The sequence below is a fragment of the Manis javanica genome, chromosome 2 (genome assembly GCF_040802235.1).
Source record: "Manis javanica isolate MJ-LG chromosome 2, MJ_LKY, whole genome shotgun sequence".
In the NCBI taxonomy this organism is placed as follows: Eukaryota; Metazoa; Chordata; class Mammalia; order Pholidota; family Manidae; genus Manis; species Manis javanica.
Genome location: NC_133157.1, coordinates 155,960,672 through 156,479,451, shown reverse-complemented (window position 1 = coordinate 156,479,451; position 518,780 = coordinate 155,960,672). Strand labels below are relative to the sequence as shown.

The following is a 518,780-nucleotide window of genomic DNA, read 5'->3' as shown; positions in this document are numbered from 1 at the left end:
ATACCTGTATTATTTTGGCATCTGATAAGACAAAAAACAAAAATAATTTTAAAAAATCTTTAAAATACTTCAGTAAATTTTATATAGTAGTTAAAAGATTAACATGATCTGCCTTTATTAGAAAATATCTGTGGAATCATAGCTGAGGAGTGGAGTTATGAGCTGGAAATTATGGTTCAAAGTATCGGATCCAATTTCTTTCTATCGAGTTCAAGTTACTGCAACTATATTTGCTATATATTGACATTCAGCTCCATCCTAAAGTGCTTGAAGCTGGCAGAAATAAATACCATCTTCAACTCACAAGAGGGATCCATTTGACAACCTCTTGCACTGAATAAATTTCAGAAGAATAATTTAGAAATAAAATAAGTTCCATGCCTGAGTTCACAATTTTAAATTTTGTAAGAGATTCAGATGAAACCACAGATTTTGAATCTGGGAAAATGTTTCTTCTACAAATGCCAACATACATTTGTTTGAGAGATTCAAGAAGGTGGCATGAGAGGTGAGACGGAGAACGCCTCCCAAAACCACAAATAGTACAAAAATATACTTAATTAATACAACTAACCCTAAAACAACAACAAGAAAGAAGGCTGAACCAGACTGCACACACAGACCTCATGCACAGAGCAGACCTCACAAAGCAGGGTAACATACGAAAGCCTTAATCAGGCGGGACCCAAGCCCTTCCCCCACCCCACTTCACCGGTGGAAAGAAGAGAAACAGAGCGGGGAGAGGGTGGAAGCCTGGGACTGATGAACATATAGCCCTGGAGGTCTGCTTTGTGAGCAGAAACCTACATTGTGTGGTGCTCTGGACACTGGGGAGCTGGGACAGGTGGGGTGCTTTAGAGACTGAGATTCTAGGCCATGTGTGGAGGCTGGGATCCACATCCAGCTGCTGTGTCAGAGGAAAGGCAGGCAGTCTGACAGGCTCCCTAGCAGCAAGAGGGTTGCTGAAGGGGCAGTGTTTGCACGGAACTTGCTGCGCAGGAAAAGGGAGAGCTGGACAAGGTTGTCTGGGTGTGCTCTGCCCAGCTGGTTGGGAACTTTGGGGAGCTTTAGATGCTCCATCAACTGGCTGGCTGCTCAGCTCTGAGGCACCCCACTGTGATATCCAGCCTGTCAAGTATTCTTCCTGGCCTGACAGCACCAGTTCACAAACCCGCAGTCACTGGGCTGGTGTCAGGCCAGCCAAAGGGAGACCCCACCTACAACAGCTAGAGATGCCAAGGAGTGCTCGGCCCACTGGCTCTGACACTGGAGACAGGTACAGCAGATGGGAATCAGGAAACAGATCTATCCTCCACCCAGGCACCAGCTCCACTCCCCTATGACCTCCAACCTCACTCTAGGAGCTGAACAGCTCTAGAGATTAGAGCTCTGGGCACTAGTGGGCACCACACAAAATAATGAAACATCAAAAGAACATGGTTCAGACCAAAATCTCACAAACCCCAGAAAAAGGGCCAAATGAAACTGAAATCACCAATCTTCCTGAAAGAGAGTTCAAAATAAAAATTATGAACATGCTTATGGAGGTAAAGAAAAATATTCAAGAAATAAGGAACAAATTTAAGTCAGATATTCAATCATTAAGAAATTCCATATCTGAAATGAAACATACAATGGACAGATTTAAAAGCTGATTAGATATAGTAGAAGAGAAAGTAAATGGAATAGAAATAAGAGAAGAGGAATACAAAGAAGCTGAGGCCCAGAGAGAAAAAAGAATCTCTAAGAATGATAGAATATTGAGAGAACTATGTGACCAATCCAAACGGAACAATATTTGCATTATAGGGGTACCAGAAGAGGAAGAGAGAGAAAAAGAGACAGAAAGTGTAATTGAGGAGGTAATTGCTGAAAAATTTCCCAATCTGGGGAAGGAGATAGTCTCTCAAGTCATGGAAGTGCACAGATCTCCCAACACAAGGAACCCAAGGAAGACAACATCAAGACATAGTATAATTAAAATGGCAAAGATCAAGGATAAAGACAGCTTCTTAAAAGCAGCCAGAGAGAGAAAATAGATCACATACAAAGGAAAATCCATCAGGCTATCATCAGAGTTCTCAACAGAAACATTAAATGCCAGAAGGGAGTGGCATGATATATTTAATGCAATGAAGCAGAAGGGCCTTGAACCAAGATTACTCTACCCGGCAAGGTTATCATTTAAATTTGAAGGAGGGATAAAACAATTTTCAGAGAGGCAAAAGCTAAGAGAATTTACCTCCCACAAACAACCTCTAGAGTGCATTTAGGAGGGACTCCTACAGATGGAAGTATTCCTAAGGCTAAATAGATGTCATCACACAAGGGATAGACAAAGAGTACAAAATACAATTCATAACATACAAAGAATGGAGGAGGAAGAAAAAGGAGGAAAAAATAAAAAAGAACATTTAGGTTGTGTTTGTAATAGCATACTAAGTGAGTTAAATTAGACTGTTAGTAAGGGAATTACCCTTGAACCTTTGGTAACCAAGAATCTAAAGCCTGCAATGGCAATAAGTACATACCTATCAATAATCACCCTAAGTGTAAATGGTCTGAAAGCACCAATCAAAAGAAATAGAGTCACTGAATGGATAAAAAAAACAAGACCCATCTATATGCTGCCTACAAGAGACTCACTTCAAACCCAAAAACATACACAGACAGAAAGTAAAGGGATGGAAAAAGATAATTCATGCAACTAACAGAGAAAAAAAAGCAGGAGTTGCACTACTTGAATCAGTCCAAATAGACTTCAAACCAAAAAAAGTAACAAGAGACAAAGAAGGACATTACATAATGATAAGGGGTCAGTCCAACAAGAAGATATAACTATTATAAATATCTGTGCACCCAACACAGGATCACCAACATATGTGAAATAAATACTAACAGAATTAAAGGAGGAAACGGAATGCAATGTATTTATTTTAGGAGACTTCAACACACCATCACTCCAAAGGACAGATCAACCACACAGAAAGTTAAGTAAAAAGACAAAAGTACTGAACAACATATTAACAGATGGACCTAACAGACATCTACAGAACACTCTGTCAAAAAGCAACAGGATACACATTCTTCTCAAGTTCTCATGAAATATTTTCAAGAATACATCGTACACCAGGCCACAAAAAGAACCTCAGTAAGTTCAAAAAAATTGAAATTGTACCAAACAGCTTCTCAGATCACAAAGGTATGAAACTAGAAATAAATTACACAAAGAAAACAAAGAAGCCCACAAATACATGGAGGCTGAAAAACATGCTCTTAAATAATCAATGGATCAATGACCAAATAAAAACAGAGATCAAGCAATATATGGAGACAAGTGACAACAATAATTCAACAACAGAAAATCTGTGGAATGCAGCGAAGGCCATGTTAGGGAAATATATTGCAATACAGGCCTACCGCAGGAAAGAAGAACAATCCAAAATGAACAGTCTAAACTCACAATTAATGAAACTAGAAAAGGAAGAACAAATAAGGCCCAAAGTCAGTAAAGAAGGGAAATAATAAAGATTAAAACAGAAATAAATAAAATTGAGAAGAATAAAACAATAGAAAGAATCAATGAAAGCAAGAGCTGGTTCTTCAAGAAAATAAACAAACTAGATAAACCCCTAGCCAGACTTATCAAGAAAAAAAAGAGAGCCTACACACATAAACAGAATCAGAAATAAGAAAGGAAAAATCACTACGGACACCACAGAAATACAAAGAATTATTAGAGAATAGTATGAAAAATTATATGATAAAAAACTGGATAACCTAGAAGAAATGGACAACTTTCTAGAAAAATATAACCTTCAAAGACTGACCCAGAAAGAAACAGAAAATCTGAATAGACCAATTACCAGAAACGACATTGAATTGGTAATCAAAAAATGACCTAAGAACAAAACTTCTGGACCAGATGTTTTCACTGCTGAATTTTATCAAACATTTAATGAAGACCAAATACCCATCCTCCTTAGAGTTTTTCAAAAAGTAGAGAAGGAATAAATACTCCCAAACTCATTCTATGAGGCCAACATCACTCTAATACCAAAACCAGGCAAGGACAATTAAAAAAAAGAAAATTACAGACCAATATCCCTGATGGGCATACATGCAAAAATACTCAACAAAATGTTAGCAAACAGAATTCAAAAATATATCAAAAAGATCATCCATCATGATTAATTGGTATTAATCCCTGGGAAGCGAGGATGGTACAACATTCGAAAACCCATCAACATTATCCACTACATCAACAAAAAGAAGGACAAAAACTACATGATCATCTCCATAGATACTGAAAAAGCACTGGACAAAATTCAACATCCATTCATGATAAAAACTCTCAACAAAATGGATATAGAGGGCAAATACCTCAATATAATAAAGGCCATATATGACAAAATCACAGCCAACATTATACTTAACAGTGAGAAATTGAAAGCTTTTCCTTTAAGATTGGGAAAAAGACAAGAATGCCCACTCTTCCGACTGTTATTCAGTATAGTTCTAGAGGTCCTAGCCATGGCAATCAGACAACACAAAGAAATAAAAGGCATCCAGATTGGCAAGGTAGAAGTCAAACTGTCCCTGTTTGCAGATGACATGATATTGTACAAAAACCCTAAAGAATCTACCCAAAAACTACTAGATCTAATATCTGAATTCAGCAAAGTTGCAGGAAACAAAATTAATACACAGAAATCTGTGGCATTCCTATACACTAACAATGAACTAGCAGAAAGAGAAATCAGGAAAACAATTCCATTCACAATTGCATCAAAAAGAATAAAATACCTAGGAATAAACCTAACCAAGGAAGTGAAAGACCTATACCCAGAAAACTCCAAGACAGTCCTAAGAAAAATTAAAGAGGACACTAATAAATGGAAATTCATCCCATGCTCTTGGCTAGGAAGAATTAATATTGTAAATATGGCCATCCAGCCTAAATGAATCTATGGATTCAATTCAATGCATATTAAAACACCTACAGCATTCTTCAATGAACTAGAGCAAATAGTTCTAAAATTCATATGGAACCACAAAAGACCCTGAATAGCCAAAGCAATCCTGAGAAGGAAGAATAAAGCAGGGGGAATTATGCTCCCTGACTTCAAGCTCTACTACAAAACCACAGTAATCAAAACAATTTGGTACTGGCACAAGAACAGACCCATAGACCAGTGGAACAGAATAGAGAGCCTGGATATAAACCCAAACATATATGATCAATTAATATATGATAAAGGAGCTATGGATATACAGTGGGGAAATGACAGCCTCTTCAACAGCTGATGTTGGCAAAACTGGACAGCCACATGTAAGAGAATAAAACTGGATCATTGTCTAATCCCATACACAAAAGTAAACTCAAAATGGATCAAAGACCTGAATGTAAGTCATCAAACCATAAAACTCTTTGAAAAAAAAACATAGGCAAAAGTCTCTTGGACATAAACATGAGCAACTTCTTCATGAACATATCTCTGCAGGCAACGGAAACAAAAGCAAAAATGAACAAGTGGGACTATATCAAACTAAAAAGCTCTGTACAGCAAAGGACACCATCAGTAGAACAAAAAGACATCCTACAGTATGGGAGAATATATTCATAAATGAAATATCTGATAAAGGGTTGACATCCAAATTATATAAAGAGCTCATGCATGTCAACAAACAAAAAGCAAATAATCCAATTAAAAAATGGGCAGAGGAGCTGAACTTCTCCAAAGAAGAAATTCAGATGGCCAACAGGCACATGAAAAGATGCTCCACATCACTAATTATCAGAGAAATGCAAATTAAAACCACAATGAGATATCACCCTACACCAGTTAGGATGGCCAACATCCAAAAGACAAACAACAACAAATGTTGGCGAGGATGTGGAGAAAGTGGAACCCTCCTACACTGCTGGTGGGAATGTAAACTAGTTCAACCATTGTGGAAAGCAGTGTGGAGGTTCCTCAAAAAACTCAAAATAGAAATACCATTTGACCAAGTAATTCCACTCCTAGGAATTTACCCTAAGAATGCAGGAGCCTAGTTTGAAAAAGACATATGCACCCCTATGTTTATCACAGCACTATTTACAATAGCCAGGAAATGGAAGCAACTAAGTGTCCATCAGTAGATAAATGGATAAAGAAGAGGTGGTACATATACACAATGGAATATTATTCAGCCATAAGAAGGAAACAAATCCTACCATTTGCAACAACATGGATGGAGCTAGAAGGCATTATGCTCAGTGAAATAAGCCAGGTGGAGAAAGACAAGTATCAAATGATTTTGCTCATCTGTGGAGTATGAGAACAAAGAAAAACTGATTGAACAAAACAGCAGCATATTCACAGAACCCAAGAATGGACAAACAGTTACCAAAGGGAAAGGGACTGGGGAGGATGGGTGAGAAGGGGGAAAAAGGGGCATTATGATTAGCACACATAACGTAGGGGTGGGGGACAGGGGAAAGGCAGTATATACAGAGAAGACAAGTAATGATTCTATAGGATCTTACTATGCTGATGGACAGTGACTGTAATGGGGTATGTGGTGGGGACTTGATAATGGGGGAAGTCTAGTGACCATATTGTTGTTCAAGTGATTGTATATTAACCATACCAAAAAATAAATAATACATTTATTCATCTCGGTCCTTCTCGGTCACTTACTCCTTCTTCAGGTGACTGCTTCCTGCAGAGAAGCTCGAGGTCCCACCCAGTCGCCATGAACATGGCTTTCAGATCCATGCCCTTGTCCACAGTACAAAACTGAACTGGAAGGCAGCACTAGGAAGGCAGCACCCTAATAACACGAGTATAGTGTTTGTCTTCCATTGCCGTGAGGAAGAAAAGGAAATGTTCCATTAACAGTGAGAAAGAGAAGGAAACTGTCCACTGACATTTCCTAGCTCTTTATTTAACTTACATATTCGTTTCAGAAGCCGATGATAGCTATGGGTACTTTTCCCAGGGAAGGCAAATAAATCCAACCAAACAAAATTTTTAATGATTTCAAGGCATTCGTGGAACCCCCACAATTCCTTCACCCAGTCTTATGGGGTCATCTGCTGTGCTCTGCAGCCTTGGCCTTGTGTCCTTTTACTTTTGGAGCCATTAACACTCACCCACCTCTCCTGACACATTTAATGTTGCCCTAAACTTTGTCTTCAAACTTTTCCTTAGTTCTAACTGCTCAACATTAGGCCACCTGTAGTAAAAACAAGATGCATTTTTTTGCAAAGTTTATTAAATGTCAAGCACCATATTAAGTTATTGTCAGAACTCAAGTCTCTAATAATAAACCTGGAGAGATAATACTGCTGTAAAGAATAAGCTAAGGATGCAAAATTAGATTAAGACAATATGAAAATATTTTTGCTAAAAATCCAGGAGTGGAAACTAAGGTCTCTAACTAATCTGCATGCAACTTTCCCAAATACTATGTTATTCAACCATTTTACAATTGAAAAGAGGAATATTTTTTATCATATCTTCACACACTGAAACTTAACTGCTCTTAATAAAACCACCTCGCAGGGAAACACAAACAATAAGCAGTTTATTCTATCTAGTTTTATAACAGTCACATCATTAAACACATAAAAGGATTTGGTAGTTGCTTAATAATAAGGGATTTATGTTTTCACAGAGATAAAAACATTATCAGAGCTTAAGTTTAGTTTCCCATCATTTGTTTTATAAAACAATAAAAGATAATTGAAGCATATTTCAGAAAATATTTCAGTCCCAACTACATTTTAAAACCTTTCAGTTAAAGACATTAAAAATTTCATAGCTTGTACATACAACTTCCTAGAGTTTATCCACATTTCATATATTAATTAAATTATCACAGTCACATGGATTTTTTGTGTTGGTTGAAGGCAATAACATTATGCTTTTTAAAAGCATTCCATTCCTCAAATTGGAGAACTAGATCATTTCTCTTCCAGAAGCTTCTATGTTTCATATGAAGTATTAACCAAGAGAACATATTGCAAAATGTCAGATATTTTCTGTATGTCACTAACTGTATACCCTGAACCACCATTAGTTAAACTTGGGCTTAATACCAAAATTTGACCTTATCCTAGGCTTTTGGCCATAAAATGTAAACCATTCCTTTATTCCAAAGCATTTAAGAGTATTGCTTCTTCTCATGTTTAAAAATAGCTATTGACAGCAAAGTCAAAAAAATTGTGGTAAGCACAATTTGCACATTCAGATCACCTTCTGATTTATAGCCCTTTGAACCTGCTGAGCATCTTTTTTATTTTTGGCTATCTATGGAGCTATTACTATCCATACTGTGTCCATTTTAGTGCTGAACTAAGTACTTATTTCAGACTCTAAGTATAGTTTAAGATTATCCCTTTGAAAGGAAAGCCACAGGCCCAAGGGCAAGTGCTGGGCCAGGTCACCAAACTGGGCCTTAATGCCTAGCCTAACTGTAGTTTCATTCTCCCCCAGCAATGCAGTCTTTGTCAATTAGGAATTTCTGGCCAGCACCGATGAGGTAATATGTCACATGAGCCCAGTTTCTCACCCACCAACATATCCAGCCCCCACCAAAAAAGATGAGGTAATCTGCAAAATAAGACCTCCTACTCTTCCTCCTAAGTAGAGGGATGCGGGGTGACCTTGATGGAAATAATCCTTCTTTTCTTTTGATAATAACTTTTTGCTCCACCCTCCTGTCTATAAAAACTTCCATTTTGTATGGCTTCTTGTAGCTTTCTCTACTTACTAGATGAGATGCTGCCCAATTCATGAAATGTTTAATAAAGCCAACGAGATCTACAAATTTACTTGGTTGAGTTTTGTCTCTTAACATATCCGTTAAGTTGTTTTCCAAAACCTCACACCTTGATATGAAGTTTTCTTTTAGGCAAAAGTTGGACTCATACTCATGGCAAGTTACTGACAAAGTAATTTCAAAAAAGAGGGTATTCCCCATTCCCCCATCCCAAAGAGATAATGAGCAAGGAAGACTGAAAAAGGCTGCTGATGGAGGGATCAGGATGGTCAGGGCCATCTTGGAAAAGGGGGGACCAGTTTGCCATGGTGGCTTGGGACACTTTGTTAGGGTCTTGGGAAGGTCTTTATTTTGCTTCAGTACTGGTCCCATGTCCCAGTCTTTCTGCAAGGTCACAGTAATTTGATTCCAAGCTCAGAGCAACACTCAACATTTTACAAATTGAATAAGAGCAATCTGTCATTGCTGTCATCTCCTTCTGAGGACAAAAAGACAGCACATAGCCACAAACTGACCAGGCTGAACGACACCAGTATCAGGCCGAACCAACAAAATGAAACCCTCCACACCAATGCCAGGAATAAAACAAAACAAAACATAATGTCAAACTAATCAAGATCACTTGGATTATATCTTTATCTGAAAATCAAATAGCATTTGTTTTGGTCAGAACTTAGGGTAAGAAGATATTGTGTAAGTTTTAACAATGATACTTAAAATAAATTCAAATTAATATGTGCATACATGTACAATAATCAGATCCATTTTTCAGCCAAGAATGCCTAAAGAAAGATTAATTATGATACCTTTTGACATTAAATTTGGTAAATGTATTTCCAAGCAATTCACACATGCATTCACTGTTTGAAATATATATCTAATACAATCTCTACAGTTTTCTCAGAGAAACCTATTTGTGAACCAATCAATCCATATTTATAATATTTTCAAAGAGTAAGTCACCTTTAAAAAATTTCAAAAGCAAACAAGCCTTCTATGTTCTACATATTTAATTACATCTGAGGAGAACTATAGGTAGAATACATAAACTACTGAATTATAGTAATACCAAATACTTTTAAAAAAACCTGACATTCCCCAGTAGAGGGAGGGACATAATAAAGATTAGAGCAGAAATAAATCGAGAATAAAATAATAGAAAGAATCAGTGAAAGCAGGAGCTGGTTCTTTGAAAAAATAAACAAAATAGATGAACCCATAGCCAGACTTATCAAGAAAAAAAGACAGTCTACACACATAAACAGAATCAGAAATAAGAAAGGAAAATCACTATACACACCACAGAAATACAAAGAATTATTAGAGAATACTATGCAAAATTACATGCTAACAAGCTGGATAACCTGGCAGAAATGGACAACTTTCTGGAAAAATACAACCTACCAAGACTGATCCAGGATGAAAGAGAAAATCTGAACAGACCAATTACCAGCAATGAAATGGAATTGTTAAACAAAAAACTACCTAAGAACAAAACTCCTGGTCCACATGGTTTCACTGCTGCATTTTATCAAACATTTAGTGAAGACATAATACCCATCCTCCTTAAAGTTTTCCAAAAAGTAAAAGAGGAGAGAATACTTCCAAACTCATTCTATGAGGCCAGATCACTCTAATAGCAAAACCAGGCTATGGCACCACAAAAAAAGAAAATTACAGACCAATATCCCTGATGAACATACATGCAAAAATACTCAACAAAATATTAGCAAACCAAATTCAAAAATACATCAAGAGGATCATACACCATGATCAACTGGGATTCATCCCAGGGACGCAAGAATGGTACAATATTCAAAACTCCAACAACATCATCCACCATCTTAATAAAAAGAAGGACAAAAACCACATGATCATCTCCATAGATGCTGAAAAAGCATTCGATGAAATTCAACATCCATTCATGATAAAAACTCTCAACAAAATGGGTATAGAGGGCAAGTACCTCAACATAATAAAGGCCATATATGAAAAACCCACAGCCAACATTATACTTAACAGTGAGAAGCTGAAAGCTTTTCCTTTAAGATTGGGAACAAGACAAGAATGCCCACTCTCCCCACTTTTATTTAACATAGTTCTGGAGGTCCTAGCCAAGGCAATCGGAAAACACAAAGAGATAAAAGGTAAAGAAGAAGTTAAACTGTCTCTGTTTGCAGATGACATGATATTGTAGATAAAAAACCCTAAAGAATCTACTCCAAAACTATAAGACTTAATATCTGAATTCAGCAAAGTTGCAGGATACAAAATTAATACACAGAAATCTGTTGCATTCCTATGCAATAACAATGAACTAGCAGAAAGAGAAATCAGGAAAACAATTCTATTCACAATTGTATCAAAAAGAATAAAATACCTAGGAATAAACCTAATGAAGGAAATGAAAGACATATACTCTGAAAACTACAAGACACTCATGAGAGAAATTTTAAAAGATACCAGTAAATGGAAATACATCCTGTGCTCATGGATAGGAAGAATTAATATCGTCAAAATGGCCATCATGCCTAAAGCAATCTATATATTCAATGTAATCCCTATCAAAATACCAACAGCATTCTTCAGCAAACTAGAGAAAATAGTTCTAAAATTCATATGGAACCACAAAAGACCCTGAATAGCCAAAGCAATCCTGAGAAGGAAGAATAAAGCTGGGGGCGATTACGCTCCCTGACTTCAAGCTCTACTACAAAGCCACAGTAATCAAGACAATTTGGTACTGGCACAAGAACAGACCCACAGACCAATGGAATAGACCAGAGAGCCCAGATATAAACCCAAGCATATATGGTCAATTAATATATGATGAAGGAACCATGGACATACAATGGGGAAATGATAGCTTCTTCAACAACTGGTGTTGGCAAAACTGGACAGCTACATGCAAGAGAATGAAACTGGATTATTGTCCAACCCCATACACAAAAGTAAACTTGAAATGGATCAAAGACCTGAATGTAAGCCATAAAAGCATAAAACTCTTAGAAGAAAATATAGGCAAAATCCTTTTGAATATAAAGATGAGCAACTTCTTCATGAATGTATCTCCCTGGGCAAGGGAAACAAAAACAAAATGAGCAAATGGAACTACATCAAACTAAAAAGCTTCTATACAGCAAAGGATACCATTAGCAGAACAAAAAGGCATCCTACAGTATGGGAGAATATATTTGTAAATGACATATCTGACAAGGGGTTAACATCCAAAATATATAAAGAACTCACACACCTCAACATCCAAAAAGCAAACAACCTGATTAAAAAATGGGTGGAGGACATTAACAGACAATTCTCCAAAGAAGAAATTCAGATGGCCAACAGGCACATGTAAAGATGCTCCACATCACTAATTATCAGGGAAATGCAAATTAAAATCACAATGAGACATCACCTCACACTAGTTAGGATGGCCAGCATTGAAAACACTAGGAACCACAAATGCTGACAAGGATGTGGAGAAAGGGGAACCCTCCTACACTGCTGGTGGGCATGTAAATTAGTTCAACCATTATGGAAAGCAATATTCATGTTCCTCAAAAAACTAAAAATAGAATTACCACTGGACTGAGGAATTCCACTCTTAGGAATTTACCCAAAGAAAAAAAGTTCTCAGATTCAAAAAGACAGATGCACACCTATGTTTATTGCAGCACGATTTACAATAGCCAGGATATGGAAGCAACCTAAGTGTCCATCAGTAGATGAATGGATAAAGAAGAAGTGGTAAATATACACAATGGAATACTATTCAGCCATAAGGAAGAAACAAATCCTACCATTTGGAACAACATGGATGGAGCTCAAGGGTATTATGCTAAGTGAAATAAGTCAGTCAGGAAAGACAAATACCAAATGATTTCCCTCATATGTGGAGTATAACACCAAAGGAAAACTGAGGCAGCAAAACTGCGTGGGACTCACAGACTCCACGAAGGGACTAGCGGTTACCAAAGGAGAGGGGTGGGAGAGGGTGGGTAGGGAGAGACGGAGAAGGGGATTGAGGGGTATTATGATTAGTACACATGGTGTAGATGAGATCATGGGGAAGACAGTGTAGCACAGAGAAGACAAGTAGTGATTCTGTGGCATCTTACTACACTGAAGTACAGTGACTGCAGTGGGGTATGGAAGGGGTGCTCGATAATATAGTGAATATAGTAACCACATTGTTTTTCATGTGAAACCTTCGTAAGAGTGTATATAAATATACCTTAATAAATAAATAAATGAGTAAGTAAATAAATAAACAGATGAATGAATGAATGAATGAATGAAAAGACAGTTGATATTCCCTTCCTAAATATTTCTGAATCCTTTATCATTCTGAGTAAATAAAAAAATTTTTTTTTGGAGATGTGGTCACCTGAAAGATCAACTTTCATTTGCATATCACAGAAGATATAAGAAGTAGATAATTTTTGCAAAGCATGATGCTAAAGACCCATGGCTACTCAACTGTTCCAACAACAAATGATTACACAATAGTTTTTTTTAAGCACTTTATATAAACTCTCATTTGATCCCTATATTAATCCTTTCTGTCAGTTCCTATTGCTGGTTCCTTCTAAAGGTGAGAAAATGAAGACTCAAAAATTTATCTGTGTTTACAAAGCTACAAAATAGAAGAATTGAGATTTGGAGTCAGGTCTTCCAGCTTACTTTAGCAATCTTCAGGTAATACTACTGTTATTTATGATTGAGATTCTCTGACACATCTCAATTCTATATTATAGGGCAGGCATCAATTCCAAATTGGGTGCGTCACCTCACAAAATGGTCAGAAATGCCCTTGAAATTATATATTTCTTGACAATGAATTATATAATATGTCTTTATAGTCAAATTTGAATGGACAGATCCCCATTATTACACTGGAACCATGAAGGAAAATGTCTTCTGCTGTCTCTCTTTTGTATACTATAATTAAGGATGGAGAATTCTCTCATTTATAAATTCCATGCCACACAAGGCAGTAGTTTTTTCTGTATAAAAAGATAACTGGGAAATGACGTGATAAATGCTACAGGTGACTTTGTATAAAGCAATGAAAGAATACAGGCACAGAAACAGAACATTCTATATGAAAATAAGAGGGAAGAAAATTTAGGGAAACTCATGGAATAGCCTGGTGCATCCTCCCCACAATAAACACAGGAAAACTGTCCAAGCTGCAGACAATTGGACAGAATCTACAGTTACTGGTTCTCTCTTCACTCTGCTCCAAAGCCTCTGAAGGCAAATTAAACAATACCTAGTTATGTTGCTCCCAACATTTTTTCAAAGACTCCTGAGAAACAGAAATTTGAAGTAAATTAATATCTACAAAGTATTTAAAATGAAAAAACCTGGGCCCTGTCACCCAACCCTTCCGTCTTCAAACCACTTCCCTTGGGAAGGACAAAAGAAACAAACTCTCTTTTGCAAGTATACCTGCTTAGGCTTCCCTAGCCAGTTTTTGCTTAAGAAGAATTTGGTGTCACTTGTTTAAGACAGGCAGGTGGCTACTGCTTGTGGCCAAGAGAAATTAGTCAATCCAAACTGATTACTACTAATGAAGTCTTTATTTACATATACTTATTTATATGTTCTCATTTTTAGTTCGGAAACAAAAAATATTCCACTGTTCAAAAGTTCTAATGAAAAAAGAATTAGGTGATGTCTTCTGAAATAATAAATCAATTTGATAGAAAGAGATAGATAGGTGATAGGTGATAGAGCAGTCTCTTGAACCCTGTAGTTCTACTTCAAAGGAGCAGAAATCCAGAATGGCCAAAGGTACACTCTTAAACCAATCTCAGGGGATCTGCAGCATTGTTCTGAGACAAAAGATATTTCCTGTCAATTCAGAAATAAGGGGAATGAAAAGCTGCCTCTGGCTTAGTGCCACATATTTAACACCACAGTGAACACACATCTATCACGGCACCGTCTGCCAACACATAACCACCCAGAAGTGCCAGGATGACTGCAGGTGGCTGCCCCTGCCCTCTCGCTTCTTTGCCTCTCCTGCGGGACAGCCAGCTCCCTAGACTACTTCTCCCAAGAACCTGGAATTTAGATTCCACTTCCATGAAGCAGGAAATGTTTTCCATTGATTTTAATCAGCACTCCAAGTCCAAAACTCAATGATGTTTGATGTGCAACCACAAGTCTGATGACATGCCCAAGTGGGCAAGTTGAGATGGGAAAATGCTTGAAAGATACAGAGACACCATATGAGACCTGAGAGTCTATTGGGACTTACATACAGGGAGCCCAGGAGTGGCTGGCTGGATGAGGCTGTGCTCCACTATAGCGGACAGGAAGGGATCTGCTTGTGTGGAGAAGAGGCAAAGACTATGTGTGTGCCAGGGGAGAGGGGACAGAAACTATGTGCGTAGCTAGAAGGGATCATTTTTGTGCAACCAGCACCCCAAGGAACAAAACCTTGGTCAGAAGGGTCTACCTCCCAATAAGATGTTTCTATCCATAAGGTGAGGCTGGATTAGGCCAGCCCTAGGCCATCAACATACCATCTGTGCATAGGTATGCATGGTGCCGAAGAAGGGGACTATGTGGACACATGCTTATGCTTGGACAAAAGGTTACAAGCAGGCAGTGCTTGTCCCCACAGATAAACTATTATAAATGAAGAGGGAAAATGGTTACACCTAAGTATTGTAAGATTACATAGGTTAGAAAGAAGCAGTAATGGAGCTTATGGGCAGAGAAATCTTTAAGGGTTTAAATGTTGACAAAATCTAGAGAAAGGGAATGAATTGACTTTATCCTTCAAAGACAAAGGCACGGACAGAGGTGGATGGAAGATGGCAATGATGAGGAAATAAAACTAAGATCCCTTTTTGCTCATAACAAGAGAAACCAGCCAAGGCTTCCTGTGCTGTCTGAAGGTATTGGAGGGCTCCTGCTGAAATCAGTTAGAAACTATATAGCTGTGGGTCTGAACTGTGGGATCAGAGCTCATTATAACATTATAGATGGAAACAGAAATGCTTTTAAAAAAGGAAACAGAAAGCTGACCCTCACCTTCAGGCACCCCAAATGATGTTACCATGAATCCAAAACCAAAAATGTGTCAAAGGACAGGGGAAGCAAATGCAATACTATGTCTACTTTGCCCAGTTAATATTAAATTGTGTATCTTATTGATTATTCTTTCTAGATTTCTACACTCCTGGCATTTGATACTCACATGTGGACCACACTTACCACCTGGTCATAGTTCAGTATCCTAACATTTAGAATCTTGGCTTTTGGCTCAAAACAGGAAGGAGAGTATTTGGCAAAACACGTAAAAGACAAAATGTTTCTTATAGCATATTCCACGTTATTGAATGTGCCTTTACAAATTAAGAAAACAGTAGAGTAATAGTAAATCCCTCATAACTAAGTCACAGTTTGACTAAATAGAAATTACTTCTTTCAACTTACCAACCTTGGCTTTAAATTGAGCCTATATGTTATTGACAGATGAGTATTTCAAATTTTCATATGATCTTCTGCTCAAAACTTATTTTGTGTATGTAATATAATTGTCACAGAATAAAAGTCCAATTCTTTAGTGTGTACCTTTAAAGCAGACCAGCATGCCTACACAATACCAATGTGACCAATACAATTATCAAAAAAAAGAAAGAAAAAGCAAGGTGCTTTTCTGTCTCCCACTGTTAAAGAAATTGCAAGATTGAACTTTTTAGATTTAAACTGACCTTGCTGATTGCCACATTTCCTGGTGCTCACACTCTAACCCTCATTCATAGGTGGTTGCAGGAGGCACATATTATCATAGGAATAATGAACTTTAAGGTATATGCATTAATTCCAATTGTTCTACAAAACTTCATTAATGTATTGGATATGCATCTATTTGCAACTTTGTCACATATAATTACTACTTTATTTTAATACTCTGTGTCCAGAAAACCTTAAATGTTATAAAATTTTTATTATGTACATATATTGTAAAACATGTATTATGACTGGAAGTACAATGATATCAGGTAAGAAACCACTTGGAAATTAAATACTAATATATTTGCTGTAAGCTAAAAAATTTTACGTATATAAATCTATAAAATATAGATTTTATTAATATATTAATATGTATATTGTATAAATTATGTGATACATAATTATAATCTTATATATATAATAAAATGATTAATTTAATAAATATAATTTTTGAACTTTATTAATTCAGAGAGTAAACTTTCCTATTTTCATTGCGAAAGTTTTTTCTGCATGGGGTATTTTTATAAATGAAAAGAAAAAAAAGGAAAGGTTGCAACTACAAATTCATCTAACTTAACTGATACAAAGAGTCACCCCGTGTTGAATGCCTGCAGTTTGGGGTGTTTTACATATATTATGGCATTTATTCGTCACAAGCACCATTTGATGTTCAATATTCCTCCATTTCTCAGATAGGGGAACTTACTAAGAGTTAATTTTCCCAAGTTTAGGCAGCTGAGTAAATGAAAAAGCAGAGATTCAAACCTTCTGAATGCAAAACCCATGCTTTTACCTGATGCCAAATTGTGGGTAATTTTAAAATACGGATGATTATTTTTAAGGCCAAACATGTAAAGATGTTTTGTAATAGCTAAGCTCATCCTTTCATAAATAAGCTTAAATGAGGATGGTACTTTATTGGGTCTAAATGACCTCTTTTTGTAGTAATAAACTGTTGTAAAGCTCCTGTTATACCACAGAAGGATTTTTATTGGGAAAAGTGTTTCATGATTACAGCTTCATGAAGAAAATAATTCTTGGATAAAAACCAGACTTTAAAAAATAACTGTCTTCAAAAAGCACATAAACCCTACTGCACATCTTAGCTGTGGGGCTTGAAAAACACATATCTGAGATTCCCAAAATTTCAAAATAAATAGTGCTGTAAATGGCAGTAGGAAAAGAAAAATGTATTACATGAATTTTACATCCAGTATCAAAATGGTTGATAAGAATCAGCTACATTTGAACTTGTGTAGTCGAAACACTAGCTTCAATAGATCTTAACACATCAGCTTTGCTGAGAGTTAATAGAAATTAGAATTGATTTTTGTTATTAAGTTCCTAAGTTAACTGATGTTCTAAAAAGGGAGACTGAGTAATGCATTAAAGATAAACTGAGATTTACACAGTAATATCCATGTTTGCTAAGTCTGCATCTGAGTTTTCATTCACATTATAAAAAAACTGATAACTAAAAGATACGCAGCCTAGGAAGGAACCATTGGCCAGTTTTCTTTTTCACTAACTAGTAAAATAGAGGAAATGGGCTTTAATTGAGTCTGGAAGGATTGGGTTAAAATGATTAAGAATAAAAGGAAGGATGTAAATTAAATATAGGAAGAACTTCTATATGAGATAAAGTATATTTAACTATGCACACACACATGCACATATATATATATAATATGTACAAAATATTTAAAGCATTTCTGTGGCAATGTTTTAAAACGAGTCGGAATTTGGACTACCCTAATTTTTTTTTTTATAAAATTGAAACTTTTGAAGGCAGATATCCATCCTATTTGGTGGCTGTGGACCCTTCCTGAGTCAAATTGTCATTTCATTTCACTAAGATCTGGTTTGTAATTGTGAGAATCCATCTTAAAGGCGGCAAGGTTTTGGGTAGGGGAGATGCATCTGCCAACTTAGAAGGAGGGGCAAAAAAAAAGGCGGGGCACAGGGACATGGTGACATCTCCTTTGAGTGGTTTCTTTGATCCTTTCCTCTTTCATGTTCCACTTAAAAAAAAGAGAACATAAAGTACTCTGCATACTTTTATTCTTGTTTGAAAAAATAAGCTTCATAAGGCAATTGTATGAATCGAAATGAAAAAGCTATAGATTTGCCCAAAAAAGGGAAAGTTAACTTTATTATGATATCAAATATAAGAGCTTTACAATCACATTCTATTCATCTTTGTTTGGATTAAAGTACTGGTTGAAAAATACTGGAACCTTAATAGATTGCCTTACAAGACTAACTTAGAAAGAAAAGCTACCATTGAGAAACAGAATTATCAACTCTTCTCGCATTATGAAAGTCATGAAAAAAATTACTTATAAAGAAAACGTAACCTATGTTCCCAGTGTGATATGTGTATTACTAATGTCATGATGTTATATCCTTTAGAGGGTGACATACTATTTGCATTATTATTATTAGCCTTTACATAGCACGTTTGTCTTTTATTAGGTCTAAAAGGTTAGTTTTTATTCAGATTTTTCCACATTTCCCCCTATTCTATTTTCTTGAATTCAGTCAGATGTTTGTTTGGTTTCCTGCGCTCTGAAGGATACCATGCTCATGGAAAACCCTTCGTAAAGATGCTTCAAGGAGACATGGCTTGATGACCCTGCTGATTTATGTTGATAACATAACATGCATGTGTTTTCATCTGATTCAGGACATGGCTCACATTGTTAGGTGATCACCCCCAGGCCCCTTCAGACTGCTCTTCAAAGTGGAGAGGGAGGGCAGGTAAAAAGTATACACCTGAAGCTTCACTTTCCAGAGGAGGGGATGAATTTGCTTCTCTTAGCTGGCACAATAACCTGTCCCTGACATTAATATGCTGTCAGAGAAGTAATTGTTAAAGGACTTTTTTGCCCAAGTGGCTTCAGTCCCTGTGTTCAGAGCCGTGATTGTGTGGGTCCATGCCTCTCTTGTCCTGCTGCCTTAATAACACCCGGTCATGCAAAAAGGCCAAGCTAGACTTGAAAATGTTTAACCAATGTGACAGGGGTCTGGTTCCTGTATGTATGGCTTTCTGTGGCTACATGGAGTGGCCAATCCTAAATTAATTCCAGCCTAGATAACCTGTTAACTCCAACCCACCCAGTTAGTGCCAACACTGACCCTGTCTAGTAGTCTTTAAATACTGTATCTCTCCTTTTCCAGAAACCTGTTTGTGTCCTCACAGAATTCTGAGTTCCCCTTGGCTCCTGTCTGGACTATGCCTACCTTTCCTCACAGGCAGCTCAATTGTTAAGACAGGCAATCAGGCACAAGTCAGACAGACCCCAATTCTTTGAAGATTTTGACACAGGGCTTAAAGTTTTGACCCTTCTCCATTTCCCATTATCACCCTGGATGGCTTAAATTCCCATGTCAGCATTCAATCAAAATCATGACCTCACAATCACTTGCTATTTCCCATTTCTATCAGCCCCAACTCCCATGGTCACACGCTAAATGATGCCATCCCCCAGAATTACCCCTTTTCTGACATTTTACATTTCAATATCCTACTCCTTTGCCACCAGCACTGGCTAAGCCTATTTTTCATTCTCCTCTCACTCCCAATATATTCTTCAGCCTTATTGAACTTGTCAGCTCCCTTCCTCCCACTTCATGAGCAATTCTCTGGCTTCATGTTTTTTTTCTGTTCAGCCTAGACCTCTTCTCACAATTGTCATCAATTCTATGCAGCCTTGGATGAATCCAAGCATTAGACAGAATCTCCTATTACATTCTCCAACTGGTAGACCTGGCTAAAGAAACTACAAATTCAAAAGTGAGAGACTCCTATCTCTAGGTGCTCATCACACGTTGAACACATAATCAGAAGCTATTTTACCACATATGTTTCACATATTAGTCTTTTAAATTACTTAATTTTATTACAATTTGGCTAAGCTTGAATGAACAATTTGTTGTTGAGGTTCTATTTGTTGACTTTCACAAATACTGTTTGTGAGACCTTTTAAACAGAAAGCATCCTTTCTGTATCTCTTGGACCAGGGATGCTAAATCAATTCTTTTTCATGACAATTTCAATTGCTTACAGGCTAGCTCATTTTTATTGGGACTGGTCACATGGTACATAATTTGATAACAGGATTTATATATAAAGGGTTAGGAAAGGCAGATACTTCATTCTTGTAACAGTCTTCCAAAGAGTTGCTGGCTGACACTGATTCAAACTTTAGGTTTCAGCTCAAATGTAACATCTTCAAAGACTATCAGCTCCAGACTTGATTAGATGTTCTTGTCATATGCTTTCCTACCACAGCTGCAGACAGCTCTTCCCCAAGAGACTATAGAAATTCACCTAAAGAAACCCTACCTATGATGCTCACCATGTATCTTACGTCTAGGATAGTGTCTGGCACAAAGTAAGTGCTTAATAAATACCTGTTGAATAAACAAACTGAGTGGTCCCAATCTGCCTGTTCTTTAGGCATTTTTCCTGTTCTAGCCCAACCAGACCCTTATTATTTCCCTAAAGGCTCCATATTTCCCAATTTTGACACCTACAGGTTTTATAGAGGACAGGGCTCCTCTCAGAGAATGCAAACCCCATATGCCTGATTTCCATTATGTATCCTTCCATGTCCACTTTCAATTCTACCTTCTCTGAGAAGCATTTCTTCATCTTCTCTTCCTCTTTGGGACTCTTGAACATTTGATCACTTCCTTTTATATATTTTTAGAATAAGGGACCTTAAATTTGATTTGATCCAACTCTCTTGACATGTGTAGAAACAGGGCCCTGAGGCACACAGGGCCTTCCCATGGGTGACTCTACTCAGTGCAGGACACAGCCTGGAAGTCAAGTCTCCTGTGCTCTTCCCCCTGGACAAGGCCACCTTCTAAGGTAGATAGCCAACTTCACCATTATCAGCTGAGTTCTAACTCATCTGATGGATGTATGGATATGCTAGTAAATATAAATGATCACAGTAGAGATTCTTACAATTTGAAAAATATTGTTGAACTTCCTGGAGAGGATTACCTTTGCTTAACAGGCATTTTTCTTGTAAGTTAAGATATATCAGAAATATTTACAGTGAAATACACCTGTATTTATGATTATAATATTTGAAAAGCATTTTGCACTTTCATACAACTTGAATATATTCACCCTGATTCTATAAATATTTTTAAAAACCCTTTAAAACTGATTACATCATGACGATATTAATCTCCAAAGAGAAGTTTTTATGAGCCTTTAAACTAGAATCTAGCACTGAAATCATTTTCTCAACCAAACTACAGCTTTTATGGTAGAAGCTTTTAGCAGAGGTGGAAGAGGCATTTCTGCAGCAAAGTACTTACTTTGTGACCCCCACCCTGCTTTATTGCTCCCATTACCACCCTGCTGCCTCTCTCTTCGGTTTAACCTGTAAACATGTTTTGTTTATGTGCCATTACCAGCAAAGATTGATTCAGGGCCTCTTCCAAAAGAGGACCTAATGACAACAGTCAATGTGTCATTGTTCTAACAGAGCCTTGCTTCTTCTATTTTCTAAACATCTTAGCATAAACCCTGTCTGCTCTTCCCTTATTAACTCCATCTAGCAAAATCATACTCATATTTCAAGGCGCAGCCAAGCTCATGACCGACCCCAAAGAATTCCTCCTCAAATCAGTCGGCAGTGGTTGCTCCACCTGCTGAATCCTAGGGGATGGATGGACCTTGCACGGGGTACAGCATGAACCAGGCATAAATATTTTGGGATCTGCTGAGCCTGCTTTTGCTGCTGTCTATTTTGCTGAAATACTTTGGTGAAAACAGAAGAAATACTGCTAATGCTGTGTAACTAGAGTCCTAAGATGGGGTGGTTGACAGTCTAGACATTTCTGATAAACAGGAAGTTAGCAACTGGCTGACCGTGGATGAAAGTTTGGGCTAAGAGGACTTAAAATTTGAATTTCTTAAAAACACTCTGGATACACGAATAAGTAGGAATAAAGGGTGCTTTTTCAAAAGTTGACAGGGAAATGAAATTATCGTGGTAAAAAGGAAAGGGATGTAGTGGAAGAAAGCTTGTATTAAATGCTGCAATGTGTCAGGAATTATGTTAAGCAGTTTATGTCATTTTACTTAATTCACACTACCATGCTATGAAAGGGGTTGACTTGGTTAATGTATCTGCTTAGTTGGTTAAACAGACTGCTGGGCAATAATTTTTGGTACATTTGTGATTATCCTTTCCACTACTTAAACACTGCCTACATGAAGATGCAAAATAGACTATTTTCCTAAAGAACCAACAAATATGAGCAATAAGGGAAGCGCTCTGGTGATGGCAAGGCTTTCACTACGTGCCTGGCCAGACCAAGAAGAGCAGTGCCTCAATTCCCTAGGACTACTGCATCAAAATACCAGAGATTCGGTGGCTTACCAATGAGAGGAATTCATTTCTCAAGTTCTGGAGGCTGAAAAGGCCAAGATCAAGGAGCCAACAGATTTAGTGTCTGGTGAGAAACCTGCTTTTTGGTTCATAGCTGGCCGACTTCATGCCATGTCCTTGCATGGCAGAGTGGCGAGAGAGCTCTCTGGGGTCTCTTTTGCCCCAATCTCATTCATGAAGGCTCCACTCTCATGACCTAATCACCAAGCCCCCACCTTCAAATACCATCACATTGTGGATTAGGGTTTAACATATGAACTCTGGAGGGACACCAACATTCAGTCTACATAGCAAATGGCCACAGTATAAGCCTGTCAGCTGGCTAGAGAAGAAAAGTTGGGAGAATTTCACAAGTTGAAAGCTTAGTTTGATAATAATAGTAGCAGGCTTTTGCTATTGCTTTAGAATCCCAACACTATCATTAAACTAGTGTAGGCATAAAGGAAATTAAAATTTAATTCTAATACTAAATACAAAGTTCAGGAATGAAATGTTATTACATGAAATACAAAGTAAGACTATTCACAAGATGCACAGCTTCATTTGATGTGATTGTAACTCCAAAAGCCATAAATTTTTTTTTGTTGTTTTTTTTATTTTGAGAGGGCATCTCTCATATTTATTGATCAAATGGTTGTTAACAACAATAAAATTCAGTATAGGGGGGTCAATGCTCAATGTACAATCATTAATCCATCTCAAGCCTAATTCTCGTCAGTCTCCAATCTTCTGAAGCATAACGAACAAGTTCTTACATGGTGAACGAATTCTTACATAGTGAATAAATTCTTACATGGTGAACAGTACAAGGGCATTCATCACAGAAACTTTCGGTTTTGATCACGCATTATGACCCATAAACAATCAGGTCAAATATGAATATTCATTTGATTTTTGTACTTGATTTATATGTTGATCCCACATTTCTCCCTCTATTATTATTATTATTATTATTATTATTTTTTAATAAAATGCTGAAGTGGTAGGTAGATGCAAGATAAAGGTAGAAAACATAGTTTAGTGCTGTAAGAGGGCAAATGTAGATGATCAGATGATCAGGTGTGTGCCTATGGACTAAGTATTAATTCAGGCTAGACAAGGGCAGCAAGACATCCACGGATGCAGAAGATTTCTCTCAAAGCAGGGGGGGTGAGGTTCTGAGCCTCACCTCTGTTGGTCCCCAAATTCTCACCTGATGGCCCCCATGCGACTGTGCCTGTCTTAGGTTGTTCCTGCCTTGAGGAATCTTACCCGTCTCTAGCTAACCAGCCATCTTCCGGGGCCATACAGGGAAATGTAAAGTTGGTAAGTGAGAGAGAAGCCATATTGTTTGAAAAGGTTAGCTTCTTACTTCTTTGCAGATTTATGCCCTGTGGCTTCTCTGCCCAGCACTTGTCTCGAGGTATCTTTACCACCTGGAGGAATTATGATACTCGGTAAATTCGATATGACAAAAGCCATAAATTTTTTATATGAAATGTTGTTTAAGGAAATATGGGTACTGAGCAAAATTTAGATGTGTAAGGCTATAAGGGAATGTAGAAGGCTATTAAATTCATCTTTCTTCTGTTAAATAAAGGACTTTACTTAAATGCATCCCAATAAACTTTCTCTCTGAGCTCTTCAAAATCTCTAGAAAAACAAAGAAAATGCTACATCTTCCTTCAGCAAAGTGTTGGGTATATTTGGTAAGACTTAGAAATGGACAATTTTTAATCACTTGGACAAGAATTGATTTGGGGGGTATATCCAACACCCACAATCTTTTCCTACTTACTGTGCATCTTTAACATCCTTAATTCTTTGCCATTTGGTTAAATCATATAAAACCATATAGATGGTAGAACCCAAGAGATGAGAGAGCTTGCTTAGTTCACTGCACGGTGCAGTCAGCCCTTGCTGCCTCTACATACCCTCCTCACCCAGCAGCACGAAGTGAAGATGTTGCCCAGTCCAGTGCTAGAGCCAACCTGGATGCGTCTGTGGATTCAGGGGACTGCAAGGACACCTGGTGCCCTAAGAGGTATGTCTTCACTGTGACTAAACCAGGTCCTACATCTAGCTAAATACCAAACTCTAGCCCTCTCCTGAACTCTTCCGGCTTGCTAAGTTTAGGATTGTATTTGTTTTCTAGGGCTGCTGTAAGAATTACCATAAACTTGGTGGCATAAAGCAATAAAAATATATTCTCTCACAGATCTGGAGGATAGAAGCCTGAAATCAAAGCATTGGCAGGGGTGGACTTCCTCCAAAGGCTCTAGGGGTGAAACCTCCCCTGATGCTTCCTGCTTCTGGTGGCCCACCAGAGTTCCTGGGCTGTGTCTGCCTGACTCGTCTCTGCCTGTCCTCATACGGCCTTCTCCTGTGTCTCAAATCTCCCTCTGGTTTTATCTTATAAGGACCTGTGTCATTGGAGTTAGGGCCCACTCCCATAACTCAGGATGCTCTCATCTCAACTTAATTACATCTTTAAAGATCATTTTTCATGAAAAGGTCACATTTACAGGTTCCAGAGGTTAGTACACAGACATATATTTTTGGGGCCACCATTCAACTACTATAAGGATTTTGTTTCAGCTATGATTTCTTATATGTGGATCTGGTTTCTTCTACCTTCAGAATCTAGATAATACTTCTGGAGCCTCATCACTGATACCACTCATCAACACCACAAGTTTTCCTCCACCTAGAAACTCCATTCCCACATCCCGCCCATCCAGTTAAACCCATAAGCATCCCTGGGATTGGGCAAGGCAGCATCCAAGCAAGGGTTTTGGAAGCAGAAGGTCTGAATTCAAATATGGATTTCATCACTTCCTTCCTTTTTTTCCATCATCATTCCATCATTCATTCATTCATAAGTATTTACACCTACTCGTTGCCAGATACTCTCCTAGGCATTGAGGCTAGAGCATTATAGGAACATGTAAAGTCTATCATCTTGGAGGTAATATTGGAAGATTGGGGAAGGCAGGCAACAAACAGATAAATACCGTACATAACATAATGCCAAGCACTGACAACCTCCCTGAAGAATGGTAAGGCAAGATAAGGGCACAGAGAGCTGTAGCCTGGGAGGTGCAGTTTTAGATGTGTAGGCTTCTCCTATGAGGTAATGTGAGAACAGAGATTTGAGCAAAGTGTCAGACTGAATCATGAGAGATCTGAGGACAGGCCTTCCTGGAAGAGTGCCTGGCGATAATATCTGGGGGCAGGGAAGGCCTTGGTGAGTTTGGTGTGTTTGAAAAGGCAAGAAGACCAGTTTTACATCTATGGTGATAGCAGCCAATTTTAATAGCCAAAAAGTTGAAGCAACTGGAGTGTTCATCAACAAAAAAGTGAATAAGCAAAATGTGGCATATGCATACAACGGAGTATTATTCAGCCTTAAAAAGGCAGGAAATACTGTCCCATGCTACACCTCAGGACATTGTGCTGAGTGAAATAAGCCAGTCACAAATGATTCTACTTACATTAGATACATGGAGTAGTCAAATTCATACAAATAGACAGTAGAATGATGGATGCCAGGGGCAGGCGGTAGAGGGTGGGGTGGGGTGGTAACAGGGAGTTAGTGTTTAATGGGTATAGAATTTCAGTTTTCCAGTACTTCTGAAGATTGGTTGCTTAACAGTGTGACTGCACTAAATGCTTCTGAACTGTACACATAGAAAAGGTTAAGGCAGTAAATTTAATGTGATGCATATTTCACCACAACTAAAAATAAAATTTTAAAAGAACCTCAGCTGCTTTACCTGAGCATAAAGATAATAGTAGACTTGTCATAAGTTTGCTATGAGAAGGAAGCAGGATCATCTGTGCAAAGTGCCTCGACACTCCCAGACTTGTAAAATCTGCTCCTCACATGCTCACTGTCCTCATTATATAGCTGCCTTGCTCTTGGTATTGTCTTGCCCAGTGACTCTTTAGGATGCTGTCTCCACACCATGCTTTAGAGTGCTCATCCCTCTGTGGAATCATTTTATTTATTGGGGAGTTTCTTTTTCCATTTGTCATCTGTGTACTGGGCCTTGCTACTCAAAATGTGGTTTTGAGTGGCTCCAGAGACCTTGCTGGAAATGCAATCTCAGGCCCCACTCAACCCCACTGAATCAGAATCTGTGTTTGAACAGGAGTCCCAGGGGAGATTCATGTGCACATTAAAGTTTAAGGAACACTGGTTTAAGCTATACTCTCTCAGAATTTTCAAACCTGGCAGATCACTTAGAATTACTTAGTAAAATTGCATGAGGCCTGAGAAAAGGTATATTTATGTCTTCTGATTCTGTGAGTGATTCCAACAGGGAGGCCAGATTTAGGGAACACCAGTTGACTCCTATTTCCCAGGTACAGACAAGCCTATACTACATGATTTAAAGACAGAATGAGGCCTTGCCCTTTGGAAAAAAAAGTCATCCAGTTCTATGTTCAAAGCTATGAGCATACTATCGACAAACTAACCAATCAACTAAAAGTAACTACCTAAGCAGCACAACCAGTTATAGACTCTGAGGTACAGCTGATGATACTGGTGAGCTTTGGCCCCTAAGGAGGTGCTTTCAAGTAGTTGAAAAGGAGTCCTTGCCTAGGACTCTCAAGACCTGGTTTTGGGGGCAGTCTGACCAGGACCCCTCTCATTCCCATCCCTGTGGGAAATAGATTTTATTATTATGCAGGTATGGTGGGGCCCACAGAGCATGAGACAACTGTCATTGAAAAGCTATTTTGTTATTCACAGTTCTAAAAGGAGGGGCAAGTCATGACAAGAGGGGCCATATGGGGAAGCACCACAGTCAGTCAGGATGCAGAGGAAGAAGAGGAAAAATGGGGACAAGAGGCTTTACTGCATTTTCTGTGGAAGGAATAATCAAGGAAGGGAAAGGAGGCTTAAGGTTGTCTACGTGGAATAATCCCAGCAGGCTCTGGGATGTGACGACTGCCTCATTGTCTGACACCTGCCCTGGAGTGATCAGGGTAGGGGGTTGTGGCCTTAGTGTGAGAGCCTGATAAAAGTGGTAGGTGGGGATGTGGGTCCTGGACTGGTGGGTTTATATTTGAAAAGCACACCAGCTGGTGAGTGTTTACTATCTCAAGGAATTGGCTAAACCTGGGAGAGCAGTTCCTCCAGGGTCGGGAAGGTCACAGATATCAGAACACCAGAATGCAGAAAAAAAATTCATGGTTAATATTAATACAACCTCCTAGGCCCCACCACACTCAGTCAGCCTTAATCAGAAGCACTCCTTCTGACAATCATAGAATTAGTACTGCCTTATATGTACACAATCCCTGTATATTGTTCCCTTCTCTCTGGCATGCCATTTTCCACCATCTCTATACTAAATGTAATCATCATGATTTTGGAAACAGAGGTGTGATTCAACTTCAGCATTTCAAATGACATTATTCCTGTGAGCACTTGCAGGAACTGCAACCAAAGTTTCACTTTCTAAGTTTTCTTAAACAACTGATTTTTTTCAACCATTCCCTTAAGTAATATCAAAAGGTTAAGATATTTCAGATGACTTTCACTCTGCCTCTTCTCTGAAAGGTGAATTTGGCATCATCTATAGTCTGTTTCCCTGGGCTCAGGCATTTGATAACTTCCTTAGTTCATGTTATAGACATTGATAAAATGGTCCTGGGAAAAATGAAACTTAATCATAGCCCTTTCCTACTCTGACTGAAGAATAAAGTGACAACAGTGGGTTAAAGTCACTCCAAAAGATGCTTGAAATGTATCCTAGATGCTCAAGAAAAGCTACAGGCCATGCTTTTCACGATTTATGATGTCTGATGTCAAAACACTGTGTAATAGCTTTTCATCATCTTTTTAACTCAGAATGGCACAAGACATATTTCTCTCCAGATTTCAGTTCTAAAGTTGAAGTTCAAGACCCTTGATAATTATTTATTAAGTCGTGCAGTGATTCTACTCTGGTAATGATCATCTAGTTCTATCTTTGATTTTTTATTTTATCCTAAAAGCAATGTTCAGGAGTAAGTTCAGACTTACACACTCCATCCATTGTTTAGATCTGGATTTAAAATAGTGTGCCAAAGACCTTCATTCTGTTTACTTTTAAAGAATACTTTCATTCTATGGACAATAATGTGTTCAACTTAAACATAAAAATCTGCATTGTTTAGAAAGCCATACTGAGATTTTCAACTCTGGAGGATGTCTTATATAAAATATGAAGTTCATGTTCACATCATCAATCTGCCAAATTCACACTGGGACTCCTAAACCCCTTTTCCCACAAAATACAGTCTCTAATGCAGCTAATATCACACTGGAAATTTACAGTTAAGTAATATATCTCCAAGGGTCAAAACCAAATACAAGAAGTCCAGGATATGTATATGAATATACACCATTATGAAAAGCATTTTACCTTACAGCTACATGGAAAAAAGCTATTTTTTATTCTTCATAGAAAACTAAATCCTTATTGATCCCTTGCCTGCAAGCTTAAAAACAAAAACACCTCAGCTTACACTGCCTACTACTTAAATTGCATCTTCAGCTCTCTCCCTTTTTTTTCCATCAACTTTATAGAAAAGTCATCTATAGCTGCTTTGTTTTCCTCTTCCCCTGCTCAATATATATAACATGGCTTCTGGATCAAGCATCCATTTTAAAGAAAACTACTTTCCTGTTCCAGTTGTAAAAGATCAGGAAATTCACAGAAGAGGAAATACACTGATAAACATGTCAGTACAAGATAAAGCATGTAATTAAGATTGGCAATTGAATACTCTCATGCTATTCTGGTGGCCATCTGTTGTTTATGCCTGCCCAGAATCCATTCCTACCTCTGTTAATATAACCCTGATTTTCTTTTGTGAATTCTGACAGCCCCAACTCGTCAAGAGACAGATAACGTAATCCTGGTCTTGTCAGGGAGAGTACAGTATTTATGTAGCTCTAGTGATTGATTGGTTTCAGGGAAATCATATGACTCAGACTAAGCCAATCAGTAGCAATGCAGGAATTTTGCTACAAGTTTTGGGAAGTTAGTAAATTGTGTGAAATAAAAGCTTAGTAATGCCGGTGGCCAATTTGCAATCATTAAGGGAGAGTTGGTCTGAGGAAGGGGCCAAAACAAGGGAAAGCAAACTCAAGCAATGAAGAAAAAATTTCTGATGACATCAATTTTAACCCTGGGGGCTATTCCTGCTCAGAAAATCCACCTTAAACATTTAATTTGCTTCATCCTTTTATGCTTTGTTTTGCTCATGAAAACCAGTCAGACTTTGGTTTCTATCACTTACTCTAAAAAAATTGGACGAATATAGGTGTCACCTAGTGTTGGTAACGGTGCTGGGCAAAAGGGACTCTGATGGGGTTGTTAACTGCTATAATTTTCTTGAAAAAAAATGTTGATTTTACAAAAACCATGAAAAGCTCATGCAACTAAATGTAAATGCTAAAAATAAAAAATGAATTCAAGGGCCAAATATCCTTTTTGCCTCTCATTCTACTTACAATCACTAAATCATTTGATAATTTCTTCTTTGAACTTGTATTTTCTTGATTTCCATGAGCACCCAATTTCTTAAACCTCCTCCCAGCCACTTCAAATATTTCTTCTGAATTTTATTCACAGCCTCTTCCCTTTCACTTAAACTTTTAGTGTCTCCGAATTGTATCTTCAGCTCTCTAGTCTTCTAATTTGATGTGTTCTTTGAAGGTGGCCTTATGATTCACATACATTTCCTAGATTTCCAGTCGCCATTTTTTACTTAAAATCTAGATGGATTTTTGCATTGCACTATTGGCTGCCTCCATTTGGAAGTCCTCAAAATCAACATGTCTGCAAATTCAAAAGTGCACACACTTTCTTTTCTCCTTAATCTGCATGTCACCATGCTTTCTCTTATTATGGAGGCCAATTATTTAAGCTAAAAACTTTGGTGACATCCTTGATTCTTTAATTTACTCCCCGTATCTTGAGGACTAACAAACCTTGTTAATTTACCTCCTAAATATTTCTCAAAACTTCCCTTTTTCTCTATTCTCTCTGATATTGTTTTGTTAAGAATTCTATCACTTCTCCTTCAGGTCAGGATTCTCAAACCCAAGTGTGCACAAAGAACCTTATTTAAAATGAAATCCCTAAAATTAATCTTTCAAGAGATTTTGATGAATTTGGCCTAAGAACCCCACCTTGAGAAACACTATTTCACTTATTGCCAACAGTCTCCTAAACACCCTGCTGTATATGTAACTATTTAGATCATTTCATTGGTTTATCTGCTTGAAAACTTCCGAAGGTTCACCACTACCCAGGTAAACTACAAACTCCTTACCATGGCATATGGTGCTTTCAATCTGCAGCTAACCCCTCCAACTCATCTATTTCCCAAATAAGCTATCTGTCTGCAGAAAATGTCTCTGGCCGAGTAGGTCTTTCCTCCTACTTTGATCTTAGTTCAACCTCATCATTACACTTAATATTCTATTACTTAGTGAGCATTATAGAATGTTTCCAGGTGCAAGACTCAGTGTTAAAATTCTTACCTAAATTATCTCATTTAATTCAAGCTACAGCCCTGGGAAGTAAGTGGTATTTTTATTACAATTTTCCTTATCAATAAAACTACTTTTAAAACCACCATTTTGAGAGGAATTTAAAACTCATTCTAAATATTCTTAATATAAATTTTTGAGATAATTGTAGATTTACATGAGGTTGTGAGAAACAATTCAGAGAAATCTCATGTACCTTTATTCAGTTTCCCTGAAAAGTAACATCTTGAAAAGCAACAGTACAGTTTCACTGTACTGGATATCATTACAGTGGAAAGCTGGAGAACTTTCCACTGCCACAAATACCACTTTTGGTGTTCTTGCACAGCCACACCCATTTCCTTCTTGTCCACTTCTCTCCAATCTGTTCTTCCCTTTCTATAATTTTGGCATTTGAAGACTGTTACGTAAATGGAACCATTTAGTGTGAGACCTTTTGCAACTAGCATTTATCAGAGTTCATTTCATGATTTATGACAGTAGTAATTTGTCAGATACGTAGTTTGCAACTATTTTCTCCCCATCCATAACTTGTCTTTTCACTGTCTTCATGTAGGTTTTAAAATAGAAAAAGTTATAAATTTTGATAAGGTCTCACGCATTAACTTTTCCTTTTTAGGATCATTCTTTCTGCTGAAACTAATAGCTTTATCTTGCCCTAGATCTGAAGACTTTCTTTTGTATTTTTTTCTAAAAGTTTTGCAATTAATGTTTTACATTTAAGTTCTTGATCAGTTTTGAGTTCATTTTTGTATGAGGTGTAATGTTGAGCTCAAAGATCACTGAGCTGCTTTTGCAACTTTGTAAAGTATATATAATGAAATTATCTCAACAGTTTAATGAAAAAAAATCTGTTTGGAGGTGATGAAAATGTTTTGGAACTTGACAGAGGTGATGGTTACATAACATTATGAATGCAAATGTCAATTAACTTTACATGAATTTCACTTTGTTGATAAAAGAGCTTATCCTAGCTAACATTCCGACCAATATTTTACACATTTCAAATATGTTTTTCAAAGGCTGTGTAAAAGTCTCTTTTCACATAATTATTCCGCCTATTTCTGTCTTTGGTTCTAGTTTCCAGGTCCCTCATTGCTCAAGTTAGGCAACATTCTAATGTCTAACCTCCGAGGCAAGCATTTTTAACAGTGAGTCAATATGTGGGCTGTTAGAATGGCATTAGTTTTTAGTGGACTTAGTATTTCCTGGCAGTCAATCCCTGCACGTCCTTAGTCATTCTTTGACCATCATTTGTATCATCACTTGTCTTCATCCTTTTGAACTAAACAAAAGGTGCCCTGTGCCCTGAACAGAACCCTTTGTTATATCATGTGGTGATCACTGCCTTTTTCTCTGAGTATATAACCCTGGAATAATGTATCTTATCACTCTTCTGACAAGGAGTTCACAGGTCTCTCCTAAATAAAAGCAGTGTAGTGAGTCAAGGGCAGAGAGTCTAAGAACTCTATGATTTGCTGAGTTCCTACAGTCTTGTACTGAAACCTCCTCCCACATACCCATTTAATTAATAGTGAAGGGGTCAACATTTAGATGTGGAAAATTCCTGATCCCATGGAAACCTGGTGGTTTGAAATTATCAGGACGTAGCTTCAAAAAATTAGTGAGATGTTTGTATTACTGCATTAAATCATGTTCAAATGGCCAAAGTTAGTCTAAGCAGCTTCACACTTATATTATGCTTTTAAATACTTTTTTCTGAAGAAAGACTTCATCTTTTACTTTCAAGTCATATAATTCAAGACACTCTGGACATGGCCATTGAGAATTAAAAGTTAGTTCAGAAACATGGTACACTAGAGTTGAGTTCTGACATAATAAATTTGTTTTTTTCTATTCTAACTGCCCATATTACAGGGCTAAATGATTATGATGCCAGGGTTCTTGTTTGCAGAGTTGAAGAATGAACTTCACAAACACTCAAGGCAGGACAGCAAGGCAGAGGCTTTTATTTAGAGATAAAGCGAGAGAACAGAGCTCCTAGCCTTGGGACAAGAGAGCCCTTGTCCCAGGGGTGGTGCATTGTCTAGGGGTTTTATAGGCAGTTGAGAGACAAAGGGCTAGGGATGTACACCTGCTAAGTGGTCCCAAAATGTTTATCTTTGAAGAAGGAGACATTAAGATGCTTCTTAGTCTTCCTGGTTATTTATAAGGAATTTACTGCTCTTATTTCCTCTCAGGATAGCAGCTTCCTGGTCTGGAAGCATATCATTCAAGATTGTCTGCTTTGTTCCCAAGGTAGACTGAGTTATTGTCTATTTGTTAAAGAGTATGTTAAATTACTTTTTAACAAATTGAGTTTTAAAATGCAATCTTATTTTCAAGACGGAATCCTTCCTGTTTTTACTAGTTGTTTTGGGCTTGCTTGCTACATTGCCCAGGTTGCAAATCATTTGTTTAGGACTGGAGAAAGAAAAGCAGCACCTGAATAAAGTCAGAAAAACAAGCTGAGCCCCCAAGCAGGCCAAAGCAAATCCCACAATGGATTATCTTGCTTTGTTTTTTCCAGAGGCCCTCCCCCTACTCTAAGCCCATGGTCCCTGTCTCAATTAGAGAGGAGACATTTGCATTTCTCTATGGAATAAGCTCTTTCCCACCCCTAATATCCTGAACATAGATGAATGGTGAGAGAATAAAAGTTACAGTATCTTTTTATTTTAATCCAATTACTTTTTATTATTTATGCTGATATTTGTAACTTTTTCCTTTGAGCCTTCAAGTCTGTGCCATCCCCTATTTATGTATTTACTTTTTCCCCCCTTCATGTTATCATGAGATTTCTAGAATACAGTTGAATATTTGTATTCCAAGGAAATATTAACAAATCTTAAGTGAAACATGCCCTCTCTTCTAGTAAATTTGGGAGACATGTTATACCACCTCTCCTCCAAAGCCATGATTTTATAAGTACGTTAGAAGGTTGGAGAAATCCTATGATAAAGAACCCTGATATGATAAATAATTTTGTTTTTTAAATTTATTTTGACCACAAGAACTTTGTGTCACCTAATAGCATCTCTGGAACACCAGTGTCTGGAAAATGGTTCTAAAACAAATAGCCTATGCTTGCTGATTTCATTTTCTTTTTATTACTGTATTAAATTTGTAATCTTGGAGTACACCAGCAATCTCCAAAAAAGTGAAATTTACTTATTTATTTTGTTTTCTCCAATGATTATTTCTTTGGACTTTTCTGAGGTAGCCTACACAATCAACAACATACATATTTTCAAATTTTCAAATTCCTCACTTGGATTTCTTTATCATTTGATCCAGTAGATATCTCAACATAGGAGTACAAAGCCTAAACTTCTTAGCCTGGCATTCTGAGACCTACACTACCCAGATATGACCTTCTTTTCTATTCATCTCTCTTTCTAATCACATCTACAAATCTCAATCTTCTATCTAGACTGATCCTCTCACAATCCCACCAATATATCTGGTACATTTGTGCAAGTTTTCATGATGTTCTTGATGACAAGGCTGCCATACCCTTTTTCTGTTGCTTAATTTTACAAATCCTGAAAGCTGACCCAGCCTTCTTGCAGCATTTTTGTATTTTTTTGTCAATGTTTTCCTCCTCTAGACTCTAAGTTCCACATGGGCAGTGGCTATATATGTGTTTCTAATTACTAAATATCCAACCTAGCTTAGTACCTAGTAAGTAATAAATGCCCAATAAAGAGATGTTGGATTAAATCTAAATTCTATCATACACATTTCTCACTACCTATGTCTCACTTTGCATTAGTGTGTATTGCTTAGGTTGGTAGTTATCATTTTGGTTCATGTACTGCACTAATCATCTACATATACCAAAGTTCTTTAACAGCAGAATTTTGGAATTACATGCAGTTATAACACCCTTAGCAACTAGGACAGGGGCTTATATATAATAGATTCTGAACAGATCTTGGTATATTGTTAATTAATTAATTCAAGGGAACAGCAAGTCCCAAATTTCCCACAAAGCTCTGCTATGGCCCATAGTAAGCCCCTCTTCCTGACACCTTCTTAGCAGTTAGTATCTCTGTAACTCACCTTGGTTCATATTTGTAGATTTGTTTCATATGTGTATCAAGCTTATTTTATCAAGCTTGTGAACTCTTAAGAGGTGAAAAAAATCTGTGTTCCATGGATTTTTGTCTCTGAAACAGGTGAGAACATAATAGGAATTGGTTACATTTAAATGGAAGTTCACTGAAATGTTTATCCTAAGTTTTACTTGATTATTATTGACATCTATGATACAATGTTACTATTCATTTGGTAGGCAGTCAAAAATAAATGATATCAAAAACATAATATACTTTGATTATTTTAACCATACACAAAATACTGAATAATTGAAACTATGTTACATGGATATTTTACAAAGGGGAAAAAATACTATAACACATTCAGATGAAATTTGCCATTATATTTTGAATGCAATACTATATTAAATATGGGTATATTCAAAAGAATTACTGTTATCAGAATGAATTTAATATTTTATTATTTGAAATATTTTTACTATTTAACATAGCAAAATATTTTGCTATTTAAAATAATGAAATGTCAATGAATAGTTATAAAATATTTTTAAAGCAAAAGCTATGTTCTACTCACTTGGCAGTTATAAAAATATATATTCATCTGAAACTAATAAATTTGCTCAATGCACTAGATATTCAAATTTAAATGAATGTTTTGTAAAGCATTTTACCAACTTAGTATTCTTAACCATACAATATATCTATGTATCTACATGGTATTAGAATAGGGTTGCATTACAGATAATTTCAAGTAAAAGACATAGGTGACAATTAACATATAAGAGATAATGTGAAGTTTTTCTGAACAAACACATCCAACATATAAAAAAGGTCCAATGGCTGTGCCTTGTATAAGTGAATTCTCAAACACATTTGTTGAATGAATACATGAATGATTGATATTTGTTCCATTATTTGCATCAGAAATAAACTACCTAAGGCCTTCTATTTTTAGTAGAAATGTCACTTAAAGATTATCAATTTTACTCTTAACTACTTCTGGATGACAATCAGGTAAACTGACTCAAGACTGCACAGGAAACTAGTGTCAGTGATCAAAAGATGTCAAGCAGTAAGTATGCTTACTGTCTATGTAGACAGCTCTCATGTCTACAGAACACTTAATATGTTGAACAACTCCGTATTTCATATCTTCACACAAAAGAAGACTTAGGAAACTAAGCGGTTTCTATAAGGTATTATCATAAAAATAAAAAGTAGTAAATATGTATGTATATAGAAATGTATATATAGATAGGTATCTATATGTCTGTATCTGTATCTCTAGCTATCTTAGTAGACAGAATAGACTGCAGATGTCTATTCCCAGTGAGAGAAGCAAGCTATCCTGAGTGAAGGAGACCATGTGTGTCTGTAGCTACAGCTGAGGATGCACAGGTCATACTTTAACAGTTGGCCATGCATGCACAACTTGACAATATGAATGCTGAGATCACTGTTAAAGGCAAAGCTTTGAAGTAGTAAAACTTCCCTAAAACCAAAGACTAAGTGTAGTATCAATTCTTGAATTGTAGCACCTGGGAAGACTGTGGCCACTCTATGTAAAAGGAATTAGAATTAGCTTGAGCCTATCTGTGGCCCAGACTAGTGTTGGAACTTCTCTCCATCTCTTCAGTTTCACTTAGGGTGACACATTTGTGAGGCTCATCCCTAAAGCTTCAAAAACTTGATAGAGAACAGAATATTTTTCTTAATCAAAGCTCAGTTCATCCTACACCATTCCAAAAGCTTTTTCCTTTATACTTAAACATTCATTCAGCAAATTGGTTAATATATACACGTTAATGAAATAACTACTGGCTTTGGGAAAGTAAATAAACTGTAATTAAGTACAGTAATTCACTTAAAATAAGTCTTTAAAAATTAAACATACTTCCCAAAAACTCAGAAGCAATTCAGTCACATACTATTGGTTTCAGTAACAGTAAATATTTAGTGAATAAAATCTAAAAATGACCTTTAAAATTAAATACAAATGTGTCATTTGTTATTTTTCAAATACATAGTATAACTTTCAACTGACTGCTTCCAAGTCAATAAATATTTTTTTTTCTGTAAAATGTATGTGCCCAAAGGGTTTTAAATAGTTTGTTTTCTTAGTTACTATGCCCCTCAGGCTTTTTTTATCCATTCATTATCTTGGCCTTTACAGTTAGTGCCAAGGTCAGTTTCATTTCATTCTGAATTTAACTATCACAAAATTTAATTATTAGAGACAGAACCAATGTTATTATAATATTATATATATTATACTCTCCATAAGAAATCAATCTAATTTTAAATAGAATATTGTTCCTGCAAGAAACAGTTGCCACTGAGCACACAGAATCTAAGCCACTGGGAAGAATGTGATTTAATGAGATAGAAAATAGAATGAGACCCCTAAGGTGGGTTTATTGGCTCATAAAATAAAGCTTACACTCTAATTCAACATTACATATTCAACGTAAGTATAACTAGTATAGAAATTCTTCTTGCTTGCTTGCTAAATAGTAATGGAAATAGAGGCAAAATTCTAGTCTCTACAAATTGCTCATATTTTTAATATATTATATTTTATAATATTTAATATTAGAAAACTTTATAAGCTATGGAATATTTCAGATGTATTGACTCTTAATTACTAGTTAACAATTATATTTGAGTCAGATCCCATGTTAAGAACCAAAATGTCTATGTATGATCTTCCCTTTTAAGTGGAGAGATGCAAATGTCCAAACTCAAAACTTGGAAGAACCATTATTAGGCCTTATAACAGTTATAGGAGTTGTAGGGAATATATGAGCATTTAGGTAAACACATTCTAAAAACTCAAAGCCAGATATATGTCTAATACCATACATAGGTACATTATAGTATTGAAAATTTGTCTTTATTCATTCATTTGACATTTTTTACTGTTACCAATGTTTTGGAATTATGTTTAAATTTCATTTGATGTACTTTCCCAAAATTTCAAAACATATCTAAAACTGTTATCTTTGAGGAATGCATTTTTTGGATTGCAGCAGCATTGGGCCACCTCAAAATGTGTGTCCAGAATAGTAGAATATCCAGGAAATATTATAATTTTTACATTTCAAAAGCATTTTATGTATTTCCATTCACTTTTTTCTCAATATAAGATGTCTAATTTAATGGCAACACATACCATGTAATTCGTTTCACTAACAAATAGATGGCAATATGACAACTCTTCTTGTATTAATGCGGAGAGTCAGTAAAGTATATTAAGGCAGCATACTTCCTGGGTTTAGATCCCCGTCAGTCATAGGCAAGTCACTGGCCATCTCTGCGTCAGTTTCTCAACTATACAATGGGTGTGATGCAAAAGAGTACCACCTCAGGTCATTGTTCAAAGGTTTAGTGAACCAATGACAGCACATTATGAGGAAAGCACTTGGAAGTATTGCTGACATACAGTATTGCTGGGCATAAAGTTTTCACTACAGATTTTTACTACAATAAAAATTATAGTAGCTGATGAGAATATAAATCATTACTAACTTTTGAGCATTTAATAAGTGCCAAGCACTCTGATAGATGGTACACTTACACTATGTTTAACCCTTAAAATAATATTAAGCATATCTAATTATACAGGGATCAGATTCTTAAAAATATGCTAATTACACATATTACAATAGCAGATAACTTCCCCAATGGAGCATAGCAAAGCACGACTGAAATGTTTCAGTGAACCCTTCACCCTTCTGATGAGGATTACCGCTTCCAGGATGGCAATTAGGAAACAGTAATAACAATATGCAGAGAACTTGCTGGTTAATCAGTTTTGCTCACTCATTAGCCCTGCATTGAATGTAATCAAATTTTCAGTACAGGAAAATCATAATTTACTATTGTCACAGACCTTCAGGATCACTTGCTGATAGTATTAAGAATGTTAAATCCCTGAAAGTTAAGGATATGCCTAATACTGATATTTATGTTAAGGTCATGTCTCCCTTAAAAATTTAAAGCGTTCAACTTATTCTTTGAAAACTCTGATGTTGATTTCTTTATTTTTCACCTTAAATATGGACTTATCACAAAGTCTTAAGTGCTTTTGCGCCAAATAACAATTATTATTTTGCCCAGTATATAAACACCTTATACATATGCAACACAGTATTTTTATTATTCAATACACTACTTCTAGTGATGAAGGTTTTTAATGATAGTTTGAAAACAATTATGAAATTTCATAAGTTAAAATTTAGTATGATTGTAATATATACTGTAGTTGTGAAAAGCATTGCTCATATGAAATTAGCCTAAATCTATGTAATTATCAAAATCACAGTGAGGGCATTTTAATTGTTTTGAAAACTATGGATTTAAAATCAATAGTACTATATTCATTATGCTAAAAATGTTATTTTATCAGTGTAGAAATGATGAACATTACACATACTTTAGAATGAAAATAGAATACACTTTGTGCTTCCATAAATTATCAAGGTCTCCAACAGTCACTTTAAAATTCAAGAATAAATCTCTATTTCCATATCTTACACATATAACTTGATAGAAAAATACTCAGCATGGTGTAATCTCTTAAGAGTCTGACATCTTATATGCAAGCCTCAGTAAAATTAAACGTTTCAGATAGCTTTAGAAGTTAAATGTTGAGTTTTTAAATTGGCTTATATCTTCCTCCTTCACCCTAGTCTCCCCTCCCGCACCACCCTGACCCCCCTCACCTCCACCTGGGGCCACAAATTGCACAGACTGGTGCACATGGGCCAAGAAGACATCCATGCGCATTTCAGAGACCAAGGACCACACCAGCTCGCTGGAACCAGTCACAAGAAAAAGATACTTAAACACAGCTGGGCGGAGGTCTTGTTAGAAGCCTCAATCAGCTCTCTGCGGTACTGAGAAATGACCCTTTGGGAAAAAGAGTAACACTTGCTCTTCTCCTTTCACATATAAACTACTTTCTCTGATGCAAAGTGAGGACTTCATCGCTAGAACACTCGGTCTACGTTGTGACATTTCTGTATGATGATTGGGACCTGTGGCCATGCTTTTTCAGTGACAGATTTCATCAAGTGAAATGAGTACATGTTCATATTTGGAGAAGATCAAAACAAACACAATCAACTCATTTTAGTAAATGAGAAAGGAGGCACAATGGTTAATTTTTTATCTCTGACTTTTTTTCTATAAATTCCAGGGATGAATTTTACCCTAAAAATGAATATTAATACCAATTCATAGAGGGATTAGTTAATGAAGCTGAATTGTCTGCATGAATTCCTGTTCTTTTACAGCACAAATACCCAAGTACAAGCTTAATGTAAGTTATTTACACCATAGGGAAAGATTTAGAGAAAAAAACATCGTTTCTTTTTCTTGAATGGAGAATGTTTGGCCAGCATGTCTCTTGTCTTGTGTTCAGAAGCTTCTTTTGCCTGGCTCCTTGGGGATCTTCTTCATTCTTCTCCAACTGGGGGAGGCGGCTCGCACAGCTTGTACAGCCTAGAAAATGCATGGAAAACTGAGACAGTGGCCTGGTGTATTACCATTACTTGAGAGGTTTTCACTGCTATAAAAAATACACTGGCATAATTTCTTGGTTCAGGAGTCATGATCACATTCCCTAGTTCACTAAAAATCACTTATGAATTAGCAGACTCCCGAAGTTTTGTTCTAATATTAAGAAAACATCAGTGTCTCTTTGAGGCCTTGATGACTACTGATTAAGCAAGCTGCCTTTTTTTACATCAGCTGCTTCTGTCCAGTGCTGCCAACCCCAGATGTTCACCTTGCTGGTAGCAAAATTGATTATCTAAATTCTAGATGATGATGTTATTATGATATTTTCCATCTTGTCTATCATGATTATCTTGTAGCAGGATAGCACCTATGTGGATAAAGTGAAGGTTCCTATGGCCAGGATTCTCACCTGGCTCTGGTTGGCTAGCTCACTACACACCTGTGGGCAATACATTGTTACTGACTCTATGTAAAGAGCTCTGCACAGGGCTCTGGCTGCCCCACGGCTGCAGGAGAGCAGACTAGAGGGTGGCAGCACCAAGGACAGAGACTGAGATGGCTGCGGAGGCGGAGCAGCCCAGAGGCAGAGACTGGCTTGCTGCAAGCAGACTTGTTCAGAGTGGATGGGAGTCTAGTGATTGACTTGCCACAGTGGGAATAAAGTTGGGTGTAAACCCTTTCACCCCAAGAACGTTCCATTGTCATTTTTTGGTCTCAATGAATCCATAAGGAACTTGCCCAGGGCTGTAATCCATTGGCAAGACAACTTATCTCACAGGGGTCCACTGATTTCCTGACCAGTTTCAGAAATCTGTTTCATTTTGTACCATCCCTGTAGTTCAGGCAGTTGGTTATGGAGAGGCTGAAGTGCCAGAGTTCTGAGGCCTGAATTTCAAAGGCACAATTAGCTGGTGTTTCCTAAAGAATATCTGCTCAGCTTTGCCCACGCCTTCACTCGCTTATCAGCAGAATTAGGTGGAATTCAAGTGGGTTGAGGAATCTACTTGAACTAGTGGAGATGCCTGGAAATGTTCCATCTTTGCATTCCACGTCTAGCTGTTTAAGACTATATAGCATTAAGGCCAAGCTCAGGGGACTGAACAAGAATTATGTAAGTTCTAGGGCTCCATGTTCTCATTTAGGGTTAAATCCTAAGTCCAGAGCCAAAGTAAAGGGGACAGAACAGCCGCAAGATAGCCATAGTGACAGGACAGGGGATACCCGTTACTGAAGGTACAGCCTGAGCGAAGCTGCTGGCTGTGGAGCTATCCTAATAATCTTCAGTAGTGCCCTTGGCCACGCTGGCCCGACTTCAGAGCGTTGTCTGATGATCTACAATATGAAGTGTGGATTTCAACCTCACTCCTTTCTAAAAGCACTCCAACCCTAGAGGGGTAGCTGCAGTGATTCACTCCCTTTCACAGATTAAATTGAACACAGCTTAAATGAGTTGTTGACAAATTTGGTAGATTGTAATTTCCTCTCCCTTCAACATTTCACCCCATGATGATTCTGAATCAAGGGAGGAAGAATGAGCAAGATTTACTATTGAGTTAGAAACCTAGTTTAAAAAAATGAACTTTGGTCTGGAAACATAAAAGAAGGCATTGCCTTTGGAGATTTGTAAAATGTGTTTTGAGTCTAGAAGGTTAACACTCTACAAGCCATATTCCTGGAAGAAAATGAATACTGAAATAGGGACACCGCACAGAAAAGCTTATTTCCTCCTTCCTGGGGAAAAGAATACATTAAATTAAGCTGACAGACTTCAAAGCTGTCTTTGCAGATGAAAAATATGGTGTTGCTTCAAACTGCATTCCCAGCGCTAAAATAATACAGTGACTGGAAACCTCTTTAATTTCTAGCCTCTTATTTCCCCAACAGTGCAGCCTAATGTGTGAAAAGGCACAGAGCCCTTGGTCAAGTAGAAGAGAAGCAGTAGGCTGCATGGTAGACACCTCGCCCCGTGAGACAGGTTGAGCCCTCTGGGCCATTACCTTGCCCCACATGTTCCCACAGAAGGCGACAAACATCCCTGGGCGGTTGAGGAGTCTTTGCAATGTCTGTCTTGCAAACTGGTGAAAAGGCTGCTCCCTGTGGTCACCTAATGAAATAATAGCTCTAGGTACTGTGGAGCTGGGCAGATTAAGCTTCTGTGAGGCTTCTTGGAAGCGACTCAGGGTTATTTGAGTTCAGACATATTTGTAATGTAAATTGTGGGGCTCTGGGAATTGAGAACAGGCAGATGACATTTGGAAGTAAAATATAACAGGGAAGAGCTGGACTTTCACTCTGCACCGAGGCATCTGCTTTTTGGCAGCTAAACTGTCAGGTAACGGGAGGCCTTTGTTTGCCCAACGTTTTGGGGCCCTTGCTGTATTCTCATTCCATGCATACAGACTGGTGACCACGCATGAAAAAGGCTTGCTCCTGGCTCCACTTTCTTCTTTGCCTGTTTGGGCTCAGGCAGCCATCTTGGAGCTGGCATCTCCAACCCAAATCTAAATCTTCAGTGAGTAGAATTTTCAAACTTCACTCTATAGGTCATGCCCTTGATCTTTCTACGTGGCAAAAATAAAAGCTGTGTTAAAGGGGACCACAAAGCAAATGACTGTTCTCAAGGCTAAAGTATCTACAATACCCTGTCCCAAGGCAATTTTCCCCATTTTGCAGATGGGAAAACTGTCTCAGAGAAGATGAATAACCTGACTGAATAAGGTCACATTGTAGGAGCTGGGACTCAAAAACCATGTTTTCACTTTTAACCACTATACAGTGCTGCCTCCCAATTAAATAAATAAAGGAAATCAAGCTATCACAGTATAACAGTTTCCAGATTCTGTGACGTAATAGGAAATTAGGCCAGTATGCCATTACATCTGGAATGTAGTATTTGGTTCTTGATGAAGGTGCATTTACTGCTCTGAAGAGCCAATACATGAAAGTTAGAAGATGGGAGAAACTTGCTTTACTACCCATGAAGGCATCTCCACGTGGATGTCCCACTGATACTTAGGGTCCATGTTACGAAGATGAGTTCTTCATCTTTTCCCTACATGTGCTCTTTCTCCTGCATCAGTGATTAGAACCATTCATCCCTTGTCACCCAAGCCAAAGATTTGTGGTCAACCTAGAATCTTCCTTTTCCCTCACCTCCTTCTTCCAATTAATGTCCAAAGACTATTAATTCTGTCTTCTAAATATCTCTGTACTCCATCCTTTCATCTTCATCCTCAATACTACAATAATTTCCTTTTAAGCTTCTGCTTTCGGTTTGAGTTGACCTCAAATGGATCCTCCTAATGTAGCCAGAGATAAATTCTAAAATTTAAATTGTCCAGATAGGGAGATTTTTCATTAATGCCTCCATAATGTCATCAAGTTAAAACCAACACTCATCAAATACCTGATACAAGTTCTTCCTGACCCAGCCCTGCCTATGTCTCCAGCCTCAGCTTGTATCATTCTTAAATCACATTCAACCATCAGTCAGAGACTGAGGCGTAGTTCTGAGGAGGGGATGCATCCTCTAGGTATTGGCGGCCGTGCATCCGCCGTAGAGGATGGTGACCACCATGCGGAGAGCACCAGGAATGGGCGCGCTCTTCCCTCCCCCTCCTCGGGCTGAGCTCTGTGCCTGCCTCTGTGCTCTCACGGCCACCTGTGCCTATGTCTGTCACCGTTCTTAGGCACTACATACTATTTTCATTTTATTCAAGGGTCACTCTACTGCACCTCACTGACTGGTGGAAGGGATTTCATCTTTATCTCTCTCCAGTTTTTAACAAAGTGCCTGACACCTACAAACACATAGCAGACATTCAATAGATGTTTGCTGAGGGCATTTTTAAAAATGAAAAGATTGAATGGTGAAAGGATAACTTAGAAGAGGCTGGCTGGGATTTGAACCAAATGTTATCTTAGGCAGAGACAGCTGTTTTCAGAGACATTCGCCCAGACTTGCCGATGGATGCTTGCCCTGGAGAGCCAACTATACTCTTTGGGGCAGGAATCCTGGTGCCCAGCGGGGAGGGCGCCCAGGCCCTCCGAGGTCCTCAGCATGGGTGCTTCCCGCCTTCTGCCTTTTCTTGGGGTCCTGTTTCACGCTTCTCATCTCTTTAATTGAAAGCTCCTTGAGGGCTGGAACTACTTCTGCCTCCAGTTTACATTCTCCATCAGACAACAGCAGAGGGCTTTGCATTTCTTAGGTCCTCAGCAAATATTTGTAGAATGAATGAAATAAACTATAGATTTCAAAAATTACTCTAGATTTCTCACTTAGGGCTATTATTTCTTTGTTAAAAAATGTCAGCACATTTTACTGTTTCATTTCTAGTGTTTTAAAAAGTAACCCAATAAAGAAAAATGTGAGTTCATCACTGTCTTTTCTCGCATTCAGCTTGTGTATTGGCTTATTGATCTGGATGCTGAAGTCTTATCCTAACCCCACTATTAGTTTTTATAAGCTCCAGCTAAGAAGACCTTGCTGAGCCATTATCTTGCTTTCTTATTGGAATTCTAACACTTCACTGGGTCTGATATCCAAATACACCCTGCCTGCTTCAAAGTGCTAGAGAGAATGCCTCTGTGAAATGATTCTTTAGCAACAGAACATCTTAGACTCTAGTCTCATCAACTGTGAAAGATGACATTAACAAGGCTTAAGGATCAAATAGAGTTGGAAGTCAGCACTAAAAATAAATGCATTTAGAACATGAGTGTTCCATCCATTTTTCTGGGGAAAACATGTTTTCTCTTTTGAAAGTACTTTCCCGCCCACATAGTTTTTCAGAATGAAATATAACTTTGTTAAGTGCTGCCATCATCATTCTCACTCTGGTAACTGTTTTGTAAATAGAAAGAGTGTCTTATCTGTGACAGTGTGTGGATGAGCCTGTTTTGTTAAAATGAAAATATATAAAAATAATCAAATGTAAAAGAAATTATTTAACTTGGACCTACTTCAAAATGGCTGCCTACCCTAATGTCACCAGGGAAATCAAATTCACATTTCTTTGACAGATGTTTCCATGTTCATCTCACCGTAAAGGTAGATTAGAGTACTTTCTTATGATGATATGTGAACTGTGAAAATTTGATATGGTAATAAAAACTAAGCTCATTTATTCATTTATCCATTTACACACTCTAAAAATCAGTTCAGATATTCAATGTCTACTATGCAAGCATATGATACTATAATGAGCAATGATTTAAAAAAAAAACATATTCCTTGCTTCCAAAGAATTCATATTCAGGTTGGGGAAAGAGACATGTAACAATATATGGCAACACAATATGATAAAGGCTATAACACACCAATATACTTGATGCTAAGGAAGCTCAAAGAAGGGAACTCAATCAAAATTTCAAAATAATATCTAAAGTGGGTTTGTGGTTAAGCAGGAGTTTTTCAAACAGATACAGATGGGAAAGGCAATTACGCCAGAGGAAGAGCATGTGTAGTGACAGAAGTACATATGAAAATGGCATTCTGGTCGTTTGGTACAGCTGCAACACAAATGTTATTAGTACCTGTGTGGACTTTTGATTTTAAATTCATGATGGAACTTGCAAAACAGAATAATGTCAAGACTTATATCTGCTACCTACCTCTAAGTTTACTTCACCAAAAATTCCATTTAATTCTGAGAGCATTTATGCCTACTCCCATTTAACCACAGTGTTTGCAAGGCCAGTTTCCATGGTTTCTGTCAGTACTTCACTAGGCATGCCCTGAAGCAGTCACATTAGCTGTGAGTGGCACTCCTGGGAAATGGTGGCCAGCCCTTTGGGGAAGTGCAGCCCTGGTGAGTCCCTTACCTTGGAGCAGACTGTGGGGTCCGGTCTCTGACTCCCAAATTCTTTGCCGTGTTCTGAACTCGTGCTCCCTAAAAGAAATAAGGAAAATCACTTTCAGCTCTATATTGTATTAATAATTATTTAGCATACCATTAACATTTGGGGGTAGAATATTTATTTCAACAATAGATTTAATATCGAGAGACTAGATGAAGAGGAAGAGAGAAATCATCTGAGCATTTTCACAATTAATGCTTTTATAATCAAAATACACTGATATATTGTTTCAGAGGATTAACTTTTATTTCAACAGCCATCTAAATCATTCAAAGTGAGTTTAAATAACAGCTTCCTGTTCACTATGTCATTTAAATCTTTATTCCGAGAAGCAAGCAATACTTAAGATGTTGAAAATAGGAAATGAGCCAGCTAGAAATATTCTGTGTCCCCACTTCCATGGAACAGAAATCACAGCTCTATCACATTCATGTGCCTGTTTTGTTCTTAGCCGAATTGTTATTTTAAACTTCATAGTATTTATCAAGAAAGTATCTTCTTAAATAATTCTAAAGCAATTTTCTGGACCAGGCATGTACATGTGGATATCTTAAATATAAGAATTCTGCCCCAAACTTTATAGTACAAAGACAATCTACTTAAGGAATGAAAAATCTGTCTACTCTGCTAAGTTCGTGAACGAAGCTATAATCATTGTTCAGTTCCGAATGGGAAGTAGTTACTACACAGAACCAAATACCGGGTTTGGGACTGAGAACAGATGAAAGAGAGTGATTTAAAACTCTGAAACTCTCTTTACTACTACCCAATTCTTACCTATGGAAAAGGAGGAAAGGAAGAAAGAAAAAAAAAGAATGTATTCTCTCAAAATGGACCAAATAAAGGAAAGCAAATTGGGAGAAGAGGTGGGGTATGGGAGGGCGGTAAAAAGATAGGAAGGAAGTTAAGAAATGCAGTTAAGCAGTTAAAAAACACCGCTGTATTCTGAATTTCAGACATAGAGAAAAGTTGTAAAAACAGAAAAGAAAGTTCACATAATTTTCCTAGTATGTAAACTCCCTCTAAAGTTAACCTTTCACTTGATCATAGTATGATGATCAAAACCAGGAAATCAACATTGGTATAATGCTGTTAATGAAGCTACAATTATTCAAATTGCACCATTGTTCCCACTAATGTCCCTTTTCTGTGCCAAGATCTGATCCAGTACCCCATACTGCCTTTGGTTTCCTGCCTCCTTAGTCTCCTCCAACTTGTGACAGCTCCTTAAGGTTCCTTTTGTCTATCCTGACCTTACCACTTTTGATGAGTACTGTTCATTATTCTGCAGAATGCCTTTCAATTTGAGTGGCACCTGTCTCCTTCTGATTAGATAGACGATATGCAACGTATCATATCACACAACGTCAGTAGGTCTTATCACTGGTGATACTTTCATCACTTGGCGAAGGTGGTGTCTACCAGATTTTTCCATTGTAAAGTTGTCTTTTTTTTTGTAGGTGACAAATATGTTGGGAGAGATACCGTGAGACTATGCACACATCCTGTTTCTCTTCAAACTTTTGCTCACTGATTTTAGCATCTATTGGTGCATCTTCTCTGCAACAGTAATACTATATCTGCATCAGTAATACTGTAGTGTTATGAATTGGAATGCTTCTGCAAAGAAGAGTTATCCCTTCTCCCCAGATTATCTATTGACTCAGTATTTATTTAAATCAGTGTGGATTCATGGATATTTATTTTATGAGTTATAATCCAATATTTTTATTGGATTTTTAAATACTTTTTTGTACAGATTTTTCAGGTTTGGCCACTGGGAACTCTTCCAGGTTGATTCTTCCGTCCTGCTGATATAACCACCACCATTTTGGGGTATTTGTTTATTTTTTCACACCTAAAATATTCCTGGCTCATCTTCCCAGTCTCAGCTGGGAATTAACCACTTCTCCAAGCCAAATCACTGGCTCTTTTTCATGGAGAATATTCAGAATCCCAGATCTGAGTGCTGGGTATGCTCATTACTATGACTGGCATCTAACTATTTCTAGGTCTTCCCAGTGCACATAGTTAATTTATGCAAACATACTCAAACATCTGTATTTATTTCTACATCTATCTGTATCTGTGCATGTGTGTGTGTGTGTGTGTTCATTGGTTCAACCTGACACCTCTGATTCCAGTCCAATACCACAAGGTTCATTCTAAATTCCAAATAACAACCTCAATTCCAGATAATAACGTCTTCTTTTCTTTATTTGTAACTCCTTTCCCAGACAGTTATGAAACTTGACTCTCATTATTTACAGTACATTTAGTTAATTTGTTCCCTCTTAGTATGCATATAAACTAGCTTCAGCATTTTTAAAGCATATCCCTGTGAGAAATAGATTTACTCACTAGAATATAGTAACTGTGTATAATTCATTTTGTCTGTATTCTCATAACATTCCATTAAATAATTTATAAAGACTTTTGCTTCCTTAAAAGGTTTCAGATAAAATTGGTGCTCATCATGCTGACCACAACTACTGGCATATTCCACTTTGAATTTAACTATAGCTCTTCATATACTCAGCTACTTGCATACACTCTTGTGCATGTCACTCCCTCTACCTAAAAGCCTTCTGTGTCCCCTTCCCTTCTTGCCTGTATCATTTTATCCTATAAGGCCCAAGTAAATTATCATCTTAGCTAATAGCTGACTGATCATTCATTGTATCAGGTATTGTTTTAAAGTGCATTAATTTAAAGTGCATTAAATAAAGTATTTATTTAATCCTCACAGTAACACTGTGAAGCAAGTACTATTGCTATGTTTGTTTTAATAATGAGTAAACTAAGTAACAGAGCGGCTAACAATCTTGCCCTAAATCATACAGACAGGAAACACTGTAGCTGGGACTCAAACGGAGATTGTTTGGTTCCAGAATCCAGAATGTTCTTAAGCCACTTCCACTTATGACTGTTTCCATGGAAATTTTTTTTTCATGGTGTGGTTGACATTCTGTAGTGTAATCAGGGGAGCAAGCCCCGGGGATTTGTATGTTTGCCTAACAGCCATAAACCAAATCTTCAGTAAATAAATCAGTGATTGCTATAAAAGCGTATCTTAAAAATTAAGTACTCACTATCACTGGGCAGTTTGAACTAAGTCAGCAAGTACAGAGATTCATTAAATCAATTTTCTGTGGGAGCCCTGAGAAAATGTGGTGAAATAAAATATAAGATCAATGTTTTCCAACTTCTTTTGTCTTTTAAGGAAGTTGTGTCTTTTCTACTAGATCGAGCACATTTTTCTAATGATTAGTAAATTGAAGGTTAGTGTATTTCTTATTAACTTTTTAAGAATTTTAAGGATTAAAAATTAAATTACCACATTTAACCATTGGGATATTGTAAGTTCATTCTCTTTGTTAGAAAATACATTTTCACCTATGCATACTTCAGTGACCTGTACTCAAAGACAGTCCAAAGAGTGCTTTTCATCCTATAAAGGAATATTTGAGTTACATGCTTTATCTTCAGAATGATACACAAACATAGCATTGAGAAGTTCTGAGACCTCCAAAAGTAAGCAGGACCCTCAATTCTTTCCTCTTCTTTCTTGCCCCACCCCGCCCTTCCCCAATCTATTCCCAAGCCTTACATAATCATCTCCAATTCCCAGAAAATGCATCCCTTTATCATGTCCTTTAACATAAGCCCTGAATCCATTCCTGCCCATTTTGCCTGGCCGACTCGCTTTCCTTCTTTAGGTTACCTCTTTTACCTCTTAGATATTCTGATTTCCAGGTTGGCTATTTCTTGGAGAACCCTCAAATAGATGTCTGTGCTATTTTTTTTCCTGGGAGATTTTCCTGGTTCACACTTACCTTTAGAGACAGGAAAAGTGCCCATCACATCAAGGCACCTGTCAGAACCTGATGAATGAACAAAGGAACCTTCAAACAAAGGTCCTGTAAAATAACTCCCTAAAATGTGTGTGAGACTTACCTGCTTCCGCATCACATCGGTAGCCTGCATAATGTAGCGAGGAGGCAGTCCATGGCTTCTGGCTAGAATGATGGCCTGCTCCAGCGTCACGCTCAGAGTGCACCTGTGTGTGCAGAAAAGCCAAGGGCAAGTCAAATACCACCTGCTCCCGTTAAGCACTTTGAGACAGTTTGGGTTACTAAAGAAGGGTAGCAGAATATACCACCCCAAAATCTGCCTCCTTGGAGAGTACTCATTTTTCTTTGGGTATCTCCACATATACATTACATACACCGTTCATCAACTTCTATTTATTTTTCTCACATTAATCCGTCTTTTATTGGAGGCACCCCAGCTGAGAACTCAGAAGGACACAGAGAAAATTATTTTTCTTCCCCTACACTAATTTCAAAATCAAAAAGTGCCAGCCAAAATCAAAGTAACTAGACAATGAAAAATTTTGCTACATAGAACGCTTGTTTAAAAACAGGTTATGAGTATTCTGCAATGTATAATTGTTGAACCACTATTGGTACACCTGAAACTAATGTAATATTGTTTATCAACTGTACTTCAATTAAAAAAAAAGAAAAATGTACACAATACAAAAAATAGATTATAGAGCTATACTTACGGTCCTAAATTAGCTATTTAAATTTAAAATAAACCCATAATGAACTATGTTAATAAGAGAGTTTACACACAGAAAATTAAATAAGCAGAATCATAATATAATTTTAATATCAGATATTCTTGACTGACATTTCATGTAACTTAAATGACTTCCTAATATTTTTCATTTATGTCTACATATCAATAATTAATCAACTTATAATACTGATTTGTGCCCAGTATCTTGGAAAAATAAGCAGTGAAATTAACATTCACTGAGATCAGAATTGATTTTTTTTTTAAAGTGTGTTTATTGGACCCAAACTAAAAGACTAAAATTTCAAAAGGAACTTTTAATTAGTTATATAGGAATATGGGGCTCAGAGAGCCCCAAGAAAATTCAAATTCAGCCCCAAAATTCAGTTATTGGTGAGCCTTGTCCTCCTCCTTAAGGCCTCCTCTACTCCAATTTTAAGTTGTTATCGATCTTAACATTTTCATCAATAATGCTCATTACACTAGCTGAGAAAATATTACCTTTTTCTAATCACAATGAAATGTTTGTGCTTCCTGATAAGCATCACTTGTTCTCCTCTACTTACAACACACATTACGAAGGTTTTTTAATGAGCAGCCTATAATTTTTATCTGCCTTAATCTTTTTAAATGGATTTCTCCCTACTTCAAGTTGCAGTAAACAGCAGTAGAGCAGCAAATTACCTGCCAAAGACTTTAAAATATTTTACTCTAAGCCCCTGACCAATCGACATGTCCAGGAATATGCTCTTGGTACTGTACCTCGAAGTGTCACTTTTTTAGAACCAATTGTACATACACCATCTAACAGAAAATCTACCTTAAAATGGATACATGTTTTCTTTTACCACATATCAGAAAAAGATGGCTTCGTCTATATGTACTCTTGTCACACTAACCACTGTGTGTATTCCAAGTAGGTCCCAAGAGTAACCTGAAAAGTTTTAAAGTGAAAACTTTAAAAAGAGACAGCAGTCATGTGGGAAACTGCCTGTATTTGATTCACAGCTGACAGCTTTTCCAGGACAGCCTCACGGATTTCATTCTCCTACACTGTGAGTGTGAAAGAAAGCCTAGCACCAAGCCTTCAACTTTGCTGTCAAAATACCATTAATCTGCCTTGTAGTTTGTTTGTTTGTTTTTTCCTCTCTCAATTATCTCAATCTGAATGTCAAGTGGAAAAATTCATCCTTTCCAAGAATCATTTTGATTCTGGCATTCTCTGAAAGATTCCAGATCTAGAAAATAGCACATGGTTTTTCAATGGTGCCTGAACGTGTACTCAGAGTGGGGTGTTACAAGAGATCATTTAATTTTATAAGTACTTCTCTTCTTACCAGTGAGACTGAGGTGCTAATCTTGGGCAAGAGAATGAAGCATACCAAAGGCTGGGAATCCTAAACAAATCCCATTCAGTACAAGATTTCTTTTCTGACCTGCCAATGTTCTGTTTCACTATCTCTGTTTCACATTAGGCAGTTAAATTAAAATTTATATAAATCTATATTTTCACCCTGTCCTGGTAAAGATGAGCCTTCAATGCTTCAGGCCCTTCTAGTTGTAATATCACGTAAAACATTTAGACAACTTTTTCCCTGGGAATCACAAAAATAAAAAAATAAAGATCACAGAGTAGAATTTGTCCTTCATAAAAAGGCAAATTTAACATACACACTGAAGAAAGTTGCTCCATAATTTTAATAATGAGACATTCCAAGTAACAGCTCTGCTTTGGGCATACTCCTGAGAAAGTGCACTTGACAGAGCTGCAAAATTATGCACAAATTGTGAATCTATCCATAGAAAGAAAAAGGAAAGGGTCAATACATCTGTGCTTAAAATGAACAAATCTTGACACATTTCGTATTAAGAAAAGATCCCATATCATTCAGAAATTTAGCATAGTTTTAATATGATAAATGTAGCCTGTAGTTAATGGGTCCACTTTCATTTGAAGGGCACTTTGATGTAACAATGCTACGGAAGAGTCATAGGAAGTACATTCATTAATTCATTCATCTGTTCATTCAACAAATATTTTTTGACTGTTTACTTTGTACCTACAAGCACCATTCAGTGCTGGTATTAAGTGGATTTACCCTCAAGCTAAAAAAGGTTTGAATTTCAGGGTCTCTTACTTGTAAGGATCCCTAGTAACCCATGTACATAGTCACATGTTTTTACAAATTTGCAGAAGCAAAATGCCTTAATTTCAAATGATTACAACTGCTGTCTTTGTCTTTTTATATTCCCTCTGTCATGTTCTGGAGTGTTCAAATGGCTGTGCTTATTTCTGGAACTGAGCTAAAGGAAGTAGAATTAGGAATGTATTTAGGTTAGGTTTACTGGGACCTATGTATATGATGCACAGTTGCTTCTATTTATATTAGGGTTATTATAGTATCCTAGAGTAGAAATGGATTCCAGAACATTCCTACTGCCCATTTTACAAACTCACCCCATCTTGAAAAGGAGGTACAGGCTCCAGGATTATATCCTGTATAATCCAGTATGTTCATATCTTGGTGCACCCAGGACTATGTGCAGTGGGGAAGAAAAAAGGTTGGAAAAGCACAGAGCCAGAAGCTACCCTGTGGAATATTCTTCCAAACATTATGGTTCACATGCTAAAGAACTTTATAGATGTTTTCACATTTGACAATTTAAAACTTGAGATTAGCAATAATGTTAGTGTTGAATGGCTTTTCTAAACTATCAATAATTTACAAATTTGATCAGCCATACTAGAGAAAGGACAGAATTGTTTTTCTATTCTCTCTATAGAAGATTATATTAGAAAATTTTTATAATTTGAAGAGTCAGTCAAAGAGTATATCACCAAAAAATGTGGGTGGCAAGTATAGAGTTGGGCCAGCCAATAAAGTAATATAAACATTCTTTTATTTTCAGATTTTATGTTTGTGGCATTTCTCAGCGTTTGAAACTTTGCAATTTGTTCTTCCCACATTCTAAATAAATATTAACTATCATCCCAATTTTGTTTTGTAATTTTCTATTCTTTTTCCTAAAAAAGGCCCTTGACTTCAGACCTCAAAATCTTCATTCACTCTGGGGAAGCAAGAACAATCAAAACCTAGTCTCCACCTTTTTGGTGGCCAGTTTTAATGAGAAAAAAGAAAATAAAGAAACAAGTAGAAAATACCAGGTGGTGACGAGTTATCCAGAAAAAATACAATTTTTAGAGGAATAGAAGTGAACGGGGTGGAATGGCAGAGGGGGAGGGAGAGGTGCTGTTATTGGGAAGACCATTTCAGGGAGACCAAGCGCAAAGGCCCTGAGGTTAGTGCTTGTTCTGTCTGCTTAACAACAAATCTGGAACACACTATGCTGGGGCACACAGAGAGAAAGAGATGAAGTTAGAGAAGTAGTCTGGGCCCCAACATGCATGACCTTCAGGGTCGGAGTTTAGGAGTAAGTGGGTCGCTGTTTTATCTCTTTGATTGTTATGAAAAGTTTCAACGTTTTTATTATGCGGTATAAACAAATAATGTGTTAAGCAAATCATCAAAGTAATTTACTAAGTACCCAACCTTAACATGCTATCAATATTATGTTCAAAACATCTTCAGGTGCTTTCCAAGCAACAACTGCAAGAGCAAAAGCTTCACCCTGATGCTTAAGGTTTTCTACCAACTGCTCTCCCACATGCCACCTACCTCCCGGGCATCTCGCCTATTCACCCTACCCAGAACTCTTTTCTGCTTTCAGTCACCATTTTGGTGCAACTGCACGAACCTCTCAACACACCAGGAATGTCTGTCCATTTCCGGGAGTCTCTTTTGCTACTTTCAAAATGTCACAAAACCTCTTTCTGAGTGTAGAATAGCAGTGGACAAGAGGGGTGCCACAACCAGAGGTATGGAGCTTTGAGGACGGCCTTGTTGGACCTGGCCAGGTTACTTCTCTCTCTCAGCCTCAATTTTCTCATTTGTGAAATGACAAAAGCTGGTGTACTGGCCTCAGAAAGTGCCAGAGAATCACCTGAAGCAGTGTGTGTGTTCGCTGAGCTACGCCGGTTCAAATGCCATTTCCATTTCTCCTCGCTACTGAGCTCATACTGTGAATCTGTCTAAAAGAGCTCACTATGGGCAGCACATTATTTGCAAAATTTGAGGAATATGAGCTTTTGTAAATCCCAATTCCTCAAGTCCCATTGTATTTGAACTATTTACAGAGGCTCTTTTTAACTTTTTGAAGAGATGTTCATTAAAAAAACCCTGTGGTAAATTCCTTTATAAAATTATGATGTTAAAAAATTATGATGATTACATAAAGTTAATGACAAAACTGTCACCAGTATCTCTTCTATAAATTGGGGACTAGCTGAGTAGAGTTCACTGACAATAATTTTTGGCACTTGCTAATATGATGCTTTGTGATTTTTATCTCATATGTATGTCTCACCTGATCTTAGGCATCAGGTTTCAACTTTATTTTATGCCAAACTGTAAAGTTCAGGGTCAGGAAATACATGTGAAACAGCTGCCTGTTTACCAGTGCTATTTCTAGATGCAAGGTTTACACCATAACCAACATCCAAACCTCCCCCTCAGCTAAGAATCATTGGAGAGACAAAGCTTAGTTTCCAAAATTGGTCTGCATGCAACACGTTGCATTTCAACCATTTTTTAAACAGATCTATTACCCTATATTTAGCTCACTTTACATAAGACTTAGAATCTTAACCTGAAGCAAGTTACATGTTAATCCTTTTTTAAAACATGTGAATTCTTCTCTTTGAGATGATTCATGACATTTCTATAATAAATTACATGAAAGATTCTCAAAACCCAAGGACATTCTATGTATTTGGCCATGTACCATGATTATAGACAAAAACATCAGTTTTACTCTAATTACATTTTTTTTACTCTAATTACATTTTAAAGCAGAGCTCTCATGCCTCATTTAATGTTGATTCAGATTGCACAAGGAAGCCAACCTCCCAAGGGTTCAAGTGCATTAAATTGAATGCTTGGGGAGATGCATCACCCCTTTTGGGCCACAAGTGTGATGCAGTAACTCACAGTACAACTGACATGGGAAAGCAGAACGACATGAAGTTTATGGCTTTGAGCTCGGTTTTCTGACTGTAGGTTTATTTGCTGATTCTCAGCATGCTCAGTCAAGAACTCTGATGTTTTTCGTGGCAGCTGATCAGTACATTGCTATCTCTTGGGGGTGATCCCAAACTTTCTCACGACTAGTGGAGGAGGGCCATTCAGATTCTAGTTATAAACTGACAAGTGAAATAAAAACACATGAAAAACTAGTGTAATGAAGACCTCTGGATTTGCAGCCACAATAACTTGCCATAAATTAACATTATGTAGATGCTGAAGTAAAAAACTTTAAGAAGTAATAAAAAAGCAAATGCAGCCTTTAGCAAGAGATCCTCTCTTTTTTTATTTCCCTATATTTTTAAAATTGAGCATGAGATAGAATATTATTTTGTAAATTTCTGTTGTACGCTTCAATAATGTTACATACTCAATTCCAAATGAAAACTATCTGCAAAACAAAACCCACTGGTTCACAGAATTTAGGGATATATGTTGCAACTTCAAAGTCAGTCAGGCAGTGATCTAAAACTATTTTGTGCAGTAAGAGAACTGAGGTACTTGGATAAGTATGTTCATTTTTCTTTGTGCTAGTGCAGTGTAGTTAGCAGAATTATTTCCTGTTAGAAAAACATAACATAGAGAAAGCACACACCCACAGTCTAAAGGCAGGTGTCAGGGTTTTCAGAGAACATTTTTGACCAACTCTGAAAAGGGCAGCATTAGACGTGACTCCTTCACAGTCAATATAAACTGGCTAAATATGGAAACTCACTTTGAATCATTTGCATTAATATGAAAGTTCATTTGACTTTGTATTAAATAAATACAAAGAGAAATAAATATTTAACAATTCTGAAATCGGTGAGTTTTGCCTTGATGTAGAATTCTAGTCAGTGATTAGAGTCTGATTTTGTTTTTTTAGCTCAGGACCGCCACGTGTATTGTCTCATAGTCACCATCCTTTATAACTATGATGCTGCCTTAGTCATGGAAACAAGAGAGAGAAAATCCCTTTAGGGCAAATGTATTGTTTGGAGTCTATATGTAAGGACATCATGAGGAACCTATTACTTTGATTGTACTCTTCACATGAATTATATGTCTTTGTACAGTTATAGGTGTTTGTATTTAGAATCTTACAGGTTTACATCGTAAAAGATGAAATCATTTTCCCTTTTTCTGTGAGTCTTATTTTTCGCTCCTTTAATCAAAAGCAAGGTCTGTTATCCTTGTTCACATGACCATCACAGACAAATTATTAGGAATCTAATTAGCTGTGATTCTTCATGACCCTTTACTAAGCCGAAATTACCTGGGCAGCATTTAAATTTTGGAGAGGAATAATAACCATCTATTTCATTCCCAGGAAAATGAAGTAGGTGAAATAAGCTAGAACATAGCAGCTTATATTGCTATTTGCACACCACTTATTTATACACCAGAGCTTTTGATGACAGATAGGAGGTACTGCTGATGGCCTCATTTTATGAATTCTGCAGCATCATCTGAACTTCTGTCCTGGGCAGCCTAAGGCAGATTAGTTTCAACAATCTTTGAACTAGATACATTTCTCCCCATTGGAAAAAATTTACATGATTCTGCTCAGTTTCTGAGTGTTTTTACATCTTCTCTGTACTTTTCTCACGATCCTATTTTATTCAACTGTACAAAAACAAGCAGCTATAGGAAATAGATGAGTTAGAGATTCTCCATTAACACTGACCCTGATAAGAAAGTAGTTAGAATAAATAAGATGTAGAAATTATCTAATGGCTTATTGTGCAATGCTAATCTCGGTGTCTGAAATCTTCCCATTTTTTCCTTGAGTAGGTGTGGTCAAGATTTAAATGATTGCTTTCCTAAAATCTTTGTCTTGTTATTTATGATTACCAACTGCATCACCTCCAGATGGGGAAATGTTATAAGCCCACAAGCCATCAAACTAAACTCACCGATTACAAGTGATTAATGTATGTGTGCCAATCCATGTGTTAATATACCTACTAGAGTACCTTTCATGCTTACTAATTTCATGTTTCTTACTATCTCTCAAATCTCTCCTTTCTGGCTGCATTGCTAATTCATCTCTTGCCTAGACTGGTGCAACCTCACTCTGACTCTTGTAGTCTTGTCTCCTCCCACTGTTCTTCCCCAACAGCAAAGGTGATCTTTACAAAATGCAGATGAAAATGCAAACATCTGAATAGCTTCCATTTCTTAACATGAAATATGAAATCTTCACAACATGGTTGGTCCCCGGTTTCCATACTTCTAACTCCATGCTTCAACCAATACTGTTAACAGTTCTCTGAAACCGCCACCTCTCATAGTCCTCACATGCTGCTCTCCCACTTACATGATCACACATGCCCTAGTTTGGATTACATATACCTCTTATCATGCTCTAACATACTTTTCTGAATGGTGTAAGAATGAAGAACACTGGAGGTACCAAGATCTACAATTAACTGTGTGAACTTGGGCAGGTTACTTAAGCTCCCAAAACTGTTTCCTTACCTTAAACACAGTTTAATGACAGAAGGCACCCCAGAGTGTTGTTTTAAGGATTACATGAAATAATTCATGTTTAGTACTTGGCACAGGGCATAGCACGTGATATATTCTTAACAAATATCAGTGATTTTCCTTATTACTACCACCACCACCACCAATAGACTGCACTGGTATCTGTATTGACTGCAGCCTTCCTAGACACTTCCATACTTCCCAGGAGTCAGTAATCATTCAATACATACTTACTGAAAAAAGTTACATGAATTTCTCATGTGTGCCAGTGTGGTACTATATGTACCCTGCTAAACGAGAGGATTCATTTCTTTATAGTCTGCATTTGCCATCTATTTGTTCAAGAAGTATTCAAACATTAAAAATAAGCTTGGTGAAGTATAAATACATTATAGGGACAATAAATACTAATAAAAAAACAAGCACAGATTCCCTTTTGGGTTATAAATGGTATATGGCTTTTCTTTCCTGAACAATGGCTTGCGTTTCCCTTTCTCTGGATTTAACCACTGCTCTTACCATGTCTTCTGATTAACAACTCTGGATAGGTTTTGGTAATACTCATGTATTATATGTTATAATATATTGATTAATTATTCTTACATTAATTCTAATATCAATTATTCTCCCAATCAAAACTGTCCAATTATCCCTTTTTCCAGATTCAAAAGACTACCTCTGAAACTCTAATAGAATCAGTTCTTTCACAATGTCAAAATGACATCTTATATATTCTTCCTCTCTATTGTAGTTTGGAAAGAACATATCCATTCCTTTGAGTTACTTCACTTAAATGCAATCCTTGGACTATCTATATCCTATTAAGGAGAACTGGTGCTGCATATTATGGCAGTCTGGCTTTCCAATGTGGCTTCCATGTCAAGACCTAAGAGCTTAAGTTCAGTAAGAGCGAGGACCCTCTTTCCTCCTGGCTTTGGTGTACCCTGAGCATGTCATATAGTGGTGCTGCATAGTTTCCTTTTCCTCCAATTAATTAATAAATGAACAAATGCTAGCACCTGAATCTTTTCAAGTCTTAATTATTTGTCTTTATTCTAAAATATACACTTGGTTTTTGACATTAGGACAGAAAACTTCCCACCCTTGAATTCAAGGGGATCCTGTTCTTCTCTTGAATGATTTTCTATAAGCTATCAAAGGAAGATATTCTAAAAATAAGCTATAGTAGAATTCAGTGATTTGTGCATTCTATTTCTTGCACATCAGAGGAATTAGTGCTCATATTTTTCATACTCTCTTTTCATATCCTATCTTGACTCATTACTGTGGTTTTTCCCAGCTTTACTGAGATATAATTGACTTTGGTGTACCCTGAGCATGTCATATAGTGGTGCTGCATAGTTTCCTTTTCCTCCATTTAATTAATAAATGAACAAATGCTAGCACCTGAATCTTTTCAAGTCTTAACTATTTGTCTTTATTCTAAAATATACACTTGGTTTTTGACATTAGGACAGAAAATTTCCCACCCTTGAATTCAAGGGGATCCTGTTCTTCTCTTGAATGACTTTCTATAAGCTATCAAAGGAAGATATTCTAAAAATAAGCTATAGTAGAATCCAGTGATTTGTGCATTCTATTTCTTGCACATCAGAGGAATTAGTGCTCATATTTTTCATACTCTCTTTTCATATCCTATCTTGACTCATTACTGTGGTTTTTCCCAGCTTTACTGAGATATAATTGACATATAATGCTGTGTAAGTTTAAGGTGTATAATTTGTTAATCTGAAAACAATTCCGAAGGATCAAAGATGGCAGTGTGAGAGTTGAGACAAGAGACATGCTCCGAAAAACACACACAATATGAAAATACAGTTGATACAACTAATCCTAAAAGAGCAACAGAAAGAAGGCTGTGCCAGAGTGCATACACCTGGAGAAAAGAGCAGACCTCACAAAACAGGGTAACATACCAAAGCCATGCTCCAGTGGGACCAAAGCCCATCCCCACACAAGCACACTGGCAAGAGGAAGAGAAACAGAGCAGGGAGGGGTGGAAGCCTAGAACTGCTGAACACCCAGCCCTGGAGATCTGCTCTGGGAGCATGAACCTACATTGCATAGTGCTCTGGAGATTAGTGGGGTTGGAAAGCTAAGAAAGGTGGAATACATGGAGAGACTGAGATTCCAGCTGCCTTTGGGAAACAGGAATCCACAACTGGCTGCTCTGGGACAAAAGAAAGGCAGGCAGGCTGAGAGACTTCCTAACAGTGAGAGGGCTGCTAAAGAGACAAGCATTGCACAGAGCTTGGTGCTCAGGAGAAAGCACAGATGGATAAAATTGTCCGGGCAGATGGATAAAATTGTCCGGGCACACTCTACAAAGGAGGTTGGAAACTTTGAGGAACTTCAGGTGCTCCATCCCCCTAGCTGGCTACACAGCTCTGAGGTCTGCCACCATGATATGCAGCCCACTGCACCTTCCTCCCAGTGGGACAGCACAAGTTTACAAACTGGCAGCCACTGCCCTGGCATCAGGTATGCCAGAGGAAGGCCCAGTCTATGGCAGCTACAAACGCTAACCATAGAGGCTTACACCTATGTGCTGGTCCCACTGGTTCTGACAATGGACACAGGCACAGCAGCTGGGAGGCAGGAAACAGCTCTTTCCTCACCCCAGGCACCAGAGCCGCTCCCCTGCATACACAACTTTGCTCCAGAGGCTGAGCAGCTCCAAAGACTAGAGCTTCTGGGCACTACAGGGCACCACATACAAATATGAAATACCAAAGGAACCTGGTTCAAACCAAAGTCCCACAAACACCAGAAAAAGTGCCATGTGAAACTGAACTCATCAATCTTCCTGAAAGAGATTTCAAAATAAAAATCATAAACACGCTCATGGAGGTACAGAAAAACATTCAAAAACTCTGAAATGAATTTAGGATGGAGATTCAATCATTAAGAAATTCAGGATCTGAAATGAAACATACAACGGAGGGATTTAAAAGCAGAATAGACATAGTAGAGGAGATGATTAATAGAATAGAAATTAGAGAAGAGGAATACAAAGAAGATGAGGCACAGAGAGAAAAAGGAATCTCTATGAATGAATGAATATTGAGAGAACTGTGGGACCAATACAAATGAAACAATATTTGCATTATACGGATACCAGTAGAAGAAGAGAGAAAAAGGGATATAAAGTGTCTCTGAGGAGATAATTGCTGAAAATTTCCTGAATCTGGGAAAGGAGATAGTTTCCCAAGCCATGGAGGTGCACAGATTTCCCAACAAAGGGACCCAAGGAAAACAACATCAAGACATGTAATAATTAAAATGGCAAAGGTACAGGATAAGGCCACACTATTAAAAGAAGCCAGAGAGAGAAAAAAGATTACATACAAAGGAAACCCCATCAGGCTATCATCAGACTTCTCAACAGAAACATTAAAGGCCAGAAGGGAGTGGCATGATATATTTAATGCAATGAGAAAGAAGGGCCTCAAACCAAGAATACTCTATCCGGAAAGATTACCATTTAAATTTGAAGGGGGGATTAAACAATTTCCAGAAAAGCAAAGGCTGAGAGAATTTACCTCCCACAAACAATCTCTACAGTATATTTTGGAGGGACTGCTATAGATGGAAGTGTTCCTAACACCAAATAACTGTCACCAGAGGAAACAAAACCACAGTAAAGAAAATAGAACAATTAATTACTAAGCAGATGCAAAATCAAATAAACTACTCCCAAAGTGAGTCAAGGGATAGAAAAAGAGTACAGAATATGATACCTAATATATAAAGAATAGAAAAGGAAGAAAAAGGAGCAAAAAGAAAAAAAAAAAAGAACCTTTTGATTGTGTTTATAACAGCATACTAAGTGAGTTAAATTAGACTGTTAGATAGTAAGGAAGTTACTCTAGAACCTCTGGTAACCATGAATCTACAGCCTGCAATGGCAATAAGTACACACCTATTGAAAAATCACCCTAAATGGTCTGAACGCACTAATCAAAAGTCATAGAGTCACTGAACGGATAAAAAAATAAGACCCATCTATATGCTGCCTACAAGAGACTCACTTCAAACACCAAAACATACATGGACAAAAACTAGAGGGATGGAAAAAGATATTCAATGCACCTAATAGGGAGAAAAAAGCAGGAGTTGCAGTACTTGTATCAGAACAAATAGACTTCAAAACAAAGAAAGTAACAAGAGACAAAGACATTACATAATGATAAAGGGGTCAGTCCAACAAGAGGATATAACGATTATAAATACCTATACAACCAACACAGGAGCACCTACATATGTGCAACAAATACTAACAAAATTAGAGGGGGAAGAAGAATGCAAGAAGGGGAAGACGTCAACACACCACTCACTCCAAAGGACAGATCAACAAAACAAAATAAGTAAGGAGATACAGGCACTGAGGAACTGAACAACACATTAGAACAGTTGGACCTAACAGACATCTACAGAACACTCCAAACAAAAACAGCAGGATAAATATTCTTCTCAAGTGCACATGGAAAATTTTCAAGAATAGATCATATACTAGGCCACAAAAAGACACTCAGTAAATTAAAAAAGATTGAAATTGTAGCAACCAGCTTCTCAGACCACAAGGATATGAAACTAGAAATGAATTACACAAAGAAAATGAAAAAGCCTACAAACACATGGAGGCTTAACAACATGCTCCTAAATAATCAATGGATCAGTGACCAAATAAAAACAGAGGTCAAGGAATATATGGAGACAAGGGACAACAATAATTCAACAATGCAAAATCTGTGGGATGCAGCGAAGGCGGAGCTAAGAGGGAAGCATATTGCACTACAGGCCTACCTCAGGAAAGAAGAACAATCCCATATAAATGGTCTAAACTCACAATTAACTGAAACCAGAAAAAGAAGAACAAATGAGGCCCAAAGTAAGTAGAAGGAGGGACATAATAAAGATTATAGAGCAGAAACAAATAAAATCAAAAAGAATAAAACAATAGAAAGAATCAGTGAAAGCAAGAGCTGGTTCTTCAAGAAAATAAACAAAATAGATAAACCCCTAGCCAGACTTATCAAGACAAAAAGAGAGTCTACACACATAAAAAGAATCAGAAATAAGAAAGGAAAAATCACCATGGACATCACAGATATACAGTGAATTATTAGAGAATACTATGAAAAATTATATGATAACAAACTAGATACCTAGAAGAAATGGACAAGTTTCTAGAAAAATTCAACTTTCCAAGACTGACCCAAGAAGAAACAGAAAATCTGAACAGACCAATTACCAGGAAATAAATGGGGTTGGTAATCAAAAAACTACCTAAGAAAAAAAACTCCTGGACCAGATGACTTCACCGCTGAATTTTATCAAACATTTAGTGAAGACCTAATACCCATCCTCCTTTAAGTTTTCCAAAAAGTAGAAAAGGAAGGAATACTCCCAAACTCATTCTATGAGGCCAGCATCACCATAATACCAAAACCAGGCAAAGACACCACAAAAAAAGAAAATTATAGACCAATACCTGATGAACATAGATGCAAAAATACTCAACAAAATATTAGCAAACCAAATCCAAAAATACATCACAAAATCATCCATCATGATCAAGAGGGATTCATCCCAGGGATGCAAGGACAGTACAACATTAGAAAATCCATCAACGTCATCCACTACATCAACAAAAGGACAAAAGCCACATGATCATCTCCATAGATGCTGAAAAAGCATTCAACAAAATGCAACATCCATTCATGATAAAAACTATCAAAAAATGGATATAGAGGACACATACCTCAACATAATAAAGGTCATATATGACAAACCAATAGCCAACATTATACTTAACAGCGAGAAGCTGAAAGCTTTTCTTTTAAGATCGGGAACAAGACAAGGATGCCCACTCTCCCCACTTTTACTCAACATAGTACTGGACATCCTCACCACGGCAATCAGACAACACAAAGAAATAAAAGGCATCCAGATTGGCCAGGAAGAAGTCAAACTGTCCATGCTTGCAGATGACATGATATTGTACATAAAAAAACCCTAAAGAATCCACTCCAAAACTATAGAATATCTGAATTCAGCAAAGTTGCAGGATAAAAAATTAATACACAGAAACCTGTTGCATTTCTATACACTAATGATGAACTAGCAGAAAGAGAAATCAGAAAAACAATTCCATTCACAATTGCATCAAAAAGAATAAAATACCTACAAATAAACCTAAATAAGGAAGTGAAAGACCTGTACTCTGAAAACTATAAGACATTTATGAGAGAAATTAAAGAAGATACCAATAAATGGAAACATATCCAGTGCTCTTGGATAGGAAGAATTAATATTATCAAAACAGCCATCCTGCTTAAAGCAATATACAGATTCAATGCAATCACTATCAAAATACCAACAGCATTCTTTGACGAACTAGAGCAAATAGTTCTAAAATTCATATGGAACCACAAAAGACCCCGAATAGCCAAAGAAATTCTGAGAAGGAAGAATAAAGCAGGGGTGATTACCCTCCCCAACTTCAGCTCTACTACAAAGCCACAGTCATCAAGAGAATTTGGTACTGGCACAAGAACAGACCCACAGACCAATGGAACAGACTAGAGAGCCCTGATATAAACCCAACCATATATGGTCAACTAATATATGATAAAGGAGCCATGGATATACAATGGGGAAATGACAGCTTCTTCAACAGATGGTGTTGGCAAAACTAGACAGCAATATGTAAGAGAATGAAACTGGATTACTGTCTATCTCCATATACAAAAGTAAACTCAAAATGCATCAAAGACCTGAATGTAAGTCATGAAACCATAAAACTCTTAGAAAAAACATAGGCAAAAATCTCTTGGACATAAACATGAGCAACTTCTTTATGAACATATCTTCCCGGGCAAGGGAAACAAAAGCAAAAATGATCAAGTGGGACTTTATCAAACTAAAAATCTTCTGTATAGCAAATGACACCATCAGTAGAACAAAAAGGCATCCTATAGTATGGGAGAATATATTCATAAATGACATATCTGATAAGGGGTTGACATTCAAATTATATAAAGAACTCACACACCTCAACAAACAAAAAGCAAATGATCCAATCAAAAAATGGGCAGGTGAATTGAACAGACACCTCTCCAAAGAAGAAATTCAGATGGCCAACAGGGGCATGAAAAGATGCTCCACATCGCTAATCATCAGAGAAATGCAAATTAAAACAACAATGAGATATCACCTAACACCAGTTAGAATGGCCAACATCCAAAAGACAAACAACAACAAATGTTGGCGAGGATGTGAAGAATTATATGCAGTGTAGGAACCTCCTACACTGTGATGGGAATGTAAACTAGTTTAACCATTGTGGAAAGCAGTGTGGAGGTTCCTCAAAAAACTCAAAATAGAAATACCATTTGATCCAGGAATTCCACTCCTAGAAATTTAGCCTATGAATGCAGGAACCCAGCTTGAAAAAGACATATGCACCCCTATGTTTATTGCACTATTGACAATAACCAAGACACGGAAGCCACCTAAGTGTCTATCAGCAGATGAATGGATAAAGATGTGTTACATATACACAGTGGAATACTATTCAGCCATAAGAAAGAAACAAATTCTACCATTTGCAACAACATGGATGGAGCTGGAGGATATTATGCTCAGGGAAATAAGTCAGGTGGAGATAGACAAATACCAAATGATTTCCCTCATTTGTGGAGCATAACAACAAAGCAAATAGCAGCAGACTCACAGACTCCAAGAAGGGACTAGCAGTTACCAAATGGGACGGTGGGGGAGAGCAGGTGAGGAGGGAGAGAAGGGGATTGAGGGGTATTATGATAGTGCACATGGTGTGTGTGGGGTCACAAGGAAGACAGTTTGGCACACAGAAGACAAGTAGGGACTCTGTGGCATCTTACTACACTGATGGACAGTGACTGCAATGTGGTATGGGGGGGACTTGATAATAAGGGTGTATGTATTAACCACATTGTTTTTCTTGTGAAACCTTCGTAAGAGTGTATTTCAATGATATCTTATTTAAAAAAAAAGAAAACAATTCCCACCTTAGATTAGCTAACAGTCGCATGACATCATATAATTACCATTTCTGTTTTGCGGTGAAACCATTTAGGATCTACTCTTAAGGATTACTGCGATTTTAAAAATATTTCTTACAAGGCTTCCCCTATTTGAGTAGGTATTATCTAGTGATTTTAAACAGATGCCATTTCGTATTTCTAACTCTGCAAAGAGAAGATGGATTCACTATCAGAAACACAGATTAAGATTGAATAAACTAAGTGTTTACTATTTGTTGCCAGATACTGTAGTAGGTCCTTTCACATATACTGCTCATATAGTTTCCATGTCAAATTTTTCAGAAAGAAATCATTACTCTCATTTTACCAATAAGTCTCTGAGACACCGTAATCTCAGTCACCCAGCAAATAAGCAACAGGATTCAAAATCCCAGGCTCTTTACATTGTACCAAAATCATATCACATCACATAGATTACTACATTTAGAGAAGTGTAGCTCCCCACACAGTAAATCAACAATCATAATCTTGGTCTCAGCATTTATACTTTAAATAAATTGTTTTGATAGAGATTGATTCAACCATCCCAAACCACTTCGCTATGAATGTAGACCTCATCATACTAAAACGTGTTTATGATTCAAAAGGAATTAGATTTGAAGCATGCTAAGTGTATTGATTGTAAAGCAATCAAGTAGTAAAAATAAATTGAAAGGAGATTGTTCCTTCTGTACTACAGATTTGCATTTTTCTATATAAAATGCACTGTTCTGTGTAAAGCATGATCATCCCTGCAGTGATCTCATTTATTTTGGCATCTAATTACTTTTAACTACTGAGCACAGAGCACTACTGTGAAAAATCTATTGACAAGTAGAAGAAAGCATCTGAATGGTTGTTTAATGTTTTGTGTTCCCTGCTCCCTGTTACTACCTCACACTGAGGAAGAATTATACACCTAAGGGCTAGTGCAATATGTAAAATGCCCATCAATATTAAAGTAGCTACTGTGGTCCTATACAGGCAGTCTGCAAGGTTAGTAGGGAAAGGCCTACTGCTGACCTATTGATCTTTCCCATCTTGGTGACACTTAGCAATGCATTTATGACAAATGAAAAGCTTGAATAAATTGCCACAAGTCAGCAGTGGTTTCCAAGACCCAACACCTATGTCCTTGTTCCCCTGTAATAGAAAAGACACTTTTCTTAATGAAACACAGAAGTATTTCTAAGTGGAAAAAGGGGCAACAGATACTTGTTTTCAACAATAAAAATATACTTATCTTACACACACATACACACACACATATGATAAAATATTAATTATTTGCATTCTCCCTTCTGGAAAATTTGAATGACAGTCTAACAATAGCTATAATCCAAAAGCCATTGATCAAGTTGCCAGTATATTTTACAGCAATAATCCCCGGATGTCTAGTGATGTTTTTTGACATTATTATTTGACTCTTGTTAAATAGTATGGACGAAATCTTCCCATGTCTGTACTGGGTTCCCCTGTTTCTTGGTCTGAGAGCTGAAAGACAGGGGTTAATAAGTATTTGAAAAGAAAGCAGAGATGGCAGGCAGAGAGAGGTACTGCAAAACAACCAAACAGAATGCAGAGCGATGGCAGCAGCTGCAGTAAGATCCTGGTGGCAGATGCAGAGCCAAGTTGAATCCTCCGCCAATTCCATATATCTTAAGGCAAAAAAGCAATCAAGTTGAAGGCGCACATTTTCAGCACTGCACAGGGAATTAGCCATGAAATTCACATTAAAGATAATGCAACTTTCAATATAGTCTCTCAAAGTTCTCAGCATTTATCTTTAAACTTAGGCTTAAACACCAACTGCCAGGCAAAAATATTCCACATCCTTCATTCCTTTCTATTCAAGCACACTAAGGTAGTTTTTCTTTGGCATGGTTTCACTGCTGAGGTTAGCATGGAGGCAGTTACAGACCTTCTGAGGATAGGAAGTGAGCCCTTAGGCACTAGAGGAGGTATTTGTTATGCTGAAAACATGCATGAAAATGAAACACCTGTGTGTAAATTAGGACCTTAAACCATAACCACCAGGTTTGAATCTGCTTCTCCACAACCTCAGATTTTTCAGCCTGAACTCTCTCACCAATTTATTTCACTCCTGTTTTGTTTTTGGGACTTCACTGAATGGGCTGGTACCTATTCCACCTCCCTGGATCTCTGAACACTACCTTCTTGATTCCCATCTTCTCTGCTTTGCCATCTGACTGGTCCTTACTCCTGGGTGGTTCCTTGATGACCCCAACACTGAAGGGCGTCCAGCATGTGATTTTCATGTCTCCCCAGTTCCCTGACACTGTCCCGTAACTGTTTTTCCTTGACCTGCCTATCCAAGCCACACAGTAGAGCTGTGTTGGGATATTTTCCACACCTTTCTAGGAGATTCTTCAGTGTTTTTTATCCAGGGGCTCTTCCTCTGTTGCTCCCCTTATCAGGGAGCACAGAGGGCAGGAAGGTAGAGGAAACGGGGAACCATTCTCTACATGTGCTCCCCGGGGATCAGTGGTACGTCCTCAACTTCCACGGTTGGCAGATGGTGATTTTCTGACACGTCAATGCCTTTTTCTGGAATACCTCTTCCTTGCTCCTACCACCTCAAGTATATTCCCAGAAAATCCTCGGTAATGTGGTAAACCCAGGCCTTCTGAAGCCTTCTTCAACACGGTAGCCTCCTTTTTTCTCCCTATATTCATTAATCACCCACACCTCATTTTCCCACAGTCATTTTATACGTGTCCTACTATATTTATATATACAATTACTACATGTATACGTTATCACTTATTAATATACTTTACTCCTTGCTATGTTCCATTCCCTTAGAGGTATACCACAGGCACTTAAAACTCAACGTGTATTGTGGATAAAGTGAAGGTTCCTGTGGCCAGGATTCTCACCTGGCCCTTGTCGGCTAGCTCACTACATAAATGTGGGCAATACGCTGCTGTTGACTCTATATACAGAGCTCTGTCCAGTACTATGGGCAACACAGCAGAAGGGGAGCAGAGGCTGGAGTGGTGGCAGCACCGAGGACAGAGACTGAGACGGCTGCGGGGGTGGAGAGGCCCAGAGGCAGAGACCGGCTTGCTGCATGCAGACTCGCTCTGAGTGGACAGGGTTCTAGTGACTGACCTGCCACCATGGGACTAAAGTTGGGTATAAACCCTTTCACCCCAAGAATGTGCCATTGTCATTCCTCAGTCACAATGAATCCATACTGACTTGCCCAGGGCTGAAACCCATTGGCAAGACAAGTGGCAAAGTCAGCAGGATTCACTGTTGTCCAAGGAAAGAACAGGCTGCCCTCGTGCAAGGAGTGTTTCAGCAGGCTGCGCCTATGGGTGGGTAGACATTGGAGTGTTCCCCCGTGGACATGTGGTCCAACATGGCTTGCCTCCTGGAGACTGAGCACCACCCTGAGACTGGGAAGGGGTAGAGGCAACACCTGAAGCAGTTAAGTTGATCATCAGCAAAATAAAGAATTTCTTGGAGAAACAGAGCACCCATGAGGAGACAGGAACGGTGGGGAATTTTTTTTCTCACAGTAATGAGAGGGGCCATAAGGGAAAAAGATGTCTGCCCACCGACCAAAGAAATGACAGTAGAATGTTCTTGGAGTGAAAGGGTTTATACCCAACTTTATTTCCATGGTGGCCGGTCAGTCACTGGAATCCCATTCACTCAGAGCGAATGTGCATGCAGCAAGCCAGTCCCTGCCTTGCCTCTGGGCCTCTACCCACGCAGACGTCTCAGTCTCTGTCCTTGGCGCTGCCACCACTCCAGCCACTGCTCTGCTCTCCTGCAGCCTTGCAGCTGTGCCACTGTGTCACCCACAGCACTCCCCAAGGCTCTTTATATACAGTCAATAATGACGTATTGCCCACATATGTGTAGTGAGCCAGCCAACCAGGGCCAGGTGAGAATCCTGGCCACAGGAACCTTCACTTTATCCACACTCCACCCCTACAGGATTCTCTCCTCTCAATCTATGTGCCCTCGATCCTCTGCAATGGTCCCTGTGTGAGAAAGCTGGAGCATTGAAACCAAATTCCATAATAACATAATATACAAATAACAAAAATTATGACAAATTATAGTAACCCTCAAGCCTGAGCAGATCCATTGCCACCAAGTGGTCATCCTGGCTATATTCAAACCAGTTCTACTCAAATGAGTTAACCAAAAGGACCATGGGTGGGCCTTACAACACCCACCTTCTCCAGCCTCTCCAGCAGAAAGTCTTGCAGACAAACAGGCCTTTCTTGTTGCTTTATCTCTGCCTTCTGCTTCGTCCTCAGCAGCAGGAACCACTGCTCCAGTCTCAGTTGTTGCCACAGCTCCAGTCCAATTTCTTTCTGTCTGCTCCTACCTTTTCAAACCAACCCACATCTGGGTCCTTGTGACCTTCACAGGGCCCCTTAAATTCTTCCCTCGAGAAGCAGACCGTATTTCCCTTTGTGCTTGAGCCTGAGGACAGAGGCAGAGCATGGAGGGCTCCACAACCTGAGGAGGGGGCTGTGCCTCTCCTGGAGGAACCGGCGGTTGCCGAGTCCTTCTGGCTTTCCACCAGCTTTCAACAAGGTGGGGTCTCAACCGAGGAGGGGCTGATGCCTCCAGCAGCAGCAGGGCCTCCACCCCCACCTGTTCGTCAAACCTCCATTTCTCCATTTCTGGGGCTGACGGCTCCACTACATCTTTCACCTGCCCCACGGCACGTGGCAGCCTGCACGGTGCGACTCCTTCTCGTGCTGCTTCCTCTTGGACTACCACAACATCCTTTACTATTTCCACAGCACCTCATAATGACGCCATTGCAGTTAGCAAGAAACGTCCTTTCGCTTGGGGTGGACCCCAGTCCTCCACCCCTTTACAGTACATGTCCACAGGGGACATTCGAGTGTCTCCCCACCCATAGATGCAGCCTGCTGAAACACTCCTTCCATGAGGGCAGCCTGTTCTTTTCCTTGGTCACCAACGAACCCTGCTGTCATCAATTGTCTTGCCAATGGGTTTCAGCCCCAGGCAAGTTCACTATGGATGCAATGCGACCAAAGAAATGACAGCAGAACGTTCTTGGGGTGAAAGGGTTATGTTATACCCAACTCTATTCCCATGGTGGCAGGTCAATCACTAGAAGCCCGCCCACTCAGAGTGAGTCTGCATGCAGGAAGCTGGTCTCTGCTTCTGGGCCTCTCTGCCTGCACAGCTGTCTTCACTCTCTGTTCTCGGCACTGCTACCACTTCAGCCTCTGCTCTGCTCTCCTGTAGCCTTGAGGCCATGACACCATGTCTCCCAGAGCACTGGGCAGGGCTTTTTATAGAGAGTCAATAATGACACATTGCTCACACATGTGTAGTGAGCTAGCCAACCAGCACCAGGTGAGAATCCTGGCCACAGGAACCTTCACTTTATCCATACGTCATCCTGCAGGAAGCACGAGAAGAAGCAGCACAAGAACATGAGCTGCGAGGTGCCATTGAAGAGGTAAAAAATTTATTGGTGACTGAAATGGCATCACTCTGATATGCTGTGGAAATGGTAAAGGATGTTGTGGTGGCCCAAGAGGAAGCAGCATGAGAAGGAACAGTGACCCAAGAGGAAGCAGCCTGAGAATGCAGGCTGCCTGGTGCCATGGGGCAGGTGAAGGATGTAGTGGAGCTGTTGGTCCCAGAAATGGAGGAGCGCAGATTTGATGAACAGTGGGGGTGGAGGCCCTGCCGGTGCCAGAGGCTTCAGCCCCTCCTCGGTTGAAAGCCCACCCAGTTGAAAGTTGGTGGAAAGCACAGAAGAAAATAAAGATTTGGTGACTGCAGATTCCTCCAGGAGAGGTGCAACCCTGTCCCCACATTGGGAGCACTCTATCTATAGTCTGCTCCTATACTCATGTTCAAGGAATGAAAGCACAAAAGGAAATACAGTCTGCTACTTGATGGAAGAATTTAAAGGGACCGTGAAGGTCATGAGGACTCAGATGTGGGTTGATTTGATAAAGGCAGGAGCAGAAAGAAGGAAATTAGATGGAAGGTCAAATAGAATCTTACTGGAGCTATGGCAACAATCGAAACCAGAGCAGCAGTTCCAGCCACAGAGGACAAAGAAGCAAAAGCCAGAGACAAAGCAACAAGATCGGCCTTGTTTGTCTGCAAGACTTTCTGCTGGAGAGGCAGGAGGAGGCGGGTATTGTAAGGCCCACCCATGGTCCTTTTGGTTAACTCATTTGAGAAGAACTGGTTTGAATTGTGGATAAAATGAGAGTTCCTGTGGCCAGGATTCTCACCTGGCCCTGGTTGACTAGCTCACTGAACACCTATGGGCAATACATGGCTGTTGACTCTATATTAAGAGCTCCACCCAGTGCTCTGGGCATGACACGGCAGGGCTGCAAGACTGCAGGAGAGCAGAGCAGAGGAGTGGTGGCAGCGCCGAGGACAGAGGCCAAGAAGACGGCTGTGTGGGACAACTGTGCAGAGAGGCCCAGAGGATGGCTGTGCAGGCAGAGAGGCCCAGAGGATGGCTGTGCGGACAGAGAGGCCCGGAGGATGGCTGTGCAGGCAGAGAGGCCCAGAGGATGGCTGTGCAGGCAGAGAGGCACAGAGGACAGCTGTGTGGGACAACTGTGCAGAGAGGCCCAGAGGATAGATGTGCGGACAGAGAGGCCTGGAGGACGGCTGTGCAGGCAGAGAAGCCCAGAGGATGGCTGTGCAGACAGAGGGGCCCAGAGGACAGCTGGGCAGGCAGAAAGGCCCAGAGGACGGTTGTGTGGGCAGAGGGGCCCAGAGGACAGCTGGGCGGGCAGAAAGGCCCAGAGGACAGCTATGCGGGCAGAGGGGCCCAGAGGACAGCTGGGCGGGCAGAAAGGCCCAGAGGACAGCTATGCAGGCAGAGGGGCCCAGAGGCAGAGTGGGTTTCTAGTGACTGACCTGCCACCTGGAAATAAAGTTGGGTATAGTCCTTTCACTCCAAGAACATTTTGCTGTCAACGTCTTTGGTCACATTGAATCCATAGTGAATTTGCCTGGGGCTAAAACCCATTGGCAAGACAGAATACAGCCAGGATGACCACTTGGTGGCAATAGGTCTCCTGAGGCTTGAGGATTTTTATAATTTGTCACAATTTTTGTTATTCGTATATTGTCATAGCCTCTGTTGTTATGGAATTTGGTTACAATGTTCCAGCTTCCTCACATAGGGACCCCTGAAAAAGACTGAAGGCACATAGATTGAGAGGTGAGAATCCTGGAGGGGTGGAGTGTGGATAAAGTGAAGGTTCCTGTGGCCAGGTTCACCTGGCCCCGGTCGGCTACTTCACTATACATGTGTGGGCAATACGTTGCTACTGACTCTATATAAAGAGCTCTGCCCAGTGCTGTGGGAGACACAGTGGCACAGCTGCATGGCTGCAGGAGAGCAGAGACTGGAGTGGTGCAGCGCTGAGGACAGAGACTGAGACGGCTGTGTGGGCAGAGAAGCCCAGAGGCAGAGACTGGCTTGCTGCATGCAGACTTGCTCTGACTGGATGGGATTCTAGTGAGTGACCTGCCACAGTGGGAATAAAGTTGCGTATAAACCCTTTCACCCCAAGAATGTGCCATTGTCATTTCTTTGGTCACAATGAATCCATAGTGAACTTGCCTGGGGCTGAAACCCACTGGCAAGGTAGTTAGGATTTCACTTACTTGTGGCATATAAAAACAAAGCAAAACAGAAGGAACAAAACAGAAGTACCTCATAGAAACTGAGAGGTGACTAGTGGTTACCAAGGAAGAGGGGCACAATAATTCATAATCACAAAATAAGTTGATCACAGGGAGTATCGAACCACTGTGATGTGTATTTGAAACCAACATAAGATTGTATATTAATGATACTTGAATAAAAAAGACTCAATGTTTAACAGATTAATTCAACATCTCTCTCCAAATCCCCTCAAGGAAAAATACACCTTTCTGTCCTGTGGCAGTCCCCCCATCTTTCAAGCTGGACAGTTAGAATCTACCCATCTATCCTCTCCCTTCTAACCTCTGAGCCAATCCTTAGTTTTGAATCTCATCAATTCTTACTGCACTGTTGTAATATCCTAGCTGTCTCCCACCCTCCATCCTATTCCATCATAGACCATGAGAGTAATCTTTATTTAAAAGTATTAAAAAAATATCTAATCATGTTATTCATTTACTGAAAATCCTTCATGGGTTTCCTAAGGCCTAGTGGAGGGAGTCCCAAATCCTTCACCTAGTGGCAGGACCTTCCATTCTCCAGCCCCTGTCTGTCTGCCCCACTAGCCTCATCTCAGCACTGCTTCCCTCTCACTTCACTGCCCAGAAACAGCTGACACTTGGCTGGGCCCTTACCCAGTTGTTTGCTACTTCACACCTCAGTGTTGAATTTTCATACTATTCCGTTACACTGAACCATCCTTCTCCATTTCCATCACCGGGTAAACACTATTCATGCTTTAAAACTTCTAACAGGTGTTACACCCTTCCTGCTTAACAGACTTAAATCTCATTCACTTGTATTGCTCCTCCTATGTTAGACGACCTACTGACAATTTAAGATTAACACCATAAAGGCAGAAAATGCAGATTCCTTCCTTCAACTTCCTCCAAGCCACCTGCTCTCCTGCTCTGGGTCCACAGGTAAAAGGTGGCAAAGTGCAGACAAAAGAGAAACCCATATTTCTTCCTTCCTCTGCAGGATAGAAAATTTGGCTTATGACATTCATTAGAGTAGTTATAAAATCACTAACCATGAAGCCCTCAGGAACATATCCCAGAAAATGACTGGAGTTTCATTTTGCTTTTAATATAATTTTGCAGGCTTCAGAAAAACAGTAACTTCAGTTTGCTTAAAACAAATTTGGAAGAATCATGTCCTGCTTAAACTTTTAAAGCAGATTCTGTATTTATTATTTTTAAATATCTAAATACAAATGAAATTGAGTAATGTAAATTCTTAAATTTTACTAATATGTTCAAGTAGGAAAACAAAGTTTGGAGAATACAGATGAAATGTAAATAACAATTATGCATTTGGTTATTTTATCAAGATACACTTAATGTATTATTAGACTTTTCCATTTTAATGATGAAAGGTAATCATACAAAAGCTCTTGCTTTTACATGCTGATTATCAAGGCTGATCTGGCCAACATCATGTGGTTATTGGAGGTCAGAACTAGAAACCACTACCATAAGGAGCCACTGTCATAATTACTGTTACCCTTCTTTCACAGAAATCTAATTTTATGAAAACAATGAACATTTAAAATAACAAAATAATTTGATGTACTAATTTATCGAGTCATATCAATTGCAAAGAAAAATCTAGATAACAAAACAAGTATATATGCAAATTTGACCACCCTTTAAGGTAAAGAAATATTTGAGAAGATAATGGAAACAGGTGAAAGAATGAAACTTCTATCATATTTGAAATACTTGATTTCTTCCTATAATTTTAGAAGTATACTTATGTTGTTTATATGGTTGTTTAAATTAGCATAAATTATGGAGTTTTATCTGCCTATTTTACAATTCAGTGTAACTGGAAATTCTGACTTTTAGCTTTCCCCCATCTTTACTGAGATTTAACTGACAATTAAAAATTGTACATATTTAAGGTATAAACTTGATGATTTGATAATGTATACATACACTGTGGAACACTCATCACAATCAAGCTATTTAATGTATCACCTCATGAAGTCACCATTTTTTCTTCTTCTTTTTTTTTTTAGTGAAAACACTTAAGATTTACCCTCCTAGCAAATGGCAAATACATACAGGTGCACCTCATTTTATTGCACTCTGCCTTACTGCACCTCACAGATATTAGGTTTCTTACAAACTGAAAGTTTGTGGCAACCCTGCATTAGAATATCTACTGGTGCCATTTTTCTAACAGCATTTGCTCACTTTGTGTCTCTGTGTCACATTTTGGTATTTCTTACAATATTTCAAACTTTTTCATTATTATCATATTTGTCATGGTGATCTGTGATAGGTGATTTTGATGTTCCTATTGTAATTGTTTTAGGGTGCTATGAATTGCACCCATGTAAGATGGCTAACTTAATTAATAAATGCTGTATGTGTTCTAACTGTTCCATTCACAAGTCAAATCCCCATCCTTCTCCCTCTCCTTGGGCCCCCCTATTTCGAGACATGACAATATTGTAATTAGGCCAATTAGTAACCCACAGTAGCCTCTAAGTGTTCAAGTGAAAGGAAGAGTCCCATGTCTCTCACTTTAAATCAAAAGATAGAAACGATTAAGCTTAGTGAGGATAGCAGGTCTAAAGCTGAGAGAGGCCAGAAGGTAGGCCTCTGGCACCAGTCAGCCAGCCCAGCTGTTATGGCAAAGGAAAGGTTCTTCAAGGAAATTAACAGAGCTACTCCAGTGAACACATGAATGATAAGACACTGAAACAGCCTTATTGCTGATACGAAGAAAGTCTCAGCGGTCTGGATAGAAGATCAAGCCAGCTACAACACTTCCTTAAGCCAAAACGTAATTCAGAGCAAGGCCCTAATGAGGTAGGGCAGGGACACAGGACAAGAGTCATGATTAACTTTATCTGCCTATAATAAAAAATGCCAAGATATAAACACAATAAGAAGAACAGGACGGACTCCATCTGAAGGCTGATTCTATTTTAAAAACCAGAGATTTAGGAAGTAAGATTTCTAACATATTATTTGGTAATCAACCAAAAATCCACCATATCTTATGGCAGGGCAAGCAACTGCTATTTTCCCAGTACTTGTGGGAATCCACTATCTTAGAGAGAGAGGAACTGGATCAATAAGTTCCTTGCATTGTTTATTTTACAGAATTATCTAGAGAACTGACTGTGGATAGTGGCGATGTCTCTCACTGGAGGTAGACATCATGAGACCGCAAATCAAGCCTACACCCAATACCCTCCACCCCCGCCCTTTGCCCCATTCTTGAAAGCCTTAAAAAACAGAATCCTAAGCCCTTCAGTGTACCCCCTCTCTGAGGTTGCCCACACTCCCTTTTCTTCGAGTCTGAACTTTTTAAATGAATCCTTCTTAGTGCTCAACTTTACTGTGTTCTGTCTCTATGCTCTTCCTGTAGTGTCCTTATCATTTTGCTATTTCATTCTATTTTTCCAGACTTAAGCAAAAGTCCTTACTCTGTCTCTGTTCTACTCCAGATAAGTAGGGAGGGTCTACTGAGAGCTCTGACTTGGGCTTGCAAGTTCCCATTGCCTGGGTGACCCAGACAGATCTGCAGGTGTACAATCATTCTCCTTAGTAGCCTGCCTGAAAATCTCCTTTCTTTGCCTTTGGGAAGTTCTCAGAACATAATTTCATTCCATCCAGTGCTCTGTAGCTCCTCCAAACTCTGGGGTGGTAGGGACTTAGTTCCCATGCCATGCATTTGCAAGCAGACACAAATGCCAGGGTGATGCTGGCTTTAGTAGTTGGCAAGGGATCTACCCTATGTCAAGCAAGAGTTCAATGAACTTTCCTTTCCTCCCTCTGCTCTTCCTTGATCTCTGCTGCCTGTAAGGCAGCTGCCATTCCCTGCTACTCTTGCTTTAATGAATTCCTTCCTGACTTACACTCTTCTGACCTGCTTGAGAATTGTCTCTTACTCAGAGTGGAGAACCCTCCCCCGCCCAGGTTGAGGTTTCACTTGGTGCACAGGGAGAGATCTCCCCAGATGCAGCTGCCCATCAATTCTAATTCTCTTCAATTCTATGAAGGCTGAGAAAGGTGAGGAAGTTACAGAAGAAAAGTTGTAAGTTAGAAGAGGTTGATTCGTGAGGTTTAAGGCAAGAAGTCATCTCTGTAAAAGAAAAGCACAAAGCGAATTGGAGCAGCAAGTGCTGATGGAGAAACTGCACCAAGTTATCCAGAAGATTTAGCTAAGATCATTAATAAAGGTGGCTGCACTACACAACAGACTTTCAACATAGACAGAATAGTCTGATATCGGAAGAGTCCATCTAGGACTTTCGTAGCTAGAGAGGAGAAATCAATGCCTGAGTTCAAAGCTTTAAAGGACAGGCTGACTCTCTTGGTAGGGGCTAATGCAAGGGTGACTTTAAGGTGAAGCCAATGCTCATTTACCATTCTGAAAATCCTAGGGCCAGTAAGAATTGTGCTAAATCTACTCTGCTTGTAAATGGAACAAAGTCTGGATGATAGAACATCTATTTACAACATGGTTTACTGAATATTTTAAGCCCACTGTTAAAACCAACTGCCCAGAAAAAAAAGATTCCTTTCAAAATATGACTGCTCATTGACAATGTACCTGGTCACCCCAGAGCTCTAATGGAGATGTAGTAAAAGAATAATGTTATTTCATGCCTGCTAACACAACATCCATTCTGCATTCCATGGATCAAGGAGTCATTTTGACTTGCAAGTCTTATTACTGAAGAAATACATTTTGTAAGGCTTCAGCTGCCACAGATAGTGATTTCTCTAATGAATCTGGGCAAAGTAATTTGAAAACCTTCTGGAAGGATTCTGATTCTAGATGCCATTAAGAATATTCATGATTTATGGGAAGAGGTTATAATAACACCATTAGCAGGAATTAGGAGAAAATCGATTCCAACCTTCATGGGTGATTTTGCGGGATTCTAGGCTTTAGTGGAGGAAGTAACTGCAGAGGTCAGGGATGGTAGAAGTAGCATGAGAACTAGAATTAGAAATGGAGCCTGCAGATATGACTGAAATTGTTGCAATGTCATGATAAAACGTGAGTAGATGAGGAGTTGCTTCTTATGGATGGGCAAAAAACTGGTTTCTTGAGATGGAATCTACTCCTGGTGAAGATGCTATGAAGATGTTGAAACAACAAAGGATTTAGAATATTACATAACCTTAGTTGATAAGTAGCAGCAGGGTATGAGATAACACACTCCAATTCTGAAAGAAGTTCTACTGTGAGTAAAATGCTATCAAACAGCATCACGTGCTACAGAGAAATCATTCAAAGAGTCAATCAATGCCACAAATTTCATCATTGTCTTATTTTAAGATATAACCAAAGCCATCCCAACCTTCAGCAACTAGCACCCTGATCAGTCAACAGCCTCAATGTCAGGGAAGGTCCTCTACCTGAAATTACAATTTGCTGAAAACTCAGATGCTGGTTGGCATTTTTTAGCAGTAAGCATTTTTAAATTAAGGTATGTACATAGTTTTTTTAGACATGCTACTGCAAACCTAGTAGACTACAGTATAGTATAAATATAACTATATGCACTGAGAAACCAAAAAATTCTTTTGATATGCTTTATTGTACTGTTTGCTTTACTGTGATGAGTGATCTAGAACTGAATATACACTATCCTCAAGGTATACCTGTAATACAGTATTGTTAACTATAGTCACATTGTTGTATGTTAGATCTCCAGAACTTATTCATCTTTTGTAACGGCAACTCTGTACCCCTTGACCAAAACCTCCCCATTTCCCCCTCTTCCTAGCCCATGGTAGCCACCATTCTAATCTCTGCTTTCTAAGTTTAGCTGAGTAACTAAACTATACTTATATCCTATTGTGAATGGTATGTATTGTCTTTTCCCAGAACCCCACAGCATTTTATTTCCCATCTAAAAATTATCACAAATTTTGTAGGTTCATTTTTTGTTTTCTTTTTGTTTTGATTCATTAATTTCTTTTGGATATTAAACAATATAAGCAGAACAGTTGCATTAATTTAATCAAATTATAACTGCTAAAGAAAAATAATGAAAACCACTATATTTAATGACAATTTTAAATGTCTCCTCTGTCATTGCTACTACTACCCTTATATAAAAAGTATTTTAGACTAATGTGTTTCAGATTCCTGACTATACAGAGCATAATTTTGAAAGTTATTGGGAATGTACAGGAGTATCCTAGGATCATGAGCTAGCAGAAATGGTTTATCTGTCTTTCTGGAGATTTAAAATTCAAGTATTTGTACTATCTTGTTACTGAATCTCTCAAATCATTTTTGGGAAAAAAAAAGCCTACATTTGAAACCTGTGTTTGCTTACTGCAGTAATTTTTTTCCCCTGTCCTATACATAGAATCTAACTTACATAAAGAAATCCCCAGAGAAATCTACTTATCTTACTTGATATTTTCATTGCACAGTGGGGAAAGATGCAGCTGCACTGTGTGCTGTTAGGACTCTCTGATTACCTACGTCAGGTTACCTGAAGTGCTCCATCTTTAAAAGATTCTGCATCCTCAATCTGGGCCTATTTGTCATTTTGTCCTTCAATGCCATGGTGATGACAATAAAATATTACTAAGTAGGAGTTCTTAAAGCTCAAACAAAAGTGATTTTTTAGATTGTTCATTGGTAGTCACCTGAAAAAGATTTTTTAAAATTGCTTATATGAACTGAGAGTTACTGTTTGTACGAACTATCTTCATTTGAAATGAAGACAGTTCTGTGAGCTAAACTGGTACTATATCTCTTTAGGTGTGTTTATATTTTAATTTTTGAATTTCATTTTTTTAACAAATGCTTATAATCATACTTTGGGTCCTATACTATGGTCACATGATGGGTTATATAAGTTTCTGCTGGTCAGGGAAGGGGAAGAGAGATGACTGAGAATTCAACTACCATTTGTAATGCTGTCAAATGTGAAAATATCTCTCAGTTTCCAAATAAGAAATGCATTTTGGAAATAGACCCCTTTAACATTAGAAAATATATACATGTATGTGTGTGTGTGTGTGTGTGTGTGTGTGTGTGTGTGTGTGTGTGTATATATATATATATAGTTCCTAAAACTTCATGCATGTCAAAACTAATTCCTACCCTGTATTAAAGGAGGAAAAGCAGTCTAACACTGAGTACGTAGATGGTAGGCTGGGCTTGCCTTAGCATTTCCTTCTCCCCAGTGTGGGGTTCTAAGCAGAAGACAGCAAATGCCGTTCATCAGTGCTCGGTGCTGGTGAGCCCCTGATGCAGGGGTCCCTCCTGCTGAGCTACTCCCAGCCCCCACTGGATGACGGAACATGAAGTCTGTTAGTTACAAATGGAGAGCCTTGTTTCTTGGAAGAGTGTCATCACCACAACAAAGCATGGAGATAAAAGGTGATTTACATGCACAAAACTCTAAGGTTCGGGTTCAAAGACATCGCTGGAAGCCAGACAGACGTGAGGCCTATGCTGCGGTCAGGTCGCCCACCTCCTTGCCAAGGCCATACCAAGAATCCAACACCACTGACAACACATGCTGAACAGATACAGAGAGAATGTGGACAAAAACTCTCCGGAACAAGTCCTTAGAGGGAAAACTGTGATTCCAGATTTCTTGCCCTCATTACAAATTTCTTTGGCATATCCTTTCAGGTAGCCTCTGGAAATTTCCATCCACTTGTTCTGACTGGCCAAGGAAGCAGAAGCTATTGTAGTGAGAGTAAAATGACATCTTTGTTTTTGGACGCAGTGAGCCTCATTCTTCAGATTTTATAACATTTGCAGTCTGCTGATTTGTATCAGTTACAGAAAGGCAGTTGGCTATTAAGCAGGGTGGGTATAAAGAACAAAAACAAAACAAAATACTGCATTGAATGGAAGGATGCTGCAGTGTGAAATAAAAGGGAAATTAGAAATCCCTGAAGCATGCCTTTAGACTGCCTGCAACAAATAACTGGCATGAGTGCAAAAGAGAACTTCCAAAGCCACAGCGCTCACCCAATTCTTTAAAATGTTCAATTTGGCAAAAAATAATTTTGCCTACAAGGCAAGTATACAGACAACATAGCATAAATCTTTGTAAGAAAGGAAAGTCAAAATATATTATTTGAATGCTCATATTTGTTAATCAAAGAAGTATAAATTCAGGCACTACTGAAATATCATCTGTGCATTTTTGGTATAGAAGTCCAGTGTATAAATGGATTCTGAGACCCTGGTGCAGGCAAGGAAAAGGTGAAAGCAGTGCACAACCATCTAACCTTCTGGCTGTGTTGTATATGAGGACAATCCTTTTGGGTACTTAAATAATAACAAAAGCTTTAAATTCTTTGATACAGTAATTCTATCTGGAGGATACTTTAGTTTTCTTTGAGCTGAATGGAAAATAAAAGAGAAATCTGAACAACTACATTAAGAAAGATGCCTCTCTGCCTGCAGGCATTATGTGCAATGGAGAAAGATAAACCACAAAACTAATAGGTTAGTCAATTGTGGTACATTAACTGGTTGGAATATTATGTAGCAAGTAAAAGTGGTATTTGAGAAAGTCTATGTAAATTTTGAAAAGACATACATATAGTTGTTATGAGTATAAAGCAGATTATTAAACTATACGTAAAGACTTATATTCAAATGTGTGTTCTTTGAAGTTGCAAAAGATGATGCAAAATGAAAATAAGTCTGTGTCAGAATAGGAAATTTTGGGAGTTTTCCATTTATTAAACTACTTTTAGTATCATGTTTGCATTATTTAAAAGGCAAAAATCCTACCTTACAAAGAGACAGTCCTATTTTTCTTGCATTATTCAACAGAGATATTTAATGTAAGTACATAACTGAAGAGAGCATGGGCAACAAAGTTCATCAGTAGGATTGTAAAATACACAAAGTATTACTCCAGAGATTTTAATAAAAATGAAGCCAGGCTAAATGCTATGAGAAGGTTTTAATATTCATCCTGAATTCTATTTCCTACTAATCTCACATTCATTGTTGTATGCAGCTCTACCATCTAATTCAGTTTGGCATTAAAACATCTAGACATTTATGCTAATTAAATCTGTATTTTCATTCTGAAAAACCACATTCTTCTCCTTAACATCAAATATACACAGCATAATTGAATGCTTTAAAAACATTCTAAATCCACTTTTTCTGCAAATAAAATCAGAAAAGGCAGGAACTTGATTAGCTAATGTGGAAAGCATAGTTTTGACCATGTTTTTCATCTTGATTTTAAAAGTAAATGACAGAAACAATCTGTGTAATATTCTGATTCACATTGTGAACTTCTCCCCTTTATCAGAACCTGAGGGTAAACCTCCAGGTTCAGTGTTCAGTGCAGGTGTGGATCTACGTGGGTTCCTCTCTAGCTGTCTGAATTACAATTACTAAAGAATTATTGAAGAATAATAGTCTTATGTGGGATTCTGATTCCAATATAAATTAGCACACATTTTATGAAAAATCTAAGCTTAGCTTTCACTAAAAGATTAAAGATGTCAAACTTTCATTTTATTCTGCATAATGGAAAAATAAAACTGTACCATTTTCAAATAGTTTTAACTTTAAAGTCAGCATCTGCATACTTTGTGCATACACCTCAGTAAATCTCTGAAGTCTCTGAAATGAGCTAACTAAAGCTTCTCTTTTCAAATTGTAGAATGGAAAAAGTTAAACTACTCTGAAATTTCAATGTTACTTGTGACCCTCATACACCCATCAACAAATACAGCAATAATAAAACAGTTGTGGAACATCAATCTATTTTTCCTATATGATATTAGTCAAATTCTAAAATTGCTCATGGGACATCAAAGGGAATAATTTAGACAACTTGGTCATGGTTCTAGGTTTAAATGCAGATTGAACTGCATTAAATTTCAGTAAAATAATGTGGAGTTAAGAGAATATGCTTGTCATTTCAAAGTCTGAAGGTCTCCTTGGTTGTCACAGTGTATCAGTCCTCAGATAATTATGATCTTGCACCAAGGTGAGATAACATAAATAATCAAGGTGATGACACTTCTCTGAGGCCACCACGGCCTCTGTGTGCTGTTCCTTGAAAACATCATGCAGGCTCCCACTTGAGCCCCCACCATTTGCACCACTGCTCCCCACAACTGTGGGCTCTTTCTCTGAGATAATCTGCCTAACACAGTCCTTCATCCCATACAGGTCTCTCATGAAATCCCCTCATCAGAAGGTGTTCCCTCTGCCTCCCATTCTGCCAATTTTTATCACTCTGACTTCAGTTCTTTTGTGTGTTTATTCCACCTACCACATTACATATTTATTTGTTTACTTTATCATCTGTTTCCCCCTAACACAACACAACACAAACTTAATTTTTTTCAATGCTGTATCCTCAGCAACTAGAACAGTGATGCCACATGATTGGTGCTCAAAGCATAGTTACTGAATAAATGAATTAATGAATGAATGTGAACAGAATGAATGAACATGAGTTGATCAGAAGGGAGCGATCACTTCTCTGCTAGTAATGAAATATTACTTTATTCATTTAGTGGCAGATGATATTTTCAATAAAGCTCTTAATAAATTTGCAATAGAGGGCAAAGAACACAGCCGTTAAAATAATGAGAAATATTCTACATGTTTTGTCAACCATGAAAACATAATGCTCCTTACAGAGAAATAAAAGTCTTGTCCCAATACATAAGCAAGAATATGCTGTGTAGGACTTGAAAACCAAACCCTAGTATACCAAGCTGAAATAGAATTTTATGGATGATAATCTGCTGCCTTGAATTGTCTTTCTCCTCCTTTCTACCTCTTTACTCAGACCCATGAAAACCCAGTCAAACATCACTTTCTCTATGGAAAGTTCTAACCATCTCAGAGATCTCTCTTCCTTCTCAATCATTTTTTAGCTGTAACTTTCTTAGGTCATTTACATTTTCTTATAGTCTAGGTTTTTTTTGCCAATTCTTATTATTTTTTTATCTTACTATGTTATATTATTATTTTTCATTGTTCTTTTTGTTACTTTTGTGGTTGTTTGCTGCTCATGTTCTATGTCTCCAACATGAGCGTCACTACTTTTGACTTTGATACACAGCCCTTAGCACCAACAGCATCCTTGGTTGGGTTAAGTACCAAGTTAACTGTGGGTAAATAATAACCACCGTCTTCAAATTCTAACTGGCCTAGTGCTAAGAAGAAACTGGTGACAGAAGACACTGTGCCTATGCATACAATGAGGACTAAACTCTGCCCTGTTATTTCCACTTACTTGTCCTCACTTCCATGAGGGGGTGACAGAGAAAAGCAAGTGGTTGTGAGGAAGTACTAGACTTGAGGTTCTCCACCCATATTTTGCATCTGATGCACTTGATGTGAATTCATGCACCGGCCCTGGGCCTTGGCTGTCCCAGACAGAGCATAGTTGCCTCCAACAGACCATCTGGACAGAACCCAGGGAAGATTTTCCTTACATTTTCAGGAAAAGCATATTGCATGACACCTGGATTATAATTTTGCCAGGAGTAGGAAGACATCAGTAACCCCAAGGCAGCACCTAAATCACAACAAATGGGTACTAGGGATCCAAACCACTGAAGCGCAGTGAAAAACTTTGTTTAGTTAATCGCCAGCTTCTACCAATCAAGTTGCTAATCAAGTTCCTACAGTGGAAAACCATTCAATCCACAATTTTGTACCTAAATTTTAAATCTTGTGATACAAATTTGAGGATGGTAAGATTCTGGGCCACATGATACAAATGTGGGATTGCATTCATTTGCATGAATAAATGGCCACTGATAATATAACTAAAGCAAGAAAGTATTGTGTAAGAATAACCTAATTTCCAGAATCTTATTCCAAATATGTCCCTGGGATGTTTCCAATTATAATCTCATGTGGCCAAAATGTAAACCAGACCCTCCAAATGAAGCAGGCAAGGTGGGGGCAGGTTCACATACCGATGCACGCCGCTGTTGCACATGATGACGTGGCAGGCCCCCAGCCTGTTGCACAGCTCCGAGGAAACTGACAGCAGCCCAACCCCGGAGGCACTGCAGGCTGTGTTTGCACAGGCAGCTGTGCGCTTGGATCTGATAAACGACGCCACGAGGCGATAAAGTTCATCCAGAGCGTTGAGAGGCCTCATTAGCTGCAGAAAAAAGTGGTGAACATAAAGTTCAACAGGTTCAGTAGAAAGAAATCCTTTTAGATGGGATACTATTCATAGTTGTTATGGCTTTTAATGTCTAGTCTAAATTATTTGATTATGGATCACAGAATTGGAAGACGACCAGTATTTATAATTACACATTGCTCCAGAGTAACAGCACAAAAAGTAAATAAGGGAGGTATACAAAAGGCAAAGCATCAATAATGCAAGCATCTGTTTTTACCTTATCTACATAGGCAGCTTTGGAGGTGGAGTTTGGTGGTGAATTTGACTTGTCCAAGTAGAATGCCCTGTAAAATTCCAAAGAATAAATACTCTTTTGGTCTGAGAAAAATTAAAACTCATGAAGACATACAAGTTTCAGTGACTTCCTTTTAAAGCAAATGAATAAACAAAAGTGTTGAACACTAGGATTGGTGGGATTGCAAAAACAAAAACAAAACAATAGTTTTCCATTCAGAAAAAATAATGAAAGCTAACACCAGCTCCATCACATATCATGTGGTTTTACAGAGATTATTTTGTTTGTATATGCTTCAATTTCCTCTGGTAATCTGGGGATAATATTAGCTGCTGCTTCACAAGACTGCCAATATTAAATGAGTTAATGCAAATAAAATGCTTTTAGAACGGTATGTAGGACAGAATAAGTGCTCATTAATATTTTCAATAATTAATATTGTTACAAAAGTTGAAGAACTATATTTTCTTGTGTCTATTAGAGAACATTATTGTTTTCATTTATCGTGCAAGTGTGAGATTATGAAAATGATACTCAAAAAGCTAATTTTAAACACACTTCTGAGCCATATTCTTTCAGCCACAAAAGTATGCTCAGATTATAAATTAAGCCCTCTTCAGAGATACAGTGGCTCTGTCACCAGGATGCAATATGCTAACAACTCTTTTAATATACTAAGTGGAGTCCCAGTGGCTTGCAATAATTAAATGCTATATCCAAAGAATTATTGCTGAGTTTGCTTAGCTACTGGCTCAATACAAAAACTGTAAGGAAATGATCCATGAAGACAGGATATATTTAAGGTATCTTTAACCTAGTATCCATTTTTAATGAGGTGAAATTATTTTCAAAACATGAACACTTAATATTGATGTACCAAACTAAGCTTCATAATGTAACATTAGATATTGAAATGCACTGACTAGATTGGTGCTTCAGTGCACCTTTTAGGACCTCAAAATATTTGCACAGTATTATCAAATGCATGAATAGTAATGGGAAAAATCAGTGAGGGAGAACATTATGCCACTTATTTTTAGAGTCCTATTGCATGTGTGTATGTGTGTGTGTGGCGTGAGCACACACACTGCGATTCCACTTATTACTGTAGCTAGGAGTAGTGTTTGTCTTTCTAAGATAAGTAGCATGGATTAATCAAGTTTTATACTTTAAATTAGACTCTGATAAAGGGTTTGGGTTTTAACTTGCCTCTTTAAAGACTGTTTCACAAATTTTATTTCTGTGCATAAAAATTCACATTCCCCTGAAGGTTCTGAGTGTCCTTTCATTTCAATCATACAGTCATGGGTAGGCACATACTACGGAAACCCATGTATGCACCACCATACTTAAGTTGTCTATTTTGTACTTTTGCTTCACCGTTGAAAGAAAATGAACATTACAGGTACAGATGAGCGCCTTATTTCTAACCCTTCTCTAATCCCATTTTTGTTCCAAACTCCCCTTCCCCAGGGTAAACGCATTCACTTTCATGCTTCACAAAGTCACTGACATGGTGGCCCAAGTGGAGACACTAAAGAATAGCTGGCATCATTCCTCCACACCCTGTTCACCATGTTGTTATGAGAATTTCAAGCTTTGGTGTTTTGTTTTGTTTTATAATTTGCCTAATCTGCTTGCCATCTGTATTTCTTCTTATTTTATTGCCTACCTCTATTTCTTTCTTTTGTGTAGTCCTACATTTTTTTTTACATAGAAATCAGTTATTACCTTTTACAGCAAGAATTAAATTTGATGACATTTAAACATTTCTGCTTCTCTTTTATTACCCACACTTTCAAGGCCTGCTTCCTCAAGAATATTCAGTTTTTAAAGCTGATAACACACTTAATATTTTCAGTCAGTGTCTGTCAGTGGTACACTCTGGCACAAAATTCTAGAACCTAGCTTTGCAGGGATTTTTTCCCCTCAGTTCTGCTCTCAATCTAGTTGTCTTGCCTTGGAGGCTAAATTTTTTTTCTCTGGTAGGCTAAGATTTTCTTTTTATCCTTGATGTTCTGAAGTCTTACCACGAAGTGTTTAAGTGTTTGTTTATTTTGATTTATCCAGATAGGTTCTCAGAGTTTACTTTCAACTTGAGGAGTCCTGTCTCTAATTCTAAAATAATCTCTGCTATTCTCTCTTCACATAATCTCATGTGTTTTCTTTCTCATTTTCTCTCCCTCTCCAGACCACACACACACACACACACACACACACATGCACGCTTTCTTCTAAGATATTATTTTCCCATTACTGCGTTTTCGGTGGTTTCCTAAGTAATATTTCCCAAATGAAAAAACTGTCAAGTCTAGAGTTTATCCTTTCTACTGAGAATTTTATTTCAACAACTAAATTTTTCATTTCCAAGATTTCCACATATTTTTATTGCATTCCTACCACTAAAAGGTAACTCTCCCCCACCCCAAGAATGTGAACTCTATTGTCAATGGATTTTATTTATTTTTGTTCACTGCTGTATCTCTAGTGCTTATAATAGTGTGTGGGACATAGTCTGATCTTAATAAATATTTGTAAATAAACAATTCAGTAACTTTTTTTATTTCAGGATTTTCGACCTTTTTTATGGATGGCAGTCCTTTGTATTTGAGCATACAAAATATGCTTTGTCAGGCTGTTTCAGCATATTAATTTCTTCTGGGTCAAACTTATTTTCAATGATCAATTGTGTTGGCCCTTTTTTTAGCATCAGGTGGCTTCATCATGCTTTGGAATTTTGCTTTGCAAGCTCTTTTGAAGTGGGAGGATTTTTAAATTTAGTTTCACTTAGTTTTTTGGTAAGACCCATCCTCTGTCTCTCATCATCCTTCTCTTACAAATGATTTTGTGCCTGTTTTGTGCCCAGTGTCACCCATCTATAATCAGTGTCATACTAGTGATTTGAGTATTCCACTGTGCTGAGATCTGGGTTAGTACCAGTCACATCAGTGAACGGTGGGAGGTTTGGCTCAGTTCCTAGTTGAATGGCTGTGTCAGTTTCTTCTTGCTATCTAAAGCCATTCCTGCTATCTTAAGCCCACAAAATCTATAGTTTTTCAAGCCATAGTGAGCAGATTTTTCATCCTTTGCTTAGAAGTAGAGGTGTCCTTCTCTGTGCTCTGGTTTCAAACTGTGAGGCTGGCTCTGGATCTCCATCTAGTGTAGAATGACTTAAATTTCTCACTACCCTGAAGAAGTTATACTGGCCCCTGGCTCCTGTCCACCTCCAGAGGCCACAGCACAGTTTACAATCATCGCTTGCATTTCCTTTTGATTCATGGGCCACTCACATGAAATTTATGAGCTCAGATGTTACTTTTACATTTTATGTCTTTATATTTTATGTAGCATTACCACATGCTCGGAATGGTCGTGTTGCTTCAAAGCTGGAAACTACAGAGATAGATACCTTGATCAGATGTTCCCAGGCCTTTCCTCAAGTGTGCTTGGTAGAAAAATCCACGCAGCTAAAAAGAGTCCACAAGTCCATGGACAAATTATTTAGCTTCCCAGGGTCTCAAGCACTTCATTTTTATAGCAGATATTAGAACTGTCTAACATATAGAGAGCATAACATTGATGATTAATCAATGCATATGGAGTGCTCAGTACTGTGTTAAGCAAATAGGACTCATTCAATAGAAAATAGTAACTATTATTATTTAAGTGCACACAGTGAGAGGTATCTCTTGGAGCATTTTTAGCCATACCAAGGAATAAAAATCTGGTTAAAACTTCCTGCTTTGCCCTAAAGCCATCTAAAATATTTCATGATACATGTAAAAAATGAAAATTAAAGTAGATATGTGGAATCTACATAATCCTATGATCAGTGCTCAAATAGTGGTTCAGCTCTAAAAGGAAAAGAACCTTTATTTTCAGGTTAAAGAAAATAAGTGTTATTTAAATGGTTTAATCAAATGCATTGGTTATAGAAATTGTAGCTCTTCTACACCTGAATCATTTGGGAAAGAAAAATATTCTGTAAAAGCAGTCCATAGAACATTAACTACGTAAGGAAAACTTCACTACAGAAACCTGCCCCTACAGCTGGCCACGCTGAGCATTCTTCTACTTTCTGAGAGATGTTCCTTCAATAAAAAAAGTGCTGTTACTGATTCAGCCAGTTAAAGCAGAATCATGCTGATCTATCTGCTATGTTCACTTAAAGTGACTTGGCAGAAATCTTCAAATTTTCAATGGGGCAAAATCCTCAGAGCAAAAAAACATACTTGCTGAAGGGAGCCAGTAGAAAAATAGCTTTTATGGCTTTAAACTGTTGTAAATGCCCACATGAAGTGAAACTTTATTCAGAAAATTCATCTTTTGTAAGCCATTATACAGCAGTAACTAAAATAGAAAAATTATCTAGTGATAAAACTGCACCCTTCAAAATACTCTTAGAAGATAAAGGCCTCCTGCAAAATCACAGTTAAATATATTTACTGATCTGGACTTGTCCAAGTAGTTCCTACTTGTTAATCCATGATTAAAGAGAGCAAAATACTATTAGAAGATATATCTATGTGCTGATAAAGTCCAGAGAAAAACCATGAAAATATACCCATCTTGTTAGTCTTATGAAATTTACATAGCCAAAAATATTTCAATTCAAGCAATTATTTGTTAAAATAAAATTTGGACTTGAGGCAGCAACTAATTTCAGGTATTCTCCATCAGAAAAAAAAAAGATTGTTCAGCAGATATTTTGCCATCCCTAAGGTTTACAGGCATTCATAGAACTTCAGTATATTTCAAAATATGACAAACTGTGGGTAGGAGATAAATTTATCATGCACTTCCCTTAATTACAAAAGTCTTATAATGCCCCTTAATCAAAATTTATGAGAAAGTTAATGGTAAAATTGGATTAATGCCCAAACTGACCATAGTTTATTAGGCATCTGAGGTTAGAATGAAGTCATGGTCCTTTGTCTCAATATAGCAAATCTTACTAAGATCATTTTGCAAGTGCTGCTTCTATTTTATGTAGGCTGAACAGTTAAGTTTACTTTCCTGTTGGCATATATTAGGCTTCGTTGTCACAACTTGTAAATTAACTCTGTCATATAAAATGGATACATTATGATAATATTTTTCATTTAGTCCCTACAGAATAAAACATCAATAAAAGTGGTGATAATGTAATAAGTCACAATAAGGAATGAGATAAAAATGTGTTAATCAATTAACTACAATGAAACTAATCTTGGGCATTTATTTCATATAATCTCATAATGTAGACAAGTACACAGGTATCTATGAAGCAAGGCAGAACTGAGAGGTTAAGTTAAAAGGTGAAAAAAGTTATTGGGATATAGCTACATGATGAAGGAAGAAGGAAGGTCACAAGACCTAGACTTTGACAAACAGATGAGATTCTGGACAGGACGAAAGGGGAAAGCAGCACTTCAAGTGGCAGCAACACTATCAATAGCAGAAAAGATATAGAAGTGGATGGAGCCAGTGGGCTGAAGAGTAGGGTTCATTTAAGGTAGGGAGAGAGAATGATAGGTAGGGAGGGTGGGTCCATACTGTGAGGAAATTAAACACCAAACTAAAGAATTATAATTACTTTGCTAAGCAGTGAAGAAGCACAATGCTATAAACACTTAGCTACCAGCAAAAAAGCAAGAATAAAAGGAAATAAATACATGAAAATAAGATATGAAAATTTAGGGGATTTAGAGATGCAGAGACCCCAGAAATTGAAAGAAAAATTCAGCACTCATAAAGACACTACAGTAATTGATACAAGGAATTGATGTTTGCCAGGAGAGAAGGAAAATGAATCTGGGGAACACTGACATTAGTTTATGTAGAGGTATGCAAGTTAATATACTTGCATATATAATATAATATATAATTTAAGAATTAGGAAAAGGCTTTCTCAGTGAGTAAAGAATTAGTACCATAGCTCTATTGGTCAGGCTGGTGCCCCAGGGCTGGTCAAATTTCTACAAAAAGAGAGACAGTGCAACAGCTTGATGTAAAATATTCAAGCCTATTAATTTCTGTATAGGAGGTATACAGGTTAAGTCAATGACAAAAGTGACATTCTTCTCATTAGGCACTGTTTTTTTCCCTTTTGTTGGCAATGTTGGAGGATATCCAATTTCCAAGAGAGATGATTAAGGCAGAAGAGCCACTGGTGTTTTTATAAATAAGGAGGAATGACTGCAGTATTCATCTCAGAACTCTGTTATAGTCTTCTTTCTCCTCCAGATCATTGCTTGTGAGATCATCTCTATATTTATAATAATTTACAGAAATTTCTCAGTTGGCCAGACTCATCTGTACTCCTCCCTAAGATCATGTCCTATCCCAAAATATTCTAAGCTGTATCAGGTAGCTTTTGGATTTTAGCAGTCACTCTGAATTTCAGAAAGGAACTGTAATACTGTTTGTTCCATCATGGACATTAGTCATGGCCTTGATTAGATGTGTCTTTGTCACAATGGCAGAGCAGATGACTATAGGCGTGACTGGGTGTCTGATGAGTATTATTGTCAAACTGCATTTGACAACCACAGCACTTAAACTAGGAAAAAGAATTCTACAGAAATCCTCATTAAAAGATACTAATCTCTAGTATAAATGAAACACCAGATAAATTCAACCTGTGAGCACATATGGGTAGAGTGCATAATGAGTAAGTAAGTGGGATAAAGTTAGTTTCACCCCCCTTCATGCCTTATCCTTAACTCCCCTGGAGTCCATTTTACTTAAAAGTTAAATGAAGAGAAATCCTGAATAATGCAATAAACTTGGATTTGCTTAGATAAATCTGTCTTTGGCTTGTCAAAAATGGAGAACATAAGGTTATAGTTATTATAGAATGACCTACTGTCAATCAACAGCTCCATTTCTACTTGAATGTTGGTGAAAAAAATTCTTGGACGGTTAACAAGACAATATGTGTGACCACAAGGGCAAGATTTTCCAATATTAAAAAAGAGAGTTTTCTTATGCCCTGACAATAGAAATATACTCTCTACTGCTGTCGATACCCTCTTCCATGCTTCTCCTTTGACAACTTTTTAAATCAGTGCTTGCATGGATTAAAATTCCACTATCTCCTTTCCAAACAGTCCTTTGCTCCACTTTAGCTTTTTTTTCTTGATTGTGCCAGCATGATACTCCTTTCCTGCCCCTGCAACAAGTGTGTATCACCACAGTCACCATCTACTGTTAAAATATTGCATATATGTGTATTTTCCAATGACAATACAATGGCCTTCGATTATGGGACACAATCTCAATGAAGAGAAATGGGCAGAAAAAGCAAATCCATAAAAATAAGAAAGGCTTTCCACAACTAAAGTTGAACTACATTAAAAACAAAATCTCTCATTACACCCAGGAAAAACAGTCAACTCAAATAATCTATTTCTAAACTAATTCTGATTTGATAACAATTATGTATCAAGAAAGTTTGGCACTTCTATATTAGAGGATTATTTTAGGTTTAAAATCGTAAGTCTTACAAAGGCCCACTGACATAATGCTGGCAAGCCGGCTCCTTCTCATCCACATCCTCCTCTCCACTCCTGATCTATGCCTTCAAAATTACCTTTTAAAATAGATATGAACATTTCTTTACCTTTACCTGCTTAGATTATTCAAATTTCCCCAGCACCCAAAATCTACAATTTGGGCATTCAGAGCCTCTCTTAACAATTTGCCAACAGATAGCCCATCCCATCGCTCACCTTTTTCCTCTGTCATGTTCATGCTCCATTCCCCAACACACCATCCGCATGAAAACCTCCCATCTTCTTATATTATTCCTTCTGCCTAGCATTCCCTCTCACCTCCTCAGCTTAGCAAAATTCTGTGGATCCCTCAAAACCCTGCTCAAATATGACATCCTCTTGAGAACTTCCCAACTGAAACAAACTTATCTCATATAATATTGAGTTGCACTCATTCTGTTATCTTTGTTAAACTATATACTCTCTCTTCTCCTTCTGGGGCTCCAATAATGGGTAGTTGTTTCTCTTAATGGTGTCCCATAATTCACGTAGCTTTCTTCACGCTTTTATATTCTTTTTGTTCTTGGATAATCTCAAATATCCTCTCTTCAAGTTTACTGATTTTTTCTTCCACTTGGTTAAATCTGATATTGAAGCTCTCTATTGAATTCCTCAGTTAAGTCATTGTATTCTTCAGCTCTGGAATTTTTTTTTAATGGTGTCTTTTTCAGAACATGTCATTTTGTTCATGAATTATTATCCCAATTTTGTTTAGTTGCCTGTGTTTTCTTGTAGATCAATGAATTTCTTTAAAAGGATTATTCTGAGTTCTTCACCACAGTCTATAGATCCCCATTTATTTGACATCAGTTATTGGAGCATTATTAGTTTCCTTTGGTGGTGACATGTTCTCTTGGGTTGGCATCTGTGCATTGCAAGAAATAGGCAACTCTTCCAGTCTCTACAAACGGGCTATATCAGGGAAAGCTTTCCACCAGTCAGCCCATCCAGAGATTCTGGGAGGACCATCTGGTGGAGTCTGTGGGTGCACAGGGCTGATGCCTGGGTCAACAGGTGGGCAGGTGTGGTACCTGATTCTGCAGGAGTCCACCTGGAGCCTAGGTCCCTGAGGACGGACTGGTGCTGGGGTCTCTGGTGAGGTGTGTGCTCCTGCACTCTCCTTTTCCCCTGGGGAAGCCGTTTCTCTACAAGGCGTTAGTTGGACAGGTATAGAAAACTGTCTTTTCTACCCTCTTAAACATATCTTTTCTTATTTCTGTGCTCTACTCAGTTTCTGTAGTCTCTCACATGGAATCCTTAGTTCCTGTGAAGATATTTTTGTTCATGGATAACTGTTCAAATTATGAGGGGAGGGGCACTGGGAATTGCTTTACCATCTTCTTGAGGCTGTTACTCCCCCTAACAGGTTGTTTATTCTTTAAGACTCATTTTTAACGTCACCTTTTCTTTCAAACTTTCTCAGAATTTTAGAATCAGGCTCTTCCATAACCCCAGCATCTAGTACATTCCTTAATATCAGTGTCTACTGATGTGTATTGCAAGAATTTGCTTACATTTCTTTTCCCCACTAAACCATAAGCACCTTGAAGACAGAGACAATGCATAGTTTATTAAACTCCATCGCCTTACGCAGTGCTACACACTGTGAGTGCACAATATATTTTAGTTGAATAAATAAATGAATAATTAAACTTCCTAAACTTATTGATAAAGACAGCTCTTAACCATCTCCAAGGAGAATGTGTCTTCTTTCAAGACATATTCTGTGTCAAAAAGTAGTGGAAACTATCTAACACCAGTGGTAGCTATTGGTTAAGAAAAACATTGCCAAGCATAATAAATGTTCTCTGTCACAAACATACATATGCCTTCACTATTTTGCTTATAAGCCTTATTGATAATAGAAAAAAGATAAGTGTATGAAAAAGACAAATAAAGTCACTGCCCTAACTTAAACTGTCAAAGTGCTTTATTAAAATCAGTTGAAGCACAGTGGCATTATCACTGTCTCTAAAGTATTAAGGTAGGCAACTGTTCAGAAATGAGTCTTATCTTAGAAGTAACTATAGGCATCAGCTTTAAAAGGAAAGTCAGGGAAAATATGACTAGAAATATGGATATACAGAAATTAGATGTCATTAGCAGAATATGGTAAATGAAAATTCATTAAGTAATTAAAACTCCCTTGGGGGTCTTTTTTTGATACTTTCATTCCTCAGAAGAGCAAACCAGTCAAAGGTAAGTTTTAAAGAACTATTTGGAATTGACTACCATCTCCGTGAGGCCAGGAATTGTATCATATCTGTCACTATATACCCAGCACCTAGAACACTGCCTGACCCAAAGCAGTTGCTCAGTAAGTATTAGTTAAATGAATCAATAAGTAAATAACTTAAGGATAAATGAAAATCAGTATTGACTGAGAAGGAATAATTTCATACTACTGAGCCCTTCCTACAAAGAACCATTAAGTTTGATCAAGTTCATTTTTAATGATTGATGAAATGTAAATAAATCTTCACTGACTCCATGTGTATCTTAGATACTATCCAATAATCTCTTTCCTCTTTCAATCAAAATTTCTCCCCAAGAAGTCTCATCTGCTAATCCCACTCCCAAACCTCCAACCCATTCCCTTGGCTGACCACAGTCAGATCCCTACCCACCACACTACTGAGCCATTCTCCCCCACAATGCCAAGCACTCTGCACTAAAACCCATGGGCATGTCCAGGCAACGTTTTCCGAATCTCTTCTTATATACAACACTTTTGATAACGTTCTCCTCCTCCTTATTCTTTATCCAGTAAGTCTCCTGACACTGGCCTGGTGCTTTGGTGGCTTTGACACACCTCCTTAACCTTGCCTTTTCTGCTTCCTCCATGAGCCCCTCTTCCTCACCTGCCCCTTCAACATCTCTCTTCTGCCTCACCTCCCTACTGTCACTCTGAACACTCTCCTGGGTCATCTGTTTGCCTGTCAGGGACTCAAATCTGTACTTCTCTCAACTCCAGATTTATATATTTATTTACCTGTTCAATAAACAAATACTTAAATTGTCAGTCACAGTGCCAGGCACTAGGGATAAAGGGGTGAAAATAAGACAATATTTACCTACAAAGAACCTCTGTTTGAGAAAGAACAATAAATAGGTAATTATAGTCCAGGGTGATGAGTACTCTAAAAAGGTTTAGCAGGGTTCTAAAACCATTAGTGATGCATTAGGGTAAGTAGGTATTAGGTGAAGGAATTGAAGGCATAAAGGAGAACCTTAAGTGTGAGAAGAGGAATAGACCACTGAACTCATGAAACTTAAGTCTGTGCAAGCTGCCTAATTCCCTGGAGAGAGGAATGCATGAGAAATGGCATTTGCAGGATTACTCATCAGATATCAACCACAGTTGAATGAATGAATAAACCAAAGAGAAAGAGAGAGACACAGCATGAACATAAATGCCATGTGCCTTATCTGTCATGGATTCTATATAAGGTTAATGATGAAACTTAAGGTGAAGGTTAATGATATGAAACTTTTAAGATTTTTTTCCCTTGTTCCTAAGGAGGATAAACTACTCTAAAGCTGTCTCCTTTCTGAAATTTTCATAACATTCAACAACAGGGATTGAAGGTCATAGAAAATACTAATAATCTTACACTATGGTTTTCTGTATATAAGGATGTATTCTTAATATTTTCAATCAGTTACTTCAAGTATTGTTGAGCAACGCGCCATGTTTTGGAATACAGCACAGAACAAAGAAACAAAGCTCCTGCCCTCTGGGAACCTGCATTCTGGAACACAAGAGGTATAAACATGTCCTTCCTTCCCTGGAAAATGTCTGAAGAACCTGATCCCAGCAGGTTTTCTTTGTGGGAAACTAGAAACTCCTAATGCTGGTTCTTCCTATGTCTGTTTCCCCATTATATGTGGCCCTGTACCCAGTGTTGTTTCCAATGACATTTCTTCACTCAGATATAAGACAGGCTTGCTCTCCCTCCTTAAGAATCTGCTCTCGGTTCATTTCCCAATTTCTATCCTTGTTCAGGGAGCACACACACACATAAAAAGCCAATGTTACATCTCCCATCTAACAGTGATGTAGCTTAAATGCCAGCCTATGTCCTCTAGCTCAGTGCCACTCAAAATGTAGTTTGCAAACTTTAAGTAAAGAACTTGTCAGCACAAATATAGAAATTGTATAACAGCTTACACTGTCCCACACCTAATAATTCAAAACCACTGGTTTTCTTGAACAGGGCATAGACCAGCACAGGAAGTCATACATGCTATGAGTTGTATAAGAGTTGTGCCCAGCTAGGGCCATATCACAAAGAGTGATATTTGAAGGTGAGTTTATCAACTATACACTGAGAATGTATAAAAATTGAAAACAAACACAAGCATTTAAAACTTATCATCTCTACAGTCATTTTCATCATTATTCAGAATTTTTTAAATTGATGGTTTAACATTATTAACTAAAATAAAGAAACAAAATTGGTAATAGTTACCCATAATTTGTAGATGACAATAAAATTTCATTGGGTTTTGTTAAGAAACTGCTTTTAAATCTTTTTCCTCCTTCTCATCAACATATCTCTGTGGGACCAATTTTCTTCTACTATGAGAGTTATTAAAACAAACACAGAAAAGAACTTAGGGGTACATTTTTCCCTGTAAGCCATACTGCCATTCCAGCCTAGATTAGTCTATCAAGCAAGAAATCAGGTCATGTTTCACATTAAATACTTTAAGTAATGGTGTATGTACTGTTTGTTCACAGTAAAAATACTGAATATGGAAAACCACAATTTTACTTGAACTGTTATTTTTGGCTGAAGAATAACAAAAATTACTTTAATGGCAACCTTTATTAATTGCCTAAGGAATCTGGTAGCATTGAAGGTGTAACAGAGCAGAACTGAATGTGGAACTTTCCATTCAGCTTTTAATTACACATTGTATAAAAGGTTCCTGCTTGTTGTTACCATACAGGAATGCAACAGATTTCTGTATATTGATTTTGCATCCTGCAGCTTTGCTGAATCCACTTGTCAGTTCTAATAGCTTTTTGGTGGAGTCTTTAGGGGTTTCTGTATGTAGTATCATGTCATCAACAAATAGAGATAGTTTAACATCTTCCTTACCAATTTAAATGCCTTTTACTCTCTTTCTTGTCTGATGACTGTGCTATGACTTCCAGTACTATGCTGAGTAGAAGTGGGCATCCTTGTCTTATTTCTGAACTTAGAGGAAAAGCTTTCAGCTTTTCACAATTGAGTATGATGTGAGCTATGGGATTGTCATATAGGGCCTTCATAATGTTGAGGTATATTCCCTCTATCTTTTTTGTTCAGTTTTTATTATGAAGGGATATTGAATTTTATCAAATGCTTTCTCAGCATGTATTGAGATGATCATATAATTTTTATCCCTTCTTTTGTTAATCGGATATATCATATTGATTGATTTACGAATATTATACCATTCTTGCACCACTGGAATAAATTCCACTTGGTTGTGATGATCTTTTTGATGTATTTTTGAATTCACTGCTGATATTTTGCTAAGGATTTTTGCATCTATGTTCATCAGGGATATTGATCTATAATTTCCTTTTCTTTGTAGTGTCTTTGCCTGGTTTTGGTATTAGAGTGATGCTGACCTCACAGAATGAGTTTGGAAGTATTCCCTCCATTTCTATTTTTGTAATACTTTAAGAAGGATGGGTATAAATTCTTCTTTAAAGAAGTTTGGTAGAATTAAGCTATGAAGCCATCTGGTCAGGAAAATAATTCCATTAACAATTGGATAAAAAGAATAAAATTCCTAGGAATAAACCTAACCAAGGAGGTGAAAGAGCTATACTTTCAAAACTATAAGACACTCATGAGAGAAACTAAAGAAGACACCAATAAATGGAAATCTACCCCATTCTCATGGATAGGAAGAATTAATATTGTCAAAATAGCCATCCTGTCCAAAGCAATTTATAGATTCATGCAATCCTTATGAAAATATAAATAGCATTTTTCAATGAAGAGGAGCAAATAATCCTAAAATTCGCATGGAATCACAAAAGACCCTGAATAGCCAAAGCAATCTTAAGAAAGAAGAACAAAGCTGGGGATATTAGGCTCCCTGACTTAAAGCTATACTACAAAGCTCCAGTAATCAAAACAGTATGCACAGACACAAGAACAGACATATAGACCAATGCATGAAAATAGAGAGCCCAGAAATAAACTCACACATATATGATCAATTAATATATGCCAAAGAAACCATGAATATATAATGAAGAAAAGACAGTCTCTTCAATAAATGCTGTTGGTAAAACTGGACAGCTACATGCAAAAGAATGAAACTGGATTACTGTCTAATCCCATACACAAAGTAAACTTGAAATAGATTAAAGAACTAAATGTTAAGACATGGAACCACAAACTCTTAGAGGAAAAGAAATAAAAATCTCTTGAACATAGCATGAGCAATATTTTTCTGGACTCATCTCCCTGGGCAATGGAAACAAAAGCAAAAATTAACAAATGGGTCTTGGGTGGAGCCAAGATGGCGGCGTGAGTAGGACAGTGGGAATCTCCTCTGAAAAACATATATTTTTGAAAATACAACAAATACAACTAATCCTAAAACAGAGACCAGAAGACACAGGACAACAGTCATACTACATCCACACCTGCGAGAACCCAGCACCTGGTGAAAGGGGTACAATACAAGCCGCAGCCCAGTGGGACCCGAGGCCCCTCACTTCAGCTCCCGGCGGGAGGAGAGGAGTCGGAGCAAGGAGGGAGAGGAAGCCCAGGACTGCTAAACACCCAGCCCTAGACACCCGCACAAGACCGCAGACACAGTGCATGCGTGGGGTGCTGGATACTAGGGAAACAGGACAGTAAGACCTTTGAGCAGGTCCTGAAGCCAGCGCCCCTGTGACAAAGAAAAGTGAGTGCTTTTTGAAAGTCTTAAAGGGACAGAGACCCCACAACTGGACGGAAGCATCCCGGGTCACAGTCCAGCAGCTGGAAATTCCAGGAACCTCCGGGCGCACTAACCCCCTGGGCAACAGCTCTGAGACCCCTCACGGAGGTAAACAGCCAAACAGCCCCCCCTCCAATACCCCTCCGGGGCCCCGCCATGGCAGAGAAGCAGCCTGAGGCTGGCCACCCCCTCAACAAGGGAGCTTCCTCCATACCAGCCGGGCAAGATACAGCGACCCAATCTACACGCAACTGCCCAACACAAGCCACTAGGGGTCGCAGTTGTCCCAGTAAAGAAAGGCCAGGAGGCAGGTGGAAAGAGTCTTGACTCTCCCAGCTGATAAACGTGTCAATAGCACTCCACTGCACCTATCAACATGAAAAGGCAAAAAAGTTTGATCCAGACAAGACTAACCCAGACAACTTCGACATCTTCTACATCTTCCCCTGAGGAGGAACCTGGGGAGGTAGATTTAACCAGTCTTCCTGAAAAAGAATTCAAAACAAAAGTCATAACCATGCTGATGGACTTGCAAAGAAATATGCAAGAACTAAGGAGGGAGAAAAACATTAAAAAAACAATCTCTGGAAGGACTTCAAAGCAGAATGGACAAGATGCAAGAGACCATTAATAGACTAGAAAACAGAGAACAGGAACGCAGAGAAGCTGATGAAGAGAGAGATAAAAGGATCTCCAGGAATGAAAGAATTTTAAGAGAACTGTGTGACCAATCAAAATGGAATAATATCCGCATTATAGGGGTACAAGAAGAAGAGAGAGAAAAAGGGACAGAAAGTGTCTTTGAAGAAATAATTACTGAAAACTTCCCCAAATTAGGGGAGGAAATGGCCTCTCAGACCACAGAGCTAGACGGAACTCCCATGACTAGGGATCCAAGGCAACACCAAGACACATAATAATTAAAATGGCAAAGATCAAAGACAAGGACAAAGTATTAAAGGCAGCCAGAGAGAAAAAAAGGTCACCTACAAAGGAAAACCCATCAGGCTATCATCAGACTTCTCAACAGAAACCCTACAGGCCAGAAAAGAATGGCATGATATACTTGATGCAATGAAACAGAAGGGCCTCGAACCAAGAATACTGTATCCAGAACGATTATCATTTAAATATGAAGAAGGGATTAAACAATTCCCAGACAAGCAAATTGGGGGAATTTGCCTCCCACAAACCACCTCTACAGGGCATCTTACAGGTACTGCCATAGATGGGAGCACTCCTAAAAAGAACACAGAACAAAACACCCAACATATGAAGAAGGGAGGAGAAGGAATAAGAAGGGAGAGAAGAAAAGAATCTCCAGACAGTGTATATAACAGCTCAATAAGTGAGCTAATTTAGGCAGTAAGATACTAAAGAAGCTAACCTTGAACCTTTGGTAACCACGAATCTAAAGCCTGCAATGGCAATAAGTACATACCTTTCAATAATCACGCTAAATGTAAATGGACTGAATGCACCAATCAAAAGACACACAGTAATAGAATGGATAAGAAAGCAAGACCCATCCATATGCTGCTTACAAGAGACTCACCTCAAACCCAAAGACATGCATAGACTTAAAGTCAAGGGATGGAAAAAGATATTTCATGCAAACAATAGGGAGAAAAAAGCAGGGGTTGCAGTACTAGTATCAGACAAAATAGACTTCAAAATAAAGAAAGTAACAAAAGATAAAGAAGGACATTACATAATGATAAAGGGCTCAGTCCAACAAGAGGATATAACCATTATAAATATATATACACCCAACACAAGAGCACCAGCATATGTGAAACAAATACTAACAGAATTAAAGGAGGAAATAGAATGCAATGCATTCATTCTGGGAGACTTCAACACACCACTCACACCAAAGGAGAGATCCACCAGACAGAAAATAAGTAAAGACACCGAGGCACTGAACAACACACTAGAACAGATGGACCTAATAGACATCTAAAGAACTACATCCAAAAGAAACAGCACACACATTCTTATCAAGTGCACATGGAACATTCTCCAGAATAGACCACATACTAGGCCACAAAAAGAGCCTCAGTAAATTCAAAAAGATTGAAATCTGACCAACCAACTTTTCAGACCACAAAGGCATAAAACTAGAAATAAATTGTACCAAGAAAGCAAAAAGGCTCACAAACACATGGAGGCTTAAAAACACGCTCCTAAATAATCAATGGATCAATGACCAAATCAAAATGGAGATCCAGGAATACATGGAAACAAATGTCAACAACAACACAAAGCCACAACTACTGTGGGATACAGCAAAAGCAGTCTTAAGAGGAAAGTATATAGCAATCCAGGCATATTTAAAGAAGGAAGAACAATCCCAAATGAATGGTCTAATGTCACAATTATCGAAATTGGAAAAAGAAGAACAAATGAGGCCTAAAGTCAGCAGAAGGAGGGACATAATAAAGATCAGAGAAGAAATAAATAAAATTGAGAAGAATAAAGTAATAGAAAAAATCAATGAAACCAAGAGCTGGTTCTTCGAGAAAATAAACAAAATAGATAAGCCTCTAGCCAGACTTATTAAGAGGAAAAGAGAGTCAACACAAATCAACAGAATCAGAAACAAGAAAGGAAAAATGAGGACGGACCCCACAGAAATACAAAGAATTATTAGAAAATACTATGAAAATCTATATGCTAACAAGCTGGAAAACCTAGGAGAAATGAACAACTTTCTAGAAAAACACAACCTTCCAAGACTGACCCAGAAAGAACCAGAAAATCTAAACAGACCAATTACCAGCACAGAAATTGAAGCGGTAATCAAAAAACTACCAAAGAACAAAACCCCTGGGCCAGATGGATTCACCTCGGAATTTTATCAGACATACAGGGAAGACATAATACCCATTCTCCTTAAAGTTTTCCAAAAAATAGAAGAGGAGGGGATACTCCCAAACTCATTCTATGAAGCTAACATCACCCTAATACCAAAACCAGGCAAAGACCCCACCAAAAAAGAAAACTACAGACCAATATCACTGATGAACGTAGATGCAAAAATACTCAACAAAATATTAGCAAACTGAATTCAAAAATACATCAAAAGGATCTTGCACCATGACCAAGTGGGATTCATCCCAGGGATGCAAGGATGGTACAACATTCGAAAGTCCATTAACATCATCCACCACATCAACAAAAACAAAGACAAAAACCACATGATCATCTCCATAGATGATGAAAAAACATTTGACAAAGTTCAACATCCATTCATGATAAAAACTCTCAGCAAAATGGGAATAGAGGGCAAGTACCTCAACATAATAAAGGCCATTTATGATAAACCCACAGCCAACATTATATTGAACAGCAAGAAGCTGAAAGCTTTTCCTCTGAGATCGGGAACAAGACAGGGATGCCCACTCTCCCCACTGTTATATAACATAGTACTGGAGGTCCTAGCCATGGCAATCAGACAAAACAAAAAAATACAAGGAATCCAGATTGGTAAAGAAGAAGTTAAACTGTCACTATTTGCAGATGACATGATACTGTACATAAAAAATCCTAAAGACTCCACCCCAAAACTACTAGAACTGATATCAGAATACAGCAAAGTTGCAGGATACAAAATCAACACACAGAAATCTGTGGCTTTCCTATACACTAACAATGAACCAATAGAAAGAGAAATCAGGAAAACAATTCCATTCACAATTGCATCAAAAAAAAATAAAATACCTAGGAATAAACCTAACCAAAGAAGTGAAAGACTTATACTCTGAAAACTACAAGTCACTCTTAAGAGAAATTAAAGAGGTCACAAACAAATGGAAACTCATCCCATGCTCGTGGCTAGGAAGAATTAATATCATCAAAATGGCCATCCTGCCCAAAGCAATATACAGATTTGATGCAATCCCTATGAAACTACCAGCAACATTCTTCAATGAACTGGACAAATAGTTCAAAAATTCATATGGAAACACCAAAGATCCTGAATAGCTAAAGCAATCCTGAGAAGGAGGAATAAAGTGGGGTGTGGGGGGTCTCACTCCCCATCTTCAAGCTCTACTATAAAGCCACATAATCAAGACAATTTGGTACTGGCAGAAGAACAGAGCCACAGACCAATGGAACAGAATAGAGACTCCAAACATTAACCCAAACATATATGGTTATCTAATATTCGATAAAGGGGCCATGGACATACAATGGGGAAAGGACAGTCTCTTCAACAGATGGTGCTGGCAAAACTGGACAGCTACATGTAAGAGAATGAAACTGGATCACTGTCTAACCCCATACACAAAAGTAAATTCAAAATGGATCAAAGACTTGAATGTAAGTCATGAAACCATAAAACTCTTAGAAAAAAACATAGGCAAAAATCTCTTACACATAAACATGAGTGACCTCTTCTTGAACATATCTCCCCGGACAAGGGAAACAAACACAAAAATGAACAAATGGGACTATATCAAGCTGAAAAGCTTCTGTACAGCAAAGGACACCATCAATAGAACAAAAAGGTATCCTACAGCATGGGAGAATATATTTGTAAATGACAGATCCGATAAAGGCTTGACATCCAAAATATATAAAGAGCTCACACACCTCAACAAACAAAAAGCAAATAATCCAATTAAAAAGTGAGCAGAGGAGCTGAATAGACAGTTCTCTAAAGAAGAAATTCAGATGGCCAACAGACACATGAAAAGATGCTCCACATCGCTTGTCATCAGAGAAATGCAAATTAAAACCACAATGAGATATCATCTCACACCAGTAAGGATGGCTACCATCCAAAAGACAAACAACAACAAATGTTGGCGAGGTTGTGGAGAAAGGGGAACCCACCTACACTGCTGGTGGGAATGTAAATTAGTTCAGCCATTGTGGAAAGCAGTATGGAGGTTCCTCTAAATGCTCAAAATAGAAATACCATTTGACTCAGGAATTCCACTTCTAGGAATTTACCCCAAGAATGCAGCACTCAAGTTTGAAAAAGCAGATGCACCCCTATGTTTATCACTGCACTATTTACAATAGCCAAGATACGGAAGCAACCTAAATGTCCATCAGTAGATGAATGGATAAAGAAGATGTGGTATATATACACAATGGAATATTACTCAGCCATAAGAAAAAAACAAATCCTACCATTTGCAACAACATGGATGGAGCTAGAGGGTATTATGCTCAGTGAAATAAGCCAGGCGGAGAAAGACAAGTACCAAATGATTTCACTCATATGTGGAGTATAAGAACAAAAGAAAACTGAATGAACAAAACAGCAGCAGAAGCACAGAACACAAGAATGGACTAATAGTTACCAAAGAGAAAGGGTCTGGGGAGGACGGGTGGGAAGGGAGGGATAAGGGGGGGAAGAAAAGAAAGGGGGCATTACGATTAGCATGTATGGTGTGGTGGGGGGCACGGGGAGGGCTGTGCAACGCAGAGAAGCCAAGTGGTGATTTTACAGCATCTTACTATGTTGATGGACAGTGACTGTGAACAGGGATGGGGTGGGGGGGACTTGGTGAAGGGGGGAGCCTAGTAAACATAATGTCCTTCATGTAATTGTAGATTAATGATACCAAAATAAAATTTAAAAAAAAATCAACAAGTGGGACTATATGAAATTAGAAAGCTTCTGTACAGCAAAAGGATACCATCAACAAAACAAAAAGGCATCCTACAGTATGGGAGGATATACTTGTAAAAGATTTATCCAGTAAGAAGTTAACATCCAAAATAGATAAAGAACGCATACACCTCAATACCAAAAATGAAACCCAATTAAAAAATAGGAAGGAAGAAATACAGATGGCACATGAAAAGATGCTCCACATCATTAATCATCAGGGAATCACAAATCAAACTCACAATGAGATATCACCTCACACCAGTTAGAATAACCACTATCCAAAAGACATGAAATAACAAGTGTTGGTGCGAATGCGGAGTAAAGGCAACCTTCTACACTGTTGGTACAGCCACTTAGAAAACGAAAACGAAAACTAGAAAAAAATCTAAAACTAGAAACACTATATCACCTAGTAACTCCACTTCTGGGAAGTCACCCAAATAAAACAAAATCCCTGATTTGAAAAGATACATGTACCTCTGTTTATTGCCATATTATTTACAATAGCCAAGATATGGAAGCAACCTAAGTGCTCATCAGTAGATGAATGGATAAAGAAGAAGTGGTACATATACACAATGGAATATTATTCAGCCATAAAAAGGAAAGAAATCCTGCCATTTGCAAGAACATGGATGGACCTAGAGGGTATTATGCTCAATGAAATAAGCCAAGTAGTATATGATTTCACTTAAATGTGGAATATAAAAACAAAATGAGCAAAACAGTAGTGGACGCAGACACACAAGTGACTGGTAGTTACCATGAGGGAGGGGTTGTGGGTGGTGGGTGGGGTGTGTGACACCAATAAAGATGCACAGAATCTCAATCAGAATATAAATTGGTCATGGGGATGGAAGTGCAGCATGGGGAATATAGCCAGTGGTTCTGTACCATCTTTCTATGTTAATAAATAGTAACTACACTAGTTGAGGATTTAATAATATGGGTAACTGTTGAATCACTGTTTTATACTTCAAACCAATATAATATTCTGTATCAACTACACTTCAATGAAAGAAAACTAGGTTCCTGCTTTTAGCATTCTCATCAGTTACTTGCAAGTGTTCTGCAAATCTGTTCATAACAGAGTTGGGCAACCTAATCTTTTCTGTTTTGGGCGCAATCCAGGACTGGAAGCACAGCTAAGGCTGCACATCCCTCTGGATAGTTTTTCTCAGTCATCTCTATCCTCATGCTTTTCTGGTGTGAAATCAAATGCAGTGTCTAGGCTTTCTTAAGAGTATCTCTGTGCACAAATAAGGCTCTTGTAGCTCCACTTTGCATAGCTGTTCTATGCAAGTTGCCTCCATGTTCTCTGGTCAGTGAGTGAGGTCAGTTGCCCCAACACTGAACACCTTGCAAAAGTCTTTGATACTCATTTTATTCTCCCAGGAAGTTCCATGAAAACCCACCTGCAGTTACAAGTCTTTCTGATTAGCTACACTGTATGTTAGGCAAATATTGAGGATTTTACAAACCCCTCCCAGCTAATACTCATGACAGCCTATAAAGCATCATTAGCTCCTATGGACAAATAAGGAAATCAGTGCTCAGAGATATTAATAACTTGCCCCACATCACACAGGGGGTCAATGGAGAATGGGTAGGGACTCAAAATTTGGCTGACTCTCCATCCTCGGTTACACTAATGCAGCAGGCAATTCCAGACCATTAGCCTTCTGTTTCTTCTCATTCATGTCACTGTAGAAATTCCCTATTTACCTCAAACCAAGTGAAAAAAATTTCCCCATCACTTAAATGTCACTTGGTCTATTAAGAATATTTGTTTTTTCCTCACTTGGCTCATAAGGAATGCAATGAATATCAGATCAGATCTACTAAAACTGCTTCTCCTTAAGACTAGCAAGGTATGTGTCCACCTATTATCCTCTATTGTGTTTTCTGAAAATCTGATTTTACATCTGAGTTCACTAATATCTCAAGTAGATGTTCAACGTTTACAGAACCTAGAGGACATCTAAAAAGCTTTTAACTTACTAATGTGTGATTGTATGAAATATGCTATGAAAGGAACTACTGACTTAATTTTGCATTAAAAAGGCTTATTATCTGAATAGATTTGAATATCATATTCAGTTTTATTCTATTAAAACAGTTCACATTTAATGAGTGTATCATAATAATTAATAATTATGTATTATGTATAATATTATATAGTATATATGTCAATAGTTTGTTTTAGAATTTGAAGCAAAGAATGTGGCTGGTAATACATTCTGATGGCATTTACTATGCAGATGTATTGCTCTTCCCCAACAATGTGTAATATTCTATGAGGTACATTCATTATGAGGGCAAAAATCTGTCCATGAATCAAACTCCAGGGATATTTTCTCTTGGTTTCAAACAAAAATAAGATTACAACTGTTTCAGTCCCTTTTGCCTTTTTCTTACTCTGATCTTTGTCATGTCTTCTTTCCTAGTTCTATAGCTATGGAGCCATTCCCTTTTCAGGAGAAAATAAATCAGGATGCTTCCTCATCACTAAAAACACTGAAATTCTCACTTCATCAAAGATCTCACGTATATGTGTTGTACTTAATTATTTTACTGTAACTGATTAAAATTGCATGAAATCATTTTCCCAAGCCAAATGCATTAGTACTGAGAGCATTCACTGCTATAGAGGAGCAATGGCACACCGTAAGGAAAGCATATGCTTTCAAGCTGGAAAAATCTGGTTTGAGTCTTGGCTCCATCACTGCAGGTTGCCTGCCTGAGGTGCTATCATGTGAGGAATCTCATGCATTGTTTTGATTTTAACTATTGCCTCTAAACTGATGACTCTAGCCTACTGGTCAGAGCCTCTTGGACATCAAATCCCACATCTCAAATCCAATTCCATTCAGTATCTTGCCACTCCCAATCCTGAAAGAGCTTGTCTTGCATCATCACTATATCAGATGATGATTCAGGTGCCCAGTCCAATGAGTCTCTGTCTCCCTCTCAGCACACTACATAGTCAATGAAGAAGGTGTTTCCTACTTCCCAAATATTTCTAAAATGAAGGCTTTCCTCTCTGTCTCCATTCCTACCCTTTTTAGGATTCTTATTATCACTTGTCTGAACTATTTAAATAGTTGCCTAACAGGTCTCTCTGATGCTAGTTTGTTCTCACCCGTGATTTGTTCTCAGTGGTACCACCAGGGTGCTTAATTTAAACCCACCTCCCACCCACCCCAGCTCCCCTTGCATCCCTTAGAACTCACAAGTGCCTCCTAGGCTCACACCCAAACTCCTCAGCTGGTATCAGAGGTTCACCGAGCCGGGCTCCTGCCCACCATCCTCCTTCCTTCCTGCTGCTCCTCACCCTCTGTGGCTCTGCAATGCCTTTGCTCATCAGGTGCCCTCCCACCGGATGGCTTCTCTCTCCTCCTTCACCTGGCCCACTGACCACTATTGTTAGAACTACCCTGTCCTGTCTTTCCTAAGTGCCCCTCGGACATCCTGTTTCCTCTCCATGGAGTCTAGAGAGTGTTTCAAAATAACCTGTTCACTGCGTGTACTCTTCCTCTCCTTGAAGATTCTCAAGGACAAATTGTCTGATTCATCTCTATATTCCCAATGCTGTACAGTTTTTGTACATTTAAGTGCACAACAGACATCACTGAACCATAAAGAACATTCTGCAAACAGAATGGGAGTGGCTAGTCAGACCCATTCAGAGCAGACATCAGAGCCCATACCATTCTTCAGATAGTCTGCTGAAGTCATCATGATGTCAGTCAGGAGCCCAACACCGTTTACATTCTGTGTCCTGGTTTTGTTGTCCTAACTTTGGGGCATTTATATACATACAAACACTTATTACTTGTCTATTAATAGATACCTATCAACAAACAAAGAAAATGTAAAAGGAGAAACAGATACACATAAAAAGAATATAAAGCATGATGTGGTAAGTACTGTAATAGAGGCACATAAGGGAATATAAAGAAAAAGACTAACTTAGGAGACATGGGATGACTTCATGGAGGGATAGATTTTGAAGTATGTCAGGAAAGATGGGTAGGAATTAGCCAAAGCAACTAAATCTAGAGTCATTCTGGCTGAAACTACCAAAAGTCAAGCAAAGATGTATTTGATTTTCTTCCTGAGTGACTGACAGAGTCAACTTCACAAACGTTGAGTGTACATAAAATAGAATTTTGCCCTCATTTGAATTTGGATAGTCCATGAAACCAGACAGCTAATTTTACAGACATAATGCTTTCTTTATTCTTCACTCAAATCGTGGTTTTCATAAATCTATATTAATTTCCTCTAAGACACAATTATGTTTTTTTAATCGAAAGTTCTGGGCCCAAGCTAAATTTCCTGACTGGTGTAGGGGTAAAGCTTTGACAGGATAATTAATAATCGAACATTCATTAACATTCCATGGTATGAAAGAAGTCTGAAATGTCAGCAAAAGGGAACTGAACAAAAGCAATAGAAAAAGAATTCACTGAAAGAGCCTGTCAAGGATGCCTCAAATATATTTTTTAAGACACTGTCCTTGTGATGAGCTACAAAAGTCGGTGGAGTTAAAAATAAAAATCCATCTTGCTTCCATAAGCACTGACAATTTTTCCTCACAGAGTATATTTCCCTGATTCTTCAGAGTATGCTCATTTTCTCTTTGACACTTTCAGCTCGCATTTATTCCAAAGGAAGTAGTGAGCACAGAGTACTTTCATCTTCCCTTTGCTTTGGTAAAACAATGGCTTTTCTTAGCTTTGTGATAGGAGTAATACTCTTCAAAGGTTTCTTTTTGAAGATGATTTGTATCTTCTAGTTGTCAGCTAGAATATCTATCTATTCATCCTTGATAAATATTATCACAATGAGGACTTACCATAAAAATGTGAAGACACAGAATTAAGTAATTATAATTTCATTTGCTGCCCTTATCTAAAAATTGCAGTAAAAATTCCTTTAATATACAAGTAAAATAAATATTAGATGTAATTACAGCCTCTCAAGGGCAAATGAATTACTCTGTGTGCAAATAAGAATAAGTACAGTCCAGATAAATGAAATACGATTACATGCATAAATGTATATGCAGCTATATCACATTTTCAGAAAGCAGTGGTGGCAATGTTCAGTAGAATTACAGTACTCTTCAAATAGAGAAGAGCTATGTTGCTCTCAAAAGCGTCACTATAATTTCTTCTTTATCTGATCTTGTCTTATGTGAAATTTATGAACCTTGGCTACACAGATGAATTTTCTTGAGAGGTCTCCAACAGAGTCAGCATCTGCACCCTTGAAATGGCCCAGAATTTTCTGGATATAAAAAGAAGTAGACTGGGTACTGGAATAAATGCAATAAAATTATAACAGCACAAAAAAAAGAAGACCATTACATTGCAATTAATCTGATTTCCAATTCAATGCAACTATTTTTTTGGTACTGACTATGCACCAAGCAGAGTAGAGAACTAGAACCTGGCTGCCCTCACATGTACAGAGCCAGGCAGGTAAATAACCCACAAGTCAAAACAAAACACATGAAATCAAGTAAGTTGTTAAGTTTTAAAGAAGTAAGTGATTAATTCTAGCTGAAGCTATAACTGAAGGCTTCCTGCAGGAAGATAAATTTGAGATGGGTCTTAAAATAATTAAACTCTTTTCAGCAAATGGAAATAGAGCTGAAGTGTGACCCAGGTAACAGCTTGGTTAAAAGTTGAGGAAGAACTAAGGGTAAAGGAGGGACGGGAGGGCACGCTGATTCTGCTGGTATGCCTGTTCCACAGCCCTCTCCCTCTTGAATTCCAGCCTCTATGACACTTTACAATTTCTCCTTCCCCCCTTAAGGATTTTCACATATGCTATTCTCTCTGTTAGAAAACACCCACTTCCCACACTTTGTCTCCCATTCCCTCTCCCAAACAGTCTGGAAACCCAGCTCCTCTTTCACATCTTTGCATAAATGTCACTTCCTCCCAAAATCCATTCCTGAAACTTCCAAACATCTTCCCATCTCACCCCAGTGAGGACTGATTCCCTTCTTATACACATACATAGCACCTACACTTTCCCTAAGTAATTTCTTTTCACATTGCTATAAATTACTAGTAAAAATTTTGTTTAATATTTATCATAACCCAGAGGCAAAATTTCCTTGGAAGGCAACACTCCTGTCTACTGTGATGGCCCCAGTGGGAGGCGCTGACCCTGGTACTTGATGGGCACACAGGATTTGTTGAATAAATGATAAGCATTTGGCCATTCCTTTAGTTTAACGTTGTCCAAGAATTTGGCAGTTAGTGGAACATACTTGGTAAATGTTAGATCTTTATATATTTCATATGTAGGAAAGAAGTCTAGAAAATGTTTAAACATTATAAATGAATTCAAATTCTTTGTAGACTTAGTTGTTTTCTCCTGCTATTGAAGCATCACTTCTCATACAAATAAAAAAATTTTTTTTAGATAATGAGTTTTTATTGAAGGGTAGTTGACACACAGTATTACATTAGTTTCAGGTGTACAACACAGCGATTGAACATTTATACACATGATAATTCTAGGTACCAGCTATCACCATACCAAGTTGTTACAATATTTTGACTATATTCCTTATGCTATACATTACATCCCAGTTACTTATTTATTTTACAATTGGAAGTGTGTACTTTTTTTTTTTTTTTGTGAGGGCATCTCTCCTATTTATTGATCAAATGGTTGTTAACAACAATAAAATTCTGTATATGGGACTCAATGTTCAATGTATAATCATTAATCCACCCCAGGCCTAATTTTCGTCAGTCTCCAATCTTCTGAAGCATAACGAACAAGTTCTTACATGGAGAACAAATTCTTACATAGTGAATAAGTTACATGGTGAATAGTACAAGGGCAGTCATCACAGAAACTTTCGGTTTTGATCATGCATTATGAACTATAAACAGTCAGTTCAAATATGAATATTCGTTTGATTTTTATACTTGATTTATATGTGGATACCACATTTCTCTCTTTATTATTATTATTTTTAATAAAATGCTGAAGTGGTAGGTAGATGCAAGATAAAGGTAGAAAACATAGTTTAGTGTTGTAAGAGAGCAAATGTAGATGATCAGGTGTGTGCCTGTAGACTATGTGTTAATCCAAGCTAGACAAGGGCAATAAAACATCCACGGATGCAGCAGATTTCTCTCAGAACGGGGGGGTGGGGGGATAGGGGGGTGGAGGTTCTAAGCCTCACCTCTGTTGATCCCCAATTTCTCACCTGATGGCCCCCCTGCGACTGTGCCTGTCTTAGGTTGTTCCTCCCTTGAGGAATCTTATCTGTCTCTGGCTAACCAGTTATCTTCCGGGGCCATACAGGAAATGTAAAGTTGGTAAGTGAGAGAGAAGCCTTATTGTTTGAAAGGGTTAGTTTTTTACTTCTTTGCATAATACAAATCAAAATTTACAACTCTGAAAACTCTGTGTTCCTCACCTGAAAACAGAAAGAAACTGAATATATGGATTTACTTTACAGCTTGTCTTAGAGAAACAGAAATAAGGATACATCTTAAGGTATAAAAAAATGGAATTCAGCTGAAAGACAGAATGGAAAACCAAAATAAACTTCTATAGAGGAGATAAATATGCATCTGGAATGTTTCCCATTAATTTACAAAGAAATCACATCGCTCAATAAGTCTAAAAGCTTCAGCTTTATAAAGAAAAACAGTTGAAGGAAAATGGCATTATTTATATTCTAAGTAATGTTCTCTCTCTCCTTCTGTCTGTCTCTCAGACTTTATTATGTCCATACTCCTGCTGGTTTAAGGTAGTTTCCACAGCTCTTCATCAACAGAATGACCAAAATTTTCCATTTCAAGCTTGGATACATTGTTTGCTATCCAAACAAGGATTTGGAGGAGTGTTTTATGGATTAAAGACTCTGAAGGAAGAAAGAGATGGGAATGGGGCCATGTGCCTAGGATGGAGATGGGCTCTAAAGGCTGAGGTCCTCTTGTCCTTCCCTTTTCTCATGCTGTTTGATGGCTGTACTTACAGACATAAAATAGCAGTTAAGCCCATGCCATCCTTCATATCTATTTCATGCTAGGAGAACATATTCACTGACATTTTTTTTTTCCCCCAGAGGTATAGAGAATTGACACATGCCATGGAGGTGCTATCTTGGGAAGAGCCAAAACATATACATGCTTCCAGCCAGACATTTCTCAGTTGAAGAAATTATTCAAAACATATGCATCTGAGATTGGTACTTGTGTAGCATTTCTTAACATAAATAAAATATCTTTCTTCTACTTGTTACTTATAATATACATATTGTGGCTTTTCTAAATCTTTAAAAAAATGTGTCATTCTTTATCTACAAAGGTACACCATAAGAGAACATATGTTTTGAATAGTTTTCTTGTCTTCTTGCTATAAAGTGATGAATTTACATTTACAAAATCATATGCCCTAAAAAACCCTGTATGAAGCTATTTCTCAAAAAACAATAAATGATCTTGGCAACTAATATGCTACACATTTCCTTTTTATTTTTCTGTTTTATTTTACTGTTTACTGACTTTATACCAAAAATATTAAAAAATAATAACCTAGACCTCTGAAACTGAAAGGAGTACTTTAACACAAGGAATACTGCTCACATTTACATTACATTTTATCTTTTTGGTCACCATGCAGTGGTACTTTTTGTCAATAAACAGGATGCATTAAAATTAAAGGGTTTGGTAATGATAAATTACATTTATGTAGGGCAGGAAAAAATTAGGCTAACAGGGATGATGGCCTAAGGCCAGAGGCAATAAAAAGAAAAGTCTGAGGTAGAAAAGAGAATCAAATAGTGTGAGGATGGTAAAGGTAGGGAACAAAAATGCTCTTCCTCCTGAATTTCTTGGCTAGAATTTCTGAGTTATTTACATGCTATTAATAAAAATCAGAAGGAAATCAATCAAGCATTTTATCTGACTCAGCACAGGAAGGTATATATTAGGTACAGTTGTTAGATATTTTTGCTGGCTTAACTTTGTTTTGGGAAGTAACAACTAAACCAGTGTGTTGCTGGAGACAACTTTTCTTCTACCCTTCAAGATTGTTGTAGCTGGCCTACAAATAAAATCGACATGAGACAGATTAACAGGAGAAAATCAAATTTAATTATGTATGTACAAGGAATCTACAGGAGAGATTTCAAGGACAGGCAAAATGAGGTCTACGCATCATTCTGGACTAAGGAGAAAGCAGTAGGGTTTGGGGGTTCTAGGGAAAGGAAAGCAATTCACAGGAAGATGAAAAAGAATAAATGTTTGGTAAACAAGTATCTGCTGGGTCACACAGAAACAATGAGACACAGAGAGGAATTGTAACAGACTTTGACACATTCCGTCCAGTCTACCACCTCCAGTTCACATCCACTGCTGTTATGTGGCACCAGCCCCCTTCCTAGAACAGGTCCTCTATCTAAATTCTTTTAGACAGTTAGGGGGGAGGTCAAAATTTCTTCTGGAGTCTTCTGTTTCTAAAAATAATCAGCCTAAAATAACCCACAAGCCAAAGAGACACATTTTGGACGGCAAATTCTGCCCCCTTACAGTGTCTCCAGGCCACCAGTGTCAGAGCTATGGTGAATGTTGCAAAGACTCCCCAGATGCACTGCCCGGTCCAGATCCCCGCAGAGTCTGGAGGAGGAATGGACAGACCAGCCAGCTGGTCTTGGCTGGCTTCACTAATGCCTCACGAAAACTTCAACCACTTTTTTGAATATTATTTGCAATAGAAGCATGAGATAGAAATGGATGGAAGTAAAAACTTTCCAATGGTCTCTGCATTACACTTACAATAAAATTGAAACCCTTACAACATCCTACAGCCCTCATAACCAGACCTCTACAAGTGTCTCTCAACAAGCATCATCCTTCTCGGTGTGCTAGAGCCCCCCAGCCTTTTTTGTCTTCTTCAGACATGAGCTCATTTCCCATGACTTATATGCATCATTTTTACTGTGCTGAAAAAGATCTTACCCCAGATTTTGGCAAGGATGTCTCCATATGATTCAGACCTCTGATCAAATATTACCTAGTACCTAAGTCATCCTTAACTACATACTATCAATGACCAACCTCTTAGTATAGTATGTAGATTTTCTACATTATATTTTTCACAATCTGTAATACTTTGTTTATGGATTTATTTGTTCACTTTGCTTTTCCATTCTCTTAAGAATGGAAACTTTATGAACACAGAATGAAAAACTGATGGTACAGAATCACAGCAACTGGGAGTGCTTGATAATATCTGATGCCAAAACACAGTAATAGAGAATTTGCTATCAGTGTACAGTGCTCATTCCTGTCACTGAGGTGGCCTAATAGAGTACAAAAAAGTATAGACTTTAAAAACAAAAGGCTTTGACTTAAATCCTATTTTTACTGTTTATTATCTGAATGAATTTATGTAAATTTCCTTTAAAGTGGAAATGAATAAAATGGAACTCATTGGCATATTAAATAACCCACATAGCTCATCTAGCATTGTTAAGTGAGTCAATGTTCTTGAAAAGTGGTATTATGGCTATTATTATCTTTTCTTTTAAGTAGAGAATTATTTCCACTATTCTTTGTCATATTAAAGAAATCTCTGTAACTGGAATGGAACCAATGTTTCTGCTTGTCCAGCATCCCTACCCTCCACTTTTGTGACAGTCTGTTGGTCTTCTCTGGTGCTAAATTCACCCAAGATTGGGCACATGACTTGGGTCTGGTGAATAAGAGCCTCTCTAGGTTCTTTGCTGGAGCTTTTCAGATGGTTGGGGCGGGAAGGGAAACATCTCTTCTTTGAATGCAACACTGGTCTGTAGTGACCATCTCTACCCATATATGAAACAACACTGCTTGAAAGTGAAACCCACACAGAGGAAAGAAGTACCAAGAGATAGAGAAAGAATGGGCATCCTGAAGTCCATACCCCTGGATCCAGCTATACCTGAAGTAGCCACATCATCTCGATATATCTGTTATATAAGCCCACACACCATTTTGTTTATGCCAATTTGAGTTTGATTTCTGAAAGTTGTAAAGAATGCTTTCAAATAAAATAAGTTTATGTATGTATGTATGTATGTATGTATTTATGTATGTAAGTTTGTTGTAAAAGAATAAGGGGGAAAAAGTCTTTTTCTCAGGTCTAATTAGTAAACAAACAAATTAACATTCAGAATGAAATATTTTTCAGTGAGTGTTAACTGCTTTGAAGAACTAGCAGTACAGTGGGGGGAAGGGAGCATTTTTGTTCAGGCAGACAGTAAAATCCCTTTAAACTAAATGGTTAATGTTGGCCTGTGGCTCTGAAAAAGTAAGAACAGATTGCCCCAGAATTGGTGGGAGTACTTGAGGTTACAATGTAACAGGAAAAATTAAGGAAGAAATTAATACCCTTAGTCAAGAAATAAGCAGGAAGAGAGGCACTGTTGGAAGTAAAGAGGAAGATAATTGTCTTCCTGTGCAAAGGAAATCTAATATGCAGCAAGTAGGATATATAGTTGGTAATTACTGACAAGGGCACCTAACTTGAACTGAAGAGTTTGTACTGTTAAAAATGCTTTCTTCAGGAAAGACACATTAAAATATTTTCTCATATATAGCATGCAATTACTACACAGGCTGTTTTTCTTAACAGAATTGTAAACATCTTGTCAGGAACTGTTCTATGTGACTATACATTTTGTTTTTGTTTAAAGAGGATCTACAGGGGTGTGAATGCTATGCCACATCCCCACTTTTTTCTGCTAGATATACCTAACCAATCTAATGCAACTAACCATACATTTATGGACAGCTTATGTAAAATACTGTGATAAGCACAATGGGAAACACCAAGATAACATATCCCTCATTTCAGAGAGCTTATCATAGAAAGATGAGAAGTCTGTACATGTAACTGTATCATCAGGGAGAAAAACTGAATTCTGTAATAGCCATAAATAAATAAAAATGAAAGACTTCTAAGAGTGATCTGATATTCATTTAGCCGAGGGTCATGGTTCTGAAAGTTGAGTGTTCATGAGAATCACCTGAAAGGCTTGTTACACCACAGATTACTGGGCCCACCCTGCAGCTCTTCTACAAGTCCGCAGATGATACCCAGGCTGCTGGTTTGGGGATCATACTCTGAGAACTCATGGATCTAGGGAATTGGTTTTCAATATTAGCTCTACATTAGAACCTCCTAGGGGCTTCTAAAAAAAATCCAATTTCCAGGCCTCATCCCAGCCCAAAGATAGAAGAAAAATATTTTATGAAGGACACCCTACTAGAGCTGGACATTAAATCACATGAATACTCATTTTATAAACAGCTGGAGGTAGAGGAAGCAGATGCTAAGCAAAGGGTGGAAATCATAGAAGGAAAGCACAGCACATGGTTAGATATGAGGAGAGCGCGGCAAGACAGGTGCACAGGCAGGGAAGGGAAATCACGCACCAAGTCATCTAAGAGTTTGACAGCCACGCTAAGGACCCTGGGACTCCTTTTTGAGGCAATGACAAATGAAATCCTTTGAGAAGGGAGTGACATGGTAGACATGTGGCTTAAAATTATCATCTGGAATCAAAATCCTGAGTAGATTAAAATGACACTGTTTCTTAGAGGCAGGAGATTAATGGGGCCCTACTGCAATGGTCTAGGCCTATTGTCTCAGACTGGACTCGAGGGATGTATTCTCGAGGGCCCACATATTCTATACAAATGCTTTCATTTTTGTATCTTTACTTCAAAGATAACCTGAAAATACATTTTATCAGCTCTGAAGCAAAAACTTCTCTGTGGTGACAACAGTACTCAACTGAAAGATTTTTCACAAGATTGGACTTAAGCTTCTCAAGTCAGTGGAAATACTATTTAAGAAATCATGATTAATTTTTTTTTTCCTGTGAAAGGAGTCAGCACATTATATGCCTTTGAGAAATAGTGATCCAAACAAGGAATAAAATAGGAGCAGACAAATATTTGAGTCAGAATCTTCAGGATCTCCAACTACACTGTAGGAGGAAGAGAAAATGAGGAATCAAAGATATTGGGGCTTTGAGGCTGAGAGCTTCAGATAATTACATGAAGGAATGAAGCAAAGAACCAAGGAAACGCGACAGGTTTGTGAAGCAAAGGTGCAGAGACAAAGCATTCCTAGTAAAAGAGGGCCTACCAACCGGTCAGAACCACAAGCACCAGCACATCCTTGTGTCAGGAATTTTAGGAATTAATTTATATTCACTGTTTAGCCATACCATGAACAAAACCCTAAAAATGTCACAACAGTACTTTTGGGGTAAGGCTTAAGGTAGAAGAACATTATTTTTCTTTCAGAAATAAAAGCTGTAATCTCTTAGTCATTTTAAAAGGTAATCTTTGGCAGAGTAATAAACGAGGGAGATACACACAGAGATAATTTGTTGAAAATGCAAACTTCTAAACCATTACACATTTCTCTTTCACTTCTAATGGGTAATTTCCCCTGCCATTGATCATTGTACCAGTAACATTATTTTTAGGAGGAAAAAATAGTAAAATGCAAACATTAATGTATGTATTTGAAAGTAGATATTTTTCCAAACCCATGTACATGTTGTGCCTTATCTGCCATGTGAAACATATTCTTCTCTCTGTGTGAGAGTGCCAGTTTTTTAATGATACCTTTATAAAGGAAGCTATTCTTCCCTTAATCCCACTGGACCTCCTAAGTGACACCACTAAAGTATCAATGTTTTTTTCTTCACAAAAAAATGGTCTACTGAATATTTAATCTCAATCTTTTTCAGCAATTAAGACAACAGAATGGAAATTTTCAAAGATTTTTTTCTGTTTTATCTGGGAAAAAGTATACCCATTAGAATATCTGAAATATTAAATCTTAAATGAGAAGACTTTCTATCAAAATAATTATCATCATTGATCCTATAATACAATGAATAAGGTAAAAAACTTTATTCATCTGCTCCTGTCAAAATACGGAAACTTAATCTTTTAAAAAATTGAACGATTACATACCTGAGCTTCTGGTTGTACTGTTTGACCTTTTCCAAGGAGGCTGCATTTATTTGGGCCTGAAATTCTTCCACTGACACATTGTCTCTATAATAATACCCGTCCATGCTCTCCAGTGCTGTGTAAACAAGTAAATGTATTTTCACATGATTTTATAACTCAATTGCTCCATATTCAGTGCAATCTTACTGATTTTTGTAAATGAATTAAACAGCAGCAAATATGACAACACATGTAAGAAACTATCTTTCAGTCAAAAATAAATGAAAACCATGCTTTTCTCAAAGTAGGTATCAGACATTTGGTGATTATCTCTAGTAAGTTAGGCAAAGGTAATTTATTTAAACTGTCTTCTATTTTTAAAACATTTTATATATATTCTTTGTGAAGCTAAACTCAAACTTCATATATATTACTTATACACACACACACACACGCACACACACACATATATATACAAATGAATGAGAGGCAGGACTGTGTATTAACATAGGTAAGAGTAAAAAAAATTGGAATTGTCACTCTCCATGCATATTCACTGTAGCTGAAATTAAATTATGAAATAGTGTAATAAATAAAAAGTATAAATAAAGTAAAATCTTAGAACACTACCTCTACTCCAATGGGCAGTTAAATTAGTGAAAAAATAAATAAGCATAAACATATATAACGTCCTGTTAATTTTAAATGTCTTTTGATGAATATAGATTTCCCTCTTATTTAGCATTTCTGATTGTTTCTTTTTCCTTTAAACTTCATGAAGTGGTATTTGTAACCTTCTGAAGAAGAAACGAATTGCATGAAAGGTTTTCCTATGGAGAGTTCCAGCCATAGGAAAGGGAATGGGCTCAATTTGGAAATGTAAATTATTTTCACTTGAAATTATTAATACTAATGAGCTCAATTTTTTAGTAGACTATTTCAAAATTGATAAAACAATTAACCTTTCAAGACTCCTAAATATAAGAGTTTCTAAACCAAATCTCAAGGTTTCCTCAAATTGAAACTTCCTAGTTTTTTTGTTAAAAATAGGAAAGTCACTGCTAATTTTTGCTATGCTGTATTTCCTAACTTTGTAAGAATTTCCACAGCATTGAATAAATAACACAAATTTTAGAGTATTGCTAAATTTGAAATTTTTTAAATGGTATTATTTACATATAATTGAGAAAAGCATTTGTGGACAATTAGAAAGCTTACTATATTTACTTCAGTATTGGAAATTAAAATCTGTGGGCTTGTTACAAGGATTGTCTATTCATTTCTATGACTTCTGCATTAATTAGAATATTTGCAATTGATTCAGCAAGTTACTCCTGATAAAATAATCCTCAAAGACATGCCACATTCACTTCCATTAACGGGATGCTATTTGTGAAAAGCATATATTCCAGGAAGATTTAGTCTAACCAATTGAATTCCTTTTACAAGTTGTGATGCTAATAATGAAAGCCTTTGCATTGGAGTAAAACCACAACTTCCACTCCTTAATAGTAGCCATGTGACCTTAGGCATGTACATTAATATCTGAGATCCTCAGGTTTCTCATTTGTGAAATGGAAAATAAGAGTACCGACTAATTATGGTTTTGTGGAAAGAAATTATAGTATTAAAAGAGCCATGCCTATCCTTACCATTCATTTATTGTTCATTAGGCAACATGAACACTGCCCTAGAGGCATCACTTAATTCAATTTTCATAAGATATAGATTATGCACTACTGTGTTTAGCCAAATAAAGTTCTGGGAATTAAGAAGAGGGTCCACTCAATTGAAGGGTCAATTGAAATTTCAATTTGTGATTTAAGACCAGAAAGACTGAAAAGAGAATACTAGGAAGGAGCAGTAGGGGGGCTGGGGGCAAGTAGGGGCCTAGTGGGACAAGAAAACACCTGGGACCTAATTTTTATAAAATCTTAACGGCTCAACTTTGGACAGAATATCTAGTTCTGCTCTAAAAGTTTGTTATATATAAAAACAAATTGACATTTTCATTACATCTCTTGACAACATTTCCAAATTAGTAACAGTCAAAATTCAGAATTATGTAAAAAACATTTTTGAAACAGGAAAAAAGAAGCGATTTTGCCAGAGGTCTTAGAAAAACTTTATGGCATGTGTGTATGGAGTTGTGAGTTAAGGAACAAAAATGATGAGTTCTATATTCAAAAAGTAAACTGTATGGCAAAGAGGAAGGAGAACACATTCCCTGTTTTAGGTGAATAGATTGGTTATTTATGAAGGAAACAGAATGACATTTTACCAAATTAAAATCTATTCTCATCAAATGTAGGTTAAATATATGATAATGTACCAACTTTAAAGTATGACCTCTCCTTAGCATTTTCTTAGTTCCCTCAATTTTCATCCATATATTTCTTTAAAGTAGTATTGGCATATTTCGTTGAATACATATTTAATTTAACAATAGCATTTAATTAAAGCAGTATTTAAAATACCACTTGAGTTGTTTATTTGCTTGTTTTACTTCTGCCACTCTTGAATTTTAGGAAGTAAAACATTCCATTGTACTTAGGTAGTCTGCACAAAAGGAGAAAAGTAATGAATGTTAGAAAAAAATTGAACACTGAATTATGCTAAGGCTAAAAATGAGCTGCATTTCCACTCGCTCAAAATACATTTCAAGGCTCTTCCAAGAAAATCATTGATCGAGAAAAATACAGAATCTCTTAAGAACAATTTTAAGAATAGTTTCAATCAACTAACACTCTCTTCTGTTAGCAGAATGACACCTGACTGGTTAAATAAGACACAATATATGCACTGGTACCAACACTCAGAAATGGTCACAGTTAGTCAGAATTGCTCAGAACTGGCCACAATTTCTGTGAGGAAAGCAAGTTTTGTCAATCCCATTGTGACCAATATATGGGAAAGTCTGTGTTGCCTTTTAAAGAGAGGTGACTTCACATGTTCATAGACTGGCTTAAAATTTAGGAACTACTAATTCTAGGAATTGTTCCTTCCTTTTTTAAAAAGACAGTTATTGTTTTGATTATGAATACTTATAAAACCGAAAACTAAAAACTAAAGGATACATCTTTTAAAATGATGCCGGGGTTCTTGATCACGGAGTCAAAGAATGAACTTCACAGTCAAGGCAGGAGAGCAAGTGAGAGGCTTTTATTTATAGATAAAGTAAGAGGACACAGCTCCTGGCTCATGCCAGGAGGGGACAAGAGAGCCCGGGGTGGTGGTCTAGGGGTTTTATAGGCGGTTGAGAGACAAAGGGCTAGGTGGTCCCAAAATGTTTACCTTTGAAGAGACATTAAGTTTCTTATTAGTCTTCCTGGTTATTTACAAGAAATTTACTGCTCTAATTTCCTCCCAGGATAGAGGCTTCCTGGTCTGGGAGCATATCACTCAAAATTGTCTGCTTTGCTCCCAAGGTGGGCTGAGTTACTGTCTGTTTGTTAAAGCGTAAGTTAAGAAAGTTACTTTTTAACAAATTGGGTTTTAAAATGCAGTCTTATTTTCAAGATAGAATTCTTCCTGTTTGTTTTTGGCTTGCTTGTTAAATTACCCAGGTGGCAAATCACTTGACTAGAGGAAGAAAAGGAGCACCTGGGTAAAGTCAGAAAAACAAGCTGGGCCCCCCAGCAGGCCAAAGCAAATCCCACGATGGATTACCTTGCTTTGTTTTTTCCGGAGACCCTCACCCTACTCTGTCTAAACCATGGGTATCTGTCTCAAAAGGACCTTAAAGAATTTTGCAAGAAAAAATAATACTCAAAATGAAGGTAATTTAGAAAAGTAACAATATTTGTAACAAAATGCTCCCTTTTGTTTAAAAGAGAAAATGCTCAAGATTCTGGGTGATTTTTATTATTCTATGAGAATAGAAAGATATCTTTTAAAGAGGTAAAAGTTAGAAGTAAGTTTTTGAGGCCAGCTCTTTTCATAAGGGGTGAAAAAAACAAATATAACCAAGAGTGTGCTTGCAGAGAAAGGACCAGCATTGCATATCCTATTTAGTTTAAGGAAAGCCACCACCAGAGACCCAGGGAACAGGCAGGTAACACTTTACTGGGAAGAGATGCCATTTTCAGGACACAGTAAACAACAAAATCAAAGATCTTTATATGATACCATGTCCCTAAGAGGTAGAATACCTGGGCCTAGGAACCAAGGGTAGAAGCAGAAATGGACATTCTGAGCATCTGTTGGGGGGTTGAATTGTGCCCTTCAAGAAGATATGACGAAGTTCTACCCCTGGTAAGTGCTGCAAGTGACCTAACTTTGATACAGTGTTTGCAGATGCAATCAAATTAAAAGAAGTTCATATGGCATTAGGGTGGGCCTGAATCCAATGGCTGGTATTGTTACAAGAAGAGGGAAATGTGGACACAGACAGAGGCAGACACTCACAGAGGGTAGATGGCCACGAGAAGATGAAGGCAGAGAAAATCAACACTGTCACGAGCCAAAGAATGCCAAAGACTGCTGGTGACTACCAGGAGCCAGGAGAGGTAAGGAGGATTCTTCCTTACAGCCCTGAGAAAGCAAGGTTCACCCACATGGTGATTTCAGACTTCTCGCCTCCAGAACCCTGAGAGAATGCATCTCTATTGTTTTAAGCCACCCAGTTTGTGGCAATGTGCCACAGCAGCCTGGGGACCTAATGCTACATCAGCGCCAGAGCCTGACTGGGGCAATGCCATTCCCATCCCTGAAACTGGTTCTGTGGGTTTAAAGGTCCTGATCCCCAAAGGGACGCACTTTCCCTAGGAGACAAAGCAGGGGTCCCACTGACCTGTAAACCACAGCTGCTACCTGGGTACTGAGGCTCCTTGCACCAAGGTACTAGCAGCCCCAAAGAGGCATTACCTTCTTGGCAAAGCTAATCGACCCTGATCATAGAAGTAAGACTTCAGCGACATAATGAGATCAGGGAGGAGTATGTTTGGCACCCAGGTAATCCACCTCTTGGTGCTCCCTTGCCCAAATGTGACAGTAAATGGACAATGGCAGTAACCCCAGCCTGCCAAGGGCACAGTGACTGAGGGTCAGATCCCTTGAGGATGATGGTCTGAATAACGTCACTGAGACCAGCAGAGGTTCAGGCTGAGAATAAGACTAATCCTTTCTGGAGAACAGAAGAGGCAAAATGAAAATCTGTTGCAGCCCCAAGACCAGCTGCCACCACCGGGCTACTGCTGTCCCATTAACATGTTTCTTCTGACTTACCTGCCACCCAGGAAGGGAGGCCCATCAGAGGCCTGACAGAGCACACCCAGTCCTTACACAAAGGAGTGGATCTGAGGGTGCCAGATGTGGACTATGGGGGATGCTCTGAGAGTCCCCCATTCAGATCCCCTTTCAGGCGGTCCAGCTACAGTGATAACCAGAAGACATCCCTGGGTGGCCAGCTTTCTGGGGCATCTTTAACCTTTGCTGAGGAAAACTGTCGTACCCAAATCACACCTCCTAAGGGCAGCCTACACATCCTAACAACCTAATAATGAAGAGGCCAAAGGGCCCCACCCCCCCTTACCCTGGCTCTTCAGAATGTAGAAGTGTCGAACATTTGTGAAATGGATTACTCTAATTCCCCAAAGATTAACTGGGTAAGTGCACAGTGTTTCAGAATCCACATAGACCTGTGCTTTCTCACCCTCCATGGACATTAGAATCACCTGGGAAATTTCTAAACTATACTAGTGGTTGGGCCCCACCTCCTGCCCATTCTTACTTGGTTTGGTGTGGGGCCAGGCATGAATATTTTTAAAACCTTCCCAAGAAGATTAATGTGAGCCAGGCCTGAGCACCACTGAGAGACGGCATGAAAATAAGCCAGTGGGGAGTAGCTGGAGGAAGGGACACTGAATATCCATTCTTCTTACACATCCATTTTCAACAAGTTTATAGTTAGTTGCTTTATCTTACCCAGGGCTTGGGGATCGAAGAGGATCAATTCCCTGACCTAGGAAGTACTTTCAGAAGATTGTATTAGTGTGATCTTCACTCTCTAGCACTTGGGGATAGATTCTGGTCCAGCTGGGTCTGTGTTCCTTACCTTGGAAATCTGTATCACTCATTTGTTCTGCCTAGATTCCGTTCTCTAGCAGCCCTGGCCCTCTGCTGTATGTTCCCTGAAGTGTACTCTCCTTGCCTCCAACATGGGAATTCTGATCTAACAGTTGGTACTCTCTCTGCCGCCTGCCCCATCAATTAGCCACCCTTTGCCTACGGATCCACGAAGCAAGAAAAATGGGAAGAAGGCAGTGCTTTTGCTTCCTGTTCTAAGTATATGGTACCACAGACAACTTTAGGAGGGCTCATTTTAAAACAAATTCCCAGAAAATTTTCAAATTCATCCAATTTTTCTATTTTTTTTAAATTTGTCGCAAAGACTTCTGTACACATTACCCAAAACTAACACCCCTCCAGGGAGCTTTCCTCCCAAGAATAGACTCCATTTGGAATCTCTTCCATTTACCACCACTTTCAATTACCAGATGGTAATCTCTGCTCAAGCTAGGGCTGAATCTCCTGTGCTTCTCTCAATCTGATGTTACTAAGAGCCATTAATGATTCCTCGGGAGAGTTGTATGAATGCAGAGGAACTTCTGCAACCTCTTTAAATAAACAGCCTTATGCTGACACATTTTTAATGAGACAAATGTTTTCCGGTCTTCTTTACCTATCTGTGACCTCAACTGCAGAAGTAATACCACTGGTGCTTACTTTAATCATTTTTCATATTTTACTGCTGTGTGACTACTAAAACCTAATGCCTGCTATAACTTTTATTTAAATTACATTTTAAAAGCAAGATGTATTCACTGAAACAATATATATTTAGGGATCATTTTTAAATTAGCTTTAGCCACAATTAAAAAATAAAGGTTACTTGCAAAATAATCTTTTTCCTATGCACATTTGCTAGTGGGTATGAATATTCAGCTATTTATGGCTGATGTGTCACACATGTAATAATTTTTTCAGAAAAGATGCTTAATGCCATCTGTCATCTCAGTAATGATTTCAAAGACAGTTTTTGAAAAGAGAAAAAAGTGAAGAAACCTGAACAACCGTGAGCTCTGGTTAGACCCTTTATAAAGTTAACATTGCAGACCAGCATCCTTCCCTATCTTACAAAAGTATCTCTGTAATATCTTTTAACATACTTGAGGCTAAATGATATTCCTAACACAGCTCTGAAACTCAGCTACTTTTCTCCGGTTTTTTTTTTGCTCATTTTTGCTCATTTTTTTCTTGTTTATTCCTTTTCAGTACAGAACCTTGTATGACTTACATGAACCCTACCACAGTCTTCCAAACAAAAATGACAACACCTTCTAATAACTCCTTAGATTTCTCATCACTGAAAATTTCCTCTGCTCAAGTGTATTCTTGCCAAGTATCTGAGGTAGTTACTGTTTTCAAACTATGATAATTGAAGGAAGGACAATCTGTTTTTTAGAATTAAGTAATAGGCATGTGAAAAAGCAAAATTCTCATTTAGTAGTGAATTTAGATTTCACATACCTGTCTGTTCTTCAGTTACAGAGACTGATTTTATTCCTCTACTCTCATTTTTTATTAGAATATAAAAATACCACAGCAAAACCGATACAGTTCTTGAAAACTCAAAAGAAGAAAAAAATGAAGTGCTCTATGGTACAGGCTCAGAGAAATTGATACAATCTTGTGATCACAGCATGAATTTTTAAAAAGATCATTGACTGGAAGAAACTACACAGTAATCAGACTTCTGATATTTTCTAGGCAGCATTTGTGACCCCAAAAATACAAAACATCCAGGACTTTCCCTTGAAAACCAGTTCACTGCCATAATCTTCTTACTCATACTTATCTTAATTTCTTCTACTGCAGTTGATGTCAACTCATTTTTCATTTGCCAAAAAATATTTTGATTTACAAAAAGGACACATGTTTACTGATGAAAAGCTGACATAATACAGAAAAATTCAAAAGAATAAAATATTATCAATTTAATCACTCAATATTGAAAACATTTTACATACATATATGTATATGCATAGACATAATTGAGACTATTATTTTATTTTAGTCTTTTTGTCAAAAAAAAAATCCTTTTTGTAATCTGCAAGTGTATATTGTCAAACTTCTATTTCATAAAATGTTTTTAACTATACAATTTTAATGGCTCTACCATAAATTTAAGCCAAATTAATTTATCTTTATTTACTTAGGCCACTCGTATCTTGTTTCTCCATTATAAATAATGCTGCAGATACTTAAACCATAGGTGATTCTTTCCTTAATAAATATTCTCAGAAGTAAGTATATTACCTAAGTAGTATGAGGGAATTTCTAAACTAACAGAAAACAAAATGATTAAATTTATTTTAAAAAATTGATAAAGATAAATAATTTAAGCACATGAAACACAAAAAGGAAAGCAGTTTACCTTGTGCAAAAAGAACAGGATGAATTTTAAATCCTCCTCCATTTTTCAACCGTTGAGGCAGTTGTTCAAAATGATAACTATCAATGTAGAAGTAAACTTTCAGAGCTTGCCGGCTTCCTTCTGCTTGATATGTAAGAGGAACATCTAAAATGACATTTAATGTTATATTATTGCCTAAAATCAGGATATGTTATAGTATATTTGTTCATCTTTCAGAAGAATCCTGAAAATCACTAGGAATAAATACATTAAAAATTCCCATGTATATGGACTTCAGGTTAGGCATACATACATTGCTATCTAGTGAAAGACTATTAAATCAGATTCTCATTAACTAAAGCAATAGATTAGTACTGTACTGTATATAAAATTCTGTAATAGGAAGCTTTGTTACACTTTGACACACCAGATGTCTCACTTAACTAAATGAGAAGTTTAGCTACACATGGTTTGGAAGCAGAACCTCCCAGGGCAGCTGCCTCATTCATATTTTAGTTGAATTGAGTCCTTGGGGCCCACTTCTAAGTGGTGCGCAAGGCACTGAGTACATAGCAACTATTATCAGGACTAGCAGAGGTTTTGCAAACCCCATTCCCTGAGCATCAGATCAAAAATACATTACCTCTGTTGATGCCCTACAGTCACTGAAAATTACCTGTCTAAATTCTTAAAGCTATTTTCAAAGATCCTAAATTTAATTACTCAAAAAAAAAAAACAAAACTTAAAAAGCTAAAAGGCTGTAGTATTTCACAGTGCTATCATAAGTCCTCTTCATTTTATGATACTTATCCATGACACATAATTTCTGCTCCTTTAAGAATGTAAAATCTTCCTCAAACACTAGAATAGTCACATTAACCATTAAAAATTAAGGCTAAAATAGAGTAGGCATTGAAGATATATTCTGTACCCAATATTTATTCTTTCTATCAATTTTCTTGATATAAAACTATATAGAGTTCAAGGCAAAATACCATTAATGATCAGATAATAGGTTTCTTATTAAATGTATCTAATTATGCAAATCAGCAGAGGAGGCATTGTACTAACAAGTCTCTTTTATGCCATATAATAATGCTTATTTTATTTTTGTTTCTATTTTTAAGGGAAACATGAAAGATTTCAATTTATGAAAGAAAATAAATTTCTCAATTGAAAGTTGGAAATGAACTGCAGTTTAACCATTAGGAAAATCATTTATTTTCTGGCTCTTAAAGAAAAAAGATGCATGGGCACTAAAGAAAACACAGATTTGTGTATATTGAATGGTAACACAAGTCATCCTATAGTACTTATTAAGGGAATGATCATATTTGAGCCTTATTCAATATATAGGCCAGGCATTGTGCCTGAACTGTGAATGCATGGTGAATGAGAAAGACGTGTCCCTGTCTTCCTGGAGCTCACAACCTGGTTGGGAGACACCAAAAAATGAGTCAGCTTCAAAGATGATTAGGGCCACATTTTCTTTTAGTTGCCCTTTTCATACAGTGTCTTTCATACATATTTTAATTTTTGTTAAATTCCATCTCTTTACTCTTTGGAACCAATGTAGCCAATCTTTGTGCTACCAAATGCATAATGTTATTGAAAGGAAAATAACAATGAAGCAGTTGGAACTCAGTATAATAGGACTAGCAAAAAACAAATAAAGATGCTAAGCCAGGAATTAAGAAACTGAACATTATCAAATATATTAAATTTAAAAGCAAGTTACAGCTAAGAGTATTATGTAGAAAAATGGAGACTTTTTCTCAAAGTATTTGGTGTACCTGTAAAAGTGCATAATAATGTGGAGTTAAAATTTCCGCCTTTTATTTGTGTTACTTTATTCATGATGATTAGGGCTATGTAATGATTAAAGGCTTCAAAAACACGATGACATGAGGAAAAGGTCTCTGGTTGCATCGTAGGGATTCATTCCAGAGAGGAGTTTTTCAGCGGTGGCACCCTGTCCTTATAAACATGGCCACTGATCATTTAATGGTCTAGTGAGATTGAAAATAAGTCTTGACCTAGGATGTTGTTAGTTCTTTTTGCCTGAATCGCTCTTTATCCACCCTCTGCAGGATTGGGTCTTTCTTGTCCATCAAATTTCAGCTTAAAAGATTCTTCTGTTGGATCCCTTCCCTAGCGACCCCTTAAGGGTCACCTCACCTTAATCCTTATGCACTGCTTATATCCTGCATAGGACTGATTGTGGCCCTAATCATCTTTGAAGCTGACTCATTTTTTGGTGTCTCCCAACCAGGTTGTGAGCTCCAGGAAGACAGGGACACGTCTTTCTCATTCACCATGCATTCACAGTTCAGGCACAATGCCTGGCCTATATATTGAATAAGGCTCAAATATGATCATTCCCTTAATAAGTACTATAGGATGACTTGTGTTACCATTCAAAAGGGGAAGATCTGCTGTCATTTAGTGAAGATTTTCCACTAAATAAATTTAATTATATACAGCCTAATCACTTAACTAATTTATTCCTCTTCACTAATTACACAATATATCTTGGGAAGTATCCTGTACTGTCCCTGCACTCAAGTGGATCAAACTGCCCATTTCTCCTTTGAATCTTTCACTAGCTGCTAAGCTCCTGCTAATAGGGATTTTGTTTTATTTAGTCACCGTTATGTCCCTAAAATTTAGTGCAATACTTAGCATGTTATATATATTTAATAATAATCTCTTCAAAGAAAATGAAATGTCTTCAATCCAGACATGTGAGTTCTACCTGTTTGGCATGCCATATTTCTTCAGAATCTCATTATTCTTTAATGCAAAATTAAGAATATGAATAATGCTAAAAAAAGCTTTTTAAAGACTATAAAGTAATAAACCGAGCAGGATGATTTCAAATATTTACTGAATAGTGCCATGAGCCATATAGAACCCTAGAGACTTTCAAATACATCTTACTTAAGCCTCATAATCCTGTGAGTCAAGGAAAGCTAATATTTTTGTGTTTGCAGATGACAAGGGAGCCAGTATTTGAACCTGGATTTCTTGACTTCAAGGCCAATATGTCTTCATGCTTCCTCTCTTCTGTTCTCAGTTTTTCTTTAATACACATGTAGCCAACTAGACTTCATTTTGTGATGCAAATTAGTCATCTGACTCCACTATTTCTATGTTTATAGGAAGAGCAAATCACATGCAATTAGTAATAAAGCCCTAGGTTTCTTGTACCACTTAAATAAGATATGATGACCCTTGGGTACTGCATAATTCTCTTGTTTCCTGAATTAACTTAAGATGATAATTGTATTCCTCTAACACTGTTTGTAAATTGCATGGAATATCTCGTAGTGCAGCACTGGAACTGACCTTTCACTAGGGATCTGTTTTCGGAAGGTTAGGTTATGCTCTGCGGAAGTACATAAAACTGTACTGCCAGATGTGTATCACAGATTTTGTGTTTGTCACAGATAGACCTACATTGACATGCTAATATTACTTACATGCTCTTAATTATCTTTAATATTTAGTATAATTTTTAATATGCCAAAGTTAAATCTCTCATGTGGATATGCAATGAATAAGACTTTTATCAAGCTTATAATATTGGTTCCTCTCCTGCTTGCTTAACAGATCATTTGCCAGGAATACCATATTTGAACCAGGGAAAACAGTATATCTGTGAGCTTACAGTTCCTCGGGCAAAATGTAAAAGAAAAAACATTAGGTTATATTGTGAAAATAGAGTTTCTCTGCCTTCAGCAAACCTATGCCTACATGGTTCAAGTATATGAAAATATATTGTTTTACACATGCCTACAGAAGACCATATAATTTGTTCAAATAATATTACCCTTATCAAATGATCCCCTTTACCAGACAAATTCTACCTTGAATGTGACCTAACTCACATGGTAATGTTCTTGTTCTGTCTTATTTATCAATGGCGATGAAACTTTAATAAAATTCTGTTTCATATTCACAATTTAATAAATAATCAACTCATTTTACCATCGCCATGAATCCCCTCAAGGTCAAGTCACGATCATTTTTCACCTAAGTCACTGTAGTAGCTTCCTAACTGGCCTCTGCTTCTGCCATTGCCCCTCTCCAAAACGGTCTACTCAAAGCAGTCAGAGGCAGCCTTCAGTATGGTCAGCCAGATCATGGAACTTTGCAGAAAGGCAAAGTTCTTTCAGTGGTCTGGCCTCTTCTTTGTTCCTTTCTCCTACCCATTCACTTTGCTCTAGCCACAGAGGTCTCCTTGCTATCCTGAGAGCATGCGACACATGCTCCCACCTCAGAGGCTTTGTTCTCCCTGATCCAATGAGTCTGGAACACTCCTCGCCCAAATGTCTGTGTAACTCAATCCCTTAGCCACTCCAGGGCTTTGCTCTCCCTCTTAGGCAGGCAGCCCCCTGAGCTTGTTCAACAGCTGCAAACTTCATTTGTTCTCTTCTGTTTCCCTTCATACATTCATAGTATTATCTTCAAATTTATTACCGAATTAACTCACTTGTCCTGCATATTATCTCTCTCTTTCCTCTTGAATATCAGCTCTATGAGGGATATGACGAATATCTGTCTAATTCTCTACTTTACCCAACACCTAGCATAGTGCTTGGCCATAAGTAGGCATTTAAGAACTATTCCATGAATGAAGGAATGATTATCATCTGTCAATGAAGTCACAGGTTCAATTAATATGAGTCCATGTTTATGTTACTATAAACTGAAAATGTGAAAATAAATAAGAACTTTTCCCAGCCTTGAAGAAGCATTCACTTCTACCGTAACACATAGGATCCTCACACATACAAAAAACAAGAGAAAGAAAAATAACAAACTGTTAAAGATTTCTTGGACTGATAGATACATTTTAAACCTATTTATGACAATGATGAAATGGCAGATAGATGATGATAGCTTGCAAAAACCAAAAGCTGAAGAGATTGTTAGATGTTGATATTTCTCTAAGTGTAGACTTCCAAAATGCCTTCATTAAGCTTACTGAATGCAAATTGCTCAAAGGGATACCACTTTGTAAGACTTCAATTCCATTCATAAAGTAACGTCTTTGCCACATTAGATAAAACTATGATCTGTTGAAATTTTCTGCTTTATTCTTCATATCGTTTGTTTTTCTTTTTACTTTTATAACCATAATTAACTATTCTCCCTGCTGCACTGTACACACTTAATTGATATTTGTTCATCCATTTCCTAGAAAAAAAATTGCCTTTTTTGCAGGCACTCTCTTGGGTGCTGGAGATACAACAATGAACAAGATGGGAAAAATTATGACATCTTGGAAAATGTACAGATGATTAAAAGAATCAAGATAGTTAATGTGATTCTATTTATTCACATTAAAATTTGACATCAGATGGAATGACTCAATTTTCGTTTTTAAGCTAACAAATAATTGTTATCAATTATTGTCAGATCAGACAATTTTAATGTCTTTCTCAATTGGTTTAGATCTAAATCTAATATATTTTGGCATTACTTAGGTCCCCTCTGTTTCTTATTGGCCCTGAATATTTGTTTTCATTGCCCGGTAGCATATTTTCCATGGGATCAGCTGAGGATGAGGAGTGGAAACTCAATTTAGTCAATTTTGTTATGTAATCATTTTATTTGAGCAAAAGTCTTAGAGGTCATAGAGTTTATCCACACTGCCAGAAATATCAGGACAGTGCTTTTATTAAAAAAAATAAAATAAAACAGAGCTGGGGGTGGGAAGTCGGGTGGAAGGGGCCGTGGAGAGGTGTTGTAGTGAGGTGGTGGGGTTAGGTAGGGCGAGGTGGGGGGAGGGGTGCAGGAAGGTAGTGGGTGGGGGGAGTTGGGTGCGGGTGTCGGGGCAAGGTGGTGGACCATGGTGGGGTAAGGGGCGGTAGAGAGGGGTAGTAGTGAAGTGAGGTTGGTGGGGCCAGTACCCAGCCTGACGACTCTGTAGCCGGAGGAACATCCCAGAGCCTCTGGGCTGCCGGCAAGTCGGAGCTGCCTTCTGCGACCACCAGTGTCCTGGCGCGCGTGGCCACCCACTCCTCACCGAGGAAGAGTCCTCCTCAGCCCTGGCAGAGCAGCCCTGCAGCCCCAGGACAGAGGCTTGCTGGGAAGCTGCAGGGCCCCTGGCCAGGGAGGTGGGTCTGAGAAGAAGCACCCCTTTTTAAAAAAAGAAAATTAATTTAAAAAAAAACATGAAAAAAGCAATAGAAAGGAGAAAAATTCTATGATCCCACCTACAAGAAGTACCTAGCTTTGGTAAATTCATAGAGAAGGAAAGTAGAACAGAGGTTGTCAGGGACTGGAAGTGGTGGGAAGATTAGGAGTTATTGTTTATTGAGTATGGAGTTTCCTGGGAGGATGAATGGGTCTAGAGATGGATGGTGGGAATAGCTCCATCACACTGCAAATGTACTTGCGCCAGTTAATCGTACACTGGAAACTGGCTACGTGGTACATTTTACCACAATAACACAAAAAAGGAGGGAAAATCTTTACTGGCACAAAATCTGATGGGCATACTCAAGAAAAGCTTTGGAGGCCAAATAGATACAAATAAAAATTTAGAATTATCTGTAGATTTAAACTATATATATACTTTCTATCACTTCCGAAGTTGGTTATTGTTAGTTATTTTATCCTAAATATAATCTTTTACATAAAACAATTTAAATTCATTTCAAATACATTAATATCAAATTATTCCATAGGTTGTTGTCTGATGCCAAAGAAATTCTACGGAACATTTTATTACTTACTTGCAACCAGTGGTTCTTCTTCTGATGGTTTAAAGTAAAATGAAACCTTTTCCAAATCAAATAGTGCAACCAGTGTATCTTCAAGCATGGCTTGTTCATCTATCTAGAAAGAAGAAAAATAGTACATGATACGTTAAGATTATCTAGGGTAGAACATAACATAATATAGTTGACCCTTGAATGATAGGGGGGTGTAGGGTACCCCTGTGCAGTCAAAAAGCCACATATAACTTATGACTCCCTAAGGTCTTAACTATTTATAGTCTACTGGTGACTGGAACAAGCCTTACTAATAACAAATAGTTAATTAATGCGCATTTTATATGTTAGACATAGTATGTGCTATATTCTTACAATAAAGTAAACTAGGGAAAAGAAAATGTTTTTTCAAATTGTTGCAAATCTCCAAAACAGTTCCAAATATATCTACTGGAAAAAATCCACCTATCAATGGACCTGAACATTTCAAACCCATCTTGTTCAGGGTTAACTGTATAACATAACTCTAGAACAAAACTACCTTCACTTGTGTTTTGTTTACACACAAACCAAATTGACCTTTATCTAAGACTTTTCTGCCTTAAATGAAATTATAAAATCCCTCAAAGTTATAAGATTCTTTCATAGTTTTATTTCTCCTTGTCTCTAATTTTGGAATGATTCTACACACACAACTTTTCAGTCTATTTTGTAGCTTGGTTCAAATATATTGATTGCATTTATTATTTACAAATAAATATGTACACAAAGAGCATTCTATTTGCTTCTAGACTTCCACAATCTCATATATGTAACAGCTGAAAGGCAAAAATACTGTTTTATTGAAAAGCCACAGTACCTAATGGTCATCTTGGTTTACAATAAGGTAACCTATGCCTTATTCAATTTGCAATTTGTTAAAACTGTGATAAAAGCAATTTGCATGTATGTAATGATTTCTCTTCTGAAGAGCTTGGGACAAGAATCATTTCATCTCAGTTGCCTTTATGGGGCCTTCATCTAGAATCTTGTCAGTATGAGACCTGATTTATTTTAATCATTTGTTTCATTCTTACAGCCTATTATATTACAGCTGAAGCAGGTAAGGCCCAGATGTGGTAACAAGTTTCGGGCATGTTTCAGCAACAGCATCTTTGTAGTACTATATTTTGGCCTTCCTACTAGCAGTTTGGTGTGTGCACTATCTAGAGTCTTTTACTAATTTCTTCCTGAAAGAATAATTAGCCTTATGATACACAGCTTCTGCTTTAAAGGTACATTTGCTTCCTCAAGATGGTCGATAGTCCTTTAAAACAATAATTTTAACATATTTTACACACAATTTAAAAAATTGTTATATGATTATAGCTATTTGGTGGGGGGCAGTATTAGTAAAGGGTGGAGGAAATGGTAAAGAATCTCTGATGTGTGAAAAAGAATCACTAAAGCAGCCCCCATCTCCCAAGAAAGGCAGCCTGGAAATGAAACCATCACCTTTGCACCTTGGTTTGGTATACAGTGTATGGTACACAGTAAGTGCCGGAGAAATATTTACCAAACTGTTTAAAAGTCCTTTGAGGTAACAGAAAAATGCCATAAACTTGGAATTGGGAGGACATTACTCAAGAATCAGCATTTTTCCAATTGAGAAGAACACATATAGGAAGAAATGTCCCAAACAGGCTGGCATCTGATTGCCACAGTGCAAGCCCCAGTACTCCAGCAGACACGGCTAAGTGACAGCCACGTGACCAGGGAGCTGCTCAGAGTTCAGGGACACACAGACCACAAGTATAAATGTATAAATACAAAACTGATCACCCGCATGGATTGCACAGAGTATTTTCAAAAGAATCTAATTCTTTTCTCTGAATTACACTGAGATGGATTTATTTACCTTACTGTTCCAGAAGCTAGTATGACTGTACAGTATAGCAATTACCTCCCTATTTCAAAATAATTGAAGAAAAACATTATTTTGATGTATAAACATGCACACATTTATTTAAAAACTCAACCATGTTACCTGTAGCTACATTTTCTATGTGTACTTTAACAGATGAAATAGCATCTCATGTTTAAAATCAAAATTCTATTTAATGAGCACCTTAAGTTTGTATGTAAAGGTGGACATATTTGCCTTTAAGCATCATGACAACTATCACAGAAAGTACATGTGAAAAAGCTCACCACAGTTTTATTTATTCAATATTTTGAGATGATTTCTTCATATCCACTGTGGAAAAATGATGGTTTAACATGGAGTATTCTACAGTAATTAAAGCAGTATTCTGAGATTTAACAGTACAAATATGCATACAAAAGAAGGAAATAAAATCATTTAGCACATGCAAATTTTAAAAGGATTGTCAGACAGTATGGCATGCAAACTGTTAGAGAATGCTCCAGAATATCAACCTCAGTGGGAGCTTGAGTTTCAGGACAGGCCGTTTCTTCCAGACTGGAAATAAGCAAGCATAGCAGAAAGACCGTTTTTCCTCTGATGATCTTTCTCAGTCAGTTTTTAGGGATACAGGTATTAATAGCAGATGGAGACTTTCTCCGTTTTTAGTGGCCACTGAGAATAAATAAAAATCAGGAAAGAAGGGATGCCTTCTACATACTTATTAAAACTATATTGCCCGTGGGAAAATATATTCTTTTGAAGTAGCTGAATATTTATGATACAATGATGAATAACCACTTATTCGGGAATATGTTGTTATGCATGCTACAGTTGACACAGACAGTAGGAGGCATTGTGATTCCTTACCAAGTTTGGTGACAGAAGTGACTGAAAGTGAAAAAGAACACCAGCATTTGCTATCTGGTCCAGCCACCTTCTGCTAGCTTCCCAAGTTTCCATCTCGTTTTCCTTGCTGTTGTCAAACATCTGGTTTAAGGCTGCCATGAGTTGCTCGGAGAAGGCACAGACTGTGGCCACAAGACTTTGGCAAAAAACCATGTCTCTTCGGAGCTGTGTCTCACTGTCTGTGATCAAGGAGAACATAAAGACAGTTTTGCAAAATATAATAGGTGAATAAAATCAATTCATTAAGCATTTACATTTGCAGTTATTTCATCCTTTCACTAAACTTATACCATGTGAAAAATGTGAATTTGAGCTCTATTAATGAGCACATACATTTTAGCAAATATGCTTCTTAGAAAACATTAAACACCCAAAAATATTAGAAACATTAAAGTAATTTTTCTTAATTGTGACTTTATTTTGCAATCACTAAATTACGTTATAAGGGAGTAAAATAAGACTTAGTTATTTACTTCTTTTTCCCAATGGAACACAATTTACACTTGTTTCAGAACACTTTCCTGAAGGAAACTTGAAGTCCAATTTTTCAGTTTATGCCAGCAAATGAAGTAGAATATCTTAGTAGTAAATTTTAAAAATTACCTACTAATCCCATCAAATATAATGTGAAATGCATTGGGGAATAGAGTAGTGATGTCCAATTATTAATGAAAATAAGCAAACATGTATCTCCTGAATCTACCCATTCAATTTTATGAGTTATAAATAAGTTCAGTTCATAAATTCCCATATTTCTTTGAAATAAGTGATGTGTTTACAATTTTAGCATAAATCAGTTCTTGTAGAGATTCTTATTCTGCAGTTTGCTGCATTTTTGACTGACCCACATTGAAGGTATGTTTACCCTGTGAACTGCCACTTCTGGGCCACAATTTTTTTTCTAACGGAAAGAAGCTGTACCTTTGAGAACCTGATCACAAAGGGCTCACTTATTGGATGGCCAGATATACACAAACTACATGAACATATAAACACCAAGCCATATATTCTGCACATATTTAAATCATGTATATTTGAGGAACAACAAAGGTAAAAAGAGTCATATTCCCAAAAGCATATTGACTATTTCAAGGGCTGATAATCTTCTGAAATGGCTAATCATTGTCAATATTAGTATGTAACATAGATATAAATGCTGCCTTTATTCAGTGATGAATTCTTGCGTCACTGATAAAAAGGCATGATTTTAAGCTGTTCACCAAAAACTGTGAACATCTATTTCTAATAACCATCAAAGAATGTGTATATATAATGTAAGTACTGCGCTGTTACTCAGTTTCATTATTTGTAAAAGACTCATGAAAATTGTATTAGGAAAAGCATTTAATTTTATAATAAAATATTCATTTATTAAGTTCATTATTAAGTAGAACTATGTGAACATGCTATTTTGATAGGTCAGAATGGTTGAATATGGCAATTCCATATGGTTCAACTTATGAATTTAACCAATATGTACTAGACATTTCCCTTAAGTAATTATATACTATGTGTCCTGTTCTCAAAGATGGAAAAGGGTATTTTATAGGTAACTATAAAATGGCTAAACTGGGAAAGAAGTGTTCAGTTCTCAATTAAGAAAAACCAAAACACCTATTTTGTTGTTGTACATACTTTCTAACAGAGTGTAGTTATTCAACAAATATTTACGGAAGTAATGAGAAAATAATGAGCCAGTATAGCAACTACAAATGAACTAAGTGAAATGTAAATGTATGAGCTCATTCTCTGGCTCTTGAAATGCCTGGACTTAGTTTGACTTAAACAATGGTTGTTAGGCCAGATGTGTAGGTATTCTACTGAGGCTCCTGACAGAAATTAAGTAAATTAAAAGTGCCCAGTATCTTCCCTGTACATTTTTGCTTTGCTCTTTTAGTTGTTCTGTAGTAAAAGCAGAAAATCTGAGGAAATTACAAAAAATGCTTCTGTACCTTTGGCAGGCATTCTCCCACCTATAAATGGAGAATAATTTCTTCATAACAATCTAATTGGAAAGGAATAGCTTATATCAAGAATGGAAAGCTAAGGTCTAGAGAAGGAAGGATCTGTTCCACTCTTAAGTTTTTAGAAGAGGTCACAGGGTTAGTCACTTTGCCACAAGAAGAAATAAATTAGCTCCAACCTTCTTTTGAGAGGGGATTATTATTTTTTTAATCTTAAAAAGAATACTTAGATGTTTATTCTACTCTCTGCTACTATATTCAATATGCACTTTAAGCCAAAAAAAATTCTCATTCAACTTCATTATCAAATCAGAACTGATTAAACAATAGTTGTATTAGTTTACTAACTCAAACTTTCAGCACTGAATGCCCCAGAGGAATTAAACATTGAACCTACTACTGGGAGTATGAAGAAGTCCAAGTTGAGGCCTGGGTCCTGTCTATGATCACAGCAGCAGTACAGAAGTAGATAAGCAGGATGCCCTTGGACCACACTGCTGTTTAAATATCAAACCAACATATTTTCAAATAAAATCACTTAATAAATGCTTATTACTTCTGAGGTGATTTTCAGTTGCCACCTTCCTATTTTCAACAGTCAATGATTTGTTTGCATAGACTTCAAAATGCACATATATACACATTAAGAGCTCATCTCACAGTGAGTAACAAAGAAAATTCACGAGTGACAGAAAGGGGTCTTTATCATCTATCCCCAACCTATGTTCACAGCTTCTCAACCCATTACTTCCTCCTTTCATCCCACACACCAGCAAGAATCTTCAGAGTTTGGTGTGAGAATAGAATAAAACAATGTATCTGAAAGCTGCTAGAACAGTGGCTATACAGACTTCTCTTCTTCCAGTCACGCAATACTGCTCAACGTTCCTCAAACACTAAATGCCCTTCCAAAAGCTCTTGCAGGCCACACCCTGCCCCTGGTTCTCTGGCTGCAGGCACTTCTCCCCTCTCCACCTGCAAACTTTAAATCATTCTTCAGGAGAAATTCACTGAACTCTTGAAATATTATCTCCCACTGTGAAATGTCCCCTGTCCTTTTTGCTTGGAAATTTTTTTACTTCTTTTCATTGTGTACCTCTTTCCACACCCAGAGGCCTGGGGCATCCTTCTACTGGAAGGCTAATAACTAGTATTATGAGAGTTTGTTTACATGTATGAGTTCCCCAAGGGAGCATCAATTAGCACATGACCAGGGAAGTAGATATGACATGAATAATGCTCATGGATTTAGAGGCATATAATCTGCTTTCAGCTACCCATTCTACCAATTTTAACCATATAATCCTAGGTATCAGATTCTTATATGTACAGTTCTTGTATGTACTATTTCTTAGATCTGCAATAAAGATAAATGAGATAAACACGTTTAAAGCACTTAGCAAAGTGGAACTGCCACATTATTATTGTGAGTCATTCTCCTTTTTTCTAGCATTTAATATGGTGCCTGGCACTAGTGTGTGCTCAGTTTTATTGCTAAATTGAGAAGGAACAACATGATAAATAAAGAAACCAAAATAAGCTAACTCCCAGCAAGCACATACAGGTCTTTTCCTTGTAATTACGGGACTGTTTGAAATTCACAAGTATCCATCTTTTACCAAAGCTATTCTCACTCCTCATTTTTCTCAATAAGAACTACAGCAAGAGTCACAACAGCTGCTTCTAGCTTCTAGCAAAAGAAGAAAAGCAGAGAGAGTTCTGTTTTTTTGACATGCATGTTTACTCTTTATGCAGAGTAAGAATTCCTTTGTACTTTCCACCTCTACAGGCCTAGGGCATCCTTAATGGATTATTTAAATTAATGGATTATTTTTCTTATCAAAGGCTTCTGTTTTGTTTCAGCATTTAAGCACCTACTTAAAGTTACTTTCTAGAACCATGTATTAAAATATTAATACTTCATTTAATCTTAACTGTTTAAAAGCTCAAATTTCATAATTGGCTAGCTGGTTAAAAAGAATGAGATGGTTTCTAGACACACAAGGAATCCCAGGCATTATTCTGCTATTGTAGGGAGAAGAAAGCAAAAGAAACAAAGAAACGAAAATAGGAGATTGGAGAGAGAAAAAGATGGGAATAAAAGCAAGTTAAGAATAATATGTAGCAGGAAGTCTACCCTCTTCAAGTGAAGAGCACAATTTCACGCTGTGGGTAAAATTGCAATATTTCCAGAATCTCTCTCCTTGCCTTAGTATATCTCCTTATCAATAGGTGTTTCCCAGGGGTGGAGGGACGTAGCCATCTCCATATCAATAGGTAATTACAGGAGGGAGGAAGGGTTTATCTGGACCAGAGAGCTTAGGTGGGGTCCCTTTTTGCAGCCAGGTTTGAAGAGACAGGGGCAAGCAGAAGTGAACTACTGCTCGTAAGCAATAAATGGATTTCTTTCACTTTACTTCTCCCTTTGATTGATTTTGATGTGAAAGGCATTTTGCCCTGGGCTGGGAAAATATTTTCCCCCTGGAGTTACACGCGGCCAGCAATATGGAGTGATTTAGCTACTGTTTTGATGCCAGCGAAGTTGGAAAATGGAAGAAAGAGTGAGTAAATAAAGTAGGAAAAGGAGAATTATGATAGTAATAGAAAAACACAATTGAAATCAAAATAAGGTTTTGCAAAAACAGCTAGTTGAATGAATAAAGCAATTCATTCCAGGACCACTTCTGGAACTGGTGTAGTGGAGTATAATTTCAAATTTGCCACCTATTACTTATTCATTTATTCAATAAGGCATCTATGTGCCTAATCTTCCAGATATTTAAAAATGTGTGTTGAATGAATACCATTTACTAGCTGTTATTATTACTCTGCCTGCACATTAATTTCTTCACTTCTAAATCTGTGGAAAAATAATATTCTCACAGAATGGCTGTGAAGAGCCAAGGAAATCCATAAAAATTAGTTCCATCAAAAGTGTGGTTATTAGTGAAACTGAAGAGACGAAGATATTTTTGTTATTATTAGTCAAAAACCAAGGGAAAAACTTGTTTAATTAAGGCAAAAGCCAACCAACAAACAAAAAAGCCCTACTGGTTAACTTGACTCATCCATTCACTTACAATAAGTTTTCCAAGTGCGGTAGATTGTAAAAGTGGTCCCAAGGTCTTCCCCTGCCTGTGTGCACACCCTTGCAGTATGGTTTTGAGACTGAGATACCTCCTACCAAAAGCACAGTCCATGTCTCCACACCTTGAATCTGGGCTCACCTACCCTTGCCCAAAAACAAAAGTTAGGCACAGTTTTACAATAAATCCCATTTGCATAATTAACTTTACCAAAATCTACTTCCTTTCTCCTTTTAAATTGTATTCTATATAAATATATCATTATGTATGTTTTTCATATTTTTACCTGTAATTGAAGATGCCATGTTTTTGTGTTTTTATTAAAGTCAAGGATTTTTTAAATCTTTGCAAGATTTTAGATAAGGATCATATTTCCACCTATTCTGTTGAAGGCACTGCCTTCATATTATGAGATATCTAAGGTCATGGGTCATGATTTCAAATAGTAAAAGTAATGAAAAATATTACCTGAATATTCAAGAAGAGCCAGGAGTATCCTACACTTCACCTCTGCAGAGAAAGAAAACAGATCAGTTAGATGCTCAGTCTTTTTCTGCCACCAACATCACACTTTAACTGTGTACTAAAAATTAGCACAATTTATTATATTAGATAATAAGAATCTTATTCACTTGACATGCTCTTCTTTCCTTTGCCTATTAAATTTTATTCATTGCTTAAGACCCTAAAATATCTTCCAGTTCTGAACTGTGAGCCTATGAAAAATACTAAAATCCTGCCCCTTGTGGAGGTCATCCTCAGCTGCTGTAGTTTGCATGGTGTTCTCAAAGCTCTTATAGCTATTATTTTTTCATCAACAAAGTGTTAAACAGTATTTTTTCTTAGTTATTTAGAGATTTTATAAAGTTGTATATAATTATATATTTTATATTTATATATCCAAATTACAGGTTATATAGCTTTATATAAATTATATTTACAGATTATATAGCATATATGTAATATGATATAGTGCACAGATTACATAGTGTATTATAGTGTGTGTGTATATATGTGTATATATATATATGTGTGTGTATGTATATGAATACATATATATGTATTCTTCATTTTTTATTTATAGGTCAAGGCACTGCCCTAGAAGTCAGAAAATTTCAATTCAATGTGTTTTTTTTCCCTGTATCCAATTTCAATGTGTGTTTTTTCCCTGTATCACCAAGCAATTCTCAGACACAAGCTGGGTGTCTCTTACAGTTCAGCTCAATTCTGACATTATCTATGTGCACATAGTGGCAGATCCCACAGGGTAAGGGCTCATTCCTACAAGACTCCCCTTCTCACACCCCACACTTCAGACACAGATTGCAAAGGTCCATGTGGCCACTTGTGCTTCTAACCACTGACCATAGATTGGAGGTTCCAAGGACCCCCCCTCATGGGCTTGTTTAATTTGCTAGAGAAGCTCGCAGAATTCTGAGAAATATTTTACTTACTAGGTTATAAGTAGCTTATTATAAAAGGAAGTAACTCAGAAACAGCCAATGGAAGAGATGCTTAATGCAACGCATGGAGGGGCTGGGAGCTTCCTCGCCCTTGGAATGCACCATTCTCTCGGCACCTCCATGGGTTCACCAACCTGGAAGCTCGTTTAGGGATTTTATAGGGCTTCATTACCTAGGCATGATGGATTAAATCACTGACCACTGGTGACTGGACTCAGTCTCTGGTCCCACCCTCTCCTGGAGGTCCGGAGTGGGACTGAAAGTTTCCACCCTGGCAACCAGTCCCCAACCCTTAGATGTGAGCCAAACAGCATAACAAAAGACACCTTCATCCTGTGATCCTGGGAATCCAAGGGTTTTAGGAGCTCTGTGCCAGGAATGGGGACAAAGATAAAATATATATATATTTTGTATTATAAATCACAGTATCACAGAGCACTAGTCAAGTAAAAATATCACCAGGCAGCTGATAATATGAGACCATAATTTAGCTGAGAGATTAAGTGGGAGATTGGGATCATCTTAGTGACACCACAAAATCTGTCCCCATTTGGTCCACTGTTTGGTCTGCTCTCTTCTACTGCTAGTTTCACAGGCTGTGGATGAATGGCACACAGTGATGTGATTTATGAATGGCATTGTAACAGTCCTTCCCTTATAAAGATCATAGCACTATTATATTTCTACATCATAATGGTACATGTGTGATAGGATAGTTTTAAATCAGAGATGAAGGGCTGGCACGTTCAGAACACAAAACCCCAAAACAGGGCACTTTGGCACATTGCATATTTTAAGCTGAAGGATTTGAGAAACACAAGGAGCAGGAAGGATTCTGAACTGCTCCTTCTCCCCTGAAGCAGGTCATAGGATCTTAATATGAGAGGTGCCCTCCAGGTACCTTGAGGAGAGGACCATCATTATCTCCAAGGAGAGAGGGACACTGAGAGGAACTGGCCTTGCTACGTTTCCCCCAGTTTACCACCCTTAGCTCATACCCTTTTTTCTATCACATTTTCCATGACTTCCCACTTTTCATCAAACTTAGTATGTAAACCACTCAGGTTTAACCATCTTTCTGGCCTTGATTTCCTAATAAAGGGTTTCTGTGCCCTGTAAAACTTATACTAAATACATTTATATGCTGTCATCTTGTTAATTTGTCTTTCGTCAGTCAAATCTACAGGACCCCAGTCAGAGAACCTAAGAGGGCAGAAGGAAAAATACACTTTTTTCCATCCTCTGCAGGAACATCAGAATAAGACTCTCCCAGCTACAAATATAAACCATGACATTCTGGCAAGGTGGCATTATGTTAAATTTCCAGCTAAAATCTAACCATCCATTAAACCATCCCCCATCTAGAGACAATCTAGGAAACAGAATGAAAATTAACTTTAAATTGAATAGGATAAATTCATGCTGAACTGGTGAGGTCACTTCAGAGTACTTCCACATAGTAAGCCACTGACGACAAGGATTCCATGACGACTGCTTCCACTCATGTGACAGGACCAGATACCAGGAAAATGGCAGGCGGCCCTCTCCCTTGATGTCCTTTGGGGTGAATTAGTGGTCAGCTGTTTTTTTAGACTCACTTAATATGGTGACAATCACAGCTCTTATGTAAGGAGCAACTGCACCTCACCGAAACTGGCAACCGGGGATACAACTTAAATCCAGCAGAAAGCACTGGGCGTAGCACTGACTCAGCACACCTAACCACAGTCAGCTGCTGGGCTCCCGTGACCAAGAACGACATTGATTTTCACAACATATGTCAATCAATACACACAGGCAGTTGTCATTCCTACTGCTGCTTATTGTGACGAGGTATTGAGAGTACAAAAGCAGGACTTGAGGTAAATATAAGATTCTTAAAATGAGCACCTTTAAAAAAAATAAGCCTTTTCTCCCGTTTTAGAAGTTTTTAACTTAAAGATAAAGCTATTCATAAAAAACAAAACCAAAAAAAATGTTTAAGGACTTCTCTCTTAGTATTGCATTTACTCTAAAAACAAATATAATGTAAAGGAAAACTCAAAAGATGATGAGAATGACTGCTTTTAGATTCACAGATTATAGCTTTTAGGAGTCTTATGATCCTGGCATCTATTCAGCAAAAGCATACCTTTAACTCAGTAAAAAATATGCTTAAATTCTTTAAACCTAAAAGCCTTTAAAAACAATATTTATCATGTTTGCTATTCATTATTCAGACTTTTCATTAAATGTGCTATCGTACTGTGCCACAAGTAACCGCTATATCGAGCTGCAAAATAAAAATAGAGCCAAGAAATCCAGCTGCCAAGAACAAAAGATTTCGTCACACAATAGAATTGCTGGGAGTTATTTGCAATTTTTCACATCTGTACAAACTGCTCTACTGATCTCTAAACAATACCTAAGCTGTTGTATTTGAGTGTGTTCTATGTGGAGACTTTTTAATCACAGGGTGTTTACACCATCTCTGGCATTTTGTAAATGAGGAAACTGAGGCCCAAAGGATTCATACCACAGGCTCAGACTCCCTCAGGATTAAGAGCTGTATTTTGTCTGCAAAATATACAATGCTTTCTAAACAGTGGTAGTGACTGGGGTTACATTGTGATTCTGTTGAACACTATTTACCATATCCAACTGACAAACAAATGACTGAGGAATAAAAATTTGAACGCAAGCAGAAAACTTTATTGATTGTATATGTTCTTCAACCTTAGCACTATAAACACTTGGGGACAAACAATTCTTTGTTGTGAGAGGCTGTCCTGTACACTGTGGAATGTTCAGCAGTATACCAACCTCTACGCTTTAGATGCTAGCAGCACACCCATACTTGGGACAACCACACAATGTCTCCAGACATCGCCAACCACTGGTCTAATGCTGGGAAGAAAATCACTGTTGCGGGCATTTTAGAAAATTAAGCAAATTTCGTGTTTTGTCATTTTTCACCATAATCATCTTGGAAGTTCTCAGAATTTTCTACTCTATAATGCTGCCCCTAAATAACACGCACTCAGACTCACTGGAGCTCTTCCTATCTCTGTCTTCTATCTTCCATCTCCCATTACAGATTGTACTGATTATAAGATGTGAATTAACAATATCAAAGTAGCTAAAAGCAATCAACTAAGACAAATGCTTCTGAAAAAAAGTCCTTTAAAATTAATGACATGACCTATGTAACTATTTTGAATCTCATAGATTCATAATTGATTTTTTTAGACTTTCCATAAAATTTAGCTTTATGTCTTTTGTGAATCCTTTAGAAATTTTTCTGATATTGTTTCATATTCTAAAATAAGAAACTCCCTCCACATTCTATTTGTCTTCTTTAACTATAAGCCCTTATTTATTCTCCATGTGACCGGCTGCATCATGCACATCCTTGGAGCATAAGGTTCTACGGCCTTCTTCTTTTTCTTCCTCCCCCCTCATTCTTTTTAGTCCTTTAATTTTCCTCATAACATGAAACACTCCAAAAAGTAATCAGGGCATTACTGAATTTCTGGTCTTAATGGGTTTTTAAATGATTATTGTTAACGTTATACGATGTTCATCCTGACCTTCAACAAATTTTCTGATGTTCTGAGCAAGATTCCGGACACTGCTGGGAAGATTCCAAGGATCTTGCTTGATATGTAGTCTTAACCTTTTTGGACAACTCAGCTTTGGTTCCATGTCCTGCTGAAATTCTAAATAAATGCAGAAAATTTCTTGTTAAGTCTCAACGATTTACCAAGCACTTTATAAGCCCATGAACTCTAGAATCCTCTTTCTTTAATTCCTGTTGTCCTAGGTTATTATCATGGTGGTAATTTCTTTAGGTGTATCACAGGAGAAAATTTGTTATATCTAAGAAAAAAGTTAAACCTTATTATTTTCATACAAATACTTAAAGGAGCAAATTTAGATTAAAACCTCTTCTTAATAGCTTAAACCTGATGTCAGAAAGTGGCAGCTCTAGATCTTGTTCTGCTTGGTGGTTCTGTGTTTCAGAGTCCCCCACTCCCTTCCTGAAGCCCCCTCCCCTCACCACTGCCATACAACCAAGTGGACATTATGCTTGATTTCAGCAAAAGCAGCTCAACACTTAGATTTCTTCAATAAACCCATTTCTATTCAGTCCAGCCTCTATAGGTATTAAACATTTTGAACTGTCTTAAGAAATCTAAATGGTCCTATACTGATTTTTTTTATGTGTATAAAAAATTATCAAATAGAAATAGCACAAAGTAAATTATGGAACATGAGCAACCAGAACTTTCCTTCTTATGTTATGCATTTGCTTCATGACTATTGTGTCCCACGTTTGCCTCCCAGTCACTTCTAATAGCTATTTTTTAACCTTACCTTGTAATCCTTGACCCGGTGTGAGGTACTTGGTTTGCTCAAAGGCCCTCACAACAGCCTGCCCTTTTAGGAGATTGGTAATAGAATCCACCTATAATAACAGTAGAGATTTCTATGAGTTAACACACTTCTTATAATACATAATAGATATTTCCAAGAGTGAATTTTGTACAATAGTTTTTTCTTAAAGTTACAATTATTTTTGAAATCTCATGATGCTTACAAAATCTATCTTTAAGAAAATCACTGGAACAAACTCACCAGGTAACATTTACAATGACATTTCTCACTAACCTACTATGTATTAATAGAAAACACAAATTCACTTTACAAAAGAACAGTTCCAGAGTTGGTTTTTTTTTGATATTGTTAATGTACAATTACTTGAACAACATTATGGTTACTAGACTCCCCCTATTATCAAGTCCCCCCCACATACCCCATTATAGTCACTGTCCATCAGTGTAGTAAGATGCTATAGAATCATTACTTGTCTTCTCTGTATATACTGCCTTTCCCGTGTCCCCCCACTGATATGCAGTTATTTTTTAAAAAAAGACTAGACATTATCACAATCCTTTTCAAAGCATTAAGAGCTTCTACACTATGAATTTTGGTTATGGATATATATATATATATTTTTTTTTAATGGAAAGCACCAACAAGAGTGCAAAGACAATCTTGTGCTTCTTGAAAGTAGAAAAAAGTTGAGCAAGAAATGTCATAAGGGATTCTGAAAACTCACAAAGAAAAATATAATAAAAGAGTAATTCTTGTGTGTATAATTTTGTAATTTTCCAAAGGCTATAAAATACTTGATAGTCACAAGAATCCTTTGAATTAGTTGGCTGAAAAAATCTTTATTCCCGTTTTACATTGTGGAAATTGAGGTAAAGGGACTGGAGGGACAGGTTGAGACCTTTCCACACTAACTCTAAGGTGTTTTTACTACATCTGTACACGGGGTTCTTGACAGTTGAGTCTGTGGAAAAGAAAGACCCGTAACTATCCCAATCATACCTGGCTGAACAGATGCTCAAGGCAACTATGTATCTTGTCCTGTTTATCATGAGAAATGCGAACACTTAGGGGAAGCTCATCACCTAGATATAAACAAAGATCATTCACCTTATGGCTAACATTCCAAAACATTTTAGTAAAAATAAAACAAAAAATAACTAACAATGAGTTCCCGGGCCATCGTAAGTTTTCATGATCAGGAAAAGGGTTCTAAATGATTTACTAGCTCCTGGGCTATCAGATCACTGCTCCCCAAAACAAGAGGTGAAAGCAGAGGGCCTCACAGAAAGAACACCACATAGCCCAATTAAAGATATTTCAAATGGTGCATTTTTCTGATGGTTGAATTGTTGAAATAAACAGCAAATTTCGAAGTTAAGATTTATCCTAATTGGATGAAAAGTCTTCGCTCTTAACGTACCCAAAATAAGATATTTATAGATATTTCTCTCATTGGTGTTTTTCTCAACCTCCTTCTCCCCGTCACCCACAAACACAGCCAGCTCAGGTGCATGTGTCTTTAAAGTCCTGTTTCAAAGCCAACCCCACCTCCTCGCACCATTAAAAGTGTGTAATGTTTTAGAAAAATGCGTTTCCTGTGTGCCTATATCCATCATAGCACCACAGAAAGATTGTAGAGTGAAATAAAGGTTAGTCTGTTTTGTTAATTCACTGTTTCTAATGGGACTGGGAAATGGACTTTATCAAGCACCAAAACCTGAAATGCAATGCATGTGGCTACCAAGAACGAAGGACAAAACGTAAAATACACAGATGAACAAACTGATCCCTTGGGAGTATCTCTGACAGCACCCATGCCGTTGCCACACGCACCTGAGTCCATCTCGTCACTGTGGAAGTAGGAGCTGCACTGGCTGCTGCAGACGCTCGTGAAGGAGGCGATGGAATTCCTGTTGCTATTGCAGTCGCTGGGCAGAATGAGTCGTCTGTTACTTGTGAGTACATCTGCCAAGCTCCCACCATTGCCCATTAGAGAAACTTATTATGTCACAGTTATATTTATTAATGTTTCAGAGAAAACCAAGACCATGAAAGATAAACTCATACAAATCATATCCTATCTTCTTTTTTTTTTTTTTTTTAAAAAAAGCATTTTAAATTCAGTCATCTTTGGAAGTTTCCTTAGGTCATATAACCTAACCCTAAGTGAAATTTTAAATAGTTGTAAGACTAGCAGTGAAACCAAACTTAAAATTCTTCATCATCTATTTGATGGTATATATCTGTAAGTTAATTTGCTTCTAGAGACAAAACTCTCTTTCATAATCTCTGCCTTTCAACCCTTTCTGGCAGCTTACATTATTTTTTATCAATTGCCCTCTCGGCTCCCTCAGGGAGGAGGGGCACCTTGTCTCCACCTCAGAGCTCAGCACAAGATGTCACACACAGTAAGTGGCTCAATTATGGTGAATGCTGAAGCAAAGAATATTTAAAATGTTTGCATATGAATATGGACACATTATAGATATCAGAAATAATGTAGGAGACATATTATTTTTCTCTCAGAATAAGTAAAAATAACAAATTTAAATTTATATTTAAATTTTCTATTTGAAGCTGGAGGGAAACTATAATAGTAATTATCTGATAAGAAAATGTTTTGAGACATTTAATTTCCCACTGGAGAGAAACCACAGGTTTCTATTAAACTGCATAGTGGTATCCTTAGAAGCTAAAAGAAAGCTAGATGGTAAAAGTGGTTAATCTGTTATATTAAATCTGTAGGAATAATTAATTCATGTATTCATTAAAATCCCTTTCATACAGAAACTGGGGATTGTAGAGTGGTTGAGAGAAACTATGAGCCAGGCCACCTGGTTTCACTGGTAAATTATGTAACTCTTGGGGGCTCAGCTTCCTTATGTGGAAAATGGAGTTAATATCAAGATCTGCTATATAGGGCTGAGGTGGGAATTATGTGAAATCATCTGTTCCCCCATGGGTCTGGTACAAATAATGTTTTTAATGTTAGCTATTAGTCTGTGCTAAACATCTCTGAGGAGAATAACTTTGATTTAACCATAATAACTTAGTACCTTTTCACTGTAAAATACTGTATAACAGATAGGAATGAATAAGAGTTTCTGTCTTCAATTCATGGAACCAAAATGGGTGCTGCAGAGGTTGTGCTCGCCGCACATACAGCAGGCCCGGCAGGTCTCCACGAGCATCCAGGGTACAAGGCTTCAAGGAGGAAGCACTTTCAATTGAGGGTGTTCATTGGAGGGGCTGTTATTTGAGAATTTGGTAGGAAGATGATGGCAGAGTTTGGAGGGAAAGTGTTATGGACCGAATTAGATCCCCCCAAATTTCCTGTGTTGAAGTCTAACACTCTGTATCTCAGGAATGTGGCCTTAATTGGAGTGAGGGTCTCCTCAGAGATCCCTAAGTAAAAATGAGGTCACTAAGGGTGGCCCTATTCAATATGACTGGTGTCCTTATGAGAAAGGGAAATGGGGACACAGAGACACGCTTGGAGGGAAAAGGATGTGAAGAGACACAGGGAGAAGCCGGCCATCTGCACTCCATGGAGGAAGCCTGGGACGGCACCTTCCCTCCCAGCCCTTCAGAGGAACCACCTTCGTTGACATCTTGAATTTGGACTTTTAGCCCCAGAACTGTGGGATAATAAATAAATACATTTTCTGTTCTCTAAGCCACCCAGTTCTTGGTAATTTGCTACAGGTCTACCAAAATTATACAGAAGGCCTGTAAGAGAAGAAAAAAGGCACAAAGCTGGCCACGGAGGTGAGCAAGTGCAATTAGTCCATGCTTGGAATGCAGACTATATGAAGAAAGGGGAGAAACAAGACAAAAAGAACTCCTACTTACTGCCCAATAGTCCAATAATCAGAAAGAGATCTTTGAAAAAAAATGCTAATATAGGCACAGTTTACTTATTTGCTATACATGTTACACAATCTGTAATAGAACAAGTTTCCCAAATTAGGTCCATACAGCTGGAGAAAAAAATGCAATTTTTCCAGATTGCAAATGGTTAGAATTTGAAAAAGTGGGCTGTCTCAATGTGCTTTGTCTGGGGGTGGTAAAGCCAGCAGTATTTTGTGAGCGCAAAAATAAAACAACAACGATTTTTTTTCCGGACCTTTGTGGAAAGCACAGAATCCAAAGACGTCGCGGATGAAATGAGTTTAAGGAATTACTGGATTACCTGTAGGAGTCTCTGTTGCTGATGGTGTCATGACCTGAATCTTCCTGCTCATCTCCTGCCATATTAAAGCAGACTCGTTTGCTATTTCTTTCTCCCTTCTCATTGTCACTGTCTGTTGGTACAAAGCTCTCTGATGTCTTACGTTCTAATTTAGGAGAATATGTTATTGACGAGAGAAGGCTGCAATGTGAAATTTAAAAAAAAAGAATAAATGCACATTTTCAAACTAGTTGTTACAGAAAACTACCTTTTCTGTTGAGTACACTAGGCTTACAAGTATTCCTAGAGTGCTCTGTTTCATGTGAAATAAATACCCTGTTGCATAAAGAGTCTGTCATACAAAGTCCACTTTTTTCTCTCAGAGTAAGTAATAGCAATAGCACACAGTTTAGACTAGGAAGCTGTGTATTCAGATCCTGGTCCTGCCACTCATTAGCTCTGCTATCATAGCGACACTATAATAATTCTCCTTGACATCTATGATAACTGGCCCACATGGTGGCTATGAGTATAAAATGAGAACCACATATCCTGGTACATAATGGGCTTTACCTCTCTCCCCTAGCCATTATCACCTCTACCACCACCATATGAACACACCTGGGAAACTTTAAAGTGCTACCCAATTATTAAAACAAGCAATAAATGTGCTTAAATAGTCTCACTAGCTTACCCTGAGATATCCCAAACCCACCTAGACATCCACCTCTGCCTTGGGTGTCTCCAGGCTTTCTCTATTTGATAGGAGACTATTGTGTGGTCAATCCTTCCTCACTGCTCATACTAACTGGAGTCCTGGAGGTCGTGATCATAAGATGCCAGACAGAGTCACACGCGATGTGAGGACAGGAGGCATCCACAATCCAGTCATGATGAAATGTCACTAATCTGCCCAAACGGAAAGCTCTTCCACTTGGCCCAAGGCTAAATTGAATTGGTATAAAACTTGGCAGATTTTTGACTGGCACTGATTCCATCACTCTAGACTTGAATGTTGGGCTGTTAAATGTTTCTGTTGGATGTGTCAAGCTCAAAATTATGCAAAAATGAAACCAGTCTTTACCAGCACACAACATACTATAAAACTTGCACAATGAATGAAGCCACACCTGAACAAAGGGCCCAGGCACGGCTTCTCTGGCCGACAACTGTTGTCTCATTCACCAAACACTGACAGCATTCTGATCTAGTTTGTAGCACATATGCACATAACCTGATGCTCATTTTTCCACAGCAATGTCACAGTCGTTTTATTTCAAGACCACGAAAATGTCTTATACCTCTTGTATCTATCCCATAATATCCAACCCAGAGCTGTGCGAGTCAATATTTGCTCAGTGATTTCACTAATTAACTAAACTCATTTTTTGTACCATGCACTGTTCTTGGTGCTGTGCATACAGCAGTTTATCAAACAAAAGCCTCTGCCCTCTTGGCGCTTAACTTCTACATGGAGGAAACAAACAACAATCAAGTCAACTGTGTAGCGTATCACATGGTGACAAACGTTAAAGGGCAAGGAAGAAAGGAGCCAGAGCTGCACCTTCAAATAGTGTAATCAGGTAAGGTCTCACGGTGAGATGACACCTGAATAATATTTTGGCACTTTATAGTTTTTAGACATCAGGAAGCTGTGTTACATTGCTCAAGGTCCTGTGAAACTATGAATTATTTTAAACACAGTTTTTCTATTTGGAAAGATGCTTTTATGTCTTGTAAGACAGACTGTGTCTTACAAGTCTCCCTCCACCCGAAGATTAAAACATTAGATTAACTCCAATTACCCAAGCTCTATACTGCACAGATGAACTCTGATTCCCAAAGAGGAGAGAGACACATGAGTTCTCATTTTGCAAGGAGTGCTCTGTGCTTTATGCGTCTTTCAAATTAGAAGTCAGGGGGCTGAACTCAAAACATTTTTTTCAAAATTGTATGAATTGTAGTCACATATTTGCTTTCCATTTTGAACAGCTGCAATCATGTTTGCACTGACCCTGTGGGAACAAGTGTTAAGCTAACAAACAAATGATAGATAGAAAAAGTGTTTTTGACATCATGCTTTTGCATAAAATTTCTAGATTCTGAAAATCAATAAGGCATACAGCTTAATATGTGTGCATACAGAAATATGTTCTCTTAGTTTCACTCAAGTACAATATTAGGTACCTACAATAGGTCCATAAAATCTGAATTAAAATCCTGAGCAGCATGCCATTCCAGGTCAGCCTCCTCCTAATGCCCTTGACAAATAAAGACTTTTGTATGTAGTATATTAAGGCTACTGCATTTTTCTGTTAAATATCATCATCACCATGATCATCATAGCTAACATTTGTTGAGCTCTTATGCCAGTTCTTATGCTAAGTAGTTAACAGGTATTCATTCAATCAATCCCTAAAACCACTTTATGAAGCAGGTATTACCATTGTTATTACCCTCCCTTTAGAGATGGGTGAGTGAGATACAGTCTTTATACACATACTTTGTAAATTAAGCAGGAAACCCTCTCCCCACATAGCACTCTTACACTCTGGAGGGAGGAAGGTGGTCATCAGTGCTGTCTACTATATCCCAGTTCCCCTGGGCACATGAGTGAGGACAGAATGACCACTGACTTGCTTTCCCCAATGCAATGTGATGGAGGTGACCTGTGTCCCTTCCAAGTGGAAGCCCTTATGCAAGTGTGCAGGCCACCTGATTCCCTCTCCCTGCTGTGACATCAGAGATGTTCCAACTGATGGGGCTTTGTCAGCCTGGACACAGAGTGACATCAATGTGGAGCAGAGACACTGTGGCTCAGATGGGCATGGAGAATAACCCAGAAAGAAACCTTGTTATTTTAAGTCTGTGAGACTTTGAAGTTTTTGTTAACATAACAATGAAGGGGGTAAAAAACAGATGTAAGAAGTAAGATGTCTAAATATGACATGAGTGACTGGGACGCAGCAGTGTCTGCTTTATCCTGGGGAACTAGGCACAGCTTCTCTACAGATCAGCCTAACACCTGAGTATCTAGAAGGCCAGCCGTGCAGACCCCGGGAGCAGGGCCAACCAGTCGGAGGCTTGTCATGTTCCAGGGTCTGAGAGAGGCCAGTGCAGCTGGCACTCAAGGACAGGAGTTTGGAAAGATGGACAGGAGTAGATAGTGATGGGCCATGCAGGCTGCAATAATGCATTTAATACAAAATTGCACAAAAAAACCAAAGTGGTTTTAGGCAGGGACTAGCATGATTTGCCTTTACAAATCCCTCTGGCATTAGCTAAACAAAGAAGGTACTGGAGGTACATAGGATGGGCAATAGTGAGGGGAGGACGGTGACCCTGAGGTGACAGGAGGGTGTGTCTGGGGTGTAACTGGCAGAACTTGATGAGGTACTGGAGAGGACAGGGAGGAAGAGAAGAATCAAGATGATACCTACATTCTGACTTGATTGACTGAAGGGATGGGGAATACTTCCCCAAGAAGGGGTTGAAGGAGATTTGAGTATAAGGAAATCCACAATTCAGTTTTGGAAACAAATTTAAGTTTGACATGTCTGCAACACATCCCAGGGGTTCATAATCCAAATCACAGAGGAACTGTGCAAATGAAATAGGTCAGTCCCTACAGTAATATAACTGCCTAGCATGTAAGCCCCTATAATAAATAAATGCTCGTTTTTATGAAGCTGAGGCCTCTTTTCATATGTTTACCAGCAAAATACTTGGAAAGACTCAAAGATAATTCCTCCACCAGCCCTACCATTCCTTCCTGTCTCCCCAACTCTCTAACAGTCCTACAATGCAGTCTGTTTATCACTAAATCCTGGGCATCTGGTACCTGCAGAACAAAGTCTGTTCTCAAATCTCCTATCTTGACCAGCCTCCAGTCCTCTTCATTCATTTCCTCCCCATAGGAATACACAAACCCTGTATTTTATCTTGTCAAGGCTTTGGATGGCCCCCAAATTATTTTTCCCTTTATTTAAGTGTCATTAGCCAGGAAATAGGCAATTGAAGGGCAAAAGTATTTCGCTTCCTAAAATAAAATAAGAAACACAAAGTCTTGGTTAACTTCACAACATCACTTCATTTCACCTTACTAGACAGTCAGTTTGTCTCTAGTTCCATCTTGGGATCTGAACGAAGCAGGGGGATTTAGTGGAATACCTATGTGGCACAAGACATATGTTTCTTGTAGGAGAAGTCTTTCCAGGTGACAGGTCAGACCACCTCATGTAGGACAAGCTCAGCAGCAGCCCTGCCCAGGAATGAATGACTACTAGAAAGGAGAGCTAGCATGAGATGTGAGGCAATTTCTCTTTAACACTTGGCAAAACACCTGAGCTGTTTGTTCTGCACAGATACCTGTGTCTGACCACAAATAATTGCTACATAGTGAGAAAATCTGTTTGGTAACTAGCTTTTTAAGTAATTTGTCAACCTCAACTGCACTGCAGCATCTCTCAACAGGGCAGTGGGGAACCCAGGCACTTGGACAACTGTAGTTTCAAAGTGATTATATTGCACATAAATTATGTGGAATATATTTATATTTAGAATTAAATTATATGGTGCACAGAGAAGACCAAGAAAGTTTCTCAAATCATTTGCTCATTTCATGTTACTTTCCTAATCATGCACAGTTGCATAAAGGCTTTTAGAATAACAGAGTGGGGAAATCTTAAGTAAAAATAGGTAATCATTTTAAGGAGTTTCAGTTAATAATAGCTTCACCCTTTCTGCATCTAGTGCTCTAAGTATAAAGTGTTTTAAACCAAGTAAAAGGAGCCCTTGGGCTCTAACCATTTTCTTGAAAATATATCTACATTAGCTGAACTTAAAAAAAAGTCAATAAATTTACAAAGTCTGGACAACTGCCAGACAGTACTGACCAGTCAATGAATTAGAGGCCTTTGCAAGGCAGTGTCCACTCGGGCACATCAATAATCCTACCATTGACAATGAACACATCTGGAAAGTAGGAAAAATAACTCTTGGCTTAACTCGAAGTACAGGATTGGTCCAGATGTTCTCCTAAAATTCCTTTGAGATCTAGGAAGCATGATTCAATGCCACAATTTATTGCCTTATAAAGTCTTCCTCTATGCTCTCCCCTAATACTTCAGGGGAAAAATAAAAACTGATTTCTAAAAGAGAATGTATCAGATAATAAAATCCAATTTATTATATAAAGCAAGATATAATGGCCTAAAATATTAACTTCTCTGTCATAAGTTTACTCTAAGACAATCCAAGTATATTACAATTGTCTAAAATAGCAACCTGTTTTCTTAGCAACCTCACACTGTTTAGTAATTTTTAAAACCTAATGTATTAGACATAGGAAAACAATTTCAATTCTAAATTAACTCAAAAAAACAAAAAAATTAACATACTAAACAGTAACTCAAGATTATCTTAGAAATTTGATGCATCTAACATAATGGTTTTGATCTCTAAATTTCAAAGACGTGTAAAATAAGAGATCATGTCAATTAAGATTTCATTAACATGATGTCTAATTATATTTAAAAAGCTTAGAATTAAGTTCTAAACATTTTGTGTCAAAATGGAATTATCCACGGAAGTATGGGATGATGTGTGTGTGTGCAAACTAAACAATACACATCCAATAGCTATCTAAACCTGTAACTTCATAAAGAGAGTAAAATAAAAGGATCCTAACAATGCTTATACCATTTTCAGATCCTACCAACTTTGGGTATATCCAACATTGCAATCCCTTGAATGATGAGTAAGCATGATCTTGGGCATTATACCGATTGCGTTTCGTATTGATTTTTATAACTTCCGCCACAAACTTATAACTGTTTTTATTATTCATCCTGTTCTACCCATGAAGAACTGAGCCACCCCAAACCCATGTTGTGCTGACTGTCCAGAGCTGCCTTGATTTGATATGAAGCACAGCCACACACCAGGATGTGGTAAATCATCCCACAGAATTCAGGCAAGTCTCCAACCACCAAATTCTAAAATAAGAATCAGAGTTGACCTCTTTGGAAAAATTTTAATTAACTTCCTCCTCCTTCCTGTTCTTCGTAAAAGTTCCCAAATTGTTGGCACAGCTTTTTGGGTCAGTGATTAGTAGAAAATTAATTCAATCAGAAGGAAAAACTGGTCATTAATCCTAGGAATAGATAATTTTGCATTTATTCATTTAACAAGTATGCCTAGGGATTTGTTATATTTTATATTTTCATAAACATCTAATGTGTGCATATACACAAAATACTGTGCTCTGCTCTATAAAGGATACAAGGAAATCCCTAAACACAGTTAGCACTCTTCCAATTATATTTTTCAATTCAATTTTTTCACACTGAGACTTGGTGTTTTCTGTAACACAGAATTTTGTCACTTTCTTTCCTGGTATTAAATGTTTCCTTAAAATGTATGTCTATATATCATTTTATGATGTTGGAATAAAGAGGATCTTTATGGTAAACAAAAAAATCCAACATTTCTAAAAACTAAAAAGAGAATGATAAATGTCCTTAAGTCACATTTTCTACAGCTACTTTATTAGGCACATTTAAAAGTACAGTAAATAAAGTACTTACTCATCTATTTGACAAACACACATCTCCACCTCTTTCAGTGCAGTCTGAAGTTTGCCCAGCAGTTTCTGATAGATATCTTGGGTTTCTAAGTCTTCTTCTTTTAACAAATACCGGAGGCCATGCCCATCAAGCTGTCCCAGAGACAGACCTGAAGGGGCCGCCATGGTTGTAATTGTATGTTGAATGTACACCATAGGGCTCAGTTTCCCTAAGGAGTTAAAATCATTCCATAGTAATATTTATTAACTATAACTTGCAGTAACAATACAGCTCAATTCACTCTAGACATCCAAGGTTACATCAAATAAAATGCCAACCCAATGCTGAATTTCATTAAGGAATTAAAACTTAGGGGGCCATTGTAACTGAAAACTAGGAATAGAGTTTGGTACCATGCCCTACTGGGACGGTACGGACTGGCAATATGTATCCCTGAAGCTGCTCCTCCTATATTTTTCTCACAGTTATAGAGCCATTTCAGATTAGTAGTTTTCACATGTATCTCTAATACATGTAAGGAAGGCAAGAATAATCATTCTTAGATGAAAAAGAATAGAAACACAAAACTCCATTTTTGTTCACTTATGCATAATTATTGAAACAATTAAAATGAGGAATCCTTCCTTTATAACACTTTATAACACCAGGAATCCATCCAATTTCAGGGATGCTAAAAGAGTTATGAATGCCTAAATTACCTTCATGATTTGATTAAGTTTCAAAAGCTGACATACCTTGCTCAGATTTATTTTCCTTATCATGAGAATTATGCTTCCTACTATCCAACTGAACACCAAATGCACTCCCCAGGGAGGTTGACGTTTTGGGATAAGAAACTTCCATCACATTGACATGGCAGTTGGTAGGGCAGAAATCACTGCTGTGCAGTGGGGAGATTTTAGATTTGGCCTGTTTAAAGGTCGGCCAGGCTCTGTTCTTTAGTACACGAGAAAACTGCAAGTTAAAGAAGAAATACAAGCAGTTGAACACACAATGATAAATCAAATGTCTCAATTCCACATCCATAGCAAAATTAAAAGAAATTAAATTATGGCAACTGGATCAAGTGAAATAAATTGTAAGTTGTTAGAAATTAAGTAATTATTTAAAACCCACACATTCTTAATAAAGCAAAGCAATACAGGCAGCAAATGTATATAATTCCTTTGAAACTCTGGTTGCAAGTTAGATGCTAGAAGAAATGAATTTATGTGACCAATACCACTTACTCTGACTCAAATCCACAGGCTTCTAGCAGCTGAGAGTCTGACAGAGAAACCAAGGCGGCGTCCTAGGACACCAGGACAGGAACACAATACTTAGGGCACGGCAAGGTGGAAGAATTGGGTAGCTGTTAGGTGAAGGGTGGAAAAGATGGGATTATTCCAAGCATTGTCAGAAAGCCAGTCCGCACCTGAGTCTGTGAACCAGCTAGACAGCAAGATGAGGCAATGATGACCCGGACGGGTAGGACCAAGGCACAAGAAAATGTGTACTTCCCACAGCTCCTGCTAATCTCTGCTGTGCGCCTGGATCAGGACTGGCCTGAAGACTGGTGTGGGCTCTGCTTTCCGGTCACTGAGCATAAAGTGACACTCAAGGGATCTGCCAGTTTCCAAGGGCGGCCACTCCACTACTTAAAACCTTGCAGGCCAAACCCTTGCCATGGTCTATTCAGCCACCCAGTCCACTCTGCACACTGCTTACTTATCTGGAACTTTCTCCCCCTGTTCCCTGAGCTCCTTCAGGCCTTCACTCAGCTCCTCTCACATACCATCTACTCACACTAGGGCTTCATACAGGATATTCAGTGAGCTTAGAACCTTCTCCCCTCACTGCTAAACTTATTCCTACACATTTGCAAGTCCTAATTTTCTTATCCCCATCTCCCTTAGTAGATGGTAAACTCCATAGGGGTAATACTGACGCCTGTCCTGTGCACCAAACACAGGTATGTCATAGAGCTGAACTGCAAAAGCAAAGGACTGAGAGCCACCAGCTACCTGTGTTTAGTTATGTCATCCCAATAACTGATGGGATGCTGGGCAAGCCACTGTCTTTTTATCATTCTTAGTAAAATAAGGGAAATGGATTAAAAAGTCTCTTCTTGCTTAAAAACAATAACCAGAGCCTACCTGTTTATTCTACTAGTAGAATAGTAATTTAGGCACTGAAGAGAATAAAACTAAGACTACTGGTGGCTACTGTCTAAGTTTTCTAGTTTCTAGGTTAAATTCAAAAATAAAGATGCAATATCAAAAATCACACCTTGTAAATATAAGCTCACCATTAGAATATGAGCTATATGTATATTATATTGTTTTCAGATCACATGTCAGAAGCTATGTAGCTCAGCAAAGTGCTAGCACATAGTAGGAATCTAAATGGAACTAGATTGAAATGCAGGAAGCTACTAACAAGATTACTAACAAATTTGATAATATGTATAGTGAAAATATCCTAACCACTAATAGAGAAGAAGGAATTTAGAGAACGTGTCACTTTACTAGTAAAGAAACTGTGGCCTGAAGAGTATGTGGGAAAGACTCAGAATTTAAGGCCAAATGTGAAGTTTTAGTCAGAAGTTCTTTTCAACTGTAGTTGCAAGATAAAAGCCTCAGCTTCAGCTAGGACCCCCACGGCACACACAGAGGCACAGAAATCAACTTTATTATGTCATGGCACCCACCATAACAGGCAGTTATGCCTCTCTTGCCTTCTTCCGTTTTAGCCATTTATCCATTCACTCAAAAATATGAAGAGACCACCCACTCCACCCCCGGGCTAAGTGCTGGAGACACAGCCCTTGCCTTCATGGAGTTCAAGGTCTAGGAAGGGACACAGGTAAGAACAATATATCACTGTTACACAAAGCAACTGTATTATTACAACTATACGTAACACATACATACAACTGTAAGTATTTACATCAGGATTATATAATACATATAACTGCCAGATAATTAGAAACTATGGTAAGTGCTGAGAAGGAGGTGGACAGAGTAACGAAGTGGCACCGGTGTGATGAGGCAGAAGAGGGGGCTATTCCTTGGCAGTGGGGCCACTTTCCCACAACTTTCCGACATGCACCTCAGTACAAACGCCTGGGAACACAGCATATTCCCTCTCTCCAGACTTGCAGAAGGGGTGTCGCCAAATGGGCCAGGAAACTGAATGGGATTGCCAGGGGATTAACAGAGGAGAGAGAAAAGGAGACCAAGTTCTGAGCCCCAGGACTTTACCACATGAAGGGGTTGGAGAAAAAAGCTGGGACCAATGTAGGGCACTGTGAATGAGGCACCAAAGGACAGAACCAGGCATACACAGTGCCAGAGAAAGCTGCTGAAGGGGTACCAGGCCAACTGCACCAGGTGCAACTAAAACAAGGACTATGATGAATGAGTTCTGTCAAAATACAAGTAGCTAGTGACCTTAAAAAAGCCATTCCAACTAACGTGGAGGGGACCAGAGCCCAACTTACCTGAGTTGAAAATGAAAGGGGAGTGAGACAGCAGGTGTCAACAGCATATATGGGAAGCTCTCTTCAGGACAAAGATCAAAGAAATGGAGCAGGAGGGAGAGAGGAGTATGGGGGTCAAGGGAAATATTTATTTTTTAATATAGATGATATTCAGGTATACTTGCATATTGACAGGAATAAGTAATTCTTGGAAATGGAACCTGAGTTTTTTAATGCCCTAGTAGTTAATTCATGAATTATTGTCCATGACAACACATTTAATCTAATTATAGCTATCTAAGTAAAAAAAAAAATACAAAGTAAGATTATTTTTCAGATAGTTTCCCATTTCAATTAAATGTAAAGCCCCATTAGCATGGAGTTATAAAAGTTTTGTATCAAGGAAAGGGGACATGGCGAGTAATGTTCCCCACAATCTTCCCAACACATGTGTCAGTTGATGGATTATGTGTCATTAATCATTAGAAGTACTTGGAATATTCAAAGTAAGACTGATTCGCACATGTACAATTTCTGTGTAAACAGGAGCTTCCCTTGACAGCTCATTAAATATTTATTTGAAGGAAGTATCCCAGTATCCAAAATAAGCCCAATTATGGAATTATTCTGAAACACAAGAATGAATCTGGAATTAAAAAGGGTTCTAAGGACAATTTAGTGCATAGTTTTACATCAGGATCGCCTACACATCCCATCCCCAGAAATTAAATGCCTGCTTAGGATTCCTTCAGGTCTCCTGTAAAGTCTAAACTTCATACATATGCTGAAAACATCTGTGGCCTGTACAACTGGCCAGGAAATCAATTATTATTGCAGCACCCTGGCAAGAGTTGTAAAAATCAACTGGTTTCTATTTTTAAAACCTAAAACTTTTAGAGTCAAAATAAAGGAAAGTCAGCCTCTTTGAGATTTTAGTTTCTATGGATACACTTTATTTTACGGAAAGAGGGGTGTTTAAAGCCTTCATCTGGAGGAAAATGCATTGCTAATAATAGCTTAAAAGTATGCAGAAATTTAAAAAAGAATTACTTATATTCACAAATGCTATAGTTTCTGTGGACAAGCATTTGACATACAAATGGAACTAACCTTACATAACCTATTAAGACAATAAAGTACCCAAATTTTGTACAAATATAAAAGATTCTTAATATTTTCTTGCTAACCTTGTTTATCTAGTAAAAAGATGGCTAAATCAATCTAAACGTGATTATGGGCAAGAAGGGATGATTAAAGAAAACTTTTAAGGCACTAAAGTCCTAGTTGACTACATGTTTCCCTTTATTTCTAAATTTACATAAAAGTGGGAGGCATTCCATAGAACTGATACCTAGGTCTGTCTGCCAGCTATTTGACCGTAAGTAAATTATTAATCTCCTTGAGAAAGCAGTTTGCGAATTCAGCACACACGGGGGTTTCATGGCTCACACAAGGATGTACATACGAGGCTTTCCACAATTCAGTGATACTGCTTTTATCATTTAAATCACTGCCCATTAGCTTGTCCATCTCCGCACTAAAAGCCTCCCAACAACTAGTTACTCCTGAGGAAATGGAAGACACTTCTCACTCACCAGGACGATGTTTTGGAAAATACCCAACATTTGGGGAAAAGCCCTGACCCTCATGCTTCTAATCTGCACCCCTCCACACCCCACCAACAATACATGCCTTAGTTTACAGCAAACCATATTTTTGTTAGAAACCAAGGAATCACACCTTCCTCATACACCATCACCAGCTTATTATAAAGTTGTATATTCTTTAACTTCCACGTAGCTTGAACTGATCGTTTTCCTCCCGTCCCCAATGCTCTACATGAATCCAGGTGACCATCAACCCCAACTTCTTAGTGACTCTGATCATGATGCCACTCCAAAGTATCACTGGAAAAATCACAGTTTTTCGGTTTTCTTTTTTTATTGCATTCAACTCAAATCCTCTTCTCTAGTCCAGACAATGTGCCAATTTTTTTCATCAGTGAAGCTCATTTCTACATCTTTGCCTTCAATTACGATATCTGGGCCATCTCTCCTCATCTTCACTCTGGCAAACCTTCCAACACAAAGGAGCTAGCATTTGCTGGCTATTCAATCCACAATTTCTTCTGTACTGAAATGCTATTGCCCTTGTAGTCAGACCCATACCACTTGGCACATAAGCTGTGCATCACAGTGTCAAATACGGTAAACAAGCAACAACCAGCTTTAGAACACAAGTTCAAATTCCACTGCTGTTCCCAGCTGTGTGTCTTTGGGCAAGTTACTTAATGACTCCTAAGCTTTAGCCACTTCAACAATGAAATGCATAATGTGTCTCATATCATTGTATTGGTAAGATTATACAATATATGTAAACTGTAAACTATCTCCTGCAATGCCTGATATCTGTAGCGACCCCTATAAACTGTCATGTACTACATAAGTGTGGGAGGGCAGGCATCCTAAAGTAATTGACTTAAGCCCCTATTGTCTAAGGTACACACTTAGTAAATAGCTCTCTATCCTTCCAGCTACATCCTGCAATATCTTTGCTTTCATGAAGTTGAGTTTTTGACCTATGCCATTGGCTTTCACTGAAAAGTGCATTAAAAATATCCACCACATAAAACAAATTGCTGCTATTTTTGCAGGGATTTGTTCAAGGGCATTGCCAAATTTCCTGGTATCACCTTCTTGAAATCCAGGGTAAAAGATTTGTTGTAGAACTCTGCCCAAGAAAAGCTTTGCTTTTCTTAAGAAACATGTCTAAGTCACAGGAATTCTGAGAAATATTTAATAGACTGTGTTTCCTTGTTCATTATGGCCATCATGAAGCTGAAAACCAAATAGAATACTCTATTTTGGCAACTAAATAATCTTCGTAACTGCTTACTTCTGACCCATTCTCCCTGGTAGCCTGTATCATTAAGTCTAAGATAAGCTTACCTATAAATTTACTTGCTAATTTCCTCGAATATTCATTCCCCACTTCTTCCTTATAGTGATAAAAATCCCTGAGTTTTAGTTGGGTACATGGATGCTACTTTAAGACTACCTTTCCCATATGTTCATAAATGATTTATCCAGTAAAGGGTGAACATCCAAAATATATAAAGAACTCATATGGCTCAACATCAGAAAAAGAAATAACCTGATTAAGAAGTGGGTGGAGGACCTGAACAGACTTTTTTCCAAAGGAGAAATACAGATGGCCAACAGGCACATAAAAAGATGTTCCACATCACTAATCATCAGGGAAACGCAAATCAAAACCACAATGAGATATCACCTCACACTGGTCAGAATGGCCAGTATCCAAAAGAAAAGAGGTAACAAGTATTGGCAAGGATGTGGAGAAAAGGGAACCCTCCTACACTGTTGGGGGGAATGTAAATTGGTGCAGCCACTATGGAAAGCAGTATGGAGATTCCTCAAAAAACTAAAACTAGAAATACCATACAACCTAGTAATACCATTCCTAGGAATTTACCCAAAGAAAGCAAAATTTCTAATTCAAAAAGATATTTATGCATCACCATGTTTATCACTGCATTATTTACAACAGTCAAGTTATGGACACAATCAAAGTATCCATCAATACATGAATGGATAAAGAAGAGGTGGTACATATACACAATGGAATATTATTCAGCCATAAAAAAGAAATCCTGCCATTTGTGACAACATGGATGGAGCTAGAGGGTATTATGCTCAGTGAAATAAGCCAGGTGGAGAAAGACAAATATACCATATAATTTCACTTATTTGTGGGATCTAAAAACAAAACAAAATAAAATGAACAAAATAAGAGATTCACAGACATTGAGAGTGACTAGTAGTTACCATGGAGAGGGGTTGAGAGGGGTGGGTGGGGAGAGGGAGAGGGATAAAGGAGCACAAAAATTCTCAATTATAATGTAAGTTGATCATGAGGATGGTTGTACAGCATGAAGAATATAGTCAATGATTCCGTCACATCTGTGTTGACAGATAGTCAAGGTACTAGATGGGGTGAGGACTTATTGTGTATAACTGTTGAACTACTGTGTGGTATACTTGAAACCAATATAAGATTGCATATCAACTAAATTCAATTAAGAAAAAAAGAGATTACACTCCCCAGCCTCCCTTTCACTGAAGACTAATATGATGCAAAATAGGATGAGGTGTACAACTTCCTCAAAAGGAAACTCTTTACTCTCCACTTCTTCTTTCCCTTCTGAGGGGCTGTAACTTAGACATGTTGGTGATGAGCTGACTTTGACCTGGTAGAAGAGGGTAAGAGCCTATAAGAGAGAGCAAAAACATAGAGGGATCCCTAGAAGATCATCAAGCCCTGCCTCTCTGGACTCTTGCCAGGTTGGACTTTCATGTGAGTGAGAAATAAACTTTCTATCTTGTTTAAACCTGTGTTACCTGGATCCTTCTTAAAGCAGCTGAATCAATACCCTACCTAATAAAGGTTCATCCTAGCATGTTTTGTTTCCATTTATACAGTTTACCTTTTCCCATGTATATTTATTTAAGCTACTTCCACTGCCCCTGTTGTTGAATGAATGGAGAGAAGAAAATCAAAAACATAAAGGGAAAACACACACACACACACACACATTGAGAAGTATGACAACCAGAATCTGCCTGAATCCCTATTACACTTTATATAGATTCATCTTTGAAGTAGAATGATTCTCTTTTCAAAATGTCTTCAAAAGGGGAATACTAATTTGTATCTGTTAAGAACTTTTAAATTTTACTTCAAAGCACTGTTACATCTTATAAAGAAAGGAGTAGAAAGATAGTCTTCTGTTCTTCAGTTTCAGCAAGACATATTCATGAAATCTTTCCCAAACTCAGATAGGGGAACTGAGCTCAGCAATCATGGAAAGAATGAACAGATGTGACAGTTAAGCAGTAATGTTGAATATCATTTTTCTTTATGTGAATGGACTTATAAAAAATTTTGAGTGCAGTATGCATTCAACTTAACAAGCCCAACATTATAGGAAGTGCTTGAAGAAAAATACAGTGATCCCTCTTAACCCATCCATTCTACCTGAGGTCACCAGTGTGGAAGTATTCATTCTCCCACTTCCCTATTCTCATATGGACCTACCTGGACAGAGATGGGCTTATCATTTACTTACTATATCGGGAATATAAAACACATACAGTTAGCTCATATTCATAAACACTGAAATAAATAACATTTCCTAGTATGGCTGCACCAAATTTTAACGAACAAGCCTTATTTTGAGAGAAATCATTTTATTAGTCTTCAATTGGATTCTATTGATTATAAATAGAAAGGAAATTAAAACCTACTATAGGATATAACTCAGAGATCAATAATTAATTATACCTCTACAATATATCCTCAAATACACTAATTTCCTGCCTCCACTAAGCCATCATCATCTCACCTGCACTATTACCATAGCTTCCTACTCAACTTTATACTTCCATTCTTGCCCTCTGCAATCCTTCCTACGGAGGCAGCATGATCTTTTAAAAATCTAAATCAGAAGAAGTCATCCACTGTTTAAAAGCTCTGAATTGCTTCTCACTGATGTAAGAAAATCCAAACTCCTTCTGAAGTTCCAAGAGGCGCATACCTTCCATAGCTCTTCATACTGTTGCCTCCCAAAGCCTCCGACCCCAGGACTGGCCAGTCTCTGCTGTCCGCTGGCCTTATTTTTGCTTTGGGGTCCTCTGCACCTGCTGCTGCTTCTACCTGGATGCTTCCCCCTCCAATTTAAATAAAGAGTTCTACTTGTCACTCAGAGACAAGCTTTCTCAAAGAGGCTTTCTTTAGCCACTCAGTCTAAAGTTACCACCCTGGCACTGCCCACCATAGCTCCCTATTTTGATTTCCCAATAACTTTTTCAGATACTTGATTTTCCTCCATGTAGAGATTTACTTACTTCTTTGCTGTTCCTCCCACTCAAATGTATGCATCATGAGAGGAAAGATCTCTCCTTTGCTGCCACATTCCTAGCACCATGAACAGAGTTTGGCACATAAAAGGTGCTCAATAAAAATGTCAAATGAATTAACCAATCAAGCAATTCAAAGCAGCCTATGTTCCCTGTACTTTTTCATTGAGGGTTCTGCTCGCCTATTGAAAGAATAGGGAAAGAACCATAGTGAAACTCAAAAATCTGACTTCAGAATTAAGTGGCCTGGATTTAAATTCCAACCCTGTCTTTTGCAAGTAATTTCATTCTTTAGGCCTTGGTTATTAACTTTGGAAAATGTGGAATAGTGACCAAGCTCACAGGTTTGCAAAGATTAAATGAGGTAATGGATATAAAGGCATTTTAAAAACTCTGCAATGTTATAAAAATATTATTTCAATAAAGTGGTAAATAAATCAGTAATGAAAATATCAAGAACTGAATTAAATCTGGCATTTAAATCTAAATAATAATCACATGTAAAATATGTACACAGAATTTTTACCTTTTTATAACTGGATATTCGCTGACATATATGCTCAATTTTTTCACTGCAAATGGCACTGAATTTACTCTGAAGGTCAGTAGAAATCACTTCATTTAAAGAGTTAAGGCTGGTGCAGTTTTGTACAAAATGATCATCACTTTTAGCCAGGGCTTCAAGAATCTGTAGTGATACACACACACATATGCAAAACAGAACAAGAAAACAAAACCTTCAAAGTTAGCCATATAAAATTCTCACAGTTCCATACACAGGGTGACTTTGCCCAGCATGCTTCTTTCAGCTCCCTGGGATTTCTATGTTCAGTAAAACCCTGGCAGTACAGTGGTGGAGTTGTGTGTTTGGCTGGCATCTCTCGTTTGGCCTTCTGGTGGCTGTAAAAGCTTGCCCGAGGGAGGTGAATGGACTTCAAAGACTCCCTGATGGGTAAATCAGAACATTCTGATGTGGGAACACACTGCCCATATTTTAGTCAGAGCTACTTAGAACTTTTTTTTTCCTTCCAATTTGGTAGTAGAACAACAACTAAGGAAATCCAATAGAATAGCATCCTTACTTGCTACTGAAAGCCCAGTACAGAGAGTACATTTAGCAAATGTTTGCTGAAGAAATGAATAAAAATGAGTTCTTGTGCTAGAGTAAAAATCAATGTTACCTGCAGCATCTGAGCTCTGCTAAAAGCAACAGATTAAAGCATCCATATGATATAATCAATTAGTAAATATTTTTGGCTCTTTCAATCAATTATAAGGCAGCATTTGTGTGTGTGTGTGTGTGTGTGTGTGTATGTGTGCATCCCTACCACTGAACACAGAAGAATTTCCAATGAGTTGAGAAGTAATCATGTCACATTTGTTTGCAGTGTTTATAATTATTCAAAGATTGCATACACTGATCATACTCTTACCTGACATTTTTATAATATTGTGCAAGATATACAATACATAGATGTTACACTGATGTAAGCTCCCTTGCCACCTCCACTGCCCTGTTTTGCAGAATATGGAATGTGAGTTTTTTGTTGAATCATCAGTCTGGAAACTGGAGCTTACTTTATCATTAGCAGTGTAATCTTGGTTAAATTTCTTTGACTCTCTTTTCTTCATGTGTAAAGTGAAAATATCTGCATACTAACTTACACAGTTGTCATATTTGATATAATCCATGTAATTTGGAAAATCTGAAATAGCTAAAAAAGGAGATAAAACAGTAGTAGTAACTTTGTCCCAAACTCTTACATGGATCTCCTTGATAGTATATACTGTAGTTGGGAAGGGGCTGCATGTGGAAACTATACATTCTATTTCAACAAATACATAGAGTGGTACAAAGTCATGAGAATGACTTCCAGAAGACAAAGCAAAAATGTAAAATAATCATTTTTTAAATAGTGTTCTTGGATTTCTGTATTATTTTCTCGCTCAAATTGTATTAAAATACATGCTGTAAAATGGTAAATGTAGCTCAACTACATTTGAAACAGGAATTGAAATGAAGAAATAAAGGCAACAAAGATGTCTGTCATATATCTTACTTGTAATACCTGAATCCTCACAGGGTGATATAAAAGCAGATGAAATACTTAAGCTCAGACCTATGAATGGTCTGACAGGAGTTTGATTGATTTACCTTGTGGAAGGATCATGAAAAGCAAGCACAGGGTCGCCTCTTACCACATGTTTTATCCATTTGGATGAAGACTCCCCCTTCCTCCCTCCCTATCTTGCTTTAGTCTAAAATGAAAGGATGATACATCCTTTCTAACTAAGAATTATATAAATGTCTGAGGGTCTACTCATAAACTGGTCTCTAAGCTTCATGAAATTTTAGGAAATAAACATGAAGCTTACATAATTTTTCATTTCTTATGACATATTTATTTCATGACTTCAAATACTCAGAGGATTATGTACATAAAAAAAACACTGAAATAACCATCTGAAAATGTATTCCATCTGCAGACTAACTTACCATCTGAAATGTATTCTCTGTACTGAATTAACAAACATAGCAAACTTACTAAATGTAGAGAAACCTTTGCTGAATCTACTAACACTTGCCTAGGCAAGAGTCCCATCTGACTTAACACTGCGCTCCAAGACAGATCAATAAAAAGGAAGACTGTACACATACTGAGTCATGGGGAGAAGAAAAGACTGAATGAGCTGACAGCTGAAATATATATAGTTATTCACATTTTCTATAGTGATGGTGGAGGGGTTTCAGTAGCTTTATTTAGAACCAAGTCCCTTGTTTTCCCAGGATCACTTATACCTTGGCAGTGAGGCTGAAGAAACCTTTGGGTTCAATCATCTTCTCCACCACATTGCACTTTATCCCAGCTGTGCTGTCATACTCGTACACAACACCATATTCCAGATGGACATTATCCACAGTCAGACTCACGTGCTCCTTCTTCCCATCGATTATGGCCATGGTGTTGAACTTGTCAATTACCTCTGGAATAAAGACAATTTTAATTCAGCAAATCAATGAAGGGGTTGTTAGTCTCTTCAAAGAATTTGAGTCTCTTCAAATGATTTTTAAAGATGTCTTTAAAGGATGTCTAATTTTTATGTGCTGAAAATTAGAAGCATCTATTCCTCCTAACATTTTAAAAATTGAGAACATTTTAAATAACATATGTATGAGTGATCCAAATCTCACCACTCTAACATGACTAGTACTATCTTTGCACATCCATTTTTATCTATGGACCATATGTATGTCTACGTATACCAATATAAACATTATATATACAATTCGATGTTTATTCATTAAAAGCATGCATGACAGAAGTCAGGGCTCCTAAAGCCACCATCAAACATTGGATGAGTATTTTCTCAAAGCAGAAAAAATATGTAAAGGCATACTGAATAATCAGAAAGGAGATGCAATAACCATTTTTTCAATAGAGAGTTTGCCTGAATTTTCCCAAACAGCATCTTCTGGAGATATAGCTCGTTAAGAAAATTTGTTATTGTTCACTGTAATAATATTTCCATCTGGAATGTCATCCTACAGGTTTTTAGCTTATAATCCATCAGCTAGTGTAAGAACACCTAAAATCTCAAGAAACTGCTGCTGAGAAACTGAACAGTAAATATTAAAGTAAGCAAAAATAGAATATGAGTTTACTTAAGACAATTAAGTTCTAGAATAGCAAAAGCAGTAAATATAAAGTAGGCAAAAGCAGAATAATGTTTACCTTAAAATAAATCCAGGAACAGTTAGATATCAATTTTCAGAGCATCTTATTAACCCACTCTACCTTTCACTGTGATACCAATGATGATTAGGAAAAACTAACTCTACATGAGGAATAAGAACCTCGGGATAAGGTCCTGAGATCTGTCCTAGTTTAAATAAATAAGAGAGTCTATGTATCAAACAACCTTGCTGTTCCAATGAGGTTGAAACGGTTCTGATATTTAATGTCCATGGTCAAGTGGCCTTCCAGATGGCGGAGGTTAGGGGCGAGGTGAACAGCTTTTCCTAAGTACCCCATACGATCCATATAGAATCTTGGAAGAATCATATTCATACAATAAAAATGTCCAGAGACATCTACCAGTAATATGAGTGAGATATCAAGAAAATGTAAAAAAGGATTCAAGGATTTCTGTGAAAATGTTTTTAAACAATAATTCAAGATATTTGTCAAGTGCAAACACAACTGTAAAATTGTCTCAGTCCCTTCACCCTTGGTGAAGAAGTCACTAAATACAGCAATTTGCTGGGTTGCTTCACTGAGAAAAAAAATGATACGAGTCCTGTGCAAAAGATCTCTCTCTCTCTTCTTATTTTCATATCATCAGTTTGCTTCTTTTATTACTGTCAATGTTAGAATACAGTCAAAGTTATTTGAATCAATAAAGTACTTTCAAAGCACTATTGACCTTCTAAAGTGGGGCTTCAACTTCTAATGTGCAGACAATCTTGTTAAAATGAAGATTCTGATGCAGGAGCTCTGGGGTGGGACTGAAATTCTGCAGCTCTGTCTTGCTCCAGGTGATGCTCAAAGTAAGGAATCACATTATAATTTGGGTTTGAACCCTCATTCTACCACTTACTAGGCTGGGCAAATCCCTTAACCTATATAGGCCTCAGTTTCTTCTCCCAAAAAACAAGGATTATGATAATCATACTTTTAAAAGATTTTCTTTTTTTGATGACTTTATATGATAATCCATGTCAAATAACAAAGTACCTAGCAAAGTGTAGCAGTTATTACATCTTAGCTATTAGCTATCATTACTTATATCTTTGACATAACATCTTTCTTAATAATGTGGCTTAAACATAAAAGATTTTCAATAATTGAGTCTAGGAGAGGGACACTGAAATAGAATACTACAAGCAAGTGAGGAAGAAAAGAAGGAACCCACCTTCTACTTTGCAGTCAAAAGCATCCCCTGCTTCATCTCCAGGGGGTTTGGAATTAGATTTTTGAAGGTCTTCTTGAGCACTCTCAATGCTATTATAAACCCACTGTATGGAATCTTGCTAGAAATGGTGGGGAGAAAGAAACCTCAGAGGTATTGCATATCCAATTCATAAACCTGCTTTAGAGGGAGAGTTATAATCTTATTATGCTTCTAGCTTTTATTTAAAAACAATAAAACTTGAAAGAGAAAGAAAATCAACACCAAACTCTAATAGAAAGTCAATGGCAATCATATTATTTAACAAACTGACTTTTTTAAGCTCGAAATTTTATCTTCCAGAGATATGTTTTTAAATAAAATGTATTTCCCAAATGTCTTACTTAAATGTCTCAAGTATATCTTAAAATAAGTTATTAATTACATTTTTAAATAAATAAATGTTAGATGGACAGTTTCCTGAAGAAACTTAATTATCTGTTAGTATTAATATAAACCATTTAAATGCTCCCCTAAAAGTCATATATATTTTCATACAGTTAGTGCTTTTTAAAATGAAACCAATAAAAAACTGGAAGAACATCTTTCATCTCACTGCATCCCCAAGTGATGTATCTATCTTTCAGTCTTCTCATGTCAAAAATCATCCTATATTTTAATTGAAAGAACAGTTCCAGTCTTATTTAGATAAATGAGAAAGATGAAATAACTATCAAGTAAACACTTTTAAAGTTATATTACTTTATAGTATAAACTTTGAAGTTTTATACTAAAGCATAAAGTATAAATTTTTCCTGATGATAAATTGAATTGTACTAATGAACTGTGATATAATTTGCATTATTCATTTTTCTCTTGTATTAACTTCACACTGTGTTTAATTATTACATTGTTACACATCACTAAAATGCTGGTTAGCATTTGATCATTCAAAGATATCTTGGTAACTTGTGGTGGCCTCCAATGAACTGCATTCTTCAATATTCATACCTTTGTGATACTCCTTCCTAGACTGACCCTGGGCTTGGTCATGTGATCTGCTTTTTCCAAAGGGATTTTACCCAGCATGATGTAAATAGAGAGTGATTGCTTGTTATATCCCCTCTTGAAATGCAGGCACCATGTGCAGAGAGGAAAATTCTGCTGAACACTGGAAAGGGAGGTGTCATGGAAGAACTCTGGAGGGAACCACAGGGAGGAGGTCTGTGTGCCCAACGGTTCCCAGCAGAATGCAGCCATGTGGGTACCCTCTCAGGGACAAACACACAGTCAACCCATGGGATTAAGAGAAAGAATCAATCACTGCCGTTTCAAACCTTTAAGTTTTGGGAGAGTCTGTTTTGTGGTAATGGACACCTGATAGAGCATGTTATTCATTTAGTGAACTTTTCCATCCATTTATTGCTTTTCTTAATCATTTCACTGATCACCACCTCTCCAAGAAGGCAGGCAGGGAAAATGCAAAGGAATGAAACTCAAACCAGTTTGGCTACTTAACTAAATCTCTGATAGAAGGGTAAAGATTTGATCATTTTAGAAGTGTCTTTTTAAAAAATTCATTCAATACAGTTCAATAAATTTTAAACTACTATCAACCAGAATAGCCTATGCGTCTAGGTATATGTTCCAGTTTGCTGTGCTGGTTTTGACTTGATTAGTAAGCAAAATTAGTGAGCTATTTTCTTGGAGGTTCAGTATTTTGCAGGCTGTCAGTCCTGGCTTATAAGAAAATAGCCATTCACCTTTCTGGTTTGGACACAGTCATATTCTCAAATTCAGAAGAGCACTTCACTGTGCATGGCAGAAAAAAATACAAAGCCTCTTCTTCTCTAAAGCCCCTTCTGCATTTAGTTGATTAATTTGAAAGAACCTTCCCTTAAAGCTCAATGTTCACTTGACCTCATGACACAATAAGCTTTGCTTATAAATTAAGATTCTAATTATATTTCTCTATGGCACTTGAAATTTGAATCAGAGGAAAATGCTTAAAAATTTAATTAACAAGAAGTACATTTTGGTATATTTTTTTAAGAGCTAAATCCAGTTACCTAAATAAATATAGCCAAAAATCAGTTACAGACCCTATAAAATCCACAACTTTTCACATAAGTCTTATAATAAAAAGTATAAGCATTTATAATTCACATATACAGACACAGACACACAATAACTATTGTATATTCTAAAGCAATCACAAGGGTCAAGAAAACAGTTCACTGTTAGATTTCAATTTAATAAACCATTAGCTATTTAAAAACTCATATCACAATGAAAACAACCCAAAGCACTTTTTAAGCAGTGACAATACTGTAACAATAAAATGTGGTCATTTCAGCAAAATTGACTGAAACTAACCATGCAGATAAAATAATCATTATGAGATTTACAATGCTGTGCTTCAATGTGAACCTAGAAGTGGAAGTCACTACTATCCTATGTTATCCCCTAGGCTCTCTATGCCAGTTTGCAGTTAGATCTAGATAAGCTGAAGGGCAGTTTACCTTCATTGGTCTCCTGTATTTCCTGCAAGCTGTCACATGTGCAATAACACTGGCATGTGTCTCTTTGCTGACATTGATTCCATTTACTTTGATAATACACTGCCCAGGGTGAAGACCAGCTGCTGCAGCCACAGTTCCTTCAAATACAAGTAAGAAAATTGCCAAAAACTAACTTTAGGAATGAGATTCATCTTTATCACATATACAATAAAGAGAGTAATTTTAAAATATAATAGTGATCTAGTTAGTGTGTTCTTGATAAATTTCCTTCTGAGAGCAATGCCCTCTCAAAATTGTTCTGCTTTTTAACTGGCCATTCAAACCGTGGTTAACATAATATTCTCCCACTGATTCTTCCCCCTAGGAATTAGTTTGAAGGGATATTGTAAAGTGACCTTTATAATGCTAATCAGCTATTTCCCTTTCAAATGTCCAGTCAATCTAATTTTTTAAATATGCATGTAAAATGACAAAATGAGAAAGCCAGAAACATATGCCTGATTTCTCTTTCTATAGTCTACAAAATCCCTAAATATTAAAAAGTATTCACTTTCACTTTTTTAAATGACAACATTGAAAGAAATTCTGAAGAAAAAAAAATCAAGTCAGTTAGCAACTATGAATAGACTGGATTTGCTCAGAAAAATATGAGTGCAGGATATGTACAAAGGGTCAGGAACCAGAGAATTTGTGGAGAATAAAATTAATCAGATGACATCAACTGTCTATCATTTATTTGCATAGATATAGATCTCAATATGGAAATGGCATACCCTAACCAGTGAGTTAAGATTTTCAGAATCTTGGAATTATCACTATTTGATATCCAGAGCAAATCAACATTTAAAAAGTACCACTGATAAACAATGAATTGATATAAATGATTGTAAAACTTAAGTATGTGAGAAAAGCCTTCCTGTGTAAGCAATTTCTCCCATGAAAGTTATTAAAATCTTGAAGAACACAATTTATATTCAAGAAGACATATATATTTTCTTCTCACTAAAATTCATTCCCAGAAATACTAAGTGTTTTTTTTTCCTGGATTGAACTCAGTCTTGGGGACATTACCAACAGAAAGAACAGCCTGAAAAAAGGCACCCAGTCAAGCAATAACCTGGCTGTTGGGGAACACGTCGGCAGGTGCTATCAGCTTAGAGTGATGAGAAGCCCGGGAGGGAGGAGCAGAGCCAGTTGGGAAGTCCACGGCTGCTCGGTGCGCAGTTAAAGAGTTTGACCCTTACTACACACAGAAGAGGGAAAATATTTAAGAATTTTAAGCAAAGCTTAAGTAACACGAACCCCCCACCCCAAATAGAGGACAGATTATTGGGGTTTAAGTAAAAAATCAAAATCACAGCAAGCAGCTACTACACTTTTCCAGGTTGGATCTAAAGTAGCGTTAGTATGTGATGTTTGATGACAGAGTTGATGGAGAGGCCGGTGTCCCCAGGATAGCTCCTCTGCCTCTGGATTCAGCGATTGAATGAGGAGTCCTTCAAATAAAGAGCAAAATACAGAAAAGTTCAATCGTAATATTGAGTTTAAAGGTACCAAAAAGGCATTTAGGTGGAGAGGTTTAATAAACATGTAGATCTAGATTACAGAACTCAGCAAAGAGATAATGGGCTGAAGATAGAGATTCAGAAATCCCCAGCAAAGGGGATCAATATGATTGCTTATGGGGAGCAAGAAGGCAGAGAAGAGAAGAGGGTGCCAACAATTTAGGGGTCAATAGATGAAAGGGGCTGGCAGAGGAGGAGTAGGAGAAAAATCTGAAAAGCACCATCTCGGAAACCAAGAAGTGAGTATTTTAAGCAAACAGGAAAAGCCAGTTTAAAACTGAGCCAGAGTAAGCTCAAGACAAGAGTTATCCACATCCATTGTATTAAGTCCATGACAACTCTTTTAAGATGGACTCTGGAGACACGAGTGGAAGGTGGGAGAAGATGTCTCTAACTCTGGACCAAAATTCAAATAGGAAATGAAGATGTGCAGACAAAAATACACACCAGTATTTCAGAAAGTTCAGCCACGACAAAAATAAACATTATTAGAGCATTATTCCAGAGCTATGATTCTTATTAATTTGCATACAAATTGCCAGGGAATCTCATTAAAATGCTGATTCTGACCCTGTATGTCTTCAGTGGGCCCAAGATTCTAGATTTCTAACCAGCTCCCAGGTGCCACAGCTGTATGTCTGTGCACCACACTCTGAGCAGCAAGGATCTAGAAGGGAAAACAAGGAAGAAGGAAAAGTTTTGTGTTTGCTGTTCTAGTTTAAGATGGTTTTGTTTCTTTATTTTAATGGGAAAGAACCAAACATGTTCATAGCCTAAATTACAATAATCCAATGAAGAGAAATGGTTGAAAATTGTGGAAGTCGGTATGTGACACTGCAATACTCCAGAGGACATATCGGAAGGGAATGGGATCCAGAACGTTTCTAGAGAGATTAACCTTGGACTCCAGAAAGGAAAAAAGAAGACCACTGCCTCTAGGATGGGAGAAAAGCTGGTGATAGGGGCAGAGCCACCATCATGTGCAGAAAAGGGACTCTGAGGGTTCCACGTCTAGCAGCCTGAATTTGTCTGTGAGGTGAAAAAGTAAGTTCAACTGGGGAGATAGGAGGCAAGTATGAGGAGAAAAAGATAGCTGATCAGAGACACATAAAAAGTAGTAACAGACATGGCGGTGTGTGCGTGGGGCAGCCGCACGGCCGGGCCTTTGCTGTGCGGCGCGGACAGCGGGCTTGGCGGCTCGGGACAGCGGGTCGCGCGCGCCCACACCCACCTTCCTGCGCCCCGTGCCCAGCACCGCTCCCCACATCGGGCTCAGCATTATTCTCACACATCACACAGGCTCAGGGCTCAGGACACACGCGAAGAAGGAAACGTCCACGCAGTGCGCTGAGCCAGCCGCGCACACAAGGTCCCGGCGCCGCTCCTCGAGGGCCTGCGGGCGGCCGCCTCCGCCCACGCGGCGCCCACCTGGCCCCGGGGACACCGGCCAGAGCGGTGGTGTGCAGGCCTGCCGGCAGAGAGGCCTCCGGTGCTGCGCTAATTCTGCAGTCCGCACCTACACCCACAGGACCCGAGCAAGAGCAGGACCACGGCGACCCCTGGGGCAACAACGCTAGAGATGTGTGTAAGAGTGGGAAGTAATTCTAGGTCTCGGGAAGACCCAGGTGGGTGGCTTAAGAGGGAAGCACTCTTCTGTGAAGTTCAACTATTTCCCCCAGCAACCTTCTCCACTTCAAGTTTGGAAGGAAGACCATCAGCCAAGATTTCTTGCTCTGATTCTCGACGGACACATGTACCTGAAAATCTCTGGGAAGAGACTGTCCTGGAAATTGGAGGATTCGGTCCCCCCATCAATCGCCTTTCTAGCTGGTCTCTTAAGACGCAGTGAGGATTTAGGAAGGGGTGGTGCCTGACTAGGTGCTCCTCGCTGTACACCAGTCAAAGGAGGACCTTCCAGCCATTCTGATACATCCTGGGGAGTTTTGGTTATCTCAAGAGATGTCAAAAAATAATTCGAACTCATTTTGATTGTATGGATAAATATGTCATTAAAATCCAGCAGAGGGGTAAAAGGGTGTCAGAAAAAAATCAAATGCTTGGACTAGGCATTCTTACAGTGCATAACTTTAAGTATAATCACCTTTTCTAAAGAATCAAATATAAAAGAGAGGAAAGCATGGTTCTTTACATATTTCACGGAAGCCACTCGACTAAGACATCATCATACGTATATATGGACACATATCATTTAAGAAAGAAATAACTGCATAACTCTACCTTTTCCACCAATTAAACTTCTTAGGCACCATTTCGATTTTTGTGCCCAAACACCGCCTCTCATTCTATCTAATGTAAACTAGGTATTTTATTTCCACGGCGCCCAAAAGAAGAAATTTTTACCTAGACTTTGGTTTTTGCTATTGGTTTTGCCTAGAATTAACCCTTGGCTCTAGTTTTCCTTCAGAAGAATTTTATTTACCTCATGTTTCCCTCGGCTGAGTGAACAAGGGTGTGGGAAAGTGGTCTGGGGGCTAATGGTTTGGGGTTAGGAGTTGGTGGAGGCCCAGGAGATGAAAATAGTTATTTCTATCTGCCAAACTGCAAAGGGTGGCCAAGGGGCTGAAGGGTCCAGGGAAGTGGGAAGAAGGAAGCGTAATAGGCTGTGAGGAGTGGTTGTATCAACATGGCCCCCACATAATACTACTGCTTCTTCCCTTACCTGCCAATCACTGCTTACATTGAACTAATACCTGACTTGATGGGCATATCACCTTTTCCAGATTCTGCTTTGAGCATATTATGTAGAGAAGGCATGGGTTATTCAACAAAATGGTGTAGAAAATTTTTCTCTGTAAAAAGTTAACAAAATTATATCCTTACCTTACACTACACACTTTAACAACATAATGTAAATGACCTAATGGAATTGTTAAAAACTGGAAATCATTTTTCAAAAGGTATAAGAAAATACAGGCAAATATTTTTAAGATTGAGGTAGAGAATATCCTCACTCCTAAAACAATGATTTTTATCACAATAGTGATAAATTTAACTACATAAAAATGTGTGAGTCCTACATGTCAAAAACAAATATAGACCTTTAAAATACTGCAGAGTTACAACTTTTATGCTTTATAAGGGGTTTCTTTTGATGCACTTTCTCACACTTTCTTTGCATAATGAGGACCAATTTGGAGGGCCCCTTCCCAGCTATATATTCACAGCTATATAGAGTTGGGGTCTCCTGTTAAGTTCTTGTCTCAGAGTTTCTGCTTTACTAATATGGAGCATTGATAAGCTCATGTACTTGTGCTCCTGAAATGCATTGCTTTTATTTATTTATTTGGCCTTTACTATGATGTTTGGTTTATGTTTTCGTTTTGCATTAAAGGTTGAGTACATTAAAAAAAAAAGTAGTAATACAGACCAGTAAATATAGGATAATGAATTGGGATGACACTAATTCCATGTCCATGATAGTGTTTTCTAGACACTCTGGAGATAGAGCAAAGAAGGTGGTTAGGTTGATAACAAAACTGAAATGAGATGCCCTTAATGCACCTGAGGAATAAGGACCAAGGCCCCTGACAGTGCTGGCAGTGGCCCCTGAAGTGCCCCACCACGGGGTCTTAACCAGCCCCACCAAGGCTGGTTAATGGAAGAAGGGGAGAGCAATTGACCAGGAGAAAAAGAGAAGGATTCAAAGACCAGAGGTTCCAAATGAACTGAAAAACAACCTGTGAATATCAAAATGACAAGAAACCAAAATAAGAGATAGCAGTCAGAAATCAGCATATTGGAATTTTAGATTCCACAGGTGAAATCCAGTTATTGATATACTGTAGTGTGTGACCATGGGAAAGGGCTGAAGAAGAGAAACGGGAAAGAAGTTTCTTTTTCTCATGGCAACATTACAGTGCAAAGGAAACCACAGAATAATCTTTTCACTTAACAAACATCTGAAAGGAAAAGCACACAAGCATTTCTGTCTTGTATTCTTCAGAAGCAGGAAGCATAGTAACCAAACTTGGGTGACCCTATCACCATGTTCCAAAGACAGAACCTTACTCTTTATAGACGATACTGCACTAGGGAAAGAGGAACAGCCCCATCCACTGAGGTTTTTAGTTTTTCATAACACTGATAAATTGACTTACTCCTTTTTGGTTTATCAAAAACAAAGAATGTGTTTGATGTACCAACCACCCCATTTTGGTATGAAATGTATCCCATTTCAGTTTTGTAAGATGAATGAGTTATTGGAAATGTGTTAAATGTATATTACCCTACAATGTTTTAAAAATCTAAGTGAAAAGACAAGATTTTGAAGTAAGATTTTTATCATACATACACTAATGAAAGCAATTTTATAATCCAATAAGGGTCTTGAATAAATTTGATCCTGATAGCAGTGCCCTCTCAAATTTTTCCAGTCTGCTATTCAGGTGATCTTATTAAGATGCTTTATATTTTACACTTCTTAGTAATAAAAACATGTATGTTTCTTGTTAAGGCAAACACACAACCTCTTGTGCTTATTATAGTGACATTTGATATAGCAGCAAGTTATTTGCTATGTTTAGCCATGTGGGATCTTAAATTACTACTATCATTATAAAATTTTAAAATATATATGATGACAAATGACATCAATGGTAGATTTGCCTATCCAATAAAAAGAGTAAAGTATTAACACAAGTTGTCAGTCACTAAAATTATTTAATTAAAAACATATTTTATGGCTTATAGAACTACTTGAATAAATCATATATCAACAAGCTATAAAACATACAGATCATTCTTATACCTGAAAACTCACTTCTTTGAATTACTGATAAAAATATCACTTTTTGCCCTCAGAGAAAAATACAAATAGACAACCTTAAAATTATTATATCCTTTAGCTAAACTGAAACAAGCACAAAAGTGACACTGGGAGACAACATTCTCTTGTAAGTTTTTAACAATGTTAAATATACCTTACAATGTTTAAGAGTTTTAAAAATTATATTAGGAGTGAGTTACCATTAAGCTAATAAGGTAAGAACATGATGGAGAAAAGTCGTAATAACTAGACAATGCACATTTTAAGCATATTGTTGCATAGCACAAAATCTCCAACATGCTGGAAAGGATGAATTTCTCACCTCTTCCTACTGCATGCACAACTGATGGGCCATATCCTCGGATCTGGAATCCAAGTCCTTCTGCTGAATCTGGGATTTTTACTGTCCTAATGTCAATCAGAAAATAGGTAAGATGATGTTAAAATGCTATACAATTGGTTACAACCGTTGTTCACCCCTTTATTCATTCTTTCAATAAATGCATATCAAGAGTCTACTATGTGAAAGACACCTGGCTAAATCCTAGCCAGTGACCGACATGGCAGGCACCCTCACAAGGGCCCTCACAGGCACGTTGTACAGAGTTGCTCAACTGAACAGTCACTGCATAAGGAACAGGCTTGGGGAGTTGGGCGGCGGGGCAGTCAGACAGTCAGACAAACCTAGTTTTGCATCCTCATTTGGTCACTTGGTAGTTGTAAAAACTTGGATGAACTACTTAACTTCTCTGAGCCTGAATTTCCACAGAAAGACGATAATGTTCAAATTTGTTTTGCAGGATGTTAGCAGATATTAAATAAGATAGCTTTGGTAAATTGCCTGCATGTGCTATGAATTATGTAGGCACTTAATAAAATGGTAGCATCTCTCCTTAGTTTGCTGTTACAAAAATACCATTAGGGCACTGTGTAATTTCTTTGTTACACACAGATTAATATAAAAGAAGCACAGAGTCAAAACACTTCTACCTGTTGGAAACTTCACCAAACAACTACAAAGAGCTAGTTATAAAGAACAGATCTGCCAAACACTTAATATGTCAAACATATTAAGAGTATGATTACCTTTAGTATTTATTCAGAGAAAGGTTTAAAAGAATAACACATCAAAAGGTAAGCCTGAATAAGAAAGGAAGTGTTTTCATTGAATCCCCACAGAATGGAAATGAAGGGATGGAGAACTGGAGTAAGCTGTCACGGCAAGCCAGTGAGGGATGTCCAATTTGGCACTAAAAAAATGAGCTACTTCTCAGAAGGACGCCAGAGACCAGATAGCAACATTGGAAAGCAGAGGACATGAGATAAGACAGAACATCCTAACAATAATAATGAATATAATAAATTACAGTGGAAAGCAAAGAGAAGTGAATACAATGCAAAATTTTGATGGATAGCCCTTGATGCCCAAGAAACAAAAGTATTTTCTAAAAGGTAATGAATTAATCATGAAATAAATGCCAGCAGCATTTTAAGGACACATTAGACAGTCTAATGTGGTAGAAGTTTGGTAGAACAGCACTTAATTTGCAGTTTATGAAATAGCTGTTGAAGCAGTTGGTGCTTAGAACACTCAAGAAAGTCTTATACTGCGTTTAGGCCTGAAGGCAGAGGCCAGCACTGCCATCTAAAATATAACCCAGACAGGTATCCGGCATTCAGATAGAAATGAAAATTGCCTGTTGTTGGGAACCTTAAAAGTATTATTATAAATTAGGTTATGCCCTATGAAGTGATCTGCATATTGGTAGGATAAAGGTCACAGAACTAATTTATCCCTATTCTTAATTAAATACTTTTAGTTAAACAAGGTTGTTGTATCTGCTTCCTTTGACTACCATCTTGTAACTATGGACTGTCAAAAATACCCTTGAAAATGGAAAATAACTAAGGACAAGAAAAGGGCATAAACATATTTCGTGAGCATGAAACAAAAAGTAGAGATCGCTTATGCTTTTATATATTATGAATGAGAGTTCACTTTTGCTAAGTAACTTGGAGCTTTCCAGCTATGGTGAATTATTGTTGCTTTCAGATTGTGAGGAATTGACAGTGGCCTTATAATTCTTTCTGAGCAAGGTCCTCAATCCTCCTAACATTGCTCCTGAAGGTTGACTCTACTCTAATCTTCAGGAAGGCTATTATATTTTTCTTAACAAAATTTTTACAGAACACCATGAGATGCTTTTTCGTCATAATATTGAAACTCTCTTCATATAATGATCTTCAGAAAACATCTTCTCCTGCTGAGATCACTATGTTGACTATTAAAAGAAGAATAAAATTTGCACAAGAGGAATGCTCTGTTTCCTGTAGAAGATACAGTAAATTACTACAAAGTCTTTTGAAAAATTCCTTGATGTTTTCAAGTGTAAAACACAGCTAGACTCAAAAGAAAAATCCCATTGTTTTCCTCTCATATTTTTGCCTTTTTTTCCTCCCAAACAAGACATTATATAAATCATAAGCAGCTATTGTAAAAAAAAAAAATAAGTGATTTAAAAGACTTGTACATGAGAAGAACATAATGGAAAGGTTATAGATTTCAAACAAATTAAAAGAGGGAAAAAATGAGTACTCCAGCCTAAAAACAATTTTGAAATACAATGTAAAATATGTTCTTGATGTAATAAAGAAGCAATGAAAAAAATGAAATGGGAGAACAGATAAGCATCAGAGAGAACATCACTGGAGCACACATCACTAAGTTCTTACAAATCTAGATTTATTTTCAGTTCTCGGCAGCTCTGTGACACAGGCACATCCATTTTTTATGGATGAAGATGTTCAAGCAATCAATAGCAAGCGAGTGGAGGACAGGCTTGACCTGGACCCGAAATGTCAGGTTCCAGATACTGTGCAACAGATATCAAGGGAAGACACAGTTCCAACCCTGCTCATCCAGCCACTAGTTCTAGGATGGAGGATTTGCCCCTATCTGTTTAGTTCTGACACTGATAACTTCTAAGTGCTCTTAGGCTGAAATGTCTACGAACAGTGAAACAGTCTTAGCAGGGCTTCCTCAGGGAGCAAGGGGCCATGTTGACTAATGACTGCTTTGGAATACTGCTTCCTTAGTCCTTTCCAGCCCATCCTCTCCTTTCCTGTTTAAATGTCCTCACAATGTCCAGCAGGAGACAACTAGATTAGCCTTATCCTAGCAAGGGTTGGGCAAAATGGAGCAACAGACCACAATTAGCTTTAGAGAGATGACATCGTGATGGTTATTTGCTGCCCTGTGGCCCAAAGTCTTCCTAAATCAGTAACTTTAATGAGTGACACTCACTCTTTGAGAACCCTTGGGTAAGCTGTTGGTAGAAGCTAAAGCATCTATCTCAATGACTTAGTACTGCAGAATCTTACCCATTACAATGCAATTCAAATAGTGCAATGGTACTATATATACTGGTACTATATATACTATATACACACACACACACTATATATATACTGAAGACTACTATACCGTACATACTTAGCATGTTTTCTTAAGTAACTAAAATAAGCCTTCTTATTCAAGAAGTGGTAACCTTCATTTACCTTAAAACTAAGGAAGTTGTTTATCACTATTGATAAATAATGTAAGTACATTGTAAACAGTAATTTTGATATAATCATAGTATATTAACCTTATGCTAAGCACTTTCTATGCATTATCTAGATTAATTAATTGGCTAAGTAAATCTTGGAAACCTGATAAGGGAACACTAAAATCAATAATTTGCAGAAGAAAAGTCAGTATCTTCCAAGTACATCTATATCTTGTTAATTTCTTTTTAAAAAGTCATTAAACATGATACCATTTTCTAAATATATGACTGTATATATGTGTGTCAATACTTTAAAAAGTCAACTAACAATGAATTTCAAAAAAATAACAATGATTGTTTATAAATGATAGGTTTGTTGGGAAAATGTATGACTGTAGGAAAAAATTTTATAATTTTAAAATCTGTATTCTCCAAATTTCTTATACTAAACATGAGCTTTTTTCCTAATCATAGGTAGATAGATAGATAGCTAAATAGACCTATTTTTTCACAAGAATGGACATATTACTAAGTACACGGAAACATGGAAGTGTCTTTCACCAAGTCTTGATCTCATCTCCTAGGATCATTTAATAACACCATAAAATACTGTTAAAAAACCATTTGAAAACACCATATAAATGGTGTCTAATCAACTCATAGTCCCTGAAATTCTTGAAGCTGAACATGCAGGAATACAAATCTTTATTATAAAGTGTTTACTAGTTTTCTTCACTTATAATCAAACTCAACCCAACCCAGTCCAGAAAAATTTGGGCAGCAAAAGGAAAGTAGTATTTCTGCTGCAAGTACCTGATTTGGGTAGCAAGCATTTTATTATCATAAGCAATGTAGTTTTCCCCATCATCTAAGGACTAGTAATAGTGATACTTGTGAGGTTTAAGCTTTCCAAACAATGAAATGCGTAATTCTAGACATTTACTTAGTTAACTTTCTATTTTATTCACACACATACAATTTTTAAAAAATCTCACATAAATCATACAACTTACTCCCTTGGCTTTGTGCTCACAAGAACTCTTAGAGGTTTTCTGCTGTTTAAACATGATTTCAGGAAGCAATCCACTTCATTGAAAGGTCTCATAAAAACCAGGTCACCATTAATAGCAAAAATCTTTTTCCCAACTTCCATGCCAGCCATCTATAAGAGAGAAAGAGCAAAAAAAAATTCCAACTATGTTTTTAATATAGAGTCTCTTTTTTCATAAAATTAAAATCTGAAAAGGTATAGAACTTACAGATTTTAATATGTAACACATCTGCAATGTTTTTATACAACTTCACTAAAACAGAACTCTGGGTGAAATAACACACTTATGCTCTTTAATCTAGTTTTAAATATGATCACCCATCTCTACTGAAATTCTCCCCTCTCCCTCCGTAACTTAACATTGTACTCCTCCTATGACCCTTTATAGTGTTGTATTTTTATAGTTCTGTTTCTTATTTCATCCTTTTAACTACAGTCAAACCCAAGATTAATTTTTTTTTAGTATGTTTTCCATCTATCTTCAATTAACTCACAGAGTTTCAATCTCTACAAAGACATCGATGACCACCAAACATGCACTGCCAGCCTGCCATAGCATATGCATCTCCAGGGCAGGAGAAAGGAATGGTCTGGAACCAAGGTGACAGTTTACTACTAACTTTAAATAGGTTCAAAGTTAAAATCCATACTCCATTCTCACATTCTTTATTATAGATTTATATATCGAGAAGTTTGCTTGAGGATTAAACATCTTACAAGCAAGGCAGAAAAGTGAGAATACCTGAAATCTGATGTACTTGGGATATAACTTGAGAGGTAGACTCCATAGGACAGGAATTCTATTTTGTTCATTGTGGAATTCCCAGAGCCTAGAACCCTGCCTAGAATACAATAAGTACTAAGTATTTCTGAAGGAATGATCAGGAGACTCCTTGGTTTGAAAGCTGGTGAGGTGAGAGAGCATCAATCAGTGTTAACCCAATGAGAAGATGCATCAAATCATGTACTTTACTGATGGTACTGTATTAATTTGACAGTCAAAAGTAATAGGAACATAAAAGACAGAGCCCCTGATTTAATGGAAGAACCATATGGAATACATACTACCTATGCAGTCTCCACAAGTTTCCAGGCTAGAACTAGGGAACAGGGAAGTCCCAGGGACATGGAGTGAGCTGTTTGGCCTCCCTTGAGGTCAAGAAGTTCATAGCTATAGATCTCTGCCTCCCTCAACCATCCTGGAGTACTCAGACATGGACTCTGTCACAAATCCCAAAAGTAGTTGGTAAACCTCAGAATGAAAATATTCATAAATGTTATTTTCAAAAAAAATTACTTAAAGGCTGATTTCAATTTAAAGCTTTCATATTTGTATGTCATGGACAACAAATTTAAATAAAAATGCTTATTTACATACCTCAGCATTAGACCCCTTTTCTACCAACTTAATTATTGGAACTTTATTTTTGTCTTCTAACCCAAAACCGTAGCTGCCTTCATTGGATTTAATCTGAAATGCAAATTATTAGCATTATTAATACAGCAACTACCAAAAAAAGTTACTAATCAAACAGACTGAAATAATACGCATCACCATCAAACACACTTATGCAATCTCCTGCTAATGTCTAATCAAGAAGAAAACTTATATAACATTAAAAAACTTACCAATAATGATTTAGCTATAACATTTTCTACAACTTTTAAATCATGTTTCATAAGTCGGTGTTTCATATTTGATCCTTCCATTTCCTCATCCGCAAAAAAACGGAAAAGTAGGGGTTCATCTTTGAATTCACTTTTTTCAAGGACTACAGAAACAGAGAGAAATTCAAATTGTTTCAATTAATCTGAAAATCAAACTCATTTTCTATACTGATACCATTCAGTAGTGTCTCATGACCTCAATTTTATATTCCTAGAACAAGTTACACTGACAGATATCTCTCCAATAGTTTTCTATTTCTTTCTATAATCTGATGTTTCCTTTTAACTGCTGTTACCTAAGGATTTTGAATTTTTAAAACAAAGTATTTTTTGAATGTTAAACTTTATAAACTTAACCAAATCTGTCACTTTCCAGATTAAAATCCAAATTTAAATAAAAGATTATATTGAATCCAAAAATGCATGGAATCTAAAACATAGAAACCTACAGAGTTCTGAATTTGTATGTAACATTGTATGTTTTTAATATGCTGCACAATTATTGGAAAACTCAACTGGGTGAAGCTGCCCTTATGTGTGTGATTAACTCCCAGCATGGTCATTCTTGTTCCAACACTTCAAACCAGAAATGTGTCTTCTGGGTGAAACATGATTTTAGTTTCCACTCTCTATTTCTTTTCTGTACAAAAACATTATTCTCAATTAATCTTATTTCTGCAAAGGTCAGTTTTCCCTTTCATGTGAACATTAATATTTTCTTCCAAAGTCCCTACATTCCTGGCATGCCCTACTAATATAAGGTTTATATTATGTTAGCCTTTATAAAAATAAGACTAAATGCTGATAGAAACTATTTGTAGTCAGTGAAATCCTGACAGTTCTTAAAATGTTTTAAAAGAGAATTCTTCTCTGTTTCTATGTATCTAACATACCTAGGAATGCACTTGTTGGGACAGGCTGACTCACTGAGGTAGGGAGCTAAAGGGAAGATAGTGATTTTATGGCACAGTAGAAAGTCAGGCTTTACGATGAGACAGACCTAAGTTTAACTTCCAAGTCTGGGACTGATTCTGGGTATAACACTGGGAAAGTTACTTAAACTCTTTGAATATCAGTTTCCTCAATTGTAAAATGGGGGCAATAAAGCCTTCCTTATAAAGTTTTGTGAAACTAAAATGAGGTAATAATTGTCAAAAACCTGGCAATCAAAAATGATCATTACCATATTCATTATTTTTCAGAATTCCAAATAATTGTTGACCAAACCAAACGGATGTACATGTTGATCTATGGATGGAAGACTAGCTGGCAACATGAGTTAACAAATGAAACTATCAGCTGCAAATTAAGAAGTAACATAAGTCATAGCTGACAACAGAAATGAGGATATATTTGAGATTGAGTTCGGTCTTATCTACATGACCTAAGAAGTTTTCCAAAACTCACATGGTGTACTTGCTACCTGTGTTTTCTCCACCAAATAGTCTGTCTAAAAGGAGCAAGAGGGGACATCAATAAGGCCAGGCATGAGGTGAGCTGGCTGTGCTTTACTGACAGAGACTTTTGTAGGGAAAACTTGATTGTAACTCAGTATTTTAAAATAAACATTTAGATAAAATTACTGCTTGTTGGTGCTTTAATTTAAAGAGAAAAATAATCAGAACTTTTTAAGGATTTCAGCTTGACATTATAGTTTTAACTCCTATGATGTCATTTCTTCCACTCAGTTTGCTCAGGGACTGATATTTCTCTATCAAAACTCATACAGTGTTCAAAGGACAGTGGAAGGGAATGCAATTAGCAAGGAATATATGATAACCAAAGACGCTCCCAAAATTGCTGTAACTTTTGCTATACTTCTTTCTTCATAAAAGGTTAACAAGCTTCTAAAAGTAACTGACAAATAACTTGTATGTGTTTATACATATATATATTAACAGTGAAAAGAGATTGTGTCCTATATATCAGAGATCCAAAGGAACCTGTAAGATGGTACAAATAGAAAGGGAAAACTAAGTCTCATTACTTTTATAAATTTAAGGGAAACGAAGTCATCAAGGAAGAAAGAAAATCAATCTTTAATTAGCATCCAAAAAGAAACAGATTTTTCTGTTTATATACCAGAGATTTACTTATTTTTTTCTGAATTATCAAAGCATTTTTCTAAAAGTAACAATAAATATTCAACCATATATGCTCTCATTTAATCATTTTAATATATACTGGCATTCAAAAAAACCATGAGTCTGATCTAAAATAGTTTCACAGAGGTATACAAGCTATATATTTTTTTAAACTGCTAGTTCAAGCCTTTGCTCTCCTGATATTCATCTAGAATACTAGAAGAGAAGTAACAGGAATGGCACCAACAGTCAAATTGAGTGCAGATATGGTGAACCAACACAGACACATGGCAAGACCCAGACAGTCTCGCCAGTTCATCTTTAAACGACTTTACTGGGACATTGAGAGACTGCAGTGTTCTAACAAAAACAAAACAGTGAGATTCATCTGTAAGCTTCCAGAGTAAAAACCCCTACCATGGTGCATAAATCCATTGTCACAGAGTCCAACGCCAAATATCATTGCCTCTTCTCTGGTGCGGCAATCCCCCTGTTAACCGCAAAAGCACTGAACAAGTTAATAGGCCACCAAAGGCTTTGTTGTGTCTGTACTAGATTTGACATCCTCAGCACTGTGTTGATAAAGCTATTCATATATTATGGCATGTATTACTTTCATAAGCCCAATGCACCAAACTGTTATAAAACATTCACTTGATTATGACAACATCTTTGGACATTAAGTGAAAAACAAAGATTTAATATTTCTTGAGAAAAACCATACTTTAATACACATGAAAATATACAAGTAACAAAAGAATTTATTGCCACCACAAATTATTCCTTTCTCTTACTTCTTTGATCTTGTATACCAATTGCACATCAAGGAAATAAGCTATATATTCAAAACACACCAAATAAAATAAGTAAAAGTCATTAAGCATGCTCTCTGCTGCCACTTCCCTACCACCAAATGACCTTGCTCTTTAAGAAACCCTAAAGAAACCTACTAACCTGGGGTGACTTGTAAGACTTTAGGAGTAAATTGTTTGGAGCCAGTAAATGCAAGCTTTTCTTGCACTATCTTGCTAAAAAAACGATCAGATCGTATAATGGAATCTAAAAGAGCAATAGATACACAAATATGTCTGTGTATATATGCATATGTGTGTTTATAACCTTACAGTTGCATGTTTTACAGTTTAAGAAGTGCTTTCTCACATATTAGCTTACTTTTTCCTACTCTTTTCTTTAGCACTTAGGTCCTCTATGAAATCTCTCCTCCTTCTGCTTCTATTTCTTTTCTATACTAATATCCTAATCTAGGGCCCCTCATCTCACTTCTAAATTACTTTTTTTCCCTATACTTTATCCAATATATAAAGGTATATAATTAAACTTTCTTACACAGGAACTTCATGTCCCAAGATTTTAAACAGACTCTCCTTTTTATAACCATAAAATATCAAAATTTTCTCCTGGGCATTCAAGGCCTTCCATATCCTAGTCTCATTCAGCATCTCTAGCTTCACTTTCCAAAGACCCACATATTGGCTCTAGTCAAGTTGACCCCCTACTGTTGCCTGAACTCTGTGTTTATTTTCATCCTTGCTTCCATTCACGTAATCATTCACACCTGCAGTGCTCTCCTCTTTACTCTCCATCCATTTAAATTCTACTTATCTGTCTATCAAGGACCAAGACAAGTCCCATCTCATGCTGAGTCAACTTCAAGGACCCTTCTGCTAACACAGCGTTTACAGTCTGTGTCTGTGGACAACACGTCTGTACCCTATACAAAATCTAGCTGTTAAATAAACTGCTATGCATTCTCAAAAGATACTTTTTTTTCTGCCTTGTAGTGTGCCAAGCACTAGAGATAGTACAGTAAAACAGTCAAACATAAAACACTTCCCTGCCCTCAAGTAATTTGAAACTGGTGAAGGACTTGGTCATACCATATGGGATGGTTCAATTTGATCAGTATTCTCAATCAGGCCTTACACTAGGCACCAGTAGTAGGTTTAATAGGTCCCTGACCCAGGAAACATGATGTCTAGGGCAGTTTCAATGTAATATGGAATTTGATAAGACAGATATACCCAGGGAACTAGCCACAGAAAACCCTGAGCTCAGTCTGCAGGGCCCTGAGAAGCTTCCAGAAAGATGATGCCGGAGCAGAATCTTAGAGGATACATAAAAATTAGCCCAACTAACATACCCTTGAAAGCAGGAACTATGCCTACTTCCTGTTTTGTTGGTTTATTTTAATCATCAGACACTTGCTTAAATGTTATTTAAATATTGCTTAAATGTTAAACTCACAATAAGAGCTTATATACTAATAACTGACATTTGATTACACTGGCCACTGACATTTTATTGCATATAATAGTGTAAAAAGTATGAGTTAAAATGGGTTGGTATCATATGCCTTTTAAAAATGCTACTTGTGCCACATAGAGCTGATGTGCATTCTAAAAAGACACAACTAAAACAGTTTTGAGTGTGAGGAAGGAAGATATGATTAATTATAAACTATGACTGACCCATAAACAAATCACAACCTATGTGAAGTAAATGACTTACTGGTACACTAGCGCATTTATCACATAAGGAGTTAACTGCATGGAATAAGTCACTTCATCATAACTCATGAATACGAGACTAAGCAGCACAAAAGCAGTGAAAAATGTATTTAGAAGAAAACAACTGTCATCATGTTTACCAAAATAATATCATGGAGTATACTGCAGAATAAGAAAAGAGCTGTCCGATCTAGAATATCCTCCAAATAATATATAGACCATCATTTTGGAGCCAGCTCTGTATTCTTTCCTCTGAAGCTGTCCAAATAAATTCAGTATCCTGGTCAACACTAGAAATTAAATTTTTTTATCACTTGAGGGTCTTGGAGAGAAGAGACCCTTGTTTTTTAAAAAACTCTCTTGTCCATATTAGATTAAGATTTTATCATTCTCTTCGTTATTCCATGACCATGTCTTCCTCCTCAAAGCTATCCCATTTTGTCCTAATCTGAAGCTAAGCAATAAGAGTTAATCATGTCTGATCCTTACATTTGGATAGTTTTATACAGAAAGTTTGAGTGACAGAGAAGAGATGGGATATACAGCCACTCCAGTAATTAGTAAACAATTGTGAAAATAAAATCTAGAGAGATTAAGTGACGTCCAAGTTTGCATAACTGCTTATTAGCACAGCTGTCATCAAACATCAGGTGACCTGAGTCCTTTGTAATTTCTACTATGTATAATTTTTACAGATGTCATAACAGACTATTAAGAAAACCTGGGGAAAAAATTGCAACTTGGCCCACTTTTTGAGCAGCTTATTCTATTCTGCTACTGCTCACATTTGGAAAGCAAAATTGCTAAAAAGAAATTTTTTTAAAAAACTGATAACTGACCTTCCAAGTCAGCACTTTAAATATTTTCAGTGCCAGCTTTTGCTTTAAAAATTTTTCTTCAGTTTCCTCACATAATCAGTGTATAGTACAGTTCATGTGAAATTTGCATCATCATACTGTCTATGTGAAATTCCAACTCTGATACGGAGTACAGAATCAATTCCAATGACATATATGGGCCATAGTTTTATAAAAGGCTCTGACACTAGTAACCCCACTAAATGTATGCATTAGTGTTTTATGTAAAGGTAATTTTTAGTTTAATCTAAAATTTTCACTTCTATAAACAGAATAAATTTAAGTGCTATAAAGTTCAAAAATAGGTGGTCCATTTGGATACACCATTGACTATTTGGATAAACATTGGGTAGCCTAGTATGGAACTGTATGTTAAGATCTATGCATTTTACTATATGTATCTCAAAAAATTATTAAAAAGGAAAAAAATTGGGTAATCTAGAAATCAATATTTAATACTAAAAACCTCAAAAATTATGTGCACAGATGAATCAAATGGTGAATTAAACATTAATACTTGAAACAAAAAATGAGTATTTTTATGATTATTATCCACTTATAACAAAGGAATGTTATTATCCACTTGTAACAAAGGAAATAGGCTTTAATAACAGAAAAGTAAAACTTGACTCAAATATCCAGACATGATAGCATTTCAATCAAGCAATATCCCCTTCCCCAAAATAGTAAGTTCTATCAAAGTGGATATCGGTTTTCTTAGCCTTTTCTCTAATCAAAGGGAAATATTTGATAATTTATTAGTTGACCTAGTATGAAAAAACATTTAAATAAATTTATATTTGAATATCTATTATGATAGGCTAGATGCCCTGATTTGCAAATAAATTTTCTCAATAGCAGTTGTCAGTCCCCATTCTCAGAAGCAGACAAACAATACGACAACTTTCAACTTTCTTATTTAAAGTGTATAAAGATAGATACTAAGGCTCATATGATCAAAGCACAGTTATTATCTAACAGAGAAAAAGGAACAGGGAGATTAGGAAAACTCCTAGGACTAATAAACAGATACTTTATAACAAATTAGTGAACAAAAAAAGCAAAAAAAATTAGTGTACGTGCCCAGCTATTCTTCAGTGATATTCCAATTACACTTTATTTTTTTGATGGATTTCAGCTGGTATTTTTAAAATAGGAACATCTTCCTTTTGAACGATAATATGTATAAAAATTAAGTTTGAAGATTCTGAAGTCAGATGATCCAGGTTCAAATCCTAACTGTTTCATACTAGCCATATGAACTTGCCTAAGTTATTTCACTGTACCTCATCTGCAAGCTAGGATTTTTTTTTTAAAAAAGTACCCAAACCACCTCAAAGTTTAAAGCTGCAGTGAATGTAGCTCAGCAACTTTTATATGTCTGTTTACCTGTGCAATTAACCAGTCTATCAGTTTGTTGGCCATAACCACAGATTTGTAGGTTCTTAAATGGTAATCTTTATCTCTAGAAAGGAAAAAGAAACCAAAGACATTAAGCAAGAAGAGCATTAAGTGATCGCAGTGAAACATTTTATTTAGTATCCATGTGCAAAGTTTATTCCACATAACCTGAATTGATTATCCAACTATGTGTAAATAAGAGAGGTTTACAAGATACACACAACATCTGAAAATTCCTTCATCAGCTCATACCAGGAGTCCTACAGTGATGGCAAAACAGGACATTTCTTCTTTCACATTTTTTATACCCAGATTATTACTGCTATGTAACTTGGTAATGATTTAGCTAGATATACAATTATCTCATGTAAAAGAATAATAAAACAGATCCCTTTAGATCAAGATGGAGTCTACAAAAAAATCACCTTAAACTATAGAGAATAAAGAATTCTCCAGGAAGGCTGGATTTGTAGTAGAGGATTGTTTGTCTCAGCAGTAGTGGAAGACCGCAGGTCTGCCCTGAAGTAAACACACTGAGAACCTTGTCATTCATTCTGCCTCATCAGAGCGTGGACACAGGGATACCATGCCCCCAAGGAACCAAGGAAATCAACTGACTCTCCTCTCTTTTCAGTAGACTTCCCAAATCTGAGAATCATTCAAAGTTCAGTTAGTTAGCAACAAAGTACTCATGATCAGAACGGGGCCCTGAGGGCAGAAATCCATAATTCAGTTTTCAGGACTGGATCAAAAAGGAATGAGAAAATGACAGTCTTCTCAAAATGTCAAAAAATCCAAACTGTAAACTTGAAGTGATGAATAATCAGTAGCTACATTCACAGTTTGCTAGCTGTTAGTAAATTATAATTGATATTTATAACATTTTATCCACTTTCATAAAAAAGTTCCCCAAATATGTTGAAATTTCTTGAGATTTCAATAATAAATGCCCAGCATAGTTTTTATCTTTTTAGATCTATCTCCATACCTCTGATAGCTCATCACTCATTTCATCTTGGTGTCCACAAGCATCAATAAGAAGGAAAAGGGTCTAATTATAGACCATATGTGGGTCTGTGCATTCTTCACCCAAGTAATTTTTCTTTTCATAAGCTGAGTTCACACATATTAAAAGCATGACTTTCAAACATTCCATCTGTTTTATGTTTTTTCCCATAAATTTTCCCTTGACAACTCATAAACAATTGTCATTTCTAGCCAAAGAACAATTCCTTATTAGTTATTACAGAATGTAACTTTCTTGATAAGAAATCCCATATGACTAAAATGTATTTTCAGAACACATTTTCTCACATACAAAACCTACATATATACTGAGATGACATGAAAAATTTACCACTATTGTTTTCTATTAGTTTAGCAGGAAAAAAAGATTTAAGTACTCATTTGCCTTTGAGTTAAGCAACGGTCTTTTAGTATTAAGTTATTCAGAATATACACGAGACATCTGTGCCAGGAATATAGCAGAGGATCAGCAAATTGTGGCTTTTTCACCTCTTTCTATTTTGTAAAGTCTGCTTGTGAAAGTGAACAGGGCACCTTCAGTAGCAGTGGGTAAGATCTTGGTTTCTCCTGCAGGACCTGCAGTGTATTCTGTTAGTAGGCATTCCAATACACTTAAACAGTGACTTCTGGAATATTGCTTTTTGGGGCTCTGAGTTTCCTCGAATTGGAAGCTAGAATGAACAATGGGAACGGGCTATATCAAATATTTGGCCTCTATAGCCATGACTGAAAGTCTCTTTACTCATTTTGGAAACAGTATATCCATTTTTTGTTCTGAAAAATATGTTTTAGTATAAACCCCAAATGATAACTGGCCATCTGAAATTAGTTTAACTTTGCATTACATTTTGTCAGTTAGTATATATTATAAAAGTTCAGTAATACTCCTGACAGTCTCCTCTATTAGCAACCATAACACAAAACTCAGTTATTTTGCTGCCGTTCTAAAGAAATAAATTGAAAATTAATCCTGATTCCTCTTAAAACAAAGGCATATTTCTTCAGAAGGAAAAATACAGTAGTGAAAATAATCACAAAATTATAGTTACTACTCCAAAGGAATTCTTAATTTTCAAGTGCAAAATTTTTTCTTTGGATAAAAGAATATTAAAAGGAAATACTGTGAATTAAAACACACATTCAATATTTGATTACACAGTTTAATGAAAAAACTTAGTAAGTAATCATAATGGTAAATATTTATAGTAAACAGTATTTCCAAATCCTCTTCCAGTTCAATTATGCTTCACTAAATATTAACTAAATTGTTTCATTATCAAGTCTATAATTTACTGTGAATTAATGGCAAATAGTCTTAGAAATCGCAATAAAAAGAGAAGGGAAAACTATAATTAGAGACTCAGAAAATTTAGGAATATTTTAACATAAATTGTTATTTAAAATAATTTTTAAAAGTAAATTCTTCACTATTGGAAGAAAAACAAAATAAGCCAACAAGTTCCAGCTGAATAATATTTACCTAATATGCACTATAGATATTTCCATTTAAGCTGCCCCAAACTTAGAAACCAGACTCACCTTATCACTGGAGTAAACAGACTATGCAGACGACAATATAATCTTACACCCTATTGTAAAATAAAGATATGTCAAAAGCAAGTAAGATCATTCAAATGACATAACAGAGAAATTCTGAAATAAATTCACTGTCAGCATTCTGGAATCATTAACAATCTCAACTAAATTAAAAGTTATTCAAATATTACATTACACCATAAAAATATTATGACAAATCATGAAAAAAACAGGATTAAACTGTGCTATCAATTTGTTATGTACGACATATACAAAGATTTTAAAAATTATTTTCTTAAAATACAAAATTTCAAGATACAATGTAAACAAAATAAATCTATGCAGTAATACCTCATGCAACTTGTTCATTATATGTCATATACATTTTGTTATGTGTACAAAGAAAACTGATATTACATGTATTTTATATATATATATATTGCTACATGTGAAGTAGTTTTCAATGGATGTAACTTGAGCAGTACTTTCATTTAGAACTAGGTAAGAGAATTTTTTAAATGATCTAACACTATATTAATAATACCTTAGTAAAACTTTTTTTAAATAATCTAACACTAGAATGATTTTATTTTTAATTCATAATTTTTTTATGAAGGTATCATTGATATACGGTCTTATGAAGGTTTCACATGAGCAACATTGTGGTTACTACCACATTATCAAGTCCCCACCACACCCCATTGCAGTCACTGTCCATCAATGTAGTAAGATGCTATAGAGTCACTACTTGTCTCCTCAGTGCTATACTGCCTTCCCTGTGACACTGCTACATTATGTGTGCTAATCATAATGCTCTTTAATTCCCCTCTTCTTCCCTCCCCACCCCCTTTCCCTTTGGTAACCAGTAGTCCTTTCTTGCAGTCTGTGGGTCTGCTGCTGTTTTCTAACACTAGAATTTTTGAAATTCCAAGAAAAAATTGAGAGGCCTGTGTATGTGTGTCGTTTAAGAATTTTCTATACCAAAAGAATTTTTTTTAAGTCTCTCAACAGCATTTTATCTTGCTGAAGTATGACAACATGACATTCTGCTATTGATAAAGGTTGTGGAAGAGATTATTACCTTTGAAATCACATCCTGCATTTCATTTCTTGGGTAAAATGTTCCATCATCGTAACGAAATCTATATAACATCTGTTCTGGTTTGAATTGATGCTTATCAGTAACTAAGAACAAAGGAACAACATATTACAATATATTTAAATTACAATCTAAAAAGTAGCAGATAATAACAAATAAATGTATGAAACATATATTCCCAAGTACTGAAACTTTTAATTTTACCAAAAGCTTTTGTTTTCCTAACACAATAATGTTTTCCAGTATTCTGACAATAAGGTTTATGAGAAGATTTTGTTATATAATACATTTACATTTTCCATGTAATGATTTAAGAACTAACTTGAGGTCAGCAATATTCATCTGGCATAGTATTAGTATATGTATTTGTATGTGGGTGTGTATAGTATATTTATATTTACATAAATGAGTTTCTGTTTTCTATTTCTTCACAATGTCATAAAGTTGAGCAAAAAGTGTCTTTCAAAGAGCAAATACTCCATTAGTAAGTTATAATTTGATTCTCAGCCCTAAATTGAATTTTAGCATTTATCTGTTTTATCCCACAGTGATCAGGCCAAGACCACACATACAGCAATCTTGACCATTTATCCTGTGTTTAGATCTCCAGAGTAGATCATATAATTTCCCTATATAACTGATTCCAAAATTTCAACAGTTTTCTTAAACTGAGAAATGCTTTTCTTAGGTGCCTCTTAACATTTCTCTTTTCTCAGTGAAAAATGAGACTGCTCATCCTTCACTTCCATCCTCAGGATAGATTTTCATATTCATAAACATTTCTGTTAAATTTCTCCTCAAGTTTTCTTTTCTACTGGAGAAGTCACTTTACAGACAGTCTAATAAAAAAAATGAGTTTGTAAAAAGGGAAAAACCTCAAATTAAAGCTCTAAAATTTATATTTGAAAATGTTCTTTATTCCATAATTTGCTGCAATGGGCTCTATTTTTATGATTAGAAAACTTTAACCTTTACTTTTTGCCAAAAATGTGAAGGGGGAGAAAAGTCTTTCAAAATTCTCATGAACTATATTTGGTGAATCCAGAAGAAAGCCAAAAGATGGGCAACACACACACACACACACACACACACACAAAAGGTTTCAGCTATTTGACCCCAACCCAACCAAACCAGGTCATGGCTTGCTGCCAGAAAAAGATAGACAACACAGCCTATTGTCATTTTTTTTTTTCCAGATCAAGCCAAAAAGGAAGAAGCATCTGTGAAATAAAACTAAATGGAGAGAAATACGTTAAATCCTATGGCTTGTTTCAAAACCAGTTATTTATTTCTCCATGCAATCTACCTAGCCCCATTGTTATTCCTTAAGATTCACTGAAATACACTACAGTCTTGATACTCCAAAATTCAAGGAAATCTTGGGCCCAAATGTCTCCTGTCCCAATACAACAAGTGGTTTAATCTATTCAAAAGGGAGGGCTTAGCTATAAGGCAAACTTGTAACTTTGATAATTAATCTTGGGTTAATCTGCAACTCTCAGCTGTTAAAATAGTGAACAGTTCTGCATTCAAATCCACTCCCCCAACTATTGGATTAAGAAAAATGAGTTTATTAACTGATGAGTGTTCAGGTCATCTAGTAAGAAAGTTTGCATAATGCCATCTTTTAAACAACAATGTGCTATTATTGAGGTATTACCAGAAAAAGGACTGGTAAATGTTTAACAACTAGCTCTAAGTGGTGGGGGAGAAGAAGCACTCATCCAGAGTATTTGCCAATTTCTATGGCATTCAATACTCCCACACTACCTGATTCCAAGCTATAAAAATCAAGTCACTGAACATGGAGTTAGACATGAAGTAACACCTGATTATTTAGTATTTGAATCATACAGAAATAATAGGTATAAATAACAGCAACAGCACAGATAGCAATAAAGTGTACTAAAATAATTAGGAAGTGATTAGTTTTAAAAATATATTACCTTTGTTTTAAAAATAATTTATGTACTTATATGTTTATATAATTTAATTTTAATAACTGCTTAACAATTGGCTTGCAATTTTGTAAAAAATTTAATTACCAGCTTTCTCAAGCTTGTACAAGCCAACTTCAGCACACCAATGGATATAACAGATGAGGTCTCTGAATTAAGTATTTATAATGTAAACAGTAAAGCCAGATAAGATGGATATTATCAGCATCTGACAGAGAAAGCATATACAGCCTCAATCCAAGAAGTCCAGGTATAATCAAGCTTCGACTGTAATGAAATTCTCAATAATATTTGCAATATATTGTGTAAAACAGCAATTATAGTCAACTTTTTTTGCTTGCTCTCTTTAAAACAGATGATTCACTCAAACTTTATTTTAGGAATTCTATTCTCACTAAAATGAAGTTGGAACCATGTACAAATGAAACTAGCATGTTTCACTGGTATTCTTTATTCTAATTAAAATGTTAATGTGAAATTGCATAATATGTTCTCTTAGTTTGGGAGAACCTATATTAGTTAGTTTCAGCCAATTAATAAGGGATATTTCTCACAATAAAAATTCTGTATGCATGATCTGACTATACGACTGATCAAATCCTGATAACAGTAATAGCACAGGACACTAGAATCAAACTATGATGAACAGAACAATATTAATAAAGTATTCACTACTTTATCTCAGAGAGAGTTAATCAGGCTACAAATATCATTGTTCAAAAAGATTTAAATTCTTAACTTAAATAGTCAATGGGTTCTTGAATTTCAAACTTCAAAATAAACTTTAATCCATAACTTATCTACTAGTTCTATTTCAAAATTATATTATTGGAGAAAAGACGTATCTGAGGTAGGGGAATAAGTTGATTAGGACTGAAATCCTCCCATTCTGATATCCTTCCAAGGAAAAAAACCTTATGTTGTTGATTTTTTTTCTTTTCTTTTAAATTAAAAATATTGGCAGAGTTGGGTGAGAGAAAAAGATGGCAGCATGAGAAGTGAGGCAGAAACCTTCTCCCAAAACCACACATAAGACGAAAATACAGCAAACACAACTAATCCTGAAAGAGTGACCCAAAGACTGCAACAAACTGCCTACATCTGGGGGGAAAAAAAGACCTCACAGAAAAGGGTAAAGAAGCAAAGCTGTAGTCTGGCAGTACTCAAGCCCTCCCTACACACCAGCTCACAGGCAGAGGAAGAGAAATGGAGCAGAAAGGGAGTAGAAGTCCAGAACTCTTAAACACACACCAATGGATATTGGCTCAGGGAGCACAAATCCAAATTACATGTTGCTCTGGAGATAAGAGAGGTTGGAAAGGTAAGACAGGCAGAAAATTCAGAGAGACTGAGTTCCAGCTGCTTGTGGAGAACAGGTACCTACAAATGGCCACTGTGGGACAAAAGAAATGCAGGCATTTTGAAAGGCTTCCCAACAGCAAGAGGGGAACTAAAGGGGCAAGGATTACACAGAGTTTACCACTCAGGAGAAAGGAAAGGCAGAAGAAATCGTCCTGGCATACTCAGCCCAGCAAGTTGGGAAATTTCAGGAGCTTCAGGCACTACATCACCCTGGCTGGCAATACAGTGCCGAGGCCCCCCACCTCCCCACTGAGATATGCAGCCTGCTGCTCCTTCCTCCTGGTTGGCACTAGTTCATGTACCTGCTTCCCCAGCCAAGGCGCCAGGAAAGCCAAAGGACAGCCCTGCCTCTGGCATCTATAGGGGCATATCGCAGAGACTCCTCCCTGAGTGCTCAGCCCACTGGACTTGGCAGTGCAGGCAGGCACTTTAGCCAGGAAGCAGGAAAGAGCTCTTTCTTCCTGGCAGGAGTAAGCACCAAGCACCTATGACCCCCGCCACTGCACCAGGTGTTGGCAGTGTCAGAGACTAGAGCTTCTAGGGAATAGAGGGCGCCACCCACACAAACTTATTATTCCTTATTAATCATTAGAAATAGGAAAAGGCAAAATAAAATTTTCTACAAACAAAATCCCACAGACACCAGAAAGAGGGCTAAGTGAAACTGAAATCACCAACTTTCTTGATAAAGATTTCAAAATAATAATCATAAACATGCTCACAGAGCTACAGAAAAACATTCAAGATATCAGGGAGGACATTAAGAGAGAGACAGAAACTGAAAAATACAGTGTCTGAAATGAAACATACATTGGAGGAATTGAAAAGCAGATTAGATGAGGCAGAGGATATGGTAAATGAAATAGAAATTAGAGAAGAGGAAAACAAAGAAGCTGAGGCTCAGAGAAAAAACAGGATCTCTAGGAATGAAAGAATAATAAGAGAACTGTGCAACCAATCCAAATGGAACAATATGCATATTATAGGGGTACCAGAAGAAGAAGAGAGAGAAAAAGGGATAGAAAGTGTCTCTGTGGAGGTAATTGCTGAAAACTTCCCCAATCTGGGGAAGGAGACAGTCTCTCAGGCTATGGAGGTGCACAGATCTCCCACCACTAGGGACCCTAGGAAGACAACACCAAGATACAATAATTACAATGGCAAAGATCAATGACAAAGAGAGATTATTAAAAGCAGCCAGAGAGAGGAAAAAGATCATGTACAAAGGAAGGCCCAATCAGACTATTATCAGACTTCTCAACAGACACCTTACAGGCCAGAAGGGAGTGGCATGACATATTTAATGCAATGAAACTACTCAAAAAATACAAATATGACATATTTAATGCAATAAAACTAGAAAACAAAGGAGGCCCAAAGTCAGTAAAAGGAGGGACAATAATAATAATCAAAGCAGAAATAAATATTTAATTCTTGAACCAAGAATACTCTATCCAGAAAGATGATCATTTAAATTTTAAGCGGGGATTAAACAATTTCCAGATAAGCAAAAGTTGAGAGAATTTAGCACCCACAAACCATCTCAACATTTTAAAAGGGCAGCTGTAGATGGAAGTGTTCCTAAGGCTAAATAGCTATCTCCAGAGAAAATAAAACCACAGTAAAGGAATTAGACAAATTAATTACTAAGCAAATACAAAATTAAGCCAACTACTCAAAAAATACAGAATGACACCTAATATATAAAGTAAGAGTGGATGACGATGAAGAAGAAGGGGGTAAAAACATTTAGAGTGTGTTTGAAATAGCATAATAAGCGAGTAGACTCTTAGATAGCAAGGAAGCTACCCTTGAACCTTTGCTAACCATAAATCTAAAGCCTACAATGACAATAAGTACATATCTATTGATAATCAGCCTAAATGTAACTGTACTGAAAGCACCAATCAAAACACAGAGAGTTAGAGAATGGGTTAAAAAACAAGACCCATCTATATGCTGCCTACAAGAGACTCACTTCAAACCCAAAGACATACACAGACTAAAAGTGAAGGGATGGAAAAAGATATTTCATGCAAATAATGAGAGAAAAATAGGAGTTGCAATAGTTTTATCAGACAAAATAGACTTCAAAACAAAGAAAGTCACAAGAGACAAAGAAGGATATTATGTAATGATAAAGAGGTCAGTCCAACAAGAGGATGTAACTATTATAAATACTTATGCACCTAATATAGGAAAAACTAAATATGTGAAACAAACACTGACAGAATTAAAGGGGGAAAGACAATGCAATGCATTAATTCTAGGAGACTTCAACACACCACTCATTCCAAAGGACAGATCAACCACACAGAAAATAAGTAAGAAGACAGAGGCACTGAACAACACGAGAACAGACTGACCTAACAGACATCTACAGAACACTTCTCCTAAAAGCAGCAGGATACACATTCTACTCAAGTGCACATGGAACATTTTCCAGAATAAATCCCATACCTAGGCCTGAAAAAGAGCCTCAGTAAATTCAGAAGGATTGAAATTGTACCAACAGGCTTCTCAAACTACAAAGGTATGAAACTAGAAGTAAATTATGCAAAAAAAAAAAACACAAAAAAGCCCACAAACACATGGAGGCTTAACAACATGCTCATCAATGGACCAATGACCAAATAAAAATAGAGATCAAGCAATATGTGGAGACAAATGAAAACAATTCAACACCCCAAAACCTGTGGGATGCAGTGAAGGCAGTTCTAAGAGGAAAGTATATTGTAATACAGGTTTACTCAAGAAAGAAGAACAATCCCAAGTGAACAGTTTAAATTCACAATTAAGAAACTAGAAAAACAAAGGAGGCCCAAAGTCAGTAAAAAGAGGGACAATAATAATGATCAAAGCAGAAATAAATAAAATTGAGAAGAATTAAAAAATAGAAAAAAATCAGTGAAACCAGGAGCTGGTTCCTCGAGAAAAATAAAGAAAATAGATAAACCCCTAGGCCAGAAAAAAAGAGAGTCTACACACATAAACAGAATCAGGAATGAGAAAGGAAAACTCACTACGGAAAACACAGATATACAAAGAATTATTAGAGAATTCTATTACAAATTATATGTTAACAAACTGGATAACCTAGAAGAAATGGATAACTTTCTGGAAAAATACAACCTTCCAAGACTGACCAAGGAAGAAACAGAAAATCTAAACAAACCAATTACCAGCAAAGAAATTGAATCAGTAATCAAAAAACTACCTAAGAACTCCTGGACCAGATGGCTTCACAGCTAGATTTTATCAAACACTTAATGAAGACCTAATACCCATCCTCCTTAAATTTTTCCAAAAAGTAGAACAGGAGGGAATACTTGCCATCTCATTCTATGAGGCCAGCATCAATCACTCTAATATCAAAACTCCATATACCACAAAAAAAGAAAATTACAAACCAATATCCCTGATGAACATAGATGCAAAAATACTCAACAAAATTTTAGGAAACCAAATTCAAAAATACATCAAAAATATCATCCATCATGATCAAATAGGATTTATTCCAGGGATGCAAGGATAGTACAACATTCAAAAATCCATCATCATCCACCACATCAACAAAAAGAAGGACAAAAACCACATAATCACCTCAATAAAAACATCTGACAAAATTCAACATCCATTCATGATAAAAACTCTCAACAAAATGGGTATAGAGGGCAAGTACCTCATCATAATAAAGGCCATATATGACAAACACACAACCAACATTGTACTCAACAGCGAGAAGCTGAAAGCTTTTCCTTTATGATCGGGAACAGGACAAGGATGCCCACTCTCCCCACTTTTATTCGACATAGTACTAAAGGTCCTAGCCACGGCAATGAGACAACACAAAGAAATAAAAAGTATCCAGATTGGTAAGGAAGAAGTTAAACTGTCACTGTTTGCAGATGATGTGATATTGTACATAAAAAACCCTAAGGAAGCCACCCCAAAACTACTAGAACTAATAGAACTTCAGCAAAGTTGCAGGATACAAAATACACAGAAATCTGTTGCATTCCTACATACTAACAACAACGTAGCAGAAAGAGAAAGGAAAACAATTCCATTTACAACTGCATCCAAAAGAATAAAATACCTAGGAATAAACCTAACCAAAGTGGTGAAAGACCTATACCCTGAAAACTTAAAGATGCTCCTGAGAGAAATTAAAGAAGACACCAATAAATGGAAATACATCCTCTGGTCATGGATAGGAAGAATTAATACTGTCAAAATAGCCACCCTAACTAAAGTAATCTATAGATTCAATGATGCAATCCTTATCAAAATACCAACAGCATTCTTCAACAAACTAGATCAAACAGTTCTAAAATTCATATGGAACCACAAAAGGCCCTGAAGAGCCAAAACAATCCTGAGAAGAAAGAACAAAGTGGGGGGATCTATGCTCACCAACTTCAAGCTCTACTACAAAGCCACAACAATCAAAACAATTTGGTACTGGCACAAGAACAGACCCGTAGTTCAATGAAACAGAATAGAGGGTGCAGATATAAACCCAAGCATATATGGTCAATTAATATATGATAAAGGAGCCATGGACATACGATGGGGAAATGACAGCCTCTTCAACAACTGGTGTTGCTAAAACTGGACAGCTACATGTAAGAGAATGAAACTGGATTACTGTCTAACTCCACACACAAAAGTAAACTTGAAATGGATCAAAGACCTGAATATAAGTCATGAAACCACAAAACTCTTAGAAGAAAACATAGGCAAAAATCTCTTGAATATAAACATGAGCAACTTTTTCCTGAACCTATCTCCTCATGAAAGGGAAACAAAAGCAAAAATGAACAAATGCAACTACGTCAAACTAAAAAGCTTCTGCAGCAAGGAGGCATCAGCAGAACAAAAAGACATCCTACAGTATGGGAGAATATATTCATAAATGACATATCTGATAAAGGGTTGACATCCAACATATAGAAAAAGCTGACATGCCTCAATACCCCAAAAGCAAATAATCTAATTAAAAATTGGGTGGAGGATCTGAACACACTTCTCCAAGGAATAAATTCAGATGGCAAACAGGCACAATGAAAAGATGCTCCACATTGCTAATTATCAGGCAAATGCAAATTAAAAACCACAATGAGATATCACCTCACACCACTTAGGATGTCCAGCTTCCAAGACAAGGAACAACAAATGCTGATGAGGATGAGGAGAAAGGGGAACCCTTCTACACTGCTGGTGGGAATGTAAATTAGTTCAACCATTGTGGAAAGCAATATGGAAGTTCCTCAAAAAACTAAAATTGAAATACCATTTGACCCAGGAATTCCACTTTTAGGAATTTACCCAAAGAAAACAAGATCCCTGATTCAAAAAGACAGATGCACCCCTATGTTTATCGCAACACTATTTACAATAGCCAAGATATAGAAGCAACCTAAGTGTCCATCAGCAGATGACTGGGTAAAGAAGATGAGGTACATATACACAACAGAATACTATTCAGCCATAAGAAGAAAACAAATCCTATCATTTGCAACAACATGGATGGAGCTAGAGGGTATTATGTTCAGTGAAATAAGCCAGGTGGAAAAAGACAAGTACCAAATGATTTTACTCATTTGTGGACTATAACAAGAAAGCAAAACTGAAGGAACAAAACAGCAGCACACTCACAGATTCCAAGAAGGGACTAGTGGTTGTTACTAAAGGGAAAGCAGTTTTGAGGGAGGGGGAAGGGGATTAAAAGGCATTATGATCAGCACAGATAATGTAGGTGGGTCACAGAGAAGGCAGTATAGCATGGAGAACAAGTAGTGACTCTATAGCACCTTACTATGCTGATAGTAAGTGACTGCAATGGGGTGTGGGGGGAACTTGGTAATATGGGTGAATGTAGTAACCACAATTTTGCTCATGTAAAACCTTCATAAGACTGTACATCAATGCTACTTTAATAAATATATATATATATATTTGGAGAAACATTTTAACAGAATTTACGATGGAACTTTTTGATTCCTTCAAGGTCTTTCAGCAGTCATGAACTAAAAGGTCCAGTTCTAGAAGACTATGTTCATGATGATATTATGATATTTTAAATAATATTTTTAAAATATTATTCTATGTCTACTTTGTACTAACTTACAACTGACTTGAATGTATTGGACCAGTTATTCATGTCTTCAGGCAAAGTAATAACCATCTTGTTATTGTAAAGTAAAATTCCACCCAATATAGTTATGCTTTCGATTTTCAGAACCCAAATCACTGTGCAAATAAGCAATTAATCCTCACACAATCCTAGATCACCTTGTTGAAATATGAAAGCATGAGTAGGCAGGCGACTTGAAAATAATTTTATAGCTCTTTTGGAAAGACACCTTCTGCCTACACCATGACTCTTTCCAGTGCTGGGAATAAGCTTCTATAATTCACTTTTATCTATTTCATGGTACCTCATAGTCAAAAAGGAAAATAACATGACAAACAGTGTAGCTCCTTCTGAAATATAGTAAGTAATCCCATAGAAGTACAAAAAAATTGCACACCCGTCATTTTTAAGCAATTTAAATGGCATCAATTTATGATAGATATTTAAGATAATTTTTTCCTGTTATTTGTAATTTTGAAAGGTTTTAAAGTCACTCAAATCAAAAACACAACTCAAAAATCCTCAGTTGAAGATAAAAATGTTAAAAGTTATTTTTGTGGATATTATATACAGATACCATGGTAAAACATTAACAAATATACATAATGATTACTCTTTGATGTAATTTCATAGATCTTATATAGGAGCTACAGTAGCAGAAATTGGGTAGTTGTTAACCAAAGTGGCTTAGGTTTTGTTTTTCCTAGGCATGTGTCTATACATCATCTTTAACTTTCTCCTGTAGTCACAGGTGGTCAAAATTGAGTTGTGTTCAAGGACATGCGCACAAAACTGATTCACAATGGGAAGTGTATTTAAAACAAAACAAAACAGGGAGGCCCATTTAAAACAAATGAAAAACTCCACCACTCTTTCAAGGTAGTATTTAGGAGCCCTGCACTGAAGCTGGTGGAGCCTCTGTCAGGCACAGACACCACATCCCCTCCTCCACTACTGAGTGAATTTTATATCAGTGAAAAATTGGCTTCTATAACGTAAGCCACTGCATTGAGGAGGTTTCCCCGTTATAGCAGCTAGTATTAACCAACACAGTTTTCCTTCTAAATACCTCTCTAAATAATTAGTTTACCCATCCTCACAAATTTCAGCTTTCTGAGATTAATATGTCAGTAGGTGGAATTTTTAAAGGAAAAGGTGAAAAGATAGGTTTAAATCTACTACACGAGAAACCAAGGCTGCTAGTTCATGTTTACATGACTAAAATACCTAGCATAATACCTTACACAGTGAAAGAAAGACATGGTTAATATAAGGATAAACAAAAGGTGTCCATAAACAGATACTTCTTTCTTTGTTTTATTGGTAACATAGTCTCTGGAAGGACATAGTCTAAATGGGAAAGTAATCACCATTTCTGAAGGTCAATGATCACATGCAAAACCTCTCTACATGCTGCCTACTTGAGGTTCAGTGGCCTGCAGGAAACACAAATATATTCCATCCTTGTCCTAAATATATAGTTGGAATTGGGGTTAGAGAACAGGAAAGAGGGGCAGCAAAGAGAAAAGCCAACTTAAATGTCTTTTCATTTTATAAGTTTTTGTAAAATGTCATTTAGCATACTAGCTGCTAAATGGCATTTTAATGGTGCTAATGAATCAAGTACAAAGTCACATACAATTTATTAGTATTATGGTTGCTCAAAATAAAACTATTAATTTATTCATTCACTCAGCAAATATTAACTGAGCACTTACATGTGTCAGGCACCCCAGGCATTTGCTATATATTAACAAACAAGTTTCCTGAACTCATGGTGTTTACAGTTTGACTGGAGGCCAGCAAAGGTATGGGAGACAAAGAGGGAAATAATAAAGAAACAAAATAACATAATAATTTCAGATAGTTAAAGTACATGAAGAAAACTTCAATAATTAAAAAAGGAATTTACTAGAATAACAGGACTGGATGGGATTCTAAAACTTAGAGGGTCATGCAAGGCAAAGTAATGAATACGGTGAATTTTGTCATTTCATTCACTGCTGTATCTCCAATGCCTAGAAAGGTCTGTAGCATATTTTAGGAATTGATAAGTAATTGTTGAATGAGAACAGCAAGAGCAAAGATCCTAAGTGGAGAGTCCTCTTGGAGTGCTTAAGGACCAGAGTGGCCACGGTGTAACGAGGCAGGTGTAACACCACGTGTGTCAGCTAAGAGAGGAAGTCAGGGGCTCTACCACATAAGGCCTTGTAGGCCATGGTGAGAGATTTAGGCCACAGCAAGAGATATGGACTTTAATGGGAAGCCAGTAGATGACTACAAGCAGGAGAATGCCTTAATCTTACATAAATATATTTTAAAAGGCCTCTTCACCTGTCACCTGGAGAGTGCCCTACGGGGACGGAGGACAAAGTGAGAGTAAGGAAGGAGAAAATGGTGACTAGGAAGAAGGTGATCCTAGAAGGGAAAAGCGTGGTGTGATTAGGGCCTCTTTTGGTGGTAGAGCTCACAGGGCTTTTTTCTTCATGAGCGACAAAAAGGAATTCCAGGTGACTCCTATCTGTATAAGCAGGGGTACACCTTATTGGCAGCACCCCGTGTGGTGGGGAGAAATTAGAAGGATGTAGTTTGCTTTCACTTCACACTAATTTAGAAAGAAAATAAACATCAAAATACCACAGCCAAATAGCCACATTTACTCCTAATTCCCTGTCTTTTCTCCTCTTCTAACATTTGCATTCCAGCCTCTATTCTAAGTCCCATTATTACTGCTTCCTTGTTTGTACTGATGTTCTCAGGAATCTGATGCTCTCCTGAAATGATTTCCAAATCTGTCTCTTGATCTTTCTCCATCCTGAGCTTGACTCACATATTTTCAACCTCTGAGCACTCCCCCATGATATCTTATCTCCAGTCCACAGCAAATCCGTGATATTCTCTCCAACCTACTCCTTCTCCTGAATTAACTATCTCCGTCATCCAGACAGAAAGCTCAGAATAATCTGATCTCCTTCACTCCTCATCTCCCATGTCCAAAAGGTCATCAAATATGCTATTTCAGCATCCCCCAAATCTCTTGAATGGACGACTGTCTTCACATCCACTGCCACAGTCCTCCTGGGGAGTGTGGGGCCTCCTGATGTTCTGTGTTCTTTGCAGCTCTCCACTCCAGATCCTGTGCTGCTGAATCTGACGGCACTAAAACCAAGTTCTGTTCACTCCTCTGCTTAAAGGTTTCCATCAGCAATTCAACCCCTTTAGATAAGGCCCACATAGCATAGCCAGAGAGGTACAATTTTCTGGAATCACATTTTGCCTACCTTTCTCACACCACCCAACCCCCAGTATATATTCATCCATGAACTATACTGTCTTGCCCCATGGGACTCTGTGCTAGTTTCTGAAGAGGCCACCATGAACTTGCCACTCTTGTGCCTGGGTGCCCTACAGTATCCCTCAGGGTAGAATGTCCTACCCTTCAGTCCCTGGCAGAGCTCTATTCATTCTCCAATGCCCAACATTAATGCCACTTCCATGATAAAGCATTCCCAAATGCTCTAGTTAGAACTCGCAATTCCTTCCTCCACAATCCCACAATACTGTTATTTCTAAGTCTTGCCTGTGTTGTTCATTTTAAAGTTAGCAAATACATCGCCATAAGCCTGTACTCCTTCAAACACGGTTCTACATATTAGACCCTCAAAAACAGTGTTAAAACAACATAAGCATCCTATAATGTGGAGAATTATTATAAACTAAATTGAACAATGGAATTAAGATAGATGCAGTCTGTAGATAGACAGAATAAATAAGTAATTAATAAAATAATTACCATGGTGGATGATCCCATTTTCTAACAATGCTTGTCCCAAGTGAACACCTTCCTCAGGTCTATGAATCTCTCCAATTTCCAACAGCCAGGACACAAATTCGCTGCAACAAAAAGCCAATGAAGAAGTTAAATAATTATCTTTTCCCAACAAAGTCTATCTCTACAATGGATACATCAAGCCACTTTGAAAGGAGTCTCAAATATAAAGGACTATTTGCAGTGCATTTCAGCATACATTTTTTTCACATATGTTACTTAAATTGGGCTCTATTCTAGAAAACCCACTCCCATCCATTCAGACTTACCTAAACTATACTAAATTACTCTTCAACTTGTTGAGACCACTAATAAACACAAAGGACATTTTTAGAGTAGATTTAATTATAAGGTTACTATCCAAAGAAAGGCAAATTTGGGACTAAAGAGAATACAGAACTAAAATAGCTAAAATACAGAACTAGATAAAGTAATAATGACTTAATATAAGAGAACTGTCTTGACTGTGGCTTTCCAGGCATAGAGACTCAGTGGGTTTGAAACTCCAAGAGGACAAACAGAACTGCATGTATGGTAGATAGAAATATGAAGATGTCCTCCCTCACCTCCCCCACCCCATCAAGAATCCAACTCCTCCTTGGTTTTTAGTCAAATCCTAATCTAGGTGGTGCTATGAATGGGTTTTGCATATGAAATGAAAATCCCAAGTCAGCTGACCTTAAAATATGGGAATTATCACACGCTTATGTTACACTACAATAAGATATGTCAAAGAAATAATCAATCTTCCCATTTTTTCTTCCATCTGCTACTTCTATAGCTTCTCTTCTTCCTTCATAATTACAACCCCTAAGTAGAATTCGTGCCTCATATCGAAATTACCGAGTATCATAATTCTTCCAAGTGGTAAAGATACCTCAAGACAAATGCTGGGCATAGAAGCCACAGGGCATAAATCTGCAAAAAAGTAAAAAGCTAACCTTTTCAAACAATATTGCTTCTCTCTCACTTGCCAACTTTACATTTCCCTGTATGGCCCCGGAGGATGACTGGTTAGCCAGAGACAGGAAAGATTCCTCAAGGGAGGAATAACCTAAGACAGGCACAGTTGCAAGGGGGCCATCAGGTGAGAAATTGGGGATCAACAGAGGTGAGGCTTAGAACCTCACCACCCCACCCCCAGCGTTTTGAGAGAAATCTTCTGCATCCGTGGATGTTTCGTTGCCCTTGTCTAGCTTGGATTAATACTTAGTCTATAGGCACAGACCTGATCATCTACGTTTGCCCTCTTACAGCACTAAACTATGTTTTCTACCTTTATCTTGCATCTACCTACCACTTCAGCATTTTATTAAAAATAATAATAATAATAACAATAATAATAAGGGAGAAATGTGGGATTCACATATAATTCAAGTATAAAAATCAAACGAATAATCATAATTGACCTGATTGTTTATAGTTCATGATGCGTGATCAAAACCGAAAGTTTCTGTGATATGACTGCCCTTGCACTGTTCACCATGTAAGAACTTATTCACTATGTAAGAACTTGTTCACCATGTAAAAACTTGTTCATTATGCTTCAGAAGATTGGAGACTGTTGAGAATTAGGCTTGGGGCTGATGAATGATTGTGCATTGAGTCCCCTATACAGAATTTTATTGTTGTTAACAACCATATGATGAATAATATGAGAGATGCCCTCTCAAAAAAAGAAAAAAAGAATATAGATAATTTGTCCTGTAGTATAGCCCATATTCTGGATTTTTAACTTCACTTTTATTGCTATTGACTGTATTTCTTGCAGACTTTACTTGTGTGTAGAAATATAACTTTCCTCAGTGATTTTTCTATCCTGAAAATTTGTCAAACTCTTATTAAATCTAATAATTTAGTTACACATTAAAAAAATATATATATATATGGGAGTTATCCAAGTGGGCTTGACCCAAACAGCTGAGCCCTTTGAAGGGGAGTGTTTTCTCAGGCTGGTGGCATAAAGGAAGTGAGAAAATCAAAATCATAAGAAAGATTCAGTGTACCACCACAGTCTTTGAAGATAGAGGGGCTATGTAGCAAGGAATTCCAGCGACCACTAGCTGACAGAGCTCCTGGCTAACAGCCAGCATGGAAACGGGGGCCTCATTCTTAACAACCACAAAGGACTGAATTCTGCCAACAACCTGCATGTATGTGCTTGGAAGTGGATTTTCAAGAGACTCAAGATAAGAGCTCAGCCCACACCTTGATTTTGGCCTACGCAGAGAGCCCACAGTTGCTCACCTGAACTTCTGACCTACAGAACGAGGAGCCACTAGGTATATGTTAATTTGTTTTGCAACAATAGAAAATTAATACCCACTGAAAGGCATAGAAAAGTTTTGCTACACTGTTTTCAAGGTTTGACATTATTTGGTAAACTCACCAGTTATATCTAAACTGTCATCCACAAGTAATACTCCAGCACAAAACCACCCATCAGAACTATCTACCAGGTACAGCTGCTGTGGCTGTAAAAGGCCACAGGGTAGTATAGCTCCCAGCTTTCACCATTTGGGGGTGGGAGGAGGAGCCCCAGATATCAAGATAAGAAGGATGATGTTTTGTAACACTTAGGAGAGCCTCACCTAGGTAGTGATTTTTTTTTTTTATGGCCATGTGGTATCATTATGAGAACACTAAATAAACAGACACTTAAAAATAAAATATCATACTCATGCTATAAAAATCTAACATTTGAACTATCACACAAGCTAACGAATATATTTTGGAATCGTTTTTGTTTTTGCACAGAGGCGAGAGAAGCAAAGCTACAGAAAGTGTCAGGAAAATAAAGTTTCCATTTATTTCAAAATCAAAAGCAAAACATATGGCTGAAGTCAAATAACCAAGGGCTGTGGAAGTCTAAAAATGGATGTCTAGTCTAAAGAGCACATTTGAAGGCAGAAGAAGTTGTTAAAGTGCTTTTTTCCTGCTATTAAGTAAGAACCACCCATAAGAAAGAAAATAAAAGAAGATAAAATATATACTGGTTAAGGTCATGTACTTTGTAATAAGACAACCTGGATTCAAATCCTGGTTCTACCTCTACCAGCTGTGGGATACTGGATTAATAGATGCAGCTCTCTAAACCTCAGTTTTTTCCTCAATACCACAGAAGTAATAAGAAAATCAACCTTACAGTGCTGTCATGAATAAATGTGCTACTAGATGTCAGAAACTCAGCATAGTGCCTGGCACGCTGTGAGTGCTTATTAAATGTGAGTGGTTGGCAAGCAGGTTTAGGTGGTTGGTATGCAGCTAAAGTCTAATTTCTGTTCTGATGTCACCATATTCTTGAATAAGTTAATTGAAAATGGGGAAACACCACATTTTAAGTATTGCTATAAATTAGGAGTATAGAGGGAAAAGGAGGAGGAGGAGGAGGAAATGAAGTTAGTCAGTGGCTTTATTATGGGACGTACTCAAGTAACACGAATCCATCAACTCTGCAAAAGGATCATGAGCTAGTCAGAAACTCTCTCAAATTTGGGCTGTAACATAGATGTAGTTTGCCGTATGGAAAAGGCCACAACTAACACAGCTAAAATTTGCTGAGTTTTTCCTATATATCACGTGCTCTGGGAATGCTTTACGTAACATTACAGCTAACCAGCACTACAGCCATGTAAGACAGTGTGCAGAAAGGAGGTTTGACAAAGCCCTTTCTCTTTCAATATGGAAAAACTTAAGCCTGGGTTTCCCTTCCAGCTCTGTTTCCCTAGGAGTCTGATCTGTGTTACTAGGTAGGCACTCTTTATGGTAAAAACAACCTCTGATGGTTAAATTGAATATATTTATAAGGTACAGCTTGAAACGTCTCTGTCGGGTCTCTGGAAGTTGTGCCCATGAAGCTATTAAAAAGAAATCGTGTCTTTGCTTCATGGAGCTTCTAAGCCAGGATGGGCTCACAGCTACTCTCTCCCTTGCACAACTGCTGTCACCTGGAGGACCACTGTCCGGCCCACGATGAGGACCGTGATGAGCCAAGGACAGCCCCCACACTGCCTTACGGGCACCCAGTTTCCCGGTCTATGTTCTTCTGATGGTGTGGGTGGTTATTTTGTGTGTCTTTATAACTAATTAAAAAGACATTCTGGCAGGTATTACAGGTAAGCACTATAATCATCTCCATTTTTAGAGAGGAAAGAGAAGTTTAACTTTCCCAAATCTCTCAGTTGGTTGGTGGTAGGACCAGATTTGAATGGAGACGGTCTGATTGTGAAGTCTGGGCTTTGAACTACTACTACAGTCTGCTTCTATAGAGTTGACACTGGCATTTATGAGCTGTATGAATTTGAGCATGTTAAACTCCCTGAGTCCCTAAATTTATCAATCTTTAAAAAAATATAAAAATTGTAACTCCTAAGTATGCATTTAAGGATCAGAAATCAAGTACAGGCAGAAAAACAGCACAGAACCTGGCCTAGCAGAGGCTCCTGAAGGCCTCTGTCCTTGCCTCTGGCCTTGCATGCCTAACTCAGGAGTGACTCCCTCCTGCAGCCGACTGCAGTATGCCAGGGACACACAGTCCATCCACGCTACTAGCGAGGTGACCTCCCTTGTCTGTTGCCCTGTGCCTGGCCACTTGAATGACCTACTTTTTCTGACTCCTCCTCTACCACCCTCCATCCTGAGCTCAGCTGTCAAAGTTCTGAATTAAGTGATCATGTAAACTGTGTGTTCAGTCTTGACACTTCTCTGACTTTCAGGCTCTGTACTCACATGCTTGCCAGGCTCTGTCCCTGCAGGCAAACCCACCTGCCTGCAGCCCCTGCCTGACCCCAGCCCCAGCCTCCACGGAAGCTGGTACTTCAGGCCTTGTCAAGGTCACCACTGAATGGATGGAGGATTTAATTTTCTGGTCATGATTCCTGGTTCTATATCTATTCAGTCATCCCCATATGATCCAGGAAGTGTTGACAGTAGAAATATCCAAAAATGTTTAGGGGGATATGTTTTTAAAGAAAAGCAAATAATTAAAGGAAAGTCAACACAGGAGATAATGAAAATATGAATGGAGCACATGCACCCAGATCACCAGCCCTACCTTCCAAGGAAGCATTTAGGGAACGTCGTCAGTTTTCTTTTTCTGTCTTTGATTAGATTTCCTTGTTTGCACATCATTTTGTAAAGTTTCTCACCCTGTTCGGAGATCATTACCCAGGTATCTTGCTCCATTCCTAATTTTAAACCTATCAAAAATGAAACAAAGGACAGATAACTGAAGAAGTCTCTTCACTCACTTGTGCCTTCATCATCAAACATGTATTGCACGTCTACCATTCAGGTGGTTACAGACACAGGGCTCTGTACAAGAGCCTTGGCTTTCGAGAAGTCCATGGGAGGCCAGGGAGACAGTCAAGGCAAGATTTCCAGGGCCACAGGACACCTTTGTGCAAACTGTGCCCCAAAGGCACATGGTTTGGCCAGTGAAGGAAGAGCAGCTGTATTTTGGGTTCCATGTACACCTTTTGCAGGATTAGATCAGCACAACTGGTTAGGGGGACAGAAACAGCCACGGAGGAAAAAATGTGATACAGTAAAGCATATTCAAGTATCTTGCATCTATCTAAGAAATGTTAAGAAAGTTTGCATAAAAGAGCTAGGTTTGAATGCATGAGGATGAATCATCCCTGGAGAGAGAGAAGGTATTCACATGAGCTAACTTAGCTGAAGCAGCACAGAAGCACGGAGCCCAGGTTGTAGGCAAGAGCACCAGAAGTATGTGGCAGGGCAGGCAGGGTCCTTGCTCAAGCACAGTTTCAGCACACCCCATTCCTTAGGTACTGGGGAGCGCCAAATGCTTTAACCAAAGGGAGGTTAGGCAGGGTAGTAGAGGAAAGAGTTTTGTTTGCTTTGGAAACAAAACTCAGAGGATAGTGTAAGGCACAAACTGAAAGAGGGGTGGTTTTTAAAGAGTGAGAGCATTGGGAGGGAACCTCAAATGTCCAGGTAAGGTGAAGCTCCTGCTGATGATAAAGGGGCTACAGGGTGAAGAGGATGGAGCTGAAAAACATCTAGGAGGTGGTACTGATAAGACACAGCACTGGGTTAAACCTAGGTACAAAGGAGGGGAGAAATCAGGATGCCTTCCAGGCTTCTCATGTGAGAACTGAACTGGGGAGGGAGCATGTTGGGCAAAGGGTTTCAAGTAAGGAGGAACCTGAGCTGAGAAGGTGGAGTTTGGTTGTCTGGGTTAAGCCCAGGAGTCAGGGGAATACTTGCATGTGGAGCTCAAGAATGAGGCAAGGCTGGAAATGAAAACCGAGAAAGAGCAGTTAGAGTGGAAGTGAGTCTGGAGGGAATAGATAACCAGGCAAGGAGTCTAGTTCAGAGACGAAATCTCAGGAACCCTGACAACCAGTGCATGGGACTGATGAAGAGAACTGTTGTAGAGGAAATACTTGAATTATTTTTAGTCTTCTAGCTACAAAATTTCTTACAAAAAATTTACTTTTTAAAATGGAGGAGCCATTAATGTTTGCCAGCAATAGGGAGTAATCCATTAAGAATAGAGTCTGTTAACATGAACAGATTTACAGAATGTGATTATTACTCTTTCATTCTTTTTCCCTTCCCCTTCTCCTCTCCCTTCCCTTCCCCTGCTCCATTCCCTTTCTCTTTCCCTTTCCCTTCCTTCCTTCCTTCTTTTTTGCCTTAAGTTTATCTTTATGCATAGCCATACTGAAAAGAATAAAGGTTCAACTTGATAAATAATTCCATTTGCCTCTTAAATGATCTGCTATGCTATCTGAATTAACTGCTAGATTCAATAAAACTTAGATTCAGTTATGCATTCATAATCCTTGTTTCAAAATTTTCTATCTGGTTCTTCAACCCAGACCAATCAAAGGTATAAGTATTTGGAAATTCTTATACAAATGTGTACTATGAACATCTTAATCAAGGTAGGAACTTTGTACTTCAAGGGAAAATAGCTAAAGATGGAAGAAAGAGCTCTTTGTGCTCTGAAATTTCATCAGCAATGAGATGGTTTATTCCTAGGTCTCTGTGAGAAGACATAAATATGTCTTGTTTCTTGCCAATTATTTGGTAAAATAACTAGGTTCTGGACAGTCTGGAAAACAATTGACTGTAAAGATGGAGGCCACATGCACCTGTTCAGTGACAGAGGCTACCTCAGAGGACAGAAATCAAAGAACAGTCAGCCATAATTTTTTTTTAAACCCTGAAAAAGGTGGCAAGTAGACTCAGCTAGTTTAAGGATAACAACTAAGTATATTTGTAAATTTTCTTTTTCATTTGTGATTTTGATGCACTTTATCTGGTTTCCATTGTCCTTAGAGTATTATAAATAAATACGGACCAGGAGCAAACAGACATGATGAAATAACAACTATGCAGTTACATTTTTAATGCAGGAAAATTTTCTTTGTATAATCTCCTCTTTGAGGCCTTGTTTTACTATGAGAAATAAAAATATGGACACTTAAAAAAAAACTAGTAGTTATACAAGCATTTCTATGTTCTAGCTGAATTAAAGAAATATGCTTACTTGCAGATAAACATCATACAACTGAATATTATCAGGTCAAATACCTCTTGCAAATCTTGCAAAAAAGAATTATGCAGATTTTCACTAGACCTCCTCATGTGACCAAGCTCTTCATTAGGTTACATTACATAATATTCAATGGCACTGTAAAAAATTTTTTAAAGATGATATATATCCAACTTCTTATTCTATAATTAGGACACTAACAAATTTAGTCAAGGAATTTTCAATGTACTGTTAGATATATAGAGAACAACTGCTGGAGGCCCAACAACACTGCATTATATTATTGAAGGTCATCTCTTAAAGGAAAACTCGAAATAGCAAGAATAAAGTGCAACGAGAATTGAACAAATTTTAAAGTGAGCAAAACTGTTTGCTATGAGTGAATGTTTGTGTGCCCTGAAATTCATAAGTTGAAACCTAACACCCAGTGTGATGGTATTAGGAGGTAGAGCCTTTGGGAAATGATAGCTGAATCCCTTAAAAATGGGATTAGTGCTTTTTTATAAAAGAGATTTCCAAGACATCTCTCACCCCTCCTACCATGCGAGGACACAGTGAGAAGATGGCTGTGTTATGACCCAGTAAGTGGGCTCTCACTAGACACCAAATCATGGGCCACCAGTCCCTAGAGCTGCAAGAATGTTTCCACTGTTTATAAGCCATTAGCCCAAGGCATTCTGTTATAGCACCTGCAAGAGACTAAGACACGGAAAGACATTGGCAGCCACACATCGTTTTTTTGCTAGCTAAAGAAAGTTTTCCTTTTCTTTTAGTAACTTATAACTTTGGAAGTATTCAAAAAAGAATTTTAGCACAAGGCTTACATCACATGGAAAATCAAAGTGAACATATCATATACCTTTTGACTTTCTCCTAATTTTTAGCCATTATTTGCTTTCTTGCTAAGTTAGAATCTTCACAAAGTGTAATTGTGTCCAATTCACACACCCACCTTTTCGCCGCTCTCTTTCTTTCAAAATAGCTTCAAACCATTCATGCTTCTCTTCAGGTGTTTTCGCCATACACACAAACCATTTATTCTTTGCTGTGTTATGTATCTTCCATCCATTCACAACAATGTGTCCACTACTATGGAAGTCAGCTGGAAATTAATGCATAAAGGTGAGCAAACAAATATCATATTAGTAATATGTCAACACAATCATTCAGTTCACAGAGGTTCCAAAAAGACTGAATTCTTCAAAATATCTTTGATTTACATCTGTGTATTAAAGAACACAAAAATTTCTTAAAAATTAAATGCAGTCAGTGCTCAATAATGAAACATTTTAAATTCATAACAGTAATGCATTGCATGAAATTACACATCCAAACTAATCAACATTCCTTTCCTCTATATCCAAAAATACTGTTGAAGTTCCCAAAGCAATAAAAAAAGAACTTTTAAAGAGTTTTAATCTCAATAATCAAATATTTAAAGTGTTAGATTCATTTTGCTTTTCTAATATTCCTTTGAAATATGATTGTAGGTTTCAGAGACAAACTGTACCCCCACAGAACAATTCTCAATTGTCTAATGCACCACACAATAAGATCAGAACAAGTGAATAGAACATTCTAAGAGTGCATTTACCTAATTTTCAGTAAATGGAAATGTACCAACGTCAATTCATTATCAGTGCACATGGCTGAAAAATACACACTTTCAAACCACATCATTCCATATAATTGGCATAAACAGAAATGCACACAAAAAACTTTGAGTTCGTATGCACATTGAATTGTATTTTTCTAGGTCTCTTCATAATTCTGGCTAAACTGCCATGCTGGATTTGAAAACATCAAGAGTAAACCCACTATAGCAGTTCTCTAACTAACAGCAGGTAGAGAAGAGTGACATGACTTGCATCCAGCCTTTACTGGCATGACAGTCTGCAAAGCAAAGATTCCAAGATGGGAAAACATATGACAAAAGACTGAATCAGCATCCGTACCAATTAAAGTGATACTTGTTTGCGCACCCCCACCAAGAGTCACTGAACAGGGATGGTCGGTGGACAAAAAGTGAGCCACAAAACATTAGAGGTGGTTTACAGAAATGAATTTGTGGCACTGCACCTTTTTTATGTTTTCTTTTTCTTCAAATGGTTTATTTCATTTGATAAATTCTGAGTAGAGATATACATGGTTGGAACTCATTCACCCACAATCTGTTTCCCACAGTCTTTTTAGCTCCAAAATCACCACACATTATCTGATCAAACTAACTGTTCCAAAAATGCATTATTAAATGATTGTGTATAGTTGGGAGGTATTAAAAATTCCAAGTTACATTTGATCCAGGATAGAATTAGACTAGATATTAGTCTGTAGTTTACGCATATGTGCTATGAGCCCATTAATTTTTGGTAACAATCTGTGGTAACATACATTTTCAAATGCAGATCCAAATGCAGGGATTCCCCCCATAAGGAAATAATCTGTTTTTAAAGGGAATTTTTGTACTTTTCTTCTTATCTTGATGATTTGTTTCATGTCATGTCTTATACAAAGTAGCAGAGCCTCAGAATACATGTCAGGTAAGTATTAATGGAGTAGGTAAGGAAGCAGAAATATTCATTCATATTACGCTACAATCCACCTTAATACCTATAAAAATAACCACTGAGAAATTATGATAAATTGGGGTAGGAAAAGATCAAATTGTGCATGTTCAAACACCCTCCTTCCCCAAGCTGTCACCTTACAAGGTCAGTATCACAACAAGCACAAAGTTTTCAGACTCTCTCCTCTTCTAAAATCAGGCCAAGATTACCTAAGTGAAGCCTCGCCCTGAAGCTTAAAGGATCCCACTAATGTTATTATCCTTTTAACAATACTCTAGATGAAGAAAATCAGAATAGGCACACACAGCCTGAAATAATAAATGGGCTTATTCAAAACGAACATAATGTCTTACTCCCACAGAACAAGAGGAACACGAGTTCAAGAGCCAGGGTGATGCTCCTGACCTAGCACAGTATGTGCCCTGGGCCAGCCGCTCTATAACCTAGGTCTTCCTTCCTTCCCTCCTTGGATTACTTGAGCCTGACTCTGCTGACTCTTCCTACATATTTTTCATCAGCCCATGTCTTATTAGCTCAAAAGCCTTTGGTAGCTCATCACTCAAAATCAAGTCAAACCACGTAGGTTTGCTTTAGAGTCTCCATAAGCTAACTTCACACTATCTAACCAATGCCACTTCCCATTATGTCAGTGTGCCACTCTTTGGTGCTTTCACCCTTGTCCTGTGAATACTTATGTGTTCCCCAGGCAGAGGCTCTCACTGAGATACCCCACTCTGCTGTCCACCTCATCAACTTTTTCTTCTCTTCAAAGTGTACCCGCATCTTCCACTGAAGCCTTGCCTAAACACTGTTCTTGTGCATTCAAACTGCTCTTGGAGATAGTACGATTAAACTCAGAACCAGACAAGTCAGCATGTGATTCCATGTGGCTCTTGTTTCATGTATAGACGGCAAGATTATTAGCTGACTGTATAATCTACCATCTCAAGTAACAAGTTAATTGCTGTACCAATACACTATTTTGAAAGAACAGCTTGTGATCTAATAATTTAAAACTAAAGGATAATGTTCTTTTTAAATTTTATGTGCTAGCTACTTTCTATCATCAGTTTTTTAAAAATCATAATTTTAAACATCTACATATATTAAACATATTAACATCATTACATACATACATTTACACACACATACATCCATACATATATATATACAAATATATGAATATACATACAACAGGCCTCAAAATATAGTATATTTCATAATGATACATAATTACCAAATTACCAACGCTATACAAAATAAGCAACTGATTCTCATTTATGTCAAAAGACTTAGTAATATTTAAACACTTCATAATTTTAATCATAGCACATTTCTCAATACCTTTATTCTATAAAATAAGAAACTTATCCATAAAGAATACCCACAATGAGATCATGGTAATAAAGTTCAATAGTGCTTTTCCATAGTAGGAATTTTAAATATTTTTTGACAATGAGAATAAATAATTTATTAGTGGCAAACACAGGAATTTCCAAGTTTCAATGGGTCTGAAATATTAATTTTATAGGAAATGTCAAAAAGGAATGGAATTAAAATTGCCATTCATTAAGTGTGGAATATCCAAGTACAAGTCTCTAGTCATTGATTTCTTTTCCTAAAAGAGAAAAATTCAAGGAGCAGCCCTGAACAATTCACTAATTATTCTGAAGCCATAGTGCTTACAAATTCCTTACTCTTAAGTCAGCAGTTTATATGAGAGGAGGTTTTTTAAAAACTGATACAATTATAAATCTCAGGGGAAATTCTTTCCCGTTCAAAGACTTGCATTTTAATGAGACATAACATAGTCAAGTATTGTATTCTCAAGCTGGGAAACAGAAGAAACTGCCAGAAAATATTTTTCAAAACATCAAGCAACTGATGTTTAAATAATGTATTAAACCTCATTCTGTTGATCAATAGGGTAAATGTGTAAATTTCTAAGAAAAATGTTTAAAATTTAAATTTACCCATATTATGAATATTTAATGTTCAGAAAATTATTTTTTGGAATAAATCTTTGATTTTATCAAATAATAGAAGAAAAATTTTCTGGCATCCAAAATAGCATGTGACAACAATGGAATATTACTTGGCCATTAAAAAGAATGGGATCTTGTCATTTGCAAGAACATGGATGGAAGTAGAGGGCCTTATGCTACATGAAATAAGCCAGATAGAGAAAGACAAATACTATGTGATCCCACTTATATGTAGAGTCTAAAAAATGAAAGACAAATGACCAAACAAAGAAACAAAACAGAAACAGACTCATAAATAATGAGAACAGACTGGTGGTGCCATAGGGCAGGGGGTTCGGTGAATAGGTGAGATAGGTGAAGCAGATCAAGAGGTACAAACTTCCAATTATAAAACAAGTCAGTCACAGGGACAAAAGGTACAGGATAGAATACAGTCAATAATATTATAATACCTTTGCATGGTGACAGATGAAGAGCATTGCATAATGTGTTGTACACATAAAACTAATCTAATATTGAATATTGACTGTATTTCAATCTTTTTAGAAATGCATATGATGTTCTTATGGCAGAAAAAAAGGTTCCAACTGATTTTTCTTTTAAAACTCTAAAAAGTAGCTGTATTTAATTCCTAAAAATACTTCTTTAAATTAATAGCATTTAAGTGTATCAGAAAAGAATTATATATGCTTTTAATAGTCTTTTCATCATTTAAAGTTATGCTTTTTAATTAAGAATGTATTCAGTTTAGCCTATGCAACACTACAGTTATTAAGGTAACTGATTTATCTGTTCAAATGACTATTAAGTAACAATAAATATTATGTTTATTTGGAATTAAACATGAAAATAAAGATGACTATAAATAAGATAAGACATATTAAAATGAAAAAGGGTACCAAATTATATAAATCACATTTTTAAGCATTTTTTGTCTATGCATGAAACACAAATTGAAGGAAATATTTCATTAAATCTCATTTATTTATCTTTGGATAGTGAGATTATCTAATATTTTCCATCTTTCTATTTCTTTGTAATTTCAAATTTTCTTTAATAAGCAATTAGTTTTCTAAACAGTATATTCAGTATTTTCAGATAGTTTCAAATATTTATACTAAAAATGACAGCTTAACTTTTTCTTTAAAAAGAATCTATTCACTTAAGAATAAAAATTCTACATCAGATCAAATTCAAATTTGACTATATATAGCAATCTATGGTTTGCCCAACACTAAACTACAGACCACATTTTCTACAGGTCAACATTCTTACTCTCTGTCCAACTACACAAATAAACTAGTTCCTATGAGAGCATACAAAATGATCTGGTGCTACTTTTTGAATGAATTTCCAAGCATATACTATGAAAATTGCCATGAAAATTAATTCTAGAAAGTCCAACAGCCTTCCTACTTAATTCTTAAGCTGTGTATTTTTTCTAGCATCATGGTAAAACTAACATCTTCAGAAAGAATCTTCGAAGGGAAATTCAGTCAGAATTCACTGAAATGGAAGTTGGATCTAGAGAATGGTAGAAAGGAAGTCTGGCCACAACCTCAACAGCTACCATCATCCTTGAACACAGAAAGTAATGAATAACATGGATATATTATTTATACTTCCACATGTTATATCATCATTGAATCTATTCTGAGATATAACAGACATAATCCTAGTCATTTAACATTATAAATGAAGTACAATCACATTTATTTTTCAAAAGATTTGAATAGCTACATATTAACTGAAAGTTCAGTCTCATTGCAAATGCAATTATTTACTCTCCAAATTTGAGCTAAATAAATGCAATTAGATGTCTGATGAGATCCCTTACTTAGAAGAGCATTTTACTTACATTTTCAGTACACAAAAATACTCAGTATTTCTACAATACATTCAAATAGATGGGAGAACATTAAATTTTCCTTCAAATGCTCTAAGCATGTTTTAAAATATATCTCAATTAATTCACTATTATTGTTTATACCTCACTATGTGGTAGTTATTGGTTTTTTATTTTAGCAATGGAAAAAAAAAAACATTGTCTTTGCCCAGCCCTTATTTAACTTATTCAGAGTCCAAATGTGGGGTGGACTTGGCATATGGACATTATTAGCCCTGCTGAGATCTCTAGCATTAGAGCTCCTATTCAGAACACTCAAAACCTGTGCCATCAAAAAGAAATGAAGATTCCATGATGGAAATAACCAAGAAAACAAGAAAGGAAAAGGTTGGTGTGGTACCTAGACTGTCTCTTAGCAGAAATAAAGAACCAAAGTTAACCTCTAGACATGGATGCCTCATCTCTGCACCACTCTCTAGGTTGTCTCTGTACATATAAATCCCATACAGAGCCTCTGCTCCCTATTTCTCAAGGCATGGACATGGGAACCTATCAAATGTAAGTCTAGTTCCTGCTCTGTACTAAACAGCTGGATAAAGTTGAACAAGTTAGTTCTTAAATGGGGCCTCATTTCTATCATCTGAAATGTTAATGGGGTACATTAATTGATCTTCAAGATCCTATTCATCTTCAAAAAATCTATTTTTTGAGGTTTCCAAGTCCTGGCAGAGGATATATACTTCTCCCAAAGACCTAGTGAACACACTCATGAGAAAACTGAATTTCCTTTGCAGGAAGCTAAGGGAAGGTATCCAATTGTAGCCTAAATTTTCTAAAATTTTTCTGGCAACTATTTGCAGCCTAACTCCTGCAACATGATGCTTAAGTATGTTTAAGAGGGGAGTAACTGAGTAATACAAAGTTTAATGAATTTCTTCATCATATTTCAATGAAATTTGAACCTTGGAAGTCTATGCCATCAGACAACTAAAATCCTGAAATGTCATGTTTCCCCTATTAATTCATACCCACCAGCATCTTAGGTCTTACTTCTACAATGCCCTTATTCCCCAGGTCCTCATGCCTTGAGGACTGGAATTTTACCAGCACTAATAGAACTTTTTCATGGGATTGAATCGAAGGACCATTTACAGAAACACTGCATCCCCCTCACAGGCTGTCACTCCCCTACATTTGACACAGACATGCTGAGGATGGCATTTCATGCCCACGTCTATAAAGGTCCTGGGCTCTTACATTTCTTTATCTAGTGCCCCAGTTTCCCATAAGCACTGTAATCATAGTAATCACTATTATAATTCACTCAGACTATGCACACAGATGGTACAAGTGGTAACAACCATGTCATCGAGGGGAGATGGAAGGAAGGGAGACACAGAAGATCTGAGGCATGGAAAAGTGGGAGGGAAGAAAACAGAGCGCTGAAACCACAGGGACAGGTGGTTCCATGGCCAGGACGAGCGCCAACAGAGAACAGGGTGGAAATTTGCATGTACCTTCCCCCACTGCCTCCCACCCCAGGCATAGCATGAGCTTTGGATATTCTCTTGAGTAATCAAGACACTGAAGTGAGATAGGTGTTCACATTTTAGACAGGCACCATTTCTAAATTTCTAAGTCTCCTTAGAAAGTCTTAAAATGAGTTACTGCCACCTTATCAAAAATAATGTGCCAATCCTGCCATGGAAAGAGAGCCCACTAGGTCTCATATGTTAGCACTGGAGTATTTGCAACTACATTACAGTCCTCAGCACAGAACGCGACTCCTAGCTGGGCCAGCTCTCTGACACCTCCATATCTCCATCCCACCGTTGGCCAGTTAGGAACCTCTCTGCAAGATGACATAGTCCCCTACTAGAGCGCCCTGCCTCAGGCACCACCCGAATTTTGCTCGGTGCATGTCTTTTCCCCTTCCCTGCAGCAATCACGGGTCACTATTGTAAGTACTGGGCTGTTTGTTTGGGTGCTAACAAGGGACAGAGAAAGGTGCACAGGGGAGCTCTGAAAATCTATGCCCCACACCTGAGAAACATAGTCCTCTCCTCTGGGACTCAGGAATGGCAAAGACAGTGTGGGGTAGGGCAAGTGATCTGCACTGACTCCTATGTTTCAGTGGAATATCATGAAGGCATTTCTCCATTGGAGAAAACAAATCATTTAGCAGCAATATATTTATTTCATCCTGTCTTTTTTCCTAGAAGCATACCTTTGAAATTCTAATTAAAATCACTGAGAGAAAAATGTTTACTTTATTCAATTTATTAAGCATTCATATTATAGATATTTTCAAATAAAAAAGATAATTTTAACTTCTTTTTACTTAATGTTTGTGACTAATCGTGATGTCATGAACTTATAAAAGTTTACACCTTCAGATCTACAGAGAAATGTACTATCTTTAAGTTAAAAAGTGCTTAAAATGAGCACTTAGAGTTGCACCACCTCCATTTACAACTTTTCATTATGACCAAATTGACAACTCATTCAGATCAAGAATGGTCGCACAGCTAAAACAAATCTAGAGTCTGCTATATTCTACAGCAAATAATTGAACAAAATGTCACATACATACTTAAAACACAGTATAACTTAAAAGAAAAACAGTTCATTCCCTAAATATTTTCTGTACTTAAACTGTCTACAGCAGGAACTGTGAGTGCCCTAGGACATTCCTACTCAACTATTTCTTTGTATTTCTGTGCTTAAGGCTGGTGTGTTTTGGTCAAATAATAGTTTTGCACTTTGACCACAGTCCTCCTTTCCCTTATCTCCCCTTTCTCCTCCAACTGCTCTACCTCAGGAAGTATTTCTAAGCTCTCAGACAATGCAGAAGAATTATTCAAGTGAGAATTCTGTCTCGGGAGGGAGTTTACTATTGGTGTTCCATTTAAAGTCCACTCGTCTTACCAGTGCCGTCATCCACATTCTCCACTTCCATCACCTCTGTGTTGATTCGGCCACGAAAAAGGTACCGATGTCCATCTGTAGATGCCTTGCTATTCTTCAACCGCCTTAGGATGAATGAAATCACAAAAATGTTTTACTAAATTTAATTTTAAAAAGTGTTGAAGCAATATAATTTAAGCAATCCTTGGAAAGACTCCAGTTTAATCAGTGATATAAAATGTTAGGCTTTTCGTGGTTTTTTAACGATGCTCTCTATTCGTAACAGCATGGGTGCTTTAAAGATGTGACATACGTACACGTACATACTGGTTTTTAAAATACACCTAAGTTTTGGACTAAGGACAATATACAGGTTGGAGGGTAAATACATGCTTTCATTCAATATTGGACATCAAAGGTACCCAAACTCTGACAGACACTAAAAGCTAGTTATTTTAAAGTTTCATTTTATTTTTATTACCTTCATTCCTCATTTTCAGGAAATAGGTGATTAATTCCCATTTTCTCAAGGCCTGGTAAAATTCAGTGACTTATGATCCCTCTGCACAGAGACTGCACTGGGGGTGTTTAAGTAGAATGTTTTCCAGCTGAAGATATTTTTCCTATACTGTTTTTATGACGTGATAACTTATGCTTGTTGAATAGGTCTCTTAATACATTTATAATCTTCCATAAAGGACTTACTCATTTTTAAAATAGTCCAAAACATGCCAAAACATTTTGTGTAGTATGTCTGGTACCAGCCTTTTATTTTAAAAAGCATGTAACACAAAGTAAAAAAATCCAGTTGTAAAGATGAATATTTGTAATAATGAATTAGTCATTTTATGTTCACAGCTGAATCACTATTCAAGAGAGATTTTCTTTTTAAAAAACTTTCCTGTATTTTTAATTAAAGAGGAAAGGTTCTAAGAAATGTTTCAGGAGGATTAAAAAATAATATCTAGTCACTCAAGAGATTTCAATTGACCTGAAGCACTCAATTTGACTTATTGATAACAGACTGGCAAACAATTTAATAGGCTGGCATAATTGCCCACTTACTGTGTGAAGGTGTAAATGTACACCCACGCTCTCTCCTCTGCAGTTAGGTGCCCAGCCCTGGAGCTGAGAGGTGAGTGCAGGCAGGGGCCATGAGTGCCATCACACTCCCTCAGATCCTTCCTTCGAAAAGAGCACATGTTCTTGGTTTGTCTGTCTAAACTCTCATCAAAATTTAGCAGTCCTTCATCACTACTAACTGAAATGAACTAAACTGATTAATCTGACTGAGGATTTGTTGGCCCTAGACCTTGGCCATCTGCACTCCCATGTTCATTTTGAAAGGATCTCTAAATGTCCTCTGTTTTCAAGTTGAAATAAATGCTACAGGAATTCAGGCCAGGTAGTTAGAAAGTTGGAGGCTGAAGATAGAGAAGAATGCAGAGCAGACTAACATGCAGCACAGTCTCTCAGGTAGGAAATAATATCATGTTTTCTTGCAAAAGATAATTTCTTGTAAGTTGGTACATCATACTTAAAACCAGTCACATTTTAAAAAGCTTAATATCCTTTATAACAGTTTTAGTCACAGGAAAACAATTATGGCATGCCATCTATCATCGTGTCCTATTTTCCAAAGTATTAATTTTCATTGTGATCCTGCTATGAACACTATACAGGCTTTTTATATTTCTTTTGGCCTACAGATACTAAATTCCAGTAAGTGTCAGATCAATACTGTAACAGCTGAAATAGATCTCTGGTCCCTTCAAAAAATGGCTCCACTGAAATATAAAGATTGGAAAGCCTATGGTTTGAAAATAATTTTGCTCCATATTATAAAGTTGACTTTATGATTTCCCTCTTATTTATGTCTTAATGGTCACCAGGATACATATAGAGGAATGTTCATAATAGCAGAACAACTGGAAACAACCCTAAAGTCCACTGATAGGAGAATGAAAAATTGTTATTAAACTATAATATATTGGACCAGTGGAATATTATAAAACAGTTAAAATGAATCAACTATTGCTATACATACAGATATACAGTTTTGAAATCATATTGCTTTCAAAATACAAGTTGTAGAAGACTAAATATACTATGATACAAACTTATAAAGCTCACAAACAAGCCCAAATAAACGATAAATGTTAAATGTACTCAATATTACACAATTCATTATTTTTTTAAATACCAGTTTCTCCTAGGATTAATAGCATTAAAAGTATCAAAATTGGGATGCCTAATTAGCACTCTTGTCTTTAATGAACACAACTCTAGAATTAAAATAAATTCCCCAAGTCCCTGATTCTTGTAATTACAACATTAAGGAAGCTTGGAAAAGGTTCAGTTAATTTTCTTATACTTTCTGAAGGATCTTAGGAACTTAGATAGCACATGATAAAGGAGATGAAATATTCTAAAATGAAGGGAACAGATGGTGTACTCACTTCTTTAATTCAGGAAGGGAATGAACACACAGATTTATTTAGTGATTTCCATTTCTAATCACTATGTCTTTTGTCCACATTATACATTCATTAAGGATATTTGCTGAACTGAAGGATTTTATTTTTATAAAACGTTTTCCTATTGTTTATTTAGCAGTCACAGCTAGGAGACTATAAATGATATCATTTGTTCACCATTAATTTTGCAAAAGCTTTGAACTTCAAGACAGGCATATGTATAAATAACAGTGAGATCAAGTATAATGAAAAAGATCCAGTTCTCAAATGGATGCCTCTATTAACTGCACCTAAATGGATGTGTTAATTAACTCAATGGGTGAAATCTTTTCAAAATGTATATCAAATCTTCACATTGAACACTTTAAATATCTTACAATTTTACTTGTTAATTGTATCTCAATAAAGCTGGGAACAAATAACTGCACCTAAACAATCTGAGCACATTAGTTTTTAATGAGTCACATACAAGTCAAATTAATAGCCTCTTGCACATCTTCCTAAAGCCTATTTCTATTAATTCTATTCTTGCTACCAAACACAAAGAATTTAGAACAGCATAAAAGAAATAGAATCATTTTCACATGTGGTTAAAAGCAATTTTTTAAAAATACCTTATATCCATTCTTTAAAACAAATAACATATTGATAACATTAATACATAAAATTATTTAAACTAATGATGGATTTCATTCATTCCTTTATTCATTCAATCACTTTTTCCTTTATTCAACAACTATTGTTTGAATGTCTGTCACATGGCAGGTTTGCTCCAGTCTCTGGAGAAGTAGCAGGGAGTAAAATGCAAGACTCTTGTCCTCAGGGACCTTACAGTCCAAACTAGTAAAGGTGGCAAAAAATAAACAAAGAAAATATCAGCAAGCACTTTCTAGATATTTATAGAGAATGGCTGTGAGGCTCCATTGGATGGAGTGGGTTAGGAAAGATATTTCTGAGGAAGTGATATTTAAGTGATATTTAAAAGACACGAAAAACCCAGCCATGCAAACCTCAGAGGCAAGAAGAAACAGCCAGTGCAAAGGCCCTAAAAAGGAAACACGTATGGCAAAATCAAGGAACAGGAGAAAAAAAATGGTAAGCGGGTTCAGGGCTTGGAGAAGTGGGATCACATCAGGGATGTGATGAGATCAGAGAAATAGGGAGGGGCTGGATCACACACAAATTTTATAAACCATGATCCAGAGTTTGGGTTTTATTCTAGGAAGCCAATGATACCTTTAAGCAAAGCAATAACATATCTTATCTGTGTTACGAAATATGCTCTGGTTTCTGTAAAGAGTATAAATCATGGAACAGTAAATGAAGATGCGGTGGGACCAGTCAGGAGACTACTGCTGTCCCCCAGGGAGGAGATATGGGTAGACTGGCCTAGGGTAGATGAAGAGATGTGGGGAGGTTTTTGTATGTTTTGAATGAAGAATCAGTAAGATTTTCTAATGGATTAAAGGGGGGACGTTGAGGGAAAGAGAGAAACCCAGGCTAATCCCTAGGTTTTGGAATCCCCAAAAAAAAACCCAATGGAAGGAAAAACTGGGAAAGGAGCAGCTTTAGGAGAGAAAATCAAGAATTCTATTTTTGAGAATTCTTACAGCCATCACAACTAAGATATCAAACAGGCAGGACATAGGAGTCTGTAATTCTGGGCTACAGATAGAGATCTCAGAGCAATTGATATGGATGTGGGAAATGGAACTGTGAAAGTGGATGAAATCCCCGAAGCAGAGCCCATGAATAAGAGGGAAAGGGAGCCAAAAGCCAAGCCCCACAGCAGGCCAGTATTTAGCCGAGAGAGTGTGACGGCACAAAAGTGAAGAGAACAAAGTGTTTTAAGAAGGATGAAGGGCTCAGCTAAGCTAAATGCTGCTGAGAAAACAAGTAAAACCTTAAACAGCAGAAAAGTAACCACTTAATTAGGAAACCCAGAGGTCAGTGGTGACCTTGGCATTAGCAAGCAGCTTAGGGAGCAGACAGGGATCCTTAAAGGTGAGATTTTAATTTTTATAACTGTTAGTGTCAACTAAGTAAAGGTATAACCCTAGAAAAGGGGGCTCAGGTGTAATGAAGGAGAGTATCACTGCAGGTGGAGAGACTACGAGCTGATTTAAAATATTGGACACACCATCCATGAGAGTCTTAAACAGACCAAAAATAGTGACAGGATGTGGGTAGGAAGAAAGTGATACAAGAACTAAAGCAATCACTGAATTGTGTGTAGTAGGGAGCTATTAAGTGTTCTGTTAAACAGAACAGGGAAAACTAACGGATAGGAAAGACTGTCCACGTGAATTTCGCATAGGCTGGGCTTCTTGAAGAAGGTGATGAAATGGCTGGGAAGCAGCATTAGGAAACAGAGAAGCCACTCCTGCCTCTCCTACAGGGCCTGAGGTATGTAGGTTAGGAACAAAAACAAAGATCTTTCTCCGGAAGACTCCTGGGGAGATTCTGTCATCAAAGGTTCTACATGAAGATGAGGAGAACAGTCAGAGAATAGGCTGAGTGTAGGTGGAAGTTTACTGACCTGACTGTGAGTTCCCAGAGGCACAGAGGCGAAGGTTGAACCTGTGAGAATGATGAAGTTTCCAAAGTATCTGTTTATCATCTTACCTGTGTTTTCTTTTGCAGTACACCAAAAGATTATCAAAAAGGAAAAACACCCGTTCTTGAATATTTCCAGAAGAAATTTTCAGTAAGACTCCACACATTAGCATTTCAGTGCAGGTGTCAGTAATGTTCGACCCCTAAAAACAAAGATGGGAAAGTGTGATTACTTACTAGAAAGTTTTCTGTGTAATTCTTTTGCTCCTTAAAAGTACATTTGCTTTTATTTTTCAATGCCATGTATGGATAGGATAAAAGTTCAGACAGAATATTTATACGCTGCATATAGATCTCCTTCCCTCCCAGTATCCCGCTGTAGGTCTCAGCAGTACAATTACTGTTAACAGACTCTGTGCCTCTTAGGGCTGTTTTATGTATGCATGCACACATAAAAGCATACATGACACGTTACTATGCTCTTTTAAAAGGAGATGATTTAAAACATTAATGTCCCTAATACTCTTTTTCTTCTCCTTTTCCCTGGAATGGGAAAAAAAGCTCTAGGGACAGGTGGAGAAGTCTATGAAACTGTCTGGATTTCTAGCAGGTCTCAATTTACATATCCACCACTAGGATGGAGAAGAAGGGAAAAGAATTAAGAGGAAAAAGAAAACTTGAGCAAACTTCCAAGGACCTATTCACCCTAGTTATTAAAAGCTGGCATAGGCCCTTATCCACTAAACCTTTACTGAGCACCCACTAAGGTCAGATGGTTAGCGACAAAACTGATTAACACAAGCACTAACCACTAGGAAGCTGAGAGGGGCCGAGACAAGCGGAGCCTGGCCCCACCCACCCACCCCAAGCGTAACACAGGCATCGCGGTAGTGCGAGCAGAGCGTGAACGTCTATTCTGAGCCACTATAAATGTTGCAGAACCTAAACTATCATATCGAATGCACCAAGATGGACACCCAAAAAAGGAAGCTTTCAGCAGATATCTGAAATTTAGAAGATATTTAAAACTTCGTGTTAAAATGGTCTCTTTAAATCCAGGGATACATATCTGGTTCTTTTTAAATGTAATGCTTAGTTTTTATCTTGGACATTTAAAACTCAGAACATTAATTTTAAACTTCATATTTACACAATAATCATTGATATAGTTTTTCTGATTATAAAAATTTACATCAAAATGACAACTCTTAATAGGAAACTTTCCGAGTGGGAAGTTGATTAAGAGTGTGAATGTGTGAATTTGAGTATCTGTATTACAAACACATTTTAAAACAGACATTTCCCCTTCTTCCCTTTCATCAAAAGGGTGAATATTATCAATGGAGATCTAATAAAAGAAATTCTCATACACTTTGTCGTGTGATAATTAAGCAAAAATTTTCATCAAATGTGAGTATCAAATCTCAGTTCTTATTTATAGTGAATACCATCCCTAACTCAGAAAAAAAGTTAAGATAGAATAGTATTAGAAGTGTAAAAAGGAAACATTACATGGACTCTTACACACAGGACCAATACAATGCTGTGAGAAAAGGCTTTACAAACGGGACAAAATATTTCCTGTTAGTCGTTTTCTAGGTAGCCCAAAAGAAACAAGGAAGGAAAATAATTTCTTATATTATGAAAGGGTTATTGAAGACATTATCCTAATCTGCATTTTAACCAACCTTCCAAATAATTTCCCAAAAATAATATATGTAGGTATTGGTAGATGCATTCCTATATGACAGAAATCTTAACAAAACATTTCCTGACTTATTTGTAATTATCTTTATTAGAAGATAAAAGGAGAATATAAATTTGAGCCAACAATAATGGCTACAGGCCTTTTATTCCATCCTCTTACACAATCTCACAGGAGATATTGTCCAAGCTCCAAAGAGCTCATGGCTCCTAATGTGTAAAAATACAAAGTGGATACATTATTTTTGATGATAAAAATAACTGACTGCACACTGAATGCTCTCACAAGTATGTCCAACAATCTCCCTTTATAAATTCACCTATTTGGAAAGCCACATCATTATCCAAAAGAGTTCTACTTGTCTCAAGATTGGAACAAGTCAAAAACTCACAACCAAACAAAATCTGAGAAAAGGGCATGAGGACCTTGGCCCACAGCTGCTGGTTTTACCACTGATGCCTGCCCTGTCGCTGTTTTTCTGTCTTCCTGAGACCTGCCTGCATGTCAAGTGAATCGCTCTCCCCCACCAGGTTCTTGTTTGGTTCCTATCTTTTATCTTGTCAGTGCCTCAAAGGCACTTTTCCAATGACGTCATGCTCACCGATCATGCTCACTGACTGGAACTGCCTCCAGTCCTGCAGGATGAGTGAACTGAGCAGCAGAGCGGTGTGGCTGATGAGCCAAACATTCTCCAAGGCTAGGTGTTGGAGAGGCTGAGCACTGCCTGTCAGGAGCTGTACCTTTGATCTCTAACAAAAAAATCAATTTTGTAGCAGGAACCTCTCTCAGATGGTAGTATCAGACAAGTCAGAGGCGTGCCAGGGTTGCTAGAGGAGCAGGGAGGAGGGCCGTGGATGACACGGATTGATGGGATACTGGAGTTGTTCATTGACAAAACAAGAAAGAGGGAGGGAGGGACAGAGGCAGGGAGGATCTGAGTGAGCTAGAATTAGGGGAGTTTGTAAACAATGGTCTGTGAGACTCCACCTACCACCTCGACAAGACCATCCAGTCTATCTGTCTCCCTCCCCTCACTCTCTTACTTTCTCTTGTCTCTGCTTCTAGTACTAACAAAACTGCTGACTGATGCTCCTTTGATACTGTAGCTATGTTCATGCCCTCAAATGACCACTGTAGAAAGGGGATAACAGTACTTAATTTATACAGTCAGAGTGAGAATTAATAGGACAAAATAGGTAACACTCCCAGCACAATGCCTAGCACACAGAATGAACTCAATAAAGGCTAGTACAATTTTTACAATTAGTTTTGAAGGTGATCTGATTCTGTAGTGTGACTTCACTTATTTCTCATCTCTGCTGTGGGCTCATGCTATGCTGATTTTTATGGTTTAACTCTTTGAAGTTTATGATTTAACTCTTGTCTTACTCTCAAGGTATTGATAACAGACAGATCTTTCTGTCTCAGGGAACACTGACTCTTGCCCTGACTTTTAGGGTCTTTCAGCCTGTTTTTATGTGTAGTGATAGTACTACTTTAATAAAATTAAGTTCATTTCCTCATAAGATAGTCTATTTTTTTATTTTGGCACTCTAATTATTAGAAAGATTTTTCTTACTATAGAGTTAAAATTGAACCCCCTTTCTACTTACCAACTGTACTTCCTGGAAGTGGGAAGACACCCTCTTCATCCTAATAGGCCCACCAATATCTGAACATAACTTGACTGATTCCCCTTCTGCTTTCCAGGCTACATATCTCATCACCTTTGACTACTCAACATATGGTTCGATTCCAGAAATCTGGAAGATTCTAGTAGATCTCCTCTGGACTACTAGTTTGTCATGGTGTCCCTTAATATGTAACAGCTCCAGAAGTCAACATAACCATCGGATGTGAGTTGGCAAATGAAGAATATAGTAGTGCTATTATATCTCCAGTTCCCTACAATACGTATATATTCATTTACCAGAAGATAATATTAATATATTTATGTCAACCCCATCCTACAACTTACTCCAAGTGTCCTTGTAAGTCAACAAAGTGCCTAGATCTTTTTTCCTCTATCCTATACTTATAAGTCAACAAAGTGCCTAGATCTTTTTTCCTCTATCCTATACTTAAAGTTTGACTTTTTGAATCATTTAATCCAACCTGATGCCACAGCAAACACTCAAAACCTTTTGTATTATTTTAAGATATATTATTTTAAGATAGTACCATAGGTTCCCATTAGCTTTTAGCTCATGATCAAGAATCAGAATAAGATTAGTTGATCTCTTTGAGGTTGACTACTTTTCATAAGCAACCCAAAGTGTCTGTTTAGTTTACCTATTAATGAAATTTTAATGGGCAATGACATCAAGCCCAACCATCCAGTTTTTAGAATTCATGGTTATGCATCCAAGTATACCTCACACTACAAACATAACATCACTCAGATTATATTTACTAAATTCTACTGAGACATTTCTAACACTGAGGTGATGTGTCTTTAATACTTAACAGCAGGCATCAAGAATCAGTACAGTATCTAACTTTAACATCTTCTATCATAATCATCTCCTATCATCACATGAATTATCTTTAATAAATAATCAAATAATTCCCAGGGAACTGTTTACATATTTAAAGGAATCTGTCAAACGTACACATTTATCAAAAAAGTCATTCTAAAAGAATGGCTTACAGCATTTCTCTTCACCCATGTTTATATGTTTAGATGATAAAGAGTATCTACTTGTCTTTAATTTGCCATGATTTAATCTATGCAGTAGCTCCATGACCATGGCAGCTGGAAATCATTGTTTTTGAGTCACAGATGTATATGATTCTATAAATGTTGTGGCAAATGTGGTCAAGTGTTGATACAGTCTTCTGTGTAGTTATGATACACCTTTCACTTCAAATCCATCCCACCTACAAGTAGACGCGTACTGTCTGTTTTTAGATAAGGTTGTGGCATATTTCTCCCTCACTTACATGACACATGACAAATCTACCTTTCTCTGTATTAAGAAGAAGGGAAAAACTCATGTGTTTATCTCTGGTAAATGAAGTTTGTGATATTTTGAGAATTGCCTGCAATTTTTTTTTTTTTTTCATTTACCAAGCAATGCCAGGAGAGTTGCTAAGGTTAGGGGTAAAGAAGCTTAGCTACAAAATTCACAGGGGAAATTGAAATAAAACATGGCTACAAGCATCAGATTGCTAGATAAGGGTCAGGAGCACTGAAATCTATCAAAATGAGAATGTCAGATAGGTAAGCTAGAAAATCACAAAGGTGGAAGCGATGAAACAAGCCACCAGGCAGATAAGTCACCAGAAGAGAGTGAAAGCCTCTAGGGCGATGGTTCTCAAAGTTACAGATTGCAAGACACACCTGTTGGGCCTGTTACAGCTTGCAGGTTCCCGGACACTACCCTCAGAGGTTGGCACTGGGTAAGTCTTGGGAAGGTCCCAGACCATTCCAGCAAATGTTGACTTGTGTCCTGTCAATACTATAAGCAACACAGCTTTTGAGCACCTGAGTCCAGATGCTAAAAGGGCACAGGACAGCAACTTGCTGACCTGCAGACAGAGGTGAGCACAGGCCTCTGCCTCTGTCCTGGATGCTTCCCAAAGTCCAGGCAGATTCATCCTGTTTGAGTTCACATTTTCACCCATGGAATATTTCATCAGCACTGAATATTCTCTTTAGTCTGCATGACGTTACATGACCTGGTTAGTATTTTACCTTCATTTTGAAAATCCATGCTAATTTTTAAAATCTAGATGTCTATTCTTTGGCAAATACATATTTAGTCACTGAACAACCATGTACAATAAACACTTTGACCTAAGTGAAAGTCAGATTTTTAACATTTCTGCAATATGCCAGGCACAGTGTTAAACATTTGCTCCTGATATAAATCTCTAGCCAGTTGGCCTCTCTATTCCTAAAGTTTTAGGGGAAAAAAATGTATTTAATTAAGTCAGCTTTGTATACTCTTTCATGAGTCACCATGTAGATGTCAAAGGCAGCAGATTATTGGATTATGAAAAAACTGTGACTGAAAAAAAATACTACCCAAGAAAATAAGCTAATTTAACAGTGTGGTGATACATCAAAGTCATAAACCAATATTTGAGAGAGAAGGTGTGAATGAATTATTTTTAAAAAATAAAAAGCTCTTATTAATTTTAAACTACCGTAAAGCCATTATGCATAATGTAACATGTATATGTACATACTTAATGAAGATACTCTTAAATAATGTTTTTACCCATATGATTCAGATTTCTGCTGTCTTTTAGCAATTCCTTTAAAAATTATCAAAATAAGGTTTTTATCATCTCGATGATTTATGTTCTTTAATGTGCACTTTCCTTTAGGAAGCTACATTTATCATGTAAAATTAAGAGATTGTTTCTTGGGACAAATTACATATACAGAATTTAAGCACAGCAAAACCCTGGCTAGGCAATTATATAGACAGTACTAATCCTGACTGCTTTTATTAGACCAAGGAAAGAAGGTTGACTGTTAGTCCCAGTTAAGAAGAAATCATCCACAAATAACTGTAACCAGGGTGGCAATTTACTCACCCAGGTCCCCCTTATTCTAAAAGCCTCTCTCTTCCACCCCAACCTGTGGAAACCTATCTTACTCTTCGTCCATCACTCCTACACCATCAGTGCAAAGGGTACAATACACTGAGGGATGCCCACCTATACATGCTCCTTAGAAAAAAGAAATAAAACCTGTACAATAGAAATACCTTCACAAAGTCTGAATTTCAGACAACTGCAGGGTGTTCAATTCTAACAAAAAGAAGTAAAAAATCTCACATGGTACATTTGTGAGCCATAAGTTAGAACAGAATTCTAAAAAGGATTAGAGAAGATTAAAGCAGCAAATAATGAAACAAATATTGAACTCTCAACAGAACCAAGTCAGAATCACCATCATTAATTAAAAGAGCCAAAAGTACCAAAAATAGCGAGAAGCCACTGACAATAAATATATAATTACAGTGTAATTATATTTGCATTTAATTAACATTCAATCTACTACATACCAGGCACGGTCCTAGATGCTGGAGACTCAGAGGTCGAGATATGACCCCAGCTTCCAAGAAACACAAATCCCAGTGGAAGAAACAGATATGTGAACACAGAATTAAATGCATTGCAATCACTGCAATAATAGAACGTTTAAAGAATGAAAGCTGGCATGAATTAACAGCAATGAATAACAGGAATGGTGTGTGTGTTTATGATTACGTATGCTTATAATTAATTACACAGCTCATTCCATGCTGTGGTTTCAGCTTTTAATCATTCTCCAGTAATCTTCTTTACATTTATGAAGTGCACCATATAAATATCACCTTCCAATACAGTGAAGAAATCAGTCTGAATGAATGGAACACACAATGACTTCAGTCATCAAGACCAGGACCCAAAGGCAGCCCCTGTTGGCAGTTCTCATCACCATCAGCTACTCTTCTTGCTGTGTGAACCTCATGTTACAAGATCCAGGAAGAAAATCATAACAATTCAGAATTTAATTTGTTACAAAATTGAATAATTTTTGAATCTATAATTTAAGGTATATAATCAGTAATTATACAGTAAGCATACATGAAAAACTATTAAATTTCAAAGCATCATTACAGAATTTAATGTGGAAGTATGAAGAATTTCATATGTGGACACTTTTTAGGTGCCAAAGTATGCTTCCAGAAAATGACAATAGCCAGAAAAGAAAATCAAAAGCTTGTGTATTTGTTTTATGGGTTCTTTTCTAATTTCTAGTGCTTTTTCAAATATTAAAACTATGATTTATGAACAACTGTGTTGATAGAACAAATACCCTCCTCTCAACAAAACCAGTAAAACTAATGTTGTTAAACCGTACCTGGACTCTTTGAAAGGGAAAATCTTTTCATGTTAACAGGTTATCTTAATATAAATTTTAAAAGGGTACATTACTGATCCTTTGCAGCCATGAGGTAGCAAAAATCACTGCAATATGAAACTATTCACTGATTATCTGACCCCAGAATCATTAGGGTCCGCCTCATTCACTTGTCAACTAAACCTTGAATGTCAATATCAGAAAGATACAAACTGACTGCAGAGAGAAACATAATGTTGGAAAAGATGAAAGATCACATGAGGCCTTGAAACTTCCCCACTCATACAATGCACTGACAGCCGGAGATCTAGAGATCTAGCAGAGCTAGTTAGTTAGACCCATTCACTGCAGAAGAAAAGAAAATTGACAAGAATGACAGCTAAATGGGTGTTTCATAAGAGAACAGTTTCAATATCAAAGGAGTCTCTTGAGAAAATTAATGAGGCATTTGAATATTCTTTCAAAAACATCTTTTTGAAATACTATAAAAGTCCAACGTGAAAGGAAGAGTACCCCACTGTTCCATCTTACAATGGTATCATAAAGTGTATGCCTGCCAAAAAAACTCAGCATGATTCACTTCCTGTGATTCAAATTAAATTATAACCTAAATTCTGGTATATGTCAAGTAAAACAAACTAAACATGTTTTCATCTTACCAAGATAAAATCCCAATCAAACATTCCCCCACTCCCAGTTATTATGAAATTTTGGTCCCTTTTTAAATCGATTGGGTTTCCATGGTCTTTTTCCCAAACCACATATCCTTAAATAACAACAGCCATCTATAAATCAATTCTACCTCAAGGTAGTAGACAGATTTGTATCTAGCAAGTCACCTTATAGAGAAGACAAAAAGAAACAGGCCTCATCACAACCTTTGGATGAGAACCTTACACTCATGAAATAACAAGAGAACATGACTTGAAATCAATACACTGTCAGCCACATACTTAATCAAATGTAAGCAGCAGATTCCAAAATCAACAAGGGGTGATTTTTAAAATGGTCTTGTACCATTGCATTTATCCATATAAAAAAAGGTAATCAAGAGATGTCAAATTTCTATTCTAATTTTTTTACTTTCTAAAACACAACAATTATCTTGAATCTTTTTTCCAACACCTTCATATATTAATAATTCTCCCTCTTATATTTTAATGTGATTATTTTTTTTCCAGATTTGAGAGATCAATTCTAAACAGGACTGTCAAGGACAAATATAAAGCTGAACTATTAAATGACCTACTGTTTATTAATACTCCTAAGTCACTGCAATTCAGTATGACTCCAAAGCTTATAGTTATCATTATCATACTATCAAGCAAACAAAAAGCAGACTAAGACTGAGAATGAGAATGGTCCTCTTGTACAAAATGAATCAGTGAGTCTGATTAAAGTTAATAAACATCCTTTCAAAGCCTATTAATCAATGCCCTACAACTACCTTCAGCAGAATATCTTGTGGAATATTTTGAATGTAAGGTAAGATATATTACTGAAATACAACAAATTATACTAACAAATGGCAGAATCTCAAATATGAACAATTAAACTATAGCTCTTCTTGGTGGCGGTCACAATGTAAACACTGACAAAAATCTAGTTACTACAATCAACTTACTCCTAAAAGGCAAGCAGAAAACCAAGTTAATCTAAAGAATTAGCTAAATTCTTATCTGAGTGAGTACAATATTACATGGTGAATAAGGAATATGAGCTTTAGAATCTGTCTGCCCATTTTCAAATTAAACTCTGCCATCTGTGAGTTGTAAGAATTTGGGTAAATTATATAGCCCTCATTTTTAAAATTCTGTGTAATGGGGATTATAAGACTTCAACAAACTTTCACAAGACTCACCAATTTTGCTCACAACGGTGGATTAGCATTTCCCTGCAAGGAAATTAGATGCTTGGCAATCAAGGGCTTCTGCCCTTCCCTAAGCAAATTTACCCCAAGCAAGATCAGTAGAATCTTGGATTGTCATCTTCAGTCTTGAATGGAGCAATACAAGGATGGGAGAAAATCATTAGAGCCTATCCAGGTTAGCTAAGGCATTGATGACACTACCAAACAGCTTTCAGCTGCCTCGACAGACTTCCGAGTCGGACAGTACTATCTTCCCCTTGACTCTGTGAGCCGCCCAGTATCTCTCAAATTAGTTTTCTTTTAGTTTCTGCTGCTTGGAACCATATAATTTTAAGTAATATAATAATTTCCATAGATACATCATATATTAGACACATGAGGGGAATTTCTTGAGGATAAAAGCCAACCACTCTAACAAAGCTTGAAAACACAACCTCTCATTTGCATAGCATTTCACAATATTCAAAGCACTTTCACTTATTTCATTTGACCCTTGCTTTAGCACCAAAATAAGAGTTAAAGAGTCCATTCTAGAAACCTAATCTGCTCTAAAGCCATGCTTTGTTCACTATGTCATATGATTTGGGAACAATAAATACCAACTGTTTGTTCACCTAAATTTAACATTAAGAATATAATCATAATTCACAGCATAAAATACTAGATAGGCAACTTACCTGAGATATTTTACTATAAAAAGCCTTCATTTGCTTAATGGTGAAATAAGACTCTGGATAATTAGGGGATTTACTTGCAATAATCCACTTAGAGTGAAATTTATGGTGTATCAGACTCAAAGCCCACTGAAAAGAGTTATAGTTACTGCAGCAGGAGTGTCATCTGTAAGATATTCCGAAAGGTTCACAGGTCTTGGAAGGAGATAGACAGGATGCTGTTTCCCAGCATTAGCTCAAGGCTCCTAACCTCAAAAACTCTTTAAGGAACTCTGTGTTCTGTAACTGTCATGACATCTGACATCTGTCCTTGTCCCTGTCCTAATCCCAGGAAAGTCACTCTAAACATACACAAAGTTGTCTGTAAACTGAGCAATAGTCCATGTTAGCAATTTAAAGAAAGCACTTTCACCATTCTCACTTCCTCCCTAGAGGCCCTGTCTCAATTCATCCCATAGGACTGTGTCCCTCTGTTTTGTGCATCTTTAGAATCCTACCAGAGAGCAGTTTCTCCTCAACTTCCAGAAGAGACTCTAACAGCTCGCCCTGTCTCTCTAAGAGGGTGGACCACAATGGGGAATCAGGTTCTTCATCACAAGCTGACAACCAACTTGGCTGGGACATGTTCCAAGCTGATTCTCTCAAAGTCCCCAAACTCCCAAACTACTGTGTGGTTGGGTCTTATGCAGTCATTTCAAATACAGCTCAAGCAGAATCTGGGATGCCACCCTTTTTGGAACCTGCCATTCATACTGTCTCCCCTGAGCCCACTGCAACTGTAGTCATGTCTGATTTTCTTCAGCCAGTTTCTGTTGAACTGCGGGGCTGGTGAGGTTGAGTCATCCACTGCAGTGGACCACAGATGACATCGTATGGCTCACATACATCCTTTGAGTAACTGGCATGTACAGCACAAGAAATAGCTACACTTTTTACGGAATTTCTCATTTCTGCAGTAGACTGTTTTTAGGATAAGCACAAGGAGGAAACAAAATTATGACAGATTCCATTTCCCTAGAGTACCAAAAAGAGTCTGTGAAATTTCTGGTTTGATAAAAGGCCTGGCAGATGTGACTGACAAATCCTGCAATTTAAAGCAAGTTTGGTTGCTCCTCCAATGTTGGAATGACAAGAGAACAGCAAAAGCAAACTTCAGTCCATTTTTCTCATCCCAGCAGGACAACCGCTCCCCAAGAAAAGAATTCCCACCATGAATCAACTGTAAGACATACAACTATCTTAACTGATTGGAATAAGTAGCATTTGTGTTGCAATTGGAGGTCACCCTGGACAGCTGAAATGGAATAATGCAGATGAGGAAAAAACTAAATCAGATCCCAGTTAGCATTTGAAAAGGTTGATGGGCAAGAGTGGATAAATGGAATTCCATTAAGTCAGTGTTTTTTTTTTCAATGTTTCTTTGAAAATACTAGTGAATATGATTTTAAATCTAAATGGAAATCAACATATTAAAGATAAGAAACAAATTAATCATTATAAAGCCCTAAAGACAAAGCAACCCACTTGAAATTGATACAATATTTGATAGGAAACATTTTAAATCTTCCTTACACTTTAAAAAATGTATCTAAAATGCTGACTTTATAACAACAAAATATTATTCTAGTTGAGAGCTCATGCTCACCTAAATTAGGGAAATTTAAAGAAAAAATTTAGTTTAGTGCTAAACCCCATGAAATAACTGGAATTCAAAGTTAGAATCACTGAAAACTTAACTACAAAGTCTGAATATCACTCATTTGTTTTTTTTGTCCTTGTTAACAATCTTTCTTTAATGAATCATGGAACCATAAAATTTTTCATCTTGGACAGACCTTAAAAATCACATCATATCCAGTTCTTTCATTTTAAAATGAAGAAATTCAAAGTTAGAAAGATTAAGTGGGCTTAAAATGAAATTCATCATCAAATACCTAATTTAAAGTCTGAAAATAATATCACAGCACATGCACAAAGCCTTATTTTACTCTCTCCAGGATTCAGGTTATGTATTTATTAACCAAAATGAAGATAGGAAAAAGGTTAATCCCGATACTCAAATACTTAAGTATCACAGTGCATAACCCATACCGTATCAATTAGCTCTATCGCAAAGCTTTCAGGTTGAGGTTAAGTCAACTACCTGCCACTTTAAAACGACCACATCGAAAAATAATAATCACAACACATTTAAGACATGGTTTTAGCCCTCCAGCATTGTCTTGGAAGACGATCATTTATGATTCCATCCAATGACAATAATTCTACACCTTGCCTAAGACATAAAACCACTTTAAGCTAGATTGTTGAGGAGAGTGAATGTACCTCCCAGCCTTCAATGTGAGACTGCCATTCCTCTAAAACTTCCAACTTCTCCATCTGTCTCTTGGCCTCGTTTATATTGGAACAGACGGCTTTCATGGCTTGGAGGGCTTCCATCACTGCTGCATAGTCACTGTGTTTCCTTGGAGTCCGCTTCAGCAGCTCCTGTTTATACACAAAAAAATACAAACCGCCCTTTGATCTCCAGCTTTCTGGGACAGCAGGTTCAGACTGACCAGGAAATGAAAACTGCAAAGACCGTGAGAGCCCTTCCAGAAGTGACATCACAAACCCCACCATGATTAAGATAAAAAACAGAAGGTTGAATCAATGAATATGCGTTACCCAGAAACACATTTTGCACTCATTTAAATTTTTCCCTCAAAATTATTGTTTTTAAACCAAGTAAGATTTCTTTTTCATTGTCAAGTATTTCACCTGTAGCACTTAGTTTTTTATGTTTGATTTTTGCTCCATCCAAAGTATCATTATGTGTTCATTTCATTTTCCTACAGTCTTTAACATAATGATAAACCTTTAAAAGAATATGTCCATAATTTCAAAAATAATTTAATTGCCTTATTTTCTAATATAAGAAACCATAAAAATGTCAGAAAGCAGAATTTTTAATTATAGCTTATACTCTAGCTACATAATTCATAAATTCCACAATACTCCATCGTTAAAAAAGCAATTTATGCTATTTTCACCAATAATTCAGGTTAATTCTCTGCAATGAATTAATTGCCACATGCCCTTCAATTGCTTCTTTTTCTTATTTGGGTTTTTTATTCTTGGTTTTTTAATTACGTCTTCCTTTTTTCCATTCAGGATATCAGAACTAGAGTAATCCTTAATCTTTTAATATATTAAGAGACCTTGTTTGCTGTTTAGAAGCACAAAATTAAACATCTTCACCCACTGTCTAGACAGTTGTGACCACATTGCTTTTTGGTTAGTCATTTGTTTCTTTACTACAGTTGCCATCATCATGTAACTAACACAATTACAGAAATCCTGAGGCAAGACTTTAAAAGAATTTTCTTAATTCTTAATATACAGTGGGAAAATATGCAGTTGTTATGCTCTCTTGAGATGTTATTACTGAGAATTCTGCCATAAACTTTGACCTTGCATTCAATATATTCACACTCCATTCTACAGAGCTAGCACCAAAGAAGCACATTACATCACTCCCAAGGCAAAGTTTAAGAAGTTACTCTAGATCACAAATCCAGAAAAGGGATATGCAGTCTCCTCCCAAAATCCCGAAGTGTAGAAATATTTGTAAATTATGTGAAGTAGTCAACTCAGTCTGCATGGAATTGTGCCCAGTGGATATCTGTAGAGTTGAGACATGAATTTAGATACTGTGAAACAGCAAGGGAAATGAGTAGCAATAATCTTTTTTCAGTTATTTGGTGTGAACCCTTTGCCAATTGACCAACCCAATAATTCTAAGTTCCACAAATAAGACCAACATATCTTTTCGTTAACACATAGCCCAATCCCCTGTGGTTCTTCTCTGTATAAATAAAACCACCCAAAGCCAAAGAGAATATCAGCACAATTTTCCAGCTTATGGTACAACAAAGAAAACGTATCTGCTTACCAGGTAAATCATTTTTTTATGTTACTTTCTAAAAACAATCCTCCAAAAAACAGAAAGATGTCATCTCTTCTGTGCTTGAAGGGGTTCTGAATTTACCTCTTTCTTTCTAACCAAAACCGTGTCCGTGATCTTGTCTTTTGAGAGGTCAACTCAAACACCTGAGGTCACTGCTATCCGAAATGAGTGACTTAGAACAACCACTTGGCATGATGTATTTCTCTTCATATCACTATCCCTTCTGACACTTGAAAGAAACAAATCCCTGGGAACCTAAATTCAGGAGCAGCAGGAATAGCTGTGCTGGTGGGCGCACATATAAATCTGAGGCCTGGGGGGCCTCTCAGGAACATGGGAGTAATATCTGCACCAATCCTGTCCACCCTCTGAAGACTAAGCCTAAGCTCTGAGCCCTGGAGATCCCTGTGTTAGCTTCTCTCTATGGCTTAACCAACCAACATTCACTTGTTTTTCCTGAGGAGAAATACATGTCATGAAATTTTACAAGAAGCCCAATTTATGCATCTGACAAAAGTTATAGCAAAAAAAATGTATTCTGAGTTCAAACTCATAACATTAATTTCTCAGAAATTAAATCACTAAGAATAACCAGTTAAAAAATAGAAATACCATATGACTTAGTAGCTTCTAGGAATTTACCTGAAGAAAACAAACTCCCTGATTTGAAAAGATACATGCACCTTTGTGTATATTGCCACAATAGCCAAGATTGGAAGTAATCAAAGTGTCCATCAATACATGAATGGATAAAGAAGATGTGGTAAAATACACAATGGAATACTACTCAGTCATTGAAAGAAAGAAATTCTACCATTTGTGACAACACGGATGGATCTAGAGGGTATTATGCTCAGTGAAATAAGTCAGATACAGAGAGACAAATACCCTATGATTTCATATGTGGAATCTAAAAACAAAACCAAACAAAATGAAGAAAACATCAATAGACTCATGGACTCCAAGAAGTGACTGGTGGTTACCACAGCGGGGAAGGGGGTTGGAAAGGTAAAATAGGTGAAGAGGATCAAGAGACACAAAATATCAATCATAATATAAATAAGCCATGGGGATAAAAGTACAGCATAGACACAGTTAATAGTTCTCTATCATCTTTTTATGTGGACAGATAGTAACTACACTAGTTTAGTGTGGATTTAAGAATGCAGATAACTGCTTAATCACTATGTTGTATACTTGAAACCAATATGATATTGTGTATCAATTCTATTTCAATAAAAAAAGTACCACTTAATAAGTACGTGGCACTTGCTTTTTTTAATTTAGATACCAGGTAGTAATTAATGTAATAAACCAGAATCAATATATATGAGTAATAATGGATAACATTTATGGAGTACATATGACATTAAGTGATTTGTATAAATCCTTTACATACATGTATAAGTATACACATGTAGATATATGCATATATACACATTCTGGCAGGTATATGCTATAATATCACTATCACCATCATCATCATTGTTTCATAAATGAAAACTCAAGGCTTAGTTTAGGCTACATGCTTTATTATAGTTTCAAAAAACATTGTTTCCAGAATCGCTATTCTAATCTACTCAGAGACCCTTGAAGTACAAGCAATAATTAGTAAACTACAATATCTTTCTCATAATAAAACTTTTGGTCATTGTACTGAGGCACTGGACCTATGACTATTAATGAAGCATTTCCTTTCTTCCAGAGGCAGTGTTTTCTTAGCACTATCATTTCACATCCTATCATTTATTGTCCCAAGTGACCCACAACATTCCTTGTAATAATAATATAAAAAAACAGGCTCTGAAACTGTAACTTTGACCTTTAACTTCATTTGAATCAAGAGGTCACCAATGTTAGGGGAAATAAAAAAAGAAACCAACAGTGGATTTACTTAAGATAAAGAACCTTGTAGATAAAGTGCTATATAATTTGGTCATAATGTACTTAATGGGATCTATCTTGAAACTACTGCATTTACACTAAATGAAATTCAAGAGTATTTTCTACAAAGAGAACTAAAAGTATCTTTTCTTAAAAGATTTGTTTCCTACTCCATGTATAAATTAGTGATCAAATAACCATTTTCTCTGCATTAACTATATAATCTGCCCTTCCTTTAGAATGTCAAATTATTTTAAAATAAAAAAATTTTTTAATATCATCAGCAAAATATGCAGGTACAAGGAAAATGCTACAATGAAGTAAACACACAAAATACCTTCAGAAGGAGAGGGTACTTGCATATTCTCTGGATTGGTGTTACTAAGTACCCTTCCAGGGGAACATCCGTGTGCTTCCGTCCTCCAAGCAGCATGCAGTTCTGGGGCAGATATAAAAATAATTGCATGTTTAAAACTTGAAGCTGTCGGATCACGGGAAGATGGCGGCGTGAGTAGTTCAGAGGAAATCTCCTCCTCAAAACACATATATTTATGAAAATACAATAAATACAACTATTCCTAAAAGAGACACCAGTGGATGCAGTACAACAGCCAGGATACATCTACATCTGCGAGAACTCAGCATCACATGAAGGGGGTAAGATACAAGCCATGGCCAGGTGGGACCCAAATGCTCCCCCACCCCAAAACCCAGCGGGGAAGAAAGGAGTCGGAACAGGGAGGGAGTGAAAGCCCAGGACTGCTAAACAACCAGCTCTAGAAACCCGCACCCGGAACGCAGACACAAGGTGCATGGGGTGCTGGATATTAGAGAAACAGAAAAGCAAAACCTGTGGGCAGGTCCCCGCAACCAGCGCCCAAGGCAAAAGAAAAGCGAGTGCTTTCTGCAAGTCTTAAAGGGACAGGAACCCCATAGTTGGATGAAGTTGTCCCGGCAGCTGGGAATACTGGGTAAACTTAGGCGCCCTCAACGGAGGCAGTGCAGCTCTGAAGCCCCTCACAGGACTAGGCAGCCTGCCAGTCGTTCCTCCAACTGGCACAGACCCCAACACACGGGCCCAGTAGCAGGAGAGTGGGAGCACACGCCAGGGGTGGAAGCGCTAGAAGGAACCAAGAGCAGATCCATGCGCCACAGGGATAGCCCACAGCGATGTGAACGAACAGCCTGGGTGCAGTTCATGGGCACCAGAGGCAGTGAAGCCAGAGCTCGGTAGAAGCCTGCGCAGAAAAGCCCCATGCACACCGGCAACGGAGCCAGAGGGAGCAGGTGCGCTCCCAGGAGCTGACCGGAATACCAGCCCAACACACAGCTGCCCAGGCCAGACCCAAAGGCCGCTGCTGTCACACAGCTGCCCAGCAGGGTCGCCGCTAGCACGGAGGAGCACACCTGGCATGCCTGCCACTCCCCGCACGGCTCCGCACTGCTCTGACGGACACCCCGCCCACAGCATCTTAGGAGATTAACCCGGTGGCTGCTCCAGGAGTGCAGGTAGCCATCACAGGCAGCAGAGAAGGGCAAGGCATCCAGCAAGCAGGAAAGGACTTTCTTTTCCCAGCTGACACACCCACAACCTGCCTACAGCCACTGCAATCACCATGAAAAGGCAAAAAAATCTGGTCCAGTCCAAAATAGTTACACCTGAGAAAGGATCTGCAGAGGCAGACCTAACCAGTCTCCCTGAAAAAGAATTCAAAATTGAAATCATAAACATGCTGACAGAGCTGCAGAGAAATATGCAAGAGCTAAGGGATGAAGTCCAGAGGGAGATTACAGATGTCTGGAGGGAGATCACAGATGTCTGAGATTACAGAAGGGAAACAAACTCTGGAAGGATTTATAAGCAGAATGGATATGATGCAAGAGGCCATTGATGGAATAGAAAACAGAGAACAGGAACATATAGAAGCTGATGCAGAGAGAGATAAAAGGATCCCCAGGAATGAAACAATATTAAGAGAACTGTGTAACCAATACAACAAATAAAAAGCAAATAATCCAATTAAAAACTGGGCAGAGGAGCTAAATAGACAGTTCTCTAAAGAAGAAATCCAGATGGCCAACAGGCACATGAAAAGATGCTCCACATCGCTAATCATCAGGGAAATGCAAATTAAAACCACAATGAGATATCACCTCACACCAGTAAGGATCGCCATCATCGAAAAGACAAACAACAACAAATGTTGGCGAGGTTGTGGAAAAAGGTGAACCCTCCTACACTGCTGGTGGGAATGTAAACTTGTTCAACCATTGTGGAAAGCAGTATGAAGGTTCCTCAGAATGCTCAAAATAGAAACACCATTTGACCCAGGAATGCCACTTCTAGGAATTTACCCTAAGAATGCAGCACTCCAGTCTGAAAAAGACAGATGCACCCCTATGTTTATCACTGCACTGTTTGCAATAACCAAGATATGGAAGCAACCTAAATGTCCATCAGTAGATGAATGGATAAAGAACATGTGGTACATATACACAATGGAATATTACGCAGTCATAAAAAAAACAGATCCTACCATTTACAACAACATGGATGGAGTTAGAGGGTATTATGCTCAGTGAAATAAGCCAGGCAGAGAAAGACAAGTACCAAATGATTTCACTCATATGTGGAGTATAAGAACAAAGAAATACTGAAGCAACAAAACAGCAGCAGAATCACAGAACCCAAGAATGGACTAACAGTTACCAAAAGGAAAGGGACTGGGGAGGACGGGTGGGAAGGGAGGGATAAGGGCGGGGGAAAAAAAGGTGGCATTACGATTAGCATGTATATTGTAGGGGGGGCACGGGAAGGGCTGTGCAACACAGAGAAACAAGCAGTGATTTTACAGTATCTTACTACGCTGATGGACAGTGACTGTGAAGGGGTATGTGGGGGGGACTTGGTGAAGGGGGGAGCCTAGTAAACATAATGTTCTTTCTGTAATTGTAGATAAATGATACCAAAATAAAATAAAAAATAAAAAAAAATAGAAAAAAAAATTGAAACTGTGAAACTTTCTTCTACCATAAAATTCTCTGCTGAAAACGTGAAAGCCTGTCTCCCTGTAGCTTCTTTCTCAGAGAAGAGCACATTCAGTCCCAAATAACGTGTACAGGAGAGACAGAAAAAGCCTTTGCCTTTCATATTAGCTACATAAACCAAAATGCTTTTTGAATCTTACCTTGAAAATTGGTTAACATATATTCTCCTGAGTATGAAGTCTGAAGAAAAAGATAGAAATAGAGATAGAACTGGAGGAACAGATGGATGGACAGATGGATACTAGATACATAGGTCAATCCTGTTTATGAAGGGCATTAGCACTATGTTGAAGAAGAGCAGGTCTAAAGACAATTGGGTTCTCCCCATGTGATGCAACTAGGACTGACTGCAGAATTCTCATTTTTCTCTTTATAAAACTGGCATGTTTAAACCAAGCAATCTCTAAGTCACTCTTAGCTGTAATACCTCATCAGCGACACTGGCCAGCCAGCCTCAGAGAAGGAGGTCAGATATGACACAAGAGGCAAGATGACTAGAAAAATCTCAAAATCTGTAGTCAGAGTGAGATGAAATAGAAGCAGCTTCCATTTACCAAAAAGTGATGGTCAAGACAAAATCAACTCTGATAAATAAAGCCTTTATCCACTTAAGCATTTTGTCTTTGCTTAAAGGGTATAAGCAGCAATGCAAAACAAAAATTAAACATTTGAAACTGGTGCCAAAGCCTATTTCCACAGTGCCTATCAGAGTGACTGGCATAGAGGAAGCACTTAATAAATATTTAATGAAGGGAGAAAAGGGCTCCTCAAACATTATACTGATAATTCAGCAACTTTTATACAAGCATTTAAAAAATACTGTCTCCCCCGTGTTCATTGAGAGAGGAGACCAGATGCTGAGCAGGAGGGGTTCCATGGGAAGACTGGCAGGAGCAGAACAACTGTCCTGATCAACTCAGTTGCAGCTCCAGGTTGTGTATCCACATCAGCAAGACCAATGCCATGGCTTTCACTTCACCCAGACACGTTAGAAGACAGATCAAATAACTTTGATTGAAGCATAGTCTTTCCGGGTTTCACCCCCTACAGAAATTGGGTTATCAAAATAGTCTTTCCAACTCTATACGGTATTGTCCCCAGAGGAATCCTATGAAATCCAGCCATCTACATCTCATTGTATTTCCAGTGATGTTTCAGTGTCCCCCTGTGAGTTAGCACCCCTTATAAATGTGCCCACAAGGAAACTCTTACTTGTTTGTCCATGATTACTGTGCTGATTACCAACTCCCTGCATAAAAGCAGAGGCTGGCTGCCACTTTAGCTCAGCTTATGAGAGCCTGCTCTTTCCTTACGTATATATAAAGAATGTTTTGAATGTTTTCTAAATAAGCTCCCAGAGATTTCAGGGACCAGAAAAACTTACTGAGGTGGCAGCATATCCCAGTACCCAAATAATATCATCACCCCAAATCTGTAAGCTCTCACATGTTTTCCAAAGGGGATTGGTATTATCCCCATTTTATGGATAAAGAAAATGACCCTAGAGATGTAATGAACTTCCTAAAGTCATCCAGATAATTAGTGGCCATGCATACCAGGGCAAAAACCCTAAAAGCCAGGTTCTTCCTACCAGACTTTGCTGTGAGATCATTTAAAAACCAGCAATCTTGACTTGGGGCTTTTTCACTGTGGCTTCACACAGTTCAGTTGACAAAGGAGACCAAGGAGAACAAGCAGCCACCTGGGCTGAGATAGAATGTATGCACTAAGGCAGCCGAGATACAACACTTCATAAAGAACCTTAAAACTGCAGTGGCATAGAAGCTTCTCCTGCCCATGGCAGATAGAAGAGATCAGGATATCCTCTTCCCAAAAAAACAACCATAATACAGGTCATAAATGGCAAAACAACAATTTCAGGGCTCTAAAATCAACTAAAGTCAAACAACAGAGTTGAGAAGCATTTATTAATGAACACCTGCTGAATTTCAGGGAAGAACAGTGAGAGACTGTGGCATACTAGCCTGGGCTTCTCCCACCCTCCCCTTGTCCCACCCCTACTGTGCTCCCCAGCTCATCCTGCAGTGGTGCTATCAATCAGGTGGTGCTCCCAGGTGGTGCCAGCACAATAGCACCAGGTGCCATCTGGCCTTGAAAACCTCTGCCAGAGGGGGCTGCAGAGGGCAAAAATCCCACACTCAGGTCTGTCACTAAAATTGGTGCACTCTATTAAAAAACTGTGGGGAATGCCCACAGTCTCCTAGCCTTCAACTGCAGTCCTGTTTGGGGCAAGGGCACACTGTACACAGGCAGAGAAGACCTGAGAAGCCCAATGGGACGAAATACCCAAATCTGATTCAAAGCCACGTGCCCTTCAGATATGCTCCCCTCCAAGCTCTCACACAGATTCATAGGTAAGATGGATAATAATGTTTGATGCCCTCTAACAAATCACCAACTGACCACTAAGCTAAGCAGTCATGGGAGTAACCCTTAAAAAGGAAGGTAAATAATACAAAAAAACAAGCAGAGCTCAGCTGACCAGTGATGGAGACCTAGCTGTACCTTTTACTCCGCCCCCTCTCAGCATGAAGCAGCCAGAGCGGTTGTCACCCCCTTTTCCCTAGCAGCTAGGGTCTCCATCTGTAGAGGGGGGGAATGAGACAGGGACCATGGGCGTAGACAGAGTAGGGTGAGGGCCTCCTGAAAAAACAAAGCAAGATAACCCATTGTGAGATTTGCTGCTGGGGGGCCCAGCTTATTTTCTGACTTTACCCGGGTGCTGCTTTTCTTCCTCCAGCCCTAAACAAATGATTTGCAACCTGGGCAATGTAGCAGGCAAGCCCAAAACAACATAGTAAAAACAAGGATTCCATCTTGAAAATAAGATTGCATTTTAAAACCCAATTAGTTAAAAAGTAACTTTCTTAACAAATAGACAATAACTCAGCCTACCTTGGGAGCAAAGCAGGCAGTCTTAAGTGATATGCTACCATACCAGGAAGCTGCTATCCCCGGAGGAAATCAGAGCAGTAAAACTGTTGTAAATAACCAGGAAAACTAATAAGAAATTTAATGTCTCTTCAAAGATAAACATTTTGGGACCACTTAGCAGGTGTACATCCCTAATCCTTTGTCTCTCAACTACCTATAATACCCCTAGACCACACACCACCCTGGGACTCTCTTATCCCCTCCTGGCCTGAGCCAGGAACTCTGTTCTCTCGCTCTCTAAATAAAAGCTTCTCACTAGCTCTCCTGAAAAAAAAACAAGCAGAGATAATGGCAGCTGTACATACAAGAGATCCGGATTCTCAACTTGAATGAAGGCAAATTACTAAAAGCAAACCAAAACAAACAAACAAAAAATAATACACAACCTCAGGGAAATAAACTTGATAAGTTAATATTAATACTGTTGTCCCTAGACGACGACAACCACCACCAGCAACAAAAAAAACCTAAACAAATACAGTTTTTAAAAAATCAACAGAGAAAGTAAAACTAAAATATTTGCACACGAAAAACACTTGTTTAACATAAAAGTAGGCAGTAAAGGAGGAGCAGAGAAACAAAAATAACATGAGAAATGCAGAAAAAATAATAATAAAATGGTAAATGTAAATATAATCCTCTCAATAATTAAGATAAAGGTGAATGAACTAAACTTTACTCCAGTCAAAAAGCAGAGACTGTCAGACCAGGTAAAAAAGCAAGATTCAACTATAAGCTACCTACCAGAGGCATGTTTTAGATTGAAAGACATAAATACCTTATAAGAAAAATAATGAAAAAAGATAGTATACACACAGTAATAAAGCTGTAATGATGGCTATAATAATATCAGGTAAAACTTTAAGAAAAGAAATACTCCTAGGGACAAAGAAGGACATTTTATGGTAATTAGAAATGTAAATACAATTTTAAATGCATATATATCTAACAACAGAGCCCTAAAACATATAAAACAAAACTGACATAACTGAGATTTCAATATCCCACCCTTAATAATTGACAGAACACCCAGAGGAAAGGACATAGAAGATCTGAACAACACTATTAACAAAAATGACTTAATGTTCAAGAACACTCCACCTAAGAACAGTAGAATATACAGATTTTAAGCATATACAGAAGATAGAGAAGAAATAATAAACTCCAGGACAAACAATGAGCTAGGCTATAAAAAAGTCATAATGAATGTTAAAGGATTTAAGTGATTTAAGTAATGTTCTCTGACCAGAATGGAATTAAATAAAAAAATCAGTAACAAGAAGAAATTTGGAAAATACCCATATTGGGAAATAAAATGACATAATGTTAAAACTGTGATGATTGTAAGATTTTATCCTACTTGCAAGCTAATAAGTTAACCTGCCATAGATTTATGGATGCTAGAAGAACACATGAAATTCCAAGGACACAGATACAGGACAGATTTTTTTTTTTCCTCACAGCAACAGCAGTAACCGGAGTAACCCTTTTGTGGGGGGCCAGTTCCCAAACCACAATTCACACATTACAATACAAAGAGGGCCAGGAGTCACATGCACATGTACAATAGGAGAGGAGACCTGAGATTAGGAAGCATGAATCTTTTATAATGGCAGCAGGCACATCTGCCCAGCGCTGAGGAGGAAGAGAATATCTCCATCTTGGCCAGCTGTTCATGATACAAACATCCTTTAATAGATAGGCCAGAACAAAGGAGGTCAGTTTTTCTGCTCAGAGAATGTGCAGAAATGTAAGAGTTCCATGGAGAAGTGCTTCTCAAGACAAACTTCTTTAAAAATGGATCAATGAAATTAGAAATGAAACTAGACATTTTTGAAAGTCTAATGAAAATGAAAACACATGTCATCAATTATGGAATGCAACTAAAGCACTATATAGGGTACAGTTCATAGCTTTAAACACCTATATTAGAAAAGGAAAAAAGATTATAATAATGACTCAAAAAGAAAAACCTCTCAACAAAATATGAGTATAATGGAAACTTCCTCAACCTGATAAAGGATATTTACAAAAAAACCTACAGCTAACATCATACTTAATAGTGTAGAACTAAGTGATTTCCCTCTAAGATGAGAAACAAGGCAGGAGTGTCTGTTCTTACCACTTCTATTCAACACTGTACTGATTTTAGCCAGAACAAAAATCAAGCAAAAAATAATAAAACATTTACATTGAATAAGAGAAAGTACATATTGTCTTCAGTCTCAGATGACATGATCCCATATGCAAAATATCCTAAATATTTTACAATAAACTAGAACTAATACATTAATTTAAATCACAGGATATAAGAACATGCAATATACAAGATACAAGAATACGTAAAACTCAATTAAATTTCTGTATATTAGCAATGAACAAGCCAAATATGAAATTAAGACAATTCCAATCACAGCAGCAGCAAAAAGAGTAAAATACTTTCGAATAAACTTAACAAAGTGTAAGGCCTGAAAACAGGCTTCGGAAATATGACAACAAAAGCATAATTATCATGGAAAATATTTAATAAATTGGGCTTCACCAAAATTTAAGACTTCTGATTTTAAAAAACAATATTCAAATGAACAGACAAACCATACTGGGGGGAATTATTTGCAAATTATATGTCTGATACAGGAGCTGTATTCAAAACAAAAAACATAATTCAGTATAAGCTAAATATCCCCATTTAAATACTGGCAAAAGATTTGAATAAGCATTTCACCAAGAGGATATATGAATGGCTAATAAGCACATGAGAGCATGCTCAGTATCATTGGTCATTAGAGAAATGCAAATAAATATCATTTTGACATATAACTACACACCCACTAGCATGGCTATAATCAGAACTGATAATATTATGTGTTGACAGAGATACAGAGCAACTGCGAACCTCACATATTGCTGGTAGATATGACACAGCCACATGGCAATTTCCTCTTAAGGTAAACTTACTGTGACCCAGAAATTTTGTTCTTGGTAACTACCCAAAAGCATGAAAATACATGCCCACACAAAGACTTGTGTAGGAATGTTCATAAGAGCATTATTCATTAACAGCCCAAACTGGACATTTCCTGACTTTTCCATACTAACAAATCTCTCTCTCTCTGAAGTGACCTTCCTCCCAGATGTACTATTGTCAAGGTCCATCATTATCACAGTCACTTGACACAATGTTCATAAATTGGCCATTAACAAACAAATGGCACCCAAAAATGAACTAACATTTACCAAAGGGAAAGAGACTGGGGAGGATGGGTGGGAAGGGAGAGATAAGGGGGAAAGGGGACATTATGATTAGCATACATAATGTAGCGGGGGAGGTGCACGGGGAAGGCTGTACAACACAGAGGAGACAAGTAGTGACTATAGCATCTTACTATGCTGATGGACAGTGACTGTAATGGGGTATGTGATGGGGACTTGATAACAGGGGGAGTCTAGTAACCACAATGCTGCTCATGTAATTGTAGATTAATGATACCAAAGTAAAAAAATAAAAAAAACAAATGGCAAGTACCATAAACCAAATATGGTGTATCCATAAATCAAATACTATTCAATAATAAAAATGACTGGACTAGGGATACATGCTACAAGGATGAACCTCATAAACATTTTACTCAGTAAACAAAGCCAGGCATAAAAAAGATAATGATGGAATCCATGCATATGAAACATGTAGAAAAGGCAAATGTATGGAGACAGAAAGCAAGTCAGTGACTGTCTGCAGCTAATAGTGGAAGTGGAGATGGGCACGAGGGACTGACTGTTGGGGGTAATGGAAATGCTCCAAAACTGGACCATGGAGATGGCTGCTCCACTCCACAATTTGTTAAATGTGATTGAATTGGACACTCACAGTGTGGTTCTCACTGGCAATTAAATTGTCCAAGTAACTGCCAAAACGTGCACTTACATGTGTTTTCCTAAAGAAATTAAGCATACTTTCTTGCTCTTTTTTATGAAAACTGAATAAGGAATGTATGTAGGGGAAAGGGCAATCTCAAAGTTTCTTTCCTACGTACCTGTGATTTGTTTCCTTCCTGTTATTGCCCTACTGACAGCTCTAGGACAGAAGTACATGGATCCCTAGGGAGCAGACGGATATACAAGCAATGATGAACTCTGGCATCAATGTTTCCTCTCACTAGGAAACCTGTGAGTCTCACAAACAACCGGGAGAGGGCGTTTTCAATGACTTCCCACACATAGCTTCTGCCAACTCTCACTTCTTACATTTTTCAAAGGATTCTCACTTCCTAGCCTGGACAGGATCAAGGAGAGGACCCACAAGCAGTTACTAAAACACACTGATGCCATGCTTTGCCCCTCGGGGGCTTATCAGCCAATAACAGTATCTGGTAACATATAAACATACCATAATTCATGAACACATACTCACCAAAAGAAATGTCCGGATTGTTCTTATTTTGTTAAGTTCAAGAAGCAATTTTTGTGCCTTCTCATGGTTGCTACAATATTCATCATAGATACGAAATTTGTCTTTCTGCAAATTCAAGGAAGACTAAATTAGAGCCATTTTATTAGCCATATTGGAACACTACCCTGTGTGATGTTTATGGAAGAATTTTTGTTAAGAATTTACTATGGTTCAAGAGCTATACTGTGCATATATAAAACTACATTTTATTTATTTAATTTCCCTGATCTATGAAGAAAAGCCTAGGAAAAGAGAAAGACTTATACTAATTACAGTCCAATATTATGTACGCAATAATAGGCAAATGTACCAAGCGGTAGCAAATCACAGAGAAGAGAGTGCTTAGCATGGCTAGGAGGATTCAGATACAGCTTTAAGAAGGAAACAGTATCTGACCAAGGTCCAGAGAAATGAATCCATGGTTCCCAGGCAGAGAGAGAGAAGAAAGTATTTTAGGTAGAAGGAAAAACTTGTGCCAGATCATTGAAAAATAGAGAAAGAAAGTACCCTGCAGTTCACATGTACCAGTCTGGACAGTTGTAATTAAGAGGGACTCTGACAAACAAGAAAATTCAGCAAAAAGCTACTAAGATAATGGTGAACCACTACAAATGAGAGGTCATTTCAGAGAGAAAATTTGTTAAGTATTTAAAAGTAAGGAAATGGTAGCTACTTTCAAAAACTCTGAAGGAATTACAACTCTATGTAGCTCCAAAACACAAAACTAGGATCACTAGGTGGAAAGGGCATAGGCAGATTTGGGATTAATATAAAACTTTTCTAACAATTTGCAATGTCACTGAAAGTGATTTAAGTTAAAAAAAAAAAAAACAAGGACCCTTCATTTTTGCTATAGGAAGAATACTTTTTGAAAAGGAGTAATTTCATCATCATAATCTCTAAGCTCCCTTTTGCCTATAAGACTTTCTCCATGTGGCTCTGATCAATATCTATCAAAGCAGTACCAATAAAAGAGGAAGACAGAAAATATACTGATCAAATTATTAGAAGTGTATCCTCTGAAATTTCAAAGCCACGCATTTAGAAAGAAACAGAGTGCTACTTCATATAGCCAGTAGAAAATGTACTAAGTTACTTATTTCAAAAAATGGTATGAACCAAAATAAAACAAACTTCAGAAATTGTTTAACTAAATTCATAGATGACAGATTCACAGTGTGTTACTGAGGAAATGGATGTCAGGGTACAAGATTTCCATGTGCAGCCCTGGACTTAGATAGCAACTGGTCCAGCGGGCAGAAGATTTTAATTCTTTCCTGAATGGGAACAGTCTGGATTAAAGGGACACAAATATGTGTGGCTTCCAGTGGTGCCCAGGGAAAGCACAGCTTGATCTTCCTGCACCCAAGGATGCTCTCTCTTTAATATAATTATCTTTATGAAATATATAGCAATTTAAAAATAATGTATACAGAGTGTTCACTGCATATAGAAATACAGATCTAGGAACAACATAGAATTACCTTCATAAGAACTAACTAGAAATAAAAAATAAAAGTTGATTTCTCTAATAAAATACTTACATATTTTTAAATAAACATTAATTGTACAGCATTTTGATAAACAGATTCAAATTGGTTTCTGAAAATTAGCATCAGTGCAATGGTATAAACAGCAGCACTATTTTTCTGTTTTTTAGTATGACTATCCTCTAGTTCTGAAAATGATATTCACTATAGTATACAGGTGGATTTTAACTTTGCAAATCTTTTGCATAAATAATTTCAGCTACAGTGTGCATAAAAAAATGAAGATGATCATACAAGCACAACCCATAATTTGAAACAACTTGAGCACTGCCTTATTTTGCTGACCTTCCTCAGTACAACCTTTTGAGAAACTGTCTTTAAGAAAAATTCAGAAGCAGGCGTCTGTGTACCTAAACTGACTGGATTTGTTTGCCTCCTCCAGTTGGTCACAAGTCGGTTAACAAGGGAACATTCTGACTAATAAAAGGCTCATAGCACCATTATAAGAGTAAGGATTTTCTGCCTCAAAAGAGAAATGCTCTAATGTTTGAGAGAAACATAAAAATCCATTCATTATGAACACCCTGAATATTCATTAGAATTCAAAGCTACAGAGGATGCGAAGAACTAACTGGTTAGGAAAAAGAAAAGGCTGTTTCTCCCTGAATGAAATGGATGATGTGGGGCTCTCTCCCCTTTTCTGGCTCTAAGTGGAATATTTCACTGGCCTTAAAAGACCCCAAACTTCTGGTGTCAGATTGTACTGCTAATGCTGAATTCCCACACACTACTATGCCAAAAAGCTTAACCTTCAAATCCAGGGGAAAGAGCTTTAAAATAAACAGAAATGTATCCTACAAAATGAAGAAAGCAGGTCCCCACTTCTTGTTGAGCATTAGGTTCTGGATGTAAGCATTCTTCCACAATTTTTAAAAATTCTCTATGTACTGCAAGGATATCTTCAATGTTTGAGAACAGCATCTGTAAATAAACGTAAGTGCAACAGTGAAGCAAGTTTAAAAAGTCCATGCGAGTATTCTCCCTCCAAGCTGAAAACCTCAGCAGGTAGCTCTCCCTCCCACCCGCCTGGCTAGCAGAGTACCAACTTTGTCTGGACATTCTCTCCACTCCCACACAACTCTGTGAACTGAAAACCTAGTCCTGGCTCTCAGGAAAAGTCCAAGTAAATCAATTCAAGCATGGTAGCCCCACTTCATTAACAAGCCTAGGCTGCAGGTAAAACAATGCGGGCAGATTTGCTGGAGGCTTTTAGGGGAAGTATTTCTTTGCTCCTAAGGGCACACTGGAATGGACAACCCTCTTCCCCTTTGGAAAGGGGCTGTGTCCAGAAATGGGTCAGGTACAGGGTCGTTTTGCAGCTGAGGGAGGGGCCAGCCCAGGGGCAAAGCTGATAAACTGGAGGATGAAGTAAAGAGCTAGAGAGAACCTGCCATATTACTGACCTCCTGAGTCACAATCCTGAGCCTTCTGTCCTATCTGGAACTCCTAATGGAGAGCCAAACAATCTGCAAATCAGTTTGAGAGATAGGGGTCTTTTCCTTGCAGCCAAAAGCACACAAACTAAAATACTTCCATGGTAAGGAGATTTTGAAAGTTAGTATTTAACTTATGGGGAAATAGAGGTTTCCTTGGAATTTTATTTTCCATTAAGTAAAATTCTCAGAATTTTTTTACTTTCAGTAAAGTAAAACAAGTTAGCATCATAAATATCAGTGATGATTTATACAACTTGAATGAATAATAGTGACTTACAGCACAATTAATTTTCATTTACTTTCCCATTTTTTCAAAGCTCTTCACAATTTTCCTTCCCTACAGTTTAAAAGGAAATGCTTATACATTTGTCTCTCAGTTGAAGGAATTATGTGGATTTTCCTTCCTGGACCAGTGGACCATCCAAACTGTTTGTTCTTTGGTAACCAGAGACTGGAAGTGCCATTTGCCCACACCCTGCACACTGAGCCACCTCTAACTCAGCTCCCTCCTTCTCAAAGACACTAAGGTTCTGCCTCTTGGGCTGATTTTTCTTCCTTATTTCAAACTTTCTGAAGGCCTTGGCAAAAAAAATTTCTCTGTCTTTATTCCATCTTCAGAACCCTCATTTCTTTTCCTTAGCCCTAGTTTCCCTTTCTCTGATTCCACACAAGTGTCTGGCACAGAACTTATACTGGAGCTGAACATAAGTTGAAGAGCTGTTAAATTACATCCCACAGATAACGTTTTATCTAAGGGTTACTTGTGCCTGGGTCAAGGGCCAATTGCACCTCCTCACCTTCACTGTTTCCTCTGTTACATTTTTGTCAACTTTTGATGCTGCACACTGGTTCATCCGGTGTAGGAATGCCTGCATGAAACAAGAAAAGATGAAGGCAACATTAGGTTAATAAAATAACTGAGTATTGGGATCAGAATTTAAGTTTTTCCAAGAAACCAAAGTTTAACATCCAATAACTGAGTGTAATAGTTTTGTTGTAAAAAGTGAAAACCTTGCGCATTGCTGCTCCTAAGTGGAAATTATATTTCCTTTCTAGTTTGAGAGCCGGGCCAACAGTATACATGAATTAAATTTATCCACCAGGATTTCAAAGCTCTGTGATAAAAAAGTCAAATGTTTCCCAAGCCTCTAAGTCTTGTAAAACACAAAAGATCAAAACCTAATGAAACATGGAATTTCTAATTTAAAAAACAAAAGGGCTACTAAAATTCTAAAGTGACCCCTTTAGAGCTGAGAGAGATGGAGAGAGGGAGAAGGGAGACTCTTCAAAAAGGACTGGAAGGATTCCCTTCCCCTCTTACCTACTTCCCCAAGTTTTATTAAGCCAGAATTTGTATGTGCAGAATTTGCTCTCCAGAGCCCTACGGTAGGCAAATAAGTTCATTAGTATTTCAAAGATCTGGGCTCTTCTTCATGGTCAGTAAGCTTTGACCCATGACTAAATAAGCTATTATTTTTACAAAGAAAAAGAAAATTAGAAAGAGTTATTTATACTGGGCCTTAAAAGAGGTTAGAAAGTTAAGAAGAGTCTTTATATCCAGCAAATTTGGTTTGCGTCCTCAAGGCATCATCCTTAACTACCTAGTGAGAAGGTGAGATAACATCTTCCCTTGTCTGTCTTCAGAACTGCAGCCACTAGCTAAGAAGTCAGGGTGTGACTGACTGCACAGCCCACTGGGGACCCAGGGACACAGGGGCTCGAGGAACCCTCTGGATACTGCATCAAACAAATGGAAGTCAAAGTAAGAATCCCATTTCTGACATGCTCTATTTACAAAGATTTAAGAGACTAACAAAATACAGGATGGTCCATGATGTTCCAAAATTAGCACCCTCAAGACACTGCTAGGAAGAGTATAAAATGGCACATTTCTGAGGACAACTTGACAATGTATCTTAAATTATTACATGGGCATTCCCTTGCACCCAGCAATTCTAGGAATCTATCCTAAGAAAACATTCAGACAATGGGTTTCAGCACACTGATTACAAAAGTGCAAACACTGGAAACAATCTACATGCCCATCAATATGGGAATCATTTAATATATTATGACACATGCAAATTATAGCATATTATGCCCAAGTATAATCATAAATGAAATGTGATGAAAATTATATATACATATGTGTGTATACAACAGATGTCTATAAAATATTGTTTGGTGAAAAAGTTTACTAAGTAGCTGTGGATAAAGTGAAGGTTCCTGTGGTCAGGATTCTCACCTGGCCCTGGTCGGCTGGCTCACTACACACGTGTGGGCAGTATGTTGTCACTGACTCTATATAAAGAGCCCTGCCCAGTGCTCTGGGCAACATGGTGGCACGGCTGCAGCAGAGCTGAGACAAGACTGGAGTGGTGGCAGCGCTGAGGACAGAGACTGAGACGGCTGCGGAGACAGAGAGGCCCAGAGGCAGAGACTGGCTTGCTGCATGCAGACTCCCTCTGAGTGGATGGGATTCTAGTGACTGACCTGCCACTGTGGGAATAAAGTTGGGTATAAACCCTTTCATTCCAAGAACTACTGTCATTTCATTGGTCACACTGAATCCATAGTGAACTTGCCCAGGGCTGAAACCCATTGGCAACACAGCAGCACACTTGGTATGTCATACATATATATGTACACAGACATATGCATATTACACGTAAGTATATATACATGTGGTTAATGTCAGTGTGCATTCATACTAAGAAAAAAATATGTAGCATATACCAAAATGCAAACAGTTACCTCCAGGTGGTAGAAAGGTGACTTTTGTTATACTTCATTATTTTCAGAGTACTTGGCTGTGGGCATGTTGTAACTTTTGTAAAAAATAAAAACAAAACCGTTTAAAATCAACGAAACAAAAGGAGCCACAAGATCTCATTCCTAACATTAGCTCTGGCACCATCTTTATTCCTCATTCAATCAGTTCATTTCAGATTCTAGAACTACAAAGCTACATCAGTACTAATTGCCTCAACTGAATGAAATAATACAGCTGAAGTAAGTAAATTGAATAAAAAAGCATTGAATGTCACTATAATCTTTTTATTTAAAAACATGTGCTACAATGTTTTGAACTATCTGAAATTAGGTATAATTGGCAATGGAAAGATTATGAATTTTCTTTGCCCATTTTAATTAGTGTTAGTCTAATTTTTTACTTTAGTTTTTCTTGAATATTTTTCCATACACTCATTCCAAAAATGCTCCTTAGGCCTTTCCATTTAACCTTGAAATAACAGGTGATTTAATTGGTTACTTTACATTTCATATTGACCACATAGTAAACAGGTAACCTCTCATGCAAGCAAAGCTTAAATCTCACCTCTATGTGTACAAACCTTTTCTTCATAAACTGTACTCAGTCACATTCTGAAACCAATAAATTAAGGTAGGAGGTATGTCTTGCCAATGCATTTCAGCCCCAGGCAATTCACTATGGACTCAACGTGACCAAAGAAAGTGACAGCAAAATGTTCTTGGGGTGAATTATACCCAACTTTATTTCCAGGTGGCAAGTCAGTCACTAGAATCCCATTCACTCAGAGAGAGTCAGCATGCAGCAAGCTGGTCTCTGCCTCTGGCCCTCTCTGCCCGCACAGCCGTCCCACACAACTGTCCTCTGGGCCTCTGTCCTCGGCGCTGCCACCACTCCAGCCTCTGCTCCGCTTGCATGCAGCCTTGCAGCCCCACCACCATGTTACACGCAGAGCACTGGGCAGAGCTCTTTATATAGAGTCAACAGCCATGTATTGCCCACAGGTGTGCAGTGAGCTAGTCAACCAGGGCCAGGTGAGAATCCTGGCCACAGGAACTCTCATTTTATCCACAAGGTAGTAAAAATAAATCAAAATATGAATTAGAAGGGAACATACAAACTAATAAAGTAAATATATCTTTATCTGACCTTTTATCTTCTTATACTCAGTGACAATATAGAATTATTTTGCTTAGTGTATGAAAAAGAAACTGGAACTTGTTAGCATTTCTTACCAAGCACTTATTTTTCTTAAAAGCCTTGTTTTCTGTGACAGTGAAAGTGAATTTTGAATAGTTTGCTGAAAGTGCAAAATCACCAATTTTTTATTTGACATTTTTGACAAATGTATGTGTTCCTTCCTGAAGATAAAGAATGTATTTTCAGAATCACCCTTTAACAACAAGCATCTAAAGATTCTTTCAGACTTTGGTCACTGAGGTATTTAATCTTTCTCATATCAACTAAGGCAGCACTAATACCCTCATCACAAAAATACCTGAGTAATTTAATACACTGTTTCATCTCTGCATTCATTCATTCTCACTGGTTCAAAATTTCACCTGACTTAGATCACCTTCATTTTGCTACAAACGGATTGAAAATACATACTGGAGACTAGCTTTTTATGCCATTGGCTCTCAAACTTTGTATTTTGTCTAAGACTTGGAGAGTTTCTTCCTAAAGCAGATTCCCCAGCAGGTCTGATATGGCAGATTGGTTTAGGATCCAGAAATCTGCATTTTGAGCAACTTCCGCTGGTGATTCTGATGCAATGATTCAGAGACCATATTTTGATTAAGAATCCTATTTTCCCTGAACGGCCCCGGAAGATGACTGGTTAGCCAGAGACAGGTAAGATTCCTCAAGGGAGGAACAACCTAAGACAGGCACAGTCGCAGGGGGGCCATCAGGTGAGAAATTGGGGATCAACAGAGGTGAGGCTTAGAACCTCACCCCCCCTGTTTTGAGAGAAATCTTCTGCATCCGTGGATGTTTTGTTGCCCTTGTCTAGCTTGGATTAATACTTAGTCTAGAGGCACACACCTGATCATCTACATTTGCCCTCTTACAGCACTAAACTATGTTTTCTATCTTTATCTTGCATCTACCTACCACTTGCGCATTTTATTAAAAATAACAATAATAATAATAATAATAATAATAAGGGAGAAATGTGGGATTCACATATAAATCAAGTATAAAAATCAAACGAATATTCATATTTGACCTGATTGTTTATAGTTCATAATGCGTGATCAAAACTGAAAGTTTCTGTCATGACTGCCCTTGCACTGTTCACCATGTAAGAACTTGTTCACCATGTAAGAACTTGTTCATTATGCTTCAGAACATTGGAGACTGTTGAGAATTAGGCTTGGGGTTGATTAATGATTGTGCATTGAGTCCCCTGTACAGAATTTTATTGTTGTGAACAACCATTTGATCAATAAATATGAGAGATGCCCTCTCAAAAAAAAAAAAAAAGAATCGTTTATGTTTATTCTTTCAAAGACTGAAGAAAACAGACTTTGAGAAAAACGTGAGTAAGTCTCAATGGGAAAAACAGGTTCACTTATTTCACCGTGACTTTCGACTCCGTGTTCCACTCCCTCAGTGTACAGTACTCTCACCACTTGGGGTTTCTGATGCCCCCCTAGGAGACCCTCCCCCCAACAATGAAAATCACAATCAGGCCTGTGTAAACAGGTCATAATAATCTGAGGGCTAGTGAGATGCAGAGACAGGTGAGCCGGATGAGAGAGACTAAGTCACATTTGGAGAAGTGAGGCTCGCAGGACCCCTTCAGCTTGCACGTCTGTTAGCCGGAAACCGTTTGCCAGCATTCCTCCAGCAAGGACTTTGCACAATATAGTGCTAGATATTACTGTGGTCCCAGATGGCTTTTTTCCCAAAGAGCAGAAAGCTTCACCTTCTCTTCAACTTGCTCCATGTTCTCTTATCACGTATTTGATAAAATGTTGTATGTCATAGATTAATTAGTTTCAGAAAGCTAAAGATGTCACAAATTTGCTACCAAGAAATCAAAAGAAGGAAGAAAACTGATTCAGATATAATGGGGAAGACAAGTAGTGACTCTATAGCATCTTACTACGCTGATGGACAGTGACTGTAATGGGGTATGTGGTGGGGACTTGATGGGGGGAGTCTAGCAACCATAATGTTGCTCATGTAATTGTAGATTAATGATACCAAAAAAAAAAAGATATAATGGGGAGATGATGGCAATTCCCTTCAGTCCATCTGGGCCACTGACAGCTCAAAATAAAGCCAAGTCCACACTGAGTTTTATTCTCAGAAAGCACTTGCTTATTTTATAATTTAAATGTATTAAATTATGTTTCTCAACTCATTTTTGACCTTCCTACTGTTCTCATTAATCAGGAACACACGGTAAATCATTCTCAAAAGTTGTACAGATTTTAAGTTTGTGCCTTTTAATTCTAGATAACCTGACACCATCTGAATTTTGTTATCATATAGGCACTGAAACTTATTACTCCTATAAACATTCCCCATTTAGAATTATCTTAGCAGAAAGCTGACACCTTGAGAATATGGCTATTTAGTATGACTGGAGATGGGTAAATTTTATATATAAAGGTGAAAAGGGGACAATTTAAGAAGGGCTTCACTTTTGAGGGGAAATGTATACTCACTTCATGAAAATAAATAGAAAAAAATAATATGGGTAAATATTTTCCTTTTACCTCCTGGAGTTAAAAGAGTATTATAAGATCAAAACTCTTTGGAAGGGAAGTGTTTTCTTTTGTCTTCCTGAGAGAAAAATGAAATCCTAACAAATAAAAGGCCTTATCATTTGAGTTTGCCTTCAACACCTGGTTGACAGTGTTGCCATTTTATTGGAATGGAGCTGTCTGACTGAGGAGTAGGTTTTGGGTTGGGAGAATCAGTTTGTTCTGGCCATGTTGAGCATGAGATCTCTATTGGACACCAATGTAAACATCAGCTGAGGTTCTGAGGAAGGTCGAAGGTGAAGATAGTACTGAGTGTCACACTGGCATGGAGATGCAACTCAGGGAAAGTACACACAGAGAGAAGAGACAACTGGCCCCAGTTTATTGGAAAGAGTATGTAGATGAAGAAAAAAGTCACAGAACAATGTTGGGGGGTACTCCAACACTTAGATGTCAAGCAGAAGAGGAGAAACCAAAGAAGACATTAAGGTAAGAGCAAAACCAGGAAAGTGTGGTGTCACGAAAGCCAGCGTGAGAGAGGGTTTCAAGGAAAGAGGGAGTGGTCAGCTGCTTTAAGGGCGCTGAGAATTCAGGGAAGGTGCAAACAGACACATGACCTGACAATGCAGGCTCAGTCACTGGTGATCTGGACCATTGCAGTCCCTAAGGGATGGGAGGAGGGGGAAATGGGGGATGGGGAAGTGGAGCCAGTAACCATAGAAAAGTTAAAACATTTTAAAATTTATGCTGGGAAAGGGGGCAAATATAAAAAGATGGATTTGGATCAAGGGTTTATTTTTAGGCTAGAAAATACAAGCTCAGTCTATCCTCAAAGTTCCATCTTATCTTCCCTTAATATAGTTCTGGTGAATTCTTCGTAACTTCTCTGGTTCACCTGGACCTCACTCTTCCCTGAAGACCTCTTATTTTTTTGAGTAGGAACCCTTCCTTTAAAATGGAAAAAAGTGACATACACACATACTGTGGTGTTTATATCTGTAAATTTCAATTTACAGGAAATTCAATAATATTTACAGAAAAATTCAGTAATACTTATACCATGTGCCATGATTGTTCTTGGCAGTGATTCTTAAATATTTCATTATCAGGACTCCTTTATACTCTTAAAAATCATGGAGAACCACAAAGAACTTTGATTTTTACATATTACATCTATCAACATTTATCATATTAGAAATTAAAAGATTTTAATACTTGTTATCCAATAAATCATATTTATAATTTATTTAAATTAATAATCATAAACCCATTACTTATTAACATATATAACATATTCTTATCAAAAATAGCTATCTTTTCCCAAAAAATTTCTGAAGTGTAGTACTGTTGTACATAATTGAAAATCTTTGATGTCTAGCTTAATATAAGATAGCTGGATTCTTACATATAGTTCAATCTGTTGTGATGTATTGTGTTTGAAAACAACACATTTACAATGATAGTTTGAAAAGGGAGAAATATGTCTACTACTATAACATTTGCAGAGTTGTGACTATTCTTTATTACAACACAAAAACTCAGTAAGGGGTAGTTTCTTAAAGATATAGAATCTGAAGACATATCAGCAAATTTTCATACTCTGTTACACTAAAATCTATTGACCTCTATTGCATTTGAAGGGACATTTATCCATGCTTAATTAAACTGTAAATTTTTTAACAGTGATTTACTGAGAGTTATGCATATCTTCTAAATACTAACACATTTCATTATTCAATATAAAGAAGTCACAAGAAGTCACGTTTGTTAATATCACTATCCAACTCATTAGAAAATTCTTTAAGCATTAGGAAGCTGGCAAGCTCACAGTGATACATGATTTTTCCAAAACTCTAAATTCATTTCCAACTTTTAATTTATAATCAACAAATACTATATCAGTTGTTTTCCTGGAAGTGACAGGCTCACTTCATTCTTTTTTGAGAAAATATCTGCCAAAACCAAAATGCCTGAAACAATAGCTTGTCTCAGTTATATCAAGTAAATATCATGTGCCACAGCAACTCAAACAATTACACAAACCATTTCCCTGGAGACAACCGAAATACCTGAGTACGCAGCAGCAGTACTCAGGTATACTGCCCATTTCATCAAACAGAATATGATAAAGATAAATGCTCAAGAGACAAGATTTAATAAAATTAGTGATTTTTTACAGCTTTACGAAGACTATTTTTTTAAGTAAAACTGTCATCCCCCATTACCATCCCAATGAGTGGGTAACAGTAAAGTATATAGTGATTATTAGTGCAGTTTGGTGCCATTGCTTTGATTCATATGAAAGCACCAGCAGTTTTACGTACTGCTGCTCATGCCCTATCAATGCAAACAAAAGGTGGGATCATGGGGAAGACAGTGTAGCACAGACAAGACAAGTAGTGACTGTGGCATCTTACTACACTGATGGACAGTGACTGCAATGGGGCATGGGGGGACTCAATAATATGGGTGAATGTAGTAACCACATTGTTTTTCATGTGAAACCTTTGTAAGAGTGTATATCAATGATACCTTAATAAAAAATTGTATATAAAAAAACTATCATATAAAATTCTCAAAACCACAAGAAACAAAAAAGAAATGGAAGACAAAGACGAAAGTAAGGGTGAAAAACATAAAACAGTAAGAAATATGGTAGACACTAATACAGCTATATCAAGAAGCACATTAAATGTTCATGGTCTATTATCTGTGGAATATAAAAACAAAGCAAAACAGAAGAAACAAAACAGCAGTAGACTCACAGACACTGAGAAGTGACCAAGTTATTCAGGGGGAGGGGTTGGGGAGTTTGAGAGGAAGAGTGAGGGGTGTAAGGGGGACAATAATTCACAATCACAATATAAGTTGGTCACAGGGATGGTAGTAGAGCATGGAGAATATAGTCAATGATTCTGTACCATCTTTCTACATTGATAGACGGTAACCACACTAGAGGGGGTGAGGATATAATAATATGAGTAACTGTTGAACCACTGTGTTGTACATTTGAAATCAATATAGGATTTTATATGATACTTCAATAAAGAAAAACTCAGTGGTCTAGATATACCAATTTAAAGAGATTGTCAGAGTGGATCAAAAAATAAGACCCAACAATATGCGGTCTAAAAGAAACCCACTTTACATATAAAGACACATAGATTTAAAAGAAAAGGTATGGTGAAAAATACACCATGCTAATTCTAATCAAAACAAAGTGGGAGAAGCTCTATTAATTTCTGACATAGCTGACTTCAAACCACAAAGAGTTATCAGAGGTAAAGATGAGTATTACATAACTATAAACAGGCCATGTCTTCAAAAGGATTTTAGAAAGTTGTATCAAAAATGGAAAAGTCCATCCCAGAAATGGGCTGCTTTAATTTGTCTGATTTTTCTCAGACTATTCAAGTACAATTGGACAATATCCATCATATCATAGATAAATTTTCACAAATGCCTAGGGTGCCTAAATGGTTTTCTTGGCTTCACTGGAGATGGATGGTAATTATAGATTTGCTTTGTTTATGTCACCGTATTCCTATTATGTTAATATGTGTGTGCAAATTAGTTAGTAGTTTAAAACCTATACATACTTAAGGTACTCTACAAGAAGATATGTCAAAGAAATAATCAATCCTCCTATGTTTCCTTCCATATGCTACATCTGTAGCTTTTCTTCTTCCTTCCTAATTACAACCCTTAAATAAAATTCGTGCCTCATATCGAATTTACCGAGTATCATAATTCCTCCAGGTGATAAAGATACCTCGAGACAAGTGCTGGGCATAGAACCCACAGGGCATAAATCTGCAAAGAAGTAAAAGCTAACCTTTTCAAACAATATGGCTTCTCTCTCACTTACCAACTTTACATTTCCCTGTATGGCCCCGGAAGAAGACTGGTTAGCCAGAGATGGGTAAGATTCCTCAAGGGAGGAACAACCTAAGACAGGCACAGTCGCAGGGGGGCCATCAGGTGAGAATTTGGGGATCAACAGAGGTGAGGCTCAGAAACTCACCCCCCCTGCTTTGAGAAAAATCTTCTGCATCCGTGGATGTTTTGCTGCCCTTGTCTAGCCTGGATTAATACTTAGTCCATAGGCACACACCTGATCATCTGATCATCTACATTTGCCCTCTTACAGCACTAAACTATGTTTTCTACCTTTATCTTGCATCTACCTACCACTTCAGCATTTTATTAAAAATAAAAATAATAATAATAATAAAGGGAGAAATGTGGGATCAACATATAAATCAAGTACAAAAATCAAACGAATATTCATATTTGACCTGATTGTTTATAGGTCATAATGCGTGATCAAAACCGAAAGTTTCTGTGATGAATGCCCTTGTACTGTTCACCATGTAAGAATTTATTCACTATGTAAGAATTCGTTCACCATGTAAGAACTTGTTTGTTATGCTTCAGAAGATTGGAGACTGACGAGAATTAGGCTTGAGATGGATTAATGATTGTACATTGAGCATTGACACCCCTATACTGAATTTTATTGTTGTTAACAACCATATGATCAATAAATATGAGAGATGCCCTCTCAAAAAAAAAAAAAAGGAAAAGTCCAGTAGGCATAAAATCAGTAAAGACATAGCTGAGATCAACAGCAACATCAACCAATGGGAACATAATGGACACTGACAGCAGAACACACATTCTCCCCAAGCACTGACCAAAATAAAACATATTCTGGGAATAAAACACATCTTAACAAGAGTAAAATAATAGATGTTATACAATGCTGCTCTCAGACCACAATGTAATTCATTAAACTAGAAATTAACAAACAGAAAGACAGCTAGAAAACCCCAAAAATACACAGATATTAAACAACATACTTCTAAATAATACATGGGCCAAACAAGAAACCTCAATAGAAATATGAAAATATTTTGAAGAAAATGGAAATAACAACTTGCCAAAATTTGTGGGATGCAGCAAAAGCAATGCTTAGAAGGAAATTTATGGTGCAAAATGACACAAGTTATTTTGTGGATATCAACAAAAGGATTTTAAGTTTATACAGAGACATGGAAGACTCGAATAGCTAACACAATATTAAAGAAGAACAAGGTCAGAAGAATGACACTACCTCACTTCAAGTCTTACTGTATAGCTACAGTAACCAAAACAGTGTGGTATTACAGAAAGAATAGACAAATAAATCAATGGAACATAATAGACAGCCCAAAAATACACTCATACAAATAGAGTCAACTGATCTTTGACAAAGGAGCAAAGACATACAATAGAGAGAGGACAGTCTGTTCACAAACAAATGGTGCTAAAACAACTGGACATCGCATGCAAAAAAGAAAAAAAGAATCTAGACACAGACCTTACATCCCTCAAAAAAATTATCTCAAAATGGAACACAGAACTAAACATAAAATGTGAAACTATGAAATGCCTAGAAGATCACAGAAGAAAATCTAGATGACTTTGTGTGTGGTGATTTTCAAAAATTTATTTATTTTTCCTTTTTCAATTGAAGTATCATTGATATCAATTGTACACTTGATTCAAATAAACAGCATAGTGGTTTAACAGTTGCCCTTATTATTAAATCCTCACCCCCACTAGTGTGCTTACTATCTGTCAACAAAGAAAGATGTGTCAGAATCACTGACTATATTCTCCATGCTATAGTACCATCCCCATGACGGTGATGACTTTTTTAGAAACAACACCAAAGTCATAATCCATGTACGAAATAGTAAGTTGGACTTAATTAAAATTAAAGATTTCTTCTCTATGAAAGACAAGAGAACAAGACAATCCAAAGACTGGGAGAAAATATTTGCCAAAGACATATATGATAAACGATAATCCAAAATATGCAGAGAACTCTTAAAACTCAACAGTAAGAAAATGAACAACCAGATTAAATAATGGGCAAAAAAACTGGACACCTCACTAAAGAAAATGTACAGATAGCAAATAAGCATATAAAAAGATGCTCAAATCTTATGTCCTTAGGCAATTGCAAATTAAACAGCAATGAGACACCACTACACACCTATCAGAAATGACAAAATCCAAAATACTGACAACACCAAAGGCTGGCAAGGATCAAGGAAGGCAAAGGTTGAGAAATCCAGAAATCTCATTTACTGTTGGTGGAATACAAAATAGAACAGCCACTTTGGAAGGCAATTTGGCATATTTTTACCATAAATATTCTTACTATACAATCCAGCAACCATGGTCCTTAGAAGTTACCCGAATGAGTTGAAAATTTATATCCATATCAAAACAGGTACCTGGATGTTTACAGCAGCTGTGTTCATATTTTCCAAAACTTGAAAGCAACCAAGATATCCTTCAGTAGGTGAATGGATAAACAAACTGTGGATCCAGACAACGGAATATTATTCAGTGCTGAAAAGAAATGAACATAATCTAGTCCTCCCACTCCTCTCCTATTTTGTCTCATCCCAGTTTCCCATTCTGGACCACTGTCCAACAGCACCCTTCCTACATCTCCCCACACTTAGTTCCACCTTGGCACCTTTTTAAAACCTCAAACACTCTTCATCCAGCTTTCATCTGCTGTCACTCAGTTCTCAGCTTAACTGCTACCCCTTCAGAAGTTCTCTCATGACCATTTTCCTGACATGCTCCTTTTCTCAACCCTGAAAGTGCCCACCCAACACATTATTCTGTTTTATTTAGCCCAGAACACCTCCCACACCTTGTCCCATTTTCTGTATCTGTTGGTTTACTAGGCTCCCACGTTAGGACTGAAGCTCTGTGAAGGCAGAGTCGGTATGTTTTCCTCCCTGGAACACCCTGGCATCCCCAACAATGCCTGGCACTTGTTAAGCTCTCAATAAACTTTAGTGGAATGAGGGGAGAATTTTTTCTTGGCTAAATGGTTTTTCTGTCAGCAGACCACCAGACTGTTTAGTATTAATTTCCCTAATGTATTATCTTTCCAAATATTCACAGGCAACTTGACATATTAAGACACTATATAATCTTTTCCTTTTCCATCACCATATACCAGGGTTTTTCAACATGAGTACCATCAACATATGGAGCCAGATAAATCTTGGTTGTGAAAACTGTCCTGTACATGTAAGATGTTCAAAAGTTCCATGGCCTCTACCCACCAGATACCAGTGGCAATGCAACTGCCACCCAATTGTCACAACCAAAACATGTCTCCATATACCTACTCTACATCTCCACAGTTAAGCAACACTGCCACATACAATCCCCCAAAATACCTATAGCAATGCCAAATAAATTCACAAATTTGAAGCTAAAAAGCTTTTGAATTATCACAACCTCTGTGAGCTCCACTGCAAGTGATTTCCTATGTCTCACTGAGCTTTACCTAAGTCCCATATTTCTCTATTTCTGTCTGTCTCAATAATTGTGTTAGATTATGAGTAAGTCAAACACATTTTTATTAAAATTATAAATAGGGACAATTTATGTTTAAATTTCTTCTCAAATAATGAAGTAGTTTTTTTTTTAACTCCCTTTGTCAGGTCTTTCCCATTCAGACAGAATGAACAACAATTATAAAATACTGTTGGTGCATGTCTGCTCTCTACCAGATTGTAAGTGCCTACAGAATATGGGAAGCATCTTTTTACCTTTGGAAGATGATGTAAGTTTGTCTCTAGACTGCCGTGACAATATTCTACCCACACAGAACTCCAAAAACTTATATAATAATAAATCATTTGTTAGTAGCTCAGCAGCAGTGATGACTCATCCTCAAGGACATCCATCACTCTACACCATCAAAAAAATATGTCACAGCTGGATTATTCAGATAGATGCCTAATGCAATCACAGTAATACCTAAACAGCATGTCAGAATCCCAGTGAAAGCCCTTTGAATGTTGATATTACTCATGATTGAGAATCAAATGGATTTGTTGTATCACAATTGTTGAGGGCCTTTTAACATCCCCTCAATTTCCCACCAAAAGAGGTTTTGCTCTTTTTCAGTATAACTATTAATTCAAAGTGAATATCACTGTCATCTGAGAGCCTCGGTGAGCATAATTTCTCATTATACCATGCAGACTTTTTAACTCCCAGATTAAACTTTCCCAGGATTTAAGGATAATTATTTAGTGTTTCTATATGACCTCTCTATGCCAAAAGACAGCATGACAGACTGTGTTCTTCAGAAGTTTTCAGGGGAAAGAATTAATCTTTGCGAGCATGTGATCAGTGCACTACTTACATACAAGAGACAAGATTTTTTTTAACCTATATTCCATATGCTGTACTTTTCACCCCTGTGACTTTTTATTTTATAATTGGAAGTTTGTACCTCTTCATCCCCTTTACCTATTTCAACCATCCCCTTCCCTCTTGTAGCCACCAGCTTGTCCTTTGAATTTGTAAGTCTATTTTTTGTTTTTGTTTGTTCACTTGTATTGTATTTTGGATTCCACAAAAAATGGTATTATGCAGTATTTGTCTTTTTCTGTCTTATTTCACTTAGCACAATACCTTCTAACTCCATCCATGTTATCTCAAAGGGCAAGATTTCATTCTTTTTTATGGCTGAGTAATGTTCCTTTATATATGTACCTCATCTTCTTTATCCATTTATCTATCTTTGGACACTTTGGTTGCTTCCATATCTTGGCTATTGTAAATAATGCTGCAAGAAGCATAGAGGTACATGTATCTTTTTAAATTAATGTTTTTGTTTTCTTCAGATATAAGTAGAATTACTGGGTCCTATGCTATTTCTATTTTTTATTTTTTGAAGAACTTCCATACTGTTTTTCATAGTGGCTGCACTAATTTATATTCCCACCAACAGTGCACAAGGGTCCACTTTTTACTATATCCTCACCAACACTTGTTATCTCTTGCCTTTTTGATACTAACTATTCTGACTGTTGTGAAGTGATACCCGGCTGTGGTTTTGCTTTGCACTTCCCTGATGACTAGCTGAGTGCCTTTTCATGTGAGAAGATGATTAATAATATTGTGGCTGGAAATTCAATAGTGAAAATAGAAGATGAAAGAGAAATCAGAACCATTGTCAATGGATTACAGTAATGCATAAGATTATTAAAATTAAAAATGAAAATTAGGAAATTTATTGAGATGGTTACAATAAAATACTACAATTAATGCAAACTTTCCTAAAGTGTGTCTTTTGTTAATATTTAAAGTTTTTGTTAAGTTTTTGTTTAACTTTTTCTTATTCTTTTCACAGCTTTGATTTCTACCACCTCGTCTTGCATCTCAGCCTGTACAAATAGGTATATTGTAGCCATCTTCCTTAGATATTTAACTTCCACTGACCTAAAGCAATGGGTTGGTCTAAAGCAAAGGTCAAAAGCAGCAGAGGTATTTTTAACATAACAGTGTGGTTAAAACATTGATTCAGGTGCTACCATTTAAAGAAATAAAAATATTCACATTAAAGTCAATAATTTTAATCTATCTTCAAACACTAGGAAAAAATAACACAGGGCCCACAGTCCTGAATGGTAGCAATAGGCTGGAGCAAAGGCATGTTTCATTTGCTACAGTCACTATTATTCCTTATTATCCCCTACACTAAAGCTAAATGTCATTATTTATTCTCACTCTAACGTTGTTATCTTCTTTACACAAAATTCATTTTACTCAGTTTTGTGACGTAGACATCTCTGTAGCCATTTCAATTTTCAGCACATAGTCTTACAGTTCAGCCAAGGCCCTTTTGGCTCTTTCAAATTTTTAATACTGATCATTCCAGAATATGTTTTAAAGTGGCATCTGACCTTAAAGCATGGGGTGAAAAAGTTCTCCCAAGATGAGAGACAGAAAGAAAACCTTAAATAAAATAACTGAGAAAATCGGCACCTATTTACTTAACGCCTAGTTTACCAAGGAATTCACAATTAGGTTAGGTGTTATTACTTAGAAGTGATGTTTTCTAGAGACAACTCTGCAGCCATGTATACAACTAGTTTTCACAAAGACTGGAAAAACTCTATGTCCTTTATTATAACTATTAATTTTTTTTTAACATAGTGACTCTGGCAATAAACGCTTCTTGGCTTATACCTTCCAAGTATCATTTGATTCATGATGATCTTGTGCTTCTTGTATTGTTTTGGGTGATGGAATTCTCTTACCGGAATGGTCAGGAATACACTAGCTTTTATGGAAAAATCAACTAAATAAAGTAAATAAGATTAAATGTCCAATATTCACAGTTGTTTTTTGAAATCCCTCAAAATGAATATTCTGTGTTCCTTTCCCAAAACACCTAGAAACACCTACCCAGATACTTACACAGACGCAGGATGTGTCTCCAAGAGGTTGAATTCAACCCTGTGGTAGCATTTTTGAAGCAAAAGGCTGAAAGTCTCAGTTTCACTGCTCATTAAATCAGGTTAATAATAGCAGTACCTATCGCACAGAGAGGTGAAAAGACTTCGCACAGGTAATTTTTGTTAGCAGTTTGTACAGTTCTGGTGCATAATTAGGACCAAATAAATGTTAGCTGATATCTCTACTACCACACTGCTACAAACACAACCATAGTTCTGTAACTTCTACTGTGGCTTTAATTATTAATAACACCATAGAGACAGAAATAAAGGGTAAGGGCCCTGCCCTCCCCTTCTCTGCTCCTCTAGTAACAGAGGATTAGTCCAGCTAACTCTAACTTTGGGAGAATTCCTTGATATGAAAACAAATAATTCAAGGCATTTGCAGGAGAAAAATCTACTATGTTTATTTTTTAAAAATACACACACACACACACACACACACACACACACACATGCTCACATACTCCATATTGTCATATTGTATGCGATCTTTTCTGCTCGGAATTCCAGGCTGGCTCCCAGTGTGGTTCCTGTCAATCCCTCTATTTACATTTTCTAATCATCCCAAAAATTTACAATTAACAGAAGAAAGTAAAAAAAAATTAATTCAGGTGGAAAAGACTGGAGCCTATCTCTATAATCCTGGAGAGGATTTAAAGCACAAGGTATTAATAAAATGAACAGTGTATGGTGGCACATGGTCAAACAATAGCTTTTACATGATCTGGGTACAGACAAAAATCACACAGGCTGATGAAGTAAAATGACAAGCTCATCTGAGAGGACTTCTACAGAGTAGTCAGGAACAGAAAAAAAGACTAACATTCTGGAAGTTACCTTAGCCCTTCTGGATGCTACCAGCTCTTTACAGCACCAATAGAACCATTAAAGATAGCATATTAGGCAAGGTGGCAAAATTTAATTAAAATCTATTCATTTATATGTTACAAGCCATAGTATTTATAAAAGAGCTTAAAGTCAGACAAAAATGATAAATTTTTCATTTTGTTCAGAACTATAACAAAAAAAAAAAAGGTAAATCCCACAGTTTTTGGTGGCAGTTCAGATAAAAGAATGTTTCATGGTGTCAGCTCATGATATACATGGGATAAAATGGACTTCTAAACGGGAGTTCATAAGCTTACAGGAACATACTTGGAAATTTTTTCCTTAATAAGATGTCTGCAAAATTGCCATATTTTTGATATTATACAAATATTTATTCAGACTTTCCAGAAGACTATTGTGTCTCCAATATAATACTTCATATTGCGCTGCTCAGGAATTTACATTGATATCAGATAACTTAAAAACACAGTACAATGAAAGAAAAAGGCTAAGCGGGAAGTAGAAAGTACATTATATAGATAATATTCTCAAGCACAAATTTTTCTCTGGCACAGGAAACTGGTCATTTCCCAAATTTAAAGTGCAGAACACTATTCCTGTTTAAGTCGTTATTCAAGAATCCAGTTCCCATGAAAAGGAAATGTAAGCAGTGGGGGAAGGAAAAATACTTAATGTTGGAAAACAACCCAAAGAAATGCATGAGGATCCCAACACCAAGATCCGTCTCTGCCTGGCACCCACCACCCTCTTTTCTCTGATCTAGCTCACTGTGCAACCCCACGAGGCATACAAAAAAGTTTTTTGCTTCACACTTGTTTCAACTAATATAGAAAACTTTTTTAGTGGGAAATGCATATATCTAATTTACCTTCTTTAAAACTGACTCCTAACTCTGTCCACTCTTATCATTAAAACACATGACTTTTCCATCAAAATCCTATTGCCCCTTCTGACTTACCATATACCTTTCTCTCTTTCTCTCATGCCTATATATTCAATAGATGATTCAGTCTTAGTCTTAGTTTTCTTTCTCCCCTTTTTCATTCTACTCGAACTCTATTCCTAAAACAAATTAATATACAATCATGAAAATGGTTAGTGTTGGGCTAATATAGCCAAAGAGATCAATGGAACAGCAGGGAGTCCAGAAAGGAATTTAGTATTTGAAACAGATGATACTTTAAATTAGGGAGGAAAGAATGCACAGGAGTCCAGACAATAGGCAATCCAGGTTAGGGACTTTGCCAAAATAAAATAAAAAATAAAAAACGAGAAGTGGTTAAGAGCCTGACCTCTGGACCCAGCTTGGATGTGTGACATCACACAAGGAAATTTACCTTCCTGTGGCAGTCTCCATGTTTGTAAAAGGAGAGTGCTATGGTATCTACTTACAGACTTGTAAAGATTAAACACATGAATCAAACATATAGCAACTGGCACACTGGGACCAACAGATAGCTGTTTGCTATTGTAACTATTTTTTCTATTTCATTTGTATCATGAAACATACTTGCCAGATGCTGCTTTCATTAACTAGCACTCTAATGTTAGAAGGAAGATTTTCAAGGGGAATTGCTCTTTTTTTACAACACCCACACAGCAAGTTATAATGAATGCATTGATAAGAACAACAGGTATTGTGTACATATAAATAACATAAAATATTTAAAAATGGTTTAAGCCACTGATAATTTGTATTCATAATTTTCTCTGTAAAAATTATATTAACCTCCAAGAAGGCAAATATCTGAAGGCATTTGCTTATACATTCAATAAATATGAGGAAAAATAAACCCAACTATGAAAATCTGGGGGAACAATTACTACAAAAAATTTCATTTCAAAAAACAAGTGAAATGTGAAATATTATAAATATTCCTACATACTTCATGAATCAAATAGGAGCTAGCAAAAAGCTGTTAATGAGTTCATTTCCATGAATATTGGCTTGCAGCTCTGACAACAGCTGAATATTCATGAGGCAAATTGGGTGAATGTTAAGAAAACTTTCCTTCCAGGAAAAAAAGCTATGATAACTTAAAAATAGTGTATGCATTCTTTTCGGACCTAGATTATGTAAAAAAAAAACAAACGAAGAAAAAAGCTAATGTCTGCTCAAACTTTATGAGTTCTGTTGAATAACCACAAAAATACAACAGATTTGCTTAACTACTGCAAAATGGCAAATACCCCCTAAAATCAATAGTTTCTTGATTTCAGGACTTGAATCATCCTAGATCCTCAAGAAGCAAGCAGCCTTTTAGGGATGTAAATGAAATTCTTGCGAGGCTGAGTGCAGATAACTAACATGGTTTAGGGCAATTATTTACAGGGCTTGGAGTGTGAAAATGCAAATAATATAAAAGATAAACTGATTCGCATACTAAAACCTAATCAGAGATAGCCAATGTTTTGGGGCAGGGTGTCTGGAAGCTCTAAACACCTCAGCAAGTAAATGTCAGGCAGCAGTGATAATATTCAGGAGGATGGGAACATATGGTCCACTGTCACTCTTCTGAAAGTCACCTCAGTAGATGACCCCAATAGGTGTCATTGGGGAGGACAGGGTATGAAGGGTGAGTAGCACCTCACAGGGAATAATTTTTACTGCTGCAGCTTCTTCCAAGTGCAGTAGGATTTAAGTTTGGGCCACAAATCTCATGAAGGACTGGACTAAAAACCAGAAATGAGTAGAACCCAATTTTACAGCATGGATGTACACTGTTCAGTGGATTACTGGGTGGAAGCTCAGTGGGGAAAGTGGTGTCCCTGTTCATCCCAGGACACTGATTTGAGACAGCAAAACTAATTCCAGGCCCTGCCTCCCAGGTGGACAGGAACCCTCCTTTCCTTCCACCTTGGCCAGGACTGCCTTGGGGCCACTGGGGAGGCTGAGGACACAGGCACTCAGACCAACCCACAAATGAACAGCTCCCTCCTAATAAACTGTGAAACTGTACATTCTGATCAAAGAATCAGGGCAGGAACTCGATTTCAAAATCTCACATTCAACAACATATCCTGAAATGTACTGGGAGTGGGCATCCCATTGGGAAGCTAATGCCTATGTCCTGAAATACCTGCAAATTTCACCTCCTGTCACTAGACAAAAGGAACAACATGCTCATGGTACACAGATTCTTTATGTATCTGCTCCACACCAGGCTCCCTTCTAAGCACAAGGTAGATAATGATGAAAAGGCCAATTCCCTGCCCTCAAGGAGCATGCGTGCCAGACAGAGATACGCAAAAGATAAACCATTAAACACACAGTTCGATTTCAGATGTTGGTGAGCACTAGGAAGAAAAATAAAACAGCTAATGGTATAAGAGTAGGACCTGACAGCCAGGATTTGAGTACTCAAAAGAGGTATCATTTGAGGAGCAACCTTAAGGAGCTCAAGTGAGACATGGAAATGTCTGAGCTGCAACAGAAGGCAAAGGCATCACAGATGAAGCAGGAGCGTGCAGACCCAAAGGAAGGGCAGAGTGGAGGAGGGGAGAAGAGGAAGCAGCAGTTGACAGACAAGGGCACATCGCAGAGGGCCTGAGGGTCATGGTGAGGACCTGGCCATTTCATTCTCAGTGTAGTAAAGAGCCACTGGAGGGTAGTCAAGCTGCTGGTCAAAAGCTCACTAAAGCTACTGCAAGGAGCACCGACAAGGGGTGAGACCAGCTGGGTTTCTACTGAAATAGGATAGAGAGGATAGTGCTGTGGACAAAGGTGATGAGAAGTGGTCAGAACCTGTATGTGTTTTGAAGCAATTGCTGGCATGATTTGCTGATGAATTGGCTGTAGACTGTGAAAGAGTGAAATCAAGGTTGCCTCCTGAATTTCTGGCCTGAACAACTCAGAATCAATTTATAGAGAAGGGGAGGGGCTAGAGGACGAAATTAGAGAGGTAAGGAGGAAGACAGTGTAGGGTCTTGTTGGCTATTATGAAAGCTTCAACTTTTAGTCATATGAAATGGAGAGGGTTTTGAGCTGAGAAGTGATAGGACTTGGCCTTTGTTCTAAAAGTATAAGTGTGGGTTGTTGATAACAGAAATGGGATGTAATCTCAGCAGCAGGAACATGATTTATGGAGGTGTTGCATCGTTCATTATGTGAAATGAATTTTGTTAATACATCCATAATGAGAAATGTGTTACACACACCCACATGAACACAATTTCAAATAAGCACTTATCCAAATAATCACCTTTTCTATTTCTCAAAATTATTTAAAACACCAGTTAAGGGATAGCTGCATGGCTATTTCCTGTGTTTTATGTTTCTTTTTCATTGAAATACTCCCTTCCCAGACTGAATTAGGGAAGCCATCAAAAAATATTACTAATAAATAGTGTTAGCAATTGCTCTTATGATATGCTATTTCATTAAATTAAGAATAAATGAGATGTGGCTGTATTTGGTGTATAGTTCTTCTTCATTCCAAAATGACATAAATGAAGACCACCCAGTATCACAAGTCCATACTTGAGGGAATATGAATTCAGAAATAAGAAGTATCATATACATATATTTATATAGGGATTGTGAATGTTTAAGAAAAACACTAAACATTAGTTTAATCAAAACATAAATTGCATCAATACTAAGCTAAGAAAATTCTAAACTAAGTAGAATGTATGATATAAACTGACCTGGTCCTTTTACCCATGGCAAGAAGTATAAACAATTTAGAATTCCCAATAGTCAGAGTCAGTAAAGACAGGCATAGCTGATTTGATGCCCATTCACTAGGTAATGAAAGTGCACATAAATGAAATAACTACCTGTTGCCCGATTGTCAGAAAGAGCAAGAAAGACAGCTAGAGAATAATTAAAGTTACTATTCAAACTTACTGTATTATCACAAAGAGAGCAAAAATGATATGTGTCTATTTTTTCAGTAGCTATAGACAATTATCTCAATCAATGCTTTATAGGAAAATTATAGATAATTTTATAAGGTTGGATATAATCTTAGTTCATTACAGCAATGGAAAAACTGAGTTTTCCAAGGTCAAACAGCCAGGAAATGAAGAAGCCTGAATTCAATTCCTGCTTGACTCAAAACAGCTCTCCAATTGCAGGCTGGAGTGTTAGGCCCACATTTCCCCATAGCTAAGTGAAAATAGTCAAGTGAGAAGACCTCATGTGGAGGCTGAAATAGAAACCAAATCACATTCAATTTTTAAACTTAATTTCCAAAGTTCCTATCTCAGGTTTGAAAAAGGATGTCATTCCTTTAATATCTTTTAGTAGAGAAACTAAGTCATCTTCTGTTCAAAGCTACTTGACTTTGTACTGACTTTTTCCCTAACGGAATAAATATCACAGAATTTGAGCAACCTTATATTTCTGTAACAGAGTATTGCTTATAGAAGAAAATTTCCCAGAAATCCTTTCCTCTTATGCTAATTACAGCATGTAAATTAAGAAGGCCACATTAAAAACACCATAGAAATGAGTACCTACTTTTCAGTTAACAATTTCCAGCAGTTACCAGAAACAGGCCCAGGTCTTCCCAATGAGCAAACGACCCACTAGTTTCACCTCGAGAAATGTTCCCATCTGAATAACTTCCTGCCATCTGAAGAACTCAGACATTTAAAAGGTCACTTTGTTTTAATTGGAAATTACTGTATTAAGCAACTACTACTTAGAGGAATACAGAAGCTAAAAAGGTTTACGATAGAGTTAAGATAAATCTCAAACCCTGAAACAGTCTTTGAAATCTTTTAAAAACAATGTACTAATGAATTCAAAGTAGCATAAAACTCTCCTTGGAAGCTGACCAATGGGGTTTATGATGATGATTAGTAAGCATTCATTCTCCAGAAAGCTAACTGTCCCCTGTACAATGTTAAATGTGAATTTTGTCCCCTTCAGAGCACCATTAAAGAAATTAGTAGGCAAGCCACAGACTGAGAAAAAATATCTGTAATACATATATTTGATTAAAAACCTTTGTGAACAATATGTAAGTACTACCTACAAATCAGTAGTAAGAAAAAAGAAAAACTACACAATTTTTTTAAATAGGTAAAAACTTGAACAGAAAGAAAATATAGAAATGTCAAAATGCACACGAAAGGGTACTTGAGATCGCTAGTTATCAGGAAAATGCAAATGGAAATGAGAATAAAATACCAACTGAATACGATGAACTAAAATCATACAGTAAAAATACCAAGTATTGGTGAAGACATGAAACTGGCTCTCAGAAATTGCCCATGAGAACACAAAACAGTAAGCACAGCCCCTTTGGAAACCAGTTTCTTATAATATTGGACATACATTTTCTAGATGTCCAAACAGTCCTACTATATGGAATTTTCCCAAGAAAAATAGAATGTGTCAACCCAGACACTCATGTTCAAACATCCGTGGCAGCTTTATTCATAACAGATTAAAAACTGGAAACAACCTAAAAATTTATCACAAGTAGTGAATAAACAAATTGTGTTCTTACTATGTACTATAAACACTGTGAACATATCAATTTTCTCATAAATATCACCCATTAAGATGTATTTTAAGTTTTAACTAGTGAAGTAAATATTTATATGTCACCTAATCAGTTTTTCACTCATGTTGACAATTTTAAAGTTTGCAGTGTAAAAATCGTTTTCTCAAAAAGAAAATAGCTTTAACACGGTGTTGTATCTTAGACAATGAAGCACAGTAAAACAACAAACTAATTTGTTGTGCAAAGATAAGTATTCTCAAACTGCAGTATTACATAATCAAATACATATACTGATTTTATTTAGGACAATAAATGATACTCTAAAAATAAGTTTAAGTGTTGATCATCAAATACCTTCAAACCATAAATTTGTATCATATTCTGTTGGTGATGCATATTAGGTCAAAATAAAAAAATTAAAGCCAGCAATATAAGAATTATAAGGCTTATAAGAAAATGTTAGGCGTTGTATTAATCATTAATACAATCATGAAAAGCCATGTAAATTCTATTTTGTGGCCTTACAATAATTCTAAGATTTATACTTTCATGATCCATAAAGCATGTAGTATGTATCATTTCATTTGGAGAGTGGCCAATATGAAGAGTGCAGCAATTAAGTAGTCTAAAAAAAAGAACACTCTGGATGGGAAAGGAGGGAAGAGGGAAAGAGAAAGAAGTAAGGGCAGGAGGGAGGTAGGAAAGGAACTATTCCCCTTAACATTTCCTTTTATGTTAGAATCATACCATACAGAATTATTTTAAAACTTTATGTAACTCCTTAGCATAAAATGTCTTCTAGGATCTAACCCGTGTCTCTTCTCCAGGCATAGTTCCTGCTTTAATATCCCCTGGATGTTATGCTGCCTGACACATAGCCTGAGCTCAGTAAGTATGCACCTCATTATCTGGGCTTCATGGAGAGGCAGTTCTCCCGAGTATTTTGTCAAGCAAAGTAGTTACTGATAAAATTCTTGAAGACAAGGATTAAGTCTGTTTCTCTGATTCTCCCATAGAATCTAGCCCAGAACCTCACATAATAATAAATACTTAACAAAGTAACGTTAAATTCATTGGGTGTAACTATTTTCTCCACTGTTATTTTTTTAATTCAAATTTCTCAACAACTGTTGCAACTTCAACAACTGAAATTTTATGGTAGTGTCTCTGCCAATGTGAAGTATCAGTCAAATGCAAACTAGCTTATTCCTGGGCAGGACTAATTCAGGCTTTCTCCTCTCACATGGTAGCAGGGATCTCAGCCAGCCCTCCTACTAATGACCAGTGTGCAGCAAGTGTCTAAGACAGTCAGAGACACCTATGGCCTTGGGGCAGAAGGAAACATGGTCTGGCTTGCATTAAGACATACACTTTAGTGAATGAAATCGCCCAGGACCAATTGACAGTAGATGAACAATAACCAGTTTAACATTACACAGAATTGCTATATATCACTCCTACAGAACTTAACTTACTTTTTAAAATATTATCTTCAGTCATTTACCTCCATGAAGTCATACTGTGACTCCAATCACTTGTTCATTCAATCACCAGTGTTAATGATGAGAACTGAATCCACAATTTACAGAATTTTCCATGAAGATTTCCTCCAACACTGTGGTCATTATACTTTTTCTTACAGAGATCGCCAATAGAATTTATTGAATAAAATGCTTATATGGCATTTAATCTTATATTTGGCCATGCCTGATTATCGGCACTATATAACACCCTCAATAAATAGTTAGTGAAATGAAACAAATTCCAAAATTTCAAAAAGTAGCTGTACAACATAGTATTCTTTCTAAGAAACCAGAATTAAAACTACAAATTAGGTATTTCACCTTTCATGATTCCAAATGGATGCTGTTATCTGGAAAAAGGGATAGAGACCTATAAAATACGCTGCATGGGCAGAAAATACAGACAAAGCAAGACAATAATTGGAGAAAGTACCTGTCTGTATTTTTTTAAAAATAGAATTCTTAGATAATAGAACATCCATTTGCAAATACAAATCTAGAACCATTTTTAACAACTGTTCCCTCATCATTAAAAATCATCCAAATATTTTGAAATCTGCTTACAAACTTAAGCTAAGGAAAATTTCAAGTGGTTCTAGTTCTGAAATAAACAGTTCACAATCTGCACATATTATTTTTTTTAACAAATGCATTAATTTTTTTCATGACCTTAACATTTCCAATTGAAATGTGTTCAGCTGAGTTTTTCCTTAAGAACAACTAATTACATTGCTCCTGTTTTTCTAAGGTACCAGTTATGACCCCCTATACCCTTTGAAAGAACTCGTTTGGTTCCTCCAACAAGAAGACAGTTCCTATTATGTTCAGATGAATAACCCAAACTAATGGAATCTAAACTGTCATTACAGAGGCTGTGGAAGATAAGTTTTTGATTTAAGTGTTAGCATTCAGGTCCTATGGTAATATTGCCATTAACAGTGATGCTTCTTGCAAAATACTGCACTGTTTGAAGAATGCCTAAACCATCATATGATGTATGAGAACATTAAAAGAGAAATCTGTGTCTTAAATATTGCTTAAGCAAAATTTAGAGAGAGATAACTATTTAATTTGAGGGAAAAACACTTTGAGGAAATATGATATTCTTCTTAGTCACTAAATTAGAATGCCACTGTATTTAAATGTAAACTTAGACTCAAGCCACTTATTTTAGCATGAATGTTGTTTTATTTTAAATCAAATATTAGCTTTCTTTTCTTATCTCTTTTTCCATATCCATATCACTTACTAATTTTTCTCTCCTTTCCTCAAACCAAAGATCAGAAGTCCAGGCATCTGCCCAGCAGGCAGATCGTATGAGTGAGTAGAGAGGCACCAGGCAGTCAGGTCCCAAGGCAGGGGTCACAAAATGGTAGCCTGGAAACCTGATCCGTACACGATTGGTTTGTTTGCTCTGGAAAACGCAGATAAAAATCCAGAATTCCAGCTTATTCTGGAAAAGCAGGAGCTCTGGGATCCCTGGGGCCACACTCCCTCTTAGCAACAGCTGGTTGGAGCTGAGCATCACTGCCCCTTTGGAGGGGGCATGGCCTCTCACCAGCTTGCCACAGTTACCACCACCTGCTTGTCACATGTACATGACCTGCCTAGCTTCTGGAAGCTTCTGAGTCTCCATCTTTTTCACAAAAGGATAGGCTATTCAAGTAAGAAACCCTTAACTTTGTCCCAAGACTCCACAGCTAAGATGGGGGCCTGGAAGATAAAAAGTGAACAGCGGGCAGCAACCATGAGAAATAAAGAAGACAGGCAAAGTCTCCTGCATGTATTCTGGGCAGTCAGAGGGTGCGGTACAAGGGAAAGAGAAGAGCAGGGCAGACCTGAGCTTCGATCACGGGCTCTACCGCTCTCAGCAAGACTCGGGTGGGTGGCTCTGCCTGTGCCCCTTGGGGCTATCTACCTCTCTCTCCAAGAGGCCCTAGAGCCATGGGTGCACTGTGCCTGGCACACGACAGCACTCAGGAGACTAGGGAGCAGCAGAAGGAACGTGGGACCTCTGGTAGAGAAATCTGGCTCCCAGTCCCAGCTGCACTCCGTTGCGGCTCTTCACCTGGGACGCTGAAATAACACCATGAGCGCGGCCCGGCGAGCACCGGCTGCCCATGGGTCCAGCAACTCTCACGGACTTTATCATCAGCAGTCCTACCGCCCTAATCTGGCCCGGCTTCCACCCGGCAGGAGGAGGACAGCTGACCGGAACCGAGAGGAGGCAGATGCTAAGCAGTTGTGGGTTCTGCATTTGGGAAACTGAGAGAATGGGAAGAGAGACAAACCAAAACCGCAAGACAAGAAGGGAGAAGTGTTCAGATATTTTCTATGGCCTCCGGATGAGGCATCCATTATGTGAGGAAGCAGAAAGTGAAACGGAAGGGTGGGGGTGGGTTAATCATTCAAAGCGAAAAAGCCTCTTTTGAATACCTGCCACTCTGCCTTATGGGGACTGTGGGGACACTGTGTGTATGTGCATGGGACACACACAGTTCCAGTGCTCCAGAATTCCTAATGAGGCAGACAGACACATTCACAATACCTGATAGGAGGCTTGCCTCCATAAATGACCGTGTAGAAATGAAGATTATCAGAGCAGTGGGGGAAAGGTGGGGAAGAGACGAGTTAAATGTAGCTGGGGGCAGGGGTGGGCTCATACCCTGGACAGCTGCTTAGAAAGGTGGAGTTTAAATTAAGCATCACAGGCTAAGACGGGCTTCCGTAGGCAGGAAGACGTGGAGTAAAGGGCATTTCTAGCAAAGGGAACCATCTGAAGTCAGACCCAGAGGCAGCAGCTAGCAGGTCTGTTGAGGACAGGTAGCCCAGTGCATGAGATGGGGCAGGGGAGTGCGGCAGCACGGGAACCAGGGAACGCCCCTGGAGAGGAGCTGTGGTGGCCCTTCCACACCAGTCTGTGATTTCGTCCTGGACACATTTGGTAACTGACACTCTGCACCCAAAGCACACAGCTCTCCCTATGGAGAGTGAACCCCAGAATCCCTGCAGAAGCCAGCTGCTGGAGAGGAACAATATTCTAAAGGCACCCAGACAGTACACAGAAAAAGAACCAAGCTTTAGAATGCCAATAGTGGCTCTGAACTGATCCATTTCAATAGCTAGCCAAGCACCCTGCCAGCTTAACTTTGAAGGAGTAATGACCAACTTTACACAGTTCTGGAAAGACAGAAATATGATGACAAAAAGCAAACATAAACACATCAAAAATGAGTGATTTTATTTTTTACATGATCTTCAATTTTGATTTCGGTGAATTCTAACTCTGACACAAGATATTATCTCTAGTTGCCTGACAAGAGCTGGAAAGGGTCGTGGGGTCCCTTGAAGGTCTCAACCTTCGTGTTATCTCAGCCCTCAGATTGGGGGTGCTGTGTCCTGCAACTTCAAGGTGTCTGGCACCATGCAAGTGCCAGGGTTACAAAGTCAAACCCCTGCCTTAGAAGGCCACAGAATGATAGAAGTGATACAAATGTAAATTAGTGACTTAAACCCAGTGAAACAAATGCTCCACAGAAGTGTTGAGAGCTCAGGGGCCAATCCACCTATTATAGCTACATGCTCCCTGCATAACCAGGCAATATAGTGGACTGCCTAAGAGCTGGACTCAATCATGAGATAGTTCAAATCCCAGCTCTGCCACTTACTAGCTGTGTGATTCTGGGCAACTGCTTAATCTCTCTGTACCTCAATGTCCCATCTGAAAGAAAGAGAAAATAAAAGAGCCTACCTCATGGGATTACTGTGAGAATTAAGAGAGTTGACAGACACATGCACTTTACTGTGCTTTGCACACTAAATCATTTTCATTAGTATAATCTGATTGGCCCAAAAGAGATCCTAGAAAAATGTGTTAATCTTTCCCCATTTCTCCTCTCTCCTCTCTCCAAAAGCAGCATTATGGAAATGAACTTTTCTCTCAATACTGGTTTCCCAACCAAGTGAAATTAACCTTGTACTTCCATCTCTCAAGTGATAGCTGGCCTGAGATCTTCCCACCGTTCCTTCTGTCTTCCCATTCACAAAGCTTCCTGAGAGCCTGAAGGAGAGCTGTGTTGCCTGCTGGAAACCTCATGGTTCCGATAGTAGAATTAAAGAGACGTCACCCAGGATATCTCTGGTGAGCACCACTGGCTGCTTGCATGGATGGAGCAGCTCCACACCCACTGGACCTGACCCAGGACCAGCCAAGTGCAGACATTCTGCTCTGACATCACTCTCAAACTGGCCCCTGCAGCCTCACTGTTCCCTCCGAATGTGTCTGGCCAGCCAGGGAAAAGAACCCCTTCCTGCTTCCCTTTCAGCCTCCTACACCCCAGCAACAGCCTTCTTAGGGATTCTCTGCCTCTGATTTCAGGATGCACAAGCTGCTCTGTTGGCAGTGAGAGGTTTAGCGTTCCAGAGGAAACAGTTGTTTTCCCATCCCTGACAATAAGATTGTTTCATCAGTGCACAAGTAAGTCATCACACAGATTACTACTCTATTCTTGACATTTAAATCTGAAGTGAAGTACCTTCTTAATAATTCATTAGGTTTTAAAAAGATAATTTGGGTAATATCCATGGCAAGTACATTAGCATCAATATTAAGTATAATTTAAACACTGCATGTGTTAAAATTAAGACAAACATGGCCAGTAGAATTAATAGTTATAACATTATGTTCAAAATTAGAAACAACCCTTAAATAGATAGGAATTAAAAAGAACCCCCTTTATTTTCAGCCCTCTATACCAAACTCAGTTTGGCAGCAAAGCCTACCAAACTGCTGATAAGTGGGCAGGACGCTATTGTGTTTGGCTTTGAACACAAGTCAGGATTAGGAAATCAACACGGGAAGCATACTTCAAATATCCAAAAGCATTTTCTATGCTTAGCATCTGGCAAGACTTGGTGTGTTTTCTCTGCTTCAATGTCATATTGCTCTGGTCCCTAGAACAACATGGTGGCTACAAAAGGGGGAAAAAAAACTTCTGTGTTTAAGCAGCAGCCTTAGTTCAGCCTGAAAGCCACTGAGTAGGGACCTGTTCCACACAGTGCCTGGCAGTTACTCACCAAGGGAAGGACAGGCCTGGGGCCCCTCCCTCTCCCGGTCCATGGTTTCCTCCTTACCCCACACTGCAGCTAGGGACCTTCAGCATTTCCTCTTCTGGGAAGGCTGGGAATTGACTGTGTTTATGAAATGAACATGACCCAGAAAAGCATTCATCATGATCCGCTTGTGCACTTGAAAGAGCCCTCAGCTGCACTTCCCTTCATCAAGTGTCTGAGCTCCTGTTTATTAAAGCACAGCTTGGACCAGCGGGCAGGTAAGACTTCCAGGTGAGAACAGCAACAGATCTTTGGCAGCGAATCACCACTACTCCTGGCTTCCATTTCTACATAGGAAGTCAGAGAAATTAATTTCTTACAAACTACCAGAAATAGTTAAATAAATGAACAACTCAACAATAATTATTCTACTTAATCTGGCATATGCTCATCAAACTCCAAATGCAGTTATGTATATATGTGTGCATAATCAGCACGACATAGTGACCGTGCTCTGGATTAGAGTCCAAACTCTTGAAATTCAATACTGCCACCACCACTGTATGCCCTAAAGTGCTTTACTGTTCAATTCAAAAAAAAAAACAAAGTTCAACAATTATTTATTGAACACTAAATGCCAGGCACTGAGCTAGCTTCTAAGGAATTAATGACAAATCAGTCTCCTGAGTTTACGATCCAGTAGAGCACACTGATATGAATAAAAACATTTACATTAAATACTGCATTAAGGTGTATTGGATATAAATATATTTTTAAGGTTCAGAAGGAGAACAGAAGATGGAGTAATCAGATCTTGGTAATATGTAAAGGCTTTACAGAAAAGCTGATACCTTAGGAGGGTTTTAGAAAATGGATAGAAACTCTTCAAGCTGACAGAGGGGAAGAGCACTCAAGACAGGAAGAAGAGCAGGAATAAGGGTGTGATGAACCAAGTTCCCCCCCAGCAGGACTGAGCACAGAGTTAAACTGACATACTCCTTAGCTGGTGCCAGGCACTGCACTAAGCTCTTCACATGCAATAACTCAATCCTATGCCTTGGGTGCTAATATCATCCCCATCTTACAGAGGTCAAAGTCAGAGGAGACAGAAATTAAGAACCTCTCCTATGATCACACAGCTTCAATCCGGACCCTGTGCATCCAGAACCCACATCCCTAATAACTATGAGGTAGCACACAGCACTTCACAGGCGATCAGAGAGTAAATCAACAAAAACTCACTTTTTTCTCTGGAGAATAAAATTCAAGGGATCTGGCACAAGGAAGCAGGCAGGAAGAGGACACTGCTGGAAATTTTGTTGAGAAGGTATCGTGGAAGACCCTCAAACCAGCTTAACTGCTTGGAATTTCTGTAGACCTTCCAGAGAGGGAACATAGACACTTCTCAGTATAGAAAGTTCACTATCATGGAGGGTGAGGACTCACCTGAGTCAAGAATGGAGGCACAAACCTCAACTAGGAAGCAGCTATAGTAATTGAGGTAAGGGACAGTGAGGATGGTGACAGGACAGGTACTGCAGAGTACTTGTACATCCGAGCATCACTGTGACAGCATGGGGAAACCCACATCCAGGCCTCACGGAGCTGGGTCAGTTAAAGGAAGCATTTCATCTTTTTTCATGAAAGCCCTTTTGGGGCAGGGCCAGAGTGAAACAAAGTTTGTTTTACTTCATCATTGACACAAATCATCAGTATGCAGATAGGGATGGTTCAGAATCTGTTATCATTAATGTTGTTTTTGAAGTACACAAACCTAAAAAGTTCAAAAGATACAAAGTATATGCATTTAACCATAGAAACTAAATGTTCTGCACCTGCTTTTCAAAATTGTCTAATGAGATCAGAAAAGGGGGGATAAAAATTAAAGCTTAGTAATGTAGCTCAATTCAAACAAAGACTTGAATATTTGCATACCAAAATTCAATAAATACTAGCAAGATGCTAAAAGCTGTACCAAAACTGAGCATTTAGGTCCTTTGGAGAGGGTAAGATAGTACACAAGTAATCATTTTATAAGGCAGGAAATAATAAGCAAGTAAGAACATTCTATGGGGGCTTAAAGAAAGACATGATCCCATTTCATTTAGGGATCAGAATAAGCTTTATGAAGTAGGTAGCATTTTAGGTTGGCTTTGAAAGATTGTGTGCATGAGGAAGGATAGAGTCAAAATATTGTAGACTGTTCTTATACATAAAAATGTAAATCTATTCATACAATCCTCAACTTCCACTGGGCTCTTTACCAAACTCCCAAATGGAATGCATGCTTTTTTTAAAATTTTCCCTGTAAAGAATGAAGTTTCTATTATTTTTTCAGTATTTCTTTGACTAATTGTCATCTTCCCTTCCATCAGTTGCTCCCTGGGGGAAATCAAGGTGCTGCAGTGCAAGCAGTAGGAGCTTTGAAATCATAATAACAATTACATTTTGGTAGCAAGCTTTAATTAAGCATCTACTATGTACCAGACACATTTCACCCTCACAAAACACCTATGTGGCAAGTATTATTACCCACACTTTTAGATGGGGGAGCTGAGGTACAGAGAGATATTGTTACTCAGTGACAAAGCTAGTAAATACCTGTTTGTATTTAACCTCTATTTGTTCACTGGTAAAAGGAGGGACGGCAAACCCACTATCCAAGTGTTCTGTGATGATTAGGCCAGATTGCAAGTACAGGGAACCCAGCTGAGAACTGGGCACAACCAGGCTCTCATTTCCTAGTGCCTGTGATTATTACTGAATTCATCTCAGCTTCAAGCAACTTAAGTCATTTCCAAAACCTCTGATGAAACCTGTCAACACAGCCCCACCTCATGCCCAGGGCTCACTGGCTTCTGGGCTCCTAAATGTACCCAGCTGAGCCCACCGGGTTCACCACACCTTAAGGGTATCAAGAGAGTCATACTTCACACTCAGACATCTATTGACATTGAAGGTCATTAGGTGAAACTCCCACAACTCAGCATTGCCAACAAGCTGGCCCCCATTCACAACTACAGGGAACTCTGTAGTGTTAGAGGTTTTATTCCAATGAAATGATAAGCTTCCCTACTGGCAATGAAAATCAATAGGAAGATCACCTCATCATAGAATTAAATCTCCTCCCTGGACTTCGAGTTATTGGTGGTGTCTTCCCGCTAGACAGTTCTCTCTTGCAACGACTCTTGTCTCCTTTATTCATTAAAGGGTTTACAGCCTCAGTTTTGTTACCTGTTTTGTCTGCAGTCTTGTTCCCATACCTTTCACCATCCTGGTTACACTCCCCTGGCCTGTAATTATCTCTTAAAATAAGGCCTCCAGAACAAAATAAAATGCGTTGATGGAGAGTAAAGAGACACTTGTGCCCTCCTTCATCCAGGTGCTCCAGGTAAGGCGACATTTTGCTTCCTTAACAGTCTCATAATACTGTTCCCTTCTCCTAGGCATTTGTTTTATACACCAAATACTTTTTTCCCAATAACTGGAGCATTCTAGAAATTTGCTTTTTTATGCCTTTTAATTTTACTTTCTCCTTTTCAACCATTTTATCTTCCTATCCAAAATAATTTTGTTGCCTCCTTCTGATATCAACCAAATGTTGGCACTAATTCCATCCAGTTTCCCTCTGCGATTTTACCCAGGTTGTTAAACAAAGACAAAGAAATACAGAAAACCACACTCAATGCCCCACGGCACTCTCATGGTGGCATCCCTCCAATGGTGTTCCCATTTAATACGTAGCAGCATCTCTACTTTAGAAATAGCCAACTGACCTACTCTTTGATCTGAGAACGTGCCAGGCAGTTCTCTCCCATTCTTCAGATCCTTTTTGTGTTTTTGGAACACCCAATCCAATTCTCTTTGCTGTACAAAAGCTGACTTTTTTCTCAACTTATGCCAATTCTACAAAGGGTTACACCAGTTCCCACATATTACTACAGAATTTAAAGTTCAAACAGAGGGTGGGCCCCCTGGGGGAAGGGAAGGCTGGTTCTTCATTTCTGACAGAGCAATAACCTACCTCATCTCCACTGTTCCCTTCTCCTCTTCATCTCAAAGTGCCTTAAGATCTAAGCAAATGGAACTCACCACTGTGTTTCTACACAAGCCAAATCCTTCTCAACTTTGATTCTTTCTATTACCCCCCTACTCCTTTTGCATAGAAGCTCTTTCCTTCCACTTGTTGAAATTCCTTTACTTCCTTCAAGTCTCAGTTTCAGCTTTATCTGCTCTGTGAAAGTCCCCTAAGGAGAAGTTGCTCTGATCCTACTTTGCTCGTATATCTATTAGTTGCTAAATTTAATTGTCTATATAGCTGGGATTTCCATTAAACTGTGATCTCCTCCAGGGAAAAGCCATATCTATAAAAATGGAAGGCCCCAGCATAGCATTTGCCCCAAAGAAAACACGCAATAAATGTTTGCTGAATAAGTAAATGGATGGGAAGATGCAAGAGACATCACGGTCCTAAATATATACACACACTAGCAATTAAGGAGCAAGGATAAACCAAGCTAGAAAAAGCATGGCATTTGTTTGTAAACATATATATTTTAAGCTTGGTAGTTGAAAAGAGTCTTTAATCTTTTTATATATCCTGACTGTTCAGAGTTAACAACCACAAACAAACCACAAACTAGAAAACCATCTGAAATTAATTTGAATCTCCATGTCACTCATTTTTTGTCCAAGAGCTACATTTTACCTAAAGTGAAAAAAAAAAAGTCTGGCACATTGGAGTCAAACTTTTCCATATGGTATTGACATTTAAGTAGATGTGTGCGATTGAAAAGAATCAGACCTGGCTTATTTGGAATATTTTTACCATTGCAACTTTTCAAGTAAATAGTCCAAATGTTAGAGCACAGAAGCAAAGAATAAAGAAATTCCTCAAGTTGGTTAGAGGTGATGAAGAAAAAGAATTACAATTTTAGTACCCAATAATTTATACTACAGTAGATAATATGATGCAGCTCTAAACATATATAACTCATCAAAATAGACAATATGAACTGTAAGACTACATTTAAGTTACACACACCAATATAATTTACTACTTCTAAATGATTCACTGAAGCTTAAAACATGTATAATAGTATGCAGAAACTTCAGTTGTTTATTAGTATCCTTTCTTTTATCATTTTAAGAAACAAAGTGATTTTCCTTCTCACGCTATTTGCAAAACAATAAACAATAGCTCTGGGTAGATGAAATATTTTCCAGTAAACTGTTAATAGTTCAACAGCAATTTCTAATTAAAAGGATATTTCCTATTTTTTGTGCTTAAAGGCTGGAGTATAAACTCTATTAATTTAGAACTTTTTTGGAGAAGCCAAGTGTGATATGATGAGTTATAAGAAATACATATTTGGTCATTCACATGACCAAATACATATTTCCCAGGTGTAACTCTGGGGGGAAAATATGTTCCCACCCTGGGGCAAATAACCTTTGAAGCAGAAATCAGTCAAAGGGAGAAACAGAGTGAGAGAAAGCTGTTTATTGCTTACAAGCAGTCGTCTGCTTCTGCTCGCCCATGCCTCTAACGACAGAACTGCAAAAATACCCCATCAAACCTCTCCAGTTCCAGTGAACACTTACTTTCCACCCTCTTTGTAATCACTTCTTACATGGAGATGGGCTACTTCTCCCCACCCCTTGGGAACACCTATTGATACAGAGATGCACTAAGGCCAAACAAGAGGTTCTGAAAATACTGCAATTTTACCCACACCAGGTATATGTGGTCTTCATTCACAGTTCCTGAAAACACTGCAGAATCTTAAAGGTGAAACAGTTGTTTTGCCATGTTACTGGGGGACTTTCGGACCCCCCCACCCAAGGGTAGGTGCTGGAGGCTGAAGCAGCCAATGGCCAATAATTTAGTCAATCATTACTATGCAATGAAGCCCTCACAAAAACCCATGAGAAGAGCTTTTCGGTCTCTTGGTATCTCTGCTCTGCTTGGTTAGATCCTGCTTCTTGGTTGGAGAGAGCTTCCATGCATGGGGAACCAGATGCCTCCACATGTCATTGAGCCACACCCCAAGCTCCACGAGGACAGAAGCTCCTTTATCTGGAACCTTGCCCTGCGTATCTCTTCATCTGGCTTTTAACTTGTATCCTTTAAGGTATCCTTTATTAAACTGGTAAACATAAGTGTTTTCCTGAGTTCTATGAGCCACTCTAGAAAATTAATCAAACCTAAGGAGGAGGTCATGGGAACCTCCAATCTGTAGCCGGTAGGTCAGAAGCCTGGGGTTTGCATCTGGCATCTGGAGTGGCAGGTGGAGGGCAGTCTTGTAGGATGGAGCCCTTAACCTGGGAATCTGGTGCTGTCTCTGGGCAGATAACATCAGAATTGAATTGAGTTCTCGAATACCTACTGGTATTCAAGAATTTTAAGTATGAATTTTAAGATCCCCTCCCACACACTTACACACATTGGAATCAAATCTGGGAACCCAAATGGAGTTATACTACTGTTACTGCTGTGTATAATATTGTTACTGTTTTACATGTATGTAGAAAAAGATGACGCCATTGCATTTGGTGTCAGACAAGCAGGAATCACACCAAGCATATGCTTTAAAACTTCTAAATGACCAAACAACATATGTTTCATAAATAACCACTTGAAACTCCTCTTGCTGAGCATTAAGATGAGACAGAAAAAAATCTAAAACTTATATCATTATATTCTAAAATTGAATACAGACTATTTAGAGATAAAACTAAGAAGTATAGAACAGTCATAAAGCAATTAAAAATCCACCCAACAGAAAGGTGTACATATGTTTATCAAAAGGCATTTATAAGAATGTTAATAGACTGTCCATAACAGTCAACAAAGGGAAACTACCCCAATGTCCATCAGCAGTGGAATGGTAAATTGTAATACATTCATAGAATGGGAGCAATGAGAATGTTTGGACTACAACTACAGGTAAATGGCACAAACATAATCAAAAGTGAAAGATATGAGACACAAAAGTCTCCCTCTCCCCCATTCTCCTTCTCCCCCTTCCTGTTCCCTTCCTGTAGTGTTTCTTACTTAAGGGCCTCACCACATGACTCAGGTTTTTCACAGCATGGTTGTCTCAGAATAGTCACACTTCCTGGTGTCTGGCTTCAAGGGAGGGCATCCCAAAAGCAAATCTTCCAAGAGACCCAGGCAGAAGCTGCAAAGCTTCCTGTGACCTAACCTAGCCTTGGTAGTCACTGGTCAATGGTAATTTACAAGGCCAGCCCAGATTCAAAGGAAGGGTGCTACACATCCTTTGGTTAACTGGGAAGACAACTTTGTAAACCAGTTGCACCGCTGTATTATCATTTAAACAAAAGCTTAAAAATACAGAAGAAAGAATTCATGTATTCATCTAATCAAAAACCTGTTACTGAATTCCTGATAAATACTAAGCATATGAGGTGAATAAACTACAGTTGAAAAGATATAACTGCAAGCTAAAATATAATACTTAGGCACTCTGTTCCTGCCCTACTACTTATTCATAATGATATCCATCCAACCGTTTGCTCAATTCCATTGCTCTCATTTTCTGCAGTTTATTCAGTGACTACTATGCACTTGGAAATATACAGGATAAAAAAATGATATATACTAACATTTGTTTCACTTTAAATGTGTTTTTTCACTCATGCATTCTCAGGTTCACTATAGGACTGGCATTGTATTAGGAATTAAATGCAGGGAATAAAAATGTGAAAAGGCACAGTTCTTGCTTACAGATCCTTGGAGAAAAACACAATGAGTAAGACTTGGAGATAGAAAAGTACAGGTAATGCACAGGTTACATCGACCAGATTCAGTAGTTCATTTGTTCATAATATTTCAAAAGACCAGGAGGCCCCAACCAGTGAAGACTCTTGAGTTAGGATTGGTTTTTTTAACAGGTCATGGTGAGCCATTACACATTTTTGAGAAAGAGAGGGATAAAATAAAAGTTATATATAACACTCACTATGAAATTTAGCTTTTTAGTAGTGCAGGGAAGATTGAGCGAGAATAAAGTAAGAAACAGTTCAGAGACTTCCAGGAAGAGTTGCAAAAGCCCAGACGGAAGAGTGACAGAAGAAATACATAGGAAAGGAAGGAATCAGGAGTTCTTTCTGAGATACAGTAATCAGAACACAACAGAGATTGGGTGTGAACACAACAACTGTCCATGTTTTTACCTATTTTTACAACTAAGTTAATATCTAATTGTTTATCTCCTTCCATGAAGACAGTAAAATTGAAGAGACCTAAGCAACTGGTGGATCTGAAACGCAATTATTTTAAAACTGGCGTCATTGTATTATCTGTAGGTTAGGAGGACTGACTGGCATAACTATTCACTGCAGGAAAAGTTGAGTGACTTCTTTGTATTGGTTTTGTACAATCAGTCCCAAACAAATTCTCAGGATTTGCATGATTAATAGTAGGAACATTTCTCACCCACATCCTTGCCCAACCACACTATTTTAATCCACCAAAAAAGCAATGTAAAAAAAAGTCAACCCCCTCAAGTGCTGGGCATAGAAGCCACAGGGCATAAATCTGCAAAGAAGTAAAAAGCTAACCTTTTCAAACAATATGGCTTCTCTCTCACTTAACAACTTCACATTTCCCTGTATGGCCCCAGAAGATGACTGGTTAGCCAGAGACGGGTAAGATTCCTCAAAGGAGGAACAACCTAAGACAGGCACAGTCGCAGGGGGGCCATCAGGTGAGAAATTGGGGATCAACAGAGGTGAGGCTCAGAACCTCACCCCCCCTGTTTTGAGAGAAATCTTCTGCATCCGTGGATGTTTTGCTGCCCTTGTCTAGCTTGGATTAATACTTAGTCCATAGGCACACACCTGATCATCTGATCATCTACATTTGCCCTCTTACAGCACTAAACTATGTTTTCTACCTTTATCTTGCATCTACCTACCACTTCAGCATTTTATTAAAAATAAAAATAATAATAATAATAAAGGGAGAAATGTGGGATCCACATATAAATCAAGTATAAAAATCAAACGAATATTCATATTTGACCTGATTGTTTATAGTTCATAATGTGTGATCAAAACCGAATGTTTCTGTGATGAATGCCCTTGTACTGTTCACCACGTAAGAATTTATTCACTATGTTAAGAATTCATTCACCATGTAAGAACTTGTTCGTTATGCTTCAGAGGATTGGAGACTGACGAGAATTAGGCTTGATACGGATTAATGATTGTGCATTGAGCATTGACCCCCCTATACAGAATTTTATTGTTGTTAACAACCATTTGATCAATAAATATGAGAGATGCCCTCTCAAAAAAAAAAAGTCAACCCTCTTTCATTCATCCCTTTGTTATACCTTACATGGGAATATTAACTCCAAAACTTAATAGAACAGAATATTTCAAGGTAGAATTATATTTAACTGATCTCATGACATCTTATAAAATGTTTCTATTAAAATACAAATTTTATATATTTAGATAAATAACATATATCTATTAAAATATAGCTTTAGAACATGACATGAAAAATGTTTATAAATTGCACCTTTAAAAATCATAGCATGCTTTAAGAACTATGGACTTTCACTTTTTTTACTTTTTTGATCTAGCAATCATGTTGTTTCTTCTTAACCAAGATACCAGCAAAAATATATTTCATCAGTTTAAGTCCAGAATAGTGTCACAAAAGCAACACTGAGGAGTTCTCTAACATGAGGTTCCTATAATTTATGTTATTTTAAGAAAGCTGATCAAGAGCACACCAAAGCAATTTTTTAGTAATAATTCACCTTTTCTCCAATTTTTCAATCCCTTCTAAGTGCAGAAAGGTAAATGTAAATACAATTTTATAATTCAAAGAATATTTTCTTGGTTTCTCATAGCATCATCTATTACAATCAGCCAACGAGATGCTTAAAACCTACTATGTAACAAACATATGGTAGGTTCTATGGAAAATATACAGGAAAAAGGTGTTGAGTTTTACAATATGTAAAAGCACCTTGAAAGTCAGAACAGTTGAAGAGCACTGCACTTGGCATTAATATTCAATTTCCACTTCTATTTCACATTTAACTCACTATCTATGTGTTCAGAGGCTCTTATGAACATTACTGTTCCCAACTGTAAAATGTCTGACTTGCTGAATTACCAGGAACAAATATGATAATGCTTTGTAAACTGTGATGTCCATCCAAATAATTATTATAAAAACCATATAAATAGTAATGCAAGACAAGTAATATTGGATCATGAAATTTGTGTAATGAAGAATAAAATATATAGGATGTGACAGAAGGCAAGAATGATACGGGATAAATTAGGGGATGTCATTAGAAAGATGGTATCTGAATTGGGTCTTAAATTTAAGACAAGTGGAATATGGATACTTGAGAAGAGGGGAAAGCTTTCCCAGCAGAAAGAACTGCATAAGCAGAGGCAATAATGTAGGTACAAGATGTTTAATTGGATCACTTGAGAACCAAATGAACTCTACGGGCTGGATTCTTCAGGGGTAGCTAGAGTAAGTAGGTTTGGACAGATATGGTAGAAACCTTTTTGTAAAGGCTCTAGAATGTCAAGTTGAGAAATCAGGAGCATCAAGTACGGGCAGTCTATGACAAAAGAAATAAGAAGTTGAAAAGATATTTTGGAAGATTAACCTGAGCATGTCTGTTTGGATGGATACCACCGCCCACTATCTCATTGCATCTCCCTTGAACAAAGGGAGATTAATTCGAAGAATAAGCAGTAGAGACCTGGGGACACTGAGAAATGTCTAAAGACATTCAGAAGGGGGAATCAAAAGGTCCCTGAGACTGGTTAGGTAGGGGATGAAAGACAAGACAAAGTTGGCATCTAGCCTTCTAGTTCAGGGAGATGGGTGAATGCTAATTACAGAAAGGAAGTGAAGAAAAAGAGAGGGAAAATGATGAGTTCTGTTTTGCACATGCTGAGCTAGAGGCAAAAGTGAGGCATACAGAGCAATGTCCTATATGCAGAAGACATGACCTTGGAATTCATCATCTTAATTGCAATGATATATTTGAAATTAATTTTATTTGTGTAAAGGTAATTGTAGAGGCCATAATCAGTTAAAAGCTTACTAAAAACAAGTCAAACTTGTGTAAAAAAGGGAATGAGAAGTTAAGAAAGAGAGTTGGAATCAAACATAATTATAGAGTTTCATCAATGAATCCAAGGGATGTCCACAAGGAGGAAATTGCAAAAACACTAACACTAATGAGCAACTTCAAATGTCACAGGGAAGCAAAGGAAAATCAAAATTGTGACAGAGTAGAAGTATGGTTAAGATAAGATAGTTACTGGGAAACTTCAGAAGTCTTTCTTCTAAAGAGAAGAGTCAGGAAGCCAGGTTAGGAAGCGTTCAAGGAAGCAGGGAAACAATAAATGCAGCATAAATACAGCAAAGTGGTTCAGAGTCTGAAAGCTTTTGGAGAGAAGTTCCACAGCAGCTACCAGAGGCAGTGAGATCCAGATGAGCTCTACTCTTACCTGTCAGTGCAAAAGACCTGCCTCCTCTGCTGGCATGAAGTAATCCCAGAGAGAGAAATAAATTAAAGTGACATGTTTTTCCCCTTCTTCATATGTAATAGCAACAGCCTATGTTCTGTGGCGATCGCCAGTGGACTTTACTACAGGAATTACTGCAACCAGAAATCAAACTAGTACCATTACAGCCCAAAGAAAAGGCATATGAGACTCTCAACAGTGAACTTCAATTATACCTTTAAACGTAAGAGATGAGATGAAAACAAAATAACACCGTCAAGGCCACTGCACAAACAGGTGGCTTCACACAGGTTCTTGCATTTCATATCTCCCTTGGTACACATATGCTTATGTTCACAAATTAGGGCTTACAAAATAACTTTCCATATCCTATCACAACAAAGGACTTTGGAAAATACATCAGTCTCCTATGGGAATCCTCTTAAGACTTTAAACATATTAATTTCTACAATGTCCTTATTTCCCAAAGTAGCACACTTCCTTTCCCACATCAAGAGTACTTCCCACTAATCATTGTTGTCTTATTGCTTTGCTCAAATACACAGAAAATAATTTGTTGACTGCTTTCTATCTAAGATAAAGGGGAAGCTTAACAATATCTTTTCCACTTTCAGTTTTCTCATTATCATCGTAAAGGAATGGGTAACCCTAGATGACATCTCCATATAAATGTAGTCTCCTGGCTAATTTCATTTTTCTTCAGCTGCTTCTTCAATGTTTAGTTACTTCTCAGTTTTATGAGTTAATTTTGTTAGTGTATTCCTTTACATCATTCAATTATGATATTTTGTTTCATTATATGACATTTACTTTGTTAACATTTACAGACTTGACTCGAGTTTGTAGGCCTTTACTAGACCTCGAATGCTTTTCCAGAATATAGTGAATGTTTTTCTCAACAAAGAGTTTTCAAAAGATATTTCTATATCTTAAGATGATACTGAGTACTACTCACACCAATTCATTCAAAAAACGTTTATGAACACTTACTAAGTGCTAGGCTTTTAGGGGTTATGCAAGGAGCAATAAACAAATGGTCATAAATCCCTTCCCTTTCCTCCTGAGCTCACTTTCTAATGGGAGAAGCAGCACACAAAAACAAACAAGATAATTAAGGTCTTTATTAGGCCAGCAAGTGCTTTAGAGAAATTAAAGCAGGAAAGGTGACAGGGGAGTGTTGGGTTGAAAAGGGTAGGATGGCAGCATGGAATACAGTGGTCAGGGCAGACCTCACTGAGAAGGGACATCTGAGCAAAGATCCAAAGAAAGCAAAGGAGCTGGCCATGAGGGTCTCTTGGAGGAGAACATTCTAAGCAGAGAGAGTAACAGTGCAAAGGTCCTGAGGCAGGAGCATGCCTACATGTTTGAGGATCAGCAAAGAGGCAACTGTGATTAGAAGGTGAGGGGAATAACCACAGGAAACTGGATCAGAAAGGTAAAGGGGAAGAATGTCAATCACACAGTCTCACAGGCCACTAGAAGAATTTTGGCTTTTACTCTAAATGTGATGAGACAGATTTAGAGAACTGAGAACAAAGGAGTGAAATGACTTGATGTGTTCTTACAGAATTGCTCCAGCTACTGCATAAATCCCTGGTTGTAGAGATGCAGGGAAACCAAAAAAGAAGCTGCTGGATCGGGGTAAGAGTTAGTGGACAGAGGTGGTAAAAAGTGGTGAAAGTCTGGAGATCTTTTAAGGCTAAAGCTAAAACGACTTACCGTTATTAGATGTGAGCTATGAGAAAAAGACTAAGTTGTCGTTTGCTGACATGGTTAAGACCTCGAAAGGATGAGGTTTGGCAGAGAGAGTGGACTGGGAGGTAGGGGAGGTGATCAGGAGTTTGGTTTTGGCCATGTTATGTTGGTGACGCCTACCAGACATACATGGGAGATGCAGATATTCAAGGCCGAAGTTCAGGGTGATCTCCAAGGGAATAAAGGTAGGTAGAGAACAAAAAGTGTCAGAGCAATGAATCTTGTGGCTCTGTGTTACCCATTTCCCTGTTTCTCAACCCTACCTACACAATAGAATCAGCTAGGGAGGTTTTTTAAAATATTAATTCCTGACACTCCACCCTCTTTCCCCCTCCTGAGAAAACTGAACTGGTCTGGAGTGAGGCCATCATCATATTCCCCACTGATTTTGTCCTTCTGGCATTTGTTAGGCTCAATGGGTCGGTCTCTTCCAGTCTCACCTGTGCTCAGGAGAGCCATTCCTACAATCACTGTAAAAGCCTGTCTGCCAGTCAACTCCTCCTGAACCAAGGTTCAGTTCTGCTACTCTCTTGCTCAAAAACCTCCCCTTCTGCTCCATTGTCTACTCATAGTTCTAAACTACTTTTTCTAGCATTCAAGGCCATCCACCACCTGATACCAGGCCACCCTGGTTATTCACCGCTCCCCAGTACCAACCCTCCAGACAGACCATTTTTAATCACTGTTCTATAAAACCAAAACCATAGAATGAGACACACTTTCTAATAATTCCCATCAAAAGTATATCTACTTAAAAACCACAGGCCTCCCTCTTTGTTACCAGAGTGAGAGAAGAAAGAGAATCCGTTTGCGTTAGCTAAACTAGTATAAAAATATAACTACTAAAGAGTTTCAAATAGCACGGGTCCAGTCCTGCTGCATCCGCAGGTAGACAAAAGGAGCCCTACACCACTGGTCTCTGTCCTGACCCTCCGGGCTCTCGTCTAGCAGGTTCCAAGTGGCCTTATAAATGACATTCATTGCACTAAAGTCTCAGAAGAGAATGATTTTATTTCACATGTCTTACTCTGAAGCCAAAAGAGGATTACCTCTTGATCAAGAAAACATGAGTTTGTAGCTACTAGTGTGGGAACTCTTAATTCCAAATATTTTTGGTGCATTTTCTCAAACTGGCAGCCCAGCCCAGTCTCTGTAGGGAGTCACTGGGGCTGAGAACTGCAGAATGAAATGTCAACCTTTATTCGTAAATTGGCTCCATCCAGAAATGGAAGTGTGAAAACAGATTAGGGGTATTGTTATTTTTACTGGGATAATTAATCCCGTGTTGTTGAAAGACTGAAGATCATTATAGTATCTCTTCATATGAATAGGAACGGCTCTCTTCTGAGGTTTTGAGGTTAGGGATTCTTTATTCATTTTTGGTTTGGGTTTGGGGTGGAGGTTTGAAGACTACACTGAATCTGGACCTTTTACAGTTTTACATGAAATTTAGAAAGACTCCAAGAAAAAGATCTTAACCTCTCAACAATTGTTACTCAAACATTACGACAGCACGTTAATAAACATAACCACTTTGCTCTTTGGTTTCCCAAAATGGAGATAACTGATTTCTCTCTCACTGTTTTTCCATACTTCCTGAATTTCTAAAGAAATTATAACAACAGTGTAAACAATCCAGGACAAATACTATTTAAGGTGCTGGGAATTAAAACAAGTCAGGCTACAGGAATTTGAATAGTAGGATGTTAAGACAGGAGTCAGGCAAAGTTTCTGTAATTCTGTTCCTTTAGTTTTAGTTTGAAGCAACCCTTTTCACCTGTGTCTACCTGGGCCATAAGTAAACTGAAAGAAGACCCTAAACTGAAAGAAGACCCTTCTAATGTTTACACAATGATAGCAAAGTGAACCTGCTGATCAAAACAAATAGCAGCCTTAGAACAAGTTGTCAGCAAAGGTTTCAAGCTTTTCCTAGTGGCTCAGTCTCTAGGCAACATGAAGCTTGATTTATTAAGGAAGGTCCTGGTGTCTGGTAAGTGTTTTTTGAAATTATACAATAATCATAAAACATTAATAACCCTCTTAGGTGGAAGATAGACTAAGGGAGTAACTATGAACCTATAGTCTTAAATGATTAGTCTAATCATCTAAGGAAATAGGTTTAATAAAAGCAGTCAAAATCTACCTCTCCTTGGGTTACAAATATTGGTCCTAATCTTTTTATTATATGGGACCATCTATCCCTCAAAAGTTATCGTAAGTCTAAAATCCATCCTCTAAGCTACCCGGTCAGTCCAGGCCAAATTTGTTCTGCCAGAAGATCCTAAAAGCGAAGGGTATCAAGGGACCAGATCAGAGTGCATGGAAAGGGGCTGAGCAGCAGAAACTGTTTCACAAGTGTAAATGGTAGAGATCCCTTGAAGCTGCTTCCCTGGCTCTGTGTCCCAGACTTGGAGACCTCTGCTGTGTTAACTCTTGACCCCAGTTCCTTTCTTGCCCCTGTGAAATGTCTCTAGATGTTATCTTAGACCAAATTCTAAACCCAGCCTAGCTTCCCAGCAATCATCCCAACCACATTCACTGTGCTCGTGATGGATGAGCACCGTCAGCGTTCTGCCTCCTCCTGGGACTAAGACACTGAGCAGAGAGACGGAGAAAATCTCAAAGCCCCCAAAGAAGACGTACTGACAGGACTGAACAAGGTGGTACAGATTTGAAGGGATGTTCTGTATCAGGTTCCTGCCTAGGCATTGTATCTTGCATTATTTCATTAGACAAACCTACTTGCCTTTAAGGCTCACTGAATATATTCTGTACACATTCCTGTGTTAGTTCATTACGGTGGCTGTTAGGGTTCAGGCTGATTTTGTCCCAGTTTTGTCAGAAACACACCACATTCTCAAAACCAGTGCCACTGATAAAGCATAGATAAGAAAGCCAAGCTTTTCCTAACTCTGAAACAATCAGGCAGACAAGTCACAAATAGCACAAAGAAGTGAATGGAAAAGATTTCGACTCTTTGTGGTGACTGTGTTTGTTCTTCCTTTTAACTTTCGTGATGTATTAGCCATAGAATGGTCTGTAAAGAGAAACGGAAGAGGAAAGCACATAACCTTATCAAAAACTACAGCCAGCTAAATCCCTTCCCTTCCGTTATACTTTTTGAAAGTCTAATGGAATTATTCACCAATTTCTATTCTGAAGTTGGTAATGACAATAGTAATAAATCTATTTCCTTTCCTTTTTGTTACAAATTCAGTGAACTAAAAAATGAAGCTCCACAAAAGGCTGCTTAAAATTATCATTCACTGAACCAACCCTGAAAAAATTTTCAGCACAGAATCCTAGCTCCCAGAAGCTATTCACAGCAAGGCCCCAGGATGCTGAACAGAGAGGGAATGTTTTCCAGAGTCCTGGAGTGACCTTTCCCCTCCCCCTTAGAGTTTTTGGCAGTGCCTCCCAGTGACACTTCATAGGCCACAACGGGGCTGCATCCAGCTGTCCACCCTTCTCAAGGGAGTCACTTTCTATAGGGCCATTAGGGAGACAATACCATCAAAAAAAGGAGAGGGTTGGGGTTGCAGGGTACTCCTAACCCTCCCTGTTCTCTCTCAGGGAAAGACCTAAACTAAGTGAAATGCATGAAAGCACATACTAGCTTTTAACTCCTGGATTATCTAAAGTAACTGGCTTTAGGTCCTGCTGTACATTCAAGATCTCCAACCCCGTGCCGCACCGCTCAATGCCTCGGTCCACTCGGGGCTACAGGACACTTCACTGAAGCAGAAGCGTCTCAGCAGAGGTACATGGCGAGGACCTCTGGGTTCCCCCCGGTGATGAATTCTAATCTGGGCTACAGTTGCCACTAGACACAAAGCTACCGGGACCCGAAGCCATATAAACAAACACTCTACAAAATAAGCTACTCAACAGTATAAACGGTATAAACATCTAACAGAATGAGGTAGTGAATTTTCAGTTTGCATCTCCAAAAACATATATGCCTATCTAAAGTCAGAGTCAGTGTCCTGAGAATGACAGTTAAGAATGAACTAGCTAGGAGATATCTAAGCTGGCCTGTGCATACAGTAAAACAAGAAATTTGACTGGCTCTATACTGTCGGAACTCAACCAAGAATTAGGAGAAGTGCGAGTTGCAGCGCTCCAAAATCTTGCGACTATAGACTATCTACTGTTAAAAGAACATATGGGATGTGAACAGTTCCCAGGAATGTGTTGTTTTAATTTGTCTAATTTTTTTCAAAATATTCAAATTCAGTTAGACAATATCCATCATATTATTGATAAGTTTTCACAAATGCCTAGAGTGCCTAACTGGTTTTCTTGGTTTCACTGGATATGGCTGGTAATTGTAGGTCTGCTTTGGTTATGTAGCTGTATTCCTACTATGTCAATGTGTGCACGCAATTTAATTAGTAATTTAAAACCTATACACGCTTATGTTACACTACAAGAAGATATGTCAAAGAAATAATCAATCTTCCCACGTTTTCTTCCATCTGCTACTTCTATAGCTTCTCTTCTTCCTTCATAATTACAACCCCTAAGTAGAATTCATGCCTCATATCGAAATTACCGAGTATCATAATTCTTCCAAGTGGTAAAGATACCTCAAGACAAATGCTGGGCATAGAAGCCACAGAGCATAAATCTGCAAAAAAGTAAAAAGCTAACCTTTTCAAACAATATTGCTTCTCTGTCACTTACCAACTTTACATTTCCCTGTATGGCCCAGGAAGATGACTGGTTAGCCAGAGACGGGTAAGATTCCTCAAGGGAGGAACAACCTAAGACAGGCACAGTCGCAGGGGGGCCATCAGGTGAGAAATTGGGAATCAACAGAGGTGAGGCTTAGAACCTCATCCCCCCACTGTTTTGAGAGAAATCTTCTGCATCCGTGGATGTTTTGTTGCCCTTGTCTAGCTTGGATTAATACTTAGTCTAGAGGCACACACCTGATCATCTACATTTGCCCTCTTAGAGCACTAAACAATGTTTTCTACCTTTATCTTGCATCTACCTACCACTTCAGCATTTTATTAAAAATAATAATAATAATAATAATAATATAAGGGAGAAATGTGGGATTCACATATAATTCAAGTATAAAAATCAAACGAATAATCATATTTGACCTGATTGTTTATAGTTCATGATGCATGATCAAAACCGAAAGTTTCTGTGATGACTGCCCTTGTACTGTTCACCATGTAAGAACTTATTCACTATGTAAGAACTTGTTCACCATGTAAAAACTTGTTCGTTATGCTTCAGAAGATTGGAGACTGTTGAGAATTAGGCTTGGGGTGGATTAATGATTGTGCATTGAGTCCCCTGTACAGAATTTTATTGTTGTTAACAACCATATGATCAATAAATATGAGAGATGCCCTCTCAAAAAAAAGAAAAAGGAGAAAAAAAAAGAATGAACTAGCTAAAGCCTTAAGTTAAGCCTTTGAGTCGCCATACTTTCGCTTACCTGTTCTATTAACTTTATTAGCAATGTATATCTGGGTTTAATTTCAGCTCTAAATTATAATTACTCTGAAGAGTTAAACAGGAGAACTAAGAAGCACTCTCATCTTTGATATTACCTGTTAATGTTAAGAGTAAAAAACAAGGTTTTTCCCCCCAATTATTTTTACAGACTTCCAGAAAGAAGTGTGGCAGGAAAGAGTGAATTCCTGCCTTTTCATCTTATATAAAATGTCAAAGCACCTTTTTTTTTTGACAGACTTTTATTCCCAGTCTGCTTCCTTTATTCTCCTTGCCATTTAGACTCCCTGATACATCATGTTTTACTCATTTGTCTTGTATTTTCTGGTTTAGAGTGAGGGCTCCATAAAAGCAGAGATGTTGACTTCTTGTATATATGTGTTTGTACATAATGTATATATACTTGGTATGTAATATATATGTATCTCTTCTCAGCCTAAAAGAGTTATTAGCAAACATTAGGGGTTCAGTAGTTATGCCCTGGAAACAATATGAATCCAAATATCTGGCTTTTGAAAACCATCACTGGAGAGGCTAACTTATATAATGCTGAGCATATTAGAGGTATTATTTAAACTGACCTGGCATGTAAATCGCACTGTGCTGAAAATAAGATTTTTCACAAAATTAATTTGTTTTGAAAATAAATTTTTTAAATCACTGATTCCAATTTGTGGTCATTGTACCACACTTTTTAGTTCTGTACTTATTTTTAAATTACTGCAAATTTCACTTAACATGTATTAAACACCAAAGAAAACTCTATACTATCATAGAGGAGTTGGAACTTACTTAACCCTTGCTTCAAAAACCTTATGATTCAATCATATATATGATAAACATGAGCTATATTTAACACACAAAACTAGTAGTTCAAACCTGCTATGAAGTACTACATAAGTAACTAACACAGAGATCCAAAATGATCTGAGAAGAATTAAACTGAAACTAGTTTCAGTAATGATGTCCATTAACCAACAACCAACAGGAGGAGTAAGGTTATCTGTAAGGTTGTCTTTCAAAGGTTTATTGTGTTTCCTCATTTCTGTAAAGAAAAATTCTGACTTCCAGGTCATCTTTGGCTCCTGAGTGACTGCCTGACTCTGACCCCTGTCCTGGAATGACTGGGAGCTTCTTGTTGCTCTCTTGCTCTTGTCGGTTTGCCTGAAATGAACTACTGTTCCTTCCTGACTTCTAGCTTCTGTGTGCTTCCGGAGTCAACAAATTCTGTGTCCCAGTCCCAAACATCTGCCCTGGTTTTCCCACTCCTGATTAATCATACTGCTGCCACAATCTGGACATGCCCAGGGATGGTGAGTCACCAGCACAAAGTCCTGGAGCAGGTGTGCAGTAGATCTACTCAGAATTCCCACTGCCCACTTAGGAACTGACGACAGGGTCCCGCAGGTGTGAGTTACAATGCAGGCCTTGAAGGTAGTTTTGAGTCGTGAGTTATACAAGAATATGCAGCACATGATATATAGCAAACACATAATAAATGATGATTTCCATATTATCCTGGGACATTTGTCTTTGGAGGCTTCTGAAAAAAAATTTAAATTATACAGAATCTCCAAATCTCCCACACACTTAGCTGCAGTGAAAGCCAATGAGGGAAAATAACTTTCGGAAGCTCTTACAAACATATGTGAAGACATGGATATCTATATGGGCAAGAATGTATTATTTTAGGGAGAAATAAACCAAGTTATACTTAAATATAATAGCTTCTTAAAGTAAAGAAATCCAAGAACTAACATAAATGATTTTCTGAAAACGCAAGTCTAAGGTATGACTGGAACCTGAAAGGTGGCAAAGACTATGATTTTCCCCTCAACATTTATTTTCCACTTCTTTATTTCAGTATAGAACTCCCCAGGTTTCATTTATACACATGGCCACCCAACTAGATACATATTTCCTGGTCTCTCTGGCAGCTGGTTCAACCATGTTATGATGTTCTGACCACAGGGTAGAGAGTGAAAGTGACGTGAACGTCTCTCCCACCTTCTGTTCCCCCTGGGACAGGTTGGGGGTCCCAGTAAGCCAGCTTCAACCAGACAAGAACACCCTAATGTACTGGCTCTCCAGCCTTCTCTGCACACTGGAACTACCTAAAGAAGCTATGTGATCCTGATGCCTGGCTCTCTCTCCTACGGACTCTGATGTGATTGGTCCTAGGGGATGGTGGAGAAATGAAGTAGAAGGAACAGGTGTCTCTGAAGGATCTGAAGGAGCTGAGTGGCACCTGGAACAGTGTTGGGCAACAGTATCGAAAAATTAAATGACCAGAACTCCAAGAGAGGATGCAAAAAGACCAGGTTGATTACAAAGGGCTCTCATATTCACAAATAATCCTTTTGTGTTGTTTAAATTACTGCTGTTTGTCCTCTGCGAAAGCAGCTGAACAGATACACTTAATAAAACATTTAATAAGCACAAAAATTCTGGCCTCTGAGTCAGAAGAAAAAATACGTAAGTACAGGTAAAAAGAAATACTCTTCTTCTTCTAAAGAAAAAAAAACAAAAATATACCAATAGCAAAAAAAGAGAATATTGTTTCAGCAAATTCCAGAGAAATCACTGGTGAGCTAGAGAAGATTCATTAAAAAAGAAAAATAAACTTAAAAGGTTAAGATTATTCCATTTGACAAGATGAAGGCAGAAAAATATATTTTATTTGCCAATCCTTAATCAATGAGAACTTGGAGGCAAAATGTAAAACCTCAAAAAACATGGTATTAGGACAGGGTTCAATAAATACTGATTTATTTTATAGGCCCATTTTTTATAGGATACAGATGTTTAATAAAGGAATGGACTCCTATTTTGTTGTTCTGTCATCCTCAACATGTAACTTCCATTTCATGGTCTAAAATGGCTACCCCATCACTTGCCATCACATACTCATACCAGCCAGGAAGAAGGGAGAAAGTACATACTCCTTCATTATAAGGATGCACCTTAGAAGTGACCCATGCCACTTCTGCTCACATCCCAGAATCTATTCATATGCCAACACTTAACTTCAAGGAAGGCTGGGAAATGCAGTCTTAAGCTGGACAACCTTGTACTGAACTAACCCTTTTATCACTACAGAAGAAGAGAATATTGCATATTGAGGACATGTGGAAGTCTCAGCCAGAGGTCTCATGATCAGGAGATACAAGAAAAATTGGGATAAAGTTGTACCCAGAGCATTTTTAAGAATGTGTAAAATATATAAATATAAAAGTATTTCTACATAAAATACAAAAATGTATTAAAGAAACACAAAGTCAAATACAACATAGATATACATGTAGAAAATAAAAGCCCCCTTTACTCTCATAATTGTGAAATAATGAATTATTAAAGTAATCTTGGAATATGTGGGTTTGGGACGACCATTTAGGTGAAATAATGCCTTCCTTAGCTCTTCCCCTAGTGCTACAGACAGAAATAAAACTTTGAAGTGCAAGTTGTCATTTCTGGAATCCTAAAACTTCTTTCTTTGGAGCAATAGTCTCGAATTAAAAAAACTAAAATCCAAGAGAACATGACAGCAAGGCCAAGTTAAGGCACTACAAGGCATCAAAGGAAACATTTCTTGCACAATCACTAAAAAGGGACTGCCATTCATCAAGCCTCTCCTGGCAAGAAGACAGTTTAAACAGATATCTAAAAAAACAAAAGTGGCAAAACAAAATCAAACATCGACATCAACCCCTATTTAACTCTCTCAGAAAAACGAAATTTTAAAATGAATTAAAATGTTTACTTACATTCTATATTACTGTATTTTTGCTAAAAACCCAGAGAATACTTTTGTATCAGTAACCATCTGCAGTCATTTCTTAAGTATTATACCATTTAACCTTTTGAAATGAAGGGCTTGCCTTTTGATGGAAAATATGCATTTTGCATTAATGACAAAACACAATGTCCTTGGCTTACAGAGTCTCAGACCAGGTCCTTTTTTGTACACTATGCTTAGCTATATACTTAGCTATACTTAGCTTTATGGCTAGGTTAGAATACAACAAATTTACTCAAGGAATCAAAGTCACAAGTCATGTATACTAACTAGAAATGTTTAAAAATCACAACCTCAACTTAATGTATCAATTTTCTTAAAATTATAATCATGGAACTCCTGGATCTTCTAGCTCATGAGAATAGGAAAAAGAGTTTGGATTACATGTGTCAGGATCTGAATGATTATGCTCAATTACATTCAAAAAGTGACCTAATGACACTTTTAAACAAAGAACCCTTACTAAGAGATGTTTCTCTGGATTTTTTAAATCTTTGAGGCAAATATAATGCTATAAATCAAAGAAATTCTTCATTTTAATATAGCTAATCAATTTAATAAGGTGAAAATTATAAAAAGCTCGTCTACTATGAAAAGTAATATTATAAATAAGTTTTAAATAATTAAGGTAAACAAAAACAACTCTTTTTAGCTCAAACTAATTGTACTCAAAATTCACACATAACAATTTCATTTGGTATTAAAGTGTAGTACCAGGTATACAACAGAAGAACTCAATAGAACACTTACAAGACAAGTACTGATAAATCTGACTTTTTTAAAAAACATGTATGATGATTGCTGTGTTCATTGAAGGTAATAAGGCAGAAGTTCTATACAATGTGTATCATGGTTTTAAAAATGATTACATCATTATTTCCAAGATGTGAACCTAGTCATAATATATTTAATAAATCAGAAGAGGCTGCTTCGCTACTTCGACTTCTAAATTCATATGTTACACTTAAGAAAGTCACATTAAAAAAATGATTATACAAAGATTGTCAAACATCCAACCTGAGATGTCTAAATTCAATGCCCTTTACTATCCTCAAAGTGCCATGTTCCAAATCTTTACCAGTGTATTTAGGGTACCTCACTTTCAGCAAAAACAAACAACAAAACAAAACAAAAGCAAAACAGCACACAAAGAAAGCAAAAATTCAACTTCACAGAGAATAAAGGCCACCAGGTAGAAACCTCCAAGTTCCCTCTCCCCTCAAGTAACCCATGACCCTATAACCTTCCCTCCCTCCGAGAGGAAAGCCATCCCTCGCGTTGCTCCAAGACCACCCTGCATTCCTGAAGGTCCCTCTGGCCTCCTCAGGACCACTATGAAGCTACTGATCCCTCCCATGCGCTCTCAGGCTTGGAAGAGAAAGGCGTCAGGAGCAGGATACGTGGCATGAGCAAGTGCCAGACACAGCCTGCGAGGTAGGGGAAGCAGAGAGAGGGAGATAAATTTGGGGTTCGGGAAGGGAAAACGAGGGAATGCTTACCAGCTATCAGGACTTTACCTACAGAAACTCATTTGAACTTTGGGTCAGCCCTCTGAGATATTACCAAAATATGGTATTTCCAAATATGAAACTAGACATAAAGAGGTGATGTAATTTGTTCCAAGTTACACAGTTTGTACATTTCAGTGCCAGAACTTTAACCCAGGTCATCAGATTCCCTATACCCATGCCCTGTACCATGCTCTTCAACCCACTGTCCAAGTATGGGAATTAGAGACACTGGGGAGTGTTCACAAGGAGGCACAAAGGCCATCCCAGCAGATCCACGATCCACAAGCTCTAGACTAGAGAAGAATTTTCAAAATATACAAGAGAGCTTGCTCATTCTGAGACTCTGCAATGACATTTTGCTGTGGGCATGTTTTATGGCAGGATGCTCAGTGAATCTGCCAAATGCCTTCCTTGTCTCCCAGAGCCATGGAAGGGCCATCCCTTGGCATGATTTACCTGAATTCATTTGGACTTCTATGGTAGCTGCTTTAATTCCCCTCTTATTGTCCCCTTCCCCTTGGCTATACTCATCTTCATCAAACATCCCTGGACACAATCATCCCCTTATGGTACTAACTCGTTTCTCCCCCTGATCTACTACCAAGCTCTCTGAATAGTTCCTCCAACCGTCTTCACCCCCTGAGCCTCCACTCACATCTCAGTTCATTCTCAGGTTCTGCTCACACATACTTAACTACAGCTAAAACCCCAAGGATGTTCTAACTGCCAAATCCAGCGGCCTCTTTAGTTTTCACATTACTGACCCTTTTAATGTTCTGACACTTTAAAGAGAGCCCTTCTTCTGGGAACCTGGATCCTCCATGCCTTTTCAGAGATCACTCGCTCCTGGTTCTTTGTTTCAGCCTTTGATGGCTCAGTCCACGTCACCAAGGTACTCTGCTCTTCCTCAAGCCTTTAAGAATCGGCTCTCCAACAACCTTCCCGTGGTTTATATGTTTTTTCCCTCCAATTGTTCCCCTTGTGTCATCTCATCCACCTGATGGCATCAACATATATGATTAGGTCATTTGTACATCACTAACTTTTGCTCCAAATTCTTTCTTAGTTCCATATTCTTTTCTTCAAAAATCGGCAGGATTTGCAGCTCAGCAGGTCCAAAACCAAACCCACTCTTCTCCTTCCAATGCTATTCTGTCCCTTGCATTCCACTTCTCAGTTAATGACACTCCCCATCTTGTCCTCAAATTCAAGGGCTAAGCACCACCTTATGGTCTCACCTCTACTTAAACCCCCGACTGGGTGAACACAAATACTAAAGGTTCTACCCAAGAAATGTACCACAGTTGTTGGGTGTTTAGTTTTTGTGGTTTGGTTTGGTTAATCTTCTTCACTGCATCTACCTTTGATCAAACATTCCTCACTTCTTACCTGGACCAATGCAATGGCAGAAACCCTTGGGTGACCAGACACCAGTCTTTGTTCTTCTGCCCTGTTGACAAAATCCTCTTGCTAATAAACAAATTTCAACAGGTATTATTCTTACACTGATGTCATCATATTACAATAAGGTATGATTATGCAGATGAAACCATCAGACTGAGGACACATCCCTCTGTGCAGGGAGAATGGCTCCAGTCATAAGGATGAATACTCCAAAAATCAGAATTATGAATGAAACCCATTTTGATCATGATGTATTCACTATGCGTCAAGACAAATTAAGGGCACCTTCCTGATGCCATTCTCATGTCCACATTCAGGCTAATGACTAGAACACAAAGAATGCAGTCAAGTCATCCTAGGAGCAGTGCCCAGCCAGGGGAATCAAATAGGAGCCATCCTAGAGCTTAGGATAAAGACAGGGCAGAGTCTGCAGACCCTGAGACAACATCACTTCCAGGGGAGCAGAAAAAAGCTGTATCACACAAACTAGACTATGTTTATGTTGCATGCTGATTCCAGGATTACTGGCCTGTGCTCTCCCTTAGCAAATAACAGCTTGTTGAAGGTTAGATACCCCTTCCCAGGGCTAACCTTGGAGGACTTAAACTTGTTTATTATTAATAAGACAGCAAGTGTCCCCTCACAATTGATTTTCCATTGCCATCAGTTGAAGTCAGCGAATGAAATCCTTCTCAAACTGGACAGGACTTAGCTCATCTCCCACCAATACCTAAAAGCATACAGAACTCTTTACTTCTATTAATGAGAAATGTCTCAGCAACACAGAAGCCAGGCCCTGCCAGCCTCCCCAGCATGCCGTGAGGCCCAATGACCATGCTGTTCCTCTGGGACAGGTAACTACCTTCCCAGCACTGGCATATTCCTCCTCATCCTTCATGAACCAGCTATTATCACCTCCTCCCCAGAACTTCCCTTGACCCCAGACTAAGGGAGCTCCTTGATGCCTCCAGGCCCCTTTATTTACTACTCCATTGCTGCACATCCCACATGGCATTGTGATTTTTTGTATCCAGAGGGTTAGGGCTCCAACAAACACGCTGGAGGGGGACACACTCAGCCCACAGCATAAGCCGGGGGCATGAATGTGTTGGATCAATATATCTACCTGGAAAAGTTAGATCATGACTGAAAGAAGTTCTTTTCAGATTCATTCGAACTGGTTTTATTTGCTTTTCCTTTATTTGCCTATTTGCTTTATTGAGCAGCTGCTATTTACATAGCACTGCGTTGAGGGTGCTGAGGCCAAGAAAAGCATACCTAAGGAGTAAATGCACCATCCCTGTTTTCTTGGAGTTTACCATTTAGACAGGTGGGCTTTCTAACTACTTTAGCAAAAACACCAATCAGAAGGGTGGGGAAAGGCTTCTTTGCTAGGAAAAGCCAGGATGGAGAGACAGAAGCCAAACAATTTAGCTCCCCCTCACTCTCTGCAAGGGCCCCAGAAGCCAAACCACAGAACTGGGGGGGCACCATTTGAAAGAGCTCAGAGACACATATTAAGCCAAATCAGGTAATATATATGCAATTGTTTAGCATTAACTGTAAAGCCCCATACTAACTATGGCTATTGTTACACAGAACGCAAAGTGTTCTCGCTGTCTTAAAGTCCACTGAGCATGTATAAGGAGGCCATAGGAAGGACCGCATGACAGAAGGGAAACACGGGACAAAGCAGAGGCTCAGAGACATAGGAAAAGGGTAGAGGAGGATATAAGAAATATAAATATTGCATAGTAATGATGTATGTGTGGCTCTGTATAACTGCAGCGCCAGAGGAAATAACAGTAGCTATTTACTGTCTCCCGAGAGCCAGACACTGAGGGGAGCCCAATGCATGTATCATCTCATCCTTACAACAACCTTGAGAAATGTTACTGTTTCCCCATTTTACAGATGACAAAAATGGGGTCTGAAACGTTTAGGAAGATGTACAAAGTTACATAGGAAATTGGAGACAGGACTCGAATTCTGAGGCATCTAACTTCAAAGCCCAGGAAGGTAGCAAATTTCAAAATCTTTTGTTTCTGACAAGACTCGTAGGTTCAAGTATGCCTAAGTGTGCCTCAATACGTGCATATGCCAAGTATGCCTAACCGTGCATTCTGACTTGCCAAGAACAATCCCATTTACATCTGTTTCCCAGCATAATTATTAACACTCCCTTTCACTCTCAGAAGTGTCCCAGTTTAGACAAAGAAATACACAGTCGTCCAGTCTCAATGCCACAAGCCAGAGTCAAAGGAGCCTACACAATTTTCCAGGCCCAATGTAAAACAAAAATGTGAGGGCTAGGGTTCAAACAGCAGGGGAAAGTGCTAGTAAAGGTACTGAAATATAAGGCTTTTTTCTTTCTTTCATACACCTGCTCTGCTCACACTCCATTTTCCCATTGGACTACACTTGTAAAACACAAGTTCAAAGAAAAAATTAGCAAGAATGCAAAGACAGTGATAGCAGAGCATTAAACCAAGTTCCAGGCCCTGCTGAGTGTGCAGCCCAAGCAACTGTACAGGATGCACACCCATTCAACCTGCCCTGGCTTGCCTTTCTCCAGCCGGGGCATGAAACCCTCGAGATCTTGGCATGCCCTGGGACTGGGTTGCAAACAGGAAACGGGTTGCCATCTATTACTGGCCAGGATTGGGGCATTAAATGTTGGTTATTAGGTCCATAAAACAATTTATTTAGAAGACATGTTCTACAGTATTTCTAATAAAGTACAAATTTCATTCCCCAAGCAAAACAAGAATATAAATTCAAGCAAACTTGGTCCCTCTCAACCATTTTATCTATGGCCTAAGAGTAATTAATCCAAATAAAACAGCTTATCCATGATATCCAATGAAAGTTTACAATACCATGAATCGAAATACTAGTGTGTTACAAAGTCTTTAATACCACAATGCTGATTTAAATCATGTTTCTGTTTTACATTTAGGTACTTACATGTTTCATTTAAAACTTTTGGTTACATAAATTCATATGTGCCTGAATGATATTTAAGCAACTACAGGCTACCCATCCAGACAAAAGGAAAGAAAAACAAAATTCAGAATTTTAAAGATGGTTGAGGAACTGTCCTTAAAAATTGGGTAGGAGATCAGAGAATGGGTCGATTTGTTGATTCATTTATTCATTCAGAAAGCATTTGCTGAATACCTACAATGTCCCAAGCACTGCACAAAATTCTGGGGAAACACAGGTGAGTAAACTGTGGTCCTGTCCTCAAGAAGCCTACATTCTAGAAGAATGAGACAAAAGTAAGTACATGCATAAGCTTCCTTTGGTGTACTAAGGAAGAAGAAACTATGCAAGAGTGGATACAAAGCAGTAAGTACTCTAGTCTAGGGAGGGGAGAGGACAGGATATATCTTTAAAGGTTTATTGAAGGAGATGGACTGAGCCTTGAAAGCCCGGAAGGAATTAACAGGTAGGTAAAGGCTGGGGAGGAGCAAAGAGGCTTGAGAAAGTATTGGAAGAGCAAGCCATTCTAAATGACAGCAGCAGGCTTTAAGAACAGAGCTTTGTTAATCAAGAAGTGTGTGCCTGGGTGGTAACTAGAGAAGGCTCATACCAATTGATACTATGTATAGAGAAAAAGGGCAATATTCAAGGACTACCTGGGGGAAGGTGCTCTCCCTTAAAAGGCCAAAGGTTAGAAACTTGAAGAGATAGAAACGAGAAGTACAAAAGATCTTGGAAAGAGGTTTTTCCCTCACGTCATAGGATCACTTAATCAAGAGAAATTATTATATTTTGTGTGCTTATTTATGAGCCTGTAAGTAAAAATATATTCTTGGTAAAACTAAAAATATGTTTTCTAGCTCTTCATAAGAGTGATGTAATGACAGAAATCTAAAACAGTGACTAATCTAACAAATATTTAAATTTGACTTAGGAATGCACTATTGAATTTTTACAATAAATTTACCACTGCACTTATTTAGTACTACAGCTATTTAAAGAGAAAAAAACTTTAATCGTTTTTCTGCATTTCTGATTGGTCCCTTGGGATGGATTCCTAGAAGAATTAGCAGGTCAAAGGGTCTGAATATTTTTAAAACTCTTGGTACATTAGTTTAGGCTAAAACTAAAATTCGATCAACTACATTAACTGAAGGTGACCAGGCAAAAGACATGGGAATTTAAGGTTGCTATAAATAACACTCAAAAAAGGAAAATATAAAAATATAAGTAGATCTTAGGTTTTAAATGACTCTAAGACTAAAAAGTCAAGGTAAACTTTTGTTCAGGATGCCATTCAAGCCAATCACACACATGTGTGTGAACATGTATGAGCACAAAAATAAAGAAAAGGAAAAGCAGGAGTCTATAATTTCTGAATGAGATAAAAAATATGAAATCATAAAATGATCTACTAGTAAATAGGAAAATACAATTTATTTTATACCTCCAGTAATTTCTTACCTAACTTTACAAAGTAGTAAGTTTTCAATTTTAATAATCAGGTACGATTAGAGGAAAAACTGTTATTTTAAATAAAGATCAACATGATCAAAGAGCAAACTGATTAATAAGGTAAATTAGGTTAGCTTAGATTAGCTATTTCTCTAAAGTAGGGCTGTGCCAAGTAATTTTTCACATACCTCCAGAAAGGAGTAACTAATACAATTTAAGAAGTGACTCAAATTCTTCAGATGTCAAAAGATGCTGCCACCAACAACGTTTCATGAAATCCAAATCTGAAGCATTTAGAAGTCAAATCTCCTACACCTGAAACTAATATTGAAGTAGAGCAGGAACATGGGACAAGCATCATGATTAATTTTTCCTGCCTATGATGAAAAATGCTAAGATATAAATAGCATAGTAAGAACAGGAGGGACTCCATCTGAAGGCTAAGATTCCATTTTAAAAAGCAGGGAGTTAGGAGGTAAGATTCCTGACATATATGAGGTAATTAACCAACATCAACCCTATATCAAAGCAGTGTGAGTGGTCCTAAATGGTATGTTCCCACTGATAGAGGGAACCACTATTTTGGAGAAGAACAGGGTCAATAAATTCCTTTTGTTAAGTTTATCTTACAAAATACATAGAGGACTGACTATGGATGATGACATATTGTCTCTCACTGGAGAAAGACATAATGAGACCACATGTCAAGACTATGCTCTCTTGACCCTTGACCCCATCCTTGACCTTAGAAGACATGAATCCTAAGACTTTCAGCATGCCTCCTCTCTCAGGCTGCCCACACTCCCCTTTCTTCAAGTGTGTACTTTCCCTTAAATAAAGCCTTCTTGCTGCACAACTTACTGCGTTTATCTCTGTGCTCTTCCAAGCCTGTTGGGAGGTTAATAAGAGACCCCTTTTCCCAGTGGTAAGCATCTTTGTTATTTCGTTATTTCATTCAATTTTCCAGACTTAAGCAGAAGTCTTTACTCTCTGGGTTCTACTTCAGATAAGCAGGGAAGGGCTACTGTGGTCCCTAATTTGGGTTTGCAAGTTCCCATCACCTGGGTGACCCAGATGGGACTGCAGCCATATGATCATTCTCTGTAGCAGCCTACCCCTAATTCTCCTTTCTTTGCTTCGGAGAAATTCTCAGAACATAATCTCACTCTATCCAGTGCTCTGCAGCTCCCCCAAATCCTGGGATAGTAGAGGCTTAGTTTCCATGCCATGCAGATTCAAGTACACGCTGGAGGCCAGGTGGCCCTGGCTTTAGGAGTTGGCAAGGGATCTGCGCTACACCAAGCAGGAGTTCAATGAATGAACTCTCCTTTACTCCCTCTGCTCTTCTTGCTCTTCACTGCCTGCATGGCTGCTGCCGTTCACTACTGTTTTCACTATAATGAATTTCTTCCTTACCTACACTTTCTGACCTGTTCAGGAACTCTTTGTGAATCACAGTCAATAATCCTCACCCATCCTGCTGAGGTTTCACTTAGAGAAGAGAGAGAGATCTCCCCAGACACAGCTGCCTGGCAACAAAATATTACCATATACGAACTACACTTCAATTTTTTTGTAAGTCAAATTTCCTGAAAATAACGCATTTTTGACATTGCTGCATGGAAGTGTACAATTTTACTTATCACCAATTATATTACAGTCTCAGATATCCATACTTCTCTAAAGAATGTGGCCCCTGGGGCTCAAGTATATTGATTTTCATTTGAGAAGTCAACCAGAAGCCAACCTGTGCATCTTACCTCCTTCAGATACCGTTTTTTTTTTCTTGCCACAGCCAAGAAATGAATTTCCTCTATCATAATTACAAGCAGAAAGTTCACCTCTTTCAGAAAACTGAGCAGGAAGTTTGGCCTTTGAAACATTTCCCCTTGGACCAGGGGGATATGGAACAGAGTGGTGGACGGAAAAGAAGGTTATATCTGAGTGAGAGAGCAAAGACTAAAAACTGGTCGGTCTGAATGATGCTCTCCCAGGCATCTGGGTGGAGAGGAGCCAATCCTCACACACTTTGTCTTGCTGCAGTGAATATAGTAATTTCAACTTCTGAGTGAAGGCCTCACAAGTTTCTTTCAGTCAGTTTTGACCCCCCTGGTCCCAAAATGAATGAGATGTTTTCAAAGTGGACTTCCAGTGAGTCAAGCTGAAACTGTGAAACAGTTCCTGCCAGTTCTACGAATTCTTAAACTTGTTCGGCACGAGTTTTATTACACAGCTCTCCTGGGCTCAGTGTGGACAGGGGACCCAGGAGCTGAGTGAGGAAGAGATTTAAACCGGGGATGGGGGTGGGGATGGAAGAGGAGACTGTAGGTCTAGGACGGGGTGAACACCACATGTGGCTTTAATATCGAACAGCTGCTCGAGATCATAACCCCGCTGCTCTTTCTGTACCCACTACCAGAATCCTGTGTTTCAAAGACTCAGAACTAAAGGGACTTCACTACCGCTCAATCTGAATAATGAACTCAAGCTCCAGAACAACCCAGGATTTTGTTTTAACTAAATGTACCTGACTGTAGCACACTGACTTTAATCACCAGGCCAAAGTCTTAAAACAAAATCCCCAGGGAAGGAGGAGAAGGAAAAAAACGTAACACAATCCGAGCAGCCAGGGAAAGGAGTAAAGGAGAGAGAAGATGGGGCAGCAGGGACTTCTCGAACCAAAGGCTTCTCCCCTTCGGGCTCACTTTTCGAACCTGCAGCTCTCCAAAGCCCTGGCTACTCAGGGCATGCCTAAGCATTAAGCAATCTCCCCGGGGTCGGCGCGCGGACTCCGCGCCCGCGAAGCCGCCCCGGGGCGCCGGCCCCGCGCAGACAATGCCGCTCGCGCTGCCCGCGGCCGCGGGGGGACCCTCACCGACACCAGGAACTCCAGCGTGCCCACGTAGTCCCGCTCGGTCTTCTGGAGCTCGCTGAGCACGCACACGCGCAGGCGAAGCTGTTTCTCCAGGTCCTTGGCGCTTTCGTCGCTCATGGCGGGCGGCGGGACGCGCTACCCCGCGCGCCCGCTGCTGCCCCGGCGCCGCCGCCAGCAAGGAAAGTTGCTGCCTCCGCAAGGTCCGGGAAGGGACGGGCGCCTTTACATGCTGGGGAGAGGCTGGGGCTGGGGCGGGGGCAGGGGAGGGGGCTCCCGCTGGATCTCCAGCGCCGGAGGCGCGGGGCTCTGCAGAGGAAACTCCCAGGAGACCGGTCTCCCGCCCGGGACCTGCGCGCCCAACCCCGCCGCTCCGGCCTCACGCGGCCCGGGCTGGAGGGGAGGCGGCTCCGGCAGCCACAGCGGTGACTTGGATATTAATCAAATGCTTTGTATCCATGTGACTCCGACCCTTTACTCTTAGCCAAATCTCAGGAAAAAGGAAACACAACCCTAGGGAAGTGTGTTGCGTGCCAGCTAACACACACACATACACACACACTCACACACTCACACTCACTCACTCACTCACAGCGTCAGCACTTGAGATGGAACTAACTGGAGAGTCCCAAACCTAGGAGGACCTACTCCAAGACACAGCTCGAGGGGTTGCTCCTATGACTCCCATCTATTGTTTTGCCTTAATGTGTTTTGTACAAATCCTGACAGCAAAGAAACAAGTCCCCACGGTTACATAACTGGATGGGAACAAAAACAACCATGGTATTGACCCTCCCGTCTTTGAAAAGAAACACATTGATTTTTGGTTTTGTTCAAGCACAAAACAGGTTTGCTTTTAAAACCCCCCAACCGAGAATAATTCACAGGGCAGATACCCTCTTGCCTGCACTTGGAAAGTCAATTACCATAACAAATGAAGACAGGATGGGAAAGTGACAACCATGGCCTATACAATAAACTCCAGATACAATAAGCATCACCATTGTAGTATGCTGTTTTGGAGGGAGATCCTTTGCATATCTATAACATCTTTCAGCATTAGGATAAATATTTAAATTCAGTCAGAGGCAAGAATATTCTCCAGTTTTGTTTCTAAGAGCTACTATGATTTAAGGTGTCACTAATTGAAAAAACAAAGCAGTTGCTGAATGCTCATCAAAAGTATGAAAATACCGATACAGATACAGATGTATACATGCATTCTTAGGATTTGAAAATGGAGGAAAACACACAGCAGGTCCTGATTGCAATGTTTATGTTTATTGCTTTTTCTCACTTGGAAAGAGAGCCAGGAACTAATGAACAATGAATATTTGCAACTAAAGTAACAAGCAGGCAAAACAATTTATATATTCTCTTTTGTTGTGATGTTATCCACATATTTTTCAGTCATTTTTTCCTACTTAGAAGGACTTCAAACAAAACAATTTATATATTTTTTTGTTGTGCTGTTGTCCACATAGTTTTCAGTCATTTTTTTTCCTATAGAAGGACTTTAAACAAAACAATTTATATATATATATTTTGTGTTGTGCTGTTACCCACATATTTTTCAGTCATTTTTTCTGGACTTTAAACAGTCCACATTGATGACATGTAAATAAACTGAATAGTGACTGGTTTTGATGCAAGAAAGCATCATGTTAATTTATTTCAATAATTGAAGGCACTAGTAAAACTCTAAAAAAGATGCTTTCCACTTTACTTAGATTAAAATAATTATCAGATGACATCTTTTCAGAGCACGTTTTGTCATGAATCACTATACACCTCTATAATGAAACAAAGAGGAACTGTACTTTTCTTCTTATATGAAAGGCACAATTTTTTGAGCATTATGTGAGGACTTGATGGACAAGACGTGTTTCCCTCTTTCTCTTGGGCATGGCTGTTTAGAGGTAGTCCTGAGAAAGGACAAAGAAGGAAATGGCTTGTGCATGGCTGTTTAGAGGTAGTCCTTAGAAAGGACAAATAAGTAAATGGCTTCACACCCTGTGACAGAAGAACAAAGAGCAAGACACATTAAAGAGCAGATTGCACAACACCTAATGAACAATAAACAAAAGAAACAACATGGGTATGGAAGACACAGGAAACACACTTCCAGTAATGAATGAATGGGACAATCCAACATCATTGAACCTTGTCACAATGCACAAGAGGCAGCAAGGTATGAATGCATTTCCTCCTCCCCAGTCTGCACCCTCCTCTAATGTAAGAATGAAGTAAATAAATCATGCTTCCCTTCAGGTGTTCTCCAGATAAAATAATATTTCTCTTACTATTTGTTCCCAGTTGGAGAATTCCGTATGCAATTTCTTTCTATCAAAAAAAATTAGTCCATACACAAAATCCACTAGACCCTCAGTCTCACCTCTGAGAACAATGTTTTGAGCTGGAATCACCAATGGGGTTTTACCCACCAAAAGCATTTGTCTCAATGTACACACAAACATGTACTGAGGACCTTTATCTGTAGTGCATAGTTCTAAGGCCTGAGGACCACAGAGACCATGGTCTCTAGGCAAATATTTCTCAAAATGGGTCATATAGACCATTGCATTACAATCCACTGAGGTCTTTTTAAAATGAATATTCCTGGGCCCATCCCAAACGTATTGAATGAGAATCTCGGAGATGTAAACCCTAAACTCTTCTGACAATGTTTCCAGATTATTCTTAGGCACACTAATAACTGAGAGCCACCATTCTAAAGATAGACAATTGAGTGAAAAGAATGTCACAAGTATAAGAAATTGTATTCAATGGTGAGCTTCAATGAATGCTTTACAAAAAAAAAATGCAACAAAAGCTAGCAGAAAAATATTCATTTAAGTGTGCAGATTCAGATTTTTCTCCAAAGTGCCCATGTAGAAATAATTGTCATAATAGTTTTTGCCCATTCTTCTGTTCCTCGGCCTACTTCTCAACATCACTTATAATTAATGAACAACTTCAGAACACCGTGTATGACTTCTGCCAGGTACCTCTCAGTGTCTTCTGTAGCCATGGCTGGAGTTCTTAATGCCTTATCAAAGACAGAAGACAGAAGAACAGGGCTGGAGTACCTGGAAACCTTTACTTCAGTGGTAAATACGGTCTTTCATAAACTCTGAATGTATTATGTCCCCCTTCTCCCCACTGAAACTTTAGACTCTGTTTGCCAGGAAAAGGAAAGCAACAAGAAAAATGGACAGGATCGTTTTTTACTGAAATATTAATGAGGTTGAAGCATCCAATAAAAAGGAGATGGGAGAAAAAAAGATAGAAGAGGCTGAGTAGCACGGTAGCTCAGCTGTTAAACTTATTTCATATACATGAACTTGGTGTGGTTAGAATTCATCCTTACATGGTTCAAAGAGTCAATGCTCAGTGCACAGTAGGTTTCCTTTGGTCAGGCTGAGAAAATTACTCCTGGACTAAAAGACAGGAAAATCCAAAGGTCTGTGCAAGGTTTTTTGTATCTTTGCAAGAAGAGAGCTCACCAGGTCATACTTCATATTTTGATCATTTTTAGCCTCGCTGCATTTCAATACTAGTATTTGCCCAGGTAAAGTAATAAATCAAATTTGATGCTGAAGTTCATTAAGAGAAAATGGCACTGAAAAATAAATGGGAAGATTGCTTGATTGCATGGCTATCTTGTTAAAAAGAGAACTCTAAGAGTCAGACTGCTTTTTATTTACAAGTAAAATTGATTCTGCCATTTCCTTTATTATTCTGGCCTATGATAGATGATTCTAGGTTATACGAGTATAAAAAATATTATAGACACAGTCTGGCTATGTAATGCACAATCAAAAGAAGTAACTCTAAAAATACTAATTTAGTTATATTTTAGTCATAACAAGCATAGGTTGTACTGGAGCATGTAATTATTTCTTTCATACCACTTCAAGGATTTTAGAATATTCATTTTGTCTAAAAGGACAAAATATAGTTTCATAGTCATATTTTAATTTTAGATACAATGTTTATGGCACAGCAAAATAAATAAACGCTTAGATAGGATTACCTTAGCAAGATTCTAAAATTCTTAAAGACATAGTCATTTCCACGCTAGCTTAACTCCAAATCAGCCTCATAGCCATAATCTAACATGTAATGGGTAATCACTTTCTTCATTATGGAAACTTAACTTACAATCATCCCTGTAAAACAAATAGTCAGTTTTTGTGTGTGATTAGTCTCAGAAGAATGTCATCCTTACATTGTCTTACCTTACCATCTGCCTACCTAGCCTTCCCTTCCTATCACTTCTTTTAAAAATCCTCTCCAACCTCAGATACTTTAGCTACACCCTATTTCTCTACTCCCTATAAAAATTTCTACTGGTTGTCTTGCTTCCTACCTAACTCATTAATATGTTCTCCAAGGTTGTCATTCTGATATGTATAAATATACAGATGTATATATATTACATATTATATATGATAATATCTAGTTATTATCTAGATCTATTATATATATAAATTTTATACATTTAAATCATTCCCTGCCCGTCATAGCCTAGTTTCCTCAGAAAGCAGAGTGTGAGACAGCAGCTAATGTGAAGACAGCATATATGGCAATGTGATCTTCGGAAGCAGGAGTGAAGACAAGGAAGAGTGAAACAGAGGAAAAGGGAAAACCAACACCGGACGCATAATGGAACTGGCCACCCCTACAGGAAACTGGGTGCTCTGTCCTAGTGGATCTTCTGAGGAGCCTGTGAAATACATCTCTGAACTGTGCCCTGGGGAGAAAAGATAGAAGCATTTATTCTTATCTCCTATTCCTAACTAGTCAAGGATTGCCCCATAGGGCATCAGTTGGTCCCAATTTGTAACATTTGTTACGGTTAGTCAGCCAATATGTATGCATTATTTTTAATAGAAGTCCACAATTTACATTAGGATTCACTCCTTGTGCTGCACGCTGTATGCGTTTTAACCATTGTATGACATGTGTGCACCATTCCAGTATCACACAGAATAGTTTCACTGTCCTACATATCCTCGGTGTTCCACCTATTCATCCTTCCTCTCTCCCTGGAAGACGCTGGCAATCACCCATCTTCCCATTGGTCTGCATAGTTTGCTTCTTACAGAACATCATATAGAGTTCATAGAGTATGTAGCCTTTTTAGATTGGCTTCTTTCACTTAGAAATATGCATTTAAGTTTTTTCCATGTCTGTTCATGGCTTGATAGCTCATTTCTTCTTACCATTGAATAAAATTCCATTTTCTGGATGTACCAGTATATTTATCAACTTACCTACTGAAGGGCATCTTTGATGCTTCCAAGTTTTAGCACTTATGAATAAAGCTGTTACAAACATTTACATGCAGGTTTTTCTGTAGACATAAGGTTTCAAGTCATTTGAGTGAATTCCAAGGAGCATAATTCCTGGGTCTTATAAGGAGAGTATATTTCATTTTGTAAGAAACTGCCGAACTGTCTTCCAAAGTGACTGTTTCATTTTTCATTCCTACCAGTAATGAATGAGAATTCCTGTTGCTCCACATTTTTTCCATCCTTTGGTGTTGTCCGGGTTTGGGATTTTGGCCATTACAGTTGGTGTGTGATAGCTTCTCATTGTTGTTTTAATTTGAAATTCCCTAATGACATATGAGGCTGAACTTTTCATATGCTTACTTGTCATCTGCATATCTTCTTTGGTGAAGTATCTGTTCAGGTCTTTTTAAATTAGGGTGTTTGTTTTTTTGAGTTTTAAGAGGTCTTATGAATATTTTGGATAACAACCCTTATCAGATATGTCTTTTGAAAATATTTTATCCCAGTCTGTGGCTCCTCTTTGTCTTTTTGCAAAGAAAAAAGTTTTCATTTTAATGAAGTCCAGTTTATCAAGTCTTTTCTCTCATGGATCACAATTTTGACATTGTATCTAAAAATATTTGGATTTATAATTAGCAAACCCAATATCATCTAGATTTATCTCCTCAGAGGTTTATAGTTTTTTGTTTTACATTTAGATCTATGATCCATAAGTTAATGTTTATGAAAGGTGTAGCATTTGTACCTAGATGCCTTTTTTCTTTTTGACATTTGGATGTCTAGTTTTCCCAGCATAATTTACTGAAAGGATTATTCTTTGTTCATTAAATTGCCTTAATCTTTTCCAAAGTTCAGTTGATTATATCTGTGTGGATCTATTTCTGGGTTCTCTATTTTATTACTTTGATCTATTTGCCTATTTTTTTGCCAGTATCACACTGTATTGATTACTTAAGATTTATACTACGTCTTGAAGTCAGGTATTATAGTCCTCTGACTTTGTTTTTTTTTCCTTCAATACTGAGTTGGAAATTTCTGGTCTTTTGTTTCTCCATATCAACTTCAGAATTAGTTTTCAATATCTTAAAATTAACTTTCTGGGGTTCAATTGGAATTATGTTGAATCTATAGATCCACTTGGGAAGAACTGTCATCATTGCTATATTTAGTGTTTCTACCCAGGTACATGAATTATATCTTCATATATTTAGATCCTTACTGATTTATTTTGTCAGAGTTTTTAAATGTTCCTCATGTAGAGATTGAATACACTTTGTTAGATTTACACTTAAGTGTGATATTTCTTTTGATGCTGATGTAAATGGTCTTGTGTTTCTTATTTTAAATTCCAACTGTTCATTGCTGGTATAGAAGAATACAGTTTATTTTATATGTTAATCTCATGTCTTGCCAGCTTGCTATAACCATGTATTAGTTCTAGGAGGTTTGCTATTACTGTTTTGGGATTTCTACGTAGACAATCATGTCATCTGTGAACAAAGATGGTTTTATTTCTTCCTATCCAAATGATATGCCTTTTATTTCCTTTTCTTGTCTTATTGCATTAACTAGAACTTCCAGTGCAATGTAAAAAGAGTGGTGATAGCAGACATCGTTGCGCTATTCCTGAACTTAGTGGGAAAGCACCTAGTTGCTCACCATTGAGTGTGACATTGGCTGTTAGTTTTTCAGATATTCTTTATCAAGTTAAGAAAGGTTGTAACCATTTTTGATAGTTATAATTTTAATTCTTATTTTGATAAACTTTGTACAAATAAGTAAAACACTTAAATTGCCCTTTCTTGTTTTAGAAAATTTAGGCAATGTCTCTTGACTATACACTACATTAGATGAGACTATTAACAATTCTGCCCTTCTTTCCCCTTCCCACCACTTTTCACTTTCTCCCTTTTCAGTAGTATCTCTGGTCTGTATTGTCAGAATTGATAATATTTGTCTTACGTTCTTTTTTTTTAGAAAGGCCAACTACTGCTTTATTGGAGGCACCACTGTGGGACAGGACGCCAGGCTGTCACCATCAGCTCTGCCAGGGCAGGGGTGGGTGTGCACTGGATGAGAAGGGCCTGCGGCCCCCCCACATCAGAGCCCCACCATCCTTAAAGGCAGGAGAGGGGGTCACCTTGGCACTTCCAGCCCGTGGCTGCCTTGCAGGCAGGTAGTGACAGAGCAGAGCAGTGGAGGGGGACTAAAACCTAATGTCAAGGCTCAGACACCAGCTGCTGCAGCCTCAGTGTCTCCCAAACCCCCAGCCTGGTTACGTTCTGTAACCACATTTTAAGTCGCCCGTGTTTCTTTATAAAAGCTTAAAATCAATAAAGAACATACATTATATGGCTACTTTAATAATGCTCACTACAGAAATAAGTAGTGTGATAAAACTGCATTTCATTCTCTCTAGGTCCAAATTCCTAATACTCATGATACTCAAGGGACTACTTCTAGGCTAACTGGTTTCTGTTTGATAATACAATTGCTGAAAGGCATGCATGGCAACTCTTGGTTTTCTTCCTATCTGAACCATGACTTTATAACATAAATTCATTCTATTTAAGAAAAAGAAAATGGGATAATTTCTTTCTGTAGCAGGGATGTATTTCCTCCATCATAGTTAATGGGTCTGTTTCCTGTTTGATCTCTCTTATTAGAAGAAACACTGATTTGGAACTTTATGTGTGTCCAGGACTTGTCTAAATGAAATACAGCCTTCAGTAAGAATAAGCAGGTAGCAGCTGTTTAGTTGGAGGTTCCAACTACCAAAATGGGAAAACTGGGGTATTGGCACCAAAAGTTCCAATTCTGCCTATGTAGATAATTATATTTTATTAGAGAAGAATCCTTAGGTATTTTTAGTCTGAGACTGATGCTTGATACTTACACTAAATATCAGAGAACACAGAAGGCAAGCAAAGAAATATCGGGAAGAAAATATTAAATTGCTCTGCAAATAGGCATGCAGTTAAGCCACTCTTCTCACTCCTGCAGCCTCGACATCCACCACCTGTCCTCTGCTTCATCCTTCTCCTGTTATTCTGCTCTACCATTACCTCACTGTCTTTTCCTTGTCGAAAAGCCTTTTTTATCTTTCAGAATTTGTTGAAATTTCTCTCCTTCTCATGTTTCTCTTTCATTCTCTTCATGGCAATGGGTATTTTCTTTTACTATTAGCTAATGGTAGTGGTGGAGGGGAGAGCTTGAAGAGATTAAGGAAAAACACACATCCTCATCCATTAGCATGAACCGTCTCTAATTGGAAGCTTCAAATTCAATATAACACAGCTGCCAGAGGAACATTTTTTCAGAAAAGGTTTATGATATCCAAAAGAAAGGACCAGTGGTGTCTTCGTATCTTGGCTAATGACACCTGCACATGTACACACAGAGAGATGTGCTAGAACAGAAGCCAGTTCTGAAGCAAAAGATATAAACACTGAAATACACTAGATGGAGGAATCTACATAATCTTTTAAAGATAACACTGGGGAGTGGGTTATGTAATATATGGCACTCTCACAGCGTACCTTGCCTCACTTAACCCTTATGGATAGATAATGCCCCTTAATGAATTATGACCCCTGTGTCGATTTCACTTAATAATTTGACAGTTGTGCTGCTCTCAAGAGATATGCCTATTTTTTTCCACTACCCTTAATCTCAGCAGCCTGGCTAAGGCCTTGTGAATTGGCTTTACCAACACCATAGCAGTGATGATGTACAAGTTTCAGAGATTAAGAACTTGTAAATTTAACTCTTGCCCTCTTGAAAACCTGAGACCATCAGGCTAGGCAAAAGCCCAAAGGAGCCTTCTGTAGGATAAGAAGCTACATGGAAGAAAACCTAGGCACCCCACCCACAGTCAGCACCAACTGTCAGACCTGGGAGCAATACCATCTGGGACCACTGGGCTGTCAGATGACTACAAGCACATGAGTGACCCCAGGTAAGACCAGAAGAAACACTCGCATGGTTTACTCACAAAATTAAGAGAAATAATAAATCATTAATGTTTTAAGACACTGTTTACTGTTTTGAAGTGTTTTCGTCTTGAGCAATGGCGTACTGAAACAACATCTAACAGAAGTTCTAAACTTTGTCTCTCATTGGTCCATTTTAAAAGTACATGCTTGTCTCTTCAACAATCACTGTGCAAAAGGGTTTCTGTGCGCCGATTGAGGGCTGAGTTTTTCAATCAGTTATTTTAGCTAGAAATTGTCATGATGGGCTTGGGTCAAACCAGGTCCTGTTCCTAAAACTAAGGGTGAGTTAAATCTCACCCAAGCTAAGGGAGGGAGGGAGTGAAATGAATGCTGAAGAAGTGATCACAATGTCCACAACAGGTGGGGGGAGGGTAGCAACTGCCCATGGATAAGCCCCTGTCTGTGACCGTCATTCATCCCCTTTGAAGCCAACATTGCGTACCTTGGAACACTGCCACCCTCGCCCAAACCCGCCACTATCAGAATCCCCACCACTGAGCCTGCTGTAGCTGCTACCATCACTGCAAGCCTCTGCTGCCGGTGTTTCGAAACTACTCCACATCATGAGTGATCATGGCTTTCAGAGGGAGCTACAACTACTGCCAAAGTGCTGGATTGCTCTCCGGCCTAAACTGAGCCGAGTGCAGTGTATACAGAGGGTCCAGCCAAAAAGGTGAGGTTGGAAAGATGGAAGAGATGAGGTAGAAATGAGGCACAGCAATAGAGGAAGAAAACGTCATGTCCTTGCATGGTTGCAGGGCCTGGAACAGCTGCATATTACTTCCACTAGAACTGCAGCAGCTTTGGAGGTGGCAAAAATGGCTCTGCCTGCAGAAGCAGCTTCACAGGAGAGAAAAGGTGATGACAGTGGAGGAGCCAGGGTTTTAGGAAGTATGCTGGGTTCCGGGACACTGGCCACAGCTGCCCCCCAGAATGTTCTGTGGGCCTGCTATGCAAGTCACACATCTGGGTCTCTGAAGAGTGACTCTTTGCCACCAGGATTTCTTTCTCTGACATTCATGCATTCCCTCAACAGTTGCCAAAGAGGATGTTCTCATGTTCACAACTGCTAAGTCCTGGGAGGCTCTGTAAATTCCAGCTTCTTAGTGTTGGCTGCAGCAAAAGTGTAAAACTCCTCTGCAGCTGCAGCCCTGCTCAGGTAGACATGTGGACAGTAAGTGTCTCAGGGATGAGGGAAGAGTGGAAAAGAAAAAAGAGGAGGGAAATGCTATCCATGAATAACTGAAGTATACGCATATGCTGGGCAGGTTTCTTCCAACTCTTACATTCTCTCCTTGCACATTTTTATGCATTCAGATCATATTTTCTTTTTAAAAACAAGGTGCTGACTTAGTATATTCTACTTGATATTATTTCATTTTTTAGAATTTGCATACATATTCATAAGAGCAATGCATGAATAGTTTTCCTTTTTGTACTCTTCTTTAACAAGTTTTCTTATTAACATTTAACTGGATTCTTTACATAAATGAGAAGACATCTAGAAAAATGTATGGTCTGGGATAGTTAAATAATATCAAAATTATCTGTTTTTTAAAGGTGAACTGCATATTCAGTTATAAAACCATCCTCCCAATTCTGGTACCTATTTAAATAGTGAAAATCGACCTAATTTGCAACCTCTACTTATATTTTCTCTTTATTTTTGTGAAGGTTTTGGTTGTTTATATTTTTTAATGTGTTGCCACGTAATTATATGTAATATACTTTAAGCTTTCACATGTCATGTCTATTCCTGATATTTTATGTTTGCTCTGTGTCCTTTACTTCTTAAGCAACTTTGTGAAGGGGTTTTCTGTCACACTGGTCTATGCATCCAGCTGACTTTTGGAATGTTTAGTCTTTATAATTTTTTTCTCTTCAACTAATTTTTGCCTCTTATCTTTATTAATTTCATTTCCCTATTTTCTTCACATTTTCCTTGTTGCTGTTTTTCTAACTTTTTAGATAAGTACTAAATCCTATATAATCAGTAACTTTTCTTTCATTATGAAGCTATTTAAGGCTATACGTCTGTTATGTATACTTTTTAATTTACCTCAATAATTTTAACACTTTTCTTTATACAGCTTTTTTTGATATCGTGAGTGTATAATTACTTGAACAACATTAGTTTACTAGACTCTTCCTATTATCAAGTCCCCCCCACATACCCCATTACAGTCATTCACTGTCCATCCATGTAGTAAGATGCCATAGAACCATTACTTGTCTTCTCTGTGTTGTACAGCCTTCCCAGTGCCCCCCCTCTACTTTATGTGTGCTAATTGCAATGCCCCTTTTCCCCCCTTGTCCCTCCCTTCCCTCCCATACTCCCCAGTCCCTTTCCCTTTGGTAACTGTTAGTCCATTCTTGGGTTATTACACAGCTTTTTTTAACAGTTTGCAATTTCAACTTTGATTTCTTCTTTCATCTGACAGTTTTTTATAGGAGCATGTTTCTTAATCTCCAAAAAATCACTAGTTTTGCTCATATGCTTCATACTTAGTGATATCTCTTAAATAATTATGATCAGCAATCCCTACTTTTTAACAATACATTCAGTATTTATTTGTGGCAAACTATATAATGACTTTTTATAATTGTGCCATGATCATGTGGGAAAAAAAGCTTATTCTCAATATAAAGATTACAACATTATATGTACATAAACTTAAAGTTCTGCTGAATTAATTCTATTAAATCTTTATTTTTTCTTCTCATTTTATCAAATTCTGAAAGAGCTGTATTAAAATCTCCACAGTAATTATTTACCTTTTTTTTTCCTTCTTGTATCCCTTTGCTCTCTTTAGTATTTTTTATTATAGGCTTTAAGAGTATTTACTGAAGTCAACATATTTCTAGGTTTGCTTTTTAATTAATCTAAGAGTATCTGATGTTCAAAAATACAATTCAGTCCGTTCAAAGTGTATTAAAATGATCAAATGGGATTTATATTAGGAATGGAAAAAGATTCAGTATCAAAATATCCAGTTAACATAATTCACTAATTAACGCATTAAATAAGAAAATGTTTTCATTGTTTCAATACATTATGAAATGACACTTGATAAAATTCAGCAGCAATTATAATAAAAACTCTATCAAGGCATTGAAAAAAATGGCTCAAATATGATAAATATGTATACTCTAAAGCACCAGCAAGTGTTATTCCAAATACTGCAATGCTAAGGCCATTTTACTGAAATCAGGAACACAAAAGAAATACTATTACCATAATTAAACAAGATCAGGTCTATAGATCTAAGTAATACAATACACAATAAGGTAAATAATAAAATATCAGTAAGTATTGAACAAAATTATCTTTTTGCTATGTGCTATATGCTATCATATAAGATATACTATAATTAACTAGAAAATTTTATTTAAAAATATTCAAAAATTAGTAGCTTTACTTTTTACTGGGAATAATAAGCAAGAAACAGAAAGAGGAAGTATATACCATTTTTAATATGGCTGTAAATCATAGCATTTACCTCCAACAATAGGGATAGGTGCTTAGTTGAATATTATACATTAGTATTTGAGGTCAAATAACAAGATCTTTATATCATAAAAAATATCTGAGAGCAGATAAAAAAATGTATGAAAAGCATGGGAGAGATTTTTCTTGTGAACATTACAACTTAACAAAAATCCACCATAATCAAAAGGATATGTTATTAGCACATGAATAGGCAACTATATTAGAGTAACAGAAAATGGTCAATAGCTATGTTATAATATATGTAGAAATTTAAAATCTAAATTGCAGTAGGAAAATGAGACACATACTTCTGGCCATAACGGAATAGTAGGGACTGGATTTAGCCTCTCATCTAAGCACCTATTAAAGGACTCTTCTTTTTTCCTCAGGACTCCAATTACAAATGTCTGTTAGGCCATCCATTACTTTCCTACTCACTGATGCTCTGTTCAGTATCTCTTTGGGCTTAATTCTGTGTAATTTCTACTGCTACATCTCCAAGTTCACTAGAATTTCCTTCTTCAGTGTCTGATATGCTTTCAATTCTATCCATTGTATTTTTCATCTCCAAAGCAAAGTTTTCAGACATTGAACTTCAGGCAGCTCAGAGCCGTAATTCCTGAGAGTGTGAAAAGAAGTCCAATGAGTGACCCAGCTCACTGCCTGGAAAGCCTTTTCAGGTTGAAAACTAGGAGAACTCTAACAGCCCAGTAATCTCATTGACTGAGAAGACAGAACTGGGAGGCCAAGGCAGCTGTAATTCTCAGGGAAGAGCACCAGGAAGGAGAGAAATGCACAGAAAGAAATTGGGAGAGCTGCAGAGATCTGAAGTTGGAGTCCCAAGAAAAACAGGGTAGAGTCAAAGGAACAGAAATACCATTGAAGAAATGATGGCTGAATTTTTCCAAATTCAATAAAAACTATAAACCTACAACAACCAAAAAGCAAATAACCCAATTAAAAAATGGGCAGAGGATATGAACAGACACTTCTCCAAAGAAGAAATTCAGATAGCCAACAAGCACATGAGAAGATGCTCCACATCGCTAATCATCAGGGAAATGCAAATTAAAACCACAATGAGATATTACCTCACACCAGTTAAGATGGCCACCATCCAAAAGACAAACAACAACATATGTTGGCGAGGATGTGGAGAAAGGGGAACCCTCCTACACTGCTGGTGGGAATGTAAATTAGTTCAATCATTGTAGAAAGCAATATGGAGGTTCCTCAAAAAAATAAAAATAAAAATACCATTTACCCAAGAATTCCACTCCTAGGAATTTATCTGAAGAAAACAAGAACACAGATTCAAAAAGACATATGCACCCCTATGTTTATCGCAGCACTATTTACAATAGCCAAGATATGGAAGCAACCTAAGTGTCCATCAATAAATGAATGGAGAAAGAAGAGGTGGTACATATACACAATGGAATACTATTCAACCATAACAAGAATACAAATCCTACCATTTGCAGCAACATGGATGGAGCTAGAGGGTATTATGGTCAGTGAAATAAGCCAGGCAGAGAAAGACAAGTACCAAATGATTTCACTCATTTGTGGAGTACACAACAAAGCAAAAACTGAAGGAACAAAATAGCAGCAGACTCACAGACTCCAAGAAAGGACTAGCAGTTACCAAAGGGAAAGGGGGTGGGCAGGGCAGGCAGGAAGGGAGAGGGAAGGGGATTAATAGGTGTTATGATTAGCACACATAATATAGGGGGGGGTGCACAGGGAAGGCAGTATAGCACAGAGAAGACAAGTAGTGACTCTGTAGTATCATACTTGATAATATGGGTGAATGTAGTAACCACAATGTTGCTTATGTGAAACCTTCATAAGATTGTACATCAATGATACCTTAATAAAAATAATAATAATGTGGAGGAGAAAATAGTTGTTTAGATGAAATGAGTTTTCTCAGGAGGTGATTTTCTAGAAGCTGGGTGATGGGGATGCTGGGGTTTATATCCTCTTCTTTCTACTTTTGTGTAAGATATAAATGTCCCATAATAAAAAGTTAGTAGAAACAAGGGGGAAAAAACTATAAACCTACAGATGTAAGCAGCTCACTGTGATGAACTGAAATGTGTCCCCTACAAATTCACATAATGAACCCTCAATGCCCAAGGCGATGGTATTTGGAGATAGAACCTTTGGGAGGGAAGTAGGTTTAGATAAGATCCTGAGGATGGGACCCTCAGGACAGGAAAGTAAGAAAGGTTTAACTAAAGAAAGAGGGCATGGTAAGAGGGAGCAGTGACTGCACCAGGGATGATATCCTGAGAAAAGGCCTGCAGGCAAGAAAGCATGTGTGCATTTAGACTAAAAGTAAAGTTTGTTGTATATCTGGGGTGGGTGTCAAAGGAATTGAAGGAAAGAAAGAGAAAAAACTGATCGAAAAAGTTCCTGAGGAGGCAGGGGGAATGGGATACAAAGCACAGACAGAGGGCATAGCAGACCACAGACATCTGTGCTATTGTAAATGGAGGAAATAATAGGCACAGATGTGGGCAGGAGAGTTTGCACATGTTTGGTCAAGAGGGGAGTTTCTTCTGATGGCTAGTTTATCTATGAAGTAGGATGTGAATTCATCTGCTGGCTGTTGGGTCAGAGGAAGGAGAGAACAGAGGATCCAGACCCTGACTTCATAGAGACGCCAGGCTGGCTCCCGGGTGATTTTCTTCAGCAACGTTCTGCTGCCACGCAGACCAGGCGGACTAGGACATGATACCAGAACAGAATGAAAACCTTATTCCTCATCTTATGTCCTTTGTCTCTCTTAAAGTATCAAGCAATATTAACTGAGTTTCTTAAAGTCCTGAGTAGTGTGAAAGTGGTCAGAAACAGATGAGTATTTCCCCAGGTTTTCACAGAGACCAGGTCTAGAGATCCATTTATTGCAGTAGGCAGTCGTAACTTGGAATGCTTCACCTGACCCACTTCGCTTTAACTTATCTATCCCTCTTTCATGAAAAGCTTTAATTCATTTACCAGCTGATTCTTTTTGAAGCCACGTTTCATTTGTTGTTATTGAGTAAATTCTGTAGTTCCTGTCTGAGTCAGTTTGGACGGTTCTAACAAAGTACCAGAGACTGGGTGGCTTATAAACAGAAATTTATTTCCCACGGTTCTAGAGGCTGGAAGCCCAAGCTGCGGGTGCCACCACGGGCAGATTCTTGTGAGGACTGTTGTCCAGGTTGCAGACGACCCTCTTCTCACTGTGTCCTCACCTGGCAAAAGGAGGAGAACTCTCCAGGAAGTCTTTTGCACTCATCACGGTCATGAGGGCTCTACACTCATGACCCGATTACCACCTTCTGATACCACCCCCGCTGGGGGTTCAGAATACCACATATGAATGAGGGGAGGGGGCACACAAACATTCAGTCCGTAACAGTACCAGAAAATGTAAGGAGAATAGACTTCCCTTCTATATATTTTCAGTTTTATATCTACTTTTAGAACTTTTAGTGTGTTCTGAAGTGTAAAACTCAGTAACATACCTGTAATTTCCAGAATCAATGCCTCAGTATGACTCATAAAAAGACTTGTGTGATTTACTGAGCAGAATCCTAAATGCAGTGACTATGTTGACTTCCCCAAAACTTGTATTTTATCGAGGCAGTAGGCAGCAAGCAGGTTGCTAGGGAAACTCTGAAAGAAAGAAAGAATCTGAGTTGGATGTGGGCTTCTTCTGAGCATCTCACAGGATAAATGAAACCAAAGAAAAATAGATCACCCAGAAGGTGCTAGATGGGGTTTCACGCCTTGTGTTCTCTTTTACTTCCACGCTGAAAACAGAGGCAGAAATGGGTAAGAAAACCAAAATATCATATAAGAAAGGAAGTTGGAAGAGAAGCCTCCTCTTGATTCCTTGGCAGAAACATTTTTGTCTACCATTTTCAACAAAAATTTTGAATAACTGAAATCAAAATTACAGTAGCTTCTCAATTGTTTAACTCTTATTTTAAATTTCCCAAGAAGCAGAATTAATAGTCATTCAGGCCAGTGGATAAGAATATTTTTTTCATATTAACATCAAAACTGCTGAGACAAATATGGACACAATAAATAAGAATATTTAAAATCTGGACAGTTCTGAAAAATCTAGAGTTTTGGACTGTGATTGTCATGAACAAATGTGACCATACTACACTTACATCAGTTGAGAACCTGTGGAATCTCCAGGGGTTGAATTTTTACTGATAGATTAGCAAACTTGAGAAACCTCATTAGATCTATCTTATGATTTTCTTGAACAATAAGAGCAATAAAGGTGTCTAGCTATTCATAACAAACCCTTTTAACCATGCCTGAGTTTTGTTAATAAGGTGACTTTTGGAAATCACCTAAGGATGGATGGAGGCTATTTTGCCGTGGGAACCAGCCATGTGATTAGGGTTGGAAGTTTCAGTCCCACCCTCTTGACCTCTGGGAGGGGAAAGGGGCTGGAGGTGGAATCTATTGCCAATGGCCAATGATTTAATCAAGGATACCTATGCAAGGAAGCTCCCATAAAAACTCAAAAGGACAGGTATGGAGAGCTTCTGGGATGTTTGAGCACTTGGAGGTGCTTAGACAGTATCATGCTTGGAGAGGGCATGGAAAAAGCTCCTTGCCCCTTCTCCATACCTTACCCTATACATTACTTCCATTTGGAAGTTATATCATTTTACAATAAACTGGTAATCGAAGAAGTGAAATGTTTCTAAGTTCTGTGAGCCACTCTAGCAAATTAATCAAGCCTAAGGAGGTGGGGGAGGGGAGCATCCTTGGAACCTCCAATCGATAGTCAGCAAGTCAGAGGCACAGGTGGCAACCTGGACTTATGACTGGCATCTAAGGTGGGTGGGGTAGACTTGTGGGACTGAGCCCTTAACCTGTGGGAATCTGACACTATTTCCAGGGATGGTGTCAGATTGGATTGAATTGTAGGACACCTAGCTGCTGTTGCAGCATTGCTTGATGGTGTAGAAAAAACACACACACACTGGAACTGATGTCAGAATCACAGGCCTCAACCATAGACTCAAAAGATCAAAAATTGTCCTATTTTTAGGTAAAATATTCTTATAGTGCTTTAAAATCAAAATATGCCTTAACTGTTATCACAAGCAAGATCCCTACTTATTAATGTTGACCTTAACCTCAAAACTTTATGAATAGAAGAAAGTATTTCTCACTTCATATTCCTTTTCTGGAATTCAAAATAAAGCGCTTAAAAGAAAAGCACTATTTTGAATATATTTGGAATGGTCCTTAAAAATTAAGAGGCATTACAGCATATAGCTGATAACTCCTCTGATACATTTTTGAGGAATAGCTAATAGTTCAAGCTTTCCTTTAAAAAAAAGTATGGGGGAAATATAGTCAAATTAGATGCCATGGAAAAGTTGTCCTTCCTTTTGAGCAGAAATTTCCAGTATTCCCATTTTCATAGGCACTATAGCTCATGTTGTATGAAGGAAAGATATTTTTTAAAGTTCCTTTTAAAAGGAATACTATTTTTAATTGGCTCTAAGAAAACTTTTGGATGGATGAAGCATGGGATTTATTTAAATGTACTTGTTTGTTTTTAACCAAAAAGAAAGATGTTTTATGAAGCTGCTTCAGGCCTTTTTCTGGGTTTCTCACTAAAGCAGAGATGAAAGCATATTTGGGAAGTCCAGATGATTCTTATTTGTCAAAAATTGACTAGCTTGCCACACAAGTCTCCTAGTTAAGAAAAATATAATGTTCTTGGCACTAAAATCTGCCATTTTATTTATACCTCTTACGCTCTTTCTATATTAGCTTTATGATGTCCATCATCTCTCCCATCCTACAACCGCCCCTTACCTCATCTCACACATTCTTTGTTACATGCAGTGAACTTTCCCTCAATTTCATGTAACGTTCTGTGCAATCCCAGCTTCTGGTTGGTCCCCAGATTTTTCCCACCCTATCTGATTTACCTTCTGTGAGCTCTCCTTTACACAGGCATAAATCTGCCACTGTAGGCATCTCAAGAGACCCACCTGACTTGCATTATCTGGCATTGTCTTCCTTGCCTTACACTTTCTCTGTGATGAGTAAATATTATTGGTTATCTAGGGTATTTAAACCCATATGCATATGTGGAAAAGATAAAAGAAGATAATGATCTTCCCTAAGCTTGGTGTCAGAATTCTAAATCAAATTCATAATCAAATTTATCAATGACAGTACTGACACCATGAAAGATAAAAATGGACAAAACCTAGCAATCAAATGCAACCCAAACCTTAAGGCATGCTGAGACCAGAGATGTATTTATATACATACATACTAATTATTATTAATGTTTATAAATATGGTAGATATTTCATTCAGGCTAAGTTGATGATATCAATATACTCATTTGTAATTAGTGATTTTATTTTAAGTAAAGGAACTGTACTTACAACACTTCATTTCAGAAATGCAGTTAATTCAGAAGAGTGTGCTTTCCTAATGAATGTCATTTTACTTGGGTTTCAGTGGTCCTGGGTGATTGTGAGTGTGTGTGTGTGTGCATGTGTTACTAAGACCAAAGACATAAAATGTTTCTAGTTATGTGATTTACACTACTTAGGAATGTGAACACAGTCTCACCTTCTGATTAGGATAAATAATGAAGCATTTATGTCAGTATGTGTTTTTGACATAAACTTTGAACAGTGTGCCCTCAGCAAATGACAGGCCTTCTATTCCTCTTATGTCAGCTTTCACGTGATCAAATCTCCACCTAAAATGATTCCAGTTGATTCAAACTTCAAGCAAATGGAATTTGTTAGGAAAGCTGATTTTAGAAGTAAAGTCTCTTTTCCTCCAGATTGATGAGTTTATACCCAGAATTAACATTAGTGAGAATTCTCAGACTTTTCAAGTAGAGAATAGCCCCCTGCTGAGATGCCAGGAGTATAAACCCAGAAAATTGCAGTCAGAGCAACTTTATATTGTTTTCTCCAATTAAAGGCTAAAATTGGATCTCTAAAATAATGGGAGTTTGGGTAAAAACATTTATATAGAATAGCTTAAGGCAAGTAGCCTTATTTTCAAATATAATAAACAAGACTAAGAATACAGTTGTAACTATATGGATGCATGTAATGTAAAGGAAGTAAATGCATTAAAGTTAAAGTATCATTTCATGGAAATGAGCTTCCTGAACTGGTAAATGTGCTGTTCAAAGAAAATATTCAAAGGCATACTTCTCTATATGATTAAGATTCTTTACAATTAAAGAACTTTGTCTTAAAATATTCTTCAACTTCAAAGGCATTGCTAGTCAGGAAATCCCCCTGGACTCTTTGGTGACACTTCTCATTTTTTTCAGTAATGGAAAATTACAATACCAAAATACAGCAGAGCCCACACATCTGTTAGCCACTTTTGCTGTAGGTATGGAATTGTTGCAAGATGTGTCTGTTGAAGCATGGGGGAGGGGACACAAAGCAAATGAATGCAGCCAGCAAATTGAAGCACCAGCTCCAGAGACAAAATGACAAGAGAAAGGAAGAAAAACGAAACAGCCAATTTGAATCCACTTCAAAGTTTATGTGTATATGTGAGTGTTTCCGTGTACCTATGTATTTTGTCTGGGAACTACGGCATACTCGATAAATATTGGTTGATTGATCAATTCTCTTTTGAGAGACAGAAATAAAAAAGCCATTTGTAATTCAAAAGGTAGCTTTCCTATAAATGTAATCAGAATTGAAATATTCAACCTATTTATTTAATTTACCCAATATGTGGGAAGATATAAATTAAATAAGTGTATTGAGAAAAGCATAATAGTATTTCAATGACATCTTCATCATCAAACATTCAAAATAGTAACATAAGTTTCTGTTTATTGCATACACCCTCTGATCCAAGCACTGGGGCAAGTACTTCATGGGATTCTGCAACCCTACATAGTAGCTTTTAGTAGTCCATTTTACAAATAAAAACCTTAAGGCTGTGCCCAGTTCTCAGACCGAATTGGTAACAGATCTAGGTTTACTCAGGTGTGTCTGAAAAGTCTATTTGTTCATCTATGCAAGGAGTTTCCAAAGGCAACAGCATTATCTAGAAATTTGTGAGAAATGTGAATTCGCAGGCCCTGCCTCAGAGCTACTGAACCAGAAATCTGAGGGTAGGGCTCAGCAATCTATTTTTCAACAAGCCACCTGGGTAATTCTGATTCCTGCTTAAACTTTAGAATCACTGCTCTATTTTATGCTACCTTTAATATACAATATCATGTTATGGATGATTGAATATGACAAAGATTCTTTGCTTGACCAACTTTAGTCAGGCTCCTGAACCTCCTCTAGGCCCATCTGTGCACAATCTTATAAAATCCAGTTTTATCAAGAACCCTGCTAAGTCAGTTTAAACAGCACACTTCAGCCTCAATAGCTGATCAGGTTCCCCATCATTCATCTTCCCCCACATAATATCTGATCACCCGTGGCCTCTCTTCAGCAAGAATCCTGTTCATAAGGTTATTCAGAATCTCTCTTACTCCTGATGCTTTATCCTAGTAATTTTCTACCTACCAACCCCCATGGTGCCCTTCAGCTATCAGTTCCCACTTTCCCATGCTGTATTTGGATTTGAGCCCCAAACTCTTTTCTCACACTGTATGATACTAATTAGTGGTCCCTACACCTGTTGCAGTGGTCTTGAATAAAGTCTGCCTCACCCTCTTTTACAAATGTCCTTAAATATTTTTTCTTTAACAAATATACACAAATGAATTTGGCATAACTCAAAACTATTTGGAAGTTGTATACTTAGTCATAATTTACTTGACTTGTAAACTATGTTGAACAGTTTATCCTTGTAAATGGCAGTAAGGTAATTTTAAGAGTACCAAATATGTAACTGAGTCTAATAATTCTAATAATTTTTGTTAGCATTTTTAAAAATGAAGAGATTGATTCTGTACATTTTTGTCAAAATCAAATTAGAATATCCAGGGCCTTTCTTTTAAATATATTATACAAAGAAAGTTAAAAGATAGTGTTAATAAGCAATAATTCTGAAATTGAAATTATATTCATTGACTATTGCTGATCAGTTTGACTTGTGATTGACACATATTATTACTATATACAGACATCAGCTTATTAAATTTTCATAGATTGATTGTAATCAGCCATAGCACTATGTATAGCCAACAATTCCAAAATTTCTTAAATATGCTTATCTATTTAATTTTAAAATAAACTACTTTTTATATATAAACATAATATACCTGTCCCCACATTGATAAAAGAATAAACAATGTGCAACTAATATGAAGAAAATAAACAGTATCATTGTAATATATTATAGAAATCATGGAGGCCAATACCAGCATTTTATAAATAAGAAAATTTAATTTCAATGAGATAACATGGAATTTTCCCAAACAGCACAACTTTTACCTCGCATGCAGTGGATGCTTGCAGCTAGCCTTCAAAGGTGCCCTCTAGCCAATTTCTTCTCTCCCTATATGCACATCACATCAATATGTGGAGCTTATTTCCTTTCCCCTTGTATAACACTTTATTTCTCTCTGACTTTTGAAAGCTACTTTCACTGGATATAGAATTTTCATTCACTTTAAAGATGTCGCTCCACTGTCATCTTTCTTACATGATTTCTGAAAAGAAGTCTGCTGTTTCTCTCATTGCTCCTCTGAAGATAAGTCTTCTCTGGTTGCTATTTAGATTTTTCTCTTAGTTGCCAGTTTTCAGCAGTTTGAATAGGATACACCTAGGTTTGCTCTTTATTTTTTGGGTTGTTTAAGAAATGGTGATTTTTGAGCTTCTTGGATGTATAGTTTGATGTCTGTCACTAATTTTGAAAATATTCCTGTCATTAATTCTTTAAATATTTTTCTGCTCCATTCCTTTTTCCTTCAGGAATCCAGTTATGCCTATGTTATGCTATTTGATACTATCCTACAGCTATTGGATGTTCTGTTTACTTTTTCACTTTTTATTCTTGTTTTCTAATTTGAGTAATTTCTATTGACCTATCTTCAAATTCACTGATTTTTTTTTAGGTTATGTCAGGTTTACTGATGAGTCCACCAAAGTCATTCTTCATCTTTGTTACTGTATTTTTTAGTTTTAGTATTTCCATTTGATCCTATTGTATAATTTTCTACTCTCTGCTTAAATTGCTTGTCTTATCTCATATATTTCTTTTCCCTTAGCGTCTCTAACACATTAATCACAGCTATCCTAAATTCTCTGTCTGATAGTTCCAACATCTTGTCATATTCAAGTCTGGTTCTGATATCTGCTTTATATTTTCAGACTTTTTTTCCTTGCCCTTTTGCATACATGATGAGGCTTTTTGTTGTTGTTGTTGTTATTGAAATCTGGCCATGCTGTATAACATACTAGATGTTGAAATAAATATTTTTTTAAGTTTGGAAATGAGCCTGCCTTTCTTTCTGTAAGGCTTATAGAGTGGAGTTTTATGTTAATTAAGTCAGAAGTTGGGCTGAGTTTGAAGTTTGTGGTTATTATGGTTAACCTCAATGCACTAGGGCTTCAAATTCGTGTTTATGGTATGGGTTAACTTGCCAGTGGGTTTCTCAACACCTGTTCTCTGCTTGGCGCAGCCTTTGTTCTGGTTTCCCATTGTACATTCCACTGTTATTTGTAATCAACGCCTGTTAGTGTGGTGGTGTTGTGTGGGGAGCTCATTTCCTTATGTTCTGATTAAGCCTCAGTCTTAGGCAGGCACTATGAACTTTGGGAGTATGTCCTTTACAAGTGTTCCTCCACCTTCTTCAGATGTGAAGCTGGCCTTAGCACATATTCCACCCCTCCACCAGGGACAAAGCATTTTGTTTGTTTCCCTTCCCTAGCTACAGTGCATTTCCACTAGTATCCTCAAGCTACAATTTTTGTTTCCCTTTTCCCGTATGGGTAAGACTTTTGTTCCGTAAGAGGGATGGAGACAGATCTCGGCAGAGCTGTGGCAGTGCCTGCCATTCTGTGCCTGAACCAGACTGGAGAAGTTTTCTCAAGATTCTCCCTGTTCTTCCTTTTGAGCACCTGGTAGAGTTCTTAGAGGGAAAACCTGCAAGAGGATGCAATCCTCTCTATCTCTGCAGCCTCCAGGTGTTTCATAGTCTCCTTCAAGTCCATGCTTGGCCTTTAGCAATTCATTAAAAGTTGCTAGCTGAATATTCTTACCAGTTTACATGGTGTTTGATGGTGTGTGTACAAAGTAAGCAAATGCTCAGATTTTATTTCTCCCTGTAGGTATCTATCTCTCACTGGATTTCAAGTAGTTATTTGTCCAGTGACCTTAGTTTTCAGGGCTTACAAAATGTCATTAATATGTGGTTTTTCCTGCTGTAGAGGCGGGAGAGATATTTTCTCTATCTCTCTAATATGAGTCGAAACCCTCTTTTCGCTCTTTTAAAAATCCTCTGAAAATCGCTTTATCTTGTGATTGGCTTTTACCAGTAGAATACAGTGGAAGTGACATCCTGGGACTTTGAGACCAGACTTAAGAAGAGTGGCAGCTTCCACTAACTGCCTCTTGGAGGCCTGAGCCACAGTGTACCTAGACAGCCCACTGGATACAGAGGCCACATATTGGAGCCCCAAGCTGCCTAGCATGTGTGTGAAGAAGCCACCATAGATGATCCAGCCCTACCTCCCATCTGACTGCAATCTCATGTGAGACCCCAAGCAATGCCAGACAACAACACACAGAATCATGCAAAATAATAGTTATTTTAAGTTGCAGTTTTGAGATGGTTTGTTATTTAGTAATAGATAATGAAGCAGTGCTCAGTAAATATTTATGTTATAAATGAAAATGTTAGACATATTACCTCAACTATAATTCTCTAAATGCCATATTTTCCTCCTCCTAAGAGCATTGGAGAGCCAGGCATGAAAGGCAAAAGACTTGAGAGAAAAAAACAACCTAGAGGATATTGAAAATGAAAACCTATTGTTATTTTTCCCTCACTGGATCACAAAGTGAAGAGTCAGTATAGAGATGAGAGAATCAATCTTTATACTTGTTATCTTGACCAAAGTATGCATTCAACAAAATGTTGTCATGTTAAGCTCAAAATTAATTTGGATGAAACTAAGAAACCATTCTATTTTAACTTAAGGATCTTTCAAAGCCAGTCTTTATAGATCATAATTAAAATGACATCTAAATAAAATATTATTATTCCAAGCAAATTACACCAAAAATATGCATAATATTCTAAAGATATTTTCACACTTATTCCAAATGTGAATTTGCCCTATTTACTTAAAAAAAATTGCCTAAAGATTTACCTACTCTGAAGAGAGTCAGAAAATGACTAAAAATTGCCAAAACAGAGAGGTCTTTATCAACTCAGACAAATTACACCCTATATAATTAGTGCTGTTTTATAACCATGACCCTTCTTAAAACTTAATTAAAGTTTAACAGAAAAGGACTAATGAGATAAATGAGTCAATGGCTGGTTAGCACAAAAGAAAAATAAATTCCAGACATTTAGATAAATAGGGTAATTCACAATTGGAATAAATTTAGAGACCTCTCTGAAGTATCTTATTAGTTCACTTATCAAGATTCCCTTAAAACAATTCCTCTTACAAATCTACTCCTGATGATAAGAAGAAAACTTACAGCCAAAACACTATTCATTTTACAAGATGCTATTCCTATCTGCTTCGGGCTTAGCTAAATGACAGTTAATGAAGGGTGCCTTCCAACAGAGACTGATTTCTGGAGCTATAATTGAAAGAACTAGCATTATGGCATTAAGAATTTAAAAATTTCCATTTTCATCTTTGAACTCCTAGTTTCTCTAGCTTAACTCAGCTTGGCTGACTAGTCCAAGTATTGCAGCCATCAAGCTTTTACAGCAGCAATAGTACTGTTTTAACGAGATAAAAGTACCATGAAACTAATGTTTCTCTTTGAACCTCAGTTAAAACAATGGTCAAAGCAGTAACTATAAGTGAATAGAAGCAGCTGTGAGAATTTGTGCTTGGAATTTCCTGTGGAAGTTGTATATGTTTCCCCTTTTTTTCTCTTTTTTGATAGTCAATGACTGAAGCTTTTTTATATGCTATAGTATTTCCTGCACAGGTGTAGCTTGAAATTTAGGGAGGCACTTGAAGAAAATATGAATCTACAATTTGTTTTTTGTTATGGAGGGTTTTGTTGTAGCTGAGATTTTAAATTCTGTCTCAAAGAGAAAAATGTAGTTGTACCATAAGAGTAATTTTAGAGCTGGTTTTTAAAAAAGAAAAAACATATAATGTTTATTAAGACTTTACTATTTGCCAGAAATTGTATGTAGTTTAGCTATTTTATTTCTTAAAAACATACACTAAACAGTGATATTGTCTCATGTAATTGTATATTAATGATACCAAAATTTTAAAAAAAGTGATATTACTTCCATTTAAAGATGTGGAGGTTGAGGCTTAGAAATAAAAAATTTACTTATCATAAAACAAAATTGGTAGCCAACTTACAATAAGAAACCAGTTGCTCAAAGTATGATGTTTTATTGCAAGACACACTGTGATAATTAGGAAGCTTCATTCATTCATTCAGAATTAATATTTATTGCATGCCCATTATATTCCATATTTGCAAAGCTCTAAAGAGGCAGTAGAAAATAGCAAGACGTAGTCTATTCTTTGGGAAGCTTATGCTCCCAGGTCTCTGGTGGTTTGTCCTTATGAATCATCTCTCCTCAGTTAGATTATCAACATTCATTCATCCAATAAAAATGTATTGAAAACCTATTCTGGGCCAGGTCTTATTTTAAAAACTTAATGAGTAATGAATAAAACAAATTTATGAAACAAACACCAACTCTCGAGCAAGAGAGAGTAGAGGTAGTAAAGACAATTAAAACAAATAAAAAGCATAAAATGTTATTTAATAATTACTAAGGAGAAACAAATGATGGAAGTGGGAAGGAATGAGGTAGAAGAGAAGTCCACAATGAGAGGACAATGTCAGTAAAGGCTTTTAGCAGAGAAGTCCACAATGAGAGGACTATGTCATTAAAGGCCTTTAGGAAGTTAGGAAAGGAAGTAGGCAGGGAGACAGATGTCTGAGTAAAGGCAGAGCATGGAGTGAGTGTCAGAGCCCTGAGACAGGAGTTTGCCTGAGGATGCTGATGTGACTGAAGCAGAACGTCAGGAGAATGGCAGTAGATGAAGTCAGAGGGAAAAGAGGGCCAGTTGTCTAGAGTGTAAACCAGAGTGAGGACTTGAGCGAGATGGGTTACTGCTGGGAGGTTTTCAGTGATGGGATGGCATGATCTGACTTCAGCTTCACAGTTGATTCAACTGCATACACTTGTGTCCTGGAGCCCAGGACAAAAGGGTACATTTCTTTTTACTTCTTCTAAAAGATCCAAAGCAGTTTGAAACATAGACCTTCAAGAGTGGCTTAGCTTTGGCACAGATGAGGCTGACTGAAAAAAGGATAAATTAACTTCTCTTGAATAAGGTATTTCCTGTATTATTTTCAATGAGCCCATAGCAAGTTGGAGGCTCTGAGCCAAGGGACACAACACCAAGTTCCATTTTTAGCAACTGCTTTAGGGGGTGTGCACAGAGCTACAGAACTGTTTTGCAAACCTTCTGAAAATACATCCTTTCAGCATTTCCCCGTCTCTCCCAAGGCATCCGATTTTTAAATAGTAATGCACCAAAAAATAATAATAATAATAATAACCTGGGGCTATTTTTCCCAATGAGAACAGGTCAGCTTGAGAATGGTTGATATTCTCACCCAAAGGCACTTCATATCTGTTGAGAGCCTCACAGTTGCAGTGACCATTAGATCCTAGAGTCCCAGGTTGACTGGTGATAGCACCTTCAATGTAAGGGCTTTCCTAAAGTTACACACTTCACATATTAGTAGAACCAGTCCTGACTAATAATACTTCAAATAAATGAGCATCTTCACCATGCTAGGTGCCATCCTCTGTACCTTAGGTTCAGTAGTCACGAGTGAAATTGAACTGTAATTCTATGATTACAGGCATTGGTATCTTCAATTTGCAGGTGCACAAATTAAGACTCACAGAGACTGAGTAACTTCCCAGTATTACAGCCAACTCCAGGGCTGCCTGACTACTATGCTATTTTGTTTTTACTAGGCAACCCTCCTCTTTAGAATACTACCAAGGGTTCTTAGAGATCACCAATAGTAGAAATAGGCAGGGCACATGTCTCCCAGGAAGTATTTCAATAAACTGGCTTTATCTGACACCATACGAACTTCAAAGTAGCCTATAAATGTTAGCAAGGAGAAAATTATTTTCAAAAAGAAGGGAGTAAGAACTTTCAATCTTATTAAAATCTCTGTTCTTATAAATTTATTCTGTCATACACTGGACACTATATTCCAGGGACTATAATTGGATTGCATCAGGGATATGTTTCCATGTTTACTTCTTATTTGCTTCAAGACAGAAGTGAAATGATTAGTAATATTTTCAGTATTGCCAATACTAACAATTCTGTATTTGAATTATATTCAAATTCAATTCTTTATATTATTTTTGTTTATTTAATTTTATGTTATATTTTTATATTATGTAATTAACCATTTCTGAAGCTGTTAAATAAGGCAGGACCCTGACTAAACTCATTCACGGATTTTATTAAGCATGAACATGAAAACTATTAAGACATATCTTAAAGGCTTCTCTGTTTACTCTTTCTGTTATCAGTGGAGTTGTTATCTGGGGTAGAATTTCTTTGGTAAAAATCATTCAGGACCACATCAACAAAAAGAAGGACAAAAACCACATGATCATCTCCACAGATACTGAAAAAGCATTTGACAAAATTCAACATCCATTCATGATAAAAACTCTTTAACAAAATGGTTATAGAGGGCAAGTACCTCAACATAATAAAGGCCATATATGACAAACCCACAACCAACATCATATTTAACAGTGAGAAGCTGAAAGCTTTTCCTCTAAGATCGGGAACAAGACAGGGATGCCCACTCTCCCCACTGTTATTCAATATAGTACTGGAGGTCCTAGCCATGGCAATCAAACAACAACAAAAAATAAAAGGCATCCAGATTGGTAAAGAAGAAATCAAACTGTCACTATTTGCAGATGACATGATACTGTACATAAAAAATCCTGAAGACTCCACTTCAAAACTATTAGAACTAATACCTGAATTCAGCAAAGTTGCAGGATACAAAATTATTACACAGAAATCTGTTGCTTTCCTATACACTAATGATGAGCTAGCAGAAAGAGAAATCAAGAAAACAATTCCATTCACAGTTGTATCAAAAAGAATAAAATACCTAGGAATAAACCTAACCAAGGAAGTGAAAGAGCTATACCCTGAAAACTATAAGACACTCCTAAGAGAAATTAAAGAGGACACTAACAAATGGAAATTCATCCCATGCTCTTGGGTAGGAAGAATTAATATTGTCAAAATGGCCATCCTGCCTAAAGCAATCTACAGATTCAGTGCAATCCTTATCAAAATACCAACAGCATTCTTCAACAAACTGGAACAAATGGTTCTAAAGTTCATATGGAACCACAAAAGACTCCAAATAGCCAAAGCAATCCTGAGAAGGAAGAATAAAGCAGGGGGGATCTCGCTTCCCAACTTCAAGCTCTATTACAAAGCCACAGTCATCAAGACAGTTTGGTACTGGCACTGGTACTGGCACGAGAACAGACCCACAGACCAGTGGAATAAAATAGAGAGTCCAGATGTTAACCCAAACATATCCGGTCAATTAATACATGATAAAGGAGCCACGGATATACAATGAGGAAATGACAGCCACTTCAACAGCTGGTATTGGCAAAACTGGATAGCTACATGTAAGAGAATGAAATTGGATAACTGTCTAACCCCATACACAAAAGTAAATTCGAAATGGATCAAAGACCTGAATGTAAGTCATGAAACCATAAAACTCTTAGAAAAAAACATAGGGCAAAAATCTCTTGGACATAAACATGAGCAACTTCTTCATGAACATATCTCTCTGGGCAAGGGAAACAAAAGCAAAGATGAACCAGTTGGACTATATAAAGCTGAAAAGCTTCCATACAGCAAAGGACATCATCAATAGAACAAAAAGACATCCTACAGTATAGGAGAATATATTCATGAATGACATATACGATAAAGGATTGACATCCAAAATATATAAAGAGCTCATGCACCTCAACAAACAAAAAGCAAATAATCCAATTTAAAAATGGGCAGAGGAGCTGAATAGACACTTTTCCAAAGAAGAAATTCAGATGGCCAACAGGCACATGAAAAGATGCTCCACATCACTAGTCATCAGAGAAATGCAAATAAAAACCACAATGAAATATTACCTCACACCAGTAAGGATGGCCACCATCCAAAAGACAAACAACAACAAATGTTGGCGAGGATGTGGAGAAAGGGGGACCCTCCTACACTGCTGGTGGGAATGTAAATTAGTTCAACTATTGTGGAAAGCAGTAGGGAGGTTACTCAACAAACTAAAAATAGAAATACCATTTGACCCAGGAATTCCACTCCTAGGAATTTACCCTAAGAATGCAGGAACTCAGTTTGAAAAAAGACATTCGCACCCCTATGTTTATTGCTGCACTATTTAAATAGCCAAGATATGGAAGCAACCTAAGTGTCCATCAGTAGATGAATGGATAAAGAAGATGTGGTACATATACACAATGGAATATTATTCAGCCATAAGAAGAAAACAAATCCTACCATTTGCAACAACATGGATTGAGCAAGAAGGTATTATGCTCAGTGAAATAAGCCAGGCAGAGAAAGACAAGTACCAAATGATTTCACTCATATGAGGAGTATAAGAATAAAGAAAAAACTGAAGGAACAAAACAGCAGCAGATGCACAGAACCCAAGAATGGACTGACAGTTACCAAAGGGAAAGGGACTGGGGAGGGTGGGTAGGGAAGGAAGAACAAGGAGGGAAAAGGGGCTTTATGATTAGCAGACATAATGTAGGGGTTGGGGTGCACGGGGAGGGCTGTACGACACAGAGAACACAAGTAGTGATTCTACAGCATCTTACTACGCTGATAGACAGTGACTGTAATGGGGTATGTGTGGGGACTTGATGATGGCGGGAGTCTAGTAACTATAATGTCACTCATGTAATTGTAGATTAATGATACCAAAATAATAATAATAATTATTATTATTATTATTATTATTATTACATTTACTGTCTCTGGCATGTAAAATCATGAATAAAGGAAGGGAAAGAGGAAAAAAAATCATTCAGGAATTTGAGGGAATTCACTAGCTTTTGAGTATCTGTCAGTATTTTTTCTGGAATAATTGCTTTTAATTGTATGAAAAAAGTACAGATTTTGCAATGGGAGAACATATTTTCAAAATCCAGATAAATAGTAAATCCAATCTTCCAGGAAAATTCCAGTAGACTTTGTGTATTACTCATCAGGACATGTTAACGTGCATGAAGAAAATTGAATAATGAAGGTTCATTCAGAATTAGCCTATAACAGACATCATTCTGCCCATACCCTCATTCTGTTCCTGAAGGTAATCGGTGATCCTAAACATTTACTGGTATAGCATTTCAAGTCATCCTTTGAAATGAAATTCCATGAGCAGAATATCATTTTAGCATTGTTGAAAGAAAGGGGAACACACCAAAAATATGAGCCACACCTTTAAGGATTTTTTTTCAGTCTTAAAATCACACTAAGGAAACAGCATATACATGTATGAAATGACATCAGTAATTCTGAATGACAATTCAGAGGTTAGTCTTGAACTGGAGGACAAACTGGAGTTAGTCAGGTGAAGAGATGGGTGGAGCTGTGGGAACTGCAGGAGGACAATCAATCCTAAAAGAGGGAAAGAGAAAGTGCGCTTTAGAATTCTGGGTATTTGAAATGACAGCAGGGGTTCTCAAACTTTAGCCTGGCCTTAGAATTCCCTAGAAGGCTTGGTAAAACACAGATTGTTGGGCTCCATCCCAGTGTTTCTGATTCAGCAGTTCTGGGGGAACCTTAAGGAATCTGCATGTCTAACAAGTTCCCAGGTGGTGCTATGCTGCTGGCCAGGGACCCCATGATGAAATACCTAAACTCACACACAGCATGTGACACAGGCCAGGGCCTGGGCTGTGGCTGGAGCCATGAATTAGGCTTCTGTCCCTCCCCAGAGTAGATGAGAGAAACAGAAATATTGCTGAAGGCTTAAGGGCAGAGAATGACAAACTGAAATTTGGGTTTTACGAAAGACTATTCAGAATACACTGAGAATAATAGAGAACTGCAAGACTGAAGACTAATTTGGCCTTTATTTGGGGAAAGATGCTGGTCATTGTGGGAAGACTGAGAACTTCCTATACAAAATTTTGGGGAAAACTGGAGTCAGAGAAATATGCAAAGCTGAGTCCAGGAGGCCAGAGAGAGGATTTTAAACGTATCACGAAACTAAGTTTCCACAAATATAAGGGCTATGGCGACAAGCAAGGACAGAGACATAAAAGTTCTGGTGATGACCTGAACATGCTCATTTTCCCTCCTCAGAAGGGTCATCCATGTTAAAAAAGACCAATAATGAGTGGAGTTAAATCTCGGGAGGTGTTTTCCTAAAGGAAATCAGCAGTATTTGGGCATTTCAAGATGCTGTCAAGTATTGATATGTATGGTAGACTTCTCTGATTTCCAAATAAAGTGCAAAGACAACCCCAGGTTAGTCAACAAAACTCAAACCAAGGCAAGATGACAAAATGGCTGGACTAGTACTTAATTTATTCTCTCTAGTCTCCACAAAGATACAGGTTTGATCAAAACTACAATTTCCAAATTCTGTCATAGTTAGGTGCAAGATCTATTTATGTTACATCTAACTACAACTAGAGCATTTAACCATAAATTGGGCAAAGTGAGGTCTTAAACTAACAGGATATAATTATTATGAATGTCAAGGGACTGCTGGTCTCATTAATCATACTAAAATAATTTGAACCTCTAATGAAACAATGGCCAAAGTTACTTCCCATTTAAAGAATTATATTATCTAGAGGAAATATGCCTTATTATTCTGTATTGATTCCCAAAAAAGTGACGATTATAATTTATACAAAAATAATCTCATGAGTCCACACCACACACTAAAGGAGTTTGTTGCAAATGTGTGTTTTTCTTAATGAAGGATGGATTAAGCATTCCACTCAATAAATTAAATTCTCAATTTATTACATTTTTTCATCTTTTATTCTCATATGCGCACTAAGTTGCACTAAGATAAAACCTGCAAATACTTGGAAGCTATAAGCAGAGGAATAGGCTTTAAAGCATATTTTAAATCCACCTAAATATTTAAGGCTGGAAAAGTTTTAAGAGAAATAGAAAATATCCATTTTCCAAAGGAAAACGACAGTTGGCAAAGTGTGACAAGAGCAATGTGGAATTGCCAGTGGTGCTAATGAGAAATGCATTCTCATCGAGAGAAAAATATAAGCTCCATCAAATGCTGTAAGCTAAGCTGTCCAAACACATTTATCATAGAAATGAACAGAACAATGTAAAAAACCCTCAAAAATGAGGACACCAACATTCCTCAAATAAAGTAACAGAGATACCAAAAACTAGCAAATCTCCATTTTCCTTTTTCTCTCCCTTTCATGTTGGCTTGTTTTTCTCCTGGCCTGCCATTGCTAACAGAGGCTGCCAAGAAGCTCCTTCCACCACAAGTCAATGGTCCTGCTGTGGGGACTCCTCTGGTCACTGTATTAGCTGGGCCAGTCACTGGTGCTTATTAAAATCAGAGCTGTGTTCTCGCACTGTGCTTCAGGATGAGATTCTACATCAAATTGTGAACAAAATGGAGCAATATGCAAATTAGAACCAGTTCTTCCGGAGCTCACTTTCCCTTCAAAGGCTTGAAAAGTGTCCAATTGGAGAAGCCTCTCACTCATCTTGCAGACTCTGATTTAGTAGATAGGGGCTGGACTGAGGTACAAAGAAATTATTTCTTTTCAAGAAATTCTCAGAATCATAGATATGGTAGAGATCCCAAAGGTCCATATCACTTATTTGACTTTTCCTTGACTTTGCCAAAACATACAAACTTAGAAGTTCCTCCATGCCCATTCTCTCATGCCAATACGACATCTCCATGAATTGTCTTGACATTCATGTTTGCTCTAAGTATGAAACAAGTATTTCTGTCCAATATACTGTACACTAAAACTAAAACAGTGATATTCACAGCCTGACTACAGTGTTTCACAATGCAGAAGTTCCTCTAACCATCTTCCAACTGTAGGGGAAAATCTGTGCTTCAGAGGAAAACTATGCACTGTTTAAAGCTTTGGAGCACAGCCTTCAGAGTTAATTGACTTTGATTTTATGGGGATTCTGTGTCCTTCATTGTCTTTGGGCTGTTTCACACCTCTGTGTTGTAGAACACTGATAGCAGTGCAACAATGCTTGCCTATACACACACAAATAAATTCTGTCCAGTAAAGGGAAGCCCTCCCCACTCCCCACTCCCAGAGAAGGGGTGAGGAGAGGGGAGGAAGGCTGTATTGCATCCATTTGAACATTTAGTCAGTATTTCTGATCTGCAAATATCTTTGCTTTTTGACATCTTTGAGCCATTTGTAACATCTTTTTGTTTCCTCATTTAATTAATAAGATAAACTCTTTGACATTTGTTCATTATATATTGGTATAAGAATTGGGACTTCACCTTTTAAAAAATTTATTCTTTAACACAACACTATGTTTTTAACTAACTCCAGATTACAGTAATTTAATTAAATCCACTTTTTCTATTTGTGTTATTTTCTTCAGACTGTCATAGTCTGGTTAAAAACAATAAACTGTCCACGGTCAAAAAGTTTTTAATTTCAATTATGTTCTCATATTGTCTATGAACCAAACAAAAACTTTAAAGCTCCACCAAGTAGGGTGATGAGAAACCAAACTCTGTGTGTAAGTGTCTGTGTGTTGGGGGGTAGAAAGAAAAGAAATTGATTACATACTATTAAAAATAGTAACACAAGAGCATGGCATGAAATTGGAGTATTGCAATGATCACAGTTCTAAAACACCCCATCTGAAGTATCAGAATAGCTAAACTAGATTGTAGTATTTATGACATGAGAGAGAATGTAAAACTCTCTTGGTTATTTTAAAGAGGTTATTCCCAACTCCGTTAAAAGTGATGTAGCACTATAAGTATCTTCCAGCTTTCCTTCAGTTTGTACTGCAAATAGACTTAATATTTAATTACCTTGACTATCATAAATAAAAAAGTAAAAGAAGTATTAGGTTTCTGCCACACTTAGTAATATCTTTAGGTAAACTCATTTATTGGACAATCATGAAGAATTGATTATGTGTGAGGTATCATTATTATTATAGTTGATTTAAGATTCATTTCAGTTACAGAGGTGTAGCCCAATCAGTGCCCTGGAAGGTAATGAGAAACTCAAATTTCACCAGTTGGCTCTGGCACTTACCTAGCTGGGTGAACTTGAAGAAGGTACTCAACAATTCCTGTACTCTTCCTCCTCATCCAAAAGAGGGATAATACTATTAAGAAGGTGGTTGCTTCAAGGGTAAAACTGTATACTATATGCAAAAAGTTTGCAAAATCCTGTCCACATTTTATTTATTATTATATCTAATGTAAATACATCCATTTCAGAAACACAAATAACTAAAGGAAGCTTTTGATCCTGACCCAGGATATTATTGTTATTATTTTTACTATTACTACCAGATATTTTCCATACATTATTTCATCTAATGATCACAATAACCTTATGACATAAGCATAATTAAAACAAATTTATCCAAAACAGAAAGCATCAGGATAGATGGTTCACTGGTGTATTCTACCAAACATTTCAGGAAGAAATAATACCAATTTTCTATAATCTCTTTAAAAAGATAGAAGCAGAGGGAATATTTCTATATGGTCAGATTTAACCTTAATACCAAAACCATGCAGAGACATTATAAGAAAAGAAAACTACAGACCACTATCTCTCATGAACATAGACACCAAGTTCTCAAAATAATTAGCAAATTAAATCTGAAAGTGTAAAAAAGGAATTTCACACCATGACAAACTGGTATTTATACCAGATAGGCAAGGCTGGGTCAACATTGGAAAATCAATTAATATAATCCATCACATCAACAGACTAAACAAGAAGGAAGAACGATAATACTAACAGACGCAGAAAAAGCATTTAACAAAATCCAATACCCATTCATGAAAAAAATTCAGTGAATTAGGAATGGAGAAGAACTTTCTCATCTACAAAAAACCTATAGATAACATATTTAATAATGAGAAGCAGGAAGCTTTCCTGCAAACATCAGGTATAAAGTAAAGATGTCCCTTTTCATCACTCCTTTTTAACATCATACTAGAAATCCTTGCTAATATAACCTAGACTGGCCTAGTTTCAAAGCACATGCCTTTCTTCTTCTCTGCATAATTGTTTATTATAGTAGGAGATTTGAAACAGGTTAATTGAAAAAGTAAAAGGTATACAGATTGGGAAGGAAGATCTAAAACTGCTCACAGATGATATGATGTCTATGTAGAAAATCCAAAAGAACTTACAAAAAATCCTGGAACTAATAAGTGATTATGGCAAGATCAAGAGATATGGGTTAATAAACAAAAGTTTATTGATTTCCTACATGAAAAATTAAAAATGAAAAATTAACAAGTGGAATTCGAAACAAAAACACAAAATTATTTACATTAGCACTCAAGAAAATGAAATATTTAGGTATATATCTAACAAAATATATACAAGGTCTATATGAGGAAAATGACCAAACTCTGATCTGTGATCAAAGAACTAAATAAATAGGAAGATATTCTATGTTCATGAATAGGAAGGCTCAATATTCACAAGATGTCAGTTCTACCCAACTTGATTTACAGATTCAGTGCAATTTCATTCAAAATCCCAGCAAGTTATTTTGTGAACATCAACAAACTGATCCTAAAGTTTATATGGAGAGGCAAAGATCCAGAATAGTCAACACAATATGTTAAAGGAGAAAAAAAAAAATGGTTGGAGGAGTGATACTACCAGACTTTAAGACTTACTATAAAGTAATCAAGACAGTGTGGTATTGGTGGAGGAATAAGCAAACAGATCTATAGAACAGAATAGAGAGCCCAGAGATGTACCATCACAGGTATAGTCAACTGATCTTTGACAAAGGAGCAAAGGCAACACAATGGAATAAAAGAATCTCTTCAACAAAGGATGCTGGAACAGCTGGACTTCCACGTGCAAAAAAATGCACCTAGAAGCAGTCCACACACCTTTCACAAAAAATAAAATCAAAATGCATCATAGACCTAAATGTAAAATGCAAAACTATAAAATTTCTAGAAGACAACATAGGAGAAAACCTAAAACGTAGATGATCTTTGGTATGGTGGTACCTTTTTAGATATAACACCAAAGACATTATCCACAAAAGCTGGACTACATTAAAGTTAAAAGCTTTTGCTATGTGAAGGACGGTGTCAAGAGAAATATAAGACAAGCTACCTACTGTGAAGAAACATTTGCAAAAGACACACTGGATAAAGGACTGTCATACAAAAAATACAAAAAACTCTTAAAACTCAACAGTAAGAAAAAAAACTTAATTAAATAGTGGACCAAAGACCTTAACAGACATATCACCAAGAAGATATGGATTGCAAAAAAGTATATGAAAAGATATTTCACATTATATGTCATCAGGGAAATACAAATTAAGAACAATGAGGTATCACTCACTACATATCCATTAGAATGACTAAAATCCAGAATGCTGACAACACTAAATGCTGGTAAGGATATGGAGCAATAGGAACTCTCATACATTACTCGTAATGCAAAATGGTTCAGTCACTTTGGTTTCATACAAAACTGAACATACTCTTATTGTATGATCCAGCAATCTCACTACTTGGCTTTTCCCCAGAAGAGCTGAAAGCACACATACACACAAATATGCACACAGCTGATTATAGCAACTTTATTCATATTTGCCAAAACTTGGAAGCAACCAAGATGCCCTTCAGAAGGTAAATGGATAAACAAGTGGTACATTCAGACAATAGAGTATTATTTAGCATTAAAATAAATGAGCTATTACACCTGAAAAAATATGGAGGAATCTTAAATGCATATTACTAAGTGAATGAAGCCAATATGAAAAGACTTCATACATACTGTATAATTGTAATATATGATATTCTGGAAAATGTAAAACTATGGCAACAATGAAAAATAATGGTTGTCAGTGGAGAAGATCGGATGGTGAGGAGATAAATAGGCAGAGCACAGAGGATTTTTAGAGCAGTGAAAATACTGTGTATGATACTGTAATGATGGATACCTGCCATTATACATTTGTCTAAACCCACAGAATGCACAACACCAAGAGTGAACCCTATGGTAAACTATGGACTCTGGGTGATTACTATGTATCAGTGTAGGTTCACCCTTGGTAAGATGTACCATTCTGATAAATGATGTTGATAATAGGGGGGAGGCCAGGCCTGTGTGAGGCCAGGGGATATAAGGAAAATATGTATACCTTCCTCTTAGTTTTGCTAGAAACCTAAAAATTCTTTTGAAAAACTAATTTGCAGGTGATAAAGTGAGGATCAGGAAAGTTAAATCATCTAATAAAGATCAGTTAACAAGTGACTGAGTTAGCACTTGAACCTAGACTGGCTTAGTTTCAAAGCACATGCCTTTCTTCTTCTCTGCGTAATTGTTTATTATAGTAGGAGATTTGAAACAGGTTAACTGAAAAAGTCAACATTCCTTAAAGAAATCTCCCGTCAAGGATCAAAAAAGATATATAATTAGCATGCCATAAAACAAGGACTTTCAGCCTGATTGATTCAGCAGCAAACAGTTCCCATAAAGGAGGACTTCACTCTGCTGACATTTCTCAATGTTCAATCAAGCACATGGTGTTCTAGGCAATATTCTTATTTAGGTAAAGTTTTCTGATGTAATTGAAGTAACCAGTCTGCCTGAAATAAACCATCTGCCTCGTCCATTCAACTACAAAATGTTACATTGTACTAAAAAATTTCAAGGAATTTTCTAGAATAAATATTTTAAAGGGTTCTTCTAACAGGGAGATAATTTTAAGTTATGTCTGAAAAAAAAGTAAGACAGTTAGTAAGTATCCTGTAGTAAAAACAAGTCATGTTATCAAAAGCCTAGAAATGTGTCCTCTCCTTGGGAGGAAATAAGCAATGATCCAAGGTAAAAAATAAACTTTTAGAAGCTAAAATGAGAATTTTAAGAACAAACCAAACATACTTTGAGGCTATCACACTGAATTCTGAGGAAGGCCAAAACTTTGAATCTATTAAAATTCCTCAAAGAGCTTATGATCTATTAAGGAAGTCCTCATTTTGATTCTTTGTTCACATGGGGATGCCCAAATGTCAGCTGCTGTGAATACCCCTTTCTACAAATATTTCCCTGTGTAGAGAGAAAAAAGCCCTCCAAGAATAGAAATCACCAGAACCTTCCTTATATTCACTGGCATTTAAATTAATCTTTTGGGACAGGGTAGGAAGTTGAACCTCTACATTTATGTGAGTGCATAAGGGAGAGAGTGGATGTGGGTTAAATTGCAATATTTATGTATGTATCTGCATATTAATAGGTGTTTCCAAGGAGTTTCCAATTAGTGAATGTACAGATCCATAGGTAATTACTAGGGGGTGCTAGGGTTTATCTGGACCTGAGAGGTTGGGTGGAGGGCTCTTCCGCTGCAGGCGGGTCAAGAGAGATGGGGATGACTGTAAGAAAGTGGTTTCTTAACTTTATTTCTCCTTTTGACTGATTTCCATTTTAGAGGTATTTTGCCCCGAGATTTTCCCCCTGGAGTTGATGCTGGGGTTCTTGTTCATGAAGCCGAAGAATGAGCTTCACAAACACCCAAGGTAGGAGAGCAAAGTACAGGCTTTTATTTAGAAATAAAGTGAGAGAATAGAGCTCTTGGCTCATGCCAGGAGGGGACAAGAGAGCCTGTAGTGGCACGTTGTCTAGGGGGTTTTATAGGCAGTTGAGGATTTTTCAAGAACATGAAAAAAACTTAGGGGTGTGGACTTGGATCACCTGCCCTGTCCTCAAGGTGGGCTGGGTCAAAGCCTGAATGCTAGGGCTGACAGCGGAGTCATGGCTTGTGCTGATACCCTTGCAGAACACTCAAAACATTCCAGGCCAGGTTGTTTGTGGCCTTTTCACCTTTAACTGATCTCACTGAAGATGTCTACATTCTTAGGTATCTTTCCCTAGAGAATTAGTGTGACTTTGACTTTGCACAATCCTTAGCAGAGTTTCAATGGGGACTTCTTTGCCCATTGTTACATTGCTCTGACTGTAAATATTCTGCCCTGCTTTTCCCCAAGGCCCTTACCCAACTCTGACTACACCCACTGTCCCTGTCTCAGTTACAGTGGAGAATTAGGAAACAAAGTTGGTCCAAGTTCTAGTACTGAAACAAATAGTTTAATTCAAAAAGTAGAAGAAAGACCTAGGAAAAGAGGCTGAGGAGTGGCCAAACAAGTAAAAACCAGAGGGGTAGGTGGTGATGGAAGCCACAGGTATTATGTTTTAGGGAAGGAAATGTGATAAACTGTGTTGAATAAGACTGAGAAACCAGGAAAATTAAAGCACCAGAGTGTGCATTTCTCTTAATAACAAAGGCCTCTCGTGATGTTAGAAAGTCATTTTTGTGGAATCACAGGGATCAAAGCCAGATAGAGGGTGTGTAGGGACTAACGGGATGTGACAAACCTGAGGCAGTGAACACAGAGAACTTTTTTATAAGTTTGGCTGTAAAAAGCAGGAAAAAAACGCTAAAATGGTTGTAGGAAGGGAGCACAGGGTGGAGGTTTTGTTTTGTTTTGTTTTTTAATTTAAGACAGGAAAGATTAGAACATCTTTAAATACTGATGGGATGGGGCAAAGCTGCAAACCCAAGAGAAGCAGGAAAACAATTGTCAGGGTAACATTTTTTAGAAGGTAAGAGAGGATGGATCCCAAATACACCCAGAGATTCTTGCCCTTGAATAAAGGAACACACCCTGGAACAATAAGGAGAGGATGGTTGCAGAGGCTGGCCAGACTGCTCATATTAGGGAAGTAAGGGGGTATCTTCTGGGGGCTTCAATTATTTTTCAGGAAAATAGAGAGTAAGTATATCTGTTGACAAAGCAAGAACTAGAGAAGAAGCAATGGTATTCTTATTTTTTCATCCATAAAGGATGAAATCCCATAAAAGGAGATCCTTGATAATTCTAGTTATGCCTAGTTTCTAATAATTAACTGCTACTTAACTACATTATCTGGTGATGGTTTAACGGGATTTTGATACTATGTTTTGCAAATGTAGTAAACCTTGACATAGGGAGGATAGAAACCAAAATTGACATAGTCCATTCTGCTCTAGGAATAGATTCACTAATTGTGTTTAACTTCCATGTCAACAAGTCAGACAGGGATCTTCTAAATAAATGGTGGGTTCCCTTATAAAGGATGTCTGTTATCACAGGCATGTTCTGATAAGTGCCAAGAGAGGTACCAGCTTATTAAAGGAACATGTCCTGATATTGGATATAGAAGTAAAATGATGCCTTTTGGTATTTTTTTTAAATTAGCTAACAATAACAGAGAGGAGTGTCATTATGGAGACCAATTTGATCAGAAGCATAGGGAAGCAATGCTAACTATGGAAAATCTTCAAGCTAATACAGAAAGAGCCTTTTAAATTAATCTATGAGAGTTAGCAGAAAGGCACATCTATTAGAGTCTCGTAAAATGGCAGCTAAGAACAAGAAGTAGGAAAAGGCAATAGATCAGCTAAGCTATAATACACTTCTGCCAAGAGATGAAACTTCTAGCTATGGAGGAGAGAAACTGGTTAATGGAAAGGTAGCAGTGAGACAGGAACCATGGGTGTAATCAGAGTAGGGTGAGGGCCTCCTGGAAAAGCACGGCGGAATATTCAGTCAGAGCAATGTAACAATGGGTAAAAAAGTCCCTATTGAAATTTTTTGTTAAGCATTATGCAAAGTCAAGGTCACACTAATTCTCTAGGGAAAAAGATACCAGACTAAGAATATAGACATCTTCAGTGAGATCAGTTAAAGGTGAAAAGACCACGAACAACTTGGCCTGGACTGTGAGTATTCTGCAAGGGAATCTCCGCATAACTCATGACTTCACTGTAAAGAGTCCTAGCAGACAGACAATAACCTAGGCCACCTTGAGGGCAGGACAGGTGGTACAAGTCCACACCCCTAAGTTTTTCTCATGTTCTAGAAAAATCCTCAACTGCCTGTAAAACCCCCTAGACAACGCACCACTATGGACTCTCTTGTCCCCTCCTGGCACGAGGTGGGAGCTCTGTCCTTTCACTTTATGTCTAAATAAAAGCCTGTACCTTGCTCTCCTACCTTGGGTGTTTGTGAAGCTCATTCTTCGGCTTCCTGAACAAGAACTCCGGCATCAGCAGGAAAAAAAATACATATATATATATATATATATATATATGTATGTATGTATGTATGTATGTATGTATGTATGTATCCAGAGTCAACAGAGGAACAATCTATCTGGTATGCCCAACATAGTAACAGAGGTTTTAAAGAGATACTAAGCTTCACAAAATACCTAAAATAAAGCACAGGGTGCATAATGAGATTAGATTTTTCAAAAGCCTTATCTAATAAGGAACTGGCCTCATTTTTGAAGGATTAGAAACACACAGAAAAATACCATTCATTAGATGTAGTTAATTTCACACAGGGTTTTCTGAAAATAACTAAATGAAAACCTAGCTGTGGCTTGCAATGAACATGCTTTAGGTTAAAACAATGAAAGAGGAAATCAGCCCTTAAAAGAAGTCACACATAAGACTTTGTTATGTTAGTAATGATGCCGGGGTTCTTGTTTGCGGAGCTGAAGAATGAGCTTCACAAACAGTCAAGGTAGGAGAGCAAGGTACAGGCTGCTTTTATTTAGAGATAAAGTGAAAGGACAGAGCTCCCGGGTCACACCAGGAGGGGACAAGAGAGTTTGTGGTGGTGTGTTGTCTAGGGGTTTTATAGGCAGCTGAGGATTTTTTGAGAACATGGAAAAAAACTAAGGGGTGTGGACTTGTTAAGTGGTCTCTGAATATTTAGAATTAATTTAACATAAGCAACTTCTGATGATTTCTCTCTGAGATACCAGCATCTTGGTCTGAGGGCACATGAAACAAGCCATCTGCTCAGCCCCCAAGGTGGGCTGAGGCATTGTTTGCTAAAGAGTAAGTGAAGAATTTCTAACATCTTAACTTCTTGGGTATTAAAATGCAATCTTATCTTTAAGGTGGAATCCTTCCTACCTTTTACTGTGTTGTTTATGCCTGGGCTTACTCGCTAAATTAGTTGCCCAGCTTGCAAAATCACCTCATCAGATCTGAAGGAGAAAAGACAACACATAGGCCTGGGCCTTTTAGTATGCTAAAGTGAACCATACACATGATTATAAATGGTTAGCATAATAAAACATGTGCTACTCTTCTTTATCTGGGGAACATTAACTGATTTCACTGAAGAATGATTCTAGAGCTCAATGTTTAACATTGAGTTTTAGCAGGGGGGGTTTCCTTGCATGCAGTTACATTGCTCTGACTGCATATATCCCGCCCTGCACCCTCCGGAGGCCCTCACTCTACTCTGACTACATCCACGGTCCCTGTCTCAGTAAGGCATTGCTAGAAGTATAATCTACATATCAGCTGGCATCTCGTACTCTTTTTGAGGTCTGAACAGGTCCATTTTGCACAGTGTGGAAATCCAAAGCCTTCCCATTCTTGGAGAACAAACCTTGTTAAGTTCAGTTCTGTGTCTGGGTTCACACTTCTAGGCCTGCTGTCTCTGTTTAACATCGAGTTGACTGAGGTACAAAAATTATCTCTATCCCCAAGCCAGTCTACACATTCATTTTTGAGTGTGGTATGCTTTTATATTTGGGAAAGCATGGGCCAGCAGAAGAGTATGTTGTAGAGATGCAGATCTTTTCTGTTGAGTCTTCAACAATCCTCTTCATAGAAAACCCTTCAGCCACCTTTTTTTCTGTCAGCTGCTTTACCACCCACCACACAGCACATGTTTCTTCTTCCTCATCTCTGCTCCCCTCCCTCTCTTCTTTGCTTCTATCTCTTCCCCACCTCTCTCTCTGAGAACAAAAGAAATTCCTCTGTAACTCTCAGAAGAGCAATTTAACTAGCCTCTTTCGTGACTTTGACTTTGCTGAACACCACACGCCACAGGGCGCCTCCTCCTACCCAGCGGCTAATCAAGGCATTTCCTCAAGGTAGCTTCCTCCCCAAAAGGCATTCTGGTGCCAATTGCTAAGAAAATAAATCCAATGCCCTAAATGACACAAGTACTTAAGAAGAGTCATTTTGTCACAGCGGAAAACAAGTAATTGCTTTAAAAGCTCATGTCATATAATAGTAATATTCCACGTAGCCTGCAGTTACTGAGACTAAAGTCTGTCGTAGAGTAGGTGTTGCCTGTAAGAGAATTTTTACCACCCTAGGAAATTCGCAATGAAATTGACAGTTGTAACTCTGGGGAGGGGAAATCCTGGGGCAAAATACCCTTGAAACCGAAATCAGTCAAAGGGAGAAACAAAGTTCAAAACCCATTTATTGTTTACAAGCAGTTGTCCAGCGTTTCTCTATCTCCTGCTGAGGCAAAAGCCAGTGAATACTCCCCCCAACCTCCCCCAACCTCTCCCGTCCAGATAAGCCTTCACTTGCCCTTGCAATTATCCATTGATATGGAGATGAACTACTCTCCACCCCTTGGAAACACCTCTTGATATGGAGATGCACTAGTCAGTCAAGAGATTCTGGAAATTTTGCAATTTTACCCACAGCAGTCACTCTCAAGAAAGCTTTCCAAAAAAGAAAGTCTTGAGAGGAGACTGCATTTTGTGGGTGGGAATAACTTCAGCTGGGTAGCCCAAGCTGACACTTCCATCAGCATTCAGTCCTCCTCTGTCTGCCTCAGTAGAACAGCAGGAACAAACAGCAGCTGGCGAAGGCTCCAAGACCATGGGCTAAGTCAGCACCAGGCTGAATACCCACCTTCCTGCTGGTAGTGAGGTAAACATCTCAGACTCATTCCACATCCTGTTTCCTTGCTACACAGCTGTCATGAGGGGATTTCCCTCATCACCTGGGAAGTCTCTTCAGCTTTTTCCTGTATTGGATGTGTTCTTCCCTAGATCCCAGGTCTTCCTACTGCTGTTCAGAATTCCTATGAATGACATTCAGAATCTAGCTTTTGTATATGACCAGATTTTTTCTCTATGATTTTTCCTTTGTCTATGATTTTTTCTTTGTCTTGTAACTCACAGGGGAAAATCCCAGGGCAAAATACCTATGAAACCAAAATCAAAGGGAGAAATAAAGTGGGAGAAACCCATTTATTTCTTTTAAGCAGTCATCCACTTCTGCTATCACATGTCTCTTGCAACCTAACTGCAGAAGAAGAAACCCCCACCCATCCTCTCCAGTCCAGATATGCCCTCCTCACCCTTGTCATTACCTATTGATATGGAGATGGTACTTCTCTCCACCCCTTGGAAACACCTATTGATATGGAGATGCCCTAAGGCCAGGGGAGAGATTCTGGAAATACTGCAATTTTACACACAGCCTTTATTTGACTCTTTTTTTATTTGTATTGCTGGACATTCATTGGGTCATTTAAATCTAGAAACCCATGTCTTTCAGTTCCAGGAATTTTCATATTTTCCTCTCTATAGTTTCTTTCTGGAACTCGTATTATTCATATTTGAGTACTCCTATAGAGATCTTCTAAATTTGTTTTAACTTTCTTCAATTATCCACTTCTCCTTCATCCATTTTCAGAAAGATTTCCTTGATTTAACCCTCTAACTCTCCAATCCTTTTAATTCTCATATATTTTTAATATCCAAAAGCACATTCTTATTTTTTGGTCATTCACTTTTTACATTCTGTTTGTTTTGTAGATGCAGTATCATCTTGTAACTCTGTGAAGATCCTGGTAATGTGTTTTTTGAAGTTTCTTGATCCTTCTTGCATTTTCTATTTTCTGTAAGTTTTGTTTGGTTTGCTTGCTGTTTATTTTCTTCCTGTGTTTCATGTCAGGGGCTCTATTTGCATGAGCAGAATTTGTCAGTGGTGGATATCATTTGACAGTAAGCTGCCTTTTTCATTGAAGGGCAATAAAAATGTCAGTATTTCTATGTTTTTCACCAGTCAGTTTTCCCTGAAGGGAATTCTTTATTCTCCTGTGTGGTATGTGTAAATGAGGCTGGGAGAACTCTTATTTATGTATGCAGAAAGAGTCAACCTTTCCTGAGAGTGAAGTTCCAGTCTTCTGCTGGTGAGACAGGGACCATGGGCTTAGACAGAATAGGGTGAGGGCCTCTGGAAAAAGCAAGGCAAGATATTTACAGTTAAAGCAATGTAACAATGTAAAGTCCCTATCGAAACTGTGTTTCGCATTATGCAAAGTAAATGTCACTAATTCTCTAGGGAAAAGATACCAGACTAAGAACATAGACATCTTCAGTGAAATCAGTTAAAGGTCAAAAGGCCAGGGGCAACTTGGCCTGGAGTGTTTAAGTGTTCCGCAAGGGTATCTCAGCATAACCCGTGACTTCACTGTAAACAGCCCTAGCAAACAGACTGCAACCTAGCCCACCTTGAGGGCAGGGCAGGTGATACAAGTCCACACTCTAAGCCCTCAATTCCCAAAAATCCTCAATTGCCTATAAATCCCCTAGACAACTCACCACCCGGGGCTCTCTTGTCCCCTCCTGGCATAAGCCAGGAGCTCTTTCCTCTCACTTTATCACTAAATAAAAGCCTGTACACTTGAGTGTTTGTGAAGCTCATTCTTCGGCTTTGTGAACAAGAACCCCAGCATCACTGGTATGAGGACAGGACACCCACTGGCTGAATATTAGAGAAGATATTGGGACTTGTTTCATAAACTTCCAACTGATCTTCTAAAGTTCCTGATGTCTCACATTCCCAAGTTTTTCCAGGGTTCTGAGACATGAATTATCTTGCTTTTGTCTACCAGTTCCTCACACTGCCCCATTCAGTTGCTCAGTAGCCCCAGGTTCATCCATTTTTCATCTTTCAAAAACTTGTTGAAATCTCTCATCTGCTATTGTCTTCCATTTAGTTCCTGTGGTCTTCTGGGTTGATTGTTTCTTAAAAACCTCTTTTGTTATTTTTTCAAGGTGTTATGACATGTGGCAGAAGTAACCACTTGTCCAATATACCTTGTTAGCCAGAAATACAGTTCTCTCCTCTAGCCTTATAGTCTGGCTTCCATTCTTATCCCTCCCTGTGAAAAATTCCTGTAAAGGTCCCAATCATCCTCTATATTGCTATTTCATGGGGCATTGCCTTGACCTCATCTTCTTTGATATTTTGGCATTTGATACAACTGGCCACTCACTGAAATTCTCCTTCTGGGGCTGAATGATACCTGTAATATAGTAACTTATAAGAAATACATATTTGGTCATTCTTATGACCAAATATATATTTCCCAGGTATGTTTGGTCTTCATTTACAGTTTCTGAAAACACTGCAGAGTCTTAAAGGAGAAACAGGTATTTTGTCATGTTAATGAGAGACCCCCCCACCAAGGGCTGGAGGCTAAATCAGCCAATGGCCAATAATTTACTCAATCATGACTATGCAATGAAGCTCTCACAAAACCTGTGAAAAGAACTCTCTCTGCTCTGCTCTGCTCTGCTTTGTCTGCTTTGCTCAGTTGGATCCTGCTTTTATGCTTGTGGAACCAGAACGCCTCCACGTGCTACCAAGCCAGGCCCCATGCTCCACGAGGACAGGAGCTTCTTTATTGGGCACCTTGTTCTATGTCTCTCTTCATCTGGGCATTAACTTGTATCCTTTATTAAACTGGTAAACATAAGTTTTCCTGAGTTCTATGGGCCATTCTAGCAAATTAATCAAACCTAAGGAGGAGGTTGTGGGAACTTCCAACCTGCAACCGGTAGGTCAGAAGCACAGGTAACTTCCTGGGGTTTGCAACTGGCATCTGGAGGTGGGAGGTGAATGGTAGGTAGTCTTGTAGGACTGAGCCCTTAACCTGGGAATGTGGTGCTATCTCTGGGCAGATAGCATCAGAATTGAGTTGAGTTATCAGACACCCTGCTGGTGAGCAAGAATTGCTTGGTGTTAATATGTATGGGAAGACCCCCTCTCACATATTTACACACACTAGAATTGGGTCTGGGAACCCGAATGAAGTTATACTACTATTACTGGTGTGTATAATATTGTTACTATTATACATTTTTCTTTTAAAGCTTGTTGTCTTGAGTAATATGTAGTTGTCAGTTTATCATTTCATTTGGTGTCAGAGATGTTACAATACCACGTTCTCCTGTTTTTTCTCTTATTTCATCATCTGGTCCTCAGTCTTCTTTGCTTGTTCTTCCAATTTTCCCATTTCCTTAATGCTCCAGGATGAGTCCTTAGATCTGCAGTCAACAAGCTGGGAACCTAGGAGAGTTGCTACTGTAGTTCTGGTGCACATCCAAAGGCCTGAGAACTAGGAGAGTTGATGGTGTAAATTCCAGTCCGAAAGCTGGCAGATTTGAGACATAAGAAGAGCTGATGTGTCAGTTTGAGCCTGAAGGTGGGAAAAAGACTGATATCCTGGTTCAAGTAGTCAGGCAAGGGGCTTCCCTCTTACTCACAGGAGATCTCATCACCCTTTTCTTCTGTTCAGGCTTTCACATGATTGGATGAGACCCACCTATATTTGGTTAGGCAATCTGATTTACTCAGACTACCTAATCTCATCCACAACCATCTTAACAGACACACCAGAGTAATGCATGACCAAATTATCTGGGCATCCCATGGCCCAATCCAATTGACATATAAAATTAACCATCATAGTTAATCAAAAAATGTCAGTCATATTAGACAGTCATAAAAGAGATACAGAGATTTGAAACTTTTAATTTCATATCAAACATACAACTGCATATGGATTTACCTATCTTTTGTTGTAGATCCAAAACTTTTCCTTTGAATGTGATTCTGGTGATTGAACTTCCAGATGGTCCTTCTCACAAAACTATACTCATAATTCATCTTCTACATTTTCCAAGGCCTGTTTCCTTATACGAGGAAAAGCAAACTCTAAAAGCAAAATATTACTAGACTTTTAAAGGTTTTTTTTCCCCCAATTTTTTATAGTTATTTGATTTGATCTCATTTTTAAAAAGTAATTTTCTTTTTTAAGTATTTAATTTAGTTTTCATAGTAACATTTTTCTTTTAAAATTTGTCATCTTGGGTAATATGTAGTTGTCAATTTGTGTAACATGTAGTTGTTATATTATTAAAATGACAAGATTCAGGATCAAACACAATTGAGTCTAGGGACATATACAACTCACCTGGTGGGAGCATAAGTACATGGGCAGAATGGGGAATAGTGTAGCAGTGGGGAAATTCAGTTGGTTGTGGGAATTAGCCAGCATTATTCAGAGAGAGAGGGTAAAGATTTGATTAATCCAAAGAGCAGCTCAATGCAAGCCTGCTTAGTGAGTTGCTCCCCAGATCACTAGGCTGAAAGGACACTGAACATTAATATATGCTTGCATTGAATTTATTCAGGAATCCGTAAAGAACACAAATTTTCATGAAAAACAATAAAAAAGAAGAGAAAGAGGATACATCTCTAGAATTTTTTAGAAACTTTCTTGATTTTTTATCAGTTTCTATTTTCATGATTGCCTTCAAATATATAATTAAAATATTTTAATTCTCACTGATCACTCTGAGATATACCTGAAGGGTCCCCACCAGTAAGAAGGCAAACTTCCGGCAAACTTCTCTTTGGGGTCCTCAGTTCCGGCAGGCGCCACCTGAAGCCCAATCACCTCTCGCCCCCCTCCCAATCCCAGCACCTAGCCACCAGCCACCAGCCCCATAGAAGTGACACCTCAATCAATTCATGCCCCTTCCTATATAACCCAGCACCTTTCCCTAATAAAGCGGAACTCTCCGGTGAATTGCTGCTATGTGTCACTCCTTTCCTTTCATTGGTGCCGAAACCCGGGAGATGGGACACCCCAACTGGGCCCCGTCTTCCCCCCAACACCAGCAGCAGCTTGCCCTCGTCCTCTTTTTCCGGCGCTGGCTCCTCACACTCACCACTCCTCTCTGGCCTTTAGGAAAGTTTTCCCCCCAGAGTGGGCCACTCTTCCCTGAGCTATCGCAGTCCCATTGACCGTGATCATCCGGCAAGGCCCTGACGCTCGGGGATGAGGAGGGAACTCTCCACGCCTCAGGCCTTCACGGCTGCGGCGGACCCTCAGGCCCCTCCTCCGACAGCCATAAATCCCTGCCTCAGGCCTTCACGGCTGCGGCAGAATCTCAGGCCCCCCCTCCAACAGCCATAAACGAGGTGACTCCTTTGCGGATGAGAACACTCCCTTTCCCCACCCCCTCCTCCTTCTGTTCCGTCCTCCGAAATCTGTTCTGTCTGCCGAAAACGCCTAGCGCTAGGTACCTCGTGACTCCGGCACTCTGCCTTCTTAGGGAAGTCTGGGTGACGACCCACACTTCCCAAGAAATTCCGACTCATATACGAGTTTCCGCAGACAACCAAGGATCATCGGGGACGCCCTTTGTCTCTTTGCCGTCTGCCTCCGGTCCGAGGATCTCCATTCATCTTCCCCTGTTTGTCTCCTTCTCTGTCCTTTAGCCATGGGAGCCTCCTCATCCCTCCCTGAAAGTTCACCTCTTGAATGCCTGCTTAAGCATCTGGCTACCCCCTCCCTGACGCCTGATATAAAACCAAAACTTCTCAATAAATATTGCTCCCAAGATTGGCCGACATACCCCCTAGACAATAACAACCAATGGCCCGCAGGGGGAACTCTTGATCCTAACATCACTCACGATCTTTTTAACTACTGCCAGCGCCTGAAAAAATGGAAGGAGATTCCCTATATCGAAGCTTTCCGCCTCCTCCTCTCCCCGCCCCCTCCCAAGTTCTCCTAGCCTGCAAGCCGCCGCCCCCGCAGAAGCCTCCAGTTCACTACCTTCCCCTTCTTCTCCTACAACAGCCCTTCTCCCTTCCTCCCCCACCATCTCCTCCCCCATCTCACCTCCTCCACCTTCATTCCCTGCAGATTAAGCCTGAGCCTTTCAGCCCCCCCTTTAACTAGGTCCCAGGGGCCTCCTCCATCTTTGCCCTCATCACCTGTTTCTCCCCTGTTAGGGACCGCCTTTGTCTTCTCACATGTTTGTAGGGAGGATGGGAAAGCACCTTCCCCCATGTCTGAACGCAGCATGGGAAAGCACAAGCTAGAGAACAACCAGTGCAGTCCTTGGAAGTTATCTGTCCACAAAAACATATCTTGCCAAGACTCTTCACTCTGAAAATAGGGAGACCTTAAAGATGTGTAGAAACACCGCCCCTGCTTCTAGCTATGCCCTTCCTCCACTTGCCGATGTGGCAAGAATAGAAAACAACGCATTCCATAAGCAATTAACTGGAGCCCTGCTGTAGCTCAATTAGTAGAGCATGAGACTCTTAACCTCAGAGTCATGAATTCAAGCCCAACTAGAGCAGCAGAGGCAAGCAGCTGGGCTGCAGGCTGGCAACACATGAGTCTGATTCTATCTTTCTTTATTTTCTTTGCCCCCCTTCTGCACTTCAGGACCTGCTTGAATAGGCGCAGCTAGACCACATCACTCCCCCACAGACTGAGCCAGAACCCTACAGTCTCCCTCAGACTCAGTCCCAAGAGCCTCCCAAAATTATCGCCCCCCTCCGGGAAGTAGCAAGATCCAAAGGCATCGTGCGCGTTCACATCCCTTTCTCCTTAGGAGATTTAGCCCAACTAGAGAAACACCTACGTTCCTTTTCCACTGATCCCATGACATACATCAGGGAGTTTCAATAGACCCTCCAGTCTTACAGCCTCACACATCATGACATTTTCATGCTCCTGGCCAATACTCTCCTCCCTGAAGATCGTAGACGAGTTTGAGACTTCGCCCAAATGCAGGCTACCGAAACCCACAGGACTGACCCCACCTATCCCCCTGGCCCCACTGCTGTCCCCGAACAAGACCCACACTGAGATTATAACACCGCCATGAGACTCTGCTCTTGAAATATTTTTGCCTCCTGCTTAATAGCAGGTCTGAAAAAGGCAGCTTGTAAAGTAGTCAATTTTCAAAAGCTCCAAGACATAATTCAAAAGAGAGACGAAATCCCCTCCAAGTTTTTAGACAGACTCACTCAAGCCCTATTACAGTATACCAGCCTAGACCCAGAAACACCTAAAGGAAGACATGTCCTTATGACATACTTCCTAGCTCAAAGCTACCCCGACATTAAAGCTAAACTCAAAAAGTTAGAACAGGGCCCCTCTACCCCAAAGACTGAGATCCTAACAGTAGCCTTTAAAGTCTTCCATAACCGGAAGGAGGAGAAAGAACGCCGTAAACAAAAGGCTGATCAGGCCAATTTCCAAATGTTGGCCCAGCTGATAAAACCACAACCTGGGTGCCCCTCTACAAACAAGCCCCCCCCCAGGAGCTTGTTTCAAGTGTGGAAAAGAGGGACATTGGTCCAGGGCATGCCCCTCCCCCAGATCTCCTACCATCCCATGCCCCAGATGCCACAAAAAGGGCCACTGGGGGTCTGATTGCCCAACCACCCAAAGGGGAGGCTGAACGAACAACCCCCATCCTAAGCCCACCATAGAGGGGCTGGCAGAAGAAGATTGATGGGGCCTGGGGGCTTCTCGCCTGACTATTTCCATCACCAAACAGGAGCCCAGGGTTACTTTAACAGTAGACGGTCACCCCATCTCCTTCCTCCTAGATACAGGAGCCACCTTCTCAGTCTTGTGAGAATACCGGGGCCCTACCACGCCAGCCATTACTCCTACAGTCGGGGTAGGAAGTAAACAGATTTTCCCATTAAAACCCCCCCCCCCTTTATATGCACAATGCTAGACAATCCCATACCTTTCTCCCACTCCTTCCTAGTTATGCCCCAGTGTCCCATCCCTTTACTAGGACGAGACAACCTTTCCCTCATCCACGTTTCCATAACTATATCCACTACCACAGCCCCCAGTACTCCCTTTCTGATGGCCCTCATAACCAACGACCACCCTCTACCAAATGAAAGCTCCGGTTCTGCCCTCATACACCCTGTAAATCCCCAAGTTTAGGACATTACAAGCCCCTCCGTGGCCCTATGTCCCCCTGCCTCTATCAAATTACATGACCCCTTTCAGTATATCTGTCAGGCCCAATACCCCCTAACCACTTCAGCCCTCATAGGCCTCCAACCCATCATTCAAGCAGACCCACTCACTCCCCATTTAATACCCCCATATTAGCTGTTAAAACAACCAACGGATCTTTCCGCCTTGTCCAAAACCTTCGCCTCATCAACATAGCCATTGTCCCTATCCATCCCTTAGTTCCAAATCCATACAGCCTTTTATCACAGATCCCTGCCTCAGCATCCCACTTCTCATTCCTAGATCTCAAGGACCCATTTTTCTATCCCTCTAGACCCCTGCTCCCAAGATTTTTTCATCTTCACCTGGACGGACCCATACACAAGACATTCTGAACAACTCACTTGGACAGTTTTGCCACAAAGCTTCCGAGATAGTCCCCATATTTTTAGACAGGTCCTAGCTCAGGACCTCAAACAGTTTCATCATGATCACTCCAAGTCCACCTTATTATAATACATAGACAATCTTCTACTCTGCAGTCTCTCGTGAGAACAGTCTCAACTTGACACTGCCTGCCTACTTAACCTTCTAGCTTCCAGAAGTTACCGAGTATCCCCCGTCAAAGCTCAAATCTCTTCCCCTCCTGTCACTTACCTCAGATTCCTTCTATCTCAACAAAGAAAGTCCATTACCTTAGAAAGAAAATGGCTCCTCTCTGACCTGCCCATTCCCAAAACCAAGACAGAAATCCTTTCCTTTCTAGGCCCTTTCTAAGCCTGGCTAGATATTTTAGAACGTAGATCCCTAACTTCTCCCTGCTCCCTGTTGGCAAGACCCCTATACGACCTCAGCAAGAGCCCCCCTAAAAAACCATTATCCTCCTCACCCCGACACTCCTTCATTAAGCTCCATCAAGCCCTTGTAGAAGCCCCAGCTCTCCATCTTCCTGATTTGTTGAAACCCTTCTCATTATACATTCACGAGAGGTCCAGTCAAGCTCTAAGAGTCCTAGGCCAATATTATGGCCCATCCTTTGCCCCAGTAGCTTATCTCTCCAAGCAATTAGACCCCACAGTTCAGGGATGGGCCCCCTGCCTACGAGCATTAGCCGCTAGACAGCTCTTGCAGAAAGAAGCTCATAAACTGACATTCAGGGCGCCCCTTACCATTCTGTCCCCACATCACCTAAAAGATCTCTTAACCTACAAAAGTTTACAGACTCTCCCTCCCTCCAGGCTCCTCACCTTACTGTCCTCTTTCCTCCAAAATCCCATTCACCCCCTTTGCCATCCATACCCGAATTATGACTTTTTCCTCCTTTACTGCTCTCTCACTTTTTTTCCTCATTCTTGTCTTCCCCACCACCCCAGCCTCCTTTGTATGGCGATTCAAAGTCAGACAGACTTACACACAGCATCAAACAAAAGTTACTGCCCTCATTGCCACACCAGACTGCCCTCTGAAAAGCTGCTCTGAGCCTTTATACCTCCACTTTCCTCCCTCCACCAAAGTGTTCACTAGCAGCTACCCTTATTCTCCCTACCTCTGCTTCCTCTATGACCAAAAACAAGCCTATTGCAGGCGATAGCCAGACACCTACAAGAGATGTCCCTACTGGTCTTGTGCAATTCACTACATGAGTAACTTCCAGTACCCACAGTATTACTCCTCCAACTGTTTCATGAAATATCCCAACGGCTCATTCTCCTTATCAATCCCAGATCCCTGGGACTCTTGATGAACTGCCAGAGTCACAGCCTCACTTTACTATGGGGGGGGTCCTCGACCCCCCCACGGTACCCTTCATATCTCTCAAAAGTATGTTCCCTCTCATTCCCAGATCTCTCAAGTTGCATCAGATAGCAGACATTCCGAAAAAGTCATTATCCAAACTCTTGACGGAGCCTCTTCATCTTCTTATCCCCACCCCTCTTCCCATTTCTCCTACTCTTCATTACAGCTCATTCAAGACACCACCATCTTTCTCAACCACACCCTTAGCACAGCCAATTGTTTCTTGTGTGCATCACTACAGCGCCCACTGCTGGCCGCCGTGCCCCTTAATATTTCCAACTACTCCTTCCATGCAGAAAGACAACCCCTCTGCCCCCTAGCAGACATACCCCTATGAGAACCAGAATACGCAGATAATCTCACCATCCACCACTGTGTAGGCCCAACTCCACCCCCCCTCCAGTGCACTTCACTGCCTCTCTATCTACAGCCCTACCTCCGGCTCTAAGACTTTTACGCAACCGGGACACTTCTTTTAGTGTAATGGCAGTCTTTTCAACTCAGTGCCTCTCAACTGCGATACACCCTGCATTCTCGTCACCCTAATCCCACAGTTTACACTTTACAGCATGGCAGAATTTCTTAAGCTCCAACCTCTCTTGCCCTTATGCACAAAAAGGGTTGCTTTCCTTCCCATCATGGTCAGTATCTCTTTCACCACCTCAGCCATTGGGGCAGGGTTTTCAGGAGAAGCCTTTGGTCACTCTCTATAGGCAGTTAGAGATCTCAACGCCAAACTTGAGGGAGCCCTGACATCCACTGCCAATTCCCTAGCCTCTCTCCAAAGACAGGTCACTTCGCTAGCTAAGGTCACCCTTCAAAACCGGCGGGCCTTAGATCTACTTACAGCCGAGAAGGGCAGCACCTGCGTCTTCCTCTGGGAAGAGTGCTGCTATTACATCAACGAATCCGGCATTGTAGAAACTGACATTACCAAACTCACCGACCTTGCCTCCAGCCTCCACTCTGCTTCCAATTCCAACCCATTCTCTTCAATACTAACAAACCCCCTCCTCACCTAGCTCTGGCCCATTGCAGGCCCCATAATAATCCTTCTTTTTGCCTGTCTCTTCTTGCCCTGTATAATAAAGTTCATCAAATCCCAAGTCAGAAAAATCTCTAATCAAGCTTTCAACCAGCTTTTACTTAGGAACTACCAGCTTCTGGCCACAGAAGATCCCTCACCCTCACGTGACCTCCTCACCACACGCTGAGATGGACCCCTCTCTCCACTGGAAACTGTTCCTGGAAACAATGGCCGCAGACGCCTGGCTCCTGACACCCATATCCTCTTGGCACCATTGGAATCAACAAGTTCTCAACCTATAGTTACAGGGAACCTTCATTAATTTCCAAACGTGAAGAAGTCCACATCTACTCGTCCTTACTGCGGGGAGTCCTATCAACCCTTTCCTCCCAATCTTCAAGCCGTCACTCCCTTCTCCGCCCCTGTTCAGCAGGAAGCAGCCAGAGAGAAAGCAACGTTCACAAACCCATAGAGGAGAAAGGGGGGAATGAAGGGTCCCCACCAGTAAGATGGCAAACTTCCGGCTTCTCTTCGGGGTCCTCAGTTCCCGCTGGCGCCACCTGAAGCCCAATCACCTCTCGCCCCCCTCCCAATTCCAGCACCTAGCCAACAGCCATCAGCCCCGTAGAAGTGACACCTCAATCAATTCATGCCCCTTCCTATATAACCCAGCACCTTTCCCTAATAAAGCGGAACTCTCCGGTGAATTGCTGCTATGTGTCGCTCCTTTCCTTTCAATACCCTTTGGTATTTCAAAAATAAAATTATATGTTGTTTTATTAAAGTGCTCACTTTTGTTTAACAGTCTTTTCTTAAAGAAAAATTAAAATTCTGCTATATTCCATTTAGATGATAACCTGTGCTTCACAGTGAAAACAACTCAGAAATAGGTATTTCGGTTAATAATATCCTGTCAAGGCAAGTCCTTTTTTTTCACTTTTCTGTAATGATAAAACACATAATATTTGCATGTTGACAAGCTGATATTGTAAAGAAATGCTGTAACGTCTGCTGATTATCTCTATGACATAGCTGTAAATCTAGGTGACAGAAGTCTAAAAAAGTTAAGCTTTGAAAGATATTTTTTTTAAAACTAATTTTATTTCTGAATACCTAAAAAAATAATAGTGCTCTGTTACTCAAGTCATCAGGGACTTCAGTAAACACTCTAGTGATCAACTAGTAACATTTATTCTGGGTAATTTGTCACATTTTATTTTGAGTGGGTAAAATTGCAACACTTTCAGAATCTCTTGCAGGGCCTTAGTGCATCTCCATATCAATAGGTGTTTCCAAGGGGTGGAGAGAAGTAGTCTGTCTCCTGTCAGTAGGTAATTACAACGGCTAGGAGGACATATCTGGACTGGAGAGGTTGGGTGGGGGGCCTCTTCTGCAACTGAGTCATGTGAGACACGGGAGGGCAGAAGTGAATGACTGCTTGTAAAAAAGAAACAGGTTTCTCCCACTTTATTTCTCTCTTTGACTGATTTTGGTTTCAAAGATATTTTGCCCCAGGATATTCCCCTCAGAGTTACAGATATTATAGCCCATTGAAGACAAAATACTGTGCTGTGCATGAGATGAGAGGGTTCCAGAAACAGGCTCCCTGGGTTTGAGTCTCAGCCTCACCTATTTTGATGAACTTGGGTGATTATTTAAGTCTGTAATTGTTAGCATTATTAAATGCTCAATCCTTGAAAATATCACCCAAATAACCTTAGAAGGAAATCTGAGTTTATTGCTTACATCAGTAAGGGAGAACATTCTTTTGACCATGAATTAGTAGCAACTTGGAGGAGAGAGAACAAAGTTGTGGTATTTATGAGATTTTGGTGTTTGGTGTAGGAAGTTGAGACAGGGACTGTGGGCATAGTCAGAGTAGGGTGAGGGCCTCTGGAAAAACACTGCTACCAAAACTCTGTATTAAACAATTAAGCAAAGCCAAAGTCACATTAATTCTCTAAAGTAAAAATATCAAACTAGGAACATAAGCATTCTTCAGTGAGATTAGTTAAAACTAAAAAGCCAAGAGCAACTTGGCCTAAAAGTTTGAATACTCCCCAGGTAAAGAAAAGTGTCTCAGCATAGTCTATGCTTTCAGTGTGTCAATTAGGATATACCATTGTAAAATTTACTTTAGCACCTGCTAAAAGGCCCAGCTTATTCAGGAAGAATTCTGTCTTAAAGCTAAGACTGCATTTTAATCAAACGGATAGTGACTCAGCCCACATTGAAGGCAAGGCAGACAGTCTTGGTTAATATGCTTCCAGACAGAAGCTGATATCCTGGAAAAGAATCAAAGCAGTAAATTTCTTGTGTTAAGCTAACTTAGAAGAATAGCCGACTGATCAGAAACTTAGTATCTCTTCAAAAATAAACATTTTGGGACCATCTGGCAGGTCTGCCTCCCTAGCTGTTTGTCTCTCAACCGCCTATAAATCTCCTAGGCAACACACCACCGCGGACTCTCTTGTCCTCTCCTGGTGCAAACTAGAAGCTTTTTCCTCTTGCTCTATCTCTAAATAAAAAAAGCCTCTGCCTTGCTCCCCTACTTTGAGTGTTTGCGAAGTTCATTCTTCAACTCCTTGAACCAGCATCAAAGTGTTTCAAGTCAAGGTTATTAGGACCCGGTAAAGATCAGGATAGAACACGTTAGAGTTGGTGAGCACAGCAAAATGAGGGCTTTAAGGCAAGGGTATGGAAGAGTCTCAGAAAGCAGAGTTATTTGATGCTATCTATTGAAAAGCCAAACAGTCTTATGTTCATTAAACATGATTTCCAGGAAGTTTCTCAAAGGAACATTGAAGTTATTTTTAACTTTTATCTCTCTGGACCAGAATTTCCTGCAGTTAAGACATTGTGATGAAGACAGTGGCAGAGTAAAATCATGATGATGCGGACAGAAAATATATTTGGGGGGTGAGGGAGAGTAGGTGCTTTTGGTTTCAGTTTGTCATTTGCAAAGCAGGAGCAATAATAGTAAATTTATGGACAATGGTGTCTAAGTAAGTACCAACAAACCTTCTAGAAGGAAAGTATGTACAGCAGAAGGAGCAAGGGATTGGTGTCAGTCAAATCTAGAGTTAAATCTAAATTATAAATCTGTAGTAGGTATGACCCTACTTTGTGACCTTTAGAGCAGTAACTCTCTCAGTGGTGGTGTGGGAATTAAAGTCATGCATGGGACGTATGTGTTTCAGACAGGAAACCTGTGGCTCATTCAAAGGGGGAGATTTTGAAAGGGCTTGTATAGGGACTGATTGCAGAGGAAAAGAAACCAAGAGAGGATGTTGAGGCAACAGCAGGGAGTCCTGTTACCACTCGCAGACCTGAAGAGATGAGGAAAGCACTGTTCTGAGCCCGCAAGACCCGTAACCCTGGGAGAGAAGCCACTGACAAGAGTGGAGGCCATCCGTAAAGGACTGCAGACCCTGCCAAACCTGGCAGGGAGGAGCAGGAATCAATACCCTGACTTCTTCCCTCTCTCTCTCTCTCCAATCTCCTGCGCTGCATTCGTCAAATTCAACTAAAAGCCAGAAGGTAGATGAGCCAGGATCATGAAGTCCTCCCAGGTCAGCTTGGGGGCATGAAGGAGAAGAGCAAGGGCTGTATCAGGAGGAGTACAGACAGAATAACCAGCACTACCAGGCACTTACCAAGCTTTAGTTCTCCTGCTGTGACCCATTTAGAAATGATGCTACTGTTGAAATAGCAGTCTCTGCCAGTATAGTGCTAAAGAAATCTCTACATGTCTATTTTGGGGATAAAAATTTTTAAGCACTAACCATGAACAATCCTTGGTGTAATAATACTTGGTTAATGTAAGTATGTTTACTTAATGGGCTGTTCACTATGTAAGGGACAAATATATGTGCTTTTCAGCAAATCAGGATGTAAGAATATACAATGTCCTTTAGGATCAGAAATACAATGTCCATTCACAATGTCCTTTCAGTTCAGGAACCCCCTCTTAACAAAACTTATAGGGTGTTTTTTAAAACTTGAGACAAAAAAAGAATTGGTTGAACAGAAATTAATTCGCACTATGGTATAAACATACCAAAATAAACAAGTCATATATGAATATCTATCTATACAGGCCACAGATGCTAACCACCAATGCGTCATCATAGGCCATGCCGAAGATCCTGCCCAGAGGCTTAGGAGGATGCCTTCTGGAAACTCTTTGTGTCCTGGTTCAGTGCCATCTTCAATATCACTTATTTTGAATCTTGATTGGTCCATACAGGGTGGTCATTTACTTGCACCATTGCTTATGGCCAAATACAGACCCCTCTCAGACACACAAAGTTGATTAGTCTTACTTCCCTTGCCATCTAAACTTTTTTTGAATGCTCTGGAATGCCCTAGAATATCCTCTGCAAATACTTGTTTCCACTGCAGAGGAGGATATTAGACCACTCCTCACTTCCATCATTGCATCCCCACAATGGCTTTAAGCTTGGAAAGGAATGTCTGCTAGAATGAGTCTACCTGACTCCTTATTCAAAGTCACTTCCTCTTGTGGTTGGTTGTTTCTCATTGCAAGAATGTCTGCAGGGTTGGATTTGACCTTGACCTAACCTCCTGAGAAGGGCTTTAGGGTTCGAATTCTCCCTTAGTACCAGCTATTTCAAACTTTGTTATTGTCTTATGTAGGAAATGTTGAAGGGAGGATATTCTCCTTTAGGTAGCTCATGGGAAGGGTTCTTTAAGGATCTGTACCCTCTGGAGAACCAATTACTTAAGCTCTGGGCATTTAGATCCCAGTACTTCTCTGTGACATAATTCTCATTATTCTATTACCACAACTCATCTTTTAATCAAATAAGCCTTTGAGAAATGAAAGCATATACTTTCCAGAAAATACAGTGTAAAGGAAACAATACTAGTTTTGGGCGTGTAAGCTCAATATGCTTATTAAAAAATTGGTCCTGTTTTTTTAGAGTTCACATGAATTTTTACACATAGCTACTCTTATATACAAATCGATTCATCTTTAAAAGATTGCAAATTCCTTCAAGGCTTGGGCTATAATTTAGTCATCTCTTTTATTCCACCTTTGTATTCCTTTGCTTCACTACTTTAGTTCATTTGTGAAATGCTGCCACCAAGTGAAGAACCATAAAATGAAAAAAAAATCCATTTAATTTTTTTTGTTTTCAAAGAATGAAGCTTTAATACCATGTATATTTAGTAACTGCTTTCATGCATAAAAAAGAATGATTTATTATTAACATTTACCAGTATATAAATAAATGTGGCTTAAGTGCTTGAAACTACTTATTCAAGTTAATTCGTAAAATCTTTATTTAGCCTTTTTAAACCTCACACTACCCCCAGGAACATATTTCATTTGCCCCACTTTATGTTGAGGAAAGGAAGGCTCAGAGAAGTAAAATAACTTGACTGAAGTTAAATAAAAATCTATTAAATGTAATGTGAACAACTATGATGCTTTTATCAGAGACCAAAGCCCAAGATACCCAAACAATCTTCTTAGAAAAATATATGAATTGAGCAATAAAACAAATTCTTTTAATTAATAAACAGCTGAAAGTGAATAAATATAGATTAAATAAGTACAGTAAATACATACAGATTATACTTAAAATGAAATATAATAAAAGAGAATGGATGGTGGGTGGTAGGGGAGGGGTGTGAGAAAGATATTCTTTCTACATCATTTGTATTCTTTCTACATCATTTTCTTCTCCAGTTTTTCAGCCATTTTGAGGCTCAAGGTCATCTAGCAGTCAATCTACATTTGAAGTTATAGCACAGAAACATCCCTTGACGGGCAAAATGAAGGCTAAATACCCATGAGAACATTTCAGAACACTTCAGAATAACCCAGGTAAAGAACTAGCTGAAGATGCTGTCTCTTCATCCCTTTTGCTTATCTTATGTACACAAAGGAAAACATTTCGGGTTTATCCTTCACAGTTGTAATTTAAATTTGTTCCACATGCTGTTCTCTGACTAAAAACTTGTTTTGAGGGAATTGGTAAACATATCTTTGCCTGAAATCTTAATGTTGAAATGCCACTTATAGCAAACTCATTCATGTGTGTTTTCTAGTGAAAATCTTGTTATTCTGGGAAAAAGAGTCATTGTCTAAAAAGCAGTATAACTTTTTAAGATATGTTATGTTGAACTATCATGAGCTAAGCACTCATGAGGTAGGTCGGAGCGTATTACAAAGCATGTACTTGAATCAGGGAATGGATGAATCAGGGCCGAAACACTATTTCTATAACATCCTTACTAAAAGATCATTTAAATTCACGGTCAAATTGGTCAGTGGATTCTGATGGAGAAGTCTGTGGTTCCAACATTTAAAGTATCTTCCAAAATGTTTAACTTGTGACAAAGGCTATTGATCCCTGTGCATCTGAGGTGTTTTCAACTTAGAATATGATGGAGCACTCATACTGGTTTCCAACAATTTTGCAGTAAAAACTAGAGCAACACAAACATGAACACCTACAGATTCTGGAGGGTGAGAGGTTCAGGTTGCTGAACCTATGCAGTTGGCAGAGTGCAGAAATAGTCATCAAAAGCAAAAGACCCAGGTAATCTAGCACCTTAGCACTCTGGCCATTTGGAAGAAGGTAAGAAGGGCACCAATGCCCCCAGTCCCATCCATTCTGGTGGTTCTTCCAAGAATCCTCATTTTTTAAATATTCATCTTTCTTTACCTTTCCTTTTATGTTCACCCCCGCTGTTTTCTTCTTAGTACTAACCAAAGTCACGCTCCTCTGTTTATTCTCACCCCATTTCTGAAATACCTTTAGTCTACTTAACATAACCCTCTCTTTCCTTCAGGTCTTTGCCATGCCTCTTTCAGAGAAGATAACAGGAGTACAAGCTTGGGAGACTCTCTGGTACTGAGATGTGCCTGTATTTGTTTCTGTGTGCATATTTTATCTCTAGTGTATCACTTAGTATTTATGAAGTCTTTAGATGATTACGCAGACATGGTCTTACAAATTATTTATTTCTGGCAAAAATTGTATTGCAAACCACAAAAATTTGTTAGCATCAAGAAGCACAGTCCTGGAAATTTTTTAATGTTTTGGTCAGTTGCCATGTAAATGAATAAAAATGTTAGTTGTTAGCTGTTTCTTACCATTTCTCCCCCTTTCCATCACCTTCTTTATCCTCCAAAAAGGTTAAGATTTTAAGACAAATTGAAACAGAAATAAGTCCAAGGATTCCAGATTTCCCTAACGATATGTATTTTACAGGTAGGAAGTTTTAGTCCCAATCCAAGTGGTCATCCAAGCACAAATAAAGTAATTGTGTAAAAGTATTAGTAAATGACCTCACTCATCTGTGGAGTATAAGAACGAAGAAAAAACTGAAGGAACAAAGCAGCAGCAGACTCACAGAACCCAAGAATGAACTAACAGTGACCAAAGGGAAAGGGACTGGGGAGGATGGGTGGGAACAGAGGGATAAGGGGGGAAAAGGGGTATTACAATTAGCACACATAATTTAGGGGGGGCATAGGGAGGGCTGTACAACAAAGGGAAGACAAGTAGTGATTCTATGGCACCTTACTATGCTGATGGACAGTGACTGTAATGGGGTATGTGGTGGGGACTTGATAATGGGGGGAATGTGGTAACCACAATGTTGCTTATGTAATTGTACATTAACAATACAAAAAAAAAAGCGTTAGTAGATCCTATTGCCAACTTCATACAGAAAAACAAAACAAAACAAAATGGGAGAAAAGTTGACCGAAGACTGTTGCCTCTGTAAGAGCTGGTATGTTTTGCTGATACCAACAAAGACTATAGATTTAGTGTCTAAGATAAGTTTATATAGCAATTTTTAAAGGAATTTTTCTAAGTTTCTATAGAAAAACTCACATGAATTTAATGGTGTCCCAACCTGCAGGACTATCAATGGGAGTCGACGACCTGGAGGAGAGAATTGAAAAAAAAAAAAAAAAGAGAGAGGCAAGGGACACAAAGAACGACCAGCAAGACAGGATGTCTGATCAAGCTGGCACAGTTTATTGTTTGCAGGCTCAATTTATACAGGTTAGCAAGTAAGGGGTGGATCAGGAGATAATTGGACCTTAGGTGGCGCCAGCAGAGAGGTGTAGAGGGGTGATTGGGTCTTGGTTGGCGCCGGCGGGAACAGAGGACCCGGAAGAGAAGTGGGGAGTTTGCCATTTTGGGGGTGGGGGCCCTTGGGAGGGAGGTATTAAGGGAGGGGCTTTCGCCTGGGACAGAGGGTGTTTCTTGATTAACGAAGGACAGAAAAAGCACATGTTGCGAGGTAGCCTAACCACTAGCTCTAACCTAGGAGTTCACTAAATGTGTTTCTTGGTAATAGGGGAAAACTTGTTTCTAACGCATGGATGGATTCATTGTTGCTGACTTTACAGGAAAGACTTTACTCAAACATTGCTGTTGTCTTAAGGCTTTTGTGACTGAGTCTGCCTAAAGGCCCACAGGGTTGCTCCCAACAGATGGAAAATTTCTACCAACCCAAATATGCTCTGGTTTGGATTGTCCTAATCACCTGTCAATGACAAGGCTCAAGTGGACCTTTTGTGCATCTTTCAGAGAATTCTCTTCCAGGAATAGGAATCTACTGAAAAAAATATGAAATATATCTTTCTTTGGTTCCTGTGAAACACTGCTGTTTCCATTTTGCCCATTAGAATTGCTCCCAAATTATCTTCCTGGGAATAAATAGTCATTTCTATGAGCTTTAAGCTAATGCTTAAACTCATTTTTCAAATTCTGCTAGTCTATTCAGCATAGGAGAATGAACCCACCTATTTATTTATTTACTGCCATTTTAACCATTCTTAAGTGTACAACTCAATGGTATTAATTGCATTCATAATGTTGTACAGCCATCAACACTATCTACTTCCAAAACATTTCAACATTCCAAATAGAGATTCTATAATCATTAAGTAACAACTCCCCATTCTTCTCCCCACACCCAGCCCCTAGTAAACTTTAATCCACTTTCTGTGAATTCACCTATTCTAGCTATTTCATATAAGTAGAATCATATGACATTTTTCCTTTTGTGTCTGCCTTATTTCACCAAGTATACTCTCTTTAAGTTCTGCCCATGCTGTAGTATGTATCAGAACCTCATTCCTTTTTTATGGCTTAACAATATTCCATCACATGTATATATCACATTTTGTTTATCCATTCATCTGTTGATAAGACACTTGGGTTGTTTCTCCTCTGAGCTATTGTGAATAATGTTCTGATGAACACAGTGTACAAGTATCTGTTTGAGTCCCTGTTGTCAATGCTATGGGGCATGTGCCCAGGAGTATAATCTCCAGGTTTTATGATAATTCTGTATCTTTTTGAGGAAACATCAAACTCTTTTTCACAGGAGCAGTACCATTTTTTCATTTACAAGCAATGGACCAGGGTTCTAACTTCCCCACATGCTCATCAACACTTACTAATTTTTAAAAACTATAGCCATACTAGAAGGTGTCAAGTAATTTCTTGTTATGTTTTTGGTTTGCATATTTCTAATGATTAATGATGTTAGCATCTTTTCATATGTCTCTTGCACATTTGTATATATTTTTTGGAAAATTGTTCAAGTCTTAACCCGTCTTTTAATTGGGTTGATTGTGTTTTTAATGTTGAGTTTGGGGAGTTCTTCATATATTCTTATCAGATAAATAATTTGCAAATGTTTTCTTTCATTCTCTAGGTTGTGAAAGGAAAGGAGCAGCACACAGCAGCAATTCACCAGAGAATTCTGCTTTATTAGGGAAAGGTGCTGGGTTATATAGGAAGGGGCATGGGGTGATTGTGGTGTTACTTCTACGGGGCTGGTGGCTATTGGCTAGGTGCTGGGACTCGGAGGGGGGTGAGAGGTGATTGGGCTTCAGGTGGTGCTGGCGGGAACTGAGGACCCCGAAGAGAAACCAGAAGTTCGCCATCTTACTGGTGGGGGCCCTTCATTCCCCCCTTTCTCCTCTATGGGGTTGTGAATGTTGCTTTCTCTCTAGCTGCTTCCTGCTGAATGGGGGTGGAGAAGGGAGTGAGGGCTTGAGGATTGGGAGGAGAGGGTTGATAGGACTCCCCACAGTAAGGATGAGTAGATGTGGACTTCTTCAGGTTGGAAATCAATGAAGGTTCCCTGTAACCGTAGGTCGAGGACCTGTTGATTCCAATGGTGCCAAGAGGATATGGGTGTCAGGAGCCAGGCGTCTGTGGCCATTGTTTCCTGGAACAGTTTCCAGTGGAGAGAGGGGTCCATCTCAGTGTGTGGTGAGGAGGTTACATGAGGGTGAGGGATCTTCTGTGGCCAGAAGCTGGTAGTTCCTGAGTAAAAGCTGGTTGAAAGCTTGATTAGAGATTTTTCCGACTTGGGATTTGATGAACTTTATTATACAGGGCAAGAAGAGACAGGCAAAAAGAAGGATTATTATGGGGCCTGCAATGGGCCAGAGCCAGGTAAGGAGGGGGTTTGTTAGTATTGAAGAGAATGGGTTGTAATTGGAAGCAGAGTGGAGGCTGGAGGCAAGGTCGGTGAGTTTGGTAATGTCAGTTTCTACAATGCCGGATTTGTTGATGTAATAGCAGCACTCTTCCTAGAGGAAGACGCAGGTGCCGCCCTTCTCGGCTGTAAGCAGATCTAAGGCCTGCTGGTTTTGAAGGGTGACCTTAGCTAGTGAAGTGACCTGTCTTTGGAGAGAGGCTAGGGAATTGGCAGTGGATGTCAGGGCTCCCTCAAGTTTGGCGCTGAGATCTCTAACTGCCCACAGAGAGTGACCCAAGGCTCCTCCAGAAAATCCTGCCTCAATGGCTCAGGTGGTCAAAGAGATACCGACCATGATGGGAAGGAAAGCAAGGGAGGTTGGAGCTCAAGGAATTCCGCCATGCTGTAAAGTATAAGCTGTGGGATTAGGGTGATGAGAATGCAGGGTGTGCTGGAGTTGGGAGGCAGTGAAGTGCGCTGGAGGGGGGTGGAGTCGGGACTACACAGTGGTGGATGGTGAGATTATCTGTGTATTCTGGTTCTCATAGGGGTATGTCTGCCAGGGGGCAGAGGGGTTGTCTTTCTGCATGGAAGGAGTAGTTGGAAATATTAAGGGGCACGGCAGCCAGCAGTGGGCGCTGTAGTGATGCGCACAAGAAACAATTGGCGGTGTTAAGGGTGTGGTTGAGAAAGATGGTGGTGTCCTGAATGAGCTGTAATGAAGAGTAGGAGAAATTGGAAGAGGGGTGGGGATAAGAAGATGAAGAGGCGCCGTCAAGAGTTTGGATAATGACTTTTTCAGAATGTCCGATATCTGATGCAACTTGAGAGATCTGGGAATGAGAGGGAACATACTCTCGAGAGATATGAAGGGTACCGTGGGGGGTCGAGGACCCCCCTTAGTAAACTGAGGCTGTGACTCCGGCAGCCCATCGAGAGTCCCAGGGATCTGGGATTGATAAGGAGAAGGAGCAGTTGGGATATTTCATGAAATGGTTGGAGGAGTAATACTGTGGGTACTGGGAGTTACCCATGTAGTGAATGGCACAAGACCAGTAGGGACATCTCCCGTAGGTGTCTGGCCATCGCCTGCAATAGGCTTGTCTTTGGTCATAGAGGACGCAGAGGTAGGGAGAATAAAGGTAGCTGCTAGTGAACACTTCGGTGGAGGGAGGAAAGTGGAGGTATAAAGGCTCAGAGCAGCTTTTCAGAGGGCAGTCTGATGTGGCAATGAGGGCAGTACCTTTTGTTTGATGTTGTGTGTAAGTTTGTCTGACTTTGAATTGCCATACAAAGGAGGCTGGGGTGGCGGGGAAGACAATAGGAATGAGGAAAAAAAGCGAGAGCAGTAAAGGAAGAAAAAGTCATGATTCGGGTATGGATGGCAAAGGGGGGTGAATGGGATTTTGGAGGAAAGAGGACAGTAAGGTCAGGGTCTGGAGGGAGGGAGAGTCTGTAAACTTTTGTAGGTTAAGAGATCTTTTAGGTGATGTGGGGACAGAATGGTAAGGGACGCCCTGAATATTAGTTTATGAGCTTCCTTCTGCAAGAGCTGTCCAGCAGCTAATGCCCGTAGGCAGGAGGCCCATCCCCAAACTGTGGGGTCTAATTGCTTGGAGAGATAAGCTACTGGGGCAAAGGATGGGCCATAATATTGGCCTAGAACTCCTAGAGCTTGACTGGACCTCTCATGAATGTATAATGAGAAGGGCTTCGACAAATCAGGAAGATGGAGAGCTGGGGCTTCCACAAGGGCTTGACAGAGCTTAATGAAGGAGTGTCGGGGTGAGAAGGATAATGGTTCTTCAGGGGGGCCCTTGCTGAGGTTGTATAGGGGTCTTGCTAACAGGGAGAGGTTAGGGATCCGCGCTCTAAAATACCCATCCAGGCCTAGAAAGGAAAGGATTTCTGTCTTGGTTTTGGGAATGGGCAGGTCAGAGAGGAGCCATTTTCTGTCTAAGGTAATGGACTTTCTTTGTTGAGACAGAAGGAATCCAAGGTAAGTAACAGAAAGGGAAGAGATTTGAGCTTTGACAGGGGATACCCGGTAACTTCTGGAAGCTAGAAGGTTAAGTAGGGAGGCAGTGTCAAGTTGAGACTGTTCCTATGAGGGACTGCAGAGTAGAAGATCACCCAGGTATTGTAATAAGGTGGACTTGGAGTGATCATGATGAAACTGTTTGAGTTCCTGAGCTAGGACTTGTCCAAAAATATGGGGACTATCTCGGAAGCCTTGTGGCAAAACTGTCCAAGTAAGTTCTTCAGAATGTCTCGTGCATGGGTCCATGCAGGTGAAGGCAAAAAAATTTTGGGAGGAGAGGTCCAGAAGGATAGAAAAAAAATGCATCCTTGATATCTAGGACTGAGAAGTGGGATGCCGAGGCAGGGATCTGCGATAAAAGGGTGTATGGATTTGGAACTAAGGGATGGATAGGGACAATGGCCATGTTGATGAGGTGAAGGTCTTGGACGAAGCGGAAAGATCCGTTGGTTTTTTTAACAGCTTGCATGGGGGTATTAAACAGGGAGTGAGTGGGTCTGAGGTAATTTTTGTTTAAGAGATCTTGAATGATGGGTTGGAGGCCTATGAGGGCTGAAGTGGTTAGGGGATATTGGGCCTGACAGATATACTGAAAGGGGTCATGTAATTTGATAGAGGCAGGAGGACATAGAGCCACAGAGGGGCTTGTAATGTCTCAAACTTTGGGATTTACAGGGTATATGAGGGTGGAACCGGAGCTTTCATTGGGTAGAGGGGTTGTCGGCTATGAGGGCCATCAGAAAGGGAGTACTGGGGGCTGTGGGAGTGGATATAGTTATGAAACATGGAGGAGGGAAAGGATGTCCCGTCTTAGTAAAGGGATGGGACACTGGAGCATAACCAGGAAGGAGTGGGAGAAAGGTATGGGATTGTCTTGGATTGTGCATAAAGGGCGGGGGGTTAATGGGAAAATCTGTTTACTTCCTACCCCGACTACAGGAGTAATGGCAGGCGTGGTAGGGCCCCAGTATTCTCGCAAGACCAAGAAGGTGGCTCCTGTATCTAGGAGGAAGGAGATGGGGCAACTGTCTACTATTAAAGTAACCCTGGGCTCCTGTTTGGTGATGGAAATGGTTGGGCAAGAAGCCCCCGGGCTCCATCAATCTTCTTCTGCCAGCCCCACTACAGCAGGCTTAGGATGGGGGTTGTTCATCCAGCCTCCCCTTTGGGTGGCTGGGCAGTCAGACCCCCAGTGGCCCTTTTTGTGACATCTGGGGCATGGGGTGGTAGGAGATCTGGGGGAGGGGCATGCCCTTGACCAATGTCATTCTTGTCTGCACTTGAAACAAGCTCCTGGGGGGCGCTTGTTTGTAGAAAGGCGCCCAGGTTGTGGTTTTATCAGCTGGGCCAACATCTGGAAATTGGCCTGATCAGCCTTTTGTTTACGGCGTTCTTTCTCCTCCTCCCGGTTATGGAAGACTTTAAAGACCACTGTTAGGATCTGAGTCTGTGGGGTAGCGGGGCCCTGTTCTAAGTTTTTGAGTTTAGCTTTAATGTCGGGGTAGCTTTGAGCTAGGAAGTATGTCATAAGGACATGTCTTCTGTCAGGCATTTCTGGGTCCAGGCTGGTATACTGTAATCGGGCTTGATTGAGTCTGTCCAAGAACTCGGAGTTTCCTCCCTCCTTTGAATTATGTCTTGGAGCTTTTGAAAATTGACTACTTTACGAGCTGCCTTTTTCAGACCTGCTATTAAGCAGGAGGTGAAAATATCTCGAGAGCGGAGACCCACGGTGGTATTATAATCCCAGTGTGGGTCTTGTTCGGGGACAGCAGTGGGGCCAGGGGGATAGGTGGGGTCAGTCCTGTGGGTTTTGGTAGTGTGCATTTGGGCAAAATCCCAAACTCATCTACATTCTTCAGGGAGGAGGGTATTGGCCAGGAGCATGAAAATGTCATGCATGATGTGTGAGGCTGTAAGACTGGAGGGTCCATTGAGACTCCCTGATGTATGTCATGGGATCAGTGGAAAAGGAACCTATGTGTTTCTCAAGTTGGGCTAAATCTCCTAGGGATAAAGGGACGTGAATGCACACGATGCCTTCGGGTTTTGCCACCTCCCAGAGGGGAACGATAATTTTGGGAGGCCCGCGAGCTTGAGTCTAAGGGGGACTGAAGGTTTCTGGTTCAGTCTGTGGGGGAGTGACGTGGTCCAGCCGCGCCTAGTCGAGCAGGTCTTGAAGTGTGGAAGGGGGGCTATGAAAATAAAGAAAGATAGAAAGAACTGGGAGGGCTGATGCTCCCACGCGTTGCCAGCCAGCAGCTCAGCTGCTTTGCTTTCCTCTGCCGCTCCAGTTGGGCTTGAACTCATGACTCTAAGGTTAAGAGTCCCATGCTCTACCAACTGAGCTACAGCAGGGCTCCAATTAGTTGTGTATGGAATGTGTAAACAGAATGTTGTTTGTTCTGTATTCTTGCCACATTGGCAAGTGGGGGAAGGGCATAGGTAGAAACAGGGGCGGTGTTTCTACACATCTTGAAGGTCTCCCTATTTTCAGAGTGAGGAGTCTTGGCTCGTCTTCGAGGACAAGATATGTTTTTGTGGACAGATAACTTCCAAGCACTGCACCAGTTGTTCTCAAGCTTGTGCTTTCCCATGGTGCATTCAGACATGGGGGAAGGTGCTTTCCCATTCTCCCTACAAACATGTGAGAAGACAAAGATGGTCCCTAACAGGGGAGAAACAGGTGATGAGGGCAAAGATGGAGGAGGCCCCTGGGACCTAGTTAAAGGGGGGCTGAAAGGCTCAGGCTTAATCCGCAGGGGACAAAGGTGGAGGTGGGGGAGGAGATGGTGGGGGAAGAAGGGAGAAGGGCTGCTGTAGGAGAAGAAGGGGAAGGGAGTGACCGGGAGGCTTCTGCCGGGGCGGCGGCTTGCAGGCTAGGAGAACTTGGGGGGGGTGGGGGGAGGAGGAGGCGGAAAGCTTCGATATAGGGAATCTCCTTCCATTTTTTCAGGCGCTGGCCGTAGTTAAAGAGATTGCGAGTGATGTTAGGATCAAGAGTTCCCCCTGCAGGCCATTGGTTATTATTGTCTAGGGGGTATGTTGGCCAATCTTGGGAGCAGTATTTAGGGAGAAGTTTTGGTTTTATATCAGGAGTCAGGGAGAGGGTAGCCAGATGCTTAAGCAGGCATTCAAGAGGTGAACTTTCAGGGAGGGATGAGGAGGCTCCCATGGCTAAAGGACAGAGAAGGAGACAAACAGGGGAAGACGAACGGAGATCCTCGGACTGGAGGCAGACCGCAAGGAGACAAAGGGCGTCCCTGATGATCCTTGGTTGTCTGCGGAAAGTTGTATACGAGTCGGAATTTCTTAGGAAGTGTGGGTCATCACCCAGACTTCTCTAAGAAGGCAGAGTGCCGGAGTCACGAGGTACCTAGTACTAGGAATTTTCGGCAGACAGAATGGATTTCGGCAGATGGAACAGAAGGAGGAGGGGGGAAAAAAAGGGAGCGTTCTCATCCGTAAAGGAGTCACCTTGTTTATGGCTGTTGGAGGGGGGCCTGAGGGTCTGCCACAGCTGTGAAGGCCTGAGGCAGGGATTTATGGCTGTTGGAGGAGGGGCCTGAGGGTCTGCTGCAGCCGTGAAGGCCTGAGGCAGGGAGAGTTCCCTCCTCGTCCCTGAGCATCAGGGCTTTGCAGGACAATCATGGTCAATGGCACTGCGATAGCTCGGGGGAGAGTGGCCCACCCCAGGGAAATTTTGCTTAAAAAGTTTCGGCACTAATGGAAGGGACGGTGAGTGCATTTATGACTGTTGGAGGAGGGGCCTGAGGGTCCGCTGCAGCCGTGAAGGCCTGAGGTGGGGATTTATGGTTTTTGGAGGAGGGGCCTGAGGGTCCACCGCAGCCGTGAAGGCCTGAGGCGGGGAGAGTTCCCTCCTCGTCCCCAAGCATCAGGGCCTTGCTGGACGATCATGGTCAATGGCACTGCGATAGTTCAGGGAAGAGTGGCCCACTCCGGGGGGGAAACTTACCTAAAGGCCAGAGAGGAGTGGTGAGTGTGATGAGCCAGTGCCGGAAAAAGAGGACGAGGGCAAGCTGCTGCTGGTGTCGGCGGGAAGACGGGGCCCAGTTGGGGTATCCCGTCTCCCGAGTTTCAGCACCAATGAAAGGAAAGGAGCGGCACACAGCAGCAATTCACTGGAGAATTCCGCTTTATTAGGGAATGGTACTGGGTTATATAGGAAGGGGCATGGGGTGATTGTGGTGTTACTTCTACGGGGTTGGTGGTTATTGGCTCGGTGCTGGGATTGGGAGGGGGAAAGAGGTGATTGGGCTTCAGGTGGTGCCGGCAGGAACCGAGGACCCTGAAGAGAAGCCAGAAGTTTGCCATCTTACTGGTGGGGGCCCTTCAGGTTGTCTTTTCACTTTTTTGATAATGCCCTTTGATGTACAAAGTTCTTAATTTTGATAAAGTTTAATTTATCTATTTTTTTATTGTTCATTCTTTTGGTGTCAGATCTAAATATCCATTGCAAAATCTAAGATCATGAAGATTTACTGCTGTTTTCTCCTAAGAATTTTATGATTTTAGCTCTTATATTTATGTTGTTGATTTCTGCATATGGTGTAAGTTATTTATTTTCAGAGAATATATCTTGACATAGACAGGGTGACACATGGATCATTATAGGAATACCCAATTAATTACAAACAAATTTATTTCCATTTAGCGGGGCATCAACTGCTGCTCTGCACTGGGGAGAGTAACAGAGGAAACAGAGAAGACAGTTAAGAATTCTGGCTTTTTAGTGCATAAGACGAGATTCAGATGTAAAAGAAAAAGGAAGTTGAACGTTTAAGTTAGGTAAAACTTACATTCCCTGTCATCCATATCCCACCATTTTCCCATACTTGATAAAAATGCTTCAAGCTGAAAAGAGAAAGGAAATTAGAGGGAAGATTTTAGATCAGGGAGGGTCCCAGAGAAAGGAATCTATGCTCACCTCCCAGGATGATTCCTATAAAGGGACTGAGATAAAATTTTACATTTTGGGGATCTGAAAGCAGAGGGAGGAATATTATGTCTTCTGTCTGGCTACTCCTGGAGGCTACAAGACCCACTGAAAGTTTCATGCATCCTCATGATGAAATATAGCAGATTAGATGGCTATGTACGGTTCCATATATACAGACATACAGGGCTAGAAGGAACCTCAGAAATATTTGCTGAGCATCCCTCCCATGGGCATGGAGAGCTACCAAACTTCTTACATGAAACATTGCAAGTCACCCTAATGATACAGAGTTTCTATTACAATGTCTTTAAAATCAAGTTCAAAACGTATTCAATTATGTCTAATAAAATTTTGTGCATCCAACAAAATGCTATTACATTTTCTAGGAACACTCACCTTGTCTCACCTTGCAGCCAGAAGTTGCTCACCAAACTTCACTACTCACTAATTTGGAGGATTAGCCAATTTAAATTATTCACAGAAGCTGGCAACTAAATACAGTTGAATGCATTCATAGAGAGTTGTCATATTTTTAAAGAACCACCAATATTTTCATATGAGGCTTTTACAAAGACATTAGACGATCATTCAACACAATGTTACGTGCAAATAAATTATTTAATCTGCTTCTGTATATCCAGTGCAATGCAACACATGGATGCAGGCAAGGGTGAAAGGCTGGTAAGTAACAAAAAGTTGGCGTTTCCCTCGCCGCTGGATGCAGACTCAGCGGCTTCTACCATTGGCGCAAACCGTCCTCGCCATAGCAACAAGGTTCCCGCTCTAGGTATGAGGAACATGATGTCGTAAAGCCGTAAAGTGTCGTAAATCAGGTGCGGAGCCGGGAGGCGCAGAACGTGGCTCGAGCAGTCCGACGGTCCCAGGAGTAGCAGACGGATGGTCGCGGGTGTGAGCGCAGAAAGCCGACGAGCCAGCGGTGCAATAACGGTGAGTAGCAGAGGGGACTGGGGAGCCGGGCAGCTGGGGCGGCCGGAGCAGGGACGGCCAAATGGAACGGGGCGCTGCCTGCCCCCCTCAGCTGCCGCAGCTGCCGGACCCGCGCCGCGGCCGCTACGCTCTCCCCGAACCGTTGAGTCTCTTACCCGGTCTCTTTCCGGGTGGCTGCTCCTGCCGCCGCTGCCGCCCCCCGGGACGGTTCGCCGCCGCCGCATCCCCGCGCTGGGCGGGCGGCCGGTCAGTTTTCTGGGCTGGGTGGAGCGGGTTTTCCCCATTCTTTAGCCCCTCGCCGGGCCAGGCCGGGCTGCGGGCTCCATGTCGTCGCGCGCGCGTCCCGACCTGGCTGGGCCGGCGGCGATGAAATTGGGACCGGCCGGCGAGGGGCGTCCGCGGAATGGGCGGCGGGACGGGAGGCGCGGGGCCCTCAGCGGCCCCGCTTCTCGGGTCCCGGCTGGCCACGGCGAGGCGAGCCCCGGGAGTGCGGCCCACGTTCCGTGGGGAGCTGGCGGGGCGGCCGGGGACTCCGGGCACGAGCGGGCACCTACTTGCCGCTGTGGGAGACGTGGAGCTGGCGGCGAGCTGGGCAGCAGGTGCCTTTGTGGAGTTGTTACCTGGTCTCAGAGACGGGGAAGCACCACAGACAGATCCCCTCGTCCGGGAGAGCTGCTTTTCCCCGCCGGGATGGGGCTCCGCGTGGACGCCTTTTTTCTGTTTGGTTTCTTTGGGAAGTTGTTATCCGGGCCGGAGTCGCGGACCGCTGCGCCCGGGTAATGGAGCTTGGATGGCGCGCTGAGTCTGGGGTGGCAGGCGGGCGGCCCGAGGGTCGCGCTCTCTGCCAGCGTTGTAGTTGCAGTGTTTATTGATTTGTGTTAAGTTTTTTGCGTGTCTGCTTATCTCGGGGGCGATTCTGTGCTGTTCTCTACCTCTTGTTCAGTCAGCAGTGAAATGTCTGCCCATTGCTGTTGTCTGGACAGGTCCTGTGGCGAGTGGAGGGGGAGTGGTCCCCCCGGGGGCGGCGGGCACTGGCGAGGTTCTCCGCCCGGAGACCGGGTACCTGTTTGTATAGTAATGGGCGGCAACGACCCTGCCGCCCACTGCAGCCCAGGCTGTGTAAGGAATTTCGCATAGGTTTCGGACCAAGCGGCTTCTTTTGGCTGTTATTTTTAAAACGAGTTTTTAGGACTAGGGCAATAAAGTTGCCTATGGTGGGATCGCTGTACCTTCCAGTAAAATGAGGAAATGTGTGTGAGTGTCAACACTCTGCCCCTACCCAGGCTCCCTGGCTCCCTTTCTCCCTCTCCTCCTGGATGCGACACGCGAGGTTCTTTAACCTTTCCTGGCAGTTTTAGATTTTGTGTGGGATTTCCTGTCTAGAAGCAGATACCAAGATTTTAACTGGTTCATGATGTTTCCTTCCAATTGTAAACTTTTAATATATTGGGTTGACACTGAAATCACTGCTTTCATGAATGATTTTTAGTTATTCGAGTAAACATTCGCTTTTTGAAGACGTCTGTTATGCCTGGTAATTAATATTTGGAATCGTCATTGTGGGGAGATGACTTCTTAGAGCAAGGAGCCTCGCACAGGCCATTGCAATTTAATTTCCTGTTTTAGCGTCAAATACTGTGTATTTTATGTTGAGCTGCAGCCACTGATGCTGATGTGGCTTTGGGAAAGGACAGGTGATTTGGCAAGAGCTCTTGGCTCTTTACCTTATTGAAAGTGTTCATCGCCAGAGAAAGGGGTTTTTCTTGTTGCTGACGACACGTGTGTGACAGGTGAGTCTGAAGCACTCAGCGTCTGTGCAGCTGCTGTAAATATGTTTACCTGAACAAGAAAGAGTGGATTTTTCTTCTAAAGATCCTGTAGTATGAACATTACATCCATAAGGCATATTAGCAGGTGACTTAAGGGAAAAAAAGCTATCCTGAAAGGTACTTGAATCAACAGGAAAAAGAGGTTCTGTTTTTTTAAATTTTGATATCATTAATATACAATTACATGAGCAACATTATGGTTACTAGAGTCCTCCCATCATCAAGTCCCCACCACATACCCCATTACAGTCACTGTCCATCAGCGTAGTAAGATGCTGTAGAATCACTACCTGTCTTCTCTGTGTTGTACAGCCCTCCCGTGCTCCCCTGCTACATTATGTGTGCTAATTGTATTGTCCCTTTTTCCCCTCTTATCCTTCCCATCCCACTCCATCCTCCCCAGTCCCTTCTTGGGTTCTGAGTCTGCTGCTGTTTTGTTCCTTCAGTTTTTTTCTTTGTTCTTATACTCCACAAATAAGTGAAATCATTTGATACTTGTCTTTCTCTGCCTGGCTTATTTCACTGAGCATAATACCCTCTAGCTCCATCCATGTTGTTGCAAATTGTAGGATTTGTTTTCTTCTTACGGCTGAATAATATTCCATTGTGTATATGTACCACATCTTCTTTATGCATTCATCTACTGATGGACACTTAGGTTGCTTCCATTTCTTGGCTATTGTAAACAGTGCTGCGATAAACAGGGGTGCATCTGTCTTTTTCAAATTGGGCTGCTGTATTCTTAGGGTAAATTCCTAGAAGTGGAATTCCTGGGTCAAATGGTATTTCAATTTTGAGCATTTTGAGGAACCTCCATACTGCTTTCCACAATGGTTGAACTAATTTACATTCCCACCAGCAGTGTAGGAGGGTTCCCCTTTTTCCGCAGCCTCGCCAACATTTTTTGTTGTTTGTATTTTGGATGGTGAAAATGGTATAATTTTGAGGTAGAAAATAGAGTATGTTGTGGCTTTATATGTTTCTACTGTATTTTTAAATTTTGTTTTGTTTCTATTCGTTTTGTTTATTGATGAATGGGTTTTTTTACTGAGTCTTTGAGATGTTTATATGCTTTTAACCTGGTGATTTCTAGTATTTCCCAAATATTTGTTCCAGTTGTAGACAGTTTAGAAGTATTTCCTGAATAAGTAAATATTCAGCTAAAGATTAAGCTTAATTAAAGTTCTCAGTAGATAAAATGTTATTTTCTATTTTTATTTAAGATTATAGCTTTTATTGAGCCATTCTGTGTAGTTCATTTTAACTAAATATACCATTTGTCAGCAGAACAAGACTTAGAAATTACATCAGTGAAGAAGAAGAAAGGTCTGATGGAAGTGAATACCACCAACCACAGGTATATAAAATTTTTAATTTCTTGTTTAATATTGTTTACTATGCTTTAATATTGTAACTTAGTTCAGGTGAAATTTCCTTTTGAACTAGCCTTTCAGAGTCAGTAGATCATCACTTAATAAGAAGTCTGTAAAACTTTACTCCTTGCAGAAATGAATGAGGATTGTGATAGAATATATCCCTATATTCAGATCTTCCTCATATGCAAAACTGTTTGGAAATGAGGATCAAAGAGTCAAATTAGAGTCAAAAAATAATTTAAAACTCATCACAAATGGACCACTGTGCATTAATTTGAAATGAAGGGCAGGTGCTCTATGTCATAGTCCTTTTCCTTCAGTAGCTTTTATCATTTTTAGTTTGTATAATTTTATTTTGATTCATGTCAATTTGAATTGAATTTGGAAGCATTTTAGTGTCAAATCATATATTATTATGATCTCTGTTTAAAGGCATCTACTCTCCAATACATCATAATTTAGGACAAATGTGGTGAGGTATATAGCAAGACCACACTTGATTTAATCTTCCCACTGCTATTTATAGTTTTCTTCAAACATTTTTAGATATAGTTTGCTCACAATTCTCATTTCAAGGAGAAATGTAGTTAAAGAGAGATTGTAAGACCTAGGTCTGAACATAACAAACTTACTAGATAAAAGTGTGTCCAGTACAAAGAGAATTCTAACTATCTGTGATTGGGGCTCTTTTTCAGATTAATGTGCAGTGGCAGGATTTGTGTATAGCAGGAATGGAGTGCGTTATAGGAGCCAAGGTCAGGGAGGCAGGTAGAGTCCTGGTTACCTAGGGCCTGAGTCCAATTGGCATGACTTCACATTCATTCTCAGATGGGAATCTGTTGGAAGAACTCAAGCAGTGGATTCAGTATGTGAGGAACTCAAATCAATTTAGGTTACTAGGAAAAAAAGTGAGAAGACTTTTCACAATGTACAATTTACCACCCCAAGTCCCATTCACATGCCTTTTTTCTTTTTTTTTTTTGAGACTTCACTATGTGGTAAAGCTCTGCAAATAGTGGGGCTGAATTCACTAGGCAGGAGGATCACACCAAATTCAATAAATAGGAATGTGTATGCATGAGGGAAAGGTGAATCGATGAATGTGGTGATATTTTTTCAAAACATGTATGTTAGAGTGATTTATTACTAACATAATTTAATAATGTGATTTATAAAAGCAGTAACAGAAATATCTTACTAGGTAGTTGTGAGACAACTCCAGTGACAACGGGATGACACCGTAATACAACCGCCTAAGTCAGAGGCTTTGCTTGAGGGTACATCACATTGCCATACTAATGTACAAGATAAGACATGGTACTTAAGGAAGAAATTGAATAAATATAGAAGTTGAGTATGTATGAAAATTAACAACATTTAATCTACAGCTGCTTAAATAATACAGTGTTTTAGAATACTAATTTCTGTATTTTCATTATAGTGAATTTATTATAATTTTACTGTCTTTACAGTGTACTTACTTCTTTTTTTTTTTTTGAGAGGGCATCTCTCATATTTATTGATCAAATGGTTGTTAACAACAATAAAATTCAGTATAGGGGGGTCAATGCTCAATGTACAATCATTAATCCATCTCAAGCCTAATTCTCGTCAGTCTCCAATCTTCTGAAGCATAACGAACAAGTTCTTACATGGTGAACGAATTCTTACAGAGTGAATAAATTCTTACATGGTGAACAGTACAAGGGCATTCATCACAGAAACTTTCGGTTTTGATCATGCAATATGACCTATAAACCATCAGGTCAAATATGAATATTCATTTGATTTTTGTACTTGATTTATATGTTGATCCCCCATTTCTCCTATTATTATTATTATTTTTATTTTTAATAAAATGCTGAAGTGGTAGGTAGATGCAAGATGAAGGTAGAAAACATAGTTTAGTGCTGTAAGAGGGCAAATGTAGATGATCAGATGATCAGGTGTGTGCCTATGGACTAAGTATTAATCCAGGCTAGACAAGGGCAGCAAGACATCCACGGATGCAGAAGATTTCTCTCAAAGCAGGGGGGGTGAGGTTCTGAGCCTCACCTCTGTTGATCCCCAAATTCTCACCTGATGGCCCCCCTGCGACTGTGCCTGTCTTAGGTTGTTCCTCCCTTGAGGAATCTTACCCGTCTCTGGCTAACCAGTCATCTTCCGGGGCCATACAGGGAAATGTAAAGTTGGTAAGTGAGAGAGAAGCCATATTGTTTGCAAAGGTTAGCTTTTTACTTCTTTGCAGATTTATGCCCTGTGGCTTCTATGCCCAGCACTTGTCTCGAGGTATCTTTACCACCTGGAGGAATTATGATACTCGGTAAATTCGATATGAGGCACGAATTCTATTTAAGGGTTGTAATTAGGAAGGAAGAAGAAAAGCTATAGATGTAGCATATGAAGGAAACTTGGGAGGATTGATTATTTCTTTGACATATCTTCTTGTATAGTACCTTAAGTATGTATAGGTTTTAAACTACTAACTAATTTGCACACACATATTAACATAATAGGAATACGGTGACATAAACAAAGCAAATCTATAATTACCAGCCATCTCCAGTGAAGCCAAGAAAACCATTTAGGCACCCTAGGCATTTGTGAAAATTTGTCTATGATATGATGGATATTGTCCAACTGTACTTGAACCATCAGACAAATTAAAGCAGCCCATTTCTGGGATCTGTTCACATCCCATATGTTCTTTTAACCATAGATAGTCTATAGTCATGAGATTTTGGGGTGCTACAACTTGCACCCCTCCCAACTCCTGGTTGAGTTCCAACAGTACAGATCCAGTCAAATTCGTTGTCTCACTGTATGCACATGCCAGCCTAGACATCTCCCTCCTCCTTCTTATGGCAAGTCCAGGAGACGGTGGGCTGGATGCAGCCACAACCGCAGCATCGTCCGGATCCCTGTGGAGGCTTTTTGATGATCATCCCCCGGCACGAGTCCTCCAGAGAGTGCTGATGCCGGAAGCTCCTCCTCATATCGTATCTTAGTTCATTTTCTGGGTATCCAAGCTAGGCCTTGATCTTCTGCGTAGAAACAAACAGACCCTTTGCCCACACTTTGACATGCCCTCTATACCACTGTGCAGAACTCATTGGAGGTCAGCACACAGTAACTGCTTTTTTTTTTTTTTTAATTAAGAGAAAGGAATATTAGAAAAGAGTACCTCCATAGCTGATCATCTGACACCCTTTAAGTGATCAACATTAAGGATATTTAAAGCATGCGTTGATCTTTGATTTACCAATAGTTTTATCCTGTTAAGGAGTAATCCCCCTTTTCTTTCTTTCTTTCTTTCTTTTTTTTTTTTAAATTTTTAATCTACACTTACCTGAAGAATACTATGTTTACTATGCTCTCCCCTATATCAGGTCCCCCCTAACAACCACATTACGGTTACTGTCCATCAGCTTAGCAAAGTGTGGTAGAGTCACTACTTGTCCTCTCTGTGTTGTGCAGCCCACCCTCCCCTTTCTCCCTCACCCCCATGCATGCTAATCTTAATACCCCCCTTCTTCTTCCCCCCCCTTATCCCTCCCTGCCCACCCATCCTCCCCAGTTCCTTTCCCTTTGGTACCTGTTAGTCCATTTTTGGGTTCTGTAATTCTGCTGCTGTTTTGTTCCTTCAGTTTTTCCTTTGTTCCTATACTCCTCAGATGAGTGAAATCATTTGGTATTTCTCTTTCTCCGCTTGGCTTATTTCACTGAGCATAATACTCTCCAGCTCCATCCATGTTGCTGCAAATGGTTGGATTTTTCCACTTCTTATGGCTGAGTAGTATTCCATTGTGTATATGTACCACATCTTTATCCATTCATCTACAGATGGACATTTAGGTTGCTTCCAATTCTTGGCTATTGTAAATAGTGCTGCGATAAACATAGGAGTGCATCTGTCTTTCTCAAACTTGATTGCTGCGTTCTTAGGGTAAATTCCTAGGAGTGGAATTCCTGGGTCAAATGGTAGGTCTGTTTTGAGCATTTTGATGCACCTCCATACTGCTTTCCACAATGGTTGAACTAATTTACATTCCCACCAGCAGTGTAGGAGGGTTCCCCTTTCTCCACAGCCTCGCCAACATTTGTTGTTGTTTGTCTTTTGGATGGCAGCTATCCTTACTGGTGTGAGGTGATACCTCATTGTAGTTTTAATTTGCATTTCTCTGATAATTAGCAATGTGGAGCATCTTTTCATGTGTCTCTTGGCCATCTGTATTTCTTTTTTGGAGAACTGTCTGTTCAGTTCCTCTGCCCATTTTTTAATTGGGTTATTTGTTTTTTGTTTGTTGAGGCGTGTGAGCTCTTTATATATTCTGGACGTCAAGCCTTTATCAGATCTGTCATTTTCAAATATATTCTCCCATACTGTAGGGTTCCTTTTTGTTCTATTGATGGTGTCTTTCGCTGTACAGAAGCTTTTCAGCTTAATGTAGTCCCACTTGCTCATTTTTGCTGTTGTTTTCCTTGCCCGGGGAGATATGTTCAAGAAGAGATCACTCATGTTTATATCTAAGAGGTTTTTGCCTATGTTTTTTTCCAAGAGTTTAATGGTTTCGTGACTTACATTCAGGTCTTTGATCCATTTTGAGTTTACCTTTGTATATGGGGTTAGACAATGGTCCAGTTTCATTCTCCTACATGTAGCTGTCCAGTTTTGCCAGCACCATCTGTTGAAGAGACTGTCATTTTGCCATTGTATGTCCATGGCTCCTTTATCAAATATTAATTGACCATATATGTTTGGGTTAATTTCTGGGGTCTCTAATCTGTTCCACTGGTCTGTGGCTCTGTTCTTGTGCCAGTACCAAATTGTCTTGATTACTATGGCTTTGTAGTAGAGCTTGAAGTTGGGGAGTGAGATCCCCCCTACTTTATTCTTCTTTTTCAGGATTGCTTTGGCTATTCGGGGTCTTTGGTGTTTCCATATGAATTTTTGAATTATTTGTTCCAATTCATTGAAGAATGTTGCTGGTAATTTGAGAGGGATTGCATCAAATTTGTATATTGCTTTCGGCAGGATGGCCATTTTGACGATATTAATTCTTCCTAGCCATGAGCATGGGATGAGTTTCCATTTATTAGTGTCCCCTTTAATTTCTCTTAAGAGTGACTTGTAGTTTTCAGAGTATAAGTCTTTCACTTCCTTGGTTAGGTTTATTCCTAGGTATTTTATTCTTTTTGATGCAATGGTGAATGGAATTGTTTTCCTGATTTCTCTTTCTATTGATTCGTTGTTAGTGTATAGGAAAGCTACAGATTTCTGTGTGTTGATTTTGTATCCTGCAACTTTGCTGTATTCCGATATCAGTTCTAGTAGTTTTGGAGTGGAGTCGTTAGGGTTTTTTATGTACAGTATCATATCATCTGCAAATAGTGACAGTTTAACTTCTTCTTTACCAATCTGGATTCCTTGTATTTCTTTGTTTTGTCTGATTGCCGTGGCTAGGACCTCCAGTACTATGTTAAATAACAGTGGGGAGAGTGGGCATCCCTGTCTGGTTCCCGATCTCAGTGGAAATGCTTTCAGCTTCTCGCTGTTCAGTATAATGCTGGCTGTGGGTTTATCATATATGGCCTTTATTATGTTGAGGTACTTGCCCTCTATTCCCATTTTGCTGAGAGTTTTTATCATGAATGGATGTTGAATTTTGTCAAATGCTTTTTCAGCATCTATGGAGATGATCATGTGGTTTTTGTCTTTCTTTTTGTTGATGTGGTGGATGATGTTGATGGATTTTCGAATGTTGTACCATCCTTGCATCCCTGGGATGAACCCCACTTGGTCATGGTGTATGATCCTTTTTATATACTGTTGAATTCTGTTTGCTAATATTTTATTGAGTATTTTTGCATCTACATTCATCAGGGATATTGGTCTGTAATTTTCTTTTTTGGTGGGGTCTTTTCCTGGTTTTGGTATTAGGGTGATGTTGGCTTCATAGAATGAGTTTGGGAGTATTCCCTCTTCTTCTATTTTGTGGAACACTTTAAGGAGAATGGGTATTATGTCTTCTCTGTGTGTCTGATAAAATTCCGAGGTAAATCCGTCCGGCCCCGGGGTTTTGTTCTTGGGTAGTTTTTTGATTACTGTTTCAATTTCTTTGCTTGTAATTGGTTTGTTTAACTTTTGTGTTTCTTTCTTGGTCAGTCTTGGGAGGTTGTATTTTTCTAGGAAGTTGTCCATTTCTTCTAGGTTTTCCAGCTTGTTGGCATATAGGTTTTCATAGTAGTCTTTAATAATTCTTTGTATTTCTGTGGAGTCTGTCGTGATTTTTCCATTCTCATTTCTGATTATGTTGATTTGTGTTGACTCTCTTTTTCTCTTAATAAGTTGGGCTAGAGGCTTATCTATTTTGTTTATTTTCTCAAAGAACCAGCTCTTGGTTTCGTTGATTTTTGCTATTGTTTTATTCTTCTCAATTTTGTTTATTTCTTCTCTGATCTTTATTATGTCCCTCCTTCTGCTGACTTTAGGCCTCATTTGTTCTTCTTTTTCCAGTTTTAATAGTTGTGATGTTAGACTATTCATTTGGGATTGTTCTTCCTTCTTCAAGTGTGCCTGGATTGCTATATACTTTCCTCTTAAGACTGCTTTCGCTGCATCCCACAGAAGTTGGGGCTTAGTGTTGTTGTTGTCATTTGTTTCTATATATTCCTTGATCTCTATTTTGATTTGTTCATTGATCCATTGATTATTTAGTAGCATGTTGTTAAGCCTCCATGTGTTTGTGAGCCTTTTTGTTTTCTTTGTAGAATTTATTTCTACTTTCATACCTTTGTGGTCTGAAAAATTGGTTGGTAGAATTTCAATATTGTGGAATTTACTGAGGCTCTTTTTGTGAGCTAGTATGTGGTCTATTCTGGAGAATGTTCCATGTGCACTTGAGAAGAATGTATATCCTGTTGCTTTTGGATGTAAAGTTCTATAGATGTCTATTAGGTCCATCTGTTCTAGTGTGTTGTTCAGTGCCTGTGTGTCTTTACTTATTTTCTGCCCGGTGGATCTATCCTTTGGGGTGAGTGGTGTGTTGAAGTCTCCTACAATGAATGCATTGCAGTCTATTTCCCTCTTTAGTTCTGTTAGTATTTGCTTCACATATGCTGGTGCTCCTGTATTGGGTGCATATATATTTAGAATGGTTATATCCTCTTGTTGGACTAAGCCCTTTATCATTATGTAGTGGCCTTCTTTATCTCTTGTTACTTTCTTTGTTTTGAAGTCTATTTTGTCTGATATTAGTACTGCAACCCCTGCTTTCTTCTCACTGTTGTTTGCCTGAAATATGTTTTTCCATCCCTTGACTTTTAGTCTATGCTTATCTTTGGGTTTAAGGTGAGTTTCTTGTAAGCAGCATATAGATGGGTCTTGCTTTTTTATCCATTCTATTACTCTATGTCTTTTGATTGGTGCATTAAGTCCATTTACATTTAGGGTGACTATTGAAAGATATGTACTTATTGCCATTGCAGGCTTTAGATTAGTGGTTACCAAAGGTTCAAGGTTAGCTTCTTTAGTATCTTACTGCCTAACTTAGCTCGCTTATTGAGCTGTTATATACACTGTCTGGAGAGTCTTTTCTTCTCTCCCTTCTTATTCCTCCTCCTCCATTCTTCATATGTTGTGTGTTTTGTTCTGTGCTCTTTTTAGGGGTGCTCCCATCTAGAGCAGTCCCTGTAGGATGCCCTGTAGAGGTGGTTTGTGGGAAGCAAATTCCCTCAGCTTTTGCTTGTCTGGGAATTGTTTGATCCCACCATCATATTTAAATGATAGTCGTGCTGGATACAGTATCCTTGGTTCAAGGCCCTTCTGTTTCATTGCATTAAGTATATCATGCCATTCTCTTCTGGCCTGTAGGGTTTCTGTTGAGAAGTCTGATGTTAGCCTGATTGGTTTTCCTTTATAGGTGACCTTTTTCTCTCTAGCTGCCTTTAAAACTCTTTCCTTGTCCTTGATCCTTGCCATTTTAATTATTATGTGTCTTGGTGTTGTCCTCCTTGGATCCTTTCTGTTGGGGGTTCTGTATAATTCCATGGTCTGTTCGATTATTTCCTCCCCCAGTTTGGGGAAGTTTTCAGCAATTATTTCTTCAAAGACCCTTTCTATCCCTTTTCCTCTTTCTTCCTCTTCTGGTATCCCTATAATACGAATGTTTTTCCTTTTTTATTGGTCACATATTTCTCTTAGTGTTGTTTCATTCCTGGAGATCCTTTTATCTCTCTCTATGTCAGCTTCTATACGTTCCTGTTCTCTGGCTTCTATTCCTTCAATGGCCTCTTGCATCTTATCCATTCTGCTTATAAATCCTTCCAGGGATTGTTTCACTTCTGTGATCTCTTTCCTGACATCTGTGATCTCCTTCCGGACTTCATCCCACTGCTCTTGCATTTTTCTCTGCATCTCATCCCATTGCTCTTGCATTTTTTTCTGCATCTCTGTCAGCATGTTCATGATTTTTATTTTGAATTCTTTTTCAGGAAGACTAGTTAGGTCTGTCTCCTTCTCAGGTGTTGTCTCTGTGATCTTTGTCTGCCTGTAGTTTTGCCTTTTCATGGTGATAGAGATAGTTTGCAGAGCTGGTACACGTGACCGCTGGAAGAGCTTCCCTTCTTGTTGGTTTGTAGCCTTTTCCTGGGAGAATAGCGACCTCTAGTGGCTTGTGCTGGGCAGCTGTGCACAGACAGGGCTTCTGCTTCCTGCCCAGTTGCTTTGGGGTTTATCTCCACTGTTGCTGTGGGCTTGGCCTGGCTGGGGCTGTTCCTCCAAAATGGTGGAGCCCCGTTGGAGGGGGAGCAGCCAGGAGACTATTTATCTCCGTAAGGGGCCTCTGTGCTCCCTGCTGCCCAGGGGATTAGAGTGCCCAGAGATCCCCAGATTCCCTGCTTCTGGTCTAAGTGACCTGTCCTGCCCCTTTAAGATTTCCAAAAAGCACTCCCCTTCACAAGGCGCTGGGTTCTTGCAGGTGTGGATGTGGTCTGGATGTTGTCCTGTGTCCTGTGGTCTCTATTTTAGGAAGATTTTTCTTTGTTATATTTTCATAGCTCTATGTGTTTTTGGGAGGAGATTTCCACTGCTCTACTCACGCCGCCATCTTGGCTCCGCCTCCTACTTACTTCTTAAACTCTGACTTTAGTCCTGCCTTTTATATTACACATTTTTTCTTACATTTACCTCAGAAAAGCTGATGATTATGCATCATTCCTCACATCAGTTGAGACTTTGTCTTTTTAGTATCAAACATTGTTTTAATATAGATCTCTTTTGCCATGACAAAGGAAGCCAGATAAAATCAGAGGATAATGTTTAATGAAATGTTTCAGAAAATTGTCATTTTTCTCATCTTCACTGTTGTGAATGGATATAGAATCTGTGTATATTTATTTTGTAGATTTCAGGATAATTTGTACAAAAGGTCATTATATAAACTGGTTGAAATTAAATACTTCCATCATTTCCTTTCCCCTTTAGATATCCTGTAAAAATGTAGATTCACATTATGTACAGTATGTACCCCAAAATAGAGAATTAAGAAAATTATCTACATCCAGCCATTGGACTTTTTTAAGTCTTGCTGAGATATAATTCATACACCATGCAATTCACCCATTTAAAATGTCCAATGCAGTATCTCTGAGTAAATTCACAGACTTATGTAACTGTCCCTGCAATCAAGTAGAACATTTTCATCACCCCAATGAGGAACCCACATCCCTCAGCCATCACCCCCAGCTCCCACCTTCCCTAGCCCCAGGCAGCCAACATTCTACATTTTGTCTTCAAGGTTTGCCTACTCTGGATATGTCATACAAATGGAATGACAATTTGTGGTCCTTTGTGACTAGCTCTTTCAGTTGACATAAAGTGTTCAGGGTTCATCATGTTACTGCACATATCAGTATTTCATTTCTTTTTTTTAAAAATTTTTTATTAAAGTATGATTGACATATACCCTTATGAAGGTTTCACATGAAAAAACAGTGTGGTTACTACATTCACCCATATTATCAGGTCCCCACCCCTACCCCAATGCAGTCACTGACCATCAGGGTAGTAAGATGCCATGTATTTACTATGTGCCTTCTGTGTGCTACACTGTTCTCCCCGTGATCCCCCACAACATACGTACTAAACATAATACCCCTCAATCCCTTTCTCCCTCCCTCCCACACCCCTCTCCTTTGGTAACCACTAGTTCATCTGTGGAGTCTGAGTCTGCTGCCATTTTGTTCCTTGAGTTTAGCTTCATTGTTATACTCCACAAATGAGGGAAATCATTTGGCATTTGTCTTCCTCCGCCTGGCTTATTTCACTGAGAATAATATCCTCCAGCTCCAGCCATGTTGTTGCAAATGGTAGGATTTGTGTCTTTCTTATGGCTGAATAGCATTCCATTGTGTATATGTACCACATCTTTATCTATTCATCTACTGATGGACACTTAGGTTGCTTCCATAAACATAGGGTTGCATATGTCTTTTTGAATCTGAGAAGTTGTATTCTTTGGTTAAATTCCAAGGAGTGGGATTCCAGGGTCAAATGGTATTTCTATTTTTAGTTTTTTGAGGAACCTCCATGTTGCCTTCCGCAATGGTTGAACTAGCTTACATTCTCACCAGCACTGTAGGAGGGTTCCCCTTTCTCCACATCTTTGCCAGCATTTGTTGTTCTTAGTCTTTTTGATGCTGGCCATCCTTACTGGTGTGAGGTGATATCTCAGTGTGGTTTTAATTTGCATTTCCCTGATGATTAGTGATATGGAGCATCTTTTCATGTGTCTGTTGGCCATCTGAATTTCTTCTTTGGAGAACTGTCTCTTCATATCCTAAGCCCATTTGTGAATCAGGTTATATTATTTTTGAGTGTTGAGGCGTGTAAGTTCTTTATATATTCTGGATGTTAACCCCTTGTCGGATATGTCATTTACAAATATATTCTCCCATACTGTAGGATGCCTTTTTGTTCTGTTGATGATGTCCTTGGCCATACAAAAACTTTTTAGTTTGATGTAGTCCCATGTGTTCATTTTTGCTTTTGTGTCCCTTTCTGGAGGAGATGTGTTCAAGAAGAAGTTGCTCATGCTTATCTTCAGGAGATGTTAGCCTATGTTATCTTCTAAGAGTTTTATGGTTTCATGACTTACATTCAAGTCTTTGATCCATTTTGAGCTTACTTTTGTGTATGGGGTTAAACAATAATCCAGTTTCATACTCTTGCATGTAGCTGCCCAGTTTTGCCAACACCATCTGTTGAAGAGGCTATCATTTCCCCATTGTATGTCCATGGCTTCTTTATCATATATTAATTGACCATATATAGTTGGGTTTATATCAGGGCTCTCTAGGCTGTTCCATTAGTCTATGGGTCTGTTCTTGTGCCAGTACCAAATTGTCTTGATTACTGTGGCTTTGTAGTAGAGCTTGCGGTTGAGAAGCGTAATGCCCCCAGCTTTATTCATCCTTCTCAGAATTGCTTTGGCTATGCGAGGTCTTTTGTGGTTCCATAAGAATTTTAGGATGATTTTCTCAAGTTCGTTGAAGAATGCTGTTGGTATTTTGATGGGAATTGCATTGAATCTATAGATTGCTTTAGGCAGGATTGTCATTTTGACAATATTAATTCTTCCGATCCATGAGCACGGGATGTGTTTCCATTTATTGGTATCTTCTTTAATTTCTTTCATGAGTGTCTTGTAGTTTTCAGAGTAGAGGTCTTTCACTTCCTTGGTTAGGTTTATTCCTAGGTATTTTATTCTTTTTGATGCAACTGTGAATGGAATTGTTTTCCTAATTTCTCTCTCTGCTAGTTCATTATTAGTATATAGGAATGCCACAGATTTCTGTGTATTAATTTTGTATCCTGCAACTTTGCTGAATTCAGATATTAGATCTAGTAGTTTTGGAGTGGAGTCTTTAGGGTTTTTTATGTACAATATCATGTCATCTGCAAACAGGGACAGTTTAACTTCTTCCTTGCCAATCTGGATGCCTTGTATTTCTTTGTGTTGTCTGATTGCCATGGCTAGGACCTCCGGTACTGTGTTGAATAGAAGTGGGGAAAGTGGGCATCCTTGTCTTGTTCCCGAGCTTAAAGGAAAAGCTTTCAGCTTCTTGCTGTTAAGTATAATGTTGGCTGTGGGTTTGTCATATATGGTCTTTATTATGTTGAGGTGCTTGCCCTCTATACCCATTTTGTTGAGTTTTTATCATGAATGGATGTTGAATTTTGTCAGATGCTTTTTCAACATCTGCAGAGATGACCATGTGGTTTTTGTCCTTTTTGTTGAGGTGGTGGATGATGTTGATAGATTTTCAAATGTTGAATCATCCTTGCATCCCTGGAATAAATCGTACTTCATCATGATGGATGATCTTTTTGATGTATTTTTGAATTCGGTCTGCTAATATTTTGTTGAGTATTTTTGCATCTATGTTCATCAAGGATATTGGTCTGTAATTTTCTTTTTTTGTGGTGTCTTTGCCTGGTTTTGGTATTAGAGTGATGCTGACCTCAGAATGAGTTTGGAAGTACTTCCCCGTCTTCTATTTTTTGGAAAACTTTTAAGGAGAATGGGTATTAGGTCTTCACTAAATGTTTGAAAAAATTCAGTGGTGAAGCCTTCTGGTCCAGGGGTTTTGTTCTTGGGTAATTTTTTGATTACCCATTCAATTTCGTTTCTGGTAATGGGTCTGTTCAGATTTTCTGTTTCTTCCTTTGTCAGCCTTGAAAGGTTGTATTTTTCTAGAAAGTTGTCCATTTCTTCTAGGTTATCCAGTTTGTTGGCATGTAATTTTTCATAGTATTCTCTAATAATTCTTTTTATTTCTGTGGTGTCCATAGTGATTTTTCCTTTCTCATTTCTGATTCTGTTTATGTGTGTAGACTCTCTTTTTTTTCTAGATAAGTCTCGCTAGGAGTTTATCTATTTTGTTTATTTTCTCGAAGAACCAGCTCTTTTTTTCATTGACTCTTTCTATTGTTTTATTCTCAATTTTATTTATTTCTGCTCTAATCTTTATTATGTCCCTCCTTCTACTGACTTTGGGCCTCATTTGTGAATCTTTTTCTAGTTTCTTTAATTGTGAGTTTAGATTGTTCATATGGGATTGTTCTTTTCTGAAGTAGGCTGCACTGCAATATACTTTTCCTCTTAGCACTGCCTTTGCTGTGTCAAGCAGATTTTGCAGTGTTGAATTATTATCATTTGTCTTCATATATTGCTTGATCTTGGTTTTTATTTGGTCATTGATCTATTGGTTATTTAGGAGCATGTTGTGAAGCCTCCATGTGTTTGTGGGATTTTTCATTTTCTTTGCATAATGTATTTCTAGTTTAATACCTTTGTGGTCTGAGAAACTGTTTGGTACAATTTCAATCTTTTTAAATTTACTGAGGCTCTTTTTGTGGCCTAGTATGATCTATTCTTGAAAATGTTCCATGTGCACTTGAGAAGAATGTGTATTCTGTTGCTTTTGGGTGTATAGTTCTGTAGATGTCTGTTAGGTCCATCTGTTCTAATGTGTTGTTCAGTGCCTCTGTCTCCTTTCTTATTTTCTGTCTGGTTGATCTGTCCTTCAGAGTGAGTGGAGAGTTGAAGTCTCCAAAAATAAATGCATTGCATTCTATTTCCCTTTTTAATTTTGTTAGTATTTGTTTCACATATGTGGGTGCTCCTGTGTTGGGAGCATAGATATTTGTAATGGTTATATCTTCTTGTTGGATTGACTCCTTTATCTGTTAGTTGCAAGAAATACCTTTTTCTATCCCTTCACTTTTAGTCTGTGTATATCTTTGGGTTTAAAGTGAGTCTCTTGTAGGCAGCATATAGATGGGTCTTGTTTTTTTATCCATTCAGTGACTCTGTGTCTATGATTGATTGGTTCATTCATTCCATTTACATTTAGGGTGATTATCGATAGGTATGTACTTATTGCCATTGCAGGCTTTGAATTCGTGGTTATGAAAGGTTCAAGGTTAAGTTCCTTACTATCTAAGAGTCTAACTTAACTCACTTAGTATGCTATTACAAACACAATCTAAAGGTTCTTTTTTTCCTCCTCCTTTGTCTTCCTCCTCCATTCTTAATATATTAGGTATCATATTCTGTACTCTGTCTATCCCTTGACTGACTTTGGGGATAGTTAATTTAATTTTGCATTTGCTTAGTAATTAACTAACTGTTCTATTTTCTTTACTGTGGTTTTATTACCTCTGGTGACAGCTATTAAACCTTAGGAACACTTCCATCTATAGCAGTCCCTCCAAAATACACTGTAGAGATGGTTTGTGGGAGGTAAATTCTCTCAGTTTTTGCTTATCTGGAAATTGTTTAATCCCTCCTTCAAATTTAAATGATAATCTTGCCAGATAAAGTAATCTTGGCTCCGGACCCTTCTGCTTCATTGCATTAAGTACATCATGCCACTCCCTTCTGGCCTGTAAGGTCTCTGCTGAGAAGTCTGATGTTAGGCTGACGGGCTTTCCTTTGTGATCTTATTTCTCTCTCTGGCTGCTTTTAATAGTCTGTCCTTATCCTTGATCTTTGCCAATTTAATTACTGTATGTCTTGGTGTTGTCTTCCTTGGGTCCCTTGTGTTGGGAGATCTGTGGATCTCCATGGCCTGAGAGACTATCTCCTTCCCCATATTGGAGAAGTTTTCCACAGTTACCTCCTCAAAGACACTTTATATCTCTCACTCTCTCTCTTCTTCTTCTGGCACCCCTATGATGCGAGTATTGTCCTGTTTGGGTTGGTCACACAGTTCTCTCAATATTCTTTTATTCTTAGAGATCCTTTTTTCTCTCTGTGCCTCAGCTTCTTTGTATTCCTCTTCTCTAGTTTCTATTTCATTTATCGTCTCCTCCACCATATCCAACCTGCTTTTAATACCCTCCATTGTGCTCTTTAATGGTTGGATATCCAACCGGAATTCATTACTCAGTTCTTGGATGTCTTTCTGTACTTCCATTAGCATGTTGATGATTTTTATTTTGAACTCCCTTTCAGGAAGAGTCATAAGGTCCATGTCATTTAAATCTTTCTCTGAAGTTACATTAATTTTACTCTGCACCATGTTCCTTTGGCATTTCATATTTGTGTATGGCACCCTCTAGTGTCCAGAAGCTCTATTCTCTGGAGCTGCTCTGCCCCGAAGCAATTTTGGGGGTCTCAGGGGAGTGGTTTGGTGCCTGGGGGGAGGAAAGAGCTGTTTTCTGCTTCCTGGCTGCTCTGCCTGTCTCTGTTGCCTGAATCAGTGGGCCGAGCACACAGGTATAAACTTTTGTCCCAGAGCAGCCGGATATGGATTCCTGCTTTCCACAAGTGGCTGGAATCTCAGTCTCTCCAGGAATTCTGCCTGTCTCAGCTTTCAAATCCCATACTCACGAGGGTATCACGAAAGCACCAAGAAATGTCAGTTTGTGCTCCCACGACAGATCTCAGGAGTTAGGTATTCTGTAGTCCCAGGCCTCCAGGCCTTCCCCGTTCTGTTTCTCTTCTTACCACTGGTGAGCTGGGGTGGAGGAAGGGTTTGGGTCCCGCCGGGTCACAGCTTTGGTACGTTACCCTGTTCCGTGAGGTCTGCTTGTTTCTCCAGGTGTATGCAGTCTGGCTTAGTCCTCTCTCAGGATTAGTTGTGTTAATTATATTTTCATATTTTATGTGGTTTTAGGAGGAAGCCTCTGCCTCACCTCTCATGCCTCCATCTTTAATGATCTTCATTTCTTTTTATTGTCAGCAATACTCCACTATTGTGGTGTGGCATAACCACTTATTTATAAGTTGGTGGACCTTTGGGTTATATCCACTTCTTGACTGTTAATGATGTTATGAGCATTCATTTACAAGTTCCTGGGTGAACATAGGTTTTTATTTCCCTGCCACTGAATTTTATCCTGAGTTAGTTGGGCTGATCTCACCATCTCTTGACCTTTTCTCATGTGTCCTTTCTGTTTCTCAGTTCCTGATCCTCTTGCCTGAAATCCTGCGTTACTCAAAGCTGCTCACACCTCCATTCTCCTGAAGCTCTAACTGTTCTCATTGGCCTTTACCCTGATCGGCATTTGTTATCTAGTCTGTGCAGAACAATTTAAATTTAGCCCCTTATTTTACATTTTTTTCATGAGACATAATCTTGTCCTTCTAAGTATAAGTTTGTCTAAGGGGAACTAACAGTTAATATGCATGGTACCTACCCTTGTATCAATTAAAATATTTTAGCTGTTTATACCATACCAATTAATTTCTCATTAGAAATACTGATATAATGAAGCTTTTAATCTAACTATTTTAAGTTATTAAATATAAAATTGAAAGCACTTAACCTAGTAGAAGAATCAAATGCTCCGTTTTTCCCCCTCACTATGAGAAAAAGTCTAAATTTGCCTGCCTTCATTATGCAGCCAGAACTGGAATTTACATATGTAATCTCTGGGTCAGCTTTTCTGAGATGCCATACTATCTAACCATGTGACAGTATTTGGTAAAGCAGCTGAACAGGAACAGTTGCTGGTAATGTAGTGGTTTGGGAATTTTGATTTAACAGTAGAGCCTTTTATTTATGTTTTCATTTCTCTTGGGTATATACTTCTGAATGGTATATACTTACATATGGTAAATCTGTTTAAACTTTTGAAGAACTGCCAGTCTGTTTTCTAAAGTGGCTGCACCATTTTACATTTTCCTAAGTGGTGCTTGAGGGTTCTGATGTTTTTCTACATTCTTGCCGACATCTGTCATCATCTGTCTTTTTTATTATAGCCATACTTGTGGGTGTGAAATGGTGTCTCATTGTGGTTTTGATTTGCATTTTTATGGTGAATGATGTTGAGCATCTTTTCCTATGCTTATTTTTCACTCATATATCTTCTTTGAAGAACTGCCTTTTCAATTCTGTTGCTCGTTTTGGTTTTGGATTGTCTTTTTATAAGTGAATTGTAAGAGTTATTTTCATATCCTAGGTGCAAATCCCTTATCAGATAAAGGGTTTGCAAGTATTTGTCCTATTCCATAGCTTACCTTTTCACTGTCTGGGAGAAGTCCAGTTAATCTGCTTTTCTCCTTTGGTGTCATATCTGAGAAAACATTGCAAATCTAGTCACTAAAACATACATCTTTGTTTTTCCCTGAGTTTTATAATTTGAACTCTTACATGTTGAGTTAACTTTGTATATATGCTATGACGTAGAGGTCTGATTTTATTTTTCTGTACGTGGATATTCAGTGGTCCCAATACCATGTGTTAAAAAGAGTATTCTTGTTCCATTTAACTGTTTGGCACCCTTGTTGACCATCAGTTCTCCACAAATGTGAGAGATTATTTTGGATTCTCAATTCCAATACAGTTGTCTGTATATCTATGCTTATGTCAGTACCAAATCAAATTTTGTGAGAACACTTTCCTTGTCATCTTGCGTATTACCACTTCCCTCCTATGGAGGCATTTTGCTTCTTAGAGAGCCTTTGTCTAGCTTGTGCCCTGCTGACTGTGCCATGATTGGGAAGTTAGGCAGACAAAGGTAGAGCCCATTCCCTTTCTTTTCTCCATTCACACCTTTAGTCTCTCACCCAGTTCCTCCACTTCACACCCATTTGCATCAGGCTTGGTCACAGAACCTGCTGACTCAGTCTCTGGGCTTCATTATGTTTCATTGACTCGTAATAGTGCATAGACTGATGGAAATACAGAAAAAATTAAAACAAGTCAATTGGTCTTTACAGGTTAATTTATTAATCTGTAATGTGCCTTAATTCATTTTGCTGCAGATAACATTTTGTATAATACATTGTTTCTGTTTCCTCTACTTAAACTAGTTGGTTTTATAGATTTCTGGAAGGATGGTAGCATGTGTTTCTTCATTTAAATGTTTTAGTTTCTATCATTATCACAATATTGATATTTCAGAATAATTCTCACTAGATAATCATTTTATTTTTAAGACTGGTTTGTATAAAACTATTAAGAGGAAAAGAAAACCCGTGATTTAAAAATTGTACCATATTTTTGTATAATATTGTTTAAAATATTTTAAACAGATTCTGTTATTTGAATTGTCACATTACATGAGTACTAAAATAAAAATGATTCGTTTATTTTTATAATGCAGATTTAATTCAGTTGAGGTTCTAATAAATATATTAAACTTCAGGTCTTTTTTTTCACATTTAAAATTGCTCTCTGAATCATTGACTCAAGACTAAAGAAAAAAAAATGCTATAATTATTCACATTGTAGTTATTTAAAAATGTATTCTTTTAATTTGCTTTAGGTAGAACCAGCACCACAAGAGAAGTTAGAGCAGTTGAGAGCAAATGATAATGCTTCATTTAGAGGGCAAATGGAACTCAGAATGAAAGACCTAGAATCTGAACTCTCCAAAAAAACTTCTCAAGAAGATTCTATTAAAACTAATTTGGAAAGATATAAACAACTCTACTTAGAGGAATTAAAATTTATCAGGTCATCTGCAACTCAACTGAGTAAGTCAAAACACAAAATTATACAAAATAAGTTAATCTCATTAGTTTGCCTCTGAAGCATTTTTATTGAGTCAGGTTTATAAGATGAGGAAGGAAAAGCTAACTAGATAATATATTCTGGAAAATGATGTTAGTAAATGAACTTACCTTTAAAATGATCGTCCAGCACAGTTTGTATCTTTCTCCAGTTTCTTAGTTTTACATGACTTTTATTTTTTCCTAGTATTTTCATAGTTAACCTGATCTACTAGTCTTTAAGCTCAGTGCTTTTGAAGCTTTGTAATTTAGACGGTGATAATATTATAAAATTGCTTCCTAAAAAATTCCCCTAAATACAAATATTATTGAGTTTAACTATTTTTTGGAAGATTACATCTTAAACCCAAAGGGCCAAGTACTACTACTCAGCTGAGGATTTCAGCTCCAGGCAAATTCACTGTGGATTCAGTGAGACCCAAGAAATGACGATGGAATGTTTTTGGGGTGAAAGGGTTTATACCTGGCTCTATTCTTCCAGCTACAGGTTTAGCACTAGAGTCATGTCTGCATCCAACAGTTTGCAGATCCATAATCCTCTTCTGTCTCTGACTGTGCCCAGAGCACCGGGCCGAGGTCTTCATATATAGTGACTCAGTAATAGCTTATTGCCACATGTTTGGAAGCAGTAGCCTAGCAGTAGGCTTATTACATCATCAGGTAGTTTAGGTTCAGATGAGGTTCCTGGCCATAGGAACTTCAATTTTTCCCATACCCCTCTTCTTCCCCTAGAGATTGTTGCTCTAAGTTACGCCTCAGTGCCAAATTCTTAATTTCTCTGAGATGATGAGTGAAACACAAAAGGGTGAAGAAAGCAAATGTTTGAAATGTTTTGATGGATACTTTTATCTCTAACTGGGATTACTAAGTAGGTCTATGTGGCCTTCTTCAGAATCTTGTTAAGAACAGCCATTCCAGAAGGCAGCAAGTTTTACCTGTAAGCCATCTTTCTATACATTACTGACAGACATCTCTCTCCCATCCCTACTTCCAATTACTTGTTAGTTAGGAATTGCCCTAGAAAAATATGTACTTCTATAGAACAAGTTTAAACCTGTAATTGAATACAGTAGATCTTCTTCAGCACATTTTCATTGCTGAAATACTGTTTTATAAGAAATTCTATTTACTGTTATAGTAACTTTTAATGCAAGTCATTTAGTTATCATTTAGGGAAAAATGAAATACTAAGCATTTTTTTATTGCAATCTCCTCAGGACTTATGAGATGCTAGCAGAGATCAATACCACACTTTTGGTGGAGAAACAGAACATATCTTCACTCAGCTCTCTTACTGTGAGGCCAGGGCTGGAGCCAACTTATGTTGGAATTCGTTGGAGTTTATTGTTCAATAGACTTTACTCCAGGACAATATTTAATGATTCCTAACCTCAGCAAACAAACTTCAAATAACAGAATGCAAACATACTTGTTCAAGGTTAGTTATATTATCTTTTTTCCCCTCGGGCTTTACATTTTTGTTATAATTTTTTTTTTAATTTTGTGAAATTCTGAGTTGTTTAATTAATACACACTGAGTAAAAGTCATAATTATGCTTCTTAGAAAGGAGACAGAAATTTTCTTTTTTAAAGTCCTTGGATCTCTCATTTTCAAGAGATACCTAAAGTTAACTCTATTCAATGAACAAAACAAAAGTGACACATTTTAAATTTTGTGAAAGCTGAATCTTGAAAAAGTAAATCAGGACTGCATTAAATTTGATTTTATACATTAAATATTATTGCCAGTCACCAGAGGTATACTTTGAGATGCTTTGACTGACTTTCTAATTGATTTCAGTTGTGGTGAATAATCCTTTTCATGTATTGTTGAATTGTTTGCTAACATTTGTTAAGGAATTTTGCATCAGTGTTCATTAAGGATATTGGTCTGTAATTTTCTTTTATTTTGGTACTGTCTTTGTCCAGTTTTGGTATCACGGTAGTGCTGGCTTCATAGAATTAGTTTGGAAGAAGTACTTTCTCTTCAATTTTTTGGGAATTTTGATGATAGGTATTAAATATTTAGTAGAATTCACCTATGAAGACTTCTATTCTTGGATTTTTGTTTGTTGGGACTTTTTTTTTTTAATTACTATTAAGTTTCATTACTGGTAAGCAGTCTGATCAGATATTCTATTTGCTCCTGATTCAGTCTTGGAAGATTGTGTTTCTAAGGGTTTATCCATGTCTTCTAGGTTGTTCAATTAATTGACATACACTTTTTTGTCGTAGTCTCTTATAGTCCTTTGTATTTTTATGGTGTCAGTTGTAACTTTCATTTTGGATTTTATTTATTGGAGTCCTCTCTTTTTTTCTTAGTAAGTCTGGCCAAGGGTTTACCAATTTATCTTTTTAGTCTTTATTTATTATTTCCACTGTAACTGCTATTATTTTCTTCCTTCTACTTATTTTGTGCTTAGTTTGCTCTGTTGTTTTCTAGCTCTTTTAGGAGTAAGGTAAGATTGTTTACTTGCGGCTTTTCTTCTTTCTTGAGGTAGGCCTCTATTGCTATGAACTTTTTTCTTAGAACTGCTTTTGCTGTGTCCCAAAGATTTTGAACTGTTGAGTTTCCATTTTCATTTGTCTCAAGGTATTTTTTGATTTCCTCTTTGATTTCTTTGTTGACCTGTTGGTTGTTTAGTAACATGTTTAACTTACATGTTTGTTTTTTACAGGTTTTATCCTATAATTAATTTTTAATTTAATGCCATTGTAGTTACAAAAGATGCTTGATAAGACTTCAATATGCTTAAATTTATTGAGACTTGTTTTTTTGCCTGACTGTGATCTGTCCTGAAGGATGTTCCATGTGCATTTCAAAAGAATGTATTCTGCATTTTTTAGAAGGAATGCTTTGTATATACCTGTTAAAGTCCATCTATGTAGTCTATCATTCCAAGTCACTTTTTCCTTATTGATCTGTCTGGATTATCAATCTGTTGATGTAAATGTGGTGTTACAGTTCACTACAATTATTGAATTACTGTCGATTTCTCCCTTTGTGTGTTGATATTTAGATGCTCCTATGTTGGGTACATAAATATTTATTGTGTCAGTGTCAAAGCCATTTATAGGGGCACCTGCCAGCTTGGGAATGTTGTATGGGCAGTCTGCAGGTGAACGCTGGTGCAGGGTGAGTGGTGTTAGCAAAGTAGATGGAGAGAGAATTTCCTTCATACATTAACCTATTTACAATTGGACGATGAATTGCAGTAGTTTAAATGGGCAAACTTACTTGATTTCATAACATTTTTATGTTTATTTTTGTAACATTTAAAATTAAAATACCAAATTTTAACTTAAGACATCAATAGATACTGAAAATGTTAACTGTGTGTATGTGTTTGGTATTTATCAAGTTGGTCTCAAAAGTAGAATGCAACATTATTTTCCAACCTGTTATCTCAATTACAATGGTACCCTGTCAATAAATTATTGTTGAATGAACATATATTGTATTTATTGCTAGAATTTTGCTATAAGCAACCCACAACATGGATGATTTACTTGTTGACTGATTTTGGTAAACCAAGTTTAATTTGGAGGAAATAAATAGTCCTTTTAAGGAAGAATTTCCTCAATTTCACCTTGCTTGATCCAACTAAAGATTTACATCTTCAAGATCCCTGTCCTGTGTTTAAAAAAATGTGTGCGTTATAAATTGAGCATATTGGCTGCTAAAGGGAATTAGGGTATTAATTTCTATTGCTTTATTTTTATTCATAACTTTAAAACTTATAAATTAGTTAGAAAGCTATTTTGTATCTCAGGCCTAAACATTACTGGGGTATGTGACAAGGTTTTACATATTCATTTTCTCTGAGTTAAGGTTAAAATTCTATGTATTTTTCCTGATTTTGAAGAAGTGGCTGGTGTAGAACTTGAGGCTCAGTATGAATACCTAAAGCCTGTTCCTGGCCTGCAGCTCATTGGTTTTGTGACCTTAGACAAGCTATCGTCTAGCTGAGCCTTTGTTGCCTCTTATGTAAAATTAGGGACTTTGAATAGATCAGTGACTTTAATACTTTTAATATTTTTTCTTTTAAACAATAGAGCCTTCCTTTAAAAAAGAAAAAAGTTACATCAAACTATTATACAAAAGAGAGACAAGGAGAGCTGTCCAGCTAGACAATTGAAGTGTGGCAGTGTCCTACTAATGAAAAAACCCTTTTAATTAAAACTTGCTGATATCTTGCTTTCTTGTGTATAATTTGCTCCCCTTTCTCTACTTTTAATAAATGGAAAAGTATAAATAAAATTGCAGATGTATTCTCCTGATTAACAGACTTTTAGCTACTTCCACCATCAGAACAGTCATTACCCAGAAATTAACATAAAGGTCAAGGAAATAAATATTTAGGAAAAAAGCTTTTGGGGAAAAGGTAATTAACGTTACACTGGTAGTTCCTTACTTCAAGTTATGTGAAAATATGGTTTTCATTTTACATAGTGTTTAGAAATGGTAATATAAAATTGTTTCAATCAATAAGTACTTCTTCCTGAACTGGGATTGAGTTGTTAATTTTACAGGCTCTGTTTACTAATGTTGTCACCTTATTCCCTTTATAAGGCCTGTCTATAATGCTATTGTCACAAAAGTGTTATGGAAAATGGTGTCCGAAATTATTGGGAGACATGCTAGCCAAAACCTTATCTTCACACCTAAAATTTGTAAAGGCATTTCATATCACATTATCATTCTGATCACAGTGTTTATTATGTTCAGTATGCTAATTTAGGCCCTACTTTGAAGGGCAGTTAGAGGGTACATTTTATAAAAAATTGAAATAAGGTAATTTTTATTGTAATAAGACACAATACTACTTTTATTGTAATAACCCTTGTAATAGTTTGAAATATTCCCACACATTTTATAATTAAGTAGATAACTGTAACCAGTCAAGTGTTTCCAAAATTGGCTCTAATTTCCAAAAAGGAACAAAGTTACAATTAAAGAATTGTATATTATTTTTCCTGTTTCTAATTCTAGAAAGTTATGAAACAGAAACAAAGATTGAAAACTGGCTTTAGGCTCTATTTTTCCTTTCTTAAGGCAGATTTTCTGAAATCTTTGTGTCCATATGAATAAAGAGATGTTGTACTCATAGTACAAATAGAAAAATGTTTTCACTTAATTTTTTGCCAGAAATTTAACTGATGTTTTTATGACAGTCCCACTTTCATTTTATGTATTTGAGATCCTGTGCTGAAAAATTAATAGCACAGATCTTACCTTAACATTTTAATTTTCTAAAAGTACAACAAAGGAAAGCCCATTTTGAGGAAAAATTCATTAGAGTAAATAAACTGATTAAAGTTTTATAAAGGGTATTTTTTCTAAGAATTGCAAAGTAATGCATTCAGTATTATATGATGCATTCAGTATAATATGACTTGAATTGTTTAAATCTCTTCTTACCAGTAAGATCAAATATCACCTTTCTGAAATTATGCATAATCAATACACCAATATTGTACTTTTGGTGAGATTAATCAAAATAGTATTACTGATATATGTTTCCTAAATTAAACAGAAATTTACTTTATGTGATTATTTTTATTTTTCTACTTAATTTAAGCAATCCCCAAGTCCTATCTCTAAAAGTATTATTTAAAGGTCATATTTCATCAGCTATGCATTATTTATATGATAATATCTTGTTTAACTTAAAAATTATACATATTTAGCCTTTAGGAGGAGATTAAAGATGGTGGTGTGAAAGGTGAGAAAGAGGCTTCCTCCCATAAAACCTCATAAAATACAAAAATATTATTAATACAACTAATCCCGAAAAAGAGCAACAGGAAAGAGGGCTGAGCCAAACTGCATACACCTGGAGAAAAGAATAAACCTCACAGAACAGGCTAACATACCAAAGCTGTGGCCCGGCTGAACCCAAGCCCTTCCCCAACCCCAGCTCACAGGCGGGAGGAAGAGAAACAGAGCAGAGAGGGAGTGGAGGCCTGGGACTGCTGAATACCTAACTCCGGAGATCTGCTCTGCAAGCACAAACCTACATTTCATGGTGCTTTCATGATACTCTCATGATTAGGGGATTGTAAAGCTAAGAGAGGCAGAATTCCTGGAGAGACTGAGATTCCAGCCAATTGTGGAAAGCAGGAATCCATATCCAGCTGCTCTGGGACAAAAGAAAGGCAGGCAGCCTGAGAGACTTCCTAACAAGGAAGCCTTTAGCAAGAGGGCGGCTAAAGGGGCAAGGATTGCACAGAGCTCACTGCTCAGGAGACCGGGCAGGTCGACAAAATTGTCTGGGGACACTCTGCCCAGCAGGTGGGGAGCTTTCATGATCTTCAGGTGCTCCAGCTCCCTGGCTGGCCACACAGCTCCAAGGACACCCTCCATGATAGGCAGCCTATTGTGCCTTTCTCCTGGCCAGCCCCACCTGGCTCGCAAACTGGCAAACCCTACCCTGGCATTAGGCCAGCCAGAGGGAAGCCCCATCTATAGCAACTACAAACACAAAGCATACAGGCTTTTTTCTGTGTACTTGGCCCACTGGATCTGGCAGTGGAGGCAGGCACAGCATCTGGGAAGCAGGAAACAGCTCTTTCCTCCCCAAGGCACCAAGACCACTCCCCTGTGACCCCTGACAATGCTTCAGGGGCTGAGCAGCTCCAGAGTAGAGATTTTGAGCACTAGAGGGCACCATATACAAATATGAAACATGAAAGAAACCTGGTTCAAAGTTAAATTATGAATATAGCACCTGAGAAAGATTCAAATGAAATCAACCTCATGAATCTTCCTGAAAGGGATTTCAAAATAAAAATCATTAACATGCTCATGGAGGTACAGAAAAATATTCAAGAACTCAGGAATGAATTCCAGTTGGAGATCTAATCGTTGAAGAGCACACTGGTGGGTATTAAAAGCAGATTGAATACAGTGGAGGATATGATAAATGAAATAGAAATTAGAGAAGAGGAATACAAAGAAGCTGAGATAGAGAAAAAAGGATCTCTAAGAATGAAAGAATATTGAGAGAACTGTGTGACCAATTCAGACATAACAACATTTGCATTATAGGGTACAAGAAGAAGAGAGAGAGAAAGGGATAGAAAGTGTTTTTCAGGAGGTAATTGCTGAAAACTTCCCTAATCTGGGGAAGGAGATAGTCATTCAGGCTATGGAGGTGCACAGATCTCCAACACAAGGGACCCAAGGAAGACAACACCAAGACATACAGTAATTAAATTGATAAAGATCAAGGATAAGGACAGACTATTAAAAGCAGCCAGAGAGAGAAATAAGATCACATACAAAGGAAAGCCCGTCAGCCTAACACCAGACTTCTCAGCAGAGACCTTACAGGCCAGAAGGGAGTGACATGATGTACTTAATGCAATGAAGCAGAAGGGTCTGGAGCCAAGATTACTTTATCCGGCAAGATTATCATTTAAATTTGAAGGAGGGATTAAACAATTTCCAGATAAGCAAAAACTGAGAGAATTTACCTCCCACAAACCATCTCTACAGTGTATTTTGGAGGGACTGCTATAGAAGTGTTCCTAAGGTTTAATAGCTGTCACCAGAGGTAATAAAACCACAGTAAAGAAAATAGAACAGTTAGTTAATTACTAAGCAAATGCAAAATTAAATTAACTATCCCCAAAGTCAGTCAAGGGATAGACAGAGTACAGAATATGATACCTAATATATTAAGAACGAAGGAGGAAGAAAAAGGAGGAGAAAAAAAGAACCTTTAGATTGTGTTTGTAATAGCGTATTATGTGAGTTAACTTAGACTCTTAGATAGTAAGAAAGTTAACCTTGAGCCTTTAGTAACCAAAAATCTAAAACCTGCAATGGCAATAAATACATACCTATAATCACCCTAAATGTAAATGGACTGAGTGCACCAATCAAAAGACATAGAGTCACTGAATGGATAAAAAAAACAAGACCCATCTATATGCTGCCTGCAAGAGACTCACTTTAAATCCAAAGACACAGACAGACTAAAAGTGAAGGGATGGAAAACATACTTCACGCAACCAACACAGAGAAAAAAGCAGGAGTTGCAGTACTTGTATCAGACAAAATAGACTTCAAAACAAAGAAAGTCACAAGAGACAAAGTAGGACATTACATAATGATTAAGGGGTCAATCCAACAAGAAGCTATAACCGTTATAATATCTATGCTGCCAACAAAGGAGCACCTACATATGTGAGCAAATACTAACAGAATTAAAAGGGGAAATAGAAAGCAATGCATTCATTTTTGGAGACTTCAACACTTCACTCACCCTGAAGGATGGATCAACCAGACAGAAAATAAGAAAGGAACAGAGGCATTAGAACAGATGGACCTAACATATCTACAGAACTCTACACCCAAAAGAAGCAGGATACACATTCTTCTCAAGTGAACATGGAACATTTTCAAGAGTAGATCAATACCAGGCTAAAAAAAGAGCCTTGATAAATTCAGAAAGATTGAAATTGTTCCAACCAGTTTCTCAGACCACAAAGATATGAAACTAGAAATAAATTATGCAAAGAAAATGAAAAATCCCACAAACACATGGAGGCTTCACAACATGCTCCTAAATAACCAATAGATCAATGACCAAATAAAACTGAGATCAAGCAATATATGGAGACTAATGATAATAATTCAACACCACAAAATCTGTTTGACACAGTGTAGGTGGTATTAAGAGGAAAGTATCTTGCAGTGCAGCCTACTTCAGAAAAGAAGAACAATCCCATGTGAGCACTCTAAACTCACAATTAAAGAAACTAGAAAAAGATGAACAAATGAGGTCCAAAGTCAGTAGAAGGAGGGACATAATAAAGATTAGAGCAGAAATAAATAAAATTGAGAAGAATAAAACAATAGAAAGAATGAAAGCAAGAGCTGGTTCTTCGAGAAAATAAACAAAATAGATAAACCCCTAGCGAGACTTTATCTAGAGAAAAAGAGAGCCTACACACATAAACAGAATTAGAAATGAGAAAGAAAAAATCAGTGGACACCACAGAAATAAAAAGAATTATTAGAGAATACTATGAAAAGGTATATGCCAACAAACTGGATAATTTAGATGAAATGGACAACTTCCTAGAAAAATACAACCTTCCAAGGCTGACAAAAAAAAGAAACAGAAAATGTGTACAGACCAATTACCAGCAATGAAATTGAAGCGGTAATCAAAAAACTACCAAATAAAAAAACTCCTGGACCAAAAGGCTTCACCGCTGAATTTTATCAAACATAGTGAAGACCTAATACCTATTCTCCTTAAAAGTTTTCCAAAAAATACAAGAGGAGGGAATACTTCCAAATTCCTTCTATGAGGCCATCATCACTCTAATACCAAAACCAGGCAAAGAGCCCAGAAAAAAAGAAAAATACAGGTCAATATCCCTGATGAACATAGATGCAAAATTACTCAAAAAAATATTAGCAGGTTGAATTAAAAAATACATCAAAAAGATCATCCATCATGATCAAGTAGGATTTATTCCAGGGAAGCAAGGATGGTACAACATTCAAAAATCCATCAACATCATCCACCACATGAACAAAAAGCACAAAAGCAACATTATTATCTCCATAGATGCTGAAAAAGCATTTGACAAAATTCAACATCTATTCATAATAAAAACTATCAACCAAATGGGTATAGAGGAGGGCAAGTACCTCATAATAAAGGCCATATATGACAAACCCACAGCCAACATTATACTAACAACGAGAAGCTGAAAACTTTTCCTTTAAGATGGGAACAAGAACAGGATGCCCACTCTCCCCACTCAAATTTAACATAGTACTGGAGGGCCTCGGCACGGCAATCAGACAACACAAAGAAATACAAGGTATCCAGATTGGTAAGGAAGAAGTTACACTGCCCCTGTCTGCAGATGACATGATATTGTACATAAAAAACCCTAAAGACTCCACTCCAAAACTACTAGATTTAATATCTGAATTCAGCAAAGTTGCAGGATACAAAATTAATACACAGAAATCTGTGGTATTCTTATACACTATTGAAGAACTAGCAGAAAGAGAAATTAGGAAAAGAATTCCCTTCACAGTTGCATCAAAAAAATACCTAGGAATAAACCTAACCAAGGAAGCGAAAGACCTATACTCTGAAAACTACAAGACACTTATGAGAGAAATTAAAGAAGATACCAATAAATGGAAACACATCCCTCATGGATTGGAAGAATTAATATTGTCAAAATGGCCATACTGCCTAAAGCAGTCTACAGATTCAATGCAATTCCTATCAAAATACCAACAGCATTCTCAGTGAACTAGAGCAGATTATTCTAAAATTCTTATGGAACCACAGAAGACCCCAAATAGCCAAAGCAATCTGAAGAAAGAGGAATAGATCCTGGGGGATTATGCTCCCCAACTTCAAGGTCTACTACAAAGCCACAGTAATCAAGAGAATTTGTTACTGGCACAAGAACAGACCCACAGACCAAAGGAACAGACTACAGAGTCCTGATATAAATCCAACCATATATGGTCAATTAATATACAATAAAGAAGCCATGGACATACAATGGGGAAATGACAGTCTCTTCAGCAACTACTGTTGGCAAAACTGGACAGCTACATGCAAGAGAATGAATCTGGATTATTGTTTAACCCCATACACAAAAGTAAACTCAAAATGGATCAAAGATCTGAATTTAAGTTTTAAAACCATAAAACTCTTAGAAGACAACATAGGCAAAAATCTCCTGAATATAATAAGCATGTGGAACTTCTTCTTGAAAGCATCTCCTTGAGGAAGGGAAACAAAGCAAAAATGAACACATGGGACTACATCAAACTAAAATGTTTCTGTTCAGCAAAGAACACCATCAACAGAACAAAAAGGCATCCTACGGTATGGGAGAATACATTTGTCAATGACATATCTGAGAAGGGTTTAACATCCAAAATATATAAAGAACCCACACCCCACAACACCCAAAAATCAAATAATGGGATTAAAAAATGGGCAGAGGATATGAACACACAGTCCTACAAAGACGAAATTCAGGTGGCCAACAGACACATGAAAAGATGCTCCACATCACTAATCATCAGGGAAATGCAAATTAAAACCACGATGAGATATCACCTCACACCAGTAAGGATGGCCAGCATCGAAAAAACTAGGAACAGCAAGTGCTGGTGAGGATGTGGAGAAAGGGGAACCCTCCTGCACCTCTGGTGGGAATGTCAGCTAGTTCAACCATTGTGGAAAGCAATATGGAGGTTCCTCAAAAAACTAAAAATAGGAATACCATTTGATCTGGGAATCCCACTCCTTGGAATTTACCCAAAGTATACAACTTCTCAGATTCAAAAAGACATATGCACCCCTATGTTTATCACAGCACTTTTTACAATAGCCAAGATATGGAAGCAACGTGAGTGTCCATCAGTAGATGAGTGGATAAAGAAGAGGTGGTACATATACACAATGGAATTCTATTCATCCATAAGAAAGAAACAAATCCTATCATTTGCAACAACGTGGATGGAACTGGAGGACATTATGTTCAGTGAAATAAGCCAGGCGGAGAAAGACAAATGCCAAATGATTTCCCTCATTTGTGGAGTATAACAATGAAGCAAAACTGAAGGAACAAAATAGCAGCAGACTCAGAGACTACAAGAATGAGCTAGTGGTTACCAAAGGGGTGGGATGTGGGAGGGCAGGTTGGGAAAGAGGGAGAAAGGGATTGAGTGGTATTATATTTAGTACACATGGTGTGGGGGATCACGGGGAGAACAGTGTAGCACAGAGGAAGCACATAGTGGATCTGTGACATCTTGGTGCACTGATGGACAGTGACTGCATTGGGGTATGGGTGGAGAGTTGATAATATGGGTAAATGTAGTAACCACATTGTTTTTTCATGTGAAACGTTCATAGTAGTGTACATCAATAATACCTTAATAAAATATTATACATACTTGATTTATTGCAGCTAGAATTTGAAAAATATGTAACTAGAGAACTTAAAGAAGGTATGTTGCCAAAATTTATGAGTTAAATTTAGGTGTCCTTGCCTTCTGAAATGAATTCTAAATAGTAAATAGGAACCCTTTGTGTTGTTTGGATAATAAGTATTATATTAAATATTTTTTCTTATACATATCTAATGAAAAATGTGAAAACATACCTTTCATAGTGAAGAATATACTTACTCCTCGTTTATTCACCATGTTCCATAGCTTTTTAAAAATCTCAGCACATCCATGGATATGTTCTTATTTTTGGGTATACCTTTCCTTTCCTTCTTTCCTATAGAACTATCATCCTGCACTTCTCAAAACACAAGGGCTTTGCCAGCTTCTCATGTTTCTGGTAGTAATTTAAGGATAAAAAAACCAAGACTCATCTTGTAATAGACAATTTCAGTTTGAGTAAGTGTCATTTGAAGGATGACATTTAAATCTCCAGCCGTTGACTTGGTCATTGGTTTTATCTTTTATCCTCAGGGAAAGCTCCAAATTCCTTAGGAAGGAATAAAAACACCCAAATCAAATTTGGTTCTTGCCAAATCCTTCAGCTTCATCTCTTGCTACTTACCCTACTCTGCCCTTTTGCTGTAGTGTGTCACTGAACTAGACTACTTACAGTTCCACAAATGTTCTTCCTCATCTCTAGCTCTTTGCAGATGCTTCTTCCCTCTAGCTGGCACATCTTTCCCTTGTCCTGCAGGTATCAATTTACATGTCACCTCACCAAATGGCTGACAGTACTGACACAAAACTGGGATGTCCCCTCTGTGTGTTCTAATAGCACCTGCTTTATACCTGTCGTCGTATATGTGGCTGTATGGGAACTACCTGTTGGTCTGTTTTTCTGGTTTATAGCATATGATTGTCACAGTGAACTGTGTCATCTTCATCTTGTAGTGAGAAAACAACATGCTCTGATTGTTGCCACAATAGTAAATAAAGTGTTCAGCAATGGGCAATTTATATTTCCTAGTAACCATGTATTTTGTTGATATATATAGATATTTTTCATTCTTAACACTTATAAGGGTCCCAACTTTTTTTAAAATGCATACTTGTTAACTCTGAAGTATTTTATATAAAGAGTATAAGTTTTTCCTTTCCTTTCCAGCTGCTATTAAATTTGAATCTGAATCCTGTATAGCTGCTCCTCCAGGATCTACTAGTGGGTCAACTACAGCACAAGATCTATTTTTGCTAAACATTCTATGATCATTTTTTCTGTGTTGCTTTTTGTTTTTGAGAGTGTATAACATTTGTTTATGTAAAACAAAAAATAAATCCACAGAAATACATAATTAATACAGCTATATTGTATTTACATGTTACATATATTTTTTATATTTCTGTGATTTGACTCTAGACAATACAATGGCAACCCAGGTTACCTCTTTTTTTTAATTTAAGGTATTATTGATATACACTTTTATGAAGGTTTCACATGAAAAAACAACGTGGTCACTACATTCACCCATGTTAACCCTGTTTCCCCCACATCCCACTGCAGTCACTGCCCATCAAACAGTATAGTAATATGCCACCGAGTTACTATTGGCCTTCTCTGTGTTACACTGTCTTCCCCATGATACCCCCCACAACATGTCTGCCAATCATAATACCCCTCAATCCCCTTCTCCCTCCCTCCCCACCTGTCCACCCCCATTCCTCCCCTTCGGTAACCACTAGTCCCTTCTTGGAGTCTGTGAGTCTGCTGCTGTTTTGTTCCTTCAGTTTTGCTATGTTGTTATACTCCACAAATGAGGGAAATCATTTGGTACTTGTCTTTCTCTGCCTGCCTTATTTCATTGAGCATAATGTCCTCCAGCTCCATCCATGTTGCCAATGGTAGCATTTGTTTCTTTCTTATGGCTGAATAGTATTCCATTATTATATGTACCATCTCTTCTTTATCCATTCATTTACTGATGGACACTTAGGTTGCTTCCATATCTTGGCTATTGTAAATAGTGCTGCAATAAACATAGGTGTCTTTTTGAATCTCAGAACTTGTTCCCTTTGGTAAATTCCTAGGAGTAGAATTCTTGTCCAGATAACATAAAACAGCCCTACTACCCATAAGAAAAATAGAGAAAGAAATGGGACTAGGGATCAGGACTTATATTTGTGGCTCTAATGTTTCATTTCTATTAAAAATGATTTTGAAGCAGCATATCTAATGGTTGAAAATTAGGATTCAACATGAATGGGGAAACGTGTTCATTTAAATTGGTCTCTGAATTTTTGTAATACCTGAAATACTTCGTGTTTTGAAGAAAAGGGATCCTATATGTGTAGCACTTGGGGGATACAGGGGACAGATTGCAGGACAGAGTGGATTTCAGGCTGATTGTAACAGGAAGCAAGTGGAGGGTCTTAAATATGGGAGTGAGATCATGATTTTGAAAGAATACTCTGAACCTCATTATGTCATTTGGAAAATGGATATTGGGAGTGTGAGAGTACAAGGAAGGAGACAATTGTGAGGCTGTAGCTGCAGTTCAGAGAAAAGATGGTGACTTGATCAAAGATGGTAGCAAAGGAGAAGTGGACAGATTGGGGTTTCCACTTTTTATTTTGAAATAGTTTTTGACTTAAAAAACGGATGCCAAAACATTACAGAGATTCCCATACTTCACCCCATACCCCTAATGTTTTACATAGCCATAATCCAGTGGTCAGAACCAGGAAATTAACATTGGTACAATACTATTAATTGAAAGACAGATCTTACTTAATTTTCACCAGTTTTCCCACCAATGCCCTGTTTCTGTTCCAGGATCCAGTCTAGAACCCCACATTATATGTAGTTGTCATATCTTCTTAGCCTCCTTTAAACTAACAGTCCCTCAGTTTTCCCAGCTTGCTTAACTTTGAAATTTTGAGGAGTATCATTTGGTTACTTTGTAGAATGTTGCTCAGCTTGTGTTTGTCTGAAGTTTTCTCATGCTTACATTGAGGGTAAACATTTTTATCAATAATATCATTAAGTGATGCTATTCCTTTCTCAGTACCTCATATCAAGCAGCACGTAGTTTTCTGTGTGCATATTTGCGTGTGTGTTGAGAACACTTAAGATCTACGCTCTTAGTGAATTTCAAGTAAACAGTAAAGTATTACTACAATCACCGTCCTGTATATTAGATGAGTCTATATGTAAGTACACATGTGTGTGTATAGATTTATGTAAATATATATCTTATAACTTGACTTAAAACTGACAGTTTATATCCTTTGACCACATCTCTCCTTTTCCCCTACCTCCCAGCCCCCTGCAATCACCAGTCTATACTCTGCTTCTGTGACTTTAATGTTTAAAATCCACATATAAGCGAGATCATATGGTATTTGTCTTCTGTGTCTAGCTTATTTCACTTAGCATAATTTCCTTCAGGCTCATCCACCTTGCCAGTAATTATTTCACCATGTGTATGTATATTAAATCACCATGTTGCACACCTCTAGAAATCCACATTGTATACCCTATATACATATAATTTTATTTGTCACTCATACCTCAGTGAAGCTGGGGGAAAGTGTACATGATGTCAGTATTGTACATAATGTCAAAGGGCACATGATGTCAGTTACTGGTGATGTTAATATGATTACTTGCTTAGACAGTGTCTGCCAAGTATCTCCACTGTGGTATGTTCATACAATGGAATATCCCTTAGCAATAACAGGTGACTGTGAAATTATTATTTTCCCCTTTGTAATTAATTAATAGCTTGGGGAATATATTTTGAGATTATACAAATATACTGTTTTTACTCAAAATTTTGCCTACCTCTTTTAATACCTGGCTCTTGCCAACAACATATTTTACTATGGTATTTGCCTAACAGTGATTTTCTATTTCTTTTATGCATTCTACATTTATTCATTGGAATTCTTCTATTAAAGAAAGCTGCCATGAATAAAGAATAAAGATTATTTGTCCATCTACAATTTGAGAAACCTTTAAACTATTCATGTATTTTAGGCAAGTTGAATATCTAAATTTAGGAATCAGTGACTTACACACAGAATTTAAAACCAAGGGACTGGATGGTGGTGGCAGGATGGCAAGGGAGTATCTACCTGTAAGGATGTTTATTGCAATTTTGTTTATAATAGCAAAAGTTGTAAACAACCTAAATGACCAACATGGAGGATTTCTCATGACAAGTATCCATGTCTTAGGTTGAGGTCCTTAGAACCAAAGCCTAAGAAGGGAATTAAAATGTTTATTGTGAAAGTATTTTATTAAAGGAGTAGTCTCAGGAGATATGTGAAATAGCACAAGAGAAACAGGAAAGGACTGGCAAATAAAGTTGTGGGTTCAGCCTAAATCTTACCTCCTGTAATCCTATGTGGATCTCTGGAGTAAAATGAAACCACAGAGTTGTCCCACCTTGAGGCAAGAGAATCTGCTCTTTATACTCGCATTTTAGGCACTCAGAGCTTGTGGGCCTACACAGAGCACTGGAGAAAAGAAGGGTTATCATCTCTCAGGCACTTCAGGACTGTGAAGTTCCCAAATTTAAGAGAAACTCTCAGAATAGAGATACAGCTGTGAGCTGTTAGCAGGTAGAATTAGAGGTAGTGGTTGGGTATGCCTGCCAGATAATGTGGATCTGGATGGGGCCAACTGCATCTGCTAAAATCTATACAAGGCAATAATAGCCATTTAAAATTCATCTACATGTGTGAACTATATATATATGAAATGTCTTCATGATGTGTTGGTAAACAAAAAATGGTGACTTCACTTTAACTACAAATACATATCTAATGTTTGCAAATATATAAGAAAAAAGGCCAGGAAAAACCTATACTTAGGTTATTAACATCATCTCTAGCAGTTACTAATAAATTTAAGCAGACATTGATCTTCAAACCCACTAGCCCCCCCAGCTGGTATATTCTCCAGAGAAATGAGTGCGTATTGCCACAAAAAGACCTTCCCAAGAGTTCCATTGCAGCTTAATCATCTAGTGAAGACTGGAACCAGCCCATATATATATATATATACACATCTTTAGAAGAATGAATAATGAATCATGGTATATTCCTACAACAGAATATCATTCAACCATGCAAAAGAACAAGCTAGTGATATGTTGAGGAAAAGAAGCCAGATGTGAAATAATTTAGTATGTATAATTCCACTAATATTCCTGTTCTTCAAGAAGAGGAAAAAGATTTTTATGATGCTAAAGGTCAGAATAGCACTTACCTATGGGTTGAGGGTGAGTTGGTAAGACAGGAAAGAAGACAGAGGGATTTTCTGGGGAGATACATTTTTTATAGCTTGAGCTGGAGTTATTTTATACATATATATATATATAAATTTTATAATTGGTATTTATAATATATATCAATTTATTGTATATAAATATCTCAATAAAATCCTGCTAGTATGGGGGATGGGGTTGTGTGTAGGTTAAGAATTAGGACTGGTTCCCTCTTGAGCTACAGGGTTAATTAGCTGGCCTCACTAAATTTTAGCCTTTACCTCTTTAATGGTAACAATGTCAAGGGCAGATGTGAGGATTAAATGAGAGAATATACAGTGCTGGGTACAGTAAGAGTTGAAAAACCATCAGTTAATATATATGTTTAAATATACTTTAAAGTGATAAAATTTTGAATTATTAAATACACCATAAAGTATGATAAAAATATAAAATATACATAAAAATATATGTTTAAATATGTTAAATATACTATTTAAACTTAGTGCCCCTATTTAGACTGTCAAAGGGAGATGTAGCATTGAGGCCCTTTTACCACCCCCCGAATCTTGCCACATGGGGTAAATAGCACTATTAAATATCTGCATGACTGACCTCAGGGATGGCATTAGGAAGGTGAATGTTAACACAGGATTTGTGATGGGCAGAAGAGGAGTAAAATTTCTACTTGACCTGCAGAATCCTGAGAAGGCTGGATTTGGTCACATATTCCAAAGGCCACAAAGTCCAAACATTCGCACACACAAAGCCTCAAGGATGTGCATTTTGTGTTTTGGAGGCTGGTTTACCAAATATGATGGCTACAGATCTCTTGGGTCCCATGATATATTTCCCTGTGTAGACAGAGGAACAAAGGAAAGAAAAAGAGATACTCATTTTAAACCTAAGCTATCATGCCGTTACCTGCTTTTCAACCATTTTCTCTCCCTGGCTATCAATTCCCAGTGTCAAAGAGAATAAAGGCTTTGGCTATTGGAAGCCACAAACAGTAATCACTCAGAAAAGCATGATCATCTGAACTACAGCATCACCAGGCTTTTGCTTCCTCATAGTTCATTGAAGATATCTCACTAGCTTTCTGCAAATCATAACCACCGTATCCTATCATCATCAGAATCTCCGTGAAATCATCCTGAAACCATTTACATTGTTCTTCATAAAAATGCATTTCCCAAGATGTTCTTCAGTGAGTGAATGGATAAACAAACTATAATACATCAATAAAGTGGAATATTATTCAGTGATAAAGAAATGAGTTATCATGCCATGAAAAGACATGGAGGAAACTTAAATGCATATTAGTAAGTGAAAAGAGCCAATCTAAAAAACTGTGTACTGTATGATAGCAACTATGTGACATTCTGGAAAAAGAAAAACTATGGAGATAGCAAAATGATCAGCAGTTACCAGAGGCTGGGGGCAGTGAGGGCGTGAAGGGTGAACAGGCAGAGCACAGGGGACTTTCAGGGCAGGGAAGCTACTCTGTATGACTCTGTAAAGTTGGATACATGACATTATGCGTTTGTCAAAGCCCATTGAACTATATATCACAAAGAGTGAACCTTAATGTAAACTATGGACTTTAGTTAACAGTGTACCAATGTTGGTTCACTGATAGTAACAAGGGAACCACACTAATGTAAGATGTTAATAATAGGGGACACTGTGTGTGGCAGGGGAGGGGTGGGAAGGCATGTGACAACTCTTTGTACCTTCTGTTCAGTTATTCAGTAAACCTTATACTGCTCTAAAAAAATAGTCTGTTCTTTAAAACGGTCTTGAAACCATGGATAAAGATACAAAGTAAAAATGAAACTATGTTGCTGGAGTAATCTGTTTTTTCCCTTGAGATTTCCAGTAGTAGAGACCTACTTAATTCTCTCTCCTTTTTTTCTGAAGTTAAGTCCTTTCCTTCCAGTATGTGAGTGAAATCTGATAGTGACAGATCATTGCTGTGGCCTCATATATGGGAGTTTTACGGTCACTGTGACTGAATTGAGATAGGATGACTGCTAGGGAGATCTGCAAAGCAAATGCTGCTCTCAGTTGTACAGTTACTGGACAGGCAGGGAACAGACCAGTATTGAGACCCCATCTCAGTGGGCTACAGCTGTCTGAGTGTGCCCAGAGCCTGTGTCAGACGGACATGGGAGCTGAGAAGCCACCAAGATGGCCCTAGTCCCATCCTCTGTCTATACTGCATGAGACCCCCTCAGGGAAAAACCTGAGTCCTCCAGACGTGTGCCAGATACTAAGCAATGATTGTTGTTGCATGTCACTAAGTTTGGGGTGGTTTGTGTACAGAAACAAACAACTGAAATGGATAGTAACTGCTGCCATTTCTCATGCTCAATTTTACTTTTATCTTCTTCCTGACAGATGGGCCTTTAATATTTACTTGGGCTATTTAATGCATTTAAAATTTTATCACTTATGGCAGAAATACCTTTTGACCTAAAGGCTTTGCCTTTTTTCTATGAGTCAGTTGAACTTTGAAACATATTTTGATCTTTTGAAAACTATGCTTCTGGGAAAATTAAAACTAGCACTATGATCTTTTAAAAGTAACTATTCTAAAGTCTAAAGGAAAAAATATGCTCCCTGAAAAATAACTTATTTCCAAAGTTCTGCATGGCATCTTTACAAAAGAATAAGAAAATACACCAGTAGGAGAAAATTGAGGCATATCATGACAATCTTACAATATTTTAAGTATAAAAATTTGTTTTTTATTGTTTAGTGTTACTTAAATGTTTTTTTTCTGTTTAAGTAGCATTAGAAATAGAACTTGCCTTCTATATACTTTGTTGAGCAGAGCTTTGAGAACTGCTCTGTTATTTACTCTACTCAGACACAATACAATTCACTTCTTAAAACTGAAAATAGCTTCCAAATGCCATTCTCATTTGCTAACTTTCACCATCACTTGACAATTCTAATTAAGCTATGCTTATGATTTCATATTTCTTCATTAATTGATGGAGCCATATAATTACTATTTGACCAAGTGACTAGACAGACACGAAGAGACAACTTCTTTAACAATATTACATCATAAATATTTTTGTGAATTTTAAATGATTAAATGGTAGAATGACATTTTTGTGAAGTTCAGAGGTTTAACAACAATCATATTTGAAAATACATCTATTATATCTTCATTCATTGATAGGTTTTTATTTCCTAGAGATCTCTGCTAGAAATTACATTGCACATGCTTCAATCTCCATCTCCCCACCATGTATAAAGAATTTTTAAAGTAACGTATCAGTCAGTTATCTCCAGAGTAAGGCTGCATCACCAGCCACTCTACAATTTTGTGATGCATGACAGTAAGCATCTATTTCTCAGTAATGCATCTGAGGGTCAGCTGGGGTGGCTCTGCTCCATGTGTGGGGCTGTGTGCCTCATTCTTTTCTTCTCTTGAGAATTTCAACAAAAAAAGAAGCCCTAAAGTGCAAACATATTTCAAGTTTCCACTCATAAACATCCTAATATCCCATTAGCCAAAGCAAGCCACATGTCGAAGGGCAGGGAGGTGAGGACATGGTAGTGGTAAACAAATCTAGTTCTATTCCAAGGGAGTGAAGATTGGGACCAAACCACCAATCCACCATTAATAGTAAGTGAGGATAGTTGTGCTCTCTTAAACCCTGAATCCCATACCTGGCTCACCAGAATACACATCTGGAGCCAAACCCTGAAGCCCAGCCAGATCAGCTTCCCAGCTCTTGCTCAACTTCCTGTTTGGGTCTCATTCCAGGTAAAAGGTCAAATGTCCTTCCTGTCCACACCCGATTCCAGGATGCGGTAATAGACTGTCTCACTACTATCCTCAGATATTCTTAAGGGTTAGTATGAACGTTTCCCAGGACAATACAATGGAATATATAAAAGAAATATAAAAAACATCAATTTGGAATGACAAAAGCAGTAATAACTGCCACCATTTATTAGCAGCTTGATATGTTTCAGGCATTGTGCTAAGCCCTTTACAGAATTCTTTCAGAAGATAGGAGGCACCCATATGGAGTTACTCTAAAGCATGAATTACCCATCTCCTGAGTGGGGGCTTTGAGTGGCCAAGTCTTGTACCCACTGCTAAATTGTAACGATATAGAAAACACTATAGCTTTGGCTACCTAATATCTGTTCCTCACTCTCCTGGTAAAAGCAGAATTGATGAATCTGTCAAAACAAAGTGCTCTGCCCTTCTGAGCCTAAGACTTTTTATTTTCTAAGACTTTATATTTTTAGTAGAGAGTTAGAGAGAGGGAAAATGTATGGAGCTGACTTGTTGAAACTGTAGTTGTAGTTTAGTCCCTACTAAGAGCACCACTGCTTCCTGTCCTTTCCAGCTAGGCTTTTCAGCTGATCTTTTGTTTAGTCAACCATGCCAGATCCTTTCAAAAGTTAACTTTTTGCTTACATTTTCAGAGCCAGTTTTTCTTGCTTTCCACCAAGAGCCCCAACTGGTCAGGTCTCCCAAATGAATGAGCTAGCTAGGGTCACATAGAATGCCACAACTCATTAAATATCTAAGGTCCTCAGGGTGGGAAGACGTTTTTCATCTGTATATATTTAGTGCCTCAAACAAATTCCTGGAATATAACATGCTATAGACTGAATGTGTTCCAACTCTTCCCCACCCCCCAATTCATATGTTGAAATCTATCTAATGTGATAGTATTTAGAGACTGGATCTTTAGAACATGCTTAGTGATGAGGATGGAGCTCTCATGAATGGGATTAGTGCCCTTCAAGGTCACTCTTGCCCCTTTCATCATCTGAGAACAGAGAGAAGACAGCCATCTATGAGCTAGGAATTGGACACTTACCAGACACCAGATTTGCCAGTGCCTTGATCTTGGACTTCCTAGGTTCTAGAACCATGAGAAGTAAATTCTGTTGTTTATAAGCCTCCCAGTCTATGGTAGTTTGTTAAGCAGCCTGAAGGACTAAGAAAATAGGTAATTAATTTTTCCAGGTTTCCATGTAGACCTTCTGGCCTCTCTTAAAGATGACACCTGTCACTCTCCATCCTACCTTCATGCTTCAAATTCTCTGAATTCAACAAATTTTAAAGTGACAAGATCAGGAGCTCAGACTATTTCTCAGCAAATATTCAATAATCAAAATTATTCTGTAAGGCCTTGTATTAACAACAGGCATATCAAACTACTTACAGACAGAGAGAGCTACACCAAAAGAAAAATGTGTCAGAGTTCCCTAGCCTGGAATGGAACTCTGTATAGAATGATAAATGTTGTCTATCACATAGATAAGGAAAATTGAGGCTTTCTTAAATGTAAGTTAGCTATAGAGAAAGTAAGAAGATTATTCTAAAACCATCTTGGATACTGTCCATTACCAGAGTACCTCGAACAAGATTTAGAAATAAATTTTCACTTTAAGGGAACATTATCTGCAAAACAAAATTCAGATGCAACATGAAGAGAAAAACTAAATATTTCAACCCCCAAAATAAGTGAATGAATTTGTTAATACTATTTTGGAGAATTAAAAACAATTTCATAACATTTCATATTCCATAACAATGGATTCTATTTATAGCTATGTGTCCATCACAGAAAAATGAAAAATTTGGAAAAACACTGAAAGAGGAAATCATCCACAAATTTTAAGTGTTAGAAATCTTTCTGTTGTAGGTAACAGAAATCCCAGCTCAATTTGCTTTAGTAAAGAGGGTATGTATTGTCTCCTAAAACTGAAAAGACCAGGAATTGAACTAGCTTCCAGCACCAGTTGACTGGAAAAGAAATAATGTTTACAGGACCAGATTTCTGTCTCATCATCCATAGGCTGGCTCCATTCTCGGGTGGGCTATGTCTTTAGGGCTGCTGCAGGGCTCCACTCCAGCTACTCTAGCATCACTTTACCTCCAGTTCCAAATCTCATGGAGAAGACAGACAGTAACCCTGATGGCTGAAACCAGAGCTTCATAACTGAGCTGGCTCTGAGTGGGCCCATCCGGAGTCCTCCCAGGTGCAGTGTGCTGACTGACTGGGGGAAACCACGGTGGAGCCCACCCCCTAGACCACTAGGGCTGCAAGTCGTGGAGAGCTTGATTCCGTAATGGAAACTGGGGCTGAAGCTTGAAGGAGAAGGAATGGCAATGGGAGGCAAATCACAAATGTTTCCTCCTAGAAGACCGTCACTGGAATAACTCCATTAACATTCCATTATATGTGCGCGCGCGCGCACACACACACACACACACACACACACACACACACACACACACACACACACACACACACACACACACACACACACACACACACACACACACACACACACACACACACACACACACACACACACACACACACACACACACACACACACACACACACACACAGCTACCAGCTACTAACTGCGTATTTGGTTGCTTTAACTTCACAGTGGCCACCTTGTGTCATTACACTGCCTACAATCCTACAATCCCCTCTTTCAATTGAATTTCATGATCTTAGAATTTAGGGCATTTAAAAGTAAGAAATTAGGGCATTTAAAAACTGATTTATAGCAACCATGTACAAAATGTAAAATTCTGTATTATTCCATTTATATAAAATTCTTAAAAAATAAATCTAAAATCTAAAATATTAGTGGGTGCCTGGGGCTGGGGGTGGGAAGATGATGGAAATGTTCTATGTATTGATTATGAGGGTGCTTTCACCATTTGTCACAATTCATTAAACTACTCTCAAAATGGGTGGGTTTTATTGTGTATAAATTATACCTGAAGTTGAAAACAAAACTAAAGTAAATAAAACTGATTTGTATCTTCTCTTTACTTACAATGTACATAAGCATTGTTGTGTGAGAAGAAACTGTTTTCAAGGACAATTAGCACATGGTCTGAAAATCACAGAATTAGTAGAGCCAAGTTAAAAATTTCAAAGCCAAGCCCAGGAATATATGAAAGATTTTTTTGAAAATCTAACTTCATAAGTTTTTCATCTGAGTTAAAGCTACTGATCTATCAAATATTTTGTGTACAGCTTCTGCACAAATCATTTGTGACTAATTTTAACAAATTTTCTTTAATTCATTCAAGAGACAAATATAATGAAAACTAAAGTAATGTTTTAGGCCAAAATCAAGACAGAGTAAGCATGATGAATTATCCTTATTTATTTTGTATGATGATACACTGAAATTTTCCTCAGTCAAAAACTTTAATATAATAATATTATATGAGTCATGGCCCATAGTAACTGATACCAAGTACAACAGGGACAGAGTTGGCTAGAAGAGTCAGGTTTACATTTAAATGACAATGTAGCAAACATATGTGCAACTAATTAGGATTTATTTAGAATAAAACATCTGGCATAAGAGAATTTCTACCAATGCTACTAACGGAGAATATTTTATTTCTTTACCTACACAATGGCCACATGGCATTTAGTACCTAGAGAGTCTCACTACTTCTCTCACAATCCCCTCTTTTAACTGAATTTCTGATCTTTTAACTCAGGGCACGTAGCACTCACCAGACACTATAGTGCTAGACATGTGCGTGAGAGATGAGCTCTGTTATCAAGGAATTACAAGGTCTGTTTATTACAGATCCTGCAGTGAAGGTCATTTCTCAACTGTGTTTCCTTGGAAACAGGGGGATGATTACTGTTGGTATTACTAAATATTTATGTGACATTTAGATAATCAAAAGTCTCCCAACAATTTTTACATGCCATCTTTCTCAATGGCTGGCCCAATTGAATGGCATTTTTATACACATTTTACAAATAGAGGATCTAAGTCAACATCAATGGGTATCTCAAAACCAGTAGAGAGCCTTGACTCCAGCACAAGGAATTATGATTCATGATTCTTCCAAGAAATAGAAAGCCACTGTGGACTCAGAGCAGGAGAGGGAGTTTTTAGCAGAACATTTTTTTTCTTTAAGAAAGAGAACCTTGGCAGAATGAAAAATAAAAGGCAGAGAAGACAGTTGGGGTATGATTGCAATTAGGTCAGGCTCAAAGTGATAAGGGCCAGAACAAGGATTTAGCATCTGCAAGTGTAGGTGTAAATAAAAATGGTGAATAGGCACAGTGAAAGCATCAGCACAGTCAAAAGTTTTACCCTCCTCTGTGTGTCAGGGAGTCAGGGGAAGAGTCACAACTGAAGTGGGAAAAGCAATGGCACCACCATGGGAAATCCAGGTTCCAGGGAGGGGGAAGGAGGTCGAGAGCACAAATGTATTGTTTCAGCAGGTTGGACAGAACAGAAAGGTCAAGATCTGGAGCTAGAAACACCCAATTTGGTGGCCAGACCCACTTTCCAAAAAATTAGCCATTTTAGGTAGATGGATTCCAGAGAAGGTGACAACAGCCAGCAGATGGGAATCTAGGTGAGCAGCTGACACCAGTATGGTTTAAGCATGTGAGAGAATGTTGTCAAGATTGGACTCGAAAGGTAAACGTGGGAGCCAGCCACACATAGAAATCCAGGCAGCACTCAACTTTGGACAGGTCTGACTTCTTGCCCTTCCTTGTAGGGGAAGTGGCAGAAATGAAGCATGAGCTGTGCCTGTGACCAGCGCACTAGGTGCGTGCTTGATGCAGGAGCTCCAGCCAGGGGAGCGGGGCCCAGGGCTCCTGGAACTAGAGAACAAATGGAGAGTTGGTTAGTGCCCAGCCATGAAAACTGAGACAGAGTGGGGTTGACAATGCTGAAGATTGAATACTGAATATTGAAGAAAAAAGGACAAAATTGGTCACAGAGTCCAGAGCCGGTGGTCAGGTGGTCCTCTCCAAGGATGGAGAAGGCATGTAAAGGTAGAGACACTAGAGCGCTTTCTGAAGTATTCCGGGGAGCACTAAGATCAACGTGTAGTTTGTTCAAAACTGAAAGGGGCTCCTAAAGGCACACTGGAAAGAATTAGATGTGTTAACTGTCTAGAGACCAATATAAGAAAAGATAACTTTCCCAATGGATAATTGAAAAAAACTTCTCCTTTCTCTTCACTTTATAGCATTTTAACAAGAAGAAAGGGAAAGATCAGGAGAGACAGAGGAAGAGAAAGAAAGGAGGTAGGTTAGAAGGAGGGAAGGGAAAGAGGGAGGGACCGAGGGAGGGGAGGGAGAAGGGAGGAGACCCAGGAAGGCGGCTTAGCATCTGCTTTCATGACATTGCTGCTGCTCTTACTGTATTAGTGGTGTCATATGATTTCTCTGTATCACCAGGACCATCCAGTTTTTTAATCAGACAATTTTTGTCATATGTAATTAATTGTCTTCTTGAAGATATCTTGAAAACTTTGCCATTTGAATTAGAACCAACAATTTCCAGACTCTATGATAGATGTCATTCTGTATTTCTTTTTGTTATACGTCTGGATTATACCCAATAAATTGGATCCCTTGTCTTCATTTTGCTTGTATACATTTTTTCATTTTTTCAAGTCAGTATCTTCTCATACTTTTCTTAGAGTGGGTGTGTCAGTAATCTGTTTCTGAATCACAAATCTAAAACTGTTTTCATGTTGTCCTTACCTTTGGCTGATGATTTGGTTAGGAACAAAATATTAAGTTCTCCCTTGGAATTTGCACGACATCATTATGTGTTTTCCCAGGATTCCAGCATTGCTGGTTCTCACCAGAAGGTCTCAGTTTGAAAACCTTCATTTTCTTAATGCTGATGACAAGTTTGATACCAATTGGATTGTTGCTAATTTGTAGATAGCCTGCTTTTTGCTCCAAAATCTTTCAGATGCTCCCTTTATCCTTAGTGTACTGGAATTTCACAAGTGTGGAAGTGAGTGTGGGTCCTTTCAAATTATGTCATTCATTCTTCTTGAAAGAACTCTGAGCATAGGTTTTTCTTCATCTCTGAGAACACATCCTCCTATCATTTCTTTGAATACTCTCTGATTTTCCTTTTCTTGTTTTCTTTTTTTCTGGAACACTGATTATATGGATTATACCCAACCTCTTTTCTCATCTTTTGTGTATTATTCTTTATCTCTTGGTCATTTTGCTAAAAAATGTGAGGTTTCCTAGATCTTTGCATACAAAGTTTCTGCTGATTTTTAAAAATTGCAGCAATCTGTACCTTTCTTAACTTTTTATTTAGAAACAATTTCAAACTTATAGAAAAGTTTGCAAAACAGTATTAAAAACACCTACATATCCTTTGCCCAGATTTACCAGTTGTCAACATTTTTCCCCAGTTGCTTCATCATTTGCATGTGTAGGCACATGGTCTCTGTGTGTGTGTATGTATGTTTTACAGCCAAGGATCTAGAACCAATCCTTCCTGCATAACCCTCAGAAGAAACCAAACTTACCAACACCTTGATTTGGACTTCTAGCCTCCAGAACTAGGAGACAATAAATTTCTGTTGTTTAAGCCTCCCAGTTTGTTTTACTTCATCTAGCGAACTAATGTATCACTCAATGCCCATTTGTCCTCAATAGTCATGTTACTTTGGATCACTGAGTGAACATGTCTGATTTCTTCTGTGTGTAGTTACTGTCCCTCTCTAGCAACTAATAAGCAATCTGTGGGGATGTTCTTTAAGACCACATAAATATCCCTCCCTTCAACAATATTCCCCTCTAAGATTTAGCATCCATTGATGATTCTAGTCTGAATCTATCTTTACCATTATGGTCACAAAATAATTTTTCTACTCCAATTTTTTTTCTACTCCTATAGGTAATTGCCAATATTTTTTGGAATTTGTTTTATCCTCTTACATGTGATTTCACAAACATGATTTTCTCTGTCTCCTAGTAATGCTGACAGTGGGAGCTTTGTGTAATTTTTTTACTTTTATTGTTGATTTTATATCATTTGGGTAGAGTGTAGGGAGATTTGAAATCAGGTGACTACTATTAAGCTCCAGATTGCCAATTGTACTTGTAAATTTAAAAAACTATTTTTCTTCACTTCTTTTTCATGGTAACCAATTCTTGTCTTATGGATTAATATCTTTCCTAATCTCTTGGAGAATTTTTTAAAAAACTTGTCTTCTGATTACTGAATTACCTCTGCTTCCTATAGGGTTAGCTGTCTTTTTGTTTTGTGCCTTTATTGTCATTGAAAAAAATTTGGTTATTGGTTGTCCATTCTCATTCATGGAGGAAGAGCTGAATTGCTAATGAGGGCATACAGCATGGAAAGCCTCCAAATATGGACAGTCTAATTTCCCTACTAAGTCCCTCACCCGAATGGGAAAGCTGACTGCAGCCCCCATGTGTATGCTTGCTACCTGTCATTTAGCCAGACTGGGTATGCCCCTGCTTCTCTCCCACCAACACCAACAAAAAGGGCTTTACTCTGGGGTGCCTATAACCACACTCAGGTCCCTACGATTCCTCACACAGACCAGTTGGCATTTTTAGAGATAATTGTTCCAGTTTTACCCTTGAAACATTCACAATGCTTTGAGAAGAGAGAGGCAAGGGAGAGAAGTAAGAGCCAAGCTCAAAACACTTCTCAAAACTCTTTAATTAACCACTTTCAGATTCTTATCTTTGTTCTCACCAACTCTTGGACTGCAGTCATTGCACGGCTATGGTACTAGCTGTTACCTCCACCACAGACACTTTGCTGACATTCTTCTGGAATTTAACTCCTGTTCTAGTTCACCTTTCAGTAGTATCCCTTTGGTTTTCCATCTTCAGGAAACTGGTTTTGATCTTTGATTTGTTGTTCTCTCTCATCTCAGCATTAGAATGAATTAATCCTATTTTAAATTTCCTTATAGTTGTTTCAGCGAAATGTGTGGAGGGAGCAGGGGTCCATATGAATATTCTCAGTTAGACAATCTTGTGTCATTTTGTTTCCTAGAGCATGGACAGCACCATGAGCTCTGCATGGCTGGTGTGGGCTGGGACTGCACTGTACGGCAAGTGGCAACGCACCTGAGGGTCTGCACCCTGGGTGGGAACTATGTATGGTTCACGGGATCCATGTCGTAAGTTCTGCTGCAGGGTGGAGGTGCGTGTCATTGAAGGTAGAAGGGCTAATGGGGTGAAAGAAGGGCTGTGAATCACGATACTAATGATAACCATCCTCTATACTTGATCATTTTAGTTGTGAAGTAAACTCTCCTGGACCTCATCGGCCTCAGAATTCAGATTTAAGAAAACTAGGCTGCTTTTCCTAATTCTATATCACTATTTCTGCACATGTCATTTCATAGTAGTAGTGATAATATTCCATTTTCAGACATCTTCATTAGATTAAGGAGAAGTCTGAATAGTTCTCAAAGAGCATTCATGGTAATGGCATCCTACTCTTTGAACTAAACTTTTAGGACTTCAATTTTTTAACAGCTGTAAACACTGAAAGATCCTACAAAATGAAAGCTATTTTTCTTTACAGGCATGGGGGGCGGTGCAAGGAATTTTAACATTTGATAATAACCAACACTCACTTAACTGCTGAATTATCCTGCATCCATGGTACAAAAATAACTGAAGATACTTGTTCCGTCTTCAGGCTGTCCTGGAGGGTTGTCATCTCTGGATGTTGCATTGTGCCAGTTATGCTAATGAACCACCAATATTGTCCATTCTTTATTTTATATTTCTTTAAAAAAAATCCATGTATGGGGTTTCAAAATATTCATTTCTTTACCTTTCACCTTTCTTCTTGAAGCTGGCGTTCTACTGCTTTTCACATAGCTTGCTACTCATCACACATTAAAAGTTTGCTACCAGGAATCTCGAGCTCAGATTAAAAATTATTTTCTTTTTTAGGAATCTAATTTACATTCTCCTTATTCAATGTCTTGTTTTTTTGGTATCATTAATATACAATTACATGAGCAACGTTCTGGTTAGTAGATTCCCCCCATTATCAAGTCCCCACCACATACCCCATTCCAATCACTGTCCATCAGTGTAGTAAGATGCTATAGAGTCACTACTTGTCTTCTCTGTGTTGTACAGCCTTCCCCATTCTCCTCTCCCACTAGATGCCCAAGAAGTACTGGCCAGTGTTCATCTCAATCATAGCAGATCCTTCCAGAACATACTTATTGTCCTTAAAATCACTGTAGTTCTCTACCTGCAAGTTCAATGGGAATTAAGTTAAAAGATGGTTTTCTGTTTAGTAATTTGTCATGCTGCCTTTAAATTATTTTTAAACATCAAATGTGTTTTTCCTGTTAAAAAAATCTTCAAATAGTCATGTTGTACATAAAAAAGCTTTGAATGGTATAAAATTTTCATATAGTATTTAATGTTACAAGGCATAGAAAGATCTCTTAAGGATTATGCCATCAGTGTATGTGTGTCAGGGTTCCATAGTCAAAGAGGCCATGAAGCACAGAGCTTATTATAAAGTGACAGTGTTGAATTTCATCTGAGCCCTATGCTCCTGGGGAGCAGTGACAGTTGAGACACATTTCTACACTTTTGTAACTCTTTTGTGCTTAAGAAATGGCAAAATGGCTAAGCAGCTAACCAGCTAACTACAAAGGACCACCATGTCCTTTCTTATTCTGAGATAAGTCCTGATTCTACCCTTCCTCAATGACTCTTGTGTTTCATAAGATAGTTCAACTGATTTTATAGGACTAATGCCAAAGAGTGTTCACAAAAGACTATTTCTTTTTATTTATTTACTTATTTATTTTATTTTGCTATCATTAGTCTACAATTACATGAGCAACCTTATGTTTATTAGACTTCCCCCATCATCAAATCACCCCCACATACCCTATTACAGTCACTGTCCATCAGCAGAGTAAGATGCTATAGAATCACTACTTGTCTTCTCTGTGTTGTATAACCCTCCCCATGCCCCCCCCAACATTATGTCTGCTAATCATAAAGCACCTTTTTCTCCCCTGTCCCTCCCCACCCATCCTCCCCAGTCCCTTTCCCTTTGTTAACTGTTAGTCCATTCTTGGGTTCTGTGCGTCTGCTGCTGTTTTGTTCCTTCAGTTTTTTTCTTTATTCTTATACTTCACATATGAGTGAAATCATTTGGTACTTGTCTTTCTCTGCCTGGCTTATTTCACCGAGCATAATACCCTCTAGCTCCATCCATGTTGTTGCAAATGGTAGGATTTGTTTTCTTCTTATGACTGAATAATATTCCATTGTCTATATGTACCACATCTTCTTTATCCATTCATCTACTGATGGACACTTAGGTTGCTTTCATTTCTTGGCTGTTGTAAATAGTGCTACAATAAACATAGGGGTGCATCTGTCTTTTTCAAATTGGGCTCCTGCATTCTTAGGGTAAATACCTAGGAGTGGAATTCCTGGGTCAAATGGTGTTTCTATTTTGAGTTTTTTGAGGAACCTCCATGCTGCTTTCCACAATGATTGAACTAATTTACATTCTCACCAGCAGTGTAGGAGGGTTCCCCTTTCTCCACATCCTTGCCAACATTTGTTGTTGTTTGTCTTTTGGATGTTGGCGATCCTTACTGGTGTGAGGTGATATCTCATTGCAGCTTTAATTTACATTTCTCTGATGATTAGCGATGTGGAGCATCTTTTCATGTGCCTGTTGGCCATCTGAATTTCTTTGGAGAAGTGTCTGTTCAGATCCTCTGCCCATTTTTTAATTGGCTTATTTGCTTTTTGTTTGTTGAGGTGCGTGAGCTCTTTGTATATTTTGGAAATCAACCCCTTATTGGATATGTCATTTATGAATATATTCTCCCATGCTGTAGGATGCCTTTTTGTTCTATTGATGGTGTCCTTTGCTGTACAGAAGCTTTTCAGCTTGATATAGTACCACTTGTTCATTTTTGCTTTTGTTTCCCTTTCCCAGGGAGATATGTTCATGAAGTTGCTCATATTTATGTCCAAGAGAGCTTTGCCTATGTTTTCTTCTAAGAGCTTTATGGTTTCATGACTTATATTCAGGTCTTTTTTTTTTTTTTGGTACCATTAATCTACAATTACATGAGGAACATTACGTTTACTAGACTCCCCCCTTCACGAAGTCCCCCCACATACCCCATTAGTCACTGTCCATCAGCATAGTAAGATGCTGTAAAATCATTACTTGTCTTCTCTGTGTTGCACAGCCCTCCACATGTCCCCTGCCACATTATACATGCTAATCGTAAGGCCCCCTTTCTTCTTCTCCCCCCTTCTTCCTCCCTTCCCACCCATCCTCCCCAGTCCCTTTCCCTTTGGTAACTGTTAGTCCTTTCTTGGGTTCTGTGAGTCTGCTGCTGTTTTGTTCCTTCAGTTTTTCCTTTGTTCTTATATTCCACATATGAGTGAAATCATTTGGTACTTGTCTTTTTCCGCCTGTCTTATTTCACTGAGCATAATACCCTCTAGCTCCATCCATGTTGTTGCAAATGGTAGGATTTGTTTTCTTCTTATGGCTGAATAATATTCCACTGTGTATATGTACCACATCTTCTTTATCCATTCATCTACTAATGGACACTTAGGTTGCTTCCATTTCTTGGCTATTGTAAATAGTGCAGCGATAAACATAGGGTTGCATCTGGGTTGCATCTGTCTTTTTCAAATTGGGATGCTGTATTCTTAGGGTAAATTCCTAGAAGTGGGATTCCTGGGTCAAATGGTATTTCTATTTTGAGCTTTTTGAGGAACCTCCATACTGCTTTCCACAATGGTTGAACTAGTTTACATTCCCACCAGCAATGTAGGAGAGTTCCCCTTTCTCCACATCCTCTCCAACATTTGTTGTTGTTTGTCTTTTGGATGGTGGTGGTCCTTATTGATTTGAGGTGTTATCTCATTGTGGTTTTAATTTGCATTTCTCTGATGACTAGTGATGTGGAGCATCTTTTCATGTGTCTGTTGGCCATCTGAATTTCTTCTTTGGAGAACTGTCTTTTCAGCTCCTCTTGCCTATTTTTTAATTGGATTGTTCACTTTTTATTTGTTGAGGTGTGTGAGCTCTTTATATATTTTGGATGTCAACCCTTTATCAGATATGTCATTAATGAATATATTCTCCCATACTGTAGGATGTCTTTTTGTTCTGTTGGTGTCCTTTGCTGTACAGAAGTTTTTCAGCTTGATATAGTCCCACTTGTTCATTTTTGCTTTTGTTTCCCTTGCCCAGGGAGATATATTCATGAAGTTGCTCACGTTTATATCCAAGAGAGTTTTGCCTATGTCTTCTTCTAAGAGTTTTATGGTTTCATGACTTACATTCAGGTCTTTGATCCATTTTGAATTTACTTTTGTGTGTGGGGTTAGACAATGATCCAGTTTCATTCTTTTACATGTAGCTATCCAGTTTTGCCAACACCATCTGTTGAAGACGCTGTCGTTTCCCCATTGTATGTCCATGGCTCCTTTATTGTATATTAATTGACCACATATGTTTGGGTTAATATCTGGACTCTCTATTCTGTTTCACTGGTCTGTGGGTCTGTTCTTGTGCCAGTACCAAATTGTCTTAATTACTGTGGCTTTGTAGTAGACCTTGAAGTTGGGAAGCAAAATACCCCCTGCTTTATTCTTCCTTCTCAGGATTGCTTTGACTATTTGGGGTCTTATGTGGTTCCCTATGAATTTTAGTACTATTTTTTCCAGTTCATTGAAGAATGCTGTTTGTATTTTGATAGGGATTGCACTGAATTTGTAGATTGATTTAGGCAGGATGGCCATTTTAACAATATTAATTCTTCCTACCCAAGAGCATGGAATGGATTTCCATTTATAGGTATCCTCTCTAATTTTCTTGAGAGTGTCTTGTAGTTTTCACGGTACAAGTCTCTCACTTCCTTGGTTAGGTTTATTCCTATGTATTTTATTCTTTTTGATGCTATTGTGAATGGAATTGTTTTCCTGATTTCTCTTTCTGCTAGCTCATCGTTAGTGCATAGGAAAGCAACAGATTTCTGTGTATTAATTTGTAAATGACTATTTCTTAGCCCCACTTTGTCCCATTTGGGAGTTTTATGATTGCCTCTCAGTTATTCAGAAGGAATGATATTTACTGTCTTTAACAAAAGTGAGAATTGACAGTGTTGAACTTTATCTGAGCCCTGTGCTCCTGGAAAGAAACAACTGGGTCAAGAATCTCTCCCCCATTTTGTAACCTCTTTGGTTTACATGAAATGGCAACGAGCTAACCGCAAAGGAATCTACCCCTATAGATTCAGAAATGTGATGTACCTCCATGTTTTCTCAATGATTCCCCCTTGTTTTGTAAAAATCCAAATCCTCTCCCTCTTTGAGACATTGAATAATGGACATTCTCCCTGCTCCAACAGCCTGAATAAAACATTTCCTTAATTGTCTAGTATATTTTATCTTTCACAGAAATAAAAAGCCATCTTTAAATTACCTATTTTCCAAGATGATTTCTGTTTCACTTGGAATCCTGCCCGTGAGGAGAAATGTGGCCTGATTGATTAGTAGTTTGTCTAGAGCATCAGGTGTAGGCATGTCTCCAGCTCTGGCTCTGCCACTTATACTGTGTCACCATTTGTCTTGCTAATGGGTTTCAGCCCTGGGCAAGTTCACTATAGATTCAATGTGACCAAAGAAATCAACAGCAAAATATTCTTGGGGTGAAAGGGTTTTACCCAACTTTATTTCCAGGTGGCAGGTCAGTCACTAGAATCCCATTCACTCAGAGGAGTCTGCAGGCAGCAAGCCAGTCTCTGCCCCTGGGCCTTTCTGCCTGCACAGTCATCCCGCACAGCTGTCCTCTGGGCCGCTCTGCCTGCACAATTGTCCCACACAGCCATCCTCTGGGCCTTTCTGCATAGTCATCCTGCACAGCTGTCCTCTGGGCCTCTGTCCTCAGCGCCGCCACCACTCCAGCCTCTGCTCTGCTCTCCTGCAGCCTTGCAGCCCTGCCACCATGTCACGCCCAGAGCACTGGTCGGAGGTCTTTATATAGAGTTAACAGCCATGTATTGCCCACAGGTGTGCAGTGAGTTATTCAACCAGGACAGGTGAGAATCCTGGCCAGAGGAACTCTCATTTTATCCACACCATCGATCTTCCTGTGCCTCAGTGTACTCATCTGTAAGTGGGAATGATGACGATGATAAAGTCAGAACCTACCTCACAGGGTTGTTGTGTGAAGAGCTCATCATAAGTGCCTGGTTCAGAGAGCTAGACATGTCCCTGTTATTGTTATTTGAGGAACACCTAAGGCTCACCATGTCCATATATTCTGAGGAGAGTTTATTTCCTACTCTGTACTTCTGAACTGAAATTTCATACTCACCTGTTAACTCCAGGACTTGTACAGCACATACATTGTAAGAAATAGTAAATATTGAATAAACTAATGGGGGATGAGTGGATGGGTGGATGGATGAAGGAAGGAAGGAAGGGACTATGCATGAGGGGTAAGCATTATAAGCAAAGAGTGATTGTTTTTAATCAAATGAAGTATTTCTTTACAGTTAAGTGAACAATTTGAATTCTCACAGACGTGTCATTAATGCTCAGAAATCAAAGCAGATACATTTTGCAAAGGGAGTTGGTGCTACACAAGCAGCTGATATGATCTAGAACATTACACTCAGTGTTCTGGGGTCAAGGCAGTATGACCTAACTTCAATTAATGACAGCTGACTCTGGAAACATGGTTTCTTTCTTTCAGGGAAAGGAGTATAAATTAGAGTCTAGCCTGATTGAAATGCAACACTCTTTAACTGAGTGCAGGGATTTGAATTCACACTTTCTGATTTGTCAGGGGGACAGAAATGCTTTCCACATATAATCAGCCCCTTCATTCTTCATACAAAATGGAAATATATAGACTTATCCAGGCACTAAATGTGGGCAATCTTTTTAAATTTTAAAACAGATCTGTAAGAATTAAGCTGTAATGCGATAATCATTTTATGTTCTGAAACAAACCAATATTCCAGGGAACTAGCCATAATTCCTACTATATACTGCCCTCTAGTGGATTTCTGTCAGACATAACCTCTGAAAATTATTTTAAATAACCTACACGCATAAGCTTTCTTGTACATGTGATGCTAAATCTTTAAAATAAACTTTAAAAATGTGTTTGAAAATATTAAACAGTACTCCCCAAAATTATTTTTTCAAAAATGCTCTTGTACTTAAATTACCTGGTGTCAAGGTAAAGTGCCTATTCATTTCCTCCAGAGCTTGATCCTCCCTCAGTTGCCATAGCTTGCTGTACAGTTGGTTTATTTCTATTTTTGCCCATCTCATTAGTGGATCCTGAGCCTACTACTGCTTCTAACTAAATTCACCCTGTGTAAAAGAGGAATGACTTGTGCTGGTCAGAAGAAGCTCAAATAACTTCTTTAAACACTGCCTTGACACCACTGGTTAAGCAAATGGCTATTTCTCCACATTTTACAAAAGAAAGCCACAAATCAATGGTAATGTTTAGAAAAGAACTTAGATGTTCTCATTTCTACTGACCCCTGGATGTGTGAAGTTATTATAACAAGAAGATGGCTTTCAGTATATGGTGATTTGACTTGTTCCACTCAAAATTTGGTTTGGTTACATATTTCCTGTCTTTCGGTATCTACCTGATTTCTCACTGCTTATGTTTTAGTATCTGGACACTGCAACATTTACTGTTGTCTTAAAATAATACCTCAGGGTAGGACTGCTTCTCATAAGGTAATTATCTTCCTCAGTTTCCTTTGGTAAACATTACACAACAAATATTCCACAAGGAATTGGGAATTTAATGAATGAGATTTTCTCAGAGCAGGAATTTATGATGAATACTAATTAAATAGCAGGACTCTCATGGCTAACTAATTATGTGGAAAAGAAAATGACCAGGAGAACATTTCTGGAAGAAAGTTGTTTTTTTCTTTTTAGTAAATGCATGACTAAAGTTAACCTCAATTTAGTCTTCTTAAAAATACATATAAAATGTTAAATCATTCAGTGAAAACTAGCTTCTTTCTTGCTGGTAAAAGACCTTTTTAGAAGTGGGGTTTTAACATATTGCTGTAATAATAATTCACCACCAGATTATTGGACAATGTCTTTGCTGTCTGATAAAATTTTTAAATAACACAGTACTTAAAGTCTATTTGTGTTTTTTTAAATGCATTTCTATATCCTACTTACTTATCAAGAAATTTCCTCAATACTCACAAAATGAATATAGGAAATTGTCTGTTTTGCTTATAATAATAACCTCAGTTACACTTTAAATATGTCACAACTAGAACTTTGAGATAAATCTCTTTCCAGACTGAAAAATACAGGATTAAGTGGAGCTCTTGAAAGTGATTGATTAAATTTGACTCCAGTGTAATATTTATATATTAAACATATATTTACTCTCTTCCTCTAAAATATTGAGCATCCACTCTACACCAGAACGTATATAATACATGGAGGATTCAAACATCAGCAAGACAAGGTACTGCTGAGTAGGGGTCCAACATTTAGTGGGAAAGACAGATGAGTAAACAAGTAATTAAAATATGATACAGTTAAGTGTTTGTAGAGAAAATGGAAAGTTCCTATGGCCGGGATTCTCACCTGGCCCTGGTCGGCTAGCTCACTGCACACGTGTGGGCAATAACTTACTATTGACTCTATATAAGGAGCTACACCCCATTGTTCTGGCTGTATGGCTGCAGGAGAGCAGAGGCTGGAGTGGTGGCAGTGTGGAGGACAGAGACAGAGATGGCTGTGAAGAGATTTTTGGCGGCAGAGACCAGCTTGCTGCATGCAGACGTGCTCTGAGGGGACGGGATTGTAGCGCTTGACCTGCCACCGCGGGAATAAACCTGGGTATAAAGCCTTTCACCGCAAGAACGTTCCAATGTCATTTTTCCATCTCATCCAGTCAGGAGTGAACTTGCCTGGGGCTGAAATCCATTTAAGAGAGGCATGTAGAGGTTATTATGAGACCATAGAAGGAACATATAACTTCAAGGGGGGACATTTCATAGAAGCAGCATTATTTGCATTTTAAAAAATAGGTGACTTTATTGGGTACATGTGGGGAAGTTTGAGTTCCCATGGCCAGGATCCTCACTAAACTTAAACCACCTGATGATGTAACTGGCCTGTTGCTGGGCTGCTGCTTCCATACCTGCAGGCAATTAGCTATTACTGCACTATATAGAGAGCTTGGCCCAGTGCTCTGGGCAGAGGCAGAGATACTAGTGCTCGACCTACTGCTGGGAGAACAAGCTGGGTAATAAACCCTTTCACCCCAAAGAAACGTTCTACTGTCATTTTTTTGGTCACACTGAATCCATAGCGAACTTGCCGGGGACTGAAACCCACTGGCAAAACAGTACACAAGCTGCAATGAGGCAACTCCAAATTCAAGTGCAGCCAGGCATTGAAACAGCTGGCTTGGGAGGGAACCTGCCAATACTTGCATCTGACTCGAGCAAGAGCAGTCTCTAGGGTAAAGGGTAATTTGCGGGCGAAGGGGTTCTTGTTTCTGTAGATGCTTTGGAAAGTTTATGGAAATAGTTGAATTTTAAGCAGGATAATGGTATGATTAAATCTAAATTTTAGCAAGTGTACTCTGGTGGAGAAAAATTGTGAGGGATATTTCATTAGCTGTAGTCAAGCTGGTTAAGAGGACTGGGGGGGGGGTGGGTAAATAAAACATGAGATGCTGAGAAATACAAAGCCAAGAAGACAATAAATCCAATGGCATATGGCTTAAGAAACTCACATTAATTTTTTTTCTGTATTTATACATTCTCTAAAGTGAATGTATAAATCCTGTCAAATTGTTCCTCAGGTGAAGAATGTAAAAGTGAATTTCTAATCAGAAATATGGCCACATGTCATTAATAGAAGCAATTGTCACTCATATTTGCTTATTTTCCTTTCTCACAGAGTATCTTCTGTACACCTGTTTCTGCTCATGTCTCTTATCAGACCTGGATCTTGCCTTCCCTTTCCAGGTTAGTCACTTAAAGGCATTGTTCATAGGCCAAGAGAAATCTCTGAAATACGAATTAGTAGGGGGAATAAACCACTAGAAAGAAAAAATGATAAGAGACAGTGCCAGACACACAGGATAATGCACTGGCATTTCCGCAGTGACTAAAGACAGTCTAGAACACAATGCACTCATCCTTAATTTGAGCGAATTTGAGAATCATTTATAAATGCACCTTGATCCTGGGCCAAAAATAAAATAAAAATGATATCAATTTTGATGCTTAAATAAATCTTATTGGGGAAAAGAAAGCCAAGCGCTTTATATTTTATGACAGCTGAACTCAATTTTAGTGGGGCAGAACTGAACAAGAGTGCTCAGTTTATAAGGGGAAAAAAGGTCAAATGTGGATGGATTGTCATGACCCTGGTGCACTTGGACTTGTATTCCAGACAGGATGAAGGCAGCTCTCAATTCGGAGCCCTTCAGTGCCATGTGCTGCTCAGCCACTTGCTGGCTTTGGGTCCCTGGACGTGTTACTTAGCCGGCCTCGGCCTAGTTTAGTCATCTATAATAGGCTTCCATGGCACTGTTGATGTTTGGGGCTAGACAGTTCTTTGCTGTGGGTGACAGTCTGGAATGTGAGCCAGGATGGTCTGAGCATATTTCCTCTAGTGTGAGGTGAGCTCCCGCCTGTGCTCAGCCTTGTTCCCCGCGGGTGGCTGCTCACACATATCCACGTCATGAACACCATGCACCCAGGCTAAATCTTTGTAGAGAAAAGCAGTATTTCCCAAAGAATTAAAGTTTGCAAGAATAGTGCTCTGGCTAAATCAAAAGGAAATCACATTACAAAGTAAAGATCTAGGTTTTTCATCTTAAAATCTGCATTCAAAACACTTTGCAATTTTCTTTAAGAATAGTAGAGCAAATTATTAGCACTTGTAACTGAAGTCTATTTATTGTTATCCACAAAAATAATAGCACAGTCCAAATTCAAGTTTTTCCCTTTTGCTAGATTAAGACCATCTGCACGCACATTTAAGTTAGAGTTTGCCCTCAAAAGCTTCAACCATCAACAAAATGTATGGTCATGTGGTTCATTGGTTGATTTTAAGAACTGAGTTTTAGTCTGGACACCTTCTACAAATGTGAATTTCATCTTACATTTTAAAATTTGTATAACTAATGTTAGCTTCTTTTTAAGTCTTGCAAGCTACAAAGCCCCCATTTGATGTGCAATTTAATGTAAGAAAGGTCCAGGCTCCATTAAAGGATTTCTTTTTCTTATTATAGTCACACATTCCAACTTCTGCCAGTTTAGAAACATCTTGAACTTTTCTTTTATTGATACATCTTCTCTATCAATACTTGCTCTGGGAAAATAGTTGAAACACCAGAGCTAAAAGACGGGAAAAACAGACATATATACAGTTATTTATCAAGTAAACATGGAGATGTTTATGGTTTTTAAATACTTACCAGCACTCAGTTTCTAAAACAGATTTTTAAATTGACTAGGTGGAATTTAAAACAAAAAAATAAAACAACTTGTGTGGCCAAAGCTCCAGCTGAGATTCCAAAATTCCCCAGCAACGTCATCTGCTGTCAGCTGTTAGTTCTTCAGATACTGCTTCAAGTATTGGGGAGAAAGAAGTCACCCTGAGCCCACTTAAGGGGAGCTAAGCCATGCAGGAAGCAGGAGAAAGCACTTTAATATCTTCATTTGTCACAAACTTGTGTAACACCCCACTGAGATTCCGTGCACCATTTCTTAAGATAGAGCCACTTCCAGCAGTTCCATGTGGTGTAATCAACCATGGAAACAGAACGTTCCCAGATGGAAATAGATGTTCTGCTTTCTGTCCTCACCAACAGTAACAGTGCTAACAATTACAGTCCAAAGTGTGCTCCAACTTTGTTAATCTTTTAATAGTCTCAGCAAGCTGGTCAAGTGACCCTTACCTCCTTACTTATCCTCATAACTGTGTACAGATTTTACCAAAAATAGAAGTGCTTAGTTTCCAGCAAATCTAACCAGTTGCCACCTCGGTGTATGGGGGATCTGCTGCCAACATTGCGCGAGTTTGTGGTACAAAGAATTTTCTATTCCAATATCTCTGATACCATTCTCTCAGGCATTGTTTCATTTCTTTGGAATAAGGGGTTCTTAATCTGAAAAATGAGAGTAATAATAGGTACTCAGCTCTTTACCAACAAGACAGTGAGATGAGATGCACAGGGAGGAACACAAACTTAATGGGCTGGGTAATGGTGAGGGAGGAAAGAAAGAAACATAAAAAGCATGGTGGGCAAATGTCAAAGACATAATTTCTCCCAGGGCCACCCATTCCAATTTCCATGATTTACTTCTTCTTAAAGTTAAAATTGTGGAATGTAAAAAATCTTCTATACATTAACAGGCTACTCAAACAAACTGACCATGTTCTACTGATCAGGCCTCCTGCTAATTCTATAACTCATTGCTTGAGAGAAGTAAATAGAACAATTCTACAGCCACCAGCAGTAGTAAGAAGTGCCATGTCCTTCTGCAGAAGCAAACATGCCACCTGAAACTGCCATCGAGTTGGGAGCATGTTTAACACCCCACTGAGATTCCAAAGTGATGTTATTTATTACTGCTTGTAAGTGAATATGTGGGCAAGAATAATTGCACAGAGATAATGACATATTCCCTTTGCATTTGGTTCAAAATGTTATTACTTATCACTGTAAGAGATATGAGCAAGAATCACTGCATAGAGACAATGGCATTTTCCCTTGGCATTCCCTTGGCAAACAATAAAGCTTGATTCAGAGACAGATAATTACTTCCTAAAATTTTCAGGTAGCACAGTTCCAAAGTATTACCTTTTCAACCCAAATCTGAAATAATTTTGTCTCTGGGATAATAACAATAATAATAACAAATATTGCTCCCAAGCAATAAAATGGAGGGTGTCAGTGTTAATGTGGATCGCATTGCACATGTACCAAGTGCTTTACCTGTCATCCCATCCATGGCAGATACTAGTCTTCCCAATGTCTCTATTATCTTTCTTAGATGATATTAATAATAGAATAAACATTTTAAACTAAGACCACACCTGCCCATTTGCAGGCTACTATTGTAAGACTATACTTGCACTGGAAGTGTGAGAATATGACAGACTTCTAAACAAGGGGGCATGAGGAGAGCAGTGTGTGCAGCTTCCAGGTCTTGCCCCTAAAGGCAAAGCCTCACCAACTGCTTCCCCTCCACCTGGTTCCCACTGGTTAGAATGTGGGACCAGTTATCTTAGACCACAAGTAGAAGCTGAATGTTGAAATTGTGAAGCAACATGGTGGGGAGGGAGCCCAGACACCGTGGACCAAAACGCTACCACATAGAGCCTGAACTGTGTATCAGAACTTCTGCATTACAGAGGCACAAACTTTCACCTTGTTCAAGTGACTATTAGTTTGGACGTGTCATTAGCACCAAACCAACTTCCTAAGAAATGATTACATCTTCACAAGCTTAAAATGGAAATATTATCATCTCCATCTTACAAATGAGGACATTTAAAAAAACCTACCAACTTTCCAGACCTAGTAAGTGGCAAACCTAAGTTAAAAGTCAAATGCCAGTGTTTGCTGCATCATTGAAACCCTTACCAGGCTGAAACAGTTTAATTCTAAGACCTAGCTTTTTATGACTTTGGAACAGTCATATTTATTCTATTTCATCTTCAATTTTGTCATCAGCAAAAATCTAGTGCAGGAAATGAAACACTCTAGGAATTTAATACAGATATTGTCATTTTTACAAATATCTTAAAGATCTAGAAGAGCTGCCACTGCCACTGGATTTTTGATATTAAGGGCACACCATCTGAGATATGGCCAGGAAATAGCTGCTCTTAACTGATGACACTGCTGCTTCACATCTGTGAAACTGATGATTTGTAAGACAGAGCCTACAGCTGCAAAGAACCTCAGCTGCAAAGGAATCAGAAATGTGGTCTTTACCCATCTAGCAACTCTATCCTGGAGGAGCTATAGAAGGAAATGCAGATGAATGCACAGAAAAGATTAGACGAGACAGTGTCTAAGAATCCTGGCCCCACTTCTTACTTGCTGTGTGTCATTGGGCAAGTAACTTAAACTATTGGTGCCTCAATTTCCTCATTGAAAAATAAAAATGATAGTGGTACCTACTACATAGGGATGTTGTGAAGATTAAATGATTCCAAAAATATGTAAAATATTTAGGCAGTGACTGGCACATGGTATTATATGTATCTATTATAATTACTATGGGTATCATGTTAATCACTTCTAATTCCAAAATTCTCCAATTTATTTATCTTCAGTTTAAGAAATTGCAAGAACAACCATCCAACATCCTCTGGTGTTAGCTGCATGGGGAATCTTTGACCATTGGACAAAGTCTGTGATGTATCTCTTCTTTATTACATTGTAAATGCTAAGATTTCTAAATTTCTCTTAGATAAAATTTGTTCAGATTTCTGGCCAATTTTTAAGTGATACTATGGCTGGGACTGATGGTTTTCCTGCAATAGACATTCTCTCTCTCTGTCCCCTAGTACAAGATTCCCTGATTCTTTGGCTGGATATCTGCTGACCAGAATATACACAGCATTCCTGCCTCCCTTGCAGCTAGGGTGGACATGTGACTCAGTTCTGTTCTCTTGAAGTTAACAGACCTGAAACCTCAATTTACCCTTAAACAGAAAGCTATACCTTCCCTTTCCTCTTTTCCTTTTTCTGTCTGTGGTACATGCTGCTGCCCATTAACAGTGCCTTACAAAAGGTGACTGTTACATATTCAGGAATTTTGCAAGCCAGTTGTTAAACTGTTGGTAGTTTTATATGAGCTTTGGCAGGAATATTTATAGCATGGAAATCCACAAACACAAGTCAGAACTTCCCCCTACCCAAAAGGAATCTCCTTTTTCAGAGAGTCAGTTTACCAGCACCATTGTCCTTGTCCTCCTAGAATCAGGATACTTGAGTGACCAGTCTATGGGCCCATATGATGAGGACAGGTCCCAGAGACAGCAGAGGAAGCAGTCTGAGCTCCTAATTCAGAGCAAAGCCATTGTGCCAGTTTGTGCTTTCCATGTATGAGACACACATTTCTAACAGGGAACAACTTGGCCCCCCAGGGGACATTTAGCAATGTCAGGAGACATTTTTGGTTGTCATAACCAGGAAGGTATGGTTGCTTCTGGCATCTGTGTGCCAAGCCCAGGGTTACTGCTAAGCATCCTACATCTACAAGGCAATGCCCAATATCAAGAATTATAAGGTCCAAAATATCAGCAGTGCCAAGACTGAGAAACTCTGATCTTGTTTCACTATTATGTTCGATTTCTATTACAGCAGGAAAACCCAGAGCATAACTAATATTAGTTCAAATTTACAGATGAAATCTCCAATATCCTTTTATATAAATATAAGTGCATACATACATTCATAACACCTACACATGTGTGTATGTATAGACACACTAAATAACCTTTACCTAAAATAAAATCTGAAGGTAACTACTTGTATAATGGGTTTCTTGGCATTTTTCTACTTTTGAAGCATTCATTCCTTGAAATCTCTGAGCACTGTTTTGGGCAGTGGAAGAGGTAATTTACCAAGTAACTAGAGAGGTTTAAAGAGTTAATGCCCTGTCAGAGAATGAGTAATTTACTCCTACCCAGAATCTTATATTGGGAGCAAGAGGTGAGGATGTTAATATTTCCCCTCCAAGAAAGTGGGGGACCTGAAAAGCTCCCTGTAATTTCCTCCTGAAATTACACCAAAGATGGTATTGAACCTGACCAGTAGAGTTCTTCTGATCACATAGAAGTGAAAATGGGTTCTGCAGAAATGTCCACTGGGAAATAAAAATGTCGACAAAGATAAAAAAATGAAAATTCAAGCTATCCAGGGATGTTCAGTAGGAAAAAACCCTGAAAATACATATTCTGTGAGACCAGAGTGAATCTGAGAGAGAAAAAGCAATAGATACTTTACAGTTTTTATGTAAGGGAAAAATGGACAGTTCTGATCTCTCCAAAGCAAACATAATTGTTTTAGCACTAAGTATTAACTGAAGCTTATTTCTCAATTATTTACATAATATGAATCGTATATCTAATACAAATTACATAGGTATGTGTGTGCATGTACGCATATAAATTAAACTGAGCTCTAAAAGTTTTAACATAATTATAATAAAAATCAACTTAACTTGATTTCTTCTCTATTTTACCTAATCAAGGAATCACACTTTTGTAAGTAACAATAACCTTTCTTCCCATCATTCTAGACATATCCTATGATTGCTACCCTTTTATCTGATTTTTTTTCTTTCTACCTTTGTTACTTTCTCTCTAAAATTCATACAGGTATGTGATTTCATCTATCCCTCACCTTTTTGAGCAAACTGCTCCTCAAAGTTCTTCCATTAACTTCATCCTGATATTTTCTATATCTTTTGCTTGTGTTCCACCTGTTACTCAAAGTTATAAAGTACGATTCCTCCCCAAAATGTCTAGTATTCATCATCATTATTATTTATAATCAGGGGACTTCCTTCCCAGTGCCTCAATTCAAATCTTTTACTAATTTATCAAGTTTTAAAGCTATTGTTAATCTAATCACCACCAAGCATACATTTATCGAATAACTTCTATATGCTAATGTTCTGAAGGAAACAAAAATGAATCAGACAGGTCCCTCTCTAAAGAAATTTACAATCTAGCAAGGGAATTAGGACATTTTAAAGAAACTGTATTTCATTTACATTATTTCTCAAGAGGAAGTTATATGGCTTCATAAATCAGCTATATATATTAAAGCAACACAGTGATTTGTGTTCAAATACTCCTGAATTTTTATATTAAAAAATTAAATATCTTTTGGATAGTTCTTGCTTAAAAAGAAAAATACATACTGAATTTTGAAGAGTCTCTAATTCTTCTTTATAATTTTCTCTAATCATTACTATTGGTTTCCCCATGTGTGCACAAATTCAACCTTGTAAATGTTAACATATATGGAAAGAATAAACAAAACTGCAACCTACATTCCACTCCTGCCTCAGAGGTTGCTAACTGGCACCTAATGAGTCATTTCTAACCCAAGATGTGCTTGTTGAGTCATTTCTAATCCAAGATGTGCTTGTTGAGCACACACTATCCTATTTCTTAGAAAGTATGATTTTCCATACTTCATGCAACCTATTTGTTCTGTGCCTTTTCTTTGTTGCCCCTCTGATCTTCCAGTTTGGCCTTGCCCCCTCTTTGCCCTTTCAGCTATGCAGATTCTGCCATCCTTCAAAATCTGGAGACCTAAGTCCCACTATAAAGCTTTTCTCAGTTGTGCTAGTTCTCACTGACCTGACTTTAACCTCTTTCTATTATCCACATCATATATTCATACATCTTGTAACATGTGAAGTCCCTTGTTAAAAGATTCACTAATGGAAGTGACCTCTCCTGCAGAGACAAACTATCACTATTCATTTACAGGAAATCCCCAGATATGACCACTGCTCTGCCATCTTGAATCCCAGTTGGTACAATTGGATGCTGTGGCCACTCAGGATCTTGTGCAAAAATATAACTGGAGAAACTGTTGATGGGAGTGAAGTCTCCATGGGCAGATCCGAGAGCCTCAGCAGGATCCTCCCTCTGGGTCACCCTCCCAGGAATGCCAGCCCTTCCACACACAATCTCTACTCCCTTACCCCTCCCGGCTTTCCTAATCCCAGCTCCAGAATACCCAAATACTTCTACGCCTAACCCTGCCTCTATTTGTGTCAGCCTTCCTGGGGCTTTTCAAAGCTGCTTTACCTGGTCCTTACTCCTGAATGGGAAGGCTCTGTCTATCCCTTCCTGCTCATACCTGTTAGGAAACATGTAATCAGGTTTTTAAATTTAAAAAGACATAATAAAATTACATAAACAGATTATAAAGTGTAATATAATTGTTATATAGTATGCAGTTTTGACATCTGACATCAATAGAGTCTATATTTTGTAAATATTCACAAAATCTCAGCAAACTCTTTTAAGGTATCTTTTGTTCTCATCACTTCCTGTCTTTAGATTCTCTTCCATAATCTTAGGAAATGTAACTGACCGTGTGAACCTGAGACCCACTCTGACTGTCGGGTGTTTCTAAATTAAGAAAATGTTCACCTCAGTCATAGTAGCTTTTTTTAAACAGTGAACAATGAAATATGTATTACTTCCCTAGATGGAAATAATCATTGCCCACAGGTACTAAAACCAAAAAATTCCAAACTAAATCACTTATATGATACCCTTTTTTTCTTTCTAGCATTTTTTCCAACATTCCAGAAGAGAAATAGTTCTCTTTCATTATCATAAAAAAGTTCTTGGGGTTTTTACCTTTTATTATTTTCTTTTTAAAAGCCTGGTTTAGATTTGAAAGGCAAATACAAGTTTCAATATTGAAAATTAGAGACAAAATGACCACTAAAATGGTCTGAGAAGTCGAAAAAGAGTCCAAAGTGCCCATACAGGGGAAATCCCAGTCTGATTTTCAGAAGTCGTGAATGTCTCATGGCTCTGTCTGTGTTCCAGCTTCTCTAAAATAATAAGTGATTTGGGTGTCACCCAGATTTCAAAGCTGTCATATTTCTGGTATTATAAGTGTGTATATGGTATTATGAATATAAAATATAATGAGATAATTTTTTGGTTTTTAAAAATAAGATGCATACAATAAAGTGCACAAATCTTAGTGTGCACCTTTATGAATTTTGACATGTATATACACTCATGTAACCACCACCAATGATTGGATAATTTTTAATTAGTGGATAGCTCTGAAATATATTCCTGCCCTGAATATAAACATGACAATTGCATGTGGGCAATTAAAAATGTCAACATATTTGATTTATGCCATATGACTTTCTAATTCCCATTTTCAACAACTCATGGACTTTCACTGTCTATAAATCCATAAATGCCAGACTCTTGCCATCCTTATTGTGGGAACTGATTTCAAAGGAGTGAGACCCCCCTAACCTATGGCATATAGGAAGCAGGTAACAAAAGCTCTGTGAATCTATCTGATTGCCAGAAAACTTTGAAATCTACTATGAAAAAATAAAAGCTAGATGTTACTAATATGGCTACAAATGGCAATGGAAAAACACAGATTCTCTTTTCAAATTGTGTCCCCAAGACCCAGAAAAACTGTAATGAACTATTATGTGTGTGCAATTTTAATTAGCATTATTCATTATGAAATATTTAAATTTTTTATACACAATATCTATTATTCCTTAGTTGGTCCTTAAGACTCATGTGTGTGTATATATATATGTATGTATATATATACATGTACACATATATATGCAATATGTATGGTGGATAAATACATATAATCACTTGGTGTAAACCAGGAAAAAAAAGAATGAAACAAAACAACTTCACTCCTTAAAAACAAAATGAAATCTATACCACTTAGTCACATTTGAAATTAGAATTGTTACTGAAGAGTTTTCAGTTTATTTTCCTTTCTTTCTTCCCAGGCAAAACATCCATAAGTCTTCCTCAGGAGTATGATCATTCATACTGACAACGTGCACTACACTAGGTCCAGGATAGAAGGTATGCTCTATGACAAATGCTCTGATTTAGTATTGACAGGCTAGCTGGAGTCAGGAAGCAGCAGAGAAACTAGATTCGAACATCATCCAGGCTCTCCTTTCTAAAAGTGAAGAGTTGGGATTGAGGGACTGGTGTGCAAGTGTACACAGAGTAGTTGTGACTCCATGGTAAGATCTTGTCCATGAATGTGCACCAGCCTCAGCCAGGTGGGGCTATTTCTGACAGAAGCAGATGACCCTTCTATACTGCCTGTACTTCCTACAGCAAACAGATGAAAGCCTAAGACCCTGCAAGATGTTGAGACTTCAAGACTGTAGGAGCCTTAATCCCTGACTCACCCCTTGGGGAAAGCTGCCTCCTGACCATGGAAACACACACTTGACTTTTACAGGAGCAGAAACATCTATTTGGCTCAACTGTTAGGCAGGAAGCTAGAGGTAAGTGGGAGGAGAGGTTGGGGTGACCACAGAGAAATTGAGACTAGTGAGTTGAGACTACAGATAGCTTCCATCAATGAGAAAATCCCTAGCAGGAGGAGTAAAACTGGAGAAATTCCACAAGCTTGACTCCACCTGGACATGATCCTGGGGTGAACTGAAGTAACCTTCCCTCATTATGAAGTCATTAAAATAAATCTGTATTGCCCATTCTGCCCCTCTTGGGGGGCAGAGAGAATTTTGGGAAAGAGCATGCGCAGTTGTAATTAGTTTACATCCTTGCCAGCCTGTCAATCAACATTTGTTTACATAACAATACCTCTCCTAAAAAAAACTGACAAATCCCATAAAAAAGAACTTTCCCCAAATATTCAGGGCCTGCCTGACACTAGGTTGAGGCTCTCTCTATAACAGAGAGTAATAAACTTGTCTGCTTTCTTGCCTTTGGTTTCACTAGGACTTCCCTGAATCACTCAACCGAGAGTTCCTTCCTAACACAACCACTAGATTTTTTTTATTTTTTATTTTTTATTTTTTATTTTGGTATCATTAATCTACAATTACATGAAGAACATTATGTTTACTAGGATCCCCCCTTCACAGTCACTGTCCATCAGTGTAGTAAGATGCTATAAAATCACTACTTGTCTTCTCTGTACAACCACTAGATTTTACTTTGCTTTTTGTTTTTTTTTGGTATAGCAATTATAGTTAGCTAAACTATAGACCTTTCTATTCGGTTTTTTGGTTGTTTGAGAAAGCAACTGGACAAATTAAGTTGACAGCTACACTACTGATAGTGTCTATACTGTTACAAAGTCATGACTTTCAATGAATGTTATTGTCAATGATACTAGTCAATGCCAATGTAAGGTCCTTATTAAAATAGAAATAACTACCCTAGTGAAAATTAATCATTCTCTAGTTAGTTAGTCTATTTATTTAGTATATGATTTGGATATGCACAAATGAATGTTTTAGTACCTTTGATGAGAAAGTTTGTTTTCTTCCTATGTCCTCTCATTTGAAATATATTGAGCATATAATCCAAAGAATAAAATGTTTCAAAGAGGTTTTTCACAAGCATGATTGTGATGGTTAATTTTATGTGTCACCCTGATGGCCATGGGGAGCCCAGATTCAACATTTCTGTGGTGTTTCCAGATGAGATTAGCACTTGAATTGATGGACTCAGTAAAGCAGATTGCCCAGTGTGTGTGGCCATCTTCCAATATGTTGGCAGCTGGATATACCAAAAGGCAAAGAAAGGAGCAAATTATCCCTTTTTCCTGTCTTACTGCTGAGCTGAAACAGTTAATCTTCTGTCCTCAAACTGGGAGTTAAACCATTGGCTCCCCTATTTCTCAGGCCTTTGGACTTAGAACTTCAGATTGAATTATACCACTGGCTTTGCTGAGTTTCCAGCCTGCAGATGGCAGATTGTGAAATTTCTCAGCCTCCGTAATTGCATAAACCAATTCCTCATAATTAATAAACAAGCAAAAACAAACAAATAAACACACTACTGATTCTGTTTCTCTGAAGAACCCTCGCTAATGGTGATCTCATATTTGTTCAAATGAACTTAAAACAAAATATCACTGAATATTTTAGAAATTTATTTCTCAAAGATCTACTTTTAAAACTACACGTAATGCTTAACTAGTTTTTTATATTATGGAAGTCATATCAAAGATATCTTTAAACAGTCTTTTTAAGAAGTTTTAAGTTAGCAAGTTACATAGAATATTTTTATTAAGTACTGTATAATTTCTTCTAGTCTTTTATTCCAACATAATATCCATTTTTGTAAGACTCATATTTTTTTAAATTAATTAATTAATTTTGTTGTCATTTATCTACAATTACATGAAGAATATTATGTTTACTAGGGTCCCCTCTTCACCAAATCCCCCCCAACCCCATTACAGTCACTGTCCATCAGCATAGTAAGATGCTGTAGAATCACTACTTGTCTTCTCTGTGTTGCACAGCCCTCCCCATGCCCCCCCCACATTATACATGCTAATCATAATGTCCCCTTTCTTTTTCCCAACCCTTATCCCTCCCTTCCCTCCCTTTCTCCCCAGTCCCTTTCCCTTTGGTAACTGTTAGTCCATTCTTAGGTTCTACGATTCTGCTGCTGTTTTGTTCCTTCAAGGACTCATAGTTTTTACTTAGTAGTTCAATATTTAAGTTTCCAAAGACACAGGAACAAATTTTAATGGATTAAATCAATTACAGAATACAAATAACATTTAAATGAATGTTGTCCACACAGTCCTTGGTATTAAGGCATACCCAGGATCTCTGACTCACTAAAAATGTATCTCTCTGAGCTACTTCTCCAGTCCTTGCCATTTCTCTAATTGGTTTCCTTGAATATCCTGAAAAATGTTTCTTTGATACTGTTTCCAGAAGCTTCTGAAATGGTTCAGGATATTATTTCAATGACATTTGCTTCAAGACCACACCAATAAAAGCTGATGTTCCCTAAACCTGAATGTGCATCAGGATTGTCTAAGGACTTTGTTAAACTGGGCCTTGTGCTCATTGGTTCTGGCTTGGTAGATTTAGGAGGGATCCAATATCTTTGTGATTTCAAATAAATAATGCTGAGACACAGAAGATGGGGTCCAGACACAGTTCCCCAATATATACTCAGGTGGCACAATGAGGGGAGTAGCAGGGTGGGATTCAGCAAGCCAGCAGGTGGTTCAAGCCTTTCACATTCAAATAGCTCACATGAAAGACAGACTGCCAGTGGGATGAGTCATCCAAATGGTGTACCACTATACATGCTAAAGAGACCACCTTCTTTATTGACTTCTGGAATCATGGCGATTCTACTTCCCAATTTAAATGAGAAATCAGGTCTTTATCCAAAAATAGGACTACTCTCACCCCTGCTATGGACTAGATGTGTGTGTCCTCCCAAAATTCATATGTTGAAACCTAAAACCAAAATGATGGTATTTGGAAGTGGGGCCTTTGGGGGGAAATTGGGTTTGGATGAGGTCATGCGGGTAGAGTCCTCATGATGGGACTAGTGCCCTTACAAGAAGAGACCAGAGAGCTAATTCACTTTCTCTATGCCAAGTAAGGATACAGATAGGTGGCTGCCTATAAGCCAGTAAGAGGACCCTCACTAGACCAATCATGCTGGCACCCTGGTCTGCCCTCTACCAGCATTTCTGAACCCCACTGCCTTGCTCTACTTTTTTCTATAGCATTTATTGACCTTTACCATATTAAAGAATTCACTTACTTTTACATATATATTGTACCCACAAGAATTTAACTCCGTAAGAACAGAAATTTTCATCAGCTTTGTTCACTAACATATTCCACACACCTAGAGCAGTGCCTGACACCTAGTTGATGCTTTATAAATCTTTGTCAAATGATTGAATCTCAGTCTTTCTCTTTTCTTCCTAGAGCTTGGTAATACACAGCTCAATATTTATTGTACAGTTCGTTTCTGCCCACTTTCTGTCTCCCGATGATATTATATGAAAAACCATGTGATTCTTATAAATAAACAACTTTCTCCTGAGTTCCATCCTAAAGGCTGATTCACTATCCAAGCCCATTACCCCTTCCTCCTCAAGGCCAGAATATTTCTGGACTAGAATCTCTGTAGTTAACTTAGCTGTTTGCTACCTGGTTAAGAAAGCATCTCCCTGTCTTACCACACATACCTGTCACCAAAATAGAACACCATCCTTTTCCCACTGATTAACATAAGGCCTCTGAATCTTCCGTCTCATAAGCTCAGCTTCTCCTGTTTTGGAAGGCAGTGATGTCACACAGTATTACAAGCTGCAGGCAAAACGGCTTGGGGTCCTGGGTGCCCCTTCCATTCTCAAATGCCTCCCAGCCTTGACTCTGTAAACTCAGTGTGGCAAGGCATCTCCAGATTCCTTGGAACTGTCACAACCTGTAATTAAGACATCACCCCGTACCTGGGAGGTTTTCCCTTCCTGTTCAAGAATGACCAGTGTGGAGGAGGTAGCCTAGGGGAAGAAACATCATCCACACCACTGGGGCCTGTCTAATCTGAGCAAACCAGTCATGATGTTCCCAGGTGTCAAATTCATCCAGAGACTACAAAGGTTTAGGGCCCAAAGCCTCAAAGAAGAAAATGGTCCCCTGTGCATATCCTCCCCCACAGACCCAGGATGGCTGACAGCAACCCCTCTGATCGCCTGGTCCTAGCCACTGCCTGTCCACCTCCTATGGAGGCGTCCTCTCCACCTATGTCCCTCTTGAACCTGCTAGCACACTGAGCAGCCAGGGAGAAGCAAAGTATTCAGGGTGCTGGCTGTCGTACTCTCCCCCTGCACCCAGCTTTGCCTTGGAGTCCTGACTAACACTTATTACTCCAGAGCTTTTGAGAGTTGAACTGGAGTGAAAGTGGGAATAAGAAATATTAGCTAAAATAGAATGTGAGGTTATCTTTAGATTTCAGTGACGTGGGCTTTTTTCTCCTGTCTGTCTTGTTTATTTTTGTGTGGTCTCCACTGTGTTTGGTTGTTACTGGTACAGAATTGTGCGGAGTTACACAGCCCAGAAGGGGAGAAAAACACTTAACCATTAAAACATTCATATTTTGCTGCCAAGGCAACACTAACTCCTTTTTCCAGTTTTGAAATAGCAAGCAGATCATTTGTCCTCCCTGCTCCTGACCCCTCTGATCCGGGAATGCCGGATAGCATGCCAGCTTACACAGGACAGACTTGCATGAGATCTGCACTCATCCCCAATCCCCTTTTGCCTCTCACCCTCATGGCACACTTTACCAGCCCTCCCCAATGTGTGGCCTAGAAGCCATTGAATTTCTGTCTTTAACTTTCCCCAGCCAAAAATAATCCAAGCCCACTGCCCAAAGATAAAGATCTAAAACTGATTGCCATGCCCTCTATCAGGGATACAAGCAGGGAAGTCTAACAATTCCAAAGGTTTCATGCAATATCAATGCATAAAAAATGCATCATCAAGGCTTAAAGGAAGAAAGGGGCTCCTGGCATAAAAAATATGTCCCCTGGTACTAAAAACACCAAAGGACTTCCCCGTGGCAGAGTTTAATAAACCATGTTTCAACGTATGCTTCGTATAGAGACATTTCCAGTAAGAGTCTAATGCTGTAATGCTCAGCAGCTGCAGTGGTAACCCTCAGTGTGCTCCATATGGAGCTGTGCTTATAATCAGCTCCTTCTGGAAGGCTCTTTCCAACTTCTGTAATTAGGATTAAAATGCACTGAGGCCCACAGGAGATGGTAAGACAGGCCTTTTATTTCCATCATTATTTCTCTTAGGCAAGATCATCTTTCAGAAAAAGCTATAGATTTTCTCTCTGATCTTCACAAGAAGAGGTCCAGCCTATTAAACTCAATTCCCTCTTTTTTATAATCTGAAAATGACTTTGAGGCAGCAAGCTTCAGCAGAATAGCAAATGTTCATGGCTTCACTAAAAGATGCTGCTGGGATCAACAGTGAGTTGGGGAATTTGTAAAAAAATAAAATAAAAGTGTGTCTCATTGAGACAAGCAGACACAGGAACCTCAGAAAGGAATCTCAGGTCATTTTAATGAGAAAATGTTCCCCCCCACATTATCTGACACAAGACAATTATGTTGATTAACATACACTCAAGTCTTGAACTGTATCAGTAAAAGAGCTACCAGAAATTATCCATGTGTACAAAAACAGCATTCACAAAAGGAATAGGTAGATTACCTTCACTAATAAAATTATGAAGCTTTGAAATGACAAAGCACTATAAATAAAATTAAAAAGTCAACAACAAACCCTAGGGCTAGGGAGATTACAATATTTTTGTCAAACTAAATATCCTCAATGTAGGAAAGCTCTTACAACTCAATAAGGACAAAAATGTATAAAAGACCCCAATAAAAACTTAGCAAAACCAAAGAATGGGAAATTTACAAAAGAACAAACAGCAGTAAATATAAAAAAAAGTTAAAGCTCATAGTTAATTGAACAAATTCTAATTAGAAACAAGAAAGATCAGTTTCCATTGTTAAACAAGCTCAGAATTAAAACAGATTTAAAAGAAGAGGTATTTAGGAGGAATTTTTTAAAAAAGAGGAATTTCCAACATGACAAGAGTATCAGAAAGACTCAAAGGAAAACAAATTATTAGAAACTTTTTAAAGGGAAATTTGGCAAAAAGTATAACAAATATCAAAATTGTACCTATCTCCTTGTTGGAAGAGGACATGACCACCAGTTAACCTGCGAGCTGGACCTGGGCGGTCACAGGGTTCTCACCCCTCCCCTGTCCTTGTGCATTCTGCTCACTGTACCTGCAGTAGGAGCCAGTTTCAAGGATTCAGCTTTGAGAGAGTGAGGTATTGCTCAGACCATCTAGACTAAATAGGGGACTGCTCTATGTAAACATTTAGGGCTGAGTGGGCAGGTGCAGAGATTTACTCCTCTAGGGGCCAGCCAGGACAAGCCCCGTATGTGTGTTCCTTGGCCTGTTAAACCTGCAGCCCACCAATCCGGAGCAGTCTGACTCTCCTGTCTCTTCTGCCCTGTGGGGATGGGTGGCCAGTTTCAGATTTTATTCAGGAAATTCCTGAGGAAATTCCTGAATGTTTCTTGACCCAGTACTTTCACATCTACGAAAATTGTAATTATTTGCCTTTAATGTAGAGTTTGATATTGAAATTTACATTTTTGAGGTTTAAATTTATAACCTAATGAATTGTTAGCATCTTACTAAATAACATTCATATTCATTTGAGTGTATTCAAAATACCTAAACTATAAATGTCTTAATATGGCATCCGTATTTTCTTGAAAATAAAATGAAGAAGAAAGAAAATAACCTCATAAATTTTCTCCCCCTGACCTTGTTCTCATTTTCATGTACTTTCTATTTCTCTTCTGCTAGACACTCTGCTTTATTATCTTCAAGGCAAGAAGAGACAGCATGACAGTGGCCCTAATACAGGGGGACTTGAGTTGGTACCTGACTTTGCTGCTTACCACCTGTGCATCTGGGGTAAGCCTTGCAGCTACTGTCAACTTCAGTTTCCTCATCTGGCCAGTTGGAAACAGTCATCTGCTCTAAGTCCTAGGACACGTACAAGGATCACAGAAAATACTGTATCCCTTAGCACAGGACCTGCCTTTGACTGAACACTTAATGAAGGGTAATTCTTATGTAAAATGTACATAAATAAACATTATGCATGCATTATATGTTACTAACTGCTGGTACCTTAAATGTGGGACTCTATAATTCTATTGCTGATATTGTATTGGAATTGTGGCCCATCACCTATTAAAATAGCACTGTCTCACCTCTATCTACAATGAATGTCTGGGCAATTGCCCATGACAGTGAAAATTTGAAAAAAAATCTTAAGTTCTTGCAACATGGAATTCATTAAATAAATTATAATACCTATATAGGATGGACCGCTATGCAGCTATTGAAATTATGGTATATTGAAGTGTTATGTGTATTTAATGGATGTTTGTAGGACCCTTGTTTTCTCATCTGTGAAACCAGAAACCTGTATTAGAGATGATTCTTAGTCACCTTGAGCTATTTTCTTCCTCTGTATCTGTAGGTCTTCATTGTAATTTAGTTCTTTAGTTTCTTATCTGTGGGGAAGTTGGGGTTCCTATGGCCAGGATCCTCACTGATCTTAAACCACTTGATGATGTAACTGGCTTGTTGCTAGGCTACTGCCTCTATACCCATAGGCAATGAGCTATTACTGCGCTATATGGAGAGCTTGGCCCAGTGCTCTGGGCAGAGGCAGAGACGCTAGTGCCTGACCTACTGCTAGGAGAATAAGTCGGATAATAAACCCTTTCACCCCCCAAAAAACGTTCTACTGTCATTTTTTTTTTGTCACACTCAATCCATAGTGAACTTGCCCGGGGCTGAAACCCATTGGCAAGACATATCAGAGTGGATTTGAAGGTATTTTACCCACACTGAAAGAAAACAGGAGTGAATAGGAGAGGTGATTGTGATAACTAGATTTTCAGGGGATAGTGAAAAACATTCCTTCTCTAGGGCCGCAGCAATGTGATTGATGCTTGCAGTTGTGCAATATGGTGGCCCTGCGGGTGACTCCACCTGCTTCAAGTGGGAGAAGCTCTATCCACAGTACGTGCAGATAATGCTGGGACTGATGGCTTCAACCAAAAAGTCATCAGCAATCTGAAGCCTGTTCTAGCAACCAGCCACATAAATTTAATAGGCATTTGTCTGTCAAAAGAGAAAAACATTTTGTTTCAGCAATTTGTGCTTCATCTTGCCATTGTAGTCTAAAATGTCTGGAAAATCATGCAGAAAAAAATACAGAAAAGAAAGCACACAATCTTAATAAGAAGCACCTCAGACTCTGAAGATGATACCAAACAGATGAAATAAATACCAGATAGTTGACACTGGCTTCCTTTTCAGCTGTGGGAAATTCATCCTGCGTAGGCATTCAGCAGACCTTTCTCCCTGAGTCTCTGTCCCTCATTCAGATTCGGCTCCTTTCGCTGGGGCCTCAGGGTCCCAGATTCATCCTCCCACAGCCCCTTGTGATGAAGGCAGAGGAATGTTCCAAGTTTGGAGAAAAAGAACAACATTCTGCAAAGCAAGGCAGCTAGAAGCAATCACTTTTCTGTAAGGCAGAAAGGTCAGAATCAGAAAAGGAATTAAATATTCTGGATCAGAAATTCTGGGGTGGAGCCTAGCAATATGTGTATTCACAAGCTCTTCAGATCATTCAGATGACCTAAAAATTGAGAATTACTGATTCAGTCCATTCTGCTGCTTCCCTCCATCTTTAACTGAGTCTGAAATAGGTACATTCACAAGGAGATCATCTCAGTAGCATACTTTGGAAATCTCCCTACTCATTTTTCTCTCTTACCTCTGCTTCTGCGAGGCTTTCCTCAACATGATATGTTAAAATACATAAAGTGACATTTATTCTATCACAGTTTTTTTTTTTTTTTTGTGTGTGTGTGTGTAGTTCACCCAGAGGGGAGTTGTGGATAAAATGAGAGTTCCTGTGGCCAGGATTCTCACCTGCCGTGGTTGATTGGCTCACTGCACACCTGTGGGCAATACATGGCTGTTGACTCTATATAAAGAGCTCCGCCCAGTGCTCTGGGCACGACATGGTGGCAGGGCTGCAAGGTTGCAGGAGAGCAGAGCAGAGGCTGGAGTGGTGGCAGCACCAAGGACAGAGGCCCAGAGAATGGCTGTGCAGATGGCGAGGCCCAGAGGCAGAGACCGGGTTGCTGTGTGCAGACTTTTTCTGAGTGAATGAGATTTTAGTGACTGACCTGCCACCGTGGAAATGAACTTGGGTATAACCCTTTCACCCAAGAACATTCAACTGTCATTTCTTTGGTCACATTGAATCCATAGTGAACTTGCCTGGGGCTGAAACACATTGGCAAGACCAATGACTTCAATTGCTCCTTCACATCAATGAGTGATTAAACTGCTGTGCCCTGTGGAGTGGAATTTAGGGCTTCTGCTGTGTGTCTTCAGAGTCCCCCACTCCTCCTCACCCTAGTTCTCCAATAGTCCAGCCACATCTCAATGGGATTCCACAGGTTGAAATTCAAGGGAATGCTGCTCCCATACCCACAAGGCTCACAGTGGAAGTCCACAGACCTGAAATTCCATGGGGAGGGTGTCTAGACCCCAGGAGCTCGTTCTCTGCTCAAATGAGGAGACAGCTGGTAATTTTCAGAGTGCCCTACATGCAGCCTTTACCCCCACCCCTGCCTTCCACACAGTCGCATGCCAAACCCCTGTATCTGATCCCCACTTCAAATTCACAATAAAGACCTAGTAAGAATGTCTGCACTAGAGTATGATCCAAGTCCAGCATTTTCTTGGGCCACAGTGGGCTTTAGTTTGCACAGTTCTATGTAGCATCAATATATATCTGCTTTCAACCTATATTAAAGCATCCTCCATGACAACTTTTTTCCACAAGTTATTTATAATGTTTCCACACTATGATAGATGCATAAACTTACTAGGAGAAACAGGAGGTGGAGGAGGGCAGCCAGCCCAACTTCTTGCAGCCATCCAAGGGTCAGTTCATCTATCCTGTCATCTTGCCTCTGACCTCCAGCTGCTTTACTTGAATACAGAAAAGCACAAACAGCAGCTGTCCACATCTTCTATGGCTCTCCAACTAGCCATATCCAAAAACAAAACTTGGCAAAAGAAAAAAGAAAGAAAGAAAGGCTTAAGGTAAACCAGAACTAAATGAAGATAAAACTGTGAGGTTGAGAAAGGCTTCCTTGGTTGCCTTCCCACTTTGCATTTCAGAATCCTTCCATCCAGGCTGCCCATACTGCCAGCCCCTCTGCCCTCATCTAGTTCCAGAAGCTAAAGGCTACCACTGAAAGGTCCTATCTGGACTCATCCTTCCTGAATAGCACCTGGTTGTCTGAATAAGAAAGTTTTTTTCTCCTCATAAATGCCATCAAATATACATTCTACTTCATTCCTATCTCTTAGAATCTGTTATCTTCTTGTTTCTCTGACAAAAACTGGAAGCAGTTAATAGGTACTGATAAATTAATTTGACCTGTTATTGGAAACAGTTCATCTTTTTTTCATTTTTCTCAGTTAATTAGTGTCTATTAAGTACTCACTGTGTGTGCAGCCCCATGCTACGAAAAAGAGTAGGATATTTAAGAAGATTATATGCTAGCTAGGAGGAAGGCTACACACCAAAACATTGTTTAAACAAAAAGCTGAAGTATAATGTCATGAAATGCTAACATAGAGGTGTGCAAAAAAGGAGACTGTACAGAGAAAAGGAGAATGGAAGGAAGCATCTGGAAGTGAAACTAAAAGAATAGCTAAAGACCAGTTGTCAACAACTGTGTGTTGTCCTAATGAGTTAGACCTTTCTTCCTGCAACTGGGAAATTTGAATAGCTTTCTGAGGATAACTTGGTCAAAGGAAGTGGCTGTGAGAAGAAGTCTTCAGGCTCGCCCCTGGCAGAGGTTCTGCTCTGGGTTCTGCAGGTCTTCGGAATTGCCACCTCCCCAGCACAGGCCGAGGTGACCCACTGTCCTGGCACTGCTTGGGAAGTAGTTTTTAAAATATCATTTTAAAACATCTTTCAGTCTGTATAACCCTGTCTTCTCAGAGGATTTTAGGAAAAAGACCACTTATATTTCCAACTGAATGAAGTTCAATGTTAATCTAAATGAAAGGTTTGGGAGAACAACATTCTCTCCCTTGTTTGGAAACAGAAGAATCTATCAATTGACAATATTAAAAGAAACTACAGACTTCAGATTTAATTAACAGATTATCAGCTGATGTCAGATGAAAAAGAATAAAAAAATTCATAGAACAAAAGGTATGTGATAAAAACTGTGGTTCAGAAATTAGTACTGGGTCTTCTGTTTCTTTAATATAATGCTTCGAAACCCAACATGTAAAATGATAAAACATAACATTTGACATTATACATCTCCTTGTGAATTTTTCAAACCATGACACATAATTTGACAACCACAGCTATGTGCTACAGGAAAGTCTAAGCCAAAACATAGGAATGGGAGCCAGTGAGTCAAGTGGGGGGAGGGGGAGTGCAAGGAGAGAGATTAATGTATGTTAAGCTTATGAGGAAAAAAAATAGAAGATTTTCCAAAAGTGCAGAACTAAATTCAGTCCTACAGCTACATAAGGAAACTCTTAACTAAAATAGACATACCATTCAGTACTTTGAAATTATAATTGGCCTTTCAGCAGCATTTTGCATTGAATTAGTCTCCTTTAACTATGAATCCAGAAATACCAGCCTCAACTGGTGCATCTTCCCTGTACCCCTAACATTTGATAAAGATCATTACTTTCTTTAGTATACATGAATTTCAAATTTTTGCTGAATGATTTCTTTAAGTGCATTCTAAATAGGAGCCCATGCATTGGCACACAGGAATGCTAATGAGGAGCTACAGGCAGTTCTCAATTTAAAACTTGATTGCATTCCAAAATGTATTGGAAAGTTGACTAATTGGAACTCAGAATGCATCTTCTTGCAGAAATAACTGATGGAGAGTTTCCTGGACTATCCACACCAGGTCTGCTTGGCCATGGCATACCTAAGCCTGAAGTCTGGGTCCAGGTAACAGGGCCTTTGGGTGGAGAGGGAAGATGAGGTATAGGGAAGCTTGCACCTCTCTTTTTAGGATTACTGTTATTATACGGTAAACAGTGTCTTAGCCATTCTCCCTCCTCCCATTAAGTATCTCTCCACCCCTTGCTAGGGCCCCTCTCCTCAGACCCACTGGGTGTCACCAGCACTCCCAGTTCCATCCCCACCCCTGCTGGCAAAGCACTCCAGCTCCAAAAGTACTTTCCCTGCATCCCTCCAGCCCGAGCCCATGTGCCCATGATCTTCACGCCCACTGTGTGCAGCAGAATGGGAGGTAGCAAGAGAGACACATTTGCAGTTAGTTAGTCTGCCACTTACAAGCTTTCTTATCGGCCAGAGATACGTTAGCAGCAGTTCCTCTAACTGCTTGTTCTGGCTGTTGAGAAATCAAATTGTCCTTAAGAAAAAAAAATCCATAAATTTTCAGATGCTCCATTCTTGGCAGTAAAAGAGCCCAGGCTAATGTCCAGATAGTGGAAGTCCCTACTGCTACTGTGTGTCATTTCTGTGGTCGTTTTGAATTGGTTTAAGAAGAGCTGTCTATGGCTTATTTCTCTCTTTTTCTTTTTCCTTGAAAGTATTTCAGCATGTTTTCTCTAAATGCCCAGTGATCCCTTAAAGGGAGATCCATTTCTTTTGAAGCAGATGCCATTTGTCACTGTCCTATTCTGGTGATGAGGTCTGTTACATGAGACCATGTTGTCCTTGCACCCAGTGCAGGCATGGCGGGGAGGGGCTGGTTCAGTGCAAACTCTGGCCAGCAGTAGAGGCTGCCTGGAAAGTGCCATGAGAGTGGTGCCCAGGAGAGGGCCTCAGCTCCCCCGCAGGAAGGCTCCCATCTGCTGCGGATTCCACTGCCTGCCTCCGGAGGGCGATGAGGGGCCCCACATGCTTACACACACTCTCGGGCCCTGGCAGTGTGGGGTCAGAGCGATCTGGTTCAGATCTGAATGTTTACATTTCTAACTGTGTGACATTGGGCCCTTTACTTAAATGTTAGCTTTCTCACTTAAAAACTGAGTTAAAATCTACATCAAAGAATCCTTGTGGTCCATACAGTTAACATTTGTAAAGATACAGAAACTCCAAACTATAAATTCCTGTCCTTTTCCCCACCACAGTCTGCCACTGCCTTTTCATCAGCTGAATGTCATAAATATTGGCCCTGACCCTCTTTTTTGGTTATTTTCTCTTAAATTGGGAACTTCAAATTTTAACCAATGTATTTTTTTCCTTCACAATGAACTTGGATCATATGTCTTTCTTCCACACAATCTCTCACTTCTAATAACATACTGATTGTAAGATGGTCTTACATTAAGTTTATAAAATAGCTTTTATTAAATGTACATGTCATCTATAAATCAGAAAAACCTAATTTTCATATAGGTTCAAAGTATAAGGTTTCTAAAAATTGAGTTAATAAGGTAGGTTCTGCTCTATTTTGTTATCTATAAAGAAACAAGTTGTATAAAGTAATACAATACTAGCCAAGTTCCATTTTCCTTTGGGTGTTTAGGTATACCTGGCACACATTCGCCTGGGTTTATGCAAATACCCAATCACTCATGGTGCTATCTGCAGCCGGGCATCCTAACCTGTGTCTGCTCTCTCCCTTCTTGATACTGATGTAAAAATAGCAGGTCTTGAAGGTTCAAAAGATTCCACCCCCAAAGCATGTGGGAGCAACCCATACGCCCCACAGCTTTCCGAGAGGGACATGATCAATGTCAGCAGGCACCTCATCTGCAAATGCATGTCTCACCATCCCTTCCCAGGACTCTGTCTTACCAGCCCCACAGACTTCCTCTTCCTCTTTCCCTGCCCCTTCCAAAAGGAAAGCAGAAGAATGCCTGCCCGGTCTCAGAGGAGCAACATCCACTCTCTGTGAAGCTTTGATCCTTCCATTGCTGGGAAGTCCTCTGTTCGCAACACTCATCAGGACCTTCTAAGCAAAAACGCTGTTCTTCCTAAGAAGAAAATCTCCTCTTTCCATTACCCTATAAAAAGGTGGGATGGCTAACAAGGTCTGCCTTCAGCAGAAGCCGCAGTGGCCATATAACTGGGCATCTGAACAGAACAACTACTTCCAGAAGGCTTCTGACCAGAAGGCACGTCCTCCTGAGAGGTTCTCCCTGCCTTTGAAACACAATTACAGAAATTGTTCAGGAAGAGTGGAAAGTTGGGTCCAATGTCTCTAAATAAACTTAGAATTTCCAGAAGTAACCTTGGGCAGTTTCTCTGTTGGTGACCTCCTCTGTACGTGGAGGTGATAACACCCCCCTGAGAAGGCCACTGGAGAGAGTAGAGATGCAGCTCTGAGTCTGCCACATAGGAAATGTGCAGTGAGTGACAGCCTGACATGGAGTGTGCTGGTCCCTAACTCAATCTTATCACACTCAGATAGGGCGCTACCCGACTCTACCCTCTGTTTGCTCGGGGGCAGTTGCATGGAAACCCACTGGCTAGCTCATACACTTACAAGGGGCTGTTGTGGCTGTGCTAGGTAAAGGGAGGCACAGTAGCACTGCTGTGACTGCCAACAAAGAGTGGCCTCAGAAATAGCTGGCCCTGTAGCTCACATTTCCATCTCCAACAAAATATTCCTGCCCTCAGTCCTAACCCATGAGACCTGAAAAGTAGGGCAATGGGTTTTAAATGAGACATAGTGACCTAGTCTGTACAACATCAGAACATAGTAGCTCTCTCTTAGGATGCAAGCACCCAGATCCCCAACAAGGCCCATGAGTGCAGCATGTTGAATGGCTCCTTCACCTTCAAGTTCAGTCATTTAGCACCAAAGGCAGAGCCTAGCACAGAGTAGACACTCAATAAGTTTGTTGATGATAAGTCAATGGCACAAACACCACATATATTGCTGTGCCCCAGGAATGCCAAGATGTTCAGAAAGTGACAGCAATGATGCAGTCAGGCTAAAGCTCTGACACTGCACATAATCAGACCTAGTGATTCTATCCTTTGTAGTCCTATTATAATGACAAGCTAGTTTGATTATTTTAACTCTGTCTTACACTCCCAAGTTGGTTATTGCCTGGACTTAAGATTCAATGAATACAATATTGGGAGTCATTTTTAGGATTAGTGAAGTGCCTTCAATTCTAATATGTAAGATGAAACATATTAAATTATAAATTCCTGGTTACCAGAGTTTTGTGTGATATAAATCCTATTATTATAAAGACAGAGGTCATAGATGGCCAGGTGATAGCTAGAAACAGCACACTGACTTTTCTGTAACAATTTTAGTCATGCATCAGACTAAATAAAAATTTTGCCAAACAAAATTGGTTTATTGTACTCAAGTTTATAACACTAATGATAGCCAGACTTCCTCATATTTTCTATCCCCAAATTCTCTGATATCATTTTTTTTGCTGATACCAAAACATGCAGTTTGTTCAATATAAATGCATGAGTTCATTATTTTTGTCACTAGAGGGCAGGAAATTAAGGAACATTATTTCCAAAACTCCTTAAAGATTAAAAGTGCTATATTTTGAGAATCATAAAGATTTGCTAAAAGGGGGAAATAATTCAGTAAATATTGCCCTAGCAAATAATTCATAAGCATTAATAAATTCAAATGCTTTTGTTTTAATAATTTTATAGGTAAGAAATATGAAATTTTATTGGATGGTAGTCTTACAAATGAACATTTGTCCTAACCCAATAACTTTTAATAGTTTCGTTTGCTATAGAACAAAAATCCTTTCTTGCTTCTGCTCTGACTATTCATCACATGATGGGCCTCTTTTCTCAGAAGCTTATTTAACCAATCCTTAGCTAATAGTTTAAATTTTAAATAAGGGAACTCCATCTATTGACTCCCAGTCTCCTTCTGAATGGCTCTCAAGGTGCTCTTCCATACCTGGCAGGCACACCTGTGAGCGTCTCCTTGCAGAGGATGTCCAGGTAAATGCCCTGTGAGATTTGCACACCGAACATTCCTGGAAATGCCCACTAAATGAACCACACAGAGCTCAGTCCTTTCCTATATCTCTTGGATTTAAAATAATAAAAATAAGAATTTAGGTACAATACAAGGAAAAATAATCAACTATGAATTTTGTGGTCACAGAATTCAAATCAAATGATCTCAGGCTTTCACTGATCATCTGTCTCACCCCTAGTGTGGCAGCAGAATGATGCCTCCCAGAAACTGAACATGTTACCTTCCACAGCAAAGGGACTTGCAGAGATGATTAAGGTTAAGCTTTAAGATGGAGAGGTTTTCCTGGACTATCCAGGTGGACCAGTTCAATCAGATGAACTTTTAAGATCAGAAGGAGGAAACGGATGGGGGGTAGGATGGGGGTGGAGGCAGTTGGGGGGAGCAGAGAGATGGAAGAAGAAGGGGGAGTTTGGAAGGGTAAGATGGAACTGACCCACCATTGCTGGCTTTGAAGATGTGGGAGCAGAACTGCAGCCAAGGGGTGTGGGAGGCTTCTAGCACTGGTGAATGGCCCTCCGCTTAGCATACTTTGCCTTCTAAATGAATATGCCAATGTTTCATTTCCAATGGTCATAGAATTTGAGATGTCTATGCAACATCAAGGGTAAGCTGGCTAGCACTCACTGGAGTTCTGCGTCTGCAACTCAGGGGAGATGTCTATGCTGTAAGTACAATATGGGAGTTATCAGTGTATGGTGTATGGGGGGTAGTGAAAATCAGAAGAGTGGCAATGATTTCCAGGAAGAATAGGTACAATGAAAAGAAATAAGATTCTCAAATTAAATGCCTGAGTATACAGTACCACACCTATGGAGAGAGGGAACCCAAAGGGACCAGAAAAGGGCAAGTTGAGCAGTAAGAGGAGGATCAGCTGAGTGCGGTAAAGTACCAAGGTAGAGAGAGAAGAGAGGTCCTGGGGAAAGGAAGTGGCCAGAAGTCAGGTAAAACCTACAGCATGTCCTTAAATCCAGCATTTAAGAAGCTGTTGATCTTCTGATGGCAGTCCCAGCAGCACAGAACGAAGCTGCAGTAAGTTACAGTCAAGTGGGTGTACAGAACGTGAGAAAATAAAACCGGTGCTATTTCTTCCTTCTAACTGCATTTTAGCTCTGACATCTATTTATTGTCTCATGAGGACATTAAAACTAAAGTTTACTCTGCAGAACATTGATATAAGGAATGTGAAGAAGACAAAGATGCAAAAGATGTAGGGTCTTCCCATTAAGGAACTTGGAGTTGAAAAGCAAGATAATGCATAATAAAAACAATAGCTGGCCTTTATCAAACATGCTTAATGTGCGCGGCACAGAACTTGTTTAATCTTTATGACAAACCATTAAGTTAATGTGATTATTATTCCTGTTCTCTTTTCAGATGGAGAGACAAGCACAGAAGAATTATATAGCTTGCCTAAGTCACTTATCCAGTAAGCACTCAGTAGGAATTCAGCTGCAGGAGATACGGCTCCAGAGTGTGTGAATTTAACTACTATCGCCTACAACTATAAGGGAAGCTTGAATATACTAGGGGTCAGCAGAGAGGAACCCATGAAACACTTTGCGTGTTGAGAAGAGAGACAAAATAATTTCTGAGAAGGAACTGGGAGAGAGTTCATGATGGCCTGGTATCTAGTTAAAACCTGATGGACACATGATGCATGTTATGCTGAGAGGGAGGCAACTAGGCTGGAGCAGGGAGATGATCAAAGGTCCAGAGGCAGAGGTGGGATTGCATGTGGGGTGCACGGGGCATGGCATACGTCTGGCTTGGTGTTGAAGGACAAACAGGGAGTGATAGGGCAGAAAAGGATGTGTAGACAGAATCTGGAGGAAGCTAATTAGGCCATTCTAAAGTCATCAAAAAAAAACCTACAGGTGGTTTTGAGAAGGGTTAAGAATGTGATTGGTGTTGTATTTTTAGAGAGATTAATTCAGCAGCAGTGTTAGGGAGAGCTAAAAAACCATCTCTGATCACTCCTACATTCCAAAATAGTACAATAGAAGTTATCCAAGAATCCCATCTTGTTTTCCTATGGTTGTTATAGCAAAGCACCACAAACTTGGTGGATTAAAACAGCATACATTTATTCCCTTCCAGTCCTGGAAGTCAGAACACCAGAATCAGTCTCACTGGGCTGAAATCAAAGGCTTGGCAGGCTGTGCTCCCTCAAGAGACCCTAGGGGAGAATGTTTTGCCTTGCTTTTTCCAGCTTCTAGGGCTGCATTCCTCACATCATTGCTTGTAGCCCCTTCCTTCTTGCCTCATTTGCCTCCTCTTCTGTCTCAAATCTCCCTAAAATATTAGGCCTCCCTGTCATTAAGATACTTGTGATTTCATTTGGAGTTCATTGAGATAATCCAGGCTCATCTTCTAAAATCCTTAACCACATCTGCAAAGTCTCTTCCTTGTCTAAAAGGTAATAACACTCACAAATTCTAGGGATTAAGACCTGGATACTTTTGGAGATCACCATTCGACCTAGGACCACAGCTATTTAAAACAGCAATTCCAAACCCTTTGGCCTGCTTTTCCTCCTTGTCCTTCAGTGACTGGGTGGTGACAAAAATATTATTCAATTAGAACAATGGTCTGGAACTGCCAAGGGGAAATGGGGAACATGCTGACCTCTGTATCCATCTCTGGGGTGTTGTAAGAAATGAGAGAGAAAACAACCTCTACTGAAGAAACAAGAAGACTCCATCCAACAAGGAGATTAGTGACATGCCCACTGCAGTTCAGATGGGAAAGTGGAGGGGGTGCTGGTGGGAAGTGGATGACTTGTTTACAGAACATGTGTTCATGGGAACAGCAGGAGATACCGGTACCCAGGAATACTGGAGTGGAGGCAATGCCATCGTTTAGAGCTAAGCTGGATGAACACACAAGGTTTGAGAGGAAAAAGCAGTGAGGAAGGGCGAGTACAGGGGCATGAATTAGTTGCAGGACCAAGTGCAGAGCCCCTAGGTGCAGCCGAAGCACACAGAAGGGACAGGAGTGCTCACAAAATCAAGTCCTGAAAACTCAGGCACTGTGAAGAACAGATTTGCCAAGAAAAGGTTAGATCAGGTTAGGACATGATAACCAAAAATTCTGAACATACAAGAACTAATTCATGGAATTTTACAACATTTCCCCCATTATTTCATTTTCTGCAAAATTTTGTGTTCTGCAATCTCTTTGCAACATGAAACAATAAGAGCACAGTACCTAACCATTGTAAGTTAAATTTGCATTGAAGAAATATTTATTAGGGGAGAAATATTGCTAAAGAAGATCAAGCCTTTGAAAATTGAGTAACATTGATCTTCTATAAAGCATTCATTTCATTTGGGCCAGGATCCAAACTGAAAATGAAGTGGTGGCTTTCTATAAACATGCTATTAAAAATGTAAAGAAATTATTTTAAGCTGATAAGCATAAGATGTTACCATATTGATAAATCTCAGAAATGGGAATAGGAATTGTCTGCTTTGGAAACTCAACTATTTTACTTTGAAGATATTTGCGTAGAGGTTTCAATCAAGGTCCTGGAATTAGATGGATGGTATCATCAGCTGGGATTTTTGAGGAAGGCTTCTTGGTGAAGTAATTGTTTGCAGAGGTGTAGGCAGGGTTAAGAGAACCATCAGGGTGTTGAAGCACTCTCAAGGGCTCGCAGCAGCTAGAAACCATTAACACCCACAGGCCTAAGGTGCTGAGGCTTTCCTGGAACCAGGGACAACCAGAGCCTTGGGAGGCAGAGAATCCTCATCACAATCACCACTAACATATTTTGGTAAGGCTGGGAGACTTCCAAGAACTAAACTTCAAGCAACTACACCCCTTCTCCCACCAGTCACGCAGTCTAATATCCTGCCCTGAGCTGTCAGAGTTGGCCATGACCCAGAACAAGATAATCATTTTTGGAGATTGCTTTTTTCAAAGGCACTCTCTTTTGTGCATGCCCTCAATTTCAACCAAACATGGGAACTAAGGTGCCTCTTAGGAGCCTTACCATTACAGAGCTCTGAGTTGGTGCGTACAGTTCTGCTCTATCTCCCACCTGTGCAGAATGCAGAACCTCATTTAGGCCCTGAGCAAGTTTTAACTTCATCTACTGGTGGAAGAGAAGGTATTTCTTTGCTCATTTACATAGTCTGATGCAGTGGGATACAGTGCAGTGCATTGCTAAGGGTGAGCCTTGAACGCAGAGGTTGGGAGGAGCCTGGTCATCCCTCAGGGCAGCAAACAAGTCCTATAGTACTGCAGCCTGAAAGAGGTGTCCCTGGAAGGTGACATCAAAGTTTTCAGGAAACACTTTTGCTAAAGGAGTCCATACATTCTAAATGGAAAATGGCAGGATGAAACTATTATTCTTATTGTCATTATTAGTACTTTTGCTGGAACAAGCACGTATCACTTACGGACTTTACAGCTGGACAATTTTTTCCAGTTTTCTAGTTCCTCTGTCAGGCCCAAAATGGGCAATTACAGAAGCAAATGGAATCCTTTAGATGAGCCAAAGGTTTTTAGGGAGCCATCACTACCTACAGCCCGGGCAGTAGGTCCTATGGGAAACAGGCAGTGTGAGCCCCATCTGAATGAAAGTAGAAGCCCAAAGCTTTAGTTCTGGCTTGGAACGTATGGTGTGGTGAAGGATCAGCACACAGCATACAATCAAGGACATGGCTTCTCAATGGTAACGCCTAAATGCGCATGTGCTCAGCTGCACATTACCTCCTTGTATGGAAACAGATATGCTCAGACTTTGGTCTGAGGCAACATTGATGCTTTGGTGACTGGTGAGCAGCCTCTGAATTATACATGTCTTCCTCACCACTTCCACTAGCCTCCAAGTAGCCTCTTATCCTGTATGATGTGACCCCATCATCTTGGCCACAACCAAATGGAATCAGTGGGGTCTGAGTGAGCATCTCTGATCAGCAGCCTACATGGTGGCTGGGCCTGGGAGCCTCACAGAGTGTCACCTTAGTGCAAAGACATGTTGTCTCTAGGGAAATCTCAGTGGAAGCAGAAGCTGGGTAACAGAAGCATCCAGAAGCAGGCACAAACTGATACGGAGTGCAGGAGAGCAGCAAGGGTGGCAGCAGGCAGTGGCAGAGAAGCTGTAGGCTTGGCATGAGGCACAGAGATAGAAACTGAGGCTCCAGCATGGTGCTGTAACTAGAATACAGAGCAGGGAGAGAGGGATGCCTGATTCTGGGACAGCTGCTGCAGGAGCTGGAACAGCCATGGTGACCTTTCACTTCCTTAGTCCCTGGCTGTGACATTGCAGGTATCATTTGCCTCTGTATCCTTGCAAAAATTCCTATCACTGAGGCTGTCTCTGTGATACTCCTGAGCATGCAATTCACAGAGTATGCCTCTGTGCCTTGCAACTTGGAAACAAAACAGTACAAGACAAAACTGGACACAGAAGATTTGGTGTTGAAACCACCTTTGTACAAGTAAAAGTCATTCTCATCAGGAACATCCTTTCTGCACACAGGACAACAATGGATGACTGTGGCAGAAAATAGCTGCCGATGTAACATTGCATTTTGGTTTTGCCAAATCAGCTGAGTACTTACAATGTGCCAGAAACTGTGCTGGACAAAATTGGTCACAAATTAGGGAAATTATTGTAAATAACTTGGAAGAAACATGAACTGTTAACAGATTTCTATTGCTGCTGAGCATAACACTACAATATTTTACACCAACACAACTACATCATGGGCTCCTTGAGAGCCAGACTGCGTCTTAGTGCTCTTTCAGCCTCTAAAGGACCTTACATACATATTAGTGTGATGCTGGTCACCACTTTTTAGGTCTGGGGTTGACAAGATATCTGGTCTGGCATGCAGTTAGATGCAGCAGCCAGGCAACGCATTATCTTGGATTTATGGTTACACAATTTCTCCACCTGTAAATCAGTGAAAGAGCCAAGAGTAATCTCTTTTGGTTATAATTGTTAACATATACCTCATTATAAAGAGCCACCAAAAGATAACTTCTACCAATTTCTTGGTAGAAATAGCTTGTAGTTTCTAAGTGGAAGCAGTTCTCCATTCACAAGAGAAGGCTGGCTGGTTGACCAGCCACTCACAGAAGGCAGTGAGTGGTGAATTCCTCAACAGCATGAGGCTTAGTCCTCAGCTGTACAGACTCATATAGATGAACATGTAGAGTGCCAATTTATTAACTGTGTTCAATTTATTGAACAAAGTAACCACCACTTGGCGGGACTTTCACACCTGCTTAAGCGGGGTTCGCCCAGGAGGAGAGGTTCATAGAAAGCCGTATTCTAGGGGGTTTTCCATTTAAATGGCTCAAAGGAAGAGGAGTAAAGTGTACCGTTTATATTTTGTGGCATCAGGCCGTTTCTTGCTGCATCCATCTCTCACACATGCAAGTCTCTGCCAGGCACATGGTACCTCCCACTGGCCTAGTGGGACACCTCTCCTGGAAGCAGGGTCTGGATGAGCACCATCACTTAGTCCTCGCCTTTTCTGTCTCTTTTTGATGTTACAAGCCCTGGAATATTAACTTTTTGGCCACCAACCCCTTTGGCAGTCTGACAAAGCCCATGAATCCCTTCTCAGAATAACATTTTAAGATGCATAAAATAAAACATAAGGCTATAAATGAAACCAATTATAATGAAACATTGTTCAATCTGCTCAAGTTAAGATCCCCTGCAACCTGACCCATTCATAGAGTCCTTCTCCAAACCAGGTGTCATAAAATTGATAAGCTTTCCACTTACTAATGTAAATTTGTATTTCTGCCTGCCCTTGTTATTATTTCTAGATTGCCTTAGTTAGATTTGGCAAATTTCCAACTCTTCTCTTCTTCTGCTGCACCATCATAAATCATTTCCTGGTCACGCCAACACATGGCTCACACGAACAGGTGGCTGACAAAATCCATCATTTCCTCCACTTCCTAGTCCTTGAGATGATATACAGGAGAGAATTAGTGAGAAACTATGTAGTACAAAGAAACAGTCTGGATGGAAGCCCTCATTGTGCCTTGCCTATTTACTAAGCACCTTCTGTGTATAAGATTTTACATAGATATCCATTCCTGAGGCCTGGAATGTTTGGAGCCCAGTAAACTGTTCTGCAATTAAATCTCATCACCCAAGTGATTCTGGGCAAATCACCTGAGCCTCTGGGCTTCACTTTCCTAATGTATAAAATATGTAAATAACAGCGATAGTTCTGGAGATTGTTGTGAATGGAACAAATGCAAGAATGTATGTGAAAGTGTTGTGCATTAGTGAATTGGGCATTGAAAACTACAAACATAAAGGGTCTTTGTAGAATTTTTGTTTTTATTTTTTATTTTTTTTTAATTTTGGTATCATTAGTATACAATCATATGAGCAACACTGTGGTTACTAGATTCCCCCCATTATGAAGTCCCCACCACATACCCCATTACAGTCACTGCCCATCAGCGTAGTAAGTGCTATAGAGTCACTACTTGTCTTCTCTGTGTTGTACTGCCTTCCCCGTGCCCTCCCCCAGTACGTTATGTGTGCTAATCATAATGCCCCTGTTCCCCCTTATCCCTCCCTTCCCACCCCCTCTCCCCAGTCCGTTTCCCTTTGGTAACTGTTAGTCCATTCTTGGGTTCTGTCTTTGTAGAACTTTTAACACACCTAAATTCAATCCTTGTTGCATGGACCCATCTTCTTCCTGACTTTCAAGTTCAGAAGCATCAGAATCGTATCCCTCTCAGTGCACCCTACAATTATTTCTGTTATAATTGTTAACATACAACTCATTCTTAAAATAATAGCATCTTAAAACATCCTTGGTCCTCCTAGAATATTTTAGCTCCCACCCAACAACCATGAGTAGTTAAGTTCCAAGGTTTTAACTGCCTGCTATTGAGGCTTCTCAGAAACTGAGTTCTCCATCCTTAGAGCTGTTCAAGCAGGAGCTTGATAAACATCTGTAACATTTCCTGTGAGGCTTTGGTCAGTGTGACCTGCATTCCAGGAAGCCAACAATCTGTACTCTTTTTGTTACAGATTTTCTAATCAGATTTCTGGAACAATCTGTCTGCCGTCACTCCACAGGGCTGGTGTTAGTGTTTTCCCTCTTAGTCATCCTTTCAAATTGCCTCCGTACTCAATCTCCTGGCATTCTGGATGGGTTACAAGCTGCACTCACATGTAAAAGGACAGGCAAATAGCCTAGGAGCATTTCTTCCTATAAAACTGCCAAGCACATACCAACTATGTAGAAATTCATCACTGAAATCTAAACCCTGCTGATATGAGAGGTTCTCCAGCTCTTCCCTATGCTCACCATTTCAGACTATTTTGGGAGGTGAGAGGGCACGAGAGAAAACTGTTTTTCTTTCTCTGTCTCTAAAACATAAGAGAGAAACCTATTTTTACCCCTCTCAGACATATGATGACCTTAACACAGTCTTCGCCACTGTCTTACAGTGAGGAAAATTCTCTATTGGAAATTAATTCACAGGAAATAAATTCTGCTAGCTACATCAGACTCCCAGAAATTCTACATTTTCTAGAAATGTTTAAAAGTCTGAAATTTTTTCCCTGAAACTTTTAATATACCAGACCAACTTTATGCCATGGAACAGAGATGCTTATCCCCACATTAGCATCCCTGCCAAGTTATCATTGGATGCCTACCCTTCAGCTCCACAAGCATTTGCCTCTGTGGCAGGTATGTGTGGTACTGGCATTGGCTGTGTAAAAATGAGACATGGTCCTTGCCCTCAAGGAACTTACTATCTTGGTACAGTTTTCAGTACTCATTATATTACATTTAAAGTCATCGCTATGGTTGCATGTGACTGTTCTGATTTGCTTTCTTGATGGGGGTGGATATGGGTGGAGTTACAGGGAGACCTAAATTTTGCATGAGAAATGTGTGATCATCACCTTTTGTGAGTGTCACAGAGAGAAAGACAGACAGAGGGGCTGAGAACAGCTGTGCTAGCACACACAACGATGTGTTGGCCTTGATAATTACAAGAAGTAAGTTAAGTCATGGCTCCTGGCCTTAAGGAGCTTAGCATATAACTAACAGTATATATCAGTGAGCCATATGGATTATACATAGGTAAAAGCTGATTTATGGGGTTTGGACTATGGAATGGGGGAGAAAGCAGATCTCAGTGAGGAATGACTTTTATCAGTCTTGGGACATCTGTAGTGGTGGGGAGACCTCAATGTTGGGCAGGCTTTGATAGGTGAGAGTCATAGAACAAGCATATTAGAGAGGGGGAGGCTTTCTCCAAAGCGAGATGGGCCAAGGCTGCTTCTGGGGCCTTCATGAGTCTTCCTGCATCACCACTAGCCCACCCAGAGCTGCAGCTCTAATCAAGACAGACTTAAATCCCCCTACTTCTCTGCATCCCCATCGACCTCCACTTCAACTTAGGACCTCATCAGGGCTCGCCTCTTTGCCTGCTACAGCCACCAAATGGCTCTTCTTGCCTCCACGGCTGCTGATAGATGCATATACAAATCATGATACAACATGTCTGGCAGCATCAGAAACAAATAAAGGCTATTATGGAAGCACAGTGGCAGGTCACCAATAAGTTGTGGAAAGTTTCAGAGACATGCTGGTTCCTCGCCTGGGTCTTAAGCAATGAAGGAGACCTTGCCAGGTACAGGGGAGTTGGAGGGTGGAAGGGCATTCCAAACAGGAAAGGGCACATGAGACATTGCTGAGGCATTTGCTGGGAGGCACACAGGGGCAAAGAAAAGGACTGTGAGGTCCTGGTACCTGAAGGAGTCTTGTTGCTCTGGCACACCTGCTTCTCCCATGACAGGCTCATCCTTTTTGTCCACAGATGGTGATGGAGCCCAGAACCCACAGCCACCCCACTGGGCAGGTAGTTGGCCCAGGACCTTTCAGAGCTTTGGGAGACAGCCTCTGTGAAGCACCTGGGTCTCCCTCAGGAAGGGGAGCAGTGCAGAGGATCCTCTGGATGAGTTTAAGGATGGTGTAGACCTCAGTAGTGTTGTAGTTATCACCAAGAGAAGAAGGAGTAGGAGTGGGGAAATGGAAGGGTTAAATTCTAGAGTTCTATCAGTGAGGACCTACGGGATACATCTCAGAGACTGCCAGGACACACGTAGGGGTCACTGGAAGGGGAATGGACTTCCAGGGGTGCTTCTCATGGTGCCTAAAGTCAGAAAAATATACTGCATACTAGATGAGAGCCGGCTTCTAAGTCAGGCACACTTGCTTTAAAATTTAGACTCTGCTGGTTAACAACTGAATTGGGAAAATTTGTTAACCTCTCTGAGCCTCTACTCCTTTTTCTACAGAATGAGAACAGCCCTGATTCACTGCTGTCCTGAGGACTGGATGCAGTGACACCCTGTCCCAACACTTGGTAAGGCATTCCATGTCGGTTACTAAACTGTTACTATTTAAGTGACCTCATTTTACCTTCTCCAGTCAGAAGGACAAGACATCTAAAGATGAAGATCACAGTGGTAACATTTTCAAATTTATAATGTAAATAAGTCATTTTTTAAGAGTTCATTTTCTAGATTTTTTCCCTTATATAGAATGAAGGACACCTGTGTAATTAGCCTTGATCTACTGATAAAGATCTCTTTACGAAGCAGCACAGAGGGAAGTTACAGGTTATCAAGAAAATGCTTTTAGTTTATTGTAAGACAAAATAAAACATGCCACTATCTCAGCATTAATTTTGAAGTGAACTAATTAACAAGAACTTTTCTCTTTCCTTATTTTCTTGTTTCTTTCCTTCTTAGTTTCTTGTTTAGTAAAACCCAAGCTGTCTAGTTAACTAGTTCAACAGATAGAGTTGATATCCTTTGAGATGACTTCAGAGAAGACCTGGTGTTTCACACATAGGGTGAAGGAGCACACAGCAGCTATTTCTGAAGCTGAAAAAAGGGGACCATCAACACCTTTCAGTGAGTTTTTCCCCTGGGAAATTGTGCCAGGTACACGTTTTCCATTTTCACATATTAAGAAGCTGAATATATTAAAATCTGAGCACTAATTCAACTCAAGTGCTATATGCTAATAATGCTAAATCATGGTTCTCATACAAAGGGTAAAAAGTTAAGTGAGATGAAGCTATCTAATTTTTTTAACAAGAAAAAAGATAAAGTCAAGGGAGGGAAATGTTGCCTGCTTTCAGAAAAATGTGTACTTTAATGAATAAAAATATAATTTTTAGGGAAAAAGTTTGTCTACATGAAATGAAATCTGGTTATCCTATCAGAAAACAATCCTCAGTTCTAAAATGAAACTGATGCCTCAAAAAAATGGGAGTACAAGATTATGTGACAATGTAACAACTTCTACCTTTTCTTTTGAAAAGAATGATCTTCAAACTGTGCAGACAAGGCAAGCCTTGTCAAGAGGGAACTGAACCCTAAGATATGGAGAAGAGTAAAAGACTGCTCAGTCACAGTAAGCATACCATACTTTGAGACCAAGATGTGTCTTAGGATACAAAGGGAATGTTCTGGTGCAAGCAAGGACCCCAATTAGATTATCAGTGAGAAATAGAAAAAAATCTTAAGAAGGTGGAGAAAATGCCTCTGTCTTCCAAAAGGTAAGCCCAAGCAACTACCAAAGAATAAACTTCATATCTCTATCTAGCAAATGTCTAACATGATTTATGGCCTGCCAATGCTTGGGAAACAAAGACGTGGTCAAGATGATCCACAGAATCAAAATGGGTTCACTAAGGGAAAGAATTGTCCAATTAGCCAGAAGGTAAGGAGTCATCAGAGATACAATATACTAGGATTTAGCAATTAGGTTTAAAAACTTCTCAAAAAAAAAACCCCATTAGCCAAGAGCATATTTGCATGCTCAGTGTGGGTGAATTTGTAGATGGTTGAATAATGTTAAATATGGAAATGAATCCACTTAGAGGTCTAAGGGGTTTTATATCTGGTCTAGCTCTTTCCTGTAATGTTGTCAACGACCTGAATGAACACCAAGAAAGCACATGAATGTCAAATGCATAATGTGTTAATTTATAGATTATAACATAATTACTTTAATATATTTTTACTTTTTTCCCCAAACCAGTGAAATATTAGGTCCAAAATAAAATGAAATTTATGAAATGTAAATAGTAAGTTGTACATAGCAACTCAAAGGCAAACAGACAAGGCTTTTCTTACTTTATCTTCAGAATGACCCTGTAAGGTAGATATTATATTTGCCATGTTATAGATGATAAAATCGAGGTTAGCCAAATTAGTAACTTCCTCAAGTTATAGTACAACCTCTGGTTACTATCGTCACAATCTTGGGTTTTCCTTTAAGTTAAGTGGAAAGCCATGCAAAGGAGTGATACAGTTGGATTTGTGTCTTTAAAGGGACATTCCAGTGGCTGTATTGAGAAAAGACACCAGAAAGTCACAATGGCTAAAGGGAGAATGGTGAGAAGGTGCTTGCCATGATCTGATGAGAGGCAGTGGCATCTTGTGGAAGTTGTCCGAAGTAATTGGATTTTGGAGATTCTTTCAGTAATATAGCCACAGGATTTTCTGATAGATTCAATGTGCTCACAGAAAGAAGGGTCAAGGGTGATTTCTTTCTAATCTGCACAACTTGAAGAATTTCTTTCTAATCTGCACAACTCAGATGGGAACTTCTGTAGAAGGAGTAGGTTTGGGAGTGGCTAGAGCGGAACCATATAGTCTCTTTCGGATATGTCAGTCTCGGCATGACTATTAGACATACAAGGAGAGGTACTGAATAGGGAGTTGGGTTTAAGAATCTGGAACTTAGGAGAAAATTCGGAGCTAGAAATATAAATCTGGGAATATGGGAACGGTCAGTCTATGGGTGGTACTTTCAGCCATGAGACTGGGTGAGAGCAGCAAGGGGGTAAGTGTAAGATGAATCAGAGACAATCTCAGGGTGCATTCTGGGGCTCTTCCACATTAGGAGGACAGGAACAAGCAGGGAAATCATAAACAAGGACTAAGGAAATGACAATGCAAGTGCAGTTTCCTGGAAGATGAGTGAAAAAGTATGTCCAGGGCGATGAGTTCTCAAGTAGCAGCGAGAGGAGTGTGGAGTACTGGGTTGACCAGCCTGTGGGACCTGGGATCATCTGATAACTCTGAGTGGTAATAGCCATCACAGTGAGTTGATAAAGATAAATCACTTACAACATTGGTTTCCAAACTTTGCTGCGTCTTCAATGAATCACCTGAGAATCTTTTAAAAATAGCGGTACCTGGCTCCCTCTTCAGATACTCTGATTAGGATTTCTTAAAGCTCCCCAGATGAATCTAGTGTGTAGCCAAGTTTGGGACACACTAGCTTAGAACAAAGTCTGGCCTAGAGAAAGCTTTTTCAGTAAAATTGGTTTAAAGAAGCTTGTGGAAAGCAACAAGGTTTAGGGGGAAGGAGTGAAAATCAGTGAGCAACTGATAAATCATATGACAGAACAATTGTACACTGAGCACTCATTATTCAAAGTTGGTGCAGACGGTTGTGATTACGTCAACTCCTCCTCATTTGGTGCACCACAGATTTTGACCTTTATTCCAGAATTAAGTTGTACTTAGCACCTGTTGGACAGAAGCAATGAAAATTTCTATAAGAATGAGACATGCACGTCCAAAGGGTGGGCAAGGCCAGGATGCACAGACTGGAAAAAAGCCAGTGCACATCACCCTCAGTCCCTGGGATGATGTGTAGTGTGCTTCCCAAGCAGTTCTGAAAACGGTTCCTCCCATCGCTTCAGACTGAAGAATTAAGATCACAGATTGGTTTTATTTCTCCTGTAGCTGATGTAACCCCATCCAGACTTTTTTCTCCCTCCTAGACATCTTGCAGCTGTGAGTTTAATGACAAGTTGCATGTTTCAAATAAAGTTCAATAATGGAGGCCTAACTCAGATAACAAGAGGCTCTGGGAGATTCTTTATTCACCAGCTGTTAACTTTTGACTTGAAATTCTGGTTGGGTATTTGATCCTTTAATTTAATGCAGAAAAGCACTTAAAGCACTTAGGGAAACACTGCGTTGATTTTCAGCTTGAGAATCCCATGTCCACGGAAGAGATTGGAAATAGCTCAAATTTTGTTAAATCTCCTCTTCTAGCAAGCAGGCAAAATGGAGTTAGAAATGCTTTCTGTATAAACAAGAGTTTGCTTTTACTGTGATAAGTTCACACTGAAGGAAGTGTGGACACAATCTGGGAAATTGGCCGGGAGTGCCCTGACTACGTAGGAGGATTCAGAGGTTAAAAGAGGGAGATCAAAGATTAGGAATTGGGGTGGCAATTGTAAAGGAAAAGAGGAGGGCAGAGATCCCTGATCAGAGAAAAGGGGTAGATAAAATAATAAAGAACTAATCATTAGGAATAGGAGAGATAAGAAACCAAAGAGGCCAAAAAGAGTTCCCAGGTAAGAGAGAAAAGGCCTAAAAAGGCCAGTTAACATGGAAAACACTCGGGCAGGGAAAGGCCAAGGGCGTATGCACAGACCCAGACAGCGAGGTGGGCAGACGTTAGGGGAACACTGCTCGCATTCTGATTTGAAGGAGGAAGAAGGAACACAGGCGCTGTTTGCTGCCACTGTGATGACTTTTCTAATTGTCATACCTACAGCAGGAAAGCGTCAGAGTAAAGCAAAAAGCACCTGTAGATGACAGAAGTTAAAATAGTATGCTTAATTTATTACTGATCATTTTCAAATGTGAAAGAGCTGATGAAAGTTCATAACAAGAATGATCCAACTGATGAGCAAATAATGGTTATATGTGGGGCATGAAAAATGAAAGGAAGGAGCGACACAGCAGCAATTCACTGGAGAATTCCGCTTTATTAGGGAAAGGTACTGGGTTATATAGGAAGGGGCATGAGCTGATTGAGGTATCACTTCTATGGGGCTGGTGGCTATTGGCTAGGTGCTGGGATTAGGGGGGCGAGGGGTGATTGGGCTTCAGGTGGCGCCGGCGGGAACCAAGGACCCGGAAGAGAAGCAGGAAGTTTGCCATCTTATGGGTGGGGGCCATTCATTCCCCCCTTTCTCCTCTATGGGGTTGTGGATGTTGCTTTCTCTCTCTGACTGCTTCCTGCTACGCGGGGGCAGAGAAGGGAGTGAGGGCTTGAGGATTGGGAGGAAAGGGTTGATAGGACTCCCCACAGTAAGAACGAGTAGATGTGGACTTCTTCAGGTTGGAAATCAATGAAGGTTCCCTGTAACCATAGGTCCAGGACTTGTTGATTCTAATGGTGCCAAGAGGATATGGGTGCCAGAAGCCAGGTGTCTGCGGCCATTGTTTCCAGGAACAGTTTCCAGCGGAGAGAGGGGTCCATCTCAGTGTGTGGTGAGGAGGTCACGTGAGGGTGAGGGAATCTTCTGTGGCTAAAAGCTGGTAGTTCCTGAGTAAAAGCTGGTTGAAAGTTTGATTAGAGATTTTTCCGACTTGGGATTTAATGAACTTTATTATACAGGGCAAGAAGAGACAGGCAAGGAGAATGATTATTATGGGGCCTGCAATGGGCCAGAGCCAGGTAAGGAGGGGGTTTGTTAGTATTGAAGAGAACGGGTTGGAATTGGCAGCAGAGTGGAGGCTGGAGGCAAGGTTGGTGAGTTTCTACAATGCTGGGTTCGTTGATGTAATAGCAGCACTCTTCTCGAAGGAAGACGCAGGTGCTGCCCTTTTCGCTGTAAGCAGATCTAAGGCCCGCTGGTTTTGAAGGGTGACCTTAGCTGGCGAAGTGACCTGTCTTTGGAGAGAGGCCAGGGAATCAGCAGTGGATGTCAGGGCCCCCTCAAGTTTGGCGTTGAGATCTCTAATTGCCCATAGAGTGACCCAAGGCTCCTCCCAAAAACCCTGCCCCAATGGCTGAGGTGGTCAAAGAGATACAGACCATGATGGGAAGGAAAGCAGCCCTTTTTGTGCATGAGGGCAAGGGAGGTTGGAGCTCAAGAAATTCTGCCATGCTGTAAAGTGTAAACTGTGGGATTAGGGGGATGAAAATTTAGGGTATATTGGAGTTGGGAGGCAGTGAGTTGAAAAGACTGCCATTACACCAAAAGAAGTGTCCCGGTTGCGTAAAAGTCTTAGAGCCGGAGGTAGGGGTGTAGATAGAGAGGTAGTGAAGTGTGCTGGAGGGGACGTGGAGTTGGGCCTACACAGTGGTGGATGATGAGATTATCTGCGTATTCTGGTTCCCATAGGGGTATGTCTGCCAGGGGGCGGAGGGGTTGTCCTTCTGCATGGAAGGAGTAGTTGGAAATATTAAGGCAGCCAGCAGTGGGCGCTGTAGTGATGCACACAAGAAACAATTGGCGATGTTGAGGGTGTGGTTGAGAAAGATGGTGGTGTCTTGAATGAGCTGTAACCAAGAGTAGGAGAAATTGGAAGAGGGGCGGGGATAAGAAGATGAAGAGGTGCCATCAAGAGTTTGGATAATGACTTTTTCAGAATGTCCGATATCTGATGCAACTTGAGAGATCTGGGAATGAGAGGGAACATACTCTCGAGAGATATGAAGGGTACCATGGGGGGTCAAGGACCCCCCGTAGTAAACTGAGGCTGTGACTCCGGCGGCCCATCGAGAGTCCCAGGGATCTGGGATTGATAAGGAGAATGAGCTGTTGGGATATTTTATGAAACGGTTGGAGGAGTAATACTGTGGGTACCTTGAGTTACCCATGTAGTGAATGGCGCAAGACCAGTAGGGACATCCCCCATAGGTGTCTGGCCATCACCTGCAATAGGCTTCTCTTTGGTCATAGAGGAAGCAGAGGTAGGGAGAATAAAGGTAGCTGCTAGTGAACACTTCAGTGGAGGGAGGAAAGTGGAGGTATAAAGGCTCAGAGCAGCCTTTCAGAGGGCAGTCTGATGTGGCAATGAGGGCAGTAATTTTTGTTTGATGCTGTGCGTAAGTCTGTCTGACTGAATTACCATACAAAGGAGGCTGGGGTGGCGGGGAAGAGAATAGGAATGAGGAAAAAAAGCGAGAGAGAGTGGGGGAGCAGTAAAGGAGGAAAAAGTCAAAAAAGTCATGATTCGGGTATGAATGGCAAAGGGGGTGAACGGGATTTTGGAGGAAAGAGGACAGTAAGGTCAGGAGTCTGGAGGGAGGCAGAGTCTGTAAACTTTTGTAGGTTAAGAGATCTTTTAGGTGATTTGGGGACAGAATGGTAAGGGGAGCCCTGAATGTCAGTTTATGAGCTTCCTTCTGCAAGAGCTGTCCAGCGGCTAATGCCCATAGGCAGGGGGCCCATCCCTGAACTGTGGGGTCTAATTGCTTGGAGAGATAAGCTACTGGGGCAAAGGATGGGTATTAAACGTGGAGTGAGTGGGTCTGAGGTAATTTTTGTTTAAGAGATCTTGAATGATGGGTTGGAGGCCTATGAGGGCTGAAGTGGTTAGGGGGTATTGGGCCTGACAGATATACTGACAGGGGTCACGTAATTTGATAGAGGCAGGAGGATATAGAGCCACAGAGGGGCTTGTAATGTCCCAAACTATGGGATTTACAGGGTGTATGAGGGTGGAACTGGAGCTTTCATTGGGTAGAGGGGGGTTGTCGGCTATGAGGGCCATCAGAAAGGGAGTACTGGGGGCTGTGGGAGTGGATATAGTTATGGAAACGTGGAGGAGAGAAAGGATGTCCCGTCCTAGTAAAGGGATGGGACATTGGGGCATAACCAGGAAGGAGTGGGAGAAAGGTATGGGACTGTCTAGGATTGTGCATAAAAGGGGGGGTTTAATGGGAAAATCTGTTTACCTCCTACCCCGACTATAGGAGTAATGGCAGGCATGGTAGGGCCCCGGTATTCTCACAAGACTGAGAAGGTGGCTCCTGTATCTAGGAAGAAGGAGATGAGGTGATGGTCTACTATTAGAGTAACCCTGGGCTCCTGCTTGGTGATGGAAATGGTCAGGTGAGAAGCCCCCTGGGCCCCATCAATCTTCTGCCAGCCCCACTACGGCGGGCTTAGGATGGGGTTTGTTCATCCAGCCTCCCCTTTGGGTGGCTGGGCAATCAGACCCCCAGTGGCCCTTTTTGTGGCATCTGGGGCACGGGGTGGTAGGAGATCTGGGGGAGGGGCACGCCCTTAACCAATGTTGTTCTTGTCCACACTTGAAACAAGCTCCTGGGGGGGGGGGGGCGGGCTTGTTTGTAAAGGGGCGCCCAGGTTGTGGTTTTATCAGCTGGGCCAACATTTGGAAATTGGCCTGATCAGCCTTTTGTTTACGGCATTCTTTCTCCTCCTCCCGGTTATGGAAGACTTTAAAGGCCACTGTTAGGATCTCAGTCTGTGGGGTAGCGGGGCCCTGTTCTAACTTTTTGAGTTTAGCTTTAATGTCGGGGTAGCTTTGAGCTAGGAAGTATGTCATAAGGACATGTCTTCCTTCAGGTGTTTCTGGGTCCAGGCTAGTATACTGTAATAGGGCTTGAGTGAGTCTGTCTAAGAACTCGGAGGGAGTTTCCTCCCTCCTTTGAATTATGTCTTGGAGCTTTTGAAAATTGACTACTTTATGAGCTGCCTTTTTCCGACCTGCTATTAAGCAGCAGGCGAAGATATCTCGAGAGCGGAGACCCATGGTGGTGGGGGACTGAAGGGTTCTGGCTCAGTCTGTGGGGGAGAAACAGGTGGTGGGGGCAAAGACGGAGGAGGCTCCTGGGACTTAGTTAGAGGGGGGCTGAAAGGCTCAGGCTCTATCGGTGGGGGGAAGGTGAGGGGGATGAAGGCGAAGGGGGTGAGGTGGGGGAGGAGATGGTGGTGGAGGAAGGGGGAGGGGCTGTTGTAGGAGAGGAGGGGGAAGGGAGTCAACGAGAGGCTTCTGCAGGGGTGGAGGCAGCGGCGACGAAGAACTTAGGGAAGGAACAGGTGGTGCAGAGGCTGGGATTTTGAGCTAGGAGGTGAAAAACTTCGATATAAGGAATCTCCTTCCATTTTTTCAGGCGCTGGCAGTAGTTAAAAAGATCGCAAGTGATGTTAGGATCAAGAGTTCCCCCTGCCGGCCATTGGTTGTTATTGTCTAGGGAGTATGTCGGTCAATCTTGGGAGCAGTATTTAAGGAGAAGTTTTGGTTTTATATCAGGCGTGAGGGAGAGGGTGGCTAGATACTTGAGCAGGCATTCAAGAGGTGAATCTTTAGGGACGGATGAGGAGGCTCCCATGGCTAAAGGACAAAGAAGGAGACAAACAGGGGAAGACAAATGGAGATCCTCAGACTGGGAGCAGACCGCAAGGAGACAAAGGGCGTCCCCGATGATCCTTGGTGGTCTGCAGAAACTCGTATACGAGTCGGAATTTCTTAGGAAGCGTGGGTCGTCACCCAGACTTCTCTAAGAAGGCAGAGTGCCGGAGTCATGAGGAACCTAGTACTAGGAATTTTCAGCGGAAGGAATTTTTGGCGGAAGGAACGGAAGGAGGAGGGGGGGAAAAAGGGAGCGTTCTCATCCGCAAGGAGTCACCTCGTTTATGGCTATTGGAGGAGGGGCCTGAGGGTCCGCTGCAGCCGTGAAGGCCTGAGGCAGGGAGAGTTCAGTTCCTCCTCGTCCCCGAGCGTCAGGGCCTTGCTGGACGATCATGGTCAATGGTGCTGCGATAGCTCGGGGAAGAGTGGCTCGCTCTGGGGGAAAACTTACCTAAAGGCCAGAGAGGAGTGGTGAGTGTGAGGAGCCAGCGCCGGAAAAAGAGGACGAGGGCAAGCTGCAGCTGGTGTGGGGGGGAAGATGGGGCCCAGTTGGGGTGTCCCGTCTCCCAGGTTTCGGCACCAATGAAAGGAAGGAGTGACACACAGCAGCAATTCACCGGAGAATTCCACTTTATTAGGGAAAGGTGCTGGGTTATATAGGAAGGGGCATTTTATCCACAAAAACATATGCTAAAAATATCCCAAGACAATCAAATAAAGAGATTTAGTAAATATGGAATAGATTCTGGACATCTGTATTTTTATGAAACCTCATGCATGCATCTGATGTACATCTGCATGTACATCAGCAACTGCCCTGCATCTGATGTACATCAGCAACTGACCTAGAAGATATTAGATTCCAATGAAGAATAAGCTGGTGGCCAATAAGGATTTTAAATAATAACTGAAATGTATGACTAATAACACTTTACTGTTGATGTGTAATATCACCAGGCAAAACAGCACCTAGATTGATAAATAGAAACATGTCACAGGCAACAGGAACACTGAAAAATCCCGAGAAACTTCCCATACAGGATGTAATTTCTGAAATATTTATATTAGTATGTGGATAAAATGAGAGTTCCTGTGGCCAGGATTCTCACCTGGCCCTGGTTGGCTAGCTCACTACACACATGTGGGCAATGCATTGCTATTGACTCTATATAAAGGTCTCTGCCCAGTGCTCTGGGTGACACGGTGGCACAGCTGCAAGGCTACAGGAGAGCAGAGTGGAGGCTGGAGTGGTGGCAGCACCAGTGAGGACAGAGGCCCAGAGGACGGCTGTGTGGGCAGAAAGGCCCAGAGGAAGAGACTGGCTTGCTGCACGCAGACTCGGGATTTTGGTGATTGACCTGCCATCATGGAAATAAAGTTGGGCATAAGCCTTTCACCCTGAGAACGTTTTACTGTCATTTCTTTGGTCACACTGAATCCATAGCAAACTTGCCCAGGGCTGAAACCCATTGGCAAGACATAATAATATTTTGCTTATAAAAGTTTTATCCAGAGGGCGGAGCCAAGTTGGCGGCGTGAGTAGAGCAGTGGAAATCTCCTCCCAAAAACACATAGAGCTATGAAAATATAACAAAGAAAAATCTTCCTAAAATAGAGACCACAGGACACAGGACAACATCCAGACCACATCCACACCTGCAAGAACCCAGCGCCTTGTGAAGGGGGTAAGATACAAGCCCCAGCCCGGCGGGACCCGAGCGCCCCTCCCCCCGGCTCCCGGCGGGTGGAGAGAAACCGGAGCGGTTTTTTTTTTTTTTTTTTTTGGCGAGCGCTTTTTGGAAGCCTCAGAGGGACAGGCCCCCGTTGCTGGGGAGGCAGGGTGGCGGAACCGGTGAGGAGGTGCCTGGGAACGGCGCCAGAGGACAAAGAATATCCCGCGTTTCTCCCTGCGAGACCTGGGGGCGGGTGCCTGAGACCGGTGCCTGAGGACGGAGGAGGTCGCGCGTTTTTCCCCTTTTTTTTTTTTCTCTTTTTGGCGAGCGCTTTTTGGAAGCCTTGAAGGGACGGGGACCCCAGTGCTAGGGAGGCACGGTGGCGGGACTGGTGAGCGGTGGCTGGGACCGGCGCCTGAGGACAAAGAATATCCCCCATTTTTCCCTGCGGGACCCGTGGGCGGGTGCCTGAGACCGGCACTTGAGGACAGAGGAAATCGCGCGTTTTTCCCCTTTTTTTTTTCTCTTTTCTGCGAGTGCTTTTTGGAAGCCTAAAAGGGACAGGGACCCCGGTGCTAGGGAGGCAGGGCGGCGGGACTGGTGAGCGGGTGCCTGGGACCGGCACCTGAGGACAAAGAATATCCCGCATTTTTCCCTGTGGGACCGGTGGGTGGGTGCCTGAGACCAGCACCTGAGGACGGAAGAAATCGCGCGTTTTTCCCCTTTTTTTCTCTCTTTTTGCCGAGTGCTTTTTGGAAGCCTTGAAGGGACAGGGACCCCGGTGCTAGGGAGGCAGGGCGGCGGGACTGGTGAGCGGGTGCGTGGGACCAGTGCCTGAGGACAAAGAATATTGAGCGTTCCTTCCCTGCGGGACCGGTGGGTGGGTGCTTTTTGGAAGCCTTGAAAGGACAGGGACCCTGGTGCTAGGGAGACAGGGCAGCAGGACCAGTGAGGGGGTGCCTGGGACCGGCACCTGAGGACAAAAAAAAAAAAAAAAAAAAAAATCGCTTCTTTTTTCCTTTTTTTTCCGTTTTTTTTTTTCTTTCTTTCTGTTCCCTCTCTCATTGTTGCTGTTGTTGTTTTGGTTTGGAGAGTGCTTTTTGGAAATCTTAAAGGGGCAGGACAGGTCACTTAGACCAGAAGCAGGGAATCTGGGGATCTCTGGGCACTCTAACCCCCTGGGCAGCAGGGAGCACAGAGGCCCCTTACAGAGATAAATAGTCTCCTGGCTGCTCCCCCTCCAACGGGGCTCCACCATTTTGGAGGAACAGCCCCAGCCAGGCCAAGCCCACAGCAACAGCGGAGATAAACCCCAAAGCAACTGGGCAGGAAGCAGAAGCCCTGTCTGCGCACAGCTGCCCAGCACAAGCCACTAGAGGTCGCTATTCTCCCAGGAAAAGGCTACAAACCAACAAGAAGGGAAGCTCTTCCAGCGGTCACTTGTACCAGCTCTGCAAACTATCTCTATCACCATGAAAAGGCAAAACTACAGGCAGACAAAGATCACAGAGACAACACCTGAGAAGGAGACAGACCTAACTAGTCCTCCTGAAAAAGAATTCAAAATAAAAATCATGAACATGCTGACAGAGATGCAGAAAAAAATGCAAGAGCAATGGGATGAGATGCAGAGAAAAATGCAAGAGCAGTGGGATGAAGTCCGGAAGGAGATCACAGATGTCAGGAAAGAGATCACAGAAGTGAAACAATCCCTGGAAGGATTTATAAGCAGAATGGATAAGATGCAAGAGGCCATTGAAGGAATAGAAGCCAGAGAACAGGAACGTATAGAAGCTGACATAGAGAGAGATAAAAGGATCTCCAGGAATGAAACAACACTAAGAGAAATATGTGACCAATACAAAAGGAAAAACATTCGTATTATAGGGATACCAGAAGAAGAAGAAAGAGGAAAAGGGATAGAAAGTGTCTTTGAAGAAATAATTGCTGAAAACTTCCCCAAACTGGGGGAGGAAATAATCGAACAGACCATGGAATTATACAGAACCCCCAACAGAAGGATCCAAGGAGGACAACACCAAGACACATAATAATTAAAATGGCAAGGATCAAGGACAAGGAAAGAGTTTTAAAGGCAGCTAGAGAGAAAAAGGTCACCTATAAAGGAAAACCAATCAGGCTAACATCAGACTTCTCAACAGAAACCCTACAGGCCAGAAGAGAATGGCATGATATACTTAATGCAATGAAACAGAAGGGCCTTGAACCAAGGATACTGTATCCAGCACGACTATCATTTAAATATGATGGTGGGATCAAACAATTCCCAGACAAGCAAAAGCTGAGGGAATTTGCTTCCCACAAACCACCTCTACAGGGCATCCTACAGGGACTGCTCTAGATGGGAGCACCCCTAAAAAGAGCACAGAACAAAACACACAACATATGAAGAATGGAGGAGGAGGAATAAGAAGGGAGAGAAGAAAAGACTCTCCAGACAGTGTATATAACAGCTCAATAAGCGAGCTAAGTTAGGCAGTAAGATACTAAAGAAGCTAACCTTGAACCTTTGGTAACCACGAATCTAAAGCCTGCAATGGCAATAAGTACATATCTTTCAATAGTCACCCTAAATGTAAATGGACTTAATGCACCAATCAAAAGACATAGAGTAATAGAATGGATAAAAAAGCAAGACCCATCTATATGCTGCTTACAAGAAACTCACCTTAAACCCAAAGATAAGCATAGACTAAAAGTCAAGGGATGGAAAAACATATTTCAGGCAAACAACAGTGAGAAGAAAGCAGGGGTTGCAGTACTAATATCAGACAAAATAGACTTCAAAACAAAGAAAGTAACGAGATAAAGAAGGCCACTACATAATGATAAAGGGCTTAGTCCAACAAGAGGATATAACCATTCTAAATATATATGCACCCAATACAGGAGCACCAGCATATGTGAAGCAAATACTAACAGAACTAAAGAGGGAAATAGACTGCAATGCATTCATTGTAGGAGACTTCAACACACCACTCACCCCAAAGGATAGATCCACCGGGCAGAAAATAAGTAAAGACACACAGGCACTGAACAACACACTAGAACAGATGGACCTAATAGACATCTATAGAACTTTACATCCAAAAGCAACAGGATATACATTCTTCTCAAGTGCACATGGAACATTCTCCAGAATAGACCACATACTAGCTCACAAAAAGAGCCTCAGTAAATTCCACAATATTGAAATTCTACCAACCAATTTTTCAGACCACAAAGGTATGAAAGTAGAAATAAATTCTACAAAGAAAACAAAAAGGCTCACAAACACATGGAGGCTTAACAACATGCTACTAAATAATCAATGGATCAATGAACAAATCAAAATAGAGATCAAGGAATATATAGAAACAAATGACAACAACAACACTAAGCCCCAACTTCTGTGGGATGCAGCGAAAGCAGTCTTAAGAGGAAAGTATATAGCAATCCAGGCACACTTGAAGAAGGAAGAACAATCCCAAATGAATAGTCTAACATCACAATTATTAAAACTGGAAAAAGAAGAACAAATGAGGCCTAAAGTCAGCAGAAGGAGGGACATAATAAAGATCAGAGAAGAAATAAACAAAATTGAGAAGAATAAAACAATAGCCAAAAATCAACGAAACCAAGAGCTGGTTCTTTGAGAAAATAAACAAAATAGATAAGCCTCTAGCCCAACTTATTAAGAGAAAAAGAGAGTCAACACAAATCAACATAATCAGAAATGAGAATGGAAAAATCACGACAGACTCCACAGAAATACAAAGAATTATTAAAGACTACTATGAAAACCTATATGCCAACAAGCTGGAAAACCTAGAAGAAATGGACAACTTCCTAGAAAAATACAACCTCCCAAGACTGACCAAGGAAGAAACACAAAAGTTAAACAAACCAATTACAAGCAAAGAAATTGAAACAGTAATCAAAAAACTACCCAAGAACAATACCCCGGGGCCGGATGGATTTACCTCGGAATTTTATCAGACACACAGAGAAGACATAATACCCATTCTCCTTAAAGTGTTCCACAAAATAGAAGAAGAGGGAATACTCCCAAACTCATTCTATGAAGCCAACATCACCCTAATACCAAAACCAGGAAAAGACCCCACCAAAAAAGAAAATTACAGACCAATATCCCTGATGAATGTAGATGCAAAAATACTCAACAAAATATTAGCAAACAGAATTCAACAGTATATCAAAAGGATCATACACCATGACCAAGTGGGGTTCATCCCAGGGATGCAAGGATGGTACAACATTCGAAAATCCATCAACATCATCCACCACATCAACAAAAAGAAAGACAAAAACCACATGATCATCTCCATAGATGCTGAAAAAGCATTTGACAAAATTCAACATCCATTCATGATAAAAACTCTCAGCAAAATGGGAATAGAGGGCAAGTACCTCAACATAATAAAGGCCATATATGATAAACCCACAGCCAGCATTATACTGAACAGCGAGAAGCTGAAAGCATTTCCACTGAGATCGGGAACCAGACAGGGATGCCCACTCTCCCCACTGTTATTTAACATAGTACTGGAGGTCCTAGCCACGGCAATCAGACAAAACAAAGAAATACAAGGAATCCAGATTGGTAAAGAAGAAGTTAAACTGTCACTATTTGCAGATGATATGATACTGTACATAAAAAACCCTAAAGACTCCACTCCAAAACTACTAGAACTGATATCGGAATACAGCAAAGTTGCAGGATACAAAATCAACACACAGAAATCTGTAGCTTTCCTATACACTAACAACGAATCAATAGAAAGAGAAATCAGGAAAACAATTCCATTCACCATTGCATCAAAAAGAATAAAATACCTTGGAATAAACCTAACCAAGGAAGTGAAAGACTTATACTCTGAAAACTACAAGTCACTCTTAAGAGAAATTAAAGGGGACACTAATAAATGGAAACTCATCCCATGCTCATGGCTAGGAAGAATTAATATCGTCAAAATGGCCATCCTGCCGAAAGCAATATACAAATTTGATGCAATCCCTCTCAAATTACCAGCAACATTCTTCAATGAATTGGAACAAATAATTCAAAAATTCATATGGAAACACCAAAGACCCCGAATAGCCAAAGCAATCCTGAAAAAGAAGAATAAAGTAGGGGGGATCTCACTCCCCAACTTCAAGCTCTACTACAAAGCCATAGTAATCAAGACAATTTGGTACTGGCACAAGAACAGAGCCACAGACCAGTGGAACAGATTAGAGACCCCAGAAATTAACCCAAACATACATGGTCAATTAATATTTGATAAAGGAGCCATGGACATACAATGGCAAAATGACAGTCTCTTCAACAGATGGTGCTGGCAAAACTGGACAGCTACATGTAGGAGAATGAAACTGGACCATTGTCTAACCCCATATACAAAGGTAAACTCAAAATGGATCAAAGACCTGAATGTAAGTCACGAAACCATTAAACTCTTGGAAAAAAACATAGGCAAAAACCTCTTAGACATAAACATGAGTGATCTCTTCTTGAACATATCTCCCCGGGCAAGGAAAACAACAGCAAAAATGAGCAAGTGGGACTACATTAAGCTGAAAAGCTTCTGTACAGCGAAAGACACCATCAATAGAACAAAAAGGAACCCTACAGTATGGGAGAATATATTTGAAAATGACAGATCTGATAAAGGCTTGACGTCCAGAATATATAAAGAGCTCACACGCCTCAACAAACAAAAAACAAATAACCCAATTAAAAAATGGGCAGAGGAACTGAACAGACAGTTCTCCAAAAAAGAAATACAGATGGCCAAGAGACACATGAAAAGATGCTCCACATCGCTAATTATCAGAGAAATGCAAATTAAAACTACAATGAGGTATCACCTCACACCAGTAAGGATAGCTGCTATCCAAAAGACAAACAACAAATGTTGGCGAGGCTGTGGAGAAAGGGGAACCCTCCTACACTGCTGGTGGGAATGTAAATTAGTTCAACCATTGTGGAAAGCAGTATGGAGGTGCATCAAAATGCTCAAAACAGACCTACCATTTGACCCAGGAATTCCACTCCTAGGAATTTACCCTAAGAACGCAGCAATCAAGTTTGAGAAAGACAGATGCACTCCTATGTTTATCGCAGCACTATTTACAATAGCCAAGAATTGGAAGCAACCTAAATGTCCATCTGTAGATGAATGGATAAAGAAGATGTGGTACATATACACAATGGAATACTACTCAGCCATAAGAAGTGGAAAAATCCAACCATTTGAAGCAACATGGATGGAGCTGGAGAGTATTATGCTCAGTGAAATAAGCCAAGCGGAGAAAGAGAAATACCAAATGATTTCACTCATCTGAGGAGTATAGGAACAAAGGAAAAACTGAAGGAACAAAACAGCAGCAGAATTACAGAACCCAAAAATGGACTAACAGGTACCAAAGGGAAAGGAACTGGGGAGGATGGGTGGGCAGGGAGGGATAAGGGGGGGGAAGAAGAAGGGGGGTATTAAGATTAGCATGCATGGGGGGGAGGGAGAAAGGGGAGGGTGGGCTGCACAACACAGAGAGGACAAGTAGTGACTCTACCACATTTTGCTAAGCTGATGGACAGTAACCGTAATGTGGTAGTTAGGGGGGACCTGATATAGGGGAGAGCATAGTAAACATAGTATTCTTCAGGTAAGTGTAGATTAAAAATTTAAAAAAAAAAAGAAAGAAAGAAAGAAAAGGGGGATTACTCCTTAACAGGATAAAACTATTGGTAAATCAAAGATCAATGCATGCTTTAAATATCCTTAATGTTGATCACTTAAAGGGTGTCAGATGATCAGCTATGGAGGTACTCTTTTCTGATAATATTCCTTTCTCTTAATTAAAAAAAAAAAAAAAAAAGCAGTTACTGTGTGCTGACCTCCAATGAGTTCTGCACAGTGGTATAGAGGGCATGTCAAAGTGTGGGCAAAGGGTCTGTTTGTTTCTACGCAGAAGATCAAGGCTTAGCTTGGATACCCAGAAAATGAACTAAGATACGATATGAGGAGTAGCTTCCTGCATCAGCACTCTCTGGAGGACTCGTGCCGGGGGATGATCATCAAAAAGCCTCCACAGGGATCCGGACGATGCTGCGGTTGTGGCTGCATCCAGCCCACCATCTCCTGGACTTGCCATAAGAAGGAGGAGGGAGATGTCTAGGCTGGCATGTGCATACAGTGAGACAACGAATTTGACTGGATCTGTACTGTTGGAACTCAACCAGGAGTTGGGAGGGGTGCAAGTTGTAGCGCTCCAAAATCTCATGACTATAGACTATCTATGGTTAAAAGAACATATGGGATGTGAACAGATCCCGGAAATGGGCTGCTTTAATTTGTCTGATGGT

General features: G+C 38.5%; 2 protein-coding genes across 35 annotated transcripts; one reads left to right on the top strand and one right to left on the bottom strand.

Moving 5' to 3' along the window:
• Positions 1 to 35,987: 35,987 nt before the first annotated feature.
• Positions 35,988 to 329,622, bottom strand: PREX2 (phosphatidylinositol-3,4,5-trisphosphate dependent Rac exchange factor 2). Of its 5 annotated transcripts, XM_073229635.1 has the most exons (41): positions 329,039 to 329,620; positions 268,288 to 268,360; positions 266,331 to 266,402; positions 264,896 to 265,018; positions 262,509 to 262,613; positions 252,432 to 252,533; positions 248,587 to 248,748; positions 236,219 to 236,352; positions 231,138 to 231,241; positions 222,764 to 222,913; positions 219,337 to 219,481; positions 214,248 to 214,348; positions 200,978 to 201,081; positions 199,900 to 199,949; positions 197,323 to 197,398; positions 192,966 to 193,038; positions 190,426 to 190,568; positions 190,175 to 190,267; positions 188,759 to 188,907; positions 184,520 to 184,605; positions 177,847 to 177,983; positions 175,349 to 175,466; positions 173,235 to 173,419; positions 170,961 to 171,122; positions 161,773 to 161,992; positions 161,039 to 161,246; positions 154,473 to 154,652; positions 152,114 to 152,208; positions 151,280 to 151,362; positions 150,260 to 150,350; positions 149,473 to 149,601; positions 144,909 to 144,950; positions 139,352 to 139,569; positions 136,600 to 136,702; positions 129,874 to 130,017; positions 121,458 to 121,572; positions 87,295 to 87,361; positions 86,860 to 87,050; positions 50,883 to 50,985; positions 46,890 to 46,957; positions 35,988 to 41,048 (listed from the first exon to the last, which is right to left on the bottom strand). In XM_073229635.1, exons 3-41 carry the CDS (start codon positions 266,385 to 266,387, stop codon positions 41,003 to 41,005), a joined length of 4,662 nt encoding a protein of 1,553 aa, XP_073085736.1. In that variant the 5' UTR covers positions 266,388 to 266,402; positions 268,288 to 268,360; positions 329,039 to 329,620; the 3' UTR covers positions 35,988 to 41,002. The 5 variants fall into 5 exon arrangements, with proteins under 5 accessions (XP_073085736.1, XP_036853981.1, XP_073085735.1 ...); XM_036998086.2 differs by lacking the exon at positions 268,288 to 268,360 and having other exon boundaries at positions 329,039 to 329,621; XM_073229634.1 differs by lacking the exons at positions 268,288 to 268,360; positions 329,039 to 329,620 and adding an exon at positions 278,310 to 278,427.
• A 73,325-nt stretch (positions 329,623 to 402,947) lies between these two features.
• On the top strand, positions 402,948 to 481,772 carry LOC118968312 (uncharacterized). 30 transcript variants are annotated; one of them, XR_012128225.1, is made up of 10 exons: positions 402,949 to 403,488; positions 406,605 to 406,674; positions 407,895 to 408,047; positions 424,974 to 426,658; positions 451,481 to 451,538; positions 454,303 to 454,429; positions 464,259 to 464,326; positions 473,876 to 473,954; positions 474,219 to 474,391; positions 481,314 to 481,772. XR_012128225.1 is itself a non-coding variant. In XM_073229632.1 (9 exons), the coding sequence occupies exons 4-8, from the start codon at positions 426,542 to 426,544 to the stop codon at positions 473,920 to 473,922; spliced, it is 417 nt and encodes a 138-aa protein (XP_073085733.1). In that variant the 5' UTR covers positions 403,213 to 403,488; positions 406,605 to 406,674; positions 407,895 to 408,047; positions 424,974 to 426,541; the 3' UTR covers positions 473,923 to 473,954; positions 481,314 to 481,772. The 30 variants fall into 30 exon arrangements, 8 of the variants coding, with proteins under 8 accessions (XP_073085733.1, XP_073085725.1, XP_073085726.1 ...); XR_012128226.1 differs by lacking the exon at positions 474,219 to 474,391 and adding an exon at positions 468,660 to 468,735 and having other exon boundaries at positions 402,954 to 403,488; XR_012128227.1 differs by lacking the exon at positions 474,219 to 474,391 and adding an exon at positions 468,660 to 468,735 and having other exon boundaries at positions 403,204 to 403,488; positions 454,303 to 454,452.
• Positions 481,773 to 518,780: the final 37,008 nt, after the last annotated feature.

What these genes read in the sequence shown, in the direction of transcription:
- PREX2 (XM_036998086.2), bottom strand. Translation starts at nt 329,155, where the DNA reads ATGAGCGACGAAAGCGCCAAGGACCTGGAGAAACAGCTTCGCCTGCGC. An exon ending in TAGACTGGTTAATTGCACAG is followed by an intron (nt 193,039 to 197,322) that starts GTAAACAGACAT and finishes TGCGGTTAACAG; the next exon opens with GGGGATTGCCGCACCAGAGA. An exon ending in AAGCTGCCTATGTAGATAAG is followed by an intron (nt 87,051 to 87,294) that starts GTAAAAACAGAT and finishes TTTTTTCTGCAG; the next exon opens with CTAATGAGGCCTCTCAACGC.
- LOC118968312 (XM_073229627.1), top strand. Translation starts at nt 426,542, where the DNA reads ATGTTGGAATTCGTTGGAGTTTATTGTTCAATAGACTTTACTCCAGGA. An exon ending in GAGGAAGAGAAAGAAAGGAG is followed by an intron (nt 451,539 to 454,302) that starts GTAGGTTAGAAG and finishes TTTGTTTCCTAG; the next exon opens with AGCATGGACAGCACCATGAG. An exon ending in TGGTTCACGGGATCCATGTC is followed by an intron (nt 454,430 to 464,258) that starts GTAAGTTCTGCT and finishes CCTTTCTCACAG; the next exon opens with AGTATCTTCTGTACACCTGT.